This window comes from Anser brachyrhynchus (genome assembly GCF_964034855.1).
Source record: "Anser brachyrhynchus genome assembly, chromosome: 3".
In the NCBI taxonomy this organism is placed as follows: domain Eukaryota; kingdom Metazoa; phylum Chordata; class Aves; order Anseriformes; family Anatidae; genus Anser; species Anser brachyrhynchus.
Window position 1 is genome coordinate 82,994,216 of NC_137696.1, and position 512,126 is coordinate 83,506,341.

Here is a 512,126-nt window from a genome sequence, read left to right on the forward strand (position 1 = left end):
TTAATCATCCTCCCACCACTTTGCTGTTAGAAACCTGAAGCAACTTGAGGAATTCAGTTTACCAGTGCAAATACTGAAATAACAAATTTAGTGCCCATACTTGTAACAACTGTTCTTACCCATCCATCTTTTTGGACTGCACAAAACTGTCACGTGCCTACCAGACCAATGAAAATTCAACACTTTATTTTTGAGTAGTTATGATCAACTTTTACAGTGAACAAAGGTGGAAAAGAAATACATCTGAAAAACTGAAAATGTGAGGAAGTCACAATGCAGTTTTATCCAGGACTAATAACACCTATATTTGTCTTTTTTTTTTTTTTTTTCCTGTGCATATATGCATATGACTGGACTTTCAGTTCATTCCCAAATACCCTTGCAAGCACAGCACCATGTATTATCACACACACATACCCCAGTGAAGACCTTCACTTCTCAAGCTTTACCTATAATGAACTCAGTACTTCCTCCACTGGTTAACCAGAAAGATTACCTCTTACATGGCAGGATCCTTTAACCATCGTGAATGGAAAGCTACCTTTAGCACTCACTTTAGTGTCCCTCAGTACTGTGTGGTTCAATATGAGTAAGAATATGGCTGTAGTGCTAAACAAGGAGATAATGAAAAAAATGCTATCAGTCTTTCATCATATGACTTCCTATCTCCATAACTGGCCTTATCTACCTGTGTTCTTGTAGAATTTTTGCCCTTTAGATATGGGGTTTTGCCTATAAAGGTGAAACACCCACAAGCACCTGTAAAACTCCCATGAGAGCTTGCTTCCCTTGCCAGTCCTTCTTTCCCACATTTCTTGACGTAAACTGAACTGGAAAGCAGCCCAGGCTCTTGCTCAGACACAGCTGAGTGCCACAGCCCAGCTGAGACAGGCAGCGACAGCTTCCCACCAGAGTGGAGGAGAAACTTCAGCTTGCTGGTACATGACACATATTCGGGTACATCAGGTTGAAAGTTAGATATGGGGAGTGGGCAATGGCAAAGGACTAAGAGGAGTCCACAGCAAAGCTAGGCAAAGAAAAGTGAAGGAAGTTGGGAATGAAAAGATAAGAGAGGAAGACAATCACAGAATCACAGAATCATCTAGGTTGGAAGACCTCCAAGATCACCTAGTCCAACCTCTGACCTAACACTAACAAGGCCTCCACTAAGCCATATCACTAAGCTCTAAATCTAAACATCTTTTAAAGACATCCAGGGATGGTGACTCAACCACTTCCCTGGGCAGCCCATTCCAATGCCTAACAGTCCTTTCAGTAAAGTTCTTCCTAATATCCAATCTAAACCTCCCCTGGCACAACTTTAGCCCATTCCCCCTCGTCCTGTCACCAGGCACGTGGGAGAACAGACCAACCCCCACCTCCCTACAGCCTCCTTTAAGGTACCTGTAGAGTGCAAAAAGGTCACCCAAGCCTCCTCTTTTCCAGACTGAACAATCCCAGCTCCCCCAGCTGCTCCTTGTAAGACTTGTTCTCCAGACCCCAATGACATTAACCTCTCTCTTCCTCACAGACACCTTGAGTGTTTGTTGAGTATAACTTCTTGGGAGTTAACTTGTAGCCTTTTGGCTACTTCGCATTTGCTTCTTATTCTGAAGGGTGCACTTTAAAATGGGCATTTACTGGGGTGCCAGCTTAAGGAGTGGATGTTGAGAGAACTGAGAGTCACAGATCATTCCTCACTGGCCACTGTCCATGGCAGGTGACACATGGTCAGTGGTGGAAGCTTATCATGAAGACCTGCAGCCATGGCACCCCGATGCTTGAGGAAAGAGAGTTGGGGAAGATGCAAGAAGCAGGAGGACTCTGACACTGGCACACCGGTTCTGCACACACTCCAGCCATGAATGGAGCACAGGGAAAATAAATAACAGTATTTCCATCTGTTGCAATAGAAAAACTTACACCAAGGTAAATTAAGCAATCTGCTCAATATAACAGGGCTTGCTGATAGAAATCTAGATGCTCCTACTCCAAACCTTCACCTGGGATGCCATAAAACCCATTTCAGTTTTCGGGCTTCAAGTTTCAGCCAAAGTGAAACAGAATATTGAGCAAAAACATGCAGACATTTCAGTCAGTGGGAATGGTATTTTCACAGACGCAGAGTGTGCTCAAAACCTGTGATTCAGCAGCAGTGACAATTATTGGTATTTAACCTTGAAAACAAGAGAAAGCCTACTTCAGAACCCCCTTTAATCCACAAGTGCTACCTCTGTACTTTGACATATCTGAACACTAATTTTAAAGGTGTAAACGATTTAATAGATTATAGGTATAAACACTGTAATATCATACTTACCAGTAAAATTTTTAGACACTATAAAAGCAGCTGGTGCCCGCCACACAAAGGCGGTTGTATAACAGAGGCAGAGAAGCTTAATCCTGTCTGTGAGGTCTTTAAAGTTTCCACTAGGATGAAGGGTGCTATAAAAATATTTTTAAGCCTGTAACTAGCAAAAATGACTTCATTATGATCTCATGTGCTGCCAGAACACCAATTAAATTGACTTGATAATGTTATGATTAGGCTGTACTTTTCATCAGTTACAAAGCTCTTGATTGAAGAAGAGATTTGCAACATTGAAAGAAATGACCTTGTGATATGGATTTTTATCAATGACTTTTTACCTTGCTAGCTTCCAATTACATGACAAATAAATAATAGTACTTGCAGTTTCTATTATACTTCTGAGGATCCCAAAGTACTCTACTGATTAATTAGCTTCACAAGAACTGTGAGAGTTAGATACATGTTATCCTGTTCTTATTAACAATTCAGAATTCAAATGTGATATCTTTCCCCCATTCAAATAAATGGCAAAAATCCTCTTGACTTTAGTGGTGGTAGGATTTCACTCAGAGAGTTTAAGCAGTTTGACCAAGGTCACAAAATCTGTCTGCAACAGAGCTGGGACAGCTCTCCTTTCTTACTGCCATCGCAGTTAAATACAGAAAGTGAGGCAATATTTACCTAAGGTTTGAATTACCCTTGATCGTGTACTTCCATTGTCAAAAAGCCACCTTTAAAAGTCATAACACTTTAAAATATAAAACATAAAAAAATAAAATTCACATAATGCATAAACAGGGGGAAAAAAGTGGTTGGTATAGGAAAAAGAGAGAGAAGGAGAGAGAGAGAGAACATTCCACAAAGCATCCTTTTCAGTCTATAACATAAAATGTTTTGAGAACACTTGTTTTTCAGTATTTGTATGAACACATGCATTGAGTAAATGTGTACTTGTATAAGATATGTTCTGATACAACTGTCTTAACAAGAATAAAATATGACACCGTCTCAACACAAATTCATAGAATAAAATCAAAGTACATACAGTACAGCAGTCTATTCAAATTTTCTCAGCCTATGCTAATGCAAATTTAAAATCAGTTAAGAAATTACATCATAATAAAGAATAATTTAGAAAAAAAAATGTGTTCCTTGATGTTCTAAAATGTATACTTCATTGTTACTGTTCTTTCTCAGTGCTAATTGCTGCTTAGGATGCAGGGCAGCAGGCATTCTCTGCACTGCATTCCAGACTCCTTTGAAGAGTTACAGAAAAGAAGGACAGAAAGACAATTTGTTATTCACTTTTCAGTTATGGAACAGAGTCAAGAAAATAAAAAGATCTTTTTGGAGCCAGTTCAAAAAATGTGGCAGCTAGAGCAGTGACAGCTGAGCTGCATTGCCTGTTGTCCACCAGGCAGCCTGGTTCCCATTGGAGGAGAAATGGAATATGGGCTACATTTTTATTTTTGGAAGGTATATGTAACCTTACTCCAACTAAACCTTTGCAAAAAGAAAAAGCGTGAAGAAATCCCTCCATTTCAGGGATTACAGCCAAACTCAACGTCTTTCCCTGAGTTTAAGCTAGAAGAGTTAACCTTAACTCTTAACTCATTACCTGTCTTATCTTTCTTAAGAAGATATTCCAAGGATATTGCAGTGGAGGAGGAAGGCAAGATTATTTCGTCATCAACTGTGAAATGTGGACAGAGTGGTGGACTGCAGTTCTTTCTCTGCTTTTCCTCAAGTAGTGTTAGTGGAAGCAGAGGAGACCCTGGAAGGGGAAAACACAACCAGTGCAACAGGGACATCTCTACAGACAATGGGAAGGTGACACCTACAGATATTTAGACACTTACAGAAGGAGAAGCAACACTTCTTGCAAGGGAAAGCAAAGAGAGAACTGGGAGGGCCTTCGGTGCTGAATAAACAACAACCACTGTCAGAAAAATGCTAAAACCTCTACAATTAAATGCAATGAATTATCTAGTGCCAACCTGAGCTGATTAGTCTACGTGGCATGGCACAATAACAATTAAAAAGGCAGGCTTGCCCAGCTGTGACCTGCATTGGCATCCCCAGGTTTCTAATTCCATGACAATTTCACTGTCTAACCATCTTTATCCTTGCAATGCCAATGTTATTATAAAGGAAAAAAAAAGAAAAAAAAAAGTTGCATTATAAGTTTTACATATATTCTATATATAAAATAAATAAAATGTTACGTTATAAACTTACCTGTTATAAAACCATTTAATTTCATTTGACCAGATGCATTTAGTGCAGTAACACAGAGAGGGAAAGAAGTTTACAATCAACATTTAATCTGGTTACTGTCTCAATAACAGCAAAATTGCAGCAGGTTTTCATGGTAATCAGAAAGCCTCTAGGCAATGCCAACCTTGTGTCTTAAATTACCACTTAGAGACAAAGCATAAGCCATTTTACAGTTGTACAGTGGTAGCATTACTGGTTTTCACCTTTAAATGCCAAATTTCACATAAACTACGGTGTAATATATAAACTTCTTTCAAGCTTCCTTTTGCAGACACCTCAGAAGTCACGTACTGATCTCCATAGATCTTAGGTAGAAAATCACCACACTTCACCCTCCAGGAATTACTGTCAGGCAAAGGGAGTTCTCCATAGTGCAGCATTCCACAAGTCCATATGCACTGTATTTCAGGGGGTTCTGACATGTATCCAGAATAAAACAAGCAAAGTAAGCTGAGTATGCTGCAAAAGACTACCTGTACCCACAGGTAGGCATAATGTTGATAGTGGGAGTTGATTATATTCTGGTTTATAGAAAACAAAAAGAAAACAAATTTTTGTTCTTGTTTTGGAAGACATTGTATTGACAGCTCACAATTCAGTTCTGAAGCTGTGGAGATACTTGTACCATAGACAAAAAAAATATCAAAATAAACCAGCAGAATTTTCAAAAATTTTATTTAAGTTCACAGAACCTGGAAAAATTCTGATGATATGCCTGTAGGAAGGCATGTTACTGACTCCTGGGGTATTTACAGTAAGATTTATTGCCTTCTTCCAAAGACTCTTAGCAAGAAACTGTGTCCAACTGAGTTTGAGAAAACAGATAAAAGATTTGACCTCCAGTCTCTAATAACAACAGTGGACACTGAACTAGATTATCTGGCCAGCAAGGTGAATTATCTTGACCACTAAGTGGATGTGATTAAAATCAGGGATGGGCAGAGTTTCTAGTAGACAATAAGAGAGCAACATAGATCACTCCATTTCACATCTTCCATTGTAGCATGATTTGCTTTTGGAATAATATGTTCTGTCCAAAGATGGACACAAATAAATCATAATACCTATTTTTCTGCTAAGTCTGCAGCTGATGAAGTAAAAACACTTGCTGAATTTCCTTTGTGTCATAGATACTGAACATTATTGTCATGGATATCTTTATCACTGAGTTGTCTTCTCTGTCTCATGGACATTCATCATGCCTCAGATATAAGGTACTGGAGACGTTGTTTATATGAATATTACAAATTTATTTCTAACCTCTCTGTTTTTCTTTGTGCATGATTAAATTAAAAACAAAAACACCAACTTGATTTTTTGGAGGGGGCAAGGAAAGCTTCTGTGCTACAAAACACAGATGGTACTGAAAGAGAAACAAGTAATTCACACATGGCATACATGTCAAACATTTTTTTCTAGATATTTCTGCATTAGATTTTCTGTCTCTTCTCCCTTCACCTATATTCTTCTCTTTTATTGAATGCAAACTCAAAGAAGCTTAAATCAAATATATGAAGTCACTAAGTTCAAGTAGATTTGAAATTAGGTGAGGAAAGTTCACTCAAACTCACAGACTATATTTCTGTCTTCAGCAATTTTGAAAACAAACATAATCTGTATCCATAGGGGAAGAGACTGAGGCAGCCTCTGATAGCAGGAAAGTCGATGTAAGTCTTTTCAAATGCAATGGAGTTTAATAAACTTATCTTAGAATGTCCTTTGACTTCCTATTGGCTGCTAGATGGAGTTGGCTGCTAGATGAAGCCTTACAAATTGTTTTTTCAGATATTTTTGATATTGAGATTCTTGTGGTCATTATTTCATTACTATTCAAGCCTTGCTGTCAAGATTACAGTTTATAAAAACTCTGACAGTTTATAAGAAATTATGTTTCTGTGCCATTTATTGTCTGTTAATGCTTACAGACTACCACTCCTTCTAACGATCAACACTCCAGTGTGTATTTTATGAATCTTTCTGAAAAAAATGATTTTATTTTCTTATTTGACCAAAATACTCTGCTAATATGTTGTTTACTTCTAATTGGAACTTGGAACATCGTCTGCCTCTTTAAAGCTTCCAAAAATATGCTAAAAAGAGGTTGAAATAAGGATTGTGTGAAGGGTAGTTTTCATTTGAATGAATATATTCAACTTGTGTCATGATGCTTGACATTAACGTAGCATCATGAAGAGCAATAAAATAGGTTGAGGCAGACAAGAATTTTATACTGAAATACATACACACAAATTATAAAGCTTGACAGTTCATACAAATCCAAAGAAAATTCTAACAATTAAGATATATAAGGTGAGGCTTCATAATCCATCAAAATGCTGAAAAGTATTTTGTCTAACTCATATTCAGATACTGAGTAACTTGAAGCTGAATCATTTTATATTATAAAGAACAGTAATGAAAACCTCCTAATTTAGTCTTCCTAGAAAAACAATCAGTGACAGTTTTATTTCCAAATTTTGAATATACATGGTGGAACTTTTGCATCATTAGTGAAGATCCAGTCCTCCAGGTGAGGAGAACATTATTTGCCCAGTTGTGGCATGGCTGGAGGAAGAACAAATTTTAAAAAGGCCAGGAAAAGAGAAGTGTATGAACTAAAATAGGAAGTAAAGGGAATGTGTGAATGAAGATTTCATTTTCATATACCTATGTGTAAGTACAGTCTTACTCAACTCCTAGCTCTGGGATTTCAGGTACAAAAATCACCTATCAAGGGTAATGGAATGTAAGTTTATTTTAGCTTTACAAATCTCTACTGCCAAAGAGACAGAACTTAAGTAGTTCACAATGTGAATTTTGCAGCCTAAACCAAGCATATACAGTATTATTTCATAAAATCAATATAGAAATGTCCTCTGCAAAATTCCTACTTGCTCTGCCTACCCCTATACAAGAATGTGTGAAACAACCTGCAGCTGATTCATGCTGTTCCTGCAAGGGGGAATATTTTTACATCCAAATCTTTTCCCTTGCTCTTTATTTGTTGTCAGTATAAGCAGCAGAGAGAGTTCCTTCTGTTTCATCAAATGGTACATTAACAACGAGTTTTTATGAAATACTAATGACTTTACCCCACTTGCTTGCAGCCTCAGCTCATTTCAGGCCTAGAGGCAATAACAGAAGCACAAAAGTCTTTGGTGTCGTCATGGTCACCCTCACCAGAGGTACACTGGCTGTAATGACCAGAATCATCAGGCTGCATTATACTGACAGGAGGAGGAACAAAGAGAGAAATCCTGATGGTCAAAAGTTTTGTGAAGACAACTCCTGAGTTCTTGAACTTGTTTTATTGGATTTTATTTACCATAGAAAACAGAAATAATGTTAACCTTTAATCATAACGTGAATCTAACAACTCTCATTCTTTCCAGCATGGTAAAAAAGTTAAAATTAAATATTAAAAGCAATGCAAATACATTTACTTGAATTTTAACATTCTCTTTTCATTACGTATGTATTTATATAAAACCTAACAATTCATCACAGTAGCCGTGCCGTTTACAAAGAAACATTTTTCCATCAAAAGGATCCATAAGGGCATAGATCCATAAGTGCATGTTGTGACTTAAAATAGGACACACCTCTTATTTAGCTATATAGCACCATAAATATATTGTGGAACAAAAAGAAAGGCCTTCTCACAAGTAGTAACCATCTTCCCCTCATGCTAATCCACTACTTTGTAGTCTTATGCAGCCTGTGGAGTATTAAAAAATTATTGTAAAAGCAGAAGTGATAGTTTCAGATTATTTTTTTTTGTAGTTTTGCAAAATAAATTTCCACTGAAGTTACCTCATAAAGCTAAATCAAAGCTGATGTTTTTAGCAAACTACAGTCATAATAAAGATGATAATTGGTTTATCCTATTCCATATGTTTTTACCTCTTTGTTTTTGTTTTTCTTTGACTTTCAGTTTTGATGGTTTTATTGAAGTAGCATGAAAATACATAAGTAAGAATTTACCGTGAAAATATCATAATACAACATGTATCAGGTATCGTACTGAAAACTAAGCACACATATTGGTAAAATACATTTTATTTTTTAGAGTATGCAGGTTGCAGAGGAAGGTAATGGAAGGAAGTAATGCCACTGTACTGGGGGAAATATTATGAAAAAATAGTGCATTCCCATCATGTGCACTAGCTGGCAAAACCCCTCCCTGTGTTCAGGCCAAAGAACCTCCTCTGAAAAGAGTTAGTCCTTGCTTAAAAGGACTGATCTTCATCATACAGGACATCCCCATAGCTCAGTCCCCAGGGTGCTTACCCACTAGGCAATTTGGAGACAATGACCATGTCCTTGAAGATATTTCAATGCCGTATGTTGACACATCTAAACAACAGGTTGCACTCTTCTTTATGTTGCTTAGAAGTTTCATCAAGCTTTAACATCTGATGTCTCTATGCTTCTCAGCTGACAAACCCAAGCAGAACAGTCTGAAGTAATCTAGTGATAAACAAGCCTTGAATCACTGTAGCAAAGTCCATATCTGACAGGAAAAGGTGCAACCTCCAGCACAGCCTCCAGTAACAGAAAGCATTCTTTCCATTTATTTATCAAGGATCAGGAAAGTCAATTCAGCACTTTAACAGTCACAGGCAAATGTCCTCCTTAGAGATGCTATAATCATTCTTCAGTTCCTGGAAATATTTTCCTTCCTTACCAGCATCACTTCCATCACACCCAGGAGTCGAACAGACTATTCTTCCATCAAGCAATTATGTCTTTCAGACAGAGGAACACATTGTTGGTGCCATCATCTCTTCCTGACAAGAAGGAAACAGAGTTGAGTGTGTCTGTACACTGGTTTTATAACTTCTAATAAAGTCATTTAAAGTTCCAGCACATATAGCAAATGTGAGAGGGGACAAAGCTCAGCTTCAAATGTCAGAGTCCTTTGCAGAGAGTAACAAATGGCCCTACCCCTGGAAAAGGACAAACCTGCAGAACTGCATGGATCAGTACTGCAGTCCAGGAGCTGGCACTGAGAATATTCCCAGCAATAAAAACTCTAGAATACAATTTCCACACAGCTTTTAGAAATGGTGGAATATCCTAAGGATTCCTGGGTTGTTTAGTGATTTTCTTCTGACAGAGACTTTCATTTGAAAGGGTGTAAAGAAATACTATGTGGTATTCTTAAAATATAAAGAATACATTTAAGTGTATACTGGTGGTGTTGTTTTTTCTCTATGATTAAGTAGCTTGTTTAATTGCAATGACATTTTTTCTCTCTCTTTTTTTTTTTCTCCCTAAGAAAATATTGGAAATGGAGATGGTAATTCGCTGTTCAGTTTTCAGACCCAGGTATTTGACTGTGAGACGTTTCTAAAAATCCATTTGTTACCTGCAGCAACTTATTCTAAAAATGAAGCACTCAAAATCTTTTTGTTTACAAAAGCTTCATACAAAACAACTGGGGTAAGGAAACAGGCCTCTACATATGGACTTTCACATAATTTTGCAGATGAGAAATCACAGGCTATGAGTCCTCCTTGGCAAAATGCGCTCATGAAAAGACAAATAATGTGAAAAACAAACTAAACCCGTGTAGTTAAATATACCTAAACATTGTTGTTAATTTAAAAATAAAGATTTCTGCTTGGTTAAGGAATAGTTTGGAATTATTTGTAATAATTGCAATTCATGATCTGAACTCCTTTTCTTACATGCATATATAGGGACAGAGGAACTTCCGAGGTCAGGGAAGTAGCAACTGCAAACATTAATTATGGTACTTTGGTAGAAATGACACTATATTTGTTATTAGTCAACAAAACATATTCTTCATTAGAATTAAGCCGTATAATTAACTTTTTTATTCTTAATACTCTGGTAGAAACAGGCTTGACAGGATGGAGCATAAAATGTATTTTATAAACAATCCATTCTGTAATTGGATTGTCCTGAAAATATAATCCTTTCCCTCTGGTTTAAAATTATTATTTATAATCACAAGCTCTGGTAAATATAAAAATGCAGAAGCCTAAGCCCAAGCAGAGTGTTTTCAGTTCTGTTGCTCTTTTTCCCCTCACTCTTCTGCACCTAGAAGCATTTTCTTTGAGACAGAAAGAGGGATGCACGCAGAATGCCGAATGCAATCTTGCAAATGTAGTCTGGTTTTGCTCCCTCACATTTTCTTTTTCAGAATCCTAATGTAACACCTCCCTGCACTATCACTTGTTAAAGCCCCGGCTCCTGAGCTGTTGTGTTTGGCCAGCAATTAAACAGCTCCCTGCATGAGAAATCCTCCCACTCACAGAATCCTTAGCCCTCCTTTCCTAATGGTAGCAGAGCAAAACGGTATATCTTCATACACACGGTGCAACTGCCAAGAAATCAATTCCATGTGTTTTCCTCCCTTTTACACTTTTAAAGAACCGTGATCAGTTTTCTGTTTCTGTTTCTTTTACACATCCTTTCCAAGCTTTAAAGCAGTGTCTGAGCCCTTCCCCTCTCCCCTGTGAAAATAAATAAATAAATAAATAAAAACAGGTAGAATTCCTCTGTTACTATTAACACCTAAAAATATGATCATGAAACAAAAGCTTTGCTCCTCTGTCCAATTTGATGTCTTTTTCATGCTGCCTCAGTGATGGCCAAATAATTGGTTGTTCACTTGTGTCCTTGTCTCCCCCGACAGTTCCACAGATGCCCTGAACAATGCTCCAAAGACTGCTTTCAGTAGGGGCAAATCCTCATTAATCATTCCTGGCTGACAGCACAAGGGAACACCTGCATCTGGTGCAGGGACCAGGCACCGGCTTCTGGGAGTCTGCATTAAAAAGACCAACAGCCAATTCAAGTGGTGGGAGTAGGCTTCTAATAGCCATGTGAGAAATCTCTCTCTCTCTCTCTCTCTGGGTTTTCCTTTCATTAAATATCTAAAATTAGACCTGTGGCTCATGTTGAGATTAAAACACCAATGTATTCTAAGCAAATCAGGAAATGAACAGTACTGTATGTTATGATAAATGGCTGCTAAATTCTTTATGTCTAGATCAAGCAATGTTAGCATTAAATACTGATGAACTGTCACATAATTTTCATTTAGAAATGACTGCACTTTGAGCTTCATGTCCTGTGGTGCTCATAAATATTTTTCCCTGCTATAATTCACAAGTGGACTATACTGCCTATACGGATATTTTTACCAGCTCCATACTGTATATAAACTCTTTTTCAGTGCAAGCATGTCAACCTGTCTGTCCAAAGTGTTATCAGAAAGTGTTCATAGTGCAGAAAGGTACCGTAGCCTCCCCAGCACTGTAAAAGTGGCTTCCTATTATAACACTTTCCTGACAGAACAGTTGTCAGATTTTTAAAATTGTTTTTGTTTCACTTAGAGCACAGTGGAGGATTTTCCTCCTAAGGAAAATGAGGAAGGAGTGAGGAAAGCAAAAGGAAATTGTTTTTTATTTGTAGTATTTTTTCATAGAAACGAGTCAGATACAAATCTAAACATTTAGGGCCATTAAAATCTGTGGTGAGATTCCAACCGATTTCAATGGGCTTTGGGTCAGGCCCTTAAGCCCTGCATCTGGTCTGTGATTAAATAAGCACATGTCTTCCCACACATAAGCTGGGCAGGACCACCACGGGCTGGGGATTACAAACAACTAACAATGTATTTTTTTGCACATATGACTGAGCACAACCAGGCTTTGAGTCCATCCATAAAATATGTTCATGTCTCAAACAAGAAAGCGCTCAGCTGATACAAAAAGTATCCTTTAAAAGGCAGGCAATTATCACCTATACACCATGGTGAAGATTTTACCAAAGGTCAGAAGGGGGAGTAAAGGAAAGGCTGAGGCAGAGACAAAAAAAAAAAAAAAAAAAAAAAAAAAAGCAGAACTCGAGAGCATTAAAACAGCCAAGATGTTGTATATAGCAGAAGAGTATAAAACACATCGAGGATATTAATTACAAATGTAGTCTGAAATATATTTTTCAGGCAAGTTGATACTGATGGAATTGATTTTGAAAACAATGACTGAAACAGACACATTTTGAAGTGGCTTCTATTAACTTTAAAGAGAAGGAAAAGTTTGCACCTTCATTTGCAAAGCACAAGTATGTTCTGTACAAACATGAATAAAGCTTGCATGCAGTAACTTAACAACAACAACAAAAAAAAGTGACAGCCAACAGAAATATATAAACCACCATATTTGTGAAATCAAGAGTTAAATGTGTCCATATATATTTTATATCTTCATTTTTTCTTATGTTTATCTCCATATGTATATACTCTCTTACAATTATTGAACAAAACTTTAAAGATATTTATCTGTTTCACTTCATAGTCAGGGAGAAAAAGTGACATTTTACAGAGAAATACTTTTTCCTACAGAGTGCAGTACCATCATCTGCGCAATGTGAGAAATAATACGAACTAAATGCCCTGAAATAAGGAGACAAATAAGAGCCAATAGAATAATACAGACACCCACATTTGGTCTGTTCCCTGGCAGCCACCACTACATGATCTTTTCATTACTACTTCCTACTGTGCTTTCATAGCAGCAGCTACAGTGTCTGTTATGAAGAATTTCATCCATGTGATGAAGAAATTGTGGTTATAACAGATCAGTTTATTCCTAAGAATAATATTCAAAGAATCATAGAATGGGTGGGGTTGGAAGGGACTTTAAAGGTCATCCAGTTCCAACCCCCCTGCCATGGGCAGGGACACCTCCCACCAGACCAGGCTGCTGAAAGCCCCATTCAACCTGGCAAATATTTTTATAAGCTCTTTTAAAATCTCAGATCCTTAAAGTCCCTATTAGGACCTTATGCAAATATGTACAGAAGTGAGTAAAATAAGTAGATGTGATGTAATTATGTTCACATCTGTTTGTAAAGATGGTAAATATGCTGACACACATACTGTGCATAGCTGTATCTCCTTAGCAATATACCTGAGTTATAGATGAGAAGTACTTAATGTGGGAAGTCCCCTTCCAATTTTCTTTAACTGAGATGGGTAGGAAATTGTCATACATGCAGGAGGCTAGAATGCAAATTATAGCTGCCCTCTGGCAAGTTTCATTAGGTTTTCTGAAATCTTTTTAAATTTGCTGTGTAAATAATTTCACGTATAACTTGACAAAATCTGCTGTTCAAAAATGATACGTTTCATGCCCACTTCAAATGTATTGGGGGGAAGGTCTTCAAAGAGACATTGTTAAGGTAAAAATCTTGCTAAAAATTACCTTGGTTGCTATTAGAAGGTCTGATTATTATATCATATTAAAGTTTTAAAATAACTTTGAAAATCTTTTTCTTTTTTTCCAGGTATCGCTCACATCTCATAGGCTGGACAGCAAGAGGAGACCAGCAAGTTTTTTGTTAGAACCTGTTTCACCATCCACTCTCACTCTAACCAACTACAATGGATCAGCACAGAAATTTCCATGAAATTAAAGATGAAATCCCCATATAAAAAAGCCTACTTTCATTCCAATTTTAAAAATTCATTTCTTTAGACCATTTCAATTCATAACCATTTAAAAAAATCTCATTAGAGGGAGTTTCCCACTGAAATACACATAACTCAGCAATACTAGCATATAGCTCATGTTCACCCCCCCTCCCACTTACTTCTTTCACAGCTTGGAGTCACTCCGTTCTCAGAGGTAATCTAAAACTTTACATACACAATTTTTCACGTCAAACATTCCACCAGTGTTATTACTGGGCGAAAAGTGGACTCATTCTAATAGGAGTTAGAATGGAAAGCCAAAAGCCAAAATACAATCCTTAATAATGACCTGTCTTCCACCCAGTCTTCATCTGCCGGAGCTGGAGAAATATTCTTGACCCAGTCTAAACCATGCACATAGATCATATACTGCAAAAAGTAAAGTGTTAAAGGAATCATGTAGGTAAGCTTCACATTATAAACATGGTACCCAAAACCAATCTAGAACAGGTTTATAATTGTTGCCTTTATCTTAGTAGCTATAGTTAGAAGGCACTGTACATAATAGACTAAATATATAACCAGCCTCCCAAGTAAAGGTGGCTTTCAAAGACTACATCTTGTTTTTTCACTTCATTCTTGTTCCTTAGCCACTATAACAGTCACATGGAGGCCAATTTCTTTTTTCTTTCTTTTTTTTTTTTTTTTTTTTGAGGGGCAGTGCAAGGCATGAGGGGCTGCTTAGCTTACATAATATTAGAGCAATTACTGTGCCAGAGAAGTAGTTGTTCTTTTTTTTTTTAACTTCTATTCCTTCCCTATAACCCCTAAAGTATAAGGAATAATTAACTGAAATCCAATTAATGTTGATTTAGAACACCTGTTTCCAAAATCCTTTGAATAACTTTTTTCATTTTTTTTTCTTTGCTCTTTGTTTTAAGATGAAATACATATCCCTGTTCAGTTGCTCTTAGGAACCCAGAGATTTGCATTTTTTAGACATGAAGAAAACCTGTGAAGACTTAAAAACACCAAAAGAGTCTGGCGTGTATATTACGATAGCAGTAACTTCTTTAACTCTTCCCTTTCCAAATCATAGAAAGAAATTAAGGAAACCAAAGTGACCAACACCAACACATACCAAATTCTGTCATGATAGCTAATTTCTTCTTTAGAAATTTGCAAAAGCGATGGAGGAAAGCAATCATTTCTGGCTAAATATGCTTACCACAGCCACGCTGTTAGGACAGGCACTAAAGAGAGTGCAGGTTGTACAATAAACACCCACTATCCATGAAAAAGGATTTGTCTGTGCTGTTCACTGCAGGTCTGAGCATCTTTCATCCCTATTAGCTAGTTAGCCTGATCTACTGTTATGCAAGAACACTTGAGGACAAGGTCTCCTCTCTTTCCTTTCCTTCACCATCTAGTCCTGTGTAAAATGACCTGGACTGAAGACCAAATGATTTTTAAAGCACATAACTGTTCAGCAGTGCCATGAAGAGTTTTAAGAGGAACTGGGATTATATATTGATTAGGTACCTCTAGAAGTCCCACCCTGACAGTTTAGACAAAACAAAGACAAAGATGCAGTGAGACACGTATTACCATAGACCTATTGTGAGACTAGACATAGTAATTAACTCTAAGATGTGATTGTAAAAGTATGACCTATTAAACACATTTTGCAATCAAAATATTTTTACAATTTAGGCATGGTATCATCCTCCTGTGATGTTCAACTGAACAAAAAGAACCCTTTCCACTCAGTATTTGGATTTTTTTTGTACTATAACTGTCTATGAAACTATACTGTTTTGCAGACAGCAGCGGAATCTAAGTGAGGACCTCTTACCACTCTTTATCTTTAAAAGTCTTGGATTTCTTAGTGAAAAAATAAGACATCAGCAAATACTATTCAACCTTAATTTCCTATGTACTAAGCAATTTCTTATGAATCATGTAATGCATTCAAGGGATCAGCTTGTGTGGATACTGATTAACTGTATCAGAAGGGGCTGTCTCATTATATATCTTAAGCCTTTTTCATTAGAGCAAATCTGCAAACAAACCTTGAGTGTTTAGATTATTTTGCACCATGCTGCATGTCTAACCACAGATACCGAATGTACCTATTATTTTTAACAGGATTATAGAAAACATGAAAGGGCACTTCCTTAAATATTGACAGTTCAGGAGAGAAAAAAAAAAAAAAAAGATTTTGAATACAGAATTTGAGAGAATTGGCAGAAAGAAACCTTTTGCCCCTTTAAAGAGCAGCTGCATATTAAACATCTATATTTTTGAAGCACCTTTAAAAAATTACCCTTGGCATTAGCATTAGAGTGTTTTATGAGAAGCCCATGAAATTCAGTAATAGTTACAAAAGAAGGAAAGAACAGACAAGAAATAAATAGCATTATGGAGAACTAAGTAAAAAATTAGTCTTGAATTATACAAGCTGTTGTAGGTACCAGCCAGGGGTGGGGAGGAAAGGTTACTTATTTCAGAGATTATTGATTCTTTTCATGAAAAGCACTTGTGTCTTTACAAAGCTTTTTAGCATCCTCAATGGTATCTTAAGGTTAATATGAATTGAGTTAAAATACTGCATGCAGTGGAGAAAGGTTTCCTACTGTACACGTTTCTTTCTAGCATCACTCTTCCCCTGTTCTGTTTTGTTCGCTCTTTTGCACTATGTGACTGGTACATAGTCTTCAGGGTGCTCTGCATGCTGATGTTAAAAATATATAGACTGTTGTCAATACTGGAGAGAGATTCTGAAAAACGGATTCCGTGACTTTATCCTCACAGAGGTGTAGGACTAGTACAAGGCTCCACGCATGCAAAATACAGACTTCATAGACTAAGGAAAAGGCCACCACCTCCATTACGGAATTGCACACACATGCACGAATGACAGATCCTGGCTGAACAGGATCGAAGGAGTCTGCATGCTGATGTGTAACAACAGCTCCTTGAAAGCTAACATACCAATGCACATTTCTAGGGTGTAGAACAAGAAGCACATCATAGATCTTCACAGCATTATATATTGATGACAGACTTCAACTTGTACAACTAAAAACAACTATCCTAGAAAAGAGCTTCAGATGTTGATACTCCACCAAACAAAACAAGGAAGGGAATAGATCAACACCAAGAACTTTTGAAAAATAACAAAAAGGGCTTAATCCTTTAATAAAATGAAAACATAATTAAGAGGATATGCTCAAGTCTTAAAATGCATACAGCTGAGAGTTAGGTGCAGGTTTTTCAATGAGGAGGCTTTTAAACTGGATTTCATTCTCTGCTTCCCATGAGATCACAGCTCTTCCAAGTGATAGGAGTGATAAGATTTTCCTGGGTATGCTGGCTTGATTGCTTGAGTTAGGTATTGTCTGGCTTTGAAGAAATTGTTGTGGGGGAAGGGAGATTTAGTTTATGTTTCCAATCTTAAAGAACAAAGAATTTGAGACGCATCTCTTTCTAGCACAAACAAGCCTGAATACACATGGCTCTTTTTGTTCTACAGGTTGTAACCCAACTCCACTTGCTGTGGCTATGTGGTACAATGAACATTACACCTTTGGAGATGCCTATAGGTACATATGCACATCATTAAAACTGGAGGAAAAGGTTATTTTCAGCTGTGGCTCTTATCACATGTGAGGAACAGAGGAACAAAGAGAGGCAGGCATGGAGGGGCTTTTACTCACCTCTGCACAATTACCTCTCCAATTCTGCTGTTCTCATAACCCTTGCATTTCTATCACCTTTTCAGAAAGGCTTGTAATGTTCCAGGGCATGGAGATGACATCACACAAAGAAAAGGACAGTCACTATGTTTGCATGGGATATTAAAGGTACCCTGTGCCAATGAATGAGCTAAACTGAAATATTTTATGAAAGCTTTCAAACCATTGAAACAGACTGGTCGACACAAGTTATGTGCAATAACCAGGGTGCCAATATATCAGACAGTTAATTCGAGAAGGAGATCCTCGTGGTAAGAGTCTGGATAACTGTGATTCTATTGTTTTCAAAGTTGGCAACAAAGGAGGAAAAGTTAACAGTAACACAGTCACTCTTATTTAGTGCTCTTCTTAAATGTTACTATTTCCATGCCTACTATCCAAATAAAAAGTCTGTATGAATTCAGTCCCAGTTCAGCATCTGCAGGTGCAAAACCCAAATAAATTACTGGGAAAGGGGCAGATGCTGACAGGATTGCAGTCTAGACTCCTCACTCTAAATCCATTTAGTGCTATTAACCATGACAGGGTGTAATAGCTCCATGTACATTAACACCAGGATAATTTTCCCTATTTTGCTAAATATCAAATGTGTGTATTCATACACACTGTATAAAGAAAACATTTCAGATAACAAAACGAAAAGGCTAACACCTCTTTGCAATATACTCTATATCTTCAAATATTGGCTAAGAAAAGAAAAAAGATCAAAGTAGATTGGATTTCTTAAAATATAGCCATATTATTCCTTTATTAAAGAGTGACATCAGATAAAATATTTCGTTTTAATACAGGTTTTAAACATAGCATGAATTATTTTAAAGAGTTGTTTAAGAAATGTACATTTCCACTGCATGCAAACAATCATAGAAACCTAACTCAATCAAAAGACGATCTCATTTAAGCGAATACATCTGCTGTGTGACAAGCCATATTTTACGAAGTTGCCCAACACTAACCCTGATAAGGAAATGGACCTATTCTGGAGGCAACACAGATATCTGCTGCAGAGATTATTCATTCTGTATACATCTACTCTTGTTAAGAAGCAATGAGGAAAGGCAATATATAAACACAGGGAGGAAACAGAAGCAACACTGAAAGTGATATTGAACTAGAGAGTACTGCTTTGTGAAAAGAAATAAAGAACAAGATTATCTGGAAAGGAGAGAAACCAGCACCAAAATGTGGGGAGAGATGAAAGGTGGGAGAGAATGAAGGGCAGAGAACAGTCGGGGGGTGTGTGGCAGTGGGGAGAGTCAGGTTGCACTCAGAGGACGCAAAGAGATCTGAGGGTAAAAAGCCAATTAATGGATTAAAGGGTAAGTATCCAAGTCCTGAAACAGAGGGGTGATAATATAGGCAGCTAGGGAGCGGATTAGAATAAAGAAGTGATAACAGTATTCAGCTGAGAGGGAAGGCTGTCAAGAACTGAATGGGAAAAGAAGGTAAAACAATGAAAACAAAAACCTGTCATTTAATCGAGGGCTGTGACACACACACACACACACACAAAACACGCGCACACACACACACACAAAACGCAGTTTGGTTCCAGCTCCAAGTTTCCTGAAATCATTGGAGGGCAGAGACAGATGGAAGATTTGGCCATGACTAGCTGAAATCAAGTGGGTAACTATGAGTTTGGAGCGATTACCACATTCAGCTCCTCAGTGCTGTTTCTCTGAACTGTTTGCCACTGGGAGCTTGCTTGTCCTAAGTATATATATATAAAGCTGATTTGCAACAAAAGATACACTGCCTGTTTATAGAACTGCATGAGGAACTGTGCGGTATGCATTTCTTTTCTGTGGTTTCACAGTACTAAAGTATAAAATATTACATTTTAAAGCATGTGCAATTTCCCAGATATGTATTATCTTACTGTACGGTCTTAGCTTCTCCAATGCCTCTAACACTATGCTAAGCATACTTTGAACTTAGCCCTTTTCTCTTAAAATATTATAGAGCATTGCTAGGGAGACAAGAGTGGGGGCTTGTTTACAGTTTCCTGATCTAACAATATCTTGTTTTCCTCTTCTAATTTAATCTATATCTTTAATATGCTACATGTATGCCACAGAGATAAATTAGAGCTGTATTTCTTCCAAGGAAAAGTTTAGGAGGACTTCAGAACTGTAGAAATTTAGCAGTACTTTTAAGTGAAAACAGGGTGGTTTTAATACAATCTGAATTAGACAAAAATTAAGGTATGTTTACCAGAAAAATATTTAAGCAATTATGACAGAGTATATTAACAAATTTTAACTCAATCAATTTGTTAAGGGAAAAATATTTAATAAAAAAGAAGTGCTCTCCTTGTCTTTGAAATTGTAGATCTTTATAAGCTTAAACAATTCTTAAAATCCATCTTTTCATGTATCTCATACTTTCCTCAATGAATGGGGGGAAACAGTTTTTCTAGGTATGATTCATGTAACTGACCCCAGAATGATGAAAAATGGTGAATAACCATCAAGGTTTGATTTTTTTCTGAAGATTCAGACATCTATCTTCCACTGAAGTCAATGACCTAAGGTCAAAACTAAGCCATAATTGTCAGACAAAAAAATGTCTAATGATAAAAGTACAAGACTGAAGTTGGAAATGGCCATGGATTAATGCTGCTTCCTTTTGCTGCTCTGCACATCAGTAGGTGCCTCAGTCTCAGGCTACAAAGTGACCCTTATGGATTTTTTCCAGAGAAGACAGGATAGGATTCCTTCAGCCAGGACAGCCAGGCTGAGAGCATATCAGGAATTTACATGAAAATGGAACAACAACAGAAACAATTACCAAAACTGGGATACCCATATCCCAAGCAAATCACCCGAAAACAGTGCTATATATCAGCTAGTGTTTCACTGAGCCTGTTGGACTCTTCCATTTTTATACACACGGTCCTAGTTACACAGTGTCTTGAGAAGCAGTTTGAAATACGACGGCAGATTTTACACCAAAGCAGATCAGAACCATAGACCAATTCATTAACACAGTGCTTCATTGAAGGGAGGAAGGGAGAGAAGTGGATGCAAGTGGATGAAGAAGGAAAGGAGGAGATAAAGGACAAGGATGGAACAGTTGGGAGGGTAGTTCCTTAAACTGCTGCATACAGATATACCACAAAAATCCAATTTCATCCTGCTATTTTTTAAGCCAGAGAAAGATTTACACAAAATTCAATGTTATTTTTGTAAAATAAATGCATTGAGTGACTGTTTGGACTCACAGAACGGAAAGACCACAACTATATTTCTCTGCCTAACAAGTTCACTCATTATCAATTAGAATTTATAGAAGCCGTAAATATTTACTTTTCCTTCTAAAATGTCTTTAATTTTATATCAGTACTGTTTGACTTCACCATCATTGAAGGTATAAACTGGTAGACGTCATCACAGGTCGTTTTCTGCTCTTGATCTCTTATAGACACAGAAAACTTTTCTTTTATTATGCATTACTGATATTCAAATTAATTTTCATGTGGCCACAAATTCCAATTCACACTTTCATAGTCTCTCACTTTGATGACTTTTCTTCCTCTTCAGGATTCTTCCCACACCACACTTCAATTCCTTTATCACCTGTTCATCCTACCACACAGATTCTTGCATAGCATATAGTCCTGTTAGTAATGAGCAAATATCCTTTTATTTATTTATTTATTTATTCCCTCACCTTGGAAAAGGAACAAGATTCAGAAAAAGTTCTGCATAATCTGCTTTATTTTGTCAAGCAACCAGTTGCTGCAGCTTTCTTTCTAAAGGATTCTGACTCGTGTGATATTGTAAACAGCCTGCAGAAGTTCTGAGCTTAGTAACAAGCAACATCTGGGCATGAAAAAAAAAATCTTATTAAATTAAAATGGCTAAATGCATCATTTTTATGAGTTTTACCTACATCCCAAGAAAGATTTTTTTTTTCCCCCCAGTTTAGGAAAATAGTTGTTTCCCAATTTGGAATTTGCTTTGTGGCTGTAATAAACTGGCTTGCTGCAAAGCTTCTATGCTAAAGAGGTCCTAAAAAAGATTAAAGGAAATTTTTGCTAGAGTGAAATGTGTTAATGTTGACAAAAATGGGTGATTTTGTCTCATATTTGGAATAATTTGTAGGAAACTTCATTTAAATGCAGATATTAATCAGAGATTTAATCAGAGATTATTTTCTGCTTTAAAGTATGAAATAGTTTTAGTTTTCTCAGTCTTAAACTGAACTGAAAGATCTAAAATTGTTAAAGAATTAACTAATACATAGGGAAAACTATAAACTACTTAACATTAAATGTGATTTATAACAACATTTAACTTAATTCAACACTAAGGAATACACACTTTCTTAAAAACAGCATTTTGATAATATGGAGGAAAAAATAGGCAATTCTCTGGACATATTTCTTGGTGAAATCACTTTCAAACATTAAACAAAAGCAAAAAGCGTGCATTGCATAAGTTTATGGATCAGAAATTTCTGCTACTAAAAAAAAAGACAGAAATTTTTGGAGTTAAAATGACATGTTTGGGACATGCTGGGTATGACTCAACTGAAGTGAGTTCAGCTGCAGTTGGCAGTTTCCACAGTCTGTTCAGCAACTATATGACAAGAACGATTAAATATGAGTAGATTATCAGAACTGAAGTTCTGAATTCAAATGCCAAGAATTAACCCAACAAACCTAAGCTTGTGAATAGTATTTTATGTAAGAATCTTGCTAGAACACTTGACAGAATCTCCATGCAGTCAACAGCACTTCCCCAAAGACAAATTTGTCCACATTTAAGCTAGATTCCTTTGTTTAATGTTGAATCGTCTACTCTCAACAACTAGTTTACCCTAAATTTCAAAAATTTTAGGGTCCAAAATTATATAACACAAATCCCTTCAAATCATTTACAGGAAAGGGTCTTTCATAATCTGATGCTATCATTGGGAGTCAAAACTATCTGAATTCCTCGTGATTGATTCCTGGCAGATGGCTTACGGGTGTGTTAGGAAGGTAAAATGCCATAGGATATTCCAAAAGATTACAATAAGCATATAACTAATTAATTTGGGAACTGTGTTTGTGCTGGAAAATCATTCTTGAGAAGACCACTGAAAAACCTCATAAGAGCAAGTTTATATAAAAATAATATAGCAGGCTCTTATCTTGATGGAGTTTTAATCATTACTGCTTAATGATTGAAATCATGTTTTTGGAGCCATCTATTTCTTTCCATTGCCTCAAAGGCTTCTTGGTTGACTAGACTTCTAGTTTGGACATTTCAGTGCAGTTCATACAGTTGGGATCTTCAGCTCCTAGCAACTCAGTCTACATCCACTGTAAAATACCCATTTAAGAAGCCTGAAAGTAGCTGAGTCATAGTTGGAAAAAGAGTTGGTAGGTTGTTTTTTTCCCCATGTTTAAGAAGAAACATCTATAGTAAACAAGGATGAGAAGAAATTGTGAAATGGACTACACAATAAAATATAGGCAGCTACCAAGGGTAGCTAACGCAGTCTTAAACTGATAGATATCTCTCTTCAGATATCTGATTTTCTAGACAAAAAAAAAAAAATAACAGAGTGGTTCTCTCTTATCTGGACTAGTGAAGGAACTGGCAGAGCACCACAGCAAATTACTGATGAAGTTGGAGTAGACGGGAGTTAGAAGAAAAACTGTACAGAGAAAAAGAACTGATTATACAGGAGAGAAACAGGTTATAGTCATAGATATATGTCTGGGAGGCTACTTGTAAAATTTTCATCGCTCTTTCTTAAGACCCATCTTGTTTAATCAGAAAAAAAAATCAGAACTGCTTGATGAAATATGCAGATGACAATGTTGGGAAGTATTTTTTCAATACAAAGAATTATCATGCAAGAAAAAACAGAAGATCTCTAGGACTGGAATAATGGGAATGGGAGTGACATTTAACTGCTCAAAGTACAAGGTCAATCACTAAAAGATTAATAAGAATTTTGCATTAAATTTGGAGCTCATCAGATGGAAGCAACACAGGAAGAAAAATATATTGTCATCTTTTGAACAATTAATTTAGCAATGAGGAGCTGTATAGCATGGCTAAGAAAATAATAATAATAAATAAATAAATAAATAAATAACGGGACAAAAAAAAAACACCCTGATATCCAAAAGGCACTGGTGAGTTACCTGGACTATGATCTGGAACAAGGCATTCAGTTCTCGTGATTTATATTTAAGTAAGATGGGTCTGAAATATCAGAGATGAAGAGAACAGCTACTAGTTTGATTAGAATAGTATGGATTTCATGAGAGAAATCTACTAAACTGACTTTTTTTCAAGTAGCAAGAAGAAGTCTGAAGTGCAATAACCAGTCTCATTAGGAAGGGATATACCTGGAAAGATAAAGCAGCACCTAAGAGGAAGGTACAAGAACAAAGGAAAATGTACTACCCACAATGTAATCTTTTTGGATTTCAGCAAAGCTTTCAATACTGTTTTTCACTGCATTCTCCTGGACAAAATGTTCAGCATACAGCTAGATAAATGCATAACATGATGGGTGAACAACTGGCTGACAGGTTGGGATCAAAACGTTTATAGTAAATGGGGTTACATCAGGCTGGCGGACAGTCACTAGTGGGGTTGTGTAGGGCTCCACTTTAGGGCCAGTTTTGTTTTCATAAATGACTTGGATATGCAGGACTTAAAGGTATACTAAGTAATTTTGCAGGTTATACTAAATTAGGAGGAGGTGTTGACTCCCTTGAGGATGCAGAGGCCTTGCAGAGACATCTTGACAAACTAAAGGAATGAGCAGTCACTAACCGCATGAAGTTTAACAAGAGCAAGTGTCAGATTCTGCTCCTGGGATAGGGCAACCCTGGCTATATTTACGGTCTGGGGAATGAGAGGCTTGCGAGCAGCCCTACAGAAAGGGAGCTGGGGGTTCTGGTCAACAGCAAGTTGAAAATGAGTCAGCACTGTGCCCTGGCAGTCAAAAGGGCCAACTGTACCCTGGGGTGCATCAGGCACAGCACTGCTAGCTGGTAGAGGGAAGGGATTGTCCCGCTCTGCTCTGCACTGGTGCGGCCTCACCTCAAGGACTGTGTGCAGTTTTGGGTGCCAGTGTAAGAAGGACGTAAAAGTATTCAAGTGTCCAGAGGACACTACAAAGATGGCAAAGAGTCTAAAGGGGAAGATGTATGAGATGCAGCTGAGGTCCCTTGGTTTGTTCAGCCCAGAGCAGAGCAGGCCGAGGAGAGGCCTCATGGCGGCCTGCAGCTCCCTCACGAGGGGAGCGGAGGGGCAGGCGCTGAGCTCTGCTCTCTGGGGACAGCGACAGGACCCGAGGGAACGGCATGGAGCTGGGACAGGGAAGGGTCAGGCTGGGTGTGAGGGAAAGGTTCTGCACCCAGAGGGTGGTCGGGCACTGGGACAGGCTCCCCAGGGCACTGGTCACAGCACTGAGCTGCCGAAGTTCAAGAAGCATTTGGACAATGCTCTCAGACACATGACCTGGTTTTTGGATGGTCTTGTGTGGAGCCAGGAGTTGGACTCGATGGTCCTTGTGGGTCCCTTCCAACTCAGGATATTCTGTGATTCTATGAATATGATCAGGCTGGAAATTTTTGCACGGGGCATGGAGTGGGATGGGATGGGAATGTCACATGGAATGAAGTTCTGACAGCAATTTCCCAATAAGACCAGTCTTTTTGAAATCACAGAAATTATTAAATACCACAGTTGTTTCTAATAGAAGAAGATTGGACTGTGACTCCAGAATTCCTCTTAGTTGAGAAGCCTTCTGAAAGCAGAATAAGCCTAAGATCTAACAGATTACTGTTCAAGAAAATTATGTTTATGTAACTATAAAGGGTATTTAGCAACATACACACAGGTACACACATGCAGGTGAAAGTCCATATACCTAATAACTCCAGTCTGAGTATTACCACCTGCTCCCCCCTCCTGTGTATAGTACACGAGAAATAAAGGAGTAGGATATATCCTTGTTTCTTTCAATTAGAATAATAGCAGGATGCCAATGAAGCAAGCAAGGAGAGTAAGTTGTGATGCATCATCTTGGGGTAGTATATCTCAAATTTATCAAATCCTATTGGTAAGTACAATTGTCTTTTTCTGCAAAGTCTTGTTAGTCTGCACATTCCTGCTGTGGTAATGCAGCACTTCCTAACCCATACAGGTCATAAAAGGAAGACTCAGAGACAACAGGACAAATAGGAATGGGTAACTCTTTAAATGAAAGGTCATAGACAGAAGTCCATACAACTCTACAGACAATGAAATGCAAACTGTCTTCAAAGATGTTAGTCAGATAATCTTGGAGACCTTAACCAACCCATAGTAGGTGTTTTTATCTTGGCTCTAAAAACTGCAGGCCCTAATACAAAAAGTTATCTTTTAAGTTTCTGTTGGAGTAGAGATCCAGAAGGTGCCTTCAGAAGTATCTTCAGAAGGTGTCCTGGTTTTGGCTGCAATAGAGTTAAATTTTTGAAAGTAGCTTGTATGGTGCTGTTTTTTGGATTTTTGATGAAAATAATGTTGCTAACACACCAAAGTTCTAGTTATTGCTGAGCAGTACCTACACAGCATCAAGGACTCTTCTGCTTCTTATGCTGTCCTGCCTGTGAGGAGGCTGGGGGTGCACCAGGAGCTGGGAGGTAACACAGCCAGGACAGCTAGGCCAGGCTGACCAAAGGGATATTCCATACCATGTGGCATCACGATCAGCAATAACAGCTTTGGGGAAGAAGGAGGAAGGAGGGTGGAGGATGGGGGATGAGGGAGAGAACATGTTTGGAGTGATAGCATTTGTCTTCCCAAGGAACTGCTATGCATGATGAGACCTGCTTTCCTGGAAATGGCTGAACATCTGCCTGCCAATGGGAATTAGTGAATGTTTTGCTTTGCTGCATGCACAGCTTTTGTTTAACCTAATAAACTGTCTTAATCTCAACCCACGAGTTCTCAGTTTTTTGCCTTTCTGATTCTCTCCCCCAACCCACTGTGGGGAGAGTGAGTGGCTGTGTGAGGCTCAGCTGCCTGCTGGGGTTAAACCACAACAGAAGGGAATATTTCTCAAGGTCTTTTGGATTTTTCTTCCCCTTGGATTACAGGAAGAACCCTTAATCATTCTATATGCAGACAATGATTTCAAGAATATGGTTCATAATTTCCCATTCATGATTCAGTTGGCCAAAAAGCTTTAACCATCTCAGTAGATCTTCTAGCAAATAAAAAATAAAACATTGACAAGATAATTCACTGCCACAGAAACTATTTCTGCAGAATTACTGTCTCCTAATACAAGTTGGGCAAATAAGCAAATTAAGATTTTTAACTTTCATAATGCTCAGATGAGGTGTTTAGTTTTTTGTTTTTGTTTTTGTTTGGTGGTGGTGGTGGTTTTGTCACTGTCCTAAAACCTTTTCCTCTGAAATAAGGAGCAGTCTCTCTGCCCATCAAAACCAAAACAGAAGACAGCAGATACTTACGACAGAGTATAGCATTTCCTAGAGTAAGAAGGTGGGAAGTCAGCAATGACAAAACTTCATGGTACACAGTATCTAGCATCCTGACAACATCTCACATGCCTTGCTAAATACCTGCCAAGCTTGGACAGGGAGAAGGACTGAGGCAATAAAGATGGAGTCACAGCTTCTGGCACACCTTTGAAGGTAGTGATTAGAAGGCACCAAATGACTAGATGCTAGAGATGTAGCATTTCATTTGCACTGAAGTTGCCAAAGGCTGTACTTAATTTCTGTCTAAGCATTTAAGAGCAGGAACACGAATAGGATCTGACAAGCCAAAAAGAACCCTGAAGTCTTGAATGAAGATTTGGAGGGACCTGCTTAGTTTTATTCTGCAAAGAAAGATGTCAAATGATGAGTGTCTTTAAGAGACTGGCTGCATTGTGACCCAGACATATATGGGTAAGCAACCTGCCTGAAGTGCCAGATGAAAATACGAAGGAGGAAGAACAGCAGACTGTGCTACTAATCTTGTTACTAATCAAAGGAAAATTGTAATTCATATGAGCTCTGATACCTCATTTGCCAGCAATTAGTAAGTGGCCTAAATATCTGAAGGTATAAATTCTGAGAAAAAAGGAAAAAAGAAAAACTACCTAATAAGACTCCAGGAGAGAACCAATCTATTAGGTGAAACGAAGACTTACATATCTTAACAGAAATAATAAAGGTGTGTGCAAAGCTGTCAGAGTAACTTCCCACAGCTAACTGTGATTGAAGGCACAGATAAAATTGGTGGCAAATCAGAAGAAATGTCTAGGGCTCCATGCAACATAAGTAGGTCCTAAAATGAAGCAGACAATATTCTAGAAATAGATGACTATTCAAAAATAAAGCTGTATTTTGAAGATTTGCAGGAACTAAACATTTATTTGATTAAATGATGGTCCCAAGCCCATATTGTCCTCTGCCTTCTCATCAGACTATATCACAGCCAGAAGGAAATTCAAAAGTAGGTTTCATCAGCTTCTCTATATTTCCCATCCCTTTGAGGATTGAAGTTCAAAAAATAAGATGACATTAGAGAAACTGCCTTCATGAAGCTGTGCACGGGGGCTTGATCCCTTGCCCTAGTCACTGAGTTACTGTCTAAAAGCACCCTTTTTGTTGGCTGGAAGAAAAGGCAGAGTTGAGCACCACCCAAATGCTCAAACCTACTCAGATCTGAGACAGATCTAAGATTTACCTCTATTGTTTCTCTTAAGAGGATTTCAGTCCCTAAGCATTTTCCAAAGATAAGCTCTCTGAGACAATATAGACTTCTAGTATGACCATCTGATAAGATCACAACTTCCCATCATTTGAAATCCATCAAGAAAACCATAAAAGGGATTAAAAAAGTAAATAATAATAATAATAATTAAAAAAAAAGACACAGGCAAAAGAGTATTAAAAATAATTAAAAACATCTTTAAAGGACAAATGAAAGGCCAAGAAAGAGTAGGACTTGGTTCAAATCCAAACTACATTGACCATGTGTTCTCTCTTTTACCACTTGTTTTGTGGTTTTATGGGCATAGGTCCAGCAGGTAGATACTGCTAAAGGTAAAAGGCTTGTTCACACCCACAACAGGAAGATATATATGTAAAATCACTCACAGGAAAAATAATCATTTGAATTTCATTGTGATTGTATGTAAAGTTATATAAAAAGCAAATTTATATAGACGTAAATGTCTATTACTCTGGCTGGTGGTAGTGTTAAGACAAAAGAGGTATAATTCCTATCAACAATAGGAATGATATTCAAGTTGATAAAGTACCTTAAGCTCAGCAGAAGACAATTTCTAATTCAGAAATTGACTTAAAAGATCTGAAGGACTGTATACTGTCCAAACAAAGAAGGAAGTCCTGAAATTCCCTCACTTGGAAAGAGAGAACAGTCAATAAACAGAGCAGCCAATTGGCTGTTAAAACTCAAAGAGATGTCATTACAATAGAAAAAGAGCAGAAAAAAAGGTCTTGTAATTATGGGTAATATTTTGTGAATCTAAGCTAAACTGTGTATGTGTTATGGAAAAAAATCTAAAAAAGGGAAAAAGAAGAGAGAGATCTGAATAAAATATTGTTTCTACATACCTATCTTTCTTTGCGTAATGGAACAGAGATACTCTTGGGTTCTCAGGTCTGAAAAGTGTTACATGGGTACTTTGCAGATACAAAAATTCTTTTGAATATCTGGGGTGGAAGTTTTCACTTAGTGAACCATACAATCTGTTAATCTAATTTCAGAATTTGCTCCTCAATACGTTCCATTTAGTTTTAAAAGCTTCATCATATGATGGGAAATGCAGCTATATGACTATCCTTTAGCTTGTGTCAAAATTATTTTCCATAATTACTACTTAGTAAGCTGGGGTGTCAGATTTTCCTTTCACTTACACCAGTGAAACAAGACCTGAGTAAAGTTTCTTTGCTGTCTGCAAGAAAAGATTTTTGTTCCCAGCCTTTTTATTGTGCCATATTAAAAAAAAAAAAAAATCATGTCAGATCATATCCATGTAACTATCTCTGACAGAACTACAGTCATTTACACAAAATCAGAGTCTAGCTTACTATCACCAATTAAGTATGAATTTGAAATAGTACAATCAGAAGGGAATAAAATCCCTTCCACCATTGCTTCTATCGTTATAAACAAAATACAGGATTTCCTTCCCACCTTTCTACTGCAACTTTAAATAATCTGCCCTTATAGCTACATATGATGTACTGTTTCCTTTAAATATGCCTGCAAATGTCACAGTATAATGCAAGTGTGAAAGTCCTATACTAAAGTCAGTGTTCATATCACCTGAGAGCTTAGATCTTTTTTCAAATGGAAGGAAAATAATATTCGAATACTCGATGCAATTTAAAATTTATTTATATAAAATTAATATGTATACACAGCCTGTTGACACGTATATATATTTGTGTACACACATTTCCACAAGAACTTTACACTTGGTTAGAATGTAACCTTTTATTTAAAAGTACAATACACTGTTTTACTAGCTCCACCACACAAATTTCCACACCAAAATTCTGTATTCTTTGGGATGGACCTATATGAAATTCATATAAAAGGGATACAAATGTTTTGCTTCCATCTGATCCTTTAAACTTTCAAAATAAAATATCTATATTAGACCAAAAAATGCTCTATTTCTTCTGAAAATTCTGAAATTGAATTTTCTGTTGTGACAGTCTCCTTATCCCATTCAGCCACAGCTCAAAAATACGTGCACATATTTGTACAGATACAGAAACCTAGCTTGGCATAAGATGGCCAGTGGAAATCAGCACTAGACAAACACAGCAAAGCATGCTGTCTGTGAAGTTTCACAAAGACTACACTAATGATAAAAGACTGCACTAATTAAAGCTTGTGAGCTACACAGGAGTGTGCAGCATCCCCTTAGCAGTCCTCTCCTCAGTGCAGAGGACGGTTCCCAGCCCAGTCTTTTCCTGCCTTTTGCCATCTTTGTTATCATGTCCTCTTTGCCCTGCCCTCCTGCCATCAAGATGCAGCACGTGTGGGGGCAGTTTCTGCTGACTGGCTCACATTTGCCATTGCCTCCAGGAGTAAGGGTGATCTGTAAGTGTCTTTCAACAGAGATGTTCAGGCTGACCCTTTCTTTTCTGTTTGGCCATCTGTTTTCACAAAACTTGCAGGAATCTCCAATGTGTAAAGCATCCAGTCCTCCTGGGTAGACAGGATATTTAGCAGTGGGCTAATGGAAAGCATCCTTAGGAAACAAAGCTAAAACCAGCAATACCCATATTTTCCAGGCCTGTGCAAGTTTCAGGTAGCAATGCTACTCCTGTTTATACTCTTTTTGCCTTTTCCTTTGCCTGTGTAGACAATCAACAAGAAGAAAGTTTATCAGAGAATATTATTGTTACGTCAGTGCGACACGTAAAAACACGTAATTGCAGCTACAGATCTCAACTGATCCCTTGCAACTGCAAATCATTCCTATTTCACTGCCCCGCATTTTTGCATTTTTCCTACCTCATTTCTTGCTCTTTCTGCCAAGTGCTCAGTGCTGTGTATCCCATGTTATCTCTCCTATGTTGCACTGGTACAAACTATTCCCCCCCCAACTAATGACTCTGTAGAAACCACTTCATCTTTCTCAACTGTGTGACAGTGCAGACAAAAGAGCAGCTGTCCAGCTTGGACACTCACAGCTCACGCCACTATCATTTCCAAGGAGGTCCTTAAACACAAAGTGTTTAGGTTAACCCACTACTGAGGACAAAAGGCAAATACACTCAGCCCGGTCCTCAGATGTAGAACAAATAACTGCTCAGCACTTGATACACCAACTCTTTTAGCATCTGTACTGAGAAACAACAGCATAATGCCTCTCCTATGCATCATGAAAATGCAGGCACTCACTCTCATCTTTATATATGCCCAGCCATAGGAATTGGTGGAAAGAGGTGGGAAGTGTCTTTCCTTTTTTTTTCACTTCTGTCATGCATAAAGGCCAAAAAAAAAGTATTTGAAAAAGCCCCAGCTCTTTTAACAAGAAATCAAGATAGAGCTTGGGTTTAGCAAATTTCAGGACTAGAGCATGCTCAGCCTTGAAGTGCATTGAAAATTAAGCCCTGTAAGGTTCACACATTACCACTAACCCTAGTTTAAAGATAATAAAAGGTTAGGAAGCAGGCAGAGATGAGGGTGGGTTTTGTTTTTTTTTTTTTTTTTTTTTCCTCCTAGCTATATGAAAAGAAAAAATACAAACATGATGGTTGCAAAAAACCTGTATTCCACAACAAGTCCTTAAGACTCCCATGTGCTACATCAGCAGCAGTACATCCTCGATTTTTATTGTAATCTTGTGGCTTTTTATTTGTAACTTATATGAAAAGAATCACATTGATTGGGGCAGATTTAACTCAGTAAAACCTATTCTACTGAGATTGTCTGTGCTAGGTGATTTTATCAAGTTCTCTTTTGGTTTCATTTTCTTCCTCATCCCTATCCCCAGGGGAGATTGCAGCCCAGCTTGCAGAGCAAATTGCCCTAAATTGAGTTCTTTCTCTGCCATATACAGGCCTGCCTTTGGCTCCTCAGCTTGAAAACTTTATGCATTCTTATTTTTCTCCATCTTCCTTAACATCCCCCTTCTCTTTCCAATTAAAATGGAGAAGTTTGCACCGATACCTGCTCCCAATTAAGTGCATACTGCATTACCAGCCACACTCTCCAGATCTCCTTTACCCTCCCTTCATTAGCCCTATTCCTCTGAGGTTTCCTGGCTGTCTGCCAGAGACTTATGGCAGGAATTCAAAATCTTGTACACTTTATCCCCTCAAAATCATTCTTGAATTTAAGCAGCCTGCTCCTTGGGCCCAGCATGAGAAACGCTAGTAGCTGATTCAAAGGGGAGGAGAGAAAAGAAAGAAAATGATTTATTTAAAAGGTTAAAAAGCTCTCATAAAAGAAGCTAAGCTAAAAGAGGTTAAACTTCCGGGCTAATTGGCTTCCGTTTCCTTTTAAAAAATCTTTCTGGAAGACAACAAATGACAGGAAGGTGTTCCTGTTTTATTTAAGAGTATTCATGCCTACAGAAAACGCATCATTCTCTTAACACCGCAGGCATGTTCACTACTGCTCGCTCAAATTACACACCCAGCACAGACAATAAAACAAACCTAGGCAGTCAGAGCAGCTGGGCTGTTGGGGTTTTTTGGCCTTTTTTTTTTTTTAAATCACCATCTAATTTTTCAACAAATGTGAGCACTGCACTACCATGGCATCAGGCACTCTCATCTGACACTTAAAATAACTAACATCATTGTCAAGCTGTCATCAGTGATAGCCATTTTGACAAGTCTGAAACAGCAGAGGGAAGTACTGTATCCTTGCATTACTACTTAAAACTATATAAACTCTCCTCACAGACCGTGCAAGTTTGCTGTATTTATCAAACAATAATTTTTTTGGATGGCTTGGCATAATTTAGTGTCTGGCACTTGTGTGGAACTATGTTTTTTCTTGTGACCTGATATAAATCAGTCATTTAACACAGTTATGTATATATTAAAAAATAATAATCTGATATTATGAATGGTTTGATGCTCACCGCCTGCTCATCTCAAAATCCTACCCCAAATCAGTCAGGTCTCCTTTCCTGTGGACTCTAGAAGGAACTTTTATCTCTTAAGACACTACAGCGTTTCTGATGGCATTGTAGTAGCCTTCATAGACATTTCACAAGAGAAATTTTTGCAACCTGAATACTTTCAAATTTGTGGCACCAAATTATTGCCTTCTGTTAGCTGGCCATTTCCTACAAGCCACAGCTTCCCAGGTAACACTAATTTAGTAAGAATATTTTGTAGGAGGCAAGGTGTTCAGAGAAGAAAGAGGGGCATTAACACTGCGTTCAAGGATTTCAGTGACTTGCAGTCTACAGATTTAATTTCCTCCATCTCTTCATTTCTCAACAACACATCTTGATGCAGGGTGCTTCCTTCCTTAAGAAGGTAATCTATTTGGAAAATTCTTTTAAGGTGAAGGAGGAAAACTATCTCCTGTTCATTGAAGGTGATTCTGATCTTGTATTTCCCCTCTTATTAAATCTTTTTTTACTAATTATCACTTCTCGTTCTCTTTTACAAATGTAAACAGAAAAGAGCATTTAAACTAAGAGAGCTGATTGTAAAACTAGTAAACAATGCAATATTTAGGCTTTACAAATATTTCTGTAAGATCTTATTGCATTTAAAGTCATGTCCACAAGCCACAACCATCCCTCACTCCTTCCCTTGCAGATAAGTAACAAGCAGCAAACTAGTGTAGGATCAAGACTGACATATGTAACTATTAGAGCCAACAAGAGGAAAAAGAAAAGTAGCCACTATGCAAAAATATATACTGCATATATAGTACTGTAAAAAAAATAAACAGTATGTTCCATTAAGCAAATAAAATACTGTGAATTGACATAGTGTATTAAAATAGAGTTTAGTTTGCTATATTCATACTAGAAAGTCACAGTCCGTAACCAGCAATATCTAAAAGCTTGCATACTGTTGGCCTACATTCAAAATTAGTAATAATCTCTGCTCATGAAAGACCACAGATTATGCAAGTCAAGAAAGAACTGTAGTAAAAAGCTGCAAGTTAAATAATTCATGGGTAAGTAGTACGGGTACATTGTACTACAACACTTTCTGGATATGTGTACTTCAGTTACTGAAGCAGGGGTGTACCAGAACCTTGAACTTTCTTACTGTGCTCTCTCTGCTCATACATATGGTGTCTCCCTCTGACATAATGAATCTCAATTTCTTTTTAAAATAGTGACAGAGTTTCCACAGCAAGACTGGGGACCATGACTTCCAACCAGAACAGCCTTGCAGCTGACAGCACAAGACATGTTATGAACAATGTAGATTTGAACCTCCTCAGCTATGGGAAGGAATTGTACCCAAGTTTTAAGATGTTAAAGAACAATCTTTAAACATGATCATTCTATAAAAGAGTAAATCATTCTACTGTTGACTTATTTTAGGAGTCTGGTACTAAGTCAATAGCCACTTTTTAATAGGAGTTTACTGCAGTTGCATGTGCGAGGCACATGCTAGCATTGCTGAGTTGCTTAGAATTACACACTAAAAGCAATTTGTTTCCATATGTCATCTGCCTTGCACCTGGTGTAGACTCCCACCTATTCAACATGACCAAGATCAGTATGGTCCTGGAAAACCTCACAAGTGCAATTCTATACACCAAAGGAATTTTAAATTAACAAGAAGCCCACATCTTCCTACTTAACCCTATGGTTAGATGGCAGCTAACTATAGGTTTTCAGTTTTAGACTTGGTTATCTAAACTCCCACTAACTCCTTTTTTGGGTCTGGACCTCGATTTATTGCAAGGTTTGTTTGTTCACTCATTGTTTTATTTTTGTCTTCCTAGCTAAGCTCACACTGCAACCTGAATTTATGTTTTAGAGATGAAAATCTTCATCACAAAGGTGTGTTCCTTGCTGGTGAACTTTTATGTTTACAAATGAATGAAAACCATCTTACTTTCTCCAACTCAGATGAAAATACCTTTTGACACATATCTTGGCATGGAAAGCACAGCCCACAGAATACTGCAAACAGGTTCAAAAGGTAGCTGCAAGAAGGAAGACAGAGTACTGCCCCGTGTTGCCACTGATTACTGAGAGAAGAAAGTTACTTTTTTTTTCCCGGGATGAAGTCAGCAAATTTTCCCTTATGCTGTGAAAATCATTATCATAGATATTTCAATTCATGTCCAATACAGGTATCTACAGGCCTAGAAAAGATATACCATACAAAAATAAGCAAGTTTAAAAGTAAAAACATTTTTCTTCCAACTCAAAGATCTCTGAAGTTCCATTTTGAGATGTTTACCTTCAAAAGCTAGATGAATATATTTACAATACTCTTTTAAAGAATGGTGGAACTAGTCTTTCCATGAATTTCAACTACAATACACTTTCCAGTGTTAATTGGACCACATGCTTGGTTTGTTATTCCTCTCAGCCTGCAAAAGACCCTGAATATGCTCTTAGAGACACCTCTCAAATGTTAAGCAATTAAATTATGTTTAATATTTCTAAAGTTTGTTGGCAACCTCAAAAGGGACAATGAATCACACCCACCCTATTCTCATCAGGTCCCACTGACATCAGAAAGGAATAATTATTCATTGATTATGGCATAGTAAATCTCCAGCACCATAGGAGCATTTCATACAACAGTTCTGAAACAATCTCGCTTTCCCCAACAAATGCTTCATTTTTACAGCTACAGACAGATCAGTTAGAATATGTCAGACCATGGAAAAATCTGAAATAGTTACTGTGCATTAGAAATATAAAGATAAAATCAGTAAAAAGAAAGTGTCTAATGTGGAACTGAAAGTACAGTGGCAAATACTACAACAAATTAATTTTGTAATGTCCAAAGGATATTTAAGAAAGCATGTCAACTTACTCTATATTATTAAGTTATACTGATATTGTATTAATTATAAACCAGTGTTCCTATTAAATTTTGAATCCCCTTCTCTCAGTATTGTGTTACCCTGTACAACTAGTATTTAAAGGAGAATCTAGAGAAGGAAAAGCTTTGTTCTCCTTACAATAGTCTATTACTGGGAACATCTCAGGGTATCTCAGGGTTTCTAGTAAAGCATCTGTATTTTGTATGCTAGCTAATAGTTAATGCCCCTTTGATGACTCCAAGAAATGGGAACAAAGTACAGTTCTTTGTCCAAAGTAAATTAGTGACAATGAATGCAGTTCTGTAAGCCATTTCTGTGTGCCTTTTGTTCATATGAACTTCCTTGAAAGTCTGAAAGTGGTATTCATTTCCTAGTTTGATAATTAATTGATGTTATTATTATGACTATTGTTAATAACCTCAGAGAAAATAATATAAACATTTTTGCAATACTAAAAAGCATGATATTTCTGCTACAATTGCTACATTTTTTCAGAAAGAAAAACCGAGGCATACAGAGAATAACTTGTCCAAGGTCATACACTGAGTGTACACCACAGACAGGATTAGAATTTCAAGTTCTTCAATCTCTGTACCTCTGTAACCACTATCCTCATAATTTTAATAAATAATACACTTTATGTCATAGAAGGTATCAAGAATACTCGTACATGTCATGAAGTGCTAAAACCTGTAACAAATAAAGCACAACAAAGTAGCACCACATGAATACATAATAAATTATGTCATTGTGCAGTGTTAAAAACCTTTCAGCTTCTATGGTTCTCGTAATTCCCTTACCCAGGTATAAAAATCTTGCTGCTACTTGGCTCTTCAACCTAAAGCTACTGAACACACTGAAGCCACACAATATCTCATGGTTCTCCTTGTGTGCCTTACTCTGAAGCAAAGGACCACACAAATGAGATGCACCATGGAGTCCACACAAAGAAGCTCTGTCAGCCTGCAAGGGCCAGCTCAGGTACCCGCACCAGGCTTTTAGAAATAACAATGTCAGGAAGCACAATGCCCCCACATGCTCATTAGTTTTAACACTTTCATTTTATGAAGGGCTTGGGTGGGGAGAAGGGTGAGAAATTAGTAGTAGGCTTGCAGCACTACCAAGGCAAGAAGAAGGTGGTACAGATGCCTGGCCAAGGAGTAAGGTGCAAATGCCATACAGAGAGGCAAGTCAGCTGATCAGTTATATCATTCTTCTAAACCAGAAGCTCCTCAATTTTGCTGATAGCTACTCATCACTAGAGCGCAGCAAGTTACTACCAGCCAAAACTCAGCAAGAGCTTTTACTTCACAGGCAAACAGCAAACTAAGTTGTTCTGTATAAGGCAATGTATTCCAGTGCCAGCTCCCACAGAAAGGGGAAAGCATCTTTGTGCAAAAACAAGGTACCACTGAACAACTGACCAGAAGACCTTTAGGAGGTGAGTTTCAAGTCACTAAGACAAAGGAAACCACAAAGGCAAAGTAAAAAAAAAAACCAACCTGATGGTTTTCTTTATACTTAGTAAATTGAATATCCTGAATTAAAAATCCAGCAAGAACCAGTACTTTCAATGCCAAAAGGAGGCAGGAGTCACCCGGCCACTTGTGAGGGCAGTGGAAGTGAAGAAAGCAGAAACCTGCCATTGAAAGCTTTTAGCTTTGTTCAGCTGTTCGCAGAACTGCAACCCAAGATAGGTGGTGTGTATGTCTCCTCTTCATCTAACACCTGTGGTTGACTTCTTTCAGATTTCTAAAAGTTCTTTTATATGCAAGTCCTCTGTAATCAAGCAGAGTTAGGAGGTAGACATTATCTTTTAGTGGCTCTTTTGAATTACCCCCTTGAAAATGTTATAGACCTTGAGTATGCTCAGTGTGTTGACAACATGTAAAAAACATTTTCATTTATTCTTCTAATTACTACATGTAATTTAATGCCTCATGTTTTTTTACTACTGGGATTCTATGAGACTTACTCCAGTTTAAATTACACCAGCATAAATCAGGTGTAATTCCACTAAAATCGGTGAATTTTGTTGGTGTAAATACTGGAGACAGTATGTAATGACTTCAAAGTATATTTTATGTGTGAATCTTCCTGACAATAAGTAAGCCTGAATTTTTAATAAGAATTCATCATGAAAACATATTTCGTTAAGATTTGAAGATCATCTGATTCACTCACAGTATTCTACTTACTATCTTATTCATATATACAAATATTTTAATCAAATGAGATTTGAGTTAAAGAAATAGATATTTCCAAAATCATTACTGGTCTGGACTCTTCATTTTAAGATCTTTGAATAAGATCAAATAATTTTCTAGCTTTCCCAGTAGAGAGGAAGCTAGAAAAATGTTTAAATAATATAGAAAATCTATCATAACCTCTCAAACGTTAAGCAATTTTGGGATGCAATCATGTATAATCATTTTCAACCTAAGTAACCATAAAGGATGAGCCACAGTGGTCTCTGAAGTCACTTGCAACCTGAAAAAAAAAAATGGTATGCTTCTGTAAAATGTCAAGGAAGAGAACTCAGGTATGTCAGCATAATTGTTTTTCTGTAGAGTGTCTTCGTAATATGAGTACAAACTGCATAAAAATTACATGATGTGTTCATTGGGGGAGAAAAGGGCTCAGGGCTATCCATAGCTTATCAAACCATCTCTGTAAACATAAAAAAAAAAAAGTAGCAAAAATATATTTACTATGACGTGACTTTAGACTATAGTAGAGCAGCAGGTGCAAAATGAACAACTTTTGCATAACTCTCCGCAGAGTGCATTACTGAGATGCCCCATGGTGATACAAAAGCTTATCAAAATTCAGAAGACAGGAAACCCTCACTTGATCAGCTTTCACCATACCACCAGATGTTGCTGCAGCATTGGCAAAAATAACAGGATCACTCAGTGTACAATAATTTAGCTATCAATAAAAAGCTCAAACATCCATTTATGTTGCTGGAAAATCAACTGTCCATGAAAGAAAACCCAGAAAGGAAATTTATTATTGAACAAAGTGACTGGCTAACCTACTTTTGTTACTTCACAATACATCATTTGTAGTTAAAAAGAGATGAAAAACAATAAAGTATTTAGAATTATTGATAAATCACATAGCAATTACCATATATCAAACTCTTAGCAACTACATGTCCTAACTTTTGCTCCTAAATAGCAGTATCACTTTATTTGGCTTGATAAAAATACATGCACAATGGCAAGGAGTGATGAATCACCCATATCTTTCATACTTCATTGAACTGACCATCCCTCTCCAGGGATGTAAAATTATGGTCACACATCTTTACTTCATGCGTCAATAACAATTGTATTCTAATGTGTTTCTTGAGGCCTCCGCCATAATATATATTTTGGAAGGAGGGGGGGTGTTGCTACTTTGTTTTTTTTTTGTTTTGTTTTGTTTTTTGTTTTGTTTGTTTGTTGGTGGTGGTCGTTTGGTTTGATTTGGTTTGGTTTGCTTTGGTTTGGTTTGGTTTGGGGTTTTTTTGACAAGTCGTCCTTCACACAGATGGGTCAAAACATCCAGGAAACTGACAGAGTAGGCAATGATACAACATAAACCTACAGGAGTATGGGAGGAGCTGTAAGAAACTCATGGACAGAATAAGCATTAACATTAGCCTCACCCAGTCTTTAATACCTCACAAAAAGGATGAGTCACAAAAGGATGAGCAAACAGTTTAGTTATTTATGTTATTATTGAATAATATGTGCTGCAACGAATACATTTTTGCAGTCTACAAAATGAAATCAATATAGAATGAAACGCCTATGTGGAACTCAAAAAAGTGTTTATCCAGCATACCAATGACTAGGAGATCTTGACATCTAACTGTCTAAAACTAAGCCCAGTCCCAAAGGAAATGCCAAGGAAATAGATGAGTCTGTAGAATCTTCTTTCTTGTGCTTCCTTTGCTTCTTGGAATTAGATATATTGGGAAGGCTGGATTTGATAAAGTCTTTCTTTCTTACTGATAGCAAGCTCTGCTAGGGTTGCATAATACTCAGCTTGGTTATGGATGGTGAAGCAAAATGGTTTGTTTAGCCAGCATACTTAAAATTACTCCCCTCAGAAAATGTCTCTCTCTCTGTGTTGACAATACAGTGAGCTTGGGAATGTGATGCTCCTAACCTAGGAACATCTGTATTGAAGACATAAGTATTCAGTTTTTACAGTTTTTCAAATTAAAGCAGATTTTGAATTAGTACATCATTTCACTTCTCAAATGCAACTGATGAAAGGGAACTTGTGTAAGAAATGTCTCTGATGAATCTATTTCTTTTCTATTTGTATTTGTATTTCTATTTCTATTTTCTATTTGTAAGGAGTTAAAACTCATGATCTATTTATAGTCTAGGTGCAGTGATGCAGCAAGTTTCTATGTTTTTTTCCCAGCCTTCCCAAACTGGAACATGACTTAATGCAAATTAGTACACTTCTCATTATTTTATCATACACCTATTGAGATACAACCCCACACAGAAAGTACATTTCAGATAGGTAGTATTATTTAGGAACTGTACTTTTGGTTCAAAACTTTTGGAAGAAAAAATCTGGAGAACGGCTGCTCTGTTGTGCAGACTATTTGTAACTAATAACTGAATATTATAATTCTCAGTGCTTGGAGAACCTTGTCGAGTACCCTATTGTAAATAGAAACTGCAAAAAAGAGTAAATACTAGCGGAAGAACACAGAAGTAAAGAACTAAGGATATGAGATACACCATTTGAAATAGTTCTAGAGAAAAGAATAGTTATTACTAAGTTAAAAGTATGTCAAGAAGGTCCAGTTTTTGACAGGTCACTAAATCAAAACAATAAGGAAAGAGAATCAAATTGTCTCACTCTTCATTTGCAATCAATGTCAATCATCCATGCCAAAGAAGATCATCAGAAAATAACACTATTACTGACAACAGCAGATTTTAATGCATTTCATATGCTCAGTAATTTTCAGCTAGCTCAGATAAAAGACGGTAACAATGAAACTACATAGTAAAAATGTAAGTACTGTCTTGTCTGAGGAAGATAGACTAAATGTAAGGATACCTAAAGAAAGTGTAAAGAGTTTGTTTTCCAAACAAACTTGTTTGTTATTCAAATGTTGTCAATCTTGACTAATCATGTTCCTGACAAAGACTAGATTGTTATTAAAATCTAGAAAGGGAAAGACAGGAGGAAAAAGGAATTCAAAGGCTATTTTTAGGCCAGGAATTACAGCTGACCAGGGATCATTTCCAGCCCCATAGTCAACTTGCACCATGTGACTTGCATCCATGCAGCTTCTCTACTTTATCTCCAAAACCAGACTGGCCACATACAGACTGCCAATTAAGAACAGACCTTGACTCAGTGCTACAGTGAACCTATGGTCTCTCTCAACAAGAGACCTTGACTCTTCTGCAGATGGAACAAAACTGAGACCATGCTCATAATTTAACAGCAAGAATTATCATAGGAGCTTTCTGGCCCAAGACCCAGCCCAGTTTAGTTTACAAGGATATACATAGCAATGTATACAACTGGGAGACCAGAAAAAACACAATATTGTAAACATAATTGCCAAGCAGCAGCAATCATCTCCTTAAGAATAACCCTTATGGATATGGTCAATATTATGAATAAGAATGAAATTTTAGACTACAGAAAAGATACCTAAAACATAATGGCACAAAATCAAAGCCACTTCGGAAGAGACCACAGAATTAAACGGACTATGAAAAATAGCACAATATCTGCCAGATGAAAGATGAAAGACATGCAGTGGTTCATATCAGTGCACAAAAGTTTGCAGCTCCCAACCAAGTATGCACAGCACAGGCAAAGAGGGTACGTATAGCATGACTTCCCTGGATGAATTTTTCACAGCAGTATTGTCCATCATTTCACCAGAAGATAAATAGACTGTCAACCTGAAAGTAAATGGGACATTTATTAACTTTACGCTGGGCGTTAGAGCACTGAGCTGGTGGGATGTCACATACAGTGTTACTTGCATTTAAAAGGAAAGTAAAAGGTAGCAAAATTCAATTAAAGATGTATGCAAAACAAGAGGTGTAGGTAGATAGCAAACTGCTAAAGAAAAATTTGCAGCGGTAATTTGCAGGTGCAAAGCCTTGTCTGCATCAAAAGTGTGATATTATTAAAGGGTCAAGGAATCAAAACCACAGAAAAGTTTGAAGACTTCTTGGGTATTGAGAAGTTCTCTAGAACAGACATCAGCTACAACACAACAGCTCCACAATTCAGGCAAAAATGTTCCACTTAGGCAGAAAGAACCAGATCAGCTAAAAGAACGTGAAGAACGTGTGGCAAGCAATCTTCAGAAAAACAGAAGATGGTGCTTTTTCTTTAAATTTAACAATATGCAATAGCTAAATGTCTACCCCAAGAGTACATCAAGTTAAACAAGAATGACTTGCAATAGCCAGGAAATTCATTACTGGCCATGTTTTGAACCAAAATTTAAACTCACCGAAGTGGAAAAATGGACACCTGAGGAAATACACTATCAAATGCAAAAATAAGTCGTTTACAAATAGTCCAAAGGAATGACCTGGCAAAATTCTTATAAAGCAGTATGATCGACATTGTAGATCAGTGCTTTATGCATTACGGCCATTGCTAAAAGAGAAATTGCTTTAGCACAAAAAGATTCATGTCTTTATTTATAGAAGACCAGTATCAACTGTAAACAACCTAGCACACTAACACAGACCCAAAATCAGATAAGCAAGCACCACCCTGAAAATTCAGCAGTTACTATGACTTTTAAACATCATCCCATTACACAAAAAGTGTTGTTGTTTTTTTTTTTTTTTCGGATTGCAGCAGTTCTGAATGACAATCCAAAAAGATCATCATTAGTAGTGCAGACTAGCTGGACAGCACATTTCAATCCCTAAAAGAAAATCAAAGCACGAATTTGAATTCATGCAAGGGATTTAAAATTATCAGAATGGCAAGTTGACAATGTTACTAAAAAAGTATCTTACAAAGGATACCTAAAATGAAAGTCAAAGAACTGAAAAATCTAGGCAGGCTAGAGATGTTTGATATTGCTCCTGGATAGGACCATTGGAGAATTCATTTAGGCTTTGTCACATGTGCAGAAATGCAGGCTATGTCAGACAAAAGAGACCTATATGGTGGAACAGAATAAATTGTCCCCTGGAGTAAAGTAGTGGTACTCAATTTACTTAAACTGACTAGGAACATGTATATATTAATTCTAGACTATTACTTAAATTTTCCTGAGATAGCATTATTAGAATGTGCTGCAGTTAAACATACGATTACGAAAATGCATTTTTGCTAGGCATAGAGTATCTGACACAGTGCTTAGCACTGGACCACACTTTACCAGGGAGGACTTGAAACAATTTGCAGTGAACTATGTGTTTACCAATGTGATCATCATTAAAAATTTATTTCAGAACAATCTGGATCCAAAGAACATAAGCATATTTAATTTAAGCCTCATTATGTCTGCCTATTCCCTTCAGTCACCTCCACAAAAGCAGTATTTCATAAAAGAGTTAACCATGCCTAGCCAAAATCTACCTCCCTGTCGGAAAAGTAAGCAAGTCAGCACAGTTCTCTCCTTTGCTGTTTCTTTATGAGCCAAAGAAATACAGCTGTACCCTGACCACAGCAAATGACCATACAATGCCTCGTGTGCAGACCAGTAGATAAGAGGCTGCTGTTACCTATCAATCATGCTGTGGATCAAACAGAATGATAGGAATGATATAGGGAATAGGCAGATTTATTAACAAAATTGTCCTGTGTCATGGTTATCAAGTCTGCTACCTGCTTATTCTCTTTCTAGCTCGCTTGATTTTGCTCCTTTTTGCATCTACCTGTTTCAAGGCTAGCTCCATAACAGTCCCACTTTTAAGCTACATGTTGGGCTACAGAACCCAGGTAAAATTTGTTTTAAGATGGTAGGTGAGGCTGAATTCTGGACAGCTGCTCCTCACTGGAAATTCCATCATCACTTGCACTTACGCTTAGAAAAGGCACAGTTTCCTTCTGATGTAACACATGCAGGTCAAATATTTTCTGTTATCTACCAAAGTTGTCCATGTCTACTTGTTTTCCTCAAGTAACTTTCTCTTTAAAGGGATGCCTTTTTTTTTTTTTTTTAGATCCTCCATATTTCTTCTCACTTCGAACACCTACCTGGACAAAAAATGAGGGTGTCAGATAAAGATAAGTGGGCTGAGAAAACATTTATGTTAAGCTTTTGGTTTACTTAGTTGTTTAACAACAAGACCAAATGGGAAAGGCAGTAGACAACCTTGGTCCAGAAGCCCCATGACCATGTTAGTGCACTACTGTGCCCAAAATTAAAATGCTGTGTAAGAGTGAAGAGTGATGTCAACCAACCTACCAAGTAGCCTGTTAAGTAGGACACTCTCCTTTGAGGTAAAATGCTTCAGTTTGGAATCCGTCAGCAGAGAAGGGCAAAAAAACAAGCTTTCTAGTTCACATGCACAAGTTCAAGTCACTAGGCTGTTATGAAAAAGGTGGATAGCAACACTACTACTACAATTTTTTTAAGTGACAGCAGTCAATGGTTGCTTCCTCTTCATGTTTATGCTTTGAACATACCTATGAGATCTAATTTAGCAGAGAACCTAAAGCTGTATTACTGAATTTTCATGACATTTAGCTCAGAGATATCTGCTTTGTTTCTTAAAGAGGACTGTGAATACATTTATGGGAACATAATGGTCCTGGAAATACGTCACACATCTGACTGCCAAGTTTATCATAAAAAGAAGTTAAACCTTGAGGAAGCATAATCACTGACCAGCTTAGTTTGGCACTTTTAGAATCAAGCTCTGCTGAAAAGAAACCTCTCTCAACCACTCAGGCTGGGCTTGAAAGAGTGCAGTCTTCAGCACAGAAATGCCTCAACTTTTTGGTGATCCAGAAATAGAAGTTCAGTCTCATACCGTTTTATTTCTCACTACAAATATTTGAACACAAAGTTGATTCTTTCTATCTACTGGACTCCACTGGGGCTTGTAGCAAGTAGTGAATTATGAATGCTATGGAAAACACCTACCCTACATGCCCAAGAGACAGCTGAGTTGCAGAATGATCCAAGCATCAGTATTGAAAAGAAGCCAAATACAAAAAGGTCATGCAGCTTAATTGTTCTCTCTAGATCATAAAAATAATGCTATAATCCAAAGCATTATGTATGAAGCTAATTACATTCATATATTTGTATATATGAATTTCTTTGTAAAATAAATTTTCTCTGATAATCAAGGATATTATTATGGCTTCTTCATTATCTGATTATACTGGGTATGCTCAGTACACTGAGTGAAGCTAAAGGATAAACTGGACATGTATGAAATTATATATAAACCTATCAAAAACATCCAGTATTCAAAATAACTTGGAATAGGAATGAAGGATGAAAGCAAAAAAACAGTATTTCATTTGCACACTTGAGAACTATAGAGGCATAGCTATAATGTTAAAGGCTTCATTACATGTAGTCGTTGAAAAAAATATATTTTTTTTTCTTTTTAGAATTGATGGATAAACAAATAACGATGGAAAAGCTCATCTTGTTTTGACCAATCAATCTTTCCTTTTTTTTTTTTTCCCAGTACAACAGAAAACTTGAAATATTCACACTTTCTTCAGACCAGAAAAAAACGTATTTTGCTTTGGGTTATTTAGCTCCTTTGTTTAAGCATCATTTTGAATGAAGAATGTATACTTGAAACAGAACATACAAATGCTTTATTTTTTAATATTAAAAGTGGTATTATTGCTATTGCATTCTTGACAACTTTTTGTTTTAATTTTTTCAATAATAAGTATCTGATTTTTTTACCTGCTCAAAGATTTTTTTCAGCTGAAGCTATCAGGCATATTCTGCCTTTCAAAAAAAATCATTTCACTCACACACACACAAAAAAATCTACATTTCAAGCAAATTACTAATTGTCAACAGCATTTTACTTTGATCTGCCAAAGAAACAAAGTACTATTCCACTGGTACCATAAGATTCTCTTTGTGGTACTGTAGCTGTTAACAATAAAATGACTTTTTGTACTGAAAGTCTTAAGGGAGCTATTGCAATGAAGAACCAAAACAGCAGATGTTACCCAATATAAGTACTGGTAAGTATCAACTGAAAAATAACACACAAAAGATAATACAAGCACTTAAGCATTAGGAGATACAAATAAGCACAAAAGTGTATGCTGTTTTCAAGAAAATATGGTACCCAAAGGCACTAATTGACTCTATGGACTGAATAATGTAGTTAGCAGTGTAAAAACAAAGCCTTTATCAACTTACAGGAGTGCAAAACAGCATCAAAACCCAATAGCTCTTTTTTCCCCACTAAATAATAGCAAAATTGATTAAAAACATCCTTTAAAAAGAAAATTCTAGACTGAGGCCATTCATGCTACTATTTAAAAAAAAAAGTGAAGACAAGGAGAGTGAGGAGAAATTTTAAATGAGAAAGATTTAGTATTCCCCTTGTGCTACTGGAAAAGTTATATCCAAATAACAGTCATATAGTAGTCATTTTTAATGGCTCTAAATGCAGGCCGACAGGACACTCTGAAAACTGCAAGACAAAAGTCAAGGCTGGTTTTGTATGGCTGGTTTTTGTATTTTTTAAAAGCACAATTTCAATGGAAATATGCCTAGAAGAATACATATTCTTCTATCATATTCATTATATCATAAGTAGACTTTCTTGCTACACTGCTTACACTGGCAGGGAAGGACGAAGATGAATTTTAGGATTGAGGTTTCCAGATTTGTTGCTTTTGGCAAAAACTAGACATGACAAAAATCAAAAATCTAGAAGCTGGACATTCTGCTGGAAAAAAAAAATCTATGCAGTCCATATACTACATACTTCGAGCTGAGTGTTTTCTTACTAGCTGGTCTTTGTCAAGGAGAAAAGACATAAGTAATTTAATTAAAGTATTGCAAGGGCATTGCAAAGCGAAATTCTTCATGTTGGGGAGGATGTGAACATCTGAAAGGACCTTGTGGGAACAAGCTATTTTGTGTCCCTGCCACAAAGTTTACTTTATGACTCAAACTTTTCCAAAGTAAAATCTTTTCAGTTCTAGGTAATTTACACTAAAATTAACCCATTATGCAAAGAGCTTCCAAGGATTATGCTGAGAAATAAATCTGCTTCTTTTTCATAGTCCTTTACCAATGAGAAATTCTGCTGTGTGTGTGTGAGCACTGGTGGGTAGGCAGTGTAGGAGTGGAGAGAGCAATATAACACCTACAGCTCCGAAAAAGAAACATTTTAAAAGAAAACACAGGACATGGGTGACTTGGGAGCAGAACTAGAGAATTTACATTTGCATGGTTCTGTCTTCTCCCAAAAGACAGCTACTCATTACGGCTCTGGAGGGTAGACTCGGAGCTGTGAACTTGCGGTGGGTAGTGGGGTGATAATCAGAGCAAGCTGGTACTTGGGTTGAGTACTGATTAAGAAGATCTGAACCTAATAGCTTAAGTGGTTCAAAGGGTTTAATCGAGGTTTTTCTCAGTGGGCTGATTTTCATTCTTATCGAATGTTATGAGCATTAGAATAGAATACAAAGTCAAATGGAGGCACTAGAAGCATTTTCTTGTGAACTGTACTCAAACTTAGAGAAATGAACAGGATGGAAAAAAAAAGGGGGGGGGGGGGGGGGGGCTTGTTTCCTTTCTCAGTATCTTTTAATTCCTTCCCCCTCCCCTACCTTACACACAACAGTAAGAAGTGCACTACAGGCCTGCATACACTTTCTAAATAAGAGCTATGGTCTATGACAAAAAGTGAATGACAAATTAGGAACATGGGAAATCGGATAAATGAAGATTGGTCTTTTTTCCATTTGCCTTTTCAGTAATTCCCTATTTTAAATACACAATATTGAGTAACTCACATGGGCTTCAGAGTACATATGAGAATGACTTTCCAGCAGCGACAGACAAGATTCAGAATGAAAAATTTCACTGCCAGGCAAGAAAAATTTGCAATAATTTTCTGTAATACAAGCAGACTTTTTTAGTACTTTTATTGCAGAAGCAATTCTAAATAACAGAGCTTGTCTTATAATAGCATTTCTATAATAATGGTGTTTTATAACAGAAGTGCTATTATTACAGAAATGGTATTATAATAGTAGCATTATTATTGTAGAGTCTTTTCCATAACAGGAGTGCTAAATAAGCCCGTTTGTATTATAGAAAATGATTGCAAACTTCTTCCATGGTGCTGAAAATGCCTAAGCCTTTATGTCTAATGTGATCCAGACTTCAAGAAGGATCATAAAAGTCTAAAAAAATCTTTCAGAAGGAATCTATACTGCAGACCACCTGAAGACACTGGCAAAGCTCAGCAAATGGTACACCTGTCACCAAATTTTAAGATCTAACTCAAATCCCATACCAAAAACGGTTCAATGGAGAAGATAACAGAACATATCTTTGGGAAGAGTAAAATATTTCCAGTGCTAGTTTAAATCACTAAAATGTTCAAATAGCATCTGAAGTGATAAAAAGATGTAATATTCAATAACAGTTATACAGCAAAAATACTCTGAAAGAAATCTTATGGCTATATCAACTATATTAATATAAATTTCACTCATTATTCAATAAAGTATATATTGCTTTGCCATATACTTAGGTAGCATTCATCTAAAGAATTTAACTGTATATATAGGAAATGAATAAGTAAATTTTAGTTTATAAAATTCAGCTTCTTTTTATTAAAGTTATCTGGTAATACTTCACTGTTGAGATTCTAGTGCAGTATAGAAGACAGAAAGAATTTAAGTTCCAAAGCTACTGACCTTTTTAACATTAAAATAAAATCCTATATACTTCTAGGTTGATACAATCAGATTATACCATCTGGTTAGGATGGAGTCTATGAAACAGAAAAGTAAGAAAATTCAATAAACTCATATCCTCTGCAGGCATTTTTACATTTTTTTAGACTGTCATGAAAGCTTTAGATGCGTGTTTGTATGAAATGAACTTATTTTATTATTGATTTCAGGCAGAAAGTATTTTTGTTGGACTTTTTTTTTTCAGCCTGCATTGCTATACTGAGTAGTTTTCTTTACAGCAATGGCACTAGCTCTTATTCACAAACAAAAATTTTCATGAGCTATCTTTTTTAAGATTGAAAGCTAATGTATGACACAGAAAGTTTAAAATGCATATATAATAAATCCTCCTAATATAATAAAATGAAAATAAAAATTAATGATTAGCTGTTTAAATTGAGTTGCCGACATACACATTCCAACATTTGGTGGGCATACAACCCATGCAGTCAACAGAGATTATTCATTCCAAAAAAAATGGCATAAGATTTGCAAAAATGGTTTTGAAAAAAAAAATCCAAAAAGTTAACCTTAACTCTGCTGCTTCCCCCGTGTTTACGATGATAATATTTAATCACAAGAGCAAATATTCTTATTGTCAAGTCCTTTGCCTCTGTCAGGGTTTAGCTCTGCACACACTGAAGCTGAGGATCACTCAGACAATCTGAAAGGTACATTGCAAATATTGCTCTTTCTCCAGAGCTCTGCAGAGTGTTGTCTCTCCTGACAGTCAGGTTTATTTCTCTCTCTCTGACTTTTAATTCTTCCCACTCACTAGTTAGTCAGTTTACCAGTGAAGTTCATCACACCCTGCTATTTCTTCTGTTGCTCCGTTTTATTTCCTGGTCTGCCTCATGTTTTTGTACCGGTTTCAATGTTAATGCACCAGCTATTTAACTTATTCAAATCACGGCAAAGTCCTGCCAGTTTCCTTATGTCAAAATACTACCAATGGTGAGGCATCAGTGGTGTCATTTTCAACAAGAAAAGTTTTAATTGATACCAGGTATGGCCTTCCAGTGTATCTTTTTTTCCTTTTTTTCTTTTTAATTTTATTATTATATTTTATTTTTGACATTGTGCAGGCTTTTCAGGGCATAAAATGTCTTTTTCATAGGAATGAATATATATTGATTCGGTAAGAGGTGGCAAAAAAAAAAAAAATCAGAGCGAATACTAGAATACTAGACTGCTGCATTCTTCCTAAACAGCCTATTGGCAGCACCTTACACAGGGAAGTGTCTGAAGTACCCACTCATGCCATGCCCACTCTTGCCAATTCTATTTTGTTTTCCACAGCACCAAAATCATTTGTATTCTTTGCAGGCATCTACAATTATCCTGTAAAATAATGTTCTCAAATGTTTCATTTTGTTCAGGCAACTCTGTACGTACCTGCTACACTTGGCACATCCACTCCATGCCTAGTTTAAGCTTTATTATCTTCTCATAATTTTTAAATTCTTGACACACAAATTTATAAATCAGGAAGTGAAAGTAAATGCCTATGTATTTTTCACAGTCTGTTGATGTAATACTAACTAGCAAAACAATATGCTCTCCCTACCAGGCTTCCTATGCCCCATCAGCAAATCCGATTCAAAATGAGATCACGGTACAGTGACCTCATTCTGAATGTTACCTTATGCTTTTGGCAGCCCAGAAGAAAACACCCCTAGCTCTTGTGCTGTGTTTCGATCTCTTTGAATTTCTCCAGGGGTTTGAATATCTGCTGAAAAGCTCTCTGCAGCTCTGAATACACCAGAAGAGGAAAGTGAAGCAAATGCAGGGGGGCGAGGGGGTGGGGGGAGAGTGTGAAAAGTGGGGATTAGTTGATGAAAAAATGTCAAGCTGCCTGCAGTGGAGGCAAGAAGGGGTCGAGGGTAATAAAGCCAATTAGTGGAGCAAAGGATAAGAAGCCATATTTGAAATAAAGGAGTGATAATTTTAAGCAGCAAGGGAGAGATTAGAATACAGAAGTGCTAATGGTATGCAGTTTGGGAAGGAGATGGTAAAGTACTGGATTTAGAAAGACAAGATGAAACCACATACAAACCCTAGTATTTCTCCTAGATGTTTCAAATCAATGCTCTTATATTTCTGTACTAGCCTCCATGCTGACTGATGTACAGATTATACAGGTCTGATTCCTTTGCTTCCTTTGCTTGCAGTATGATTCTTGCACATATGAATGTTTCTTGCTCATTTCCAAACAACCTCTTTCCTTTGTCTTTTATAATAAACTGATCTACTAGAATTCCTCTTGTTGGTTAATGTCTTATTTTACATGGTCTTACAAATACTCAGTGTCAAATATTACTTTAAAATAACCCTGTTTTCTATTTTGAAGTACAACCTGTAATTACTCATTTTATTTTGTAGGCTATTTGCTGGTACGTTATCAACTTGTTTCTGTATTTTACACAGCTTGCTATTTGATAATAACTGCAGAAAGGGCACAATGCAAAATTTAGGCTTAATTTAGATTCTGCTTATATTATTCTATTTTTATATATATACGTATATATACACTTCAGTCACTAAATGTCCTGGCTTTGTTTTTTAACTGTTTAAGTGGTCTTAAAGAATGGAATATATTCAAAACATCCCAGTCCTGAGTGGTTACTAATGTAACTTTCACTTTCCACACTCTCACAAAATTCAACATTTTAATACCTAACAGTATTTTTATAGTTATTGGCCTTTACTCACACACCCGGAACAATATATTTGGAACTTAATATGATTTGCTTTCAATTTTGCTGTACTGTTACTCAGCTATAACTAGCTTGAATGCAAACAATCAAGCATTCAAAGCACACAGTATTTATCAATAGATATATACCAACGCTGAATGCTGCATTCCTAAAATTAAAACTCAGATTGAGTTCAGCAGGATCAACACTCACCCCATGAATCCAACACCCCATGCTCACAATAGAAGCAAACACAAGATTTGTCATTCTTTGCTGGGGAAGTCTAAAAAATTATCTCAAATTGACGTAACGTAAGAGGTGTTTTGAACAAATTGATCAGTTGGATAGTAATGAATCACCATGAGTCTGAAGTAACAACCTATAGTTTTAAAAGAGCTCACACATAAAATTGCTGGTCTATTAACTGTGGAATGTAAATGACCACTTAAATCTGCTTTGGTACAAAGAAAGGGGAGATGGCATATATAATAGCAATTCATTAAAATGTCTCTAGAGGTGATCTGGGAACTGAAGACTAGAAAGTCTGACTTCTTTTTCATACAAACTGGGAGAAATTAAAATGATGAATATGTTAGTAAACACCTGGAACACCAGAAAGCAGAGCTTTTGTAAAGAGAATCAATACCTCACATATCTATTAGAGGTCCTTGAGACATATGATTCAGGTGATCTCTTGGATATATATTCCTCACCAAAGGATTTAAAAAACAAACAGCAAAAAATGGGGAATAAAATAGAAGGTAATTTAAAGAATGAATTATTTATTTAAAGTCAGCAAACAATATTCAAAATGAATAGAGGACATCTAATCTTAAATTAAACCTAATCTTAAACATGGGGCAAATATTGAGGTAAAAAAACAATGGGATGACTCAACATTATTTCACATACCAAATCTTCTGCTGACTACAAATAGCTACAGAAAAAGCACAGATTCACAATTCAGATTGGAAGATCATCTGTTCCTACTTAAAGCAGTACCATTTTGAAGTCAGATCAAGTTTGTCACAACCTTATCTGGCTGAATTTTTAATATCTCCAAGGATGACAGTTAGAGTCACAGAGTGGTTGAGGTTGGAAGGGGCCTCTGGAGATCATCTAGTCCAACGCCACTGCTCAGGCAGGGTCACCTAGGCCATGTTGCCCAGGATGGCATCCAGGCGGGTTTTGAATATCTCCAGAGAAGGAGACTCCACAACCTCTCTGGGCAACCTGTTCCAGTGCTCTGTCATGCCCACAGTAAAGAAGTTTCTCCTCATATTCAGACGAAACATCCTGTGTTTCAGTTTGTGCCCGCTGCCTCCTATTCTGTCACTGAGCACCACTGAAAAGAGTCTGGCCCCATCCTCTTGATACCCTCTCTTAAGATATTTACATACTTTGATATGATACCCACTCAGTCTTCTCCTCTCCAGGCTAAACCGGCCCAGGTCATAGAATCATAGAATCATAGAATATCACGAGTTGGAAGGGACCCGTAAGGATCATCAAGTCCAACTCCTGGCACCACACAGGTCTGCCCAAACGTTTAGACCAAGTAACTAAGTGCACAGTCCAATCTCTTCTTAAATTCAGACAGGCTTGGTGCAGTGACTACTTCCCTGGGGAGCCTGTTCCAGTGTGCGACCACCCTCTCGGTGAAGAACCTCTTCCTGATGTCCAGCCTAAACTTCCCCTGCCTCAGCTTAACACCGTTCCCACGGGTCCTGTCACTGGTGATAACGGAGAATAGGTCACCTGCCTCTCCACTCCCTCTCGCGAGGAAGTTGTAAACTTCGATGAGGTCCCCCCTCAGCCTCCTCTTCTCCAGGCTGAACAGGCCCAGTGACCTCAGCCGCTCCTCATACGTCTTACCCTCTAGGCCCTTCACCATCTTCGTCGCCCTCCTCTGGACACTCTCCAACAGTTTCATGTCCTTTTTGTACTGCGGTGCCCAGAACTGCACACAGTACTCGAGGTGAGGCCGCACCAGTGCAGAGTAGAGCGGGACAATCACTTCCCTCGACCGACTAGCAATGGTCTCGCAGCCTTTCCTCATATGAGAGATGCTTCAATCCCCTAGTCATCTTTATAGCCCTCCTCTGGACTTCGTCCAGTAGTTCCATGTCCCTCTTGCACTGGTGAGCCCAGAACTGGACACAATACTCCAGGTGTGGCCTCACCAGGGCTGAGCAGAGGGGGAGGATCCCCTCACTGTTGACCTGCTGGAAACACTCTTACGAATGCAGCCCAGGATACTGTTGGCCTTCTTGGCCACAAGGGCACATTGCTGGCTCGTGGTTAATTTGTTGTCCACCAAGTTTCCCAGATCCCTCTCCACAGAGCTGCTCTCCAGCAGGTCAGGCCCCAGCCTGTACTGGTGCTTGGGGTTATTCCTTGCTAGGTGCAGGACCTTGTACTTGCCTTTGTTGACCTTCATGAGGCTCCTCTCCTCCCAGCCATCCAGGTCCCTGTGACCAGCAGCACAGCCCACTGATGTATCAGCCACTCCTCCCAGCTTTGTGACATCAGCAAACTTCCCTTCAGCCAGGTCACTGATGATGAGGTCGGACAGGACTGGACCCAGTACAGACCCCAGGAGGACACCACTAGCTACAGGCCTCCAACTAGACTGCACCACTGAGCACAGCCCTCTGAGCTCTGCCATCCAGACAGCTCTCAGTCCACCACACTGCCCACTCATCTTACCCACACCTCCTGAGCTTACCGATGAGGATGTTATGGGAGAGTGTCAAAAGCCTTGCTGAATTCTTAGACAATATCCACTGCTCTCCCCTCATCTACCCAGACAGTCATTCCACCACAGGAGGCTATCAGATTGGTTAAGCATGATTTCCCCTTGGTGAATCCATGCTGACTACTGATCACCTTCTTTTCTGCCACATGCTTAGAGATGACCAGCAGGATGAGCTGTTCCATCACCTTTCCAGGGATGGAGGTGAAGCTGAATGGCCTGTATGTTCCTGGGTCCTCCTTGCCCTTCTTGAAGACTGGAGTGACACTGGCTTTCTTCCACTCCTCAGGCGCATCTCCTCATGACCATTCAAAGCGGATGGAGAGTGGCCTAGCAATAACATCCACCAGTTCCCTCTGCACTGGTGCATCCTGTCGGGGCCCATGGATCTGTGGGTGTCAAGTTTGCATAAATGATCTCTAACCCAATCCTCCTCAACCAAGTGAAAATCTGCCTTTCTTCACACTTTCTGTCTTGTCTCCAGGGTCTGGGCTTCCTGAGGGCTGGCCTTAGCAGTAAAGACAGAGGCAAAAAAGGCAGTCAGTAACTCTGCTTTCTCTGTACCCTTTGTCACCAGGGCATCTACCCCATTCATCATCAGGCCCATATTTTCCCTAGTCTTCCTTTTGCTACTGACGTATTTGAAGAGGAAATTCCAAAATTTCCCCTTTGCAATCTGTTCCAGTATTTGATCACCCTTGACAGTTTAAATAAAAACAAATAAACAAAAACTTTTCACAGTTTAATTGTAATTTCCATTTTTGCAGCTCACTGTTTCTGATCTTTTAATTGTGTACCTCTGAGAGTCTGCCTCTGCCTACAGCGTAATATCCCACTGTTCAAGTCATCTGTAAGGTCCAACCTGATCCTACTTTCCTTGAGGCCAAATAAACTCACTTTTCACAGATGCTTTTCTATATCATGAGTCCTATAACACAGTGTAAAGTTGGACATGGTACTCTAGGTGCAGCACCAGAAGTCCTGAACATAAAATAAATAAATAAATAAATAAATAAATAAATAGACAAACACTTTCCTCCACCGTTTTACTATATGGTTGACCTTCATTATTTCAAAGTTATCATGCTGACTCATATTCAACTTGTCCTTTCAGTCCATATTATTTATTATATTCTTATTTATTCTTATTCTGTTATATATTCATTATTCTGTCCGTACAGAATCATACTTGCTGAGGGTACGCTCTGCCTCATCATCTGGGTCATTTATGAAGGTTTTCAACAGTGTTGGTTCCACTATCAAACCCTGATGAACATTGCTAGGTATGCCACTAGTGACTTGCCTCCAGCTGGACTTTGTGCCACAGATCATAACTCTCTGGGCCTGGTAGTCCAGCCAGTTTTTAACCTGCATTACTGTGCACTTATCTAACTTGTACTTTGTCAGTTTGTCTCTGAGGAGACAGCGTCAAAAGCCTTACAAAAGATAGACATCAGTTGCTCATGCCTCATCCACCAAGCTAGTTAGGCAGTTCAGTTCCATGAACTGATAGCTGATAGCAGCAGTCATGCAGAAAGTAGAAAAATTAAAGGAAGGAATTTACGGTTAAAAAAAAAAAAAAGTCATAAAAGTATAGAAAGACAAGAAGAACATTCAAAGGAATGGCACTGCTTTTAAATGACAAAAAAATAGCAAACTAGGACTCAACATAGAGTGCATATTATATTGCATGGTAATATAATAGAAATCCAAAGTCATAAAAGGAGGGAAAAAAAGGAGGTTGGAATAACATATTAATTCTCACAAAACTAAAACTAAAAACACTCAGTGACATCATCAAACAGTAGCAGGTCTTTTTTGTGTTTTTGTTGTTGTTGTTGCTTGGGGGGTTATTTTTATTTTTATTTTTTAAAGTACTGCTTTCTACAATGCGTAACTATGCTGTGGAGCTGCAGTTTTCTTTTCTGAATTTCTAGAGGCCAAAAGTGTAAGTGGTTTCCACAAAGGACTATATCAGTTGATGGAGCATAGGTACATTGGCAGTTATTAAACACAGCAGTCCAACTGCAACCTCTCATTCATGCAATCCATAAAGCACTGTTTGCTGGAAATACTAGCCTCAAAGCAATCTTGAACGTTCATGTTGTTTCTCTTAAGCATCCACTACCTAGTCTAGGTGTGCTTTTATATGACCTATTTCAACTATTCTTATGATGATTCCATGCTAACTAGACCTATGAACTACAGAGAAAATAAAAACAGAGTTCCAGTACTGTAACTTTGGTTTAATGACTATAACTGTCTGGTAGGGCTGTTTTCAGGGCTGCTATTCAGAATAAAATTGCCTGCCTTTACACAGTGAACCTAAAAGGGCACTTAGCCAAAAAAAAAAAACAAAAAACAACCAAAAAAAAAACTACAGTACCCAGTAGAATGATTCAGCTTTGATGTTTTTATCAGAATAATTGTTCCAAGATGGTAACATTGAAAAAAAAAATCTTTACATCTCATAATTAATTAAAAAAAAAATTATAAGAGGTCCACAAGGACAAGATGTTAGCATAAATTCTAAGAATTTGATGTTATACAGATTTCTCCTGACATCAAGAATAATGGTGGATTTTTCCTTGCTCCCATAAAATTGATTTACAATCTAATATCCACATTTCATACTTTGGCTGCTGTAAGATAGTTCATGGAAAAGATCTTCTTTGGGTGTTTTTTCCAGGGCAGCTCATTCTTTTTGACAAGCAGACTCCAGCTACATTAAATTTATACTTCCTAGTTTTAGTGGAACTTGCAGTACCTCTCTCATCCAAATTTGCTATACAGTGTCTTCTGTACAGCTTCTTTACTTCATCTCCTAGGTGTCCTCCAGTGGAGGACATCTCCAGTATCAGTTCACATAGTTTCTTCTTCCTTTTTTTTATGAAAACTAGTTGTTTTCATTGTTCCTCTTATCTTCTATTTATGGCTAGGAGTTTCACCAGCCATCTGAATCTCCTACCAATTATTACTCCTCCACAGACCTAGAGAGAATGTAGTCTAGGAGTCAGCCACCATGATGAATGTCCCACTAGAGGCATTAAGTGCATCCCACCCCTCACTCTCCCCACCCTCGAAGAAAAAAAGCACTATTGGCCCTTTTCTCTCCATCTGTAAAGTAAGCTGGTTCAGTTGCTGATGTCTGTGATTCCTCTCAAAGAAGTTATATACTCAGACACTATAAATCTCCTTTGTGGTTTTTTTTTTCTTATATATTTAGTTTTTCCACATAGAACATCTCGCATTCTTTCAAAGTATATTTTTAAACCAGGGACCATTTTTCTTAATCATTAACGTTTATTTTACAGTGAGCTGCAACTTTGGAGTTGAAAAACTGATTGTATATTTTACGGTTTCCTTCAGCTTGGAAACCTAACAAAAAAACCTACTTGTTTTGTATTTCTGATATACATAAATATTTTCATTCACTATTATCCCCTATAAACATTCAAATGTTAGTAAAGACAGGAGTAACAGAGATATCATAGAAATTTTATGAGGATTCCAACTATAACATCTACGCTGATGATATCAGTTAGTGCTTATTATTTATACTAGATGTAGCATGCATACATCAATACATTTTTCATGCATGTCTCATTTATTGTCAGATTCTTGCTACATATGTTACCACAACTTCTTAGAAATTCCAGTAAGCTACTCACGAAACATCGTCTTAATATCCTCTGATGGTAACAAGGAGAGAAGAGGTGACAAATCTTTTTTCACACTTGGGACAACAGGGCTTCTTGTACCTAAACCCCCAGCAAAGTTTCCCACATGTTAAGAAATTACACTTTCCTTGTCAAACTAGTCAGCAGGATTTCATGCAAGTATGAGATCATTATTTCAACAACTCTCATCCTGCAAAGGAATCTTTTTTATTGTCTGCATCTAGGCATTCTGTCTATAGATTAGTTGAACAAAAGAACTTGGCTCCTTACTTTGCAGGACATACCCCTCTGTCTCTTTTTAGGGCACAAAAGTCAGGGCTAGAGAAGGATCTGGGTCAACAAATCTGGTCAATGATAAATGTATACAGTTTCATATTAAAAGAATATATTTCTGTTATAATTGTAGACAGTAATTCCTGAACAGTTGTTTCAGAAGTGTACATCTAATAATCACAAACCCAATAATTTCCATCTTAGATTTATTCAAAAATAGAAAAATGCAGCTTCTAAATTTTAAAACTTGACGTTTATTACTAAGTTTACAAGGCTAACTGGTTATGTGAGCACACGCTATACATTTATGGCCATATCTTACAATGCAAGAAAATTAAAAGGGAATGAAGCTGTAAATGAAAAGGCTGTTATAGATGGATGTCTTCTAAGTGATATATGCGATAGAAGTGATTAGCATTAACTGATCTTCTTGAAGAATGTACAAGTATAATTCATTATAATGGCTTAGAAGTGCAATTAGTGAACTATAGTGTAAATGACACTGCTGTTCATAGACCTACCCATAAGAGTAATTATATTTTGAAAACTACTTAGTGAAAAATTGATTGAATGGGTCCTATGGGCATAGATAATTGAGATAAAAATATGTAAACAAATGTCCATTAATAAGTTTTATGGCAAATTTATATATTTACCTGTTTAGCTATGCTGGAAATATATATAAGGAATTATAATTTTCTGGTGTTTCATTTTGAAGACACATTTAAATGAAAAATATATTGTATGCCTTTGCAAACAATACTATCTGATTATTCTTACATTTCATAGTAATTTTCCCCTCACTATGTCCTGATACTTCAAAAATAATGAGGTTCAGAAATCAAAACTCCACTATTCTCAAATGTTTAATTTCAAGAAGCTTCTAGATGTGTAGCTTGTGTGACACATGCTATGTTAGAACAAAACCTGCCTAGTGGTGGTTGCAAAGGTTCCTGGGGCAAATCTTCCCCTAGTCAAGAAAGAAAAACAATTGCATAGATTTTTTTTTCTTTTAAAAGAATTTTTTTAGAAATCAGGTTGAGAGCTTGTGGGTAAAAATTAAGGACTGGACCGATAATGGACACTTTGTGGTTGGGGTCTACTACAGGCTGCCTGATCAAGGGGAGCCTGTGGGTGAGGACTTCCTGCTTCAGCTACAAGAAGCATTGCACTCACTGGCTCCCATCCTGATGGGGGATTTCAACCGCTCAGATGTCTCCTGGAAAAGCTACACAGGAGGCTGTAAGCAATCCAGGAGACTCCTGGAGTGCATGGAGGATAACTTCCTGGTCCAGGTATTAGACAAACCAACCAGAGAAGTGTTACTGGTGGTCACAAGTGCAGACGAGCTCTTTAAAGAGGTTATGACTGGAGGCAGTCTGGGCTGCAGTGACCACACCCTGGCTGAGTTCATGATCTCAAGGGATATGGGCCTGGCAAAGAGCAAAGTCAGGACCCCAACCTTTAGAAGAATGAACTTCCAGCTGTGTAAAGACCTAGTGGTAAAGATCGCCTGGAAAACTGTCTTTAGGAAGAGGTACTGATCAGAACTGGCAACTCTTTTAGGACACTTTTCTTACAGCACAAAATTTGTAGAGCACAGAAACTCTACATCCCCGTGTGTAAGAAATCAAGCAGGGAAGGCAAGAAACCAACGTAGCCGAGCAAGGACCAGCTGGTCGAACTGAGGTGTCAGAAGGAAATGCACAGGCAGTGGAAGCAGGTACAGGTGGCCTGGGAAGAGTACAAGGATGCTGTCTGGATGTGCAGGGATGGGATCAGGAAAGCTAAGGTACAGATGGAACCGAGCTTGGCAAAGGATGCAAGGAATAACAAGAAGGGATTCTATAGGTACATTGCTCAGAACAGAAAGGCCAAGGAGAGTGTGCCCCCTTGATAAATGAGAAGGGAGAACTGTTAACAACAGACATGGAGAAAGCTGAAGTACTCAGCATCTTCTTTGCCTCAGTTTTCACTGCCAACCATACTTCCCATGTCTCTCAAGTCCCTGAACATCTAGGCACGGGCTGGGCGAGCAAAGTCCCTCCCACTGTAAGCAAAGAGCAGGTCTGAGACCACCTGATGAAACTGAACAAGTACAAATCTATGGGGCATGGATCCGATGACATGCATCCCAGGGTCCTGAGAGAACTGGCTGACATAGCTCCCAAGCCGCTCTCCATCATATTTCAAAAGTCACAGCAATCAGGCAAAATCCTCGGTGACTGGAAAAAAGAGAAATATCACTCTGATTTTTAAAAAGGGTAGAAAAGAAGACCTGGGGAACTACAGACAGGTGAGCCTCACCTCTGTGCCTGGAAAGATCATGGAGCGGATCCTCCTGCAAGCAGCATTAAGGCACATGCAAGACAAGGAGATGATCCAAGACAGCCAGCATGGCTTCACCAAGGGCTATTCATGCCTGACCAATCTGACAGCCTTCTATGATGGAGTGACTGCATCAGTTGACATGGGAAGACTGACCGATGTCATCTACTTGGAATACTGTAAGGCCTTTGACACAGTCTCACATGACATCCTGCTCTCTAAATAGGAGAGAGATGGATTTGAAAGGTGGACTATTTGGTAGATAAGGAATTGGCTGGATGGCTGCAGCCAGAGAGTTGTGTTCAACGGATCTATGGCCAGGTGGAGGCTGGAGATGAGTGGTGTCCCTCGGGAGTCTGTCTCGGGACAGGCTGCCCAAAGAAGTCGTGGATGACCCATCTCTGAAGGTGTTTAAGACCAGGTTGGATGGGGCCTTTGGCAACCTGGTCTAGTGGGTGGCATCCCTGCCGATGGTAGGGGGGGTCGGAACTAGACAATGTTTAAGGTGTCTCCCAACCCAAATCATTCTATGATACTATGATCTATGATTCTTATATTCAAGCTTGAATGCAGAAATCTGAGTGCAGAAAAATCCAGTGGAGTTCAGTGATGTACCCCAGCCATATGCCACAAAAATACATTTTGCCTACACTGCTGAGAAGCTTCCTGGGGACTGTTCTAAATAAATCATTACTGAAACCACACCTGATATTTATTTTTTTAATCACAGAATTTATATGTTTGATATGATGGTAATATAAATCATGTAGCATATTTTACAACATAGTAAGTTTTTACATGATTTGATTTTGTATATATTTACATTTAAGAACTTACTGATAATATCTTTTTGGCCTAATTCAGTTCTTTAATAAATGCTAATTTCTTCTTTTGTGAGATGCCCAAAAGGTTTTATTTGATATTGTGCTTTTTTGTTGTTGTTGTTGTTTAAAGTCTGTATTTTTTTAGAAGACTTTAGTGAATTAATAAATATGTTCAAATATTTGTTCATTCTAAAAAAATAAAAAATAAAATAATTGACTTTGCAAGAACAGAAAATACTGTAAGGTGTATTCTTTTCCATCAAGTTTATTTATCTAATTATTAGAAATACCATGTTTTCAGATACAACTTAGCTTGCTTACTTGATCGTTTAACAGGAGAAACAAGAACTACCAAGCATAATTTAATGTGTATGACTTTAAGGGTTATTTCTGCGAATGAACTTGACATGTGGAAAGATATGAGACTGATCAAGAAAAAAATTGATGATGGGTATCAGTGGCAAAATGTTTCCGTTTTAGGCCCGTAGGAGTTCCAGTGCAAATTTTTCCTGTGAATCTAAACCCTTCATCAATCAGATGTAAATTACAGCATGCATGACTGGCTGCCTTTTCCATTCTAGAGTTCCCTACAGAGAGCAAGAAAGCCAACTACTATTGAGGCTCAGCTAAACTCCAGTCTCTTTTTTGCTATCTTGAGGATATACTGGCGCACAGGAAGAGACAGCATTCACTTGAAACCCACATCAGGAGATCTTACAAAATCAGAGACAACGAGTCAAACCAGCATCTTCCAGAACAACTAGTGTTGTTTTTCTAGAAGGGGGACTGGAAAGAGGAACATGGGGGAGACATATTGATACAGGAAACAACATTGAAAGATTTCCTACTACCAATACTTTCCTAGTATGTTCCTAGCTTTCCTTGGTGGATTAAAGGCTCAACATGAGCCAGCAGCGCACACTTGCAGCCCAGAAGGTCAACTGGGTCCTGGGCTGCATCAACAGAGGAGTGGCCAGCAGGTCGAGGGAGGTGATTGCCCCCCTCTACTCCGACCTTGTGAGGCCCCACCTGGAGTACTGTTTCCAGGTTTGGGGCCCCCAGAACAAGAAAGATGTGGATCTGTTACAGAGAGTCCAAAGGAGGGCTACAAAGATGATCAGAGGGCTGGAGCACCTCTCCTATGAAGAAAGGCTTAGAGAGCTGGGGATGTTCAGCCTGGAGAAGACAAGGCCGTGGGGAGACCTCATTGCGACCTTTCAATACTTAAAGATGTCTTATAAAAAAGATGGAGAAGGACTCTTTACTCATGTAGGTAACAATAGGACAAGAGGGAATGGTCTTAAACTAAAACAGGATAGATTTAGACTAGACATTAGGAGGAAATTCTTCACTCAGAGGGTGGTGAGGCCCTGGCACAGGTTGCCCAGAGAAGCTGTGGGTGCCCCATCCCTGGAGGTGTTCAAGGCCAGCCTGGATGGGGCCTTGGCCAACCTGATCTAGTGGGTGGCATCCCTGCCTATGGCAGGGGGGCTGGAGTTAGATGATCTTTAAGATCCCTTCCAGCCCAAGCCATTCTACGATTCTATGATTCCTTCAACAGCTGGCTCAGAGAAACCTAACACAGGAGGCTGGATACTCACAGAGGATAAATTCTTTACAAAGAATAAAAGCACAATACTTATTTCCAGCATTCACATGAACCTGGCTGTCATAGACTTTCATAAATAACAAAGAGATAAAACCAAATGTTAAGCAGCAAAAAAATAGAGCTGATCATGGTTTTGGCTGGGACAGTGTTAATTTTCTTCCCAGCAGCTCACACAATGCTGTGTTTTGGACTTTTGATGAAAATATTGGTGATAACACACCAATGTTTTAGTTGTTGCAGAGCAGTACTTACACAAAACTAAGAACTTCCCTGCTTCTGGTGCTGCCCTGCCAGCAAGGAGGCTGAGGGTACACTAGGAGCTGGGAGGGGACATAGCCAGGACAGCTGGCCCAGGCTGGCCAAAGGGATATCCCACACCATGCGGCATCATGCTCTGCAATGAAACTGGAGTAAAGAAGGAAGAAGTTGGGGGATGTTGGGAGTGAATGTTTGTCTTCCCAAGGAACTGTTATGCGTGATGAGCCCTGCTTGCCTGAGGTGGCTGAACACCTGCTGGCTGATGGGAAGTAGTGAATGAATACCTTGGTTTGCTTTGCTTGTGTGCACAGCTTTTGCGTGACCAACTAAACTGTCTTAGTCTCAACCTGAGTTCTCACACTTTTACCTCTCCAATTCTCTCCCCCATTCCTCCTGGAGAGAGTACACGAGCGGCTGTGTGGGGCTGAGCTGCCTGCTGTGACTAAACCACAACAGGGCTGTTGGGTGACCTAACAGTGTGTACCTGAGCTACCATGCAGGAGAACACTTCCAGTAACTGAATTTCAGCTACAGATGGGAAAGCTGAAATTCTTGCTGTGCTTGCGAACTTCACTCACATAATTATGGGCACAGTTAATCTATGTGCAGACCCTGTGATCTGTAAAAGCAAACCACAAATGTCAGGGTTTGTGAAGTATAATCAGAATACAACTAGAATATTTGAGAAAAGGTGCAGCTTAATGAAGGATTTTTAAAAGTTTATAGAAAATCACGACCTCCTTTTGTCTCACCAGTCTTCATGAAACCTTGAGTCAGCAGCAGCTTGATTTCTGCAGGGCAAAGTCTCCTACGGACTAGCTGAAAGTATTTACATTAACTCACCCATCATAGAGCAATAGAGCTGCTGCATAATTAGAGGTAGTTAGAAGTTAGATAACTGACTTAAATAGCTGTACCTTGTAATTACCTCACTTATCATCACCTCTCACTCCTAGTATGAACACTTCTGTGACCTATTTCAGAACTGTCATCTACTAGTGGTTCAATAGGAACAGATCCAGACTGGGATGCAGGAGACTTGGGCAAATTTACTGATTCCAACATGCAAGTCATTTGATATTTCCATTTATTTATTTCCTTCCCCACTCCTTTTGGTCTTGCCTATTTATGTAATAAGCTCTCACAGAAATTAATTCTTATATATGTCCCTACAATATGAGCTTAGCATTAATGTCTCTTAAAACATATTATTAATGCTATCAACCTATTAATAACGATGCTTCGCAAAAGTTTAGTTTTGTTAAATTATTCTATATAGGCACAACAAACATTTTTGTTACAAAAACTTTTAGAAAGGTAGAAAACATTTTATTTATTTCCTTGTTTTTGCCATTCTAAATTCTATTCGTTCCTGTAATTTAACTTACTGAAATATAACATTGCTACCTGGGAGCAAGATTTCAATTGTTTTTAGGGTCTTTAGATCAAAGGTCTGACATGAAGTCTCCATTTTTTTATGATGACTTATGCTGAGCCACCAAGAAACATGAATTGCAGAAACTAAAGATACATTTTAAGTTGAGTAAGGAAAAAAAAAAAAAAAAAAAGCAGACATCCAAAATTTGCATCTTTGTAATTCAGTCTGAATAGTACAGTCCTATATCTTTGGCAGCTGTCTAGGTGCATGTGCAATATATAGGGGTTACTGAAACCCAGTTTCCACCGGGCCAACATCTACATGGTTAAACTTTTATCCCAGATGATGCCACAGTGGAAGGACTCTGCAGGTAGTCCATTACCTGAGAAGGAGGAATATGTGAGAGACATTGGTAATCCAAAACTGAAATGCTTTAATGGTTGCTTTCTGTACTGACTCTTTCCTGGGCAAGTCCATGATCTTTCATCTACTCAATCAAGAGCACTGGATATTTCCCAGAGCACTCCAGAGCAATCCAGAGCACTGGATATTTTCAAGAATAAAATTCCTGCTTTTTTCTTTGAATAAAATCTATGCCATTCACACCTGTTTCTATCTTTTTTGACTCAAAGTATTAATGGCTCCTTAAGAGTCTTCATTTGAGGTGAGAAGAGCTATCTTTCTGCTGGGATAATCATTCACAGGATTCAGATAGGTTGGCATCTTCATTTATTGATTCTCTCTGTGTTTTCTTTAAATAAGAATGTGTTAGAGGACTCCATATTTCTGAGCCATTTCTGCACCTCTGGGACTTTTACTTCCCTCTTAGTTTACTTTTGTTTCTAAAGTTCTGGAATAAAAGCTTTCTGTTGCCTTAATGGTTTCTATTGAACCTAGGTTTTGAACAAGTTGTTTCTTTTAAGGAATATTGTAAAAAATAAAAAATAAAAATCTTATTACTTAACTAAACCAATGGATTTAAAAGGAAGAATGCAACTCTGTGAAGTATCTACTAATTGAAATCAGTTTGTTCCAAATCCTAAAACTTAATACCATATGTGAAACCTTTAAAATAGAATCCTTCTATATAATTAATAATAATTAACTAAAAAAAATAAAGCTTTTAATTCAGACCAATTCAATATGCTTCTAGAAAAGATCTTACCACTTGGAAAAAATATATATAAAAAAGGAAGCTTTAGTAATTTTACCTATATATCATTACTATTCTCCCTTTTGGTTGACATTCTGGAGTCTCAATTCTGCCAGGAACTCTGAAAAAGTGTTATTAATCCATCTCCTCTTTCCTAGATGCCTAGAGCAGAACACCTTCTTGCTCCCCTCCAAAATCAAGCACAGAGTCATGAGCCACCTAATGCCCAAGATATCACTCTATGGTCTTTGCATTCTTTTAGCTGTCGGTCTAGATCAACACAACTCCTCTGAGTAACGGCAGCAGCAGCTAATGAGGTCCAAGACCATACACCCCCCTTTGCTGTCCATTGTTAGTTCTAAAATCACTTCATTCAAATTTTCCAGACAAAATAAAATAGGATTTTAAATAATGCCAAGATAAAAGATCCTCAAAATATAACAGTAATATCATTAAACATATGAAAATTATTTTTGCATTCTCCTCATCAGATGTAGCAGCAGACTGTGGTATCAAAAGGATAGGTTTTGGAAGGCCATCAGGCCAGCCTATCCAGATCCCTCTGCAGAGCCCTCCTACTCTCAAGCAGATCAACGCTCCCGCCCAACTTGGTGTCATCTGCAATCTTACTGAGGGTGCACTCTATCCCCTCGTCCAGATCATTGATAAAGATATTGAAGAGAACTGGCCCCAGTACTGAACCCTGTGGGACACCACTGCTGACCAGCCTCCAGCTGGATTTAACTCCATTCACCATGACTCTTTGGACCCGGCCACCCAGCCAGTTTTTAACCCCACAAAGAGTACATTCGTCCAAGCCTTGAGCAGCCAGGTTCTTCAGAAGAATGCTGTGGGAAACAGTGTCAATAGCCTTACTGAAGTCTAGGTAGACCACATCCACAGCTTTTCCCTAATCCACTGAGTGTGTCACTTTGTTGTAGAAGATCAGGTTCATCAAGCAGGATCTGCATTTGATAAACCTATTCTGACTGGGACTGATCACCTGGTTGTCTTGTAAGTGCTGTGTGATGGCACTCAAGATGATCTGCTCCATGAGCTCCCCGGGCACTGAGGTCAAAATGACAGGCCTGTAGTTTCCCATATCGTCCTTCTGGCCCTTCTTTTAGGTGGACGTCACATTTGCTAGATGCCATTCGACTGGGACCTCCCCTGATAGCCAAGACTGCTGTAATGGAAAACAGATTGGCGAGCACTTCCAACAGCTCCCTCAGTACCCTCAGGTGGATCCCATCTGGCCCCCTAGTTATGTGTACATCTACGTGGAGTAGCAGGTCTCTAACTATTTCCTTGTGGATTATTCTGCTCCCTGTCCTTGTCTACCAGCTCAGGGGCCTGAGTACCCAGAGAACAACTGGTCTTGCTAATAAAGACTGAGGCAAAGAAGACGTTAAGTACCTCAGCCTTTTCCTCATCTCTTGTCACTGTGTTTTCCTCCACATCTAATAAACGACGGAGATTCTCCCTAGTTCTCCTTTTTGCGTTTATGTATTTATAAAAACATTTTTAATTGTCTTTAACAGCAATAGCCAGATTGAGCTCAAGTTGGACTTTGGCCGTACTAATTTTGTCGCTGACCAGCCTCACGATATCTTTGCAGTCCTCCTGAGTGGCCTACACCCTTCTTCCAAAGGTTATAAACCTTCTTTTTCTTCCTGAGCTCTAGCCACAGCTCTCTGTTCAGCCAAGCCAGCATTCTTCCATGCCAGCTCATCTTTTGGCATGTGGGGACAGCCTGCTCCTGTGCCTTTAGGATTTCTTTCTTGAAGAGCATCCAGCCTTCCTGGACTCTTTTGCCCTTCAGAACTGCCTCCCAAGGGACTCCGCCAACCAGTGTTCTTATATGATCTAAGCATGTTTCCATTAATGGGAGAGGTTTTGCTACTTTTATTTACTAGCACTTGGTTTGATGTGATTCGGATTTTAAGATCTTTAGAACTGTTTATTTTATACTTCATTGTTACAATATTCACCACTTACATTTTAAAAATTCTTGCAATTACCACTTTTATTCATACATTTTACTTCAGACTCTTTATATCTTACAAAATTCTACTAATGGCTTCTGTTTATGATCCATTCTCAAATGAATATTGCATTTTCGAAAGCCACTCTGTTATGATCAACTTATGTTTGCTCTTGTTTTATTGTTCAGGATACCTACAATACTAAAGATACAAGAAACTATTAAAATAAACAGAAGAAAAACAGAAGTACATAGTTTTATATGAAAAATAGTAATTCTACTCCCACTTTTTCATTTAGAAAAGTTGCTATTAGAATTATGGTTATTTACATTAAGGAATTCCATAACAAATCACAGTTTTATTCATAACCATGAGACTCACAACTTGAATAAAAAATTTGTGCACAATTATCACAAGCTACCAAGAGTTGTCACACAAGCACATCTTCCTCTCTCATCTTTCTCAAACCCTACTCCTGCTGTGAAAGAAGCAACAGGTCTAAAGCTAGTCCATACTGTAAATATAGGCCTGAATGGATTCAACTACATTTTTCTCAGGAAGCTGGATGTAAACCAGCTCCAGTCTGGAACCAATCTAATTACATTCATACTGTATTGCACACAGGTTTATAATCCCTGCCTCTAAATGTTGATGTTCCCCATGATGTTCACTAGAGGCTTTGCTACTGTTATTTATTTTATTTGGAAGACACTCAGATGCAATGGTGATGAGCAGCAGTACAAAACCTTGTGAGAGAGAGTGAGAGAGTGTGAAACAGACATGAGAATGAGAATAAAGACATTTTTATTACATTCATCTTAGTTTGAAATTCATATTCCTGAAATTCTCTGAACAGTGGACTTAAACTACAGTCGGCAAATCATGAAGAACAGATTCCTCACATTAGCCTCCTGGTGTGTGGTGCCAAAAGGTCAAAAACATTGAATATGATTTAAATGTGTAAGTTGAGATTCTATACAAAAACCACACATCCTGAAGTGGTGTGAGAAATGACCACGAGCCCTTTTAACACTAGTTTCTGTCACAAAGCACAAACATCTCTAACACCAATCTTCTGACTGTATTTTGCCATTCCACTAGGTAAAAATGCAAGGGAGAAAACTATGTCCTCTCACAGCCTGAATATTTTCTATTCTGCTCTCAAAGAGAGTCTTTGGCATCTAAGTTTGTCTCCTTCCTGTGGGATATTACAAAACTGAGAAATAAATCCCAATATTACTTATTTTTTGTAGCAAATACTTTCTTAATCCATTTCTTTTGCACACATATATAAAGAATATACCCCACATTTACACTCTGTTTCAGTTTTCATGTCCATAACATGGAGCATGTGCATAAAATTGCCACAAATAAAATGAGAGTCACAGTTTGTTCTTTGTATCGGCTAAGAAAAAAAAGTTTTAAACCTTTTTATAGAGTGATAAAGTAGAACAGAAAATTTATAATTTATGGTTCACAGAATGCAACGATTGATACTATATAGAAATTTAATCAGTGTTGCAGAGCTCACAGACATATCACAGTAGGAGGTTCTTTTGACATTTCATGGAGAACTAGGCAAGATGAGGTACTATATGTGTGCATATTTCAGTGTGTTATGTATTTTCTTAAGCTTTTATCCTTTTAAGAGTTGTCATCTTGAAGGGATCATTTCTTCAAAAAGTTCTAAATGCATGAAGAATTGAAGTGTCAACCTCTGGTTGAAGCAAAACACAGTCAGAAATACCTGCAACAGTAGCCAAATTTTTTCCTGATACAGACTTCTCAAAAGTGAGACACATCTTTAACACCTTTTCTGTACTTCTTGAAACCTGCCAGGTATACAACACTTGGCTGTAGTCACATAACCTGGCTACAACCCTGATGTCATGGAGAGTTATGACTGGAAACATTTTGCCACAAAGTCTATCAAGGCTGTTGGAAAAAAAAGTCAACTCAAAGCCTTGCTCCCTTACTTACCCACCCAGATTTATTCCATATCTAAATTCCCAGCAACTAAGAATTCAACCCAAAGAGAGGAATATAAAACTATTATTTCCACATTAAATTTTAATATTCTTATTTGCAGTCTGTTGTTTTATGGAATGAACAGACAGTGCCATGATCTCATTTCATCAGGCAGTATTCCATTATTCTTAATTGAAACAAGTTTGCCTCTGAAACAAGTTTATATGTCAGAGTACCATAATTACATTTATCACTATTCAGTAAACCTACTTATTCACTTTCTGATATTAGTGCTTGTTGGACTGAACATCTGAAGCCTCAGATACTTTATCATAAACCTGTGATTATGGCTGTTATTCCACAGCTTCTCATTATGAATGTAGCCAGCTACATAAACCTTTTGATAAATGTTATCTGATACATTATTAAACATTTTGTGTTGCTATTATCAAATTGATAACTTTGTTCGTCTTCCCATTCTCTAGCATTTTTTCTCATACCCCAAAGTTGTGCTTTAAATATATGAGACACAGTAATCACTTTTTTTTTTTTTTTTTTTGATTCCAAATTCAGAGAGCTACCTTAGGAACAATCTTAAGGATAAATATAAAACACTAGAAATAGCTCAAAATTATATATCTGGCCAGATGCAAACAGTTTAATAAAATGCTCACTATATTATGAGGTGACAATCATTCTTGAGATTATACAGAAGGAACAGGAATCACAGCCATTAATGACTTTGAGGGGAGCAGGATGAAACTTTTTTCTTTAAAGATGTCTTTTTCCATTAAAAATATGCAGCATTTGTTTCTTTGTCTTACTTAAAGTGCAACCATCTTATCTTAAAATATATGTAGAAAAAAAGTTCTAGCATAGTGAAGAAGGCCAGTTACAATAAACCAATGATTAACGAGTAAGGATGACCTACCATTGACTGATAGCTGGCTGGAGTGGTTTCCATTCCTATCTGTTCTGTCCCCAGGGCAGAAAGTACAGTGACGTTCATGAAACATCTGGAGGGGGAACCTACATGGTTAAAAGGCTTGGATATTAAGAAGAACCCATACCAATTTTTTTGTACACAGAAATAGCTGCTATTTTATAAACCATTTTTTATGTCTGGAGCAGAGACTGGACAGATACAGACAGAACAGACAGACAAGAGATGAAAAGCCTCACCCCAAGGTGATCCACCTCTGCAAAGGCAGAAAACGGAGATAGTAAACAGGTAGTAAAGTGGCATATACAATTTCCTTATTCTACAACTTCCTGATCTTTCAAGATTACTGCACAAATGCAAAACCAAAAACAATTATTTGGGGTAAAAATTCTGGGTTAAGAAATAGAGAAAAAAGAGTGAATCAGATTTCAAAAGCAAAAGTATTGATACTTCTTTATGCTCATGTATTAGATGACTTTGTCCTTTTCTATCCTGCCAAATACTGTGAGCTTATTTAATTTTAGACAATCAAGAAAATTCTATTCCAAAAGAAATGTGCAACATGACCACTGATTTTTCTTTTTTTTTAATTGTTTTATTTCAATATAACTCAAATTTGTGAAAGTAAGCAATCTATTTAAAATGAACAGAAACCAGACATCATCCTAGGAGTCTAACAAATATATATATATATGTATATATATATATATGTAAAATTAATCTATGCCATGGCAAGATATCAGCTCATTTCAAAAGTTCTATGTGGCCTATAAAATTATATCTATGAATACTGTGAACAACTTTTGTATTTACCATTGTTAGACCTGGAAGTTGCAATTTGGGTTTACATGTCAGTATTCGTCAGCAAAGCACCAAACTTCATCTGGAGAAATAGAGCATGAAATCACTTTCTCACCCTGCTTCTGTGCATCATACCTAACAACACTGAAACTTTAAAAAAATAAATAAATCCACACCACTGCTAAAGTGGTGTAAAAATAAGTTGTCAGATTATTTTCTCAACTCAAAATCAAGTCTAGAAGTATATACACTTCTGTCAGCATCTAGAAATCTGATCACTCTATTCCAATTACTGCACCTGCACTACCTTTACCTTTCATTTTCCATAGTTAAAAATAATAGCTAAAAGAACTTCTAAAAATGAGACTTGCAATGCATGTTTAAATATTATAGTTACAACAACATAGTTATGAATAGACATATTTCAATTGTCTTAGGATGCATAGCCAATTATTAATGAGAAACACTGTTGAACATTAAAGATTTACATGAGCAAAAATAACGTCTGGATTCTAAGAAAAAAAGCCTAAGCGAAACTAATTGTCCTAGAAAGCTCATCAGGTGATTCATGTAGGCTTCCAGAATAAGAATGTGTTACTATTCCTCTACCTGCAACTTTAACATCAGCAGAGCTTGTTCATACTAGACACCTTTCACTTCCTTTGGAACCCTACTTGAAATGTGGCACAGCATAAGCAGATGATGATAATGTGCTGTATATAATGCAGAACAGTTTTATTTATGAAAAGAGTTATTCGTAAGGCTTTTGTTTTAACACATAAGCATACCTAAAAGTAAATATGAGCAGATTCATTTATGTATTTATCTCACATTTCTGTATTGATAATGAATAAGTATACAAAAGAAAAAAAAAATGAAAAACAATGTTTTGGACCAACTCACTTGACCAGTTCGAAGATTATTTGAAGTTTGAGTATTTTTTTATTTACCAAAACCATGTTACAACTTAGAATACTCAGTTTTCACTTCCATCTCAACACAGGTCTCATCCTTCTTCCATTTAATTTTAGCCTCAACTCTCATTTCTACTTCAGTCTCACCTTTGCATGGAAATAGAGAAGGAAAAGGACTTTTCTAGGTACTCTTTCTCTTCTGAGGCTGTGAAACTAGTATCATTGTCCTTTAGAGGATATGAAACTGATGTCCCAAAGGCATCCCTGATATTGGTCTGTAATTAGAGGTGAAGGATGTGTGAGAGTGACCTTGCTGATCTGGCAAGGTGCAAGTGTACCTTGAGAAGGACTATCTTAAGTTATTCCCTTAAGTGAACATCATAATGCATGAGAAAGTCAGTTGAATCCTGTCTTGCTTCTGCTTCTTATTCAGGGCTTCAGATCAATTCCATGGCATTCCATGAAGAAAACAACAACATCAAAGTCTAACCAGTGAAGAAATCTAACTACTCGAAGAAATATAGTGCACTTAAAAAGAGATCTAAACTCTAGCAGAACAGAAGCTGCTTAAAGCTTTTCACACTTCTAGGGACTTTTTTTTTTTTCATGCAAAGAAAGGGAAAAGTTCTAAACCAAGGCTTCTATCACCCTATTAGAAAATAGCGCAATTAAAACTATAAATGTAAATTATTAGGTAAGTGATGGAGGAATGGAAACAAATGAGAAAAAAAAAAAATCAGTTAAAGTTTCTTCATTTGTAGCTGCTTACTCAGGCTTTCTTTGGCTGGCACAGTTGATTAAGAGAATGATTTATCAGTCAAATGACAGCTCTGTTCTTGCCTGCTGCCTACTGTTCAAGCTTCCTCTGTCCTGTCTTTATCCTTTAATCCTTTGCTTCTTCTCTGTTTACCCCATTCTATCTTTTTTGTTCCTATTGAAGGGGAAAAAAGAAAAATCGGGTTTTAATCTCTACTCCATGTTTCCCTCCAGCTAGAGGGAAATCACTGTGGTTAGCTGATAATTCTTGTCATCTGCTCCAGAGATGGAGCCATAATTGTGATTGCCTATTGCCTAGAAGAAGGGTATAAAACTGTGGGTCTCACTTCCTTGATGCTTTTTTTATCCTAGAACAGACTGCACTTGGTCACCTAGACTCTCAGGCAGGACCCATCCTGAGTATTTAATTCATATTTAAAGAGGGAAGCTCTCTCACGGTTGTAAACAGAGCTAACATTTTTGTGAGGATTTGAAAGTTAAGTTGTTCATACATTGCTGCAAATCCCTAAAGTAACTTTGAAGTTGTACATTTTAAAGGAAATGAAAAGATAAACATAGGAGGAGTCAATAACACAAAATTTGGGCTCTTTGTATTGGATCATTAGGCACAATTAGTTGTACCACCCTTGTTACAAGGCAATAAAAGTAAGCACTACACATGTAATAAAGACAGTCCACTGTTGATAACCAATCTATATTCAGCTTACCACCAGCTGTAAATGCAAGCAATATGTTTCTTTTAAACAGGTCTGGAAGGTGGCTCCCAGAATACCTTTAGGGAATGTGTACTTTTTGAACTAATTAATCACTGAATGTCATCACTGCTCCACTCCGCTGCATATGAAATAGCGGTTCTCTGGCACTTAAATATATCTGGCAGAGGGAGGTTCAAGTAAAGCACCTTAAGAGAAACATGAGAGATTAGCAGGAGTTGACCAGGTAACAATGGGCAATTTATCAGCGTAGCTTTTGTACTATGGATGAGTTTCCTTTATTATTTGCATTATTTTCATGCATATCATCTGTGAAGTTTTTCCTTTTCTCCTTTTTAGTAACACCTTGAGTGAACGGCTTTTGGAGAAAGTGGGCTTGATAGACACGTATTGTAGGAATAAAGGCTGTTTAAGCTCTCTGCCAATGTACATCAGCCCTAAGATTCTTTCCAATACAGTGTGTTATAGTGAAGAAAGACAACTTTTGTTTCTAAACATGGGTCTTTTTGTCATACGTACAAACAGAAGTAGGACACCAAAGCATGAATTTTCACTACTGACCCTAAGGCAGAATATGAACCAAGGTCTCCAGAGGGGAAAGGCTAATGCACTAACCGACTGCACCACCAAGTCCCCTTCACTTTCCAATTATCACAAAACCTCTCCTACTGCTGTGACATTCTCTCTGCCACATAGGTCAAAAAGTGAGTTACTGTCAAAAGTGATTCATCTATCAGCTGGCTCAGGAATGCTACTGAATAAAATGACTGGTGCTTTTCCTGAGTGTGGCTGCAATAGCACAGATTTACTTTCAGGCTTTTTATAACTGAAATCATGACTGCTTTTTATTCCTACAATATCATGTCATATCAGATTTAGAGACATATTGTACGGGGAAAAAGTCTAAGTAGTACCTCTTTCATAATAAAGTTCAAGTTTATAGTTATTGTAAAACAAAGACCCCTGCTCAAATGGCTTCATTTTTAATGCATAAAATGATGTATGACAGGTCTGTTCTTAAATACACAGCCATATTACAAAGGTGATCTAAATATGTTTTTACTTCTTTCTAGCATGCATTTTAATTATGAACAAAGTAAGCTGCTTATGTATTCAGAAAACATATGCTTAAAACTCAAAATACCATGACAGACTTCTTCCTCTTTAACTTTTCTACACCTATCCTACACCTTATAAAAATAAATGCATTATCAAGTGACCCTATGCAATGATTCACCAGGGTAGTTTATTTGTACAAAATCCTCAACATTCATGCCCTGATTAAAATCACGTGCTCAAAGTTAGCAGATTTGCTCTAATGTTAAAAAGTCATTTTCCAAATACTATATAGTATAATAGTATAATATTTCTCTTCCTTGAGGGATTCAATAATTTAGTACTGCAGATTAAACAACTCAGAGTGGTTTCAACCTGTGAACCTTTTTTACTCATTTTTTGAGGTTTCATTTTGCCTCAAATTGTCACACAAGCTTAGTAAAGATGCTAAATATTTATGAAGTTCTTGGCCTCAATGGTATGAATCAGTGAGTACAAAATTAGACATTTAACAGATTAATCAAAATCTCCATTTTATATCAAGTTAGCTGCAGTTATTTTGATGTTTAAAGATTTTCTTTTCTTCTAAACTTTCCAACACTTTCCAGCTCCTCTCTTGTTGCAAACCCAGTCAAAACAAAATATTCTTACACAATTTCAGAGTACTTTAATACAGTGGCACATTCTGACTCTTTTGTAAATGAGGTCTCTGAGTCAGGGCATTCTGCTAAAAATTTGTCTCTAACTTCAAAAAATTCCACCCAAGGCTCTGCCAACTTCATTGATCCTACTGCAGTTGTATCAATGCTGTGTCATCACTTACCTGCCAATCTTTGCATTTGCTTCATGCGGACATAGCGTGTATAAAACAACTTCTATAAAAGTATTCACTTGCTTTCTTTCTTAAATACTTGTTTAAAAAAAATCCTTTAAGTTGGCCAGGTTTCGGTCACGTAGACCAAGGTCACATTGTACAACCTTATCTTGAGAAGAGATTCTTAATTTAAACCATTTGTTAACATCTGTTCTTCAGACATCAAGCTAATAGCAAATGAAATGTTACTAAAAGAAAACAACTTGCAGAGTGCCTATGAATTTTTACTTCATTAAAAATCATGGCATATTATTGACTTGTAACAGATTTAGTAGAAAAATTCTAAATAAAATTTTTGAATAAATGAGACTGAATTTTCCCTTTCCTTACAGAACCTATCATTCAAAAACTGTGACTTAAACAAGCCTTTTAGCAAAAGAAGTAAGATCACAGATTATTACTACTATCAGAGAATAAAAATAAAAGCTCTTTCTTATATTCAAGATATAATTTACTACAAGAAAGAGTACGATGCAAGATCTTATAATTCAGTTGCCCATTATAATAATTAATCTGGACCAAAATTACTTGTACATTATTTTTCAGTAGTTATCTTCTTACACTCTCTATATAACTTTCAGCCATTTACTTTTATTTAATGGCCTCATATTAAGTAATATTAATATGTCAGTCTTTAAATTACAGTATTTTAAAATTTTATGTATTTTATAAGTTGCTTACATATATTAATCAAAACTTGACAAAAAACAGACAATAAACATTCACAACAGAAAGAAAAGGAATAACTACATAGACTAAAATACCATAGCAAAGAATCTAAGATGGTATTTTCTTAAAGAAAATTTAAAAATCCAACACCTTTTGCTTTAATAGAAATATCACTAACATTTGGGTCTATGAAAAAGTATGTTATAATTAGCTACTACTATGCAGTAAAATGATTTTTAAAAGAAGTTCCAAAAGCTACTTTTTTTTTAATCAGCTAAAATATGTAGATAATACGTTGTTTTGATTGCCTATAATATTTAGTCTTCATCACCTGCAAGAAGATTTTCTGTGATTTAAAATACCTAGAATTTTAGCTAACAACATGGAGATTCTATAGAAGAAGCAAAACATTTTAAAATAGCAATTACCATCATAATTGCAAATAGCTAAAAGTTTTTGAATTTGTGATGGTCTGATTCTAGGCTTGATTTGCAGCATCATTTTTGATTGCATTCCTCTGTGAATGTGAATCTTCTTGTTGATATTCAGGTTTTTGTTGTGCTTCCTTTTTTTTTTTTCATTGTCAGCACTGGTAGAAGATCTCATCTAAAACGGGCAAACCGTAGGTCAAAAGAATCAGAAAGGGTAAAGGTAAAGATTAAGAATTAAAGCTGTTTATGAATCTTACACATGGATAACCCATCTTCTTTTCAAATGTCTGTGGAGTAGGGTTCTTCTAAGCAGATTTTTAAAAGAAGTTACTATAAAAATATTTTTAGTTGGAATGAGTTTATACTAAAATATTAATAGTTGTCCTAGCAGTGTCCTTTAAACTGCTATTTTTTACTTCTTTTCTCTTCAGATGCTAAACTACAAAACAATCAGATCACCAGCTCTGTCTCCCTCCTATCTCCTCCTAATTCAAATGAACATAGTTCTTCCTCATGCTGAAAGGAATATTCATAGTCCTAAAAATATAGTATATCACAGAATCATGGAATGGTTGGGGTTGGAAGGGACCTTAAAGTCTAATTCAACCCCCCTGCTATGGGCAGGGATACCTCGCACTAGACCACGTTGCTCAAAGTCCCATCCAACCTGGCCTTGAACACCAGGGCATCCACAGCTTCTCTGGGCAACCTGTGCCAGTGCCTCACCACCCTCACAGTAAAGAATTTCTTCTTCATAGCTAATTTAAATCTACCATTTTTTAGTTAAATACCATTACTCCTTGTTTTATCACTAGACTCACTGACAAAGAGTCTCTCTCCTTGTCTTCCTTGTAGGCCCCCTTAAGGTACTGCAAAAATGCTGTAAGGTGTCCCCAGGGCCTTCTCTTCTCCAGGATGAACAACCCCAAATCCCTCAGCCTGTCTTCATAGGAGTAGTGCTCCAACCCTTTGATCATCCTCATGGCCCTCCTTTGGACTCACTCTAATAGGTCAGGTCCATGTCCTTCTTGTGCTGGGGGCCCCAAAGGTGAACACTACTTCAGGTGGGATCTCACAAGAGCAGAGCAGAGGGGGAAAATCACCTCCCTTGACCTGCTGGCGATGCTGCTTTTGATACAGACCAGGATACAGTTGGCTTTCTGGGCTGCAAGTCCACATTGCCAGCTCATGTTGAGCTTCTCAACAACCAACACCCCCAAGTCCTCCTCAGAGGTGCTCTCAATCTGTTCTCCATCCAGCCTGTATTTGTGCTTGGGATTACCCCAAACCAGGTCCAGAACCTTGCACTTGGCCTTGTTAAACTCCATGAGGTTCACACAGGCCCACCTCTCAAGCCTGTCAAGGTCCCTCTGGAAGGCATCCCTTCCCTCCAGTGTGTCAGCTGCACCATAACGCTTGGTATCATCAGCAAACTTGCTGAGGGTACACTCAATCTCACTGTCCATGTCACCAACAAACATGTTAAACAGCACCAGCCCCAATACCAATCCCAGAGGAACACCACTAGTCACTGATCTCTACTCGGACATGAAGCCGTTGACTCTTTGAGTGCAGCCATCCAGCCAATTCCTTATCCACCGAGTAGTCCATCCATCAAATCCATGTCTCTCCAATTTAGAGACATACATAACTCTTCTTCAATCCAGTTTTCAGAAAATCTAACTCCTTGTTACCGTCATTTGTATTGATAAGAACCATAGCAAACCTGATTGGCAGAAGCAGGTCTGTGAAATGCTTCATACTGTGTTGAAATGACTTCTGTATCTTTAGTGGCATGTAATTAGGAAAGCCTTTTCTTTCTTTTTGCACTTGTATTTTTACTTCTCAGAAAGGGTAACTATTGATGGAATGCTGTATAGTACATGACTGCACATGGAAAAATCTTTACCCGTGTTAGATTTAAGTTGCTGCTTAACACTGATACACACCACCTAAAAGAAGCCATTGAGAAAGCAGAGCCAAAGCATAGATGACCACGTGAATCATTTATTTCCATCCATCAGAATCATAGTGAATGGTGGACAACACATGTATGAATGAGTTATTAAACATAATGAGTAAAACTCATTATATGCAAAGTAATACAAAAAATTAGCAAGAACTACAATTAACTTTGTAGAGTTCATAATATTGATTACAAAATAATATCAATATACATATATAGTTTACACAGATATTTAAATATTTGCAGTATTTCAGTATTTTATAGAGACTAAGTATGTAGAGACTTGGAAGTAAAATCATTAAATGACTAAGGGCATTTCAAAGACAAAGATGAAAATGTTTTGAGCTGCACAATCTGATGAGTCATCTTTTATGACTGGCTAGATTCTAAAACATTTCCTTTCACTCTCTTATTTTTAAATTTTATTTTTTTCAAGCACATTCACATTTTTATATATTTGCCCTTCAGACATTGCAGGATTGCCTGGTAGAATAAGAAAGAAATGGCATCTCCAGAAAGTGAAGGTTCAGTGTCGAGTTATTAATTATTCTTCCTTCTTCCATTTGCAAAATTTCATTTGAGTGCAATTCAAAAGGTGAGGAAACTCTTTTTTTAATCACCTCACCTTCAATTTTGTTAGACTCTATGTGATGGATTGAAAGTCAGTTCTTTGTTTATCCAGATCTGCAAGTACAGGACCTTAAAAACTTTTAAGTACATATTTGTAAATTTGAATAAGTAGTTCTGCTCTCAGGTATGTTTTGTACTTGTCTTGCATTCTGTATTTGTCGAATAACAACAACTAAGAAAAAAAAAAAAGCCAGGGAGAATATCCCAACTGTTTTGTTTTAAAAGTAAGGACATTATGAGCTGGATATGGTAATTATTGACTTCAGGGTTACAAAATGTATTGAGCATATGGCAATTTACATTTACTTAATTGCATGTAGATTTAATTAATTGGTAGGTTTACCTGTATGATTACTAACATTTGCTCACCTTTAAAGAACAAAACAAACAAGCAAAGAAAAAAACCCACATGTTAAATGTTAGCATTAGAGCACAATAGAAATGTGTTGTTTGATAGGAAAAAACATTACATAATCCTAGTAATATGCACTTCTTATTACTACATATATTTCTTAAAATTCAAAGGAGCAGCTTAAGACCACTAGTTTACAAATTAGTGGTGGATGTTTATGGAAGGACTTTCAAGGATCAGCTGTTCTCTAAACTCTTGCTATTAAATATCTGAAAACAGGTATGTTAAAATTGGACTTGTAAATCCAATTGGACTTGTATCAGCTTTAACAATGTGAAAGGTACATTCCTTCAGTAAAGGCTCACCATGAACTTGTGTAAAATGCCCAGAATATAGGCTCATATTGTCCCTCATCAATTTACTTTGGCAGAAATTGAATATCATTCACCAAAAGACCAGAAAAAGACATTAAGTATGCCTGAAATCATAGCAGTTATGTAAAAGTGGCAACCTTTCCAATAAAAAGACTTTATATATTTGTACAAATACAACTACTTAATGAAAGAGAAGTTACAAAGTACATCTAAAGATCACTAAACTGGATAAGTGCTCATGAACAGATCACTACTTGTCTATATTTTTTACCGAGTAGAAACAATAATGAAGTCATCTTTTCCCAACAACATTTCCACTCCAAATAAGATTTTCTTCTGCTTTATTCATTCATAAAAAGCTTATAAACTCTACCTGAAAGCATAGTGCAATTATACATGATTTGCCTTTCTACTCTCCTCTACTGTAATCTTTTCCTCTAATTTTGTTTTCATAATTATATATAGGCCTATTGTTGGCTATATGAACATGCAGTATCTAGTAAAAAAGGGTCTAACTGGTAGCGCAAGGCTCATACTAGAAAATAAAAAGAGCAGTAGCACGAATAACACAACAGAACCCTCCCTCTAAGCTGCTAATTTCTGTTTTCCCTGAAAAAGGTGCACTGTATCAGCATTAATAATGTGAAAGACACATTCCTTCAGTAAAGGCTCACCATGGACAACTATACACAATTAATTCACCAACCAATTATAAAACTGGGCAATTTTCCAACTCCCCTACCTGCAGACCAAACCAGTGACACAGTCTTCTTGGTTCTCTTCACAAAGCAAATCTTAGAAACAATGCCTCACATGTGCAAGGCAACAGAAATCCTTTAATTTTAATAACATCCAATCTGCCTGTCAAATCAAATTATTGTCTCAATGACAAGTAATAAAGACAGCTTGAACACATTGTGAATCAGGAGTAATAATTGATCTCTTGAATATTTTTCCCATGCTATGAACCTTGTACTTCAAAGGAGCATATCCCAACTATACCTCAGAAAGCTCATGCACAGCCACTTCAAAGCCCAGTGATGCCAATAGTCATGTCATAAGAAAGACCAGTTCATATCAACCTTCTCAGAATTCCACACAAATATACTTTATTAATGTGATTAAACCGCATGTTTTACAATGCAAATGCGTAAGCGAATTTGTATTAAGGTTAATAACAGCATGGACGCCATCTCAATTTAAAGAGGGTAGACTTCCCTTCGAATAGCCCAGATGGGAAATGCTCATGTCATCTTTTGACCCTCACAAACAACTTCCTGCAGGTTTCATGACAGAAGTAGTCAGTTCCTTTTAAAACCATTTCTATGAGATATCAGAGATGTTTGCACATGTTTTTTTTTATATGTCCATTTCAAGAAAGGGAATTTCACATCTAAGTTGCTGAAAAAAGGTTAGTCACTATATTGTGTTTTTCATATTTTCTTTCAGAAGTTGTTTCCTTTCCTGAAATTCTTAAATAGTTCATAATGTGATTTGTACTTTCCTTCTATAAATTAATCTCTTCCCAGGCATGAATAAGAAAGACAGAGAAATTAGTATTCTTTATTACTGAGCTATGTCTCCTCATCATAGGAGACAGATACATTGTTTGTCAAAAGCCAACATTAAAAATAGTTTAAAGCTGAGCCCTATAGTAATAGAAAATCTTGCTGTGTGGTTTGTTATATATATATATATATATATATATACACATATAGTCCTAGGTGGATTATTTCTTTGCTAGTCTTTAGCACACAATACTGTAGATTCTGAACAGTCTCCCTGCACAATCTCTCCTGTCCTTCTCAGACAAAAATGAGGTTGCATTTTTTTATTCCTAAATAGTTCAGAATAAGATACACCTTAAAAATGCCACGAAACCAAGAGGAATTTGTAGTGGAAACCAAATACAGTGCAGATTTCTTTAGATGGGATTACAATTTACAATTTTCAAACAGAAAAATGTATTTTTCTACCTAAATAACAAAGTAGACATCCACTCTCATCTCTGTCACTTCCCACGGGCATAGTGGACCATTCATAAGTAAAGCAGTCAAGAACACTCTTATGTTAAATAAAAGAGTAATTTAAAGTGAATTTTTTTATCAGCAAGCATATTTAGATAAAATAAAAAGGAAAGAGTAAGATTTACAAACCGAGTGAGACATCTTAAGTGGGACTTTGATCAAATATTGGTATGTAAATCGGTGACATAAAAAGACCTACATAAACACATTCTGCTTTTACCCATGTCCAGAACTACACCAGATAATTAGGACTGAGGGACTCGATACCTAAAGCTAGCTGGGATTCTCAGACTAAGCAGTTCCCTGACGTATGTTCACTGAAGCATATAAGCTCCCTTACTGCACATTGCACAGGGAGCTTTAGCACCTGGCTCACTAGATGCAGATTCACACCCAAGTTCTCCACATTTTAAACTTTAAGTATGCAACACAGAGACTCGCATAATCTAAGGCTTAATGGCTTCAACTCATTAGAAAATGTCTAGAATGCACTCTTATGCAAGCATATTAAAACAAAACTACAAGTTTTCAGCACAGCAATCCTGCAAAATTTTCTTTAAAGTAGCCAACTGTGAATGCACTTGCATTTTACTCATTAATACCAGCTGTTAGTTTCTACATTTATTTATTGATGTGCTGTTATCAGATATCCTATATACATAGACAATAAGAATAGTATTTAGGTGTAACAGGAGTAGCGTATCTGCAAGAAATGAATTAACTATTAAGGAAAAAAAAAACAAAAACTATTACTGAGACAATTCTCCAACACTTCCTCAAAAGGCACTATCAACTGGCATACATATGCAAACAAGTTCAAACAGATTTCACATTGCTAATATGGAACTAGTTTATCCCACAAATACACAGTGTCCCCTGCTGTGATGAAAGGAGACATGCCCAACATGTTAAAGTTATGCTGAACAAAGAAAGAGATTTTAGGAAAAAACTCAATTGTTATTAAAATACAATGCTAAAATATGGTCTCCACAACACCAATTCCTATCAGTGAAACCATTATATCCTTGATATTTAATTGCACCCTCAATTTGATATTGAAAAAAAAAATGCAAAAAGAAGGAGACACAGCATAATATACTGAAAATTATATTATTTGCTCATGAAGGCATTTATCAGAAGTCCACAACAAGGATTTTCATAACCAGCTTCAGTCATTTCATAAAATACAAATCTGCAACTTGGCTACAAGCTATGTACCACTGCCACAGAGAAAAACAAACTAACAAACAGAAACAGAAATAACTTCAGCTCTTTCTGCTTAATTAAAGTTTGATGTAGACACTAATAAACACTCTGGTTAAGGTGATGTGTTGAAAGATCAGCTGATAGTGTGTATAAACCAAACATCACTAGGAAACATTTTCTGGGCAGATACAGTAAAAAGTATTTCAAAAAGTAGATTTCAAAATATTATCCTATCAAAATAATCAAAAAATCTGTCTTAACTTATTGAATAAACTATGAAAAAAACAGATACCTATATACAGTACTTTCAGACTACACCAAATGCTTTTATATTGATTTTGAAATTTTTAGTACAAAATAACTAATAATTATCACCAGAGATTTGGGGTTTTTATAAGCTACACCTCCAAAAAAACTTAATTTCTGTGAATTTCACTGGTCTACTTTCAACAAGGTCAAAACTTGCTTTTTCAAATTAAATTAGGTATCTGCTACTATTGTCCCATACTAATGCCACTTCTAATTTAATAGCATGAATTATTTCTATTGAAAGATCATTTTGATGGAGAATTCCAAATCAAGTTCTACCATCAGCTCTTCTAAGCTTTAAGTAAATTTTAATTGTATAGCTCAAGGTGTTAATATCTTCTTTCTTCAAAAAGTTATTAGTTTTCATAGAAAAAGAAAAATACTAAGACATAAAGAACTATCAGTAATACTTTTCAATTAAAAAAATAAGTGTTCTATGCTATTATTTCTCCTTTTTTATTTCAAGTGAAAAAAAAAATCTTGAAAAATCAGTATGTTTACCACCTCTGTAGAAATTGCATTCATTAATTTGTGTGCTAGACCTTTTGAAAGCATCCAGCTCAAATTGTTCAACTAACCCATATCTGACTTCTTGTCCATGTTTTTTCTATTCTCTGAAACATTGCTATCGTTTTGAAGAAAGCAATTGAAACTGGGAAATATTCTCATTATTAACTACCTTAAGCATGTATGGAGACCTATACAGCAAGTCTATAAGAAGTCAGATACGAATTTCAAAGAAACTTTCTTTGAAACTAATTAATCAAATAAATTATTTGTCCCTAAGTCTCTACATAGATGGCCAAGAAGCTGAAGTAGTTAGAGAAAAGCTGGAGCACAACTCATAAGAAATGATGGCTGTCTTCATTCTCAACTTGCTTTTATAGGGTTTGTTTTATTGCTATTATTATACATTCTCAGTACCATCCAGTTTTGTCAGATCTGAGTTTTGGTTTTGTCTCAGCACTCATGAGTAATATTCCTCCCCTGTTCCCTACAAGGGCCCCCTTCTTGCTCTCTCATAACACCAGTGGTGGCCTCATGGCCTACATCAGGAGAGACATCTACCTGGTGCTCAAGCAGCTGCTCCTATCACCTCAGAGAAGCAGGATTAGGATTCAGGTAACTCATTTAGGTAAGTTATTCTAATGAAAGATAGATTTGTCATGATATGCATGCTCAGTCTGATTGGGAAATAGATCAAGGCCCCATTATCAAAAAATAGACTACTTTCAAAGAATTTTTTTTGAATGCCATGACCTGCATTCACTGTTCAGAAAGCATAGCTGACAAAGCTTCTCCTTTGCACGAGCAACGATTTCATTACATTACCACTAACAGCTGTGGTTTGGTACGAACAAGAAAATGAGACATTTACAGCTTTAAAATGCAACATAAACTAAGTGCATGAAGATCATGCCAGACTAAACCGATAACTTAATTTCAATAAGATAACCGATCTGCTTGATAAAATATCTGTCTTTCAGCAAGGTTTTTAAAACAATACCACACATGAAAAAGCTAGTTAAAGTTGACAATCTGTAGGATAGCAGTGAAATTGAAAGGTGGATGAGGAATGACTAAGAAGAAATAACACTAAGTTGTTTTGAAAGGTAAAACATCTGGCTGAAAGGAAGTTAACCTCTGAAAGGAAAATTTTGGCACTAAAGTATTTATAAATTGGTAATGAAAAAAAATAGGATGGAAATGTAAAAAAGCTTCTATCAGAAAAAGAAAAAACTTCTCAGATGGAATGTGCCAAGTTTGTAACACTAATATAAGAGACTTATTGGCCTAGAAACTCCCAGTTAGTCCTGGGTTTCAAACTTTCTTATCTTTCATATACTTTACCTAACTTGTTTATCTTAACCATCCCTCCTCATCAGCATATCATCCCCCATTCTCTATGTATACCAGGTGTTCTTAATACACAATTATCTCCTGAATTACCTGATTTGAATTACCAACCTACAGTCTTAGGATTTATCACTCATGAGCTAAGTGATAAGGTCCTTCACCCTCATAAGCCCATGTAAGCTATTTTTAGTGAAATAGTATCCAATGTATTTCTACTGCTATACTTGTTTCCTTCTTATTATTAGTTGCCTTTCCTAATTCTTCTTCACAATTTCCTCCTGCTCCTCCTGCTTTTCTGTTTTATTTTCTTCATGCTCATTTGTTTTCCTTAGCAAAAACAAGGAATGCTGATGGCAATGATTCTTCTGTGTATGTTGTCTGCCAGATTTATAGTTCAACTTTGCTAAATCTTGGATGTGAATACTACAGATTTGGAAAACTAAACAAATCTGAAATATATTAAAGCTTTTCTCCTTTATCCTCACCAAGTTGATGAGAAAGATTATATAAAAAAAAGCACTATAATAAAGAGTAGCAAAAAAATAGGGGGTAAATACTCTGATATTCTTGTTCTTACCATTTATATATTCTGGGTTTATCTGAAACTCATCATGCTTTCTGGTATGGGTAAGATGTGTATAATCAACCCTTAAACCAAATTTCTTTTCTGTTCTGTGTGCAGGTGTTCTTCAGGCAGCTGTTCTGCATATGAACTAAAAATTAAAAAAATAGCCTTACCTTTTAGGTGGATCTGTGATAAGCTTCTCTCTGCTGGAAATCGCTCTCATATACATCATGCACAAGCCTTACAGGCTAAGAGACCAGTACCTAATAAAAAATTCAAAGTCACTGCACGTAATAGGTAATGAAGTGCTGGTTCTAGGCAGCAGCACAGGAACTTCAGGTGTTTGCTTAATATTCACTAAGCATATTCCTAAATAGTCCATGCACATTAAAAAAAATTTCTTTCACATAATGCTGCACTTTTTTAGATCCTATAAAAGACACTTGTTCAATAATATCCACTAAGTAGCTGGGCCTGGGGAAAAGGTATCATTTGCACAAAAGAATTAGAAAGACATTTAGTAGAAAATGACATATCTTTGAATCCGGCATTCCAGTAAAACACTCTAAGAACTTAGGCAAAGCAAGTTAATGTTTGCATTACTTGTATTTCACTTGCAGAAAAAAAAGAATTTGAATTATGAATTTAAACATATTTAAAACCTAAATGGAACAGACAGAACACATAATCTGGCTAACATGTAATGACCATATACATGTATATAAAAATTGCAGCCTAGTAAGAGAACTCTTGAATTAGCAAAATAACATACATGAATAAAATAAAACATGAATATATTAAACTACATTTAACAACTAAAATTATTTTTTTATTCCTACAGTTCTAGAGTCACTTGGTTTTCACAAGGTTTTTCTACCCATATTTTGTATACTGTCAACTTGCAAAGGTGATAAGTACAGAAAATTAAAATATAAGTGGAGAAAGAATTGAAAGTATATAATAGGAAAACAACAGCATGAAAGAGATTGAGGTATGTTGAGATTATCAGTTCTCGTGATCAATGAAATCTTAAAGTAGGCCTCATAATTTTAAAAGCCTTTCAGATGCTCATTCTGTTTAAAAAAAAAAAAAAATTCTTTGTCTTATAAAAACAGACAGTTCAGAGACATTTTTATATAAAGTAGCTTGCTGAAAAAAATATTTTAAAATATTGAAAATATGTATATAAAATATAGGCTGGATCTGTCATTCTAACTCCGTAAGCACAGTCTCTCCTTGTGAGAAAGCCTCCAACATTGGTACGTCTACTTAGCAGCCACTGTGTAAAGTGTTGCAGACAGCAGCCTTATAATATTTTTAGAACAAAGAGTAGTGGACATCTCCTTTCATTATAATATACACTAACTGTTACTGTATAACCAGACTTAGGCATAATTCTGCTCCGCTCACAACAAATTCAGAGAACCAGGAGCCAGCACCACCCCCCAACACACACACCCTCCAAAAAAAAAAAAAAAAAAAAAAAGACTTCTCATTGTTTTCTTGACTTCTTCTAAAAGCAAGGAATTTAAGGAAATACACAAGTGTTTGCGCATGTGTTTATGTGTATGTGAACCTCAAAGGGGAGAAAACACTACAGGAATGGAAGATAAAAGTAGAATTGCTCGGATTTAAAAATATTCAGGCAAGAGACTGGCTGCTCTTACACTGTTGGATTACTTTCCCGTGTCCAGTATTACCCCTCACTCCTCAAAGGAGATCGAAGGACTTGCCTATTTTTCATGATGGTTAGGACCTTGAAAGACAAGTAATGGTCATTCTGCTGCAAGATCATATAACCACAAACTCTGAGAACTTGATATTTAGTTTGAGCAACACTTTCAGAGATGTGGATTTTGAAAAATGGTTATGTTCCTCCAGCTCACTATGGCATCTTTCTGTGGTAAGATAAACTTGATGTACACATATGTACGATTCATACAGAAGAAATGCCATAAGGGAGAAAAACAGGAAAAAAGGAAACATCTCCATCAAGAAGCAAATATGGGCCTGGCACAAGAAACATATCCAAACCAGCTCAGGCTCAGGTAGAGCACTATTGTGAGTCTATTTTTGCATGCCCGTTTAAATTCTGTAAGCCTCCATAAATGCAGTTATCATTACCATTGTTGCCTTATCATTCCCAGTGATTGCTCTCTTTCAGTCAAGTACAAAGGCAGGCTGAATATAAATGTTTTGTCATAAAACTGCTATTCAAACAATAAAAAGGGTTATAATAGTACTAAAAAAATCACCCCCAGGGCTGCAGCACAGACTGGTAGTATGCATATTCAGGCAGCACAAAGCAGTTCTAGTCACATACTTCTACCCACAGGACCATTCCACTGCATCTGTACTTAATATCAACATGTTGCCCAAAGTGATCCAGATATTATCAGGTAGACAAGACACACAGAACATTTTGCCATCAGATTTAATGAGAGGAAAACAGTTATATGCAGGTATTTGTATTTAATTGAGTAAATATCAACAAATTCAGCTTAAGGATTTGTCTTCAACTTTAAAAAAAAGAAAACTGCTTCAATTATGTTTTCTTCCTTTATCTGAAAATGCTTTTGTTGGTCCCAGTTCTAACCATGTAGTGCCACCCAGGGGCCAACTGCAACATGGTTCAACACTGCCATCTTGCCAAATAGTCTCAAAAAAGCATTATGCAATACTTCCCAGACTGTCTTCTCCACAGGCTTGAGTATTCTTTTTAAAATGTCCTAGAGGCTTGGCTTTCTTTTTGCAAAGACGAGAGAGGTAAGGTCAGGTCAGGCAGGGAAGGGTGAAAGAACATGTAACAAGCAAGGGACCACCAAAACAAAACAAACTAATTACTCCCATAGAGTGACAGGATGGCTATCTGATCCAAAAATAAAAAAAATGAAAGAAAATTTAAAAAAAAAAAAAAAGAAAAAAAAAGAAAAAGGAAAAGAAAAAGGAAAAGAAAAGAAAAAAGAGAAAAAGACATACAGGTAGAATTTAAAACAAAAGGTTTATCAGGACCGAAAGCCCACTGCCCTGGGTAAATGTGCTTCCTTGCAACAATAAAGACAAATAAAATACTAAAAAAGGATAAAGCAGGAGATTACAGACCTAGCTGTGGTTTGATAAATGGCACTCTACTCCACTCTGCTTATTGTGTACTTCATACCTCGCTCTTGAATATGGAAGAGAATTTTATTAAAGATTTAGCCACGGTGGTGGTGGTGACTGGCTCACAGTAATTTTCCTACAAAGTAGTTTAATCTATCACAGGGCAGACAGTGCACCTTCTTACCATGTATCATATCTGTCTATTGAGTAAGTGCTATCCAAATCCAATTTCTTTTCATTTTTGGAACCCGTGATGCATATTCAAGATACATTTTCTTTTTGTCTGTGGCCTAAATTAGGTGCTGTATAAAGTAGAAAAAAAAAAAAAAAGTAATAAAAGACTGGACTCTGGAGGCTACATTTCCTAGTGGGCTTTTTTTATTTTTTTAATTTTTTTTAAAGATTCAGCATTGTACTAATGATGCAAAACAATGGGCATGTACGGTTGTCACTATACTCACAACACTGCCTGTACACAGCCATGCCTCTGAGTCCTTGCCTCAGCATTTACAGGTGAAACTTGCGAAACCTCTGCAATGAAGTCTCTGCTCCCTTCAATATTTCAGTGCTTGTATTGTGTATTTAATTAAAACGACAATCAAAATCATTGTGCTTTATTTTATTGAATGATCTAAGATTGGACAAATTGTTGCTTTAGGTGGCCCCATATAGAGTTGAGGGATTTAAAAATTACAAAATGGATCTTTTTTGCCCAACCAAGCCTAGGATATAGCTTCTAACAATTTCTTCATCAAAATTGTAAATGTAAATCTTAACTGCATGCCTACTGATAAAAAAAAAAAAAAAAGAAAAAGAAAAAAAAAGACAAACTGAAGGAGAAATTCAAGATGTCTAAGCCAAAACTGATTGTCACATTTAAAGGACATTTTTTTGGAAACTACCATTAATAGAGAATATGAACCCTCACAGACCTCAGCATGAAACCCATCAAATGTATACACAGGCTGCACTGTGGTGGTTTTACTCAGCTGTGCAGCTGAGCTCCACTGCAACTGCTCTCTAACTCCCCCTTCTCAATGAGAAAGGGGAGTGAAAATACAATGAAAAGGTTTCAAGGGCTGAGAAAAGGACAGGGAGATCACTCAGCAATTATCATCATGGGCAAAACAGACTCAGCATAGGGAGATTAATACAATTTATTGCCTATTGCTAGCAGACCAGAGCAGCAAGAAACTCAATGCAAACTAAAAACACCTTCCCCCCCCCGCCCCATCCACCCTCTTCTACCTCATCCTCCCAAGTGGCAAAGGGGAACAGGGAATGGGGGCTGTGGTCAGTCCCTAACGCTTCGCCTACACTGCTCCCTCACGGTCCCTCTCTGCCCCTGCTCCACGTGGGGTCCCTCCCACGGGATGCCGTCCTGCCTGAACTGAGCCTGCGGGGGCTGCCCACAGGCAGAAGCTCTTCAAGAACTGCTCCCACACGGCTCCGTACCACGGGGTCCATCCATCCCCCAGGAGCAAACTGCTCCAGCACGGGTCCCCCACGGGCGGCAGCTCCCCCCAGACCCCCTGCTCCTGCGTGGGCTCCTCTCCACGGGCTGCAGCTCCGGCCCGGGGCCTGCTCCTGCGGGGGCTCTCCATGGGCCGCAGCCTCCTCCAGGCCACCTCCACCTGCTCCACCGGGGGCTCCTCCACGGGCTGCAGCGTGGAGATCTGCTCCGTGTGGGACCCATGGGCTGCAGGGGGACAGCCTGCTCCACCAGGGGCCTCTCCACAGGCCGCAGGGAAACTGCTGCTCTGTGCCTGGAGCACCTCCTGCCCTCCTTCTGCACTGACCTTGGAGTCTGCAAGGCTGGTTCTTACTCCTCTCTCAGCTGCTGTCACACAGCAGGTTTTTTGTTTGTTTTTGTGTTTTTTTTTTTCCTTAAATCTGCTCTTTCAGAGGCCCAATTAGCATTGCTCCCTGGCTTGGCTCTGGCAGCAGTGGGTCCCTTTTGGAGCCAGCTGGAGCTGGCTCTGATCTGCCATAGATTCATAAAATCATTAGGGTTGGAAAAGATTTCCAAGATCATCTGGTCCAACCACCCCCCTACTACCAATGTCACCCAGTAAACCATGTCCCTAAGCACCAAATCCAACCTTTCCTTAAACACCCCCAGGGATGGTGACTCCATCACTTCCCTGGGCAACATGAGGCAGCTGCTGGGCTCTGCTCACAGAGGCCATCCCTACATCCCCCCTGCTACCAAAGCCTTGCCACATAACCTAGTTCAAAAAGCCTTCCAGTGGCAACTAAAGGTGATTGACTTGGTCCTCTGTGGTTTGTGTCCTCTGTCTGTCAGGGTCTGATTCCATTCCCTTTGTTAAACCAGCACCCCAGACCAGTGCATGGTTCTCAAGGTGATAATCTGAATGTTTAATCTAATAACGTGTTTGAATTTACGTCTGCTATGCTTTGGGCCATTATCAGATGTTATATTTACTGTGTCAGAGAAAACAAACTTGATATATATGAGTGTTTATTTAATGACACTATCTTCCAAAAGGGCAATCTTGGAAATGTGAGAGTCTTAGCCTAGAAGAACTAGCTAGTAGCATCAAATACATTCCAGCTTTAGTTCCATGGCAATATGTTTTAAATGTTGTATCAACAATAACATTTCTTTCAATTTGATCATCTTTTTTACATATGCAATAGGCTGAAAAGGTTGCCTCTAACATTATTTTTAACTTGATATCCATGTGGTATTGGTTGTTTGCGTTTTTGTTTGTTTGTTTGTTTTCTCTTGGACTTTCTGTTTCTAACCTCTGTGTCCTTATCACTATATTTTTTTCTTAATAATTTAAGTATCACTATCCCAGTGCCTCTAGACATAGTTCTATGCAGGTCTGCACCTTCAACAATATCAGAGACTCCAAAAATGATGTCCCACCTGCGCTTTACTAATGATTTTAATTAGTCTCTGCAGAATGTGTGCATGACTAACAATTTCAGTCCATATTTCACCTTAGACCAGACTACTGAAAAAGCAAGTCAGGTTAGTATACTCTGAATTTATTGAGAGCTTATTCTCTAGTCTTAGAATAGACTAGAAGGTGCCTGCAAAGTGTTCCTTGATCAGTTCCCTGCCTCCACAAAGGCCAGACTTGCACTCAGAGATGAGATGAAAGGATTGTCAACTCTTTTATTATGGGATTTCATTCCTGGTACCATTACAGGTCATATTTTCTATCTAGCGAACAATATATACTGTTAATGTACACTTTGAATGAAAAAGTGTATGGATGAAATAAAAGGCTCGACCCTTTCATTTTCTATTTCATTTTTCCCACAGTATTAATGTTACAGACTCTCATTATTTCGTTGTTCAGTTGTAAATTACTCAATGTCCTGTTTCTTCCAAGCTGAGATGTTGAGTTGTATTTGACTGTTATGTCCACTACTGTTCTTGTGAAGGATAGTCTCTGAGGTAGTAGCACTCACATAGTGATGCCCTGTGAGAACCTGAAAACACTTTCAATGCAGCTGAAAATTGATGGAGTTCAAATAATTTTTCCTCAAATGGCAGGCTTTTTCTGGACTTTTGATGTTTATTGAGACTACATTTGTGCGCTTCTTTGGGCCTTCTTTCTGCCTACTGTCTTTTTTGCAGCACTGCAGATCCACTATCATATCCACAATACGGGGGAACTGCCTACTCTCCCTGAACTTCTTACTGGTCTTACCTTACACTTACATTGCAGAGGAAATTATTTTTGAATTTGGATTGGTCAGCACCACCTTTCCAAAGTTTTTTTGTCCTAGGTCCCAGACCTATTTGGGTTTCAGATGAAGGACTCAATTAGCTCTCCAAGCTGCAATATTTTAGTCTGCCTTTAAATAACTCCCGAATACTTTGAGTTTTGTCACTGTTTCTATGCTTAGAGAAATATTTGTTTAAAATATATATGGAATGGAATGCTCTTCAATTTTATCAAATACAACTAGTTTTCTTACCTGATTGAACTGAAAAACATCAAACGATTCTAAGCCTATCAAAAGAAATCAAACTACCTCTAAATATCTTTCTTCTGAGTTATGCATTTCTTGCAGTTACTCAGTGGAAGTGCTGCTTAAACATTATTCTGTTTCCTGCACATCTCAGAGAATTTCTAATGGGTGGTGATTTAACAACTCTCTTTTTCCATTTTTCTCACTTACTTTTGATGTTTTATCTCATTTTACCTGTGGTCTTACATTTTCTCAAGGAATCATTCTGATCTATGTAATTGAACAAAGAAACCTGTATTCTTAGTATCCAAGTTGCATTTGCTCTTCACTATGTACAAATAGGTACTTACCGAGTACAATTGTACTTGGGCAATGGCTGTTCACAGCTACAGCTTCCCACACATGGGACCAAAAACTTGTAGATGGTAGAAGAGACAAGATAACCAATAAAAGACCTTACACAGTCATTGACCGAAAGCGTACCATCCAGGTAGGAAACAAGGTAAGTAAAGGTGAGCAGAACTGAACTTAAAGGTCTACTTAGTAGAAAATTAATAGCACCAAGAAAGAAGGCTCCCCAGCTTCTATGCCAGAAGGAGAAACCTTACTAAAGTATGATGCTAATGCCTGGATGAGAACATCGCACATTTAAAGAGGAAGATATTTTGAACAAGAAGATACTTAAGATAAGAATCAAATAAATGGCATCTTACTTTCACAGTAAATAGTCTGGACCATGTAATTACATAGATGAAAAAGGAAACTGTGGAGAGAATGTCTGCAGGACCACTTGAGACCAATCCCAAAGTTTTGAAAATCTGTCAGTTTGGATACAAGAAAAATCCAGTCTTAAATGATGAAGAGATGCCAGCTTAGATATCCATGAAAATAGCTTGCTGTAGGAATAGAATTGTAGGAATGTTACAAATCAGAAACAAGTAGAGAAAGAAGAGAAGGGAAAAAAAAAAAAGTGAGATATCTGTTAGGCTTAGTCATCATCATGTTCAGTGTGTACTGCAGTCATAAAAACTTGGGAAGATATCTGATCAGAAAAACAGGGACTAAACAGAAAAATTAGAAATCAATAGTATAGTGAAGAAAAGTCTTACTGTAGTTTAGAGTAGATTGCAAACAATGATCAGAAAAAAATGATTCAGCTGTACTAGCAATAGAATGAACTTTCACATTTAGTCAGGAATACAATAAGTAATATGCACCTGCTTTGTTATCAAATACCTTCTTTGATGAATTATAATTGAATCAATATCATTCCTGAGAAAAATAAAAACTATGCCTTTCTTTTAATTTCATACAGAGGTTGGTCTTTTTCTGCAAAGATTTGTATAAGTTTTTGATTTTAATTTGCAATAATAACTGAGCAGTAAAGCAGCTATTGCGCACACACAGACCCCTGGCTGTTTATACCTTTACTGGTTTAAGAAAAAAATTTGCTTTAGCCAGACTGTGGACTAATTCCTAAGGCTAGATCATTTTTTGACAAAAACAGGATGAACATCCTAGAACATTATTTCAGGTTGATTGTGATATTTTAGCAGACAGAAAATAATACTAAGAATCTGTTTCTGCAGCCTTTGAGATAACAAAAACCACCTATTTTAGACACCTAGTTTAACAATTAAATATTTTTAAATTTCAGTTCATTTGGGGAGTTTTTTATTATAGATTATTTAGAGCCTCTCTTTCCTCTCTCTTTTAAACCACCATATGGGTTTAGATCCTAACTCTTAACTAGAGGAATATACACTCCTCTTATTTTCAGTAACTGGATCTTTTAGAGTAAGTTACATTACTTCTTACCTTACAGAAAGCAATATGAATTAGAGCAATAAGAAACTGCTGCAGCAAGAGTTTAAAAGCGAGTAAGTCTTAAGATGAAGGAATCTCAATATTATACATCAGCAATCAAAAATGACATAAAATTATTACCTTAAATCTAGAAATAACCATTAAACTTCAGTTCAAATTTCAAATTAAATTTACAACATCTAAATGTACTGAAATAACAGACATATAGATAACATTTCAAAGTAAACTCGTCTTTGTCATGGCATGCATTGATAATACAGTCATGTGAAATATGTATTACAACCTCAAAGAAGGTTAAGCTGATTTGACTATTTCAAAAAGTGTTTACAGCCAACAGACCAAACTGTTTAATTCTCCTAAATTAGCAGCTCTCTTGAAATCTATGAAGCATCATTGGTACTCTACATGGCCTCTACCTGAGAAACTGGCCAAAGAATTATTTTCTAAGTAAAAAATGACTCTTTTAACTCTTTTTGATTAATAGGAAATATTTGACAATGTCTTTTAAAATATAAATCTATATTTATTTTCCCACTGAAAGCAAAAAAACATCTGACAGTAGGTATTTGATTTTGGTACAAGGATCAGCAGATATGTCAGGTATGTCCAGATAACTGGCATCATACTGTCTTTTCCCTTCTCAGCTACTTCTGTTGTCAAGATTTATATCCTGTGTATGCCCATAGCAAGCACATACTTCTCTAGTACCTCTGCAGGATTCCATCCTCAGTCTGGACCAGAAACACAGAGGAAGCCATAAAAGACATTCAGGGTGTGACAGCTGAGAAGAGCATGCTGCATTGAGGTAGGGCCGGTCCACACTGCTCTCTGACCTGGATACCTTAAACTTTCAGTGAATGCTCGGAGTGTTCAGTAACCAAAGGCTCAATGTAATTAAAGTAGTGAAAAACAGTCATTAAACAGCCCATACACTCAAATGATATCCAAACACTATTTATAATGCACATATTTGGTCCCTCTGTGGTTGACACAGAAGTTGGACTCTTCACCATTTGATTGAGTGAAATCACAGAATCACAGAATCACAGAATCGTCTAGGTTGGAAGAGACCTCCAAGATCACCTAGTCCAACCTCTGACCTAACACTAACAAGTCCTCCACTAACCATATCACTAAGGGCTACATCTAAACGTCTTTTAAAGACCTCCAGGGATGGTGACTCAGCCACCTCCCTGGGCAGCCCATTCCAATGCCTAACAACCCTTTCGGTAACGAAGTTCTTCCTAACATCCAACCTAAACCTCCCCTGGCGCAACTTTAGCCCATTCCCCCTCGTCCTGTCACCAGGCACGTGGGAGAATAGACCAACCCCCACCCCTCTACAGCCTCCTTTAAGGTACCTATAGACAGCGATGAGGTCTCCCCTGAGCCTCCTCTTCTCCAGGCTGAACAAGCCCAGCTCCCTCAGCCACTCCTCGTAAGACTTGTTCTCCAGACCCCTCACCAGCTTCGTTGCCCTTCTCTGGACTCTCTCAAGCACCTCCATGTCCTTCTTGTAGCAAGGGGCCCAAAACTGAACAAAGTACTCGAGATGCGGCCTCACCAGAGCCGAGTACAGGGGGACAATCACCTCCCTAGCCCTGCTGGCCACACTGCTAGGATGCAGGATGCTAGGATGTTAGGATGCTAGGATGAAAGCTAGGATGGAATTTTAAAAGACAAATATGCTGATGTTACTTAGACTCTTCAGAGTTTTTTGAGAATTTTTGACATATTTTCTTGTCCTACAAGGAAATATCATTCAGTTACTCACATAGGTTCAGCGGTCACAGTTATATACATAATAAACAAACCCATGCTTTTTTTTTTTTTTTTGAAAAAACTAATAAAATCTAGGAGTTGTTCACAGATACAGGAAGGTTGTTCTGTCCTCCTTGAGCTCATTAAAAAAGTGAATAAGCAAATTACGTCTTCTGCCTATATATGTATTCAATATCAGCTTTATCTAGAAACAGCGTGGTTTCATTAGTATCTGTCACAATGTAAGTACTATATTAGAAATGGCTTGAAGCCAATATCACAGGTACAACAGTCCCAAACCCTGGGAAAGGCCAGATACATACTCCGCAACACAGAGCACCTTAATGTATTATGAATGATGATGTTTGTTAGAAAAAAAATATTTTCACTTTTTGTGTCATCTATCTAGGCCATTTTCATATAACCCATTGCTAACAATGTATTTTGCTAGGTTAAATTACTGAAGACATAATGATATTCAGAAAGTTAAAAAAAAAAAATCACTGAATTATATTATTGTTCAATATAAATATTTGCCCAGAAGTGTTTCTCTAATCAATATTTAAAGTCAGTCAAGGAAGTTTAATAGCTAAATCTTGCTCTCATTACATGTCATCATCCTTTATCAGATATCTTCTGAAGCTATAGACCCCTCAGAGGTCAGGAGAAAGCAAACAATTAATTTCACAAAATTTTCATGAGAAAAAAAAAAAACTCTTGAAAAAAATAAAACTGGTTTAACATTTTCATGCAGTCAGGATGGCACTAATATAATGCAATAATTTTTTAATAATGAAATATGCTTTAATCCTATTATATGTTTCAGAAATAATTATATCCTGTCAAAACACCAAAGAAAATGAAAATACAAATGGTTCACAAACAAAAATAATTGTAAATCATGAGCCGCATATGGATATATCTGTTTAGGACGAAGACTGTAATTAAAGAGCATGCGTATGTACGTGCACATGCGCGCTCATGCACGTATTGTTGTGGTGCCTACCAGAACTGACTCCTGAGTTGCTGTCTGCTATTTCTGGTAATTGTGAGAACGCTATGCTGAAATCCAAGTTAAATCTGAATTTCCACTACAATTTTCAGTATTTGGACGAATAAAAATGTATTGATATTTTCTGTCAGTTATGAAGATACCTCTTATTTTGTAAAAAGTACTAACAAACCCTCTCATAAGACGGAGATACTGAACCTGTTTGTAGCATGAGTCACAGATGAGAATGAGAATTGAAGAACTGGATGATAAACACTTAAAGTACTAAATCTAGCCTCTTAACAATGACTGCTCTAACAAGGGAAAGCAAAGCACTACATGCTACCCTAGACATTACCCTAAAGATCTCTGCCCCAAACGGTTTACTATGAAAGTATGAGACCAACACAAAACTTAAGTACCAACAGAAAGCCAAGGAAACAATGCTATCAATGCCATAGTGTGGTGGTTTCACACCAGTAGGTAGCTAAGCTCCACCACACAGCTCTTCCATTCGCCATCCTCAATAGGACAGGGAGAGAAAATACAATTAAAAAAGCTTGTAGGCTGAGATAAGACCAGGGAGATCACTTACCAATTACCATCATTGACAAAACACACTCAGCATAAGGGAGATTAGTGTAATTTATTGCCAACTACTAACAGACTAGAGCAGTGAGAACTAGAAGAAAACTAAAACCACCTTCCCACATCCACCCTCTCATAAATCCTCCCCCCGAGCAGTGCAGGGGAATGGGGAATGGGGGCTGCAGTCAGTCCCTAACACTTCGCCTCCACCTCTCCCTCACAGTCACCCCCTGCCCCTGCTCCACGCGGGGTCCCTCCCACGGGATGCCGTCCTGCCTGAACTGAGCCTGCGGGGGCTGCCCACAGGCAGCAGCTCCCCAAGATCTGCTCCCACACGGCTCCGTACCACGGGGTCCATCCCCCAGGAGCAAACTGCTCCAGCACGGGTCCCCCACGGGCGGCAGCTCCCCCCAGACCCCCTGCTCCTGCGTGGGCTCCTCTCCACGGGCTGCAGCTCCGGCCCGGGGCCTGCTCCTGCGGGGGCTCTCCATGGGCCGCAGCCTCCTCCAGGCCACATCCACCTGCTCCACCGGGGGCTCCTCCACGGGCTGCAGCGTGGAGATCTGCTCCGTGTGGGACCCATGGGCTGCAGGGGGACAGCCTGCTCCACCAGGGGCCTCTCCACAGGCCGCAGGGGAACTTCTGCTGCGTGCCTGGAGCACCTCCTGCCCTCCTGCTGCACTGACCTTGGGGGCTGCAGGGCTGGTGCTCACTCCTCTCTCCCAGCTGCTCTGGCACAGCATTTTTGTTTCCTTTCTTCAATCTGCTCTCCCAGAGGTCCAACCAGCATCACTCCCTGGCTTAGCTCTGGCCAGCAGCAGGTCCCTTTGGAGCTGTCTGGAGCTGGCTCTGCTCTGACCTGGGGCAGCTGCTGGGCTCTGCTCACAGAGGCCACCCTTGCAGCCTCCATGCTACCAAAACATTGCCCAATACAGTCAGTACTCTCCAAATACCAGCTGTATATTTATTATGCCAGAGTTATTAACTACAAATTATACTATAAATGTGCAATGTTTAGGCTCAGATTCTGAAAGTTGCTTGGAGGTATGGATGCCTAATTTCCTTAGGAACTCTGTATCCAAATCAACTTTTCTAGGCACCTTTAAATAAATCAGTTGAATTTCTAGGTAAAGCAGAAATATTTTTGAACCCATCTAAATGCACAGTCTGTGATTCACTTCACTCATTAGTAGATGAAGATGATGATTATAACTTTTTTTTTTAATTCAATCCAAAAACATTACCTCTGAAAAGCTTAAATTTGTCTTTTTAAAATGTTTAGTACTTTAGAGTTTTAGTTAATGTGATTTTTTTTATGTAAAGCTTGATCTGCTGCGGTGAATTATCAAAGATGACACAGACCTCTCAGATCAGCAAAAATCAAATGAGCCTTTGCAGTCTCAAGGGCCTTTTGTTGTGAAACTGGAAAAACACATTGGCACACAGGTACACTTACTCCGTGGCTTTCTCTGCTATCATACTTGTGCTTTGGATGATTACATAAGTAGTGACAAGCTTAACACAAAGATGAGACTATTGAGAGTCAGGAAAATAGAATAATTGGGAAAAAAAAATCTAAACCAAAACTAAATGCAAGAGAAACAACTATCTGGCATCAATACAGAGAATTTTATTAATGTGCTCTGCTCTTTGCACTGATAAATCATGGCAACTCTGGTTTAGGAAAGCATTTTAAGAAAATCTTTCAAGAATCTTTAAGTAAATTTTTCCATGGAAGTTAGATGATGTTGAAGTGAGACCTCTAGACTGGAAAACCTGGAAGGACTTCTGCTAACTACAGCTCATTTTGACTGTTAAGAGACATGTAACCTGAATGTAGCAGTTTTTACCTATGCTCTAGTATAACGATGCACAAATTCATTCCTACCTATGATGTAGGTAGGAATGCTCCCATAGAATGGGCTTTGCAAACCTGGATTCAATTCCCTGCTAGTTTGCTTTATGGCCAACATTGACCTCACTATTTAATTTTCTTTTGCCTAAATTCTTCTCTGGTAATGGAGATAATACTTTCTTGTTCATATACTTCTGTACGTCATTACCTTGAAGGCTGGAAGAACCAAAGGACTATGAGAGTGTGTCTCACAAAGGTACAGATATAATGGCGTAGTTCAGTCAGAGCTTTAACCTTGTTAAAGAGGATCCCTGTTCTGTTTTGGACTATAGATAAAGGTGAATATTGAACTTAACTATCATGAAACAAGTATTTTTAACCTTTTCAAGCTAACACCACTTACAATTATTTAAGTTTGCACATCACAAATAATAGTCGTGTTTTTGCTGTTATTCAGCTTGGCTTTTGATGATTTTTATTTTGTATTTTTTTTGGTCAGACCACAGATGTCAAAACACCAAAATAAGTTCAGCTATCTGAAACTGGGATGTAAGGCACAGGGAATAAGAGATTACACAGAGATCATATTTTGTAATACACCAAATAATTTTCCCTGTATTTTTTACAGCACTGTGCAATTACTGCATCTCACTACCTACTCCTTTGGCATAGGCTGGAAGGTGCTAATATTTAAGTGCTATAAAAGTATAAATATACTAATAATGCCAAGAACAAAGGCGGGAGAAGAAAGGTAAACCTGCCTTTCCAGCACTGTTTTTAAATCTAGATAAAATTCCAGAATCTCACTCAGCAGACAGAGACCCCTATAGTGAAAGCGCCATGTGGGACAAACCACTGAGAAACTACAAGTTGCAGAGGGACAAAAAGGTATCCCTTTGGCCTCAGACTATTAATTAGCAACTAGCAAAGCTGTACCACAGAGTCACTGCTCCAACATTCCTCCTCCAGAGGTTGCTGCTTGTCTGCCTCATTATCATCTGGATGGAAAACAACACTCTTTCCTGGGAGTTCTCTGCAACAGTCTTATTGATTAAGTTCCCACAGTGTTAAATCATTCTGTAGCTTTCACTCCATTCTGCCTACCTTCCCACCCCTGAATAATAAAAGCTTCAGTGGATTTATGGGGGTGGTGCAGCAGATGAGGAGTATTTGATAAATACCACAGCATAATACAGTTTCTATTTATGCAATGCCCTTAGCTTCAGAACATCGCACATTCCAAGACAGTATTTAAAAAAGCAAAATTAAACTAATCTGACTTTGTTCTTGCATGTATACTTCTGTTACCCTTAGGAATCTGCCAAACACATCCAAATGTGTCCTTTCCTGGCTGTAGTGAATTTGAAATAATGGGAAAAAAACTATCAAGGCAACGATGGCTCCCTTTTCATCATCCTTCAAGTTGGAGTTAACCAACAAGCTCAAAATAACTTTGTTATACACTCCCCCCCAACCCCAGTCATACATCTGGGCTATGCAAATCTGTGTAACAAAAAACAGAAAACTAGTATGAAATTTAAATTTTGATTACAAATAAAAATTATTTTTCTCTCATTGTGAAAGAACCTATTCAAAATCGTAGATTCTTGTGTCACTGAAACAACAATAAAGACTTAGGCTAGAGATGACTATAGGCTTGGCCATGTTATTTTGGGACTGGGGGAAGTGTGGATTTTTTTTTGAACTGGTCATGCATTAAGGAGACACTAAGCATGTGTTAAGTTTCCTTAGAGGGCCATGGCAAGGGAAGATGTAGCTTATCCAAATGGACTCCGAGGGGAAAGTGGGCTGACAAAGAAACCTCAGGAAAAGTGTTCTGAAAGTCTAAATCTAATTATTATTAGCCATTAAAAAAAAAAAAAAAAGACAAAGAAAAAAAAGGTTGAAAATGACAGAAACCACCACTTTAGAAAAGACCAAGGTAAATATGGAGACACACTCCTTTCCTCAGGTATAGCATGGGACATTAAAACAATAGAATGTTTGTGTAATGTGCTTGCATAGCCAGCTAATACAAAGAAATCAGTGACTTATCCATGGTGCTCCTTAAGATATCAACGAACTCTTCACAAGAGATCCACAATAGTGTTGACCCACTCAGTTGCCTGTGTATGGTCTAGACAATGTCCTCCTCAGCAATATTCACCAGACTATTCACCAGAGTCTCTGAATTGGAGAGATGGATTTGAAGGGTAGACTATTCAGTGGATGAGAAAATGAGTTCAATTTAAAAAATGGAAATCAGAAATCACTGATACGGTCTAAACACAATGAAACCTGTGGCAGGAACATGTGTGTTATTTCTAATATCCCAGCTTATTTGGTTTTACTTTGATTATTTGACAATTTTGATTATTTTGAATTCTATTCCTTTTGTTGTTGTAGTTGTTTTGTCCTCAACATTGTTTCTATTCTGCACACTTAATCAGTCAATAAGCTTTTTCCTAAATACAGAGCTTTACATCTTGTATGCATCTTGGTACTGTCCCACTGATTTTAGTCCAGAAGTTCACAGAGTAAATTGCTAAATAGAATTAGCAAATGGAGAACTTTGGTTATTAATTTAGCTTCAAATAAATTAAAAAAAAAAAAAGAGGTAAGCTCTCAACTTCTTGGTGCTAAACATATATATGCCTTCTTTATTATAAAATGCCTTCCTAATTTACAAAAAGTAGTTCAAGTTTATCCATTGGAAATATTTCAAATATTTTGAGTCACTTCTTTGCTATGTATATAATATAACAAAGCATATTCACACCCATCAGCCATTTGTAAGTTCTTTATTATATGAAGTAATATTACTGGTAAAACAATTCTCAAAACCATAGCTTTAACAGCGATGAAATATTTTCTTGATGAGTATATCTTTTTCTACTTCAAGTGCTCTCAAAGAGGCAAGATCTCTGGATAAGAAACTATACATCAGTATATATTTGCCCTGGGAATTATAATAAGGTTCAGCAGAAAGTTCTGTAGCCCTGTCTGGAGGTTTCAGCTGAACGTAATTACAACTTTTAGTAAAAGATTGAATTTACCAAGGGACTATACAATAATTAAGATATGAAAAAAGGCCGTAATGAAAAAAAATACAGTTTCTAGGATTCTATTCCAGGAATAAACATGGAAATGAAATCTTTCTCTTACCCTGAAGAGTTGAACATAAAATTTAACATATTTGACCATTATATTTTCTTAAATAATGTTCCCCTAGTTCTCACATAAATAAAACAGGAAGTGTAAAAAACACATTTTCAAATAGCAAGCGTCATGGGTTGATATTCATCCCATGTGATTTTATCCATCCCAAAGTTAAATATTGAGTCTAAGCTATTTCTAAGACCTAGAACAGTCACTGGAGAGAAATACACCAGTATTTGAAGAATTGCTTCTAGAGTTTTTATGCTGTCCATGGAATATGGCCGTGATCTGTTACAAACAAGTTGTTTTCTTCTTCTCTCTCATTTTCTGGAGGAGTTATATATGCAAAGATAATTTGGGTTTGGGTTGGGTTGTCTTTTTTTTCTTTGTTATTTGCTTGCTTTATTTAAATTTTGATGTGCTTTTCCACTGGAGTCAGTGAGATGGATTGCCCTCTGACGATGCCTCTCTTTCTCTCCATTGCCTGCCTGCATGGCTTAGATAAAATGCTTACATTTGTATAAGTCACTTTTGGTTACTCTGTGTAACTAAAATGCAGTAAATCTAACTCATTGACAGGTTTCAAAATGCAGCAGCTTCTTTAATTCAAATATTTCATATCATCAAATGATGATAAACAATGAGTAGAGTGCAACAGTTGCAAATGACCACCTAGCTGAATGGTCACTGCAAAATGTACAGTTACAAATACAGTTGCTTATACAGTCTAATGCAAGTATACAGGTAACTGGGAGCAAAGAATGAAGATTTTTCTTCAAAAAATAGTATTACAGAAAATTATAAATATCTGTCTCTGTACAATTTCTTCATGCCGTGTTGTGGCATTAACAGTTAAGGAAATTGCCATATACCAAGGAACAGAAGCAAAGAATAGTCTTTCCCTATGTAACATTTTGGTGAGACCACTCCTACAACACTTATTCACACTACAAAGAATGTGTGAAGAGAAAACTCAGAAGAGAGCTATATAAGTGATTCAAGATTTAAAAAAAAAAAAAAAAAAAGCCAAAAATATGGGACTGAAGGTGCTCCAACTAGCATATCAAAAGGAAGGTCAAAAGTGTAGGTATTTACAAATGAAAAAAAAAATACTGAGAAAACTTAAAATATACTTCTTAAAAACACTGACAGACCCTTTTTCATGCATGGGAGTGGAAATGAATTTTTCATCTGTGATCAGACAGGGCAGACGTGAAAATTTTAGGGAAAGGAAAATTATAAGTGGTACGATGCATGTGCCCTCCTGTGGGAATCTAAAACTTAGATCAAGTTTAGGCTCTCTTTAGAGTTAATGAGCAGAACCAAATACCTTTACAGAATAATTTGCCTCATCATAAACAGATGCCTAAAATTATGTGGAATGCACCTGGCCATAGGTTAGCAAATGGGACTCCAATCTACAAGAAGGAAAGGAAGGAAGATCCAAGGAATTACAGGCCTGTCAGTCTACCTCAGTACCAGGCAAGGGTATGGATCAGGTCATCTAGAATATCATCATACAGCACGTATGTGACAATCAGGTGATCAGAACCAGTCAGTGTGGGTTTATGAAAGGTGGAACTTGCCTGACTAATGTGATCTCCTTCAATATGACCACCTTACTAAATGAGGGAAAGGCTGTGGACTTTGTTTTACCTGGATTTTAGTAAAGTGTTTGACACTGTTTCCCACAGCATTCTCCTGGAGAATTTGGCTGCATATGGCTTGGACAGGTGTACAGTTTGCTGGGTGAAGAACTGACTGGATGGCCAGGCTCAGAGTCATAGTGAATGGCGTTCAGTCCAGTTGCTGGCCCATCACCAGTGGCATTCCCCAGGGCTCAGTAGTGGGGCCAGTTTTGGGGCCAATTAATGTTTTTATCAACAATCTTGATGAGGGGATTGAGTGCACCCTCAGTAAGTTCGCAGACTATGCCAGGTCAGGTGGTAGAGTCCATCTGCAGGAAGGCTTTGCAGAGGGATCTGAGTAGGCCAAGTCCAATCGAGTGACATTCGATAAGGGTAGGTGCTGGGGTCCTGCACTTAGGTCATTAACAACCCATGCAGCAATACAGCTTAGGGGAAGAGTGGCTGGAAAGTTGCCCAGCAGAAAAGGACTTGGGGTTGCTAGTCTACAGCCAGCTGAACGTGAGCCATCAGTGTGCCCAGGTGGCCAAGAAGGTCAATAGCAACCTGGCCTGCCTCAGAAATAGCATGGCCAGCAGGACTAGGGAAGAGATTGTCCCCTTGTACGTGGCACTGATAAGACCACACCTCAAATATTGTGTTCAGTTTTTGGCCCCTCACTACAAGACTATTGAGCTGCTTGAGTGTGTGCAGAGAAGAGCAATGAAGCTGGTGAAGGGACTAGAAAACAAGAGTTATGAGGAGCAGCTGAGAGAATTGTGATTGTTTAGTCTGGAGAAGAGGAAACTGAAGGGAGACCTCGTTGCCCTCTACAAATGAAAGGAGGCTACAGCAAGGAGGGTGTCAATCGCTTTACTCAGGTGACAAGTGACAGGACATAAGGAAATGGCCTGAAGTTGTGCCAGGGAAGGTTTAGGTTGGATATCAGGAAGAATTTCTTCACAAAGAGGGTGGTCAGGCATTGGAGCAGACTGCCTGGGGAAGTGGTGGAACTTCCCCATGCCTGGAAGTATTTAAGAGACATCAATGTGGCACTAAGGGACACGGGTTAGTGATGGGACTCATTAGGTCAGGTTGGTTTGGACTTGGTGATCCTGAAGGTCTTTTCCAACCTAGATGATTCTAGGATTCAACACCTTTTTCTCTCACATTCTAGTGAGAGGTGCAAAGATGACTAGGTCAGACTGAGATAACTATGCTTTATATGTCTACAGCTAGGTGAGACGCAACTCAGCCTGTGTTACTTTCTACAGTCAGGTTGTCTTTCAGGAGCTGTACTGTTATCACAGAAAAATGATAATCTGTATTTTTCTTTCTCTTGGGGAGGAAACCTTATCCACTTGCCTGAGTGTGAGAGTGTAGAGAGAAAAGAAGAGGGAATATTTCAGTAGCTTAGGGCACTAGTGCATAATCACGAGATTTTTCATTCCAGCTTTCAACTTGAAATTACAGATCTAACTTCCATTTGTGACTGCTATGACTGTACTGAGATTAGCATTTACCATATCACTCTCTACAGCTGGTATCAGTGAAAATATTTATGCACACAGTGAGAGGAGAAAAGTATCTGCCAAAACCTGTGGGTGCCACTAAAAACAACATTTCTTTCAGATCTGTGTTTTTGTACAATGCACAGCACAATGGTACCCTGCTTACAGTTAGAAATACCAGGCACTGCCATAATCCACATAATAAATTAAAAATAATTATTTCTCTGTTGTAATAATGATATCCAGAGAAAATTAGGTACTATAAGCGCAAGAGAGCATCAGTCATACCACATGACTGAGGTGAGAAACGTTGAGTTTCTAACAAAGCCCCCCGTAACCAGATGTGGCCATAAAGTCTAGTCTTAACTTTAAGCTCGCCTTGGATTTTTGGTACACAGATATAGCGCACATGAAAATAAAACTAAGTAAAATATGAACATGAAGAGCTCCCTTAGGCTTAGCCTATGGATAGTAAAACAGTTTAGAGTTTCAAACACTATGATGATAGCAATCATTCTTAGATACTTTTTATTCACTGATAGATGATGGGGTGGTACCAGAGCCAGATAACTAAAAACCAGATGGATTGTAAAGTCTGTGCCAAGTCTTCTCAATATAAATTGCTGAACGAACTGTTCTTTCTTACCAACATTTGGCATAGAATATACTTGTGGGTTTTGTTGTGTTTTTTTTTTTTCTTTTTTTAATTGCCATTGCTACAAACCATAGAAAGGTTTGTGTGACGGTGATGGAATGCTGACCTCGCTGAAGAAAGACCAGTTTTACCTTAGTTAATGAGTAATAGTTGCCATTTTCTGTAATTCTTCCCCCCTTTACTGTCACAAATGGTCTTATGATAATAATCATAGTATATAATCTGACACAAGTGCTCTTAAAGAAATTTCTAGTAAAGGACTGCAGCCTCTGTGGGAGGTAACTGTCGGAATTATCTTAAACCACTACCTGTCTTCCACTACAATAGAAAAGGCCTTTAATCGAAATAATCCTTTTTCAAACGAGCAACTTTTTTTTTCCCTCTGCAATTCACTCATCTTAAAAAGAGCACTATAGCTTTTGTGCATAACTTAATTCATTCTTCAAGACAAGTACAAAATTTGTCACTGACATTTAGCGCCAGCCGTAGGCAATGGATAAAATGAACTAGTTAGCAATTTAACCTGTAAAAAAAACAGAGTGGGATGAACAATTTTCTGCCATCAAAGCAAATGGCTAACATTTAGCAAGATTTTATTTTTATTTTTCAGCCCATCCCATCCTCAAGAATAAAGAAGTCAGGCTAACATTTTTTCTGGGTCCTAAATCTTCCTCTCAGCCTATTTCTTTAATGGTTTAAAGTAAATGACTATCCAGAGGATAATTAGGCACTGTGCTGTCGCATCGTGTCAGGTCACAGCTGGATTTAGTCAGCATTAACCTTTGGGGAGAATTGGAATATCAGTATCATTTAAAATTAAAGACGTGTAAGCAGGCATTTCTGGAGATGTTAGAAAAGTAATTGTCTGTAAATTGTTTGACCTTGAGATTTAATTGCATGCACAACACACATTCTAGCAAGAACCCTGGACTGTGTTCATTCTCTTGCACCTCCGTACCTCTCACTTTGCAGAAGCCATTAAGCTACCTGTGGATTTTTCTGTAAAATATTAAAGATTGTTTTATACTGAGAACTAATGCTTTTAAGTGAGACCTCTTACAAACAAAACTGTTAAATAGCTGTAGTGTAGACCTCACCTATTTGAATTTCTGCCCTTTTATACACTTGGAAATGTTTATATATACATAGAAAATACTCCCATTAAAGAGCTATGCTTAATTTTTATTCCTTTTTTTTTTTTTCTAACAAGTTTGCATATTATGCCTTATTCCCTTTTTCCCTAATGAGACAGCTTATGCTTTCAAAGTCCCTCAAGCTAGGCAAATCTCTCCACTGCTTCCACTGTTAATAATGAAACTTCATAATTATACAAATCCAAGGTGGCCAATCAGCTTCTAAAGCTGAGCCTTCGGGTACCTCATGCATTATTTATGTGGTACTCGGGCCTGTGAACTCACTTGCTTATATTAGAAGCCTAATTAATATTTAATCACACGTAGAGAGGGCACAAAGAGCTGTGCTAGTCCCCAAAAGAAGTGCAAGTGAAAGTGTACACAGGTGCTTGTTTGCCTGTGTCTATGTGGTTGCTATAATACACACGCTCACACAAGCTCATTAGAAACACTTGTCTCAGATGGGGACATACGCAAGTCTTTGAAGATGTTAACATATATCAATAAAGACATATATGGTTTTGCTCCTGACTGTGAAACAGCTTTCTCAGGTGATGATGAAACCACTTTGAGACTCCAGGAAGATTACAGTATACGAAACCCAATGTCAAGGAAAGCAGTTTAGGCTTCTTGGCTCAGGAATTACTTTCTAAATTACTACAGACAGAACCCTGGGGCCAGATTCTCCATTCATGTTGGCACTGATGCGAAGATGCGAAGTTCTTGCTTTTATGATAGTCCATGAGAAAAAAGCACCCTCCATGTACCCTGACTTTTGAGGTACGTGTCATAACCATCTCTTCCCCGACTTGGGGATGTTGGATAATCCCACTTGTTAGCTTGCAAGAGGAATACATTTCTTGAAACAACAATTTTTGATGATGATGATTTAAGTTCTATACACAGACTCTGACAGCATGAAAACCTTTTTGATGGGAAGGAAGAGATATCCGTATCTAGAAAACACTGAGTATACCAGTCAAAGCAGTAAGAAAATGCACAGTCTGATTATTATAAATTCCACTTAGCACAAGGTAGCTTAAAATTATTAAACGTTTCATTTCATCACACTGATGAAACTACTAGTTACTTCAACTAGCATTTCCAAAGAAACCATTAACTTAATATTTCTGAGTTACCATCCACTCAGACCGCTGAAATCTTTCCCTACGTTTGTGCTATTACTTTTAAGGTAGTCAACTGAGGACTTAATCTGAACTTCCTCTTTAAAACATATTGTTTTATTTCTATTTACACCAGCATCATCTCCCTGTAAACAGTTAAAAGTAGAAGCATAGCAAATAGGGTATATGAACTTTATTCCAGAATCTGTTATTAAGCCATTAATGTGGTTTTGAAACAATTTATCACTATCTATCTATAATCCACATATCCAGAGATGGAGGGAGAAAACAAACAAACAAAGAAGTTTTACTTTGGTCATCAGTCCAAAAATTAGGAACAAAAAGGGAGGGGTCTCTGGGAAAGGACACTGGTGAATCCACACCAAGAGCACTCTGTCCAGTTCTGGGCTCCCCAGTACAAGAGACACAGACATAATGAAAAGACTTCAATGTAGGGCCATGAACATGATAAAGGGACTGGAGCACCTCTCCTCTGGGGAGAAGCTGAGAGAGCTGTGACTGTTCAGCCTGGAGAAGAGGAGGCTCAGGGTGGGATGTCATCAATCCGTACAAATACTTGAAGGGAGGGTGCAAAGAGCACAGAGCCAGGCTGTTTTCAGTGCTGCCCAATGCCAAGACAAGAGGCAAAGGGAAATAACTGGAACACAGGAGGTTCCATCTGAACACCAGGAAGCAATTCTGTACTATGTGGATGACAGGGCACTGGCACAGGTTGCTCAGAGAGGTTGTGGAGTTTTCCTCCTTTGAGATCTTCAAAAGCCATCAGGACATGGTCCTGGGCAACCTGCTCAAGGGGGCCCTGCCTGAGGAGAGGGGTTGGGCCAGATGACCTCCAGAGTTCCCTTCCCAGTTCAGCCACTCTGTGATTCCTATAAAACAAAGAATGTTTTTTTACTCTATTTTTAGTACCTGATTTTTTATATTTTATTTTTATTTTATAAAGTTTCATTTTAAAATGAAAGTGTAAAAACTTTGCATATTAACATAAATATTTATTTTTGTTCTGCTAGGCTGATTCATTTTGAAGACAGGACCATGCAAACTTGCTACGCTTCTCCCAACTTCATTTTGATTGAAACTATTCTTTGAATATAATTCAAAGTTGTAAAGAGTTATAATTACTGCAAACATCAACCTGGCTAAAACTTGTTGAAATCAGATCTCACAGATCTAGTGATATTGATCGAGGTCCAGTCTTGAATGTCTTTGCAGTCTTGAATGAAGTGTGCTACACAAATAGAACATATTATAATTGTTAAACAATTAAGAGAAGTACTATAAAACATTGCAGTGACAGCAGTCCTTCAATGAGCAATCCTTTCTTCCCCTTCCAGTCTCTCTTTCCTCTTAAAATACAGATTTCAGACCTTAAGCTTGTTTACATTACAATCTCTAATTATATCATTGTATAAGATAAAACATCCTATTAATGCAGCCTCAAAAGTAATCTCAGCATAAAATACTTATTGCAAAGCAACTTAAAAGATGTAGGAAACTGTGAGTTCACATGGTTGACATCAAAGTTCTTAAAATCAAACTGATCCTAATAAACAATGAACAATGCCTCTTGATGCACCACCTTCCTTTGATACAGAGGACCTTCCATAGTAAATTGATAGAAATAAATGAATTAGCCCACCACGCATTCCATACCATTCCACATATGTAATGTATGTACATATGAGGTATTGACATCAGTTTGCTAATCAACGCTCGTGATCACTGCAAAAATAGACATGCATATATTAACTCAGTAATATATTTTAAATGAAACCAAATTCCAATATATATATATATATTTTTTTTTTCTCCTTTCAGGGACAAAAATAGTGAAGGATTAAATGTATGCCAGGAACCCAGTACCAAGCATCTCGCAAATTTATGGGTTCTTGCATCCATTTTCCAGTGGTACAGTCCCAGAGGTGCATAAAATGAGAAGAAACATTTGTTGTAGTTCCAGGGAGAGTTTGCAATTTCATAACTCTTATTTAAGATACTTTCATGTAAAAAACAAAAACAAAAACAAAAACTTGCAACCATGTTTACATTACTTTCTTACAATGACAGGCATCCAGAATTTGAAATGACACTATATATATTTAGTAGGGAATAATCCTTCATTAACAAGAACTGGATGAATTGCAGTGTTCTATTTTTATCCACCTTTCTTTTACACTCTAGTTAGTATTTTAACAACACACTAAGTAAGTGTAAGGACAAAGAGAGTGCTTTATAATAACAGCAGCTGCAGAGGTAAAATAATTTGTTTTCAAGAATCATCAAAAACTTGGCTTTTTTTAAAGTACCATGTGAAAATATTTTCCAATATTTTCTACATTGTGGTTGTTTGCTAAATACACCATTACACTACCAACTTCAAAGCTTAAACTTGTTCTACCTAACACTTGTCTATTCACAGGTAAATAGAGGGAAAAAAAGATTTTTAAAAAGATTTAAAAGATTACTAGCTTCCATATTCCATTCCAGTTTTAATATAGGATTGTTCTATTAACTGTATTCTCTAATGGTCTGGTCAGCCTACCATTACATTATTCAAATCAGGATGAGGGACCTGATTCTCATCTGGCATATATCAGTATAGTTTCATTGATTTAAATGGGGCTATACCAATTTACATCTCCTGTGAATCATGCCTATCATTTCAATCAGAATGATTAAATGATTAGGTTCCTAGTATATTAGCATAAATTGGTAATAACTAATGACTGCTCATAATTCTCTGCCTTTTTGTAAAGCCCTTTTCAAGCATAGGAGCATTCACCTGGTAGAAGGGTGAATGCATAAGCCATTGTCACATATGCATCTGAATAGTGATACACAGCAAAGCCAAAACCATGGAAATGATGTACAGTCCTTCTAAATCTACAACTCACTCAAGAAATGAAAGAGAATTTTTAGCGGAGATTAAAAGAACTGAAGCTACTATTTTACGGTAGTACAAAATAATAACACTGCAATCTTCAATAAATGGCCTAAAAGGGTATTAATTTTATGCTATAAAAAGACTAATATGCCTTTTGTTGAAAGAAAACTTGACTCCAGAAGCAGATTATTTGAGAAAAAAATAACAGTTTTTATTAAAAAGAGGATGACTTAATAACTGTCATAGTAAAGCAAAATCAGTTATGATGTCACACGTGAACAACTAAAAAACAGACAACACTTTTGCTGTAGCGTGTCTTGTTAAACAACCTGATACTATTTTCAAATCCTCAAACAGTCACCTGAAGCATTAACAAACCTAGCACCAACTAGGGTGTGCTTCTCCCCACAGATTTAGCAAAACGCAGTCATTCCTACTTTTAGACTTGAGTGTGAATCAGGGATATTTCCTCTTTGTCACATGGGGAACACTTCCTGGACAATTCAGTAGTTTCACGGGATGGCAGAGAGGAGAAGGCACAGTAACAAAAGTATCTGTCTCAACTCCAGAAAACCCTGCCTTCTAAAAACCAGATTTTCTTGCACACCAATCCAAGGCAAAGGAATTAACTCCCTTAATAATCAAAATCCATAATAGGCATCCATTTTTTTTCCCACTTAAAAGGCTCAGTGTATTACTTTGTCTTCTATAACAAATACTACACTGGGAGAAAATTATTTTTTAAATCATAATTTAAATGTAAGATTAATTTTCCAGATAAATAAAAGCAGGAGACTAGAAAAAAGTCACATCGGGACAAATGATTAACACAGACCTAACTCTTCAGCAAATATAATATACCAAAGATGTGATGTGAAACTTGAGAGAAATCGTTGATTCAAAACACTTGCCCACAGAGCAAGGTCATGGAATCATGGAACCACAGAATATCCAGAGCTGGAAGGGACCCACAAGGACCATCGAGTCCAACCCCTGGCTCCACATAGGACCACCCAAAAATCAGACCATGTGTCTGAGAGCATCGTCCAAACACTTCTTGAACTCCGGCAGGCTCAGTGCTGTGACCACTGCCCTGGGGAGCCTGTCCCAGTGCCCGACCACCCTCTGGGTGCAGAGCCTTTCCCTAACCCCTCAGCCTGACCCTCCCCTGTCCCAGCTCCATGCCGTTCCCTCGGGTCCTGTCGCTGTCCCCAGAGAGCAGAGCTCAGCGCCTGCCCCTCCGCTCCCCTCGTGAGGGAGCTGCAGGCCGCCATGAGGCCTCCCCTCAGCCTGCTCTGCTCTGGGCTGTACAAACCAAGGGACCTCAGCTGCTCTCCATATGTCTTGCCCTCCAGAACCTTCACCATCTTCATTGCCCTCCTTTGGCTGCTCTCAAATAGTTTTATATCTTTCTTACGTTGTGGCACCCAAAACTGCACACAGAATGATGGTGATGTATGGTGATGTGAGTTAATACTTACCTTTGGATAGGATCTATTAAGGCAGTGTCCTGCCCAGCAAGAGGCATTTCCTTAGTTTCCTTAGATTTTATGTACTTCCGCTATTAAAGTTACAACAGTATTGAAGGGACTTATCATAAGATCAGAAACTGATATCCAAAGCAGCTTAGTAAAGAAAATACAGACCACAGAAAACAGAAATTATCATGAAATTACTAAAAAGTGCTTTGTATTGAAAAAGGAAGGAAAAAAACAAGAGATCAAAAGAGAAAAAAAAAAAGAATGAAAGAAAAAGGGTGAGAGAAAGAAGGGAGGAGAGAGAGAAATTAAGAGAAAAAGAGAAAGAATATGAAACTAACCTTACTCACAGTCAAAATGTCATTCAGCGATCTTGTTTTCATTCTTAGAGTACCTATATTAAACCCATTTTTATTAAAAGTGGGGTTTGCTGCCCAGCCTGACTTCACCTTTTAAATATATATATATATACAGACACACAATCAATTTTTCAGTCCTGATCAGAATACAGAATAATTCATTTCAAATCCTCATTTCTTTCTTTCTTTCTTTCTTTTTTTTTTTTAATGCAAGGCTTGGTTAGAATTTCTATACAAATTTAAGAATATCAAGACCTTGAACTTCACTGCAGGTGTTTCCAAACTGGTTGCATTGGAAAAAAAAGAAAAAAGAAAAAAAAAAAAAGAGAGAAAGAATCTTAGATATAACTTGCAAATATCATGTACCTTTTATATATTTTTTTTGGAGTTTTGCTGCTGAAGAATAAATACCCAATATAGCTAGGAAACGTTGCTGTAAATTAAATTTGCAACATACCTGTATTTATACACTTGGATAAATACCTATTGGGTGTGTGTAACCAAGCACACTGTCTTATATGCATTATACTTACAAAGATAATGTATTTGAAGAGTATTCATCAAAGTTTTCAAAACTGATCCAGAAATTAAACAGATTTTTTTCAGTAATTAATGCAACAGTAATATAATTGTTGGTAAACTTCAGTGCCTCCACTATCCAGCTTTCCTAGCTTCACTTTGAGATTCAGATACACTATAATCCAAATCTCTTACAAATCCAGATTAAACAAACACACACACACAGAGAAAAACTTGTTTTCCTTTTTTCTGACTTCTGTAAAATCACTGAAACTTGGTGCTCTTTTTAAAGTCTCAGCTAAGGGAGTTGTCAATTAAAACTATTTTTACAAAAGCCTCGCTTCTTTAAATGAACAGAGTGTAAACTGATTTTAGGTGTAGCTTCCCTGGTGTTTCCTCATGTTTTTGTATCTTCTACAAGGGGCAAAATGTGCAACAGAATACAGAAACCCCACTTTGGAAAAATGGATGACAGATCAAATATATGATTTTTCTCGCTGCTTCCTGTGAGTGTCTCACATAGTTTAAATACTACTGATATTTGCTACTTGGGTACATTTACACAGAATCATTCTTCTAAGCTCCCTTGAAAGTCAATGGGAGGTTTTTGGTTGACTTCACTGAGGTAAGGATGAGGCATTATACAGCCAAAAAGTGTCCTTAGTGACTCACGTTTGGTGTGCACATACTCCCTTTTCAAATTTTACTCTTTTACCAACTCCTTCCTTCTGAGGCTAAAGAAATGCTATGAAGTCTGTATCTTCTCCACAACCTCTGTCTTAAAGAGTGAGGAAGGAAACAAGAGAATGAAACTGGTGCTTGGCACTGTATCCTCTATTTCTGCCACCTAGCAGTACCATAGAAATCTTTTTTGCTACATAGAAACAAGACTCATCTAGCCTACATTACAAAAGTGATAAAAATAAGGGAATTAAACTGACTTAAAATACAACTGTGTGAGAGAATCCTAACATACATTTGACTCCAATGTATACCTCTGATATATACATATATTTAGTATCTTCTGTCTTCTCTAACCTTTGTTGAATGCAATTCTAACACCTTGACATGCAAAACAGAACCAAAGTAAGCAATTCTTCACAAAATATTTTAGTCAGGTTAGAGCTGATGAGACTCTGCTACATTGTGGAGGGTATCTGCACAGTATCTAATGAGTGTTTTAATTACAGGGACTTTATCAGTGGTTTTAAATTTAAGAGAAATTTTGACAATACTTTAAGCTTATAAAGATCTTTTCACATCGCTTTTTATATTTTATATTTGTAAGTTATCTAATGCAGAATGTGAAATAAAATAGTATGGCAATCGATGTCAAGAGTTTAATATTTTGGATTTTACTCACTGTCTATCATTCAAGAGTTACACTTTGAAGAAGTGCATTCCAGTGTGGTACCTCCTCGGTAGCCTTTTCCATAGCTACAATTTTTCTACTGTGCTGCCAAGCATCTGCATATTAATAAGTAACGGCATTTAATGAGAAGAAGCACTCCAAAGTAACACACTTAACTCACTGTCTTTATTCACTGTATCATAGTAAAAACGTACATTTATGCCAAAGGGAAGTTATGCCTTTAAACTGCAACTATAAATTGCAACTAACATGCTGAAGCAAGGATGTCACAGTTACACATAATTACCATTTCTACAGGAGCCTGTTTCCTGTGGTGACAGTAACATATTTAAAAGATACCATTTTCAGCCTTTGATGTCACTTTTCTCATACAAAACTGTGTTTTTTTTTCCCCACTAAGAACCCCATTCACCAGCCCAGTCTTATCCAGTAAAGCACTTAAGCATATGCTTAGATCCCATTTATTTCAAAAGAACTTAGGCCCATGATTATGATTTTTTTTTTCTGAAAAGGGATTGAACTTAAGTATATGTTTCAAATGCTTTGTCATATTGAAACCTAAAACAGGAGCATAAGTCCTAACTGCAGTACTACTCATGCTCCCTACTACCCAGGAATTTCAGCAACAATAAGTTTTATCAAGTTTTACAGGTTTATTTTTCCAAATAATGTTTTAGTATCGTCTTATCATGTAGCACATGCTGTAAGCTTATTACAAGCCAACAAAAAGTTTGAAAAAATATTAAGCTTAATCATATTTGAATCTTTAATACTTTTATATTACTTTATATATATATATATATATAAATATATAATATATATATATAAATATATATATAATAGTATATATATATATATACTATTATATACTTTAATACCAGTGCTCCTCATGGCTTAAAGACCATAAGCTTTAAATACCACAGAAGCTTTTTTTTTTCCTCATATTTGAAATGAGAATGCTAAGAAAGGTATCTGCTGCTTACACAACAGGTTGTAAACCAGAAATTCACAGAGAAGCCAGGGGAAAAACTGTTCCTATATCTAATGCATTTCTCTTTCCATCCTTTGCTTTTTCTTATATACTGTAATAAAAAAGGTGTTTTCCTGGATGAATACTACAGGACAAAGAATACAGTTTGATTGGCTCCCTTATGCTACCAATTTTATTTCCAGCAACCTAGCCATAAACAGTGCCCAGATTGCACAGCAAGGGAAACCATCACTTATTCCCCTTGTAATAAATACCTCCACATTTCTCAAAAACTGGGGAAATTCTTCCTAAGCAACCCAATCATGGAAGTCACCCTTTATATAAATACTTACTGTCCAACGCCTCATTGTTTATTTGTTGTAGTGTTGGGTGTTTGGTTGTTTTTCAATTAGCATGATTATTATAGCAGCTTGTGATGGTTTTAATATTTATATGCTAAGGGTGTCACACGAGGAAGGCTGTCATCATTATTCTTCCAACAGAAAACTGGGTGCAGTTTTCCTCAGAGCCCTTCAGTGATTCTTTCTCATGAATAGGGTAGACCATAATGGCTGTTGAGGAACATACAATGTGTTGCCTCTTCTTCATAAGCTCTTTACATTTTCTCTCTCAGGATAATTTGTTACAGCTAGAGCACGGAACTGAAAATTCAGAAATGTATTTTCCATTTCTCACTGGGCCACAGACTTCCTATGTGGATCTTGAACAAATTGTTTTACTTATTCTACTTCTGCCTTTCACATCTGAAACGCAAAGATAAAAGCAACAGGAGCACTTCAAGACTTACTTCATTAAAATTGGCAAAGAACTTACAGGTCAATGAATGGAAGCTGCTGTAGATTAACATATTAAAAGTTTTCGTATTTTATTTGTGACCTATTTTAACTGATGTAAGATGCTTCCAAAATAGAAGCAACAGAAAAATTTAACACTATGTCATTGGTATAGATGTCCAGTTTTATAGACCAGTAACTGTAACTGAAAGATACGAACAGGTTTCCTCTATTTGGAGTGTATACCCAAGTACTAACATACACTTCGGGAATAACCTTCTTCAGATGGAAGGTTAAAATGAAGCTAAATGCAATATAAACACTAATACACACACATTACATATAGAAAATATGTGCGTGGAGGTACTAGTTGAAAGAAAGAAAAGCATTTCCTTGATTGTGTTACAAGGACATAATTCTTCAAGCTCAAAGATAAATGTTGTAGAAATGCTCTGAAAATAAATGCTTGTAATTAACTAATATAAGATTTTATATAAGATCCTTTGTTTAAAACATGTCTTCATGTTAATGTACTGTGGTTAAAATAAAATAAAATAGGTAGCATAGGAAGAAAAGACGTATTTGTATTTTTAAAAATAATAAAATCTGCTTTATTCCAATGGCATTTTTCCTCATTTTTTTTCCTTTTAAAAATAGAAATTCCATTTTCCTGTCTGAATTCAAAATGATTGACTGGAGCACAATATTAAGTAATAAATAAAACAGTCCCAGTGCCTGAAAGACTCCTGAATAAAGAGAAAATTATTTTTGGATTTTCCTTCTGATCAGATATGAAATATTCTGAAACGCCACCTCTATAATTTGATAAAAAGCTTGATATCCCCAAATGAAAATAGGATTCAGCACTTTCATTTTTCTGTCTCTAAAGGAACCTCTAGGTAAACTGATTTTAAAAAAATGAAAATCTCAAGCATAAAGGTGGGAGTAATGAAGCAAGTTTAAATATGCGCTGACCTTTGAAATGAACTGCATTCCATGTTGTTTGGCCAAGAAGCTGGCTGTGTTGCTGTCTCCATCAATTTCCACAGCATGAAAGATGTGGGTTTTGGAGCTGCCCTGCTCTCTGGTGGATGTTGATAGGCATCGCTGCAAATACACCAGTGCTGATAGTAACAGCCATATGTTCATTGCTCTGAAATATTAAAAAGAAATCCACAAGGGATAAAAGTGTAAGCGTCTTCTTTTGTTGTTGCTGTTCACCATAAGAATTTACCCAGAGGTGGCTGTATTTTATTTTCCCCTTCTTTGCTTAAAAAATAAAATCCTACAATGTTTTATTTAGTAGCAATATTAAAATAAAAAGAAGAAAGCAAAAATAATTGTATTATTTTTGGAAGCTAAGAGTATTATGCTGTTTGACAGCATCTAAAAGCAAAGTAATATTATGTGATATGATTTTATTCACAAATTCACACACAAATTCAGAAACTAAAATGTACCCTATTATGCACTTTTAGCTATATAATTATCTCATTTGTCCTCTCTGGTTTTATTATCTAAGTTTCACTAGTTTTATTCATTAGTGATTTGCTAATCTGAAGCTGTTCACTAGACCTGAAGGTCAAATGGCATTCTTTTAAAAATTTCAGTATTTGATATCAAAATGGAAGATTACTACTTGAGTAGTTTTAATAACAACCTAAACAATCTAAATATTTGTACCTGTTCTTAATATTTCCTTTTTTATTATATATCAGTAATATATCCTATTAGATATCAGTGTAAAAGAGAATCTTATGATCTAATCATATATTGCCTAATGAATGACAGAAAGATGGCAAGGTCAAGATTATACATTTGAGAAGTACTGCAGGTATCTTAATTAAGCAATATTCATACCTGGCTGAAAATTTATTCTGTACGTGCTAACATTTAGGCACTAGATCCTGGCTTTAAAAATATGACAGTAGCAAGTAACAAAATCATCCTAAGTGACATCCTGATGTTTCAACTGAGATGAAACAAGGGTAACATTTAAGTAGATGTGCTATTAGTTGAAAACAGTGGTAGAACTCCAACTAACTTTTCTGGCTATATTCCCACTCTTTTATGTATGTGTAAAGATCTGCACGCTACCAGAATTAAAGTATTAACATTAAAATGGATGAGATAATACAGTTTTGCATGTTATAGGTGGTCATGTTCATTTACATGCTTGCAATGTTTGCAGTAATTATTATTCAAATAGTCTTTTAAAATAGCAGTTAGAAATTATCAGGGGGACCATACAAATACGTAGAAATAAGCCATTGTATCAGTCCAAACTTTGAAGATATACATCTGTCTTTACTAAGCCATATCTTCCAATTGCATCTTTCCTGGAAAATCCAGAACTAAGACAAAGCAGCCAGTGACTGAATTCACCCCAACACAGACACAGACACACAAACACACACACACACTTGTAGCTTTTTTTAATAGTCAGTGCAAATTAAGGTGCAACAGAAAAAAAGTCTATCTCATATCTTACAGCCTGCAATAATATAAACCTATGATCTTTAATAAACACTGCCAGGCCGAAAAAAATATATAGTTAACATATCTGCAGTTAAAGATATAAATCAGATCTTGACTGAGATACCAGCTAGATACTTTTGAAAAAGCCTAGTAAAGTGTATCATGTGGAATCCTTGCTAACTATGTTTGAGCATTTCTGGATTCAGATTGCTACCTGAAGCATAGACAGAGCCTCACAGAGTTGAGGGATTTTTAATCCAGACATATGTAGCCTAAATTTCTAAAGTTCCTATTCAATCTTAGCTACATATATAGTAGGGACACCACTTGTCTGCCTATTGGTGTTTTTTGGAACACTGAGCATTGAGGTAGTGGAAATTGTGATTTCTTTCTTTTGTCTAACTAAGCAATCAGATTACAGCCCTATAAAATGATGCTTAATAATCAACGGAAGGGAAAACATGAAGATTATGGAAGACTAAGTTTCAGCTTCTGCAAGTAAGGAGATGAAAATTTCACCAAGTATTGTCCAGGACAATGCATGAGGTTGAATATTTCTTGTCCTGCTGTTTCTTCTGCTAATGCAGTTCTACTTTGTATGGACTATATACTTATCTGGTGATCGAGTCAAAAAAAGGAAATTACATTACAGTTCAGTCTATTCTAAACATTATTCAGAATGTATATCAACCAAGGTCTTCTAATAACAATTCTAATACAGGCTAGAGGTACGTCAACCTCTTTTTGTCTAGTTCTTGGAACTATTTCACTTGGCAAACCGTCCGGGTGGACACAGCAGTCCTTTTGTCACCATCTTTAAGAATAAACACTGGAAGAAATTCTCCAGTCAGGCACAGACAGCTTAGGGCAATGTAGTCAGTCCATGTTTACTGTAAACTGAAGTCTAGGGGGTGTACAGAGAAATTGGGACTGCAGAGAGAAGTAGAAAAAAAAATGGCATTGATAATGCAGCCCACTCTGTACAATTTGTGCAGAATAAAATATTTCCAGAACTAGCAATCAATATTACTTTACCTAGAATGCCCTGGATCGTAAGAGCATTACTTTAGGAAAAGAAAAAATAGCGGTTTAACCCCCAACAGACGGAGGTAAAGACAGATAGTTTTCAGTAAGAAACTGACTCCACTGTGGTTTTGATAAAAATGTTTTAGAGATACTCCTTTCCTCTGTTAATTCCTTGGCATTCACTTTACTACTTTTCAAACCAAACTTTTTTCTAGTAATGACGTAGAGATTTTCAGAACTTACTCATTTTTTTAAGCTGACAGGATTAGTGAATTTGTCCTGACCTGACTGGAGCCACTCTGCAGATGAATTTTTTGACTACCAATCAATATTAAAAAAATAAAAAAAAAATAAATAAAATTACAGAAAACAAAGTATATACAGACAACACAATGCAAACATGTCTGAGAAGCATTTCTTACGTACTAGTGGCTTATGCTAACAATTACTAAAAGAGGAAAACAAAATGCTGGGTGATTAAATGAGAAAAAATATAAAAAGCAATAATCATTGAAAGCTTCTGCTATTTATATATACATTAGGAAGCTTCAGCCACAAATATAAAATTAGTCATATGTGACATCAAGACGATACTTAGAAAAACACTTGATTGACAATCTGGAGAGAAAAAAAATGCACACACACAATTAGTATAATTTTAGAAGTCAAAACATGGACCCTGTTTTTGAAAACAGATGGTAATCCTGCAAATGTATATTTTCACAGAAGAATTCTACTTTTAATAATTTTCCCTTCTGCAAAAATACCAATTGACAGGATTCTTGCTCCCAAGAAATTACAAATACATCCTAGAAAGTGGAATCAGTAAACACACTCTAACACATCTTCAAAAGTAAAGTCAACACTTTAAAGAATATTTTATAGGTACAAGTACTAACTGGATACCTTCACACTAATGAGGTTGGAGGAAACCAAAGCAGGTGTAATACATCACTATTAAAAAAATTCAGACACATGGTGAGTAAAAGAGACCTAATTTTAAGAATGAAACTAGGAATTGAAGTGGTGAGGTAATCATTTTTAAAAACAGATTTTGCAGGCAAGACAAAAGTGAGAATTTTTAATGAGGTTCTGTGAGCTAAACAGTAAAGCAACATCAGTAAAAATGCACCAAGTAATTTAGGCAAACACACTATTAACATGCATTCACATTTTAAATGATAGTTTTAAACCGTTTTGTTGAACTGAAAACCCTGAGGAGGACTTCCATGCTGTCCTCTCCTGAAATGTCACAGTTGATGCAGTCTTCCATATTTCAGATTAAAAGTGTTTGGAACACTATTTCATTCACCACGTGAAGAAAATACATCAATGGATGGCATTTAATATATTGAAATAGCAAAGCAGAAATAATAGTGTGGAGATGGGGTGTCTATGACTTAATGTTTTTGTTTCTTTGTGATATACAGAATGGCAGCAAAGGAAAGGAATCAACTTGTTATGGAAGCAAAGCATAATTTAAAACTTTTTTTTTTTTTAATTTTAGAGCACAAGTTAAAAACATGACTCATATTGGATAGTTTTACCCCAATTACCCTGAAAACAAAGTGTATGGGGAAAACATTTTACATATTTTACTTATACATATTTTACCTTTTACATATTTTACCTATACAAAAACTTCAAGCACTACATTAAAACATTTGGATCTCACCCAATGGGGTATGGAAAAGGGACTGAAATTTGGCATGAGATGAACATTTACCCAAACTTGGACAAGATAATAAGGCTCTGAAAACTGCAGCCACAACAAGCTCAGGAGAAGCATTTATGAGTTGAAAGCTCAAAGATTCCACCTGTGCAGAGTAATTCCCAAGACCGATCCTATATTTCACCTATAATGCAGTTTTCCTATGTCCCAATCCATACAAAGAGACTGTCTCACCTATACTGTCTAAGGGAAGTACAAACGGAGGGTAAATGGCACAGAGGAGGATCTGTGCTGTGCTGATGTGTGGTTGTTGGATGGGAGAATAGACTTCACATGACTGCTGCTCAGCATGAGTGAAACTGGACATGAATGTGGAAGGCCTTTGACTGACTGATTAGGATGACTCATTGGGTCCTGAGCTGTCACAAAGTTGGTCGGTTCAAGTAACATGAAGTGCAACTAGAAAAAGAGTCAGGAGAGACAGTGAGTCTGGAAAGGTTTGGCAGTAGATGAAGAGAGACACCTGAGTGATGTAGGGAGGGAGAGATCAGAGAAGAGGAGAACCAGAAGAAAAACAGATTGTTGAGGAACAGCTGATCGCAGAGAAACAAATATGGCATGGAATTTCATGTGCAACTGAAATTATCTGGACAAACAGACTCAGGACAAGGATATCAACGCTGAGAGAGCAAAGGAGGAGAAAGACCAAGTGACAACAAGGAAAACTTGACCAGGCTGTAAAGATCAAAACTTCTGTATAACCTTCACATTTGCTCTTCTCCACAGTCTGAAACCAAATCCTGACTTCCAAATCTTGCCATTCCACTGAAATTGGAAAATACAAAGCCAACCAAGTGTATTAGCTCCAGCTACTGAGCAACAGGGTTACTTAAACCCTGGTACTTCAAAGAAACTGTGAGTGTATTACTTCAAATGGATTTAAGGTTTTCTTCTCGGTGTGACAAATACAGTACTATTGTACAACTGAAGTTGCAGTTTTCCAAAATGAAAAACTAAGATTTTTCTATACTACACAGATTAGGCTTTTTTAAGAATCTATAATACGGACCTATGCTATGGCAGCAGTGTTTCTATTATTAAGTGCTTATCACAACAAAGAGTATTTTGAATAACACCGAATCCTTTCAAGGTCAGCAGCAGATGATCATTGTGTTTTACAATTACTAGTCTTGAGAGTGTTCTGTGTTTTTTATATCAGCGATTTCAATTTAAATTCTAAATATGAATAATAAATCCTACAACAAATTAGTAGCTTCCTGAAATTATTACACAATACACAATTATGTTTCTGAACTGTAGTTTTGCTATGTAGGCACATACACACCAATAAAAAAGATTATATTAATGTTTATAGTCATACAGGAAAAAAAAAATGAAAAAGAAGATGTTACTCCAAATTTCTTTGGTGATTGAAGCTAAGCATGCTTTCATCGTATTAGACAGTAAATAACAGTGATTACCACCAGAAATATTTGCAAAAATTTGAAAAAAACATTAAATGTGAAGCAATAGTAAGTTCTCTTCAGAAGTCTCTGCTGTTTTATAGGAGAACTAGAAAGAAAAGAGACGAAAGGCTGAGAGTTTTTCTTTTAAATAAAGAGAACTGGCTTTCTTCCACAGAGAAAAAAATGATCACCATTAATAGTATAGTGAGACATTATTTAGTTTTTGAGGAAACATGGCAAAGCAGCTGAATTACAAGCACCACTTCTTGAATTAAGAACAGCTCCCACACAGATTTTGTAGCATATGCTGACCAAGTCCAGTTTTGCACCAGTTTATGAAACTTGACAAGATCACAATTAAAGTTGATCTATGCTGCAGGCTACTCAGCTGCTATGTCATAATGCCGAGTCCAGATACCATACCTTCTTTTTTTCTTTCCTTTATTTTACCGAAGTTTTATAACACTAGAAAGAGAGCCAAGATCTGAATTTATGGCATTGTTACTCCCAGATAAAAGTAAGTACCAAACCATGAGGGTGTATTCAGAAGCATCTCTTGTGATGTCTCAGACCTGCAGAGACAGTGTATTCTCTTGATTTTATTTTTATTTTTTTAACTGAGGAATCACTGAAGTGAACAGTACATAACAATACACACTTTACTTCATTGTATTTTCGGCACAATATCTTGAGTTTTGGTTTGTTTGTTTGTTTTTTGCTTTTAAAATGTATTGGTACTCACAAATGCTAAAAGGACTATCATAGAAACTAACAACAGTTCAGCATTTTCCAGTTTCTATCAAAACAGTAATAACTACTAAAAATCAAGTAGAGTTCAGTTACAGATATAGCCCAGAGTTTTGCAGACATCAGACATTTTCAGCAGACATCACTGAGCACCACGAAACTTCAGAAATTAGCAAATTCTGTAGATAGAGTTAAATCTTGAAAACAGGAACATTTATCAAGTGCATTGTATTCCTGTAGTTGTTCTGGTTTTTGTTGGAAAATAGGAAACAAGGATAGTTGCACACTGCTCCTCAACTGGACTGATATCAAAAAGCTTTACTAACCACATATACAATAATGTAGGAATACTAAATAGAAAATACTAAATAAAATTAAAAAAAAACTGTTTATTAAAAGACTGAACTGCTATAAAACTTATGGAACTGAAAAGGAGGAAATACTTGTATCTAATCAGCACATTACTGTGAATTAAGTGGTACTATTCCAGCCATGTATTCTAACAGTATAAATGCAGACAGTTTATAAGAAGAGTTACTTCTAGTTGACTAAATGAAATCTTCTAGTAGACTTAATGAAATACTTGAGGGAAAAAGGACAAGCTTTCAAGCATGCAAGACTTTTCTCCAATCTAACGTGGAATTATCAGTCTTCCAAACTAAATAAAAGTTGAGATACATTGCTCTGATTTTAATTTAATCAAACTTGCCAATTAAAAAATATAATTCATAAATATGGGGTGGAGAAATAATAGAAAGGAAAATAATACATTTGTTTACTCCTACAGGACAGAGAGAGAGAGAACGAGAGAGAGAAGTAATTTACTGTCTGTGCAGCACAGAAAGGTTATCCTGGGGTGGCAAAAAATATAATGTGCCATAAAACCAATGTCTCTGTTGAGTCCATGGATTTTAGTGCCCAGTAGAGTTATGAATTTTAGTTCCAGACTTATCTTTTGAAGGTATTTTGTATGTTCCCCTTGAGCATGAGGGCTGAGAGGTCAGAGACGCAGTGGCTGTTCTGGATTAAAGCAAATGTGACACAGCTATGCAAAGTGGAATTCACAATTCAATAAGACCCTTATAGCTATCCCTACTTCAAGGTCCTGTTTAATTGGCAGGAATGGTCACTCCCAGGAATAAAACTAATGCAAAGCTCCTGCTTAAGCCTTTTTCAACAGTTAGAATAGTGTAAAATAACCTTAAACCAGTCTTTAATGATAGCTGAAAATGTCTGAACTCTATGGTGATTGGAGCATTATAGCAAATGGAAAACCTGTATCTGATATTAATGACTTGTTGCTCTCTACTCTGACAAAAGAGAAAAAGAAGCCAGAAAAAAATCCTTGAGAGAGTCTTTTAGCCAGCATAACTTCAATGAATTCCTTAGCTTGCTCTAAAGCACTTCCAGAATGTATATTAACCTCAAGGTCAGGAAAGAAGACTTGAACTCTTGGTTTAGGAGCACATTTTCCAGGGTATGCAGATGCATAACCACTTAATACACGTTGAAACAATAGTTTGAAAGCTCCAAGATTTCTTTACTTAAGTACCAGACATACTGGTTGCATTCAGAGAGAAGTCCAAGCTTAAGTCTTCAGAGAGATCTTCTGGTATTTTTAGTGAGTAAATTGCTGCCGCCAAGCCATATCTCAGACCTACAATTTTAGAAGTTTAACTACTTAATGGGTGGTTATCTTACATTTAAAATCACCTAAATTTATGCTATCACTCAATGGATGAGTAATAATAGATAAATTAAGTGTTCTAAATTATATAGGCTGTCATGCTCACTTCTGTGTGTGTTTCACAGTTAGTCTGTAACACAGTAGCAAAAATTCATACAAAAAGGATACAGATATCTGAGGAGGGTACCAAAGGAGAAGGAGAGCTTCTCCTCTTACTACGCTCCTTCAACAAATGAGAACAAGAACAAGATTTTATTTTGTTTTTTTTTTTAAAAAAGGGTTTCAAGACACTTTTTATAGAAATGTATGTAAAATACATATGAAAGTTTATGTATGTATGAAAAATGAAATAGAATATACAGGCAACATAGTGGAATGGCACATATCAGGATTGGATGACAATGAGAAAACACTTAAATGGTTGTTTCAGGCTTTAACTCTTTTTAGAAAGGGCTAGAATGAAATTTCATTTGAGGCTTAACCATCATATCCAAAACTATATTTTCATGAAGCTCAGCTCAATACCCAGTCTATGATGAACAGTTTAAGCACTTAGAACAAAATAATTTTGCTATTAGACCGACAAAATGCTATCTAGCCCTCTAAATAGTGAGAGCTAATTCAAGCCTCTTTCAAGGTTTTGGCTTAGATGTCAACCAAGGAATGCTTATATTTCTAGAATATCTTTCCCTTACTTTTAAGTCAATAGATTTTTGGTCTTTTCTACAGTAAAAGTCATCTAAGTCAGAGACAGCTTAACTAGTTAGAGTTGCAAATGACTACTCCTTTTTCTTAACTAACTCAGAAATACCTGTTTCATGACAATGACGATGGTAGTACAATACTTGGCAGCCATCAAATGATTTATACCTTTGATTTACATATAGTTGTGTGTACAGTTTTCAGAAAACAGAGGCTGTGTGATATTGCAAAAATTGTCAAACTTTTTTTAATCTGTTGGGAAACCTCTGCAACATACAAAGAGAATCAATTGTCACTTTCAGAACTTTTGAAATTATGTAAACTAGAAAGGAATAATTGGGGGGGGGGGGGGAGAGGGAAAAAAAGAAACAGAGAAAGAGAGAAAAAGAAGAGAGAGAAAGTAAGTAAGCATCACCATCAATACGAGGAATGTCATCTCACTGCATATTCCATGTGAGTTGTTTTTTTTAACATCTAACTATCAAGGCAATAAATTCACATCCTAAGGCTAATAAAGAAATAGTTGCTCAAAACCAAAGATATTTAAACATGTCACACTAGGATAATTTGCATCTGTTCTGATCAATAAAAAAAGTTTCCATGTATAGAATAGGTGAAAACACCACTGAGGGGAAAAAAAAAATAGAAGAGGATCATCCTGAAGCTTATGCAGGATTAGGTGATTACAGTATCCTTTGTCTATAATTTAAGAGATTAACTATACTCTATAATAAAAATATAGAATGTGAATATTAAAATGTGGATGTAAAGATAGTTTTTCTGTACAAAATGTGAGGGGAAAAAAGTATCTTGAAAAAGAAACTGCTTCTTTCTTTGGAAACAACTGTGTAACAGAATTAGTGCCTCAGAGTGTTAGGCTGTTAGATACCCTTTATCAAATGGTTTGCCAAGGTCTTCTTTCCCTAAAAGATTTAACATTATTATGAAGACGAGGTCCTGAAATTACCAAAAAGGAACCCTATTTGATATGCAGCTTTCTATCATCTATTTAATTTATTGGAGCTAAATAATCTTTTCTACAAACTTTACTAGCATTAGTAAGAAAATTCCAACCAGAAAAGTATCGCTTGCTTGTAAAAATAAAAATAAATAAATAAATAAATAAATAAAACTTTCATTTTCTTTAATTATTTATTACTACACTTCATCCCCCTGAGAAATATTCTATACAATCCCAAAGGATAACAAAATCTGAATTTGCCTAAAAGTGAAGAAGAGCTGGCAGTGTTTCAAAATCACCTTTAGCTCAATACTGATTTCTACAGCCAATTAAACAGTGGAATTGATGGACTCTGAGAATGCCATATGCTGCCCTCTGCTGAAAAGATGATCATTATGACATGAGGTCTTAAGGCTAGAAGGTCTGACAGAAGGGAAAAATAAGTGGAGGATCCTCTGACCTCAGGGACGTGGATAATTCCTTCAGGGAGAAAGGAAGATTAAATGCTCACCTGGGCAAAGAAAAATTTCACAGAACATATGGTGTATATAAAAATTATCTTGACAAGAACATAAGTCAGCAAATTGGTTATTAGAAATGTAACTATCGGGAATTACATTGATTATATTCAGAAATGCCTGTAAAATAGATACCTGTCAAATAGTTTAGACCTAAACTGTAACTTACTTTAAAGATATTACAATATAATGAGGAATGTCTTCCAGAGTAAAAAAATATATATATATTTTATCCTGTCCATACTTCATTCACTGATTGTTGAATATAAATGCAGAGGTATAAATTTCAAATCCACCACGTGAAAGTTAGCAATAATGCTGTTGCTAAATAAATAATGAAATGTTTATTTAACCCTAAATAAAACTCAGGAATACTTTTCATTTTCACAGACCCTTATATCTTAAAAAAAAAAAAAAAAAAAGAGAGAGAGAGAGAGAGAGAAATACATTTTTCTAGGGCTTACTGTACCATAGCTCAAACAACAGACACAAGAAGTGAATAAGCATTAAAGAAACAGGCAGACTGCATGTCATGTCAAATAAAACTAGCTTTAGGTTTCATGGAGCAACAAACAGAGGATGGTATAATTGAACTTGTCGACTCAACAGTGTAAGTCTGTGGTTTTAACTGAAAGAAAAGATGAGAGAAAGATGCTTAAATATGATTATTTTAGTAATGTTTTATTCAAAGAAGTAAGGGATTCACCCTTCCTTCTAAGGTAATGAATTATCCTTCCATATAGTACCAACAATAACAAAAATAAATAAATTGTATCTCAGAGACAGTACAATCACATTTCCACTTTTATCTTCAAAACAATATGGTTCCCAGAACCACCTGAATAATTTGTAAAATGAAGACTGAAGTACTGATATAGACCATGTTTCACAGCATTTTATAAAAACTGTTGTCCATTTAGCCTAGATATCCCCTGCTAGAATACTTTGATGTTATGAATGTATACATGAATATTATGTTAACTTTTCTTTGGAATATTGCCATCTTGCTAGCATCACACATTCTCCTTGATATGGCACTGGAGGTATAATATACACCAGAAATTCATGACATGCATGTTGCTGTTTTCCTGGGATGGTTGCCATAGAAGAATCAGCACAGTTTGAATTTTGAAGGAAAATAACAGAATATACAATGGTGAAATTTCTGTTTAAATGATACACTCGATGCCTGTTTCCCATAGATTACAGGTATTAACGGGTCTTCAGTATCAGCATCATACTATGTGATTTACCTTCACCCTATCTCAACCCTCATATATCTAACACTGTAGAAAGTGTTAAATTTCTATTAATGCTTTAAAAATAATAAAAAAAAAGTGTAATTTTCAGTTAGGCTTTGATAATTCAGGAATATAGTTTAATTTTCACGTGCACTACTTTAATTTGAGATGATTTTGCTACGTGACCTTCAAGGGAAAAATGTTGATACATTACCAGCAGCCATGTTTGGAATACTGTCATCTTTGATCACCCTTATTTATACAGACTTGGTCAGACAAAATACTAATATATGTAATTAGGAGCTTTTACTTACATTATCAGAGGATGATACTTCTATATTAACCCAGAAAACAAGCTGTTATTGTTAAACAAGTTAATTGTAAAGAACAGTGCATATAAGTGTGAGCTTGATGAGGATGAACATCATCATAAATCATGTAACAGCAGGAACTACATAAAATATTCTGGATATTACTGTGTTACCCATAACTACAAATATCTCAGTAGAGGCATGGAAATGAAAATAGGGGAAAGAAGATGTGTTTAAAGCATTTTTTGTGCCCTATATCTGATGGCTCTTACACAACTTCCAGTATTCACTAGAATAGCTACATGACTGATTTCATTTATATACTTTTATACATTTATATATTTCATTTATATCTCAGAAGCTAGGTGAACCAGAGAATAACTAGGGAGCCCCAGTCTGCTTCAGCTCTGCAGAGGTATAGGAAACAGGACCAGTACTTGGTTATTCCAGGAAACTGCATACTAGATGAGCTTTTTTTTTTTTTTTTTTTTATTATTATTAATCAAAGAGCTAGAATGGGATTACCTATACAGGATTTTCTGTAGTTAAAATTATCACAGTTTGGGCACATATTGAGAAGAGCATTTGCTCAAAATGCATACAAAAATAAATTTTACCAAAGTTCAAGTAACAGCACCTATTGTCATTCATCTTCATTTTTGTATAGATACATGTTATATAGATAATTTACCCTTCCACAGTGAAAATATACAATCATAGAACTAGTGAGTAGTACAAATAAGGGTTGTAAGACAAAAGCAAATGGAAATCTGAAGCCAAATGATGATAATGATGATGATGATTTATTTTAATTGAAGGAAAGGTAAATTACAGCCAGGTCAACCAGTTTGCTCTGAAAAGAGGAGGCGAGTAGTGGGCAGCCTGATGAGGCACAGCTAAGTCTGTGATACCCAGAAGTGCCAGGTGGTTGCCTGGCTTCCAGATGCAGGAGGGCAGTGACCAGACAGACCCAGTGCCAGAAAAGAGCCAGTGCCAATGGACTAAGAGACTCTTGGTGGCTCAGAGAAGAGCAGGCAAAAAGTGCCAAAGGTAAATGACTGCAGGTCTGAAGGAAATTAAATACCAGAAGCTCCACAGCAGCATTCTCTGAGATGTTTTCAGTACCAACTACTGGCATGAGCAGAGAGGGAGTCTCCATGCATGGCTGAAAAAATGACATAAGGAAGAAGGATATATTAAGAACTAGAGACAGAAAGAACCTGTACCACAGAGCTTCTGCTAAAGTCAAAACAGACCTAGGCTAGTTTCACTTCAGAAATTTCAAGGCTAGAGATCTGAAATAGAAGAGCAAAATTCAAACAAAAAAACACTGAAGAACAATCCCAATAAAGAGAGTACAGAAGAACATGAAAGTGAAACAACATACATGTTTCTACATGTGTTGGAAGTTATATAAGAAGGAAGAAGACAATTCAGTGAATACTACCTCCAAAATACGTATGAAAGACCAGCTGTGTTGGTGGAGTTTTATTGCTAAAATCTAAAGAAGTTTTTGAGTCAAATCAGAAAAACAGGTTTTGCGAATCAGCAATTGACACAAGGGCTCAAAATGCAAAAGCAGGAAACAGTAATGGGAACACTTCTTCTAAGTTCCAGAAGATAATTGGATATCACACTGCTGCATGATCGTAACACTTAAATTTTAGCTCTTATAATTGCATCTAGTGGCAAAAGCTGCAAAAGGAGGAGCAATTGGTGCCCTGACCATGAACAGGGGAAACAATGTGGTTCACAATATTACTTTCCAGGATCTGCTTAATGACATCAATCATCATATATTTAGATTCAACCACCTTGCAAAAATAAACAAACAAATAAAATTAAATAATTACTCCAATGCCTGACTTCAAAACAGAAACCTATATAAAAATTAGGTTTATGAAAAAGAAATTAAATGAGACACCAAAAAAGACAGAATGCATGCAGTCATTAAGGAGACTGTTAAAAGGCCTTGTGTTAGACCAAATGCATAGCACTATCAAAAGGACCAAAAAGACGAAGAAAAAGTTACCACACCATAGTCAGGGAGACCATGTAGCAAGTTATCTTTCAAGAAAATAAGTTATATTCAAATGAGTAAAATAAAAAAGATCAAAAATTCTGATAATTTGTGCAAAAATGCAGTAAGGAAGGCCAAAAGTTCAAAGAGCAACTTGCAAAAGGCAGAAAATCTAATAACAAATGCCTTTTCAACTAGATGAGGAGCAGGGAGCCTGACAAAGGGTTTGTGGGGATTAAGTTGTAAAAGGAACACTCAAAGAAGATAGCAAAAAAAATAAAGTTTTAAATCCATAACCACTGTGGAAGAGCTTGAAGAGTTTTGCTTACCAGAATTTTGTTTTGCGTTGAACATTTTAAAGGGTCTATCTCAAACTCAAAGTTTCTGAAAATTTTCAAAGTTCAGGAAGAAGTTCTGAAACAAAATAAGAAAACAAACAAACAAACAAACAAAACTATCAAAGCGGAAAGTGAGAAATTCCCTGCCTAGTACTTAATACTTGCCAAAAGTTTCTAAATGATTCAAGAATAACACAATTAAATGTGTTATAAAACCTCTAACTCAGAACTAACTTCAGTCCTCTGGCCCTATAGGACTGAAAGGTAGCTACCATGACATAGATTTTTGAAAGGGATTTCGCAGTAGCCCAGTGGAGAACCAGGCAAGTAAGAACAATGTCCGTGCTAAATAAAGTGCTAGTGTTCTAAAAAGAGAGCCAGTGGACAAATGAATAACTCTGATGTACTGGAGAACTCTGTTACAGAAACTTATGTCCTACAGGTTTATTAACTTTTTCTAAAGGAATAAATGTGTGTATATACCAGAGAGTTTTTTTCTAAATTTCCAGTTTGCACTAACTAGGTCGTTTATCAAAGCTGCTTGAAAAAACTAAATTGCCATGCAATTTAATCTAGGGAAATACCTGTATGAATTAATTCTGAGTAACAAGTAGAAGGCAAAGGTAACTCATTACGTTAACCTTGGTTAACAGCTGAAATCCCACCCAGTTGCTCATTCACTCTCCTTCTTTAGGATGATGGGGCGAAATCAGGAAGAAAACCCAGGAATGAGAAAGCTTGTGGGTCAAGATAAAGACAGAGAGATTGCTTACAAATTACTGCTGCAGGCAAAACAGACTTAACTTAATCTAAATCAAAAATGTAATCACTAATTCTGGTATGGAAAACAAAACCAAACATTAAAACCCATTTCATCCCCACTTTTCTAGGCTGAACTTCATGCCTGCACTCCAGACTCCTCTATCTCCCAGAGTGGTGCAAGGGAGGATGGGGTAGGTTATGGTCAGTTCACAGTGGTTTCTTTTGACCACTACTTCCTACTCATACTTTTCCTCTGCTCCCGTGTGAACTCTCCATGGCTTGCAGTTCCTATCAGGAAAATCAGCTCATGTGGGTTCTTCAAGGGCTGCAGGAAACATCTTCCAGTGCCTGGATTATCTCCTTCTGCTCCTCCTTCTCTGACCTTGGTTCCCTTTGTTGTTTCCCACTCTTCTGGTTCCATCCTTCTTCCTCCATCAGATATTTTCTGCCCTATCTTATATGTTCTAAGAGAGGCATCATCAGTTTGGCTGATGGGTTCAACTTTGGCTGGCAGTGGGTCTGTTCTGGAGCCACCTGGAACCAGCTGTGGAGGAATGCATTGTCAGTTTTCACTGTGAAAACTGCAGAGTCCCACTGGGATTGTATATTGTGACCTGTGCTGTTTACCAGGTTCATAAATGATCTGAAAAAGGGGTGAAAGATTACAGATTTTTCTCACTTTAATAGTAAAGACAATGGTTGTTTCAAATGTCATGGTGTGACTGCATAAAAAAGAGGCAGATGAAATTCAGCATAGACAAATAACAATTGATAGTCCAAAGGAAAAATAACTCTGGTTTTACCTATACAATGATAGACTTTGAAGTATCCTAACTCAACAGTAAGACTTTGGAGTTATAACAGATCACTCCCTGGAAATATAAGGAACATGGTTATTAAAAGTCTAAAAAAGCAAAGAGAAAAATTGCAAATTATTATGAGGGATACAAAAAAGATAATGCCACAGAATAAATCAATAGCACAGCTCCAGTCTGAATACTGTGTATAATTATGGTGGTCCTCCTACCTCAGAAAGAATGCAGTATGAGTGGAAAAGGTGTGGAAAAGGACAAACAAGGGATGAAAGTCAACACAGTTTCTGTACAAAGAGTATCCACGGTTCTTTAGCCTGGAAAAGTGAAGGGGACATACAGAAATCCATATATTAGAAGCAACATTAAGAACATGAACAGGAAAGTATTTTTTTACTGTCTCTACCAATAAAAAACAGTAGGAAACAATAGAGGAAAATAGCTAACAAGAGATTTGAATCAAACAAAAAGAAGATCATTTGTCAGACATGTCATTCAATTATATCTTTGGCCACAGAATCATGGTTGCTAAAATTAACTTTAAAATTATCAGAAAAATGTATAGGGAAACAAAAATCTACCAAGGGTTATTAAAAATAAAAATCCTTAATAAAAAATCGTGCTAATTCAAGAGATCTCTGAGCTCCAAATCACTTAAGACTCGAAGAGTATGCTGGGGAAGTACCATTCCCAGATCAAAACACGTGCAAGATCAAATATTTACATCTTGAATATGGAGCTAAGATTTGGTTGCTTAAACATAGCTGCAGAGTGACATTTTGGATGCCCAAGGTATCTGAGACCTGAGGCTGACAAACATGACACTGGAGGAAGTCTGAGCCCTTCTGGAGTAGCAGCTAGAGGCTACATTATATGCGGTAGGGCATTTCAAATAGCGGTAGACACCAAAAAGTCTTTTGATAGATAGGTTAAGGATGTGGAGGATCCTAGGAGTAACTGGGAAAACACTGGTAAAGGGAACAAGAAAATGATTAAGATAGACACTCATCCTCTAAGTATAGTACCTATACTAGATCAAAAAGTTTCTGACACGTAGAGGGTAGGGAAGGAAATGTGCTAAGAGGTCAGAAAAAGATGATACCTGACGTGACTGCGAACAAGACCAGGAACTGGGTCTTTAGAGTAAGAACTGGAGTGGCTACGCTGGAAGCCTGGAACTGTGCACAAAGCTGAAAGGAGATATGACTAAGATGGGGAGCTTGCTTATATGAAGAGACTAGGACCGTGAGTCATGATGAGAAACAGGCCATAATGGGAAGCTACAGGTTTGAGTGAGAGATATAAAATGCTTGGATGACACATGCCAAGGTGAATTGGATGGAACAGGAGATGCCAGGAAAACCAAGACTGGAGCCAGATGGAAAAGTCCATGCCACGTTGATATACTTTCCTTCAAAGCCCGAAATCGAAACCAAGGTTCTCAATGGTTTTAGTCCTCTGCTGTCTGTAATTATCTGTGAAACGCTACTGGAAAGTATGTTCCTCTCTCACATTCATCTGTGCAGTGGATGCAGAAGCAAATGAAACTTTTCCCTCTCATCTCTCAGTTCCAGTTTCTCAGCCTAAAACCAGCTTCCAGAAAAAGTAGTTTACTCAATTACTTTCAATTTCAACCTCCAATTTTCAGAAAGTATTTTCTTTTTCCTCTCTCTCTCTTAAGCCCCAGTCCCAGCAGACTCTTTGTTATCAATCTCAGGCCTACCCAAGAACCAGCAGCTGGGCTGGGGCAAGCAACGGCCTGACTGAGGGAACCACATTGCAACTCACAACTCCAGTGCCCCACTGCTGTTCTAGCCCAGAACTGCACTAAGAAGGAATTTCATTCTGAGTCTGGAATGTGTTCAGCAGCTCTGCAGGAATGGCACGGTGCCAGCAGCAATGAGACAACAGCATGTCTGGGAGTGATGCACAAGTTCTTGTTAGACGTAGGAGATGCAAAGGGAAGAAGTATATTCACTTGCTGTCTGTTAACATTATGAACTACACGAGGATCAAGCATGATTAGTGATGATAGAGTATTAACAGTTAAGTTCTAGGAAGTCACTGCTGACTACATTTACACTGAGCACACAAACCAGTTTTTCAAAGGCTAAAAAATGTTGAAGGATGGGAATGGGGAACAAAGTCATGTTGCAGGTATAGAAGATAGTCCCACATCAAAGCACATGGCCAATAAGGCATTTAAAGTGAAAATAGCTTTTTTTTTTTCTTTTCATTTTCTTTTCTTTTTCTCCATTGCCTGAAATGACTGGGATTTTTTTTAGTTGTAATTGCAATAACAAGCTAACTGAGGCAGACATCATCAGATAACATTTTGCTTCAAATTCTCAAACTTAAGAAAGTTGTAAACAACTAAAATTAGGCCCTTAACGCTACTGGCTCTATATTCACACTAGTCACATCTTTCTTTGGGAAATATTGTTCCTTTGCAAAAAATGATTTGTTATTGGCACATGATACTGTCTTTTAGAAAGGTAACATTTTTTCCATAACACACACAGTAACTTTATCTTAAGCAAATCATCCCTTTTCTATCTTCACTTCACTGCCTGTCTGTACTATTGGCATAAGCTACAAGGAAAATTCTCAGAGATGGCACACTTGTACTTCAAAAGAAGTTTAAAAGTCATGAAATCATTGTTTAAAAATTATAGCCCTGTTTTTATGTTTTTAAAAATGCTTAAATATTTACTGTTCACCAAGAGAAAGAACAAAAATGTCAAAAAAAATAAAAATAAAAATCAAGAAACAGGAAATTCTGTTTTTTAAAAGTGATCAGAAAAACTGGAAAAAAAAAAAAAAGTCATCAGTCCTGTCTCCATGGCTAAGACACTAGGTGAGACGTCCTAGGTCAAAGTGATTATTTGCTCTAGTTAAGACAAGGAATAAGAACATAAAAATATGATATTTGCTGGTAAGTTTCCTAACCTGGAGTTTCAAGATATTCTCCAGTACATGGCTGAATTCAAGGATCTGCTTGGCTTTACATGAAACACTTAGATATTCACACTGTCAGACAGCAAAAACACTCCCTGTCCACCTGGTAAAAGTATTCTCATACCTTTAGGCAGTAGGAAGTGTAAGTTTGTTTGTCCTGAGGCAAAGGAAGAAAAATAAGATCTCCCACAATCAGGCTGAATGCTTTAACCACTGACATCTCACACAGAATGGATATGGCAACACAACCATCATTTACATTGTCAGACCAGTCCTTCCCCTTCTTCCTTATTTTGTCTATTTTCCCCTATGGCTGCTGTTTGGATAAGCTAACACCAAACTGTGATTTATTTAAGTAAACCAAAAGCAGAGAACCAAGACTGCATTTAAGAAAATCAGAAATGTAGCCTTGATTCTCTCTTTTTTGAAAAGAAAACGTCTCCCAGAACTAGTGGCCTAAAAAGGACTTCAGACCAAGGAACAATACAACAGTGCCCTCAGCAAGACTTATTGTAGGTCTGATTTAGTGTCATCAGAGGTGACAATAGAGCTGTAAACTGCAAACACCTAAAAGCTTACCATACAAGCTGTCAGGCAAAGAACTCCCTGCAGTTTTAAACCATCTGGATAGCTCCAAACTTATTAATTTCAGTCAAGAAAGAATGTGAATGTGGATGTATAAACAGTGGAATCTCAAGCAGGAACATAGACACTACTTAGTATCAGTTACTTCAGTATTAAAATAATGCAATCAATTTCTGAAACCACAAGGAAAAAAAATACAAAAAAAAAAAATACTGATAAGTAGGTAAGTATGCAGAATATGACCGTCAAATCATTCAACAACATGACCTAAAGTGACGGAATCAAGATATTTCACCTCCTTCATATAATATACAGCAAGATTATAGTTTATAAATTTATACATAGGAAGATAAATCTCATTTCAGTCTCAAAGACAGAGGCATAACAAGAGCTGGGGGCTAGAAACTGAGGACAGGAAAACTTAGAATTAACAGCATAAATAACTATAAGGAGTACCTTATTGAAAGATACTCCCATCCTTGAAGTATGCTTTTTAAAATGCAACGTAGAATTTTGTTTTATCTTTAGGAAGATATGATCTAGTTCAAATGAGAAGAAACTGAAGACAGCCATGAGGTTTCTGTTGTACAGTATGCTAGGCTAGATGATCACAGTACTCCCTTCTGGCTTCTAATCCATGAAACTATGTACATTTCCATTTCAAATAAACTGCATCTTTCAATGAGCATTTTTTAATGAAACAGCTTTCCAGTGAGCTGTAGTTATGCCTTGAAGGCATAGCACTGTTTTGGGGGAGGCTTGTGAAAAACTTCTGGATAGCACGATGTGGTGTTACTCTTTGAATGGGGATAGCATTCAGTCCTTTTTGAGCCAAAGCTGGGAACAAGTACAGTATATGGTAGGATCTGCTTTGTTTGAAATTAATTTTAAAATGAACCTATTGCACGAACACCCTGAATCAGTTTATGCATTCAGTTCCATTTCATGAATTTGACAATGACTTAGCACAACCTAATTTTAACTGGTTTACCAGATACTCTCCCTTAAATCCCTACAGATAAGGCAGTCTAATTTTAGCACCGGACCATGCTTAAAACAGGACTTCTGAATTGGTTTCCTTGAAAAGGAATTTTCTTTTTGTGCATCAAGCTACTTGGAGACCTGAACCAGCATCAGACAAATGGATACCATTGGGCAATTTGCATAAAATATTTCTTATTGCACCAAGATAAATTGCTAGGGTAGACACAGCCTTCAAAAAATAAAAAAGTGCTTATGACAATCTAACCAGTCCTTTATTATCCATCTGTGTCAAACCATCAACACATAGTATTAAAACGAAAACAAAGTATTTTTTAATATCCACCTCACTGTAAGATTTTGAAGTTTTGAAGTCACTGATTTTGACAGCAGTAAATTCAATCTAATGCGTTTTCATTATGGAGCACAGAATGTTACTTATTCATATCTATTTCATTTTCTTACAGTAGCTTCCATTTCATTAATATCCTCCTGTGATTTTTATTATCTCATTTCAGATGTGTAAGCAGTCAGTAAAGACAAAAAAAAAAAAAACACAAACAAAACAAACAAACAACAACAAAAAAAAAAGAGAATTCTGACTGCTGACATAGAAGTAAACTGTAGATCCTTTACATGAAACTAAATTCTCTGCAGGTAATACAATAAAATGGACAGACCTTCAAGTTCAATGACATAATATCAGCTTAAATGCAGTTTCTGAATGAATATACTGTATAAAGACTTAAAAGACAAGCGTATCTTAAAGGTAGAGAGGATAATCACAGTAGTATACTACCTTTTGAAAAGATCTCATTATTTTTTGATTTAATCTCTGTCTTCAATTTGTATGTGTGTGTGCTATAATCACATTTAACCTTGAGAAAATCCTGCATCTGGTACGTTTGCAGCAGGGAGTCCTTATACTAGTAAATATGAGAACTAGATCTGACTTTATACTTGCTGTGATGCCAGCAATAGCTCATACAATTATTTGCCTGTTTTTAGCTTAGTGTTTGTGAATAACTTCTTATATCAGCAATCAGTTGTTACCTTTTTGTTAATATTTTTCATCGGTAGAGGTCACTGCGATGGAAAGGGCAAATCATGTAGAAAATATACGTAGTCATGAATAAAGAGTTCGAAAATAATGCTATTTCTTTTTCATTGTTTCATCCATAATGTTGCCTTTCACAGTCTGACCTCATATGTGTAACAATACCTGATGAGAGCATAAGAATAGCAACAACCACATGTTTCTCCATAATTGCTGTTTGTCAGTCATTTCTTCAGCATTAACAGCATTCCTGACAACTCAAGGTCAACTACATCTTATGCTGAGGGACAAAGTCCTTCTTATCAAAAGCAATGGGCAAGCCAATAAAATCCATTGCCAACTTCCAGATGAGTGCTTGATTCTGGCTCAATATTGTGCCCATGACTAAAGAAAGCTAAGCCACTGAGAATATTCTGGCATTACAAACTGGCAGTCAAAGCAACTGAAAATATCACTGTTAGTACTTCCTCTTTTGTATGTCCAGTCTAGTGCCCTAGATGACTTTCCTGATAAACCTGACCTTGATAGTGTTCTAGAAGGTGCCTATAAGAAGACAGTGCTCTACCAATTTCTAGAGTGTATGAAAATGTATAAAATTTCGTTAATTATACCACCAATTTTCTTCCTGTAGTCTTACCAAATTCACCACTGAAACTGATAGCAAATATTAAGTTAAAAATAGATTAAATGAAGTGATGTTACAGATTTGGTGTAAGATCCTTAGCAGGCACACAGGAATTGAAGAATTTGGGTAGGTATTGCCTTAGTAGAGGTGAATGTGAAACAAACAGAATCAGAAGGAAACCAACTTAGAGAGAGAGTACTGCAAAGGAAGCAGACGGAATTCACCTACCATGAAGACAGCAATAATATCTTAGGGATGGCAATAGGATTTATTGTTTGCTGCTTTCGCTCAGTGCTAGATAATACTGTAAGAAAGAAAATATTCTACAGCTTGATTTCTCTTATATTACTGACAATGCCATTTTACTTGTTCTTCATAAGTAAGTATGTTTGAACAGAAAATAACTTGTTCTCAATTACTTTTATAGGGCAAATTAAAGCAAATCCACGAGGTTGCTATCAGCTCAGATTAGAAAGACATAGAAGTAGAATGTAGCTTTGTTCAAAGGCAGAAACGCCATTAAAACAACAACAACAACATCTCAGATTGTTTTTCAAGAGAAAAATAATTTCAGACTTGATATATTCTGAGCTACTCATCCTTTCTGTTGAGGTAGTAAAGGACAGGATTAATGTATTCCGATTTTTTAAAGAAGATTTTTAAAGAAAGATTCAGAAGGGTCTAATGCCATGCAGCAATTGGCAAGAACATCAATTGACCTTATGCACCAATTGTTTCATCTCCTTTGGCACCAAAATTGTTTTTCCTCAGATTCACAATATGACCCTTGTCCCATTGCCAAAGCAGTCCTTGACATTAAGAAAAGAAATTCTGGTGGCAGCAGATTTTAGGGCATCAGAAATGGCAGATCCAACATCATCAGTCTTATGAGAGTAGATTATACTGATGAAATTTTCCCCCAAAATCATTCAACATCAACCTACTTTACTCATAAAGATTGAGCAATGCTGCTTCTCTGTTGCTAAATGCCATGCAGACTGACTATTCCAAAACTCATAAGAAAGTGTCTGTTTTTTTCCTAGCTAAACAAAGATCCATTTTTCCACAAGGGGACATCAATTAATGAAGCCTGACACCATGTTAAATACAGTTATGAATACCTTATGAAGTTCTCAGAGATTGTTCAAGTGATAAGTGTTACAGCTCAGCTCTGTCTGAGTTCCGGGTTTAGAATTATGATATGCATTAACCGATATTGTCTGGACTCCATACAACAGGCTTTAGGTCTTGCCAACATAATAATTCAGTCTACAATTAATAGCCAGACCAACTCTCAGCTCCCAGTCTCTACCATGTATGATTTAAAAAGACAATCTGGTAGAGGAACACGCAGGTGTCAAGGTAGCATTATAACTTAGTAATGTAGCACAATAAATGTGTAACAAAATATGCTCCTTGTACCTACATACTGCTTAGTTTAATGCGAAATGACAGTCTGCTCAACAGAATCCCATCGTCCAGAACTATTTGACAATCTAATCACCAAAGGTCTTAGTGTTACGTGCAAGGGAATACAGATTAAAACAAAATAGGAAGGATCAAAAAGATAACAAGACAAAATGGAGAGAAAAAAGACTGAGAGAGAACAAAGACTGAAACAACATCTCTAGAATTTCTTGCTTGTATTATATTTAATGCTTTTTGAAGTTTTGCTTATCTACATAGTACTCAGGGAAATATATGCCTATAGTACTACATATTTTGATTATAACTCATCTTTTTGCCACTTTTCTTCTTGGGTCCCCAGTTCACCACAAACACATGCTAAATTCTTTCCTGTAGGCCCCCTCTAGGTACTGGAAGTCCACAATACGGTCCCCCTGGAGCCTTCTCTTCTCCAGACTGAATAACCCCTGTCCATTTATGGATGGACGTCATGGATCCAGGCCCTGGACAAGCAGAAAACTTATCTAAATGACAGGTCAGGTTGGCAGAGGAGTGCCTCCATTCCCTGCAAAACAGTCATCTATTATTATCATCCACCATTTCCTCCTGGTGGTCTTACATACCTCAGGATCAGTTGGCCCAGATGCTTTGCTTGAAAGCACATTTGGCTCCTCATTAACTTTGAGAAATTTAACAAAATTTTCTTCTCTCCTGCCAACACTTGAGTGTTTTTTGTTGCCTGGTGTTCGATGTGTAACCACATTCTCGACTCCAGAATTAATCCATCTACATTTGTAGATGCTGATTAGTTACTCTCCTATAGTAGGTGCAAAAATCGGCATTTTTCTTTCAGAGAAGCTACATCACAGATTAATGAATACATTTAATTTTTAACATTATTCATTATCAAGGAGTTATAAGGACAATCCTTGTATTATACTGACATTATGAGTTACATTTAGTATGATTTTTGATTTTTATGAAAGGGCTCAGATTACCATACACACATTCGTTATGGGGGTGTGAAAATAACTGAAATAAACAAAATACTTTTTGTATATCCAATGCCACAAACTTTCTTTTGTACATTTAGTATTCTGAAGAATGACATATGAGCCAATTAGACAAAAAGAATCATTCAATTCACTTTGTAAGTGTATTTTGCACAATGTGCCCTTGAAAGCAACTACGCACATCCTGAGTGTTCCCTCCTATGTACTTCTTAATCATTGCCAATGAAATTAGTCTTTATTGATTTCCTAGTTCACTAACAAAAATGTCAAAATAGAAGAGAGAAATGAAAACACTACTGACCTCAGTTTTGTACTTTCTGTTCTTGTTTACATACATGACAACATTATTTATAAGGCTTTTTCTTTTTTTTTTTTTCCTACTTTTAGAAGTTCCACTCTAACACAGAACTTAAAGAACATCAGAATCTCACTACATTTTTAATGGTAGCTGCAAATACTTGTCTTTTGTTAGCTTACTGCAAAGGTAGCTAACGCAAATCTCTACCATACTGCACAGAGAAGTGTGGCCATGAGGACCATCCTCCACATTTTAGGCTTCTTCATTGCATGCATATTCCATATTTCAGTAGGCAGCAGCACTTGTAGGCTGTATGGCAGCCATCTCCCACAAAGCCAGACAGAAAAATGAATAATGATTTCTAGAAGTAGCATGGCTATATGAATACCAAACTTTTCCTGGCTTCCCTTGATGTGGGATGTGAAAGAAAGTTTCAAGTACAGCAAGTCCTGGCACTGATTACAATAATAAAGCTATAAGCAGTCAGAGAATCAGAGTGAATTCATTGCTCTTGTCTTGTGTTCAAAAAGCTCCATATTTTGTGATCTCCCAGTTGTGGGACTCAAATCCTTTCACATGGTGCCAACAGCATTTTTGAATTGCACAGCTGAAATAAAACAAACAAAAACAAAACCTTTTTTCCTATTGTTATTTCCCTTCTTTTAAGTCCTTCTAAGGAAATCAGTCATTTGGTCCCTAGTTGCCATGTTCTGCACTGTTCTGATTACACATAATCATGTAAATTTTATAGATATAGATAAAATAATGATTTTTGGCTATAGACTTTTTGGAATGCTTCATCTTTTTTCTAACTTTTCAACAAGAAGATTTGATCTACATTGGTAGACCAAGAAACCCAATGGATGATTTTAAATTTTACTGGCAGGTCATGCATGCTGTTAAATATAAGAGATGTATTTGTAAATAGAAGGAAGTATTTGTAAATATATACCTTAGATTACTTCAGTTTTATTGGAATTATTAATTTATGCAACCAATAGCATAGAGTGCCTGCCTTAAAACTTCCTAGCATTTGAGAATTTAGAAAGATGTGCAGATAACAACATGAAAAATATGAGATTATAAAATGAATTAATGGTACATTCTGTCTCTGAAAATGCTTTTGATTTTTGGTCACCTGATCTCAAGAATGACAAAGAAAAGGTAAAAGAAGAGCAGAGTTAGACTGGACATATATTAAAAGAATCTTAGTTACCCAATCTATTACACAAATGAAAAAAATAGCATTATTTATGAGGAAACAGAAGACAAATCTAGATAAAACAATTATATACAATGATAGAATGAGAAGCTAAACACTGAAGGGTATCTTGAAAGGTCATCTAGATCTTCTCTTTACCTGTCTCAACCAGAGATCAATCAGATATTAAACAGACTAGTCAAAAAATAAAAATAAAAAATAATAATAAAAAAGGCAGTTCTGGCTTAAACCAAAGCAAACTTTAAAACATGAATTCAGACTAAAACCCACCAAATTTAATTATTCAGTATTAACAAGAACCATATTTTTAGTATGATACCACCCTATTAAATATATACATACCATTTAGAACACAATTATAAATAAACTTTTATAAATGCTTTTGCAAACTGTGTTTCAGAGCACACTCTTTAAGACACCTGTTCCATTATTCTCAGGTATACAGGATGAAATCCGCCATTACACAGGGAGATAGTACTGCTCTGTAAATACATTCGCTGGTTACTAAATGAAGAAGGTCTGTTTGGCTGACTGCAACAAGTAACATATAACAAGGGAATTTCTGGTATAACAAAAAATACATTAAAAAAAAAAAGAATTTAAGAATAAGTAGTGGAGCTATGCCAGCCAACATATTAAAAAAATAGTTTCTGCCTGCCTTTAAAATTAAACACTGCCGAAGAAAGATTTAAGCTTTCTTCCTTCAATTCAAAAAAAAATTGCACAAAGGACATAGGAGGCAGTAAAGAAAGAAGATGCAACCTCTGGCATCAAACTTGAAACTCAAAGACACTATTTTAACAGATCTGAAGAGAAAATATATGGAAAGACAAAAGACAAAGTATGAACATGTACAGAACAGCTCCTAGTGAAAAACAACACCAACAACAGCAACCCAATGACAAACAAAGCTGTTGTATATGTAAAGTCAGTATGTAGGTGGAAATGAAAAAACAAAAAAAGATAAAAATATGTTGCAAATGCTAAAATAAAAGACTACCGAAAACTCCTAATAATATGTTAAAGAGAGACACCTAAAGGATAAGGAAAAACCAGTCAAATTCCTAAGCTTGCTGGGAACTTTGACAAAATATTTAATATCAGAAAAATGGCATATTAGATATGACAGATTTCTCATCCCCCTAGAATTTCTGATCCGAAAAGAAGAAAGACCCAAAATAGCCACCAATGTCATTCATAGAAAATGCGCAAGACTTAGATTTCATACAGTAATTGTCTAGAGGACTACCCATCTTCCCCTCATGGATATGCTTACCATTTTTACTTCTTAGTGTTTGCACAGATTATCATATTTCTCATTCATGATCAGACAACAGACAACTACATACAGAGCACGCAATTTACCTGAGAATCTTCCATATCTCATTTCTCCTATATCTCATTTCTCCTAAAAACTGAGAGCTTGAGAATCAGCAGCAACATATGATCAACATGTTTGTCTTGGTTCACAAGATCATAACCCAAGCATCTTGTAAAAACATTTAAAATAATCTAAACAAAAAGAAAAATGTAAGCATACTACAACACAACTTTTCCTATGGTAAGGAAAAGGAATAAACAAACAAGCACACACACACAGAGAAAGCCCATAAAAACATGAAGTTAAGTATATAAAAAGCTTCTGCATTTCCCTTACTTTTGGAATGAAGTTATTATTATTCATCCAAACAAATCAAGCGGAGGAATAAACTGAATAGTGTCAAAGCCCTCTAGAAAACAATAATGTGACCAACTATGCACAGACATATACACACATACACAGACCTACAAATATACTTAGGATATATTCTTGAATGCACACATGCTTGTAAACAATAAGGTCTTGCTTTGTTTATTTTCCAAGAACATTGCAATAAGTCTCAGTCAGTCCCCAAAACTGCTAAAACAAGCAACTTTAAAGCTGCACTTCAAACAATTTCTCCTTCATGCTCCCATACTGACTTTCCTCCAGCTCTGTATCAAATCCAACAACTTTGGTCTCAAAGGTCCTGAAGTTCCCATGCAAATTTCACAGAAAAATATCAAAGTCCCTTCAAGAAGCAGCCCCAGGAAATCCTACATCAGGTCTCAAGTCTGCACCAGCTGTTATGGTATTAAGGCAATTGAGATTTTAACAAGCCATCAGACCTATTTACTTTTCTGTAGAAGGTTTCATTGTCTGGATTTAGGAAAATATTCTAACCTCATATAGAATTACATCACATACAGGGGTTAATGATATTCAAGAATGAAAAATCAACCTGTATTTAAGTATTTCCAATTAGAACAAACTTTGCAAAAAAATGTTTTCACTTTCCCTTCTGATTCAAAAAACAGACTTTGACAGAATAAAGTAGTCATTTGTTTCTCAGTGTTGAAGCATCTGAAGCAAGTAAAATCCTAATACAGATTATGGTTATCACCTTTTCAATATACTGATCTTCAACACTGCAGTAAGAAGCCAGGCTGGAAGAGCTACGAAAAAAAAGCTCAAAGAACAAAAAAGAGTAATTGTAGCAATTATACAATCTTATTTCTTAAAGTAATAAGGTCAAAACCATTTCCAATAAATAACTGGAAATTCATAAGCCATAGGATGAAAAATAATAGCAAGTTTACAATTCATTAAGTCCAACAAGCTCTCCAATAAAATCTAAATTGCACTTACTTTAATAAAGCAGTAAAAATGTTTAAGTTCACTCAATGATTTCCAGAGAAGAAAACAGTTATTAGTTAATCACTTTTACTGAGAGAAGAGACCAGAAAAACATTGTTTTTCAAATGGACATTGTCAAAGAGCTTGAACTTGGATTACCTCGTTCTCTAGAAGGATGACAGTCTTTTATTTATAGAATAAACTGAATTAGGGTAAAAGCTTCACTCAAACACAACCGACAACAATCAGAGGAAAAGATATTGCAAGAATTATCACAGAAAATTCATTGTTATGTAAGAGTGCATTTTTTTTTTCTCGGAAAATGAATTTCAACGTATAGTATATAAAATACTTCCTTAAAATGACTTGTTGCCTGTGATACTGTAAAAGGAACACTTGCTTAAGCATTCCTTAGGTAAAGACTTCTAGCAAATGTGAAGAATCTGTAATGTGAACAGGTCTTGCATGTAAATTTTTATTACTTACTTACAATATCTACACATACTGTCCGTGCAATTATCAGTATATCTATTTTTAAACAGTCATTTCTGCTTTTTCTAGAGCTACACTGTAGGCAGTACCTGCACATTTACCTGTATAATTTAAGTACTCTTTAACTCTGAATCATAAACTTCTACATAAAACATAGCAATACAGAAACAGTCAACACTTAAAATCTGGTCCTACATTTGGATGTACTGGCATATATTTTTGGATGCGTGGAGTCTGGTTTTCTTTGATGGGTCAGGACAGGTAAGTGAATTTCACTTTTAGGCGACTGGCAAATTTCTCTACAAGGTTATCAGATCAGAATATTTAAATTCAGCCAAAGCAGCAGATGTGTTGTGTTAGTTCAGTGGCTATTCATGGGCACATATAACAGGTATCAAAGGAGTTGTTATCAAAGATGATTCTAGCAAAATACTATTACCAACTGTCAACTTTTTACTATTTATCTCTTCATGTTGCTAGACATATTCCTATTTGTTTTATTTTCCTAGACTGAGAAAATTGATGACACAGAGATAACCTGAAATGACATCATTTTAACCAAAAATTCTAAAGATTTCTAAAGCATAAAAAAAACTAAAAGTGATGCTTTTAGAAAGCACACAAAATGTCTCACTAGCAATAATTTCTGAATTTTTTGCCATCAAGTATTGAGGGAAAGGAGTGGATTATTTGAAACAAGGGAAGTGTTAATAATCCATCATAAAACAATTGTTTGAGAAAAGGGTAAAAGAGTAAATACTATAGTCCATACAAGAATAGAGAAAAGAAGAATGGAGAAGAATGAGGAGATATTGCAGAGTACGCAGTGGAGTTTTTTAGGGTAAGAGGAGAGAGAAGAAGCTGTAATAGCTTTCCATTGGAAGCTGTTACTCCTAGAAGCCTGGCACCTGACCTGATTCTTCAGGATATGGATCAGACTTCTGTGAACAAGAAATAATGAGTATATTTAAATGAGTTTAAATGAAAGAAACACCATGTCTTTACTAAGACACCAGGCTTACCAGCATTTTGTAGATTCCGAGAGAACAGAAAGCTCCTTGGACCAAAGACCAAAGACAAGTTCCTTTTCACATGGTTTCCTAAAAAATCAGTACTGTAACAACACTATAGGTCTCTGCATTGCTCAGCTCCTCTTGATCACTCCCAGTAACCAATTCCATCTGAGTTCAATGCACAGGAAAAGGTCTCACAGATATGACATTCCTACAGACTTTGTAAAAGCAGGCAGCTGGGTAGGGAGTCAGCCAGTTAAAAGAGAATGAAGTGAACACAACCTTTACTTAGCAGTTCCTCTCTTTCCAATTGATCCTCTCTTGTTTAATAAACAGTGAGTTTATACTGCAGTCTGAGTATTATTCAATTAAAACTACAGTTCACAAATATAAACCCATAGGATATCAGGGTGCATTTAGTCTTACAGAACCATTTCTTAAACCAAAAATCTCTTATTCAAGGTATACCAATAGACCAGTACACCAGTCCTTCCCTCTGCAGTGCAATCAGCCCCTCTCTCTGATCCTCCCCTGCCCTACAAATTTGGCATTCCTGGCTCACAGTGGCTCAGCACCAACAGGCCCAGCACCCACCCACCCCCTTCTCCAGTCTTTCCCCTCAGACTACAACCTGATCACTAAAACCAGCTACAGGAAAACTGAGATATGGCCACGTTTGGAAACTTACGCAGGCCTTAGTGCTGCCCACCTGCACTGGCAGCATACTAAGTACGTCTCCCAAACCATTTCAGGCACCTCCAAAGAGGAAGGCTTTGTTGTAGTGCCCCCCCCCCCCCCAGCCCCCCCCTTTTCTATCTCCAGCTATTAAAGAGAAGAAAATGGTCATACTAAATATAAGTGTTTATGGAATTTAGGATCATCGTAATATGTATGTCCTGAATATAAGGCACATGTACATTTAGGCAGCTATGAGAGCACTGATTCCCTGGGTTATATTCTGGGATTTAGGCAGCAAACTTCCACGAGTTTTATTCTCCATGACAAACCATCTAGTTCTCGCTGCTCTTGATGATCAAACGTCATGCATATAAAAGATGTGCAAAAGATGGTAAGAAGTATTTTAATTATTTTCTACTCTTGCTAGCATTCTGCCAAAAAGTGCTGCAGATATCTAGAGTACAATGTATAAGGAAATGTGCATTTTGCTACTATGCCACACTGTCATTCTTTGCATTAGGAAGTTAGTTACCTATCCTTTGGATCAGCTGATTGGTATAACACAGACAGTTGCCTTTAGAGCATTTGACTGGGATCAGATCAGAAGTCCAACGAGTTCAACATCCTTTCAGTGACACCATCTCTGACAGGAGTCAGGAGAGAATGCCAAAGGAAGGAAAATAACAAAAATAAAATAAGCAAAAAATAATTATTTCCCTTGCATGTTCTAGCAACAGTGTGTATTCTGTGTTGTGTAAGACTAAAATTGTGTTCATCTCCTGGACTTTACGTTGTCTTCATATTATTTTTCATCACAGGTTTACACTGCTGGTGATTCATATAGGGTCCAGAAAGGAAGCAGTCCTACACCTCTCCTTACATAACTGACCTCTCTGTACTAAGGGGAGGAACAGATGAGCAGATGTACCAAAACATGTTCATGAACAACATCCTGTTAAGACATTAAGTGTGTGTTTTAAGATGTAAGGTATGTTTTCGATTTATCACTATCTCCATTTACCGGACCTCTCTGGAAGCCATCACACAATCCTGCACATAGGTTGAAAATAGCAGCTGGAGAGCACTGCTGTTAAGAAGAGATGGATCATAATGCTTCTGTTATTATTGCCACTTAAAGTGAATTTAAATAGAAGAATCTCCTACCAACCTGTTATATCATACTATGCCTTGCAAGACAAGTTTACTTTATTAACAGTCTTTACATCTGAGCTGCAATAAAAGCAAGTTCATAAACACTGTTGAAACTACTGAATTAGACGACTACATTACCATATCAACTAATATTTTGAGAAGCATCTTTTGAAACTTGAGTTTCCAAAGTCTGCTATTCAAAAATAGCATGACTGCAGTTCATGTTTGCAGCAGAGTACTCACAAGATATCCCACAATCTTGATTGGATCAAGATACTTCCTGAACCAGAAGCAGTGAGCACTACTGTGTCGGCGCACAGCTGTGACCAATTTAACTGGTGTGTTAACATGTATGATGTATTGACTTGGACATAATAATATGTTAATTCAGTGTCATTATTTTTGAGACCCTAGCTAGTGTCATTGCACTTCAAATATGACATAATCAGCTTAATTAACCCTCATTTTAGGGTCAGAAAAAATCTTGTGTGGCCACACACAGAAAAAATCTTGTGTGTATCATACTGTTTACTCATAATGGATAGGTGGCTTTTGTGTGGCCACAATTATCTGGTACATCTAGCTGATTTCAGTGCTATTAATGGCTTGCTTTAAGAAGTATTATGATATGGTATTGATTTCAAAAAGGCCATATCACTGTGCTAATTTACAAAAGATTCTATTAGTAAAGATGACTGGCAATATTTATTTAAAAATGTGCTCTCCCTTCTTGTGAATATATCATGTATGACTTAAGTAAATACTAAAAATCAAGATCAAAATATTCAAAAGCAATCAGAAAAGTGATTTCTAAAACTTTATAAATAAGAAACAATTTCCAGAGAATAAAAGTTCAGAAAGCTACTTCACTTTGGAAGTATCTCAAAATGCATATTCAGAACTTGAAGACAGAATTAAAAAAAAAAAATAAGAGCTCTTTTTGTTTGTTTTTAAATGGCTGAATATGTTGCATCTTCGCTACAAGTTCTGCAAGCCATTCTGTTCCTCTAAGAAGGTCAATTTTTGTAATCCATCTGATTTACTGAGCAATATGGAGGTGTTCTCCACTGGTAAATACCAAAGAAGTTGAATGGCAGTAGAGCAATAACATTTATTCTCTTTACCAAGTCTCTTGGGAAGTTTTCTGCTTGCCTTTTTTTGATTATTTCTGTATACTTAATGATATCATACCTTCTATTAAAAATAAATAAATACATACATAAATAAATAAAGATTCAACTTACATAGGCTAATACCTCCCCCACGTGAAGTCTAAAAAAATTTGCATCACTTCAACCAACAATACTGTCACTGGTGTCCATTATGCTTAGAACAAAAAGGAGCTCTTTTCCTTATGGTATTGTAGGAAGAATCTACTTTCAATTCTCAAATATCTGATTATCGAAACAGCTGCTACAATGAGCAGCTGTCCAGCACACTGGAATAAAAGTATTAATTTTTGTCAATTAATTAAATGATCAGATCTTCGGTTTTTTTTCTTGTTTGTTTTTTTTTTTTTTTACAACCATATTTGCTCATGTAACACAACAAGAACAACACAAAAGTTTTTCCTTTCAAAGTGTAAAAGTGATCTCTATATATGCTCAGAGTTGTGAGGGCTGCTTACAGTTAGTCCCTTGGTGAAACACAAATACCATTCATTCAATAGACCTTTGAAAATGTGTTTTTTCCTGAAAGGAACAGAGAGAAGAGAGGCCCATTTCTCATTACTTTCTCTGCAGCGGGACTGCCACAACCTCATGGAAGATTCAGCTTGTGTTTGCACTCTTTGTTGAACTGAGAGAGGTTTTTTTTTGGTATTTAGTCTACAAAACATGGCCATTTATTGACAACCTCCTTGGCCTGAGCAGAGGATAAATTAAAATATCTTTGGTGTGTTGTTTTACTGGATAAGGTTGACTGGTGATTAAAATACAATTTTAGCACAATTTTACAGCTTTTATCAATTTATTTGAAATTATTAGATCTCATCTGTTATAAAATACATACGTATCATGTTCATTTTTTCAGAAATAGCAGTTTCTGTATTTTGGTAAGTCCTGTTAAGTCTATTAGAATATACAACAAGCAATTATATATGATTCATTACTCATGCCCACTAGTTAATGTGGACCACATTTTCCAGTACAGTTTTCATGATAATGTATTTTCATTTCTACAGATTAAGCTTGAAGTGAGACAGCTGTCAATTTATTCTCACTACTCTCTAATTCCATTGTTCCAAACTTAAACTTTACATGTCAGACCGCCAATAAGGACAACTTAATGTTTAATGCACTTCTAAGTCATATAAGTGCACCTGGTAAACTACAGTGCAAAATTCTCATCAGCAAACCTGGGAAATCTCCAAGAAAATTATAATTCCTTGCAGCTTGTGTGTGTGTGTGTGTTTACTAAACATACTGTAGACAGAATGAAACATAAGGCACCTTCTGAAGTGGAAAATTACTCCAGTGGCAGATGGACAAGCTTCCTCTGCTTTCTTCCCAGGAAGAAATTTGCCTCTGGAGGTTTCAGATCTTGTCATCAGACACCATCATGACCTCCTATCTCATAAAACCTTTCTCTGCAGGAATGATATTGAAACACATACTATACATACTATAACATCCAGACTATAGCATGAACATCTAGAGGCGGTATTATAACAGTAGCATTATTTTCAGTTACCATATAGACCTACCTCTTTGAAGGCTAGATACCAGTTATCAGGAAAAAAACTTTTCATTTTTAATCCATGATAGATACTTCAGAATAATTCCTTTGTACAGTCATGTTCAAGTATGCTATTACCAACTCTTCAGCCAGAATGTCTATTCCAGCCAAATTTATTTAAATGCTTGCTGTCAAAACAAAGATTACATCATTTTACAACCCTGTTTTACAGATTAGGTAGCCAGGTCATCTGCAAAATGAAGGTTAAGACCATTTACTTTGGCAAAAGCTTTGCGATCAACTGATGAAAAGTGGTATCTATATATAGTTGTAATAATAATCTACTGGCTAACGCCTTATCTTCAGAAAACCCGTATTGATTTCCATTCACATTTTTTAAAACATTTATTTTCACTGGTTCCTATTAGGTTTCGGAATCCCTCTAGGTAAAAAGGACTTCCTTTCTTCACCATTCACTTTTCTCTGGGAAAAACAAACAAACAAACAAAAGACAGTAGGAAATAATTTTATAAGCATGTTCTTAGTATAGTTGGCTAAAAAGTAGCTCTATGACACAGTTTGGATAATGTCATCCCACATGCTGATATAAATATCATGGCTGATGAAATACAAATGGATGAAGCAAAGCTTCAGCACTATATAATTGTATTGTTACCAAGTTCTAAAAAACAGAGCAATGGGAAATCATAATAACGTTGTCCAAAAGATGAACAGGGCAGTGATGATCTAAAAGAAATAACAAAAAAAATTGGATATTGAATAAGGAATTCAATTCAAATCTGATGACTTCAATACAAAACTCTTTAAGAATGAGTATTTTTACAAATTTCCCTTGCAATTCTAGATATACGATACTGCTATAAAAAGATGTTTTGTGTAAAAGATGTTTTGTCAGGCCACATACTAAATGACCTCTTCAACAGACTGTTCCTGTTCCATTTTAAAAATCAGCTCTTTCTCTACCTCTTTTCAGGAAATCTCACTAGACAGATGCTCAACAGAACTTCATTTCACTGACAGTTGGAAACATTTGTTAATTTCCACACTTCTTCATACCAACCTGTTTTTAGACATTTGTTCAAGTCTTGTACAAGTTCCCTAGAGTATCTAGAAGCCTTCTGGAGACTTCAAATCATATGAAATGAGCATAAGATGCCACTGGCATGCTTTAATGACAAACTAAGAGAGAGAACCTGCATTAAAATTCATATTGTCCACAGAGACATATCAACAAACATACAGTACACCAAGATGCAGATGGCCAGAAATCCATCCTCCAACATCTAGAACATATGTATCTCTCCACATCTCTAAAGCACTGATTCCTTCCACAACTGTGCATCATCTTCTCTACCACACTCTTTGAACAGACTCCTCCTTGTCGATGTTCCCTGGTCCCTATAGTCCTCTCCCAGCCCGACATTGATTTTAATGCCTGCACACATTTATCTTCGAGAGCTCATGGTTCTAAGAGTCCTCCTTATTTCAGTCACATTTCCATATCTGTCTTTATCTTCATGGACCCCTCTGCCAGCCAGCTCACCAGCTGCATTGCCTTTCAACATCCTGACCCCTCTTTGCACCATGATGCTCCCACCCTACTTTATGGTCTCTCCTTTCTAGAGAGAATTTTTGCTCCACCACAGCCGCTCTCAGCCAAAGCTGTTTCTTCTGGAAAATAAATAAATAAACAAACAAATAATAATATTAATAATAACAACAACCCTCAGTCTGCATTTGGACTGATAAAATTTTTCAGCCATACCTACAGAGTATGTCTTGTAGGAACCAATTAATGTACCCAAGAGATGAAAAGCTTCCAGCACAAATGTTATTGGGCCTAGTATCCTTTTGATGAAGGAGTATTACATAGGAGAAGCACAGATAATAAACAGAGAGCACTGAACCCTCTGAAATATTTTGAGGATAAGTTTTGCTTTGCTTGTATTCAGTCCCTTTCTTCCTTAGTTTCCTACTGCACCAACCTAACAATTTCCCAGGATCCAGATGGAATTCAATTGCAAATAAGTTGCTAGAAGTCTGAAAGTCTGTCTGTATTACTAGGAATCAAGAGTAGCAATTTCAATAACCATGCAGTGTGCATTATTTGTATTACTACTGTTGTGATTATTTGTTGTATTAAGACAGAACCTAAGATTCCTTCTGGTTTTCTCTACAAGCACAGGAAAAAACATGTTTTCACTAGAGACCTTACAATCTGAACACAGAGATACAAGAAATGGGATACTATGAGAAAATAATGAAAAAAGATAGTCTGACAAGAAGAGATTTCAAGGGCATCAGCAGCCTAACTGTTGCCAACTCGTAACAACATAACAAAAGGGAGTTTTAAGGAGGGATGCTTTGGGAATAGTAAAAGCCTCCTGAGCTTCATACAAAGCATGGGGAAAAGTTTGAGAAGAATGGCTGAAAATTTAGCAAGTGAACAATGGAAGCTGGAGCAATCATTTTTAAGGAGCAATCTAAAATAATTTCTAGCATGAGAGCAAGTTGCAGAGAACACTGAAAGAGAACACTGGACATGGAGAGTACAGAAAATATGAGCAGATGACAAGACAGAAGAGAAGCTGTTTTGAAGCAGCAAGGTGCTTTTGTGCAGTATTAAGTATCCTTACTGCTATTTTTTCTGGCCTTCTATGAATGTAGATAAGAACTGTAATATTTTATGGATTTACATTTTATAGAAGATTGAATATGTGAACTCATACAGCACATTTATGCTATTTCTAGTTTGACTTTGCAAAAAAGCCCAAACTGAGATTATAGTATGAATATTTATCACTATTGTACTTTATAAAACCTATACATGGGTTTATATATAGGTTGGTATTCTTCATATTGAGTCAATTATATGGAATTTTACAGAATGGAATGCATATGATTTACTTGTGCAATATTTCCTGGAAAACACTGGTAAACATAAATGCCTTTGAGATTTCTATCAGATATTCTAATTACTGTCATTCTATTTACTTATACCTTTCAGTGGAGAAACAAATAAATTTGAAATTCAAAATATTATCAATAACTCACTTTCTATCCACCCTGAATATTTGTTTCTTTTGCTTAGCCTTATTCTTTGTCACCCATGTTAAAACGGTGACTCAAAAGGAAGACACTCTGACGTATGTATCCATTATTCCTTCTACAATGTCGTACTCCCACTGATTTTCATGGGAATTATGCATGTGAAAGGACTGCATTACTAGGCTAGATTAAGAGAAGACATTTGGAAATACTTAAATCATCATACCACTTCAGAACCTAATATTTATAATGGTGCTTGATCCTGGAGCAATATAAATAAAGCAGAAAATAGCACTCCTGTACATATATTATGTGTTGATTTTCCTCAACTTTTTATTACATATATCAATAAGAATTGCACTGAGTTAAAAATAGTTTCTTGGCTTTTTGATATTAGAACAAGTACAGAAATATGAATCAGAACACTCAAAAAAAACTTGTGATATTCCTAAGCACTGGAAGTAAGAGGACAGTAAAAGCGTTACATTCCAAACATATGAATTAGATACCTGTGCAATCACATAAGGGCCCTTAAACTTTTCGATAGCCACTATGTCTTCATGATCAGTATACATTAGCGCTGATCCCCTGTAAGTATCATGTAAGTACCAAGTCATCTCTAATTTTGCAGTCATGTCCCTTCCATGGTGGCTTCAGAAGTGATGTTCTCCTGCCATTCCACAGAAACTCAAGCATGCATGAACTGTCTTCCTCTGACCTAGGAATGATAGTGGGCCCTTCCTTACACAGAATTAAAAATGAATTGACCTTCATTTTACCACAACAGCCTGGGTAAACCACAGTTTGCTCTTTCATACATACACAACTCAGATGTAAAATGAGTTTGTTAGCCTAGTTAGAATGGGCTAACTTTCTAGCCTTTTTTTTTTTTTTTAATCTAAAGCATACCACTCATTTTTGCTGCACTACCTTAATATCTATTTGCTACCAATGCCCTTGCTACTTCCATAAATTGTTTTCTCACCTGATACTATTATTGTTTCAAACTGGGATTGTCCAATCCAACTGGGAATATGTGGAAAAATTCAGATTTTAACTTCTGGCCACCAAGACGTTTTACAGCAGGGCACAGGGCACAGTCTAAAATTTTGACACTTCAGTAGTGCTTCTGCACTCTGAAACAATCCACTGAGGATTTTACGCTTTAAGTATGATGGCCCACATCTGGACATGATTAATCGGGTCAAAGCCAGGTACTCAGCATGAGAGTTAAGGCTATTGGATAATTTATCCCTAAAGGATACTCGTTGGAGCATAAAACTGTGAACTAAAAACTTATTCAAACACACAGTGCATCTTTTCATGTTGTTCTAGATTGTATCTTGGATTAACAAATACCATTACACCTGTAACATGAAAGTCATATTGTTAAGCCTTCCTTAAAAATAAAAATGAGAATATTACCTTTACTTAAATGAAAATGTAGAAATTCATTATATAACAGTTGTAATATCATGCCTGAATCTGGAGAAGTGCATTTCAGATGAGAGCAACAAGAAATAGTGATCTGACTTACAAGAGAAAACTAACTGATCTTTCAATAAGGAAGAACAATTTGGGATTTGTTAAGAGAAGAACGCAATGAGAATATGATTAAGGATCTCAAATATGCAAAAGTCTGCTGCAAGGAGGAAAATAAATTCCCTGTAACCCCAGTGCAAAAAGTAGCAGTTGCAAGTAACTTTTAGCAAGTTAAGTTTCATATCAGAAATCAGGAAAAACTTTCTAATGGCAAGGCTAGTGAAACACTGGAACAGATTATTTAGGTAAGTAATCATAACAAATCTTTAAGGAGAAAGTCAGCAAGCATCCATTAAGAAAGATAAATGTTATTGATCCTGGCTTTGAAGGAAGAGTGAGGGGGTGGGCATGACACATGCTTGGAGTCCTTCTCAGCTGCATGCTACTGATACCACACATCAGTGTAATTAGATGTGGGACCTTGACTTGGAATGAACGTCATGTTCTGCAAACGGCTCAGTCAACTTCTTCATAAAGACAATCAGCTGGATTATGATGCAATCATTTAGTTATGGATCATCTAGCTACATTGATCTAGTCTGCAGCTTCTTTATTCAACAATTTAACAATAATTACTTTCAGGACTGGACTATGCATAAACATAACATCTAATCTAACATCTAGCACCATACAGCACTTTGCTTGCCAAGAGCTGTGACTTATTAACTGGTTCCATGGCCTTAGAGCCAGACAACATTAGCAACAGCTGCTAATAACATGGAATTCCAGATGTAGTCTTTGATGGAAATTTTCAAAAGGAATTAGCTTGAAATTGTTTTCCTTCAAAATTCTAGATGTACCCCAAATTCTTAACCCTGTATCTGTACCTTACTATTGAGTGGGATCTTTTGTGTCGTTCCTGGTGGTTTTGTTGTTGTTTGGTTTTGTTCGGTTGTATGGTTTTTTTTGGTTTTTTTTTTTTTTTTTTTTTTAAAGTCTAAAACTTTTAATGGTAGATCATCTTTAATCATGAGAATAACAATCCTGTAAACACTGCATGAGAATATGTTTACTTCAGAGCAGTACACAAGATAATTAAATGACTTCTAGTCAGCCTATTTTGTTTCCAATAAAAAATTATGGTTGTTCTATTGTGAGAGCTCAGGATAAATGTAAGGCTGCCAGTCTGACAAGCCACTAAGTATGAAAAAGTAACACTCTCCAACTTCATTTCAACATTCCCGGGTTTCATTCTACAGTAAGCAGCATATATAAGTAGGGAAATTGCAAAACTGTGCAAACTCCTTACATTTAAATCATCTGATTTAACACCAAGCAAACGACACAAGGAAAAAAATAAAAAAATAAAAAAGAACTAACTTGAATTTTATATCATGTTTTGGATGGTGAGAACTGAACTGTTAGAAAAATAACATGTTTTGTAAAATGCATATACAGTACAGACCATGACAACCGAGAACGGTACAACAGCAATATAGCGAGCATCAGGTGTTCTCAAAGTTTCTGCACTCAACAAAGTAGCTCCTGTTCAAAACATTGCCATTTGACAGAAGTTACAAACGTTTGTGCTTCAGATAAACCCCAAAATTTTAAAATACATGGAGTCTCTGCTATAGACAGTCTGCCTCTGATGGTGTGTACATTATTGCTCTTTGCTCAACCTTTAAAAAAGAAGCCACAAAGCACAACTTCACCTCCATCCTCCAAATTAAAAAAGTTGCCAAAAAGAGGGATATCCAGTGAAATGAACCCCAGCCTGTCCCCTTGGGCTGCCTGACGTGTACTCACCATCGTGGGCTGGTTTTGGAGACTTTCTTCCCCTCCCCCTGCACCTAAGCACAATAAGTGAGAATGGAGAGTAGTTTCAGCATTAAATTTGAACTTCCCTGCTTTTGTTAGCATGAGTCACCACCTTAACATTATCTCAACTGTAGACTTTTATCTGTGAATATCTAAGCCCTGTCTTGTGGAAAACTAATTACTGAGCCACTGAGAGGCTTCATAATGTCCTGCATTTAAGTCCTGAACATCATACATAATGCATAGGAAGCAGTCTCTGCACTCTGATTACAGAACACTGTCATTAAGAGAGCAAATTAAAGATGTGAATAATTCACTGGCTGAGCTTATTGTCAGTGCTGCATTGTGAAATTAGAATTTCTAATAAGTACTGCAATTTTTTTAACCCAATTAACACAGAGAACATCTTGAGTCTGATTAGTACAATAAAAATTATTACCTTATTCTTTTGCTTCACAACAGCCAAATTAAATACTGTACTTAATTATGCAGCATTCATCGCTTCTGTGCTAGAAATAATAAAAATAAAAAAAAAATCTCACTATCACTTTAATAAGACTTCCCATATTGAGAATGCAACGAAAAAATAGAGCATTAAGAATCTCTAAGCATAATTTCATACTGCAAAGTTAGTGCCTTTTCTTTAAGACTTTGCAAATCGGTTTTAATATCAGCAGTCGACCATGATGTCACTGCTGAGGTCTTCTTTGGAAACAAAAACGTATTCAAAAAAAATCCACAAAATGACCCTTCGGAACAAGCTCTGAATATATATTGTGAATTAACTTTCTCTGGGCTGATGTGAAGACAGGAAAAAAAAACCCTGTACCACTTACTGACTTGAAATCGAATACACAAATATACAAACATACCAATATATAAACATCTATGTATACATTGTTTCAAAAAAGATGCTTAAAATATATGATGAAAAAGCAGGAGCTATATCAGCTCTCTTACCTCAGTTCCCTCTTGGCACGGGATAGATAACATCCTTTCATCCTAGAAAGGAGGAAAGTCCAATTCAACATCCAGCATGTTGATTTTCCCACACACGGTGCCTGCTGCCATGTTAAATAAAGAGAATCATCACTGAGGATGCAGCTTTTGTCTCCAAATATTTTTATGCTGCCTTTTAGTGTCAAGGAGCCCAGGAACCTTAGCACATCTGGCAGTAGACACCACTGGCTGCAGCTGCTGCAATGGTTTTTTCCTCAGCCCTATTTCAATTCCAGCTCTTTTTTCTTCCCCATCCTGGGGAAGTTTAATCACCGAGCATGAGTGGGGAAAAAAAAAAAAGAAAGAAAAGAAAAGGTGGCATTGCAATCATGAGCTTTCTTGTTTTATTTTTTCCTAGAGACAGGGACTGCAGCAAACACCTTGCATCTTTGTCTAGTTATTTTAGCATGTGCGTGCAAGAAGGGAAAAAAAAAAAAAAGCCCTGAAAATTATTCAGGCACAATGCAATAGACATAAGGAGAGACAAAAAGACAGAGAGAGAGGGAGAGAAAGAGGGAGAAAGAGAATGAGGGAGAGAGAGAGAGAGAAGGAGAGGGAGAGAGAGGAAATAGACTAAGAGAGGGAGAGGGGGCTGTCAGTGCAGATAAATCTGCATATGGAAATCAGGGTTATCCAGGGTACAGTTTTATTTAACCATGATGTACTGTTTTTTTAATTAGACAGGAATTTAGAGAAGGAAATGAGGGATTCTTGCATACACAAGAGCAAACGAAGCATTTTTAATCGCAAGAGAGTTTTCACAGCGAGCTGTAGCAGCAATGGCAAAACTTTTTATAGTAACTTTCTTGTTTGGAACAAAAGTTTCAGGCACCGCTGCTAATTTACACACACAAGCAAAACCGGAAAAGCATTTTGAAATGAAATGAAATTGGAACACACGAAATAATGCAATAAATATTGAAAAGACCCAGAAGCCACCAAGTACACAATATGTATTTTAACCTAGGTTAGGCCAGGTAGAGGCTTTGGGACTTTCTCCTTGAACCCTACACTTGTGTTACTGCCACAGCCAATGAGGACTTTGGTAAATGAGAACAGCAATGCCCAGCTTGGGTTTCAAATGCACTAAACACTTCCCATGCTTGATGAAAATTGCTCATCTAGAGCCAGCAGCAGCGCCTGACCCACATGGCGGGGATGGATAAGGGTTTGTCAGGCATCAGAAAAGACTGGGACCACTTGCTGTTGGGAAGGATGGGGACGAATACGGTGAGGTGGCAGAGAATAAAAGAGGAGGAAAATGAGGTTTTGGGATAGAAATTTGACAGCTACACTAGGAGGAATCAGAAAAAGCAGATTGTTTACATACTGGAAGATTTATAAGTGGCAGCGTGATTGGGGGATTCACTAGAAGGCCGTCGTCTCAGACGAGATGTGGCCAGAAACAACTGCCCCATGCCAGGGAGGCCTAGCAAACAGCAAATGCGGAGGGCTTGTGGTCACCAAGGGGAAGTGCCCAACAGCTGGAGGGCAGGGACGAGTATCTGGCAGGCTGCCCCCACTGAATTTTGAGAAACGAGCCAGTGAGGAGCCCATTGGGCACTAACACAGCTTTTCAGTACTTAAAGGGGACTTATAAAATAGATGGAGAGCGACTCTTCGCTCAATTGGATAATTAGACAAGGGAGAACGGTTTTAAAGTAAAAGATGGTAGATTTAGATTAGAGGTTAGGAGGAAGTTCTTCACTCAGAGGGTGGTGAGGCCCTGGCACAGGCTGCCCAGAGAAGCTGTGGATGCCCCATCCCTGGAGGTGCTCAAGGCCAGGCTGGATGGGGCTTTGGGCAACCTGGGCTGGTGGGGGGTGTCCCTGCCCACGGCAGGGGGTTGGAACTGGGTGATCTTTAGGGTCCCTTCCAACCCGAGCCATTCTGTGATTATGTGACCACGGCCCCTTGAGGAGCCCGCTGGGCACTAACTAACACGGGCACTAACACGGGCACCAACGGGAAGCGGCTGGGGCTGGCGCAGGCCGGGCACCGTGACCAGCCACCAGCGGCGGGGCGCCCCCAACACACCACGGCTGAGGCCAGGTAACCGGAGGCGGGGAGAAGCGAAACGAGGGAAGGGGAAGGAGGAGGCGGAGGAAGAGGAGGAGCAGCCGGCGGCCAATGGGCGCCCCGGCGCCTGCGCAGCGCTGGCCCGGCGGAGCCGCGCGGGCCGTACGGAAAAGCGCCGCGGAGCCCTTGGGATGGCGGCGGCGCTGCCAGGTACCGAGCGGCCCGGCCCCGGCTGCTGCTGGCTGCACCGGCCTCTTGCCTCGCTGCTGCGGGCTCGCAGCCGTCGCGGGGCCCAGGGCCGGCCCGGACGAGGCCACGGCCCGGCGGGGAGGTGGCGGGAGGGGAGCGGGGCCGCTGTGAGCTGTGATCGCCAAGGGCCGTGTCTGCCTCCGTGTGCTTCGTTACGGTGCTTGCTGCCGATGCCTGGAACGCAGCCGGCTTGCTTTGGAAACCCGCGGTGGGGCTGAGCTGGGGCCGTCCCGTTGCCTACGTGTTTCTGCAGGAGTGGGAATGAGGAAGGGAAGTGGGACAGGAACTCAGCTGTGTTGTTTTTTGTTTGTTTGTTTTTTTTAACTTGAGTTCCTTTCTAGTCCAGCTTCTGCATTACCATCCTCTGGCTGCAGCGTGAGTTGACTTATGCGAGAACAGTACCAAAACCTGCCAGCCATGAGACTTAATGTAGACTATTTTAAAAACTATTTAGAGTTAATAACCTTAATTACATTACCTTTTTATCCTTGTAGAACTTAGTGTTATCTCTTGCCAAGTTCTACTCTTCCACTGTCTTGTGTAAACCCGTTCACCAGTGTTGAGGGTGCAGTGTGCTTCTTTTGGATGTGGTTTCCCTTTTTGTTTTTGCTTCTGTGTCCCTCAGTCAGACTTCTGGGAGGTCAGAATTTCTGTAGAAACTTTCAATGTTGGTTATGTAGCAATCAGTCATTTTCTAAGCCTTATAACTTCAGCATTTCAAGGTTCAGTAATTATTCTGCGATGTGTCTTTATTGCTTCTCAGAAGGAACTTGAACTGTAATATCTCCTTAAAGATGTGGACAACTGGGAGCCTGCAATGCATGATGTATTTTCTTGGTACAGTTGCTCTGGCCACAGAACAAAGTGTTGCTGAAAGTAGCTTGCCCATTCTCCTTTCCTTGTACTGCGTCCCTCCACTTATTTTACCCTACTGCTAGTCTGACCCCATCATAACTAGTCAATATATAGAGCTGAACCAGAAGAAAACGAATTATCTTTTTCTTTTTAGGATTAGCTTTTTGATGATGTATCTTCCTGAACATGTTGGCACTGGGGAAGATGAAGTTGCACAAATCAGAATTACATGGCAGGGCATGGAACCATGAGTGTCTTTTTGTGGTGGTATCTCTTAGTTTGATGTTGTGGTTAAGCTGATGTTGTCCTTGCTTGACCTGAAGGATTATGGAGAGCTGTAACAATGAGAAATTTATCATAAGAAATACTGTTGTTGTTGTGTCTTAATTAATTAATATCATCTGTTTATTTTCTGGAAGAGATGGAAACAATGGACGATGACTTCATGGCTTCCTTCACACCCCCGCTTCTCACTGAAAGCTTGGAGATGGCAATGGAGGTGGAGAATGAGAACTCAAAGCCTTCTTGTTTTTCTTGTGCTTTCGACAACCAAAGTGGAGGAAGAATCTTCCCTGCAGAATCTTACTTAGCAAGTGGGTCTCTTAAGAGGTAGGTTGGTTTGTTTTTTTTGAATTACAGCATATTAAAACAATATTAAATTTATTTCCGCTGTTGTTTGGTACTGAAATGCTGACAGGGTTTCCAAATGAGTTTATTCTTCAGCTTTTATGATCCTGAGATCAGCTTTGTGGTGTACCGAAGCATGGAGAGCAATTCTTTGATACTCTGCTTTGATCAGTGTTCATTGTCCAGTTCCCTAGTTTTGTGAGTTTATTTTTAGATATTGTTGCAGACTTGATAGAGCTTTTCTAGACAGATGCTTCAAAATCGGCTTTGGCAACAGTATCCAAGAACCTTTACATTTCTGTGGAGGCTGCAGCACTGCTTTTTCCAGTTGTATGCTCTTCTGGATACTGGCCCTTTCTCTGTTATCCATGTAATAGAAACAAACTACTTTGTCCAGCTTTCTGAGGCTTCTGGGAGTACACTTTGGAGCTTTAATACCATCTTTTTCAAAGCTTTAGCTTTACATGCATTCTGGATTTAAGGTTCAGAAGTCATGTGTGTAACCAGTAAGTATTTTTTGTGAAGTTGTAAAATATTGCTTTAGTTAATACCTTCTTTCTGTCTGTGATCCAGCTTAGCTGTCTGTGTAATTTGCTGATCCTGCAGGGGTTGTCTTGTTTTTCCAGAAAAAGCATAATTTTTCTTTCCCACTTCCTTTGTACTGTTGAACCTACTTACTGTGGCTTTTTCCTGCCAAGTGTTATGTTTTGTGTTATTAGTTTTTTTTTTTAACTTCCACAGGCTTTTCTGTAAAGCCTTCAAAGAGGTTTAAAAACCCTGCCTCCCCCAATCCCTACCTTATTTGTCATATCTTTATTGGATCAGAGCACATTCATTCACATTAATGTCAAGTACAGGAGTGAGAGAGTCTATGTTTTTGTGGATGTATCGGTAGTGGATTCCACACTGACAACAAATGCATTCCATGACAGAAACAATTTCATATGAAAACTCACTCAGGGGCTTCTATGTAGACAGGTTTACCAAGTCACTGCTGTCATGATAATTCTGTTGTGTCCTTTATTCACCTTATCTAATTGGATTATAAACTCTTGGAAAAGCTTGCATGTGAGGGACTCCTCTGTCTTCATTACCTAGAACAGGAGTAACTGGATTTAATTGCTAAAGGCTTCAGAACCCAGCAAAGTTTAGGCAGTTACCAAGTGAGCTACAGATGTTGTGGGAGACTGAGCTGATTATTCAGCAGATGCTCTTTTTGCTTCTGATTGAGGACTGAATTGGTAATAGTGCATAGTTCAGGGAGAATATGAATTTAATGCATAATATATTGAAAACCAAGTGCTTGCCCACAACGTTTTATTTGTTTTTAAAATAGATACATTTCTTGCGCCCTGATGAATTTGTCTGAAGTATTTTATGAAAGTCAGTGGGAAAATTCTGAAATAGTTTTTGAAATCTTTGTTTTTATTATACACCTTGCTGTGAATTTTTTAAATCTTTTTTTAAGTGCATTAGGGAAATACTTTTATGTTTACGAAATTGGTATATTAAGAAAATACTTCAGGTAAAACTTGTTTTTACACTTTATACAGATGCCTGATTTTCTTCAGTTTGAGTAAAATAGTAGCTCCGATTTCTAGTATTCTTTACTTAAGCCAGAGCAAGGGGCAGTCATGGCCTAGTGTTAGGTTAAGTTATAGTAATGAAGTTGTATTCTGTGACCCTTATCAATTCAGATACCTAAAAGTGTGCTTTTTTTTTTGGTATGCTTTTATCAGTGTGTTCTCTATTTAAAAAAAAAAAATAACTGAAATGGTATACCGTAAACTGGTAAATGTATGTTCTATAGTTGGTCATTAGGCCTGTAGTATACATTAACAAATTCCAAGCATAAACTCTCAGTGGACTGTTACCTAATGTAGTGGCCTCTTCTGTTTAAAGCCAGTATGTATGTTATGCCTCAGATAGGCCCCTCTCTAAGGTGGTATCTTATTGATTTTCCTTTATTTCTAAAATTTATTGTGCCCTGTGACTAGACCATGTTTTTTATGCTGTTGAAGCTAAACCTTATCATATTTTATAAGCTATGTTGTTTTTTAAAAAAAAAAAAGGGGGGGGGGCATAACAGCCACTCCTCTGAGAGCACTCTACACCTTCATGTATGTAGTATATAAATTGCTGGTATATTTATGAAATATCAGTAATACGCAAGCTAGCAGTAGGTATTGTATTCTTTTGGTTTATTACTGAGGAATGTTGGATCTGTTTTTACAGGGTTTTGCTGAGACTAGATCCTGCTCCAAATGACTACGAAGAAGATGTAGTGGACATGTTTGGTTTTCAGTGGGTTACTGAAATGGCACTAGTTGAATCCTGTGGATTTCTCTTTGGATTACTCAGGTATGATGATGTTAGTGTATTTAGTGATTAATCCTTTCTGTAATCATACCAGTTTACTTTAAGGATGGAACAAACTCTTCAAGTTTTTGATAGTAAAATCCTAATAGACTGTGGGCCATGCAGTGTGTGTAAAAAGACTTTAACATCTATGTAACTCTACAGTAAGTGATGAATAAAACACAGGTGGAATTAAGGAAAGAAGTAAATCTTGCATCAGATTTGTAATACTGTGTAATTTATTAATAAGTTTCTAAGCAGCGTGGAGCAATTCTTAGCCATCACCAGTTAAAACTGATAAATATAGTTATCACAACGGTGTTGTGATCAACTTAGAAGGCTCTAGCTTCAGCAGTAGATGAATAAATTGTGTAAGTTTTCCATGAATAAGATTCTGATATGCATATAATTAAAAATTGTCTTTTGAAGATCTTAAGTCCTTTTTTTTGTGCAAAAGGAAGAGTGGAGGTTGCAAATTAAATATTTTAAATGCTTGATGCAGCACTTTCTTCAGTTGTTTGGATTAGGATAGCTTCAGCAATCTCTTCAGATACAGTTACTCAGTGTGATTAATTCAATGCAGATGTTTAATCTGGTCAATGCAAATACACAGATCACTGATAATCTTCTTTGCTACTGATAATCCTTAGAATGTACAGCACACAGAGAGAGTGGATGGAAAAGGAGCTCTTGTGTGATTCTACAAATATATGTGATATATTCTACCATTTGTTTGATTGTAGTAGATTCTTCCATCCTTTTAGAGTATGACAAAGAGTGTGATGTGAAACATTATTAGCGGGGTCTGGCTATTGAAACATGAAGGCATAGATGATAAGTGTATTAAAAACAGTATTATTTAACTCTACTCATTTGACACAAGGTTTTACTTCACTGTGATTTAAAAAAAATGATAACAAAGCAGATAGAATAACTTAGTTAAAAGAAACACTGTATCCCTTTTAGCATCCAGTTTGATCTGTTAATTAACATAAAATCACTTCATGGTGAGACAGTAATGGAGTTGATTTCTTGAATGAAATCAAATCTTCTTTGTAATATAAACCTCTCAATAATTATCGTTTAACTGTAATAGAGATCAACATAAGGCATGATATGTTGATATTTCTTAAACTGTACATGTTTTCAGAGGTACTGAACTGGTAGCAGTGATGATTTCTCTTTGCTGTGAGAATTTGGTTGCTAAGCTGTCTTTTAGTGTGAGAAGTCCCTCTGCAAAGATCTTCTATCTTTCAGTTCATTTGTCCAGTCATAAAATGGAATGCTTTCCTTTATGGACCAGTTGACAACTGAAGGCAGGAAAGTTCCCTTTTCCAGTGTGGAAATCATATGTGGAAAGTACAAGTTATACTGATTCTTGAGAACAAGGTAGCTGGGAACAGTTCAACTTACCAAGTACAGATAATATCTATGTTCAAATCCATGCTAATGGCAACTCAGTAATTTTCTCACTTGTGTCCACAATATTGAAGATTATTTAACATTTTAATAAATAACTATATAATACAGCACACTTACAAATTAAAAACAGTAATTGCATAGTAGAAAGAATTCTTACCTGTAGTTTTTTGTGACTGAGGATGTGAGTCAAAGAGATATTTAACTGTTTACATGTGTATTGTAAGACAATGTATCTTTGATTAGTAAACAGAAGTACCAGTTTAGCTGCAAATATTTATCTGCAAATCAAATGATTTAATGAGTAACAACTAATGAGCATCAGTCGTTGAGGTGCAAATGCAAAATGAAATTAAAATGCCTAATTAAACTGATGACATCTTTGTTATGCTTGTCATGCCCCATTTGTGGATTTACTTTATGAGCCCACTGTATTACATCTTCTGTCAGTTTAGTGGAGAGCCTTTTTTTTGTGCATCTCCTTTCTGTCTGTCTGTTTTTTAACCTTTGGCTACCACACCCCTCTTGAAGTCTTACAGTTTTAGACTTCTTTTCTTTCTATGTGGTTGAAATTACTGAAAAATTCACACAGAAATTGAGTTTTGATTACTTTCATTTGAGGTTTTTTTCAATCTTAGGTAGCTGATATGGTTTTATGCAAGCAAGGAAGGGCTAAGGGAGGTAACTTTAACATGTGGTAGCCCTTTAGTGTGCAGGTTGGAACCTAATTCTTTGGATCCTTGTGAGCTCTTAATAGTTTCCAAAGTGGTTTTCTTTTCCTAAGAACACTTGATCTGGGTTGGATCCAAGTATCCTGCTTTTGAATCTTTCAGTAATTGCTGCTTTAACACTATAAGGAATAGGGCAGAGAGCTCCTTCCTCAGTTTAAGCAACATTTTCTTTCAGTCTGTTTTATGCAGTTGTGCTTTTCATGTATTCAGTTTATTACCATGTTGTTTCTCTGGAGACTATGCTTGAAGACCACTTGAAAATAACAGTTGCTGCAGAATATGGCCGAGTACTTACTGATGTTACAGCTATTCTTTATTTTCATTTTCAGTGGCAGTTAGCAGCCTTAAAAATGCTCTTCCTCCTCGTCTGCCCCAAAACTGAATTAAGTTTTAACTTTTTTAGAGACGCTTCTTTTACTCTGCTATAATTGTTGCCTTTAACCCTTTGTGCTCAAATTAAGCAGCAGACCAGTCTGTGGAGGAAGAAGGAAAAACTGGTGGCAGAATTTCCTAGTGCTCATGCAGAGATGAATTTAGTGTATGCCATGAGGGATAACTTTCAGGTTTATTTTGTGATGAAATATGAAGTTGTTACATTTATGGAAAGATCATTTACAGGGAATGGCTTTTGGGTTTGTGTTTGTTTTTCCCTACTATTTAGCTAATTTTATATTTGTTGTTACTCTTTTATGTCTCACAACCAAAAAAACTATATTGTCATGCCTACATATTTAGATGTGCTTGTAGTCTTCCACTAATACTATCTCCCAGGTTATGTTTGTGTAAGCTTTATTCAGAAATACAAAGTAAAGAATAATTCTTACCTCTCTCTGTTATACTTAAAACTTTACTAAAATGTATGTAAATAACTTCTGCCTATAACAAGTACTGTAAACCTTTGTATCCTTTTAATTAGGCAGCAAATATACAGGCTGGAAAACCTAGTAGAAATGAATTCATCTGACTTCGGTAAGTTGAACACGTTTCATTTGATGCTGGGGTAGATATCTGACTACCTTTTCATTATAGAACTATTGTCACATTTATGTTTGAGCTCTTGATTGAGGGCTCATAGAGGGTGCCACAGAACAACATATAACCAGCATAAATTGCAGTAAGTGTAGGTAACCAGGTGATGTAGGGTGGTGTGGAAATAGATACCTGATGTGGCAAAGCAGAAATGTTGTAAGTCTGTTTGGAAACAGATCTGCCTGTATAGGTAGGTGCACAGGACGATCCTGACCTCGCTCACCTTAGTGGGGAATCTTGTATTTATTTGACTTGAGCTAAGATATCACCCCTAAGTTATGATTTCATAAAACTATTAACTTGTTTAATTAAAAATGGAAACTTGCATCAAAAACACCTATAACTATTGTAGTTATAGAGGTAGTGGGCTGGGATTTTTTTCAGTTTTATTTTGATTTACATTTAAAAAAAAAAGTTAGTTATGCTTGCATAGTTTAGATTTATTTACAAACTTCGTTTAACTTGTCAGCAGGATCGATGAAATGGGATCCCTGCAAAACACTTTGAATTAAATACTAGGGCATGAGGATTGGTATATTTCCCAAGGATAATTACAGCCTTGGGCATATTGTAACTTTGAAGGCTGAATTACTTAGCAAGTTAAGAATTTCAGTAATTACTCAGAAATACACTATTTGTAGTATCTTAGTACAGATAGATTCTTAGTGTTCTAAGAGTACAAGTGAATATTTTTACACAATATTTTTTGGCTTGATATTGTCATGCTGTGCCATTTAAATAATTGGAATGAAATCATTATCAAGCTTTTTTTCAAATAAAGTGGTGAAATAAAATATTTCTGTGGTACTGTTAAAAGCGTTTTTTAAAAGTATGGGAATATGGACACTGTTCCATATCTAGTTCTGTAGATCATATGTGACCTTAGCTTTGGGGGGGGGAGAGGAACAAAACCAAACTTATGTGACATTAACTTTCATAGAATCATAGAATATCGTGAGTTGGAAGGGACCCATAAGGATCATCAAGTCCAACTCCTGGCACCACACAGGTCTACCCAAAATTTTAGACCACGTGACTAAGTGCACAGTCCAATTGCTTCTTAAATTCAGGCAGGCTTGGTGCAGTGACTACTTCACTGGGCAGCCTGTTCCAGTGTGCGACCACCCTCTTGGTGAAGAACCTCTTCCTGATGTCCAGCCTAAACTTTACCTGAGTTTTAGTAACTTCAGTGAACTATTAAAAATAATTATTTTAAAATATGCTCCTATCTAAAATGCTTCTAATAATGTAATAAAGGAAATGCAGTGATTTTCTGGTGAATCATTGCTATAACTCTTTCAATAGCCTCAAGCAGGAATTAATTCTTGAAGGCGTGTAAAACAGGCATGGAGCTGATATAAATGCTTGGGAGGCTCTGAGGTAATCCAAGGGAAATGTGTAAGTGCTGTGTGTTTGTATTCCTGGACTAAATCTTAGGAAGTTAAGACTGAATACAAACAAAAGTATCCTGTTGAAGCAGTTCTATGGACCTGATTAGGGAACTCCTTTTGGAAATGCTTCTGTGTTCTGAGGCCACATGGTGTAGAACTTGCAAACATGGTCTGAATTTTACTCTTTGCACCAAGATTTGTTTGTGACTTAGATTAAGTCACCGATGCATCTATGATTCAGTTCCCCCTTTGTACAAGCAGGTTAATAGTAGAGAGGTATTGTGAGGATAAAATATATTTAAAATGATCAGACTGTGGTGATGGGTATTGTTGGTATCTTAGAGTATTGTCATAGTTTAAAACCAAATTTAATTTTAGCTCAGTAAAGCTTTGTGCATATATATTTACAAAGATACCAATATCATGCATTTCAGTGAGTGCACACTAAGTGCTAGTGTGGACATTACGAAATTTGAAGAAGCTATTGATTCCCTCGAAGGCAGAGAGGCCTTAAAGAGAGACCCTGTTAGGTTTGAGAATTGTACAACCATATAAAATTTAACAAGAGCAAATGCTGGATTCTGTACCTGGAATGGTGCAAACCTGGCTCCACACATAAATTAGGGAACAAGTGGCTGGAGTGCAGCTGGGGGGGGGGGGTATTGTTGATGGAAAGCTCAATACAAGTAAACAATGTGCCTTGATACCAAAGATACCAATATATCATAGGGTGCATTAAGCACAGTGTAGTTAACTGATCAAAAGAAGTGATTATCCTGCTATACTTGGTGTGGCCTCAGTTCAAGTACTGTGTGTGGTTTAGGGCTCCACAAAATAAGATGTACCAAAAAAAATTGAGAATGTATTCAAAGGAGGGCAGCAAAGATGGTGAAAAGTCTATAGGACATGACTTGTAGGGGCAGCTGAAGATACTTGGCTAATTCAGCTTAGAAAATAGGAAACTGAAGGGGTAACCACATAGCTTCCTCTCATGAAAAAGGTGGACAGCAGAGAAGGAGGAGCTGATCTTCTCTCTGGTGATAGGATGTGAGGGAAAGGCTTCAAGCTGCATTAGTGGATGTTCTGACTGACATAAGGAAAACGTCTTCACTGAGAAGGTGGTCAGGCACTGGCGCAGGCTCCACCTGGAAGTGGTCAGAGCCTTAAGCCTGCTGGTGTTTGAAGAGCATTTGTATAATGTTTGGAGATATGATTTAACTCTTGGGTTTCCCTATGTCAGGAGTTGAACTGTAATCTTCATGGGTCCCTTCCAACTCAAAATCATAGAATCATTAAGGTTGGAAAAGACCTCCAAGATCATCTGATCCAACCATCACCCTACCACCAATATCACGCACTAAACCATGTCCCTAAGCATCGTGTCCAACCTTTCTTTAAACAATCCCAGGGATGGTGACTCCATCCTCTCTCTGGGCAGCCCATTCCAATGCCTGACTACTCATTCTGAGAAGAAATGTCTCCTAATTTCCAACCTACACCTCCTCTGGTGTAACTTGAGACCATTTCCTCTAGCTGGTTATCTGTGAGAAGAGGCCAGCCCCTAGCTTCCCACAGCTTCCTTTCAGGTAGCTGGAGAGAGCAATGACGTCTCCCCTGAGCCTTCTCTTCTCCAGACTAAACAACCCCAGTTCCCTCAGCTGCTCCTCACAGGACTTGTGTTCCAGGCCCTTCACCAGCTTTGTAGCCCTTCTCTGGACATGTTCCAGGGCCTCAATGTCCTTCTTGTAGTGAGGGGCCCAAAGCTGAACACAGTACTCAGGTGCAGCCTCACCAGAGCTGAGTACAAGGGGATGATCACCTCCCTGGTCCTGCTGGCTACACTATTCCTGACACAAACTGGGATGCTGTTGGCCTTCTTGGCTGCCTGGGCATGCTGCCCGCTCATGTTCAGGAGAGCATTGACCAGTGCCCTCAGATCCATTTCCTCTGCACAGCTTTTGAGCCTCTCTGCCCCAAGTCTGTAGCGTTGCATGGGGTTGTTGTGACCAAAGTGCAGGACCCAGCAGTTAGCCATGTTGAACCTCATCCCGTTGGGCTCTGCCCATTGACCCATCCTGTCCGGGTCCCTCTACAGGGCCTTCCTACCCTCTGGCAGATCGACACTTCCCCCCAACTTGGTGTCATCTGCAAACTTGCTGAGGGTGCACTCAATTCCCTCATCCAAATAATCAATGAAGATACTAAAGAGGATGGGCCCCAACACCAACCCCTGGGGAACACCACTGGTGACCAGTCACCAGCTGGATTTCACTCCATTCACCACCACTCTCTGGGCCTGGCTTTCCAGCCAGTTTTTAACCCAGCAAAGAGTGTACCTGTCCAAGCCATGGGCTTGGCTTTCCAGCCAGTTTTTAACCCAGCAAAGAGTGTACCTGTCCAAGCCATGGGCTACCAGCTTCTCCAGGAGAATAGTGTGGGAGACTGTGTCAAAGGCCTTGCTGAAGTCTAGGTAGACTACGTCAACGGGCTTTCCCTCATCCACCGGGCGGGTCACCTGGTCATAGAAGGAGATGAGGGTGTTCAGGCAGGACTTGCCTTTCATGAACCAATGCTGACTGGACCTGATCCCCTGGTTGTCTTGCGCATGTTGTGTGATCGCCTTCATGATGACCTGTTCCATCACCTTACCTGGCACCGAGGTCAGGCTGACAGGCCTGTAGTTCCTCAGGTCCTCCATACAATCCTTCTTATAGATGGGCTTCACGTTAGCAAGTCTCCAGTCATCCAGGACCTCTCCAGATGGCCAAGACTGCTGATAGATGATGGAAAGCAGCCCAGCAATCACATCCGCCAACTCCCTCAGCACCCTCGGATGCATCCCATTGGGGCCCATAGATTTGTGGGTGTCTAGCATACCTAAATAACCTCTAACCCAGTCCTCTTTTCAACTAGCGGAAAGTCTTCCTCTCTCCAGGTTTTCTCTCTTGTTTCTAGGCTCAGTAGTGTGTGGGGGCTAGCCTTTGCAGTGAAGACTGAAGCAAAGAAGGCATTCAGTAACTGCCTTCTCTGTATCTGCCGTCACGAAGGCACCCACCTCATTTAGCAGCGCACCCACATTTTCCTTAGTCTTCCTTTTGCTGCTGATGTATTTGAAGAAGCCCTTCTTGTTATCCTTGATGTGTTTTGCTAAATTTAATTCTAACCGGGCCTTGGCCTTCCTAATTGCATCCCTGCATTCCCTTACAATGTTCCTATATTTCACCCAAGTGGTCTGTCCCTTCTTCTACATCACGTATGCTTTCTTCTTCTGTTTAAGCTTTCCCAAGAGCTCCTTGCCCATCCACACAGGTCTCCTTCCCCCCTTGCTCAACTTCTTTCTTGCAGGGATGCATCGATCCTGAGCTTGGAGGAAGTGGTGCTTGAATATTAGCCAACTCTCTTGGGTCCCCTTTCCTTCTAGGGCCTTGGCCCAGGGGATTCCTCCAATTAGGTCCCTGAAGAGGTCAAAGTTAGCTCTCTTGAAATCCAGGGTTGTAGTCCTACTTTTTGCCCTGCTTCCTGCTCGCAGGACCTTGAACTCCAACATCTCATGATCACTGCAGCTGAGACTGCCCTCAACCTTAATATTTTATCACATCACAGATTTCTAGGTTGGAAGAGACCTCAAGATCATCGAGTCCAACCTCCGACCTAACACTAAGTACTCCACTAAACCATATCGCTAAGCTCTACATCTAAACGTCTTTTAAAGACCTCCAGGGATGGTGACTCCACCACCTCCCTGGGCAGCCCGTTCCAATGCTTAATAACCCTTTCGGTAAAGAAGTACTTCCTAACATCCAACCTAAAACTCCCCTGTCGCAACTTTCGCCCATTCCCCCTCGTCCTGTCACCAGGCACGTGGGAGAACAGACCAACCCCCACCTCTCTACAGCCTCCTTTAAGGTACCTATAGAGAGCAATGAGGTCTCCCCTGAGCCTCCTCTTCTCCAGGCTGAACAAGCCCAGCTCCCTCAGCCGCTCCTCGTAAGACTTGTTCTCCAGACCCCTCACCAGCTTGGTCGCCCTTCTCTGGACTCGCTCGAGCACGTCCATGTCCTTCCTGTAGCGAGGGGCCCAAAACAGAACACAGTACTCAAGGTGCGGCCTCACCAGAGCCGAGTACAGGGGCACAATCACTTCCCTAGACCTGCTGGCCACACTGCTTCTTATACAGGCCAGGATGCTGTTGGCCTTCTTGGCCACCTGAGCACACTGCTGGCTCATATTCAGCCGACTATCAACCAACACTCCCAGGTCCTTCTTGGCCAGGCAGCTTTCCAGCCACTCATCTCCCAGCCTGTAGCGCTGCTTGGGGTTGTTGCGCCCCAGGTGCAGGACCTGGCACTTGTCCTTGTTGAACTTCATACAGTTGACCTCAGCCCATCGCTCCAGCCTATCCAGATCCTCCTGCAGAGCCTTCCTGCCCTCGAGCAGATCGACACACGCACTTAGCTTGGTGTCATCTGCAAACTTACTGAGGGTGCACTGGACCATTTTCAACTAGACCATCTCTGTTTGTTAGTACTAGGTCCATCAGCTCCCCTCTCCTTGTTGGTCATCTACCACCTGCATCAAGAAGTTATCCTCAGTGTTCTGCGGTAACCTCCTGGACCTTTTCTTCTGGACTGTGTTGTCTTCCCGGCACATACTGGGGTGGTTAAAGTCTCCCATAAGAACTAGGGCCTGTGAAAGTGAGGCCATTTGCAGCTGCCTGAAGAAGGCCTCATCCACTTCCTCTTCCTGATTTGGTGGCTTTCTCTCTTGCATTTAATTTCCACCTTAATGAGCTTTGGAGACTTGTTATGAACAACTGTGTAATGTGGAGATGATATGAAATCTTTTCTTATGCTCTATTTTTTTTGCCTTTCTTCGAAAGTGCCTGATCTGATCTTAACACTCTGTACTGTTTCTGTTCTGTTCCACTTATTTCGTTGATCAGTGATCTATGACAATGTAGGCAAAAGATTTTGTAGTGAATTAACGTAATATAAAATTTAGCTTAAACAGAACTTCAAAGAACTTAGGATAAAATAATTGTAATTGCTACATAGCAGCAGTAATATCTATAAATATTTCCTTTGGAACAGAGTGATTTGGTCCTCTAAAACTGTGGTTCGTTACCAGAGTAGATGCTTCTGTCAGAGGTAGTGGTGAGCTGTACACTGGAGTATTATGGTACTTGTGCCAGTTAATTTGCTGTACTTGCTTAGTGAGTGCTGATGCACAAAAGATGTTGAGATGGACATATACACAGAAAGCTTTGTTTGTGGGGTCCATAACAAGTGGTATATCTGAATTGCAAAGTTACCTTGGAAGGGATGGAAAAACAAGGGAGAGAGTGAGCAAGAAAAGGAAAGGGAAAATTCCCCAGTGGTCATCTGGCTAGAGGAGCAAATTGGATTGCCTTCCCCTGGATATGCAATCCAGTGAAGAAGGTGGCAAAGAGGTTTTGCCCTGTTTCTTCTCTAGGGCTATACACTTTTCATTGGGGTCTGCTCAAACTCCTTGTTTACCGTTCCCATTTGTGGTGCTCTTAACAATGATTGCCTCGTGCTTAATCAGGTAAAGTATTGCAGACTGACTGGTTACTAGACATTTATGTATATACATTATTGGGCAATAGTTATTGGGTACTTAAATGACTATAACTCTATTTACCTTGTTATGCACTCAGTTTTATTTTTCTGTAATAAATGCTGAAAGCTAGAAAACAAGGTGTGGGGAAAGAGGTGGAGAAGCAAGGGTAAGTGCAAGGCAGCCACAATAACTAAATAATGGTGTACAGAGTCACAAATGAAAGGCAGAATACAGGACTGTGAATGAAAGAATCTTAGCTTCACGCATCTTAAGGCACTGTGCAACATGTGGTGCTTCTTAGGAAGAGAAGTTACAAAGCATGTTTCCAAATAATATTATGCTTATGTGTTACCCTAGGAGAAAAGGATGTTGAGAAATCGCTTCATACTTAATTTTTTTAAAGGTCTCTTGGAAGCAGACACGGAGCTGGGCAGTAGGGCTGAATGATTTGTTCTAGCACTGATTGCTTGTCTCTGCCACCTTTCCTGAGGGATTGGATGTTTTCTTTTGCCTTTATATGGAGATATGTGCCTGAGATAGTAAGATGAGGAATGGCTCACTCTGGCAAGATGGCATTTGGAATTGGTTGTTTGCCACCAGGCATCTCCCAAGTTGGTTTCAGAAAAGCGTGTCTCTTTACTGGTCTGTTTTAATTACTGTGGGGAATGCACGATACATGGGTCAAAGTGTGGGCATATCTGATCTAAGCTATTGATCTCTTTTACTTCAGGTCAAGCTGCGAACTTGCACTCTGAAGCAGAGGGCATCAGGCGTCAGTGTATTGAGTTTTTGCATTATGTGAAAGTTTTCATCTTCAGGTGAGACTTGTGCACAATTTACTAATTTATGTTCTAAGCTTTTTATAGCTGCATCTTATCCATTTTCTGATTACGTGTGTGTGTGTGTTCAGGTATCTGGAACCCCCTAAAGTGGATAATGATGGAGTACTCCACCCATATGAAGAACTAGAAGCCCAGTTACCATCACTATTGGTGGAAGAGCTTCATGCTTTGACCCTGCATATTGGTCACCTTTGTGAACTCCCTAGTAGTGTCCTGGCAGCATTCACTATTCAACACCAGGCAAAGGTTGATAGCTTTTATAATTTTAAATTTGTTTTGTGAGAGTATGTATTGTTAGATTAATTTTGTCTGAATAGAAATTAGTCTTTCTTCAAACTGGAATTATGATTTTTGTTTTCTTCCTTTGTCACTTTATAAACTAAATGTCATCCCATACTTGGCTAGCACACCTAATGAGCTCTGGATTTTATATTGTTCTTTAAAAGTTATTTTTATATTTGAATAGCTTTTACAGTTATTCCTGCCTTATAGAAATAATAATACAGGTAAATATGTAGGCTTGAGTTAGCATAGCATGGTTAAAAAACTCCTCGCTGTATGTCCTTGATAATGGCTGGAATTTCTGAACTTCCTGGTAGGAGGGGCACTTTTAAAGAATACATTCTGAAATGTGATTTAAAATAGGAAAAGAGCGTGCATATAAAGAAGAGAAGTACAGAAATGGAAGTAAAGCAACTGCAGTATTGAATGCAAGTAAAGTATTACCCCACTAAGATTTGTGCATATATATAGTTAATGCTTTCAAAAAGAAAAAAGGAATTTCAATCTTAGGGTGCATAAGCTTATATCAGGAGAGGAACGATCCACTGACCAGCAGCATTGTGAATCTTTCTGTTCATTTAGTTTGTCAATAGGGCCACTGTTGAGCTAATGAAAGAAACAGTAATTTCAATCAATCTTTAAGGAAGAGAGTAGTGAAATTTTGGAATTACTTTAAGAGCATACTTTACTTTAGTAGTGTGTGTGCTACCTGATAGCACACACACTGCTAAAGTAAAGCATTTTTTTCCTGGAAAGGAAAGGATAACTAGTTTTAATCTGTCAAGTCTGAATTGACACTGTTTAAGTTGTATTTTAGATCATATCAAAGGCTTCACAGGCATCCTCTACAGAGAGAATTGTCTTGAAGATTTCTTTTTTTATTCTTTTAACTGAATGATGTGTTTATATGTTATAGTCTATTTGTTCACAGATATCCATAATGTTTACTGCAGGCAAAATATATGCCCATTTTTTGTCTGTCTTAGTACAGTGTCCAGAATTCGCTAAAGAAAAGTTACAAATAAATGTGTTTATTTTTAATCACAGATCTTTCCACCATCATGGCATTTATTACACCTCCACTTGGATATCCATTGGCTAGTGCTGGAAATTCTTCATGTACTAGGTGAAAAAATGATGAGTAAGTATACAATATTTTTCTTTAACTTATTCTTGTATGTATGATTACTCATCTTAGTTTGTCCAGAATAATTTCCTACTTGTAGCAGTTGTTAAGCATAGCTTTATTTAATTGGCTAAATTCAAGTTTGGTGAAGGTAGGTTTGATTTTATGAATCTTATGAAATGTTTTGGCCTGTGTATCTTCGTTTCATTAAACTTCCCTACAAGTAGCTCAAATTAAATGGAATAATATTAGGGATTTCTTCTATCAAAATTTGACCAAGATTACAAAGCTTGTTCTCAACTAATGTTTGCAATGTGCTAAATATTTAATAGCAAGACACCTTCTGAAATTGCAAATATACTGCAAAGAGCATTTTTAATGGTGAACAGCAATTTGATGCAAACAATGTAGGAAGAGTTTCAAAGGATGGACCAGGTCAGAGAATCAACATTGCTAACCATATACTACACTGAAAAAATACTGGACAAAGGAAGAAGCCTTAGTCAGAGGACTTTGTTTAAAAACAACCAACCAACAACAAAAAAAAAACTTATTGGGCTTTAAAAGGGCAAAAGGTAGTTGTTTATAGAAACCATATAAAAACTCATAGAAAGCGATTGCAGTAGTTAGGTGGCTGAAGAAAAATTCTTAAAATACAGAAGAGAATATTATTTTCTTTGTGATAATTATGTGTATTGTTCATCTCCATGCTAGCAAAATCACAAAAATATGTTTTCTCCTATAATCAGTACCACTGCAACAAACCCCCTCATTATTATAAATTATCTATAATAATTTCTATAAAGGAATTGCAACAGTTGAAGTGACCTTGAGGTTTGGAAAGAATGCACTGTATGTTTAGCCGAACTAATGGTATAGAAACTCAGATTAGCTTTCACAGGCTTTGAGTACAGTCAGAACACAGCCTTCCTTAGCTTAATGCATTTTCACTGGTTTTGCATGCCTGTTTCTGGAGAATGCATGGATTGGCTGTTCTATAAAACTTCCAGGTTTCTCTTTATGATAGATTGGGATTGTTACCCTTTTGGGGAAGGGATAGGCAGCCTGTTGGATGTAATTTGTCCTCCAGAATTCTGTATTTATTTCTAGGTAAAGTTCTGAGCAGTAATATAGTAATCAATTTCTGTAACAGAAAGATCGTGCTTTTTAACAACAAAATTCACTAGTCAAGACATGTCTGTGTGTATTATTTTGTCTTGTATTCTGTGTACCTTGTAGAATTCCTTGCGTTCTCATCTCATTCTGTAAAGAATGCTGAATGGGAACTTCATGCTGCTGAGACCAATGTTGTGGATTTGGGGCTTCACCCTGCATTTCCAAAAATAAACTACAGTCTTGTTCTACATATCTTCTGTTCCAATGATGTCAAGGGAGTAGTACCGTTGGAAAGCTTGGGAGATAAGATCTTACAGCCTCTTAACTTTACCTTTTTATCTCTGTTAATGTCTACAAATGCTCAAGTTGGAATATGATCATGCCAGCTTTTTACATCAACACATCCTAAGGAAAGTGTTAGACCTCTCTAGAATTGTTTGTCATCAACTTGCATATCTGCAAAACATGTTGTGATTTCAGAACATGCGCACTGGCATGTGACAAAGAGGAACCTGCAGAAAAATAAATCTTAATTTCCCTGCAAAGCTGTGCCAATTAAAGGCTGTAAAATGCCAAACTATTCAACTGTCAACCAGAATAATATCAGACTTCTCTGTAGTAATGAAGGGACTAGCTTGAATTTACAGTGGACGAGCATTTCCAAATGAGTTTGTAAATTAAAATTACATACAGCTCAGCAAAACAATCCTAAGATATATAGGATAGGAAACAAATCATGTCTTCCTAAACTAAATAGATGTAATTTTCTTTTGTTATTTTTTTTAGGACAAGTTGTGTATGCTAACCATTTCATAAATCTAACTGGAGAGAATTTAACCAGTAGCAGTTTATTTGAAACACACTGTGGAAATCTTGTATCTGATTTAATAAGCTTGTCCATCAACAAGTATATAAAGGTAACTTTTTTCCTTTATATAGGACGTGAGCAGTTAGATACTTCTTTCAGGATACATGTGAATTAGATATTGTACCAATGCATAGATGACTTCTTACTGCTAAGTTTTAAATGTTATGTATGGCTTAATATGTCCATGTTTTAAAGAGTGTTATTTGTTAGGAGCTCAAATTGTGTTATATTTATTCATGACCATCTGGCAGTTGAATGAGGGAGTACTATTGAAATGCACTGTATACAGAGCAGAAGTGAGTGCCACATTTCATAAGTTCAGTGTTCCAGGTTTAATGCCAAACATGGCACAGTCTAAAAGGTTTAGAGCTATAGATGAAAAAAAAAAAACTTTTCAAACTCTCAACAGGAACAAAAAGAATAACTGTAATCCTGGCAGTAAGCTAACTGGACATTTACAGAATGTCATATTACAATTTATTGTTACACTTCTCCCGTTTCTACAACCTCATCTTTCTCTGACAGCTCTTTTACGTTTGTCAAGGGAAAACTTCTTTTTTTTTTTTCTTTCCTTCTTTAGCTGCAGTGTTTTTCTTGCTTGTTTTGAGCACTCCAAAGCTAGAAACTCATAATAGCTCCATATATCAGCTAGTAAAAGAGCTGTGCAATCTTCTCTGACTGTGTTGAAACCTTCTTTAGATAGGCATGTGTGATCTGTGAATACAGGACTGAACTGAGACCTCCAAGTAACAGTGACCACTGTATAATATATAATTTTTCTGGTACACAGACATGAAGAATGGACTCCCCCTTCTTTCATATTGCCGTTTATGGAGTCAGTGGGAAAATAGCTGTAGCAGCATTTGATAACTGTTCTTTAAACTATCTCTGGAGAGAGTTGTCTTATGTTTTAAAATCCGTTTTAATCTATTAAATTATCAGTTAATACTGCAACCTCCTCCCCCTCTCAAAAGGCAAATGGATGAGAGTAAATTTTTAAACGAAGATTCAAGTACTATCTGTTGACCGTTGTGCTTGATGCTTTGAAATGCCAGATGTTTAAAATGACAGATTCGTCCTACTTCCACAGAGCCACATTACAAATAGAGAAGATTGTTTTGCTACGACTGTTTCTTCAGCTCTCCCTAGGATTGGGCTGCATATCTTAAACTAGTTACATTTGAGATTGATTTCTGAAGTGGAGCTTGGACTTGTGCTGTATAAACCTCTCTTCAGCTGGTGCCTTCTCTAGTAGCCGTTGGTTCCTCCTCTAGTATGCAGTTGTTGCTATAATCCAGCAATGGATGTAATGTTCCTCAAAACTGTTGAAAATGCAGCTGAGACCCATAATGGATGACAATGTCAGCTCATCACTAAAACATGTCTTAAGCTTTGGGCTGAAAATATTCAGAAGCACAGCTTGTAGCATTTGTGAGTGTTCTTGGAAGGTGGGACATAAACACCAATCCTTCATACTCGTGTTTTCAAATCTGTGTTTTAGGGAGTTGTAGTGTCAAGACACTTGACAAGGAGCTCATTGTGCCCTGAGATACATTTGGCAGAGACATATATATCCCTTCTTTCTATTCTCAGCAGCACATCCCTGGCACCAGAGCTGTATTACCCCAAGTTTACCACAATTTGCCATTCTTACCAAGATACTGAACTCCTGATGTTGCAAGAGGAGATCCAGACTATCTCTGAACAAAGCAATATGGGTTAAACAAAGGATAACTGAGATTTCTATATAATGCCTTGCTTTGATACTACTAGCCATACTCTATCCTGGTCATATACTGCATATCTTGCAGAAGAGATCCTGCTTTCTTGTAAAGAAGCACAGTAGTAGGTACAAATTGCTGCAACAACTCAAGGTAAAACGCCTGAAACTTGTAACTTGTAAGACAGGTTGTGTACCTAATACTTCCATAAAATCCCCTGGTGTTAGAGTGCATCTGCAATACACAGGCTGTTCCCTTCTGAGGGATCTCATTGCTGATGAGTCATAACCAGAGTATGTTTGAGGCTGCTTCAGTTTTGGGAAGTTAGCAGTTAAATAATGAATTTTTGATAGACTTTACTGGTCTCGCTGATGATTATTCTCAAGATAATATGTACATAAGATTAATTCAGGTTATTGAGGGATTCCCATAATAGATCTTTAGCTAGAAGCATGTGGAGGCATAGGCATATGAAAAACTCTAAGTAGCAAATGTGGAATGTGAATAATAGAATTATTTAAAATATTCCAGTCTTGGTCTCATGAGATTCTTAAATTGACCCTGGGTCCACCCGGAAAATTTCATGGGGTAAGCAGGATTTGTTAACGAAAGAGAAAAACAAATTGTTACATTTATTTAATACATATGAAATGTAATTTATATGTTAAATACATATAAAATCATATTTATAATTAAGTGTTACAGTATTTAATTTGGAACTGTATGAAAACAGTCATTGCAAATATATTACACTAAAGGTGCATAATGAATAAAAAGTCTGTATACTTATAGAATATTATGCAGATTTGAAACAGAAGTTGAGACTGGTGATATACTTGTTCTTCTAATTGTGAATGCGGTTTTTATTCATTCACTCCCACTTCTGTAATGTCTCTTTCACACAGCTTCTACTGTTATTGGCATTGCGTATTTTGATTTAATTTTTAATTTACACTGTTAGGTTGCCAAACCCAGAAATGATTTTAAATCCCAGTGTGATACGAGAACAGTTGTGCATGAATGGAGCAGGGAGAGCAAGAAGATATAAAAATCCAGGATTCAACTCATCAAATTTAGGTGTCTAGGAATTAGTTGGCTAGTCCCCGTAGGCTCCCTTTATTTGTTAGGGAAGTATAGCAACAGTTTTTCCTCCTGCAGTGTGTTAGAGGAATAGGTCTCTCTAGGTGCCCATTCCCCTCTATTGGCTTAAAAGGAGTGTAGGTTTACTATTCAAACTTGGAGTACTGATTGTTTTGGGATAAAATGAGTTTAAGCTGATTTGTCTTACTTTTTTCTTACTACATTTCTAGCATTTTGTCCCTGCTGAAGGTAAAATGTCCTGAATTACTTACGCTCCTTAAGCAAAGTTTTTTGCACCTTTTTTTACTCTCTCTGAATACAGCACAGTAGATTCATAAGTCCTAAGACAGAGTAAGTAAAAGTTTTGTCTATACTATGATTATGTTAAATACAGTGCTGGTAAATCTTAAAAACATTGAAGCGTAGAGAGAATTTTCATGTATTTAGCACTTCCTTTATCTGTTTTGCTTATTTTGTTTCACAATTCAGGGAATGTAAAACTGAAAGATGAATCACAAGAAGACTGCTTTGCATTTGAAATGCATCAGTCTGAGTGAATTTTGTTAAATATGGAATAGTAATCAAATAACGTACATGACTTGAAATATGCTGTTTTCTGCATATTAAAAGAATGCCTTGCAGTAAATTTACCGAAAAGCAGATTTTGTGAAATGTTGTGGGAACATTAACATCCTCATGCCAACAAAAACATATTCTAGGAGCATTATGCCTAGTCATTAAGGATTTTTCAGTTAAAAATAACAACAATAATAGCTATTAAAACATTTGAAATCTTTCTCTTATCTTCCTGAAAACATCAAGAAAATCTAATCAATCATTTTTTCTTTTCCCTACTGTCAGAGAACAAAACAGTATTTATTGCAATTCCTTTTCATTTAGGCCTCAGAAACCCATTTTCATTGCATTAAATAATGTTTGAAAGTGGCTTAGAAGAAACTAAGAAATAGTACAACCTATAATGTATGTAAAATCAGGAAACAGTCTTTGTTGTATGAGAGATGTATTTGGACTGTTAATGGGATAATGTGCTTTCCAATCTGTAATTGTATCCATATTATTTAACTGAGGGGAAAAATGGTGGGGGGGGAACAGGAAATATTGGTACATATAATGCAACTTCAAAAATAATATTTCTCTGAATAATTGTATTGCATACTGTCTTTTAGGTGAGACCTTCTGAGGCTCTTACTAGTCACCATTATCCCTGTATCTGCATTAAAGAATTGTGGATTCTACTTATTCAGCTGCTGGACTTCAGAAATAAAGGGTCTCACACAGAGGTAATCGAAGAGTACTGTTACATACGCATTCATGTTATATATGCAGTGCTGTTGCCAAATGTTCCCAGGCTGCCCTGAATGCACTAGTTCGCATATCTGACGATGGAACTGAACTTCATTTTTGCTTTAGGAGAACTGCGTGCTCACAGTGATGCTTTAGGCCACGTTCTTTAATGTGCATCAAGTCCTGACTCAAGGTTTGCAGTATACTGTTTGGTTATGGCCTAAGGTACTGTTAAACTCAGTAGCTACTTGTGCTAAGGAAAGTGAAGGAGCAGATTGAAAGCTGTATGGTAGGACGTGTCGGAAGAGAAACCATCTTTACACATTTTTATTAATCGTTTGCAATTTATGTATTATATCACACAATGATTTATCTCCAGGTATTAGAAATGTAAGAACAGACAGACTAATGATCGATCTAGCCCATGTTTCTGTCTTTGATACCTGTACCTAAATTACCTATAACAGAACAACTTGGATTTTGATTCTTGTAATTGTAGCGTCACCCAGCTGAGGTGGTTGAAATGGAAGTGCAAAGAAGTTCCAGAGAGGTTCTGCATAATTAGGGATGATGGGTACAGTCTGTAGGAAGACATAATGTGCTATAAATAGGGGTCTGAGTCAAAGAGATTAATCAGTTTATCAGTATTGTATCAGTATTTTAACGGACTGACTTTGAACAAAACAGGGAATTTGAACCTCAGTTTGCTATCTTCCAGATGGATTCTCTACTATTTACGACTCTCTCTTCCTTTGTTAGGTTAGTCTGGGACTAAGAGTTTTTCAAAAATCTGTTATATCAAGTATTCATTAATCAACTTTAATATGAACTCTCATATGAGTACAAACCTGGTGATCATCTCTTCATTGTCATTCCATACGCTCTTAATTTTGCCTGTGAAGTGTCATATTATAGTCTTCCTTGTGACCAAAGGTTTTACTTTCACATTGCTCTCTACTGGTGTTTGAGGGAAAGCATCCTAAAATAGCTCCAGGTTTTCTCTCGTAATGCTGAACGCTAGTCTCTGTTATTATCTTTAAATGACTGTCGTGTTGCTTGTTTTCTGTAAATAAATAAATAATAATAAAAAAATGACGGTATTGTGGAGAACATTGTTAAGGTAGGCTTTAGCATTCAACACAGTTCCATTTTTATGGAACACTTTATTTTTGGATTTTCTACAGTGTTTCTGGAGCTTGGTGAACAAAAATCTAAAGAATATATTTGAAAGACCGAGTAGTTCTGAAAGGACATCTGTTTTTGAAACAGTTCAGTGTAAAGACCCATTGAGCTTTAGCTGGTGGATTATTACTCATCTGGCATCACTCTACCAGTTTGACCGTAATGGAGATCTAGATGAAAAGGTGAGTATGCTTTTTTCTAAATAACCGAAAGTTATAATATTTAATTTAAGTCTCAATCTTTGTTTGGTTGTTTTTGTTGGCAGAAAACAGTTGATGTTGTTTTAAAGGATTTTACACGTTTGTTTAAATGAAATCCTTCGATGCTGGTAGTATTAAAAAGCACTTTGTACAAGTCACTAAGCATTCCAGCATCCCTTGACATATTCATATCATACACCAGATATTCAGTAGGTTACTGTATTAAGGAAACGTGAAAAATCCGTGCTAGTTGCTAGCACATATATTTAATGATGTAGTGTGTGTTTTAAGACTGTCTGCCTGTAGCATAAATGCTTCACTGAGTTTGCTGTTCTAGGAACTGAGCACATTAGATTGTACTCTGTGAAGTATAAACCTCAAACATTAACTGTGTAGTTGGTAATGCCACTCGGTGGGGGGAGTGGTAGCTCTGTTCTGGATAAATTCTAGTCTGGCTAATTGTATTCTCTTTACATCACAACATTGGCATGTCGACATGCATATATATATGCATATAGCTTAATTTTCTGTGATGTCTGATACTGGCAGACACTGTTTAAAAACTGATAAATTCAAGCTCCTGGCAGTAAGTGGCAAGACGCTTACCTTTAGGGCATGGTCTTAGCTTTTCCTTCCAGCTAAAGTAGGCTAGACCAGGATTACTGACTTCTTTTCTGAGAATTTTGTTGTGAGGGACTTGACATTACCATGTATTTTGAGAAGGGCCTAGGTAAGACCTGCACATGCCATTCTTGCATGTCTGTAAGTTGTATGTGGGGTTACACTTTGGTACTGGTGCATCAAATTCTTGCATGGACCTCACTAGTTTTCTGGAGTTTTGGAGCATGTAAACTTCGACTCTTTTTTCAGTCTCTTAGTCTGAGATTCATCCTGTCTAGTTTTCACTTTGTAATCATTAATTTAGAAGGAAAAGGGTACTTACTGAGGCAATTCATCCATTTTGAGTGGTATGAAAACTGCCAATTTTCCTTAATTGACTATAGAGGGAGCTGACTAGAAGCTAGAGATAGCTGAAGACCCAGAAATGTAGCTGATTTGTTGTTTTGTGTGTTTGTTTTACATTTCAGCTGGATTTCCCCAGTTTCCTAAGCATCAGATCTAAGTTTCTTGTGGAGTGTGTTTTATTATTTCTAATTTAATTACGTCTATTAAAAATGTATATGTCGTACCATTTTTCTATTAAAATATATACAAAGATTTCAAAAATGTTTCCTGTTTTGATGTAGGATGAAGGATTAAAACCCTGAAACATGTTTATGAACTGTAGACCTATGAACAGGGAAAAGTAAGATCACATTGGCTGATCAATTTATTTTGATAAATTATCTTTTCTTCCCCTGTTCAATCTTTAGATTTTTAAAAGCATTAGTATATAAACAGTGAAGGAATGTTGACATGTTGTACTTCTGTGAATGCTTTCAATCCTAGGTCAAACTAAACTTTCTAATTAAAAATTACTTTAATTGATTTTTATCTTGCAAACTTCCTGAAAAAGAAAAAAAAATGTAGGGAAGTTAGGGTAACTCAGTGGTTGAATGCTTGGTTAGAAATCTCATAGCCATTTCTGTTGGCTAGAAGTTCTGGTGAACATACAAATGCTCATACGTTTCTGCCACTTGTGGGTTGACAGATCCTTTAGGATCCCAAGGTACTGGAGCAGGGGGAACCACAGTCCATAGTATATTTCAGAGGGACATTGGAAGATAGAATTACTACACTCCCTGCTTGTTAGAGGAACTTAGATGGAGAGAAAAGGTTATTCGCAGGTTGAATACAGAAACTAGTGTGGAGGAGACATTTATCTTGGGTTTCTTATATTTTATGCCCTAATCAAAATGCGGTGATACTGTTTACTTTGATCATTGTTTTTTTTCCCCCGTCTCTCATAGTGATACATACTATGTATTTAGCCTCATGAGAGATTATTTTTTGCCCGAGGCACTATATTATTTAAATAAGCCAAACAGACATTGAATGGGAAAAAAAGATTCCTGTTGTTCTTATTTTAAAGTAAGAATCTGAGATGCAGTGACAGGAAGTGATTTGCCCAAGATTAAACAATATTTTTTCCTTAGAGCCCATCTGGGAGAAGAGAATTTCCAAGTCCCAATTTGTAAATCACGAGACCATCCTGTGCACACTTCTTTTGATGTTTCCCATACTCTTTATGTTCAAACTGTTAGCAGTGCCTCACATTATTTTGAATCTTGTTATTTGTCCAGGGTTCCCTGTTCTGCTGCTACTGGGGCTTATTAAAAAAAAAAAAAAGCAAACCTGTCAGCAACAAGAATGTAATCTGTCGTAAATAGTTGATGGTAATAATTTCTTTTTCTTCCCATGAAGTACATCCTCAAACATTCTTTGAAGATAGTAGGATAAAATTTGATATAAATTTGTTGAAGTCAGTGGAATTACATCAGGACTCAGTGTAGTCCTGTTTTGTTGGTTAAACATCTGACGTGATAGCTTCATGACACATGCTTTCTTTTAATTAACTGTGATCAGAGGTGGGAGGGTGATGTGTCATAATGATGGTTATTCATGTGCTCCCTAGCAAAAATTGCCTCTAAGCCTATGTCATCTGTGGAAGATTTTCAATTTTTTAATGTGGTCTGCATGGCCTTGAGGATGTTATGAAAGCTTTTAAAATTCTAAATAGGTTTCAGACTTGCTTCTTTTTATTTTTCCCCTTTAGCTCATATAATGTAATTTCAAATATGCAATGATTCATATATATTGAATATATATTTCATACACATGAAACCACTTTTAAAACTAGAATTTTTTTGGCACAGGCTTTTCCCTCTGTGTTCTGAGGGATGCACGGTGTCTCTTTCCCTAACCCCACATTCAGGTTCCACTTCACTATTCTGAGAAGCAGGATTTAAAAAGCAGATGGGACCCAATGAGAAAAATTGCCACTTCTGAACATTGCAGGGGTCAATTTCAATATACTGTGGGCTAGGGAAATATAGGCAGAATTACTCGAGGCTAAGAATTCTTGCCTTTGAATAATTTGAAATGACTGCATAGCAAGATATGCAAACATGGACTTCCAGCTGAGAAGCCTAGGATGGATCTTACAGGTAGTCAGGTGTTAGTTTCTTCTGCAGGAGTTTCTCCCCGAGAACCCAGAGGGTCTCAGCTTAAGTTTTTTGTTTCAGGAGTACTTTTACTTACTGTGAGGTCTCCAGGTTCTGTTGATTTTAGGATTCTGTCAGGGTGGAGGGGGGATATGGTAAGCCAGCAGGTTTGGAGTAAGAGATGCAGATTCTACACATTCTCTGACAAGAAGGGCTTTGAAACAGTTGCTATGCCATATTGCCAGTGTAGCAGGGAATACTGTTAGGATGTAAATGCAGTGAGATTTGAATGAAACGTCTGTTAAAAGGCAGAGACAATTGAGGCTGCAAGAAGGGTGCAGCAGGTTGTTGGTGCTGTTCTTTCCTGAGTCTGGGTTGAACCCGGGTGCGTGCTTGTAATCGGCTCCAGCCGGTGTCAGGATTTTGCCCTAGATTACTCCAGGATCCTGTAAGGTGATCTGCATACTGCAGCTGGGCTGGAACTGTGGCTATAAACACCTTTCATATAACTCGTGTGCCCTTGGGCTACGGGAGTGCTAAAAGCATGTTCTGAGCAGGCTGCTCCAGACATCCAGAGGTCTCGTAGCCATTTAGTGTGATTCTTTAATATCTGTTTATCTCTGATAAATCTGGCCTTTGAGCAGTCAATTAACTTTACTTGGAGTTTGCAGTGGGACCGTGTAGGTAATCACATAATATTAGTCTCGAAATTATAGCAGTCAAAACACAAAGCAGTGATGCAGTGGTTTTTCCTTCTGACAGGATTTCAGCTGTGGTTTCATGATACAAAGGCTGTGGCATCAATAACAGCTTAAGAAGTTCTGTTTACACCACCCTAGGCATGATATACCCTCTGCTGTTCTGGCACAATTATTTGTGGCCCTGTTCTAGGGGCCTCCTAGGCCAGATCCTCCCCCCATTTCCATTCTGTATTTTATTCTTAAAGCTCTGGGTTGGTTCACTGATCTGGTTCTCACTGGGTCCCACAAACAGAAGTACCAGCACAGCTGAGCAGTGGCATGTTAAAACTGTGAGGGCAGGATGAAGAGAAAGCAGTAGGAACTCCTTAATTGATATTGTTGAAGTTTCTGAATTCTGAAATCACAGCTTTACTTTAACTTTCTGCAGATCTGTTCTTTGATTCACATTTGTCCCATAAACAGTCTATAGACTGTGACTTGTTAACATCAGCAGTCTTCCAGAATATTTTTTTTTTTTTGTAGTGCAAAAATGTAAACCCACTAAGTAGTCAAATTGCATTGCATATATATCGCTGTATCTTTTTAAAGTGTTGATCTTTAAAATTCTCTCAGTAATCTCTGAAATCCTGTGTGGAATTGTCACCAAGTCGTGGCATTAACTAGTGTAGTTAATGGAGAAGGACAGGGGACAATAGTGTTGCTGCTGGGAAGTAGTTATATTTCCATTAACAAAGGATAAGATGCTCTTTATGATAAACTCTGTACAGACATTTAAAGGACGGATATCTGCAAAATAAAAGGATTAACAGTTGTGATAGTGGAGGGAATGAGTAAGGCAGACAATGAAGAAAGTACTACTTCAAGCATCTAGTTATCTATACAAGCTATATACATAACTGAGCGTAAGAGGTGATTTTTGATACTCCTGGGTGATCTAGTTGTAGCTAAGAATGGTAAGTATGTTGACTGGGTTGCCTTTTATTTATTTTTTTTCCTGGGAAATAGCCTTAATTGGAAAAACTTCTTTTTTCAATATACATTGCCAAGTTGATTCAAATGAGTAATCATCTGCCTTCCCAAGCTGAAAAATATGAATTGTGGGCCATATTTGACCTACCCTGCATTTTTTTTCTATCTACGTCATTGCTACCTGACGAATTCCTTACCAAATTAGCCATAACAATCCTTTGTGATTGTCATAGGAAAAATGAGTTAGAAGTAGTTTTTCACTGAAAAGATAAAAACAAGAAAAGTAAGATTGTACCTTTTCCCTTCTTCTTATCCCTTATCTCTTCCTTTTTAGAGAATGTTAAAGACAAATTTTAAGACATTACTTATACAAATCAAAAATGTCTGAATGTTTTTGCTTCTTTACTAAAAATGAAGGTTGGAATTGTAAATGAGTCCCTTAAACCAGTTAAAACAGCATGCCCTTTATTTTGGGTCTCTTTGGTATGTGAATTTTGGTGTTGTTTTTTTTGTTGTTTAGATCTAATTTTTAGGACAGACATCAGTTACATTCATAAAGCAAAAAATCTGTTTTCAGTGGTGACTAAATATCCTGTCATGAAATGAAATATTTCTGTAAATTTCTTGTCTTCTTATTTTCACATTATTACATAATGATTCCTGTGAGGTGTACAAATACTATTTCATGCTGATAGTCATTATTTTTCAGAAACGGAAGGAATCCAATTGGAAATTTGTGGAAGAACTCCTTAAAAAATCCACTGATGCTCAAGTAAGTGTGTAAAGGAAGAAATAATGAACATGGGAAGTGTCAGGGATACTTTCTGGAAAAGACAGTGCATGAAACAAAGACCAACTAACAAGTGTATTTTTGGAGTTCTAGTGTTTTTATCAGAGGTAAATGAACATCCTTGACGTATATGAACTATGGCAGTATACGGTTCCCTCCTTGTTAGCAGTTACACGTGCTTTAAAGTGGTTGTGCTTGATGCTAAATTGTCAGATAAAGGAAAAAGATAATTATCCTAGAAGGGTAGGTATATGGCTACTCAGACAAGATGTATTCAGAATAAGAACTGGATGCTTAGAAAATGTAAACCAGATACTGAATGTAAGGATATCAAGTTGAAGAGACATGATGAGGGAGATAGTCAGTTGCATTGAAAATTCAGCTATATCCTCATCACAGCAGGAAGGTGACTTGCCTTGCTGAGCAATTTGTCTTACAGGCTTGAATCAAACTCTTACTGATAAGGTTCTAGTTTCTGAGCACTCATTTCATACCTTATCATTTTTCTTTCTGCAGAACTGTTAATGCAATGCTTCATGGCCCAGAGGTCAGAATTGACCTCCTTTTAAAATGCTTTTAAATATGCTGTTCATCATGTTTTTAAATATATTACGTTGCAGCTCTGTAAATTTGTTATGAAGTTGCATGGTACAAATTGCAAATGTGGTAACAGCAACACCTATAAAAATAATTTCTTTAATTTGTGTATGCTTAAAATGAGAATAAACATGTTTATTTTTATATTTGGTCTCAGATAGAAAAAATCCTGCAAAGTTCTGTTGCTGAAAGCAGAAGAGGAATCAGTTCTTTTTTATTGCTATTACTGCCTTGCTCGTGCAGTAGTGACAGCTGTGGTAGAAGCAGAGTAAGGATCAATACTTCTTACAGATTTTACAAAAAGATATTTTGTAGTCGTTAGGATAGTTGATACAATAGGCTGGCTATTAAAATGTTGAAAAATCACATTACATGTAAACTCTAACATTTGTGTATATAAGTTTGGCTTAATAAAAGGTTAATATTTTTTGGAATGATTTCATGGTATATAGTTGAATATGCATACTGTGCATATACGTTAAAGCTATAGTGATGACATCACTTATTGGATGCTTACCATTCTTGGAGAGAAACTAGAGAAATTTAGATGAGATATGAGGCAACTATATCTGAAGTAGTTTATTAGCCATTTTCCTGTGTAGGAAAATGTTCTGTATGTCAGCAACCTGACGACAGTAAGTGGACACTTGTTACATATTTTTTTTAAATGTTCCTCTTTTCTTGTGAAATCTTACTATTTTAAAATAAATATTATCCTAAAGCTGAATATACATAAAATACACAGCATTTTCGATGCTTTTGTAAAACAGGTATTGATTTGTAGACAGTTCAATAAGGTAGCTAGATGGTTGAGTTCAGAAGATTTGAATAATGACACAGAAATACAAGGCAGGTGTCTGTTTTAAGTTCCAAAGGCAGCTACGGCTGGATTTGAAACAAACCTCTGTTTGCCAAAGTTGTTTGCAGCTATTACCAACAGTCCAAGGAGTCACCTACCTTATTTCCTTTCTTGAAATTTTTCCTTTTTTCCATTATGGAGTTAATTGATTGTAGGAAATGCTCCTTGGAGAACATTTGTATCTGTATATGTATATGTGAGTGCATGTTACATACTTTGATTAAAAAATGCATTCCCCTTCCTCTTCTCGCACACCAACTTTCCTGACAGTGTCTAGGAGGGAGCTTTTCCTTTACCAGTAGGCATGTCCATCTCTGTCAGTCTCTCAGCTTCATACCTTCAGCTTTTACCTTTTGTGTTATCCACTTGTATCTTTGAAGTATCTGCTAAGTGAGTATTTCTGAGACCAGGAAAAGTCGGAATGGCAAGCACAATGAAGTATCAAGAAGTCAGTAATGAAATGGAACATGGACAAGCAGGGAAAGAAGAAGGGAGAAGACTCCTATTTGAAATGAACAATGGGATGGTACTAAAGATATTGCCCACTAAGGCTTGGCCTTAGCTTGTTAGTGAATCCTACCTAAGCCATCCTTTTAAGCATGCACTCTATAGAAGAGTTCATAGAGATGCACAGTAATAGCTCTGCAAAATATGTTGGAAGAAATGGTTGTAGTGAATCTCTCATTTACAAGAGAGGGCAGGAATTAGTGATTAGAACCTTCTGTTTTTTAAGTATATGGGAGGTTAAAATCTGGTTATGTTTAATACCATTGGATTCAAATGATGCCCATCAACTTCATAATCCACTTGTGCTTCTTGCTCCTTAACTTCAAAAGCTTATAGACAGTAAAGGTAGGAACATAAAGTGAATGGAAATACACAACAGATGAGGGAAATTGAGATGAAATTAAGTATGCATATTTTTGTGTGTTTGAAAAAGGTACGTATCATAAATTTGCAATGTAAACTGACAGTCTTTCTCCTACCAGTAACTGATAATTTATTTTCACATGACCGTCAATTTCTGTGTTGTGAAAAGGTGATTTAATAGCCACTGTTGCAGGTATGAATTTTGAGGGTAAGGGAGTATCATGAAAGTAGAGAAAAGAACCATCACCTATGCTGATGGATCAGCAGACATTAGAGTTAGCTTTTACATCCTTAGGACAGCTCAATATTGGGATGCAAAAATGACTAACCAGTGTCAAAACTGCAACTTTTTGGTAGTTAAAACGGTTTTTTTTTGGCAGTAAAACGGTTGAACTTAGTGATTAAAGCTAAGGTTTTCAGGAAAATATCAGTGGTGCAGGTGATGGATAAAGTGACCAGAACGCTCAAGTCACATTAACTGAGAACAGCTTTAATGAATTGAACCAATGAATCTTCAAGGTAATCATAGAACACACCTCTCTCGTGAGGTAAATACTGTGTCAGTAACAGAGTGAAGCTCTGGACTCATGGTCCCTGCTGTCCCTGCGTGCATGGCTTCTGCCTCTGTGGTGGTCCATCTTCACAGGCATGATGCTGAGCAGCAAGTCTGGCCCATGGGTTCTCACCTCCAGTTTGCTATGTGGGTCATCCCTAGTATGGAGAGGGCAGCCCTCATGCAGACAGCAGAGAACCTCAGCTACCTTCATGCAGCATGAGCCTGGTTTTGGGGGTGATAAAAGACTTCCTGAGGAAGGTACCCCATGTCCAGGTAAAGGTGGCAGAGGGGTGCTGCAGTGCAGCTGCAGTCTCCAGGTAGGAAGTCCTTGCCTTCAAGGATATAGCTGAGCAAGGGCAAGACGTGAAGCTGCTATTCAGGTTAGGGGGGACCAGTATATAGGTGGGAAGTAAAGATACCCTGTAGGCTGTAAATAAAGGCAAAAGCAGTAGTGGATACCTGGGCAAGTGTAGAGTGCTGCTTGCCTAGAGGAGTTGTGGATGTTTAAGGCCAGGTTGGATGGGGCTTTGAGCAGCCTGGTCTAGTGGAAGGTGTCCCTGCCCATGGCAGGAACTAGATGATCTTTAAGGTATCTTCCAACCCAAACCATTCTATGATTCCTTAGATATATCCTTTCAGTTTCAAACAGTTGACAGATTGGTGAGTTTCTCAGCCAGAAATCACCCTTTCTTTTAAAAATCTTGATAGATAGAGTTGAAGACAATTGCTTGTATGAAAGATTTCCCATCTGTATCACAAAACCAGCAGTTATATTCAACGACTAACATCTTCAATGCTTGAGACATTTATTGGAAACTGGTTACATGATGTATTGCCTAGTTCTTTTGTAATTTGAATTTCTGTTTTGGGACTAACGACAAAGGTAGAGCTGGTCTACAATTCTGTTTGCACAAAATGAAAATTACTGTACTAGGAATGTTAATGAATATTAACATCTGTATTTGTATACTAGGCAACATCAAACTGACTAAATTAATGGGTTATTAGTATAAGATGAATTTGTTTAGGAACTTTTATTGTGAGAATCAAAAGGGTTTTTTTGTTTGTTTGTAAGGGCTGATAGCAGTCTGTCTTACTAGTCTTCTCTCATTTGGGGAAGTAAATGCTTCATGATTGATTTCTGCCTCAATTTTATTATACCTTCACTACTTTGGTGTTTAATTCTAATCTAAACGAAATACAGAACTACTTGTGTTCTAGGAAACCAATTTTGTTACTTCAGTAGGAGGTCATAATAGAAAAATGTTGTGTTTAGATAATACTATCATTTTGATAGTATCTGGTGTTCCTCCCTTCTGCGATAAATTAAAAGCTGACTACCTCAAGAGTTCTCATAGTGTTTCCAGCAGTGCAGGAGACCATTTTAAGCAAAAGAGAAGTGAAAGAATCCATTAATCCCAGGGGTATTAGAAGTCTGGAGAACTCTTTCATATTAAATTCAAGATAAAGCCTTCAGTACTATCTTGGTTTTGGAAGCCGTTCTAAAACTATTGTTGGACAGATAAATAATGGTTGAAATTGAAGTTGCTCACAATACCATGTTTCCTGTTGAATTAGTTTAATTGAAATAGTCGTTTGTTAAATTAGATCATAAATATAATCCTGTGCACAAATTACAATTTTAGGACTAAGCATTCTCTTTCCAAAATGGGTGTGCGTGGTTTTTGTTTGTCTTGTCATCTTTTGTAATGGGGTAGATCTCTCTAGAGGAATAGATATATTCATCTGCAGTTTGTTTTATATCCAGATTCTTATTCATAAAAAATAGCACAGTTGAAAATGACTTCAGTTCTGTCCCTTGGTTTTGGGTGAGATTATTTTTATTTTGGGGACACTACTGATTTTGTATGTAGTGTTATGTCATTTAAGAACAATTCTTGATGATCACCTTTCATTTGTTGACATTTTTATTGTATTTGAACTGTTATTCTCTCTGTCTTACTCTCTTGATGTGTCCTCTCTATGGACACTTCAGTGTTTTCCATACGTTATATGTAATGTCTTGAATGTGTAATTTTCTATGACAACTGAAAATGCCTTTTCAATTTTCAACTTGCTTAAAAAATATACCTCTTTAGAAGGTGTATAACTTAGATTAATTTTTCATAAGAGAAGGCAAACATTAAAAGTTATTGTAGATGGTTGGTGTAAGTGCTTACAGTGTTCTAATAAAGTTTAGAAAATAATGTTTTCTACAGGAATGTATATCCAGATTTATAAAGTTAGAGATAAGTTAATGAGTTATAACTCCTATGTTGTACTGAAACTTGGGGGGAAACAGATCTAAGACATAGTAAGCCATAAGAGATAGCATTTTGGGTGAAATTAAAGTCACTGTCTTTCAGTAACAGGTACTTAATGAAAGTCCATTAAAAATAACAAAAATATAACACAAGTTGATGTTTTTTGCTTGGCATCAGTAGGTAGGTTGTTTGGTTTTGTGTTGTTGTTGTATTTTTTGTTGTTTTGGGTTTTTTATTCAACCATTTTCTGAACTGGGTTAACATTGGACATGTGTAAACCAGGACCCTGTATAGTCCATGATCCAGGGATGTAATTGGAACTGAAAGAGAAAGCTTCCTGATATTTATCTGAGACATGAATGAGGTTTTGTTCATTCCCTTTCCTGGTGCTATGATTTTAAGTCGTAAGACTCATCTTACAGAATCAGAGAATCATTTAGGTTGGAAAAGACCTTTAAAATCATCAAGTCCAACCATCTTGTATCTCTTTTATTTTTCTTCCCCTTTATATCGTTCTTTAGCTCATCATACACATTTAGGATTTCCAAGCCTGTGTAGTATTTAGATGTATTTGAAAGTAGGTCAGGGCTTTCTCTCGTCACAGAACAAGTGGAGTCAAGTCCTCCCAGGGTGTTATATTTACTATCATCCTGAGGTAGATGCCTAAAACTGGCTGGATTAAACACATGATTTCATTCTGAGTGGGGAGCTCCTTATGTCCTAGTTCTGATGCAAGTCCAGTTTTGCTGACATCAAAAGCTGTCCCCCTCTCAGTAGCTCACAATTGCAATCTGAATGCTTCACTGTGTTCGAATTGTTTGGAATTTCCTATTTTCTTTACTGTGGGTTGTCTTTGGTTTGTCTGCAAAGTTTGGAACTGATGGAAGCATTTGGAAAATGTTTCTATTTCTGCAGAGGAACTCATTAGCGATTGTTCAGAGGCTTATTTGCTGTTCCTTTAGAGTTGTCTGGGATGTTATCAATATTGCAATGTTGCAGGAGTTTAACAAGGGACATGATTCAAAAATTAAAGATCTTCCCATTTTCTGTTCTGTTCAGAGAAGCATGACCTCTCCAGATAGCTGTACCTTCCCTCTGTATCAGTGGTGAATGAGCTTTCCTTTGGACATATATGACAGAAGGGTTTAAACATTCAGCTGACTTACTATGCATTCAGTGTAGTGCCCTATTTACTGTTCTGTAAGGTCCTATACCGTGCAATTGTGTTTCAAGTTAGGCCCTCAGTATTGAGGTTGCTGCTACTGTAAAGTCTACAAATGTGTGGACACCTGAAAGGGTGCACGATGAACTATTTTATTGGCTGCCTTACAACGTGCATTGGATAACAACGTCTCTGTGTATGTCAGCTTTTATATTCTAGTTCGTTGTTTGTAATAGCAGATGCCATTTACTTTATATTTGTTGAGAATCACAGAATGGTTTGGGTTGGAAGGGACCTTGAAGACCACCCAGTTCCAACCCCCCAGCCATGGGCAGGGACACCTCCCACCAGCCCAGGTTGCCCAAAGCCCCATCCAGCCTGGCCTTGAACACCTCCAGGGATGGGGCATCCACAGCTTCTCTGGGCAGCCTGTCCCAGTGCCTCACCACCCTCTGAGTAAAGAGTTTCTTCCTTCTGTCTTAGCTAAACCTCCCCTCTTTTAGTTTAAAGCCATTACTGCTTATCGTATCAACGCAGTCCCTGACACAGAGTCCCTCCCCATCTTTCCTGTAGGCCCCCTTTAGGTACTGGCAGGCCGCTATAAGGTCTCCCCGGAGCCTTCTCTTCTCCAGGCTGAACAACCCCAACTCCATCAGTCTGCCTTCATAGGAGAGGTGCTCCAGCCCCTTGATCATCTTTGTGGCCCTCCTCTGGAGTCATTCTAATAGAAATAATGTTTATATGAAGAAATTATTCTGGGTAGTCTGATAATATTGGGTTTATATGTAGACATGGTGATGTTTCCCTCCTACATTTAAACTTTTTATTCCCTTTGCAAGACTGGTGTATTAGAGGAACAGTTACGAATGTATCTTCAGTGCTGTTTGACTTTGAGTAGTTTCTGGGACTGGAACCTATCTGTTGTCACCATACTCTGGGATTATTACAGCAAGAACCTGGTAAGTAAATGAATATATAAAAATACAGAATTGCATGTGGATCATCTTCAGTTTTTAGCAATTAATTCTGATTCCCCTTTAGCCAAACATGATTGCTATACTTCTGTAAAATTGACTAGTCAATGACAGTATGCCTGAATTTGCTATATGAATTAGAATGTATCTTTTTTCTTCATTAGGGCTACTGATTTTAAGATCTTCTGAAAACACTTTGCACATTTATGATGTGTCTTTATTTTTGGAGTTGTGGTACAAACATGCCCTTTTGTTTGTGTGAAGGATTGTATCTTACTGTCCTTGGAATATTAACATTCGTTGCTACTTATCTTCTTTCCGTGTTTTATTTTTTCTTTTAGAACAGTTGCTTTACTGTTCCGTGGCTTGGTCTGAAGGGTCTGGCAAATATCAGTAAAACTTCTTTGTCAATGCTTGAGTTGGTAAAAAGTTGCTGTTGTGAACAGCAGATCCCCACCCTGTACGAGTCCAGCAACAGTTACCTCATTTTTCTCAGCATTTTGGCACGGATGATGAAGGAAGAGGCAGAGAACAGTGGCGTGCATCCTTGGAAACAAATTAAAGGACGGTATGGCTGCAATTTGGCTTGTCTCGTGCTATAAGAGATCTAGTCGGTCTGACTGCATGGCCCTTTGAGGCACACACTAAAGCAAAGTGGGGTACAGCGCTCGTGAGAAAGTAAAGGGGGTGAAGGATCTGGGGTGTTCATGGTCTGAAGAAGGCAGTTGTTCCGTTTCGTTTCTGTTGCCAGCTAAGGCTGTGACAGGTGTATAGCTGGGTCCAAGAGTCATCTTGGCATCCGCAGCCTGTGATGATTTGTTTCGTCCCACCAGCCAGGAATATGGTATACTGGCAACCTACGCAGTGGTACAACCCTGTTGCCAGTAAGGTAATGTAATTAAAGCACAGAAATTCTGTTTTGAGCTGCATGTAAGCCATGTGTTGTCTAAGAACATACAGCCTGGCTCTTGCTATGCCTTCAGTTCCCTTTATATTTCCTTTTTCCTTTATACGGTTGCCAACATTTCTCACAGTATTTTTTTTGTGAGGGTTTTACTTTTTCATTTAATTCTGAAACATACTAATTAAGAGAGGTGCTAAGTCATGATATTTAACAGCATACATATTTATGTTTTTTTAATCAAAATTGTGACATTGCGTGTACTTACTGAGTCCTCAAAACTTTTGGTAATGATATCGTACTGGTTGTTAAAGGTGCTAACACTTAAGATTTCTTTCAGTGGTTATAAATGACTTAGATTTGTTTTGGAGTTTTTGGCTGGTTTTGATTTTTAAGATTAAGGTAGTATGTAAATAAAAAAATGGATAAAATGTGCATGCAGACCTTATAGAGCTATGTGGTATGTCTCTCCCAAAAAAGAAGGGTTATCTTTGCTATCAGAAGGGGAAAATGTGTGTACTAGCTATGTAAGCTTCAAGAGTTGTTACAGTCAGTAAAGTTTGGGTTTTAAAATTGCTACAACTACATATTGAAACAAATAAATTGTTATATGCAGAATCAGTGTCTTGCTTTGGTTAGTAATTTTAATTAGTCTGTTTCATTTTCACTGAAAACAAATTATACTTAAGTTTTTGTGTTGTTATAGCTTGTTACTTTGTCTAATTTAAGAGGGGGAATAATAATACACAACACACACTTTGTCAGTCTGCTCAACCAGTATTCATCACTTCTGACTTGAATAAATTAATTACACAAGTAGCAAAATTTAACAGCCTACAGCTATGATTTTGGGATGAACTCTGTTTTCAGCAGCTAACCAAGCATTAATTGATGCATGAAGAACGTAAATGCCTGTCAGTAGTAATTTACTACTAAACAACATTAATTGGATTTGCTGTAATTTTTGGTGGCTAGATTTGATAACCTCAGCACCACTTCCAACTATTTTTCCAGGTGACAGGATAGGAAAACAGCCTTTATGGTTGTTTAACTACTGTATGTGGAACTCACTTTAAATTAAAGGTGAAGCATATACCCAGGTTTTTAATTGCACAGAAGGAAAGTTAAGCTACCCATTTTCATCTTATTCCTCTCTCATAAGAATGGTGACTTTTATTTAAAAGTCTAGATCTGAGCATGAAAGATAACTGCGTAAAAGATTTCTGCTTTTTGCCAGGCACTTTAAAAGTTGCGAAGTAGCAGTGCTTCTCAGCATATGACTTAACACTATTGTATAAGCTATACATCCTAATGTTTCTTAAAATTTTTCTGCTCAGTAGAGGTTTCTCTCCCAAATGCCTCCTGTTTCCTGTTTCTTTGCTTTCTCCCAGTTTCCCTGTTTTCTCCCAGACTTGTAATCCTCAATTCATACAATTGGCCTTCAATAAAGAGCAGTACTGCAGAGAAAGGGAGCTTTCCGTTAAAAATCTTCCTTCTAGTTTTACTGCAGTGACAGTTGAGTAGGCAAACTTTGGTAGTGTAACATAAGAAGAGAAATTGGTATCTAAAGGAAGGAGGGCTCCTGTTTTTTTTTCTTTTGTTTTCTGTGTGCCACCTGGAAATAACAGTTGCTAGGAAAGAAGCTGGGCTACAGGATTTGTTCACTAATACTGAGAGATACCACTTAAATTGCTTCCTATCCCAGTAGCCCTCATGGGCTGAGTTTGTATGATGTGAAGGCATGGTATGGAGGAAACGTGTCACTGACAAAATAGAGAGTCTGTTCATCACACTGTGCTCAGCTTTCTACTGGAGGTTGGATAGGAAAGGAAGGTTAGGCTGTATCTGAGTTGAAAACTCTAATTTGTAGACCAGAAATTGTAATAATGTGTTCCATTAGCTAAAAGAGAAGATGAGGGGAAGGAAAAGATGATATTTACAGGGTACCTGTAAACTAAAAGCAGGAAAATGCAATTTTTGTGTATCAAGTAGATAGAAAATTTAATGCTTTACAAAACTTTCTTTCTTGATTTGTTGTTTTTTGTTGTATTTTTTTTCATTTTTTTTTTTCTTTTAATGTAGAATTTATTCCAAGTTCCATCGGAAAAGAATGCAGGAGCTGACAGAAGTGGGGCTGCAGAACTTTTTTAACCTCTTCCTTATGCTAGCAATTGTGGCAGAGACAGAAGATATAGTGAGTAGAGTGCTGGATCTTCTGGATTTCCTGACCCCATCCTCTGTCACCATGTCTCAGAGAGCTCTCATTTGGAGAGGTCATTTTGCTTTCCTTTTGATATATGTTGAGAAGAATATGGACATTAGTGTCCTAGCGGAGAAACTCTCAAATGCTTTCCGTGACAAAGCAAAGGAGTTTTTGGTAGCCAAAAATGACTACACACAGAAACAAAATCTCTGGACTCTACTTTCAACATACATTGATGGTGTCCAAGAAGTGTTTGAGACCAGCTGCTACTTGAGCCTTTCTGAGGAAAAGTTACTAAATGATGGCTTTACTATGCTGCTGCCTGCTTGTCGAGGAGCTGAACTGAGTATGGTCCTGAATTTTCTTCAGGTTGTTCTAGCCAGACTTAGGTAAGTTATTTTGTTAGACTGTGGATATAGACTGGAATGTTTTTTGTGTTCAGGTTAAGCTGTAGTTCATACTAATTTCTTACTGAAATAGAGCAAAAGGAAAGAGATAGCTTTAGAGGATTGTGAATGGTATGTTAAATTTTGAAATCTTCCAATGCCCTGCTGCATTTAGAATTTTAGAAATGTTTCTTTACTGTTTCAGTTAACACAGGTTTGCTGTCTTTGATATTTTGTAATGAATTAGTGACACTGTAGAAAGTCGTTCAGTTGCCACTGTTTCAGATATTATTTCTTTTTGGCACAGGAAATTTCGAAACTATTATCTGTACTAAATTACTGAAGTAATGTTTATTTGTGGTGTTTTTTTTCTTTCCCCAGTGAATTTTCTGTTTTTCAGACTTCATTCTAATTCTTTTTTTTCTTCTTTCAGCAAGGTTGCAATCAAACACAACAGTTACGGAGTCTTAAATACTTGTCTAAGGTTTGTTAGAAAAGAAGGAAACCATATTTTACCACTTCGAAGCAGTTTTGCTTTGATGTACTAGTTCAGGTTTCAGCATCTACGGTGCCCTTCAATAATAAGCATATTTTTGTCTACTGATGCCTTTTAGAGGTAGTCTTCCAGTTTGAAGCCCAAACTGCTTTTTTTTATATTTATGTTAAGAGGCAGCTATTGATCTGCCATTACTTCAAATGTGCAAGACTGAAATATGTGGAAAGAGCTGTGGAAGAGTGCATAATAGGAACAGCGAGGCCCATATGCAAGGTCTCTCTTCAGATAGGTTCTTTGTTACTGTCTAGTAGTTTGAGTGCAGCTGTCAATAGCTTATACATCCGAAGACAACTGTTTTTCAGGCAGTCTTTTGAAAAAAGATGAAGCATGAAACTAAGTTTAGCTGATTTATTATTTATTATTTCAGTTCAACTGAATGTATTTACTGGAATAAATTGGAGACTTCAAAAATACTTTGACATTTTCTCCGTTAGCTAATACACCGTATTTGTAATGTTGCTTTTTAAGATGAAGTAGGGACACTTGTGAAAGTTGCCTATTTCATAACTTGACATTATTCTGAAGCTTTCCAAAATTTGAGGGTTATGTAGTCCTTTTGTAACATAGACAGAAGGGCACAGAAGTCTATTATAGATTTCTCAGGATGTCATGGGCAATATACAGTACGGTATTCATACCTTTTTTATTAAAAGGAGGTCTGCTTAAATATTAGAATTACCAACATGCTCAAATAGTGGTTGGCATGTCAGGTATTGTTAGAGCCTTGTTTTTAACTGTTCTTTATTTCAGCTTCTGTATTTATACGTTTGGTTATCTGCCTCTTTATCCCATCAATTACAAAGTTTAATTTCCCTAAGGTTTATAAAACACTTTGATCTTGGTGGTACGGGAAACAGTAAAGTGTTGCTGGTTCTCTCTTGCACTTTAACAGACTCGCTGGAAATAGTCCTCTGTCAACACACGAGTAAAACAGTGCTAATAATATTTTCTTCATTCAGAAAATTTGGATGACTGTGCCAACCAAAGGTGAAAGTATTATTGGCTTAACCAGACTGATAACACCTGGTCTGTTTCGAAATGTGGGAAAGGATGAAATGGCTCAATGCAATTTTCTCTCCTGTTTTTAAAATTCAGGCAGATACAAGGTAGTTGGCCTTTCACAAATGTGATTTTTCTGCACGTTGCACGCTAATAGTCTTATAACTGTACAATAGAGAATTTACAGGTAGGAAGGAAGTGAGATCACTGATTAAAGTGAAGCAGCTCCCTCTAGGCTGTTAGGAAATAACAACTTCATGTGCCATTTTCTGCTAACCGCGGATGATGGCTCACAGGAGCATTCTTTATTGCTGATTAAGGAGCATTATGAAAATACTGACTTAGGTGCGTTAAACTAAATGCCTCAGTGTTTAAAGCTTAAAATGTCAAATAGTTTTAGCAGTCCCCTTTAACATATCTTATTGCGTTGCTAGAATCATATTCCAGGTTTCCCACTTGCTTTTATTTGAGAGTATTGTAAAAATAGCAATCTTTCATTTGCAGAGTGAGGTGTAGCCAAAAGCTCTGCTTTAATTATAGGTATTCATGCTGCTATGGTTAAGGGTCTGTCAGCATTTCCATTATAAACCTTTATTTTCAAGGGTTTGTATCATAGCTGTGAAAACTTGCTCTGGGCTAAAACTTGGCATACATGGTTTTGATAGAGGGCTTGTTTTCTTCCTTTCTTTTTTTCTTAAAAGGCATCTGAAAAGAGACCCCCACCTGCACCATTTTTATACCACTGTGTTTTAAAATAACCCTTTCCAGGTATTTTCGTATTTTGTTGTCTTCTAGAAAAGTACTGGTAGCTTTTGATTGTTACATTTACCTATGGTTTTGCTATTTTTTAAAAAATTAATGGTTATCATTGTGATTATTTCAGTGTCCATATATTTAAATATAACTGACTTGTCAGGAAAACTCATTTTTATTACTTTTTTGATCTGTGGTGAGTGGATAATTGGAAACAAGATGCTACTTGCTGGCACTTCCATGTATTTGATCTTCAGAGTGAGATTCAGTATGAAGTGTAAGATTGTATTTTAATACAGTCTCCTTTTTAAAAGCGTGTGTAAAATAAACAATAAACAATCAAGAACCCCCAAAACCATGAAGTACAAGGTGCTTCCTTCCTATGTTTACTTGGAACATTCAACATCTAGCTCAGGTGTCAGTTTTTCGTTTATTTTTTTGTTTCTGTTTTTAAACAATGTTTTAGGATCCTGATTTTATTCTTCTTTAACAAAAGGTTAATGCAGGATGCTTGGCCGTGTGTGCTTTCATTTGTTCCAAATCTCTGGCACTTCCCATCATCCGAGTGCCTCATGACACAAAAAGAAACCCTGAGTTAATAAAAATACAGACATTTAATAGATTTGAGAGAACTCGCTGTAAGAATGGACACAGGCTCAGGGAAATTTGCTGAGTGCCTGGAAACAGTAGGTTCCAGCATTGCAATATCTTATTCTTAAAAGAAGTGCTTGAAACATGTTAAAATGTCTCTTATTGTAATCAGGTATAGCTCTGACATGAGCTTTCTCTCATTATCATCATCCTGGCATTGGGTTTTTGTAGTGCATTAGCACTGAGGTACAGGATTATAAAAATGCAAGTGCATGCCTAGGTGTAAAATCACTGCTGGTACTCCAAGCATCTTTACTTAGTTTCAGGGAGACTTACTACTACTGATTCCCATAGGAGAAATGAAAAGTACTACAAACCTAATAACATAATAAACAGTAATTTCATTTTGAAAACAATTTGTGGGTATTTATGCCCCGTGTGTACTGTATTTATGCCCCATGTGTACAATGCTGAAGGACTTGAAAAGTTATTGAAAATTTCAGTGGGTACATTTTATAAGCTCTAAATGAATAATACTCAGGTAAACGTGTCTCTAATTAAAAGTTACAGTAATAATGGGGCCACGGATAACAGCAGAACTGGATGTTTCTATCTGTTAAAGCTTTAAGGTTGTGAGAGGAATCGTGATAGGAATAGGTTATCCAGTATATCTTTGCTATGGAAATGTGTAGTCATTTGTAATTTTTTTTGCGTTATACTTGCCATCAAAACACCCTGTGGGAAGCTTTCCGAGACCAACAGGAGCCTCTCCCCCGCTCTCTGTTACCGTGTAAATCAGCAGATAAGCTCATGAGGAGAATAGAAAGGTCCTTCCCCCTTCTTCCTTCTTTTCTTCCCCCTCAGGGGGTTTAGTGTTAGTCTTTGTAAAATGTATTTTTCTGATGTTGAACTTCTGAAAACTGTATCCAGAGGAGTTTGGAAGAGCATGAGCCTTCTCTTACCCATTCCATCCCACACGTATATTTTCTGTGATGTCCAAATAAGCGGGGTGTAGCCCTGTGACTAAACCACTGAAATGTTAGGAGATCTTGGTTTGGCTCACAGATCTGCCAGGCTTAATGAATGACCATTAGAAAGTCATTAAATATTGCTAGGACCTTTGTTCACCTACATGGAAAATGGTCCTTTCTGACTTTGTAATATAAATCTTAAATTTAGGGAGCAAGCATGGCTGGCTGTACTAATTTGACCTAAGGTCTAAATTAGTTTAAGGTTTGTTGTTTGTTTTTAGGTGCAGTAGTGGTACTAATAAAGTTGAGGCTTGAATGAGTGTAAAAACGTTCAGCCTTTCTGTACTTCAGAGTATAGGAAGCAAGCACTGCTTTAGAATACAGCACTGTTTCGAAAGGTTTGCTGTGTCTAAATCCTTTCGAGTAATCTCTTAGAGTTTTCTGAGGGAATTCTGGATGTGTTCTTAGCTGCGGTTACTGCATTAAGGTGTGGCTCTGAAAATTGACATTGATCTTTACTCTTCATTCTACTTTATTAAGGATTTGAGTTGCTTTTTCAGGATTTTTTGTGTGAAAAGTTAATGTTTTGTACCTTTCTCCCTCGTGTACTGAACTTCAGGTATGACTAGCTGAAACTGCAGTGTTTTGACTGCAGGTCCTCTGCTCTGAAAGCATTACTATCCGAAGGAACGAAATGGGGAGTGTAGCTGCAGTGCACCCTGTACCTCGTCCTTTGCTTGCAGGAAGTTTCTGTGCATGCGTCGCATCAGTTCAGGTTTGCAAGAATATTGACTTCCACTTCTCACTGTCAGTTTCCTTGGATCACTAGAAGGTCACACGAGAGCTGATTGATTAAAATCAATTTCATATTGGTGTTTAGGATGTAATAAAACATCTGCCTCAGAATCACTTTAAGAACGAACCAGAATAACAAAAGCAGTCAGGAAATCTTGTGATTGTTGATGCCGATATCGTTACAGGTACAAAGCCAAAGCAACTCAAGTGTAGTGCTGACATTAATTGCGAAGATACGCAGCTCTGTCCCCTGTGCTGCAGATTGAAATGCTTCTGTCTTTCGTTCATTGTATCCATTTTATCTATCAAAAATTAATTCACGTGGGTTTTATGTGGCCTACCTGACAGCAGTACAAGGCTTACTGTTGTGAAGGAGTAAATCCGCAAAATAAAGAGTAAAAGCATAGCCAGGTGTACCAAGAACCTGCCAGTTGGGACCCTGCAGTTGTTTAGAGAAATATTTCCTCCCTGAAGGACATCACGTGCAGATTTGTTTTCTGATGGAAGTGTCTCGCTTTTGAAGCAGTTTTCCCCCAAAACAGTTTTCCCTGTGTTTTCCTTCTATTATTCTTTGCACAAGGTGTAAGAATGGCTCTTCATACGGAGTATTTTTTGTTGTGGATGTTAGACAAAGAAATACTTTCACCAATAAAACCATTATACACAAGTAGCCTTCTTATCTCTTAATTTTGATTGTTTCTTCGTTACCTTACAAGATATATATATCTTCTCTCTTTAGGATATCTCTTGTCAGATTTAAGGCTTATTTAAAATGAAAAGAAAGCTGAAGCAATTTTCTTTATTCCATTTCAGTCTCCTAAGGCCTATTTCCCCCTGGTGAGCTCATAGCAACAGGGGGGTTTAAGGGAATTCAGCTTTCTGCAAATTAATGTCTCACATCATGAAAATTCAGGACTTTTTTTTTTCTATATCTTGAAAAAGTAATACAGTGAGTGCGAGTATTATTTCTTGCCAGCGGGTGGAAGATGAATGATTTTGTCACAGTTTTACTGCTTGATGAGCAGTGTCCTGAGGGTCAGGCTTAAGTCTGTGTCACTATGCTGCTCATTACTCTTGAGCTAAATAAGGGCTGATTGGATCTAAATTGCCTAGCACATGGGCCGCAGATGAGCTCAGTGAGTAGGGGATGACCTGCTATTCAGGCTGGGAGTAACCCCGGTGTGCAAATGCTGCATTAGAACACCGTGGGAGAATGAGAGGCTACCGACCGCTGCCAGCAAAAGAAATCGAAATGTAAAAACTCTTTGATGCTGCAACGTTAGAATTTGAAATGTAGGAAGTGACAGGTTGATGGTACTTATCAGCTTTGGCTGGATTAGAGAACAGTGTCATCTTGCTTATATAATGACAGAAGAATGAAGCGAGCTCCCAACTACTTTGCGGTGCCGAGCTGCCGCTGTCAGAGTCGATGCTGCCTCCTACTGACAGCCTGCACGGGAGAGTGGAGAAAGCGGACGGGAGGATGAGAGGCTGTTCGGCGTGCATCTGTGCCTCTGCGCTTCTGTTCCCTTCTCTTTGTGGGATGACAAACCTGACTGATAAAATACTGAGGGTTTGGGGACAAGCACACGTCACTGTAGTCTTCTAGAGCGATTAGACAAGTCTCCTGCTTGTACTGAACTGTGTGTGCATGACACTGGTCCCCCCAAAAATGCCTCTCTTCCCTCCATTGCTAGCCCTGTGGGAGGAGGTGATCCCTGGAGAGGAGAAGTAATTCGTGGCTGCGTGCTTTAAAGAAAGTCGACATGTAAAGAGCAGAAAAAAATCTGAATGAACTCAAAGAGAATCCTTATGCTAACCGAACGAGTGGATATACTTGTCTTAATGGCGGAAAGTGAAAAGCAAGGAAAGCACCCAAGTGTTGAACGCAACATGGCTTGTAGTGGTTTGGGCACTTCTGAAAGATTCAGTGGATCAGTAGAGTGATAAGCTTTTCTTACTGCTAACTATGGGACTGCCTTACTGGCAAAAGCAACTTGGCTCTCTCGTGAAACGAGCGCCTAAATGAAGAGGAGGGATAAACCTAAATGTATTCTGTGTTTTCTGTTTATTTTTGTGCTCTGCCTGGGTATATATTATTTGATTCTTCTTCTCCTGGGATGCTTTTGCTAATAATGAAGTTTCTTCCGTGGCTTAAAAACAACTTCCAGTTTGCTTGCTTCTGGGTCTTATAACAAAAAAGGAAGAGAAAAGTAAACAGCAGCCTTACAAGCACAAACAGTTTTACCACAAAATGGTGTGAGTCTGTGGGAATGAGAGGGAATATTTCCACAAAGAACCTAATTAGTGTAGAAGATTCAGCGCTGCTTGGATGGTGTTCTAAGTGTTATCAATGTTTAATGGCTTCACTTTGGATCACAGAAGATGAGGAACTGTTTAGCACAACTACTTGTAGTTGATGTAAGCATCTGAGTTTGTCTGAAATACCATATTTTTGTCCACATACAAGCTCACTGTGTTCAAATGGACAGCAGAAACAGAATTTAAAATTACTGTAGTATCTTGAAGAACTTATCAACAAGAGGAAATACAGACCAACTATTGAATTTGGGAGAGAGGAAGTCTGAAACAACACGTGGAAAGCTCGACATGGCTGCCATGCTGTCAAAAAATATCAGGAACCATGGTACGTATGCATGTACCGTGGGCTGATAGAAACAAAGGCGATGTTATCTACATCTGTGGTTGGTTAGCTGACATAGCTGTTACCCTGGTCTGTCCATCCTACCCTTTCTTGTAGGTTTTGTCGCCCACTCAGCGCAGATGGCAGCAAGATAAATTATTTTGTCCCTGTCACTAACACAATTTCTGCCTGGCATATGGAAGACAAACAAAATGATTTGTGAATGGTAGTTCAAGTGGATTTCCTAATAACTTAAAGGAGCATGGGATGGATGCAGTTCTTATATTTTGACCTCTATTTACATGGCTATTTACATGAATTTCTAAGAACATAATGGCTGTAAGAAAGTAATTATTTGAAATTTGACTGAAATCTGCCTGTTGGATAACTTTTGTGGCAGTGCCTTTTCGTGCACACAGCCTGTATGGTGTTAGGAAGCGGGGCTTGATGCGACTCTGCTTAGGAAAAAGAAAAAATAAATATTGTTGTGAAGTGTGTTAATAAAACTTTTGCAGGTGAAATATAGGAACTGCTTGTTCCTTTCTTAGCTGTAGTTCTGTGCACAGTTCTGAATGTGTCAGTTTGCAGAGCATTTATGAGTAAATTGAAGAGTGGGGAGCTTTGCAGAAGTAAATGATGAGAGTAGGAAGTTTGTAGAAGTTTGAGGAAATTGGTTTTAGTTAGGAAAGATTGAAAGGAGATTTGCTAGAAGTTACCCAGTATGAAAACATATATATTGCAAAGGCAACACGTTGTCTGTTGTTCTCTACGCCAGTGGAGAAGGAATTGCCTTCATTTGTAGCAGAAGCACTTTTGTTTGGTTATTTAGAGCAGGCTGTAAATGTCAGTGCTCTGACAGGCTGCAAAAAGTAGTTGTGGAATCAAATTATTATTTTTTTGCACTTGTTAGAGACTGCATTGGACAACCAGTTGTCGGGGTAGTCTTTGTAAGCTGATCAGTGCTGAGCTGAACTCCTTTAGTGACTCGGGGTGCTCGCCAGCCTTTCACTTGTTTCTGTGACTTGAAATAAAGGAGTTGCTGCTGCTGCTGCTGGTGATGGGTTAGTAAGGATGCCTCCTAAACAGTGTTCCATGATTTTCCTTACAGAACAAAACCTCGGTGAAACCAGAAATTGATGGGTACAAAAGAAACCAGACCAGAGGCTGTCTGAGGGGGGCCTGTACCACATGCACACCACAGTGGCTCTGTGGAAGGTTGTGCTGTGGTTTTATGTTCAAGTATGGAAATCTGTCAAAAAATGACTTTGAAAATGCTTTTTTAGACTTTTTCTAAAGAAAAATATTTGATCCAGGGCATGTGGGTGTGCGTTGTCATGTTTTATTTGGCTTGGAGCAAGTCTAAGTGCCATTAATTGCCGATGCTTAAAAGCTCCAGCTTGCTTTCCAGTGGTACTAAACACTGAAAACGTGCCTGATAAGAAATGATCCTGAAATAGTGGGCCACGCTGTCCTCCCTAGAAACAAAATTGGAAGAGTCGAGCATACTCTGGAGCGTGTGCATCATGCATCTTCTCGTGTTCTCGTGGGGTCCCTTCCTGACACGCTTACGGAGAGGAGCAAATGGAGGAAGGTAAAAAGAGTTTGTGGTTTATTTAGTTCTCTGCTGAGCTGGAGGTACTGTCTGTTCTCTTCTCTTTTTCACAACCAGAAGGCCCTGTTTATCTCTGATCGGGGTTAATTAAAGCCTTAGGGCAATGCTGAGACCCTGCCAATGGCTGGAAGGTACAGACGTAATGGAGGCTGCAGCTCCTCACTGCAGGGAACGGAGGGGTAACCGTGGGCTGCCACTGGCTCTGATAGTACAGCTGTGCTCATTCTTGCCGAAAGAAAATACAGGAGTGAACTTTTTTTGCCAAATAGTTCTGTGCACTTGTTAATCTCTGGCTGCTATCGGAGTGGCAGGAAGCCTCTGCTTTGACGTGTGTGCTTGCAGATCCATGTTAAGGAGCAGGACCCTCTTGCTTCTCTGTATGGTAATGCAGTGACTACACCTGCAGCCTCAGGAGCATGCACCACAGCCTTGAGTGTGTGCAGTCTTTTACTGAGGGGCAGGAGAAGGGAGGAACAAGCAACTACACAGCCAAGACAATGAGGTTTCCTTTTACTGCTTTTTGTGTCCTTGTTTTACCTAGGGAAAGTCAACAAGGAGAAGAAAAGCAAATATTTTCATTGGCATTCTTTGTTTGCTTGGACAGGAATAGATTGATTAGCTGTTGGTGGTGTGCATTTGAAAATACTTGAGTGTGCATTCCAGGTATCTACCTAAAATATTTTAAAGCTGCTAAAGATTTACTCCAAGGGAATTTCTCCGATTCACACCATGCCTGTATATTCAGGGGTATTCTCCAATGGCATTATTTGGGGAGAAAGTGCTGTGTGTGTACGTGTTTGGTGTGTTACATTTACGTGGAGTTTGGTATTAGGTGCAAAGGTGACATCAGCAAGCACCATGATCATCTTATTTGTTACATAATAATTAACTATAGCACAGCTGTGATTATCCAAAGGTATTGGATATTCCCTGTCACAGGGAATATATTCAGGCAAACAGGGGACTTTTTACAATGTAATTATTAGACATTGGGGAGACATGACCCTGTTTAGGGTAATGGAGGCATGGTATGGTTAATTGATGTTAGGACAATCAAACTTCTACCGTTTCAGTATTCCGGGATTCTAGGATTTGCTAGAAAATGTCTGTATGTTCTTATGGAAAAATAAATAAATAAATGAATAATAACCCCAAGAGTCAATCTTGAAGTTACACTTGCATTACCATGCTGCACTGAATTACTGATATGATTATGTGTTCAGAAATCATTTATATTGTCTATAAATCTTGCACATCTTACATCACAGGGAAAATTCCCTACATTTTGACTCTGAGTATTTTGTAAAGGCATCTATTTTTCTAAGGCATCAAAAATGGCTCCTATTTTTTAAGTCAAACTCAAGAATTTAAGATGTTTCCTGCAACCAAGAAACTTTTGTTGTTTTATTTTTTTTTCTCTAAAGAGAACTTCTGATATCTGTACAGTATGAGAATTACAACAGAGAATACAGTTGATGACATCCAGCTTCAGCTTCTCCGTCTTCTCCAAGTTTAGAGTATGAGGACATAAAACAATTTAATTTCATTAGAGTTTATTAGCATTTCTATAAAAGCATTTCTACTGTACTGCCATGGTACTGAACTTCTAGAATTTCTAATAGCTCAGCCCACCCTTTGGAAGATTTGCATTGCTCCTGTCTTACTGAAAGTTTTTCTCTAGCTCTTGTTTTTTTTTTTTCCTTCTTTGAAAGAGGGTAATTTCTGAAAACTCTTCAGCAGTCCTATCTCCATGTAAATTAATACTGTAAATTCTGCTGCTAGTGAGGGTGGAAGGAGAGTAGTAAGAGTGGGTGGGGGGAGAGAAGAATTAAAATCATTCCAATAAATGGTTTAATTTATGCCTCAGCAGTTAAGCATGCTCCTGGTTAACAGAAATACCCTTCAGCTACACAGGATTTGGGAGGGTTGGAGGGCACTCATTTGCACATAAATAGCCATTAACTGATAAATTCCCAGAGGTCTCCTGTTGCATGCTAGTGGTTCTGACCTACTTAGCTAGCTTAAATTTGTTTTACAGAATTATTATAATTCCATCCTTGGTACTTAAACTTTGTGATTAATGCATGCCTCACAATACAATTAAAGTATAATTACACAGTTTTACAGTTTGCTATCATGGTGTTATTATTATTACAAAGAGCTGGATTTTGCAAATATTAGAAGAATTAGGGTTCTGATACCCATCACTTTGCTGTTATTAAGTGATTATGTTAAATGGGACCCCTTTATGTCTGAAGAATGGAGTGGAGAGAGGGGAATCATTAACTAACACATCAGATGTCTTCTGTGTGATTGAGGAGGAGATGTGCACTGGGGTCTTTTGCACATCTGTAGATGAGAGGTGCAAATACCTTTTGTTTATCTCTGCCAGCTGCCTGTGACATGCTCTAGCACATCTGTGCTTTAGTGCTTAAAAAAAGCTTCACAATAAACATCTCCTTTTTGTAATCTGTTACAAATCATTTCCTTGTGTTAAACATCTGATTGTATTGTACTTTATTGAAGCTTTTTATTACAAGAACGGTTTCTTTCATACCCTGATTAAAAACATTAATGAACAGGTACAGAAGTCCTGCAGATCTGTATAGCATAGGTTAGGATGTGTGTACGCAAAGATGATACAGATCTTGTGCTCCGTAACTTGGAGCAGTTCCCTCTGAGGGATCCTGTCTGTTGTACTCACGTGCATGAATGTGTTTTATATTCATGCTGGCTGCAAATAGCAGTAAGTCACAGACACTGCTAGTTTTACCTTAGGTGTCAGGGTTACCTGGCCTCCCCTGTTTTTCTGGCCAAAGTTGTTTCTGTGGCAACTGTTCATTCTCCAAAAAGGAGTGATCCAAGACTTGTTAACATGACTTGTATGTGACACAAGAATCGCTTCTGCTCTGGATAATTCTTTTTTTCCAATGCAACTGCACCTGAAAATTTTGACTTTATGTTAACAGGTAATACAATTACTAAATCAAAGGAGTGCAAATGTTTTTTATAATATTGGGCTATTGCAATGTAAGTTACAAATCTAATTTTACTTTCTTTATCTGTGAGTATGTGTTATATTGCTCACTTCACCGTTGGGAAATGGAACGGCTGACACCTTTTCTGAATTACACTTTATGCTCTTCTAAAGCTTTTAAGGTTACACTCTGAAATTTTTTAACTATAATTGCACAGTGGAAACTCCAGACTGTCCAGAAATCAAATGTTGCAGCCTCAAGTCTTATTTGATTCAGTGCCTTGGGTTTCACTATTGCTTAGTTTAAAAAGACCTGTTGCTTTTGTGGTTTTTGTTTAAGAGGGGCTATTTATTTCTTTAACAATGAAAATATTTCTCCTTCCTAATTCCACAGAATACAGAGTAAAGGGCAAATAGAAATCTTTTTCTTAGAATGACTCCTTTCTCATCTGTAATTTTAGTCTGTATTTGTTATGCTGCTACAATGATATAATCTCAGCTTTCGCTATTATCATCTGCTGTCATTAAGCTCAGAAAACATTGGTCATTATTACTGATGCATGGAAGCATATGAGCAGGTAGCCAGTAATTACGCTTGGAAGACTTTAGTATATTATCGGTGCTTCCTACTTGAATATATGTGAATTGGTTTCATTTCAAGTCTTTAAAAAAAAAATACTGCGTAGAAGAGATTTAAATCATTTTCATGTGGCACAGCAAAAACGCAAAGGTGCATTACCAGAAAGAAATGGTCAGCAATAAGAGCTGTTTTGCAAAGTTGGCTTGCAACGTCTACCACACTATGTGGAGAAAACAGTTATCCTGTAATAATAAGACTAATGAATTCAGAAATCCATTGATTGAACTGGCTCTGGGTAGATTATGTTCAGGCTTGCTTCAAGGAGAGGAATTTATGAAATGTTTGCCGCATCCAGCAAGCACTGCTGCTATAATACAGCTGCCTCCTCAGTGGTTTGCTTTGATCCTGTGGAATGAAAGGACAGGAGGATCAGCTCAGGTCTAAATGAGATTACAGCTGGTTCGGCAGCTTATCTGGTCTAATGCCAACTAGTGTGGCTTTGCACGTCCTAAGGGGTTTACAACAGAAACTGTTTATTGAGTATCATCGGTTTACTCAACACAAGCAGGCTAATCCTTCCCAGCCTCAGCGTGTTGTAGGATTGTGCATGAGCCAAACCAAAAGCTGGTGTAGCCAGGGCCTCCAGAGCCCTTTGTCTCGCCTCATATTGATTTTTTTTACCTGTGTTAAAGACAGTAAAAAATAAAAACCAATAACCAGCCCTATTGTGAGCAAAAGGTTAATCTGACCTAAAATCTTACAAAAGCATCTTTTAACTCTAGAAGGGATGGCAGCCTTTCTCTGACTTTTCACTCGAGGGATTTTCTAGTTTAAGGTTTTGAAGAACAAGATAGGAAAAACAGCTTAAACATTTAACTCCGTGTGTCTCGCAAGGTCTCTGAAATCTCCCACCAGCTGCGTAGCAAACTTTAAACAATTATTTCCAAGTAGCAGCCGTTCCTAACAAAATGTCATCTTTCTGTGGTACCTGATGCCATGTAGTAAGGGGATGACATGCTGAACATAGGGAAAGAGTAGTGGGAGCTAGTAGGTGTCCAAGGATCGCGCTGGCTTTTCTCTCTAGTGTTTATTATGTAAAAACATCAGAAAATACATTGATCGGCTGCTTTCTTAGAAAGGTAATTATTAAGTAGGTGAATGTGTCATAAGGAGTCTAAAAAGGTACCAAGCAGGCCCATAGGGGCGGAATGGTTTTAAAAATTAGAATAGAAATTCTGGGCTGAAGGCTCTTACTTTTAAGCTATAACCCTTTCTGTTCTCATGTGAAAGACAAAGGAATATTAGGGTTTAATAATATTTTACTGAGCACGTTTCCTCTCCAAGGAAGTCTCTCTTTTGGAAGGCGTAGCAGCATGTGTCACATTATTATATATAAAATGCTTTTTATAGTATAGGGAAGGAATAGATTAAACGTTGAGAAGAGTAGTAACAGTATGCAAGAGTAGTAATGGTACCTTTGCACTGAAAGAAATACCGTAAGTTGTTGAATCTGCACTGTTGGGATTATGCAGGAATCGATTGGTCACCTGTATTTGTATACTGTATATATTATAAGGAGTGGTTAAATCAGTTTTTCCTTGACACAGGGAACAGAATTTGGTGACATACCTGCCTGTCAATACATGTGGCGGACTTAAACTGGGAACTGTTTCAAAGACTACTGAATACTAGCTGAAAGAAAAGTCAGCAGTAGCTTGAGGAAATATGAATGGCTGTTTTCTGTTTACTTCACCTAATGGGAACTAATGTGTATTTTAAGGTATATGTAAGCAGAGAGGTTACCGTGGATACCATGGGGGTATTGGGAATATCGCATGGGGAAATTGCTAAAAATGATATTTAAGATAAACATGAACTTTACTCAATATTTAAACCTAATGGACAAGATGTGTACAAGTTGAAAATGTAATATTTATCCAATCACTTCCATTTTATCAGATCTGCTCTTAAAGCAATAGGTTGCTCTCATGTAGTATTACACTTTTAGCACATTTGGAGATAAAAGCTATTGTTGGTGATTGCTTAAACTCTTTGTTCAATCATCTGAACAGTACAAATCAAAGCATTTTGTCAGACTGTGAGAAGTTTCGCCTAGATAATGCTTCCCACACACACAGGTCACCAAATAAATTATGTGCACGATTTTACAGCGTAGCTGGTGCTGGAAGTTAAATGGATGCCCAGTGGTAGAACTCGTAAAACATTTTCCTGTTAACACTACCGGGCAGAATTGACATTGTTGATGGTAGCTTTGATCTAATAAACCATCAGTTCTAACAGTGATTTTTACTGTGTTCAGAGGGGATGATGATAAAAGTTTAGCAGGCCTACAGTTCCTGAATGACAGAAGCCTACATTCCTGAATGACAGAAAATTAGCTCTGCTGTCTATATTACCAAATGTTGGGAGCAGTGTTAGTCGGGGATATTTTCTACCCAAAGTAATCTCCTTCACTAAAAAGATACATTACTTGAACAGCATCCTTTAACGCAATAGATACTCCGTAAAAATAAAAAAGATTTTGCAGGGAGAAAGTACAATATTTTGTTTTAGACTTCAGAAACAAGGTACTTCGTTGTCTTGAGCACAAATTTGCCTGCCTTCCTGGTTTCTGACATGGAAGGATTTTTCCTAAACAACTTACAGTATATTATTCACGGCAAGCTGCTAGGGGGTATCCATATGCGTACAATTTTTGATTTTCTGCAAAGATAGAGGAGTTAGGAGCAGAAGAGTTTCATTTAAAAACGATCAAAAAAAATCCCTTTGAAATACAGTTCCTCTCTGTCAGTCCTTTTTTAAATTAAGAGAAACACAAACACCTCAAAGTATTTTCTCAGATTTCCTATCTGAAAAATAAGAAAGGTATGATAATAATCAAGTGTTAGGCTTGCAATGTAAGGCAGGTGTGCTGCTGGAAATTATGTTCAAAATGTCTGAAGAGGTAACTGAGTAATAGTACTTCTTTTTTGCTTTCAGTATTTGGGGTTTATGTTTTTGATATTGTTCCTTCATTTCCCCTCCAGGCTGTGTGTAGTTTTCCTCAGAGTCCATTTTGCGTCTGATTAGATCAGGAAATTTCAACTCAGAAGACACGAACTCAACAGCTGGATTTCTACAGCCAGGATGGATGTTTTACCCGTTTCTCTTGTCGTGTATTTTAGCGTGGATGAAAACAAGCTGAATGAGTGAAACTGCATGTCTAAATGCTGTGGTAAAGGAAAACATTTGAGAGAGGTGATGAGGTTGTCCTTGGTGAGTTTGTTCCAAGCAATTTGCCAAACTTTGATTTCCATAGTTTGACCAAGAAGAATTTTAATGATCTTCACACAGCCATAAGTTTACTATCACATCTTTCAGATCATAAGCTTTTCCAAATATATTCAAATATATTTTCCAAATATATTCTTTTCATCTGTTTGAATGAAACACCATGAGCTTAAACACTGACCCATTTTAGTACACAATGTGGCTGTCTGACCCCTGGTGTGGGAAGTCCATTAAACTACTGGGCTATGAATTCTAAGGGAGTCTGCTTAAAGTCAACCCATTAAACTTTATTTAGTTATTTATTTAGGATAGCTTTACTGTGTTAAAAGTTACCTTTTTAAAGTATGCAAGCTATATTTTACAGAAAATATGAATCTGTCGTGTCATTATCATTGTCAGCTGGTGTCATCCATATCTTGGAGTCCCAGGGAAGAGCTGAATGTAGGATACTTTTTGGAAACTATATAACTTCAAAATGGGTTTCAGCACTGACCTCTCAAAACGAGTTGGTTGGCATTCCAGTCATACTGCGTAATTTTCAGATCTCAAGGAATTTGTTTTCTGAAGAAAAGACAGTAAGGAATTGGTAAAAGAGGCTTAACTTGTAAAAAAAAAAAAAATCAGAAAATTTATTGTATCAGGAAATGAGCTATTGTGTAGCTGTAGATGCATTTTGCTGCCCTCCTGGTGTTCTGGAAGAATTTGTTTCATATAATTGTTTTATAAATAAGCAGCATACTGGGTTCCCAGTACAAGAAAGACACTGAAATACTGGGTTAAGTCCAGCAGAGGACCACCAAGTTGATTACGAGTGTGGAGCGCATCTCCTGTGACAGGAGGCAGAGAAAACTGAGTTTGTTCAGCCTTAAGAAAAGAAGGCTTGGATGGCAGGTGTAGGGGGGAGGCATTATATTTTCTACAACAATATAATGGGAGTTAACTTCTGAGATAGAATCAGACCCTTGAGACCATACAGGTATGTACGGTGGTAAGAAGCAATAGACTGAGATTGTGTTGAAGGAAATTCTTATTAGATACAGGAATAGGATAGTCAAACTTTGGAACAAATTTCTAAGTGAGGTTGTAAAATTTCCTTTTGTTAGTCATTCAAGACCGGCCTTGCTTTGAGCTGGGGTTGGACCAGCCCCAGAAACCAGAGGTTTCTTCCAACCTCAACCATCTTTCTTTGATTTTTCAGTAAGAATGGAGAACGTAGGTTTTGTGGTCAACAGTATTTATTGTGGGCAGGACTGTTGCTGATAACACCAGGACATTGCTTAATGTGCGGCATCTTTTTACAGTCATGAAAGTAAAGAGTTCACTAGGAAGGCCTTGACAGGGTTGAGTGGATCTTTTGATGTTGCTCTGATGGCAGGAAGGAAAAGATGTCATTTTGTTAAAAAATAGTCATGTGTACTGGCAATGACCGCTGTTTCCAGTGGAAAAAACAAACAAACAAAAAAAAACAGCTTATACTATCTTTTCTCTGTATGACAGATGCTAGAATTTGTGTTCTTAATGGGGTAGGAACTTGATTAGAGATCATCTGAAGTGATTTAGACTTTGTTCTTTCAAACATAAAATACTTTGGAAAGCAAGCTTAGCATTGAATTTTTTTTTAATGTCCCTATCATTTAAAGTTATAGAAATGTAATTGCAAGTTCTCAGTAGTTTTCTAACAAGTATTCTGTATAAAGGATGACTCCGTGTTTAAAACAAAACAAATGAACAAAAATCCCCAAACCAAAGGGTGACCTTCCTTGCAGTCAGGGCTGAGCATGGAGCTCCCAATGACTCCTATAGGCCCTTTCCGTGTTGTGAGAGGAAATATCTGTCATATGGCATTTACCACCACAGCGCTTGCTAACTTCTTGTTCATTCGGTAAGTCCTATTGATGGTGGTTAAGAGTTTTGTGTTGTTTTTTCTTTTAATCTCCCATCAAACAAAATGATGTGCCTACAGACTGCCACATGACCGAATGTCTGCTTCTTGTAAAGAATATTTCAATTGCGTGATGAACGTACTTTGAATCCTACAGTCTGCTATTTATGAGTCAGCATGTGCAGCTAGCTCACTGCTTGCTCCTGATCCATTTCCAAGAGGATCCTCACAAAACAGTGCAGTAGAGGATGATAGGTTTACTGTTTTCAAGTTCTGCGTCTGATAGGGGAACTTACTGGGGAATTTTTTGTTACGTTGGTCAAAGCTATTGTAGTACTAGGACTGGCTCTCCTGGGTCCTGAGAAGATATTCTGGATCAGCAGAGGAGGGTAGCTATGTGCCTGTGGGTGCACATGTTCCAGTTTCTGCTGCCTGTGCATTAAAGATACCATGAAAACCTCAGTCTTAGTGTATGCCTGTGTAGGACTGGGGGGAAGCCAACTCGCCTCAATAGCGGTGAAGGCAATGAAGGTAAATTGCAGTTGAGCTCAAATTAGCTGCAGGATTTTGCCGAGACTTTTCCACAAGCTGAAACGTGAATGAGTTGCACAGCATTCGCACAGGTTATGTTGTCTTTGATGCTCTTTCAACCTTATCTTAGTTAAATGTGGTTAGCAAAAGACAACAGCTGTCTGGCACAAATTTGCTGGGGTGGCTGAAGCGGACATAATATTCCCTCCCAGTAGACCTAGCCAAAGTAGTCTAGCACATTTGTTGCTTGCATTTAAATTACACTCCTAGCAACTTGTCTTTTTGGCGATGTAGTTACACCCTTTGAGATTAAGGAGAGAGTGCTAACTAATATTCTGCAGCTCTGGATGTTTGTGGGTTTTTTTCTGTACCTTTGTGTTTTAGGGTTTTGTGTCTCTTGTTAATAACTTTACTTTGTCTTTGAGCATAATAAAGATGTTGGGGATTTCTTGTTCTCCCTGTATATTTTAAAAGTCTTACTGAGCACACACAACGTGCTGCCCACAGCTAATACAGGGTTCTCTATTACTGTGCTTAGCTATAGAGAGGATTATATTAAACTCAGTAACCTTGCTGAAGCCCCTTTGTACATTGCTGCTATTGATAATCTTCACATGATTCAACTGCAGTTGAAAACCTTTTATTCAGAGCATTAACGCTTTCCATTCCAGGGAAGGTGAGAACCTCTGATCTCAAGAGATGAGTTCTGTGACATGCAGATAAATACTTTTTATTAGTGTGGTTCTGCAGATGTTGCATTGGACACTTCTTCAAGTGGACATACACAGGGAATACTCATCATTTATCTATGTCCTAAAAATGAATTAGAGGTTAACTAAGGAACTTTTGCTGTCTGCTGATAAAATGCTGAATGTTTTAAGAAAGTATTACATATTTATTTTAGAATGCAAGCAATGTTTTAGAGTAATTTAAAAAAAAAATAAATCCTAGCATTCTGCATCTGAAAATAAAGAAACAGTATTACATCTGTGCGAGTAGACTGAAGAAGCAATATAAAATGCATTGAGATTTTCTATCTCTGATGAATACAGGCCTATTAATGAACACCTTTTCTCTGAAATTTGAATTTAAATTCACAGAAAATTATTAGAACTTATTGCCCTGTCTCCAGTATTGCACATTGTAGAATCACGTTTTTGGTGACACTTGCTGGATTTAGGATTTAGGGGATCCAGCCTGTAATGAATTTGAAGCTTGATTTCCTTTTTCTTTTTCCATTAATTTATTTTGAGCTAGGTCTTTTTCAAATACGTGCTATTTCTTGTAATTAAATAAGAGGTGGTTTGGGTAGGCTGCTGGCCCATTTCTCCATTTATTTATCTCCATCAAGCAACAGATGGAAAATTCTTTGTAGTGTTCATACGACAACTTTCAGTTGCATCTCACGATTATGGCATCTGTTTGGCCTGGATCATTGCAAGTCTCGCTGCGTCCACAGTCATCTGGGAGAGTCAGAAGGACAGGACAGGCTCATCACATTGCATTCTCCAGGTCTCTTTTCCACCATATAGTGCATGGGGGAGAGGTCACTGAAGGAAGAATGTGATGAAAGAAGTGCTATAATACAAGAGAGAGAGATGGTTGTGCTTGGAGGTCACTTCATTGCTGTTTTCTTCACTTCTTTTTTTTTTTTTTTTTTTCTGAGTTAAACTTTTCAGCGTTTGCTGTCTGCCAGCTTTCCTGTTTGAAGGATTTCCATGTTTCTTCCTTCAACTCCATGAGTTTTGATACAGACTTTCTAATCCTCTTGTCTCTGTAAAATCTGGTGATGTTGTCCTGGGAACTTTTGTCGCCCTCCAGTAAAGGGTGGGAATGTTTGGACTTGGACTGCTTTAGCCCTGGCACAGCTTTTGGCTTCCAGTTTAATAATAATAATAAGAGTATTGGTGAGTTACACCTGACTATTGAGTTGCCTTTGTCACCTCCTATGTGCGCCTCCTAAAATTCCAGAAGGATAAGTCCCAAAAATGAAAATATTTAACATTTCAAAGGATGTAGAATCATAATACTTGTGCAAGAGGCAGAGAATACCCATGACAAAGTTAATTTTGGACTGTGACCTCCTGATGGGAAATGCTAAGAAAGATCATCTTGCTCAGCCCTATATATCTAGAATGGTTAAATTGCAGTGGGTGCCTTTTTTGTAGCTTTGACCATGCTCAGAAATACTACAGCTTGACAAGCTAACACCTCTTACTTTGAAAGCTTGGTTTAAAAACTTCGAAATGGCTTAGGTCAAGATTGCTTTTACTGATTCCAGTGATTGCTTAATCCAGGAAAAAGGGGCGATCAAAGAAAAGTAACTTTGCTGGTTAATTGTCATAACATATCATTGTTTCCATATTGCTGTGGGAAAATAGACTGTCTTAAAACCTGAGACTTTCAGTTCATCTTTTTTTTTTTTCATGCTATGTGTTTTTTGTACTGTTACACTTAAATCTAAAGAATTTAGTGAAGAACATAGCTATCAAATACCTCTGTATGAGTTTGGGCAATGAAGAGCCATGATCCTTGAGTCAGATTTCTCAAAAGAAGTAGCTGCCAAGTGATGTATTACAGCATCTGTTGCAAAATATAATATGCTATGAACATTTACTTATAATTTGAGTAGAGGATGTTTTCCATTTTTGCTTATTATAGGGTCCATTGCAATGGTTGTTTTTTGTCATAGTTTTTTTGAATATTACCTTAAGCTTGAAAAGATTTATACAGAGTGCTGGTTTTGATTTACTTTTTAGTTTTATGTCGAAATGTAGCACAAACAAATGCTTTTAATTGTGCAGTTGACTGACTTGTGGAAGATACATAAAGCAACCCTCACTCCCTCCCCAAATAGTCATAAAATATAGTTGCTTGTAAGGACATTAAATAATTATACTGTCAACAGCTAGGGAGCTTAGCTCTTATGATTTTTTTAATTACTGACAACTTGTATCATATTTACTAATACACAGTCAGGTAAGGTGAGAAAATATTGCTGCTGCTGTACTCACATTAAAAATTTAAGAGGATCTGTCATACTCTCCCCACTCTTTTGTAAGTTTTGGTGAATATCCCAAATAATGTCTGAGAAATGAAACTTGGCTTTAGTCTTCAAATCACTTTAAGGAAAGAAATAGTTGTCAGCAGTGGTTAACTGTTCTTAAAATATTTGTATTTTAAATAGGTTTATGTAATTTCCCGAATATGTGTAGTAACTAAGCAGGATCATTTAGTTTGAGGTGTTTTCTGCTGATATTGTTTAACTTGGAAAAGTGACCCTGAGTTAAATTCACATCTGTTTTGAGTGCTCATGGGCATTCGTTGGTTTGATTGGGGAAGGTTATCTGGATTTTTAATAAACTTTAATTACTCTCCTTATATAAATTGTCACATTAGAAGCTTAACTGTTGAGTATGTTCTGTCCATGACCACTAACAATAGGAATATAGTAGGTTTTCCACTGAGATTTGAAGATTTGTACCCTCGATGAAAGACTTGGAATGGCTCCATATAAGCCTACTGGATGTTCAGTAAGAAAGAGGGTGCGGTCTGCTGCTGCTCAGGCAGTGACTGATGGGTGGTAAATTGAGAGGATCTGTAGCCTTTTATTCTATCAGTAAGCATTTTTTCAATTAAAGGAACGTAATGCAAAATATATTTTAGGATGTTTAGGGGCAGTGTTTTCCTAATGTGTGTGTAAAAAAAAAAAAAAAACAACAAAAAACAGTTTGATGGGGATTATTGGGTGGAGGAACTTATACCAATGATTATACCAATGATTTGCTAAGACTTTAAAGAGAAGCTGTCCTAACTGAAATGCTGTCCTAATATCTCTGTGTGTCTTTTACAGCCTAAGCTAGATACCCTGGCATTTTTATTTTCTCTGTATGTGTAAATGAGTGCTTTAAATTATGCTCTGAAGATCGTCAGTCCTATGATGTTATCATAGATCATAGAATGGTTTGGGTTGGAAGGGACCTTAAAGACCATCTAATTCCAACCCCCTGCCATGGGCAGGGACACCTCCCACCAGACCAGGTTGCCCAAAGCCCCATCCAGCCTGGCCTTGAGCACCTCCAGGGATGGGGCATCCACGGCTTCTCTGGGCAGCCTGTGCCAGGGCCTCACCACCCTCTGAGTGAAGAACTTCCTCCTGACCTCTAATCTAAACCTCCCCTCTTTTAGTTTAAAGCCATTAATGGTGGCCCATACAGGGTACCAGTTATGGTGACTTTGGCATTTTTTGGCCTTTTGCTCCAGAGCTATAGGCCATCTTCTTGCCTGCCCGCTCCATTCAGATGAGCTAGGAGGACACTGGAGCTTGGCAGGCCTCTGCTCTGAGGTAGTGGGAGGCTCTCTGGTGTTGTAAGGATCTGATGGCCTTACAGAGTAACAGATCCAGCCCAGCAGCAACTACTTTGGCATGTGCAGCATGCATCTAAAATCAAACCACTTGGAACGTTTTGATAGCTTTGCTTCCAAAGACGTAAAATACAGCTCCAGTGAAGAAATTAGCTGCCCACAGATTAGTTGGTTTGCTGTCAGCATGGTAGGTGTGTGTCTTAACGTGAAAATCAACACCCAGAGTTAAGCACTTTTGCTCCTTTTCTAAGCATGTGGGGAAAAGTAGGTTTGACACCCCCCCCCCAAAAAAAAAAAAATCTTGCCTCCTGCATGGGGCTTGGTCTACTGCAAGCCTACAGAAGATGTGCATTGCAGGGTTGAGTCCACCAGAAATGACTGGTCCAGTGTCCTGAGGAGCAGGTTCAGTGTGCTTGGAACTACTGCGGAGTCCCAGTGCTGAAGATGTGTGCTTAAACTGTATTTAATTTCTTACGTTTTTTAATAACAAACAGCAGATAGTCCAAAGGATTAAATAGCTGTTACCTCATGGTTAGGACATAATACTGGGAGAGAAGAGCATCATGGTTTCCATTCCTTCCTTGTTCTGGGTATTTTTTTTCCGTTATGTACTTAATGTGAAACTCTCAGTCCCAGCAGCAGTGCTGAATCCCCAAAATAATTTGTCAAAATGACCCAAGTGCCCTGCTCACTGAGGCTGTGATTCATTGTTTGTTATATTAATACCTGAACACTTTTTTTTTTTTTTTAAATGAAGGTAGCTACTGCTATACCCTGCCTAGATTGGAATGGGTTAGTCGTGATCAGATTTCTGAGCCCCAGTAGGCTTTTGACACCATTTCCCACAATATTCTCCTCAAGAAACTGGCTGCTTGTGGCTTGGACTGGCGTACGCTTCGTTGGGTTAAAAACTGGCTGGATGGCTGGGCCCAAAGAGTTGTGGTGAATGGAGTCAAATCCAGTTGGAGGCCGGTTACTAGTGGAGTCCCCCAGGGCTCAGTGCTGGGGCCGGTCCTCTTTAATATCTTTATCGATGACCTGGATGAGGGGATCGAGTGCACCCTCAGTAAGTTTGCAGATGACACCAAGTTAGGTGCATGTGTCGATCTGCTCGAGGGCAGGAAGGCTCTGCAGGAGGATCTGGATAGGCTGGAGCGATGGGCTGAGGTCAACTGTATGAAGTTCAACAAGGCCAAGTGCCGGGTCCTGCACCTGGGGCGCAACAACCCCAAGCAGAGCTACAGGCTGGGAGATGAGTGGTTGGAAAGCTGCCTGGCAGAGAAGGACCTGGGAGTATTGGTTGATAGTCGGCTGAATATGAGCCTGCAGTGTGCTCAGGTGGCCAAGAAGGCCGACAGCATCCTGGCTTGTATAAGAAGCAGTGTGGCCAGCAGGTCTAAGGAGGTGATTGTCCCCCTGTACTCGGCTCTGGTGAGGCCGCACCTCGAGTACTGTGTTCAGTTTTGGGCCCCTTGCTACAGGAAGGACATGGAGGTGCTCGAGCGAGTCCAGAGAAGGGCAACGAAGCTGGTGAGGGGTCTGGAGAACAAGTCTTATGAGGAGCGGCTGAGGGAGCTGGGCTTGTTCAGCCTGAAGAAGAGGAGGCTCAGGGGAGACCTCATCGCTCTCTACAGGTACCTTAAAGGAGGCTGTAGAGAGGTGGGGGTTGGTCTGTTCTCCCACGTGCCTGGTGACAGGATGAGGGGGAATGGGCTAAAGTTGCGCCAGGGGAGGTTTAGGTTGAATGTTAGGAAGAACTTCTTTACTGAAAGGGTTATTAAGCATTGGAATGGGCTGCCCAGGGAAGTGGTTGAGTCACCATCCCTGGAGGTCTTTAAAAGACGTTTAGATGTAGCCCTTAGTGATATGGTTTAGTGTAGGACTTGTTAGTGTTAGGGCAGAGGTTGGACTAGATGATCTTGGAGGTCTCTTCCAACCTAGATGATTCTGTGATTCTGTGATTCTGTAGATGGAGACTATGGGCTGGCCACTCGGCTCAAGACGTTTATGGACATTTAGGGACGTGTAGCTGAATTGTGGATACCTAGGGAACTTCCAGGTCAAAAGACAGCAATCTGATTACTAAGTGAGAAGTTTGGGAATTAAGATTCAGGAGTGGAAGATCTGTTTGTGCCCTGCTTTTTAACCATTCCATCCTTTTATCCCTCCTCTCATTTCTTTGTATCTCATCCAACATGTAAGACCTCGCTTTGCCTATGCTTCATGTTGTGCCTGGTAAGACATGTAGCACTGACACGTGATTTTGTGCAAGCCTGTGCTGTAAAAGCTTAAGCACAAATGGATAAATTAAAGCATTTGATAAAAGTCCTGGTTGTTACAGTTCTGAAAAGCATCCTTCTTCCCTTTTTCCCTCATCGCACCAATCAGTGATCAACACACGCATACATAACCAGGCATATTATTCTGACATCTGTTTTTCTGTAAACATTTAAACATGCAGTTTATTGTGGATTATTGAAGCAGATTAAACTGAAGGAAGAACACTGAAACATAATTTTATAAATACTGTGCTGATGGCGGCATGCTAATGTTTGATAATATTTTATCATGGTTTCTCCAGTTCTGTTTGTACAGTCAGCATTATAGCTTGGTGGTGGTGGTGGTGATGCTATCATTGTGGCATGCACAGCGCTGACACTTTCATTATGAACATTTTTTTCTTCAGACATTTATTTTAATGAGTGGGAAATTTTGGTTTTGGCCTTAAGTTTCTCATGTTGCTTATCCTTCTGAAATCTAGTTTTTATTTCCCTAAAGATGGTTTAAAATTGTGCTTTCTTTTTTCAGTTATCAGAGTGAAAACACTGTTGCTCAAGTATTAAGGAACGTTATAGGTACTTTGTATATATATATTGCAGCTATGGAAACAACTTGAATTGAGAGATTCTGATTTGAGGTGGGATTACTTCTGCTGAGCTGCTGCTGCAGTCGTACCAGTCTCAATATACTGTGTGCAATATGAAGGGATGCAGAAAGAACTTGTGTCCCAAAGAGCTTAGAAACAGATTTAAAAGAGGATTTCGATGTTTGAATCAGACTTATGTAGAATTTAGTCACCTGCCTTCGCACATGTTCCACAGAAACTGCCTAAACGTGGAAGTGTCTGAAAGGGTGCAGGGGACTTCATTTTAACCATTGACATTCTCTAGGTACCTAAACTTGTAATGCGTGTGCCCAAAGACACTAAGGCTGTTTTCACAGTCCTTAGCTGTTTATCATCCAGCTTAGGTACTTTGAGACCATAAACTTTATGTTTTGGCACTTAGAATTCTTGTAAGCATGCTATCAGTGCACCTAATAAACACTGATAACTAAGAGTTCAGCGCAGAGCTTGCAACCCTGCCTACCTGCATTCAAAACCATGCACAGGAGAAAGAAGGTTCGCCTTTTTATGCATTAGGTCAAGTGGGGACATCATTTACCAGTGATCAAGAAGCCAAAAGCCCTCACCATGGGATTTCAGAAACCCACATCTATGACTTTCCACCGATCTCTGAGTGTGGTCAGGCTGGGGCATTTTCCTTTAGGTGTGCCCCTGTGCAAGCACTCTGCAACTAGTGTGCCACTTGTGTGAATCCAGGTTCACTTCATGAATCTGCATCTATAGGTGAAGTAGGATCACACAGTTTGTTAATTCAGACTTGGAGGTAGGTGACTTTTCATGTCTTTTTTCATCACTTCCTGTGAACTAGTTTTGAAATCATGATTCTCAATTGCAGGCTATTACTTATTTCTTCGCTAGGTTCCACCTTGTCCCATATATTGGAGAAGTAAAAGCTGGCTATTAAGTTTAGTTCATGATTTCCAGTCTGGTACATTAAAAGCTGGTCTGTATCTAAACTGAGCATTACCGAGTTGCGTTACAGGTATCATAGAAATGGTGGTTGGAAGGGGTCTTGTAGAACAACGTTCTGCTCAAAGACAGACTGTCACCTACATTAGGTGACATCAGCGATGGCTCTCTCTAGCTAAGTCTCCAAGGTGGTGGAGACTCAACTGCCTCCTGGGGTAGCCTGGTGCGGTGCTGCACTGTTTTTTTCTGGTGGAAAGGTTCTTCATGGTGCCAGATCAGCACCTCTCTCCTCCTCCCCAGGTGGTCCAGGTCAGTGACTTGTCCACACCTTACCTCAATTTTTTATGTCACATATCCCCAGATTTAATTTCTACTGGAAACTTGGAAAAAAGTAGGGGGGAGCTGGTGTACACCTAGGTTGCCCCATGGCAGAACTCCATGATCCTACATGAAAGTGGGCCTGAGCCCAGATGTGTCCATTTGGTCCTTACCTTTTTGAATGCCACCCATGTTTAAACTAGCTTTTCTTTTTTAAACAAGTACTGAAAAATTCTGCACAAAAGTAATTAAGGCACTCTAAAAATGTGTTCTCCTTCACACTTTGCATTACAGTTTATGGTAGTATAACAGGTTATGATTTCAGAAACGTACATATATTTAGTGAAAATTGCATATTTGAAGCACAGACATAAAAATAAGTAAATGCTTATGAGCCAGTTGCTAAATAGAAGTTGAACAGTGAGTTTGTCAACATGGGGGCTGGCATCCATATGGATCAATGAAATAAGTGCTATAGTTGAGACTTTCTATAATTATCATGGAACTAAATGGCACAATAGGCAACTGGATGAATACATATACCGAATTATTTTCGAAAGCATGTGGAGGGACATGCAAGGATCTCTTTCAGCTTGATTTGGGGTAGAAGTAGTTACTGGGACCATGCACACTTCTGAGTAGCTGACATAGCTTCTGTGTCTGGGATTTCTTGAGAGGATGTAAGGCTGGTCTGTCGTCTTCACTAAAATCCAAACTCTCACATTTTTTGTTCCCATATCTTTTCCATTCTGTAGGCTGAAATCTTCATAGCTATCCCATATCTGAAGAAGTCTCAGCTTCCCCCAGCCAAATCTGTTGCTTTTAACACCTTAATGAAAACATTAAAATAAGACTAAGGCACAATGCATTTATTGTCAGAATATCAAAATGCAAAACTTCTGATGCTGAGGCAAAAAGGGGCAGTTTTGTGAGGGAAGTTTCCAAGTTCAAGTGTCATTCTAGTCCTTTGGTCTGCAGAGAGCACAAGGGCCCTAATACGCATCTCTGAATCGAGGTGTGATGAAGCTTTGTTTCATTTTACTTCTGCTGACTTCTCTTTGAAAGAACTGACGTTAGTAGTTGAAATTCTAAACATCAAAGCCATTTATCATGTTAGAAATACTCATACATTTCTACTCAATCTGCCTAGATTTATCCGAGGGTGTTGGTTCTGCAGGCGTGTTTTTTTATTATTTATTTGCTTGCTTCAACATCAAAAGGTCATTCAGGTCTTCTAAAAAGACTTGCCCGGGTTTAATCTTGGCTGTGGTGTGCATCTGAGCTCTGTGGATGCTATGGGTGGCCTGGCGTGGTCTGGGAGCACCATCTGTGAAGAAACCAGTGTCTGGATTTATGGGCTGGGAGCCTCTGAGGATGGTAGCGTGTGTCCCTGGTAATACTGGCAGGAGGGGAGAGGGGTTCTGTCACTGTTACGGAGTCCCAAGCCCTTGTGGTTCAAATTAAATGATGTTTTTTTTTATGTCTGGAGGCTGATAGGTAGCCATGGCAGGTAATGGACTAGTAGTGACTCGTGTTTCCATTATTTGTGTAGGCTTTAGCATTTTGTGTCTTCTCCAGTTTGACCTAAATTTTCACTCAATTTTAGTAATCCAGGCTTGAAGTAGCAAAGGCAGGATGTGTGTTTACAAGACTTGTGTCCAAATAAATGGTTGCAGTTCCTTAACCAAATGTAGGACACAAAATCCTGCATACTGCCGTTATTATATATACAACCAGCACAGTCCTCATTCATGTACCACAAACATTCCCTTCTTTTATAAAGCCAGGGTTTATTTTATCTGATAGCAAAATAGAAAAACAAACAACCAACAACAACAAAAAACAATCCCTTTTTGCAGAAGTAGAAAATCCGGGATTTAAGACAAGTAAAAATCCCCACCAAGTTATTACCATTGTAATGAGGCAACCAGTGGTTCCAGAGGTCTTAACGTAATGGAAAACTAGATGTATATGTTTTCAGAAATGGAGTGATGTTTTATGGGTTGCTTGTCTACTGTTAGAAGAATGTGGAAGCCTGAATAAAAGGTAAAATTGTGTTTATCTGCATTTTTATGGAATTAAATTTGCTTATTCGTAGAAGTAGCTGGCTACAAGAGCTGCAGCACGCATTGATGCTCCATCGATTCTAAGCATTTCCCTTATTGCAAGCATTTGTGTAGGTTACTATGAATAAACATAAATACTGATTTGTACGTGTTGCCCTTCCACTGACACAGAGATATATTACCTTACTTTGGAAGTCTGTACACCCTTCTGCTTTGCATAGATGTCTAAGGGAGATGCGAGCCACCCTTCTTTGGAGAGGCAATTTAGAGGAGAGGAAAAGGTCTTTGTGCAATTTTACAATTTAGTCTGGACGTACGTAGGACAGAATTTGCTCCTGGAAGTTTTATTCTCTGCACTGTGAGGAATTGCACTTTCCTTTCTTAACAAAGTAAAGCAGAAAGTCCCTTTGTTTTTACTGTTAAACTTTTTTTTTTTTTTTAAAAATGGGGAAAACCCTATTTTTAACCTGCTTCTTTAGTCTTGCTTTAAGCTGCTTCTTTGCTTATTCATTGCCTGCCCTCTAGACCTCACAATTTCTGCACCCTTTTCTTTGTCCTTTTTTAATAAGGGATACTTCCAAAGAAGTATTACTTGACTTTTTATGCTAATCTCACTTCTATTTCAATTCATGTTGACTTGGATAATGTGCCCTGTAAATAGGAATACCAACTGACATACTGAATATAATCCTCACTTTCTAAGCGTTGATTGTTTTCACAGCATCCTTAAAGGGTAAGCTGTCTTACTATCCAAATATCATGGCTGGGAAACTGAGGCTAACAAAGGCTGTATGATTTATGTGAAGCCACACAGGGAATAAACGTTGGGTTTAGAGTTCCTGGCTTCTGTTCCTGTGTTTGGACTAGCGCCGTCTCTCTAAGAAATACTTGATTCCCCCTAATGTTACGTCCCCGTCCGCGTATGTTAAACGTAGCCATTCAAAAAGTAGCTGATACTCAATTTTCTCACTGTCTGTCCTATTGAAACTAATGGATGCCTACAGGCAGGCATAAGGTATCGTTACCTTTGACAGCCAGTATGTTTTATGCTTTAAATTAGGTGTTAGGCAGAATTTTTGGATACTAATTTGATATAATGAGATGCGCTTCTAATATCAACCCTTGTAAGTGAAGGCCTTGCAGCCAGCCTACTCTTTATTTAAAATTATTCCATTTCAGATGTCCTAATGAGTGCTGTGAGTTGTGTAATTCTCTTATAATTTTCCCACATTCCCAGAAGGGAACTAGGGACTGGAGTTTTTTTTTTTTCTATTTTTGTTTTGGTTTATTTCAAATTAGGGTGAGCCCAGAATAAAGATCTAGGGGAAGAGTTTTTGTGAAATGCTTGCTATTTTGACAACAGCAATTAAAAAAATGTTTTTTATAGTCTACATATGTGAGCGTTAAGGCAAGTCTCAATGCCTCTGCTGTTTGCCATTATCTTATAAATATCTTGACTCTGACTTTACAGTGCTGTTTATAGAATTTAATAAAGCAAATGTAATAATGCTGCCTGTGCTTTAATGCACAATCTCAATTGAGTTGACCAGAAGATAAATAGGAACAGGAATGATAGTGCATTCCTACAGATTGTTTTTAATAAGCATGTTATTTAGTTGATCAGCCCAGTGCCATAATGCCTCCTATCCTGCTCTACCAGACAAATTTATTAATGCTTCCCCCCACCCCCCATTTCTCTGAGAACAGTGATTCCCTGCAGACATATCTCTATTAAACCTCTAGAAAGTCACAACTTCCAAATTAGATTAAGTAGCAGGAATGGTACTAGAAGAATCAAAGAAAATTGAGTGCGTTATTGAATTCATGCCACATTGTCTCAGGAAGAGATGGGAGTTATGTGTAGTGGTAACTTTTGTCCTTACTGTACTAACAAAGCTGTGGGCATTGCTGTCAAACCTAATTGTCTGCTGCACATCAGGACAAAATGAATCTTTTCCCTTATCAAAACTCGTACCTAGAGAGGTTTTACAAATGAGAAATAGGTTGCAGAAGGAAGCCTTACAATTGATCAAAATCATTTGCCATTATTTGCTGCGTACAACCCTACCCTGAAAACCTTGCTGGCAAAAAAATTTAAAAAGCATCTGGCTTTGGATTGTAAGCAGACTTGCTTGTCATGCTAGCAGTCGCAAAATGCAGATATTCATTTTAAAGCTGCCTATTTCTCATTTTGATCTGACATATTAAAAAGCATATAATTAATGGTTGACATTAGTAATTAACATTAACTTTATGGTGCTTAATATGCCATCATTCATCCATCAAATAACTGGTATGCATAATGTCTTTGCATAAAGGTTTTAATTACGCAAAATGATTCTCCAGTTCTCAGGCTCTACAGTTTGAAGTAGTTGTAAATGCATTTCTAAAAAAAAAAATCAGAAATTTTCATTTATTGAACGTAAACACTGTTTTTGTTTCTCCCTAGGAGTGTGCACAAACGGGTAAGCCAGGGACTTCAACCAGGGAATGCAGACCCAAACGCACAGCTTCCATTAGTGGCTAAAGAGCACCACCTTGCTGTCGCCAGTGCTCTCTGGAGAAATTTTTTTCCGTTTTTGAAGAGCCAAAGAATGTCACAGATGCCACCTTCCCCTCAGCTTGCTGATACAGCTGCAGGTTAGCATTGACCCTCCATGCTAATACTGGATTTGTTGCTGTATTCTGGGTCACAGACTTTCAAGGATTTTGTATTTGGGGATATTGCTGCTTACATGTGGTAACTCAAATATGCATAAATGCAAAAAAAAAATAAAAATAGATTCTGTGCTAAATATTTTGGCAAGAAGAAATATTGTAGTGCTGAATTACTTGATAGAATACAAACAGAGAACTCCAAAGGGGTTTGAAGCTATACAAGCCTGATTTCTTTTTCCTTCCTAGTCACAGATTATAATCAACATTGCAAATGTTATACAATATAAATGAGAATAATTTATTTCACTGTATCTAGAATTTGTATCTTTTTGTACAAGCTTATTATAACTTTGTGTTGAACCATCTTTTCACTGTGGCTGTGATTCAATCAAGTTTTTATTTTTGTGTAATATTTTATATCTGAAGACAATTTTTAAAAGGTTGATTGCATGACTGTTAGCTTTTGCTGAACCTTTATGGTCATGGCATGGCATAAAACTATGTCATAATTCAGTGTAATTTTTCATTTTGCTTTGCACTGAAGGGTCTTAATCTTGACGTGCAATATTCCATATGCGTGTGAACTCCCATGTGCAGCCAGACAATCAGCATGTCACTGAACATGGGAAATCCCATTTTGATCTTTAATGTCAGTAGTGAGCATTGTATTCTGTAGTTGCAATAGTCCTTTAAATTTTAGCTAAATGGATAGAAAAGTAAAGTATAATTTATTTTTTTTCCATCATGATGTGAATTAGATAAAGTTATAAGCTCAGAAGCACTGAGTTGGTAATAGAAACATGAAAAGACCCTTCGTCTGAAGCAGCTCTACAGTAGTTAGTGACATTAATGAAGGAGGCAGCGTGCAACTGCAGTGGCCTCACACTGCTGAAGCATTTATGGAAAACAGCAATACAAATCAAAGGAAGAGGTTGTTAATGTCATAACTTTCATTCATTTCCTACAGTGTTACATCTTTTTATTTTATATTAACACGGTGGAATAGCAAGAAGAACAACCTATTATAAACTCTGCTGAAGAGAAGTGGAGTGCAGTTGTGACCTGCTTTATGTAGACATGTTAGGTAGTACTACAGAGGAGAAGGCAAACCCTTCCCACGCGGTACGAGCTTCTTGCCTTGGAGGTTGCAGCCCAGAGGAGAGAGTAGCTGTCACAGCTCTCCTGCTCCCCCTGCCAGGCAAATAGCCTGGGTCTTGCATTATCATTTCTGTCCCCGTTTTCTCCCTCACCCGTGTTACTGCTGGTGCTGCAGAAACAATGCAATAATCTGGAAGAAGACTGGCACAAATTGCTTCCTCACCTAAGGCAGAGCAGGGACTCTGTATGACCTCCTTTTTCATATTGAAGCACATAAGGAAATGTGAGGTCCATCATAGCTTAAGGTAGTCTGTCCCTACACCATTAATTAAAAGAGCTTTGTTGTTGGTGTTCCTGAAAACTAGCCTTTTCTGTCTAATTCAAAGTGGGCTTCTCAATGCTTGCAGTTTTATAAATCATTACCTTAATAAATTAATGTTGATACTTAACTTGAATTGGACAATTTGGGAACCAGTGAGCCTGTTATTTTGGTCCCCTCCAAAGACAGTGTTCCTGACTCATTTGTTGCCACTCATTTCCTATAACATAATAACTGCTCGGCATTTCAGATTACATTACATTAAATGCATTTGTCTTTTGTAGCATCAATGATTGTGCTTTAATTTTTATGCTAGCAGGGTTTTATATAGATTCTGCAGCAGACCTAGCAGGAACAGCAAAAAGTTGTGCTTCATTAAAAAAAAAAAACAACCTATATGCCAAGTAGTACTACCCCCAGTTTCTAGATCTGCAGCTGTTATATGAAGATCCTTTTTTCAAGAGTAAGCTTGTCTGTAGTGCTTTATTTACACAATAACCTCTGATACCTGAAAGCTTATTCTAAAAATAGAAAGATACCAGCTTCTACTCAGTGCATCCTTTCCAAATACAGTTCTTCCCTGCGAGAGATGTGTAAAAACAAAAAGTAGGTAAATAAAACTCAACTCTGTAAAGCACAGCAATACTTGTGTGTATAAGGGAAGAAGTGGTAGATGGAGACAAAAAAGGGAGGCCAAGAAGGATTAAAAAAAAAAAGTTATTTTCACTGTTTTGCATTTGGTGTCTTACATCGACTTAAAAACCCCCAGAATCATAGAATGGCTGAGGTTGGAAGGGACCTCTGAGGATCACCTAGTCCAACCCCCATGCCAAGCAGGATCACCTAGAGCACATTGTACAGGATGGCATCCAGACAGGTTTTTAATATCTCCAGAGGAGACTCCACAACCTGTCTGGGCAACCTGTGTCAGTGCTCTGTCACCCTCACAGGAAAGAAGTGAACCCCTTGGGATAGAGACTACATTTTGCCATGTATGCAAATGCTATCCATTAGAACTGTTGCCCAGTTTTAATTGAGATTTTTGGTACTTCCAGAAATGCACAGTAATGATTTTAATTAATTCTCAATGCTTTTTTTTGTAAAACAGGAATGCACGAGAAAACATTAACATGGTACCATGTTTTTCTCTCTTTAAAATCAGGTTTTACTCTCTTAGCTTTGGATATACCCAGCAAAGCCCTATCAGATCTTCAGCCACAACCTGTTCTATCAATGATGCAGCTGTTTGGATGGGATGACATGGTGTGGCCTCACCTGGTGTCAAGATATCTGAGTCACCTAATTCAAAACAGGTAAAAAAACTGCAACCACGTGTTCTCTGACGTCCTTCCAGTACCTTCTCATTCCTTCTTCAGACTTGGGAAAACATTGCTTAAAAGAGCAATGTTTCGTTAAGTTGGTCCAGGTTTTTTGCATCTGTTAAAGTTCTAGATTTCTTGAAAACATCATTTCCTCTTGCATCATTCACACGGTGTAGTGGGTGTTATTTGTGTGGGTTGGATTTTTTGTTTATTTGTTTTACATATAAATAGTTTAGGATATTCAAAATTTGTCAGGAAGATAGGTAAGTATTTTGAAAAAGTTGTTTTTTATGACAGACCACTTTCTTCCAAATGGAAACAGTGTTGTTACTAACAGATTTTGGAATACATGCACTGAGACAGTGTCTCCAGTGCAGTACTCTGGTGAAGAGCCATACTGTGCCAAAGTGAAATGCCTGAACCCATAACCTATTTTTCATTTGCATAGTTGTAGCTAACTATCTATCCCCTTTTATTGTTGTTGCTCTTTGGCAGTTGTTAGAGCTTGGCAAAGCATTAGCCTCCTACCCTAGCTGCACTTTAATTTGGTAAACCTGGTAAATTCTAAAACGTCTTGTTAAAAGTACTGGTCTTATTCTTCTCATGCCACTTATATTTAATATAAAAACTTAAATCTTACTATAAAAAGTCAAGTTATACATTATCACAGAAATTTGAAGATACTATACAGCAATTATTTAATGTTAAAATGTCTTGACTTCTTCAAAAGGAAGAAGTTCTTCAGGAAGCTGAGGACGATGGGTTGGGTAGTGTTGAAAGTATAAGGAAAATGACTGTAAGAAAATGCATGCATTAAACCCTTCTTATTGACAAGCTTGAAACACTTTCTGAGCACATATTAATGTTCACGGAGCTCAGGTTTCTGAGACCTGCTAAATGGATGCTTTAAACTAAGTAATGGGATTACAAAATGTCACATTCCTATGTTTTATATATACCAATGTTAAATTTTCACAAAATCACGGGACTGTTTAGGTTGGAAGGGACCTCTCAAGCTCAGATAGTCTGACTTGTCCAATGCTCTGCTCAAGCAGGGTCAACTAGAGCAGATTGCCCAGGACTATGTTCAGTCAGAATTTTATATACCTGAAAAAATGTATTCCTCTTAATAGGTCTGTATAAACCCAAGATAGATGGTGTTGAGTAGTGGTTGTTTTGGTGTGTTCCCCCCACTTCTGAGTCAGGCTTTGGAAGCAGGAGAGGTGAGAGAGGACAGAGAGAGTGTGTCTGTGTTGGGCTGTATTTGAAAGTGAAAAATGTTGCACGTTTTTTAGGGTACAAATTGCACTAAGTAACATAGCTGTAAATCGTGGTAAAGGCTGTTTAAGTGTGAGTGGTGAAGAAAAGTCTATGGCCCTTTTGAAGGGAGATATTAAAAGAAGCTGAAATTAGTTCCCCTTCAGTCACTTTGTAACTCAAGAAGTGAGCATTCACTCTGATTTGCTGCCTTTCTCTTGTGTGATCATTGCAGGGTCAGTTTCATGCAAGGTTTCAGATATGTAGCATGTGCTGAATGAAATAGGAGTTAAGTGTGTAAATGCCCATTTATAATTTAAATTTGGTTGCTCTTCAGGTAAGATCAAGGAAAACACTTTCATGCCTAAACTGGAATTTTAGTGTAATTTAGGTGCTTAAAGCTAATTAACAGCTCCCCCAGTAAACACTTCAGGGAAAGCAGTTCCTTAAATATACATTAGCAATATTCACCTGACATATTGGTATATATGTATCCATATATATATATATATATAGCCATCCTGTCTGAGTACCTGATGTTTATTGTTTTTGGAACCGTGGCCTAAGTATTCATGTTTCCAATTATTCGGTAGCATGGTTGCATTAGCAAATAGAGAACCTGAACGTATGGCTAGCACTGAGTTACCCCTACAGCACAGCTGCCATAATTTCATCTAAAAATGCAGTTAGCACTGACGGTATTTACCATGTCTGCTGGTTGAACAGTTAGAGCGTTTGTGCAAGACTCGGGAAGACCGTAGCGAAGTGAGCCTTGCACTTCAAGAGGGTTCAAACTTTTATGTCGAAATGCCATCCTGGGAATGAGAGGCTCTTGCCATCCTCTTGCAGGCTGTGCCATGGAGTTACTGAAAATGTCAGGTTCATGGATCCGTATCAAGAGAACTAGGAGAACTAGAATGAGAAATTGTGACTCCATGGTTCATTGATGATGGATATTTGTCTTTTGCTGCCGTGCGTATATTCTTACTCTTTCTGGTTCTCTTTCATATGTTCTTATTCTTTCTCACTCTCATTTTTTTCTTTCTGAGTCTCTCTTGCTTGCTCCTTTCCCAAAAGCTCCTCTTGGGAGCAGGGGACATATTTGCCTCTCTGTGAGAGTGCTTTATTTTTGCCCCTAAGCTGTTGGGGTTGTGATTGGCAAGCCTCAAGGAGAATTGTCTGTTTCCCCTATCAGTTGCCTCAAGGCCTATCAAGGTAAAAACTGAAGGATCTGAGCCTCGAACATATGTCCCTGCTTCATCAACAGAGCTGTCGGGTGCTCAGGCTGCCTTATGAAAGGGCAATGAGTACCTAAGAAAAGACTTCTGAGAGAATTATACAGATGTATCGTTCTCTAAACATTGTCATTTTATTATATGCTAATAAGACAACTTTTTTGTGTGTGTAATAGAGTTCACGTCCTTATTTACCTTAGGCAGTTGTAGAACAAAAGTTATCAAAGTATCTAAGTGCTGGGCTCTTAAGGCTTCGTGGTTACTGTGCTGTGATAATTTTCACATCAAACATTCTCAGTTAAAAAGTGAAAAGATTATTTTGTTGCTGATGCTGTTACACCCTGCAAGGGCAGCCTGGTCTCTTTAGGATTGAAGCTCTGTCCTGCCTATCAGCTACTTCAGTGTTGGTAACGAGAGTTCTGTTCAAGAGCTGTGTGCCCTTGGGAACATGTGCACGAGCTCTGGTATGTGTTTTTTGGTTTTTTTTTTGTTTTTTTTTTTGGTAGTGCTTGAAGTTCATCTCCCAACCAGTGTTGTGTAGTACATGATAGTATTATAACTGGTTTATGCATCCTAAAGCATGTGTTTGAGCTCATTGGTTTAAAAGGACCACTTGCCATGCTTGTAGCAGGTAGTTACTGTTCTTTCCTTTCTGAAGGAGTAGGAACACATTCCTCTCCAGTTTTAGGAAGATGCCTAAGTGGCCCACCTACAAACAAACAAGAGAAACATGAGCGAGAGTACAGCAGAAAGTGTGTTTGTAAGCCTTTGGGTCCATGGAGACTAGCTGTGTACACTGAGATTACATAAGGTTGGATTTTGTTGTTGTTGTTTACACATTACTGCAAAGAGCATGAAGTCCATAGCTAGTCCGTAGTCCTGTTTTGTTGTGTTTGTGTTTTTTTTGTTTGGCACTGGAATTTAATTTTCATATTTTATATTTTGTTTGCATTTGGTCTCCTTGTTTTGTCAGTAGCACTTCAGCAGGGATGTTCTTACAAAATGTACAGTTGTCCTTCCTTTAACTAACTGAAAAAGAAATATAAACCACAGTAAAACAAACAAACAAAAAAACCTTTATTAATGGTGTTCAGTGAGAAGCAGAATCCAGTTTGGCTACCACAGGTCTATGTGGACCTTTGTTGACTCTGTTGCGAGCATGAGTAAAAATTCAGTGGAAAATAAGTAGATTTATATGTACATATATCAAGAAAAGAGTACAAGGATTTTTCATTAAAGTCAAAGCACCTAGGACTGACTAGGGAGGAAATCTCTCAAATAAAAAGGTCTAACTATTTTCAAGAAATCTCACTGACCTGAAGCACACGAGGAGCTCATCCGCTAGGAATTGCAAACAGGGTGCAGAACAGACCTGCTGTCCATTAGCAAGGAGTTTCTGCAGAATTAATGATGTGGGGCTGATGTGCTTGGGAAAAAGTGACTGCAGCAGCTACTCATGGTGGTAAGGCGCGTAAAACTTTGGCAGTGCTGAACAGTTGAGCAGCGTGGTTATGCATTGAGTGTTGATGGTGCCATTGTTTCCAGCCTGACCCCTGGCTGGGTGTTCGACTGAGAGCACGTACAAGTTTGCTGTGTGTGTGAATGTATATACTTGTGTATGTACACGTACATAAATGCATACATATAGGCATTTTTAAATATATATCAAGTTTAGCAGCTTCCTTTCGCATCTCCAGGCTGTCTTTTTATCTTTTCATTTTTTTAATCTAACAAGACACGTCTTTATTTGCTAAAGCAGACCTTCTCTATCTCTTTATGTAGTTAGAATAAAGTAGACTTAGAGGTACCTGAGCTAGCTTCATATGAAAGGCTGGGGAAGCATAAGCAGCATCAATATGAAGTTCCAGGTTGATTCAGATAAACTGTTCTCAGCGTTGTATGTCAGCGATTTGGATAGCACTGTCAAATTATCCAGTGAGAGAATAAGACATTCTCCGTTGTGTGAATATTTTTCTCCTTCTGTTTTGTTTTATGCAGAGAAAACAAACATATGAAAGCAATCGTTTATATGCTTTTATGTTACTATATGTGGCATTACAGAATTTATCATTTTATCTGTACTTAGGCATCAGGATACGGTGAGCAAAATCTGTGGAGTACACAGAAGGAATGCTGTTTTGTCCTTTCTGTTACTTTATTTCTAATTGCTTATATGCACAGTTTCTATATATCCAGACCCAAATGAAACACTCTGTCACCTTTTCACATGCTTCTATTAGATCTCTTTACCTTTTATTCCTCTTCTACCTATGCAGTGAGCTGTGTGAAGCTTTTTCTAAGATGGGCTATACATCCTACGAAGCTCTGACAGTACGTTCTTGGTTTCGATGCGTTTTGCAAATGTTCATAGATCAACCGACTGGTATGCTGGCCAAGACAGATGCTGAGCGAACAGTTGGTAAGTGTTCACATTTCCCTAATGTTTGCAGTAACGATTCTATATTGCAAAACTGGCAAACATTTTCAGCTAATTACAAAATGTATTTTTGTTTGTATTCCTTTACTTTTACCTAATTACAAAATGTGTTTCTTTACGCTGTTTGTGCTATTTATTGATGGTTTGCCTGCTCTGCATATGACAAATTTATCACAAACAAAGATAAAAGAGCTTGTTTCCTTGGAAGCAAAGAACAAAAACTTGCTCCCAAGGAGACAAGCTATTTTTCCCCCATGGAGAAACTGTTCTGAAAAAAGTGAAAATCTGAAGTAAATAGTCAGAAATCATGCTGTGAACCCCCTAAAAGAAAAAAAAATCCATTTTCAAGTAATTTTTCCCTGGCTTATATTGAATATTTTGCTGTCTTAGAGCAATATTTCATCACTTCTTCTACAAAACTCTGCAGTTCTAATTATCTGTAGAACACCTCTTCTAGCAACTATATCTTTATGCACATTTTGCAGATTTCTAAGAAACCATCAGGAAAATGAAAGACTTGGTTGTCCATCTTTAATATTCTTCATTCTTGTACATCCATTTTAGAAACATAACTATTTTAGTCACACATTCTTTGTCTAGAAAGATGCTGTCAGTTGCAGAATCTGTATGTCAGATATTTCAAAATCATGTTTCACCTTATGATTTTGTGTCTGAAGTAAATAGAAAAGCATAACTGTGTGCTGTATTTCTGCTCTCTTGTAACAATCAGGGAAAGCCTATAAGGAACAGCTAACTGAAATGACAAGACTGATTTTTAAACTCTCAGAAGTAGAAAACATTCTCTCAAAGGCTCATGTTGAAGAATCAGTTCTGAAGCAAGACCCTAAAAATGCTCTTGTCCAATTCATTAAGGTACTGTACATCTTTGTCTTAGCTCATAGGAGAACTTGAGTGAAAAGAAATTATATATTAGATTTTTTTGTGTATGCAAAAAGAAATTACACAAACCTCATGAGAGACTTAGTAAGTTTATTTATATTTATTTCAATGTTTTTGTTTTCTCAGGCTGTTGGTAGAACTTACAGTGGCCTTCAAACACTCCCTGAGAAATCTGCCATGATACTAAAGTCTATGGAGTATTTAGGTGATGTATTAAAGTATGTAAAACCTTACCTGAAGGTAAAAGGGCCTCCAGAAGGTCTGCAGCTTACATATTGGATCATAGGTAATTATTTTGCAACCTCTTCTCTGTTAGGAAATAGTTGTATAAGAAATCGGTAAAATGTGACTTAATACCTTTGGTTTTTGTACTGTTCATCTTAATGGTTTAAAAAAGCAAAGTCACCAAGACGTTACAGTTAAATATTTATTTTTCATCCATTAATTTTCTTTTTTTATCCTGATGCTGTGAATCCTAACCTTCACGTGATTTTTTAAAAATTATCCCTGCAAACCAGTATCTTCAAAAGTAAGATATTTTCATGTCTTTTGCCACTGAAAATCACTTGTTTTACCTAAACAAAACCAGAAACAATGACAGGTCAGTGAAGCAGTTTTATGATGCTCCATCATATTTACTGGAGTTATGATAACAGAGAGGTCTGCTTAATCAAATTAGCAATGTAATATGAATCCTTTTAGAATTACTCCTCTTATATACAACTTGTGCTTTATTAAAACTCAAATTCTACCATTCTTTCAATAAAATGAAGAAACAATGATAGGATGGGAGAATGAGTGCTGTTTGTTATGAGTAAATATGCCACAGTCTGATTCACTTATCTTTAAAAATGCAGTAAGCCTTATATATCTTTAAGACAGAGATAATGATTTGCATGCACACACAATATACATCATGATTGTGAGGAGTACAGTGAAAAGCATGACCACCATGCAAAAGCGTGCATCAAATGCAATGAAATTTGAATTCTGTTAAAAATACTTTTCTATTGCAAGAGCTGCGTATTTTGATGTACATGACGTCTGTCAAATGAAATGTTTTTTAGATATCCAGTTGTTGGGGTGGAGCCTTGTAAAGTAATTTTAGATTGGTATTTTCCTTTCTGTTCTTTGCAGTAGGAAATGATTCATCTTCAACCATGCTGTTGTGTGCAAGAAATTGTCCTTTCTATTTTAGATAAAAAATAAGTTTAAAAAAGACTTTAAGGTATTTAAGTGTATTTCAGTCTCTTCTTCACATTCTGTGAGCTTGTTAAATTATAAGGACAAAGCCAGATTCATAACAAATCTGAAAAACCTGCCGTTTGCGGACACCGTACGTGTCAGATTGCGTCTTCTACTATCCCATACATCACAGCAGTGATAATAGAAGGAGTACTTTTAGTCAGAATGATCATGTTTCTTTCAAAAGAGGAAGCTCAGACAACGTTATTAGAAGTATTGTTTAGTGATCATTCTCTTTCTCTATGATTGATTGTTGTGTTTTCTTTCACTCCGCAAGATTAATGTTGTTTTTCGTTGCTTTTAGAGATGGTAATGGATGACTTTTATAGATTAATAATATCTTGTAACAACCTGCTTTTGATCTCTCATTATTTTTGAAGTCTTAAACATATTTTCATGGGGTATTCCTGTAGTTTACACCTAGCAAATTTTTTTTGCTTCTAATTAAATATAAACTTAAGAATGTTTGTGCAAACTACTACATAGGAATCTACTTAATTAGACACTTTATTTTTTTACATATGTATTTTGAGTATTAACACGAGTTATTTTCTCAAGAAAAATTGCATCTCACCTGTAATAAGAAGTTTCTCAAAGTCTGGGTATTTACACATCAACATTTTTTTTCCTTTTTCTTTTTTTTTGAAACTCAAAACAAGTTCTTAAAACTGTCTCATAGCTGTGCAAGTGATATGATAACGTGTAGAAAACAAGGTGTTCTCTGAGGCTCTTGTTTTGTGGACTGAGAGCCCACAAATATCTGGAGAGACATTTCTGGTTTAATGCAGTTAGCTGCTCCTCATCTTTTTCAGTCTGCCAAATTAAATACATTAAACACAATTTGAAAGCTATTTAATGTTTTCCTAGCATGGAATTTGGTGAGTAGTTGCTGAGGTGGCCACAGCGTTGTTAGAAATATGAATGGAAGGCAAAGGCACTGCCTCTTTGTACAATGCGATCAATGCACACGGTAAGGTCGATGTGCTGTAAGAGCACGTGTGCTGATTGCAGTAGTGTTACGTACCAATGTTAGTTAATTCTTCTGCAGGGCTGTGAGAGAATGCCCTTTCTTCAGCTTTACTGTACTTTTCCTAAAACAGCTCCACTTGTATTGAAACCTGTAATAGATTGAAACAATTTGGTACTTCTACTTTGCTGAATTGTAAATGGACTTAAAATTTTCTTGGGGCTGTCTCTAAGGGAATGAGACAGTTGCTGTTGTTACTCTTGGATTATCTACTCAACACATTTCCTCTTCAGGCTTTCTTTTTTTCTTTTTTTTTTTTTCGTGATTGTAAATTGCTTTGGGATTTCTTGGTTCTTTTTCAACAGGATGTCTTGTAAAGAACTGGGCACCAATACTGGCCACTTCCAAAGCACAGCAACTCCTGTTCCGCATCATAGATTGCTTGCTGCTCCCCCACTCTGTGCTCCAGCAGGACAAAGAGCTGCCTGTGGCTTTGCTGTCTGCCATCCAGGAAAGCCTACATCTTTATCTTCAGGTAAATATCTGAACTCTATTATCAGCAGACAAACGTAGCTTTAGGAAAAGATTCATACAGCAGAGGAGGTGCTTTTTTGTTTTGTTTTGTTTTGTTTTGTTTTTTCCCCTAATCAGAACAAGCATTGACGGAATATAAAGAAGCAGCAAGAGATTTTTCTTCTTGTGGAAGTGGAAGGAAAAATGCCACCCTATTGGCTTTCCTCTTATTGCATGCAGTTACGCTGTGCTACCTTCGAGAGTTGCCAGTCTGCTTGCTGTATATAGAGAGGCTCTTAGCCAACCTGCTGTTTGCACTGTCTCTGATGTAAGAGATTTCTGAAACAGCGGATGAAATAATCATAATATGTAGCAAGACCCTTGTTGAGATGACAGAGCAAACAAATGTTTTAAATCATCCTTGACTTTGCTAACTCTAGATAATTAAAGATGAGCCATTCTGAGTAGTTTGAGTTGCTCTTAGTAACAAAAGACAAGCCTCTGCATATCATGGCACTGTTTTATCTTAATACTTTGATGATGTGTTTTGCTGAATCAAATGCTTTTCCTACTGTTTATGCTTACATGTGTAAAGCTTCGTGTCCTGTTACTCGTCTCATTCTCCCTTCAGCTTACCTATCACTCTTGAAACTCTGCAAGGCTTGGTGATGCTGTAGAAAGAGGTTAATTCCTATGGGTGAGGAAAAGGTGGTATTTTTAAAATAAATAAGTTGGTATATTTTACCTTGTAATCCTTGCAACTTTTTTGCTTGTTTTTTCACTTCACTCCTAATCTTCATTTTGATTGTAGTTTTAACTGATTACATACCGGATCATATTGTGAAATAATATAGTGGTGACATTGTAAACATCCCTTGGATTTATTCCTTCTTTCAAAAGTTGCATTGTGATTGATGGCCTGTCATATGGAAATGAATATGATTATATAATGATGTGCAGAATATGACTTGCTTTGCTGCTCTGTAGGTATTTTCAGAAGCTATATACATGTAGGACCATCTGGACACTGATATTACTACAGAGTGTGACTGTCTGCTTGCTAATTTAGTATTTTAGTCAGAGAGCACTCTTTCTCTGTAGTCTGCACATACGGATGTAGTTTTAAGATGAAGCCACTCAAGTTGGTTTTGAAGTCCAAGTGTTGTGGACCTTTGTTTCCTGTTTTCTCTGCCAGTCTCTGACTTTCTGACCTCACTGTGGGACTCTTCAGCAATCTGCTGCTTAGTCCATGTGCTTTCAGGCTAAGCTAGATGATCTTATTGACTCAGTAGTTTATTTTAGATAATGCTGTTTCTAGAAAACTAGCAATTTTTTAATTTGATAAAGACTTGGGGAGAGAAGACAAAGAGGGGAAGACTTATTTTTCCTATTTCAATATACAACTTTTACATGTTATTATTTGTTTGTATTTACAAGGTTTCAGCATTTTAAATGCTACAAACCTCTTCATTAATTCAGAAATATTTCCTTCCCCTTTGTTTGGGAAAGTGGAAAAATGCCAACTTAGAGTCAATTCAAAATGGAAAATATTTCAATATCAGTTCCAAAACTGATTCTCTTAGGGCTGCTTCTGAGCTCCTTTGAGATCAAATGGATACTAGGGACTCTGACTTCTCAAGTAATTGTTTCACAGTTGGCTTAAGCCAAGTTGGCTTGAGGATGAATTCCTTCCCTTTCACCCCATGTGCATTCCCATTTAATTTGCTTAATGATTTTGCTGAAATGTGTGAGCTGATACAACTGGTAACTAGCCCCGCATAAATAAATAAATAAGTCAGGCAAATCAGAAAAGTGATAAAATAGTATATGTGGAAGGGAAAGCATGTAACTACAGTAGGAGGAAAGACAGAGAAACTGCATCCTCTGGGCGTAACCCCATCTTGATTAACTTAGGCTGCTGGTGAAATAAGTAATCAGCCTCTCCTTGGGAGGCTGCCCTATGTCTGGTGCCCATTCAGGGGGGTGGTACAGCGATATTCTAGTGCAGGAGCCCTAGTTCTCCCTACTAATAGACAAACGATGTTCCATACATCTGTGGCTGTTAATATCTTGTCTTACAACTTAATCCTTGGCCAGTTACATGAAAATAAAGAAACAGGAATTTTCCTGAATTCTCCCTCTTCAGCGCCTTCAGTGTGGGCTCTGCCTCCTTTGTTGGGAGAAAACTAATTAAAAAAAAAAAAAAACAAAACACAATTCAGATCTCGGAAAATGTATCAGTTTGCAAACAGCGATACTTCCCAAAGTTTTCAATAACTAATCTTACGGTGATTTATTTGATCTTTTATGTAGGTTTTGAAAAGGATTTGAAATCAGTCTTTGTAGCAGGTAGTTAATTTCAGACATTCATTGAGGCAACGGTTTTATGAAATGCTTTAGAATTTTGGAACTGAATACAAATAAATAAAATTCCCCAAAACATCACATACCCTACGTAATGGTAATGCAACTGGCAAAACAACTTGGACAGCGGGATTAAAAACAAGGATGATCTTGTCACTAAGAAAGACCATCACATCTGCTTATCACTCTGTAATAGCAGAGGCCAATTTTGTATCTTTTAGGATGAAATATTAAGTTCCATCTTATTTCCTAGGACCTTAAGCTCCTGGGACCCAGGAGTTGGACTTGATGATCCTTGTGGGTCCCTTCCAACTCGGATATTCTGATGCTATGATTTCCTCACAGCATAGTTGTAACGGTTTATTACTACCATCTCTATTCATCAAAACTGACTGTATCCCACCCTCTGTCACTCCCTCCCATAAAACCCTACAGTTTTTATTCAAATTTACAGTCTTTGTGTAATTTTACACAAGCACAAATTGTCAAATGCACTAATTAAGACTTGACACTGTGTTTCTCTCTCCTCAATTCAGACTGACTGTATTTGGTTTTGTTTGTGTTTCCTGCATATATAAATTTTGGCTGTACGGCTGTGCTTTTAGTAGTTATTGTGCCACTGGTCTGTTCTCCACTATACTTTGAACTTACCAGGAAGTTTCCTTCAAACTTGCTCACTGATGCTGCATTACCAAAACAGCTTAGCTCTAAAATTGCTTTGCAACTCTTAAACTGGTATTTTTTTCTTGCCCAAAGAGTTACTTACCATATGGATACTATTTCTTTCATTGTGCATCATCTATTTTGATAATATTTGATGACCTAGGAAAGATTTCCGTAGAACCACAGAATGGTTTGGGTTGGAAGGGACCTTAAAGATCATCTAGTTCCAACCCCCCTGCCATGGGCAGGGACACCTTCCACTAGACCAGGTTGGGATATAATATCAAAGCTGTTTTTGTAGTTGTTTGAATGGAAGATTTCATGAACAAGAGGAATGAGCAACATTTTTATAATTTTACGGGGCTGTTTATGTGATAATGATGCGTGTAAAACCTAACATTTTGTATTTTGTCTGTTTAAAAAAATAAAAAGTAGCTGATTTGTGTGATAGTGGATCATTGAAACCTTCTACAAGAAATTACCAACCAGCTGAGATTGCTCTGTGATGGATTTCTTGGAGAATGGTTTGGAGGAATTTTGATAGATGTTTACCAGTAATACGGGAAAGAACTGAAGCAGTGTACAGAACTTCAGCAAATAAACAGTAGTTCAAATTCATCTTGGAAGACTACGGTGCGGTGCGTAGAATAAGCATAATGTATATAATAATGGGATAGATGAGATACCCTGCTTGATTTATCAATGTTTATCCTGTCCAAATACAGAAAATGGTTTATTTCTATCTAAATACAGGAGAGTGGTGAAAGATCTTCATTTTAAGTAGTGCTTGGCACATACATTTTCCAGTAATTTTAATGGGCCTGTGCAGGCTCAGCATTTGTCAGAGATCAGACCTTAAAAGCCCTGCTGCAAGACACATCTGTGGTCCAGTATTTGAGCAAGCTTATTAATACGTTTTGTGAATTATAGTATGTGTTTAATAGGAATTGTACAACATTAATTGGTGAGCAGCAGATTTATTCCAACAGCAGGACTGATATTATAAGTCATCATTAGGTAGCTTGGCATTTCTGCAGTGAATAGTTCCAGTAATCCATATTAATCGGTTCTTCGCTCTCCACAGGTGATTTACAGATATATGGATAAATCAGAAGAGAGGCAGCTCTGGCCACAAAAGGTTCCTGCAGTGAACACGCACAGGAACCGGTTGCCTTTCTGTTAAAAAGAGGAGCAGATGTTGTCATGCTCTGCTCCTCTTAAAATGTCTTTGTTTTTTGGTGTTTTTTTTAGTATTTTTTTTAACCTCAGTAGATGGCTAAAGAACACAGTTAATAATAATAATAATAAAAGGCAGTGCTCTCAACTCTTTAATGTCCATCTGCTTTGTAGGGATTGTCCTAGGAGTCTGGTGTGATTGATTTCAGATCTCTGGTCCAGGATCTCAGTCCAGTAGCATGTGTTTCTTTTCTCTGTCAGAAGGAAGCTACTGTTCGCAGCTTCCTTCATCTCTGTTAATTACTGGTAGGATGTAAAAGAAGAAAGTACTATATGATTTCCTTGTAATCACATCCTTGGCCAGCGCTGCCTAGGGTATTTTGCCGTTGTACTCAGAGGTTTGCAGCTACCGTGCAACGTTGGTAATTTATCCCTTGGCTACTTGGAATATGACGTTGTCCAACCTTGTACGGATCTGCTGCTTTCCACACTTTTAAAGAAAAAGGAGGGTCCCAAAATAAAGAACACAGTACTGAGCTAAAGTCAGTGGGCCTTCATGTCTGAAAGAGAAAACCAAGTTCATCTCTGGAAATTTTCAGGGAACGACAGAAGTGTTGGTGCCTAAAAGTCTGATTCTTGCCTGAAGAGCTTTGATACTGTAGGCATTCCCTTCATATGTAGAGACTGATTCACGGATTTGTTTAGCTTATAGAAGTCTTTTTGTTTAGTTTTGTTTTGTGGGTGTTATTCTGGCTACCTGCAAAATGGAAGGTGATTTTTCCTCACTGTTCCCGTTTGGAAAAGAGAATTAGGATCTTGGAAGCCTTTAGTGCTGAACTTGTAAATTCCGTTCTGAAGTAAGAAAAAAAGGTGAGGATCCTCCTTACTGAGAAGAGATTTTGGTATTGCTGTGTGGTTTTAAAAATTATGTTTTTTTGAGAGGCACCATCTCTGCCTGACCCACCAAAAAGGAACCTACAGAACAAATAGGTTTTCCATGCTTTTAAACACTACTTAAGTTAGCGGGTCTCCTTATTGGGTATCAAGGGCAGTCTCTATCCTCATCAGATAACTGAAGAAGAAAAATCTTTCATGACTTCTGTCCTTCCCCACCCCAGCAAACAAGACTTCTCTCTCAGTAATGCTCGTGACACGTTGTCGTTTATAAATTTAATTCTTTCCTACTTTTTCAGATTACTTCTGTCCCCATCCCACACTTAAAAATTCAGAATCAGTTTGCTTCAACTTAAAAATAAAGTGCTCTTATGAATGATCAGGCTAGACTTGTTGATCCATCTTCAAGTGAAACTGTTACAGGAGTGTTATGTTGTTCTTTTGTGACCCTTTTATCAGACAGATTAATACACCTTCTCACATGTTTTTTGTGGTGTTGGAATAGTCTAGACTTAAGAGTGCCAGCTCTGGTTATGGGATTACGGAATATTTTTCTTTTTGTGCTGGAGAAAGGACAGGCAGCTCTTCTGTATGCTTGCTGCAATGTCTAATTGAGAACATCAAACACTCAAGCTTACAAAGTAAATGACCTACAGCAGTCTTTCGGAGCCTTCTGTTTGCCAAGCAGTGTGTTTTTAAGAATTCTGATATAGCAGCAGCTGCGTTTTACTACAAAATTTTGCTCTATGTAAGCAAAACACTGAGACAATCTGAACTGCTTATCAAAGTTCTGGTTCAGGGAATATGGTTTTTATCATTGGGATACAACAAAATTCCCAGGGAGTTCCAGAGGCATGTGAAGTTCAACCCCTGACAAACGTGTCTGTGTTCAGCAGGGCTGCCTGCAGCAAATCTTGAGGCAGGTCTTGAAGCATCTCATTTCTTAAGATCCAATGTTTCTTGTATTTGCATACTATGGAACCAAAATCTGGAACTCCACATTTCATGAAAGTGCCAAAAAGACTCTCAGTTGTGTCTCGACCTGCTTTTTTTTTTGCTGAAAGAGTTGTTTTGTTATGTTCATGTGGACAGCTATAGACCAAAATCTTTTGGGGAGGGAGCTCTTCTGCAAAAAGCAACGGGAAATGCTCTTTGTCAATAGCTGATGAACAAAAGCAGCTTTCAAGTATTTCTGAATTTTATACCTTAATGTATGAATAACCGTCAATATTCAGGCAGATATCCTACCAAAATTGGAGTCTGGATTGCAAACATACGGACTGCAGTGCTAATAGAAGCTTGAAGTACTGTTGAAGTTGCTGTCTAGGGATCTCTGTGCTTGAACTTCTTTTATGTCATTGTTCCTGTTGGACAAAACTATTGCGAAAACTGAATTCTGAAGAGACTTCTATTTGTACTCCTTACTGTGACCCTTGTGATAGGAGACAATTGGGCTTTTTTTTTCCCTTAGTGATTCATTCTTCTTCCTTTCAGTAACCAAAAGAATGGGAAGTGAATTCTTAACTTTATCTCACATAAACTTTTACAAATAAGAGAGATATTCCCTTCCCACAGGTGAAACGTCTATGTTGTATAACTATGGGTAGTGTTCACATAGAAACTTGCCTAGACAGCACATACTTTCATTATAGATCTTTCTCTGGCATCAATATAGCTTATATTGGATAAGTCACACCAGTTTTAGCCTTATTGTAAACAGATTAAAAAAAATCTTTAAATCCCTTACAAATGGTGCCTAATTTACTCTAACTTGTTCATGCTATCAGCAAATTTTTTTCTCATCAGACTGCTATTCTATCTTCATTAGACCACACACGTAGTTGAAAAAGAAATGAGGAGCTTTTGGGCACAGAAAACCTTTCTCAGGTCTGAAATGCCAAGGTTTTATTTCAGATTTGAAAGGAAGATTGTATGCCCCAAAGATCATCTTCCAAGTGTATTAGTTAGTCCAGTAAAAGACTGTCTCTCCTTTGTAAACTGTGACTTGACTTAGACCATCCATAGACTTAGATTAGATATAGACATATCTATACAGATAGATAGATAGATCTATATAGATCTATATAGATATCTATAGATATCTATCTATATATAGATCTATAGATAGATATAGATATAGACATAGACAAAGACCATTGACTTAGACTATCCATAGACCATCATAGGTGTAGCAAGTTGCTGATGTTTACTTGTCATGCGGTAGTTATGTGTACAGCAGTAATTTACATGCAGTGTGTAAGGAGTATTTACCTTTCTGTTGTTGGACTTGCTCAGTAGCCGTTAGACTTACTCAATTTCTTTCTCTTTCTTTCACAGGGCCTATCCTTTATATGTTGTCAGTCCCAAACTCAGGGAGCCTATTTAAATCAACTGCTTGGGAGCATTATTCAGCATTATTTTGGACGGTTTCTCCCTTCTTCACCAACTGCACTTGGAGTTGGACAGCATCCTTTGTTGACTGCTTTATGCAGCTCCATTACAGTCCCCCAGATGCTCCGTCTACGGAAGACCACTCTGCATGTCATAAAGTAAGGACCAGCGAAGAACAAAACATCATTTATTCAGATTTCACAAACAGCTAATGAGAAAGGGAATGTCACTGTTGTTTTCTCAGTAACTGATAGTTATGCTGGGTAGGGAGTCAAGGAAGGACAAAGCATATAGAGCAGCAAGGTAAAACTGAGAAGATTTGGAAGCCGGTGAGGGAGTCACTGAGGATGGAGGTCCTAGACTATAATAAAAAATATCGCATATGGCCACATGAAAAGCAAGTATGTTTCCAAAAACATTGCACTCCAATATACCTCATCGTATGGTTGCATCTCGGACTGTATCTAGGGTCACAGAGTCAGTTGTCACAGCTGCCTGTGCGTGGGAGGACGAGGTGCTCTTGTGAGTGTCAGGATATACATAGATGTGCCAGCTACCCAGGGGAAATAGAGATTTTGGGCTGTGAGAAGATGGAGATGTAGAGATACAGTCTGTATTTTTTCTTCACGTTGGGAGAAAAATTAATTCTCCTCAGATATAAGATGATTGCTTTTATCTGAGGTAACTCTATTTTTCTTTGTTAAAGCGTGTGTATACACGTTGATTAAAAGAATATCGGTGTTGATTGTAGGTAAATATGGTAGGCAATGTTGTAAGTAAAGCCTGTATTATCACATATTAAGGGAATGAATTAAGATTTCACAGTCTTCTGACATTTTTTTTGAACTTATGAATACTCAAACTTTGTCATTTTAAAGTTATTTGTGAATGTGTGCATGCATGTGTGAATTTTAAGATTGATAGTGGAAGGAAAGTTCTGAAAGTGTAATGGCACTTGGTGACTTGTAAGACATGAAACATTTCTTAGTGATCTGGGAGGAATATCTTAGAACCAAACAGCAGCCTGATTTATAAACTGTTGGGTGGTCAGGAGGCAGTCACTAGGTCTACACATAAATACATACAAAGTTCATTAGCCTTTTTGCCATACGAAAGCTAATGAATATCTTGCTGCTGCACAGAGGAAATTGAACCAGAGTGTATTATCCAGGTCAGAGAATCATTTGAGTGGAAGAGTATACCTACCCACCCCAAAAAATTGGTCTGCAATTTTCATAGTAAGTTAATGGGACAGGAGATTTCAGAGATACTAACCTAAGACCACATGATGCAAAGGATATAGAAGTGTTACAGTTTTTATTTTCTGAGTTATGTCAATGTGCATTCAAATATTCAGATCTTTTAAAGTCAGTTTTATTTGAAAGTGTAAATTTGTATAAGTGTGCCTTATATTTTTTTTAACAAGGATAACAGTTTTTAATTGATGCATTGCTCAGCAGACAAATTTGCTAGTTCGGGTAGCTAAGGGTAATTACTATTAAATATCTAAAAAGTTATTTTGAAGGTTCTGGGAGTGCTCTTGTTAACTGATGAATAAATGTTGTGTTCTATTTACCTGCACCCTTCTCTCCTGGATGTTCCAAGGTAACAGTCATTGTCTTCAGTTTCCAGTAAAGTCATTTGTAATGTCAAATCAACAGTAGTTCAATCTTGCACCACTTTTTTGGAAGAATATATTTTTTTAAAAAGTAAAAATTAAGAAAGTCATTAAAATTGGGACAGTCAATGTCAGCAATGTCAAAATTTGCTCTTGTTGCAGACAATAAAAGTTACCTTTTATTTTTGTGACCAGTTTTGTACTGGAGATGATTATGTTAACTGATGGAACAAAAGCAGAGATGGTTCTGTTTCAACATACCGTTGAGAGAAGTAACAGTACCAGTATAACAGTGGAGCTGTTACCACAAGTTGAATTGTGAACTGACAATAGCACATAAAGCTAAATAAAGTAGTTGAACAACAGCTATATTTTGGATGCTGTTTTGAATCCTGCTTTTATTCAGTTATTTTACGCAGCTTTAACTTTTATAGTCACACTTGGCTTTTTAACTATAATTATGACTGTTTTTTTTTACATCGCACAACAGAAGAGTCAAAAGGCATCACTGTCCTCTGATAAATTGGGAGCCATTTCTAAGACTAAGATAAATAGAAGCCATTAGCTGAGTCTAGATAAAGATAGAAATCTGTGTAACAGGCCTCCCGCTGAAATATCACAATGTTATTTTCAAGTGCGTGGTGCTTACATTGAATGAAAAAAAAAAAATAAAACAACTCAGACTATGTTTTGGTTTGCTTTGTCTTCCCAGTGAAAACTACATGCAGTTCAAAGGCAGTGCTCCGCCTCCTCGCTTGGCCTCAGTTCTTGCTTTCATTCTTGAGGTGCTTCAGCGAACGCAGACCACTGCACTGTGTGACATGGGCTTGGTTCTCCCAGCTGTGTTGAAATGCTTGGTGCTGGTTAATGAGCCACAAGGTGAGCCCCTTGTTTGCTTTTAATACATCTCTGTACACCTGTAAGACTTTTATACTGCTGAGCATCCTTCATCTCAATGTGCAAGTTTTCCATGGCTTTTAGATGAGGAGAATGAGGTGCATTAGCCAGATACACTGGACAAGCTTTGGCTGGTCATTAAGTAGGCTGGGACTTCTGCCTCCAAGACAGGAGTTCTTTTCTCAGAGTCACATGCTGTTCTCTGATGAACTCATGATCAGCTTGTCAGGAATCTGAAGAGCATTTCCTTTCTCCCATACTTCCCACCTCATTTCTCCCAGACTTGGTAGCTCTGGAAGTTTTCTTGCACCTAAAGCTTTTAGCCCAAATAAGTCTAGTGCATGTTCTCCGCATAGAGGCATTGGAAACCAACCCGCTACCTTTAATTCATTTATGAAGGGATCTTTGAGTCTCCTTTTCTTTCAGCACGTTCTGGTTGGTAGTGATAACTTTATTTTTAGCTTCTTAAAAAATGAAGTACTGTGTTCACTCCACAGTTGTACAATGAATGTGAATGTGCCAACAATTTCCACTCCTTGCTGCCAGTAGAGGTATTAAGCAAAGTGGGGATTCAACTCTGACTTCTCCAGGGAATTTTGGCTAATAAAGCAATTTTTGATTCTGTTCTGTGAAAGTTTCAAGGACGAGATATGCTCGGGTTAGCTGAATTAGCACACACCTTTCTCCCTACTTCTGCCATCGTAGCCATATCTGTCTGAAGCTGAAAGTACCCACTTTGCAGTGTGCTGTGGGGTAGAGTGAGCTGAATGTCCCGTGCTGCTGTAGCCATCAACACACTGCCAGTCTAGACAGGACTCCACCATGCCCTTGTAGAGAAGTAGTTGCAGCTCAGTTCCACTGTTACAAAGGAGGAGCTGTATCCTGTCACTTGAATATTTGGAAAAAATAAATGGAAGAAACTAGTGATTTTTGTTGTTGTTGTCTGAAAAAAGAAAAACGGGTGGAATTCAGAACAATACCCACCACTGAACGTAAGGAGTAGACCTGTATAGCTCTGGGCAGGATATAATGCCATGACTGCTCTTCAATGCAAATAAGAATGATTGAAGAATACAAACAAAACTTAAATTTAAATAAAATCCCTATTTCCACTAAGTGTGTGTCTCTGCCCTGACTTAGAGACAATATTGTACTTAAAAATCTGTATGTTTAAAAGATAATGGTGGTGAAAATAGGACTTTTGCGTAAATCTGTGATTCATTCTGTTCTTTATAGCCAATCTAACTAACTGCTCTAAGTCATTTCACTTGTATCAAAGTAAGATAAAAACCATTTTTTTCCTCATTTAAAAATTGTAATCTTCATGAAAGACATTCTCCAGATGGTCAGTTCAAGAGCTCTGTGTGAATCTTGTGATTTTTTTTTTACAGTTAAAAAAATATCTACAGACATTGTGCAGTGCATGGTAGAAGGCTGCCAAGCGGGGTCAGGAGGAGAACATGCCACCCAGCTGACTTCTGTATTTAGGTAACTAGAAAATATGCCAATTGGCAGTGAATCTACTGCAATCCAATTGACAGCAAACATGTTTTTTTTAAATAACTAATTATCTTTAACATACCACATTGTCTCTTGTTTATGGCACTTAAATTATGATACTTTTGGCACTGGTTTTAAACGTAGCTTGGCCAAAAAGCCAGAGCAAAAATATAGAGAAACATATCTGTGTTTTTCATGGATTAGGTACTGTTTTCAAAGGACTACAGTAGAGAGGGTACACTGCTGCTCTAAGGGGAAAATCTCCTCATGAATGGTGATGCTGAGTGTAAGGTGCTGTGCATGCTTAATTTGAATTGTATGTAATGGAGATCAAATCCTCATAGAACAAGTTTTGCATGTTATTTTATTAATTTCTATGATGAGTAAATAATAAGTTATTTTAATGTCAATTATACTTATTCCATACCTCTCCAACATCCTGTACCCTCCTGTTCCTCATGCGGATACAGTAGAGGAGATACATGAGCTAAGACCCAAAGACCTTTTGCAAACCTGAACATTGGTGCTGTGTTGGGTTATGTCTAGACGAAAGCTCCAGAGAGATCCTCTGAATTCGGTGTGTAAACACTTTGAGGTGTTTCACTCCAGTGGTGTAACTTCTCATTCAAATGCACTCTGTGCTCTTCAGAGACCTCAAGCCCTCAGGAAGACAAATGGATAATGCTTCCACCCTGCTTAAGATCCAGTGGAACTTTACAAAGAAATGCTTATGTTGTTTCTGCAGATTTGAATCTAGATGCCTTGTCTTAATGGACTTCTTTTCGTTGTTGTTAAATAATAAATACATCTTTTAGTTTTTCATTCAGACAGCTGCATTACAACGTAAAGTGCTCTGGAAGAAGTCAGCCCTGGCGAAACAGCAGCAGAATCTGACAATTTGCTTGAAAATAAATGTGTGGTTTTTTTCCTCAGCATTAGCCTTCAAAAGCATGGCTCTGTTTGGAGAAGGTATTCCATGTAGAGTATTTCAGTGTAACAATAGGAAAATTTCCATGCAGCCAGATTGCTTGTTCTGATTAGACTCTTCAGTTGTTCTTGGCATGTTCTCTGCATCTAGTTTTGACCTTGCATTAAATGCCTCTGTGTCCCCCTCAGGCAGTTTATCCAGGACTACACTGCAGTGTATGATCACCGGGTTTACAGCATATTAGAAGCAGTGGCAGTCTTGGATCAGACTTTAGTTACCAGCCTGATTCCCACAATGACACAGGCTCTGAAGGATTCAGAGCACAAACAAGGTCTTGGAAGAAATGCTGCACAAAGGTTTGTTTTTTATTTAATACTGCTTTTTGATAATGAATAGTAGGGGTATATTCTCTTGAAATAAGGCAATGTTAGACAGCATTACACATACTAAAAAATGAGTGATTTTTACAAGTGTTCAAACAAAATCTCCTTTGCTCATGCCTTTCATGGTTTTAAGCCATCTATGTTTGCTAAGTATTTTCAGAGATATTTTGACACTAGGGCTACAGACCCCCACAGAATTTCAGAGAGGCCAGACTGTCTCTGTTCACTACACTGTGTTATAAAGCATGCAATGAAGAAGAATTCCTGCCCCAATGAATTATCCTGTACGCCCCTATGTTAGATAACTTTATGGCTTAAAAGTAAAATTATAGTATAATCAGATATGATCTCAGATGCTTGGAAAGAAATATCCATGGCTGAATTTTAAGAGTTCTCTCATAATATAAACTTCTGAGAGTTGTGGGTGTTCAGAAAAGGCTGGCCTCCTCTCCGACAGGCACAGCAGAATCATACTTTCTCCATTTGCGCCCCTGAGAACTCAGGGCAGAAATATTTGACATGTGAATCCATCTAGCCTTAGGAGGAAATGGCACGAGGTGAGCAACTCAGCACAGATGGTGGCTTCTGTTGGTGCAGATGCAGTAGTGAACTTTCAGCAACCATATAAATGTTGCTACAAAAAATCGAGGCAGCTCTGCACCTAAGCCAGAAGGGCTCCTTCCGTTAGATCTCCTAACTGGAATGCAGGCTCTAGTGGGTCAATGCCAGGAACTGGCCTCAGTGTCTGGTTACATGTACTGGTACCCCTCAAAGGGTAGATCCTTGTCACGCCTCAGCCTGGAGAAGTTTTGATGTACGCTTTGGCAGGGCCCGGGTTATTTAAAAACAAACAAAAACCAGTAATTTAAGAATGAAATTCATGGGATGGTAAAGGTTATTCAAGGCATATACATTGGCCATGCAATGAAAAATATTTAATTCATTTATAATTGTATTATTCACTTTTTATTAGCTTGGCAGTCTAGTATCTCACATCACTGTACCTGTAGCGTGAGTCACAGAGAGATTTCCTGTGCAGAAATCAGATAGTGAACATGGTGAAGTCTCAATGCAGATCTCCTCTAAACCCTGTTTAACTCCATGTTTTAAAATAAAACAAAAATCTATTTCACAGCAGCTCCCTACAGAAAGAGACTTCTCAGCATCTTCACAACACTTATAGCTGTAAATTATGCAACCCTCATTCTTCCTCCAACCCGGCCATGCTAAAAATTCACAGCAAACAAAGCTGTGGATAAATAGGGAAAGAAAAAGTTATTGTGGGTTCATATCCCAATGTGTTTGGAAATTATGTGCTTTTACTCCTCACATGTGTGAAACTTTTAACTAACACATCACTTTTTTTTTTTGTTTTTCAACAGAGAAGCCTATAAAAGACTCTTATCTTACCTCTCAGAGGCCGGACAAAATGAGATACAAAAACTGGAGAATGAGACAGGTTAGCAGTATGCTGGTGATTGATCCTTTCCTCTGACAATGCTGATACCTAGAACTGCTCTGTACAACACACTAGCCAGGTTTTTATCTGTACAACTGCAATTATTTATCTTTTTTTTTTTCCAAGTTATGTATTAATTTTAATGATTTCTATGGTATTTGAATATTGTCATGCATCTGAAGAGTAACTCTGAATATCTGCTGAATGGTGATTAAGAGGTATGGCAATTTTATTACATGTCCAAATGTCTACATGAGCAGAGCCTGTATTGCAGCATACAAGGCAGGATTTAAAAAAAAAATTAAATCAAAGTAATTACACAAAACTCAATTCACATGGAGACCTGACCCTCTTAACACTGTCCTTTTGAAAACCTCATTCAGTATATTCTTAAGAAAATTGTAGCTTTGTAACTTCTAATTTATTATGTTAAGAGAATGAAAAATACTTTTCTGTAGTACTGAGCTTTTTGAATGCAGTGCATTCACCAGTAGTTGGGCCAGTATGGTATATATTAAGAAAGGTCTTGTATATATGTTGCACAAAATGTATATAGCTATCTTAACCTTCCACCTGTATTAAAACATTAAAGTTTTTCAGTTTCCAGTGTAAAATCTCTTCTGTTGTGTTTGTGGGTAATATAAGAAAACATAGGCTCAGATTTCCTGACCTCTTCCTTTTCAGTACTGTTTTAAAATTAACCCAGAATTTAAAGGGATCCCATGTTGTTTTTCATTAGTCATGGCACTGTTAATTACACATTTAACTTACAATTGGTGTAAATAGTGTAAGAAAAGAGAAAGAGGACAGTAGACCTCTGAAGGAAATGCTCATTTGGGAAATTTATTTCATTTGAAATAAATACGCTAGCAGTTACTTCTGTCTGCCTAGAAAGCTGGATTTATCAAGTATTGTGCTGTATTTTGGATTATCTTTTGGGGCTTTCCAGAATGACTCTAGCTCTAACTTTTTCTACACGTTTTCCAAAGTTCTCAGGAAACTTCCATTAATGCCTATGGAATTCAAATTTTTCACTTCCCACAGTAACCCATATTTTTGCAACCACTTACTGGACTCTAGGAATAGTAAGTTTTCCCCTAATGGCAGCAATGGTGAACAGGCTGCTTCATTTTAACGTTATTCAGATTTTAACTTTATGATATTAATGGGAAGGAAAGATTATTTTTGCGTCTCAAAAATGCCACCAAAAAAAAAAATATCTTGGTCAGAGCGGCTTTACTTCCTTCATAGTAATTTTATCAAGTCCGAATAGATAATCTTTTTCCCTAAATCAGCTATCGTTACTTCGGATAATGCAATAACTAAAAGCCTCTTTAGGCTACTTAATAGTGCAGAACATGAAGGTTCTTTTCATTATGAAAGTGACTTATTGAACTTGCATTGTAGCTTCTTGTAAGCTTCTCTGCCTGGGAGGAGTTTTATTCATCTCAAGAGAACTGTACTTCTAAAAAGCTTTTAAAAAATAAATAAGTTTTCCAAGTAAGATTAATAGAAATGTCTCTTCAAAATTTGAGTCCTACCACCCAGATTACAGAACAGATGTCTGACTGTAGTATTACTTCCTGAGAGTAAAACCTTACATCTGTAAAGGATGGAGCAGATACAACAAATCATTTAATGATGTGTTTAGCAGATTGTTAAAGACACATTTAATACTAGCTGTAGTGGTTGGAAGTTTCTGAAAAAGCAACAGAGCTTTATGCAAATGTTAACAGATCAGTGCATAAGAAACTGATTTAAACAGTTTGGAAATGATCATTCTTCTCTGTCAGAAAGTTAATGTGAACAGAAATAAAGCATTTTGCATTATATTCATCAACCACTGCCAAATGGGCATTCTGGTTTGGTCTAATTATTGGGTATGGACATTTGCAGATGTGACTGACAGTTTTGATAATATTAATGAGATGAAGGCTTGCAGAGTATTACTCTAGACTGACTTACCAAGTATACACCAAAACAGCAGTCCAAAATTAGTTAGAAAATAGAAGAAAGTGCTAAATTTAAGTACAGTATTAAAAAATGGCTGATAACCACCACAAACCTAAACAAGTTATGTATTACCTTAGACAATATGTTAGACAATTATGACAGTGATTGTTTTATGTGTCTTATTAGATGCTGTCTGTATAAAGGTTAAATAATGTTTAGTGTCTGAAGTAGAGTAAACCTTTCTATATTATTTTCCATGCAGTTTGGTTTAAAAACAGTAAAAATGCCTACCTCCCCTGTACATAGGAAACTGCTTAAGCTAGAGCAGGAACTCCTGGAAAGCTTCTATGCTGGTTGCTACCACTGACAGGAGCAGGTCATCTGCATGTAGGCACAAAGGCTGCCTCTTTACTTTGCTTAATGAGCCACAGGACAGAGCTTTGCTGCAAATCAGGTAAAGGGGATGTGAACAAAAGACTTCCACCTGCTGGTAAGCCTGCAGTATCCTTAGCCTCGCTCAGAGGAAAGGAACTCAGCCCCTGCTGAGCCTGCTTTCTTCTCCCTTCACCAGAGATTCATCCCCGTGGTCATTTGTGAAATGGGTGGCCATCTTCTGAGGCATCTACATTGGATCTTATATGTGGAACAGGAAAAGTGTCAAAGCAGAGGCTTTCACTCAGAGACTCACACTTTCATCCGTTCTGCCAGGGATCAGTATCCTGGTGGCATGGAGCTTGGTATTTGTGGCAGCTGAAAATGTCACCTCAGGGTTTAGCCAGCAGATACTTCAGTGTGCTGCAATTTGATCAGCAGCCAAGCAGAATTTTTTTTTAATCTCTCAGTGACTCCCTAGTCTTAAACTTAAGCTTCTTGCTTCCGAGCAGTTTTCCTGCCAGTATTTTTTGGGGTGGAGGGGTTGTAAGCATTCGTACTTGAACCGGAACCAGTAGGCACGGCTGGTATTACTAGCAAGTCATATACCAACCTCAGAGACTCACTTAAGTGATCATCACCTCTGCAATGTGTTGGGACAGGCAATTTCAGACATCTGTTTTCAAGGCAATGTAGATAGAAATCTACAGGGAGCATCAGAGCAGAAATCCTCTGTGAACCAGGGAGTGTAGATGTGTTGCTGCCTTGCCCTGCATTAGTTTTTGGAGTCTTTATTTCTCAGGAGAAATGGGCAGTGAGTTACCAGAAGCTTCCACTACCACTGTGCAGGTGTCTTTCTCTGCCAAGTCCCCTGTAGGGTCATCTGCCCTCCACTAAGTGATATAGATAACTGTTCTCCACAGTGTCTCAGGGGAGGATCCCTGGAAAGCTATTAAGCAAGGCTCCTGTGTCTGTGACAAGAATGTTGATAATTGGAAAATGGGGTCAAGCCTCAAATCTGAGATGATGTCTAGCAGATGAAGAAATTATGTCCCGAGATCACCTTCCCAGAGATGTATACCAAGCCTTACTCTGAATCTGTTAAGAGTGTTAATACAAGCTCATTGACTGCACAAAAGACAAGAACTGCCACTTGGATGCTATCAGCCCCTGACAGCAGCAGCTGTGTCAATCAGTTGGAGGGGGGAGACACACTTCCAGAGACATGCTAGAGCTTAAAGAAGATACTTGCCAAAACTAGGTTGGGCATTGTAAATTATTATTATTATTATTATTTTTAGGGGTCAGTGACTCTTGCAAACAATTTGTCCTAAAAGATGTCTTCAGAAGGCATACATGTTCCTTTCTCTTACCCAGTATTGGTATTATTTTACAACAACTGGAAGGTTTTTGCTTATAATTATTCAAATTGTTTTAGAGGATAATGGGCATTTCTACTATCTTATGGAAAATACTGTGGTTGAGCTCACGCTGTCCGTATCATGTGTGGCTCTAGACCTGTGCAGGGGGAGCTTCACCAATTTCACTGGCCTCAGTGTGACCTAATACAAACTTCCCAGAACTTGTAAAGTTACTGAAAATTAATTTAATTTTAATTACTTAAAATAAGGAAAAATGGCTTCCTGGAAGAAATGTTCAGTTAGCACCTGGCCAGCTGCATGTTCTTAGAGAAATCGGTGTGGTGACCACTGACATGTAAGCTTCATAGGAATAGTACAGCCTACTGTGCCCATCCGTTTGTACATCTCCGTGTTGTTTTTTTTTTAGCAGGCTGGAGCATTTTGGCCCCAGTTCCCCAAACATTATTTAAAGACGTTGTGATATATTTGTCTCTATGTTCAAACGTTACCTTTCAGGAATAATCCATCATCCCAGTAGTATTTAGACAGGCAAATGCCACTGCAATTCTGCTTCTTTTACCCAACTTTTTGAGGCTTTTGTGGCCTCTCACAAGCTTGGAGCAAAAGCATTACTAAGGTTAGAGTTAATAATGAAATTCAGAAAGCCTTCACCAAACACTGAGGGTTAGTCCTGCTCCCCTTCTACATATGAAAAGTTGATGGTATTAAGCCATTTTGAATCTTAATTACAGTCATGGCAGGATCAATGTATTTCAATGGTGTGTTAACAAAATATTAAATCTCCATAAGCTTTTTCTTCCCCAAAGCCTGCTGCATGGTCCATCCCCAATATCTCTTTGTGTTTAGCAATGCTAATGATGTTGACAAGAGCCTTCTTTAAAGTCCAGCTGGCGCGAGCCTTGTAGGCATTTTCTCCACTGATTTTAGGAGCCTGAGGACTATTGTGCCCTTTCAGCTCTTAATTCCTACATATTGGAAAAAGGAGTAGAAAGTATTTCTTTTTTCTATTTTCCCTGTTCCAGAATTCAGGATATTGATCACCTCTGACCCATTATCGTCCTTGTGGTGTGAAACAGATGTCCAGCACATCATGAACAATGGCAGGGAGAGGAAAGTCCGGTTTATCGTTCCTTTAGTAACCCTAAAATAACTGAAAAATGATGGAGGGGGGGACAGAAACCTTCTATTCAAAATTCACATGCAACTTCCATTAGTCCCACAAAGCTGTCCATCTATTTTATAAGAATTTCCCTTTTTTTATTGTTATTAAAGAAAAGGAACACGATAATTTAAACTATTCCTTGCTTTCATTTTCAATGACAAAAAAAATAGTGGGGGAAGGCACTTGTTTCAATAAAAGAGTCTCTGAAATAGAAAAAATTTATGCCTTTTATGCTGGAATAGAGCAGCAGACCTGTGCAAAGAAAAAGGTTCTGCGTATCTTGTAATTGCACAGAAGAGGAGCTGCCAACAGCACATACTACTTACTGATAGTCATTTAAGGAACTTTTTTAACTGTCCACCTAAATGCAACGTATTTCCCTCAGGAAACTGAAAAGAGGTTTTATTGCACTCTGGTTTTCCTTCTCTTAGTAGCTTCAGAAAATAATGTATGCATGGGTATTTTCAGTTTAATCATATTTTATAATTTTTAACTATTACTTAAAACTCAAATTCAGTGTAATCAGCCCATCTGTTAGCAATGGTTATAAAATTATGTTGAAGATTAAAAATCTGATGCAGTGTCAATATGTCCTAGCATAATTAGACTTGTTTTATGATGAATGACTAGGATATGGCTTTTGTCTACTTGAGCAGCATTGAAATGGTAACCCTTTTGTAGGCTCAATATACAAAATGTAGAAGTACGTATAAAACAAAGCAAAACAACCACAGAACCCAGATCCTGCACTTATAGATGTGATGTCTTTGCAGGCCTTCGTAGATACCAACAGATTAATTCCCTGTCAAAACCAAATTCAATGAATTGTTCAGTCCAGCAAACATTATCTCAGAGATAGTCTTGCCTGTACAGTGTCACCCAAACAGACATTAAAATTTTTGAGTTTGCTAGTCATCAATTTTAGAAAGGGCTGACATGACCTGTATTACACTGGCAGAAAAATTAGCTCAGTTTTCAATTGAGGTTAGGGCATTGCTAAAAATACTTGTTCTGTTCTTCCGTACTTTAAGTATTGCAACATAACCTAATCTACCCATAGTAAGAGTTAACATTTTAAGCATTTTAATTCTGGCATTACTGTGAAAAAACTATACATAACCATCTCTATTGAAAAAACATCATGTGGATATTTTTTCCCTTTAAAATGTGTCCTTGAAAAAAAAAAAACTTAAGTTTTGCAAAATTAAACTGTAGAAGCCCTTTACATAGTCTATGTGCTAAACTTCCTGCAAAGTCTTCCTCCGCTACAAACTCTGACTGCAGATGAAGTGTTTTAACCTTGCCCTCTTAATTTATTCTACATTCTAATTTTCAATAAACAGATGCCGCCTCCTTTCGCGCTTGTTTCCACATTGTTCCACATTCTGCCTGTGTTGTTTCTGCATGTGTGAATATTCAATTATCTATTTCTCCACGATTCTGCAACTGATCTACTAAATGTCTGTACAGGTTTGGGGGAGGGTAACCAGGGAAGGCAAAAACTTAAGGAAAAAAAGAGTTACAAAAGTTTGATTTAGCTTGGGAGTCAGGTACTCTCCCTGAAAGCTAAGTTATAACAAAAATCGTAAGAAACTAGAAATGCAAGGATTACAAACACGCTACTGCACGGAAACAGACTGGCTGCACACTGGCTCATAACACTTAAGCATTTCTTTGCTCGGCATTTGGGTGTGAAATGCTCAACAGAAACCAAAGGGGCAGAACAAGCCGTTGGTGTTGGCATCCTCTTGGTGCTGCTGCTGCTGCAGCATGTCAGCACTGTGCAAGGCTGCTTCTGGAATCTGTCTTTTTGGATAAAAAGCACGAAGTAGCTGATTGCTATTGTGGTTATTTATAGGTAAGACTTGCTGATAAAACATCTTAGGACTCAAAGGTGAAGTGTGCTGTATAAAGGACGAAATATGACTTTTCATGGGACTGACTCCAAAAAGGAGATCACAGGACAGGAGTAAAAGTGCAAAGGCTCTTCATCACAGCCCTTAAGACCTTGTGGCCCACAAGCCTAGCTGCAGAAATGCACAGAACTGCACTGGCTTCCAAACTCACCAGTTTACAACTGCTGCTGCATTATTCAGCTGTAAAGGTACCTCTTTCCTGAAGCGCCTCCTGAGTTCTTGCTGGCTGTAACCTGCTCCATTACCTTGCACAATTTCCCAGCTGGGAACCTGAGTGAATTGCGCTGGCAGCTGCTTTCACACTGCGCTGGTCTGACTCCGGGAACAGAATATGATCAAGCGTGGAAATATTCTTATTCTGGGCATCTTCAAGGCGCTGCAGAAAAACTGAGCTAAACTGCTGCTCAGAGGTATGTACCAAAAGCGGTAGGCTGGGCAGGGATAGTGGTTGGGTTCAAAGGCTTACAGTTGCCAAACAATATATAAAATTAAGAAGAGGTAGGCATGGCACTCATGCACAGGAGTCAGCAACTGGTGCACTTTCAGGAGTCATGGACACTAAATGTAAAACTGGCCAAGCAAGCATGTGCTGGTTCAGACCTCCAGGTCGCTGGGCAGCCTTTGCCAGCGGGTCCCCTGCACAGTTTCAGGCTGCCTGTGAAGCCATCCTTGCTCCGCCACCCACCCCCTGCTCCTCCCTAGCAGAGAATCCTCTCCAAGAGCAGAGCTGCTGCTGGCACCAGCCTGTTCTCTGCCTGCGCTTGCACTGACGCCCTTCTCTCTCTTTACCTGGTAATATCAAACCCTTTTGCTCACCTTGCTGGAACTACATGGCATTTTCTGAGTTCAGGTGCAGCAAAGCACCCCGTCTGTCCCGAAGGTCCTGCAACAAAAGCAGAAAGACCCAGCTAGGAAAGCGAGGCACCCGGGGTCGCCATGAAAGGATTCTCTGTAATCACTGGAGCCTGATGATTAAGAGCCAGAGCAGAATCCTGACACTAATAGGAGCATATGTGTTGTCCTGAGGCTCTGTGGCTGTGCTACCCTTAACTAATTTAATGCAATTGCACAGCTGTTTAAAACCGCTATTCACCAGTACAGACAATTGGTGATAACAGCCAGAAGAGTAAAAGTGTCTAAAGGGCAGAACAAACATGATAAATAACTTTCTTGCCATACACTCCTGCCTTTCAGCCCTTGAACCGAGCGGCACATGCTGCTTTGCAGAGGGACGCTGCCCCCCCCTCCACCTCTCAGCTCCGGCTCCTGTCACAGCTTGCTGCCGCTGGTAAATGGCCGGGCAGCTCCGCCGTAATCCCTCGCGCTCATGAAGATGATTTCAGAGCTGCACCTGTGGGAAGCTACAAGGCCTAGGAGTAAAAGGATCAAAACTAAGTTTAGACACGCGAAATGTACACCGCACTTTTGTTTGGAAGCACGCTGCGTTTTACGAAGGCTAAGGAATTAATTTCCCCACCTCCTGCAAAACAGGGAGTCGGTGACTGTTCTGCAGAGCCAAAGCTGATCGTTCGCCTGACCAGGCACTGCTGGGACCTGGCTCTCAGCCCCAGGGCTCTCCACACACCCGTGTCGTGATTATTCAGCCACCCTCTGCCTGAAAACAAGGCGTGTACCATGTCCACATCCCTGCAAATTGTACCTAAGCGGAGCTTCAAATGCTCCCCAGGCTTGAGCCCGGCAGCCCACACAAGGCAACACTCAGATATTTAAAGTATAAAAGGTCTGCTAGGAGAGATGGCCCTTGCAGGCTGATTTTCAGGAGATCAAAGGAATTAAAACTTTAAAAAATCCTGATGCACAGCCTATAGAGCTCTTGTACAGTTAGAGAAAGTACTGGCTGGATGAAGCCTCATTTTTGTGTGCAAAGGAAGACATTGCTAGCACTCAGTGAAAGCTGCAGCTGGTGCTTGGTTCTATGCAACTACAGGCTGCTAAGAAAATCCAGGAAAATAAATAAATAAATAAATAAACACAAAACTTTCTAACCTGAAAATGCCTGGAAAAGGCAAGGTGATGAGTACATTGCCCAGCTAGAGGTGGAGATGCCAGAAAGTGATAAAACTCACCTCACTGTGCCACTACCCAGGCCCTTAAAGATGCATTTGACTTGGAATCGCTGCTCACTGGGCAACATCAAACCCGTTCCCGTCCAGCAAGCCCAGGCTCTTGCTGTGGCATATTCTGCACCTGGCATTTGCATGACTGTCAGTAGGAATTGCACAGGTCTGCTCAGATAGCACAGGGGCAGGGAAACAGATCAGTAGGTAAAGCAGAGAAGAGCATAGTACCCATAAATCATAAATAGAGAAAGATTTAATTATATGCTTGGTTAATACTTACAAACATTGAAGGTGTTGTTAAATACGTAAATAAAGATGAAAATAGGAGACGAGGGCTGCAATAGCCAAGCAAAGCCAAAATATAACAGGTTAGAGTATTTATTGTGAATTGGCATATGCTTGGAGTATGGAAGGGAGACACACTACATAAACTGAAAGAATAAATAAATAAATATTGACATTGTTATACACCTGTTTAGCCTCTGGAGACCAGTGATTTGTGGGACCATATGTTGGACAAAATGAGACTGTTCATTGATAATTGTAAATGTGGTGACCCCTTGCAAACTGGATATTAAAAATATTAAGTAAATGGCACATTTTAATTATACAGTAAAGAGGCTGTTCTCCACCATTAAAAGACTGCAGCTGTCAGGAGGAATTGATCATATGACAGAAGGTAACATTTATTTGATAGTAGACCTTGGTAAATGACATCCCAAATGATCTTTAGATTCGCAGACAAACACATTCAGTTCAGACTTGTGCTTAACCGTGAAGCCTCAGTGTCTTTGTCTTTCACAAATTTTTGTGTGATCCTTATATACTACAGGGCTTGTTTGTTTTTTATTTTTTTGTTTTAATCTGCTTCACAGTATTTAAATTTCAAATGAAGTATTATTAAATGAGAAACTGTAAACGATGGAGTTCAGAATTGGAAGTCAGCACATTTGTTATTCTTTTTGCCAACGGTATCAAGTAAGTTGCATAATTACCATAGTATTATATCATCTTTGTCAACATAAACACTACTTTCTATCATCTTTGAAAGTGCCATTGGTGAACAACTGAACGTGCAGACTCCAAAGCACAGCAGCCCAGGAAGGAGCCGAGAGCATTCACAATGCCTTAACGAAGTTGCATAAGGAAATTAAACAGAGACAGGCAGCAAGTAGTCACCAGCAGAAATGCCAAGTGCTCTCACATATATGCCTCTGCATCTGAGGCAGAGGAGAGAAACCACAGCTTTTGTAGCCTCCTTCCTGCCTATTGTGATCCGACTTTAAGACAAATGTGTGAAGGTAAAGCAGCAGCCCATGGGGATTGATTCTTTTCACTGATCCGAAGAAACCCTTCAATACACAGGGTCTGATTTTTCCCCTTCCATGTCTGATTGTATGAAGTACACGTTCCTTGTCTCACATTGTGCCGATCCTGTGGTGAGGCACTTGCAGAGTCTGAAGGTTGGGGCATGTGAAGTAAGGAGCTGGGAGAAAGCACGCCGCTATTCCATTGGAAGCAAATGGGAGCGTAGGCCCATAGAAAACTTCTTCCTTCCCTTCCTTGCTAACGTCCAGCACCTGCAGGTCAAAGTACAGAAAATATTTCAGAGATTGCAGAAGGAATCTGAAACAAACCCACTGGCACAGGCTGCATAAATGTACTATTAATCCCGACAGAAAGAAAGTTTCGGATCACTTCTAGATTCCAGTTATGGATCTGGTGATTTATTGCAGTCGCTATCACCCAAATCTTATCTTAGCTGAGCTACTTAGTGGCAGACAGTGGCATTTGATGGTGCTTCCTGGCAGCAGAATGTTGTAGTCACGCAAGTAGAGCACTCTGCACTGAAATGCTGAACAGTTTGTCAGCTTGGTTTATAAGGAGCAAGGGAAGCTCTACCAAAGCTGGAAAGCTGTGATTCATACCTGATTGACTTAAGGAAAATGAAGAAGTACGGAAAAGTTGTTTTTTTCTTCCAAAGATGAGAGCAAATGCAGGTTTGCTGAATTTGAAGATAAAAGGGGTAGTTTCACTGGTTAAAGCCAGGCACAATGCCAACAGCTGAGAAGGGGCAGCACACGCAGCTCTGCCAGAGCACTCACTGTATTTCTTTTCCCTTTAACGCTGGGACTCTCTCAGGCAGGCTGCCAGTTCACGAGCAGTCTGGGGATGTGGACAAGTGTCCATTTTGAAAGCAAGATCCTAGGATCACTGTCACTTGTCACTAAGCAGTATTTACACCCAGGTGCAACGCTGCAAAGAACCTGCTGATTATAAATAAGCGTGTTGGTGTCGTACAGCCACCGCCTTGATGCAGTGATGTTTGTTACTCCATTTAGAGCACAGTACTTCAGGTAGCATTATCCAACCTGCCTGCGTGATGTTTTCCATTAACAATTGTTAGGTATGGTATACAACAACTTAGGAAAACACAATTATACTATGACAAGAACATGGTTTTAACTGCTTATCGTGCATGATCTGTTCTTTACAAACTTATGCTAATGTGTGTTCATTACAAGAGCAGCAGCTCGGCATCTGATACCTTCCCTTATTATGCTAGGTCCAACTTCAATCCTTATGGGACAGTTTGGAGGTTAAATCCTAAAATCCTAAGTTGGAAGCTAATGAAAATGTTGTTTATCAGCAAAAGTGCAGAAACTGAGACATAAACAAGAGTTTCTGTCTGTAACTGCCCAGCTGGTCACAAAGCAATGGCTGTGATGCAGATTTGCTCCACTCAGAAGAATGTAGGAAGATAAGAATTCCTAATGTCTGTATGGGAACATCTGAAAGACTCAGATCTGCAGGTAAGCCGCTGTGACACAAGATGAGAGAGAAGAAGAGTTTATTGGACAACCCACTACCTACAGCGGGGATCAAAACTTCCATTCAAGCTTTGAAGCAGTAAGCACTAGGGCAGGTTGCAGGCTGGCTGAACTTTGTCAAAGAACAACTCATTAACTCTGGCTGCTCTTCTGAAAGACAACTTGGAGAGGAAAAAAAAAATCACAAGAATGGCTGAAAATGTGTTAGCCCATGCCCCACTGTCCATTTCTGCACAGCTTTTCCTTTTGAACTCTACTGTGTACCCTGAGAATAATATATCCACTATTTTAGCCAGATCTTGTCAAAGGAGTGATTCCTCAATCCTGCTTTCCTATAATACCTTACTTAGAAGAGTTACATCTAATGGCTAATCTGGAAATATTTTTTAATATCCACATTATTTCCTCTCTGGCTTACAGAGGTTTGGTGGCTGCATAAGAAACATCCTTAATCTCTCCACTTCACCTGCATTTTCCTTTTTGAATAACCTCAGTGCAAAGCATATCCTTGCAAAATTATTGGAAAAGACTTTAAAAGAAACCTAAATCACTCACCTGGATACATGCCAAAGGCTCATTTGTCCAAATCGAATAGCCGCCAACGAGATATATTCTACCATTGTGGACGGCAACTCCAGACTCGTTTTGACCTAAAGCAAAAAAGGAAAGAGAAGCCACTTCCAATGTTTAATTAACCCTTTTAACACTGAGTGCTGGGGTTCTGTAGTAAGATGCAAATGTACTTGGCAGCAAATTGAGAGTTTCAGATTTCACAACTTGCAACAATTGAGGTGAAGTGTGAGGGCTGTTCTCCGCTGTCTGTGGGAGCACACGACAGGGCTGTCCAGAGAGAGACCACAGATGAGCCAGGTCACAGATGTGCAATAAACTGAGGCTGTGCAGGGGACCATCTGCTCTCTTTTCAACGTTTTTTGTGCGCTTGTACTTTGTAGGTGATGGGCGAGCTCCCCACCTGCCTCAGCTTACAGGCACGTAAGCCAAGGGAGTGACCTCCCCTCATCGCCTGCCCACACCCATGCAGCTCCCTCGCTCCTACAAGCACAAGTACGGTGCAAGCTCACTCCCATAGCAATGGTCTCATTAAATTCATAAGTTTTGAAGGGTAAATACAGACTTAAAAAATAAAATCTGCACTATATGGTACGACAGGCACATTTTCTGCCAGTTGCAGAGACACAGAGAAAAACTTAGATGGCTTCTCCTGGTGCTGGTTCTGGGAACAACCCACCAGGTCATGTCCAAGGAGAGGCCATTGTCTCACAGCACTAAGTGATATAGGGTCAGCTCCAGAACAAAGGTGCCTACATGCCAGGACTTCTGCAATTGCAAATCAGATGTCCTTCTCTAAGGCAGTCAATCCCTCCAAATAATAAAATAAAATAAGTAATGGAGAGCAAAACAGATACAAAAAAAAATAGTTCTGTTTGACAATGTATAACTTTCTTTTCAGTCCATGCCTCTCTCCCCAGTGTCCACGAAGGGCTCTGATGACCTAACTCAGAAACTGAGCAACCTCCTGAAGACCCTTGAGATTAAGAAACCCAGTGCAATATCCTAAAAAATAAAGATGCCATCAGAGCAGTTTTTAAACCTTTCAGAAAGAAAATGACATAACATGACTGTCTTATTTGTCAGGCACTCATTTCTCTGACATGTTGCCAGCTATCCTAAGTTTCTAGTTAAGTTCCTAAATCTTTTCAGTGGTAGATCTCAGAAGTGAATGCAACACCAAATCAAGACAATGAAAAGTGAGGTAGTCTCAGTTCTAGGATTTCTATAGCAGTCTGTGCTGAAACCTGGTGGCAGACAAAGCTGTTACTAAGGGAGCTCCAAGTCTGCCAGAAAAGAGAATGGCCCCAACATTTATGCTGGCTTGCCTTGGAAATGCATTCTTGTCTGCAAAGCTTTTGTTGGTGCTGCTCTGAAATGTGTCACATGCCTGTCTCTCCCAGGGGTCTGAACGGTAGTACATCTAGGAATCACATCAGGTGGTGCTGAAATTCAGTGGACTGTGTTCCTCCTCCTAATGACTGTCATCAGGAAGTCCATAGATCCCGTAGCTATCCGAGCTACTCAACTCATCCCTGATCTGACAGAATTTCAACTGAGACACCTCCTTTCGGGAAACTTATGAAGAAGATGCTGTTTAGAAATAAGCGATGGTTAATAGATTTCAGTATAAGCCCTGCTATAATATGTTAGCAAGCAGAAAACACTATAAAATTATGTTATTACAGTAGAGATGCATCTACCTGTTGCACACTGAAAAGAGGGATCTAAATCTAACAGTGCATACATACTTTTGGAGAATCAAAAATAAGTACTGGTAGTATTCGATGACGAAGTATTTTTGATTGTCTCATTAAATCAGATTTATGTGCATCATCTTAAAAATTTAGCCTACAGTGCCCTAAGACAAATGCTTTCTTGAACAATGAATGCTGGAACAGTAACCTAAAGTCTCTTTTGGGCCAACAATGGTCCCCTCCCATCCGGAGCCAACTGAAGCGAAGATGTATAGTTCCACATACCAAAGGCATCTGAAGGGCAAAGAATTGATGTTTTACCTTAAGAGTAGCAATTTTCCTCTTTTGGTATACAATACTTGCCTGTCAACATGTTGAAGCTGCAGCGCGTCCACTGGTCAGTGTCTATGCTGTAAGAGTCTATGTGCCGAACCAGGATCCGGTCATTGTTGTAGTCCAGGTCGTTCCCACCTAACACGTACAGTTTCCTTTGGACAGCAGCCATGGAGTGATACACTCTCCTCTGCAGCATTGGGCTACGGCTTAACCACTTATTCTGGAAACAAAAAGACAGAAGTTGTCTCAGCACTGCTTGTACAACAGCATTAGCACTTATTGGTGTTCTTCTTGGCTGGAAATCCTGGGTGTATATACTTGTGTTATTCAAATGTTAAACATGCATGTTGGTTACAACATTGACTAGATATAATGGACTTTCAACACATGGTTTATACTTCTCACATATAAATTTATTAATTTAATAGTATTTCTTGTTCTGTTTTTCTGTTTAGCTCATCAGGCTTCAAAGCTTTTTTACTTCTGCAGAATTCAGTAGCAAATACTCCTTAAGCAAGACTATTAGATGTCTCCTTTGTATACAGCGCTAACATATCTGTACCAACTAGCTCTGTCAAGAGAGAAGCGAGATTCTTCTACTTTTCGTTATTCAGAAGCTTATTTGATCTTATCCTTGGGGAGTGAAGCAACAGGGAAAAATAATTTCCTAAAGAATCTTCTGAAGTGATTCGTGTATTTGGTTTAACGCTAACCCTTTATTTGTGGGCACTCACAAAGTAGCATCCTTTTGCATATTTTTCCTCCTGGTTAACAATATTCAAGAATTCTACTTTTTGAGGGTGGGGGTACAGAAAAGACAAGGGATTACAGCACGGTATTTTAAATGCAGGAAAACAATTGCTCCTGCCATGCTTAGAGAATCAAAACAACCTGGCAATCGACAAGATTAATTTATTTAAGTGGAGGAAGTTAAAATCTGTGAGGAAATTCTTTGTGTTACACGTGCTAGTGCTTGCGGTAACTCAAGAGCCTCTAATAACACTGCCTTTTAACCTCCGCAATCTATAGCTATACATTTCAATGTGTAATAGTTGAATATTAGGCATTAATGTTTGCATTAGTAGTCCAGTCTCTTAACACGAGGCTATAGACACCATCTGCTTTGCAAAGCCTGCCTGCATCCCCTGATTATATCTTTAGCTTCCTCCACTGCAGTGCCTGCCAGGTGAGCCGCCAAGCACTGCAAAGGCAAAGAAACCGAGGGGCCTGGTGGGGTCATTTCTAATAAGCCAGCGTGTGAATACTAATCAGTAGTGGGGAAGCAGAGGTCACCCCAGCCGGCTTGTTGGCAGGTAGCTGTGTGCTCTGTGGCAGATGGCAGGCATTATCGACTCGCCACAAAGGCCTCGCGCAGAAGCGAGCACGAGCGCTGAATGATGGAGTTATTGAGATTCTGTGCAAGATGCAAGCAGATGTGATGGTTTCCAGTACCCACCGTAAACAATATGCCAGCAGAATTTTTAAAAAGAGCATGTGTGTACAAACATGAAGCAGACCTCATTTGAAGAATGCGAGTGCACACTTCCTCTTTAACTATTTACACGTCAGGCTGGCCTTCTTGCGACCGGCACCGAAGTTGCCGCTGATATTTTTGGGGGGCAACTTTCAAAGCTGCGAACCGAAGCAAAGGACGTGGGATAGAGAGACAGGATTTAAATAGGAGCGTCTCCCTCATAAGCAAAACGAGATTGCTGCCCGTAATCACCATGTGCTTGGGTTTGGGACAGAACTGGCATTTGTATAATTGATGCCTAAGACTGTACCTCAAAAAGGATGAGGCAGGTTTGTCAGTGCCTGCTTTCTGCTTCAGCACCCATATGTGGTATGCCTTAAAAAGTCAATGGGGACCACAGCAAAGTGTCTCCTGGCAGAATTTGGTTCCAAATACAGCAATCAAAGGCTCTATCCTGCAATCAGAGAAGTCAATACCTTTCTGTGCAGGTGTAAATCAAGCTATGCAACTCTGATTGCAAGCTTAGGACTTTTATTTCCTAATACAAGCAAGAGGGCATAACCATGCCCTAACCCTCTGAAATGGTTACTGAACCATGCTAACCTAATCAAAACACATACATTATGTATGAAATAATCCCTAAAAGATATTTTTGGTGCTCGGATAATGAAACGATAGGCACCCTTACAGTCAGCAGAATAAGTCACCGGCAGGTAGCACAGTTCTGAAAGTATACAGAAAACAAAAAGCCTGTATATATATAATTGAAAGCAGAAATGTCAATGACAAGAAGCAGTTTTGTGACACTGACTTTGAGTCATACATTGCCCAGGGCTGCTGGATTACAAAAAAAAAAAAAATGAACAAGCAAAGTAAATACTGATAAATAGAGGGGATTTAAAACACATTTATTCTAAGTATTTAATCTCAGATATTTCTAGCACCTACAGGCTTCAAAAATATAACAAAAAGTCAGGGTGTCCATTACTCTGTTAAACATACACATCAGTACAAAGTGAATTTAAAATACCATCAACTCAAATTAAACTTAAGAAATTATTGTATTGTATGCGTTTGCTAACAGACCCTTTATAAGCAAAACACATGAGAAAAACACATACCACACAGATACTCACCTGCTTGGGATCATAGACCATAAGCCTGTTCTGATACTGTGCGGTGTTTGTTACTCCTCCTATGAAAGAGTTTATACAGGTTAATTTTTTTCATACTAGCAAAAACAGGACCAAGATCAGATACAGCAAAATAACCAGTCGTGGGGTCCGTTTGCTGACAGGATTACACTGCATAGCCCCGGTTACACTCACATGCCTCTGCACTTTTTAATCTGGTTACGAGGTATTAATTAGCAGGTTTGTCAAACATCTAGAAACATGAAGCAGAAACAACCCCAGTCACTGCCTTGTAAAGCTAATTCTGAGGGCTAAAAGCAAGATAAAAATTGATTTGTTCAGGAATGACTGCGCGGTCAGCCATCTCCAGGACACAAAAAGGTAAGCCCCGTCCCTATTGCCAGGGGCAGGCAGTGCCCGACACCCTTTAAAAACGAGGAGGTGGCTCTGCACTGCAGGGGAGAAAGTGGTGAGAGGGGAGCTGTGCTCAAACGAGAGTGGTGGCGACACTAATGCCAACAGGATGGCACAGTGCAACCTTCTGCAGCTGCATTCGTGTGTGTCTTTGAAGAGAATTTTATATTTATTATAGTTATCCCATATTGCAGAGAGAACATCTTATGGCTTGGTTGTAAGACTTACATTGGGAGGTTCCTCCACAGCAATCAGGAACCAGGCTAACCACTTGGCATAGGAACTTCACAATAATCTGTAGAAAGCAGGGTATAAAGCCCAGAACAGTCTGCCCCAAGCAGATGTTGCAAAAGAACTATTTACCTCATCACAGTGCACGTGTAATGCCTGCTCATCCTGTACTCTGGTTTTAAATGGTAAACCTCACTGAGACAACTGGTGGAAAAGCCCATCTGTCTCAAAGCTGCAATCTTAGCTGAGGAAATGTATTTCTGAGTATGCTCAAGCATCCCATGAGCTTGGTGTCCCTGCAGCTCTGCCACCAGTGCCCGTCCCCACTCTCTCCCCACACGGGGCTATGGGGAATAAGATGCTTTTATCCCCCCTGGTCTCAGCACACCTCCACGCAGGCTTTTGGTACAGAGCCGTGCTGGCGTTATGGACCAACCCCCCCACCCCTCACCCATCATTTCATTTTGTGGGGCACTCCTGGTGAGCGGTATCGGTACTCCCCTTTTCTGGAAGATGTTCAACCAGAAGCTCCACTCTGGATGTGTATCAGCTCTGCTCCCATTCCTGTGCAGTAACAACCAGTCTTTGTACCACCTGAGTGCTGGGAATATTCAGCCCAGAGGACCAGAGTAAATCTACCCCAAAGCAAAACACGCAGGCTGTATGTAGTGTAGATACAGAAAACTTGGCACTAACGTTTTACCTACTGCTCTGCTCCTGTTGGGGTGAATTACTTACTAATAACAGTCCTAATGTTTAAGGATGAACTGTCAGATTGCTGTTTTGAAAACTAAAAGTCGCAGTTGTTTGGATGGCTGCCTCCAGAACACTAATCTACAGGAGATGCATCGGGAACACAGTGCTGGGTCTCTTACTCTCGCTCAGAAAGAACACCTCAATTCGGGTGGAAAGATGCGGAGGGAGAAGACAAAGAACGGGGTCGCTTCCTTATGAAATAATCCAATAAGCAAAATTATTTTCCTCTCTTCACAAAGGGCCCCTCATATCAAGTACACAGCTTACATTTTTTCCCTGCAATATTGCTCATCTGTGGTGTTTTATCATTACATTCCCTTCACATACCGCTCTTCACTTTTAGATTAATCTGCCAAAATGAGATGCTAAGGATTTGCATACAGATTTGACTACACAAAAATAGATCTGGAATTAATAACAGTCTCTATATGTTTTAATTTCTTCTAGACTGGAGTACCCTTGCCTCCAGCAGTATTCTTGGCTTTGAAAGTCATCAAGCTGATTTGTCTGCTCTTAGGTTATGATGCCACATGCTGCTACACTGTCCCCTGCAATCAAAGTGCTTGCAGAGATAGATTCCATGCCTTCCCCTAACAAGTATATTTTATAGATTGGCAGTTTTGATCTCCCCTCCCCAGGGAGATAATCTGCATCTTAACAGGTTTCTATAGATACATCTGTCATTAAATATGCCATCTTATATCTGCATCAATTTTCAAACTCGAGTTCCTCCTAACTTTGAAGTGCTATAGCAAAAGTTTAAAATTTTCTGCCAAAATTCACATTTAACAGGTCTGTAATGTCCTCTTGAACTATTCTTTTAAAAATACTCCAGGCAGCTGGGAAAGGGCAGAAGAAGATTAATATGCCTCCTAAAAAATAGGACAAGGAAAAAAAAGTTTAAATGGTACTAAAAATAATACATACTTTCTCTCAGAAAAAGCTGGGGTAATCCTAAGATGAATTTCTTCAACTGCTCAGCAGAGCTTTCTAAGAAGAGGGAAGGGGGAGGTATGGGAATGGCACTTGAAGATCTGAAACTACAAACCATGTCATGAAAGTTGATGTTAAGCAATAGCAGCTAATGTCGTAGCAAATTGATTAAGGAAAGTGAAAAAAAATCTGCCTGGGCGAATGGCAGCAAAACCCCCAGCTTGGTCAGAGCTCGGTGGGTTTTACAAAGCAAGAGCGATGACCACACCGCTCTGACAAGGGCAGCTTGCTTTGAGGACTTGGATTTCAGGAAGGCGAGGAATGCCCTCAGGACAAGCCTGGTTCTTTCTCGTTCTTGCAGCTGTGGCACCAAACTCATGGCAAGCGCAGCACCAACCCCATGGACTTTTTCACTGCCGCAGCCACTGTTGCTCACTCCTCTTGCAGCAGATGCTGTAAGACAAGCCACAAACCCTGCTTTCTAAGCCCTCCAAAACCCACAACCTCCCAACTTCCCCTCTGTGTGGAGAGGGTCCTGGAAGTCTGAGATCCCCCCTTTGCCCAGCCCTTCCCCAAACATGCAAAATGTTTGTTACAGCCCCCAAACCGTCCACAAAGTGCACTGAAAAACGCCTTCCATAAAGGCACCTCCAAAAGGAGAAGGGTGGTAGGCAGTAGGTTTAACACAATTTTCCCAATCAAACATTTATAATCCATATTTATAATGTGTCCTAGCAAGACCCCCATCTGACTTGAGAAATCTCATTCAATCCAAATCCCACAGAAAATCTCACCACTCTCTCCGAAGTCCCCAAGTGCTAGGCTGTGCACACGAATCCGACTTTGCTGGGAGATGTGTAAAACCACATGTTGGCAAAGAGCTCCCCGTGTGTATTCCTTCCAGCAAATACATGGAATATATCGAACTCATGAAATGTGCCCTACGGTACTCTGCTGTTTTAAAATAGAAATCTCTCCTCTCTCTCATGGCCGTGTGTTAAACACAAGATCAGCCTTCCTCAACACGTGAGCCCGCTGCCTTTTACTCAGCCAGCCCAGGTACAGCGAGGGCAGCTGAGCTGGAGCATCTTCTTCCACCCAAATGAAATCCCTAAAAGACACCAATGGTAGCTCCAAATGATGCTGTTCCCCTCTGGATGCAATCTGGGTGCCAACAAGAGGGGCACAAGCCCTAGGTTTTTTGGATTTAAAAAAAAAATAAAAGCTTTAAAAACAGATGTTTACTGTCAATCTACGAAGAATCAGTGACATCAAACCTACAACTGTCAATCTACGAAGAATCAGTGACATCAAACCTACAACATATGTGCTTGAAAGGTGTGAGATCCATTATCTTTATTCAAAGGTAATAATAAAAAGAAAGAATATCCCATATACAGACTAAGATGGGGTCACAGAGGTGATTTACCTCCTTATTAAGCCCCTGTACATGGTAATTTCTGTGCCAGCTGCGCCACAAAACTGGGTTTGGTCAGATACTGTAAACTCCTATTTATTCCAGATCTATTTTTCATAAAATAATATTACAGGCATTTACTTGATGGGGGAACCCTCCTCACATCATATAGCATACTAATAGTAATGTAGTGCTTTTCATGCCAAATGACTTGCACACACAATAATTCTCCAAGATACATGGTCATATCTTTGGTCAAAATCTCACCGTTAGGGGAAAAAAATAAAAGTCTTGAAATTAAAAACTTCATTCTTGATTTTTGAAGGAAGAAGTTGTTAAATATGAAGGAACTGTAGAGGGTCGGTTTATTTTCTCCCACAGCGCCAAATTTTTCTGTGCAGGACAAGACGTGACTTTAGCTGACACATGTCAGGTCAGGCAACTTGGGACCTCTGTGAAACCACAGCCTAATGCTGGGCTTCAGACCGCACTTCTCACATGCTCCTCTCCTGAGCCCTTTACCAGGAGGCAAGCCTCCTTATCCCCCGCTGCAGATGCAGAAATGGCACCGAGCTGGCAGAGGTTCCCCCATCTCGCCCCGGCCTCCATGTGCGGGGCACCTCCAGGGGAGGAGGACGGGGGACGCGTGTAGGAAAGGAGGTCTCCAGATCCGCACGTGTGCACCATGGAGGACGCAGGGAAATGGGCACCGTTCAGGCTCTCACCCCCACGGAGGACATTTCTCTGCTTTTATAGGAAGCGACTGTCAGGGATGGTGAACTCCAAAGGGTTTGGTGCCGTTTGTGTCTCTTTCACTCAAACGTTTCACTTGAAGCATGTGGCATGCAATTCGCTTGTGAAGTGGGTCAGGGTGTCAGATGTTAACTGCGGCCTGCAAGATTCATCTCTCTATAAAATTTCAGAACCATCTGCCCGATGCCGTACTGTCAATGCAGAGGACTTATTTTAATGAATTCTCATACACTTTTTAAAATAAGAAAATAAAACTAAATAGAGGGTTGTGAGAAAAAAAAAAAAAAAAGATGAGAAAAAAACGACAACACAGATGTAAAAATATATTCCACAATATATGGAGCTCAGAAAACTTGAGAGCTGAACCCATTTTTGCTCTCTAGAGGATAAGACTAGTTCCAAAGTGCAAAACTGGCAAGCTTTGGGCAGGTAACAACCCCAAAGGGGTGGGGGCAGCTTAGCAGTCCCTCCATCACCTGAGCCACTGACCTCCCAGCTCCTGCCGTCCACGTCTGCATGCCCCTGGGCACCATTTTGTTACCACACTTCCCTTCCCTGACGTCTTCGCAACAATTTTACCCTCTGTGATTTTTGATTCCTTCTAGTATTTGTCCCAAAGTAAAGCCAACAATGAACCCCAATAATAACAACAGAAAACCCTCAAGTCTAGTCAGCCTTTGATCAGCAAAGCCTCAGAAGACATGGACTTGTAGTGGGGGCACTAACGCTTTGACTATAAAATGAGTAAATGGTTTGCGTGCAGGTCATGTTTTGATTACTCTCTCCACAAATACAAGGGCTAAAAACTTTTATTATCACTATTTAATTTATTCGCTTACTAAAAAAAATGGGCAAATTTTCATAGCTGTTGTGCCAGCTGGTAGCATCAGACTAACTTTGAGAGCTCTTGCTGATGACCTGTATTTCCAAGAAAAAGCTGCAGGGATACAGCTCAGAAACCCAAACTAATTTTTTAATTACTTAATTTTAAACCACATACTTGAAATTAGGTTCCCTCCTGCATTACCAATTACTCTTACACTAACACCTTATATATGATGGTAAAACAGCAGCTTTTTTCAGCAGTGACTGTTGATATTTCAGCACAAAAGAACGATTCTCTGTGCTATTCCCCTAGCCCTGGATATACATATACACAGCTAGTTTGTGGCCCTCAGCAATTAGTTAATAATAGAAAGCTAGCTACAGTTATAGCGTCTCCATCTACCTTTATTTTAAAAATAACACATAAACGCAGTATTCAATCTGTGAACATGTAATTCAAATCAATAGCCTCTGAAGTATTGCGGAATGTGTTCCCATAATCCACAATCAGCTGTTAGAATCTAGCACCTCCAAGCTGCTAAGCATTTTCTCCAAAGCTATATAGGATACAACCAAAAAGTCCTGTCTACTGCCAAAACATTGCTCCTTTCTGCGACTATCACACACTCTCAGTTCTGCAACACAAGCTATATTGATACCCTTTTCAAATACAAATGCTGGTAAAATATGGCTTGTTTGTTCGTTTATGTTTCCCATTTGTTCAGTTCATCTAATAGACTTCTGAGTCCATTAAAGGCATATCCTTGAACACAATATCACACTGCTTCATTATGTAAAGCAGACAGCATTTGAATGTACAGGTAAGCATGCATTTCACTGATATAACTAGGCACATTAATTAATCCCCAGCACAATATCCCTTTTCCTAGCATATCAGGAAAGATTAAAAGAATTATTCAATCAAACTCATATTCGACTTTAAAATCTCTAACAAATTGGGTAGAATTTCTTTACTTGTTTTTTAGTAAGTGAATTTAAAAAAAAAAAAATTAAAAAACTTTTTTTTTTCATATACTAGAGGCCAAATTCTGATGAGTGTTTCTAGAGCTCTTTCAATAAAACTGTATGGTATAAAACCATACAAATATGTTCATCGCAACTCCCTAAAAAGCACTGTTTTCCAAAAATAGAAACTGACAAATGTAAACCATTTAAGGGGAGGGAAAAAATAAAAATTAAAAAATTGGGACACAGAAGTAGTAGCATCCATGTGCTTCGACTTGCCCATCACAGGCACTCATCTCTTTCCACCGATGGACTAGAGAAGGTAATGAACAAACAGGGGACTGCTCTGAACACCCAAAATCAGAAATCCTCTTTCTGTACCATACCCAGGTCTCAAAGCACACTGTGTGCACGCTTAAGGATTAACACACAACACAAACTGTATGAGACTCCTTCAAAGCCAATTGTAAAGAAAGTGACCCAAAGTGCCTGCCGGGGACCACCATGACTCCTTGCATTCTCCCACGCCTTTCTTTCCAAACACATAGTCGTGATTTCAGTGTGTACGTATGAAAAAAGGTCTCTGCTACTTCCCCTGCCAACGCTTGGGAACCCACTATGCATATGGGCAGAAAGATGCATCTGCAAGGAGCTCCACTAACCTCAGTGACATATGTTAAGAAGCACAGTGAAGGCCTAAGGAGCTAAAAATCTTTTATTCATGCATCATCTCTTCACCAGAGGGATCCCAGACCATGCTAAAATCCCCCGAGGCTATCTGCTGTGAAGGCAGCAAACACTGAACTTTTTAAGTGCTGGTCCCATTTACTCATTAAGTTCCTTGATAGATATTACAACTTTATAACCTTCCATGACACTCTTCCTACTAAAAGATGTTGTTTTTTCCTGTCACACCTTCTGTAGACAGCACCGACCTTGTTCCAAAGCAACCGATACTAGAAAAGTCACTGCAAAGATTGATGACACAATGTCTTCAAATCCCATCGTTGTGCACAGGTAAAATAAAAAGTATATGAGATCGAGTTGCAAATGATATGTTAGCTTAAGATCACAAGGCCTATACTTTTGTCTAGCTGTACCATAATGCTATGATTACAACCAGGCAGTCCTGTGCACGTGTTATTGACAGTCAGAACCAGGCAGGATTTCTAACAAAGGTCGTCTTGGCCTGTTAATACACCCTCAAGAGCAAGTGGGAGGAGTTCATACACCTGCCTTCAAGCTCTGCACCTACACAAACCAACAGGCACTTATTTCTCCATTTCATTATCAGGAATCAACACAGTAGTACCTGATCATACTACAGAAACTAGGTTTTGTTTTTAGCAAGCACACAGACTTTGTAATTCAAAACTTGTCAAAAAGGGCATTATCATTTTGATTCACTGTGATTTATGAACGGCGAATGGAGGCAGTACACGATATATGCAGCTTTGAAACACAGAGGGATTTTTAGTAGAAGTAGACAGGTGTGTTATGCCCCTATACTTCTAACCAGGCTTGATTACATGCTTCTGTTCTTAAATTCTTTGAAATACCCAACTCCTAAGGCAAAAGTTATCCTGACACACAAACCAAAGATGATTTATTAGTTTTACTCAAGACCATATTTTGGTGTTTTGTTAGTACCTCAAACTGTGTGAAACGTTTTCTACCTGATATCCAAAGAAGACCATCCACCACATATCCTGCATGGCACGAAAGCGATCGATCAAAGGACTGCACAAAGGTCCACTTGTTCTTCTTGGGGCAGTAGCACTCCACGGTAGGCAGAACTTGCCGCAACTCATTTCTGCCCCCTACTGCATAGAGGTACTCGTCCACCGCTCCCAGCACAAAGTGCTCCCGACAGTTCTTCATCGGAGCTATCTCGGCCCACGAGTTGGTGCGGGGGTCATAGCGGCAGGCAGTTCTCACCGCACAGGTGCGGCCCGTGGAGTGCTCGGCCTCTCCACCAGCTACAAAAAGAAAGTCTCCCATGACAGCCACACAGTGGTGACTTCTCCCTACCGGCATGGGTGCTAGCTCGCTCCAGTTTGCGATCCCCGCGATGTGAACGTTCTCTTGATCGACCGGGTTGAAGTATCGCAACTCCTTCACTTTACAGACTTCACGCTTTTTCCCACCAATAATGTAAAGAGTGTCTGACTGGAAGCGAGGTTTTGTCCTTCTGGTTTGCCAAACCGGCTGTGCATAGATGCTCTGGTGGTAAGCCAAGGCCTCATTAACAAGTGCTGTCGCAGTTTCACTGGCTTGGACAAGTGGATGAGAAAGAGCTACCGTATGCAGAGTATCCACATCCATAAGGCCAAAGCGGACATACTGGAGAAGCTCATCCATGTACTGGTAGCGGCAGTTGTGCTCCAACCACCTCACGGCCAGCTAGAAGTGGGGGGGGGAGGAAGGGAAAAACAAAACACCAATTATTCGTGTGCAATTCTGTCAAAGTTTGGTCTTTTAAAAACTGTTTGTATTCCAGGAAGAACTACGTACCTGCCCCAACAGCGATATAAATCAATATGAGAAGTAGTCATGAATGTATGTGACTCAACATAAAACATACATACTAATATTTCACCTATAATATACCTCAAAGCACTCTATTGCACCATTCCCCCCCAAAGAATTTCCACATTATCAGATTGTAATACGGCTATGCAACACTCCTGCTGTGCAAACAGTGATGCTGTAGGAGAACACAATTCAGGAATCAAGCTGCTGGAGCAGTAGTACAAATATGGGGACTATGCGATCATTGGAGACCACGGGTCCACTAGAAAGAAAAGCAAGAATCTGGTTAGATGATTAAAAAAATAAATTAATTAAAAAATCCTTTCTCCCACCTTTCATTCTACTTATGACAAAATATTGAAGGAATATACAAAATACATAACGAATCCTTCAATTTTTTTTCCTTCTTCATTTATATCATTCATAAAATGAACAGAAGTGTCAGGGGACCAGAAATTAAAGTCAAAGAAGAAAGGTGCAGAGAATAGGTTCTGCTGGTTTGGGATTGAGAGAAAGAGGAGAAGAGGTCTCTGAAACTGCTTCAGCAATTGCAACTGGTATCAACAGCCATAAATAAACACAGACTTTACATTATGTAAAGCATACTGAATCCCACCAAAAGTCTGAAAAGAGGCCAGGAAGGGTCTAAGCCATTACAAGAAAGGTATAGATTATTCTTGGAAATCTCCAGTGAGGAAGATACCCTAACTTCTTCAGGAAAACTGTCCCCATGCTCAGGTATCCTCTTAAACAGATTTTCCTTTTACCTGTGCTGAACCTCTAAACTTTCCACTCACTTGATTCATTTTCCACCTTTGGGTTTATACCCCAGAGCCCAGGAACCACCAGTCTAACACTTGAAGTTGATGATCATCGCATCCCATCTGTCCAGGATGAAAAACAGTCTGCAACCTGCCTTCTCTCCTCCATCTTCAACGCATTTGAAGATGTGTGTGAAAGTTTCCTCTCCTCTGAATGAAAAAGTTTGCTACCTAAAACTGGATAAAATCTTTCTCTTAGAGCTGTAGTAGTAGTGAATAGATTGGGAAGAACACTTTGATTGTAACAGTCTTTGCCATTCTTGTTTGTATATCCCTACATGAGACTGTTAACACACTATGATATTGCTGTTTCATGTTTAAGATTATGACCTATTCTTATTCCCACCTCTTTTTCTGCAGAACTTCCACAAAGTGTCATGCTTTCTCTGTCATTACTGAACTCTACTATTTACTTAAGGCCACTGATCCAATCTGTCAAGATCATTCTCAATCCTAATTTTATTTTCAAAAGCGCTTGAAGACCATTGCACCCTCTGATTGTCTGAAAACATAAAAAAAAATATATTATTACATTATCCAAGTCATTAATAAAGACATTGAATAGTTCTGGATGAGGACAGGCTCCTCTACTTGATACTTCCTATCATCCTGACAAAGAACTCTTGAGTTTCCAACTGTTCATGCAATAACAAGAGTTTAATCTAAAACTCACTGCCCTGTACTGATGACAAGAATGTCACATGGAACAGCTGGAAAGAAAGACTCCTGCCTTGCTACAAGCTTTCATATAAGCATGGTGTATCAAATTTATTGTTGCTTCTGTACTCCATCAGAGAGGGAAGATGACAAACTAAAACCACTTTCGTATTAAGATTAATTTGAAACACTTTTTCTGCACTGTTGTACTCAACTCCTGTGAAACAAAGAATCAATGAAGGGCATCAAAATTGCAACTGTAATTCAGTGAGTTAAATGCTGAATTGAGTTTCAAACTGTGCATTAGCTATACGTGTTTAGGCTTGCTAGTAAAAGGGAGTTAATTAAATATGTTATAAAGTGCTTATGGACTTGAAACCATTGAGGATTATATTCACATGTTCTAAATCCACCAAATCCACACATCTAGTGTCTCCTACTGAGAGGTTTTAGGTAACTCCCTACTGCATGTCTTAGGACGCGTGCATCATTCACCAAAGTCTTCGGAGGCACTCAGCTCACATCACTGACTAGACGCTTGAATTTCAAGTGGAATTCAGACTATCTTCATACTAACTGAATGATTTCTGGCTTGCTATATTAAAGAAGAATTCACAAAACTTACTTTTTCTACCTGTCATCACTTGTGTCCAACAGATTGGTTTCTTTTGCTTGGAGTCCATGACCTTACTCTTATCTAAAATGGTGTTATCACCTGTGCTTTAATGACACATATTACAGACTCATAAAAGACATACACTGAGGTAAATAAGGTCTTTGTAACCACAAGGCTTTTAAAGGAAGTTTAACATTAATGCCTGTTAATATCTTAAAACTTCATGCTTCCTCTTTCCTTTCTTCTCACCCCCACCTCTTGTCCCCTCCAGTAAATACTATATAAACAGAAAAACAACACTACATACATTTATACCTTTCACTATCTGCATTCATTTGTACATATGGGCTGTGTGAAGATCTGCAGCAGAAAGGATGGACATCTCCACTGCAATACATTTTCTCTGCTGCTGCATCAAGTTTGGCAAAAGCAACCTGGTTCACACTGAGTTTGATCTGTACTGAAAGTATTCCTGGAGTAGTTGTAAAAAAAAAAAAAAAAAAAAAAAAAAAGCTTCACTGAAATCAGTACTGCTTAACATTTCACTAAAATCACAAATTTCTAAACCACCATAGCAATGGCGTAAAGTGACACAAATATTCTGTTGGCACCCACTGGAGATGTACAATCTATTCCCGGCCTTGAACCACGACTTTCTCCATCTTTTCCTACACTATTTCATCCCCAGCCATCTGTCCTGCATCTTTCTCTTCATTTATGAAAACTTTTAAATCTTTCTAAATTCAATCTATTGCAACCTCCTTGGGATCCTCTAAATGCAGCACCTAAAGGTATCGTTGGTCTATACTACTTCCAGGTTTCCTTTCTAATGAGCAACTGCAACAGCAGCAGGAGGAATAAGGTCTTCTGTATAGGAGCTACTAGCTGTAACCAGACTTAGCAGGTCAGAGGTTAGTTTGCAGAGGATCACTACATTTTACTGTGCTAATTTAGGAGGCAGGGCTCAGAACCCAGGCACATCACTAAATCAGCTGGATGGTCTGCAGGCATTTGATAATCAGCAAAGAAACTCCATTGGCTCTTAGTGAAGCCACTAAGATCTGGGAATCGCAATGTGTACAAATTCTCCCGTCCAGATCAATTCAAGCTACTGCTCAACACAATTTGACTACAGTGTCCTATGTGACACACACCTAATCTTTGGTACTCAAAGGCAGAGAAAAAGTGGTGCAAGCTAAAAGCTATAATGTTTTCATCTCCTTGTCCTGCTATTGAAAACAATGACTGTTACTTGACTTTAAATGCCATAAATTCATGTTGGGATACTCCTTAAAAATAATATGGCTGTACTAAAACTACAAATGCAGGTATTTATATGTATATTCATAGAATTCATGTCCATTTCCTAGACTGTGACAAAGGGCTATGGAACAGGTTCTGTGGCGTTAGGGGCACTCACCAACTGAGCCTTAGACTTACACATTTCTGACGCAGCACGCATTGTTATGGTGCTCTCTAGCAGAACGTGGTGTCTCACACCATGGAAGCATGGAAGAAAATTGAGTTATCTGGGAGGCGAACTGACACTCTAGTCAGCAGATGGTTTGGCAGCTATTGGAAGGCTGGAGGGGGAGAAGTTCAAAAGAAAGAAAATTAAGTTCCCAAACAAGTTTTTTGGATGTAGTAGAAATAGTCACTGATGGACTGTAAAACAGTTCTAAATTTCCTTTAGCGTTAAAGGAGGCAAATATAACTCTCATGTACATATGGTGGAAGCGGAAACTTGTAATATATCAGCAAACATCTGTGTATTTATCAACGCAAGTTCCATCACCTTTACTCAGCTTTTGTTTAATCCATACTTAGAAGCCTGGTGCCTTCATAGAAACTCCAAAATTTATTCCATCTATGCACCAGTTATAGTACCTATTTATCCTCTCTGGCAGCAGTGATTAGAAACTACAATCAGAATTGTCAAAAAAAACTCAAAGCCATTACGCACTGTATGACACTGCAAGGAGAGACAAGCAGATGTCTCTGAGGAGATACTGACAGCACTTGAAATCACAACTGTGTTTAAAACACAAACAAGCAAGCAAGCAAAAACAAAGAGACTGTCCACAATTGTGAGTTTTAAAATATTTGTATCACTGCTAAATAATTTACAAAACTAAGGAAAGACTCCTACTCCTAGTGCCATATAGGCACACTCTGTTTAAACTGCTAGAAGCTTCTTTTCCTATTAATTTTAATGTACGAATGTGTGTGAAAAAGAAGCTACCTATATCAACTTTAATAAATAATATATTTTGCCATATTCATCTTCTGAACTATGTAAATGACAAAAGTAGACCCTCAGAAGGACAGGGATTTTCAAGCTAGATTAATTCTCTTATTCTGCAGCCTTAACCCAAAGAACATCTCTTCTCCAAGGTTACATTATTTGATTTAGCAATGGAGTACATTCTCAGAACTTCAGAAAACAAATGGAAAATACGCTGTGGCACAGTTGAAGGGTACATCTAAACACACCTGCAGGTTGGATTGTGGTTTCATTGTTTGTACAATGGCAGCTTCTGCTTCAGCACAGTGCTTTAACAGCCTGACTCCCAAAGCCTAGGAATGCAGCTCTTCCCTCCCAGCTATTAATGTTGTACGTACCATATGCATACCACAGCTGGAGAAGGTACATGGGCAGTGGAGGTTAAAGCTGAATTAAGAGTTTCACTCCTGCTTAAGATAGCCCTGAAACAGAAGTTATCTGGTCTTTTGGGTCGCCAACTATAACTTTGCCTTGCCTGTTCAGCATCTCCCTAGAATCATTCTCACTAACCAGAAAAGCCAAGCCACAGTGCAAAAGTTTGATATACTTGTTAGACACAAGTTCATTTGGAAACTACTTTAAGTCACAATGTCAGCAACAGGGAGAGTTTATGTCTACAGAGTAAGTACTCCTTGGACTCTGCAAGGGGCAGGGGCCACAGGAACTCCATTAAAGTCATCTTTGTCTGGTCTTTAGTTGATGTATTCATGTCACAGACCGCAAAGGAATTATGCTAGTTTATACCCTCTAAGGTCTCTAATAATTGAGATGAAGCAAAGAAGTGATAGCTGTGGAAGAAATTAGTGGGTTTTTGTTTTGTTTTGTTTTTTAGAAACAACAAATAAACAGAAATGGTAAAATTGTTAAGGTTTCAAAACAATGAATTCCCATTTTCTCATTAAAACAAATGGAAATCTTAAATAAAACATTAGAGCAAACATTCTCATTTTAGGAGAAAGGATAATTTTAAACATGGAAACAGGAACAGAGGGAAGAACTCTCCTGGACTGAGACCAGATATATTCAACATCAATTATCAGCTTTCTGTATGATAATCCAATGATCATATGTAACAGGAAAAAGGAAGAGGAGGAGGGAGAAAAGAAGGAAAAAACAATACCCATAAATGTCTTATTTCAACATAAATGTCACCTAAGCTGTTTTCCTATTGCTTAACATAAGAAAAATTTTAGGCCATAAAAATCAAATTCGTATCTTTGTGCCATTAGTATATTGGACAGTTCTATAGATCAGCTCCTATTAATAAATAAGACAAAGCCAGTCATGAGAGCAACACAGCTACTGCAGCAAGTCTAAGGGAGCTGGGGAACTTCAAAAAGCAGAATTGGGTGTTTACTAGTTCAGCATTTGGAAAACAGCTTACACTGTATTGCCACATGTTCTTAAAACACAAATTTTGACTATAAACTTGAACATGATTTGGCCTCTTCTTGAAGTTTACCTATTTCACCAAGTCTCCGACTTTCCAGACAGGAACCTCTTGCCTCAAAACCACCACCTCTCAATGTTGGCTTTCTCAGTGGCTACTGTCAGCAGTCTCCTGGCTCTTCAAATCTCAAGGAGATTTGAATCTACAGGAGCAGAACCTATGGATAAATCAGAATTTTTACTAAAGCTCTGAAGCAAAGTTCACTGAAGGCTCAGGAGGAACTTCCATGTTTTAAAATGGACAGGGATTTCCAATGGGCCTGAATTTGGATCTCTCAGTCCTCCTCTCTCTCCAGAGACTACAAAGGAGGTTTAGGATACTGATTTAAACATTTTAGTTAAGGTGAGCTAAATTGGACTGTATAAAACTTAATAAAAACATATGGGTGAAGAGTTGTTTCTGGGGAAAATCAAGAACGCCCAGTTTTTCAAAGCCACAGGTTACACACAAACATTTTTAGAAAGCAAGCATGGAAGTTAGTAAGTAACTGCGTGGCACAGCAGCTGTACAAACCAGGCAGTACCTTACATTTGTCAGTATGGAAAATGAGGGACTTAGACCTAGATGTCACAGAGCCTTATAGATAGAAATCTTTTTCTTCTTTTTATTTTGAATTAAGAATGTGCATAAAAATAAGACTGTAATGAGCTGCATGTAGAACAATCAAAATTATGAGGTATTTGCATTTCTTTGCACCTTGAGCCAAACAACTACAAAATTATGCATAGAATTCTCTCAATATGAACCCAGTAAATATTAATAATCTCTGAATCAGCAATGATACGTCTTTTGCCCCTGAACCCTGAAGAGAGACTTTCCAACTCAAAAAGTTGTACTACACTGACTGAGACTGTATTTACAAGGTGCTAGGTTGAGGCATACGTGTGTAGTCTGTGAAAATAATGCTGTGCCATCCCCCACCCTCTTTACACAGCGCTGTTTTAAAATTACCTGTTTGTCAGTTTTACAAATGTGTGTGTATGTAAGCAGCCCCCAGTGTGGCGCTGCATTTGCAAGCAGGCAAGCTTTCATTTGCACATTCCGATTTTACAATCAGAATTAAAACATTTACTCTGTTCGGGGTGAGTTGATAAACAGGGATTTTAAATTTTCCTTCCTTTTTTTTTTTCCTAATGCAAAAAATGAAAGAAAAATGTTCCTCTAGATGTATTATGCCTTTGGGCTCCATTTGAGGGAAGGGAAAAAAGACAGAGAAAGCTACTGTGAAGGTCACAGAGCGAAAGAACTTCCTCAGGGCACAGAATAAATTAAATCCCAAGGAAAAAATAAAATGTGATTTCCAGAGTGTGAGGCACAAACTCAAAATGACAATGATTGACAGCCAAACTATATCCGTGCAATATCGAAGACTGCACGTTCTCATTTACCTCAGTGTAGCCAGCAAGCGCCCATTAAACATCCGTCTGATGCCCAAATTAACCTTCTTGGCAAACTGAAAGAGGCACAAACTATCATAATCAACCTTTCATTATCACAGCAGCCTCTAGTTAAAGGGTCAGAATAATTGTGCCATCAGAGCCCTGATTGTTTTCAATCAACAGACGACTGGAGTGACAGCTCAGTGATGGAGTAGTTTGATGAAACCGCACCAGGCCTAATCAGAGCAGATGAAAGGAAGGCATGATTGGTGCAAATGAACAGTCGTGCCTCTCTTTTTCATTTACAATCTGAAATTACTCTTAAATTTACAGGGTTTTTTCTCCCTTATGAGTACCTCTGAAAGAATGTTTGACTTATTATGAGTTCTGACAGTGCAGAGTTATAAAACACAGGTAGGGTTTTCAGCTGAGGCTTTAAGTGGGTATTCAGCATAATTTTAACAAATTCACTCTTGAAAAGCACAAAATGACTAAAGACTTCCAATGACCTAACCTTTCAGTGCTGTTTGATTAGCAGAACAATTTATCACTGCTCACATTCTTCATGTTAAGAGAAGATTAAAAAAATTGGGCAAGGATCTCTTGCAAATGTTTTCTCTTAGCCAATATATTTATTGCAGTATGCTCCTGTTCACACACACACACACAGAAGGAAAAAAAAAAAAAAAAAGAAAAAAGAGCATTGCATTAATAATCCTTTTCCTCTTACAGTGAATAACAATACAAGCAAAGGATTGTTTGGAGATGAAAGCAGAGACCAATTATCAGATGCAACAGACAGCATCAATATTTAGTTTTCCGGTGGGTTGTTCATTCCCACATTCTAAAGGATGGGCAATGAACCTATCCCACACTTACCTTATCAATTAGCACAGAATCAGAGTGCCATACAAATGAAAATATATCTATATATATTAAGGAAAAAAAAAAAAAAGGCTGCTCTGGCAAAATTTGGAAAGAATGGAAGACTCAGGTTTCCTGTATCTCCTCAGCTACAGTCCGCTTCCACTCCTGGCCTCACCCATCTCCAGCCATGTGCTGTCCCATCCTCCCAGTAGCTCTGTCAGGGAGGTACTGTAAATCAAAAGAACCTCTTTGTACCTCTGCAGGAAGCAACTATTGCAAGTGATGAGTGGTAAATCTTTTGTTCTCTGATCATACGTGACCTAGTCTGTTAGGCATCACAAAATGCATGCCAATGCTCGGATCAGCATACCAAAACAAAAAAGCAGCTTAGAAGCAGGTTAATGTGAACGGGGAGTGGATGGAGAAGACTGACTCAAACACCAAAGGCTTCTAAGAAATTTTGCTTCTTGTATCATTTCCTCACAGTATAGAATGGAAATTTTAATTCCTTAAAAGCTCAGAGCTGGAAGCAGAACATTTATCTAAATGGAAAACACACAAGTGTCCTAAAACGAAGAAGTTCGCACATCCTTGCAGACACAGAGGATGCTGCTTTCACTTGTTCTTGTTTCACTTCAATTTATTGAAGTCTACTGGTGATGTAACTAAATTCACAGGACCAGGTTTTCTGGAAAGAAAATGAGCTGCAAATTGATTTTAAATATCAAACTAAGTAATCAGCTGGTATTTTCAAGTTATCGCATATCCCACTTCTGTAGGTTGCCTGCATTTTCCTCTCAGCCAGCTCTGACCACTGTCAAGGTACAGCCTGCACATAATGCTGTGGAACGTGGGTGCTTTTTCTATTTTACAGTGAGGGAATTCTTACCACCCTCAGATAGCATGGAGGCTCCAAAATCAGCCCAAATAAGATCCATTAGCTCCAAATCCTAGATAAAGGAAGCACAGCAAAAGTTGCCTAGTCTGCAATGGCTTGGTGAGTATCTCCCCCTCAGCCCTTCCACTCAGCTGACAGCTGAGTTCCACCTTTCTTCCTGTTCCAAATATTAAAAGCCCAACCTTTTCCAAGTCTAAAGATGCTATTGACAATACATGCATAGATTTAATGAACTCCTGGGAATGACCCCAGAAAAATCCTAACATGTTAATGGAGATGTGAAATAAAAGTTTGGGAAGCTGCCACCGCTCTCTTAGATGGAGTGAAGGGAAGACTCAGAAGAAAATGTTTCTTCAAGTACTGGTACAATCTATCATTTTAAAGCATATCAGCTATGATGTATCAATCACCAGTTGCCCAGTTTCCTCATACGTCTGTTAGACAAATACATTCTACGTTGTCCTCCACAGTCCTCAACAGGTACAAGGAGGACAAAAAACCTACAAGACTTTGGCAGACTTTTTAGTCAAACAGCTCCATTAGTAGCAATTTTAACAGCTGTATCTCTGTCTCTTTTTAAAAAAATAAATACTTCCAGAAAACAACCTTATGAAGAAAGGAGGAATTCTTCATCCCAAAGATGAACTCTCATGAATGTGAGCTTTCATCCTCCCAAGTACAAGATAACGATACTAGTCTTCCCAAAAGGGCTATTACTTTATGAAAAACATCGTAAGAGAGGAAGTGGTAGGTTCATTTTACAGGAATTTTATACAAACACATAGGAAAAAATGTCATTTTTGTAGAAGGTTAGGAATTGAAAGTATACTTTTCAAAACTGTATTCACTTCTTCCAAACATTTTATTGCTTGCATTTGTTTTACTATTCCTAATTGTTAATGGAAATGAGACTTGACAGAAGCCTACCTAGAAGACATTGACTAACTCAATAAAAATATTTCAGCTCTTTAGACTTGTGATAAAATAGCTATGATCAAAAATCAGCTTCATAAAAGTCTAACTGGACTACATTAATACATAATATTATATATGGTAATGCATCATACTATATTAAAGCAATAAGTTGCTAAAACAGAAAAACTAAACTTTTCATCTAGTCAAGCATGAAGTGAAGTAAGGTAGGGACAGAAGGTAAACTCTCAGCTGTTGTAAATTATCACAGCTCATGGAAGTTTGCCATTTTACACCTTCTGGGGAATCTGAACTTCAAAATTATATAGCACTTTCCTTCCAAGTATCTCAAAGCAATTTATAAGCACTAAAACTCAAGTTTCTCTGTGAGAAGTGTACATTTCAACCACTTTCTAGACATGGGAACTAAGAGACAGAAAAATTAAGTGATATGACAGAAGACAGCAATGGCACAGTTGACAATCAATATCTTCTGTCCCTTCAACCTGCCCACAACTGAATCTCTTGTCTCCACTATCAAAATCCTGTGGAGATTTTGTGCTTCATGGCACAGAATGAAGCCTGGTGAGATGTGGGTACCTGAAACAGAAGACAAACTAGGTCCCTAAGTATCATCTGACAAAAGTATTTAAGAAATTTTGAAGCTGAAAAGCACATCTCCATACTGACTGCAAAACACTGTATTCTTTCTCAATTTCCTTAGAGCAGCAAAGACAAAACTATCTTACATTGCGTTTCAAGAGAATTGCATTCCTGTGCAATCAAGTCCTCAAACCATAGAGTAGCTTCCTTTATGGTCATTTGGAGCTTCTATACAAAGACAGACCTAAAAACGTGCTTCTTACACCTAACCCATTCTTCTGCTGTGATGGAGGGAACAAGCAAGGCCCAATGCAACCCCAAGCAATGACGCTCCATACATACAACTGATGTTTAAAACATGTATAAGCTAGTGTGGAGCCCCTGTTGCAACAGCCTTCATGGGTACCCCACTATCGACAACCTGTGCCCTGCAATGAATATCACACCTGGAAGCGTACACCAAAAAAAATAAATGAACTGGGACAGATCACACCGGAAGGGCTCTACGTACTTCTTCAACCAAAGTAACTTCTGTTTTTAACAGGATCATCAGAAAAGAGCATGGAGGGTGACAGTAAACTGTCACCCAGTACTGTCACAGTAAACCAGTGCAAAGCAAAGCAATAAAACCCAACCCCAAAACTGGCATCTGGATATAACCTTGATTCTTCCTTGCACACAGGTCCAGCCATACGGTGACTTAGAGAAGAGGAGCAACCCTCCAACCACCATCATAAGCATTCCTAAAATACAGCTTAACAGGTTCCTATAGATCCTAACAGATCTGCCTCTCTCCTTGAACTATATCAAATGGCAGGAAGCTCTGAGGTAACAATTCTTTGCCATCCATTTTCTAACTCATCACAGAATGCTCCAATTTTGCCCCTCCATTATTCATCATAATAGTAAAAATCACACTGCTAGTTGTATTTATCTAATATGGGGTGGGTTTGTTGTTGTTGTTTTGTTTGTTTTAAAGTTGCAGTGAACAGAAGGTTATCTCTTCATAAACAGAGCTTTCTGACTAGGACCCTTAACTATGATTTGATTTCTATTTTAAGGAGATCAAAATTTATGATAGCATTACGCCAACTTAAATAATGATGGATTCTCTCTTCTCAAACAAGGTACGGAAAGTGTGCATGGGGGGTGGAAGAACACCCCCCCCGCCCCCTTCCCACCCTACCCCAACTCAGCAGCCATAATTTCAAAATCTAGAATTGTTCACCTTTATTTTTAGAGGAAACATTCAGGCTGACATCAAATGCACTGAAACTTTACACAGGCACGCGTAGCATTAAAGTAAGTTGCTGGTACATAATTGTAACTGGAAAGGACAATCTTTCACCACACGATACATGTTGTTTTTATTGCTATTCCTCTCTTTTTATTTTTTCCCTTGAAATATATTTTTAAAGTACAGCAGCTCTCTAATGAGACAGGAATCTACAAGCTTTCATCAGTAAAAATTGTTAGAGAATGAAATAGGCACAAAATAGACAAAATTCTATAAAATATGCAGTACAGCTCTGTGAAAATTAGTCTAAATGGGTCTTGAATGTTAAAAGATTCCTATTCCTTCCTTCCTTATTGTTAGGGTATAATTTTCTATGAGTTTAATAGGCAAATCCAACAAATCACATAAAAATATGTCATTTTCTATAATAATCTTGACAACAGCTATATAGGACTTATATGTCATTAATATCTCAGGTCACACAAAAATGAACATCAAAGTAAATACTCCTCTTAGTCCGTTTATATATATAGGTATGCTCTCAACATGCCACGTTACTACAAAATCACTGAGGTCAATTTTTCCAAGTGAAATCACCAAGTATTTTGTTTTAACAGTGATATCACCAGCATCTTCACTGCAAGAATAAATTTATTTCTGTTTTGTTCTTCTTTACTATTTTAATGAACTAAGCCCTCTGACAACTACAGCATCAGTTTACCCTTACCTAGGTCTCAGAGCCAAGTGCTGCCTGAGTTCCCTCTGCTTCCTCCTATCCACTTCACTCATGCAATCATCAAACACCAGCCACTGAAGTCCATGTTACAAATTAGTAAACTTGATTCTTCAACTCTGAAGCACTGCTGAAACTTGGACGGGACCACTAATATTAACTGTGGGAACATTTAAGCCTTTTCCTGTGAGCAGACAATTTACTTCTGTTTTTTTCAAATTCCACTAAGAACTTGATTTAGCACAACGACAATAAATACACATCTATTTTGGTATTTATTTCAGCTGATTTTCCACTTAGGAATTTGTTCCCCCATTGTTTTTTTTTTAAATACAAAAATAAAAAGCAAGTACACTAGCAGAAGCTCACTCAGATTTTTTTTGAGAACAGAATAATTTCCCTTTCAATCAAATAACAAATTCTTAACAATATCAATTTAATTTATTCTGACTTAGATTCATAGAATGGTTTGGGTTGGAAAAGACCTTAAAGCCCATCCAGTTCCAGCCTCCTGCCACGGGCAGGGACACCTCCCACCAGACCAGGTTGCCCAAAGCCCCATCCAGCCTGGCCTTGAGCACCTCCAGGGATGGGGAATCCACAGCTTCTCTGGGCAGCCTGTGCCAGTGCCTCACCACCCTCTGAGGGAAGGATTTCTTCCTCATATCTAACCTAAAACTATCCTCTTTTAGCTTAAAGCCATTTCTTCTTGTCCTATCACTACATTTCCTGATAAAGAGTTCCTCCCCAGCTTTCCTGTAGGCTCCCTTTATGTACCAGAAGGCCACTATTTAGTCTTTAATCCCCATATGATGGGCTTCAGATTACTGCTGGACTCATTATTTTTAAGCAATGAGTTTTTTCAAAATCAACTAATTGTCCCAAGAATATAATTTATTTTTAAAAATGACTTAAATACTTGAACGCATTTGCAAACAAGGCTTTAAGACCCTGACTGTATTCCCATGAAATGGGGATGTCAGAGTTTACTTCCTGCAAGATTAAACAAACATTAATTTATTATTAAAAATCAAATTTTATCTGAAGCAAAATGAAACAACTGCAACCACTGAAAGGCGAACCTCATAAAATTTATATGGTTTTAGTCAACCTGGAGTTTAATTTTCTTTCTCTGTCTTCTTCGGTTTCAAGGTACAAATAGAGGCGATGCTTCTACCAGCTCTCAAAGGAAAACTGAATGAAATGCAGAGCTGGGGATTCTCAAAAGAGCTTCTCATTTTCTGTCATTTTCAACAAGCTTAAACCCATCAGAAACAGTATTAAACAGCTTTACTAGGATTTTGAAAGGGAGGAGATTACTGACATTCATATCTGAAGGTAAGATGTTAACTAAGATTATAGCACTGGACTGTCTCATTTGATCATTTGTATCTGTGAGTTTTAGACTTTATTTATGCTGTTCTTCACCTTAAAAATGAAAGTAATGGGTATTTCCAACCATGTCTGCCTTTCACAACGCTATGAGCTATGCAACTTTCTATCACGTAACCACGTATCTGCGTACTATACAATTTTACAGTTGTACTTCAGTTAATCTCTAACAGGCCAATGCCACAAAGAGCAGAGCAGTCAACACAAAACCCACCGTAACAGACTAATTCAAATGCAGAATGCAATATCACAGAAGCTGTCTTGCTGTGTGCACACTTTGGTGTCCTCTTTTTGGCTTTCTAAATCAAAACACGCATCCATTGCTTAGCTGAAGAAGTGACCTAAATTCAAGAGCTGTGGGCACAGCAGCCCTCCTAAATACTGGTGTGATGCTTTATGCTTTTCTGAAGTTAATCTGGGATAAATAAGGTGAGACAATGTTACTGTAGGACACTGAGGCAAAAGTAATGCCCTCCAGTAATTCCTCTATTGCTCACAGCAGTGGCAGCAAAATAATCAAGTTTTCTGATAGGAACTGACATGCAACAAAAAGAAAGCCTAGGAGAACACACAGTTGCTCCTAATATAACCTTATTTTTAATACAGAAAATTCCATTCAATGCCGCCATTGTTGATAAAAAAATAAATAGATTAGCCAATATTCAAGAAAAAACATGCAGAAACTTTGAAAAGTTCAGACCAAAGGAACACATGAAGTTCACAAAACTTTATGTAAAGTACCAGATTATGAGAACGCTAGATTTAAGCTAAGGAAGACAAAGGGGGGAAGGTGTTTCATAAACTAAGGGGAGAGCACAAACAGGGGCAGCACTCATTTCCACCATAAGCCAAAATGCCAATACTGTTATGAATGATGCAAAAACTATCGTGAAAAACATGTGTGACCTGAGCACACCAGCAGAACACAGCATAAAATTCAGCTGCCTACATCCACTGCCTCAATCCACTGCAGCAGGTACATATCCTGCCCAGTCTCCAGCTCCAGAAGGCACAGATCACCTTGAAGCTCCTATACCACAACTGCCAGCTTGCCCTACATGTCAGGGACATCCTACCAAAAATGCTGCACACACCTATGTTGACAAAAATGAATCCTACCCAAATAGTCTGGAGGGACTGCAAGGAGTATTACAATTACAGTCAGTTCAGGGGAGGTACGTCTTATTTTGATGAGCCTTATGAAAATGAAACCTACATCCTATCACAGGTTCTGTTTTCATGCTATTTTTCTTTTATGTTTTATTAACAAAATCTTGCTTGCAACTAGCCATGATACACAGCACGACCATCACAGATCCAGCACAGTGGACACTGTGATTCACTAGAGGCTCTTTGGCACTTTTATGTAGACTGCTCATGAAAAGTGAACTAAAAAAGGGTTGAAAACACAGTGAAATATGCACAAGAAATATGCTAATTTTCCCATGTAGCTTTACCAATTCACCTTGGCCTTGATATGCATCAAACTCCTTTTTTCTCTCCGCTTCTCACGATGAGAGGCTGACAGCCACGTTTTAGTATGGTGGTTTTCTACTTAGGCTAAATACTCACCAGGGACAAGCATTAGACCACCAGACATGATTTTACTTATTGCCCAAGAGAGCACTTAAGCTTATTTCTTGAACAGCGAAAGGCTAATGCACTGTTTAAACACAACCTTGATTACTGAAATGCTCTCCTTCGCTTGCTATTTCGTATCATTACTTGTTTTGCAGTAAAACTTAAGTCCCCATTTAGCAAGGCACTTAGTCCACATTTTGTAACAACATACATGTGCCATTAAGAAACACAAATTTTGCTCTCTTCGTATTAAAAATTGCTCTGTAGAATCAAATGATTGACAGTGCAAAAAAACTGAAGTACTGCACTGATGGAATGGCAAGTTTGTGCTGGAACATGGCAACCCACTTCTAGACACTGCTGTTCTGCGTAGGAAACTGTGGGCATCGCTGGAGATGGATGGAAGATGTCAGAGGGCCTGTCTTTGGCAGGGAGCTCTTCCATCATAACAGCCTGCTGTAATGTGTGCACAGCAAAAGTTCTAACAGTGCTAAACCCTGTGGGATTTCTGCAGGAGAATATACCTGGCCCTCCACAAGTCACACCAAGAGATTCAAAATGGAGCTGAAGTGCAAGAAAAGGCAGTTAAAAATTGGGCACTTTACCCTTCTGAAGAAGAGGATAAATAGGTGCGTAGTGAAAAAAATAGATTTATACATTTTTATAAACCAGGCACTTAACAACTCTTATTGACCTATGACACTGTAGTCTTCCTGTCCTTTATTTTTCTACTTATTCAAGCAATGATGCTTCTTTAATATGGAAACCAAAGACTGCTTTTGCACTTCCCGTTTATATAACAAAAGGAGTAACTAGTGCTACACTTTCACATGTGGATCATCGGCTTCATGAACACGAGTTCACAAGTTGCGCACAAGTTAACAGGCCTGGAATGCCTTGGGAGCCTAGCCCTGGAAAAGACCCAGCACAGCTGGGTCGTGCTTTCTAGCTGAATAAACTTTCTGCCCACTGTTCCTACGTTATTTGCTTAGCAGTTGATAATCAAGAAAACAAGTTATAGGTAAAATAAAATCCCACCCCCAAACTTACTAATCCTAACATTGGAAGCATTGGCAAACACTACAATTGATCTATTTTTAAAGTTAACTGTTTAAAAATATCTCTCTTTCAACAACTTAGTTAACCAGCAGCAGGGGAGGAAGAACCCAGTCTATACTGATCTCATGTTAAGACTTTTTGCCTAACATGACTCAAGAGATCACCTTGCATCAAGTGCAGTGTTTAATACAGCATCGTCTGACCAGTCACAGAATGGCTGAGGTTGGCAGGGACCCCTGAAGATCATCTCGTCCAACCTCCCTGCCAATATATCCTGCTGGGAGACTGAATGATCCAGTAGATATATCTACCTATTAGCTTGATCCTTAAAATATGAACACTTAGGCCTCATGACACTGAAGTTTTTAATCACAAATGTGACAAGACATAACTATATTACAACTAAGTCTAACATTAGTTTATTATTACTTAAATCCTGGGCTTGCTTTCTACTTGCTTGGTTCCCGCAAGAAGCCCTCTCCTGCTAGATTTCTCTGAGAACACGTTCTGTTGTACAAGGTTGGTTACCTTGCCAATTATCAAGGGAAAGAATTCATCTGCTTCCTTAAAGTAGAGCCAATGAGCCTTTTTAGTAATGGCCAATTATGAAAAGATTCACTTTTCACTTCGTGATAAACTAGACATTTATGTCCTCATCATGACCATTTTCTGTGAAAAAAGCATGCACAGCTCATGACGAAAAGAAAACGTACCAAAGAATTTGCTTTTTCCCCCAGTTTCTTCAAGATTTTCCCATTTTCCTTCATTTTAATACTTTTTTTCCATGTCACTGTTTTAAGTTTACTGACACCTAAGTGAGCTGACAAATCACAAATGATATCTCATAATCTCACACACTAGTAAAATGCAAAAATCAATATGAAAACAAACCCTGTGTCACCTAATAATAATAGTTACTGGCTTAGCCTAGTTAAAAAAATAAAAATAATTAGATTGAAGCTAACACATTTCTTTGATTTCCCATCCTACAGAGGGTTTCTGGTGGTTTTTCTTTCTGCTTATTTAAGAAATATATAATTATATTCATTGTCTATTTTCTCCACTAAGATACCTACACGAGACCAAAGAGTTTCATAAGACTTTAAGAGGTAGAAAGAGGAATGAACTAAGAAGTTTGTCTACTTTAACCTGGTTTGGAAGTCACCTTTTTCCTTCTGAAAGAATACACAGGAATTACTACATTATGTTACACTAATCCACATCCTAATAAATTGTCATTAATGTTACTGTTTAATTTTCTCAAGCTTGGTTTGTTCAAGGTTGTATTTTACAATATTCACTGGAATTGGGCAATTCATAATTGATAGTCTAACAAAAATCCAAAATGTGACGGATATGAGGTGCAGTCCCTTCAGTTTAAATCACATTCCAGCATCACCACTCTGTGTACTTTGATGCTTTAAAATAACTACCTTAATCTTTATGTGCATTAGGATCGAATCGCCCAGTGGATATTGGGAATTTAAACTACTGAAAATAAGTGAGCTCTGCAGACAATGACATCCTGTCCAGAGGTTCATTGAGGGAAGCTTTAATTTGTGCTTAGGGCTTCATGGGAACCCTACCCAGTAGAGGTGCCTTGGGGACATCGTGAACTCATACTGCCATAACATGCACGCATGTGTATGTGCAGGAGGCCACACTAGTCACAGGTAAGACAGACAAATGAAATGGTAGCATCCCCCATCAGCTTTTCTATTATCTGCCCCACTTTGTGCCAATTTCCTCTAGCTTCCCCAACACCTCTTGCTTTGCTGTTCTTCCTTAAGACATGGGATGGGGATTTGTCAAAGTCAATGAGCACTTTATTACAGTGAGAGTGCTCAGTAATGAACAATTCAGCAATTTAATGAGATTCTGTAGATCTGTCTCCAACCTGTCCATCAAGTTTCACTTCTATAAAGCACCCTGACACTAATCCTCTGGCATACCCAATCTTCACCCTGGGCTGAATATTAGATTCTTCCATGGTATATTGCATTACCACTATAACCTTAGCAAAAATGATGAACTTAACTACACTTGAGGCAATATAGCCAGTCTGATTTGATTTTCCTCTATTGGGTTGACTATGAGGGAATTACTTATTTACTAAGATAAAGCAAAAACAGCTTCTTATTGCCTTCTGAATGCCTAAATTGGTAAATATTTATGTATGTCTTTTAATTCATCCTGGGGACCTGGAATATTTATAAAATATATATTTATTCCTGGTTGTACAGACTGAATTAAAAGACACACACACATTTCGCCTGCAGCAGAAAATCAGTTTAAAAAATTCTTCATAACAGCATTAGTAACCTTTGGAGAGGCAATTATGATAACACTTAAATGGACAGTGTGGAGTTTGTTGTCACTCAGAAAGCAGCATATTACCTATAAGTATCTCTCTCCACTATGACCCTGCAACAGAAACATAGGCTTTGTCAGATTTGCCTCATGAAGTTAACTAACTGTAGTGCACACAATTAAGAATATTATTTCTGAGTTCTTTCTGTGGGACAGGACAATGACACAGGATTTAAAAATCACTTTCCAAACTTTATTCCAGTAGCCTGCATGGCACACAGGATTCAGTGTATGCTTGTTCGTTATTGAGCTGGCATTAAATAATACCTACATGGCTTTCTGTAGCAATTTTTCTAGCAAAAGTATCTCCAAGCACATAGCTAGTGAACCTGCAGCGAACCTGCAGAAAAACAACAATAAAAGCAAATTGGCCAATAAGCCATGCCCCATATATGAACTTGTACATCAAAAACTTTTCTGATAAACAGAATATGGGCTAGGACTCCAGAGTATCCTGCCTAAAAACAAAACAAAACGAAACAAAAACCTATCACAGGTAGTGTGCTGCAGGTTCTCTTGTAAAGACATCCTCTAGAGAGTAGAGCAAGAAAGAGCCTATCTTTATATTACTATCTGCAGAAAATACCTTTGTAAAATACTCCATAATCTAGCCTCAAAGTTTTGGGAAACGGTGTATCAGTTGTCAGACCGAAGAGTTAAGTTACACTTGCATACTGTCTTTGTGGTTTGAAGAGCTTAACTAGGCATTTTTATTTTTTAAGAATACTTTGTTCCTGCATGACATTATTCATCCACAGAACATGAAGTGCCCTACAAATGAATACACGTTTTACCTTTTGAGAAAATGATGGCATATACATGAAATAATTTGCTTTAAAAATCTGAAAGATAAGTAGATAAGTAACAGAGATTGAAATAAATATAAAACACTCTTCTGACTCTCTGTCTTCTCTGCTGGGCCAAGATAACCCACTTCCTAAAAGAAAGCACAGGTGTCTTTCAAGCAAATTGCATTCTACCTTGAAATACCCTGAAATACTTTCCTTCTGTAAAACATGACGGTGAAAAGGAAACCAAAAAAAGTGTTTGGGTAACAAACGTTACAGAGATTTACTTCCACTATATCACGAGCTGCCATTTTTGCAGACATATGATGGGAATGTTTCCAAGGACAGATTTTGTTTTAGTTTTTGTGTTTCTCTTTACAGACTAGACATTTTTTCGTAATAGGTGTTTTTTCCTCCCACACTATAGGTTACAACATAATGCTTGTATCTTGCTATTATTCTATGGCAAGCAACTTGGTGCTTTTCTGGATCCAACTTTTTTTTTTTTTTTTTGAAGGAAATGTTTGCCACCTCCAACTTCTTGCCACAAACCTACTGAAGCCTCCACTCATCTCTGAGCAGAGCAGTCTGTGTGACAATCCTCAAGTTTGATTCAGGCAAAATCCGTTGCGGTGGCCTAAACAATTTCAAGGACTAACAAAGTTTCCCTGAAGTGAACGGGACAGACTGCAGAAGCAGGTTTGTCACCAGATTTGTGGCACTAGCCTCATCGGAGATGACAACAACAGAGTCACATGCATTGGCCATCTCTTCCCACCAGCAAAGTTTTGATCTGGAAGAAAATCTCTGGCCACATTCAAACAAAACAAGTTAACCAATAAAACACAGTTCTCTTTAGAACAAACTAATTGCATTAACACAACATGACGTTTTTAAAATTCATTTAGAAATTTCCCTCGGTTGTTACTCACAGCTTTTCTGCAAGCTTTTAATTCTCCCTCAAGATTGCTCCAGGGATCCAAAGCAACAGAGCATTGTTATGGTTTAGAGAGTATCACACATTCTGCTTGTTAACCAGTCTCCTTACCTGCCAGATTTGTTCTTCACTGAGTGAAGTGAGTCTATCACTTTTAAAAACCTCTCGAAGAAGACAGTATGGGAGTGCCAGGACTTCTTCAGGATGATTCTTCAATAGCTCAGAGAGATGTTTTACTAAGAAGTCAACCACTGCATTCTCCAACAAAGTGAGGTTGAACAGGTCCGCAAGCTTATACAGGTCCAAGTAATTAAAACTATTTAATTCCTAAATGGGTGAAGCAAACAAAATATGTCTCAGAAAAAAAAAAAAACAACAATAATGCCAAAAAAAAGGGGAACAAAAAGCCCACAGGTCTCAGATAATGAAGAAGGTTGTTCTTTTGGAAGCTGAGAAGAAGGAAGGTAATACAACTTGAAATTAATTAACACAGCTTCATTCAGAATCTATGTGCAAATGTTAACAGTGCATATGCAAATATATATGATACTACTCATTTACTTTGGAACTGCTACAGTTACATATGCATACAGCATCTATAAGAAATATGCCTTAGTACATAAAATAATAAACCAGCAGGATTTACACTGTATGACGAGAGCTCACAGGAGTTAACAAGTGGATTAAAAAATGTATTTGTTAACTACAATAGTTTGTTACAAAACAATTGTTTCTCGTTATTTACTGTTCTGATCGAACTAGAGCACCTGTGCAGTACGATTTTTAGTTCCACGAAACCTCACAAAATACAAGACTGTGAGCTACATTTTATTGTGCGTGCATTTATCTTCAACGAACAAATAGACCTTTCTTTTTCCAACCACTGACAGCAACCTATAGGGGATGTTGGTCTCAAATTCTTTCTCTCCCTCCTTCTAGCAGCTGAAAACCTGCAGAGACAAAAGCTGCAGTGACTCAGGGAAAGAAGTTTTTTCATTCTGATAACAGGTAATGTATATTTACAGGTTAATGTTTTTGTCTTGACAGCCCTTGGAAATCAGTGTCTGGACAGCTAACTACTGCTACTCTAGACCACAGGCTCCTCATAATTCATCCACAGTAGAGAAAAGCACCCAGGACGTTTGGGAAGGCAGCCCGTGTATCTGTTCTCTCTGTTCTCGCTGTATGCTCACACGTCTCTTCCTCTCCCCTCCGCAATCCCGGTTTTCATCTTCCAATTTACCGCATTGCTCCCTCTCAGCAGCCTTCTCCTTGACCAGCTCCAGGTGTGAAAGTGACAAGAACTGTTGTCAGTTTCGCTCCGTGGTTCGTTAACACAGGGACTAGAGCAGGGAAGAGAAACAGACTGAATTAAGTCAATTTCACTTTCGCTGCTCTGCTGGATGGGATGGCAGAACCAAATGAAACTGACAAGAAATCTTGTAAATGTCAAATGAGCTGCACGGCTGGCAGATAGAGCAGAGCAACAGGGAAGATGGGAAAGTGCGAAGAGGGTTTTTTTGGAAGGTTTTATGGGCTACATCTCGAACGTGTGAATTGGGTGGCTGTCCCAATGACTGTGGAGCTGTTTATGCATATGCAATGGAGAGTGGAGAAAGAATTTTTTTCACCTGCTTAGAGAAGTCAGTACCGGAGGAAACTGAATCAAATTCCATCGCAGGCTCCTATTTGCTGCATTATCTCCCAACCTGAACGGTCCACCTTCACTAGCACTGTCGTAGATTAAAGACAAATCCTATTCATTACCTACTTAAACTGCAGCATAGGAGCTTCATTTTGTTTTCTTGGAAGAACAAAGAAAAGTTGTTTATGTTGTCAGAATAACCACTAACATCCCCAATGCCACAGAAATTCGGAACAGTTCTATGGTGTCACCTTCTCTTCACATTAACATAGAGGAGGTAAGGATAAATCCTCTCTAGTTGCAGACAGACAGAAAGAAAAGAATGAATTTTACACGAGAAGTATCCGGTCTGTGCACTTGCCCCGTGACTCAGTATCTGCAGATCACAAACAGTACCTCACAACACCACGTCGAGGATAGCCACACAATGGTGGCACCAACGTAAGGCAGTAGGCAGTAAAATCAAAGTGAATCATAGAATCATTACGGTTGGAAAAGACCACCAAGACCATCTGCTCCAACCATCACCCTACAACCAATGTCACCCACTAAACCATGTCCCTAAGCGCCAGATCCAACCTTTCCTTGAGCACCCCCAGGGACGGTGACTCCACCACCTCCCTGGGCAACCCGTTCCAATGCCTGACTACTCTTTCTGAGAAGAAATGTCTCCTCATTTCCAACCTGAACCTCCCCTGTCACAATTTGAGGCCATTCCTTCTTGTCCTAAAACATCACAGCATTTAACAAGCAAAACAATGGTGTTATCATCGCTGGTTTGGAAGACTATTTTTTCAAAAAACTTCTTGATTGAATGAATGTGAAACATCCCACAAGAAATTTACTATAACTCAGTGTATGTTTATTGAGCTCTTTGGTAGTAAACAGCTAGATTTGGGAAGGATAAAATAAACAAATAAATGATCAAGCATTGGGATCTGAGGAGCAATGTTCCAACTAAAATACAAGCCCAACCAAACTCCACTAAGGGTCAATGGAGGTGGCTTATGGTGGTCTTCAGAAGAGGACTGGAGATAATATAGAAAAATCTTTCCTCATTAGAGAGTAATGTGACACACAAATGCAAATTTTCCCTGAAAAATCTTCACATTTTCAAATCTGAAAGATACCAATACACCTGCATTTTTTCATTTGGGTACTTCTGATGATCCCTCAGGCTCCCCTACCCCTTAAATCAACACCAATTGAAGTTTTTGATGAAAGCTGTCATACATTTGGAGAGGCTGAAGATACCTATGGATAAATAAATAAACTCTCATCAGCTGTTTGTTTACAATATTATTTATTTATTTCTATTTTTAAGTGTTCATTTACTCCAGATGTTTATTTATTTATTATATGTCTGCTTATTTATTTATTATGGGGTTTATTTGTTTACTTATTTTTATTGGTAGGCTTCAGCAGTCTTTTGATGCTTTGTCTAACATAACGTGTTAATGACTTGCTGGACACATGGTTTACTGCTTGATGAATACTGCAAGTATATTTTGTTAAAAATGATCTTGGCCTGTAATCAGAAACACTTATTTCTGGTTTTGCAAGGTCAGAATTGATCTACGGGCTTGTATTTCACAGCAAAAGAAGTAAGTGGTGCATTAGCTTTTACAAATGAAAATTATCAGACTGTCATACCAATATTCCAATCAAAATGACACAGTACTATACATTACTGCCTCTGTGATGATACAAGAGGGCCAAAATGTCATGCGGAGATTGCAAGATGTATACCACGTATCAGATAACCTAGCTCTCAATAGCTGGAAAGACTTTCAAAAACATCAGAATAAATGCAGTATGTAAGTTGCAAAAAAATACAGCTTATCTTCTAGCTTAAAAAAAAAAAAATGTATCAAAAGTATCAAAGCAATCACTATCAATTCAGCCTGATTGGCTTCCTATGAATAGATTTGTAAAAGTTAAACTCTTAATTGAATTTAAAAATTGTTAGATAAGTGAAAAATGAAATAGGATACTAAATAGGAAATTTATTTCTCGTCATGAGTTCTAGCAGTCTCTGGTTTCCATACATTTTATTATATTGTGTTAAAGGAGCAGCTACAAAATTTTAAAGTTGTGCACATCTTTCTTCTGGAACTGTATCACTGCATAAGTTCTTTAAAAAACTACAAGACAGTCCTATGTAAATTACTGTAACTTTTAATCTCGTTTATAAAAACTTTAAAATATATGCCATCTATATTTTTTTAAATGAAGGATGAAATAGGAACACAAGCAGAACTGTCACAGAGAATCAGGGAAAGATAGTGATCCTTCTCTCTTCTATGATGCATGTTACACTGAAATATGCAAACTGAACAAATGTGTCTAAGATCATATATACAGATCTTCAACTAACAGATTCTAAAATCTCACAGTGTAGTTAAATCAATTTAATAAATTGGCCAAATTATTTATCAGTGTCTACTTCTAAAATGAGAAACTGTCTTTGATCCTGTGCATTCCACTTACTATACTTTCCTCCTCTTCCCCACTCCCAGAAATAAGAGTCTCCATTGTTCTACATTACTGGCCTTCTGTTTCAGTAGCATCAGCCTCTAGATGCTGACCCAATTCAACAATGAGCTGCCATTTAAAACCCGTGTAAAAAAAATCAGTTTTCCAAACAAACATAACCTGAAAGACGATATTAGATATTCAAAATAAATGATGTGACATTGTCTGTGTTTTGATACAGAGGTGTATTTTAATATAGAGATGTGATAAATTGTCAAACAGGGAAAATTATATAAATATTGTATTTAAATTACTTCCAAATCCATCTTCATTCGTTCATACTTTAAAGAATAATTGCATTGCAAAAGGCACAGAAAAGGATGTAAGTAACGGATTGATAAATTAGAGTTAATCATAACCAAGTACACAGTAGAGTACAATATACCTCTGTTCCTGTGCTCCACGTTATAAATAGCAGAAAAAGCACAAGGAGAACTAAGGGGAAAGAATGCATTTCTTTATGACCTTATTTGAAAGATAAACTCCTTGGGGAAATACAATTTATTCAGATTATCAAGACCCTGCTGTGCAAATCTACAGTCTGGGAGCACACTACAGAGATCAAAAAATATTTACTTTATTCTGTTGGGTATAAAAGCTTTTAATGAATGCATAATTAAGACAGAAAAAGTATATACAGCTTTAGAAATTCCACTGCCAAGCCAAGCCATTAATATCCGAAGTATCATACCCAGTTGTAACTCCACCTGCTTCCTATTTAGATTACAACACTGTTGTAAATCAAGGTACTAAATGCCTAGCCCTGCTGCTAAAGCTGAGAGAGTTGCATTGTGACACTATTTTGTCTTCTCCTAAGAGGGGTTCAGCCTCTTTAAAACAAAAAACGAGCTGTAAGGTCTCTGGGACAGGGATGTGTTTGCTCTCAAGCAGCACCTAGCACAGCAGGGTCTTGACCCCAAGTTCTCCTGGTTCTCACTTTGTTAAATACTACAAACCAGCTGCACTGTTCACAACAGAACCTTGATGTAAGTCATAGCAAAGGCAGGCTCTAAATAGATCAACAATTCTAACAAAGTGAAAAACTGTAGTGACAAAAATACACTTACATGGCAACAAAAGGGATCAACTCAGTTTTAAGAGAAAAAAATGCATTTTTGTTGGTTCTCACTCTTTCTATATCAACATAGTTCCCCAAAACCTCACTCTCTTACCTAAGACCTGACAGATGAGGCACGTAGTCAACAGCACAGCAACAGGCATGCATATTTCATACTAAGCATATGCACAAATCCCTCAAAACTGCATTTTAGATCTTATTTGAAGTTTTCCTGCACCAAGCACCAGAGCCATCCAAGTCAAGCATGAAAGACATTTTTGATGAAGTCCAGCCACAGTGGAACAGCTGGGTCAGAATTTCACAGTGTATAAAATGGTGTTTACATTTATTACAAGATCAGTGCAGAGGGTAGGTATATTTATAGGCACTGTAAAGGATAACTTTTTAATTGACTTTTTTTCTTTTTGGTACATCACTACTTTCTCAGCACTTTATTTAATTCTTACTTTTGTTTTCTTTTCATGCTTAAAAGCATGAAAAGTTGTTTTACATCCTTGCTGTTATTTCAAAGTAGGTCTCAGACTAAGTACAAGAGCAGCAATAACAAAACAACTCAAGCCTATTATTTTCCCTCCTCCTTGTGAGGACATATCTCCCTTCTCACTCAGTATTTCCCTATATCTGCTTAGCTTTCAGTTTCTATCCTGCTGACTGGCGTTAGTGAGCACCCTTTTCGAAGGCATGCAGGAGGCCTGTGACCTTCACTAGTGCAATAGAAAGCTGTGACATTCCCAGATTGCCCGGGTGATGAGATGTGTTTAGTCTTTGAAAATCAAAGTGAAACGTGTAATATGCAGACACTCAAAAGTAAAACCAAAAAGTCAACATTTTCTAGAATCTCAGAGAGATTCACTTAAGTGATTAAACAGTACAGGTATTTCCAAATGGCAATCCATCTGAATAAGTGATCCTAATTATGTTCTTATATATTACATACACGCTTGTGTGTATAATGGAAAGAAATATAATGAAACATTAAGACTACAGCTAAAGTTTCATGGTACCATTGGAACAACCACTAGTAAAGTTCTGCAGTGTTTTCAATAGCTGCTTTCCATTGCTAAGCAGATGTTGGTGTAGGAACTTACGTACCTGGCACAAAAACTCCCCAGATGAAAAACTTCACTGCTTAGAAAGGTATTCCTGGTAAAACAATCATAACCACCAGTACTATTTAACAAATAAAAATACAGAGATGAAATGGAAAGTAAAGGTTATCTAACCCTTTGCGTGCCTCTTTTATACTATTTCAGACAGTGTAAGCCCACAGGAAGAATTTCTGCAGATTTATCAACATTTTAGTTTTTCCGAATTATGGGAACCTGGTCTCTTCAAACATTATGAGGAATGACATAATCCTGCAGTCTTTACTCTGGCAGAAGTCACAGGATTTTGGTACATCATCTTCAAAAATATTTCATTACTTTACATTTTTGCTAACTCTTCAGAGAGACTACAGTGAACAATAAAAGCCGTAAACTTTGGCTAATCCATCAACCACCATCAACCTTGTATGCTAATGCTCACTTATCCCTTTTTTGTTGCTAACGATGTCAAATCCAGAAAGAGCAAGTTTTGTCCTCCAGAAATCCAAAATTCACAGGAGTAGCAGTTAAAAAAATATTTACCATCTTACTAAAGGAAAAAAAAAAAAAAAAGAACTGTGCAACACCATTGCTTTCAGCTTTTGTAGAGCTTAGTAACAGTTTCAGGCCATGACAACACAGGAGTGGGAGCCAATTCCCCCTACTATACCAGACAAGCTCATCAATCACAAATTAAGAAAGATCCAGCTTAAAACAGACTTTGTTCTTGCTCCCAAGTACAACTACCAGAAGACTCAGCTGATTTTGAGACTTTCTTCTCATTTCCAGCTTAATTTCCTCCGACAGTTTACATGCATTTGTTCCTGTGCCAATATTATCTTTTAGTCTAACAGCTCTCTTTCTCTTCCCCCAGGTATTTATTCCCTTGACATATTTACAGAAAGCAATCATATTCCTCCTCAGCCCTCATTTTGCTAGGCTAAAAAAGCTAAGCTCTTTTAATCCCCTCACGTAAAGCAGGACTTCCCGATCATCCTAGCTGCCCCTTTCTATACCTCTCCCAGTCGGACTTCATTTACTCTTCTGCATGGGCAAAATCGTCACAGTATTCCTCACGATGTTTCAGCAGTACCTTGTGCACTGCCATTAATACTTCCTTAGCTTTATAAATTACCTTGCATGAAATATCCTAAGCTCAAGCTGCCTTTTTCTTGATGGTGTCACATTAGTAGCTCGAAGTCATCCCGTGATTTAATACATGAAAATTCTCTGTAAACTTGCTCCTCAAGTGAGACACAATAACAGCCCTTCTGTCTGTCAGGCAGGACAGAAATGATGTGACATGTTACAAATGGGAATTGAATATGAGCCACTGAAATGCAGCAGATTCCACTAATGATGCTCAGAAATGATTTTCCAATTGCTTCCAATTTCATTTCATTCTATATGTGAGTAACAAATCTCATAATTGTCCTGGTACATACCAGTTACTTACTGGGGAAAAAATAATTTCAGTTATTTTCGTAAGACTTTTTCCAAAAATAGGCAAGAAAATCCCCTTAACATTCTGAAACACAAAATAAGTTTAAAATCAATATTAAGTATGAAAACTTTCACATAAAGTGGAAATGCAAGTAAAAATGTTTCTAACACACAGTATGTTAAAAAGTGATTTTTATCATTCATCCCTGTTCCTATTACCAATGAGAAAAAAAATCAGCATTACTGTTAGACCTGTTAACAAAGGTATTCAGGTACCTGAGAGTTTCCTTTTCCAATGCCTTTTTTTCCCCCATAACTTACTATTTTGCCAAAATTTAATACTTTAAAACTGAACTTTTCCAGCCTCCAGATGAATCTCTTTATGAAAACATCTCAAAAAGTTTATTACACATTATTAAGAATGAGACTGACAGGAAAAGACCATTTTTTTTCCACATTAAAAACATTCAGAATGGAAATAGCTCGCAGGAGTTGCTGTCACTGTAGAAAACCTCCACAGACCCCCTCCATCAGCATCTTGAAAAATAAACAGTTGGATTTGCTCACTAATGGCTTGTTTGAACTTTGCAGCTAAAATCTCACCCTGTTCTATCTGAGCTGTCCATAACCTCTCCCAGAACTAACCGAGACCCTGTCTGCATTATTATCTATTGTGGGCCAAACGCAGACTAGAAAACCTGAAGCTGAAAGTCTGTTTCTACTGTGCTGCCTATGAACTGCTTTGGAGCCCTGGCAGGACAAAGACACTGCCACATTCAAATGCAGATGCATGAACAAAACCCAGACCGGAGGAAAGAGCAGGAGAGCACATGCAGACAAGGAGCCCAGAGATAACAACTGGGAAGCAGTATGGAATTCAGCAGCAGATTTACTAGAATTACAATTCCAAAAAGACATGGCTTCTCAAGGAGGCTGGATGTTAATTCCTCAAGTAGGCCTGCATAAATGCAAACAAATAATGATGAAGATGGATTACCAGGGTAGTCACTAACTAAAAAAGAAAGTCAACATTCATAATGTTGCACTAGGAGACACATAAGCAGAATATTCTATTACCAATATTTATCAACTCTTACCAATATACTAATGTTTACACTCTAGGTATAAATAAGAACAAGGGAGGTGTTCATGTGTAAGGACTATATGAATCAAACAATTCTGTTTCATAACCTTTTTATGACATTTTATTTCTGGAACATTTCAATGATGTGTATGTTTGCTGTGTAATAAACCCAGCGAGGGACCGCTCTAGTTAAAAATCTCTCTGCTTCAGAATCCCAGACAACAGCCTTCCACTGAACGCTTAAGGATTACAAAGCTAATAAACGCATCTAACGATGGAGAACGGGGAAGTGAGGTAGGCATCTAATCCCACCAGAGAATGAAATAACTGTCTAAAACATGTGGAACGACTGGTTAATTAACACAGATACATTCCATCTCAGACACATTTGCTAAACAACTCACAAAGCATCAAAACTTCCCCAGAATTTTAAGGTACTATGCGATATTCTAACTGCAGAAAGACTGAATCCAGTGCAAGATAATTCAATATTGAGTATAATTTTGATAGACAAAGTAGTCTATCGAGTCACAATTCAAGATTAGTAGCTCCTAATGCATCATACTAATCACACCACCAGAGCTTTCTAATAGCATTTGACTTGTGTGAAAGGAATATGGCACCAGTAGGGAGCTTCTCTTGTGGAAACTGTATAAGAACTTGCTTCTCCCAAGTATACAAGAAATATTGGCAGAATAAGATGGGGCAAATTTAACACAATAAGTATTAGAGAAAGTTGGGCGTTACAGTATTTCATGAAAGATCAAATATTGCTGACAAAGGTTTGTGTGTGGTCACTAAATGATCCTGTTGCTGCTGAGTTAAATGAAGATGTGGAAGCATCAATAAAACAGTACCAAAATCGATACAGTAAGCATGGAAAAATGTGAAGTAAACATAATGAATTTATGACAAGAAGACATAGTCCATTTTTAAAAGTAGATGATGATGTCACAAAGAGACACAAAAAGGGCAGAAAATTTCAGCACTTATGTCTCCACTACTTTTATTTTTTTTTTTTACAAATAAAACAGAAATCTATCCCACATATGCTCCTGCTGTTTCACCACAGTTTTTTATCTGTAACTAAGACAGATGTGAACAGAAATTATATGCCTTAATACCACCACCATGGACAACAAAGCAAAGAATTTTAAAGGAACTAGCTACGGAGACCTCTAATCCAGAGTAAACACTGAAAAAGAGCAGGAACAATGGAGAACCTGCAAGGGATTGCAGATCATGTCAGTGAACTGTACATTAGTCAGCCTAGTGTCACATAATGGATGGAATTAATTTAGGAGTCTATTTGCAAATACAGGCAAAAAAAAAGAATAAAATAGTAAGACCTATCAGGTAAGCGCTGGAAAATAGTATCTGTTATCTCTTCAGAACAAGCATGGTTATTTACATCAACTCAATTGACAGAATACTGAGTTCTCCAAGACATCCAGGTAATATGTATACTTTCTTTTTTATCATTACATACATTTAATAAAATACATCTTAGACGGATGAAATATTTGTTCAATGACAACCTCAAAGTAAGTTATCAAGTGTTGTACCTTTTTCCAGGGAAGTCCTTAAGGAATTGATTCTTGATCCAACACCACTAAAAGTATAATTGAACTAGACAACGGTAAATTTTGCTATTAGAGTTTGCAAAAGACTCCATAAAAGCAGTGGGGTCACAAATTATCAGAATGACAGAATATGAGTATTGCCTGGCTTTCCCAGCAAAATGATCACTTTAAAAAGCAAGCAAACAAACAAAAAGCATTTCTGAGAACCAGGAACATAGCTGATATAGAAAATATAACAGGTTCTATTTGGAACAACACTTACAGGCCATCCAGAAGGGACTGAGAAGCTGTCAAAATAGCAACATGAGTTCTCAGCACAGTGCCGTGGCGAAGAAAAGGCTCATGTCATAAAATGCACACTGAGTGCTGTCTAATAAAAGAAAGAAACACGCTTGCTGCTTCACATAGCAGTTTTAAGAATACTGCTCAAATATTGGTCCCAGTTCTGAAGTCCACACTTTAAGGGTATGAAAACAATATACACTGGAAAAACAACCTTGTAAGATTTAAGGTGCTCAACTCTTTTTTTTTTTTTTTAAAAGGAAAAAAAAAAAGAAAAAAAAAAGAGAAAGAATCCTAGAGGATTTGATCTTGTGCAAAGATATTTATAACATGGAGACAATACAAGAAAGCTAGAAAGTTCTGACAAAATTTTCAGAAAACTGTTTTTGGCTTGTGGATATAGGATCAAAATTACCCTGGTCTTTGTACTAGGCAGTACAGGACTGCTTGCACTACCTTCATGTCATTTCAAACATTTTGCAGCTCTGCATCTCAAGAGACTTGTTGCAGCTGCGGGAAGATACAAGGGTACTCATCAATTAATAATCTGATCATAAGCATCTGGACGACAAAAAGGCAACATTAACGGTGTATCAGAATATATTTTATTTGGAAAGCTGTTCCCTGTTCAGGTAGCTCTGTACTCCTGCAATATCTAACCACCCAAAAATAACTAAGAAATTTTGTGCTCACAGCACTAAACCGAGAGCAATTTTCATCTTACAGAGAAAAAGGCGGGCAGAAGGATGGTTCAAGAAATTGCCCATGATGCAGAAGAAAAAGAACTACAATTGTCTAGAACCTACTCCGCTATTTCAGTTGTTATAGAATTCTTCCCGTCCCAACTGTAAAACAATTTATGCAGTTTAGTGTATCCGCAAAATGTCTGTAACATGTATAAGCAGTATGTCCTACTAAAATAAAACTTCTTTACAACACTGTCCTTAAATTTATGCAGTGAAAAGAACATCTCTCTTTTTCACATGACTAGTAGCTGTGCTGGTTGGTAGGTTTACTAAATAATAGTCAGAACTTGTATCAGGAAAGAAACAGGATTTATTTATTTATTTTTATTTTTTAAAAAAAGAGTAGTGCGAATGTGGGAGGAAAAGTGAAAGAATGAAAAAAACATGGAAGCAACATTGAATAAAATTAAAAAGTTCATTAAAATGAGTTCACCACACTTTAATAGGATTAAGGGTTTTTTGTTTGTATTTTAAGCATTATTGACCACGGATTCACTTACCACTCTCTTGGTCAGAAATTATGACAAATCTGACTCTCAAAAACAGAAAACCTAGAAGGACCAAAGTTCAAACATCAAAAATGGACCTTGAGTCCATGTTTGGCAGTTCCTATATCTGACCTTCATCAGTACCAAAAAAGTCACAAGTGGTCACAAAACACATGAATGTTCACATTGCTAAAGGTGCAAAGCATCAGGAAAGCATAAGCCTTCAAAGATCAGGATCAGATTTCTTTATTTAGTTTCTAGCCATTTTTAACAAGGACAAAAAACTATCCTACCAGTCTCAAACTGGTAATAGTCAGAATCCTGTGCTTTACCACCAAGGCATTTTTCCACAAAAATACATGAGAGAAATATTTAATCAATGTTTTATATACGTTAAAACAAAACAAAAAAAAAAAAGGTAAAATTATCATTGGCTTAAATATGTCACCTTGAAGCCACCACCTTTATAAGCAGAATGGGTCATTGTAGAGCCAAACTCCAAGTGTTCACAACTACATGTGCTTGCCAATATCTCAAAATTCAGAAGTATATGACGTGCCCTCTTCTGTATCCCCTCAAACACTACCAGAAAGAAGTGAAGCCACAGACGCCCTTTAACAAAAAACTGGAAAGGCATTTAGAGCATGGGCATACATTAGCTGCAGAAATAAACTGTTTTTGGAGTAACTAGGCTAACAGTAACAGTTATTAAAATTGACCAAAAACTCAGTGAAAAAAAATATTTTGATCAATGATTATTCCATACAATGTTAATTAAAAATTAATCCTTTTCAAATTCAAGTTTGAATTTGAAAAATATTTTAATTTGAAAATATCAAGTTAATGATAAATTTTGCTAAAACATCAAAATTTCACAGAATTCAACCACCTCTAGAAGCAAAACTCTAAAAACAGGTTATTAGAGACTACATATTCCTGATGTTTTTGTTTTGTTTTGTTTTTTTCCTTTCCTGAATATTTCAATTCCCCATGAAGATGTAAAATGAGTAGAAACACTGTGAGGCAGGCAAAAACAAAATGCAAGCACTAATTTTGAAGCATATAACATTGGGCCTTTTCCCCTAGCTTTCTCCATATCCACAACATGCCATTTCAAGCCAATGAGAATTCCAATCCTGATGCTTTTTGGGGGGACTAGACCTGTCTGTAGTTACTACAATACTTTCCCCATGATTATCAGTTATGTGTAGATACTGTGAAAATTCAAGGACTTTTACATATATAATTAGAACAGATGTAGCTTATGGTAAACAAAGAAAGAACTCTGAAATGGAATTCAGAAAAAAAGAAAAACAAACAAAAAAAAACCCACCTCCTTTGAGCAGCTTTGGAAACTTTCACAACACAAGTCAAAGTGTTTATAAGGAAAGTCCAGCCAACATACTACTACCCCTCTAATCTAGAGGACACAACCGCTGCCATAAATAGTATAGTAGAGACAATGCTATGTGATACCATCTCAATTCCCCCTGAACTGCAAATAAAAGTCCTGGTTTAAGCAATTCAAGATCCAAAACTTCCTATGTAGCTACACACACTCTGTGGTACAAATCAAGTTCTGAAAGACTCTGGTGAAACAGATGGGAAATTTAGCAGCAACTTCCTCCAAATTAATAAACAGATGTTTAGAATAGATTACATAGGAGAACAAGCGAATGAAGTTATAAACATTTTTCAGTTTGGAATAGCACACTTGCAGGACATTAGTAATGGCTAATAAAGTTTTTCATACCACTAATCTTTAAGTTTCTGTCTTTAATTTTGAGAGTTAGTGAGGTGAATGAGGACAACTTACAAGTTTCAGAGCTTTCATTACACATTGGTTGAAGACTCCAGAAGACAGCATGTATACATTTACATTCACTCTGGGTTCAAGACCTGTTCACTACCCCACTAGACAGAAATGGATTTTTTCTTTTAAAAAGAATTAGTCTAGATCATAATCCTGAAGCAAAATAGTGTTTCCCTGGCAAATTGCACTACTATGCAGTTGTGCAAGCAAAACACTGTACATGATGGAAAGTGCTGAAACGCTGTCTCATTTACTACTGCCAGCAGATCTGCTGGAAAACATCAACAGCCTTACATGGAACTTCTTTCCTTCTTTTTGCTACCCTATGAATTGAAATGTTTCAGTGAAGAATGTTTCTCTCCTATCAGTTTTTAAATAGCATTTAACAGTAGTTAAAACTAGATGTAACTTGAGGTACTTATGTTTTGAAAACTACTTATGGACACCTTGGGCTTTGTATCTGGGCATTTTCATTGCAAATTATTCTTAACTAGTGCAACATACTAGTTGGGTGTGTTGTGAGCAGTTAAGGTAGATGGATCAAACAGCAATAATTAAACCATCAGAAAAAAAACAAAATAGGGGGAAAAATCAACTATACTGATTGGTATCAAGTTCAGACTTTTTACTTTGAAAGAGAGATGGTTGAAATGAAATATAAATGAAAATAAAATTTACAATGCCGTTTTAATATCTTTTAAAGATGGACCAGACTGAGACATTCAGTATTCTCCTTAGTTTAATACTTTAAGTGTCAAGATGCCTCTCAAATTCTATCGTACCTCTCCTCCTTCCTTTTCTTGAGAAAGGTTCAGCTCCTACTTAACATTTAAACTTGAAATTGTTCCCTTTAAAAATAATAATAGAGCATTAAAAACATGAAGTATAGAGGAAATAAGAGAGAGTTATTTTGTAACTAAGAAGGAAAAAAAGCAGTTCTATTTTGGCTAAGTCAGTACAGAGAAAAGAAAGTTTGGACGATCAACTATCTAACACAGTGCTACTTCTGAGATAAAATCAGACTAACTCACTTCAAGCCCAATACTCTCTTTGGGTTCATAGGTTACAAATGATTTATAGTCGTCACTTCGTACTTAGCATTCTATTTTTTTCCCATTTTGGTAAATACTTCATAACCAAAGCACTGTCATGTTTCCAAAATACCTTTGCTAAAATGGCTTAACACAACTCAAATTGTTTTAGATCAATGCAAACTTAAATAAAACATCCCTCTGTTTCTTTACAGGAGGTTTAAAAAATAAAAAAAAAAAGGCTGTCTGTCTGGTGCCTGTATTCCCGTTCTTTCACATTAGAGCAGTAAGTCTCCTCTTTCAGGTCACGTCTTCCACATAAAAGTGCTAAACTAATGCTGCTTAATGACAAATTAATGTCCATGAATAAAAAATACACCTCTAATAGCATAGAGTAATTTGCCATTACAATATCATCATTGGACATGCCCCTGGTTTAATACGATGTATTTAATTCATAACTTAATGAGTGATATATAAAAAGAGAGAGATGAACCCTGCAATTACATTTATGTGAGTCTGTCACCTTATTTGTAAAACCTTAGAGTCATTTACATTCAAATTAGAACAAATGAGTGATTTCACAAAGTGTAGTGATAAATGACCATTGCTGCACAAGACAGAACTGTATTTCCTGTGAAAACATTAACAGTTTCCTATTATTTGTTAAAAATTACAATGCATATTGCCCAGTGTTGTGTGAATAATGACTTTTTTACTGATTAGGTCAGAAGACTAATACGGAGGAAAAATAAATAATTTTTCTTTTCAGTTTTTCTGATTTTAGCTCCAATTCATCTGCTCAAGCTGCTGTGGACTTACACTGCCACCTGCTGCCCACGCCTGGCTGCTAGGAGCCCGGACTGCCTCATTCAGGGGAGTGCAGTAGTTCAACCTTTTGGTTTTCACCTCTTACAACCAAATTTTCCTGCCAGACCGACAACTGTGCACGTCCCCGATGACGCCAGCAGATAAGGGTAGCTGCACTACCCATGTACAAATAACGCCATTTTTTGCTTCACGCATCTGAGCTGCCCCACTTGGTTAAGGATAATTAAAAGCTGAAGACACGGGGGGTGGGAGGGGAGCATAAAACATTAGTATTGATCAGATGGTAATAAAACCAGAGAAGAATTTCGTACATTAAGCATTCTGGGATTCATCAGCCTCTCTTTATAGCTTTATAAAACCACTTGAAGGCTCCCAGAAGCAGAGGTCTTTCAGGGGCTGAGGGACAGGAAGGTCACGCAGAGTAGGCCACATCAGCTAGAAAAGCAATGTGAGAAGGGCAGGGGGGGAAACAGCGAAGCAATATAGGTTCTTTATTATTGTTTAAAACACACACCAAAGCTGCTCTGCCATCCTGACAGACATTTCTAAGAAAAGAAAGAAGTAGCAGTCCCTGCCTCTTCCCAGTTTGTCACCTCTCCTGTGATCTGATGCAGGCCACTGGTTGCGTGCGCCCACACAACTAGCTAGACAACTGGATTTTTAATCTTGCAGCAATGATTAACCTAGAAACTCCAGTGCCATTTTTCACACATCTTTCACCAGGTCCAGTTCAGCCCTGTCAGCTATCAGTGTGTTAGGAAAAGCAGAACACACACACCCAAGCTGGAGGGCTCCCAACCACAGTGGCACCTTGTTCTTGTATTAGCCAACTCTCCAGGGGGACAACGTCCACTGTCACATCACAGCTAAACAGCAGCACGTAGGCCACAGAAAAAATGGGATTCAAAGGGCCCATTTTTACTTTCCTCACTGACATCAACTGAAAAAAGGAGAAAAATACCACTTTTTTTTTTTTTCCTGAGTCCCATTCTAAGTTGGAATCCTCAGTAGTGCATTCTCATTATATATATATGTAAACCTGTATCTCTGTAATATGTTTATGTAAGTTAAGAGAGAGGAGCTAAATTCCCCCAAGTTATTTTTGAGCTCTCGGCACGAGCTTTCCTAATGACTGTCAACAGCTCAGTGACAACGGCTGACAAAACACACACCCTCAAGAAACAGCAGGCTGGCACAGCAACTGGTTGCATACCACCGAAAACCAACAAAACACAAGAAGATGTTTCTTCTGTTTACTTCATATTCTTGGTATGCGAGGGTCACTCTCTCCACCACTAGATACAGTTGGGTGGCTTTATAAAACACCACTCTAATTCTTTGTGTATATGTAGATTAAAAACTCAGTATTAGTTTAAAAACAAACGCACACACAAAAACACAAAAAAAACCACAAGCCTTGGTTGTTGATGACCTTTAGATTTTTTTCCAGCAGTTTAATTTGCTCTATATGAAAAATCCAGGAGCTAAAATCCCAACTGAGCTGGGGCTTCTAGCAATACAAAGGTGATGCTCTCAATCTCTGGTGTAAGAATTGATTCATCTCTGAAGGACTGTATCTTAGTGAAAGCTGGGATTGTGTTGCTGGCACAGCTCTAAATAGTGAAGTTGGGTTTAAGAAAAAGAAATAGCTTATGAAACTCAGGTACCCACAACATATCTAAACCATACACACTCTTTTCCTTCCACAACTGGATTCACTTGCAGCTTTTTCCCTTTAAAGACAGTAGCAAACATAATTCAATCTGTAAACACATTAAAATAGTTTAAAATTAGTGGAAGAAAAGATCCAGACCATTAGTTGCTCATGCACTGCAAAGACAGATCTGTTTTATAAGCGTAGATTGACCATTAGGGTAGAAGGTTAAAAATCAAATGCCCCTACCCAAAACCATTTGCCTGCTTCAGTTATTACCAAAAAAATATTCCAGGTGGTCTTATTTTATCATTTGCAACTTCATTAAATCAATCTAATTTATGCATTCCAGGCCTGGTCCTGCTCACTGTCTACTTTTGTATACAAGAATCCAGAGCACACTGCACAGAGGGGGAGGCTTCGAGAAGATTCCGACTGCTGCTGTACAGTGCTGTGTTTTTTCAGGCTCGTTTTATCATTCATCTAAACTGTTCTTTTTAGCTTAAAAGTATCCCTCTTTATGGATGCTGTGGTTGACATTAGTAGCAGTCAAGCAGACCTGTCGGAGAGTCCTACCCACTGTAATGAAGTTTCTAAAAGGTAACTTAGAATGCGTATCATTTAGCAGGGAACTTAATGCAGTTTAAAAAAATGGAAAATTTGGCATCAAACTTTTAACTTCTCTTGACACTGAAACATTTATGATCCCAAGAGCAATTTTTAGCAGTCAGAAGAACTTTAATGGCAATCAGGATCACCACTCATGCTTACTGTACTTGCTGCTTCTAGCTACTGAGAGAATAGGAAATGCTGGAAATCATCGAGTACAACAACAGTCAGCTAACATTATTTCTAGCAAGGCTGCATTGAACATGAAAATATGCAACTGTCTAACCACTAAATATAACATAAATGATAAGCCAGACTCTTTCCAGTATGTAACTGGTTGTTCATAAAATGTTCCTGATCTAACAGAAAGTTAAATGTGAACAATCATGCCATACCCTGCCTCTCAGACTGAAACCAGTGGGTTGCTTTAGGCAGTTCTGCAACTTCTAAACCCTTCACGCACACCTATAGTCTTATTACCTGGAATGCAATACTAGTGGTATACAGAGCTCCACTAAATACAATAAAGACTTAGTCTTCAGAAAATACAGAAAAATCACTTAAATCTAAGATTTCAGAAGTGGAAAGTCCTGGTCTGAATGCCAGTGAAAATCGACCTCTGGTTTAAAAATTGATTACTAAAGCTGTATCTACACAAGACTGAGCAGATGTTATTCAGTAGAAGGAAATTCCAAGAAAACTCATATCCTCCATAGCATTTCCTCCCTATTAAGACTCTTAGATTGTAGAAATAATGTGCAGTTTGACATTCTCTTTGCTACTGAAAGTGCAAACAGTTGAGGAAGATGAAACTTCTTACATCTACAATCAGCTATGAAACTCAGACACGTTTCTGAAACAAACATTTGTATGTTCTGAATAAATCTCTCAGCACGTATTCTGTTGCATGAGAAATAAAGTTGACAAGTAGCCTTTAAATAAACATTTACAAGCTTTAAAGTGCAAGGTAGGTCATCACAAATACACTACCTAATACCATGCTCTCCACAGCTCCGAGAAGTCCCTTCTCAGATCTCCATCTACACAATTAAAGCCTCCCACTCACTTTCTCTTGTGTTCTCCAACGTCATAGTAGGACAGCTGTGGTCCACTGGAACTTTAAAGGATAAAATTCTTAAAAGGAAATTAAAACAGTCGAATAACCCATTCCCATTACATTTTCAACAAACATCTACCTGTTTGTTGCAGCTGTCTGCCTTAGCCTCCTTGTAAAAACCTCAGCCAAAACTGACAATCAATTTTAGCTAGAAGATGAACTCAGGAAATGAGTCTTAAAGAACTGGATGCACACTCTGCACACAAATGCTGTATGCATGACCCATGGACTTAAGTACAATTCAAGATACACTAAGCTCATGTCGTCAGCTTAGCTTTCCCTCACCTACATAGCAGCAATACAGCTAAGAGCAATCAAGTTGCCTTACCGTTTGTTTAGGCTGAGACGGATGTGTGAGAACTCAAGCCTTGCTTCAGTGTTTAAAGTACCTGAGAATTATGCAGACATCATGATAGGAGAGATTCATGAATATGTATGTATCTCAACTAAGATATATCAGCATACTTCAAGAAGTCCCTATCTACAAAAACAAATTAAAACCAAAAACCCCCAAACAGCAGAAATAATAAGGAATAATGACAATTCAAGACATGACACTGCCAGGGTGAAAGTCTGCACAACATAAATCTAGAATTGTGATCTAAAATAGGGATTTTTTGGGCATTTCTTTTGCTTGCAAATAAAGAAAATATGAATTAGATTTTTTTTAAATAAAATTAGTAAATTATCAATCCAAAGTTAGCAAAACATTTTCCAACAGAAAATGTAATCAACATTAGATGCTACAGAACATTTGATAGTGTGAAGTCTATGAACGATAAAGCACACCTAGTGAACCAGCGCTGTTGTCAGAAACCTCCATTGTGTCATGTTATCATAAATGTCTTAGATATGGATATTACCAAATTGGGGGCAGGGGGTAAGACTGTTCCTCTCCTTTTTTTTTCTGACATGCCTTTGATCAAAAGCTCTTTGTAAAAATACCATTCATATGACTGAAACAATTTGTTATAGAAATCTTTTTGAGATCTATCAACAAATTAAACAAACTGCTCAGCTTCAGCTGGTTGGTCTGAAAGAAAGAGAATGTATCTTAAATTCAAATTAACTTTTTTTTTTTTTTTTTCTGGAGACAACTGAGAGGAAATTCCTTAAAGATATCAGGGAATATAAAAGTCAGTGTTGGTTAGAAATTAATCTGACCCCAGCACACCGCAAATCATCTTTGACAAGATAAATTAGATCGGTACAGTCTTCTGTGGTACCTCACAAGCTATAAATAGGCCTTGGTACAAATATGGACCAAGTGAGTCGTATTTTTATCTAAATACAATGCTCATCGATATCTATGGAGTAATTACTGGCCCCACATAACTGTTAAGAAGAAATGAAAAAATATATCTTGAACTCCAAAAAACTGATATACTTTTGGAATATCTAGAGAAGAGAGCAGCTTAAAAAGCTCTAACAGTAAGAACAGCATCCATACAAGCTGTTCCATCCCCAAAAAATAAAGACAATCCTAACAAGTTAAAATTGTGCATCATTATTCCACAACAATAATAAATGACAGCTAGATCCCACATATTGTATTTCCTGAATTTACTCTAAACTAAGCTAAATTAAATTCCATGATAACAGAACAACTGAAAGTAGCAAGAAAAAATATTCACTGTTACAATAAACAAAGAACTCTGCAGCACCCTGGGACTCAAAAAAAAAACCTAACATTAGAAAGAAAAGAAGGGGCAAGCATTATTCCCTACACAGCATCTGTATCATAGCATAGGAGGTCAGATGTGACAAGATACCCCGGTTCCCAAATGCAGTAAGGATAAGTGGTTTTAAGGAAAACTTCTCTAACTATGCTGCTTTTATTTTTACAATAGATATTTTTAAAATCACTCAATTGTATGTAGAACAAACATGTATTTGATAGAATTAATTTAGACCCTGTAAGATATCACACTCTTTATGCGCAGTACCTTGTTGACCTCTGCTAAAAAGGCTTACACGACAACTCAAGGTTGATTACTTGCATGGACTGTAACTCCGCGGAACAAACAAGGCAGATAAATTATTACGCTGATCTTTTCAGGCCGCAAATCTGCCTACAGATATGCCTTGTCTGGGCAAACCTGTTAAGTAAATACAGAGCCTTACTTGATGTAAACTACAGTCATCCCACAGACCTCCACACCGATTCAAAACCTTACAGTGAGACCAATTCAAAAACATTTACAGAACTATCACTATAACTCTGTCTACCAATACACGTTCTGCCCCTTATTCACTACCTCTCCTCCCTACCTTATTCCTAACCTCCATTATTGTAAATCTTGACACAGGGTCTCACTTCCTCTTGATTTTCACACCAGCACAGATTCAGTTACCCTACCTCGGTACACTACTCAGAGTACAACAGACCTCTCTCGCGTTATTTGAGTAACTACTTATTGATCATCATCTCCATAGGACTTTTACTGGTCTGTTAATAACAGAGAAATTTGGCAGCAATGTTTGCTCACTGGCTTTTGTTGCTGTTTTTTGTTTGTTTGTTTTACTAATTCATTAACAATCTGTTCCTAAATGCTTGACTATGGCTTGCATATCAAGGACTAGATCCAAAGCACTGTTAATACTATGTCTATTCAATGATTGCTTCCACTTCAGTGACCTGCAGATCAAAAAGCATTTAGACGGTGCCAAGGGAAGAGCTACTAATACCAGAAGCTGTTCCACATAAGTCTTCATTCTTTCATGACCTAAATTGGGCACATACCTGAACCTTTCTTACAGTCCTCTCATGTCCCTACCTCACCTGCACTACAAGACTCGACTCCATCCCTACTTTAATTTCCTAACTTCTTTACTGCAATGGTTTCTTTGGTCCAATTTCTGCTAAAGAGCACGTAAGCTGCAAACAAATGCTCACATGACTGATTTAGTTATGGGGGCATTAAATATATTGTATGATTGTCAGTTTTGGACCTGTGTCTTCTTTCTTGTTATAATACCCCCTTCCCATGCATGCTTGACAGCTGGTAGGCCAAATGGTTTTGTGGGTTATTTGGCATCTCACAAGTCCTGTTTCTTCAAAGGCCATCTATACCATTACATTCCATGTCTACTTTCTCACAAAAATTCAATTTTTCCCTACATTCCTGAAAACAGAACTGACACAAATTGCAGTCCTCTACCAGCTACTTTAATTTCCTAATCATTTTAATATGCACAAATTAATACCACATTACTGTCTTAACATATATTTTGAAGGCTTCCCTGAGGCTACACTCAAAGAACAGACTCTCCATAAGATGCAAAGCCTTCAAGTACATCCTGAGGCTCTTAACATGAGATCCTGCATGCCTATGGTACTCAGCAGCTCAGTGTGCTGCCAAGCACACTCAGCAGACTGTTCAAAGGCAATTATGTTGGTGGAAGGCAAAGGCATACAGCGAGCATTGTGCTGACATGCACTTCCATGCCCAATTGTTGCACAGATAAAGCTAAACCACCCTATTCAGAAACAATACTGAAATATTACAAAGAAAAGTAAATGGTTCTGTAGAACTGGTATTACTATTTTTTATAAAGCTTTTCACTGCTAAACATCAAAGCTATGTTCTTGCTACCATCATGAGCCATCTCCTACACAAGCCAAGCACAAAACAGAATTTTACTGCATTCAGTTGTTTTTTTTTTTTTTTTTCTTCATAATGACAGCTTTAATGTTGATATTACTATTAGCATTATGGGTGTGAGGCCAGCTGATAAAAAGGTGCCACTGTAATTCAGTCTACCCATTCAGCGAGAGGTAGCTGTGCCCTGGAATATACGTCAATATTCTGTAGTGAACACTTAAGCAACTGAATGCTTCACAATACTCATGATCACCAACAGGGAAATGCTTAACATTTGGGAAACTGCAGAAGAAGAAAGCAAATTCTCTGATGAAGGCTGGAATCAAACTCCTGTGTGCTGATACTAATCAATGGAGCACCCTTGTTTTCAAGACTGAAATGGATAAAAGGGATGGAGGACAAAGCACCTACCAAAAATTAATACCCATATTGCCCTCAGAATTCAGGTCTCCTGAGATCCAATTTATTGCCACTTAGGCTACACCAGGTACTTCACTAATGCTCTCCTACTGAAATTAGGCTTGGAACAAAGGTTTACCAAACAGAAATGGCCAATAATCATGAAGAGAAGCCTCACCTGAATGAGATAGTGAGAACATAAACTGAGAAGCTCCAGCAACTGTAAATGACTCCCAGCTGCTAGCACATCCTGTATCACTCCTGGCTCCAAAAGGATCTGTAAAGAAGAAAATAAAAGTTTTGTCATGCAGAACTCTGACTATTTGTAGAAAACACTACAGGCCTTTGGTACTTCAGACATTTCAGACAACTTAAAGAAGAAAATAGAAGCACACAGAAAAATCTTTGCAGGATAGGGACAGAATTTTTAGAGTACATTTGACTAGCAAGCAGATTTTCCTGCAAGAGTCCATAAGCCACACTACCCCCATATGCTTTAAAATGAAATGCATGTTAGTTAGTTAAAAAGGAGACTTTTCAAAACAGCAGAACATCCTTTTGTTGTATGTGTGTATGCTATACCTGGTTATTTCCATATATGCTGATAAATCAGACCAGCGTAACTGACAAGTCTCCAGAATTAATATTATTCATGCCTGTAAAAATATACAGATTAGAAACTCCCTTCCCATTCTGCATGGTACACCACTTCATAATTTTCCTAACCACTCTCTCCATTTTACAGAGCAAGGCTGTGAAGGCACAGAGTGTGCATGCTGCTGGGGAAGTGCCAGAAAGGGCTTAGAAACCAAGACTGATTATCCTGTCACTTGTTCACACGAAACTCCTACTCATTTCAATTAAAATCACGCACAGGCAGCAACCAGGATAATTGGGCCTCAGCTCCTAACCTGCTGTCTTGGGGTCAGCTTATTAGAGCATCCCTCTCAGGACACAAAAAGTCTTTGCGAATATAGACACCGGTCAATCTCTTTTATCATAACAAACACATAACAAACTATCTAAACCAATATTATTTAAAGATAACTGATGTAGCATCAAAGAAAAATCAGAAAAGGTTGAGAAATATTAATTTTTCAAAGATAATCCATTTATTCAGAGTTTTATGCTTCTTGCGTTTCCCCTGTCAACTTTGGTTTCACACCACATGAGGTCAGTCTCTCACTGTTCCAGAGGGAAGTAAAGCTTTTTTCAGATCCCTTTTCTTCTGCCCATACAATTTAGTTATAACTCACAGTATCACTGTGTGTCTCAAACACAGTGAAATATAGAGGATGGCACACAAAAAGGAAAGACACTGATCTGCATCTTTTGCAGCTACATTTTTTCATTTCCCTCAAAAACATACATTTCTTCAAGCAAAAAACACAAGTGATCCCCAACATAATGGGTATCTTAGGAACAAGAAATGATTCTTATTTACTTGGCAGTGTATTGCATGCTTAAAGTTTGTGCAAATCACTATGTGTTTGTACTAAGTTTTAGGCAAACATACAGGTAATTTACATGCAGTGTAACAATTTCTTTACCTAGCCAGACAGACGTGTAAGATGTTAATGTAAGTAAGAATCAAGCCCACCACTACGCAGATTTTTTGCTGATGCTAATTAGGTTGCTATGCATGATGAGAGGTAGTTGAAGGGAAAGACAGAAAGGATGTCAGTTACAAAAATATCTTCAATAGGTACATTTAAAAAACTGTGCAGCACTGTAAATTATTTTCAAGTGAGAACTCAAGGTCAGACTGACAAAACATTGTTTTAGACCTTGCAACGTTTGTTATTCAGACATCATTTACACTGAGCAACTTCTGTCACCTGAACTGATGCTGTATTACTTATCAAATGCCAGCCACCGGCTTTAGTATTGTTGAAGACACGGTATGAAGAGAAACAGAACTCTAAGCAGATTACTATCTTGTAGGCACAGACAAACTATATTTAACTGTGATAACAGTAACGCATTTTAAAGCTACAGCAATCCATTTATAAATAATACTAGTAGTGTTATGAGATGAGAAGTAGGACCAGGGGCAAGGAGGATAACTTGTTACTTACTTAGAGGTGATCTGCACAAAGTCAGCAACAAAGTTCATTTCAAGGTGGCAGAACACATGTTTTTTTGTTGATTGTTTTTGTTTTTTCCATTTCTTACAAGTTTTCTACATCAAGCAAGATGTATTCCACTGAGATAACATATTCAACCTTTCTATTTCCCAAGAAAACTGAAGAAAGTCTATTTTGTCTCTTCCCATATTTCACCTTAAGTTGAACTATGTGAATTTTTATTCAATACTCATTTGGATATAGGCAAAGATGTTAATTAACCACCAGCAAACTGATGCTGGGGAGACCCACAGGAAAAAAGAAAACAGTAAGTAAAGAAGGAAAAAAATATTGCAAGCCCTCCTTCTACTGAAACTGGGGCAATCCACAATTATTCCAAGCCTCAACTTCTATTAATACAATTACATTTCATTTAATCACCAGTATAGCTGTTAGTTTGCTATATAGACTGTCCAGCTGAATCTTAACAGTAAATGCACATGAATACTACCATTTAGTACACCACAAGTACACAGTGACTGACTGCTCTCTGTCTAACCCTCAAAACAACAGCTCTGAGGTCTTCAGAACGACGCCAATTGAGAATTAAGGAGAGGGAATCTAAGATCTACATTGGATTCACACCTTCAAAATGAATCACAAATTATTACTGTGGAAACTTAAAGAGAGAAACTTAGTCCTTTTCCTTACTCCATTCTCAACCCAAGAGTTGTGTGGCATAATTGTCAGGGCAGAAACTAGGTTGGAGTAATTTGGAACCATCAACTTCAGACAAATCTTGCAATTAACACCAGCAAAGGATGTGCCTTTGTATGACAAATGCCACCTTAAAACTGGTTTCTGTGCTGTTTGTATATTAAGATTAATTAGATGCAATTCATGTATTGCACCTGGCTGCACCTTGCAATCAAACCTCTATTCAACCCTTGTTTCTGAGAGTTAATTTTCTTTATGCTCTCAACTTTCATCTGGCCCACTGATGCTACCCAAGAAAAACAGCTTATGCTTCTCCCTTTATACTATGGCCAGACCTTGCAGATAGCCTCAGCAGCTTACTTTCCAAAGCCCCTGGTGTGATATACTGCTCATTTTCAAACTGATCTCCCTTGTCAAGTAACTTTTTTCCTCCAACACAATCACAGTGTTCAAACAGGAATCCTGTTCTTCAAGGCAGTCCTTCTATACCATCCATCATCCCACAAACCCTCCAGGAATTATGTATTATACCCCGTTCACCCACTCTTGTGGTCAGATCCACAAATCAAGGGACAGAAAATATGCTAAATTTGGTGTTTCTTTGCAACAGAATTTTCACAGCATCAAGAAAGGCAGGTTACACAATTTCTTAGACCCACGTTTCTTAGAGGTACTACATAAATCCATGTGAAAATGCATCCATTTATGCTTGGTTGATATATTGAGGAAAACTGTTCTTCATATGTAAGAATTAGAACCTTTTACAGATGAAACCTGAGCTTCTGAAACACAATTCTGAGGCAGAAGAGGTCGATTATAATCAATCCAATGGTCACAAACACACAAGGCCCTGAACAACCCCTTTATGCATCCACCCTCTGAGCAGTACTTCTAAACCTGTAATTCATTCCTCTCCCCCAAGATTTATGTTTTTACTTTCCAATTCACCGTGCATTCCCTCTAGACTCTGGGCAACTGTGGAGAAGATTAACTGGGATCACACATCTTGCCTTTCTCTTCCATCTGTTTTCCCTGGGACACTTCTTCACTACACAAAGCAACTAGTGGGTATGATTTCTTGGGCTAGGAGCAATACATGAAGCACCATCCTTTCTCAAGGACAATGCTGGGACAACTAGTCATGTCTCACTTCCACGCTGCCCAGACTAAGAACCTTCTCCTACTTTTCTAATGCATTTTTTTTTTTTAATAATCAACCAACGAGAATAAGCCTACAAAAAATTGCATGATTGTAGCAAAGAGGGCAGTAACAGGAGAAAGTGAGTGAGGAAGAAACCTCCTTAAGCTGTCCTTCCCAACAAAACTTACAGCATGAGGGAGAAGGCAAGGTCCTGGTTAACTACCACTTCCTATGGAGTTTCGTAGGTTTATATCTGGAAAGAACAAACAGATCTATTCTCTGTATACTGCAGGCCGTTACACTATGACAGTAAAGAAACCTGTAATTTCATGTCAGAAAATTCCAGATAGTAAACCATATGGAATTTAACACAGAAAAAAGAAAAAAAATCCTAAAATTCCTGACAGCCTGATGCAAGAGAAAATTCCTTCCTGACTCCCCTTGCAGTGATCAGCATTTCAGACGAGACAGGCATCTAACAAAAGCACCGCTTGTTTCTCCCCTCCAGAGACCATTCTGTGTGCTTCAGAGCAATCGAAAAAAAGTAACTTTTCTTTTAAAGCAATTTAGACTGCATTTCACTCACAACCAGTTAGCACTTCTGCCTGTCTCTCTGCTCACTGGTGTTTCAGCTGAATTTTGGGCTCCCCACATGTTGAGAAGAGGCTGCTTCAAAAAAACGTGAGCGGGGCAAGAATGTTCCAGTGCCCTGCAGGCAACTGCCCAAAGCCTGGGAACGTAATGTTTGGTAATACTCACTGCAAAACCCAGACGTCTCATTAGCCAGTGACAGCAGGAATCATGACCAGCATTTCTCTGATACATATCATAGCATTTTTCCAGAAAACTCTATGAAAGTCTGTGTTAAATGCTTAGCATATGAACTAAGACTCCAAGCAAACTCACTTTTTCTTTGGTGAGGTGTTTCAATACTTTGATTACTTTCAGCCGTGTCCATACCTTGATACCTATCCAGAGCAAATACCATGAAATGTTAAAGCTCGTCTTAAAAAACTACATAAAGTCAGTAATTATGGTCCACATTATTCTAAGCCTTCTGGACAATCTCTAGCTGAATTATGAACTGAGACCTAGTAGCTGTACCCTTAGTGCTAGGCACAGAAACAAGATTATCATCCTGATAGCACTGGACACTTCCTTTTTGACTTCTAAGTATCAAATTTATATTTTTGGCTTTGAAATCACATTGAAAACTATGTGATATAAATAAACATTTACTGTAAGACACAGTCCCACTGCAGATATATTTTTCTAAGACCTTGGCATGTTGTGCCTGGTAGAAAAGAACAAGGATATTTGTAGTCACCAGGCAGTTTAATTGAACCCTAAAATTCATTATTTTTTTTTTCCAAAAGGCAACCAGTAGAACTGCAACACACAGGAGGCCACTTACCCAGGAAAATCACCCACTCACAACACTGCTTTGCAACATACCTCATCCACAAGGGAGCTAGAAAGGATTAGCAGAATAAGAGGTGCTAAGATATTGACAGCCATCTCCCCTCCGTCTTAACTGAAAATGGCAAATAAAATACTGGCTAATCACTAGAAAAGCTGTCACTATCAAAGGAGGGAGATTCTGATGAGAGATGAAAGCCATGATTCTATGAAGGAATCAAAGCAATTGTCAGGAGAAACAGTTGTACTTACAAATATTTATATGTACTATTTCTTTACTACCGAGAACACCTTTCACTCTTCCACATTTCCTGTTAAAGGATAAACCTAGCTGAAGTATTTAAGAAAAAAAAAAAAAACACCAGAAAAAAACGTCAAAACCAAAAAACAATTTCACAAAGGAGCTATAAGATAATACTTTAACTAACTGTAGGTTCATGTGTATGAATTTGAAAAAAAAAATCACCAGATGGTACTCCTATGAATTCATGAAACCTGATTAGTAAAGTGATATAGTGATATGGCTGTTACACAACCACATATTCAATTTTCTGTTGGTGGTAGTGGTGGGTTTTTTCTTCTTCCTCTTTTTTTTTCTTTTTAAAGTGAATACAAGTTGGTAAATAAAGCCATTAAATAAAAAGAACTTATGTAGATAATGTGTTAAAGTAATTGAGAGCAACCCAAGCACATAAAATATCTGAAAACAACACGAAGTTCTACATTTGTAACTAGAATGATATATTGATATCACCTTTAATAAAGACTGCTTCTATGTTAACATTTGGTGAGTAAAAGAAAATTTGCTGCTGTTGTTTTTGTTTTTTTTTTTAATATGTAAGTAACAAAAACATGAAGTCACAAAAGTAAGTTAAGAGTTTAAAGACTATTTTCAAATTATTATAAATGCAACTTTGTATGTGAATTTCAAGAAATGGAAACATTTCAACATTCTGTAGAAAGACTTGAAGGCTGCACTAATCTTGGGCTATCTAAGAAGATACCACAACACAAGGAACACCAAAATTTGTTTTTGGAGAAATAACCGAACATAAAACAGCCCTTATACTAGGGCTACCTCTCTGATTCCTTCTTTTCTCCTTTGGTAATTTGAATAATTTTATAACTTCAGGGAGACAACTTACTTTTTATTAATACAAAAGCAAAATGTGATGGTTTAGAAAACGAAAACGGACAACTGCCAGTTAGAAAATAGGAACTGGTCAGGAGAACTATGTATTAAGCCCATTGAGCTGCTGGTTTCCCACATGGCTTTTGGAAAGTTATTTACATCAGAGAATGAAATGATTTTTGAAGAAATAAAGTAAGGTCAGTGATTACTTGATTTTGTAATGTATTTTGAGGTCCTCAAACACAACTCTACCTAAATGCAAAATATAATTTATTACCATAGATTAACGACAGATGATAGAATTTAATTACAAAGAAGAGAGATCCGAGTCTGCAGAGCATTTCGGTATACATAGAACTCCAACTGTGTATTTGTATTTTTGTTGAATTAGGATCACAATCACCTACTGCAAATTAAAGCCACTGTTCTCATGTGGTTCTTCTTTCTTGAAACTATACTACTGCACCTGTCAGATGACTCAAATGATGGTGTCACTTAAATAAAACATTAAAAAAAATGTAGTTTGCTGGACCTGAATATGAGGAGGAATGCAAGAGTCCCATCTAAAATGAGGAGCCTCAGAATTTCACTTTAAGCCACGTATTCAGTCCTACTGGACTTATACTTCCTAAGACTCTGTTTTCAGCACTGAAACTTTTCAGAGGCCCAGAGATGGTCTTCTGATCAAAAGCAGCTTTTCTTGTAATGACGAGTGATTCACCATCCAGCTGAAATGGCTTAATCGTGGGTTATCCCATTCCTCCATGTCTGATTATGCCTCTTGGTAAAAGAAGAGTTAAAGCTCAAAAACAAAAACAAGAAAAAAGTCAAAAAGAGCAGACAACAGTGCCCATAATCCTTTAACCCAGTGGTTAAGGCTCTTACTTAGAAGGAATTATGAATTCCAAGCCCTGCCCCAAGAACTATTTCCTTATATTAATATCTAAAATATTTCTGTCTTGATTGTATCTCATCTACCTCCATTCCAACACACATCTGATACTTGCAGAATGCCTCTGTGAGAAGGAAGGGTGAACAATCCAATTACTGACATTGCTGCCACTTTGAAGTATGAGAGAATGACCCTAAAGCCCTTTTATGAAGAAAGGAGAGAGACAACTACAAAAGGGAAAGAGCTGTATCACTGAACTGTGAATATGTGGAGTACATGGTAAAATGCCTGATCCAATAGGGAAGGTATTTAAGGCACATTTTATTTCAAACTTCAGTATGTCTTCATTTTTCAGCTTCACCCAAAAACACTGAAGGAACTATCCATTAGACTACATTACAGTCAATCAGAAAAGTTTTCTTATTTTCAGACAATGTAGATTCAACTCCTTCTAAGAAAAAGGGGGAAAATAAACCCCATTCTTTCATTAGGACACTACAGACATGGCAGTAAGAGCACCAAAAAATGATCAAGATCCTGTATTAGGAAGGACAGTTAGGACAGTGACACGTAATTCCAAAAGAAAAATCATGCCTGCAAATCCTGACAAGAATCTGGAATTTCATCTTTGTAGGCATTGGATTTGGGCACTGTGGATTTGGAAGAGAAAACAAATCAGATTTGAGGTTCCTCTCTCTCTTGATGCAGAAAACAAGAAACCTTAGCATCCTCAAATTCATTATGGAATAAGAAACCATTAGCTGCATATCACAACACTCACTCACTAAATTCAACTTTTGCCTTGATCTTTTGCTATCACATATAACACTCTGGGAAGAGCCTGTCAAAGGGGCAATACCCCTCCAAATAAGCCTGCTGTATGCCTGTTTTAAGTAGATTGTCTGCTGAACAGCTGAGTAAGAAGAAAGGTCACTTTTGCCAAAGATTTCATTATTAGAGAACTACTGAGAGTCTAGCTGCACAGAACAAGCTAATGAAATTGTATCCGTTTTTTGTCTCAACTTTACTCTTGAGAAAAAGCAGATACAGCAACATCGCATTCTGCTACTATTCCTTTTGTGAGTTTTTATGCATTTCTATATCAACATTTCTTTGTTGTTATATGATAAGGAATCATAGTAATGCATTAATTCGGTTGGAATTCTTATATTATTTAAATTTAACTTCAGTCGTATTACAATCTTTTCTTCTATTGAAAAATCAATTTTCCCTTAAAAGCAAAAGATTTACAACAGTTATTACAATAAAGCACTGTCTGCCTCAGTACACAGGACGATAACATCAGTAATTTAAGTCCACAGTCACATTTCAAATAAAAAAAAATAATGCAAGGATATAAGAGATGGATATCAGATTGCAATATCACGCTAAAAATTAAATTTCTTAACTTTGATAATTTTAAACAACTATAGGCATCAAATATTGCTATCATGCAATATTGAATATTTCCACCAGATGTCTCCAATACACTGTTTTATACAGATTACATTTCAGTTAAAACACATTCAAACTGAATGCAGATTTAGCAAAATACTAAGGATCAAGGATAGAAGGCACATATTATTTACTAGGCAGCCGAGGATACTATCCCAGCAGCAAGGTGGGGTGGACTGTTGGCTTAAAGAAAACAAATCTGTCCTTTTGTGGTTCCCAACGTATTTTACACAGGTTTACTTAAGTTTCAATTTCGCCGAACAGCAGGGGAGCATACCTCTATTCACAGCAGACAGAAATGGTCAGATACAAGTCCATTACAACCCATCTTTTTAAAATTGGCTTTAGAAAGTGTATTTTGAATACTTCCATTTAGCAATAAGACTTCTCTTTTCAGAATAATAGGCCCATACTCTTGAATGACTTTGAGCATGGTACAGGTGCTCAACAGCACAGGAAACATTCACCTTTCAAAACTTTCAAGTGAGAGAACACAAAACATACAGATGACAAGCCATACACTGATACCTTCAGCCAATTCAGTAACATGGTACAGTATCTTTCTGTTTTTCTCTCTCTGTCTTTCTTTCACTCTCTTTTTAATATCAAAGGGAAAGATTTGAATAAGCTGTGTTTTCCATAAAAGCAGAAACACAAGAATTTCAAGGGTTAATCTCTAAGGCCAATTGTAAACTATTAACTGTTTTGTGGCAATACATATAAATCCCTTATTTCTATTTAATTCCCTATGAAAAAAAAAAAAAGGTCCGATACTCATACCGTAGTACAACCCATAATTAAATAATATAATAATATTAATATTATTATTATATAATATATATTATACATTATATATATAATATATTATAATATAATGATAATATGGAATAATTAGATATGGATTTAAGCTTTTCTTTTCAAATTTAACATATTCAATTATTTTAGCAATAATTCCAGAAATCGTGTGTTTATCTAGAGCGTTAAAAATGCACAGCAAAAACAATGCATCTCCAAGCTGGGCGTAAGAAGTTCTCAACTCACTGAACTGAGATGGCATCATATAGCAGTGCTGACCAGGTATACTGTGCATTGGCATGGCAGGAAACATACATGTTTTCTTTGTGCTGTTTTGTTTTGTATCATTGTGGAGAGGGCAACAGGGGTGGGAATAGGAGCATCATTCCACATTCTCCAATTCTCCAAAGTTTTTTTTTGACTTATACACTAGTAACATGCTATCATAAAACATGAAAAAAAAAAAAAAAGTGTATTACCTGTAAGCGTTTACAAAGACTTGGACTGCATCTGCCCAAAAAGTAAAATACTACGTTTTCCCTCAATTATAATTTTTCAAGCACAGCAATGGTTTATAAATATTTATTTTTAGAAAAGCACCTAGTGTGTTTTTCCTCCCATATTTAGCAGATAGATCAACTTACGTTAATTTTTATGAACAACCAGACCACCATAAAAGGGGCATAGGAGTCCTGTATGGTTCACTGCCTAGATACAATGCACATAAACAGTATATTTATTAGATAATCCCTCTTACGGGGAGAGAGGGGGACCACCAACCACCACCCCAGCCACCCCCACACCACCATACAGACACACAGACACAGCAGTATATCCAAAATAAGATCTGTTAAACCAAAAGACCTTGTACTGGGCAGTGTGAATAATAATCATTTATAGTAGTTCTTTAAGGGTGATCTGTTATTATTGCAAATTGTTTTAACTTCTCTCTCTCAGTTTGAAGAACTGTACAGTACCTGTCCAGTATATGCAAAGTCCAGGGCTTGTTTTAAACCTAGGCTTGTGACACCATGCAAATTCACCTCATCAGCTTCACTTTCAACCATGCAGAGACTGAACATTGCCTAGGAAAAGAAAAGAAATGTTATTAAGAATTAAAAATAACCCCAGTGAAGGTCCAGGAAGAACAGGACTCATTTTTCCATCTTCGCTAACTCCTGTATTTCCTTGGAAAAGAATTCTAAATAGCAACTGACTTGTGAGTTAGAGTGAGATCTATAACAAGCGTTCAATACTTCCCCATAGCAATCAATATTGCAAAAGAGTCCTTTTCTCAATAAAGAAATACAGAAACTTGTTCTGAAAAAAAATGAAACAAATCACTTGGGCCCATGAATATATACTTCCTAAGTAATTTAGGTGAAATCAATGGGAACAGTCACACAATAAAGTATTGTTCAATAAAAATAACAAAAAAATGGACTTAGGAAAAAAATCCCTACAAACACCACTAGAACTAAAAACTATTATTATGAATAGTATCAGTATATATAGGAAGGACAATAAGCCATACACAATTACTTGTATGGGACAAAGAGGCAATTAACACATCTTTTTTTAAATAATGCTCTCCAAGTATCACCTCAGACTGGAATGTGAACAATATAATACTCAAGTTATTGAAAGAGGAGTAAGGATGTAGGTTTAGGTGACTGCATCTCCAACTTCCCTTTACTTTTTATTCACCCAGTTTCTCAGACCACATTAATCTTCCCATAAAACCTACACCGAGGACTAGTACGGGTTATATTGGACTTACCTACAAGTAACGATGAGAAAGGTAGCTGTCCCTTCATCCAGTCTTACTTTCCAGGACATCAGCCTTCAGTGCCTCCCTGCACTGAAGCAACCCTACTCAGCCTCTGGATCCCTGTAGGAATCTTTTTCTTCCCGTCCCTGTTAAGTTTAAATTCCCATCTTTACCCCGTGCTCTTCCCTGCCAGCCTGCACTCCTGTTGCATGTCCCTAATTATCACTCCTTCCCTCCTCTTGTCACTCCCATTCCACAGTCCAATGCTCTTCCAAAAGTGCAACCTTTACTTCTGCTACTCTCCCACACATTTAACAAGATACACCATTCTCAGTCTTTTGACAGTAAACTGTGAACAAATAAATTAAACAGTTCTACCATCTGTCATTGCTAGAGTCTAAACTTAGCCCCAGTCGGTTTTGTGTAAAGCTGTTAAAACTCCTACATAGGCTAGCAAACTTTACCTTGGAGAACTCCACTAAAGGAGCACTTGCTATGAATTATATACGTTCATCTACTTTTGTGGCTACTCTAGCTGATACCTGCAGAAGCTGAGGCAGTCAACAAGCACACTGGATTTCGTATATGCAACCTATCCACCAAGCACTGCTGAGTTTAAAGTTAAAAATAAGCCCTATCCTCTCCAACAGTTTATCACACGGCATTCACATAGACTCAGGCAGCTTCTTTCAAGAACTGAGAGTTTCTTGCAAATAAGCTATTTCTTCTGAAAGTGTTAGCCTTTTCATCATTAAAATACCATAATTTGACATAAATCTGTTGCCTGGAAGTCAGCCAGGATAAGCATTTTTGACATTTATCGCATGGCCAGTCCTTGTCTTTTTGCAGTTCTCATTGAAATACAGTGATAACAGGGCTCCTTCCAGAAATGTCAAATAGTTTAAAAGGTTTATCACACTAATGTAAGACACAGCCGTGAAACAGACCTAGATGTATACATGAAAAAAATATATATAACAAGTTCAGACGTTTTCCTAATTCCTTTAAAAATGTAATCATGGTTAGACATTTCATTGTCATTAGATGTATCAAGTGAAGTCTAATAGCTACTGTGAGGCTTCAGGGCTTGCCAGGAGCTGCAAGAAACCCATCAACCATCTGCTCCTTGTAAAAGCAGACCTCCAGTTTTCGTCTGGAAGAGAGAACTTGAGGCCAAAATGCAGCACCAGTTGACAACTAGCCACGCAACAAACATGGGCAAAGCCCTGCCCTGCATCCGAGACCCTTAAACACTTTTTGGGATGCAGTGCCTTCCAGCATATCTGAAAATAATGCTTCATTTGCATTTGTTAATTGCATAGAGACAATGCCAATAGCCGTCAGTTTCATCCAAAGACATCCTCTGCATACTGGACAGGCTCAATGGAAAAATAAAGAAAATACTGATTTACTAATGCTTATCCCCAGGGTTTTGGAAAGAGCTACAGCAAATCAGATATAAATGCAAGCCTACTCTGAATATAGCTACTGGACACCTTCCTAGTTCTCAAGTTGAGCCAACGAGGCTTGATCCAAGGTTTTTAGTCAAACAACTACAACTAAACAAAAACAAACAAACAAACACAACAACAACAAAAAACAATGTCCTAACTAAAAGCCAGAATGTGTCACGTACACTTCTGAACTAGAAATTTAAGACATATCAATCACTTCTTGGATGCTGCTCCAAGCTTTGATGTTATAGCTCAAGTCAAGGGCTTACAACTAACTGTTCCAGTGTGCCTCTTCCAGTTCAACTTCCACCTTATTTCTGTGGGACAAATAAGCTTCAATCTTTTTTTTATAGAGTGTAACCTTGTAACTCTCTCCCATTACAAATTTCTCCCTTGCACTAAACCCGGGTTGCTGCTCTTTGAACAACAGGGGTTATGTTTATGTTCATCAGTAGTGTGCTACAATGGAGTGGATTCGTAGAACAAAGAAGTTCCTTCCAAGAACCTAAGTTCATGCCAAATGTGTTTTTTTGATTGCTTACGTCAGATTAACCATTGTCTGTACCCACCAGCACCTGTAGCATGATGGTTTAGTTTCATCCAAAAGTAATTAACAGGGACAATAAAAAAAAACACTTTACAAGTGAATTTCTGGTCCAGGTTAATATGCTGATATGATTATATCCAGAAGCACAGCTTTTCAAGGTCTTAACTCCCATTTCCATTGTATTTAAGGGTTCAAATTTAAGATATAAAAAACTATGCCCGAGGAGCTCTTTCTGAAGTTCAGTACTTGAGATATTCTTCTGGTTAAGATGTTCTTCCAGTTCACATTTAATTGTCTGTATGTTCAAATTTGCACCCACTCTGGATTATTTATCATGTATGTCTATGCTGCTGTTGGAGCTACTAATATCACATACTTGAGTGTTGAAAAAGATATTATTTGTAAACACATTCTGTTAAGTCTATGACCTGTGATGTGGCACCAGCTATCCAGAGACTGTATGTAATACGTTGTCAGCACAGTTGATAGGTATTTTTTCTGTTTATTTTCTGCTTGGCGTCACTGGGGATGCTTGGTGAATGTTGTGAGATAGAAACATTTCTAACACTTAAACTTGTTACACTTTGAGTAGGGAAAAATTTCAGTGGCCAATGGGAAGGGCTGCATATCTATTTCCTAAATTATCTGTTACAATATGGTAAAATGGAGTAACTACAGAATTTCCTACAATATTAGGCATAAACAGATTCACTGTTGGGCATAACTATCACAGCATAAATCATGCTCTCACCAAAAAGGATAAACTTCACATAGTAAAGTGACTTTAAATCACAGTATATGACAACCAGAAGTGCAATGCAAGACTTGAGACAAAAAAAAAAATAAAAATCACACCAGATACCTAAAAGAGGAATATTTAATGTCATTTTACCTACACTAAGCCTTTCAAAAGTATTTGTTAAGCACGAGCATGTTACCAGTAGTTTTGTGTTGTGTTACTACTCACAACTGTCATGGTTAGGAGTTCTGATATTTTTCATTAAAATATGGGTTTTTCCATAAAAAAATAGAATGTTTTCTAAGCACCACACCAATGAACAACTATTTTCTTATAGTCAGATTTATACACTCCATATGCTTTGATGTATTATCAATGTGTCCTTAAACTTTTGAATGTACAGTTACAGAGTATATCCTGCCTTGGAGAAATCAGGGAAAGTGTTTAAATTCTTGCACAAGAGTGAATTTACACTACCGCTAATAATGCTGTACCAAACATTTCATGCATCAGCTGTTGCTAATTCTATTAAGTAGCAATATGACCAGTTAGCACAGAGAAGTGTTGCGGCAGGTCATGTTTTGATTTAATCTGTGTGTAAGACAAAAGCAATGGCAACAATACATAGTTTAAAAAAGTTAATGAATGTTAAATAATGTGAAGTACACAAGCTAGATCCTGTATGTCAGCATACATCTGGACTGGAACTAGAAGAAAAAAAAAATCATTCACATTTATTTTTGCTAAGATATATTCCAAAATTCAGAAATATCTTGAGCTTTTAAGAGCTTCAGAATACTCTTCTTCTAAGAATGCCTTTTGCACTGATGCCATTGAAAGTGAAAAAATTGTGTCACTGTATGCATAGGTACTTCCCTCGCTATGAAAACAAACTTGTCATCTCAGATATTCATTACTAAATACACTTTTTTGGATAATACTCCTTTGTCACACCAACTCCTGAATAAAGAGGGTAAAGTCTAACAACACCACCTGCCTACACAGCTCTCATGGGGTGGATTTGCACACCTTCATTACAACCAGATTCTTCATGCAGTGCCTGCAGAAAGCCTGCAAATGCCTGCAAGGTACAAGGTGCCGCATGCTCTGCTTTCTCTGGCTGTACTACAGCAATTGCCTGAACATGGGAACCATCTAAAGAGCATCGTTACTTCATAAAGTTTCTATTCTGATCAAAGACTGAATGTCTCACAATGGGATAAGCTTTCAGGTACAGAGGAACACTTACATGAATCTCATCTGTAGACAAGGAATCACTTCAGTGATGAACTAATACAGGTTTTCATTGTAGTCTTACTAGATTAACATTTACAAACTATTCTACAGTACCACAACGATTCTAGCACAGTCCTTACGCGTGGCATATTACTACGCCTAAACTAGTGAACTCAAGGGGATGTCACAGGGACCGAGGTGTAATCGCCCACCGTGCCTCACGAACACGGCCTTCGGCGCGGCTCTGGCCCCTGCCAGCCAGAGCCCTCTGAGGCAATGCCCAGGCCTCAGTCCACGCAGTACCTCAAGCCGTGGCTGTTCCAAAGGGATAAGGCCGAGATGTTTGCAGAGGGGAGGAGGTTTAGTCACAAGGACCTAAGCCACGCTGCACCAGTTGCATTTAGGGACAGAAAACAAGCCTTTATCCATCTAAAGTACTAGCGCAGGCAGAGTCTAATAGAGCCGCGTGCTATCAGAACTGTAGCTGCCAGTAAGCCACAGGGCTGCAGCTTTATGTGCCATCTGCTACACAGAGCTCATTTTCTCTCATGGCGACCCTCTAAGCATTCTCTGGCAGTTTTTGACATTCAGTAACATTTATTTTTCAGGGAGCAACGCCAAAGCATTTAACCGCAAGATAAGGTCTGCAATGGTCCTCAGACAGTCCACATTCGGCTGAACTGAATTAGCCACCAGGAAAGTAGTCTCCTACACAGGAGAACCGAACTCTGCTTGATGATCCTCAGTGTCCTTACCAGCAGGCAAATTTCCTTCTCAGCCTGACAGTTTAATCTGGCATGAAAAAATATCTGCTTGACCATTGGCAGAATTTGAGCTTAGAAACCCAGTCTTTAATTCAGGCTGCTGTACTTGATTGTTATGCTTTTAACTGTAGAAATACATTGGTCATTAAATTCTGGCTTAAGACTTCTCCAATACCTAGAGAATGAGTTATGGTTGGGCTGTCAAACTCAGATTTCAGATGCATCTCTGAAAATGCTCTGAAGTTCTCTGCACTTAAATAGATCCATCAGTCCTTCTTTTAATGCAAAGCTAGTAGCCTACTTTATTTTTCTTTCAGTTACATTAAAAACAAGGCAATAAGAAAAACATCTCAGGTAGTTGTACAAGTGACAGACAAGAAAAATAATGATATATAAAATCTTTAGACAAGTGCGTAATTCAAAATCAAACTTACCAGAAAAGTTACCAATTTTGGCTAAACATGAAATGTTAATTATTATAAGTTATTCATATAATTCAACAATGCTAATGTTTCATACTTTGCTCTAAAATACCTCTGCTTAGACAAAATAAAGCCTTCTTTGAAAATGCCTTTTTTCCTCCAAGATGGTCATGAGTGTGGGCAGCACCCAAATTGCCAATATGTCAACTGCAGTTCCCTTTTTTACAACAAAGACAACTGATTAGAGGACCCATCTTTTCTTCCAGTTCCTTTAAATCTACAGGTCTTGCTCTGATATCCAATCAGTCATTGAGAGAACATTGTGGAAAATAAAGTGATTGCTTAAATTCTGCTTTCTTTAGTCAAGATTTTAATGAACTAAATCCATTCCCCAAAAGAAAAGTGAAGATAATCCTCCTGCCATTCTGTGACAAGTGCTCTAGAATTCAGGGATCAGCATATACCCACCCAGTCACAAATGTCTCCACCTGAGCTCACATTTGTTTGAGATGCTGCAAACTAGGATGTAGCTAGCTACAAACTTCATTTCTGTGAAGCAGGCAGACGCTTCATTACCCATAAAAAGAGAAAGAGGGGAGGAAACAGCCCTCCATTCTTCTTCTAATCTAGGCCTGAAACAGAATCAGAGCTAGCGAACTTCTGAGAGGAAAATGAAAATGAAGAGCACAATCCTTGGATAAAAATAATCAAACTGTATTTGACAAAAGCAGCTCTCTGACTCTTGAAAATCTGACTTTGAAGATGCATAGCAAGTTGGTTGGCCTTTAATACACAGCACCTTGCAGTTTCACTGGTTTGCCCTCAGAAGCCAAAGGCACCTTTACGGAGCTGTTTACACAGAACACAAAATAAGACAAGAGCTTAACACTGAATGCAACACAACAACAGGTAAAGATGTGATCAGATCTGATGTAACTGGGCAGAACAGCCTGAGTAAATGATGCATAGCACAGTCATTGGTTCTAACTTCCCATGCTCAGCTTTTGCAGCTGCTTAGATTTTAAAAGCAAAATGCAAGATGGGTGTGAAACACCACCAAATCAGAATAATAATGTATACTTTTTTTAATTTAACTGTAATAAATTAGACAAAAAGTGTCTAGATTCATTGATTTTTTAATCAGTCATGCAGCTCTGCAACAACAGGTACAGACTCCTTCACAAAATACAACTTTAGGAATACAGAAACATGAAAAGAATATTAAAAATCCCCCAAATACAAATTGCTTGCTGTCAGAAAGAGTGAGGTACAAAATTGCTCCTTGCCTTCGAGTCACTTTCTTACTTACTCAGATGATCCATATCTGTGACAGTAATGAGCTTGTCCCCATTTGTACACATCAATCTTATAGCCTTGGCAGGCTTAGCAAGCAGTAAATCGTCAGAAAACAACTTAATCACGTTGTACAATATTTTACACAAGTAAACACTTTCAGTGAATTCCATGCAACCCAGTGTCCTTTTAAAGGACAGAAACAGAATTATAAAACACATACAGTCTCAGGAGACAAGTAAACAAATATAAAAAGAATAAATTGTTATACTTGAAAAGAATGGTGACCAAAATTTTAAGTGACTTACTACTAGTGACCTAGGTAGAAAAAAACTGGAATTCTTCAGCTTTTATAAGCTTTCTGATGGGAGTTTAATATATACATGCATGTACAATTTGAACACTGATACAAGTTCAAATAAATTACAGGAATATATTTGAAAGACATTGAAAACCATTAGGTGCTAATTTAAATCTGAAGAAAACTTGTTTAATATTTAAGAAGTGTTTAAAGGAAAGTAAAAATGTCATTAAATGAGCAATGATATGCTGTGTAAATACTGGATAGAAAGAAAATTGGTAAAATACTGGAAACTTGAGAGAATAGGAGAACAAATTGTCATTGAGGCCTGTAATAACAGTATGTAAAGATAGGCAGCTGTATAACAAAATTAAGTGAAAGTGTTTTGTGGATAATCAATAGATAGAAATAGATATGTTTAGACACCCATTTACATGACTTAGTGTGATGAAATATCTTACTATCCTTTTATATTGTGGAGCCCAGAACTACACTCAATATTCAAGGTGAGGCTGTATCAAGTATCCTTTCTACTCTGTAACTGTAGAGGAAGCCTAAACACTTAGCTTAGCCTAGATACCTAAAATAGGTGAAAACTTTAATCCTAAGTAATGGGTTGACTGAACTGAGGAATGAAAGCTGAAGAAACAGAAGTTAATTGCTTCCTTTCGTTATATTCATCTTTAGAATTTCTTCTGTTTTCTTAAGATGAGTATTTCTGGAATGAAAACTACAAACCATAACAGGAAGGAGAAACTGAAAAATGTTTGCACCTTTAAGTGTGTTTCATGTGACAAATTGTACGTATATAATTATACATAAAGAACCTGAGTTCTCTTTCACTTACCTGAATTTGTGTAAGTCATTTCTAGTTCAAAAGCCTTAGGGGTAAGTAGCTCTTTAAAAATAGTTGCAGACTGCCAATTATGACAGGCTGAATCCATACATAATGCCCTCCGTTTCCCTGCCTTGACCTTCTTATGCTTATCCCTTGTTTCAGCTACATCAGCCCCAACCAACTTTTGTGATACATTCCAAATGGGAGATGAGCAAACAAACATCTAAATTACTGCCTTCAAGAAATGCCCTGGCTCTTCCAGGAATAAAGTAAACTGTTCCATTGCATAACAATAACCTCTGAAATATCTCAAAGCTCCCTCAGCAAGAATGTGAAGTGACTGAAATCTTTATTTTTCTTTGATTCATCTCTAAAAGCAACTTAAAATAAACCTAAGCTTTCAAAAAAACAGAGTGAACTGAGCTAATCTACAGTAACCCAAAAAAAGAGTATTTCCATTCCACTTTGCTGTTCTCAAACATAGTTTTGATAACTATCAGCAGCCCTAGTCCTACGTCTACTACAACAGCTGAAGAACACTTGGATCCCCCCCACTAACACATAGCTCTGAACTGCACAAACTCTTGCTCAACCACGGTGTTATCAGTCAGGCAGCAAACACAGTAATCCCGGGATTCTTCAGAAACATCTGAATTAGAAGCTGCATTCCCAGGGTGTTCATAGGGTTTCAGCAAGTCCAGGCTTGCTTCACACAGCACAATACAAGTATCTCCCACTCAGCTTACCCTGTTATCTTTCATCCTTGACTCTAACTGGCAGTTAGAGCTTTTGCAACTGCGGTACCAGAGCCTGCCTTTACCTTCAGCTGTTGCTCTTGTGTCCAGAAATCTGACATATGCTCTACTGTAAAGGGTATACCTTCCTCACAATCACAACCAGATAGGGAGAGTGGAAAGTTGGCACAGAGTGAACTAGCATTCTTGTAGTTCCTTTCATTGCAACACACTCAAAAAAGATGAACACACAGGATGTCAAGATGAACTAGCAGCAAGTTAGCCTCTGTGCACATGAGCTTACTCATCTCTTAAGTACAGAGTACTCTGTTAAAAATAAGTAAATAAATAATTGCTCCTACTTTCCCTGAAAAATTATCAGCTATATTTTAAGAACTCTGGTCAAAAGTTACAGGAAAAAAAAATCCTACCATTCTTTGCATAAATTAAACCGTAAGCATGCCATCTTTATTACTGAACTCTACAGCTAAGATTCAAAATGAAACAAGCAGCTTATTTGGTAGTCATATTACCTCCATAACTAACTTCTTCCACCCAATTCAGAAATACATCTGAAGAAAATAAAAAAACTAATATGTAGTTGTTAGACCTGAAGAAAACAGGACAATTCTGAAAATGAGTGAACATCTATTCTGTCTTTCAAGCAAGCTAATTGGTAAACAACTATTATGAGTGTCATTGTCAAGGTTACCTATTTATCTTCTTGCACTGAATTTTTAAGGTAAGTAACACTATCCAATACTGGTTTACTGTTTTAAAAGAGCAGAATTATCATCTCAAATTTCTGCCTCCACAATTCCACAATGATATTGCTTGAGTTCTTCTTTAAAATATTTTAAAATAGATAGGCATTTTCAGTAAATGCAGTGCTTTATTCAGATTCACTTCCCACAACATATTCATTTACTTCTATGTTCATCTGTTTTACATCTTTTTCTTATCAGGAAATTGATTGTACTTCTCTGATGCATCATAAAAGCTATTAAGAAAGTAAACTAGCACTTAAGAGATCTTGAATCAATTTTCTACACTGCTCAGGGAACTCAGTTATGATGTGATACTTCAGTATTTTTTATTGCATGTGTAATTTTAAGTCTGTGGAATCTTACCAGCATCAATGGAACAATTTACAGTCTTAAATTCTTCCTGATTTGGTACCTAACCTTATCTTTATATGGGTTGCTCAAATTTGTAAATATCCAGTCCTGAGACACATCTGTTTGGACTATAAAGTCTGTCAGGCCAAAACTTTCTCCTTTGCAGTTTGTACTAAAAATATCACCTCAATGTTCGCGTAACAGTAATATTAAATAAATAACTCATAATCTTTTTAATCCCCTTTGTAGTATTAACCTTTAGTTGTTCTTAACTTCCATGTTCTAATTCTTCATTACATAAGCAATATTGTTTCTTCTTTGCTGTTTTTACCTATAATAATAAAAAAATCAGACTGAATAAACAAGAATCAAGGTACTACTTTGACAGATGACAGTCTGCATCAAATATTAACCACATTCTAGATATGTAACATACACTTATCTAAATAATCAATTTAATATGTAAATATTTCCTCACTGCATGTAAAAACATGGTTTGTTCTTCTCATAACTAACATGATAATTTTGTTTTGTTTTCCTCCCATTTTAAGCCTGTCTGTCCTAAATCAATCATAAGCCATGTCCTCTGGAGTCTCCTGCACACTGAAAAAACATATCCATCAATACCAACTACACGAAATATGATTAAGAGGCTTATTACATGATTCTTCTGAACAAGTTCTGTATAAACTCTCAGAGAAAATGTCACATAATGTCAATCATTGATAACTGAGCCTGCAGTAATACATCTGCTCAATGAAATCTATCTAAATATTGTTTTTTAAGCATTTGCCATTCAACTAAAATAAATCCTGTAAAATGAAAAGGTCAGCTCTCATTCCCAGTTTAAGGGACTATATGGTTAAAGAGATGAAAAGAAACACAGGAGAAACTGAACAATATACAATTTTATGCACAGTACCGAAGGCTTGCATTACTGTTAGCAAATTCCTTTGAACTTTTGCCATTTCTTTCAGTACATCAGTGTCAGACAGTGATATACAGCACCTAAGAGCATACCGAATCAATCATTTATGTTATGCACTTGTTGCATTGCACTTTTAATGCAGAGATACCACTTAGTAGCTTTAGAAACAAGTAAAATAAATGGAAGTAAAGAGCTGCACTGCTGTTTAGAAGAGCTAAGAATATGATTTGTGCACATTCGTTGGGAGCCACCCAGCAAGAGCAAAGTAATTTTCTTGACTGTAACAAGGCACAGGGTCTATTACTTTCAGTCAAAATAAACAACTAGAGAAGCATTTTCTTGCTAACAAGTTAAATTCTTGATTGAATATACATTAAATATAGTACATATTTTGATGATCATACTTTTAATAGCCAGTGTAACATGACTTCTCCAAACTTCTGTTTAAATGCACAAACATAATTTGAGATAGAAGTTAAAAGGACAGATCATTGCTTACTATTCCTGATGAATTGCTAATGATTTCATCACTAAAAAGGCCTATGTTCAAAAGTAGCCTAAGTTATGTTTCAGAAACAATAATTCTACAATTATGTGCAATCCCATATCATAATAATAATAAATAATAAATAATAATAATAATAAGTGAACTACCACAGCTACAGTACCCTTAGTTTCACTGTTGCAAAAGAAATGAGTCACTACAGGTGATTCTGAATGCCAAAATCACTTTCACTGTGGCAGAAGAAAGAAAACTGAATTGCAAGGACCATGCCATGCAATACATTGCAGAAATTTGCATTAACGTACAGCCTGTCCTAACAATAGTCACTCTTAAATAGGCCTGCCTTCTGGAATATAAAGAGAGCAGCATAACTAAAAACAGATATTTTTTTACAGCATCTCCAGTCAAGCACAGAGAAGTATGAGTCACATTTGCAAATTTTGGCTTAAATTGGTGTAATGCTTCCCAGTGAATGCATAAGCCTATTGTTCCTTTGATGATTTTAGCAAGTGATATCAAAACCAAGCTCAAAATAAAACTGGAATAAAAGTCAGCTCTTGAGCTAGCACTTTACCACAACACTTTTCATTCCAGGAGGCAAACCTTCTTTATATTTTTGGGGGGGGGGGGGGGGGGGGGGGCGGAGAAAGAAAAAGAGAAAGTGTTGACACCTTTAAGAAGGCTACTTTTAAAAGCAAACTCAACATAGCAAGACAAGAAGTTTCTCACCTCACGGTATGTAAGTCATAACTAAATAGTTGTATGGCAAAGTTTCATTTAGCAGAATTGCAATAACATAATCCTAGTTATTATAATTAGCTTCTAAGAAGCTAGTCATTATGTGACGTAAATGTCATTACACACTGAAATCCAAAGGTACCAACCAATAGTAAACTGCAACAATTATCTCCTATTCTGCAGCTTAACTGCAAAAGCATACTTGTTATGTGAGAAGCCTAACGCTGCAATTTGAAATGGTTCATTTTATGAAGGTTTGTGCCAGATACCTTTCATATCCAGCCCATTTTATGAAGGGTTGAACTAGAAACAGTTTATATCTTTCAAAAAATCTTGTTTTCCATTATGACTATAAAACTATTTTCCATAATGATCACAGTATAACTTTGCTAAAGTACCACACCTAATACCCACTGGTATCTTTATTAAGCTATTTGATACAAAGCCTAGAAAACAAAGCCAGCTCAATGACCAATTTTTTCTTTGGTTTTCCATATCCTTTTACTGAGAAAACCTACAACAGCAATTAAGCATCCGCTATTTGCTAAATAGAAGAAGAACGTCTTGACTAACCAAGTTTTTGCTAATATTACAGTCATTTCTCACAGTAACTTTCATCATCAGCTGAGCTCTGCCCTTGATCAGCTATCTCCTCTGGAACAAATGCCTCTACAAACTCATCTCTTCATTTTATTTTTAGTAGTCTACATTTGGCTGTTCTCATTTAATTTTTGACTTTTCCTTCACCTCTGACAAACAAAACCCCTCTAAAGTAACAAACCCCAATGATGCCAATTTAATTATTCCCAAAAATTCCACAGGCTTGATATCTACTCCTTTTGTGTTGAAATCAAATTCTGGAAGGGCAGGTACTTCAGTACCAGGTATGAGCGCTTCTAAAAACACAGATATTTTGTAAGGTATCTAAATATCTAGTAATATTGCTTTCAAATGAGCTTTACGTACAGTTGTTGCTTGCTTTTATAGCTGGTACTCTGTAAATCTTGGAAGACCACATTCTTATTTCATCCATGCTCCTTGCATACATGGAGCTGAGAATGCTCCACACAGCTGAAATGGTAAATGGTTTACTAGATTTTGAGTTTTGCGCACACATACACACACATGTAAAATTGCTTTTATACATGTAAAAGTAACAGCTATAGTCTACTGATGAAGAGAATGTTATACTGGGGTCTAACCATTACTTTTCCACAAAGCGTCAAAATCTTTTTTGTGAATCCGAAGTTCTTCAAAGGCCTTTAAAACAAAATATCCAAGAGAGGAAAGAAAAAGAGAGGTCTTTGCCTGGATAAAAGAGTGATTGAAGATGGGGAGGGGAAAATTAAAATAAAATAGAATAATAATAAAATAATAATAAAATAAATAAAGTAAAATAAAGTAAAGTAAAATAAAGTAAAGTAAAATAAAATAAAATAGCTGGCCAGTTTTTACAGGGGAATGATGATTCCAGTGGAGCACGTCAGTCTTGCATATTTAACATATCCAGAGACAATCTGGAAAAGGGTGAGACCAATACAGCTACAGCATCCGTTGAGACAAAGCTATTCCAATTAGTAAGGGCACAGGCAAAATGTGATAAACTGTGAAAGTATTGCATGAGATGAGTGATTGGGCTAAAATTCAATGTAGAGTGATCCACATGAGAAAAAACATCCTAAATTTGAAAGTGATGGTGTCCCTCCTGAACATTACAGCTCAAAAGAGAAGTCTTGCAGTATGAGAGTTTCTTTAAGGTGTCAGTTCAGTACGCAACGGTTAAAGAAAAAAAAAAGTTTTAAAAAGCAATCAAAAAACTTAAGACTTTTTTTTTTTTTAGTTGAGAGAGAACAAAACAGAAAACAACCCTGTGCCCAGGCAGAAGTCTATGCTTCGCCTAACACAAATCTCACGAAAGATATACTAGAGAAGATCCAAAGAATGACCAAGAATATGGAACGGCTTCCATTTGAGTAATATCTGAGAAAATTAGAAGCCTCCAAACTGAAAGAGAGATGATGATTGAGTGCCATGAGAAGAACACCTAGGAACTGACAGTTTGTTGTCTTTTCCAACAGAATAACCAGAGAAATGAAATGAAACTGGTAGAAATCAGATTCAGAACAAACAAAAAGTATTTCTTCACAATAATGAAGTGGTCGCTTGTCAGAGCACACAGTGGACAACATTTCTTGCACAGCCTCAATGGGAAACAGGGTAAAAGCTTGGATGAGACACTTTTTTAGGGTTACTGAACAGACAGAAATCACACCCTGCTCTGGAAATGCCCAAGCTAAGCACACATGGGATTTCTCAGGGACACATTAAGTTTAGCCCGTTCTTACTCTTTTTCTCCAGGCACCACAAACAGCTACTGCTAAAGCAAGTAGTCAACAATCGGACACAGTGGGCCATTCTTCATTCTCACCCAATGCTGCTAAGGGTATCTCTTTCTTTTGAGGCTTTACCTGTTAAACGGAGAGGCAGTTTAATTCATTGGTCACTTGCACACTAGGTCATCCAGTAAGACTGGATTGGGACTCAGCCTGGTTTTAGATGTCTAAGTTTGAATACAGGTTAACTTAGGCAGATTAACTTCTGCCAAAGATAAGCAACCAGCAGCATTTTACAGCATTTACCAACAACATAAAGCTGTTCAGGACACTCAAATATAGAGGTTCTACTGCTTAAATACAACCTTTTGTTAGATGAAGGCCTACAATGACAAGAATTCAACTAGCCAATACTGCATTTCAGGCTACTGAAATGAAGTTGTTAACAAGGTGCAAAAAATGGCACTGCTGACAATGAAGAAACTGATTTTTTTTAAAGTAAGATATTTCCTATAAAACTTCTAACAAGCATAATGTGCAATGTAAAAGGCAAAAGCATGTGTATTGTGATGGGCTTCTCCTTGTACAAATGAAGTGGAATGCATGAAACCCTGAAGAAGCATCCAAAAGAAAAACAGCTATTTTTATAGCTTTAAAACATCCTAAAACCACCTATGTACCCTTTGCGAGTGCAAGATATAGATCATGTTTTTAGTTCTTCAGCAGTCTTGCCTCTCTTTGGATACTTCTCACGGTATGTCAGTCCTACTCGCTGAACCTGGAAGTGACACACTGCCCAAGTAAATCACTCAGGTGGTTGGAGAAGAAGGGGTTTTCAGCTTTAGTACACCCACAGAATAACAGCATTAACTTCTCCTGTGGTTGTGTAGGAAGATACTAATGAGGACTGCAAAATATAGAAAGCGTCTATTGCATCCAACGGTTCTAAGATTTAAGACTTCACCAGCTTGCAGAGACTGAGAAGAAAATCTGTGTGAAACAGCTCCATGCCACAGCCCTGCTCCAGTAAGTTGGCTTTCCACTGGCAGGCACTTGCAGCAACACACAAGTTGCTGCAGAGCCCAGCCCAGCTTCAGAACTCTGCTATAAAAATGCTGAAAAATTAAAGTGAGGTAGCCTAGAGGAAGCAAAAGAGAAGATGGCAAAGAGAACTGGAAATTACAGCAACAAGGCTGCAATGACTCCTTCTCCTTTCTGCCCTGCTTTTAAATTGAGAAAACATATCAGTTGAATAGTTACCAACCACCACATGTTGCTATAACACTAATTTAATTAGAGATGGTGAGCTACAGTCTCCTAAGGCCTACCTCACTAACTGCAGAGTTGATTCTGCCACACTTACTCATGGTGCACTTACTGTACAGGGAATTCAAAAAAAGTAAAAATTAAGTGGATGACTCAGAGAGTAAGACATGATATTGTTTACCATTCAGAGCAGCAGAATTGCAATTAATTTATTTACACACTATGAGAATTGTGACAAACGTATTTACTGACAACATAACTGTGGGGTATTTGAAAATAGAATTTAGAAAATATTACAAATGTTTGTGATAGTACCCACACGGCCATGCTGTGGGAATTCTGTCTGCAGCAATGTAAAATTGCTTCAGAACTTCACAGAAGAAAGAAGCATTAATTGCAAAGATAAGGTTGAACTAAGTAAAATAACCCAGACACACCCCATTACCTTGTCCACTTTGATAGTAAATACAGTAAAATATTCATTTAGAAAGCCTTAAATCATTTGCAAACCACCTTCATGCACAGTTAAGAACTAAACAACAGTTTGTTCAGATAGAAAGGCCTTCAGACAGTAAGCCACTTCACACATGCCTGTGCTTCATTACTTCGAACGATTTGATTAAACTTAGTAAAGATGTTGATAACACATACTATTCCTATGGTATTATCATGCTACATTAAAAAAAAAAAAAAAGTTAGGTTTCAGCCTGTGTTGTCCTCATCAAGTCTGTATTAGATATAAGTTCAGGAGTTAGACAAAAATCATCTCTTAAATTAATAGATTTGGCTAGGAACTTTTAGTACTGTAAAACATTTTAGGGCTTTTTTGAGATGTTTTTTGTTGTTGTTTTGGGGACTGTGAATTCTATGTATCATAGCTCATATCTGAGAAGATAAAATTGAACAGAATCAACTTAAGCAGAATCTGTTCTTCAATTGCATTTCCTTCTTAGCATTACCTTGACAGTGATTGGTCTAACTTAGAACTTTGGGTTTCAAATTCATTAAAATACTACTCTTGGGTGCAAGTTACAGGCAGATAACAGACAAATAGGAATTTACTTCAAGTTAATTGCTAGTAAATATAACAGCAATATCCTTATGAAGGCTATAGTTTAAATGATTTGAGTTGAAGAGCCTACGGTAATTAAAAACAAGATGGCACATACATCATTTAGCAAAAGCGAAGATTTTATATGCTTGGGAAATTGAAAAAAAATAATTTAGAAACAAATTTAGATGCCACAGTGAATCTATGTGACTGAGATCTACCAAAGTTGTGTTAGGCAATTAAAACAGATGAAATACTTTAATTTCTCAAATACATTGTAATTTCCAACTGAGAAGATGAAATTAAACTGATCCCAGGAAAAGTTTAGACATAGAAATGTTTCCCAGCCTACTCAGGAAGCTTATAGTGAGAGTAACAGCCTCATTTAGCACAAAAGTCTCAGCAGTGAATAGATGTTACTAGAACAACAGAATTTATTTGGTCCAAATGCAAAGATCTAACATTTTTAAATGTTATCTGGGAGAAGGATTTCTAAATAAGCAACCGTTCCAGGTCGTAATAGCATGTCAGAACTAGAGGTCCTTACAGCTACCCCTAAAATGTGTTAGGGAGAGCCTTTTCGTCTTTATGACTTACGTAACAAGACCTTGGAAACTGTTTGCTTCATACAATCTTTCACACCTCAAGAATTTGTTTATAAAAATCAGTTCTCTAACCTTACGCAGAAATGATGCAACATATTACAAAATAAGAACAATCAGCACTGCTGTGTACACAGGAAGATATACTCTGTTGACAGAGAGGAAAGAGAACAGGAAAAATTCTGAAAATAAAATGCTTAAAAATCAACTGTGACAATTAAAAGTACGAAGACTGAAAACAAAATTAGTATCTATTAGGTTAATTTCAAAGAAAGATTCTCTTAAGAAGTGAATGTGCTCATTGTGGGGAAAAAAAATCAGTATATAATTGACATTTTAAAATCTATTCTAGTTAATTGATATAATCCTGTCAATCCAGATAACATGGAAAATGTACATCTGAGAAAAAAATAATCTAGTCCTATGACTATAAATCCACTCAAACGAAAAATAAGGAAGGAGAAAGGAGTTGTTCTGACTGGAAAACCAATGCATTTTGTACAAGAAAAGCTTGATGTTACATAATCACCTGCCAACACTGTAAATGCCTACTAACAAAGTCATGCAGTAACATTTCATTTTGCTCCCAGAGGGGAAAAAAGAAAAAAAAAATATCTTTTAATTGGAAATCACTTAGCTTGCTAGAGCTATCACAATTTACATATACTCAGTAACTAAACCTCCTTGTCTTACTGCAATAGACTGAGACAAACAGCAAATTGCAGCATGTCATACAGAAAACTTTGCCTATAATGCTGTTTGTTACTTAAGAAAATAATTCATAAAAATGTGTTTATTTACTATTCTTTACATGAATCTTTAAGGGTAAGAAACTGACTCCTGTGTTCCCTAGCTCATTTTGAAAGAAGAAGAGGTCCTTCAGTAGATGGTGTAAAGAAAGGAAATTGAAAATCCTAGTCCTCAAGTGCTTAAACTGTCAACTTTGTATTTTTTCTATGAAAAAAAAGGAAGAAAGTCATACACACAGAGTATTTTTGTATCTAAATGATACAAACTCCCAAATCAGATGTTATACTTAGGACAGGCAGTTGGACTCAATAACCCTTGTAAGTCCCTTCCTACTGAACTATTCTAATTTCTAATTTAAACACTCATGTTTCAGCACAGCTGAAACTACAAGACTAACTATACCAGCTGGAAGCCAGGATGGCACGCTGTTACCCCTGGTGCTGGTCAAAGCTCAGTATTTGATGAAGCTCAGGTCCCTGTCTTGTCTTAGAAAAGCAAATGAAGAATTTACCCTAGATTATAACCCCAAAGAAAAATTGATAATAAAAACCAATGTCTGACATTCACCACTCTTTTACATACAATGGCTCCAACTCTCATCCATTTGCAACGGGACACACAGTCATCCTGCTAAAGTGTTAAAGTTTCTGTTGCAGTAAAACAAGAAAATAAATGGCAATTTGAAAAGAAACATGCTGCTCGGCTGATTTGTTATTCTCATCAAGAAAGTACAATCTCAGCAGTAGCTCCATTTAAATCAAAATAGACAAAGAACATGTAGAAAACCGTATGCGGGATCTGTAGGAAGCAAATATCCCGTCTCTTGTACAAGCTGTTTTTAGAGAAGTGGCAAAAAAGAAAACAAAAATAAATATTCATGCTGACAGAGCCTTGAGTACAATTGGGCATACTTCTTGGGAATCTATGCGATCAGAAGAACTGGACGACAGCCACCCCAGAGAGAGCTGGGGGCAGGCTGGTATATTAATCAAATCTGTGAGCTACAGTAACCTGAAGCTACGAAAGGCAAGTTCTTTGTGTCACATTGATGTATAGCGTTGTCATCTCAGTTTTATTCACGTAACTCCAACATCTGATGTTCTCAGAATCCTATCCCCTGCAGTTCTGTGCTTACATGAAAAAGTCTCTCAAAAATTAGTGAAAGGTAAATATATCTTGGCAATGACTTCTGCACAGTTAGAAAGACCACAAGGTTCTTCCAACAATTCCTCCAAGAAAATCCAGGAAAACTAAGGGTAGAACTCACCTTATGTAATTTTAACAGCTAAATACGAAGCACTTAAGTCTAGTCTTTATGACCAGTGGAGAGAAATCTGGCACTTCCATATGGTGATTCATCTCATCCTAAATAAATCTTCTACCCTCCTTTATCATCCTCTGGAGATGTCTATTTCTCTTCCCTGACTCTAAATGAAAATTGCCGTCATTCTCCTATATCTTAGAATATGAATGCTTGGGTAGCTCAAATTAGACAAAATTTCCCTAGATATAAAAACATTTATAATCCCAGTTTAACTATTATTTTTTAATCAACCTGTGTTTTTTTTAATGATTACATACTATATTCCCGATTCTAGTCACTTTTTCACCATGTTTCTGCAGAATAAATCTAATAAATCAAATCTAATTTCTCAATTTTTAACAAAGCTTTTTGTCCATTAATAATAGAAATTGTTTGACTGATTTCATAAAGCAAGAGTTTCATATTTATAGCCAATACTTGAAGTTTGAAGAATATGTCCTACCAAATTATAACAGTTTGGGGGCAGATCAAATTACCAAATGCTGCATAAATCATTTGGTATTTTTAGTAGGAGAGATTTATGTAGCAATTATTAATCTGATCTACTATAAAGCTTTTTTTTTTCTTTGCCAAAAGGCATTAAGATTTCAATTTGCAGTAACCATTCAGCAAACAGCAAGTAACTCAATTGGAAGTGACAAGCTGAGTCACTGCGCCCCAAATCTCAAGGTCAATAAATAAGTGACTAAGGTAGAAGCTGTTCCTACCACACCACTTAAACACGGTACAGCTGCCCACTCTATGATGTTTCTGTACACTGAATACAAATAGCTCTGGAAGGAATGCATTTCACAGGTCTCAAGGAATCGTGTGGCACGCTTATTAAAATATTTCAGCTAAGCCAGAAGATCAGTCCTGCAGTATATCTACCACCAGCAGGTATATGTAGCACTCACTGGAGCTAGAGAGCTCCCAAATCCCTCTTTATCTTTGCACAGAAGTAAAGGGAAGGGGCAAAGGGAAAAAAACAGTGCTAAGCAATCTTTGTGGCAGCAGGCCAGGGCACCACGAAAAAGCAATATTAACAGCTACCACAGTCCAAAGTCTGCATGAGCAGAACACAGAAGCATGCAGACAAGCTCAAAAAATGAGCAATCAATTGGCTTAAAGTCACCACGATAAAAATAATATCAAGGTAACAATATTTCTTTCTTAAGTATATAGAATAATTTACTCAATTCTGACCAAAAAAAAAAAAAAAGAGACAACTCCAAAGGAGATGAAAATTATGCTCAAATAATTAGGGATACTGAAAAGTTGCTATACACTGTATTACTATTCTAACAGAACAGAAAGGTCACCATAATGGTGCTTGTAGCAATACAATTACATTGTAGGCAAAATATTAAATAAACCTGCTTTGTTACAGAAAACAGACCTTTAAATTAATTTCAGCTTTAGTCTCCAAATATCAACAGAATGACTCACACTTTAAAAAAACAACACCAGTCAACTAAAGAGCTACAGACAGTCCAACATTTTGAAGAGATATACTGTGATGAAGGTTGGTAGCTTTGCCTCTTACAAAAAAAAAATAATGTTTTTTCTATTAGAAATCTCAATTTTTCAACTACTCCACCTTTATCATGTGGGTTCAATTTTCCATGCTGAGCATCTGATTTAGTCAGGTTTCGCAAAAAATATTTTAACCTTTACATTTCAGGAACATTTGCTTCTGAAAACAAGCTTTATTACACTCAAAACATTACTACAGGCTCTGAGAGGAGAATAAAATTACCAGTCCTCTTTGAGAATAACTGTTTACATTCCTATAAAAATTCACTCTCAAGCTGATTTAAATTTATTTATCAAGCTGATTTATATTTATTAAGATTTAAATTTCCTTTCTCTAAATGCCCAAATTCTTAAAAAAATAAAAAAAAAGAAAGAAACTTCATCATGGGAAAAAAAAAAAAAGACTAAATTATTAATAATGTTAAAAAGGACTTAATTATGTCCTTGATATTTCTATTTGCATTTCTTTCCTATCGTAGGTATGTGGATATTTAAAGTTGTATACTCTACCAGATATGCATTAATACTGAATTTTCCTCCAGGCTCAAATTTACAGTTTATTCAGTATGGTGTGGATAACCATTCTCCCTTCTACACTTGGAGTAACTTTCAATATTATTGTAAGAAAAGAAAAAAAATAAATCTTTGGACTTACTCGGAAGTAGTCACTACAGGCTGCCAGGACTGCCTTATGCGCATGGAATTTCTGCTCTTCAGCAATAAGGGTGATATCACAAAGTATGCCATCACTTCTTTGCTGGTTCAGGGCTGCCAGGACAGCATCGTTATGGGAGCTCGACTGACAAAGCCTCTGACCTGTCAGCATTTCCTGAACGCTGAGAGGAAAAATGGAAAAGATTTTATCAATAAATGTAGGAAACAAGTAGATTCTATCAGCAATATAGAACAACTTTTTCTAAGGTTGTTCGACAAATCTTGGAAAGTCGTGAACCATATCATGCAAAAACTTTTCATGGTACATCCATCACAAGAAAAGCTCAGTCTAACAGTATTATGAAATCTGATTACATACTCAGATTCAAAAATCTCAGCTGTTCTCATTTTCATTTGCTTCTGGATCTCAGCGGGACTCACAGAATTAACTCAAAATCATTGTAGAGCTAAATGAGAAGAACAAAGCCCTAGGTCAACGGAGTGACAGAAAAACAACTCTTGAGTACCTCAAATCGATGCATTAGTGGAAAGGAGGACGCATCTGTGTAACCAGCCCTACTCAAAAGAATGAAGACTCTTGGTCTCAGGTGGCCTGTTTAAGCCTGATACTGGACTACTGAAAGTTTTCAGACGATTTAAGGTCATTCACATTTATGAAGCCTTTTTCACACTCAGGCCTTCCACCGCCTCCAAATATCTCCTTGCATGAATGCAGGACTTCTGTCATCCGGCCTAGGATTGTCTGATTTTGGCTTCCTTAGAAATCAGACAAGAGGAGAGGGAATATAACTGCAGATACATTTTTATGTGCAAACCCAGTCATAAATAAATACAAATAGAAACAAACCAAAAAAATCTGCAAAGCCTCTTTGGGATGAAACAATGCAGTTCATCTGAAATCTGTGAGACTTCACCAACTCATATTGCCTGAGAATCTAGGTCTTTATAGAAGATGAATTTACAGAGAGTCATTCATGAATAAATCAAAGGGAAGGTATAAAAAAAGAAATTTGATTACAAGATAAATAAGCTCTCATCTTTCCACTAAAATCACACAGTTAACTACATATGCAAGCTATGGCGGCAGCTGTGTGGCTGCTATATTCTTCATTCCCATCAACACTCGCTTTCTGTACGATATATCCCACTCCCACGCTTCGGGCTTCTGCAAACTAACGCAGACTTGCCTTGCACACCATTTGCTTTAATCTTATCTTTGAAAAAAAGACAAAAGCTAAGGTGTTATTTCTGGAAGAAGGATGGCTAAAATAGATTTACACATTACACACACAGGAGAACAGCCTGTATCTGAATTCCAACACCTTCTCTAATTGTTTAGGTTTCACATGTGGACACACCCTACATTTCAAAATAATTCATTCAAATGAAACTTTGTCCTCAATTCTTCCATTTGTGGAACCCCAACGAAATTCTAATGGATAATTGACAAGAAATCTAACTTGTTAAAATAAAATGTAACTGTGATTGTGAAAATGTAATTATTGCTAACAATTTTTCCCTTCTGCAACTTTTATAGCAGGGTGACTGAATCAAATGGATGCATTGTTTTTGGCAAGCAATGTTACTAGTTCAACTTGCTGTATTAAAAAAAAAAAATGGAGAAGAAGAGAAACTCTTTCTGCAGTCTTCATCAGCAACAATAAAGAATCTTTAATCAATGGTAAGCTATCAGTTTTGTTACTGATTCTCACAGAACTGAAGAATACAGTGAAGTCTGCACAACCAGGTTTTCCCCTTCCGTATTAACTGGAAGAACTTTTTCTTCCTAAGGGAATTGAGGATATAATAAAATTGGAAGATTAACTGTGCAAATATTATAACCTAATTATATCTACAGGTGGTGTCTCTTTACTTCTTTTTATAATTAGTCTCTCTCTCAATGTTGTGAATTGTTTCTTCATTCCTCTTACTTTTCTCACAATCATCTGGAAGTTAATGCATCTCATGTTGTAGATAAGGACTATTTCACTCAGTAGGAAACAGTTTGAAAAGACAAGGCACAAGGGTAATTTTTGTGTGGAAATTATATATACATTAATACCTGCATGGTTTTAAATTCAGTTCAATCCTAATCCTTTTTCCAGTTGAATGACTGAAGTTAAAAATCAATTGCCTGTATCCCTTCTGTTAATAATGTATGAAGAATGTATACACATGCAAGGTAATTTAACTGTAATTTATAAGTGAAAATGCATCAATTCACTAAACATTACATGGCCACATTGTATTGATGCTGTGAGTACTCAACAGCTACAAAATGCAAGGATTTCCTGATTCTCTCCTGCTGCAGAGGCATGCCAGGGAAAAGGTAACAGAAGTGGAACGGTAGAATACCCTAATAATATCAGGCAGACCTCTGAGATCCCAGATCAGCCCAAAAATGTTAACTACTCTGCAAAATAGAGCAGCAGTTGAACCTACCAGCATATCAGACTAGCGCAAGGTTGTGCAGAAAAGCAACTAGACGAATACATTCTATTGAGTATTTTTCCCTCAAAATGCTCCCAGAAATTACTTAAATCATAAATATCAACTCTCTGATGAGACAACAGGCAATACAAATAAATAAATGAGAAAAGATAGATTGGTAAGTATATATGGGTGACTAAGACTCTGTAAGAGGGAAAGAGACAGAATGTGAGATTCTGGAAGGCTGAAAGATGAATTTGGAGAGAATGCTTGAAATGGCTTCAAAAAACTGGAAGAGTAACGTATGTCTTGAATATATGAACAGTAAAAACATCAAAAATCAACAGGCACTAACAGCTACATAAATGTAAAACGGCAGTTGTTTCCACAATCAAAAATTCCAAGTATAGACAAGACCATAAACAAGATAACATATGAAGAGACTGAGACCCAAACCAATCCCCAGCATGCTTCTCTTTGCTTTCTAGTTGCCATTTGCCTCCAGCAATCTCTTGCAGATTATAACATGGATATGAATTAAATAATGACTAATGAACAAAAACATTAATTTCACATTTTACTATCTGCTAATTAATGCTTTGCTAAACATCACACTAAATGTGAACAACTTCCTACACTCTACCAAGTACTATACCTCAGGCACCTCTCAGATGGCATTTTTCAGTTTTGCTCTTCTGAATATCAAAGCTTATAATCCTGTAGAGAAAGCCGCAAGCATTCCAGCTAGAGAGAGAGAAAGGAGAGGCACATTAAAATTCAAAGCATACACAGCCTCAGCCTAAAAGATCAATACTTTTAGGAGATGCAATTCCAAAGCAACTTTTTTTCAATTTTATTGCAGAAAGAACATCATGTGGACTAGGTGCACGTGAAATTTTTTTGGCTAGACTGATTATAGTCTGAAAGTGGCCTTTCCTCTAGTCTTTCCTAGGAAGTCACATCCTACCACCTGAACTTCCTGCACCTGCTGCCTTTGAGGTATGTGTCCTTTCTGCAAACTCAGAATCAAGTATTATAAGTATTACCATAACAGGGCAGAAGAGGGGGGAGAGAAGAGACTTCCCAACAAAACAATTTTTAGAATAGGCCAGAAGCACTTACTGCTATTTGCCTACTTCCCTAAATATTAAACAGCTATGAAAATCTCACAGCACAATCTCACAGTCCTTTGTAGGGTCTAAGAAGCTTTGCCATTCAGCTAAACTAATGCTTTGACTATATTAATTTTCCCTAAAGACACAACTGGGAGGCATAAAGGAGGAAGAGGTATACTGTGTATATTCCAAAAGGCAGCTTCCACTTCCCCCATCATGACAACTCTTGATCAACTAATTAGTGCTTTGACCAAGTACCACCATCAACCTGAATATAAGCAAACCTGGCAAATACTAACAGTAAAGTACGGATGGACAGTATGATCAGACTTAATAAACTCTGTATTATTCCAAAAGGCAAAAATATTAAAATGACCGTATCAACTAATCTATGCTGCTTAATGACTACTGAAAGTTGCTTCTATGACAGAAAGGGTAAAGGATGTTGTAACAGAGAATTATTCCCCCAAGTTGTCAAACCATTACAGATATCACACTGGTCTCCCAGTACCTGAATAATGTGACGTTTTCATCTCTCCCAGTTGCCATGCATGGTCTGTAAAATCAGTCATCTTTAATAAAAACTTTGTCTGCTTTCCAGTTACAACGATGCCCTATTCCAGGTGCTATCAGGGGTGTCTACTGAAATCAATACTGAAACACCACAAACACATTTAGGAAGTATTACTAATCAAACAAAGTACAAATAATCCAGTTCTTTACTTATGGTAATTTGTCCTCAGTTTTGTCCTTTAATCTTACATAGACTGGCAGCTTTACTTTGAAAGCCACTACAATGACTTCAGGGAGACCCCGTAAGAGATGCATGAAGGCAGAATTAATCCATTAGCCATTCCCCAGGTAACAAACAAACAACCTGCGAGAAAGGAACATTAATCCCATTCCTATTCTCCTGAATTACAATTCTTCATTATACAGACAAAATTGCAGTTCCTACTTGCCAGAGAGGCCCAGTGATGTCTGCCTTTCTGCAAGTGCTGTCAACTGCTCCACAGCAGCAGAAGAAACAAGTAATATCATGCAAGAGTTATAAATAGAGGTTGACAACTTTGTTCAGATGGATTTTCTTGAAGACAATAGACACAACATTCTCAAGAATTCTCTGCAGACTTCGAGTCCTTACGGCAAGCCACAGAAGAGTAACAGCCACTTGTCTGGAACACAAGTCCTATGAAGAGTAGCTGAGGGAACTGGGGTTGTTTACTCTGGAGAAGAGAAGGCTCAGGGGAGACCTCATTGCTCTCTGCAACTGCCTGAAAGGAAGCTGTGGGAGCTGGGGGTCGGCCTCTTCTCACAGATAACTAGTGATAGGACTAGAGGGAATGGCCTCAAGTTGCACCAGGGGAGGTTCAGGTTGGAAATGAGGAGACATTTCTTCTCAGAAAGAGCAGTCAGGCATTGGAACGGGTTGCCCAGGGAAGTGGTGGCATCACCATCTCAGAGGGTGTTCAAGGAAAGGTTGGACTTGGCGCTTAGGGACATGGTTTAGTGGGTGACATTGGTGGTAGGGTGATGGTTGGACCAGACAATCTTGGAGGTCTTTTCCAACCTTAATGATTCTATGATTCAGTTGAAATATAATTGTGTGTTTGGTTAGGTGTAACGTAGTTTTCCTCCATCTCATTCTCAAAAATAACCTGGTATAGGCACCTGCAATATTAACTACATCCTGAACAGCTGAAGTATCCACAGAAAGAACTCAAGGAAAACAGTGTTGGATGGCAAAATTTTAACTGATATAACAGGCAGTACAATCAACACATGATATTTCAACTTCATATATCAGGTATAAAAGAAAAATAGGTTTGAATATAATAGTTAAAAGAAAGGTACACTACTTCATCTGCTTATTTGAACAATATTTGCATCATTTGATGCAATTCACAGACAATTAAGTATTCATTACAATAGAGAAATTTGAGAATCGGAATGTCTTCAGGTTTTTTTTCCTTTTCCCTAAAGCCTATATGCTGAGCAAGAGGGTGAGTTCATCAAGAACTGCCAACAGCTCTGTTGGATACTTAGTAATTTGGCTCACACAGTGCTTCTCAGCAATCATGGAATCATAGAATCAGTAAGGCTTTGGGCAACCTGGTCTGGTGGGAGGTGTCCCTGCCCATGGCAGGGGGATAGAACCCCCTTGGGTTGGAATGTGCCTTCCAACCCAAACCATTCTATGATTCTGTGAAATAAGTAATATATATATATTATAATAATAATAATAATATATAATATAAGTAATATAATAAGTAATATAATAATTAATATATATATACACACACACACAAAACACCTGCGTAAGAATAAAGAACATAGCTTATTGGTTTTCTAGCCACTGCCCAAGTCTAAAGCAATCCACCCTGACATCATGTCTGAAGAAAATTATTTCCTTCAGTCACAGGGGATCAGAACCTTATACTTTCTAAAGAATAGAGAAGGAAAAAAAAATAAAAAAAAAAATCAATGCTTCTTCTATGAGATCAAATTTCAGAAGAGAGAGAAAAAAAAAATCTCTCTCTAATGCTCCCAGACAACCTGATGACATTTTCAAGGGGGCCTTCAGCAAGGTTTGCCAAAAAGCATCTAGGATATGCTGCCTTGGTTTTCCACGTTGGTTGGTTGACTTGCTTTCATGGCACTCCACAATGAGATCCAGAGGCAGCACATCAGCCTAATTGGGCCCGTGAGGCTACTAAGTACTTTCTCTCAACTTCTGTCCCTCTTGTGATCTGAAGTCAGCATTAGAGAAACAGAGCCCAGTAAGATGTTAAACTTCTTGATAAAAAACACATCAAATTTCAGTAGGCCACCCTCCTTCCTACTCATTGTGGCACAGTAGGAACAAGCATTCATGTAATGATGAAATCCCCTGAAACAGCAGAGCTCAATTCACTTTATTTTTTATTAAGCTTGAGTAGAAAAATGGGAAATATGAATAGATCTTTCTTCTCCACCATCTCCAATTTGCCAATTTTTAAAGTTAAGATGTGTCCAACAGGCTTGATATAACTGGCAACTGCTAGAAATTCCTACAACAGCCAGGGCCTGGTAAGGGAGAAATTCAAGCTTACGTTGACATTTTCCAGAGATCTAAACTCTCTGGTCCACAAAAAAAAGCAGCGCTTCCACCTGTTGTATGGATATGCTTTGTCTTTTTTTATTTTTTCCCTGCTTCAAATAGCTGGATCCATCTTTTTTTTTTTTTTTTTTTTAAATGTAAACTAACTTTCACTGGTACATAAGGAAAGTCTTTGTGTTAGGATGCTTAAAACATACTATTGTCATTCCATTTAACTACTTCAAGTAATTAAATTGGTTTAAAAGATTAGTTTATAAATTTAAGGATAAGACTTTCAGTTTAAATGGAAAAACTTTAATTCTACCTAAATCCTTCTGTTCTAGTGAAATACTCCATTATGCTGGAAAGATTAACAAAAAAAATATAGGCCAAACAGAAAACACTCTCTGGATCCAAGGTTTGAGACACACCCTGAATTTGCCATAAAACAGTAGTTTTTTTGTTTTGTTTTTTCTTTGTTTTGTTTTTTTTTTTCTTTTTATTATTTCTGAGACAGTTACTTCTTCCAAGTCTATGTCAAGGATTAGTAACCACTGCTGCTATTATATTACACAACTAATTTTTATTTTGCTTCTTTTGCTTGTTCACAACCTAAAAGAGTGCAAATGTTTCAAGTCAGAAAACCTAGCAATGATCCAGTAAGTTTTGAAAGAATAGAATTTGGTGGGATGGGGGGTGTCAACCTGCAGTTTTTCATGAAAGCACAGTGTATGTAGGGATTTCAAAGATAAGCAGTTCAAAAGGAATCATACTGTCCAAGCAAATGAAAACGTGCAACCAATATATCAAAAAGCTGTTCTGTGGCAGCCTCAAGAAATGTCAGGCTTTCTATAGATTTTTCATCTTAGCCTTACGATGCATCAAAGTAAAAGGTAGTTTGACGCTCAGGAAATCCTGAAGCACTGTGCCATTCAGCTGCATCTGTAGCATATCGTCAGGCTATGCTTCTTCTCTAATCTAAATTAGCACTGTAGTTCAGGAGTTATTTGTTCAAAGATTATTTAAAAAAATAGTATTTATTTAAGCGCTATTTCCTACCTTAATTTAGTTGACTATAATATTGATTTGGAAATATTACATACGATGCAATGGGCATTTGGAGCAACATATGCGAGCAGACTGCTGAGAACCTCTGGAGATGTCTGCAAGTGGAATAAAGCAGCTATTGCTTCGCCCCGCCAAGGCAGCCCCTGTTGCTTCAGACAGACACACAGAGCAACAGAAAGACTGGCTTCTCTTTCCGGGAAGATCTAGGTTCTTCATCTCCTAACAAAGGATGAGGCAAGAAACTTTGGGAACTGTGGAGTCCTTTACACTAGGACCACTCAAGAAGGCCTTCACCTTTCAGTTTTTCACAAATAAAGTTGCTGATCTAATATTTATCACTAAACCAACAGAATGGCACTGCATTAGCTAAGCATTACTCTACCAAAAACTCCCATAGTGTGAAAAGCCCTCTAATTTTTTAGAAGAGAAAAGCCCCCTTGAATTTTTGCTTTGGAGAGGGCCACCCATTTTTTTTATTTCCACGCTGTCTAAAACAATACTGCCTATCAAAATTCTGTTTTAAACCATCAACCTTAACCAGTCAAACCAGCTAGCTAAACCCTAGAGATTAAAATGTTTACCCCAAAGCCATTTCACATATGTAGCTTGTAGGTTTTTTCCCTAAACAGAGGTTGTCCCCTGCCAGTAACCATTAAAACCTGCCAATTTGTAAACTTCCCCCTAAGTCTGTTTATTGTGAGGATTTTTTTTGTTGTTTTTGTGAGCACAGATGATGCATTTTTTCAGTTACCAATCTTTCATTTTGATACACTTAAGATTCTTAATTCTGACTCAAATTATGTTAGAAAATGACTCAACATTACCTTTATTACATTTGCAATGTGCCAAACTAAATTTGATAGAAACTTATGAGAATTCACCTACACAAACTAGTTAACAAGACTACAAATGCTCAATAAAGAATTCCTAAGTTGAAAATGCAAAATCTCTTATCTTCAATTAGTGACCTTCTTTCCCGAAGTCACTCCTTTTCCAAATGTGTATTTCAAGCATTGAAAAACAATCCCACTCAAAAGCACACTTCTTCACTTTAAGTTAGAAATAATAACAATGTAGATTAGGTGCGAAACAAACCAAAGGGATCGTAAATATCACATTACTCTTTCCTGCATAACAACAAAATTTTGAACCAAATAGGTATGGCGTGAAGGTAGAGCATTTGGACTCCATGAAATATTACTTTCCCTTTGACAACTTCAAATATCTGCTTTAAATTTGATCTTCATGCAATCTTAAACATCCTTATTTAAAAAGAAAACACAGCATTGGAAAAAAAAAATAACATCAGGAGTATACCACATCCATTTCCTTCGAGAATGACTTCATAGCACATCCTGAAGGAGGCTGCAACAGACTCAGAATAAGACCATTAAGATTTACCCACGGCAATTTTCTGTCCTAGTTTAGATCCTTACTCAGAGAGCTTCTAGATTTATCTTTAACGTACTCTGGTTTTCGTAAGTCAGAATAAATCATGCTTTTAAGCTTGACTGTCTCTCAGAAAAAGAATCGTCAAGTTCTATCAGAAACAAGATGCACATATAAGATGATTATTCACAAAGAATAAAGTACAGCATTATCTTCTAATTTTTTATCAGAACTCTGCTAAGTGAATTTGTGGAAATAGAACCCCTTGGAAACAAAGCAAAAAAGAAAGGTTAGTTGCAAACTTTCTCTTCTGAGTATGTTGAAAAACTTCTCCTGCTTGCCTGGGAGACATTACTTTTCCCCTTTAACATCTTTGAGAATTGAAATATTTTTTTTTCCATTCCATACAAACATTTTCAAGAAAGTCACAACTGTCAGGAAAGCTCTGCCACTGCCCCAGGCTGTCAGTGAAACCATAACTCAGACCAACTGCAAGTTTCTCGTCTGATTTAGTGCCTGCATACAGTGACTTCCAAGAGAAAGCATTTATAGTACAAAAAAGCAAAAAAAATACAACTAACCACCTCTAAGATTTAGTAGCAATTACAATACCAAGGGAGAAAAAAAAATAAAAAAATTGGATTTGTTGGAAAAACATGGGTCAGTCAAAACAATGCAAGAAAACATTCAACAAAATCAGTAAAGTAATCAAATAAGTAAAAACAGAAAAATCAAAACCTTATGCTCTTCTGATTAGCTACAAGCTATTTTCTTGTGCTATCTTCAGGCTACGAGCTACAGTCAATTAGAATTATTAATCTTGTTGTCTATCACCACCAAATTACAAAAATGACTTCACAAATCATTAAGATTTTAAACCACAGATACGAAATGAAACCACAGTGGTAAAGGACGTACAAGCAGAATCACAATTTCGTCCATATTCATGTGTGCTTTCTACATATTTTAATACATCAGTATTCAGAACACTTTCTGAAGAGGCAGTCAGACAAAAACAGATATTAAGTTTATGTCTGTCTGTGTAACTTTAGGCCTATTTTATATACACACTACCAGTTGAGCAAGAGGTGGAGGCATTCTGCTGATAAAGCCATATGCAGACAGGTAACTGAACACAGCAGCACACTACACAGGAACAAGGAAACTGTCCACAGTTCCACGGGAAACTAGGCATTTGGAGTTCAGTAAATTTCAATAAGTTGTTTTTTTCCAAGATGTATCTATATTGTTTAATAATTTTCATTTTAAAAATCAGTTTCATACAACTGTAATAACTGTAGCAGTCTGCATTATCAGCTTAGCTTTATAGAACCACTTACTACTGCTATCATTTAAGCTACAATACTGATTGTTTACCTGCCAAGAGGAGAAGGCCATTCCCTACAGTTGACCCATGTGTCATTATTAGAGAACTGTCAGGAGAACAGTATTATAATTTATCGTCTCACCTTTCTGAAACTCTGGCAACAAATACGTAAAGCTCTCTAAAAGTAAAGCATCTAAACCATACACTATGTCCACAGTCGTTATGAAGGCTCAGGGTGAAAGCTCTACAGCATTTTAGTTTTTATGCACACTGCTGCTGGCATGAACCTAACTCACTTTGCCAAAGTATAATTTCAAGATTTTTCCTGCAGAACTCAAGAAAGGAAAAGACAGGGTGGCCTAAGTCATTTGTAACTGAAGCTTCATTTTTAATTTCATTTGCATTAAGTTTCACTGGATTAAAAAATAAAAATAAAAAATAAAAAAGGGGGGGAAAGGGTTTTTTGTTACACATTGTTTCTGTTGTTGTTCTTTAAACCCAAGCATTTTTCTTCTGGAAAATTTGACAAGTTTGTAGCAAGATGTGGAAGACTTCCTTAAATGAGGTCAGAATGGTTTATACTGCAGAGTAACAGAAACTAAACTAGAGAGATCATAATTATTTCTACTGATAACTAGAGAAACTAATTCTGAAATGGACACACAAGAGCGAGGTGTGCTCTGAAATGCTGTCAACTTCATCAGTGACTCACTCGGATAAGCCTGAATTTTCAACTGTCACAGCCATCACGGTGCTTTTATTGAACACGGCAGTCATTCTTTTAGAGTAGTGAGAGTCACAAATATGTGGGCATGTTTTTGAAACCCCTTCAAATCTGCATATAGAAAATTTACATGTGAGAGAGGTATACAGTACAGCAGATAGTCTACAGTGAACTTTTGTATTTCAGACATAAGTAGTAAACGTTTTCTGCTTAGAAATAAAAAATGCTATAGTAAAGCATAAGTGATTGCTGGATAGAAGATGGCCTTGTGAGGTGACCAGTTATATGGCTGCATGCTACACCACCATGAGAAGATATATTAACTTAAAAACATTCCCAGTAAATTTGAATACTTATATATCTTTCTTTTATACTTATTTCAATAAAATGATGGAGAGTTTATACACCTCTCTTGGACTTATAAGACTCCTTCAACTTTTTTAAAAAAACAGCATTCATAAAATTTAAAATAAAAAGGCTATAAGTACCTAAGTAAACATGACTTTAAGAATGACCTTCAGTAGCCACAGGGTGGCAGAACTATACTTCAAGATAATCTATACCTCCAGGAGAGTGACCAGGATATTTCAAGGAGTCTTTCTTCCCCCCTCAAAGCATAACCACAATAGGACAAAATATTTGCTATGTGTTCAGTGTGTGCTTTCTACACTATGAATAAAAAAAGAACCTATTTTTATCTGAGTTTGAAGTTCTCGGTACATAAGAGTATGACCAATCAGCAATTTTCCAAATACAAGTATTGCAACAGCATAGTAATAAACTTCCATGTTTACATTTTGACAATTTAATCATGTCCTACAGTAACTGGTCACAAAATCACTATCAATTTTACCTATCATTCATTAAATTAGCATGACATCTTTCATATACATTAACAGTCCGAAGTAAACCTTTGTCATGTCTCTGTTGTAAGTCAGAAGGGTAGATAACTTCACCCACATCCATTCCCAGAAAGGAGGGAAAGTTTCATCAATATTAGCAAACTTAACAGTGCCAGTAATGGCTAAATGCTTAGTTCAGGAGTGAAGACTGGGAATACACAAGGAAAGACAAAGAGCCAAGGGCAGGAGTGGACTCAAACTTGCAAGTGACTCAAAATTGCAAGTGACCCAAACTTGCAAGTGACCAGAAAAAAAAACAACACAACACCATCACATTTCAAAGAAAGCAACCAAAAGAACCCATGTCCATTGAAACCCACCCCATCTAGATTTTAGAAGAGAAGACAAGATCTTCATGTTTTGCATCTTCGTTGTGGAGAAGTATCTGCAGAACAGCTGCCTGCACTTTCTGTTGACTATGGTGGATTATAATGGATAATGCCTAACAGTTCACTTAGCAGCAGAGCTCAGTGCTAATGGTTCCAGTTCGGCTGTTGTTCCATGTGGTCAGTACAGCTCTTCCAGATTTTTTTCTTCAACTTACCCTTTAAAAGCGTTAAGAATTTACATGTCCAAAAAGTTAAAGACAAAAAAGCTAACTGCTCCCGTGCCCAAACTGAGGTTGGATATGATTGTCTTACTACAGGAAAGGCACTGGGTATTTCTAATTCCAATATTTCCTAACACAGGAATGTTGGATTAAAAAAAAAAAAAGTAGATTTTTTTCATACGGTTTATGTTTGTATTAGAGAAGCCAACGAGGGGTAAAAACATGGAAAAAACACATATACAACCTTCCCTAACACTCTTTTTCCTAATGCTTAGGTTATATCAAAACTCCTGTAAGCCTGGTTAATGCCATTCCAGCATAAACTTGTATTACAGGGATGCCTGTATTACTGTTAAGCTGCAAACTGCTTTAAGAATAAAAGGAATTTTCACATGTAACTTTCAGTACTATTCACTTTTAATTGATTTACAATTTTAAGTAGGGGTGCCAGGACCCAAACTTAGCCAGAGCTTTGAAGTACATCCAATTAATCTAGACCTTTACCTTATAATGAACTCAGAGTGATTAAAAACACTTTTATATTGAAAAGACAGGTTTGAATGAAGTATTAGAAAATTTAATTGGAAAGAAAAAAAAGAAAATCCAAATCATAATGAGATAATGAGAATAAATAAGATTTACAGACAAACGTATTTCTGGCCATTGTGTTTGGGGGTGAAGAGAAGGGAGAGAATGGAAAGGGCTGCCTGACTCCAAACTTTTTATACATTGCCATGAAGAAAGCCCTAAGTGGTAAAGTATGCCTAGTCATCTCTGCTTTTTGGGAACTTTCTCCTTCAGATACGAATCCTAACAGGCATCTGTTCCCTGCTCCTTTCACAAGTCTCTTAGCCTTTCCCACGGCACTGAAAGTTTGCAGTTCCTTGCTGCAACTCTTTTCCTGTCAGCCCCATCTTCCAGGTGGAAGCTCTCCCTCCAGGATACTCAGATGTCCCAAGTAAGGAATAATCTTTCTTGCCACCATCTATCTGCCACTCCACACACTAATCAAATACTCTCTCTTCTGTGATGGGAAGTTATTTATTTATCCTCCACAGCATATGTCAGAAAGTTTTCCTCCAAAAGCTTTTTCTCCTCCACCTTGTAGTAGACTCTGTTCCAATTATTATGGCTTACTACTACATAGTATATATATGTCAGAAAGATATAATCTGATGGGACCTACAGGACAGACTGGCACCTGAATTTGTTTCTTTCTAGGAGAAAGAGACAGCTGTGAGATTTCTTCAAAGGATTCTTCCGGTATCAGTTATACATATATGAACATACTGACACTGTCATAGTTAAATAATCAGTGAGAACTAAAAATGCTCCTGTATGTTGAAATTCCATGCTTACCTTGAAGAAAGCTGTGAGATCTTGTCAGAGGGAATACAAGATAGCAGAGATGTATATATGCAATTTTCAATACTGGTTGCTGCATACCTGTCTCAAAATTGTGATCATGCAAAATCTGAACTTCTGAACCTGCACCACTACATCTTCAGTGGTAACTTCTTTTGGCACCTTTTCTTCAGGACTCTCACCATACCTGACCTATATCTTTTTTACTCCAAGCTTGCATTGAAACACCCAGAAATTTCATTCAGAAGTGCTGTAAGCACCGTGGTTGCAGACTAACAAAGCATTAAGCCTATGGCATTCTGGAAGGACACTGGTTTCCCTCACTACAATCCAGTACTTCTTATCCCCACGATGGATGGTTTCTCTCAGTCCTTCACCACTTTGATCTGCCTTCTGCAGATCAAGAAAGCATCTATTGTTTAGAGAAAATAGAATTTCCATTATCTACACTACCCTTTTAGTATAGACTACTTTATTTCTTATATTCACTGCCTGTAACATGTTTACACTGTGCCTGCTACATGTATAACCTTAACCAGCTAAGCTAGAAAAGAACACAGATAAATCTCATCTGGGATGGGAGAAATACTGCGGAAGGAGTCAGAGGAAGTTATGGCTCACAGATCTACCGGGAACACAAAGGAAACATCAGGCCACCCAACCTCTTAGCAAGAAAAAGAGCTGAATGACCTGCCCAAGCTGATGGTAGAGTTAGTACAGTCTTTCCCTCAAGGAATTCATCCAGAACTTCTACCTAGGTTTTGTACAAGACATCTAGACTTCATACTTGCATGTTTTATTGAAACAAAAGATTTCTTATTTTCCTCTTGTCCTCTGCTCAACGTACTTCCCAAGTCTAGTGAAGACACATTCTGTACTCCAGTTCAGCTACCTAGAAAATCTTCTGACACTGCCCACCATCATTAACACCCAGTGCCAATCCACATAAAAATTCCTCTCAGTGCAGAAACACACCAGGAAGGAGAGGAGGTGACAGGTAATATAACTGAAACAACTCATTTTGAGAATGCATGTGATGCATTTTACAACATGAGTCATATCTTTGAAAACATGTTTTAAGAAACTCACTTTAAAATAATACTTGTAATAAAGTAAAAGATCACTCTAATTTAGCTCCATCAATTAGGTTACCAGAAAGACATTCCAGTTCTTGTTTGCAAACATCAAATTTCAATGTGCTCTACTCTTTTTTCAGAATCAATCCCATAAGCAATATTTAAAATCCTTCGGGTACTTACGGATTTCAAGATAGACCATTCAATGGATGTTTTGTAAGAGACCTGTATAACTAGTAGTTATACACGTGACTAGCAGTAGCTGTCGACACATTTGGCTGCCAAAAGAAAGACCAGTTACAATGACAGCTCCAGGAACTGCATCATGTGCTGTCACTTCTCAGCAATAACCCTGTCTCAGAAATGGGTATGTGCAGAAGTACCTGGTGAGTTGCAGAGATACTATAGATGGAGACCTCTCAAGGGCTGGACTTCCTATCAGCTCTGTTTTCAGCTGACCTAATGGGAAAAAACACACTCAGATCCCCCATTTTTATAGCAGTTGAAAGCAGGGCTGTATTACACATTTCACGTACAGGCTGGCTTACAAAATGCCAACACAACGTTCTGGGTCCAGCTCTCAGGACAGAACCAGATCTCCCTCCCCCCAGGGCAACACCTCCATCACTGGATTTTAGGCACCTATTCCTACCCACTGTCACACTTTCTGACCAACTCATAGTGGGACAGTAAAACACATCAGCATTTCTCTCTCTACTTTTCTTCACACAAGGTGATATGAGCAGTTTTGAACGCCCATCACAGCAAAGACAACTGAACTCAGATCTATTATTAGGCAAGTGCTGTATCAACAGCTCTTAGATTTTTTTATATCTTTAAAAAAAAAAAAAAAGGAATTTTAAAAGAAAGAAGTAAATCACTTGTTTGCGGAAGTAACTTGCTGCCTGAGTTCATAAGGGCACTATGAATCTAGGCACTTTTGAAAGACTTAGAAATGCTGCAGTTAAATGCTTACTTCCAGGAGAGTGAGGCATGTTAAACACACACACCTCTGACTTTTTGTACCAGCTAGCTTAGACATCCTGTTCTTCCTTCATAAACCTGCAAACAACTTGCGGCCTGTTGAGGATCCTTCTTCTTAAGCATCTATCACTACACAGACATTGAACTTGGACCTCAGCAGGCCTCCTAGGGTTTGCAAATACTGCTCCTGGAACCAAGAATACGATGATTGCGGAGACAGTCATAAATGTCTAACCAAAGCATGTGAATTGCATGCCAAGCTAAACATTGCCAAGCATAATTCCTTGTAAATTTCTGGAGCTCAGCTTTTGCTGAGGCAACATCCATATACTCGACAGTAAAAAAAATGTAATGTAAAAGGCTCTGAGAGCACTTGTTCGTAAATAAGGTATATATTTTCAAAACTTTCAAGGACATTGTCTGTTAAGAATCACCGAATGCTACAAACAGCTATTCATAACTCAAGTTAAAACATTGCTTCTTCAGTAACTTTAACTGGAATCTAGCTTTTTACACTTAAATACTTGGAGAGCAATGCTTACAGAACGTTCAAGTCTCAGCTTTCATTGGTAAAATACTGAACAGCTACTGGTAACCTCCCAAACCCATTCCACTATGATTCTCAAAAAAATAAACAAAAGAAGTCTAGCAAGTATTTTGCGAGTAAAGATCCACTTTGAGATCTTAGATTCATGACAGATGGTATTGACATTGCTTTTAATAGGAAAAAATGCATCTTTGTTATTTCCAGTAACTGTATTTTTATGGTAGGAGAGAAAAACTCCCTACTACACTTGAGTTTTCACCACAGACGTGCAAGTGAAAATTTAGCATGAACATTAACCACAGAAAACTACAGGTTAATATGAATTACTCCATCTAGCTTCCCAGCATCTAAACAGCCTGTGAACTGAGCATTCTTTCCACCTCCAATGCTACAAACACTCACTGAGATAGACATGACTCCAGCCTTACTACTGCCGAAGCCCAATTGGCCTGGGAGAAGTGTTACCAACCGGTCCAGGGTGAGGACTCCAATAGAATAAATTCCATCAAAACCCCAGCGCATGTATGTGCCTCCAAGTCTCTCTTCAAGCGTCCTGGTGGAACACATTTATGAGTTGTAGCCATTCCATTTATTACACCAGCCTAAGAATCCTTTAACATCTAGCTAGAATCAATATTGATCCAAAGCAAATATGCCGTAATACTAAAAGATACACATATTCTTTAGTATTCATTTTTGCATATTTGTCATACTTGTTTTGTTTCAAGGACTGGAAAACCCAGTAGCAATTCTAGTGCAACTGCAATTTATATGAAGTTTGATTATTATTTCACTTTGTAAGCACTGTATCCAAGCATTAAGGTTTTTTTGGTTGTTGTTTTTTCCCCCCCTCAATTAAGCTCAATTAAGACTTCAGTTCATGATACTGTCATTTCATTTACTGCCATATCAGACCCCCTTCTAAGACCCGAGGAGTTGAGAGATGTCACGTAAGTCATACATACAGGACATCCAGTCTCTTCTGGATCAGGAGCCAGATGCTTGGCACAATAGCACAGTATCAGATAGCACTACACATCCATGTTTAGGCAAGTAACTGAGCCCTAAATGACTATTGATAAAATGTGGAAAAAAAAATAGTATTTATTCAAGAAAATACTCTGATAGAAGTTCATCATGTAAAGGAACTCCAAAACAATAAAAAAAGCTTCTTGCATAAGTGCCCAACAATCAAAGATTTTTGGTTTTAAATACAATGCTGCCAAGTGTCAAAAGTACAGGGAATCATTTAGAATATTTCCAAAGTAAGCCATGCTAAAAATCTTCTGGAGAGAGAATTCTGCTAAGTATGATGGCTGAAAAAGCCACAGTGAATACTGAATATTCTGAATTAATCCTAGAAATTGAGAACATCCACTAACTTCCACAAAACACATCACATCCTACTATTTACTTCAGGTCAAAACTTGCTATTTTCAAATTCATCAATAATTTGGCCAAAGTCTTGAATCAGAATTAGGCTGAATTCATAGTTAAACAGCCTACATTTTTGCGAATCTTTTTATTTCATATTTCATATATTGCTATTCATTTCATATATTGCTATAAAAATGTTGTTTTACATTTGAAAAAAATAGTGAAATATTAATATTAGATCTCTTCTACAGATGCAGCTAGGTGAATTATGAAAATGCCTTGCTATTAGGCAAGCAGATCTCAACTGGTACTTAAGCATTAAGCATTCTCACTAGTGAAGAAAGAAGAAATCAAATCTTGAAATAATTAGCCACTCATATTTAAAAGGTTTTCTTGCAACAAAAGGAGTGGAGCTCTTTCTGCAGTGGGAGGTAACCTAATAATATTCTCCCCAGTAGGAGAATTTAAAATTATAGAAAATAGAAGAAACAGGCCTTTGGGTTTGGAAAACCCAGAGGTAGACAGGCATCAAGCAAGCCACAATTGGGCAAAGTTGGGATAGGTGCAGTCCCTGGAGAAGATGTACTTCACCTGGAATCCAACCAATAATATTTAACATAAAGCCAATGTCAAATATAGTTGCATTTTCGTATTTGTATGGTTCAAGATGAGATTCCTGGAGGGCATGGTGGACACCTCTATCAAAACCAAACTGCCTGGCAGGGAAGGAATACAAAATCAAAACAGGAAAGCACGTATTTCAAACAGGACAAGAGTGGCCTATTACTATTATAGAGTATTCATGTCCCAGAAAACAGAGATGACTTCCCTGGATATAGTTACACCAGAACTCCACAAGAGAGCCATGGAGAGATTTCTTCTCCCAAATATTTTCTTCACAGATATGTCCAAGGACAAAACAGCTCCTTCAATATTACTGAAGTCCTTAGCGAAGTCGAAGCTCAGTTTGGAAGACCCACAATCTTCCTACCAGTTCAGAGGAGCCCAGGAAAGGATCTATGTGGCTGAGGAGCAGCCATGCTGAGAGGCAACTGGGGTCCTGGTGGACACCAAGCTGAACATGAGTCAGTTGTATAGTGCTGCAGCAAGGAAAGCAAACCAGGTCCTGTGCTACATTCACTGGGTATTGCTAGCAGAGATCAAGGTGTGATCATCACACCCTAGGAAGTGCTTGTCAGGCTGCACCTGGTGCACTGTGTCCAGTCCCCCCACACACACACAATTCAAAAAAAGATGCAGACAGCCTGGAGAGGGTCCAGAGGAGGGCCATGAAGATGATCCAAGGGCTGGAGGACCTGACCTATGAGGAAAAACTTCAGGAGTTACGTCTTTCCACCCTGGAGAGAAGGCTCAGGGGGGACCTCATCACAGTGCCCCAGTACTTAAAAGGCAGCTGTGAAGAGGACAGAGGCTCCCTCTTCACAAGGAGCCACATGGTAAAGACAAAAGACAATGAGTACAATTGCACTAGGAGACGCTTCATCCTGATAAAAAGAGGAAATTTCTTACGGCAAGAATCACTGACACTAATTCCCCAAGGACATGGTGGAGTCCCCATCATTGCAGGTTTTCAAGACAGAACTGTACATGGTGCTGAATCATCTCATCCAATCTCATTTTTCACATTTTTCAGGTTGGGCCTGCTGATCTTTTGAGGTCCCCTCCACCAGAGGTGGTTGTACGACTGATTACAACCACTTTTCATAGAAGTGTTAGGGCTTTTTTGTAGCAGAAAAGAAGTCACATTGAAAGCCTTATTTGACAAGATCTTATGTTGTTAATTGCCTTAACTACGCACTTTATCTACAAGGATATCACATTAGCATTTTTAATTATTTAAAACACATCAAATATTGCTGGTACCAGCATGATCAGAGTTTATCTTCTTAATACTTATTCTTGTTTGAGTGTAAAGCATTTGATTCCTGCTGCTATGAACTATTAAAGCAAAAGCAACTTCTGCTAACATAAAAGGGACAACCGATTTCAGAAAGGAATAATGACCAAATTAAACTGCGTATACCCAACAAAACCACACTATTTAAAATAGCTTTTTTAACGTGCTAGAAACTTCATAAGCTTTTTTTATATGATCGAAAGGAGTCTTAAGTGCTGTATTTCACTGTATTCTTCTGACAACTCCGCGGTACTACAATATATATATTTTTTAATTTCAGTAAGTCTTTCATTAGTTTAGATTCCCAGTCCCTAATCCATATGGAAGCTACCTATGTTGCCTCTAAATTTGGTCCACAGCAAGTAATAAAAAGTAAATATATCAGTGCTAGCACCTCTCTAGAGGAATGTCTAGATGCAACAGCATCTTCACTTAAAAACAGACCTACTAAAGTACAATTTGACAACACGGAACAGCTTGGGTTGAAAGGGACCTCAAAGATCAGCTAGTTACAACCCCCCTGCCAAGGGCAGGGACACCTCCCACCAGACCAGGCTGCTCAAAGCCCCATCCAGCCTGGCCTTGAGCACCTCCAGGGATGGGGCATCCACAGCTTCTCTGGGCAAGCTGTGCCAGTGTCTCACCATCAGAGGCAGACTGTTGTAGGAAGAAAAGAATGCTAGCTCAGTCTCTACCACTAGACAAATGTTTTATTGCAGTCAAAGGTAAGAGGTGATCAGAAAATAAACACATTTTAAGGTAAGGAACAGTCAAAATAAAGCAGTCATTATGATTTCCTTCCCTGTCACCAAGTACAGCTCCTGGAACCAAACTGCACCTGAAAGGAAGCTTTCATTTCAAACAAAGAATGAAATTTCAGGTCTCAAGGCTGCTGAAAAAAGCTTGAAAACAATCTAACAGACTTATGAACTATTATGAAAAGCGTCTGAATTTTTTTAATTACTAATGTCTGGGAAGTGACTTCCATTGTTTGAATGCTTAAGGCTGGCAATACTGAGATTAAAAGCCACTGAATTATGCAACAAAGGGAAGCTATTCATCTTGAACTGGGAACAGAAACACACACACTGGCCCAAAAGGTGCTGACTGGCACAAAGTTGGCCTGAAGCACCCACCCATTCTCTCCAGTGACAGTCCAAGGATTCTGGAGATAGATCTAGGGGCTAAGAGGATAATTAAACGGTGCTTGATTTTTCCCTCTACCAAATGGCACATGAAAATCTGGATTTGAATCAGAGGATTTGCAGGAGGGACAGACTGATCCTCACCTTGCCAATGAATTGAGTAGTTGTATTGTACATGTTCCAGTACTCTAAGCACAGACTTACTGGGGTTTTTTTTGTTCCCCCCTGCTCCATCTTTGGACAGTAACATGCTGAATGCAGCCAAGAAGAACTGAATGAAGGACTGCATCCAGATGACACAAGCCACTGTAACCAAAGGGCTGACTTCTAGGTTTGGCCAGGTTCATTCATTCACATGGCAACACTACCTTATCAGGACACACTTGTTCTTCAGTAAATATAGATGCAAAAATAGGTTTGGAAGATATCTCTCTACCTTACAGTCCTTTAACTCTTAGATCTGGCAGTGTTGCCAATCAGTGAGCAGACAGAAGTTATTGCATCACCACTGTGACTATCCTTTCAAATATAACATGAGTTGCATATTGCAAAAAAAAGCTAGCTTTACCTCTTTACTTACACTGAGTCTGAGAAAGACAAGCGATGTTTCTTCCTGTTGATTTCAAACAGAGGAAGAGTACAAAATACAGACTAGCTAAACCTAAAAGTTATTTGATCTTAACATATTTATGAAGTTCTCTCAGTAAGCACTAGTGGCAATACAAGCGTTCTCTCAGATAACTCAAAATCTGATGCACAAATATTGCTGGGACCTAAGTATTTACCAGATTTACCATTATGTAAGCGTGGTCTTTGAAGTCCACATCTCAGACAGAGAACAAAATTCCTGAATCTGGATTGGAATTTGCCAATCTGGAAGTTCTAAATTATCATCAGCTCACCTGCATTCAGCACAGCCTAATGCAGAGGCTTGCAGAGACATCAAACTGGTTTCTCAACATGTCACCTGCACAAAACACTGTACTAACAATACTGGTCCCTACAGCTCTCGCTACATTGCTCAGAGCGAAGTGAGTATCTACACAGCACAGTCAATTTGCATGTCTTAAAGATATTTATATATGGAAGGTTTCATCCTTTCCCATAAAACAGACTGTATTTGTTTTTCCTACCATCGCAGTCACAAAAGCATTTGATATGTGGCTTCAGTTTTCCAGGCTACTTGGTTACAGAGGAACCACACAGACAAGAAATTCTCTGTGACGATCCCAAGACTGCTTAAGATAGGCCTCTGCTCCATGGAGGATATAACTAAGAAAAAAGTGCAATTTCAGGCATAAGTCTTATTACCATTTCATCAGCTCCATTTCCAGTCTGAGCCTAACCCTTTACTTTTTAACGCTGGAGACTTTCTTTTGGGCACAGATACGGTTGCACAAATACAGCCAACGTGAGTTATTTACTATCAAGACACTCAGACATTACTCAGTCACAAAAAAATCACTAAAAAGTGAAAGTGGAGTATTGCTTTGGGGATTTGGTGTCATTTAACAATGAATTAACTACTGCTTTAAAAAAAATACAAATATACACAAATCCATCCTTTGGCCACACAACTGGAAATATTCTGCTCATCTTAATAATGCCTACCTATCACTTGTTACAGTAATGTTGGACTGAAAGGCTGAAATATGCCAAGAACACAAAATAATACAGAAAATAGTTTCAAAGAAGTAGGAAATCTCACTGATTTCGTTTCTTGATACAAGTGTTTTCCTCACACAAAGCTTTTTTGTTTGTTTGTTTGTTTGTTTGTTTGTTAGAGGGATGGATTCTTTGCTTTAGTTAACTGCAACACTGTAACTGGCTAGTAACACTCTTAGAAACACATAGGAAAGGTGTTGGTATTCTTGGAAATACCTTAGGGAGATTCAGAAGACTTCTTGCAGTACTAAATGCAGTAGTTGGAGATTTTCCACCCTTCTCTGAGTCCAGAGTTGGTTAAAGTCCTTGCATTTGGTTTCCCAAGGTCTTCTAAAAACAGGAGAACGTGAAGTATTACTGAAATTTGTCCCAGGCTGGCAAACAAGGGTTTTCAATGTTTAAAGTCACTTGCTACTTCTTAGGCACAATCACTTCTGCTTTTGTAAACGATGGGTAACAGCTCATCTTTTATTTGTTTTCAGTTTCTCACAGAACCAGTTTGTTATGATTGCTCTCTCCTACACAAAAGCTGGTCAGGATTTCCAAACACCCTTCTGTTTGTTTATGGTAAGCTGCAGTAAAAACATTTGCTTATTCCAATTCAGTGAAAGAATCTGGTAAATAAAAACACTAATTTAACAACTTTTATCCCTTACCATACAAACGAACATCAAGCACCTCCAATGCTGTCTAGTCTGCATATATTCATTCCCAGGCAAAGCAGTCAGTTGCTGTTCTGTCAAGATAGAAGGGGTACAAGTTCAGTAGCAATACTGGCTTCTGTGCTTCCTTCTCTTGCCTGGTCTAGAACATGTAGAGACATCTCTGGGGTTACCTTTTAATTTTCAATTTACTTTTTTTTTTTTTTTCTCCTTAAAACTGACCGGTGTTGTGATCAGCTCTACGAGGAGTGCTGGTGAGCCGGTCCAGAGCACACCTGCACGAACAGGGATGCCAGCACAGCAGGGGAGCAGGGGGATCACAGGTACCTGAAGCTGATATTGCTGCAGAACGTTTTGTACTGAACCACGACAGAAAGGGTAAGGAGAGACTGATCCACAGCTTCTATTCAGCTGTCGTCCATCTATCCAGACAAGGAGCATAAGGGATCATAAATCCATTAGATTTAAACATTGTGAGAAACTCCATTTCTTCTGACAGTTTTAAAATGTGTGTATAGATGGAAAGTAATCTTAACTGAGAACAGAGAGTGGGGCTTTTTGTTTGGTTTTCTCTGTCAGGTAAAAGGCTATGAATTACAGCTCAAGAATTTCTTCAACCTTTTCCCACCCCCCTCAGTCTGATACACGCTTTTTCCTAATTCGGAGAAAAGCCCCTGTCTTAAGGAAGAAAATCCTAAAAAGATCATCTCTAATCTTTTTTTTAAAACCTTTGATCAATAATTGGGATCAGAAATATCATTAGAAATGAAACAGACAAGTGTTCAGACTTCTGACCTCATCAGTTCATAGCAAAAGAAACGCTTCTGCCTGGTACCCTTGCCCTTCTTTCTCTTTCCCGCAGACTACATTCAACTGGCTCAAACAAACAACACCCTTCACCTTCACCTACCCTTAGGTCACCATGGCTACACCACTGCTTTTGTGTGTGTATGTGTGTTTTTTTTTAAATAAAAGCATTCAGGACTTGGCTGGGTTGGCTGTGAGCTGCTTGGTAGTTACATAGTAATCTCTTCCACTACTGGGGCCAAAGAATAAATGAGCCAGAAGATAAAGATGCAGCCTATGAAAATTCCTTCCTCTGGGTTTCTAGCAACAATTTTAAATATTCACACAACACAGACCAATCAGGGACAGGGGAAAACATAGAAACATAACATATAATTCCCCGAAGCAAATTATGCCATCGAAGACACTTCCACTCCCCGTCCCCGGTACGCCCCAGGCTCTGCCACAGATTTTTGCCCCAGAGCATGGCATCAGTTGTGTTTCCACCCTCCCACCAGCACTGCAGCACAAACCCACTCACCGGCAGCTCACACAGCTACAGACATGCCATCACGGTGCCCACAGCCAGCGGAGGTGCAGGCACAAGCCCCGCTCCACTAGCTTTGCTACACGAGCAGAGGGAGGTTGGAAGCTGGAGGTGTTTGTGTCTTAATCTGCCTCCAACGACAACGGACAAGGCTCAGCGATTAAAGCCTTGCTTCTCTTCACTTATCCAGCAGCACCACTAAAATCAATACAAGTCCAAAGTGCACGAGTTGCTTAGTAAAGATGATAAATTCAAACCGCCCGTCTAGCAGCTCTCCACCCCGTAAGACAGTTTACAGCACTATGACGGATCCAGAATCCTGTGGAAATATGAATAGCTGCAAGAAGTATGTACCACCCTAGTTCTGTGCATGACTTGTTCTCATCTTCAGAGAGCCTCCTGCATCACATGCATCCAAACAGCACGCTTCTGGCTGAGGGTCCGGTCACATTGGTCCAAGAGAACTGCATGGGTCAGGAGGCCACTCCCGGCCACAGAAATATTTCAGAGTTTGACTTGCTTGCTGTAAAGGCAAACTCCTGTTTCTGTTCCTCCACAAGCAAGCAAGTGAAGAACACCCAGTCCTTTCTTCTTTACCTTCCAGTAGCTTCTATGTTTTTTCCACTTCTAACTGTGGCCCCGTTCGGAGGATGAAAGCCCACACGCAAAAAGGAGACACATGAGATTCCCTAGTTGCATCGCATCCCTCCGTTTCCTACGCACTTTCCCATAAGTGAGTACAGCAGACCTATCTGTATGCAAAACTCACCACAGACCGCAAGAGGTGCAGTTCAATGTAACCTCACTGCGGATGGGCAGCGCAGCGCAGCAGGGCCGTGGCTCGCTTTTAGTGCGCTCGGCAGTCCTGATGCACTGAGACCCTGCCAGAAAGCAGTCCTGTCCTCTCCCTGCTTGTTTGCCTGGGTTTTCTACTAACGGAGGGAAAAAATATGTATGTATAAAGGAAGTTCTCCTAAGGAATATGACGCACAGCACATATTATAGTCCCACTACAGAAGTTCTGCACTTCAGGTCAGCCGTCAGCTGTCCAGATCTCTCGTTTGATCTCCTCAGTTTGCAGACGTCAAAGTCACAGTACTTTTCCAGAGACATCACCTCAGATCTTTCCTGTTTTATGCAGCTAAAATAAAGGTCACTTTCACTCAAAGGAGGCTTTCAAAACTAAGTGTAAAGCAGAAAAGAAACATGCAAAGGATGCATCCCCTCAGAGAGGAAGCCTTATGGCTGTGTTACTTATTTAAAGACCATTTTAAAATCTATATTAGATGAGGATATATATATACATACATACATACACACAAAACCATTCTCTACATATAAGCCCAACTGTTTGAAAACAAGATCACTAACAATTTTAGAGAACAGAACATCAGAACTAAAACTGGAAAGAATGCATCCCACAAACCCCGATGACACTTTTCAACCACAGGTTTTTATCTCTTCTGTCTTGATAAGCCAGGTAGAGCTCCAGTTTAGCTCACAAATGGCAGTAGCCCTTTGTATGTACTTCATTTAACCTGAAGTGAACCCTGATGGAAAATGTTTCAGACATAATAAGGCCATAAGCTTGCTCATGTCCACTTCAGAATTCATTATTAACCTAAGCAACGTAGTTTTCACTTAGCCAATCGGCATTTTTTTTGCTGGTTTTCTGTTTGTTTGTTTGTTTTAAACCTATGCAGGACAGAAACCAAATGTTATCAACACAGTAGAAATGGACCTCAATCATTCTTAGATATCACACCTTCGAAGCAAAAGCCCCTCGCTGCCCAAAATAACAATGCTGAGAATTTTTTGAAGCAGACTCTTACTGAACAGTAGGAGGAGAGGATATCCTGGAGGCATAAAGGGGTTAAAAAATTTGAAGATGGTAGGGTTTAGACTACCGGGGAAAAAAGTACATATAGACATTTTTAAGACACATCTTAAGTAACCACAAATTCAGAAAAAAAAAATAATAATAAATTAGGCTGCAACATCACACCTTCTATACTGTCAAAAACCACCACTACATATGTAATATAATTCCTGTCAGGAAAAATAAAGACAAATGGTTGCAAAAGACACTCTTCAGAATAACCATAACCTTTAAGTACTGATGAATCAAAATATTTTACAGTGTTTATCCCCCTATAAAGCTCATCCTCCACAATTAAAGTTCTTCAACACTACTGCAGCATATTGCTACAGAAATTTTGGCAGAACACATTCTCAATTTACATAATTGTTCAGAGTAGTCATCTAATTTAAAGAAAAATCATACATTTTCGAGTATTATTGATGTTCTGAAAGCCTCTGATTTATTTTACTCATAACTTTACATATTTTGTTGCTTTCACACAGATCTCTGACTGCTGATATCAAAGTCAATAGCTTCTTACTGGCAGAATTTGCGTGGAATTTACTACTGGGACTTTTTTTTAAATGACACCTTTCATTTCTCAAGGCAACTGAGAGATGTACTCTGAAGGGTTAGCAACATAGGTATGTGCATAAAGACACATCGCTACTACCTGCGTTCCCACACAGTATCTGCCCTTTAGGTGACTTAGCTGTCTACTGACAGCATGGAGCACAGAAGATATTAGAGCTCAGCTATCCCATGGGTGCAAAAACTCTTCCCAGAAAGGAAGCCAAGCATTGCTGGTCCACAGAAAGTCTGGCAAGGGATGTCGAAGTTTAGCTAGATCCAAGTTTCTCCACAGCTGAAAGAGCAACTAAAAAAAGTACAAGCCTGATAAAATCTTGACAAAACATTTTTCCAATTCCACTCCTGGCCAGGTTGTGCAGCAGTCTGCACAAAGTTCTTCCAGGAATGCTTGAAATGACAAAGCCTGGGCCAGAACACAGACTAACACATGCCCAGGACACACTGCAGCACCTTTCTGGCCTGCTTTAGATATTTCTCTTCCCACCAAGGCCAGGCCGATCCAGCGTGGCTGGTCCACATGGGAACACAAAGGACCAGGAGTTTCAAAGCTCTCCTGGTCTCCCAGAACAAACTACTCAACTTCACCATCATTGCTCCACTGTCTTGTCCTGAAACTGCCTCCCTGAGTTGCGTGGAATTTCTTCCTGGACTCAGCAGGAACGCCTTTCAACAAATTCTGTCCTATGCACGCTTCTTCTCAAATTAAAGACAGCAACCATTTAAAGCCCAAAATTCAAATCAGAGGCAAATCCCACCCATAAGCCAACACACAACTTTTTTAAAATTGCTTAAAAAAGTGAGAAGTATCTGCTTTCTACTCTTCTTCAGAGATCATAATTTGATAGTAAAATTTCGAAGTTTCCAGTGAAATCAAGTTAGAAAAAGCATGTAAAATAAAAAATCCCACCTATAAGCACATATCTTTCAAACAAGTAAGCATACAGAATGGCAGAAGTAACATCAACTCTCTTTTGATCTCAAGTGGTCAAAACGCTAACAAAGTCAGAACACAAAGAACTGAAGATTTGGAAACTGCTCTGTCAAGGATCCTATGAGTCTTTCACTATTAACTGTAGTTCTCAGTTCAAGAAATTGTGGAGAAATACCACAAAGACAAGCGATTAGTAATTTTTGTGGATGAAAAACAAAAAGACAACTTGTTAAAAATCAGACTTCTGAAAATCAAATAATTTGTTAGGAAAACCTTTGTAGTTTTCTATCTTTGACACTGTTCCTCCAAAAATCTCCAAAGAATTGATGTACAAAAATTCAAACACAAGATTTTTACTTTTTTTCTTTTCCATTCCCAATCAGTTCTGGCATAATCGAAGGCCTCAGAACATAGAACACACTGGGAATTGCCATATGAAAGTCTTAAATCAATAAGAAATATAAAGAATTTTTTTTTATATACTAAAAAGAACTAAAATGAGACAACTACAAGGTTACTGTAGGTGAGCATAATGACAGTGGACAACATTCACGTTCGGTTGGCTTCTTCTGGAACTGTCAACTGTTCTTGCCTGAGTGTTTAAATTAATGTCATTTTTCACTTCAACCAACTCCCATTTCTCGCCCAATTTATAATCATCACTTCCCTGAACTCATGTGGCAACAAATTATTGCCATTCTTGATTGTTAAGTCAATCACACTCTAGTCAGCAAAGTCAACCCAAAATACCACAGCAGTGCCATGAATTTCACATACAGTAGATTCCTTTTTGCTACATTGTAGAAGCTCATCATCAGTGTCAGAAGCTACATTAAATCTGTCTCTGATTTTTCAGGCAGAAGCAACATGTTCTGAATCAAAAAAGAAAATGGAGATAACAAAAAATGTCATTTTTTAAAGTGAATATGTTGCATTTTCTCCGGCTAAATCCAGCTCGCTTCACTTTGCGAGGACCAACTGAAGAACAGGCCTGTGCAAGCCTGAGTTTCCATCTGCTACAAGTGTTTCAACCATACTTCTCCTTATTGTGAACTGCAGACTTACTGGTCCCCTTATTACTAACAGAATGATTGGGAGGCAAAACAAAACAAAAACCTCTTCCCTGATGTTATTCAAGTATTTTAGTGCATTCAAATTCAAATCCCAAGCCAAATTCACTTATACATGTAGCAATATACAGACTTTTTAACAGGAGTTGCCATCTCAAACACAGCTGCTCATGCCCTTCTTACAGGGCAGACAGACTCAAATAAGATTACAGCCCAGTTCATAGGTGCCAGGGAATCTTGAGTTTGTTGTCCGAGGAAAGACTCTACATTTTCTGTTCAGGGCCAATTCAAAGTCCAGACACTTCTGAGCTTGCTTTCAAAAACAAATCTCCAGAAATTTAATTTTTGCATAGACATCTTTACTTTTAGAATAACACATGGTTTTCTAGCAGTAAAGACAATGCTTAGCATGACATTCTGGGTGGTTCATTTAGTATGCTAATTTATAGAGTGTCAAATAAATAGCACCTCAATTTCCATGTTGAAATTCCATTCCTTAAAAGCACTCCCTCGCTCTTAGGACTGAATGCAAGACATACCTGCAAATCTGACTGGATCATTTCTGAAGAAACCCAGATGCCGCTTCTTCCCCTCTATTGCCCCCCCGTTTTAAGTATTAGAAGGACCTGCTTTCCCCACATCTGCCAAATCAATAGATGTCCAAATGCACATTTTCTCCATACACACATACAGGAAGAAACAGGGACGTCTGTTGCTCATATGCACTATAAATCACAATCCTAATGATATTTTTATCAACACCGCGAGCACCTAAAAGAATCTTATGCTTAAGAGGTGTTAATTGGTATGACTGCATTATTTTTAGTGCCCTACTAAAGCGAGAGCTTTTTATTCTGGAGCAGTTTCTCGGAGTACCCATACCTCGCTTCGTACTTCATACATAATAACTGCAAAGTGCTTTGCAGATACTGTCAAATTATTCACGATCCGAAACGCAGACAAAAGATGAAAGGAATTCTCCTGGAATACTTTCAGTGTTAAGCAGAAATTTCTCTATTCATTTGCAAACTGGCACATAACAGAGAGATCATACTGAGTAGCTATGTATCGGTAGTTCTTTAAGCAACTGCGGTTACCATATGATTTGCTCAGCGTATCGCTCGATTTCTGGAAGTTTTAGGGAAATAATAAACTTTGTTTCTGGATGAAAACCTCCAACCAGTTGGTGAGCACCCTGCGGAGGCCTTGCCCCTGCTAACACAAGCGGGTCCCAGAGCAATCCTTCACCCTCGGTGCCACCCTTAGCAGCGCTGCAGCCTCTGGGGCTACTCCTAATTTTTTTAATGACTACATGAACGCTGCCCTTAGCATTCATTTATTTAAGTGAGACTAACCCCAGCCCACTTCGGAGAGATACCCTCCTACACCATACAAAACCAGGGGAGGTTATAACAAGCTGAAAAGAATGATGTTGGTGTTTTTATTAGATGTACGCGCCCTATTCGCTCGGCTCCCCACCTGCAGCTTCCCTCGCCGCGCTGCTCCGAGCCGCAGCCCCCTGCCAGCGGGGCGATGTGGCGCATTTAAGGAGCACGGAGAGCTCGTTTCCACCGCTCGGCTCAGGGGCTGCAGGTCCGGGGAGGATTCCTTACCCGGCTCGGCACGGCAGCACGCCCTGCCCTGCCCTGCCCTGCCCTGCCCTTCCCGGCTCGGATCCCCCCGTCCTCCATCTCGCCCCGACCCCGCCGGACCCAAACCGAGGAGGGCGCCCCAGGGGCGGGCGCTGCTGCTTGATCCGTCCCCGTGGCAACAACCAAACGCACCCCCCCCCCCCCCCCACCACCACCACCACCACCCCGGCTCCCCGGGCACCTCCAACCCCCGGCTGGGTGCCGGCCGCCGGCTCACCTCGCGGCAGGTGCCTCCCAGCCCGCTCCGACGGCGGCGGCGGGGCGAGGGGTAGACGAGGCCGCCGAGCCGCAGAGCCGCCGGGCCGCCTGTGCGGCTGTGCCCGAGCGGGAGGAGCCTGCCCGCGCCGCCCCGCACCGCCTCACGCCGCCCCGCACCGCCCAGCGCCCGCGGCCGCCGAGCCCCCGCCGAGCCCGGGGCGGCTGGGCCGCACCTGGCCGGGAGGAGCGAGGCCGGGCTAGCGGGACCCTGCCGCCGGTTCCCGGCCGCTGTCCTCGCTCCCGGGGCCTCCAGCCGCCGCCGTGGCCCGGGAGGAGGCCTGGCAGAGCCCCTGGCATAGCCCCAGGTGTAAAAGAGGCATGCTGTGGTCTTTTCCTTTGTATTTTCCCCCAGATGCTGTCTGTGTGGGGGGGGATGCAGTGAGGCTCGATAACGCTCAGCAATTTTTCTCGCCTCTTGAAACTGACGTGGCTGGGGCTTTTCTCCCCTTACCCTCTGTCTGATCTCATGATTGTGAAGGACGTTCTACACACCAGAAATGCAAAAAGGAAAAATAATTAAGGATTAGTGAGCCACTCTTACAATTCAGCAAGAGCAGACATTGCTGTACTACTATTTAAATAATTGTTTGGAGCAGCTCGAGTTTTAAGCAGAGTTCACATCCTGCCGCTGGATTTTTTTAGGAGTCAGTTCTTGTTTTCTCATCTGTACAGTTAATACCAAAAAAATAAATAAATAAATTAAAAGTAGATCCCCAAAATCTCTGCCTCCATTTCTGCTATGCTTTCATATTAAACTGTATATATATGTCATGTCACAGGAGTTCAAGCCTTTTTCACTTGACAATGCTGAAAACATTTCTCAAAGTGTGGGCCTTTAGCTAAGCCTACTGACAGATGAGTTGTTCTACTCTGAGGTGTCCAGTAAATGAATCCAAAAAAAAAAAAACACACCACAACTCCTGCTCTGCAGAGCAGACAGTGAAAGCTGCAAAGTCCATTCAGCGAATGCACAGCACCAGATGCTGTGTATGATGCCTTTTGTGCCATGTGCTGTTTCAAAACAGAGGCATAAAGGCAAGGCCAATGTTTCTTATCTGGGCCGGTTAACTCATATGCTGAGCACTGGAGTGCCAGAGTTGCAGGAGGCAGAGTGCTGGTGGAAGAGCTGTGCAGAATGGGAGCAGCAGGCAGCTGACTGGCCTCTGAGGGGCTGCAAAATTATTTCAGGACAGGCAGCGCTTTGCCCGTGCCCCTGAAGTGGCTACACAGAGAAGGCACAGGTAAGAACATCCAGGTAGCAGCGCGGTGCTGGCCTTTTAATGCCTTTCAACAAAATACAAGATTCAATTAGTGAGAACAGTCTGAAGCAACCACAGATGTTGACAACATGCATATTTTATAGGTCACCTCCTATCCTGTCCATCAGCAGCTAATATATTTGCATTAGTTGTCTTTTGCCTCTGTTAAAGAATTGGTGTACGCAGAAGTTTCATATATGTCTTTTTTCAAAGATTACAAAATAAGGCTCTGCCATTTGATAGTAAAGCTCAGCTGTAGAGGATGACTGAGGAGCATATACATGGGTTAGGAACAGCATTAAATATCTTGACACCAGTGGTGGAAATTGTTCTCAAGATAACCTGACAGTCTCAGAATAACATGAAGAAATGTGCTACTGTGTCTGATGAGATGGAGGGCCATAAAAAGAAATTAATATCTTCTTCAGATATGGCAGTCTCACTGAAAAAAAATTACAGGAAGCAAAAGCCAGTGTTTTTTCTCAGTTTCAAAGCACTGTGAGAATTTAAGAAAAGAAGTGGAAATGGTAAGGCTGTGTATACACAGAACACAAACTTCTGATTCAAAACAAATTTATTGTCTCTAGATAATTTCCTTCATGGGCTCAAGGACATAAATGGTGAAAACAAGAAGATCCTGGTGGAACCCATTGTCTATTCTCAGCAACTTAGCAATCTCAAAAATGTGTCTCAGGATACTGGTAAATGGAGTGAATTTAAAACTTCTTAGGTAGTGGGCTTTGTGGATCAGCAGCAGTCCTCCTTCAGCGATGAGAAACAGCAGCTTCAGTGTCTACAACAGAAAACAAGATTTATCATTGAGATCGGTATTTTGTATTGGATATTTTGTTCTGCATTAAGTTGCAGTAGATGTGGTTTGGAATTTCCGCATCCTATGAACAGATCCTACAGATTTTATTATACACATATCAATAATACCAATAGGGCTTTTTGTGTGTGCGAAGACGCTTGACAAACTGCTGGCACTGAAATGAGCTAATTGACTATTTTAGAAGCCAGGTCACCCATGAGAGCTATAAACCAGCAGCCTATACTGACCTTTAAAAAAAAAGAATATGTCATGTTGCTGCCAGCCATGTTTAGGATCTCCACATCCATGCTCTCATTTAGAGGCCTGACGTGAATGACTGCTAAAAAAAGAATCTTCTTATCGATTTCCAGTATGTGCTCACTAAAAGCCAGTCAATAAGTAAGAACTTATTCAAAGAGTGGAATTGTACTATGGCTATTGGAAGCTGGGAGCGACACAGCACATGATTCTGTGTAACAGGGAAATGGAATGGATTTATGGGTTATATCTTTCTTCTCTCAAGAGCAATTGTGAATTGCAGCTTGTGCCATCTACAAAGTGCATGACTGCTAGAGACAAAACAAATGTCTTGTAGACAGAAAAATAGACTTGTCAGGCTCTTCTATTCTATATACATATATAAGTTTATACTGCTACAAATATACTCCCTTAGATATTTTTTATAAGTCTGACTTTAGAGATTGGCATCAATGTAATTTCTTTATCACTGCAACATATGGCAGTCTTCCCTGCTGCCAAAACATGGCCATGTTTCAGCCTCAGGGTACAGCTGGGTTGAACTTAAAACTGAGACTGTTTTCAAACATAGATTCAGAATTTTATTTTACTCCTTCTGACACCATAAAGGAAAAGTAAACTCAAAATTCCATCTCCGTGCTGGCACTGGAACCCCCATGAACACCACAGTGCCTAGTGGCACTAGTTGGTAGCAGAGGAAAAAAAAGGTTTACCCAGCCATGCCAGGAAGAGTATTTTCCCTGTAGTTTTCTGATAACATTTAAAATGACAAATAGTCCCTACTGTCTCAGGATCATATGTCACTCACCTATCTACACTGAAGACTTCTTCAGATCCCAGCACAGATTTGGAAGATTCTGAATCTCATGGTGATTTATGGTGAGTTTCTCGCATAACCACAAATTACAGGAATATCTAGTCTTGTGCAATCATTGATTCTGTAAACTGTCTGTTCTCAGAGGCTCTTTACAACTCATCCATGCTTAATCCATCATTTCCTCTTTGCAAAGCTGAATGTAAACCTGCTGTACTGGTACACTACCTCAACATTCTGAAAATTGACCAGATAGACATAGCCAAATCCTAGTTATATTTGAAAGTATACCAAATACCACCATTTTGAGTAAAATCATGAAAATAACAAGCACTACACTAAGTTCTGAGCAGTTTGCTCAGCTGAGCATTTTCTAGATCACACGGCAGTACCACAGTCATATAATGCAACCAAACAGAACAAAGGTCCAACATCAAAAAAAGGAAAAATTTGTGTGTCTGTGTGCATGTGTGGAATTTTAATCTCCAACCTTGCAGCTAGATCTAGAAGAAAACCCATATGTGCCTCAGGTTTTCTGCTTATTGGGTGGAACCAGCAAACATCAATTGCATGACAGCGCCTGCTTACAAGAAGCCCAGTAGGCACGAGAAAAGTAAGACAGGTAAGGGAGTAACTATTCCCTTCCCAATAGTAGATATATAAATAGTAGTGTTAGCTATAACATTGGAGATGTCTAGGTTACTGAGTTGACCTGGTTCTTTTGGAACAGATTTAGTCAGATGCGGTGACATTCCTTACAGAAAGAAGGTGTCCCGATGGGTAGCAGGGTGCTAAAGGTTCTGTTTTGAACCTTATGATGCTTCCCCTGATGTGCATGTTGTTCTGAATACAACTCTAGACGCAGCACTTAACATTTGCAGAAAGGAAAAAGGAAGAGAAGACAAGAAACTAATGAAACAGTTCTCTAAACAACCTATACAGTACTGTTGACAGGTGAAGTGCTGGCCACTGAAAGTTAACATTTTTTGTTGCTGTTCCTCCGTCTATCTCCCTTTTCTAGATCGCCCCTCCTCCAAAACAAAAAGTTAAAAAATAAAAAATAAAAAAATACATATCCTCAATGCCAAAGACAAGTTTGGCATGGCTCAGGCTGAGGCTGCCTTAAACAAAATCATTCTCCGCTTCTGAACTGTTGAAATCAAAATAGTCTGGCATGTTAAATGTGACAATCCACAGCTTTTATTTCTGTGAAGTAGGAGGTATATTTCTAACATCAAGCAAGCATATTTCATTGCTCTGAAACTGCAGTCTAGAGAAACTAAACTGTAGTAATAGAGCAGCTCCACTTAGCATGGCGGATGGAGGCTCTGCTGTCTGAGAAGTCCCATGCCAGGGGAAAAGGATGACAGTATGGTTGGCAAAGGCAGAACAGGGGTAGAGACCAGGGGAAAATGGTCAGGAAGAAGGAGAGAGACATAAACTATGGCAGAAAGAGATTCCCCGAATAATGGTGGACGTAGATGTGCTACAGATACCAGCGATAGGAGGTCTCAGCTAATTCAAACACCTCAATGTCCGGTCTGAGACCCATGTGCTTTGCCAGCTCCTCCCAGGTTGTGCACTGGAAGCAGAAGACAATCTAGTTGACAACTTGAAGATGCAAACTTTAGTCTCCCAAAGCCTGTGGTGGTGGGCTGTAATCTCACCTGCCACTGAGATCATGATAAAGGACAAGAAGCAGCACTCCATACACCAAATACTAGATGGACTGCTTACTCCACATGGCACAAGACTTGTCTTATCATGAGATAAGATTTAGGTATGCTAAATGTTACTCCATCCAGTATGCGTGGGAATAGGTATGTGTGTATGTATTTGGAGCTGAACTTTCAAAATATATCTCAGTCCATAACTGAAGGATTTTTAGCAGGGACACTAACCTACAACATGCCTCTTGTCATCACTACAAAAAAAAAATCAGAGAGAAAAAAAAATACAAATAAAGCTTGAATGGAATATTTGATGGATTCACAGAGTGACAGTTGACAACTATCTGGAGTTCAGACGAAGCCTGTTGAGTTCATTTTGGACAAAGACACCTGCAGATATGGCATTAAACCTCAAAATTAGAACACAATGAATTATCTTCATGTCAACAAGCAGTGTGAAATGCTGCAATACGGAGAAGTAGTGCCGTGTTTCAGGTGGTCTGTATCAGCTAGCCTGGAGCCTCTTTTACAGATGGTTCTTCGTCTTTCATAGCTGTGCCTGCATTTGTTGCCACGTAGAAAGGGTTTAAAAGTATGTTCTTACCTGTATGGTTCCATAAAATTGAACACACGCTATTAGACTGCAGCCTTAAATTGCTCCTGTTAAGCACGCAAAAAAGATGCTTGGAAGTAGCTTTAGGATGACAGATTCCACTCTGGGAACCAGGCACCTCGTGCACGTTGTCTGTTCAGACAGATAGCAAGTCATAGCAGCACGAAGGATACTAAAAGGTAAGAATGCATCTAACGTCGAAGAGATGTGCTTCTGATCTAGGAAAGACTCTAAATCCTATTTAAGGTTAGTAGGAGTGGTAACCTACTTCCATCCCAGGTACAATCAAATACCTTTTCTTTTCCACCCAAAACAATAGACATCATTGCTCAGATCACCCACCAGAATGACAGGACTGGAGTGGAAATTGAACAATCTGGTCTGAAGCCAGGAGTGCTGGGATTTGGCTGGGGGGTAGCTCTGTGCAGCTGAGAGAAATCGACAAAAAGCAGCAGGGAGGGAGACAGTTCATGGAAGTTATTACAGGAAACATTTGGCTTGTGACAGCAGGGGCTGTAGATGACAACAGGCCCTCCTCTCCATAAAAGCAACAAGGGACTGTGTGTGCGTCTGTGCATGTGTGTAAATGATGTCTGTTGGGGGCCTGAAACAGTGAGCATGGAAACTGCCTCCTGTCTCCTGCTGTGCTCAGAAAAAATGGGGTTGTCTGTATATTGCTTGAAAGGAACAGGACTCAAACAAGCCAGATTCCCTCAGAAAAGCAGCTGAAGCCATCATCTGGTTCTCCCAATGGAAGCAACCTGCAAAGTCAGCCCTATTGGATAAGACTCTAGCACTAGAACAAATATTGTTGCCATTCAACTCCCAGTCTCCAGGAGCAATAAAGAAAACGTAAGTGTGATCCTCTGTGGCAAACACAAGGAAGTCATTAATAAAACGCTAAACTGTAAAAAGTATTGATGTTCAAACTTTACAGTGTTTAGCTTTAGTGTTTCCTCAGTTAAGGAAAAAGGAACATATTTACACAATTTTTCTCTATTTTTCATAATACCTTTTACTTACACTTCAGCTTACTATATTTTATTCTTTCTAATCTCAATATTTTCAATTTATATAGTTCAATACAAAAAAAATGTATTCAGTTATGACATAGAAAGAGACAAAACACATCTGAAAAAAAGATTACAATTTAGCAAAAGGTGTGACTACTGTTTTAAAAACTGCAGTGTTACTTTCCACTCCATTTTCTAACCTGTACTAGGAAATGATGGAAGATCCTAAAATACATACGAATCAGTAGACCAAAAAAAAAAAGGAAATGGTCCTTTAAAACAGAAAATAATTGCTTTTTTTTACTGGCGTCTGCAACAATCTAACCTATACAAAGTTCATTTTGTGAGAATATCCATGCAGAATATGCTGTAATCTGCTTGTGGTGATCTCTGGTATTCTACATTTCAGCACTGGGAGAGAGCAGATTCAGAGATCGATGCTTTTCTGTTTCCCACATGAACAGGCTGTGACTCTGCTCCTGTTCCCCCTGCCCAGAGAGGAAATATAATACCTCCATGGGGGGGGAAGAAAAAGAAGAAAACACTGTATCATTATGGCAATTAACCATTACAAGAGAATTCACATTTTCCAAACATGTTAAGGTACTAAAGAACAACAAATAATTTCTCATTTTCCCTCTGACGTCTGAATGGAGGGTAAAAATCTATGACCTTGTGGGTTTGTGAGGTGGAATTTCCCCGGTACAAAGAGGAAACTGCCACTAAATGCCTTGCAGGGATCCTTCCTAGAGTCCTGCAAGGGATTTTATGCCAGCGTGAAGCTGTCCCACATCACTGTTGAAGAGAAGCTTAAACCCTACTGAGTTCTTGAGCTGATGCTCAGGAACACTGGTTTTGCATCATCCTATGTCTATAGGAAAGTGTGGTTGTTTTGTCTTGATCCTAAAGATGTCTTACATAGAGAACTCCGCCGTCAAGGAGTCTCAGTAAACCTGCATTCGTGCACTAAGATATAATGCTGGAGCTTTGAAGTTTAATTATGCCCTTATTATACAGTCTAAAAATGAACTTTTAGTACATAAAGGTAGTACCTTTTTAAATAACTTGGGGCCTCTTTAATGGTCTATTTTAGTAGCCCCCAGAGCAAACTGACACTTATATATAACACTTATATATTAGACACTGTATTTCTATACATAATTAGTAAATGGGATTGTTCTGAATTCATCTGTGCCCCACGTGCTTCCCCCAGATTTCTAATGCTGTGGAAAGAAGAGATGCACAGAGGTCTCTCTAACTTTGGTAATGAATTCCAGTTGAACTCTTAATTCCAGTAGCCACGTGTTGGAATCACAGAGTTCGTGTTTCTCTGCTGTTTTCTCTACCAAGACAATTTGTGTACGCCAGCTCCCAGGGAAATGGTAATACACACCAACGAAAAGGAGAAGGCTCAGAAGTGGTAAAGAAGCTCTACTGGAAAACCTATATTGAGTGTAATTTTTTTTTTTTGTACTACTGCACATAAAGTATAATATTTAGGAATAATACAAAATTAAATAAGACAATGCAGCAGTGTTTGTCTCAACCACCTCTTCCTCTGTGGACTAATCAGCCAAACCCCAGACATTGCTTATATACATTAATGGGCACTACTGCATTAGGTATAGACCAAATCCTTTGTAGTGGGCACTACTGCTGTTACAACAGCCACTTTTTTCTGCAACACATTGCGATAATTGATATTGACTTATTCCTAAGTCAAAAAAACATCATATTTTGTGGTAAATTAAAGAACTGGAGAATAGTCAGGGAAATGTCTGTTTTCCCCTGATCAGCAATATGACCACACATAGTCTCAGTGTCTCTAGTAACGGCTCACACAAGGTGTTTCAGAGTAAGATGTAGAACAAACAAACGAACCAGCCTAAACAACTGAAAAAAGTAGATAGCTATGAGAATTTTCCCTTAGGGGGATTTCCTTCCTCAACCTCACTGGATTACACCCCAAACCCAAGAATTTTTTATCTGTTTCAAATACAAGTTTTCGTCTTTTGCCTTGGGTTCCTTCCTATTATCTTCTTTCTTATTTATCATCTCCTGTATTACTGTTACTGAAGTCTATAGAGGTTTATATGTTAGGTTTTATGATTTCAAGGTAGCCCCTAAACACTCACTATTTAACATATGGAGGCAAGTGAATATAATCACAAATTTAAGGAAAATGTTTGGTTTTGAGTCTGCAAGACTTGACTATTGTAATCCTAATGGTGGATGCATACCTCATAAAAGATAGATGATAGTTTCTCATTTGTTTCTTGGACTAAATGCTAAATTATTATGAAATATTTCTCAAATCATGCTCTGTATCTATCTCATTTTCTGGTAATGCAATGTTACACATTCTGCCTTACTTCAAGGCTTTTACTTAAGGGCTTTTAGGCTGTGACCCTACGGTCACATTTTCTTTGCCCTGCAATCCTGTAGCTTCACCTAATGAAAGCCACTTCTACCATTAATGTAGATGCACTTGCTTCTTGGAAAGAGGAGTTCTGAGAATTGGTAGAAATGGCTTATAGAAGCAGCCTGGAAAGATGTGTAACTTTAGTACAGTAATCCTTGAAGCTTTGCAGAACATCCCTCCAGGGTGCCAGGCAGAATTTAGGTACTGTAGATCTAGAAAAATGCAGGTATAGGACAGGGGCTAAAATGCTACTTACCCAGCATAACAGTGATTAAGCCACTGCTATATTCTTATTCAACTATCATAAATTCTCCAGCTCCGTAAGACTTGGTTAGAACCAATTTCTATTGAGACCCTTTACAGGACAGGTGAGAGCTGGTCAGTCTGCAGCTTGAAGTCACAGTGACTTTTAACCACTCCCTGCTTACAGTCTCTGCACTGACAGAGGGTGTATCTGCTGCTCAGGATCCCTCTGCTCCTCTATTGCCAAAAGAAGCAGAATTAAGAGATGGAAAGGCAAACCCATTTGGCTCCCCATCACACAGGGGCAGATTCTAGCCTGTGACATTTTGCTCTTGACTTTTTCAAGTGAATCACCAAGGACTGTCATTTATGTTATCCTATACCAGTCACAGCTGCACAAAAAAACATGTAATTTCCACAGAAAATACTTAATACTTAGTAATACTTAATAATTTTAAAGTATTACTTTTTAGCAATAAATAAGGTGCATTTGTTTCCACAGGGCATTGCACTGATTTGGGTTGACTTTTTTTTAATGTGCTTATAGTTTAAGAGAGTTGCATATCCTGGGTTTTCACTACTTAATTTCATAGTAGATCTTCATATATATAACACAAACCTAGTCAGAAAAAGGTGAAATTAGCATGTGGAAAAGATCTCTGTGAGTGAAAACAAAGACCATGTTAAAGTCTCTTGATGAATAACATGGCAAAACACATCTAATTGCTATAATTAATTAATGACAGTACAAGCCTGCTTCATTCTCAAATATGCTGGCTCCTACTGTACATTTCCAAGTCAAAGTAACCTGCTAATTGAGATTATAATGATCAGATAGGAAATCTGTTAAAGATGACATCAGGTACACAAAGCCACAGTCAATCAGGAGAATGTAAATGTAACATCTTTGAAATGAAAATTATTTGACAAGGCGCTAGTAACACCTGTGTTGGTGTGTGAGCCTGTAAACGTGGGCTTACTACATTCTCCATGTACTTCATCCAAGTAAGGACTGACAAAAACTCTTTAAATAAAGCACTGCAGCCACCTAGCCTTGAAAAGATGCAAGTGTTTAGTAGCTCTCTGATCATAGCCTGGAATTAAGGAAAAGTCTTCCCCGCATTTGTAGACACTTCAGGAGCCAGTAACAGATGGATCAGTTGAAGCCAAAAACACAAACTGAATTAAGTAACAGAACAACCAGAAATCACTTAAAGGCAACAGTGATCTAAATGTCCATCTTTCCTAAGTATGTCCTTACAAAGTTGCAGGACAGTCATTTTTGCTTGGCTTATAATCAATTCTTGCTAATGCCATGTTCTCTGGTTCATCCTAATGCTGATGAGATAAGGAACAAATGGATCAACGCTCTCATTGTGTTTACTGGGAAACCAGTAATCAGGACAGAGGACTGAATTCCCTGAATTCTAATCACGTATGCATTTGCTAGAGTATCCCTTTATATTGCTGTAAGTTATGAACCATCAGCAACAAAAAAATATAAGAAAATAAAAAAAAGCAGTGTAAATGGTAGAAAACGTGGACAGAATCAAGTATAACAGTATACCACTACAGTGTAAGGGGTGCTAATTTTCCTCTGCCCTGGCTTCTGGATGTTCCCAGCCCTTACATCACACAGCGAACCTCACCTGCCTTTTCTCAAAAATTCTCAACTTTGGCATTATTAGAAGAAAAATCTTATTTCACTGAGATTACCTGCCCATCTGGAATAATACTTTGCATTCTAAAGAAAGCACAGAAACTTTAATCCTATCTCACAGCAAATCAAGTTAGTACCAAACATTCCTATGCTCCTTCATCTAAGGGGAATTTGCATCAGATCCATCAGCCTTCTGATACTAGTGAACTACACAAATTAATTTTGGATCCATTTCCCATCCAGCTGCAGAACTAACTGAAAACAAAAACTGAAGAAAACGCAACTTAAAATCAAAACTGGGATGCAAAACTGAAACAAATGATTTAAAGAATGGTCACAAATGTATATTTTATTTTCCAGATGCACAGTAGCTCTAGGAATTTCCCTCTTAGAGGTGTAAAAATATTTAAAAGATAGTGTAGCAGCCTGTGGCACATGCATATTACAGATTCCTGTTTTCCCCTGATATGTTTGATGCTGTCTACTGTTGACAACAGGCGGCTGGTACAAAAGAACTCAGTTTGATTGTCTGTGTTGTTCCCATGGGCTGTTTTGATAAAGAGATACTTGAGGATTGACTTATTTCTTTTGTTATTTTTAAATTCCCTGGAAACATGCATGTTCCCGGTTCATGAAAAATGTATCCCATTTGTAAGACTGTAGAAGCTGAACACAGTTAGTTCTTATGCTCTGAGGAACTACACATTCATTTTTTAATAATTACACTTGCAGATACATTATAGAGAAAGAAATTCCAAGCTCTTGATTTCTGATATTTAATTTCAACGTGGTCACACTGGTAAAATACCAAATGACAAAAAAAAAAAAAAAAGGCAGGGTGTGTAATTCCCAATTTTTCTGCCTGCTATATTACAAATGGCAGATTCTTCATAATAAAAGTTTTATACTTCTGATCCTTCCTTATACATAAAAAAGAACAGCCTTGTACCATCCTCAGTGACAGCAAGTGACAGGCAGAGAATGACATCACTCTTTATTTTTAACCGACTGCCTTCTAGTGAATTTATTTCGCTGTCAGTAAATATTACAGCAGCGTTAGTCACATTAAGGCTTTACAGAGACAGAATCACTCAGAATCACTGAGTTTGACCCGAGAAGCCCGCAGTTCTTTGCTTTTGAAGGGGAAAATCTTAATTTCCAAATTTGGAACAATGGCTTGCCTCCACAGTCGTATTAGTAAAAATGTCTTAGAGAAATGCTTAAATACGTGCCAAAGGTCTACAATCACCAGAGACATCCGTGTAAATTTTACCATTACAGCTACACTGGATAGGCTAACCACTTGCAAACATATAAAATTGTGTGCTCAGGTACATAGGTTAAGTCAGCAACTAATCGACTACTGGTATTTAATTAGATATGTCACCAGTCCCAGTCCAAAAACATAAACAGCTGCAATGCTTCTATGTTCCCGTAACAGCTAATATCACTTAACTTCCTATTATCACTATATGTACAGGGCCTAAAATACAATCATAGAATCATTAAGGTTGGAAAAGACCTTCAAGATCATCTGGTCCAACCGTCCCCCTACCACCAATATCACCCACTAATGTTACCCACTAGGATCAAGTCAGTAAGTTTATTACCAGAGAATGTAAGTTAAAGACATGCTTCCATCCTTCTACAGACAGTGAGAGTCTTTAAAGTCGGGAAGCGGAGAAACTGCCCCTTGAAGTTTCCCCAAGAGAGTAGAGATCCAGTGCAGATCATGCTTACACTACTTTGTCTCCATTGCCTTTGTAAGCCTGTTTGCTTTTCCTCATCCACCAGCAAGTCTTTCAACTTTCCTCGCAGAATAACCCTGACACTTCTTCATGCAGTATGCAAGCAGTCCACAGCCATAATAATTATCGCATCAGGGATGTTATTACCAAATAACGCTGCTACAAGTAGAAGTCCAAGTTTTGAAGAACAAAGTTTTGTATGTGCACGCTAAAAAGCACAACTAGATGTATGCAAGGGCAAGCAACATGCCTTTTCCTCCTAAAAATGAACATAGAAGTTGTGTCTCTTAATTGTCCTTTGAAACACTCCCTCTCCAGGTCACTTGATTCAGGCAACTACTGCCACACATGAAGAGTCTGCAAAAAGCATGTACACAAGTTAAAAGCATAAAACAATTACTTATTGGCTAATTCACACAACAGCCAGGATTAATGAGTCACTAATTCACTTTTCTCCTTTGGTAAGGCACCCTCAGAGTCTTTGTTGACCAGGCAGTCATCAGTCACGCGGAGAAGGGTCAGCCTTCATTGTTTCTTAACTCTAGGTGTTGCTGTTTCTGTCTTCATTTTTCTCTCAGAAAATCTTCTGTCTTTTCATGCTTACATTTTTCCTCTTGAATCTTTAATCTGCTTATTTCCTTTCAACAACTTTACCTCTGTCTCCAATTTTACCCTTGCATGGTTCAATACTAAATACTTTCTCTCACAGTTTAGCAGTTTTCTCAGAAGTCTGGGCTGCATCAAAATGAGGCCTCCAGTCATAGACGGTTAACAGAGAGAGACTGCACCCTGGTGAGGACCATATCTGACTAACATAGCATAACCCCAAAATTGTGAACAATCCTAAGGAATCGTTCTTGTCATTTCCAGTTAGGGTATATGTTCTAGATGATATATGTTTATGAAATAATCTGCTGCCACTGAGTAAGACAGTGATGTGCGTATAAAGAAACATAATTGTGATGGTTTAACACCAGTGGGTACCTCAGTAGCACCATGCTGCTCTCTCACTCCCCCTCCTCAAAAGGACAGAAGGAGAAAATACTATTAAAAACAGCTCATGGGTTGAGATTAGGACAGGGAGATTACTCTCCAATTACCGTTACAAGCAAAACACACTCAGCATAAGGGAGATTAGTGTAATTTATTGCCAACTACTAAGAGACTAGAGCAGTGAGAACTAAAAGCCAACTAAAACCACCTTCCCCCTAATCCACTCTCTTATACCTCCTCCCCACAAGTGGCTCAGGGGAATTCAGGGGAATGGGGGCTGTGTTGAAGCTATAGCATTTTGTCTCCGCTGCTCCTTCACGGTTACTCTCTGCACGTGGAGTCCCTCCCACGGGATGCCGTCCTGCCCGAACTGATCCTGTAGGGGCTTCCCACAGGCAGCAGCTCTCCAAGAACTGCTCCCACATGGCTCCGTACCATGGGGTCCATCCCCCAGGAGCAAACTGCTCCAGCACGGGTCCCCCACGGGCGGCAGCTCCCCCAGACCCCCTGCTCCTGCGTGGGCTCCTCTCCACGGGCTGCAGCTCCGGCCCGGGGCCTGCTCCTGCGGGGGCTCTCCATGGGCCGCAGCCTCCTCCAGGCCACATCCACCTGCTCCACCGGGGGCTCCTCCACGGGCTGCAGCGTGGAGATCTGCTCCGTGTGGGACCCATGGGCTGCAGGGGGACAGCCTGCTCCACCAGGGGCCTCTCCACAGGCCGCAGGGGAACTGCTGCTGCGTGCCTGGAGCACCTCCTGCCCTCCTGCTGCATTGGCCTTGGGGTCTGCAGGGCTGGTTCTCACTCCTCTCTCCCAGCTGCTCTGGCGCAGCATTTTTGTTTCCTTTCTTAAATCTGCTCTCCCAGAGGCCCACCCAGCATTGCTCCCTGGCCTGGCTCTGGCCAGCAGCAGGTCCCTTTGGAGCCGTCTGGAGCTGGCTCTGATCTGACTTGGGGCAGCTGCTGGGCTCTGCTCACAGAAGCCACCCCTGCAGCCTGCCTGCTATCAAACCCTTGCCATATGAGCCCAATACACATTAATGACTGATTAAGGGGAACAACATCCCTAAATACTTCCATGTTACTATTATTTAAATAAAAACTTACAAAGAGAAAAAAAAAAAGAGAGCAAGACTTTTTATATCAGTACAGCAGCTACTGGAACAGAAAGCAGGGGTGACATGTGAGGACACACGTTGAGTGCAACAGGTAGTGGCACATAGTGACACTGTGTATCTGGAAGCTAAAATGTACGGAAAACCACACAAATAGTGTTTATACATTGAATTGCCCTCTCAGCCTTGTTGTCAGGGTCACTGGGTCCATCTATAAGCCTGTACGTGATGAAGTACAGCTTTTTGCTGTAGATAACATGCACGTACCTGACCCAGACTTTCACTCCGGACTCACTGCGGTTTCTTACAAAACCTTATTGCGCATAACCCTGCTTATAAACCAAGTGAATACAATTCAAAAATAACGGATCTAAAAGCCACCTGTCGGCCAGCACCCCCTGCACCTCACCCCGCAACGATGGAAAAGAATTGAAAAGGCTGCGTGCAGCAAACCCTGGGCGAGCCTGCCACCTTGAGGACATCCCCCGGCAGAAACCCCACGGCCCCGGCTCTCAGCAGCGCCAGGCGAAGGCGCCGCCGAAGAGGAGCCCCAGAAAATCCACAAGGGCACGGCAGGACCCAGCTGCCCCCCGCCGACATGGCGGCGGGCCGGCGTCCCGGGGCGCCGCCGAGAGGAAATAGCGCTGGCGGAATACACTGTGAAAGAAACACTGAATCACTTCTTTATTTGTTTATTTATTTTATTTATTTATTTATTTATTTATTTGGTTATAGTTGCCCGACATGAACCTACGACCCCACCGCAAGCTTCCCGCGCACCGCCATTTGCCCTTCCTGCCCGGCCTCCCCGCCCGGCGGCTCCGGCGTCGCGCCAGCACTCTGCGCATGCGCGGCGCACCGCCCCCACCGCTGTGCGCATGCGCGGGGCCGTCCCGGCGCCGGCGGCGGCGGCGGCGGCAGCGGCGATGGGCGGGCGGTTGGTCCGCGCGTTGCGGGCGTTCAACGTGGAGAGCCGGGCCCACCGCGAGATCAGCAAGGAGAAGCCCACGCCCGCGCCGCACCACCCCACTACCCGCCTGGACGCGCTGACCGGTGGGTGCCGGCCTCGCCGGGGCGGCCGGGCGAGGTGCTGGGGCCGCGGTGACATTGAGAGCGGGGCCGCGCGCGGGGCATGCCGGGAGTTGTAGTCGGCGGCTGTCGCGGGGGGCCGTTGCTACTGGCGGTTGCTAGGGGCGGTGAGAAAATGGCGGCCGCCGGGGCGGGAAGGGGAGGGGAGGGGGCGTCTCGGAGGTTTTCTCCCTTTCCTCACTTTTTTTTTTCTGCTCTTTTCCCCGCTGCCTGTAGAGCACCCGGCGATACGCGAGAAAGTCTACAGCAAGGACGACAGGTTGCTCACCTTGTTAAAAGACGTTTATGTTGAGTCTAGAGATCCGCCGGGGCAGGTGAGCGCCGCTCTCCGTCGGAGGCGCGCGAGCATCAGCGTTGTGGTTTTCAAACTCAACGCAAATCCTATCAGACTTTTACTTTTCAAGACAAATGAGCATTTTTTCAAGATTTTTTTCAAGAAAAAACGCTCAGCTAGTGCCTAGATGCTACCCTTTTGTTAGATAAACATGATGTTTTCATTTCTCAGTTATATCCCAGTAGCATGGACTGACTTTGGGTCTTGAACATGTGTTAGGATATGGTTATTCAACCTACATGGTTCCTTTTTAACATCATATTGGTATTTCGTTTTTCACTTAAGTTCCCACTGGTGCTTCTTCCAATGCAGAAGGGCAGCTGGCTATCCTTTCGGAAAGATGCAGTTTGCCAGAGATGTCCCGTAGATTTTTTAGAAGAAAACAGATTGGGACTAATATGGAGGGATAGATGTGGTAGAGGATAAAGACATTAACGCTTTTCTGGAGTCTTTAACAGCTGATGTTAATGTTGTCTTATGCAGAGCCTTTTCCTTATGTGGCTTAGGAAGTGCCCTAGCTGGGTTTTTCTTGTATAGCCTTTGGACTGTACGCTCATCCATTTCCTCATTACCAATGGCTGCACTCTTTGACTTGGAAAACAAGGCATATGCCTTCCAGTAACATGCAGACGGGGGCTTAGTCTCCTCTTCTCCACCTCGTTACATTATGGCTTGTGGTTTTTACCTGTTGCATTACTGGACCATTTTATTCTAGCTCATCCATTTAGTAATAAAAGCTTTGTAATTGTCTAGCAATAAAACTTCTAAGTCTTTATGATATTCCACATCCAGAGTACCTTCTATTCAAAACTAAAATATCTTAAAATTCATTCACTCCTGTAGCTTCTGCGTAATCTCTTTGTTAATTTTCATAAAGGAGGTTAGTACGCTAATTTTGAAGTGCTGAAGGTCTAATTCCAGTACCTTTAAACACTTCCACTTGTAAGTCTCTCAGGAGAGAGATTTGAGGAAAAGACACAAGTGGAACAAATCTTAGTGCTTGGTTCTGCACCTACTGCAAGGTTGTTGCCACATAAGGCTTGCTCTTATGGTTTGTCTGTTTGAGGTTGTTAGGAGGAGCGTGATTAATATGTTAGCACTGAGGCTTGTGGGCAAAGCTTCATCCAGAAACTTTCTTCTTGTCCTGATTTTCTTCTAAAAACCTGGTGCATCATTTATATATAAAATAAATATTCGCATGTATATTTACATATATTTTATACATATATACTTTATGTGTATATATATATTATATATATTTTATGTATGTAATTATACATATATGTATATTTTGCATGTCAAGTTACATGGAAAACTACTATTTTTCAGTTCTGAAGTGGCAGATACCTGGAGATGCATCATTTTATTAAGACTTGAAAAATTGTTCATTATCTGAGTACAATTTTAGAAGGAAATAAAAAGAAAGGGAAGGTTGGTAGCATTGTCAAGCAGTCTGTGTAGTTTAGAAGCAGGCAGTTACAGGTGCTGCAGCATCCTCATCAGTTTCTCAGCGTATGGGTTAGTACAATGTCTGGGGTAATTGGTGGACTCTGATAACTTTAAAAGCACTTTTCCTTAAGAAAGGTTTTCATTGTGCCTCTTTGCAGTGTCATTCACTGGTGAAGTCTTAATAAAAGGCAATATGGGGAAGGTAGAGTTGCTTTCTAAATAACTTGGAAAAGGAAATATGAAAGGACTTGAGAGAAGAGACCTCGTGTCTGAGTGCTGCAGTAGTCATAAGAATTAAATTGCATATGATGATGCAAAATAGTTTTCTCTTTGTCCAGCAAATCTTGTTCTTTAGACAGAGTAAAAGAGGTGATGTCTTTTAGTTGCAAAACTAAAATCCGAAAATGAAAGGGGAAGAGAGTATATGGAAGGGATTTCCATTGGTATCACAAGAAGGATACCGTTTTTTAGTGTGATTTTTTCCCTTCCTCTCCCCACCACCATGAATCGATACCAAATATTAGGTTATCTGCATTTACATTTAGCTACCAAAATGTGCAGTTTGACTTGTACGAAGGGCTGCTGAGTCTGTACAACACATAGACTGTAATGGATTATAGGTTTTCATAATGTGGGTGGGGGTTTGGCCCTCCTATATAGAATGGCTGTGCAACAACTGGCTATGATCTCTGTGATATTAAGAAGTGAGGGTGGCCAAGCATTTTAATGCTATTAAAATGTTTGCACTTTAATGCTGTAAAAATGGGGAAAGCTAATAGGAAATGCCATATTTAGGAAGATTGCTTGGCTGCTACAGTATACATAGTAAACAGAACTGCTGTTAAGCTCTCTTTGTTTTCCTTCCCACAATTAGGTAAAAGATGGAGGTGGTGAACACGTTCCATGTAAACAAGAGGAAAAGAGAATTACAAAACTGGGTCAATTTGAATATCTAGATATTAAGAAAGTTACCAAAGGCAAAATTTCCATTGTGGAGGCTCTGCTGCTTCTTAATAATCATAAACTTCATCCTAAGATATGGACTGCAGAGAAAATAGCAGCGGAATACAGTCTGGAACTGACGGAAGTCAACTCTCTTCTGGAATTCTTCATTCCTTTTACTATGCAGGAATTTCCTAAAGAAACAAGAAAAGCTATAAAACCAACATAAAAATAATTACCAAAACCTTGTGTGATCTTACTTGTGTCTTGGTTTTACTCATGAGCATATTTGGTGTCTGAAAAGAGTTGGTAACATGTCATCCAACAAGGCTGCTTTCTTATACTAAGAAGTATTCAAGCAAGTCCATTCTGTATTTTATGGCTTCAGATAAATGCAGCAATTATAGGATACGGTTTGTAAAGCAGAGTTTAATTACTAAGTTGTGTGAGAGCCTGTCACATGATTCTGATTATCACATTCATATGTTATCAATTCAGTTGAAATATATAAGTACTGTTTAGAAATTTAACTTAAGCAAACCACAACAACAAAAAAAAACAGATCACCCTTCTTAACAGAATTCCTGGCCTTCAGCTAAATCAGTGCTCTGTGTGTATTATCTTTGTAGTTCGTGTTAAAATGTTCTTTAAAGGACTTACTCTCAAGACGTTTGCATGTACAAGCAGCTGTATTTATTTTGTATAAAAGCTGAATATTATTTATACTTTACAAAGAGGGTTAACCACAAGAAGATTTGGGAAATTCATCTGTGTTGAAATAAAAAGAAGGTGAATAGCAAGGCCTCTTCTTGATGCTGGAACAGCAACAGCTGGTTGATGTGTACCTACTTTTCCATTCCATTCTGATTTAGCTTGAATATCTGTACCTCCCCAGGTACTGTCTGTCGGCCGGGGAGTTCGTAAAGAGTGAAGATCTGGTATCACAGCAGTCTGTAGCACCTGCTATGTGAGAAGTAATGGCTTGTGTAATTAATAGGTACCAATTAAATGCAATTGCATCTACTAATTGGACCCACTTATGGAAGATCTATTAATGTCTACCTGTTATGTTATAATAGCCCTTTTTCTCCTGTGGAGGCCTTCTGTGACTTATCCAAATGCAGGCTTAGGTCGGTCTGTGTTTACTGATGATAAATTTTCCACGTTCCCACATCAAACAGCGTCTTTTACCATTGTTAGTAAAGGCAGTCGCAAACTGAAGTAACCTTGATACTGGGGCTGTCTGGGACTGTAGATAAGAAGTTGTGCACTGACACTGAGTACTGACTAGTGAAAATAGGTTCATGTTGTCCAGTCACCCTAGAAAAGGAGGGGGGAGGGATCATTGGAATTTATGTTTAAAGTGCATTATGGTTGCCTTTCTTTAAAAATACATGTTAATTTTATGTAATATCCTATATGTTCCTAATGCCCATCACCAAAGGAGGTAAATGTAACTGCAGTGTAACTTCCTTTTCAACAACTCTGCCAAGTCTTCGGCTTCTGACTGGTAATTATCTTGCCAAGATCATCACCTTTGCGATTTCACAGCAAGATTCTTGCCACTTCTCTGTGATGGAACAAGGTATTACAGTATAGTTTACAACAGTGTATTCAAGGTTTTACTTTATTCACTTCTAAAATACATATCGCTGTACACTAGTGAAAGATTATGTAAAAATGCTAATTTATTAGTCTTTGGATGTGTGGATTGGTGATGGCCTTGTTGCTCTCCCTGTAACTTAATAGGAACAGAGCTGCACTGAAACTAATGTGCCTTCTGAGTGATGAATCACATTTTTACTTATTTTCCACAAAATACCCGTTTATATTTTAACAAAAATACTTTGTGTAGTGTTTGACTTCTTCCTGGTGTAGCATTTAAGGTAGTAATCAGAAGAGCTGTGGAATGCATTTGGTACATACGCTTTGCTATTGCTGGAAACCCCGTGATTTCCTTCTTTAAAAAATGCATCTTAGGTATTAGTGTCGATTACAAACTTCCAATCAATCAGCAGTAGAAACCGGTTAACCATGCCCCTTGACTGACTCGGTACCTATTCTGTTATTTTCTTTAAACTTTTTTTTGACCATGTCCCTTTCCCATGGCTGTTTGGCTCTCAGCTTTAGGAAGAGGTGTTTTTCAAGCAAACGTTTTCAAGAGATAATTAGCGGGGAATTTGTGGGAAACTGCCATACAGGTTTCTGGGAATCTTACATGGAAAATTTTTTATGCGTCATTGCCATACATGTGGTATGCCAAATTTAAAATGTTTTTGTCCACCGTATAGAATTACTAAATTTGGTAAGGAACAACCTGCACCACTCTAACTGCAGAAGTAATGTAAAATGTATAGTAAACATCTCCCTTACAGGCTTACAAAACTAATACTTAATTTCTAGCTGGAATGACACATAGTTAACAAGCTTCTTAATATGTGGCAGTATTGCACCCGTTTTCCAAAGTGTTTGGAAAGGTTTGTCACTGAGTAAAGCTAGGAACTTCTTAGGAACTGAGAACATCTGAGTACACATGACAGGCAGAGCCTCATTTGGAAAGGAGGGTTGAATTCCTGGTGAAGTGTAAAAATGAATATCCACAGGGGAAGTTTCAGCAGATAGTTTGGCTTCCAGGCTTAAATTTTCCCAAAAATGTCTATTCGGGGGGACACTATTTGATCACTTACCTGTGTTTTCTGGGACGTAAGTCAATTTGGTACACCTTTTCCTCTAGCTTCATTCTGTAATGAAGTCTGTATTTCCAGTTTTCTCCAGCCAGTCTTGGCCTGTTACTGTGAAGACTGCGCAGCTGCACTGTTTGCTTTTTCACTAGCTCATGGACAAATGTAGGTTGTATTCTGCCCTCACAGTCTCAACAACCTGTTTTATTTCAGCAGAGTGGTATCTTGATTTCAAGGAGAAGCACGTCTGCAGAGGTAAAGATGAGAGGACTGAGCAAATGTTTTGTTCTGGAGAACTTATGAATAGGAGAAATTTTCAAAAGGGATGTAGCTTTTCATACATTTTCAGAATTTGTCCTCAGATATTTTAAACTAAATAGAATCATAGAATATCCTGAGTTGGAAGGGACCCACAAGGATCGTTGAGTCCAACTCCTGGGTCCCCAACAGACCACTTAAAAAATCAGACCATGTATCTGAGCGCATTGTCCAAATGCTTCATGTCTGTGTTCTTTTACCTTCACGGTTCAGTACAAACAAATAGTCTTGTGCTATCTCACTGCGTATGGATAGTAGCTAGGTTCTTGCAGTCTGATGCTGGGATAGCAAGATGAGGGTTCTAAGGCAGGAAAGAGGTTTAACTGCTTTCAGTGCAGTTCATAGAAGCATAAAATGGTTTGGGTTCGAAGGGACCTTAAAGATACCTAATTCCAACTCCCTTTCCATGGGCAGGGACACCTGCCACCAGACCAGGTTGCCCAAAGCCCCATCCAGCCTGGCCTTGAACACCTCCAGGGATGGGGCATCCACAGCTTCTCTGGGCAACTTGTGCCAGGGCCTCACCACCCTCATAGTAATGAATTTCTTTTGCATATCTAATCTAAATCTCCCCTCTTTTAGTTTAAAACCGTTGCCCTTTGTCCTATCCCTCCACTCCCTGACAAAGAGTCCCTCCCAGCTTTCCTGTAGGCCCCCTCTGAGTACTGGAAGGCCTCAATGAGGTCTCCCCAGAGCCTTCTCTTCTCCAGGCTGAACATCCCCAACTCCCTCAGCTTGTCTTCATAGCAGAGGTGCTCTAGCTCCTCTTGGCCCTCCAGCTCCTCATGGCCCTCCTCTGGACTCATTCTAATATGTCCATGTCCTTGTGCGGGGGGCCTCAGAGCTGAATGCAGTGGGTGAGAATTGCTCACCCACTGTGCTGTGGGAGCTCGTGTGCTTCTGTGTAGTGGAACAGGGTTTAGTGTGCCTGCTGCCAGAAAGAGGATTTCAGATATAAATCCACAAAGGTTGTTCCAATACTGTTGTGCAAGATCACCTTTGGGTATGGGCTACTTCAATTGCTGAAGAATAAGATTGCAGCTAGGGAGGTGGCAGTGGGCTCACCTGTGTGTAGGAGGCTCACTGGGGCCTCCTGACAAGAGCAGTGCTGCTGTGTAACACAAGAGAGAAGAAATGGGAAGGGACAAGGGGCAGAGTAGACTCCTTAGCCATCTCCTGTGAGGATTTCTTGCCCAGAAGTGGAAAAGGCATGGTGTTTTGTAGGACTGAGGCCCCGTGGCTAGAGGCACTGGTGCTCAGGGGCAGCCACACCTGTGAGCAGGGTTGACCTAGGGAACAGGGAGTCCACCTCTTCTGGTGAGCCACAAGTGGCGCTGGTGCAAGCCAGGCTTACTCCTGCCAGAGGTTTCTGTAGTCAGAAACATGAATGTGAAGTGGCAGCTGGGAGCCCTGCATATGTGGGAGAGGTCTGGTAGAAGGAAAGCAGCATGGCGACATGCATGCAGCTGGGAACGCTGAGCTGATGGCAATTGACTGTGCTGGCAGGGAGAAAAAGAGGTAAAGGTGGGGTCTTCAGAGCATTTTCTCTGAAAGTATGTCCTACTATTAATTGCACAGGACTTTGTTCCCAGGAGAACAGCTACAGTGCAGCTTGTGATTCCAGCAGCCCTGACTCAGCCAGGCCAGGTGCCGGCTGGGCTCCAAGCCCGCATGGCCAGAGTCGTGCCGCGGGGCTGAGGTGCGACACATGTGGGTCAGGCAGGAGCCAGACGATGCGTGTGTGTCACCCTCGGTCACCTTCTGCCCTGGTCCCTCGTGCTGGCAGCACAGCTGTGTGGCCTGAGGGATGCCATGGGCTGGGTGGTGAGGTCTCTCCTCTTAAAGTGGGGAGGTGGGTTTGAGTCCCCTTATTTAAAACCGAGAAATGGTCTTTTACCTTTGTCTGCATCGGTTGCTATCCCTTGGTTGGATCCAGCATACATTCACCTTACTTTTATTACCAGCCATGTCCACAGGGGGGAAAAAAGTTATTAAAATCACGTATATACTTGTGTTCACAGTCTAAGGCCAAAAAGCTGAGTATGCAGAGGTACCAAAAGGCCTCTGTGAATTTTTCAAGTACATTAACCACAAGTTCTTTGATTTGGGGTGGGAAAAGTTTATTAAAAAGAAAAAAATCTTTAATAAAATATTTTTATGTGACGGTATGAGATGCCATTTATTGCTAAGAACAGTTCAAACTGAATGCAAAATATGTTGTTCAAAGTTATTTGTCTCTTTACCAAATAATGGGGATTTTATTTTTTTAATTTTATTTTATTTTTTTGCCTTGGTTGACCTCAAAAACAAATGTCCCAGCCTGGTTGCTACTATTCCCATCCTTACCTGATCCAGTCCTCCCACTCTCTCCCTGCCACTTTGTTTGTTGCTGGGACCATCTGGCAAGCCTCTAGTCCTGTGTCACAGATCTGCAATTAACTGTGTACAATGAGCGAGCCTGATTTACTGTGTACCTAAAGCTACAGGGAAACTGGAATAAATAGAAAGCAAGTGCATTGAATAGCGATGAATCAAAGCAAAGCAGGCTACTGAAGGTGTCTTTAGGAAGAAATTATGCCACTCAATTGGCTTTGCTCCTCCACAGAGGAAGAAAGTGAGAATAAATTTCATATTGTATTCTGCCTTTCTCAATTAGCTGTCACCAGTTAAAGATTTCCTGTGTGGGAACAAATTCACTGTTGTCGTCACTTAAAGATAAATTCTATCAGCTCATTTCTGCACATGTGGTACTTTAATATTAAACTTATTTTTATATTGTAAAATTAATATTGTAAAATTAATGTAGGAATTTGAAAAATAGAGCTGTTTCTCTTGTGACTCTCTTAATAGGTTGATTGGCATTTAATCGTGGTTTCTTAGCCCTTTTGAAAACAATACACTAATTTGCACATTTTAAATAAAAATTATTTGAATTTTATTGTGGACACAGTTGTAATTAAAAGCTGAGGAGATGCAACTAAAAGCAAGTCTGTTGTTTCCATGAATAACATAAATATCTACTTGTAATGCATAGGTTCAATGACATAAATGATTCTCTAGCCTTCAAAAAGCAGTGAAACTACAATGTTTCTGAGAGACCCTAGGGGAAAAAAATAAAACAAAACCACAGTTTTACTGAGTTTGCTGCATACTGAAAAAATACTTTTGAGAAATATGAATTTCTCCCTTTGTCTTAACTGCTAGCTACTTCTGTCTAAATCTAGGTAAAGGCAAAATGCAGAATATGATATTGGTATAAATAAATTACATAACGCGTTTGACATACTATTGTACCTTTGTGTCTTGAATTTAACCTGGACCTCTGTGGCAATTCTGCCCCCCACCCCCCCTTTTTTTTTCTTTAATTTTTTTTGCAGAATATGAAAGGCCTTTCTTAAAATCCTCTTTTATCCTTGATGGAACAGTAGCACCTCCTTTGCCATCCCCTGCACAGATCATCTTGGCTTCCAGGAAGGGGGAGGAATACAGTAGACAAATAGATCCAAATGCCAGGTTGAAGAATGTCATGAAGGATTTTCAAACGCTATGTCCTCTCTGCACAGGGCACTTAGCACAGGTATGTGGCATTTGTACAGTCTTGATCAAAGCTTTGTTTCAAGTGGAAGAGAACTTGAATCTGAGCTAACTTCACACACTGCTGGCGTCAAGTTATTTCTGTGATAAGGAAAAGTGATTACTTAAGAGATAAAAATCCAGGTTGCATTCCAATTGGTCAAACTGTTTCTATGGTTGCAGAGTGGTATCTGAAGATTCAGCTGAAAGTGTGGCTTAAAGATGAGAAAACAGCTTATCTGTTGCATCCCTTCACTACATATGCTAGGCAAAAATGGAGCTCCAGGCTGCAGAGGAGATACAGGCAGGTAGTTTTGTTACTGAATCTTTGTAGATAACCCCTCTCCCCACATAAAACTTTCTGAAAGCCTGGCCAAGTCCATTTTCACTGCAGCTGGCCAATTTTATTTTTTTTTTAAATGCTATTAGCTAAGAAAGCTTTGAAGTACCCCCAGGGATTTACTAGAATATCATGAGACTGTTTGGGGGTGCTCAGGGGACCTGAAAATGCATCATTTGGGAAGATGACTTTCCAGTATGCACCTACATATAAATAGAAAACAAGAGTAGTATTTGTTTTAGCTATGTTCGGCAAGGACACTTTACCCCATAGCTTTTAGGTAAGTCATCACACAAAGCAAGACCTAATTTGCCGCTATGTTTTTTCTTTGTTTTACCATTAGGAATGATATATATATATTTTTCTTTTTCCTGACATCTGTTAGCAGCAGGGTAGAAATAAATAAATAAATAAAAAGGTATAATTTGAAAAATTAACCTTAACTTTTCCTGGGCACGCTTTTTTACTTAAGCATCGTTGGCCATGCTACAATAATATTTTTATTTTAGAGAGGCTATTTTTTATTTGACTTATAAAAGTGCAGATCGTTAGCAGCATCTGTAATGCATGTAGTACTCTCAGAGCTCGTCCTTAGTCAATTAAGGTTATACAGAGCCGATTGTACCGGAATAATGAGTACTGGATTCTTATTCATGTGCAGGAGCAGGGCGACATAGCTCTAATAGGGGCTGAGCAACCTCCATGAAAGTCAAGTGTAGTTAGCCATTTGGGTATTTGGGATCATGGGGATGGGGAAGGATTTTAGTGGAAGGAGAACTGAGCATTTCATTTGGGAAAGAAGCAGACCATTTGCTACATCAAAGAGTTGGGTGCCATGTAAGCAGTCTTGAATCCATAGAATCACAGAGTAACTTATTTAGATTGTAAGGAAATAACATGTTGTGTGCAGACAAGCTTTGTACGCTCCCAGGGCTGGAAACTGCACATCTTGGGCAACCCCTTCCAGTCCTTAGCTATTGCCATGGGAAAGATCATTTCCTTATGTCTAGGCAAAATTTCCCCTGTTGCAACTTGTGGCCCTTACCTCTTGTTGTTCTGCTGTATGCAGCTGGGAAGGGTGACTCCATGTTTCCTATAACCTGCCAAATTTCTCACAACATCACCAGAACATTACAAATTCTGGGGAAAGCAACTTCTGTTTACCTGTGCTTTACTCCTCTGCTTGGAACATCATTCTTCCTATTCCTGCTCCTACCTGGAGTACACTCTGTTACCTCGTCTGCAAGAAGCGAGTGGAGAGGAAAGGTACTAAAATACGGCTTAAAGGACAAAGGAATCATTCAACAGAATGCAAATATACAATTTAAGGGTTATTCCCAAAATTGTAATAGCATCATTCTTCTTCCTGCCACCTTGTGTGTTTTCTCTGTATCTCCTTCATACCGGGAAATGTAAAAGCACAAGCCAGGCTTCTGGGCAGGAGAACAGGGAAATAAGAGTGAAAATCCAAACAAAATTTTGTGTGTGTGTTTTCTCTGTGGTTTACCAATAGAAGTAACATTGCCTTATTTTATTTAATCAACAATAATATAGAACATTTGCATGTAAACTCACAGCTGCTCCTCTTCCCCTAGCAATTTCTCTGTAGTAATGTTTTCTGGTAATAAGGTTACAGGATTCACATTACAGTCAGAGCACTCTATGAAAGGGATTGCTTCCATTTGTTACACACGTAAAAGATTAGTAGTTGTTACTCATTTTCTAAGGCCCCAAACTTTATAAAATAGTTGGGAGCAAGTCTGTTATTGATCAGCTTTCTGATTTATTTTGCTTTGATTCTGTTCTTTGATGGTATTGATACATAGGCACAAGTGAGCTGGTATTTTACTTTCATGTCTCCCATGTTTTCATAAAGGCAGCACACAAAAACTTGCTATCAATTTCTTCACACCTCAGGTCTGCATCAGATGTCAGAAGAAACATATGTGATGCCTGACATCTCCATTTTGTTTTTGATCAGTGCTGTAGCAACACACACCACATTGTTTTAATAACATCACTTAATTCACCCCAGAAGTCACAGAATCACAAAATGGTTCAGGTTGGCAGGGATCTCTGGAGGTCACCCACTCCAACCCCATGCTCATGCAGGGTCATCTAGCACAGGCTGCCCAGGACCATGTCCAGGTGACTTTTGAAGATCTCCAAGGAGGGAAACTCCACAACCTCTCTGGTCAACCTGTGCCAGTGCTCCATTACCCACACAGCAAAGAAGTGCTTCCTGAAATTCAGAGGGAACCTGCTGTGCTCCAGTTTGACTCCGTGTTCCAAGAAGACTGTCTGATGGCTCTGTGGCATGTACACATCTGTCTCTGTGGTAAGTGCTTACCTTAAGTTCAGGTCAGAGAAAATTCTGTCCTGCTGCAAGAGGACGGGGGAATGGGAAATCTCATGCACCAGTGCAGGGGGCATGGCTACCCTCACTGGGGGAATGGAGCAGGGTAGACCTTCAGGTCCTGGTCCCACGGACTATATGTGAATATTTATGTGCATAAATAGTCATAAATAAAATAGTCATAAGTAGTTCCCACTGACTGAAATGCCTCATGGGATTAAACATACGAACAGTCAGGTATTAAGCTTAGTTCTGAGGCTTCTGTGCATTTCTCAGAAGTAAGGCTACTTCAGTTAAGACTCTAATGTTCGCTTTTTTTTTTTGTCTGAGGGATGAGAAACATTGAAATACTCTTCTATGAAAGTGTGAAATGGCACCCTGTGAGTAGTAAAAGGCATGATAATGCTCTAATCATATGCTATTGATCTGACCATGCGAGAACACTCTTAAAATATAGATGATCATAATAAATTCAATTAGTCTAACACCTTAGAGACTCTCCTTTAACACACAGTGATACAGTATTATTAAAAAACCTCTGACACTACATCCTGAGTCATTAAATGACGGTGTAAAAAGAGAAAAAAGCCTATATTGCTTATAGACAAATATGCAGTATCTCTGCACTACGGAAATACAGACACACACGCAATGTTATCATTCTAGTACTAGGGTAATAGCTTAGACTTGGGAGTAGCCTAAGGTTGCTCAAGTGTGCAAAATGCGCAAAATTGTGCACGTTTGTAAAAGAGGTCGTATTCCTCTTAACTTTCTTATTGCAACATTTGAAGAGTCTTGCTTCCTCTGGATCACTCACTGCTGCTGGTTCTCCTGCATGGCTCAGCTGGATCCCAGGTCAATACAAAATTGTTACTCCTGCCTGCAGAGAGGAAGGCATCAGCGTGTGAGATGAAAGTCAGCTTGTTTAACTGTGTGGTGCTTAGCTGCTGGCTGGGTTAAACCACAACAAACATGTACCGTCAACAACTAGAAAGCGGCAATATTTTATCTCTTTTCACTCTCATTGTAATAAATAAAATGGATCCTTCTCCAGACTTGCCATGTAGGGTAGATATCAAACATTTGTATAATATTGTTCAGTGTTTAGAAAATATTTAATCATCACTGTAGACTACAATTTGCATTATTCCCATTTTTCATGCCAACACGATTTGTATGGCAGCCAATGTATGCTAATTAGAGAATTTCCCTCATTAATTTTTGTCAGTGCGTTGCCCTAACATGACTTAAAATGTACAGCTTAATGTATTAAATGTATTAAAATTGCTTCTACTTTCAATGTATACCAGGGAGTAATTTGCTACTAACAGCAAGTGTTTACAACAATTTTTAAATGCACATATTCTAATTAAAGTGAACATCCAACATGTTGGCCAAAGATGAGTCATATTTCACAACAGCTCTACAGGGAAGGAGATCCGAGTTCTGTATTCTCTCAAAGCAATGGCCATGAGAATGAATTTTTTTGTTTGTTTGTTTGTTTTTTGCATGAAATGTGTTTTTGCACTGCTTATTGCACGCCTAAAAGATGGATCAGTGAACATGAAAGTACAAAGACTGGGCATGTGCATCCGGCATGGGACAAGGAAGGCAGCTGCAGTGGAGGGCTATTTGAAAACTTGGCTGATTAGTTTTTGTTGCTAAGCACAAAGCCTACTGTGTGCATTTTTATCCCTCAGGAACAAGGTACCAGCATATGCCACCCTTGTTACCATGGTTTCCCTCCAGTCACAGTGCCCTCTCAGAAAAGCAACAAGTTTAGGTTTATATTCAATACCTATATTCCTTATGTACCTTTAAAGCAGAACTTCAGCTTGAGTATCTATGGACAGGTCGTCAGGATTTGGCTCAAATGGGACATGCACTTCCCTAGACCTAAAAACTTCTCTCACCCCGGCGAGGTTGGAAAATAGATATTGCCACCAAGACGGCTTTTGCCAAAGAGCGTTGGATGGTGTGCAATGGACCTTTTGAAAACCACAGGTTGTGATGCAGAATACATATGGAAAGAAGCAAAACACAGAAGGGGTTAACGCTGTCTGAACACCAGCCAGTATTCTCGGTTTTGAACTTTCAGCCTTTTCCTGCAGCCACGGTTCTCTCAGAGTCTGATGAACAAAGGTAGCAGAAGCCGTTCCTTAGGTAGCAAATCATGTGCGAAATGACATGTGAAATATGCTAAGACAGATGTGATAAACTATTTTTAAATGTGCATGTTGAAACAACCTGGAATGAAATAATTAGTGGTAAAAAAGTTGATTTTGGCAGGCTTCAGAGGCAGATCACAATCACTGCCCAAACCTCTTTGTGATTTTCTGACCCATCGCCATTTCTGACTTCCTACGTATCCTAAAATACTTGTGAAATTAGGTGCCAGTAGCACCTGTCACTAAAAGCTGTTAGGAAAGGCACTCCCTGCCCTAACTGTCCGCCTCTCTCCCACCTCTATAGTAGACGAGGGCTGTGGTAAATCTGTAGTAAATAACCATTGGAAAATGTTGACAGGTTAATTGGGCTTATAACTGCGAAGGCAATGAGACATTTCTGCAACTGTTTAGATCAGCTTTGTCAGAAGTAAGTCTGTTGCAACAGCTACACATTTAATTCTACAAAGAACACATGGAGAATAAATCAACTTTCAGGCTTGAATTACAGTGCAGAAAGGATAATTACCGTAGCAGAACATGTACTTAGAAACAAAAACCTTTTGTGGTGCACAAACACCTGGAATGGAATTACACTGAAAATTAATGTTGAGTGTCCAATCAATATAAAATGGGAATATTGAATAAAATAGTTATACCAGCCAGAGCTATGAGAATTTATATTCTCAGTGGGAATGGAGAAGAGCAGTGCTTGAACAGACTTCCAGAATGCATTGAGGTGATGCTGATGGTTCATAAGCATCCATTTGTTCCCCAAAGCCAAGGAGTAATTGTGGAGGTGCTTGCATCTGTTTGTTCTCCAGTCCCCATACACCTGGCAGTGGATTACATGGACACGCAGTCCAGAAGGCCTGCTTCAGTCGTATAAAGCAGAGACACTTAGAGTGATTAAAAGCTACATCAGAAACCTCAGATGAGCTTTGAGATCTGGCCTGCTAGGGCTGAGCTGTTTTACATAACAGCCCTGCACCAAATTTTGCCAATTTTTGTGTTCAGCTAAGTACAACTTGACAATTTGTTCATCCCTGCAATGCGCATTCTCAGATGTTACAAACCTGTCCCTGGTTTAAAACCTAGTGATATGTATGCTAATGAAAATGTATACAGCATTTCAAGTCTATCCAAGTAAAATAAACTCAGGCGGGTAACGTGGTAAGTTACCGAATTTTACAAAATTTTACCTATTATAAAACCTCGGTTTCCTTGTTCACTGTGCCACAGACATTAACCAAGGATACTCTGGAACAAAGGACGTACATTTGAAAAAATAACATCTTCATTTTGGAGTCATCTGATCTGTGTGAGATTTGTTGCAGTTTTCTTGGACTTCGGAGTTGAGGCTATAACACAATCTAAGATTTTTCTCATCTACAAGAAATGGCTATAAAGGGGTAGCAATTACAATATCATCAGTCCCAAGCATACAGAAGTCTTGTGTCTCAGTTACCAAGAATCATACTACTGCCCGAGCATCAGGGAATTTGTAAAGAAATATGGGGTTCATGGGCTTTATTTGATTTAGAATTACTGAACCCTTGCTGCAGACTTTTAATCTTTTCTCTGCAATCATAAGGCTTAGAAACTTTCATTAAAAAAAGCAAGCAAGCAAGCTTTTCACCCACTAACAGGACTGAAGGAATTAAAACTTCTTTTTGGGAGGAAAAAATAATAACATAATTCTTCTCTCCGAGAAAAAAAAATAGGCAAGCTAATGTAAAATCAGTAATATCTTAATCAGATATTGAGATTTTAGTTTGGAGGTTTTCCCACATATCATTAGTCATTTTCTTCAGCATTTGTTTCTTATCATTTTCTTAAAAGAGGAAAACAGACGACAGCTCATGTATTCTGCCTGTAAATGGAATGATACCTCAGACATCCAGAACCTACACTGCCGATTTACTGCATACAGCGTATTATAGTTGACAGAGAATAATTACAATTTTTCTACTCAAGAAGAGATTGCTTTTTAGAGATGCATGAAATAATCCTGTATACCATCTGCATATCACTTTGGATTACCACTAAGTAAAAGTATTATATAAATCTGCAATGTTGTTTTTTGCTAGAAAAAGCCCTCAATAGATTACCAAAGGACAGTTTGATCATAAACTAAATGATCTTTATTTACTTTAATTTATTCCAGAGCAAATGATGTCTTTCAACAGTTTATGGGTATTCTCAGTTCCTCCTTTATCCTTATTTTTGTATTTCAGATAATTTTAGACATGACCACACTTATGATCTAATGTGATCTAAAACCAAGTGACGTAATGCTTCCTTAAATTCCCACTTCCTTGAAATAGAAAGCAAGCTTAATGAAAGGAAAAAAAACAATCATACAACCAAAAAAAAAAAAAGCAAGCAAACCCACAACTGATGAAATAATTCCAAGTGAGAAAAAATCCTGCATAATCCTTAAAAAATCACCATGATGGTTTACATGATGGTTTATTATCTCCTAGAATGACCATTTGCAGTAAACTTTTGATCATTTCTCGTCTCTTCTTTTACTGGATTTTACTGTACTGAAAACCAAGTGTAGGAGTATCTATCATAAAACATCATCTCAGCAACATGTATGCAGACAAACGCATACAGTATTCCTCTAACACATGTTGAAGGAGGACAGGAAATACCTCTAGAAAGACAATTATCAGGAAAATGATAGGCCTGGACAGAATGCAAACTACTCCAAAGGAGATGTTCCAGCGGCTCTAGCATGGATCCTGCCCTGCTCCTTCTGCTGAGGAAAGACACCCTGGAGGCGTCAGAAGTCATTTTGTGTTTGTACCCTGCAGACTGCTCAGAGCCGGGCTGTATCTCTTAAGTACACTGATGTTATCACGTCAAGCTGTGACTGAGACATTTTCTATTAAGGCTGGAGCTAACACTATGATATAGCAGATCTCGTCCATCTCTAGCTTCTGTATGCGTCCCTGTAGGCTGGAACTTTGCAGGGAGTGCATGAAAATGGCAAATGGGCTTCGAGGAACACGGGGCTGCTGTGCATGGTCAGCCCCACAAGCCAGTCCTCTCCTTTTAGTGCGTAATTAAATTGTGGGACTCATTGCCATGGGATGCTGGGGAGGTCAACAGTGTAAGTGGATTAAAAGCAAAGTTAAAAAAAGAAAAAAAAAAAGAACAGACAATGAAATGAAAGTCCATCTGTAGCTCTTATACACAGCAGTTGGGATGTAACATCTTCTAGGAAGAACAACTGATTTAGGAAGTCCACAGGACACCGACTGCTGGAAAGTAGACGTAATCGCTCGGTGTTGAATGGCTGTTCCTGTAACCATCTATTGATCACCCTTTAGAAGAATACACTGGGCTGAATGGACCTCCGGCCTCAGGCAGCTTTGTGTCACAGAGGAAGCTTAAAATGGTGACAGCCACATGTTTGGATCCATACAGCAGCAAGCCAGCAGGACTGACATCTTCCTCCTCCTCCTCCTCCTCCTCCTCCTCCTCCTGCCCAGCTGCTGTGTATCCATCATTTTTCCTGCCATGTACCGGGCATTTCCTAGCGTGCCACAGGAAAACAGCTGAGGATGCATAAATCTGGCACCAAAGCATTTTCACTCTCTCTAGAAATGTTGCCAGCTTAATATTTCTGAGGCCCTGACTGTGCAGAGACTACCACTCAGATGGCAGCAGAAGTAAGTGGTTGCACAGCCATAACAGCAGTTGCTGGTTCAGGTAATCACTGCAGAAATGGTAAAAATGGCGGAAGACGTTAGGGCCATTTCTTTCAGAGCCCACCGGCCCCTGCAGCCCAGCTGATGGGCTGGGCTGGGTGAGCATCCCAATTGCTTCTGCACCAGTTGGTGGGCGTTGTTTCAGTGACTGCTTAATATATTTTGAGCTAATCCTGGTTGACCTTTTGCTGAAGCAAACAAGAAACATTTTTATGAGCCCTTCTGCCAGCTCAGCTCTGATGACAGTGCCCTCCAGCAGAAAGACAATCATGTCTAAAGCTTCCACAGATGCTTTCACAAAAGTTATTTAACACAACCCCACAGCTCAGTAAGAGCTCACTCCCTGTGTAGGCAAGGCATAGCGAGGCTGAATGTGGATTTTCTCCATTTAATCCCTGAGACAGAGCTGGAACTATGTCCCCACATAGAGAGTAGGTTGCTTTGACTGTAGAATTCGTTTTTTTTTTTTTTTTTTTCCCTCAGTAGTTCTGCAAAAGGAAGAAAGACTCTGGGCTGTGTTGCAGCCTTCTGATTAAATTGGCAGAGCTGGAAATCACAGATGTCATCTTTGTACTGAAAAGAGTTCATCCCACCGTGACTTCTGTTGAAAAGCTGTTCCAGAACCAGATTCTTCTGATAATTAGAGATGTTCTACATTTCAAGCCTAAATTTATTCATAGCTCTTCTCTTTCCTTGGTGATTGCCATCTTACTGCCTGTGTATTTATAGGCATCAATCATAATATTAGAAAGGACTTCATAGAGAGCAATCAGGAGAACTGTGCTTCAGTAAACATGATCCGAAATTGCAAAAAGGATGGTTTTATTTTTCCAATTTTGTGGGTTAAAATACGACTTTGCTGTACCCGCCTCCTCTCTGCATAAGAAAATCAGAGCTGGCATCAGCTGGTCTATGTGAAGATAAAAAGGGAAAGGAGTATACTGATCAATAGCAAAAGGTTGATTCTTCCCATGTTTACTTTTAATAATGCAGAGTTACTTTAGAAGGATATAGAGCTTCTGCATTAACAACCTATTTCTCTCCAGTAGTCAGCATTCATAAGAATAGAATAGTGTCAATGTATTCATTTTTAAATAGACATTTTACTTATTGCTTGGATATTTTACCCCCTCCCTCGCCCCCACAAAACAGCCAACCAACAAACTAACCAAACAAACAAACAAAAGCAAGTACTACTTTCTTTTATTTGCTAGAAAGCTGATTTAAAATGTTGTACTTTTAAAATACAGAACTAAAACAGTGAAGAACATTATAAAAGAATAGCCTTTTGTCTGTTTGTGCGATTGACTTTACGGGTGCCCTACATTATTTTTTCACTTGGATACTGAATAGATGAGAAACAATGTGCCAAGCAAAATGTAATAACCATACCTTAGTATAGTCCACAGGGATACGCCCTTCTCCTCAAGTGTTAATACAGATGAAGACAAGAAAAGTGATGGAAGAGCTTTTTTACTGCTCGGCAATCTCCATATGCTTATTTCCACACAAAGAGGGAGGATGGGTTGGTGAGTGAGATGTTGTATTGGCCTGCGTTAATCCTTCAGTTCTTTCACAGACTTTTGTCTGATCACTAGAAAGCCATTTATTCTCTCTTTGCCTAAGTCAAATAGATAAGCAAAAACATATTTTCTCAGCCTGTTTGTCTGAACTCCACTGCAAGGTCTTCAAGTCAAGGTATGCATCCTGTAAGTCACGTATGCACACACACACAAAGCTCAACGTTATGAAGTCTCTGACAACAAAATCCTAAGTTTTGACTCTTGGTATTTGTGCATCTGAAAATGGAGATGAAATTCAGAGAATTAAAAACCTGTGAAGATCACGATTCTCAGTGTGGAGATCACCAGCCGCAAGGAAAGCTGACTTTTCTGTCGCAGGACTCAGGTACTGCTATGAAGGTAACTAATTTTCTGTCTCTCTATTGTCTTCCTATCTAGGATCTACACATGCAGCATTTTCATCCTATCTACCTCATACCAAAGATAATGTGTTTGAACTTAATTAAATAAGCATTCCATTTCACTCAACGTAGAGCTACTCATTTGAAAGACCTACAACACTGGGACCAATAAATATATTTATATATACTCAAGAAATTGTAAAAGTAATCATACACAGGATTCAGAATTAAATTTCTGTGTAGGTTAACATCACCTCTAAAAATTAAAGCCACTATTTAATTGGCTAAATGAGTTGGCTTTCTCTGAAGCACACATATTGTCAGACAGCACTGCCAGATCTAACCACCAGATGCAACTCAGAAAAGAGATACTGGAGTTATTGAGACGGTCCTCTGAAATCACTGGGTGAATTTGTAGTGGCATTATTATAAAGTGGGGGTGGAGGGGTGTTGGCATGTTGGCATCATCTGAAAGGGTAATGAAAGGCGTCATTTTGCCACAACTCTAGTGTATCCACATTTTGAATGCTCTAAGCAGTTCTGGTCTTGGTATCTGGGAAAAGACATGGTAGAGGTAGGGAAGACAGCAGAGAGGAATTTAGAAGGATAGAGAGGGCTAAACGAAAAACGCAAACTATGTTGGAAAACAAACTAAAGAAAGGGAAGAGTTCAGGTTTAAAACTACAGAGGTAGGGAACTGGAGAAGGACACAAAACAGAAACCCTGACATCACTCCCTGAAGGCTGACTCCCTGTAGAAGGTGGAAGCTCCTTTGATGCTCTCCCTGAAGATGTGGGAGGATGACTAAATGGATGAACACAGGTCCCACGCTCAGCAGGATCCACACCCCTCTATCAAGCTTCTTCCTCCTTGTGGTGGGAATAACCAGCGGGACAGGGCCTGGAGGAGACTGACAAAGAGGTCCTACATCTTGGAAGGGCTTTGGTTAGGTATAAATGAAAAGGTGAGAGGAAAAAAAATGCATCTAGAACTTCAGTCAGAAGTTCTGGAGGAGCTGGAAGCCTGGCTCATTTAACATATATTCAAAGTACCTGTTGTGCTCCAGGGCCTCTTTCCACAGTCAGATTGAAAAAGGATGCCCATTCTGGCCCAGTGGGATGTTTCCTGTTTTTTTTTTTTTTTTTTTTGTATGTTCTTGTGTATGTTCTTAGACATCTTCCACGGGTGGAAGTCACCATTAAATTACTAGTGCTATTCTAAAAATGGCAAGGCATATTTAGGACAAATGGAACTTGAAAAATGAACTAATCCCAAGTGTAATTAAAATAGGCTAGTATTTTTTAAAGAGATAATTGAAAATTATGTGCAATACCACCATATGTTTTATATTTTTATTAAATCCATTAAATGCAAAAGTTTGTTTTAGACTCACTATTTCTCTTCTAGAGTTTAAGTTACAGAAGTCTAATTTATAAAAGGGGATTCCAACTCAGATTTTTCCTAGTGGTAAATTGCTTGCCTTACTCACTCTGGTGTTCTCTTTCAATATGAGAGTTTTTTATTTTTATTAATTTGAGGATACTATGAAGGATCAATCATTGGTTAGTAGTTCAGAAATCTGTTTTATTATAGAGGTCACTTTGCAACAGTAGGTTCCTGGTGCATTGTCTTTGGTTTTGAATAAGAAGAATCCAGATCATTTTTTTAATACATAACATCTGTGTTGTCCATCTTGATTTACAGCCTCTGTTAAAAATAAAATGTGGCGGTGAGCAAATGAGAAAAGTTTTAGCAAGATGCACAGAGTTAGGTTTTGTAATACCAAGCTTGCCACATCAAAAAAGAAATGTGTTTTGTAGTAAAAGTCCTCTGATTTATTACGTTTTTCATAGAGAATGTAGTTATGCAAAACACAGGGCATGTTCAAACACTACACTGTAGATAGTTTCCTCAAGTAAGACATTTGAAAGTCACCCCAGATAGTTTTACTAGACTATAGTATAAGGACCGCATCTGCTGAAAATACTGTTACTTAAATTGCCATGTTATCAGTGAATATATATATATATATAATATATATATATGTATCACAAAGGTTCAATTGAAAATCAGATAAAGTAACTGGAGAAGATATAAATCTATTCTGACTATGACAGAATAGCAAGAAACTGGGTTATTCCTAGGAAGCTGCTTTTCCAAAAAGCTTTGGTGCATGTAATCACAAAATTATTTCAAGTTGTCAGATAAACATCCTGTTCTTACATTTCTGATCTGTACAAATTGGTAAGCTCTTCTGTGTAATTGGGATGATTTTGATAACTGAAGTGCAGTGTTTAAAGGTTATCCGATATTTACAGTAGGAAGTTATTACAAAAATACCCGTACCTACATACTCCTCTACTGCAGCTGAGGCCCCCCTTTAAGAAACTAAAGTTCAAGTTGGCTTTTGCTGCAGTAGAAAATGGAAAAGCAAGTTGATTAGTGCAGAACTGAAGCTAAAGATAAAGGTGGAAACTTTGAGTTAGATGAGAGACTAGACATTGGTGTCACATTCAAGGTATCATATTGTCCTGTCTTGAAATGGTCTCTCTTGCGCCACTTCACATGAAAAATACATTATGGTATTTTCTAAATCTAATAAAATGCTTTTGCTGCTTACATACTATCTCATTCTGCTCTGCCGTAAGATCGTGGTGTCAAGAGAATCTTCTGCTTCCCCTGCTGTGTTCTGGGCTTTTTGTCCGTTTATTGGAAGCAGAGTTATTGGCACCATACAAATACAAGAAAGCAAGTTGTGAGAATTATTTCCTTCATGCCTTTGAGTTCTGTGGCAAACCACCACCTGTGATCTTCACAAAATCACAGGCTCACAGAATCATTTAGGTTGGAAAAGATATTTAAGGTAATGAAAACCAACCACTAGCTAACCAGGTCCACCACTGCTCCACTTGGCTACTCCTCATAACTCCTGTTTTCTTGTCTTTTTAGATGTATTCTGCTGCAGATATTTAGGAGTCCAAGACTCGTTCAAAGATGAGCGGTCAGAATGCAGCAATATATTTGACAGCGGCAAACCTTTAACTGGTATAAGCAGTTTTCACATTTCACAGAACTATTATGCCAGCCTAGGTGTGGTTTTACAGTGACCTGTGTTTGTTGGCTGGTCTAGCTTCTGGAAAACCTGAAAAAAAATAAATATTTTTCAGTGGGTCAATCCCCCAGAGTTCAGTCCTGCAAGCAGCCTTGCAGTACATAATCTGCAGTGGCAAAGCTGGAGCAGGACCAGGATGTTTTCAGCCAATACAGCTCCTGAAAAATAACCCACGCAGTCACTGCCTCTATACCTCCGAAAGCCTAAATGGCACCCTTTCACACCCACTTTGTACTCACTTTACAAACTACAAGAGAAAGCAGAATCACATTGTCTTTTTGTTTTAAAACTAAGCCAATCTAACAGTTGATAGGAGCAGTTCTCCACTCCTCAGCCTCCCTTCCAACTTCTCTTGTACTATAGAGACCTAGTGATGGTGGCGGGTTGTTGATTCAGCTGGTTAATAGAACAGAAAAGTCTTTTCTTGAGGGTGGAAATAAACGTTTCTGTTGGATCAACTAGCTGTCCCACTCATCCACCTGTCCACTGTTAGGGCCAGCACTACTGGGACTGGGGGCAGTCCCCTTCTTGGGCAGTAGCAGCCAGCTTAATTGAGCTGTAAGTCTGCTTTCTGTCTTCTACGGGGATTTCCTAAGGGGCACAATCTAGTTTTGGGCTTCTGTGGTCCCAGCTTCTCCCTTTTGGTGGCACTGACACGTGGGCCACTGAGGAGGACGGCAGCTGAGGTTGCTGAGCTTGCAGGCAACTAGCCCAAAAGTTTTCCTGAGGGACGAGCGTGCTGAGCCAGCTCCCTGTGTGCCTTTGGCTGAACATGAAGGGAGTGTGAATATACAGCTGGGAGTGAGAGGAAAGGACAGCAAGCCTGAGATACAATTGCTAATTGTTAATCTAAGTATGTTCTATGGCTGAAGGGGCACAGTCTTGCCCTTTGCCCCGTCCTGAGCAGAGATGCCCGATCTCCCTCCTGTATGCTCAGATCAGAGTGATGGACAGGGAGCAGTCCCTGAGGAAAAGTAACTTGCTTCCTCTTTCCTTGTCCCCTGTCACTTGCCTACTCCAAGATTAGTTATCAGATAAGACCAGTTCATGGGCAAACAACATGGGTGTTAGTGCTTTGCACTTACCAAGAAGGCTGAAGTGGGCGCCCAGAAGCAAAGACCTGAATGCTGCCCTTTGCAATAATTTACTAGATGTCCCATCACAGTGTTGCCATGTATACATCCATCCACCTTTCTTTTCATTTTGAGCTCAAGCAAGCTATTTAAAATGAGAAACAAATTAAATGAAATGCCTTTGTGTGATCAAAGACTTCAAAACAGGAAAGATGGGGTTTCTCTGAACCCTTCACTTTGCTGAGCAGTTTCCAGGTGAAGCACTTGGTGAAGAGTTTTTAAAGCTGCCAGTGGGCTGAAATGCTTCCTCTATGGATCTGCACCATGCTTCTTAAACTTGGATTTATGGGTGGAGGGTAGCTGAACTCAGTCAAGGATGATGGGTGCTCTGCACCTCTGAAATATCAAAACCAGAAAATTAAGGTCACTGCTACTGAACCGCTTGCATCGCGTTGGCCTCGGTTTCAGAGATTCATGTGAGAGAAGCTTCATTTTCCTGTTCTGTCCTATTTCGTTTATTGGTGATACTGGAAATAAGCTTACGGCTGTTGTGAAAAAGCCTATTAAATAAAGGACAAAATAATCTTGACAAAAGACAATTCATGACTTAGATTTTACATAAAACATTTGTTTTTAACCAAGAAGTCCAACTGGTGCCAGCAGGAAAGGCATAGATGTTAGTGAATTTGCAGTGGGCAGCACACTGCCACTCAGCAGGTTCTAACTCCTAATCAATGATGTGGAGAATCAGAAGTTATTAAAATCAAGAACATACTGATTTTACACATTTAAGGATAATGTTGCATCCTTTCCAGTTCTTTTTCAGAATACACAATGCCAATTCACCTCTTCTTAAGCATGTGTGAACTCCTAAGGAAACCAAAATTTGCATAAATAACCTGAGTAGAATTTAAACCTACCAGAAAAGTATAATAATGCTGTTTCTCTGTCTCTTACTTCTGTATTTTGATGTTAAGTACCATTTTACTGTTCTGCATTCCGTTTTTGAGTTACCAGAAACAGTAGGAGCTCCTCTAAAATTATCCTAAGCTTGGAAGCACAGAGACATTTTATTCAAAAGATGAGACTGGGATTTAACGAGGACCTTAGCACAATAGATTATACCCAGTACTGGAGAAACGTATGCTAATAAATGCTCGACAATCGGCTTAGTGAGTGAAAGTCTGTCTTCAGGCCTTCTGATTTTTACTTTTATCTCCTATTTCTGTCATGTGCCATGCAAGGGCAGAACTCTAAAAGAGGACTAAAAATACCAAATTTTCAAATGTCTTCATGATGCAGAGCAAATGTAAGAACATCCAGGTTAGACCAGAAATCCATCTGCCCAGGTCTCTGTCCCTTGCAAGAGAGGACAGAAGGCAGATCAGAGAGCGGGGCCATGGAAAGCAGAGTGGTAAAGCAAGAGCTAATGCCAAATCTCACTCTTCCTGCAGCAGGCTCCAGGTCTCTGTGGTTCAGGTACACATTTGCCCCTTGGGAGCAACCAAAACGAACAGAGCTGGTGTTCTAGGGTACCCAGCTCTCGTGCTGGAGGTACTTGATGTCTGTGATTCTCAAGGTGGCTCTGAGTATGATTTCCCACAGTCATCCTCTACTGACAACATCTCACCATCTGCAAAGAGAAGGAGCTGAACAAACTGCTAGGGGAACCCATCGCTGCTTTTTTCCAGTGTCCATGCTGAACTGCTGCCCTGGAAAGCCAGTAGCTGCACAGCTAGGAGCAGGCAAATAAAGAAAGGACAAATGGGAAACTACAGTCCTAAGGAAGAAATGAAACTGAATAAAGCAGTGTTTGGACAACAAACAGCGAAAGAACAAATAAGCATGCAACTGTGCCTCCTGTGTATAGGGTAACAGTGTTCCTGGGCTATCCTCCCAGTAAGCTAACTCATATTGTATGTAAGAGCCAGCAAAGTGTTTTGTTTTTTTTTTTCCCCCCACTAGTTTCTCTAACCTCTTTTTAAATTCAAGTGTTTTAAAAAAGCACATTATCCTTCACAGAGGTGTACCAATGGTTAATTAGGCTCTGTAGACATCTCATATTTGTTGTTGTCGTTGTTCTGAATGAGGTCCAGAACCACACATTAGCTCGCAGTGTATTAATTTCCTATTCAAAACTTTACAAAGATTGAAGCTCTTGACACCATGGTCCAAAACATGGTCCAAACATTATTCTGGGCAGGCACTGCTGAAATACTGGAAATGAGAAGGTTTTATGTCTCACTCCCTTTTTTTCCTCAACATCCCCAGGTCTAGAAATCCCCCCTTAGGCAAGGTATGACCACTTTCTCCCTCCCTTTTCTTTCTGAAAAAAGTGTGTGGTCATACTTAAAACAAGGGCGATGGTAGCCCACAACCATTTCTAGTACAGCCTGGTGGTTAGAGTAGTCCAGATGCAGAGGGGCCCCGTTTAAATTCCCACCTCACTTGGAAGGACTTTTACCAATATATCTGAGATGATCAGCTGAACCAGCAGCTCTCCAGCTGTCAGATTTCCTTGGAAGTGAAGAAAGACGGAGGGGAAGAGAGAGAAGAAAATGAAGGAGAGGGCAAAGAAATGAATGAATGATGTTTCACGAGTGCAGTGGCCCAGAGGGAGATCTGAGTTTCAAACCCAGTCAAAATATCTATGTATAATTTTACATCAACAAGTCACTGGAGTAAAAACAAGTAGTCCTCAGAGCAGGATTCACATTTTTTTACAAATCAAGTGCAGAGACCACTGCTAGTGCCAGTTTTGGGGCTGCCTCCCCTCTCATCCAGATGCCAGTCAGCTTAGGAACCAGGCGCTCGGTCCCGCCAGCCCCGAGGCACTTTGGGGCACACAAGACCAACAACTCAGGGGCAAAGGAGATCCAGGACCTCCCAGCAGAGCGGGCAGCTGACTGACCATTCCTCAGGGTTGCAGTCCTGAAGTTCAGGTACAAAACCAGATGCAGCTGGAAGCTGGATGGTGGCAGAGAATACACTTCCTTTATTACACCCCCTGCACTGAAACACTAAACTTGCAGGGAGGGAAGGGCAGAAAGTTGGGAAAAACATTTATAGTTCCCCTCTAGAAAGTCTATCAATCTAGATTTTTTTGCCGCTGGATCCTGGTTCAAAGAACACAATAAAGCAAAGATTACAAAGAACTTCTGTAATACTGGACATAGCCTCCCTGCTATTATCTGAAATAACAGAGTATCCAGCAGACCATGTACAAGGGAAGGTTAGTTGGTTCTTAATGGAGACTATAAATTTAGAGAAGTGTTGAGAGTCTTTTCTTAAAATTGGGAACTGGGATGAAGATACATCGTCCTCAGAGTTGAGTTTCAGGGGAAAAATATCACTCTGGAGACTATTCCATGCCACGTCCTTAGCCTCCCCGAGCTTCAGAACTAATTGCTAAAGGATGGAGTCACAGCCCAGCCACTTCAGGGCCCCATAGATCTGAGGCAGAATGCTGAATTTTCCCCAAACAATTTTTTTTTGAGGCAATGTGTATGGCACACTGATGCAATAGAGCTTTGGTCTACCCTGCTTCAAAGACAAACAGTAGCAACTGAAGCAGCAAATGGCCTTTGAGAGGAAGGTGAATTTACGAGGTTTGTTGACCATCTTTTCATTTTTGCTATGAGAAATAAAAGAGGAATGACTTCAATAGCAGTCAGTAGGGCAAAAGAGAAGACGAGACATTGAATGCATGGGGATACCTGAAATTACATGATAAAAGTAATAACAAACGACACATTTTGCTCTAATGATTTCTATTTCTCTGTCTTCCTCTCAGAATCAAAACAGGATACCAAAAAAAAGTACTGAAGCCGTGAGGACACAACTAGTTGATATTTACTCCACTGCAAAAGCATCTCTAAAGGTCCTTGTATCTATAGAGAGATGTGAAAGTATTTTCATGCTACACTTCAAATTCAGCTCCAGTTTGTGAGCCTTCTGCATCAATTCACACATAAATGTCATAAATTTCCATTCCAAAATAGCAGTCTGTTTTTTCACCATAATCCTTACTCATCCAGCCTTTCTTCACTGACTCCAGTTAGTGCGGTGAGCTTGTGTGCATTCCACGTATGGGCAGAACAAGATACTTTAACTTCTAGCTCATGAATAATCCCACCAAGATCAGACTTTGGTAACTGTCCCTTCGTCGTTACCCTACGCTATGTTTTTTTCATGTCTTCAAATTAATTGCATTACAATAGCAATGCAAGTAAAAACAATTATAAGGTTTTTATTTTGGATATACCTCCCAGAAACCAAATTTTGAAGCCTTTCTTTTCTTCAGGGCCCAGAGTTCAGAAACCTTAAAACTCAAGACCCTTTTGGAGAAGTATACAGCCTATATCTAACTGACTAACAAGTACAAATATAAAATCTCTCAACGTTTGATTTTTTGTTTGTTTGTTTACTGGATGATTTCTTGCTCCTGTTAGGAAACAAAACCTAATTGCATTGTTTTGTCGCCCATGTTCAATGTTTCTAAAAAGAAGGCTTTTTGTTTTGGGGAAGTCACCCCTGCCACCCACCCAACATTACTCTTTGCCTCGTTCTGTATGAGAAAAAAAAATACCTGTGAGGTTTAATTTTAGCCAAAGGTGAAGCACAGTCAAATTACAGCCAGATTTCTCTTCAAACAACAAAATTTTCACAAAAAGGCCTGACCATTTTCTCTGCGTTTTTACATATTATACTGGAAATCACCACTGAACAGAGTTAAATATCATACATATGAATAGAATAATCAGAAGAATGTGAAGTAATCCTGAAATGCTCATGTCAGATGCTTTCAAGTGAGAACTGAAGAATTCTGACAGTGGCAGACAAAGTAAATTAGCATAAGCGTTATGATACTTACATTGTAGTAATAACAATTTAATGTAATCAGCACAGTGATGAAGCAATGAGTCATTGCTCTAGGAAAATGACCAACAAGCCAGGAAACACCTAATAAATACTGTAATCAGCAAAGATTTCCTTCCCTTGGTATTCTCTGGAATTAATGAGACCTGTCTTCACTATCGTAATAGCAGACAGCAAGAGACACTCTACCTTCATGGCCTGGATTGCACTGAGGCATTACTTAAAAGAGATCAATTTTACCCTGCTAGTCTTAGCAAAGATGGGAGCAGCAAAGTGCACCAGCAATCAGCAGTTTGACCACTGGGTTGTCCAAGCCCCTCCTTGGTAAAAGAAACAAAAAATGCCAGCACTTAGCTTGGCGTTGCTGTTTCACACCGTGTCACGGGGAGAGGCACATGTATTAATGCTAGTGCAAGAGAGGGAAGAGCACTAGAAGAAAATAAAGCATGGTTCACTTTTGCTAATTAAATTTAACCTCCTTACGGCACCTGTCGCTGGGGTGAGGTAATTGAGAGAATCCTTGTTTGTACGACAGAATTTCCTCCCGATTTCTTTCTTCAAGAGCTGTTTTTCCCTGTTCTTTTGGGTCTGAATGACTAAGCTCTTCTGCGGTCCTTTCTCAACAAAACCTTTTTTTCCTTCCGTCCAAGGAACAGCTGGAATAACTAGGCCTTTGTATTTTAAGTTATTCATTAAAGTTAAATGGCTTTCTCTTCAAGCTTGTCCTAGGGCAACTATTATAAGGTTAACCTTTCTATAGCTGTGAATTCAGATAAGTTGCTCAATTTTCTCTGCACCCAGCCAGACACAAATATGTATGAATATGCCTTTTCTATGGTTCACAGCTGTTGCCTCAATACCTATTCTGATTTCCCAAAACAGTACTGAACATCAAGGGAACAAAGGTCAAAAGCCATGAAATGCAGTTTGAGAAGGGCAGAGAGCACCTCATCGTTTGTTTTTTGGTAAGCCAGCTGGTGATCCTAGGTACAGTTTCCTGGATACAGCTAGGTTATTTTACTTATTATAGGATAAAAAAAAAAAAAAAAAAAAAAAAAAAAAACACCAACAACACACACACACACACAAAACAAACAAGCAAACCAAAAACAGTTCCCTACAAAGCAATTGTGCTTACCAGAGACTTTACCCCAGCCACATAACCCCACAGATCACTGCCCCTGCTTCACCTGGCTGTCTTTTTCAGTAGGTGTCTTCAGCATTATAAGGACTTGCCCAAATCCTGGAGGCTCCTTGGCAATCTTACCTCTAAAAAACGTTCCTTTCTGCTTTTGCTCCTCTACTCAGATCATACCCTTTAATACTTTCCTAAAGCTCCTTCCTAAAACAAGGAAGAAAGAGATACCTAAAATACCTAAATCCAAGGACATTCACACAGATCCATTGGATACAATTAGGTATCCAATTCTAATTGTAATTAGGTATCCAATTCTCAGTCTCAGTGAGACTGAGAATTAAACTGCCCAGGCAAGATTTAGCATTTCTTCTGGGATAAAAGTCCTCTATCCCTGTTGCCTTAAAGGCTGGTTGGTTTCTTTCTTTCTTTTTTTTTGTTTTGTTTACAGTTAAAGTCTGCATGTAGAGTGGTACTAGGTGAGTGCTAATCACCTCAGTAGCTAGTTATAGCATAATCTCAAACAGTAAGGATATAAACATTTGTCAATGCTTCTGAATAAGCTCTGAAGAGATGTTTTAAGACTATATAGGAAATTCACTGCATTTAGACAGCAAATCATTCTTCCTATATCCTTGTATCCACAGCTATGTGTAGTTCCTTGCTTTGGCAGCAAGAACCAGACATTGTTATGTTTAATTACTCAAAAAAACAAAACAAACAAACGAAAATACCCACCACTGGAGGATCACTTTAAGATGTTTTGCTGCCTCTTCCACAAGATGGAGTGTAGTGATAATATCTGAGGATTTTCAAATTGAATCAATAAATCACGTCTCCCCATGCTTGAAAAAGCCTTTAAAGACTTCAGCCAACTACAGAAAACAAATCAGAAACCCCAGTGGGGCAGTTGCTCACTGTTTAGTTATGCTTGCTTCAGATGGGAGGAGCTCAGATGCATCCCAAAAAACAACTGGAGCCCACAGTTGTTATTTTTTTTTCCTATGTCCAAAACAAGCAGTAGAACTTAACAGCAATTTTTCTCTGATGAATAAATGAAAAAAAATAGTGCTCATAGGCACTTGTTAAAGAAGATATAAGAATAAACAATTTCACTTGGTCAAGAATTTGTAAAGCAGCTCACAAGCCAGATTGCTCTCTCTTTGGCTTTGCATTGCTGTTCTCAACCGTAGGCTTGTGGTGCAGAGTGGCTGAACTCAATTGAGAGTCATACTTCTTAAAAAACAAAGCAAGAGCAGTGGATGGAGCTGCTGACATTCTGCTGGTACCACATTAGCCTCATGTTTCAGAGACCCATCTCAGAGAACAAGAAGCTTCCTTTTTCTCCTCTCTCATGTTCTGAGTTCATTGCAGGCAGCTCTGATCTGATACAGGGACCTATTATTTGGCTGACAGTCAGGTAAACGCATTTTGAATAGGAAAAGGGATTGTGAAAGACTCTCCCTGACTCAGACATCAAGCAGTTCTGTGATATAATAGAAAGTGAGAGTGCTCATATCAATTTACATCCTTCTAAATCCATTTAATATGATATAGCAAGTCTTGCCAAATAATACGTGTTTTAATTATAACAATAAAACTACAGGCTAAGACCTGTTTCCACCACCAGCACAGGCTTCCTAGAGAGGTGGTTGACGTCTCATGCCTGTCAGTGTTCAAGAGGTACTTGGACAATGCCCTCAATAATATGCTGTAACTTTTGGTTAGCCCTGAAGTGGTCAGGCAGTGTACATCCTCTAGATGATCTCTGTAGGTCCTTTCCACTGAACTATTCTATTTGATTCTATTTGATTCTAACCATACTAAACTACCTTGAACCACATAGTCTTTGGCCTGAAATTATGAGCTATTGCCTTGCATGTCATGTGGCCTTAGGGTTACAAACACAACCAATCTGGTAACTCTTCCTCCTTGCTGAGCAATGTGGGCAGTGAGAAGACATAAAGGCTTATTTTAGTCCTTAAAAATCAGCTGGTGTACATAGAGACGGTGATTCTTGGAGATACTTTACGGCAATTGTCCTGCTCTGCTCTGTGGTGGTGTGGCCTCAACTTGAGTACTGTCTGTGGTTTTGGGTGCCATGGAGGAAGGACTTAAGACTGTTAGAGAGTGTCCAAAGAAGGGCTATAAAGATGGTGAAGGGTCTAGAGGGGAAGACGTATGAGGAGCAGCTGAGGCCCCTTGGTTTGCTCACCCCAGAGCAGAGCAGGCTGAGGGGAGGCCTCATGGCGGCCTGCAGCTCCCTCACGAGGGGAGCGGAGGGGCAGGCGCTGAGCTCTGCTCTCTGGGGACAGCGACAGGACCCGAGGGAACGGCATGGAGCTGGGACAGGGGAGGGTCAGGCTGGGTGTTAGGGAAAGGTTCTGCACCCAGAGGGTGGTCGGGCACTGGGACAGGCTCCCCAGGGCAGTGGTCACGGCACCGAGCCTACCAGAGCTCAGGAAGTGTTTGAACAGCACTCTCAGACACATGGTCTGGTTTTTGGGTGGTCCTGTGTGGAGCCGGGAGTTGGACTCAGTGATCCTTGTGGGTCCCTTCCAGCTCTGTGATTGCACGATTTTATTATTAATCTTCTCTCCACATACACAAGGGCTGCAGTAACAGCACCCCAAGGCGCACACCCTGCCGCTGCCCCTGCCTGGCAGGAGGCTCCTCCGCACCCACACCCCCTGCCCGCACCACCCCAGCACCTCCATCCCACCCCCCCCAACCCCACGCCCGGCGGCGGGCCCCTCTCCGCCCGGGGGCGGTCCGGGGGCGGCTCCGCTCCGCCGGGGAGCGCCGTGCAGCCGCCGGGAGCCGCGGCTCGGCCGGGCCGGAGCGTGCGCCGAGCCCCGGCAGGCGGAGCCGCGGCGCGGGCGGGCGGAGGCGCGGGCGGGGCTCGGCGGCGCTGCGGCGAGCGGGACACGGGCGGGCGGGCGGCCGCGGGGAGGCTGCCGGCGGGCAGGGCAGGCGGGCGGGCGGACGGGCAGGCAGGCAGGCAGGGCAGGCGGGGAGGCGCTGGCTCGCCCGCTCGCCCCTCGCTCCGGCGGTTCCTCGGCGCTGCCCGTGCAGCCGAGCCGCCGCCGGAGCGAATGGGGAGGCGGCGCTGAGCGGGCTGCCCTCCGCGGTGGTGTCGGCGGGCAGGGGCAGCGGCGCCGCGGGCGAGCGATGCCCCTCGCTCTGTTGCCTGCGCTGCCCTTCCTCCTTCTCCTCCTCCTCCTGCTGCCGGCTTCGAAGCTTTTGTTCCCCCCGGCCGCTGCGATGGCAGGGAACTTCCCGCAGGGATGGGCTCAGGCCGGGGCTCCGCAGGGCGCCGGCCACGCTGCGAGGTGAGGCGAGGCGAGGGGGCTCTGTCCTCCCCGGGGGGCGCAGCGGGGGCCCGGCGGGGGTCCCCGGGGGGGGGGGGGCGGCGGCGGCGGGGCCTCGGCACGGCGGGAGCGGCGCTTCCGGCCCGGTGCCGGCCGCCGGGGGCTGGCCTCGCCCTGCCCTGTCCTGCCCGGGGCGGCGGGGAGCTGCCGGCTGTCGCCTTCCCGTCGTAATCGTGCAAAAGTCTGCGATCAGCCGGGACCCGCCGCTGGCGTGGCCGGTGTCCCGTAGGCACATGGTGCTCCCGCTGCGGGAGGCGCTCCTGTGGCAAAAAGAAGCGCCTCGCTTCAAATGCCAGCTATTTTGCAACGAGTGCGCTCTTTTCAGCGAGGTCTTCTGCATACTTGGCTTTTAGAAGTCATAATACAGCGCAGGCTGAAATAGTTAAAGCGTGCGATGAAGTTTTCCTCGCAAACAGTAAAAACACTTTTTGAGGAAAATGGGATGTGCGTGCAGAGGCAGGTGGTGGTGACACGCACAGCCCAGATGGCCTCAGCGAGGTTACGATCCGAGCCCAAGAGGATGGTTAAACAAAATTGCTGTCGAACTCAATTGTAAAAGGGACAGCTTTGTACAGGTTAAACAGACCGTTTCTAGCTACCTGAAACTGTAAAGAGGTTTCAGAGAGTATTACTTACACAGAACAGCTGTCTGCTGACAGCTCTCAAATGTATTTTTGCTGTTGTTTTTGCGCCGTTACCTGTTGTGAAAATGTATTTGCCAACATTGCTGTAGCCAAGTTTCCAGGATAACATAATTGATTCACTTGTAATTATATTTTTCATCTACAGAAGCAGATTTGGTAATGAGTGGTAATTAGTAGAATTATCATTTCTAAATAACTTTTGTTAGAAATATTTACTGCCAGATGATCGTCCCTCAGAAACCCGGCTTCTTACGCTGTTGTGCATGACTCATTTATTAGGGGGTGGCCTTACCGTAAGAGGGCATATCAGATGTATAGAACTTTTTTTTTGTTAAGTGGAAGAAAATAAGATGAGGCTGTGGATGTCAGTAGATCATGTGCAAGGAACAAGCCAAGGAAACAGGAACAAGCCGAAATGAGCTCATTTTTAATTCTTGTGTACTACTATATGTAGATAGATAATTTTTGTGTACTTAATGGTATTTGACATTTAAAAACATTCTCTAAGAGTAACAGCAGATAAAGCTCAGAGATGCTACCTCAATTTCTCTGCCAGTTAATTAAACGTACCCGTGGTTGTTCTCTGGTCCTGAAGCCAGTTGCCCTTGTCAGTGCTGCTTAGCCTCTCCTACCTTCCCGATCAGGGTAGCTGAATATGAACAAGTGGTAGGGACTGTTCCCTGGGCTGTGCTGAGCCCAAGTCATGTCCAAGAATTGTGTGGGGGAGCTGTGGTGGCCTGTGCGAGAAGCACCCCGTGCTGGCCTTAGCAGCTGGGCACTCGGCGTGACCGAGCAAGTTGCATTGCCCAGGGATGGTTCCCAGCATTGCTGGGTTTGCTGGCGTGGGCTTGGGCTGTCGGTAATGCTGGAAGTGGTCTTTCTTAACTCTGTGCTCAGTCACTGTGGTCTAATTTGCCTGCATCCAGGAGCTCGGACACTATTAAATACCACTTTTCTGCTGAGAACTGCCAGGGCCGCTTCTTTCTCTACTTGTGCGGGTGGGTGCAGAGGGAGTAGGTGCAGGTTGGGCAGCCGTCCCACTTGCCCCAAAGGGAAAGGTTGTCAGGGCAGGAGCAAGGCCTACACAGCTTCCTTCTGCTTGTTTGGGACCGTTCCCCAGGACAGCATCTGCCCGTGAGCAGTCCCAGTGGCCAGATGTCAGTGCATCCACGGCACGTTGTTAGGATGTTTTCCTAATCACTTTGCTAAAAGGATCAGAGCAAGTAACTTTCTAAAATGCTCTAGAGAAGATTATTTACTTTTAGATGCCTGGAGAGATCACTGGCCTGTTAAAACTGTTAGACTAGATGTTTAAAATCAATCTTTTGGACCCCAGCCATGCTTGCTGTCTCTTTTTTTTGTCACTGAATTTGCAAACAAAGCCTGCGTACTTCACAGCATTCTGTAAATGTGTGGATTTGTTCACAGTTTTGTAGTATCTCGTAGTTTGGTTCTGTAATGAAATGGTGCTAGTATAAGTGTTATATTTTACACTGTACTTGATTTTGGCGTATTGATATGTCCAGGTAATCTCTTGTAATAGTCTTAAAAAGTAATTTTCCAAGCAAATCTAAAAGATATCAAACTTAATTGTTACAAATTAGGAAAGTGAGGCAAGAGGAAGAGTGACCACTTGTCTAAGGAATCTCGGTCATAGAACCTAGAATTAGAATCTCAGGTTGAAAACGGATCTGTCAGGTCACGCTCTCTCTCATAGACATGTAAAATACTTTAACAGAAAGGTGTATTTTCTCTGTGCATTTGCTAGCAGCTCTTTTTTTACTAACCTAGCTGGTAGTGCAGTTCAAAGTTAAGTAGGAAAAATGTTCAGTTGCCTCATTTTCAGCTGTGGATATTGCTTAAATATTACCTAAACCTTACATGTGCGATGGGACTTGGTATATGCTTTTAAGTACTTTCCCAAACAGGTGGTTTAAGCTGAGGTCTCAGTGAAATTCCGTTCAATTCCATTTGAATGGAAATTTACAAAATATTAATCTCAACATTGAGACATTTCAACATGTACTTTAGGAGAAAGGCGAGCTTTCCTTTTCTTCTCCCTCTGAGTAGAAGCACTGATTCAGTAAGATATTTACACTCCTGCATGTGTTGAAGTGTTGGGAGTCCCCCCACTGGTTTGAATGGCACTTAGAGAAATCTCTTGCATAACTGTAACCTAATTTACCTCAATCTAGATGTAGATTATACACAAGCCGTGTTTAAAAGAACGTTGTTCAGACCACATAAGCACATAAGTGTTTGAAAATTTAAAGCTATGAAGTGTTGGTGATATGGGCTTTGGGAGCTATGCTTTATGCTATCTAGGATAGAGCTTTTTTCAGAGCATTTACCATCTAAAATCAGGCAGCCAAAATTAGCGGATGATTTTTGCATCTCTTCCTTGATTTTCTCTTCCTTGGAGTTACTAATGCGAGGTTTGAACTGTGTTGATTAAATACGACATGGTTACACACAATAATTGTGGAGAATACAAGTGCTGGGCCTTCCGAAGGAAGTTGGATTCTGTGTGGGTAAATAGTATTTAGTCATGTAATTAAAGGCTATGTTGTGGCGTTTAATTAAAGTTCCATAACTGTTACTTCTCAAGACTTGAGAGGCTGACTTTCAAACCTTACTAGTGCTTATTTTTTTTAACATTGTTTATGGGTGTGTATTTCTTGCATTTTTTTTCCATCCCTAAAGCAAATGGAAACAAGTTAAGTGTTTTTTTAGTGGGGTATCTATGATCACTTCCTATGCTCTTGGCAGATTTAAAACCTGTAGATGCCAGTTCAGGCTTTAACTACCTGAGCTTGTAGCAGTCGTTTTTGATTCATGCATGGATTAATAATGAAGGGAAATAGGATGCTTTATATAAGGGTTATAAAGATGAGTATCTGAATTATCCCATGGTATCTCACAATTCTTATATAATATAATATTGCTGACTTAAAGAGGGTGGTGAAACTTTGGGGTTTGGTTCCTGTTCTGTTGTCTGCAGGGCAATGCTGTCTGGTGAACTTACTGTTGTTTTCCCCACAATATTTTACCCTTACTGCCCTGTTTCTTCTGGGCTGTCTTGTTGGCCAGCTGCTTGTTGCGTTTTTCTGCCGGATTCTTCCCTTGGTTGATTTCATATATAATTTCTGGTTGCTGGTCGTTTTAATTGGGCAGTTAGAATATTTTATCCTAATCTAGTTTGCAGCCCGCTAGTCTCCTTGAAGTTTCTCATTTCTTTCTCCCACGTGATCATGCATTGTGTTTTCCAGCAGGTGCTTGCGTCATTGTGGGCAGTGAATGGATGCTGGTGCTTTAGGAGGTAAATCTAAGTCTTCAACGTGAGCTTCTAAAAGCTAGCTAGCTTGTACTGTGCTTTATTTTTTATTTTTTTCCAACCTCATTAGGTTTATGGACTCCTGCACAGCAAATTGAAACCCAGTGACAACAGGCTACCTTTCTGGGGAAATTGGAAATAATCTGTGGACTGTGGTAACTCTGAGGTAGTCTCAAATAGCCTTCCAGGCACCTGTATGGTCAATGGAGAAAAATAAGCTTGTCCAGAAAGTGTTTTATCCCACCTATGGTTGAATTATGCTCTCTGCGTTGAATTATACTCTCTGCTTAGTGCGGTGAGAGTCCTGATGGCTCTTCTAGCCTTGCTGTCCACCTTTTAGGACAGCTACGTTTACTCAACGTTAATCCTTAGTGAGCACCTTTGCAGTTCTTAATTTTCTTGTCATTATTCAATATACAGTCATATGCCTTATTTACAACCCTGAATGTGTAATAATTAATTTTAATGTGTGCTTCTATGGCAGTGTTATCTCTGTTCTTCAGGAGCAATATGTTATCTTCATGACCTTACTGTTTTGTGCAAGTTGTCTCCCCGTTTTAAGAACAGCACTGTGCTAGATGCAGATTTACAGGAAAAACTTCACAAACAGAAGATGTTTGGTTTGCGTTGCTTTGAAAACGTGGGGAAAACTTTGCAACAGATAGGGAGAAGGTGTATTTTTAATGCAAGTTAAAAAATAATACTTCTGTCTTTCTAAAGCTGTCTTAGAACTTGATACCTGATACTACTTAGAAATAGTTATCGATGCAAGTTTTCTGCATCAGTAGTATAATTCACAAAATTATCCCTTTCAAAGGATTGTACAAGGTTCATTGTGTGTAATGATAGAAAAGAGGGTGTGATGTCTTGTGAAAAATAGATTACTTTTTTTTTGTCAGACTTGAAAAGTAATTTGAAAACACATGATATTATGTGCTGATTAAATTCGTATCTTCAGTAGATGTTATTCCAACAAGCCTTTTATTACTTGTTCATTTTGATTTAGAATCTTCTGTCAGTTGTCACTTCTGAATTTTCTTGAAACATTTCTGGAGTCTTGCATGCTTTTTGTGGATGTGTTTTAGAAGTAGGTGCACATAATGTGTTCGTGATCTTCTGATTCCTTTATCACTAAGTCTATGTGCATAGCCTTTATAATTTGTATTAACTCTAAAGGCAGATAATTATTTCAAAGGATCTGTATCCAAATTTACTGCGCTTCCCATTACTACCAAAATTGTTTCATGTCACAAAGTAAAAACCTCCGAACCAAATTCCAACCTTCCTACGTCTAGCCAAAGACACACCATGAAACATCAAAAGAGTGTGTTTGCACTTTGCTTTTCCTCAAAAGTACTCACTAATACCCCAGACCTTTGTATGCTTGTATTGAGGGTTCTGGACAAATTTTTGTGTGGCCTGGAGAGGAGCTACCTGTTTATTTTCAGTGCAAAATGAACCGAGTAGCAGTGGGGCCTCCCACCTCTTGCCTTATCTCTGATTTGAAGGGTTCATGAGTCGATAGAGCTGAGAAATTAATTCCATCCGTCACACTACCACATCTTCAGCGTGTCTGCTCAGGCTCCAAGTGTGTCATTTATGATAAGGAGGTGGCATTTGAAACAAATTCGGCAATATTTAATGCTGACTCACAATAACATGTTCGGAGTATTTATAACAGGCAGAGGTTGTACTATGCTGTACTGGTATCAGGACATCTGCCATAAGAAATTTCCATCGCATTTGTTGTGTGAGCACAGGGATGGGGCTGAGAGCTCTGGATGAGGAAAGTTCAGAGCCTTTTCTCTCCCCGTTCCCATCGTTTTGATAAGAAGGCAAGTTCGGGCTGCATACATCTTTCCTAGAAATATCAAAGCATAAAGTCTCAGGTAATAGCGCTTCTGCTGTTAAACCGCTAGATCCAAACCAGCTGGATTACACGTGTGGTTCACAGCCACCACAAATGATAGACTTGAAAAAGCATCCCCTCAGCACGTTGGCAATGCGGTGCTGTGCTTCTAGATATCACCAGCAAGGCAGAAATTGTAGTCCCCATATAATTCCCTCAGGTTTCCCTGCTGTTCTCAAAGGCTGTCTCTGTTCCTGGGAGGCATGCACCTATCAAGCATTATGCAGCAGTTGCACGGAAGCATACATCTGAAGCAGTTGGTTCAGACAGTGCAGACGCGTGCAGACAGATGTAGAAACATAACGATGTGGCATTCGTACACAGCATTCTTAAGAAACAAGATTATTGTTTTCGGCTATCTGTTTTAGTTTAGATGAATTTTGCTCTCCAGAAATTCATGTTCTGTCTGATTGCGGGCCAAGCTGATGTGATTACTTCAGAGCTCTGTTGAAATTAGGTGAGATCAGTCTAGTAGGAAGGAAACGGGGGCTGGGGGAGAAGCAAACACTGCTGAGGGAGCAGACCACCCTAAGATGGTGAGCTGGGGGTTTGTACTGGTGAGCACGTAACGCAGTTGCCAGACGCTGCCCAAAGGCCTGCCCAGTTCGCTGCTCGGTCTGGGGGCTGCTACAGAGCCAGGCCCTAAGTGTTTCAAACAGCTGTCATCCACGTAGTGAAAAGATTATAGGCGTTTTGAAAACATGTTCAAAGAATGAGTTTAATGAACTGTATCCGTCAGTTAATCTATGATTGATAGACCATCTCCTGAGAACTCGTGGTCGCTCATGTAGCATAGAAGTGTTTGAATGCATAAGTGATTTTAGACTGATGTTTGGGCACTTGACCCATTGCTTCCCTCGCATGGGAGAAAAGCCAGGAAGAGCCAGCATTGCTTCTGTCTGACGGTCAGCCCTGTTTTGTTCTCTCTTGGAACCAGCCACCACCAAAGCATCTAGGAAATGTTGGTTGTAATCGACAGTCAGGTGGGACTGAACTTGCAGTTACTCTTCCAAGCAGACTTCCCATAAGAAGAACTTACGTAAGTGTATCCCTGCTGCAGTGTTCTTCGAGGGAAACGTTGGGAGTCTGGAGTAGGTGCTACTGCATTAAGTATTCCTACAGGAATGCAAGCTGGTGAATGGCAGTGAGAAGCACCGCTCAGCTCCTCACCAGAGGAGAGTCCCGATTTATGAAAGAGAAATCTCTCTTCGGTGGTTGTCAGCGGATCAGGCAATACGGACTTGTGTTCCGCCACCACCACACGGTGTGGGCAGGCAAAGCTGCAGTAGCGTTGTTGCTGAAACGGTTCACTGTGTGGCAAAACCGTTTTGTGAGTTAGAGACCACCAGCTCACTGTTGGTGAGCCTTTGTGAGATGCAGGCAATGAAGTTGTTCCCTCTATGTACGTAACCGATGAGCTTGCCTGCTAGGTTAGAACTGAATTTAATTTACAGGTTGGTGTTGCCAAATTTGTGCAAAATGGTATGCATGTGAGATGCATTCGGTTATGTAAAGTTGTGTCCCTTCATCCTGGGGGAAGATGCTCTGGCGGTATTCAGTTTCATCTTTGCACTGATGTAGCCAAGCTGAATTTCTAGTTCCCTTCCAATCTCAGAATTGGTTCTCCTGAATATTCGTATCTTATCTAAAGGTTTTGGGGTGACTACGCATAGCAAATTACTTCAGCGAGCACTGGAAAAACACTGTGAGAAAGACTTGTCTTGAGTCACAGATTAGGGATGAGCTGGATCCACATGAGATAGGAGCTGTTTTGTGGGCTAGCCTGAGGCTGTGGAACGCACTAAGGATCATCACACAGCTGGACAGCACTTTCTGCTTCTAATACAAGACACCCGTGCTGACATAGTCTCTGACATAAATGCTGCAAATGTGTAGCCTTCATGTTAAAGTAAACCTGCAAGTAGCAGAGAACCACAACTGATTCTGCTCCCAGAAGAGACCAGTCAGCATGGGGTGCTCCACTGGATGTGCTTTTCCCACCACAGAGAGGATTTAGAGAGTGTGTGACACAGGTTGCATTCCTAAGTACACAATGAAAATGGTGAAAAAACGCATATTTATCATTCTTGGGTTCTATACAATGAGTAAATGCTGCTGTTGGGGACTAGATTCTTATTTTAGTGTTTACTGATGATAGTTTTAGTTCTAGATGCAAAAAAAACCCCTGAAGGGTAAGTGTTTTAAGACAAGTAGCAATCCTTTGTAATGTGATTAGCTTTCCCTGGGTTTTGTTGGTTGCTGTCAACAGTATTGCATCCCAGGCCTTTCATATTACTTCTGATAGAGAAGTCTGAAGAGAACATATTGACCTTGTACGAAGGCTCCTTCAGAATCCTCTAGCTGGGCCTGGTGGCACAAGGATGAGGGAAGTGTTCCCATTTCTGACACTTGCTGGAAGAAGACGTGCAAGGTCTTTCCCTCTCAGAGCAAGGGACTTGGGTCTTCAGGAGCTTTGCTTCGGGTAGCAGTGCTGAGGAAGGGATGCTGTTGTAACACCTGGGAGTCGAAAGCCTGTGTGCATTCTCAGTACGTGAATCACTTACTCAAGCTCGAGCGTGGAGAGAGCTGTGTGTGTGTGTTAAGAACGTTACTGCCTTTTGGCTTCATTTATATGCTCGCTAATCATGATGACTGGGTGCTATTTAAAATCTGAATGCTTCTGAGGCTATTTCCGGTGTACAGGAGGATATGGTTTAGGAATTTAGCTTTCTGCAGCCAGATGGATTATAATGTTGCTAAGGAAACAGACTATAAATGAAGTGGCAGCTGAGTGTCCCTAGAACATCAGACTGCTCGAAGCTGGTATTTTAAACTCATTTAGGTGGGTAGATAAATTGATGCGATGAGAAGTTAATTTCCTGCGTTTTACGCTTCGTTAATTTTCATTGCTTTGTTAGTATTTACAAAAGGTAGCTTAAATTCCCACTCAGACCACCTGGTGTGTGGGTCACTGAACAAAAAATTGCTATTAAAATTAGAAAATGGACAAAAGCTGTAAGTAAAGTAGATCCTAAAATAATCATTAAAACTACTGCTCCACAGATAATGATCTAAAAAAGACCTGGCAGCAGCACGGTCCTCCTGAAAAACTGGGACTATGAAATAAGATGAGATTATGCCAAGTACATAGGAAAAAGCAGAGCTGCTGTGGACCTGAAGAAGTTACAAATCTGGAACTTCGTGTATAAGTAGTAAAGCATATATATTTTACTGAGCAACCACTGCCGTTGGTAAGATGGACTGACTGGACAAGGGGAGGGCAGGAGGAGTTCTGAATAGCCTGAAATACTTGCGGACCTCACACTTTTAAAAGGGTATAATGGGATGTGGGTCCTTCCCCTCCCACTTAACCAAGGTGGTAACTGAAGAGTCAGTAACTTTAGATCCTTGTGCTTGTTTCGCATTGCTTGCTTTACTCTTAAGTGCCTTGTGTTCCTGCAGTTAAAGTCCTTTCCTTGCGAGCCTGATGAGATCGGAAGCTCTGAAATACTTGGGTAGCCAGTGGTACCCGCTTTCTCAGCATTTTGTGAGCTGTGGTTCAAGATAAGAGGAAGGAGCAGTCTGCATCCAGACAGGGTGTGTTTAGACTTGTGCCCACTTTCAAAAAAAGCTGTCCAAAGCAAGTAGGTAAGTAGCGAAGGGCAGCACAAATACCTAGCAAGAGCCTGCTCTGCTGATTTGAAGTTGTATCCTGTGCATACATGGATAAAGCATTTGAGCAAGTGGTTATAACTTTACTCGGACATATTATTTATGGGGCATATCTATTCAAGATGGGAAAACATGTAAGTGTTTTACAAGCTGTTTTTGTTTAATAAGAAGAAAAATAAGAGGTCTGGGAGGTGAGCAGGCACTGGTTGAGTCTGTAGAGATTCAGAAACTTGTACTAAGTATTTCTGTAATGAAAAGAGGAGATCTGAAAAGCTCATTGTAAGACTAGAAACTACAAGAACTTGCCAAGCAAAGATGGTTTGTGAGCTAAATAGGAAATGGAAGGCTGAGGAAGGATTTAAAGTATATACATGCGGTTGGTAGAATTACCATTCTATGTTTTCTGAATTGAAATGAAATTGTTTGCAATAAAACACATTCCGGAAAATGAGTCAGTGTTCCAGCAGTGCTAAACCTCTTCAGCCTGCAGTGTTAAAACTGTTATTTAGAGGACACTGGAGAGGAGTATGTCCGGTCTCTTCAGCCAGGTAGGCAGCAGAGGTCACTGGGGAGATGGCACTGAGTACACTGGAGCCTTTCCTTGCCTGTTTGTTGTATGACAGGATTTATTGCGTTGATGGGAGTGCCATCAGGCTACGTATGGATCAGTATCTGTCACTGCCTTATCGCTGCAGTCAGTAGCCAGGAACAGAATCCAGCTATCAAAGAGCGTACAGCGTGACTTTTCCTCTTTAGTTATGCCTTTTCTGAGGGGCTTTAGGGTTGAGCCAGATTAATTATTCCGGTGTGTTTTTGTTCCCTGAAGGATCCACTGCCTCATCCCTGGAAGCCTTTCTCATCTCCTGCTAACTTGTTTGCCTGTTGTGTGGTGGAAGGAGCCCTAGGACCCGTGAGAAAGCTAGCAACAAGGAGCATACTGTAGATCACCTTAACTGTTGTTGCAAAGTGCCTTTAGGAAGCGAGATAGTAGGAAGAAGACAGCAAGCCAGATGAAACTGCCCTGAAGGATTAATTGTGGCTCTTAGTTGGTTGAACTTGGACGAGAACTAAAGTAAAAGTACCATAAAGTATCAAGGTGTGCTGGAACAAGTCTTGTTAAAGTGAATCTTTTCTGGTGTAAACAGAATGATGATGTGTAGCAAACAGTTTTGGCTTTTATTAGATTTCGCAGAAATATGTTAAATTCAACAAAAATTTAAATGGAAAAGCAATAATGATTTGATGAGCAAAACCTTTTATAGAAGTTATTTTTAGCCAGCTCTGAGAGCTGGAGAGCTGCTAATAGAAGCTTCACTATTACATGTGGAGCAGGAAAGTCTTTTTGAGAGAAATAAGATCTGACAAAAATACTTACTTTAAATCAGTTCCAAAGGAAGACAGAAAAATTACATGTTAATTGACAGTTGTGATGCCTTCTGTAGCATCCTGGTACAGAATCCCTTAAAATTATCTTTCTCAATAGTTTAGATTCCTTTTTTTTTTTTTTTTTGGTCTTGGAAGTGTAGGAGGAGCATCACTTTTGATTTTATATGCATCCTTTTTGATGTCTGAATAATGTTAATTCCAACATGATCGATATTTTAGGGATTATAAATAGATTTATGTATAGCACAAAGGCCAGAATCTCATTTCCTGGTCTGTCTTGATGGATGTCATTACATTTTTTTTCCTATACATCTTTTCCATAACTTAGTCAGTGTATTTTGCTGTTTTAAAAAACTGCTACAAGTCTCTTGGTTTGAGTTTGTGAGCAGTTTCTGAGTAGTCACAATCAAATTAGAAATTATGTCTTAGGTTTATCACTCTATTTAGAGTTATCTTAGCTGCAAGATGATAAATTCCATGCAGTATTTTGTCAGGATCGGATTCAAATTGAAACTGAAACTAACTGAACTTATGTGTGACTGAAGAAACACTTAAATATTATTTGCTAAACGAGTTAATTGACCGTACTTAAACAGCTTTCAGTTAAGTAGAGAAATAAGATCTTGAGCTAGCAAAGCACAAGACAGCATAACTTAATGGGTAACTCCTGCCTTGTGAGGTAATACTTTCTGTGTAGTTTATTATTATTAATATTTTGTTTTAAATAGCGTAAAAATCCCTCACTTTAATTTCTGAAGGAGCTTTTCCATGGAAAAATAAGAGGTTTGTTGACTGGGAACTGCCGTGACTATATCCAGTGAGACAACTGTTTTGGTGTACTGTTTGTTTAACAGTTCCTAAGTACCACAAAACCACTGAGTATTACAAAAGTCACTCAGTTATCTGTAAAGTTATTTGTAACAGGGAATTATAAGGTACTTAAAAAGGTTGTTCCTACAAAAGATTTGAATTGTTCAATTGATAAGCATATCTGCTTGCTTTGCATTGTTATTTAAAAAACAAAAACAATGTCTGTTCTATTACATTAAAACAAAACTGTTTTAAAAATCACTGCATCAGCTCATTTAGATATTTTTGGCTTGTAGATATATATATTTTTTAAAAATTAAATTTGTTCATGATGCATGGAACGCTTGCAAGCCCTGCCTGTCACATCTGTATAGAAATTGTTTGTGCCTGTATTGCACAGGATCTGAATGTCTGTAATACGTCATCTCACCCTGAGAGCTGTCCAAATGGGAACTCTAAATTTAACAATTTTTCAGATCTGTAATATGAGCAGAGTTGACTGATTTCTAACTAGGATTGTTTCTCAGAGGTAAATATGCTGTCTTGAAAGGGTTATTTCAGCTGACTGGACAAAAATTACTCTGAAGCCATGAAAACAATCAGATGACATGGTTTAAAAATAGTTAAGGATTTTAGTCTGATTCTATTTTAGGGAAAATAAGATAATGGCCCAATGTGTAACTGCTTTAATAGACTAAACCAGACTATCACAACAAATTATAGGGTAAATCTGGAAAAATACACAAACCACTATTAGAGCATTTTGTTGTGTTAAGCGTTTTTGGTTTTGGGTGAATAGAGATGTTAATAACTATCAAAGACGCATGCATGCACATGAGTATACATACACACAGAAGTAACATAAAAATACTTAAATATGCGTATAAACTAAATCTGGTTTTAGTTTTCAACTGAATCTTATTCTGACAGAGTTTGAGTGCTCTCAGAGTAGGATGCTGCAAGCAGCAACATTTCTGTCACTTCATTGAACTTGCTACTGACGCGTCTCCCCTATGAGCCAAGAGGCAAGATCCGTAACATCTGTGTTACAGCAGCAGGGCTCTTGGGCGGCATCAGAGCTTGGCTGTAGCATGAGCTGAATTCCTGTGGGAAAAACATAATCACGGCTGACCCTTTTGCTTCAGAAACTAACCCAAATCTCGGTATGGGCAGCACAGTGTGAAGCGGGTACAAACTTGGTAACATTTTTTCGGTCATATTAATCACTTTGCCACTACTGTCTCTGCATCTTTCCATAAAAAAGATGAATTTTCATTGATTGCATTTTATTTCAAAACTGGGTATATTTTTGTGGGAGAGAGAACTTAATAAATTGCATCAGCATAAAATACTGTTGGTGATCGGGTTACTGTTTTTAAAAGGTTAATTGGGTAAGCCCTTAGGATTTAGTAAAAGTGTGTGCTAAGGGCTGTTACCAAAACAAATAAGGAAATCCATTTTCCCCTGTTAGCAGATCCGAGTGCAACAGCGTCCTGCGTGTACTGGGGCACTGCAAAGGAGGTGCGAGCAGTTTAATACAGGGAACCTTTAGATCTCTACGGTAAACGAAGATGAAACATCAGTCTTCCATTCAATTAGAGAGTATACTGCAGAAGTTGCTGTAGTTGAAAAGCTAAAATAGCCTTAGGACAACTGTTTTCATGACCTGAAATAGTTTTTTTTTAACTTAACTACAATCTTTTGATAGACTGACCTTTTGGGGGAGAAAGGAAGCTTTCAGCGCTTAAGTTTATTTTGCATCAAGTTTGAATTAAAATCACAAGAAAATGTTAAGAAAACTTTTTTTTTTAAGTGACCGTAGATGAGGTGCAACTAACTTTAGAGAACTGTCAGTAAAGTACTTGTTGAAAGTTACGACTCGTTTGAAAAACAATGGTATACTGAAAACACAGCAGTATTGAGGCATTCTCTAACCTGTTGCAAAGTCTTTAATGTAATCCAAATGCTTGTGGGAAACAAGTTTAATGGTGTCTTAGATCTCTGTGCTTTTGGTTCTGCAATTTTAGTTCTTTGGAAATGACAGCTCTTGGCTTGGGGAATTGAATTAGACCTGGTAAGATGCAAATTCCTCTAAGATCATCAGTATTTACAAGTTTTGCACAGCTCTCGCTGATGGCACAGCTCTGTCATGAGTGTGCTCTCTAGTAAGAACCTCTTAGTATACAGACAAATCTGGGCCACGGTCTTATGCCTTGATCTGTGTATTGCTACAGCTTCAGGCTAGAAATGTGAAGCTGTTCAATTTGCGTGCTAGGGTCTGTTTTAATCCAGATCAATCCTCGTGCTTCAGGACTGGGGAGCTGGGCTTGGGAATGATGAAGTGAGGACTGGCCTTTTGGTAGCACTGCCAGCTTTAAATGCTGATTTCATGGAAGTGGTAATTCTCTCAGTAGAACTGTGCAGGTACTGGAGTCCTTACACTTGAATTCATTGAGGGGTTGTGTAGGATTACAGAGCTTTTCCCCTCTGTTCACATTTAAAAAGAAAAAAAAAAAAAAGCCTGACTAATCATTTATAATGGGAGGGGAAAAAAGGAATGTCATTTGGAAACAGTGTTAACCCCTGACTGCCAACAGAAAACTACCCAAAGCATCTTGCCCAGGTAAGAGCAAGTTCATCAGTTCATCGGGCTACTTAATCTGGAAAACTTTTCTAAATTTTACTTTACTTTTTCCCCTGCTTGGAAGCCTGAAGTGGAAGACATTTATGGTGATATTTTGGATGCTTCTCAAAATTGGTTTTAGAGGTGCTTTTAATGAGAGTTGGAAATACCTTCTGTAAACACGTAAGTAGAAGAGATGAGTCTTACGCCAGAGAATGTGCTTGTCTGGTGGGAAGATCTGGCAGGTTGTTGCTGTATTCAGTCCATCCAGGTTCCTGGCAGTCTTCTGCCTGCTGGCAAAGCTATTCACTTTTGACTCTTCAGAAAGACTAAAAGGGAAGATTAACAGTTCGTGATCCTTATCTCAATAAAGATGGAACAAACCAGGTGATGAAAGTCTAAAATAATCTCATGGTTGCATTTTCACTCTTTTATACATAATTAAATCTGGGACTTCTTTTTTTTTTTTTTTCCTCCCTTTCCACATTGTTCTGTGGAATAAAAGTAAGATCAAATTTTGTGCTAACGTAAAATAATTTTATATTAATAGCTTGTCAGGGAAATCTTTCAGACGCTGACTTCCATTGTGGCTAGATAATGGGTTTGTTCTGCAGAAGGCAGTTTTCTCAGCAAGTGTCAGTCTGGCAAATCAGGCTTTACATTTTGGATGTTTGAAGTCCCTGTTAAGCTGGTTGCACATACAGAAATTCAGCACTCAAATTGCTGAAGGAAGCAGGAGGTTATGAGGGGTCTTCAAGTACAAATTCTTCTTCTTTTGAAGGTCCTTGGCAACTCATTGGCTGGTTTGTCCTCCAACCCCCATGTACAGCATTTAGATGCTTGTTTGTGAAGGCTCCTGCAATCTTTTGCTCCAGTGTGGAGGCGATGTTTTGAAAGAAATGAAAAGTTGTGTAGTCTTTTTTTTTTTTTTTTTAAAAAAAAAAAAAAAAAGAAAGTATCAGTGTCCCACGTCTTTGTTCTTTTGATTTTCATATATAAACAATATTTATACATATTGGGATCTTTTGGTATGGCATATACTCAGCTTTCAAGGCTCCCTGAAATTTTCTAGCTTCCTTCTGGGTGTATGTAGAGAAACTACATTGAAAATTGGTGATCTGAATTAACAACAGGTGTGTCACGATAGAAGATGCAGTTTTTTAGCTGTGGTAGCCCACTTTACAGAAATGCTTTTAACTACTTGAGGCTGATGATAGCTGATGATTGACTGGTATTAGAGTATATAAAGCAAGTGCTGAGATCCTTTTGTTCTTATTGCTTGTTCATCTTTGTTCTTCCTCTCCAGACTTGTTTTCTTGCCTTTTGTTTTTCTGACATAGTTATGCTGATATCTGTGCCATTGGAAAACTTACTCAGCTTCTTTGTGACATTCAGTAGCACCCGGTGAATTTAAATGACATTTCTTACGAGAGGCTTTGGAGGTCTCAACATCAGGTTCCTCGTGTTTTAGACTAAGTACATAGTTTAAGAGGTTGAATAAGACTTACGGCAACTAATTTCTGTGCGCTTGTTTCCAAATTAATTCTATGCATCTGAATGAAATCTAAACCAAGATGCCACTCTGGTCCTGAAATATCTTGGTATTAAATGTTGAGATTTTAATTCTATGCAGTTAAGAGAGCTGAGGATCTCTTTGGAGTAATGAAGCTGTCCTTCCTAAGGTCTGTACCTCCTGCAAGATAGGGACACATGATCTGTATTTCATTGTGAGACACCGCGTATTCTATCTCTCCAAATAAAAAAAAAAATGAGGTTTTATTAGAGGAGAAACTGTTGCTATTCTTTGTGATCTTGTTCTGCTTTATTTGTAAATATGCAATCAACCTTTGGTGTTTTTTTTTTTTTTTGGACAGGTTATTTGGAAGAGGAATGCTTTGCTGAACAGGACAACACAGGATGACTTACGATTCCTGTTCTTCATGGGAGACTGTACGGATTGGTATGCTTTTTTTTTTATTATTTGTCAAACTGATGTGTAGTGATTACATATATAGTCAAAGGTTCCACTCCTAAAATTTAGGAAGCAAATCATTTAGGAAACTTCCAGCTTGCTAGTTTTATGTTAACTATGCAGAAATATAAATTAAAATAGTATGTTTTCAATAATATTTTCAGGGTTTACTGTTCATCTAGGTGCTACAGTATTAAGTTACCTCTTCAACATACATATGGTTAATATGACCGTTGAACTACTGGGAAAGGTAAGAGTTGGGGGAGTACTGTGGCAGTACTAGAAATTAATCTAGAAGTGCAGAAGTCCTTTCACATGATCTACAAATTGAGAACATGATTTTTCCCAAGAGCTAAGAATATAAAATTATTAATTACATTTTGCATATTTGTGGTTTTGAACAGTAATAATGACTCGCATGGCTGGCATTTCTTGACAGTTAATGGCTCTCTGAATTTAAGATAGAAATAAATATCCTCAAGAGGGCAATTAGTTGTATTTAATGACCCAAAGCAGAGGTGGCTGTTCCCCACTATACTTTCCTTTGAAAATTGCCGCAGTAATGTTTATACAGTGGAAGAGAAGAAAATTTCCTAAATTAAACTAATGCTTCTTGTGAGTAGTTTTGTGGGTCATCTACTCATGCAGCGTAGTTGATTAGTTTCAATTTAGGGTATGTAAATAGGTATTAAAACTGAAAACTGCTGGTTCCTTTCAGGAGGAACAGTTAGGTGAGTAAGAGAACATTGTCCCTGCTGATTTGTGCTCTGACTCATTCTTTGCATTGGCTTTATCAGAGAGGATTCCACTGCAATATGTTGTTGCCTCTACTTAATGGCACAGGAAAAAATGTTCAACTCATATTGAAGCAGGAATATGTTCCAGGCTGCCTTGTTCAATAACAGGGTGTCAGAAAGTGCATACTTGAGTATTTTCTATCAAAATATTTTTTTTCAAAAACAAAATAAGCCCGTGACCCTCATACATGCTCTTGACTTTATTTATCTTCCCAAAAGGGTATTTTGCTTTTTTATGGTTATGCTGCATAAACTGTTTTTGCAGAGTTCTACTTCAAAATAATGGCAGCTTTAAAACATACAGCAGGTTCCCATTTGTGACCATTTGAAATATTCCCATGAAAGAGATTCACCATATCAGGCACTGAGAGCTTCAAGTTTCTGAAGAATGATGGCTTCTGCATGCTGGGCCAAACCTTGGTACTGGACAGTACTGAAAAAATGCTTGCTTTTAGCACATAGATTTAATTTATTAAATGATTGGACATTTTGACAGCAGTTCATAGCATGTTCTGATCTGCATCAAACACAACTGTTATTATGGTACTGTTTTCACAAGTAAAAAGTTCCCTGTTTTGGCTGTGTTGGAGTTACCAGTTTTGACTGATGTTGTCTTTGCATGTGAGATGGAATCATTTATTTCTGGTTGAGCATGCTATCCAGATTTTGAACGGAAATTATTTACCTTTTAGCTTCAAAAACTGTTAAAAACAGACACCATAGTTCTAGCAGTAATTATATTTGATGAATGAAATTTGTGTGGTATTTAGCTTTAAGTGTGTACTTCATTGAAATAATTGTGTCTATTATGTTCTATAAAAAGAAAGTTGCATACGAGTGAGAACCTTGGTTGAGAGAAAATGTGCATACCCAGTAATTTTCAGTACAGAAATGGAAAAAAGTGATTGTGTGAAGCTTTTTTGCATGTGAAAAGAATTGGTGAGAGTACATGTTCCAAAAGTGAGGATGCTGTGACAAAAGGTACCTGCCTCTTGCTTGAGCTTACCTATTTAAACTACCAGAGCATGGTCTTCTTTTTACGAGGTATGTGATTGCCATTCAGCAACGACTGCCTTTGAAATTACAGGATCTGTCTTTCTCAAAGAACAAGTGAGGACTGAAATGAAATTGCTCTGAAGTTATCTTATTGGTCCCTTTCTTTCATTCGAAATTTCTATCCTTACATAATTTTGGGGAAATTTGAGAAGGTAGGAAGAGGTATGCATGAGAAAAGGAACACAAGGTGCATGTGTAATAATCATGTGAATGCTCATGGTAAAAGCCCTGTGAATAAAAAAAATAAATGTGTGACTGCTTACGGAAGGGATCCTTTTGAGTTTGTTGGCTGAAATGCTAATGACTTTTACAAAGAATGATAGCCTAGAAAGGCCGTAACTAGCATGCCTGCAGGTTGGATAAGTACGACTTGAAAACACGTTTAAGTATGGAGATTTGCTGTGTGATGCGTGGAGAGATTTCATACATCAGACTGACAAACAGAGGAAGGTGCTGCCTAGAAACCATCAGGAAGCAGTGACTACATGAGCAGCACTCAGTTTCTTTCTACCTGGGATCCAAAGACTTCAGTCCTCTTCTTAGGTTAGGTATTGTCTTCTCAAAAGCGGATGACAGCTTGTTTATTGTTCTCAAAACGAAGATACGCCTGATGACTTTCGTAACAGCTGAATGGCTGACACTCACTTCCCACTGAAAGCATTTGGCTGGGTCCAGGCAGCAGCTTGGGTGAGGTCATTCTCCTCTTCTCTTAAAGCTGTGCAGAAAAGCATATAATCATCACATTGAGAAGTTGCAAAATAGGATGTAGCGATTTGCTTAGGGAGCTGGAGTGGTGAGGGAATGTACATGAGATTATTTTTCATAGTCACTTTTTTTAGGAACAGTCTACAGACACCTGCGAGTCCTTTGTTGTATACTGGACAGTGCTGGCTTGAGAAATATAGGATAGCACAATCTTCTTGGCTAAACTAAGGGTGCAGACCACTTTTGCTCTCACTCCCCTTGTTTCCTTCCGTCAGTTTAGAAGGACAATTCATGATAAAGCAGCATTTTCTAAAACTGTGATACTTTACCTTGGAACGTGAATGCTTCTAGTTATTTTTTTCTCTTAGGATTTTTATGACATGCTTTCATCTAAAGCCTTGCTAAACTTTTCATGTTCCAGATTGTAAAGTTGAGTGGCATAACCTAAGTTTTCAGCTCTTTAATCATGTTTAAGGGAGCAAATTCTATTGTATTTATACAAGTTAGTCAATTAACTGGAGGTATGTGCTTTAAATGTCTTTATTCAAATCAGGTGGCCACACATACTTCGCAGTCAGCTGAGGGAGAAAGCGTGATTCACCTCTTCCAGATTATCTCTGAAGATCTTCCTAATTATACCCTAAATTGCCTTCTGAACTCACAGAAGCTCTATGGCATCTACAGCATCCTGTGACTAATATTTTCACAATTAATTGTAAAATTATTATTTCCTTTGTCTATTCCTACTTGCATTATGAGAGACAGCAATCATTCACTTTCCTTGTGCCACTAATAATTCCTAGACCTAATAATTCCTAGACCTATGTGATACCTTTTTTCAGTCACTTTTGAATGGAGATCAGACGAAGCAGAATTGAACATAGCACTGAAGATAAGAGGTGCCATGGATGTGTATTGTAGCAGGTAGTGTATATAAATATATATTGTATGTAGATAGCTCCTGCCTTTCTTTGTTGCTTTACTAACAGTTCTGAATGCTTGGTTTAGTTTTCTTAGAGCAGACTACTATCAGCTGAAAATCTGTTTTTCTTCTGGATGGTAATAGTTTGTTTAGCATCTGTTACTGTGCAGATAATCCTGTTTTTCTACACATGTACAGCTTTACCTCTAGCAACAACGAATTTTACCTGGCAGTTTATTACCTTGTCATTAACTATCATGAGATCCCTCTGTACCTCTTTATAGTTGACCTTTGTTTTTATTAGATTGCTCTGAAAAACCGTTCATGTTCATCATCAGTAAATGTCATGAATTCACATTTCCCTCTTCTTTGCGTATGTCAAACCGCTTGAACCCCAGTGTAGTTTTTCTTTGTAGGATCTTTCCACTGACCTTTTTCTATTGAGAAACTAACTGCTCCTCCTTTTGTTTACTATTTTAAACTGATTATTATCTGTGAGAGGTTTTACATTTATCCAAGTGCAGATTAGTTTCTTTTAGAGCCTTGGTGGAGAAACCTTGTCAAAAACAGAAATGCAAAAGTTACCTTTGCTGGTTTGTTGCTCACAGAGCTCTAAAAGATACTGCCCTGGGGATCTCATTTTCGGTTCTTCATGATTTTAAATCCAGAAGTATTTGTTGAATTTATGCTCTTTTACAGTCCCGGCAGAACGCTACAGCTTCTTTCCCTCTTCAGTGTTCTTGGCTTGTGGAGTCATAAGCCTCTGTGGAACTTCAGGTGAGTTTTTCTAGTTTATTGCTGAAATTCGTGGTTATCTATCCTGGAAAGCTGTTTTAACTTTTCTGCTGTTGTTTACAGAGTTTATTCTATAAAATATCTTAAAGAAGACTAGTAAATAGAAGGTTTATAAAGACCAAAACTAAAAACCAACAACCAACAAAAACGAACAAAAAAGTTTTATCTACTATTTATGCTTTAGCTTATAATTAACATTGAAACTTTCTGTAGAAGAGTTTCTATAAAATAAAATGAAAGAAAAAGGAGAGAAAAGTAATATCTAGAATGAATGATGTTTTTACAAAATGTCAGTTTACATGCCTTGGTATATTCTTGCTGAGTTTAACAGCTGTTGAAATATAATAGGGTAAAGTAGAAAATGATGACAATAGTTTTTTCTATTGCAGCAGGAAGTCCTCTAAAAAGTGGAATACATATGACTCAACGAAATTAACATGCTTATAATAATATCTCTTCATCGTACTACTGGAAATGAAGAGAGACAGATTAATAGTTTGTCTTTAAAAAAAAAAAAAGCCAAAGGCTGTCAGGCCCTGGAAACCATCTAGTGATCCTAAGCATGAAAATGGGAAGGGAATAGCTTTGCTATGGAATGAGACGAGCGGGCCATAATGTTGATGTTCCTGATGAATTCTTGTCAGTATCCTGAGCAACCTTGCATTTGAATCACAAAAAGTTGTCCATCCTGGGCATGTACATTAGACTTGTCTGACAGTTCATTCCTTTGATAGTGAAATATTATCCTGGGAAGAGTACATTTTTGATCCTCCTTGAAGCATATGGTCCTTGTGTAATTTCTGAAGTGTTTCTTCCTCTTTTCATTAGTGCCCAATGTTTGTACCAACCAGAACATGCATAGATACTATGGGTGGGATTTGTGTTACCAGACAAAGGCATCTCAAGTTAGCAGCACAAACTTGTCACAGAGGTAGAGGAGATAGATTGCCCTCTGTAGATACCTATATCCTTCGTCTGACAAAAAACATGAAAACAGCCTGAAGTGGCTGCTACTGTCATCCAGATTGAATGAGGTGAATCCCACTTTATGTTTCTGGCTGTGGTGATCCATTTTTAAAAAAGGCATAGAGTCCTTCTGTTTTCCAGCTTGATTAGATGCCAGAGTACTCTGTGGGTGCTTAAATTAATAGTCAAAGATAGAGAGGAGGAGTTCTTTGAAGACCTAGCACTGAAAGGGGGAGACAGCTCTCAGCTCTTCTGCGTTTTGTCGGTAAGAACAGTGAATATTTGATAAATACCTAAGATGGTATGGGTAAACTCTAAAAGGAAATGTCGCATTGTGTTAGCATAACAGTGAGGGAGGGGGTTCAGCATAATGTCTAAGGATTAGATTTACAGGGAAAAAGAGGACATGCACAGTTAAATTATGTGGAATAGCAAGATGAATTAACAAAGACATGTCTAGACCAGTGAAAATGAGAACGCTTGCTGCAGGAGGAAGGGTTGTAACAACTAAAGAAGAGTTAGTTTCCTGCATGTTGATATGAGTCAGTCACTAAATGAAACAAATTGAGAAATACTTTAGTCCTGTGGATGTGTTATTTGATAATAAATAACAGGTTAGGATGTTTTACATGTTTTTTGTTTGTTTGTTTTTTTCCCTGAGGCATCTGATGCTGTTGACTTAGAACAAGGGGTTCTGTAATATGTATTGTAGCTCAAATAGGTAAGCTTTTCAGTGCCTACCAAACAGGTAGGTAGATGATACTGGTAGTATCTAAGTTATTTGGAAATGTTACTAATGTTTCCAGCTGTAGGCGATTTCAAAACAAAATCATGAAGTTGGCTATGAGATTTATATAAAGATACTTTAAAGATAGAGAATCCAAGGAATTACAGACTTGTCAGTCTGACCTCAGTACCAGGGAAGGTTATGGAGCGGATCATCTCGAATGTCATCACACAGCACATACAGGGCAGTCGAATTATCAGAAGCAGCCAGCATAGGTTTATGAAAGGCAGGTCCTGCCTGACTAACATGATCTCCTTCAAAATGACCAACCTGAGAGAAAGGCTGTGGATGTTGTTTTACCTGGGTTTTAGTAAAGCATTTGACACTGTTTCCCACAGCATTCTCCTGGAGAAACTGTCTGCATATGGCTTGGACAGGTGTACAGTTTGCTGGGTGAAGAACCGGCTGGATGGCCAGGCTCAGAGTCATAGTGAAAGGAGTTCAGTCCAGTTGCTGGCCCGTCACCAGTGACATTCCCCAGGGCTCAGTACTGGGGCCAGTTTTGGTCAGTGTTTTTATCAACAATCTTCATGAGGGGTTTGAGTGCACACTCAGTAAGATCACAGACGATGCCAGGTCAGGTGGGACTGTCCATTTGCTTGAGGGTAGGAAGGCTTTGCAGGGGGATCTGGGTAGGCCAAGTCCAATCTAATGACATTCAGTAAGGGTAGGTACTGGGTTCTGCACTTGGGTTATAACCCCATGCAGCGATATAGGCCTGGGGAAGAGAGTGTGAGCCAGCAGTATGTCCAGGTGACCAAAAGGCCAACCTTGCACGCAGTACTGGTGAGCCCGCACCTCAAATATTGTGTTCAGTTTGGGCCCCTCATTACAGGAAGGATATTGAGCAGACCCAGTGTGCACAGAGAAGAGCAATGAAGCTGGTGAAGGGACTAGAAAACGAGTTAGGAGGAACATCTGAGGGAACTGGGGCTGTTCAGTTTGGAGAAGAGGAGGTTGAGGGGAAACCTCATTGCTCTCTACAACTACCTTAAAGGAGACTACAGCAAGGAGAGTGTCAGTCTCTTTTCTCAGGTGACAAGTGCTATAGCATATGAGGAAATGGCCTCAAGTTGTGGCAGGGGAGGTTTAGGTTGGATATCAGGAAGAATTTCTTCTTGGAGTGAGTGGTCAGGCATTGGAGCAGACTGCCTAGGGAAACGGTGGAGTTCTTGGGCCTGGAGGTTTTTAAGAGACGTGCTGATGTGGCACCAAGGGATGTGGTTTAGTGATGGGACTCATTAGGTCAGGTTGGTGGTTGGACTTGATCTTGAAGGTTTTTTTAACCTGGATGATTCTATGATTATATTGATTTGAATTATTCACTCTTCATCAGTAAAGTTTTGGTTTTGAACACAAGATTTCCAGTCCTGGTTATAGTAGAGAAAAGCATCTTTAAGAAAATGACCAAATAGTACTAGACCCCAGTGTGGGTTCTTAAGCAAAATGTCACTCTGAAGTGTAAAGCTTAAAGTGTAAGGATACTTTTGTCACTGAGGAAAGCAAGTGATCATTTGGTTCACATTGATTTTAGAGAATCTTACTTTGTTTCTTTATTATTTTTTTTTCAGACGGAAATACTGACATGAATTTAAGAGCTTTGATGCCTTCAGATGTTGAACTCTGATTTGGTAAATGACCAGGAATAAGATACTGCCTGAACAAGCTGAAATGCCTTGAAGACCTTTTGGTTCTGCTTTCATTCTTCCTGAAGCAATGGTTTTCTCAGCAATGTTGACACTGGCCAGTCCTGGGACCTCAAATGCTACTTTTATTGTTTATGAAAATGCCTACACGAATTTTACCACTCCACAGTTCTTGCTTCGTAGTGGCACAACACAGCCATTGAGATATAGTTCAGGTGCTGTGCTTACCACTGAGAGAAGTACTTTTCTGGTAAATGCTACAGCTATCCTGCCATCGCAAGAAGTTTTCAGGAGCTTGAGTTTGCCACTCCAGATCATTCTTTCTGCTGCTATGATATTTATCCTATTGGTTTCTTTCCTTGGAAACTTTGTTGTCTGCCTCATGGTCTACCAGAAGGCAGCTATGCGATCTGCAATTAACATTCTCTTAGCAAGCCTGGCTTTTGCAGACATGCTGCTGGCAGTGCTGAACATGCCTTTTGCTTTGATAACAATCATTACCACTCAGTGGATTTTTGGGGATATATTCTGCAGAGTCTCTGCCATGTTTTTCTGGCTTTTTGTCATAGAGGGGGTAGCCATTCTTCTTATTATTAGCATTGACCGATTTCTTATCATAGTGCAGAGGCAAGATAAACTGAACCCATACCGCGCGAAGATTCTAATTGTGATTTCCTGGGCAGCATCCTTTGTTGTTGCTTTTCCGTTGTCAGTAGGGAATCCTAATCTGCAGATACCCTCGAGAGCACCTCAGTGTGTTTTTGGCTACTCTACCAACCCAGGTTACCGAGCGTATGTGATAGTTATCTTGCTAATTTCCTTTTTTATTCCATTCCTGGTAATGCTGTATTCTTTTATGGGCATACTCAACACTGTCCGCCACAATGCAGTTCGTATCCATAGCCACCCTGATAGCATATGCCTCAGCCAGGCCAGCAAACTTGGTCTTATGAGCTTACAGAGACCTTTTCAGATGAATATTGATATGAGCTTTAAAACTCGTGCCTTCACGACCATCTTGATTTTGTTCCTTGTCTTCATAGTCTGTTGGGCACCCTTCACCACTTACAGCCTTATTGCCACATTCAACAGCCACTTCTACTACAAGCACAACTTTTTTGAGATAAGCACTTGGCTCCTTTGGCTCTGCTACCTCAAGTCTGCACTGAACCCACTGATTTACTACTGGAGGATTAAGAAGTTTCATGATGCATGCTTAGACTTGATGCCCAAATACTTCAAGTTTTTGCCACAGCTACCTGGCCATACAAGGCGGCGCATTCGACCCAGTGCCATCTATGTGTGTGGAGAGCATCGGTCTGTAGTGTAAAGCTGCAGTTGTATGACAATGATTGATCGTTATTTTCTGGGATTATTTGTTTTTAGGCTTTAGGTTGATTTTTGTTTTTGTTTCATATGGCTTTTTCAGTGTGGCCATATCTTATAACTTGATTAAATTTTCTGTGCAATTTTGGGAGGAAAGACAGAGGGAGGGGAGGTGATCGGTTATAGTTGGGTTTACTACCAGAATACAATCTACACAAAATAACAAATGTTACCTCTAGGATTCCATGGAAATCCATTCTTTTAAACAAAAATTGCATTTGTAACATTTTGTCAGGTTTATGCTTACTAGACCTGCAATTGCATCTAATTGTAGGGATTTTTTATGCTGCTAAGGTACAGTATATTCAGTTGGTGTAATTTTTCTGAAAAATGTTGCTGCTGTCTGCCAATGTATTAGAGCCAAAAAGTCTCATTAGATAACTTCTATTTAATTTTAACAATATTTCAGAAGTTTTGGTGGCGACACTATAAAACTTTTTTCTTTTTTAATATTTCCATTAATATTTTTGTGCACTTTAAAGAAATTGCTATAGAATTTGTTCATTGGAATATTTTGTTCTGTATTGAAGGGGTATTATTGTTGTTATTATTTGTTATATTGGTGAATTTCAATGAAAGTCCCATGTAAGCTCTAGGAGGGCAATTTATGTTGGTATAGCTACAATTAGAGTCATGGATTTGATGTTTTTCAAACAACTGATCAGAAGTAGCATTAACTGCTTAGTTCTGAGGGGAGTTGGAAGAAGAAAAGGAAAGAAAGCGATGGAAATACCGTATCCTGAGGTTTAGGCTAACAAAAGATTTAGAAAAAGGGAGTTCACTTGAAAATTGTTGGAGGGGGAAAGGGTAGCTGTGGTGTGGTTACTTAAGGTTGTTCGATGCTATCCAAGCCTAGTGACATGCCTGAAAAGCTGTCAGAAATTGTGACTCTGTGCTTTCAGTTCACGGTATGTTGGTATAATGCTGTTTCTGCATGAAGATCATTTAAGGCTAGGTATGCTCTATATGGCTGAAATCATGCTATCAGGTGTTCATTGGGATAGAATTAGGGATAGTAGGGGAAACCTATGTAGCCTACATAGGAACAGCTGTGGGGGACAGAAATCCTAATGACTTCTTTTCCAGTTTAAGTATTAGATTGAAACCATAATCTGGTAATAATGGTTAACAGTTGGCCAGCAAAGTTTGCTAGGGATGGGGTAAAGTTCCCCTTTTTCCCTCTGGGACTTCTTTACATTCATTTTTCTTTGCTCCTTTCCTTCTGTAGTGGCTGCTGCTTCAAGGGTTTACTTTACTGTACTCATGCATTAGGCATGGGGTTCTCCCCCTGAAATGACAAACCACCCTTTTGGTTAGTACCAGGCTGTCTCGATACCTGCCTGGAAAGTAGAAAGACAAAGGTCTTCCTTGACCATAGCAATCCAGGCTCAGATATTTTTCTTTTCAACCAGCTAAATAAATATTTAATGAGAAGCAAGTAAAAATAAGCCTTAGGTTTGGGCTTTGAAGTGAGATCCCCAGTTCCTCTGAGCCTAGGGAAGAATGCTTGCAGAACTTGCGTGTTCTTGCAGCCGGTTTTTGGGGCTGTCTGTGATGGGGTACAGGAGGAATAAGGCACAATGAACTTGTCAGCCAGGGCTAGGGGTTGGGCTTCTCTTGGTTCCAGCTGTCTTTCAGTACTCCAAAGCATGGGGCCTCTTCATTATTCTTGTTCCTGAAGAGCACATAAGAGCAATTTTATCTATTGCTGCATGAATTCTGAACTGAGTGTATGAAGGAAATGCTCTGTACTGCGTGGATGTCCAGGGACTGCTTGCTTCTGGAGGCCAGCTAAGCATTTCTAGCACAGATTTTATTCAAGTCTTCAGTGAAGAACTACTTTAACTGTAATTTCTGTTCCTCTCATTGACAATTATTGGTAAAAGCGTTGGCAATTTCTACATTTTATGAGAATAAAAGGAATGATTCTGAATTTTAGTAATTTCATTTTTTAACAAAAAAAAAAAAAGCTTGTTAATGCACTGCTATTGGAGGTTCTGGATTGTGAAGACACCCTGGCGGGGCTGATGTTATTGATGTCCATGCTTTCTATTCCTTGTCAACTGCACTGATGATATGGATTTTTCTGATCAAAATGATAGGCGGTAAAGGAGTTCCGCTGTAAAACAGAGAGTTTTAGTGTGTCTTTGCAGTATAGCTTTTACTTCTCAATTACATTTACATTGATGGCAAAAGTTTATGACCTGGGTTGTATGGATTTTCTGTTTCAGAGCTGTCATCCTTGTTTATCTCTGAAAGCAGCAAAATTGTGCTTAGAGTTAATGTAATATGGTAAGAGTACACACTAAGATGGCAGAACAGGTATTTTTTGCTGTCTTCCAGAGCTATGATGTAAGGGGCTTGAACAAATGTAAAATATAGTAATTCAAAAAGGAATGAGAATGAGTAATACAGGAAAGTGAGATGGTTTTCTTGAAGGGGAGGGGAAAGGGAAGAGATTGTTGGGGGGATTTCAGAATCTCTGATAAGTACTTGCTGTGAAGTATAAATTGCAAACATCAAAGAAAGTTAATCTGTCTGAATAACTTGGTGTTTGTTTATTACAACTCTGCCAAGGTTTGCTCAGAGCTGGGCCTGCTGATACCTGGAGAAAAGAAACGCTGATTGTGTAGCCCAAATTGAAAAGTGACTGGGGTGGTGATACAGTATTCACACTTAACAGGTTTTAGAGATGATGAGAGCTTGCAGTGAACAAAGGGTGTTCAAACAAACATACAAAAAGGTGTCAGAGAATAATCCCCAGGATAACTGTGTTTACAAAATCATTTGGCCTATTGTATCTAATACACTGTCTTTAGAGCAGTGCCTTGTTACAGCTGAAGTTCTAGGACCAAGTTAAAGACCACTAAAACTGCTCAGTCTTACTGTCTGTGATCCTGCCAAAATAAGCCTGACCTTGCAAACGTCTGTAATGTTAAAACATCTGCATGTTTGCAGAATTAGGGGCTACTAAGGCATTTTGATGGGTTTGATCAAGTCAGGATTTTAAAAAATAAAGTTGATTGTTCTCGATTGTACTGGCAAATTACAACAGTCTTCTCCAGAAATTATACTGGTTACTAAACTGCATTCCCTTATGTTACATTTTCAGAAATCTTTGATGTGGAGGATGGAAATGAATGTATTTTCAATTATGTTTCAGTTTAATTCATTCTGTGAAAGCATGCTGCTTACACAAGGCTCATTTGTAGAAATCTATTGCTAAAATGATTCTTTTGTACTCAAAGTTGTGTATTTTTGACATTTGTTACTCATGTAAGAAAATTTATGTATATAGATAAGAAAATTGTTTTGCCTCTTACTGTTTTCTGTTACTTTCTTAATTTGTATGCCAGATGCTTTTATATTTTCTTTTGAATTTGGGCACACGCATAAACAGTTGCAAGACTTCAGTGGTCTTTCTGTAACCATTTGAAACTTTCAATTCTCAAATCATTCAACAGTGCCCTCCTAGAGAGAGATCTTGATTTATTTTTAAGTGAAAAATAAAAATTCAGAGCACAAGTTTGTTGTGGTTGCAATGGTGACAAATTTCTTAAGTCCAGTTTTCTAGGAGACACTACTTTGCCATTGTGGACTGGTTTGATTTTTTTTTTTTTTGAGGAATAGTCACTTTCTGAAGAAAATTTGAACTACTCTTTTAAAACAACCTGTTAAATAGAATGGTATTGTCTTTTCTAAGCCTGTGAACGTACCTGAGAAACAAAGAAACAAACAAACAAAAAGAGCATTCTCAAAAAAATGTGGCTAAAGACTGTACAATTGCTATATATTTGTATATTCACAACCTAAGCAAAAGTTTTCTTCAATTTGATGCCCAGCTTCCTAGTTGCAAACATTATATTTATTTTATTTGTAAATTAATTAAGAGTATGATTGCTTTTCAGAATTTCAGTTTAAAACAAAATGTTTTAAAAAAATAGAAAGCTCTCTTACGAGCTTGTGTGTCAACATAGCTAAAATAAAAGTGGTAATATACTGCAAAGGAGAAAAAAAAATCCAAAAAATACTACCTGTACTGTGTGCTATCTTTTAGCTAGGACTAAGTAATTTAAATAATCTTATTTTACAATAAATGAAGCAGGCAGTGGTATTGCATGGCATGATTCATTTCAGTATAAGACAGTGACCTTTATGATTCAAATGCTGCTTGTTTGTATGTGATGAATTACTTCAGATATTAGTAGAATGAAAAATGTTCAGCATCTTGGCTGTTTTGGGGAAATTTTTCAGCTTGCTAATGATTCAGCAGAAATTCCACTAGAGTGATGTAGAGAAATGGTAGAGTCAAGACATGTCCCTAGAGAACCCCTGCAAGGGGATGGGTATTCCAGGTGCTAGGGGATGGCCTTGCTCAGCTGGCCACACAGCTAATTGTAACGCTCTGTCCCTGACTTCAACAACCACTTCTTCATCTCTTCTCGCCTTTTGCCTTCCATCTCCCCTGAGGCAGCACCTCCTGCTCTGCCGTGTTGTGGCAGGAGGTGCTGGTGCTGATGGTTGGAGAAGGTGAGGAAGCGCAGGTACCTGGAGCAGCTCTTGGGCTATTTGAAGCATCTCTGGCAGGCTGAGAGCGAGCTTTACCAACTTGGACTATAAGATTAGGGCTGTCAGGGAAGAGCTGTTACAGGTCCACATGTATTTGCTTCTAGCATTAGTGCAGGATTCTGCTCTTATCCCCAGTAGGTCCAGGTTTTATTCCCTTTTTGGCCTGTTCCAACTAAGCTACAATAGTGATCAGCTCATGGCTGAATTTGTCCCTCTGTTTTTGTGAGTACCTTGGGCACAGAATTTGCCAGTGAGTATTAAACAGAACTGGAGTTCCTACTGCTTGCTGTCAATCAAAATGGCATTAATGAAGACAATCAGATCTGCTACGATATGAGGAGAAAAGAAAGCCTTAAGTCAGTTACTGCATTGTGTGAGATGGGAAAAATTATCAGCTGTAGTAGGTGATGCTTCTTAATTCTTAGCTGCTCCTTACAAAACTGATCTGTGTTTGTAAAATGGACGTTATGGATACTTTGAGCAGAGTGTGTCTTATTTTACTTTATTGTGCAACAGTGAGTGCAGCTTGAGGTAAAATCACTAACAGTGCTGCAAGCGAGTGCAGGTAGTATTCATAAATATCAAAGTATAACTTGTTCCTGTTCTATTCGCCTGTCTAGATAACTAACTTTGCTTGTGTGTGGGAGCAGAACATAGCAATATTGAGGCATGCTCCTTGTTTAATTGGTGCTGTGTCTTAAATAGATGACTGCAATTCAAACCTCTGTGGTTGACCTGAAATAGAGGTAAGCCTTTTCACCACTGTGAGTAGGAATTCTACTAACGCTGTCCCTTCTGTTGAAAGAGAAGAGTTCTCGTCAAATAAATGGCATTAATTCCTCCAGGAGTGAATTAATCTGATCTCCAAAGGGGCTGTAATCACTGCTGTGATAAACATCAGTGTTGTCCTTAGATGTAAGGGACCTAGGCTGTGTGTCAAAGACAGAAGATTTTGGTGGCTCTGAGCAGTGCCTAAAGTTGGTATGGCAAAAGAGAGACCCTGTAGATTGGAGGAAAATCTGGGTGCTAAAGTACAGCTTCAGTCCTGCTGTTCTTTGGGGTGCCAGTGCCGTCTCCCTGAAAAAGTCATGCCTTTCAAAGGAAGAGAGTGGCCTGTCTTCCATCATCTCCTGTTTGTTGATTCTTTGGCGGTGAGAACAGTCTTTGAATTTGGTTCCTTGGACTTGGATATCCTTCCCTTCCTTGCAGGAGGAGGTTGAACCTGTTGTGTATCAGCAGTATGTCCTAGAGCAGGGAGATGCTGTCAGTCCTTCCTGTGGATGCTATCACAATGAGTGACTTCATATTTCTTGGGCCAGAGGGAAAGAGCTAGCGTACTCACAAGGAAGCGGAAGGCTGTGCTCCAGTCACCTTTTGTATAAGGTAGAGTTTTGCAATTAGGTTTTCAACTGTTGGAAGCCCCATCACTGATGGCATGCAGCAAGTACCGCAGCCCAGGTGCATGTCCTTTCTCTTTCAGCGAATAGTTAATTATTCTGTTCAACGTAGAACGGCTTTTACAGGAGGGACTGAGAATGCCCTTTCTATTCTTACCATGGATAAGGTAAGAATCCACTGATTATAGCATTAGCAAGAGACAGAAGCTCTGGTTTAAAATCCTCTTGTGTCCTAAGGTGAACTGATACCATATTTCCCTCATAAATATATTCACCACTGAATAGCTAGCTTAAGGGAGTGGTCTGCCAAGAAATTTGTCTTGGTTATGTGTGTTGTTTTTTTTTTTTTCTTCCAGTCTTAGCTGTTGAATGAGCCCTGACAATGCCTGTGGATGGAATTTCTCGTGACGTGGGTAATGTAAAGCCTGTTCTGCAAATCCTAGTTTGAGATGGGCACTGCACTGTTCACCACTGTCAGTGCTGCAGCACTTCTGGACACGTGTAGAAGCAGATCCATATGATGAGATGAATGTATTATTTTAGCTATCTCTGACAAAACCTTTGAAGGCAGCTGACTTTGCTCTCAGCACAAGTACTGTAGGCACCTGTCTCTGACACCGAGTGAGAGTCTGCAAATGGGCTGTAAACTGAAGCACTTTTCATGCGTCTGGATCTTAACCCCTCTTCCCTAACACAAGACTTTTTTTTTTTTTTTTAACTGAAGCAGGTCTCTAAGGGAAAAGAAAATTTCAAAAAGCATTTTATATTTGAGATTTTTTTAGGAGGTGTTTGTGTTACAATAATTAATTCACATGGCTTGTGCAGGAGGCCAGACTATATGACCACCGTAATTCTTTCTGACTTTTTTTCTGTATGAGAGGCTGATTTCACTTACGTAAATCTTTACTTTATTAGTGCTATTGTCAAGGTGAGCCTGGGAATTGCTAGGAAGAATCTTAACTATAATTTAAGGGATACAAAGAAACGGCCCTTTTAGGAGCGTTGCTAACCTTTGTAATTCATCTTAGGTCAACGTTGGTGGTGCTTGATTCTGGAAGGCTGGCTTTTCTAATCAACTTTCTCAGAGGAATTCATTATCTTAAAATCTGTGACTAACAAAAGATGTTTTGTTCTTTTGAAGTTCAAGTTAATTTCCATGAAGGTTACTATTACTAAGCAACAGATTCTGTTGAGCGTCTCTTGAGGGGCTGAAGCTACAGCATGTACAAAAGTAAAGCAAAACACAGTGAAAATATGATGAAACGGTATGATGGGTAGAGTGGCCACAAGTAGTACCATGCACAGGGTATTTCCAGGAGTTTCCATGAAAGCTGCTGTTTGACCCACAGGAGCTAAAGATCAGCGTAGACTGGTCATAGCATTTTACTGTCTACTGCAAGTACAAAGCAAGATTCAGCCTCTCATCAAACAAATACACCACAGCATGACCATTCAAAAGGGAAAAAAAAAGTCCGCGATACAATTCAGCATACTCAACTCTTCTGAGAAAAGGAATCAGATACAGTATGTTAGTCATATTCAAAGAAGAGCGCTTATTCTAGTTGTGAGGACAGAGTGAAATGAAATACAGGAATACAGGAATGCTTTCTTAGGTCACAAATGATGCTCTCTTTCAGTCTCAGTAGAAATATGTATTTGCAGCTTCCTTAAGTTAAAAATAAAAAGGGGGCAGGGGATATTCAGCTTTTTGAGGGAAAAGATTTCACTCTCTTCTATAGCTTAGCTAACTGCTTGTTAAATACAAAGCGCAAATGATAGGAGAAAGGAGAAAAAAAAGATTACTTATAAACAAATGATTTTTTTTATAATTTCAATTTTTTTGTTCTTCTTGTGTTCCATTTAAGTGTTCAAGAGATCCAATTTTCTAGCATAACTTTTACATGAGGTGAATTTGAATATTTGTTCAATAGTGTTTATACTCACAGTAAAACTCACAGCTCACAGTAAAAATATCTATTACATTACAACCCAATAGTAATGGTGCATGTAGGTTATGTACAATTGAAAAAAGCATGCTAAATATGCTTTAAATAGTAAATATATTTGGTCTTGAATGTCAGACTCCTAAAGATATGGCTAGAATATCCAAAATCAATTTTAGCATAGAAACTCATGACCACTACTGCCCCAAAATATTTTGAACTCTGATCGTTCCAGTCACAGTTTCTTCTTAGCACTGTTTGATGTTTTTTCCCCAAATATACATACCTTCTGACACTACTTAGGATAGATGCACTACTACCCAAATTTTTATAAAGTGAGAAATGAGGCACGAGAGAAATTAATACCAAAATAAAATAAAAAAATTAGATGCCTAATTGCCACCAAGTTAAAGTAAATACGCAGAGCCTCTAGTCAGACGTTAACCTGTCCCTGGAGATACTGAGAATTGCCAGGTGTTTTCCAAGCTAAATGAGGTCTATTTTGGGGCATGCCCAGAAGCAGTTGTGTCCTCACTTCAGTGAAAAAAATGCCTTGGTATCTGAACCCCTCCTAACTTTCCCATCCAGGGTTGTACAGAAACTTCCCAGCTCTGTTTAAAGCTTATCACTGTCTCTTGTGCATCTGCTTACATCTATGAAGTGACTGAATGGCTTTTAAAAATTAATGTGATGTTTAGAAATAGATTCTGTTCTTAAACTGTATCCTCATTTTATGTTGCAAGCTCTAAATCACTTTAAGCAGAGGTTTGAAGTAAGTAAGTTGCATGAAGTCTGATTAGTTGATTAGAGAAAGTATTAGTTTGTCTGCAGCAATTAAGATTCTATGATGTTGCCATAGGTCAATTACATTATGGTTTCTGTGGGAAATGCCAGTGTTTTGAGAATGTTTTGATTTTCATTCAAAGGGCAAGTTAGTGGTTTCAAAAATTCTCTCAGCAGACAAAGAATCAATTCCTTTAGAAAAGCAGGCGGCTTCTGTTTTGGTATTTCTTCAACAAAATGCTGCTGGTTTTCTCTGTTCCAGAGACTCCCACACTATCCAGGACCCCAGGCAACCTCCAGAGAATCAGACTGGAGTGCGAAGGTGTCTCATTGTAAACAGGGGTGTCAGTAAGCTCGAACTCTTACACTTCCAACTCTCTTAATGCTTTTAGGGGCTCTGCTGCAAGGACCAAGCCAAGCAGTCAAAGCCTGAGTTAAGCTTGGTCTCCAGAGACAAAGTCTTTTATCTTTGTGTCAGGGAACCCGGAGATCCAACATCCTTAGCCTCACAGCGCCTTGCATCAGGGTCGGCCTAAAGCTGCAGCCCCTGAACGCTTTAGGTCAGCTAGTCCTGGACATGGTGAGGGAGCTGCAGGAATGAATCTGCACCGCTAGATTTAGCATCTACACTGCTAAATGGTCCTGGGTGTAGTGGTTACAGGATGGCTAAGTTAAGGGACTGGAGCACCTCTCCTTGGAGAGAGAGCTGGGCCTCTTCAGTGTAGAGAAGAGAAAGCTCGGGGGGAGAATCAATGTTTAGGAATACCTGAAAGGAAGATGCAAAGAGAATGGAGCCAGTTTTTTTTTTTTTTTTAGAGGTGCCCAGTGCCAGGACAAGAGGCAGTGGGCACAAACTGGAACGCAGGAGGTTCCATCTGAACATCAGGGCGCACTGGTGGGTAACAGTGCTGGCACAGGTTGCCCAGAGAGGCTGTGGAGTCTCCCTCCTTGGAGATCACAGAATAGTTTTTGGGTTGGAAGGGACCTTACAGACCATCCAGTTCCAACCCCCTGCCATGGGCAGGGACACCTCCCACCAGACCAGGTTGCCCAAAGCCCCATCCAGCCTGGCCTTGAACACCTCCAGGGATGGGGCATCCACAGCTTCTCTGGGCAACCTGTGCCAGTGCCTCACCACCCTCATAGTAAAGAATTTCTTCCTAATATCCAATCTATATCTCCTATAGTTTAGTTTAAAGCTGTTGCCACTTGTCCTATGGCTACACTCCCTGACAAAGAGTCCCTCTCCAGCTTTGTAGTAAGCATTTTTCCAGGCCTTTTCTTTAGAAGCTGCCTGGACATGGTTCTGGGCAAGCAGCTCAAGGTGGTCCTGCTTGAGCAGGGTTGGACCGGGTGGTTCTTTCCCACCTCAACCATTCCATGGTTCTGTCAGCACCACTGCACAGTCCTTGCTGTTAAATATCTGACAGACTTATTTTTTTCATGGGCCAGTAAGCCTTTTCCCTGGCATGGCTCACAGGCTAACAGAGGACAAGAGTTTATTGCATTTAACAGTTTGGGTATGGAGATCATATTTTAAGGGGAGACCTTAACCCCTTATTGGGGAGAATGTATGCTGAGCCATGCCATTTGGTCTGAGAAATAAATCCCTGGCTTGTTTTATTTGCTTGTTTCATTCTTGATGTAAGCAGGAATTTTGGAATTCCTACTAATGACTATGATGTTTTTGCCTGCTAGTCCTTGAAATGATGGGAAGCATTACAATTTCTCATCCACTTACTGACTTTTTGCAGCTTATCCATCAATGTTTGAACAGATGATATGCAGATTTTTTTTTTGTCAAAAAATATGTACTTAAAAAAAAATCCCAGCCCCCTCACCCCCCATCCTCCTGCAAGAAATCAGAGAGCATTTAAAAAGCTAGCTTTTCTCTGAGGTCATCTATTTTATTATAAAACTATATGTATGCTCTAGGTGATCATGCTCAGCAGCGGGGTTGGACTAGATAATCTTCAGAGGTCCCTCCCAGCATTGGCCATTCTGTGATTCTGTATTTAGGAAAGATGGCTTGCAAACATGATTAGTAAAGATACTGGGCTTGCTTCTGTCTTCAAATTATTAATTCCAGGTCATTCCGTAGTACCTTAGTCAATTTTTGCATTTCTACTGATGTTACATGAAAAACATCTTGGAAATGTTTCAGATATTTGAAATTAATTGGACTCTCCATATCTTCACTTCCATGGCTGGACCATTTTTATTACAGGGGACCAATTTTTGCTCTCATTATAGCAATTGTAAATGTGAAATAAATCTATTCATTTCAATAGAGTTGCTCACAAGAGACTTTGCAATATAATCCTGCAGACTTTTTTGCTCTACCAGACCAGTACAGAATGTATCTGAAGAGGAAAGGAATTAAATTAAAATGTTATTTAAAATTTAATATTAAAATTGCATGATTTGTGTCCATTGTCACAAGTGATCTCATTCTGAAGTCTGGGGTAGAAACAAATTCTGTGCATTCAGTTGAAGAACAAGCATGCTTAGTTTTTTTCCAGGCTTTTTCAGACACATATTAAAGGTTCGAACCTCTTCACTCATCCAGTATTAAATATTTTTTATGGAATTGTACTTCTGGGAGGGATTTATCATGTGTGTGTGTACATATGTATCATCATCATCCATGTATGCTTACAGACCTATCCACACATATCTCTGTATAATGAACAGTATAATTTGGAATTGGTCTTCAAAGATAGATGCAGCCACAGCATAAAGAGAAGGCTCTGCTGCTGTGTATTTCTTACTGCTTTTTATATATGCAGCAATGATAATGGGATGACTATAGCCCTTTGTACTGGCCTTCCTCCCTATTGGAGCTGCAAATGACCACTTTGTCATTTGTAGTGCTGGCAAATATTTATCTTGTCCCAAATAAGGTGGTACCATTTTCAGATGACTTGGTTTGCAATACTTGAGTTATTTTGTGGTGTAGGGTGAAGTAGTCTTTCAGTGCCTAGAGTCAGAGTCTTCTGATTGTTCAGTGACTTAGGAAATTACAAGACTTAAAGGGACAAACAAGCATGCTTGCAACATAAATCCTGATGAATATTTTAAACAAGTAAGTATTATAGTTCTCATAGAGTACCAAGTCCTTGTATCTGTGATGCACTGATGACTCTATGTGCTTTTTCCTATCCAGAATTCATTAATATTACCTGGTAAATCTTTGATAAATCAAATTTTGACATTTTTTCCCAATAAAGTTATCTAAGTCAGAGGTAGTTTATTTCTAGCCAGAAATCACCGTCTTCCGTATGAGACATGCCTCAAACAGTAAGATACCCTGCTGAGCTCATAGTGCAATAGAAAACTTTGGTTTACTTGTTATAAAACAAGTGTGTGTGTGTCTGTGAGTGCATATAGTAAAATCTGTTTTTATATGGCTTTTCTTACCCTTTCATTAAATTCTGGTAATATAATCACTACAAATGCAGAAGTGCAATTATGGCTTAGGCAGTAATATGCTTAAAATTTTGAAAGAAGAAACTATTTCCTAAATATGCCTGGCAAAACGTGTGGCTGCCCAGAGCATCATGCTAGTCCCTAATATTGCCTCGTGGATTATTCTTTTTCAAGGGAATACTGAAAATAACAAATATGTGAGTTCTTTACCCAGCCAATCTTTCCTTACCACCAGGACCAGTATGGAACCAGGAATGTCGTCTGCACTTGCTGGCTGTCTGTTCACTCCTGTCCCACTAAAAGGGTTATATGGCTATGCAGACTGAAACTTCTTCCAGATGAAAAAACAACTGGAGACGTATTGCTATGAAATATCCTAATGTGAAGGTAATATAGAGGATGTTTAATTTTGAGAGTGATGGCCACTTAATTTCAGTTTTTATATGTTATGACGAGATACTTTAAAAAACAAGGCATTCTAGCTCCAAGATGGATTATGAGCTGGGAAGCATCCACAGCTGTGAAAACTGCAGGAGGTATATCCAGTTCTACCATGCTGAAATATTAGTACAGCAAGGCAGTGAACCGAGCTTGTTTTCTTTGTCTCCATATAGGCTGGCAGGTTTCAAAAGAAACAGACTAGATGCTTCTTAAGCTTCTTGATGTCAGTGTCGTGGATCAGCATGATCTTGTGTGTGTGCCTTTTTTTTTTTTTTTTTTTTAAGTCTTATAGCAAAATGCACATTGCTTTAGTGGATTTGTGTTTGAAATGTAATAATGGGACCCATTATGGTTTCCTGAACATAACTACACTTCAAAATCACTTTGCGTCTCCTTTCTGTAATAGTGATGTGAGAAACAAAAGGAACAGAAAAATGGTGCCTTGTTACTGCACTTACCTGCTTGGTGCATGTCTTTTTGTGGCATTTGCTTTGAATTCTGTCAAGAATAAACTATGACTATTGTCAGTTTTTGAAAAGCAATGTAGGTATATCAGAGTGAGCCAAATTCATGTATCTTATGTTGTATTTTTTTTCTCTAGATTCTTGGAACTGTCAGGTAGTTACTGTATTAGAGATTAATTTTACCTAACTTTCAGCGCCAATAAGATAGGCATCTAATCTGAGCTACTCACATATGCTCTCTAGGTACCTTCAGGTGGTGAATCATCCCTTCCATCCAAGAAACTTATTTTGGGAGAATGAGTCATTCTCCAGAAATGCCTGCCTGCTTCCAGCGACAATAGAGGTGGGTAAACTTAGGCTGGGGGCCTGTCACATCTATAAAGTATGGTCAGATGAAGCTCATTCTTTTCTTCTCTTATCTGATGTGACTTAATAGCATGGTCCTGGCTGTTTTAAAGAGAGAAGCACAAAATCGCACAGTGATTATTCCATAACATTTACTATACGGTTTTTGAATCAAATCCTTTGTGGGCAGATAAATTAGGTATCTCACATGGCATTGCCCCCTACATATTGAATATGTGCAACAAACCAGTATACTCAGAGGTATAAGGAGGAAGTAGATTGTTTTAGTTCAAAATTTGGCTGGCAAGCATTGTGTCCTCTTGCTTCTGGTTAAGTGTGTGAGCGATAGAATGAATGAGCACCTTCTTCCTCTCCTGTAGGGCATTACTTAAGACTCACAGGTTACCCCCAAGTTTTTAGATAACAGTTCCCAGACTTTCTGGCATGATACATATGAAAGCTCTTGCAGCTACTTGCCCTCCCCCATTTTCATGACTTGTCACATTTTGCATTCTTCCGGTAACATGCTCCATTAATTTTGCCTATAGCTAACTCATTGCACGTTTGCATCATTAGCATAAAATTTTGACTTTCAAATTAAAAAAAAAAAAAGTCAAAGCTTTTGTTAAGGCAGATATTCCTGTGTGATTGTTATTAATATTGCTGCCATCAAATTCTGAATTTAGTACTTGTATTGTTACTGCTATTTAGTTACTATTAGACTGTTATATATGACTCGCTGTTAAGGTACTGTTATATGATACTATTTTGGCTCTTTTATTTTTTTTAATCATTAGTAACATAAAATACAGCAGGAGAAAAGCTTTTCTAAAGGTTTGGTTTTTAGCTCCAAGCTGTGTCCAGCAGCATTTCTCTCTTTCGTGTATTCCCTCCAAGGATATTTTTAATATCTTCCGCAAATCGTCCTTTCGATTCCTCCTTCAGAAAATTGTCCTTATAGTCTAGTCAAAAGGGACTGTGACATCTACAGTTAGGCACTGTCTGGGACCTAAATATAGGTGCAACACAGCTTGTAATGTACTGTGGTACATGGCTACTGTAATAGTGACTGTGTTGTACTATGGGACTGTGGTGCTTCATCCAGACTACTGATACTATGTTAAACGAGCAGAAATATCGTCAAATGTCATAGCATATGGTGGTGTTCCCAGCGAGACCGTGGACTAGGCCAGAGGAATTTCTAAGAGCTCTTCTCAAGCTCTAAAAAGCTGCCACCAACACTAGCACTTACCGGTGTTCGTGTTTGCAGCCCTGTCAGGGCGCTGCTCTGCGCAGTCTGCCCGCAGCATGGTACTGCTGCTGCCTCTGCTGCTTACAGGCCAAAATGGGGCTTGCTGACTTCTGCTGCATTCCTGAGCAAGCTGTTACATCTGAATAAAATCCATGTCAGTGCCACATCCGGGGTCTACTATATACCTGGGGCACAGGAATAAAAGAAGGGCATCTGCAGTTGTGGTGGTTTTACCGGACTAGGCAGCTGAACACCGCAACCGCTCTCTCACTCCCCCTCCTTAGATAAGGAGGGGAAGAAATAAAGGAAAGAACAACTCACGGGTTGAGATAAGGATGATTTAATTAAAGGAAAAAAGAAATAATTATCAAAGAAAGATTATTATTAATTAAAAAATTTAACTAAACAATTTAACTAAACGATTAACAATTTAATTAAAGGGGGAGAAAAAGGGAAAGGGGAAAAAGGAGGGGGAAAGGGAAAACTAAACAAAACAAGTAAAGGCTATGTGGAAGTGCAGAGGAAAGAAATTACTCTCTACTTCCCACAAATGAGCGATGCTTGACCACGTCCTTGACGCAGGGCCTCAACACACGTAGCCGGTGTTCGGGAGGAGGACAGACGTTTTCCCAACGAGAGCCCACCCCTCCCCTCTTCTTCCTTTTTCCATCTTTTATTGCTGAGTGTGACACCATATGGTATGGAATATCCCTTTGGTTGGTTTAGGTCAGCTGCCCTGGTGATGTTTCTTTTCTCACATCTTTGACCACCCCTAGGGGGGTTAGAGAGAGTCCTGATGCTGTGCCAGCACTGCTCAGCAGCAGACGCAACGCTGGTGTGATACCATTGCTGTTTTAGCTACGAGTGCAGAGCACAGCACTGTATGGGCTGCTGCAGGGAAAGTTAACATCCCAGCCCGACCCAGTACAGCAGTAAGGCAACGGACTGAGGCAGTAAAGCAGTTGTTGCCTGTGGCAGGCCCTGGGAGGCAGGCTGGGTGCTGCAGCAAGGCCAGCTTGTCTCTGGGCAGGTAGCTCTCCCCAGGAACAGCAAACCTGTAAACAAAGAAAGAGCTCTCGCAGCTTCCTTTCAATGTATTCCACTTCTTCACATGGCCATCTTTCTATTTTGATTGTAGTGCTAATGGCTTGGTTGCAACCTTCTTCAACAGCTATTTCATCATCTTAGCTAACCTAACTAACTGGCACTGGAAACCTAAATATTTTTCCGTTCCTTCATTCTGCTTCTAGGTATGTCGAACAAAAGCACTTCATTAACCAATTCCAGGTCCATTTTAACCTCACTGAATACACTGGGTCTTGGTGTACATTTCCCCTTGATTATATTTTCATCAGTAAAATTGCAGCTGTGATTTCATATGCTTTTAATACTTAATCTTAAGATAATTTAATCATTTCTAAATGAATTGGAGGGGATATGTTTAATTGTTTCAAAGTAGATCTCTGAAGTTATCAAATAACAGGTGGTTCTTCAAAATTTAGCATCAGTCCATTTCTTAAATTAATTTTGTTTTGCTTCTACTATGCCAAACAGAAAATACAGTCATTAATTTGAGATGCACTCATTTACTACAAATGCAGTAGATTTATTTTTAACCTTTAAAAATGCCGTTGTCTTTAAGAAATCCTGAAAGTTAGGTGATAGAATTGAATCTCTAACTAGGGCTATTGTTTTGAGTCCAAACAGGTAATTTGGATTAGAGATGTCAAAGTCCTAGATGAGGGTGGCCTTCAGCAACTGCTAATGTTCTCAGAAATAGATAGTAAGATCCAAATATTTTTTTATCAGAAAACTCCAGAAGTAGAGATTTCCTAAGTTTTTTCTTAGAACATGATGTGGGTAAGAACCAGCTCATGCTGTACCACGTTTTGTTTCTGCCAAACAACATATCGCAGGCCTTCCCTGGTGAATGCAAATGATCGCAGATTCTTTAGCCATACTGTAAGGCCTCTCAGTGTTGTTGCACTTGCAATCTCCATTAAGGATTAGAGGTGCAGAGCTATCTGTGCACTTCCATTTAAGCAACACATCATTTGACATCTTACCTTTTGAATTCGTGTGGAAAAGTATAAATGAAGGAAGGAGGACTACTTCAGGCAAAATTTATTTTTAGATGCATTGTAATGAGACTCCTTGCATTTAGTTAACATCATCTGTTCAAACAGAACAGACCTGGACCTTACCTTACTGGGAATGTGCTAGGCCATCTTTGAGATGGGAATAAAGGGGTTTTACAGAATTTTTGAAAAAAGAATGGAGGTGGGCAGGTAGAATTTAGGCCTTAGGCTTTGTGTAGGTAAAGGCCTTTATTCTTTCAAAATGTTCCAGGGGGTCTCTAACATCCAGGCAAATTTATCCTAATGTGAACACTCGTCGGCTCTGTGGATCAAAGAACTAACTGCCAGTATGGAAGACAAAGATTCGAACATGCTCAAAAGATGAGTGAAAACAAGTTTTCTTAAGCATTTCTTAGCATCATAGAAATATGGAATATCCCAAGTTGGAAGGGACCCACAAGGATAATCAAGTCCAACTCCTGGCTCCACACAGGACCACCCAAAAATCAGACCATGTGTCTGAGAGCGTCGTCCAAACACTTCTTGAACTCCGGCAGGCTCGGTGCTGTGACCACTGCCCTAGGGAGCCTGTGCCAGTGCCTGACCACCCTCTGGGTGCAGACCCTTTCCCTAACCCCCAGCCTGACCCTCCCCTGTCCCAGCTCCATGCCGTTCCCTCGGGTCCTGTCGCTGTCCCCAGAGAGCAGAGCTCAGCGCCTGCCCCTCCGCTCCCCTCGTGAGGGAGCTGCAGGCCGCCATGAGGCCTCCCCTCAGCCTGCTCTGCTCTGGGGTGAGCAAACCAAGGGGCCTCAGCTGCTCCTCATATGTCTTCCCCTTGAGACCCTTCACTATCTTTGTACATAAAAGTATTGTATTCTTCTTGATAGTATCTGACATGCTGTGCAAGTCTGTTGTGGGATTTCATGTGCTTATGAAGCCAGTTGAAACATAAGGTTGATTTTTTTGATGTCAAGAAAGGCTTTTAGAACATCTATCAAGGTTCGTACTTCAGAGAAAACATTCAGTCAACTAGCCAGAAGGACACTAGTGTATGTTGGTTAACAAGACCGATGCAACTTTAACCCTCTATGGCTTTGCTTCATGTAGGGTAAAAAATCATAGAATCATAGAATGGCTCAGGTTGGCAGGGACATTAAAGATCATCTAGTTCCAACCACCTTGCCATGGGCAGGGATGCCACCCACTAGATCAGGTTGCTCAGGGCCTCATCTAACCTGGTCTAGAACGACTCCAGGGATGGGACATCCACAACCTCTCTGGGCAACCTGTGCCAGTGCCTCACCACCCTCTGATTGAAGAATTTCCTCCTAGCCTCTAATCTAAATCTCCCTTCTTTTAGTTTAAAACCATTTTGCCTTGTCCTGTCATTATCCGATTGAACAAAAAGTTGCTCTCCATCTTTTTTATAAGCCCCCTTTAAGTACTGGAAAGCTGCAATGAGGTCACCTCGAAGCTTTCTCTTCTTTAGGCTGAACAGCCCCAGGTGCTTCAGCCTTACTTCATAAGAGAGGATCATCTTCGTGGCCTTCCTCTGGACCCATTCTAATAGGGCCACCTCCTTCTTGTGCTGGGGGCCCCAAACCTGGATGCAGTACTCAAGGTGGGGGTTTCACAGGAGCAGGGTAGAGGGGCACAATCACCTCCCTTGACCTGCTGGCCATTTCTCTGTTGATGCAGCCCAGGACACAGTTGGCCTTCTGGGATGCTATTGCACACTGCTAGCTCATGTCAAGCTTTTCATCCACCAGAACCCTCAAGTCCTTCTCTGCAGGGCTGCTCTCAGTGAGTTCTTCTCCCAGTCTGTACTCATGTCCGGGATTGCCCCAACCCCAGTGCAGCACCTTGCACTTAGACTTGTTGAATCTCTATAGGTTCACATGGGCCCACTACTCAAGCTTGTCCATGTCCCTTTGGATGGTATCCCTTCCTTCTGTTGTATCAACTGCAGTATTCAAAACTGCCTGTAATATCACACAGATGTTATGTTTTCTAATTAGAGAAACAGATATTAAGGAAAGTCCCTATTTTTTTCCCTGCATGTTCAATAGATGGTGGCATCATATGATGCTTTTTTCAGTTGTGATACCTTAAATTAGTTTGCCCAGCAGTTAAACAGTGGACAGAGAGTTTATACTTACCTGCTAAACAATGACTTAAACACCACTGTAGATAATGGGCACTGTTTTTTCAGAAGAGATATTAGGTAGGGCTCTGGGGAGATTTTCTAATCTTTCTGAGAACTGCTACACAGGAAACAAATTTGATGCTATATTAAACCTGGAGTGAATACATTACTGTCAAAGTAGTTATTACTAGTTTACCCTGGTGTACTTCTGAGCAGAAATTGGCAGTATAGATTCTGTCTGGGTGGGTGCTAAAGATGAACAGATGGATGCTTTTTGCCACATTTTATCTTAAGCATTGAATAAAATGGTAATGACGTATTTGGCTACGACAATTTCTGCAACTGGAAGTTTCTGAAACTAAAAATGTTTCATCAGTGCATATCTTTTCCTCGCTTATAAGCTATTCTGGTTTGGCTCTTGATGACTGAACTTTTCTGCTTTATGTGCAACTCTAAATTTACTTGTTATTAATGCCACCGCCTAGGCTAGACAAGAAAAGGACTAATTTTAACTCTGCTTGACACCATGGGCAGTGTTTGGCATCATGCTGAAGTGATTTATCTCTCTCAGATTAAACTGCATACTTCTGGTGAAGACTAGATTGTCACCTGCATCCCAAATTAGAGCAGTTGCACTGCCCTGAATGTTGGTGGGGTTGTTTGTTTGTTTGTTTGTTTGTTTGTTTTTAATAGGAGGTGAGGGTGCAGAACTTCCCAATGCAGGAATGAGAAAAGCAAATGCTTCTTTGACAGGGAAACATTAAGTAACTTTTAAAGTGAATGAAACTATTCTCTGTTAAGGTTGTTATACGTAAAAGATTTTCCAGTGCCTGATTTACTTATTTTGTTGTCTTTTAATAGAACAGACTAATGATAAAATAAAACTGTACCAATTCTCAGTCTGTTATAGTTTTCCTTAAAATTGAGTTCATCATTCAGAATGGCTGTCATCAATTTTTAATTAAATTATATTAATGTAATCTTTTATGATTATGTTCATGAGATAGCCCTTAATGATTGCTTTCCTGGACTGCCAGTACAGTCTCTGTGTATGTCATGTGTCAAAGTGTCAGACAGATGATACAGATGATGCAAATTGGGCAAAAACTGTGAAGCTGTAAAATTAGCCAACCTCTGCTTTTGATATTTTTATCTTCCATGTGTCGCATTTTTAAAGAGGTTTCTAGTCTTGTTAGAATTGGCAATGACAGAGGGTGACACCATCACTGAACCAGAGGCGGTGAAACATATATCTGCTTATTTTAGCTATCTGACTGTGTGTTTTTTTCTCTTGAGGTCCATCTGCTACCACTGGCTCAGAAATCTGATTTAGATGCACCACAATGCCCTTCCATTCCAGAAACTGCATAAATGCAGCACTGATTCACAATCTTAAATCTAAGTGGGTGGAAAGTGCATTTCATTACACTAGAGCTTGAATTCTTCAATTTCCTTTCTCTTGCTTTTGGGAAGATTGAGAGCTTTGCTATTCTAGCAGTGGGATTAGATATAAACCTTAAAAGCCTTCTTTCATTGAAGGGGGCACTGTGGGTTGCCTGGCTCTTGCTCTGGTCTGAACTTGCCTTAAACACAGTCATTCATCTCCAGCTTGCTTCAGTTTGGTGCAAAGCTTGGCAAAAGTAAACTCCATCTTTCTGTTTCTTTCATTTTTCATGTCTCACCAATGTACATTTTTCTACCCATGTGTCCCCCAGCTTGTCTGCATCACCTCCATGACCTCTCTTGCATTAACTCTGCCTACTGTTGCCAGTACGGGTTACAAAATCCTCTCATCTTTGAGACACTGTTCAGGGAGCTGGGACCCGTGCTACAAGGCAAAATGGCTGTGGCCAACCTTGGGGCTTTCGCTCAAACTTTTGGGAGCTCAACGTCATTGTCGTGAGTTTGGCATCTGTCACCTCAGGGTGAACAAAAGAGTCATAGTTGAATAAAGTTTCTGTAGCTCAGCAGGGGCCACTTACATGATTATACAACAAGATTATGCATGATCACTTACATGATTATACAACAAGAGCTACCGTGACAGTGCTACCACAGGAGCTGGTCGAATGTCAGGATGGGCTTGCTAATGAACTCTAACAAACCTTGGGTAAGCACAAGTCCTGTCTTCACAGATTCAGTGCCAGAAAATGACCTTGTCTTAGCAGCAAAGGAACACTGATAATGCCAGCCTATCAGCCTGTGATGTGGCAAATATCACAGTTACTTCTTCCCTAGTTTCCAGTTGTGATAATATGAGCTCCACAGGCTCTCTGCCTGAGTATCAGCTCCTTGGTGTGGAACATGCATTTGGATGCTTATCTGTAGTAGAGTGTATTTTCCTTAATATCCTGGCTGCTAATGTCCTGAATGGTATGCACTATGCCATGGCCTTTGGGAGGTCTTAGGGTGAAGAAGACAGGGTACTCAGAACTTCCCTAAACCCCAGAGCCACCACAGAGCCAGCCCGCTGGCACAGGGCACTCTGTAGGGCCAGTATCCTGTGAGTGTCTTTTATCACCCAAGGGCAAGGTAGCTTTCTTGTCTTTTCTCCCAGACTGAGTACTGGCTTATCACAGACAGACATAAGACGTACTTCTAGACAGAACCTTTTTGGTCCCTGCCTTCCGCATATGGGAACAGGAATGTCCTTTCAGGAACTATACTATGGTCACAGAAGTCTGTGTGAGGTGACTAGAGGAAACAAGTTCCTGCATACCATCTCGTTGGGCAACTTTTATGAATTTCATGTCTGAATCGGGGGAAGGAGGTGTCCAGAGAAGCTGCAGTGACTGAAATCTGGCTCTGTAATAAGAGTTTCAAAGGGATCTTGTAACACAGAGTAGATTTCCTGTCAGAGACTTGTAGGGATTTCATTGGAAGGGTAGCCTTGGTGTGCAACCTCAGAGTGATAAATGTAATCCTAGCCCTTGAGATAGGAGGTGTTGATTTTTTTTACAATTTAAATCTCTTTTGTTGCTCTGTCCTGGTGTGCTCTACCTGGATTTATCCCAGACATGACCTCATGCTGTCCAGACATTTTATGGGCAGAAAAACTGTGTTTGATGGGTTTCTTGTAGGCAACTGGTATAATAATGGAAAAGAAATATGTGTTGCTCTGTAGCTCTCTTCAAATAGCATGGAGCTGGGACCAAGTCCGTGTGAAACCATGAAGCTTGTTGGAGCCAGCTCAAGCCATTTGGGTGCTCAATCCTCCACTTTATTTGAAGTGTTGGGTCTAAATGCCAGCCAGAACTTACCCCAGCTGAGCCAGAGCTGTGCATGGGCTGGTTGGGCAGCTGGCTGTTACCAGCCCATCTGAGCTCTCCCTGCCCTCTTCTCAGTGATGTCATTTTGTCTGGGTTTCTCTCTAATATATCACGATGCTTTGTAATGTTTGAGTCGAATTTGAGTGCTGTTTCCTAAAAAGCCTTTAAATAGTGAATGTAACCTGACAGAACACGTGACACAGATTTTCTGAAAGAAATTGATGATGCTGACTAAAGCCAGCCTAATCCTTCCCCTGCAGATATTATTAACTATTTACCCCAAGCAAGTGGTGCTTGCCCAATTGCTATTTCAGGTTAAGCAGCTCATCAGAAACAAAAAGATAGCAGTAACAAAAGAAGACTGACAACTTAAAAACTGTCCTGCCACAAACTTTAAAAGCACTAAAACAACACCGCTATGATTGAAAATAAAAATTAACATGGAAGAAGTCCACTAGAGAGGTGAGTTATCTTGAGGCTTAGTCAATTAGTGTTTGAAAGCAATTTGGGAAATTTTTGAATGTATATCTCAGTTCGCGCAGCTGTTCTGAAAACTAGGAGAAAGTGGCTGTGGCAAAAGACCACAGAAGTAGTTATTTGTGCTTCCTCTGTGCTCTCCTGAAAGCCAGAGGCATGTGCCCATGCCTCCTTCAACTTATCTTTGAGCCAGTCTTTCATACTATTTTTCTGCTCCTCACCTTCCTTCAGAATGAGCACAGGTGAAATTACAGATGCTGTACAGTAAGTCCAAAGATAAAGTATGAATCACTTTCTGTTGTATGTCTAATTCTGGCTGCCTCACCCACATGCAATCAACAAATAATTAGTTTTTCTTTTTTTTTTTTTTTCTTCCCCCCCCCCCATTTTAAAGTTTTTTTCCATCTGAAAGTGGCATGTAGAGTGGAGCTGCAGCCAGAGGTACATTTCTGGAAAAGTTTCAACGTAATTGGACAATGTCTGTTTTGCAGACAAGGAACTCTAAAAAAAAAACAAACCAAAAACCTAGGTGTTTCATTTTTTGAAATGCCTTGTGATATTTTCTGTAAAAATCTTATCTCAGAATCAGCTCGACCTAGAAATGTCAGTACATTGGAGATGCCTGCTAGTGTGGATCTTGGCAGTCCAGAGTGTCTCAGCAGGCTCTAATGACTCTGCCAAAAAGTCTTGTGGAGAAAATTAATCTCTAGCAGAGCCGAGTTGCTTCAGAAAATAAACCAGGGACTTAGATGATTTGCCATAGCGAAGTATCTTCAGCAATTATAAATAACCTGCCTTGCTCTCTCTCTCGTGCCTCTCTGGCTGTGCACTTGACTCAAAGCTATTTCCAGTGCTTGGAAAACCCGGCTACCATCATGCCTCCTGTATGCAGTGTGCAGGTGGCGGGAAGTAAGACCATGAAGATTTTTCCTCATTCAGTCTTCTTTGGTGCTTTAATGACTGGATTTAAGCCAGGATTGCCTTCTGGAGAAGACAGTGCCTCTTGTTTCCTAATATCTAGTCAAACTGAGCGCTTCTGCCTTCTCCTTGGGCAAATGTCACCATAGGGCATGCTATGCTGAATCAAAGGGTATGGGGTAAGGAGAGAGATGTATGGAAGGAAGGAAGATGGTAGCAATACACTGAGGAATGGATCGAATCATAAAGCTCCGATGTCCATCCCTGGCTGCCGTGAACTGATGTAAAGGTGCAGGGAGTGGAGCATGGCAGAGCTGACTGCACGTCAGCTGCTTGTGATATGATTGCAGCCCTACTGCTGCCATGTGCAGCTTGGCAAGGTCTGGCAAACCCTGGGACACCCAGGGCAAACAAACCTGTGCTGTGCTGTGAGCTGTTGCATATAGAAAGCTATCAGCACACAACAAGGTGCCTCCTATAAGTAACAGAAGGGTAAGGAAAGCTGATCCATGAGCCCTGGTTCTGTATTGCTTCTTTGACTTTATGCAGCCCAAATATTGTCTTTCCAGGATTACTTAATCAATGGATTCATATTCTGAATAAATTTTGCCTGGGTTACAGGCTTTGCCTGGGTGTCAGGGGAGGAAACTTTCAGTGTGGGAGAGTCCAGGACCATAGCTTTGTCTTTGGGTTTCTCCTGTGTTTTTCTCCCCTCTGAATAATGAATGGTACAGCTCGTGAGGAAGGCTAAGACAGGACCTCCAGAAAGGTTATAAAATTAGACAGTCATCTTTTAGCATTCAACAGAACCTGCTACAGTAAAAAAATATGAAAAGAGGAAATCTGGGTCCCATTTGGCATCACTGGGCTTAGGGAGAAAGGTTGAGTGAGTCAGTAGTAAATAAATGGGGTGTGTGGCAAGACAACAGGTGGCTGTATCAGCAAGAATATACATGACCTTCTGTTGTTCCTCTGAGCTCCTGTTTGACAGAAAGCTCTAATCATTTTGGGTAAACAGAGCTATAAGCTGCAGATAGACAAAAAGGCACAAGAAGGAAATTATTCAGTGGGCAGACAAAGCAAACCTGCTCTCTTCAGCTTTTTTCCATCTGTTGGTCCCCATTGAGAAATTGAAAAGGCAGTCACTGGGGAGTCCTGATCTGCTGGCAATCCAAAGTGATTATTTGATTTGCTTTCACACAGTTGCAGTGCTGAATCTCAGTGTTCCAGCAGGAGCCAGCCTTATTATTTCAAGGTATTTTAGCTTTCACAGTCACTGTTTTTCTCGTAAAGCTTTAGTTTTCAAAATATGCTCTAATCTAACATAGTGTAAATCTAAAGATTATCAAAATTTAGGTAACGTTAAACTGTGGTGGAGGAGGGGAAGTGTACAGCAGTTTCCAGTTTGCGCTAGGTTTTTTTGCAGCTTTGAGTTGCAGAAATAATAACAGTGTTTAAAGGAGTCAGCAAGGGGCTCTAATAAGAAGAATGCCTTTCATGGCTATGAACATGCTGTCCATGTAATGCTGTGTGTGATTCATTCGGATTCACTATATGATGCAGGTGAATGCAGTTGTTTTTTTTTTAATTATTATTTTTTTTCCTTATTATATTAGTTACAGTTTGCAACTCTTCTTTGTACCAGAGAAATCCATATATTTACTTTTCCTGAGGCTCTCATTTCTGCGGACCTCCAATACTGACTTGAAACAGACCAGCCTGGTCTGACTGATGATAATTTGAGTTATCTCCACTCATTTCTTACACTGCAATAGTTAGAGCACAACCCCACTACATACATCAAGCAAAGAATTGTTAAAGAGAGACTCCTGGAAGGAAAATATTGCCTTCCCTTACGAAGGACATCTTCTCTCCTGTACTCATACTCCCAAGAATCAAAGTCAGAACAGAAACAAATGTTGGCCTCCACAGAATTCATGCTAGAGGTCACTGATGTCTTGGAGGACCTCCACATTCAAACTGGTGCAAAAATCTTAAGCCTCACATGGCACCTCCTTGGTCCTGACTCTTCTCCCAATACCTGAACTCAAAGTCAATATGCAGATTACAATCCAATGTATGGATAAGCTGTATCATTTTGAACAGAACATCAAGCTATTAAGTCAATGACTGACCAGGACAATCCAGGCAATTACTATCATGATGCACAACTGTTCATATAGATCTTTTGAAGATGAGTAGAGACAAGAAGAGAAACTTGAGAAATAGGTAAAAAAAAAATAAATAAATTAAAAAGGAAAAAAAGAAAAGAAGAAAGCCGAAGAAATGAATTTTGCAAATATCTGCAGTAGAAGATTTCCAGGCCAGCGGATCATTCCTCTCAGAATCCAGAGACTCTGCCAAACAAGCCATAAAAAAAAGACGGAGGAGTTGCCCTGACAGATGTTTAGCTATTGCAACAGCATGTATAGTATAAATATTTGAATAGCACAAAATACAACAAAGATATCAATTATGGACCAAAGATTCTTATACTTCTATGTTTTCTTCATGGTCAAGGTACTAAAACCGGTGTTTTGGTTAACTCTCTCTCTATATATATATTTTGTGATATGAGGAGAAAACAGTCTGAAAAAATATATAAACATTTCAGGCTTTTCCTCTGAAAGTGACAACTAGTGGGGTTTTTGAATATACACTATTCAAGGAGTCAATGGATAAGAAGCAGGGGTGTGTTTTTCTTTTCATGTGTTTTTCTTTTTATGTTTGAAAAAGAAAAAGATTAAGAATTCATCATCCATATCTGAACAGTAAAGCCCTGAAGCATTTCACTATCGTCTAAGTAAGACAGGATGAAAATTCATGACAAATGTCGTTATAAAGAATTGACCAAGAAAAAAATGATGTATGGCTCTTCTCTTAAGGTCTGGGATAAAGGAAGTGGAGAAAACACAGGATACCTCCTGACTGTGACAGCAATAACATCTTCATGACTCTGTCTTCATGTCTCGTCTGAAGGGGAGCCTTATGATACTTGGTGGGCTTTGTACAGGTGAACTCTGCACATATGCTAAGTTTTATTGGTTGAATTCACAGGTGGAGGTGCTGATCTGGAAGCTGCAATAGGACAAGCAATTGATTTGAGATGCCTATGCAAAGTGATGAAGTTCTTCTCAAGAAGGGCAGGCAACACTGAGTTTTGCTGTCCCCTGGCCAAGGACAAAGTAACTTGTCACTTACTGGCTGTGAGGTGGAGGTGAAGATTTTTGGTAAGGGCAGAGCTGCTTTTCTTACTGATGCCAGATATGCAGGTGAGGTGGTCAGCACCCTAGAAAACTGCCAGCTCTGTTTGTGCCTAAAATCATCCTCGAGATGCCTGAATTAGAAGCTTAGTCACACAGTCTGCCAATTTAATCGGTGAAGAAAGGCAGACGCCTCCAGAGAATGAGTGGCATAAATCTTAGTGCAAGCGCATCCTAAAAATAGTTGTGAGGAATCCACACCTGAGCCTGCTGTGTATAAGACTGGCTTTTCTTAAGTGGACAAAGGAAATTTAATGAGGAATTTAAAACCCCATGAGTACTGCATATGCTAGGAAAAAGATAATAGTATAGTCAACAAAAAACAACAACATTTTTCTGCCTTCGGTAAATATATAGATGCATAATAGTTAAGAAATATATATAAAATAGCAAATAATAATACAGAATGATACATTCACATAGAATAAATGTAAATAAATAAATACATATGCAGACCAAAGGAAGGAAATAATATTTTATTTTGAATTCAAGAACTAATGAAGTATGACAGCTGTACTAGAAATGGGTGATCACCAGAGTATAACAAGGATATATATATACACCTGTGATCTGTGTGTGGGGGTATATGTATGTGTGTAAATTTACAAGCAGTTTTCCCTACTCCCTCCCAAGGAAAACATACCTAAAGGAAGGCAGAATATAATTGTATGTGCAGACTGAAGAACCTCATAATTCAGGTACCATTTCTGTGATTCTTTGCAGTCATAGTCCTCCAAGTTTCAAGGTAAGGTCTACATATATACATATATATATATTGATATACATATGTATATATAAAATAAAGTACTCAGACCACGATTTTCCTCTATTAAATATACATGAGTATTTTTATGTGCTGGTAGTGGTGGTTGCAGACATGCCAAGGCACATAAAAAGGCATAACAACAAGGTGCAAGAAGCCTCATGAAATCAGTAGAATGCTGTAGTTTTGTGTATGAAGTTTTTGTGTTCTTGCAGCCTTTCTATCTGATTTCCACTGTTTCAAACCTTGGAATTCCTTTGTGTTATGCCTATTAATAAGCTGCTGTCAATCTAGTACCTCTATGCAGCCTTCAAAAGTAAGGCCTCAAATTAGGAGAGGAAAGTAGGGAAGGTGTAAATTGCAATTGGTAGTGTAACTCTGGCGATGTGAAAGTCCTGCTAATACATAAAATCTTTTTTCTCTTCTTCAGCTAAGAGAAGTATACCATTTCAGTGTTTTTGTTTTGAGTGAGATTGTTATGTCTGTGACTGACAATAATACTGTAAGCTTCTTGAAACTTATGTGGACTTCATAGCATCCAGGGAGTTAGCAGAGAAGATGAAAAAATTACCATGGCTTTAATGACATATTTGACATTTGTTTATGCATTCCTATGTTCGATTCACATGCAGCTATGCTCAGTACTCTTTTAACGGCTGCTTGTCTTCACTATTTAAAGAGGCAATAAACCTCCTCTTTAAACCAGGAGCGGTTCTGGTGAGAGCACAGTGGAGGGGGTCTAGGGGAGGTGGTAAAGCTGGCCAACCCTCCCTAAAGCCTTGCCCAAAGACGCTTGAGATAGGGTCAAGCTTCAGTGGTCCTGAATGGCTTTTTGAAACTCTGTTGTGCTTGTGCCTGTCTTCAGGCCCAGCCCTAAATTTGATGCTATTGACCTTGAAAGTCATGGAGCACTCACACAGAAACCAGCTTCTGCAATCACCTACAGGCCACCCTGGGGGATCACCTCCCTCACACCAAGCTCAGAAGATTGCCAGTAGTTAATGGAGCCCCACTCTATTCAAGAAAAAATATACCATTTACCACAATGTCTGATCTTCTTTTACCCACTTTTAACTTGAATGATTCACCCTATAAAGCTCTTCTACTCCTTAAATCTAGGAGATAAAGGACAGCATAGCTGCCATCCTGCCATCACTGCAGAGGTCAAATGTCACTCTCAGAAAGCCATCTCAGCTGCTAGAAGGAACAATGTAAGGAGAGTATGCAGTGAGCATAAAGGCTTTCAGGCTGAACTTGTTTCATACTGACTAGAACAGAAGTCAGTAATGCAGAGTAGAACACCTTCTGAGCTGATAAGTCCAGTCCTCTGCTATTCCAGGTGACCATGCTATATAGTTTCCTTCAGAAATGCCAGTCTGTATAGCTGATTTGCCTTAAAGCTTTTGACTTGGAGAATACAACAGAAAATCTTCAGGCTAATGTTCTCACAAAGGTCTCTAAAATGAGGTCTAAATCTCTAATCTGAAAATGGAAGGCATCAGGTTTGCTAACTCCAGAGGAAAATAAGCTATGTCATGTGGAAAAGGAGAGATAAAGCAGAATGTTTTGATGAATGTTATGCAACTCCAGCAGTTTCATTCAGTGTATTATTTTTAGTCATAGCTGCAGTACACAATATGTGCATATGATCTACAGAGAGATTTATTTTAAATAATTGTGGATGGAAGAACCAGGAGCATTGTTCAGAGAGCTATCTCAGCTCATCCTCAACTTACATCTCTGAAACTGCAGAGAGGCAAATACTACCCTATAAACTTCCAGAAACAACAATTAAAGTCATGATTACTTCCATATATACGGATTTTTAAAGTAACACCTTCTGGAGGGATTTTCCTCACACACACACAGCAACGCTGACTTCCCACTGCCTGCAGCCTGGCTCTGGGACGCTGTGGAAGCTGAGAACCTGAGCACCATGTGGTAAAACAGCATTTCTTCATGAAAAAGTATAAAACAGAGAGCAAGCATAAAATAATTCTTCCTGTTTATGTTCTCCCAGCTGTTGCTACCAGCAAGTTAAAAACCACCCACGTTGGAGGCTGCTTCAGAAACACAGTCTTCAGTCGCGCTAGGCAAACCCAATTTAACTACATGGTGTGAACAGGCATTTCCTTCAGAAGGTCAGCTTAATAGTTTCAGGGAGCATCATCCATTTTCTGGGTTATGGGATGCAGCCAATGATTGTTTCTGATTCACCCACTCTGTTTTAAAGGGTACTCATTTGTAACCTCTCTCAGTTTTTTCCATTTAAATCAGTGTTCAATATAGTCAGTATTTCCTTGCTAGGAATCTATTTCAAAGCTCTTGCTCAGTCATTTCCCATCTTCCATCATCTCTGACATCCTTTTCTGCATCCTTTTCTGTTATTTTCAGGATGAAGCGAACAAAGCCACATACAGTGTTCAGAAAGAACCTACTATTTTTTTATTTTCTCTTCTTCCCCCCCCCCAAATACAAAATTCACCTAATGCCATTAAAACAGAATCTGTGCTTATGTTCAAATTTTGGCTTTGAAAAGTGGGAGTGCTTTGAATTCTCTTGCAAATGGTCTTTGAAAATGTCATATGGTTTTATTAACTACTTTTAAAGCAAGTTGCATGTTTGAAGACACTATCTGTCATATCTATAGCCAATACCTGTGTCTCTTAAAAAATAATCCTTGTCTGTTGGTGGTCCATGACCTGCGAAGACTGAGGCAGGCTGCTGCAAAGAATTTTTTCTGTCTTGAAAAACTTACATCCATCGTACAACATCTCAGATGCCTACATCTGGAAACAGCAGCTGAACAAACAAACAAAAAAACCTACAGACTGACACTTCTAAAGTTAAGGCAACAGAAAAATCTGGGCATTCAGATTCGTTCACATGGTGGCTTTGTCATTTGTGCAAAAAGGTCTCTGAAATTTTTACAGCGACCTCGTGAAACATGCTCTGAGGATTTCTCGATGCAAGCCCTGGGGGATTGCTGGCTCATCGGTACAGCAGATGCTAACACCACAGTTCTGTGACCCTCTGGGTGGGAAGGAGGGTGGGCTGTCAGCCTGGCACACCAGGAAATGTTTGATAGGCACTGATGTGGCAAAAGGTGCAGCAGGCATCCGCCCTGATGCTTAGGAGGAGTCAGGCACTTAACGCAAGAAAAGCTCAAGTAGGTGCCTCTATATTACTGGAAGTTTTCAGACCTCCAAAATCCATCCCTTGATCCATATATTTCTTCTCTACCTGTGTGAAGGGGGTAATAACACCTCCTTATCTCAGAACAGGGCCCATAGACCGTCCTTTTTAAGGCTTTAAGCTGGATAAACAGCAGAGCACGACAATGCGATACAATGTCAGCCATTACACATGTCCGACTACCACAGGATTTTCTCTTTTTGGTTTGTTTCCTTTACTGGGATTTGTGAACAATCACTGGCATTCAATTGGAACTGAGATTAAGAAGGTTTTTCTGTTTGTTTGTTTTTTTCCCACTTATAAATTACACTTTCCTATGCATTTTATTTAAAGATATCCACACCTCTTCCAGCAGCTATGCGCAATTCCACTTATGAAAGCATTTTGAACATGGAAACAAGAACTGTGCAGGTTTTATGCCCCAGAAGCATGCACTATTCTTCTTCTCACTAGATGGAGGTCCAGTGCCATGAAAACTGCAGCATTCTTGATTCTTCAAGTTAGTGATTAAGTTGAAATCATTGCCACAGCGATCTATATACTTTGCAGTATATCTGTGCTCTGAGTAGAGGACACGGATAAAGGAATGCATATTTATAGATCTGTTAAAGCCTATAATACCCTCTGGTAATAAAACATTTAGAAAAGGGAATTTAAAAATGCCATAAAGTTGTAGATGTTTAGACGCAGATGTCTAGCTGTAATGAAGACTTTATAAAATCCAGTTGTGCCGAATAAATTTCTTTTGGCAAAAGCAGAGCTATTTAATAGATCACATCTGCCTGGTTGATGCTGCATTAATCCTGACAGTAAATTGCTGTAACTAATCTGTATTAATTAGGGAGAGTAAGGACTGCCATTTATTTTGCTTTTCGAATTTTTCAGTAATCATGCTGCACCATGCCAATACATTTAACACTCACCAGTCCTGGTACCAGAACAAATGCAGGTAAGACCTTTCTTTAGGGGTACCATCCATTTGGACGAAGGAGTCCTATTTAACCTCCTCCAATCTTCCATTAGCTCCGCCTTTCACTTCCCAGAAAGCCTGTAGCCCCTTTGTCTTAAAACATTCCTCTTTATTGTCACGCTGGACTTCTCTGAGAATCATTTCTCAAAGAGTTAATATGAAAGAGGGAGTTGAACCTGCAAGACAATATGCAAATAAATAGATAAATAAAACAGAGAATAAGGAAATGGAGACTGAGTTAGAGTTGATATGTTTTTAGTTTGCAAGCAAATATACTGTAAGAGTGGTATGGGTGGTCACCCACATCACCTAGTGCTTTGGGTGATGGGAGAAAGGAGTTCAGTTTCTCTCTATCCCTTGGACTTTCTTTATGACAGATCAAATCCTTTCAGCTCAAGCATATAATGGTTCCAAAAATATCATCTAGATCATTTAATTGTTCAAAATCTAGGTCATGAAGACCAGATATTCCTTAGCCTTAGACTTTAAAATCTTACAAAATTTATCACGTGTCTACAGCTCCCAGTGCTGGCAGTATCTTCCTGGTAAATGCTGGGCAGAACACACCCAGTTCACAGATTTCACAGGTTTGGAGTTCATACAGTATTTTTTATAATGCTTCTGCCTATTCTGGACTTGTGCGCTTTTTTTTTCTTTTTTTTTTTTTAAATATTTTTTAAGATGTTAAAATCTCATCCATGCAGACATTGCTGGTTATTGTGAATTACCTTTCAAGTCATCTACAGTGGAACTTAGATACATAAATATAGGTGTCTAGTGCCAGTGGAGATGCTCCTGGTCATTGACATGGAGCAGGGAGATATGATGCGGTATGTTTGTCTTCCTGGAGAGACATCTGGGGGCAAGATGCGAACCCTAAGGCATCTCAAATGGCAATCTGTGCCACAGCCCTGTGTTTGACTCTGAAATTTCTCTTCTTTGCACAATAAAGTAAATCAAACACCTGAAGAAGAATCATGCATTCTGCTTAGGAGCCTGGCATCTGAAAATCTACTGCAACGACGCTAAACGCTTTTTTAGTCATCTCCCTTGGTGGAGGTAGCTTTAGGAGTTACTGTCTGGGTAAAGTAGGGGCCTCCATACTTCACAGAGATAAGAATATATAACTTGCAGTTTATGAGGTGCTAAGCTACCAAGGAAATATTGGCTGAGTAAATATTGTCATTAAAACAACCTGGGCAAGCAGCTCCACGTCTCTATCCAAGAAGTTTCAGCCCCACTGAATCCTGCGGGGCTTGCAGCAGACTCAGCACACACTGCAAGATTGGGGCTTGAGTTATGAGCTGCGGAAAATGTGTTCATTTTGGAAATTAATGAACAGTTCATGTTGATGAATTTGGGATGGATAAATGCATTTAATCATAAAAAGGAGCATGGATGCTTGAAAGTATGTTTCATTTAGGCCTGGATTCCTAAAAAAAAAAAAAAAAAATGTTACATAATTTTTGCCATTGATCTCTTTGCCAAATCCCTTCGCCAAATCCCTTCCCCCAGTTATTTTTGATGCTGGCTAATTTTAACCAGATTTGAGAAAAGGGTAGAGTACTCAAGGATATTTATGTTCCTACTGGTCTAATGGAAATAAATTTCAGGATAAAGGAGAAATTTATGACCCCTCTGAGATAGGCACAACTCAGTCATTATAATTCTCTTTCATAGCAACCTCCTGGTTAATAAGGCACATAACAGGTTGGCCTAACCACATGGACCCAGCTCCAGATGAGTCATAGCCACTGATTTCTTTTTCCCAGTGGGTGTATTATAAGTGCATGTGGACAAGCTGGGGTGAGAAGCAGGACAGGGAGAAGAGACAGTATAAATTCATGTTTCCAGACCTGTTCTGTTTCTCTGCTCATGAAGCATTTTATTTTGTTATTGCTTCAGCCAGTTACTCTCATGTTTACTCATCAATTTTATCTCTCGGTCATTATACTCCATTTACTTATAGATGGTGGATATTTCCCATGATTTATAATGTAAGCCTACTCAGAAATGCAGATCACTCAGGAGGTATTTGACTTATAATGCAGACTTAGACTTCTTCTAGGGAATAGCACAGCTATTCTTAGTGCTATATGCTTTATCTTTGGGATAACATATACCACACATATGCCTTTAAAAGAGAAAATTTCTAGTTTTCCAGAGATAGTCAAGGCATCTCAGTTTTTATGACCCATTCTCAGTTGTTAAGATTATATTTTTAAAAATGATCCTGAATCTATTCGGTCTTTTTCCTGACTTATACTTTAGCCAATTAATATTAATTGTAAAATTATCTTTATTAAATAAATATTAATCATAACTTGCAATTCATTATTAAAGAATAAAAAATTAGGAAGAGCAAAGTCTTCTTTGGTTTTGACTTTGCTTAATAAGTCACTTGCTCAAATTTGAGAATCATTAAGAGGGGTAGGACATTATTAGGATTAATATTGAAAGAATCACCTTAAACAAACACATAAGAAACCTTTTTCTGCACAATGGATCAAAATGGTTATGACTTCAAACATAAGATTATGGGATTGTTCACTGTAAAGATAAGAGTTACAATTCCATATAAAATATACATATGGTTAAACAGCCTGAAAATTATTAGAGCAATCCCAAAACTCAGATAAAATGTATGATAAAAATTGGGAATTTCATCAAGAGCAATTTGCGATAAATATATCTACCTCCAGAAAATGTTCTTTATAAAAAGAGAGAAAGGATTTTTTTTTTTTTTTTTTTTTTTTTAAACACAAGAAGAAGCCATTGTAAAAGATCCTTGTGAAGCTTACATCACCATCTTCTCCTGCTGAGCTCTGGAGCCCAACACAAAAAAACAAGCACCGAGCTCATATTACTGGAAAGTTGCTGGATTGTATTTCTGGTTTATGTGGCATAGCTCACCAGAGTGTTTTAAAGGTAGAGGGAGTTTCCAGAACACTTAGTAGAATCCAGTGCTGAAACCCATACAGCAAAAATGGAGAAAACTGAGATGTTTTACTACATTTAGAGCAATTTTTTGGCATACTCTTTCTCACATGAAGGGGAAATCCTGGTGTCTGCTCCCTAGTCCTGGGCCATTTTGGTGTTCCAGGTATTGAAGTACCCTTCAGCACTCCCTTTGTCAGACTAAATTCTCTTCAGTGAACATAATACTTTTAGGTGAAGGACAGAATGAGAAAAGAAAAAACTGGGGGGAATTTAACATATATAATTTGTTATGCAATTAAAGTAGCAGTCCATACCCTATACTCCTTAAAACACCTACCAGGGAAATGTTAAAGCTGGAAAATGTAAAGTTCATGTCTCCCTCATGCCCCGTATAATGATGTGAGAGTTACAATAAAAAACAATGAAACACCTCATAAAAAATAAGAAGTGACATGATTTACATTCAAAGAATATTTTCATTATACATTCCGTCATGCTTCTTCCTACTCTTCTTCAGTTCACTTTCGGCCAGAAAGGTTTAACTTTCTGTGTTGACACAGAAAGGGAGCTAGCCTGTCAGTGAACGTGCAAGGGGAGTCTCCAGGGAAGGAAATGCAATTATGCTGAGTAACATTGTTTTACTTTATTTGTAATAAATATAAAGGCTTATGATGCCAAAGGACTGCAGTATAGCTGTATAAAGATTGAGTACGAATGATAAAAGAAATAGAAAATATAGCCTGGATATATGGTGAGCTTCTGTTTTTCCCCAGTTGCTATAGTAATGTTTGGCACCTTTGTTAGTTTCTCCAGCAAGCTCTCTCATGCTACATCCCTGGGAGATTTGTCAGTTTGGGAAGACTGAGAACAGTGAGCCTGCCTCAGATCTGGAGACAGAGCTCATTAGCTGTGAGGATTAGACACAATACCTAGCACACGCACCGTAACCAACCTACAGGGGCAGGGGCTTCTGTACAGAAGGATCCCAGGATACTTTTAATAAGGCCACTCAAACTGGAGGCTGGATTGCTCTTCGACAATCCAAAGCTGGCTGACCCTAGAGAAAGTGCCATCCTCATAACTGTTGTTCATGTTTAAGCACAGACTAAAACAGCTCAAAGGCTTCTACAACTTCAGGGGAGTTGCACTGATACTCAGAGGACCACAAAAATATGTAAGTACCAAAAGGCTGCTTTTTGCTACCAAATCAAGTTGTTGAAACAGTTCTGCTCTCAGATGTGCAACTTCCAGAGGAGTTAAGCAGGAACAGTTCTTTACTGGTGTTGTGCCTTTCCTTTTGTCTTTTCACTGTCAACTAAGTCCTCAGCATTTCTCTGCTCTCCTGGGAGGGATGAGAAAGAAGTGGCAAGCAGCACTGCCACTCTTCTCCATTTTCTCTGCCTGGCTTGTGAAGCAGGTGTTTTCTTAATAACAAGGTCTTTGGATGATTCAGTGGAAATATCTGTATCTATATCTATATATAGATTATGATGATGATTATTATATATATATATATATTTAAAACAAAAGATAAAGCATCTTTCAATTTCTCTGTGCTGCAGAAGCACCTCCCAACCTGAATCAAATCCCTGGAAACTTCGAAAGCTGAAAATAACAAAAGTAGCTACAGTAGCAACAAAAAGGATCCTTTTGTTGTTGCTGCTGTTTTTAACATTTTTAATCTTATGACAGGTGCTACAATTTTGGACTCTGGCATTGGCCATACTTCCTAAATATATATTTCCAAGTTGCTTGGAAAGTTGGCAGGAGGATAAGAGAGGAAAAAGGAATACTGTAACCTCTCCTGTCAGAGTCAACTGCAGTTCACCCCTTCCCCCCCCCCAAAAAAAAAAAAACAAAAAAAACCCACTGTCTTTTAACATTTCTTGAGTGTATATATAGACCTGCCTGGAATCCTAGTAAATCTCTTGAGAGTGCTGTATTTATAAAAATCCCACTATAACACTGAATTAATTAGCACCGCACATGCGAATTTGTGAAGTCACAAATGACAAGCTGCAAATAGATCTGTTTTTTTTTCTTGAGAAGCATGTGCTCGGTGAGTCGGAAAATTACAAGTCTGGTAAAACTTGGATTACTTTGGGTTTCTCCATGAAGGATCTAACCAAGAGTTTAGGGAGAAGTTTGGCTGAGCTCAGAGATTTCTTGTAGGGCTTACCTTCCTCGTCATGTGCAGTTAATGGCACCTCTGTGCATAGGGAAATATTTTTAAGAATGTAAGTTAATGATGAGCTGATTATAAACTTTGTCAGGAACCATGGCAACCCCTAGAATTATACGAATACAGAAGTGACTTTAACTTGGATCAATCCACTTGGATTTCTCTATCCTGGATCTGTTTTTTTTTTTTTTTTCTCTCTCTTTCTTTCTGTATTTATTTATTTATTTATTTATTTTTCTCAAGGGATTAATGCAAATAAGAGGTTATGTAGTGTAATCTAAATGGTCTTTTTTTTTTTTTCTTGCAATGATTTCAAATGGATATGCTCCACAATATAGCTATCCGATGACCGAAGGGGTGCTAGAATTGGTAAAAGGGAAAAAAGCCAGGAACATGAGGTCGGTCCTTCTGGTAGGGCAGCATATTTAAAAATCTAGTTACATAGAACACCAGAAGGAAAATGATCGATGAAAGAAGGCTTTTAGTAAGGAAACTAACTAACAGTTCACATGGAAGAGGCGTTCTTCACTTGATGAGGATGATAAAGACACTGCATGGGAAATTGTTATAAAAAGACTGTAAAATGAAAGCTCGCCTACTGGTTATGTTAGGAAGGAGAGGTAGATAGAGAAAGTTTTATGGGATAAAGCAGTGGGGAGTGGTATATAGTCTTGGCTGCTCCAGGTCGTCATTTCTAAACCTGTGAGTTGCTAGAAACAGATACTGGGGTGCAGAACACTTCCTACCATTCTGGGTGACACTTATAAACTGACTGGAAGGAAGCAGAGTCCCAGAAGATGCTGATCTAGTCTGAATGAGTGCTTGAAAGTAGAGAAGTAGCTGAGGTGTTGTATCGGAATGGGTTTATTTTGTATACTATGGGTTTTTTGATCCCTCTTGCAAAATGAGTGTCGATTTGTTTTGATGAGAGCATGCTCCTGCAGAAAGGGACAGTAAATCAGTTCAGACCTTGCTGAGGTGGAATGGACATAGAATGCTCTGGAAAACCAAGGATGTTTGCCAGTTAGTTTGCAAATTTTAGGTGAAAAATCCATTCTGGTTAGCCCTGAGAACTCATGCCAGACTCAACAAAAGATTGTGCTTTTGCAAAAATTCTGTCTGACAATTTCAAAAATATCGTATCAATTACACTGTATAAGTATCCAAATGACAGAGTGCTCCATGCTGCTGTCAAGATCCTCACTCTGATGTGCTTTCTGTTTTTTAAATACATTGAGAGAAATACAACTTCTTTCTTTAATAGCATTTTTTTCTCTTTCTTTAAAAATAATTGCCAATTACCTAGACATCTGCAGTCCACACTGGCTATTACCTGAGGCTGCTCTCATCTCGGCAGTCAACAAAGTGCATATAGCCTGAGGTAGAAGACTTGCCTATGGAGAAGCCTAATTTAGTCTTCAGAAAAAGCACCACAAATGCTAAGGCAGTAACTAAGATGCATTTGGAATGCTGCTTTAGAAACATGTTTGTTAATAGTTTACTAATCTTATTAATACAGATTTCCAATGTAACTATCTTCCTTGTGTTGCTATTGTGATGGATGGAGTCAGGTCATCTTGATGATCTGGCTGGAAATAAACTCTTTAAAAATTCAGTCAGTTGATGTGGCTTACTGCAGAGCCACATGACTTTAATGCCAACAGTGGAGAGGCAATGAGAACAAGAGGCCCAAATGAGAACAGGAGAAAGCAACATAAACTGCTCAAAAACTGTCTTTCTTGCTTTTTAGGCATGGCTTTATACTGTCTGTATGTAGCAATCAATTTGTAACAGATGCTATTTATTTTGATATTTATACATATATATATATTTTTCTACCAACACATGATGCCATTAACTGTAGCTAGATCTCTTTATCTGAAAGGGAGGAAAAAAGAGGAAGGCTTGGTATGCATTTAAGAAGTGAAAAACCTGCTAGAGAAGAGCTCTGTGGTTAGAGAGATCTAAAAGCCATGTCAAGTCTCGGCTAAGCAACACCAGTGCTTATGTACAGTGTCCTGTATTTCCAGAGAAGGCTTAAAATGTCACAGGATCAGTTTCTCTGCCCGCACCCAAGCTGAGTGTGAGACACCTGGCTTGAGAACTCTCTAATTAGATGCAGATCTAAACATCCAGTCACAACGCTGAACACTAAAACCAGTGCACCAGCAAAGAGGGCTTTTACAAACTGTCTTCTGGAATGTTATGCCTGCTTGTTGTACAGCCAGTTTCAGAAATAAACCCAGTTTGGTGAAGGACTGACTGCTTCACACACAGGTGGAGTCACCGTCCCTGGGGGTGTTTAAGGAAAGGTTGGACCTGGCGCTTAGGGACATGGTTTAGTGGGTGACATTGGTGGTAGGGATGGTCGGACCAGATGATCTTGGAGGTCTTTTCCAACCTTAATACCTTAATGGTTCTATGATTCTATGATTCATGCTAGTTCTCTAGTTTGTTGACACCTGTTTGGAAGCTGGGTGGTATATGGCTTTGAGAGCATTGCAAGAAGCTGCAAGAGAAACGAGGGATGGCCAATTACAGAAAGCTATAAGATGCTTAAGAAAAACTGGTAGCAATTAAGCTGAGGCTAAAGGAATATGTAGAGACAGGAACAGAGAACTAAGGTGGTAATCAGAGCTGTCAAGGTTTTAGGTTGAACGTATTTAGTTGAATGCATTTAGTATAATCTACTGCATTTGGTATAACTGAACTGAATTATCCTTTGATTCGTCTGAACTTTTGAGGAAGCTCATATAATCTGGAAGGGTAGTATTTGTTCTGTAGAGCTGAATAAGGTACAAAATGGGTTGTTTGACTGAAACGAGATTTTGTATTCTATTTAGGCATTTCTCTAGGAAGGTGGTGACAGCAAAAGTCTCTTTTTGTTGCCCAAACTAAAAGTATTTGGATAGTGCGGAAAAAAATGTACAGAAATGATATTATCCAACTCTAAAATTAGAATCCAGTTAAGAAACCAGGAAAACACTTACTGGCAGGAACAAATGTTCTCATATACAAACAGACATGAAGAATTATTTTTCATTTTAGTTCAGTTGTATTTAAAACATTTTTTCATTACATTTTGTTGCATCTTTTCTGAGCTTTGTTATAGAACTCTTGTGCTTAAATTAGGAGAAATGTCATTGTAGGTTAAAAGGTACAACTCCCTGAGTAAGTGGCTTGAAATTGGTTTTCATTAGTTCAAATGTACACTGAACATCAACTGGTTCTGTAACTTTTGCCTGAAGCTTGGTCACTCTGTCTTACACATTTTCTCTTTGGGTATATTCAGTTAAAAAAAAAAAATCAGGCACTAGCTAGAGTTTTTCAACTGTTGCTATTTTCCTGTTTTTACCATTACCTGCTTTTTATTTTTCTTTATATTGTTTCACTGCATTCCAGAAAAGTTTTAATTATATCTGACTCCAAAGGGGGAAAAGCATGGACCTCAGATTTTATGATAACTATACCACTGCATTTCCAGGAGTGTTCTTTTTTTTTTCCCCCTCCACTTAATCTTTCTTCTTTTCTTCCTGAGGAAGAATACCAGATCTTTAGAGGAGTTGGTTCCACTGGCTCTAGAAAATACTTTCTCTGCTATATTAGCAATAAACTGGCAGATTTCAGTTAAAGCATGTTCCATTATCTGCTTTAGAGCTTTTCTGCCTTTTTTTTTTTTTTTTTTCCCCAGACATCTGGGCTACTGGCTTAATGAGAGAGACACTGGACTTACTGTCCTAGTAATCACAAGAGATTTTAAAAATTATTTTGATTATGATGTAGTCCAACTTTTTCTTTAGTGAATACTCATGACCACTAAGAATCCATTTTGCTCATCCATTTTCCAATATATTCCTTTATCTTGGCTAAGTTTATATACTTGTTAGTGTTTTCTATCGTCCATCAGGCCTTGGATGTTTATTTCTCTGCAATTTTACATGGGGTATAGTGATGGCTCCAAGCTGTGATTTGAGTAGTATGATCCAACCAGACAAAGGGATTTTTCTTTCACTTTAGTAAATACATGGGGTTGTTTACTCAATACCACATAAACTGCATCCAAGCAAAACTTAATTAGGTGCTCTGCCAGGAAAAACCTATGAGAAGAGAGGAATGGAGAACAGCTGGTTCTGTCAGCTGTTACAGTGCTCAGACCTACAAAGGTAAGAGAAGTGTGACTGGCTTATTTCCACCAAGAGAGTAAATATGTGAACAAGCATGGATCTTTCACCCAGGTTATTTTATCTAATAAGACAAGAGGGAAGACAAGCTTATTTGTTGGTAGGTCAACGTTAAGCTCATTTGCCAAGTCTAAATCCTTTGCAATTTCATTATGTCAACAGACTTCTGACCACAGAATTTCTCCTGCATCAAGGATGTTTACATTTTTAAAAATCTTAACACAACTGTACTTACTAAATAATTTTGTTGTCTTTCATACAGTCATAAAGTACATTGTATTCTGAGGTGACCAAGTCCTGGTCCTTCTACTTTACATATTTTTACTTCTTTTAAATCTTGATGTATTTGAAAAAGCTGTTTACATTGCAAACCTCCCCTTCTTCTCTTCCTCCAACACTCACACGAGCAGCTGCTACTTTGGACGGCTTTTTCCATGGGCACGTATTGTTGCTGCTATCCACTCCATGGAAATCTGTCACTTGATTCTTGGTATGCGATACTTGATCAGGTTTGTGATTTTTGTGGAACTCGGCATAAGCTGGACTATCACTGGGTGAGAGCCAGCTGTACTTTATTGCAAAAGAAGTTTGTTGTCTGTGAAATACTCCAACTTTCTATCACATCCTGATTTACCGTCAGCTTGCACATGAGTATTCTTTATTCGGCAGCTGAAAACAAGACATTGTGTGCTGAGCTTGCTTAAGTTGGTTCTTACAGCATCATAGAGAGGGCTTAACTGCTTTTAACTTATTTTATTACTCCAGAATTAGCATTAAATTCAAGAGACCACTAAGTGTTGCTCAACAATGAGATAATAAGTGATTAAAACTATATGAGCTCTGGTGCGGTAGCGTAAGTACAGTATTGGTGTGCTGGGCTGGTATGGATCAGCCTCTGAGGGTGGCATAGCTGGAAGGCAAGGATCTCATATTGACAGACTATCACTGAGATTACCCTGAGGATGACATCCAAGAACATCTAATGCAAACATGCTACTGTGGTCCAAAATGTATTTACTTTGTAGCTTTTCCCATTTTTCAATCAACCCCCTGCACTTCCATCCCAGCTTGTTTGTCACAAGCAGCTTCTTGTTTGAAGTTTAAGCCTTAGGTAACAAATTATTTTCTCCCATGTGTTTGTGCAAGTGGTTCTCCCTATAGTGAGGTTTTATGTGGTTCTGCAGCGAGAAAAATATGTTCTGCTATGCAGCACAATGCTTCTCTGGCTCAGTCCTGACAGATGTTTGCTGTGTCCATAATGTCAATAAGCACAAACATCTTGCGTGCTATAAAGTACTCTGATATGACTATAATGCACGTGAAGAACTTAAAAGTTGACTCTCTACCTATTGGTCAGACTGTCAAAACCCAAAGAACTGCCCCTTTTGCCTTCCTGTAGCACTAATTTGAGAAGGTTGAATAACATTAACTTCAACGAGGCATGATTAACACTCAAACATATAAATGCAAGAAGTTCATAAAAATGTGAGTTTGCACTTAGTTATTATGTCTCACAGGTATTAGGTCATTTGGAGAAAATTATTAGGTGAAAAGTGGACTTCTTTCAACTTTTCTAAAAACCTCAAGCTGACATCCCATTTAGTGGCCAAATGCTCTATTCACATATAGTGGCAGCATAACAGTTGCTGACATTTTCTATTTCTGGCCATATGCATTTATAATGCCAAGCATAATTTATATCCTTGCATTTTGCATATGTGAGAGGAAAATTAAGTTGACAAAGCCTCAGAAATAAAAAAGCAATCAAATTGTGTTTCTATGTTGGTGGAATAGCTCTTGAGGAGACAGAATGTTCCCAGAAGATGCTAAAACAAACATGCAAACAGAACTCTAAATTAGGACCAAGGCAAGAGTTCAAGTGCTTTATTTTTCTTCTGAGACAGGCAGCTTAACTATTTGCTTAAAAGATACAGATCAAATAAATCTGGAAAGTTACATTGCCTTGCTGAATCACTGTCTGAAAGGTTATACTAAATATATTGGAATACAAACCAACCAAACACACTTGAGATACCATTCAGGGTAAGCTTTTCACTGTGCAGATAAAAGAGAAGTCTAACCCTTGTATATCAGTAGAAATAAATCTGAAAAGTTTCAATATGGAAGAAGGTGTCAATATTATTTGACACCAACTGGCATAGCTTTAGCTTTAGTGGTGTTAAGCAAATTTTTATTATCCCTAGATGCCAGTATCATTTCAGATGATGTTGGCTGAGTTAGCTTTGCAGCAGCAGCTCTTGAAAATACAGTTTCTCAACATTGTGAGTGTGCATATATGTATGCACGTAAGCATTTTGGAGAGGAGAGGCTATAGATTAAGTTCAGCACGGGAGGAGTTTTCATGGTTTAATTTAGAAGCTGGAGATAAACTCAGAGGGTTAAAATCGCTATCGTGAATGTATATCTGAAGTGAATGGCATTTACAAGCTTTGCACATGTATATAGGAACAAAAGGTTTTAAAAAAATTTGAAAGCAACGCGTCATCCTGCAAGGTCTAATACCACCTATAAAAGAGGATCAAAAGACAGCTGCTAGCTTGTTCACACTTGCTGTATATGGGCAAAAGCATATGCACAATGATTAATCCAGGTCAGAGTCAGTCTGTCTGGCAGAAAACTGAGTGCAGCTGGGCTGACCACACGGAAGCCATTTCTCAAAACCTGGGCTTTGAGCACAGCTTGCTGAGGGTCATGTACTCCTGGCTTTCTCAATGCTACTCATAAGAGAATCAGCCCCAAACTGACCTAATTAAATGTCTGCGGTGGGAGACTGCTACCTCTGAGATATATTTGGAACAAGCTACAGGAGGAAATGATTAATCCTGTCTATTAGCAGACTGTTGTATAACATTCACTGATTTGATTTGTCAAAGCTTCTCTGTCGTAACCGGTGTTTGGGACACAGCAGAAGACATAACAGGAAGGTTCTGGAGAATATTGCTGAGTGGAAGATGGCTGTGATCAGTGTTGGTGTTTCCTCCAGCAAAATCACCGGTGCTCCCAGTTCGCAGCACTGTTAGAATGAATCTCTCTGCATTATCCAGGATGCCTGCAGCTTAGCTGTGGTACCCACAAGAAGAAAAGTGGACATTCAAATAGAGAGCTAATGGTGTCTTCATACCCCAAACCTCATTAGTCATAGTTCTCATACACAACTTCCAGGTAAAAATGTTCTTGTAGTATGGCACAAATAAAAAGCAAACTAAACATTCCCACTGTATTTTCAAATGAAAATAGAGATTA

General features: G+C 38.5%; 4 protein-coding genes and 2 long non-coding RNA genes across 35 annotated transcripts; 3 read left to right on the forward strand and 3 right to left on the reverse strand.

The window, feature by feature from the left end:
- Positions 1-306: 306 nt before the first annotated feature.
- Positions 307-162,204, reverse strand: LOC308192662. Of its 3 annotated transcripts, XR_013948974.1 has the most exons (6): positions 161,161-162,204; positions 157,883-160,232; positions 119,250-119,427; positions 86,766-86,855; positions 71,060-71,157; positions 307-9,378 (listed from the first exon to the last, which is right to left on the reverse strand). It is a non-coding gene; the product is annotated as an uncharacterized lncRNA (long non-coding RNA). The 3 variants fall into 3 exon arrangements; XR_013948973.1 differs by lacking the exon at positions 71,060-71,157 and having other exon boundaries at positions 160,189-160,232; XR_013948972.1 differs by lacking the exons at positions 71,060-71,157; positions 157,883-160,232.
- A 1,070-nt stretch (positions 162,205-163,274) lies between these two features.
- MMS22L (MMS22 like, DNA repair protein) lies at positions 163,275-261,098 on the forward strand. The gene is made up of 25 exons (XM_080586468.1): positions 163,275-163,428; positions 164,742-164,931; positions 167,185-167,310; positions 170,374-170,426; positions 178,188-178,275; positions 178,368-178,545; positions 179,629-179,722; positions 181,610-181,740; positions 185,680-185,793; positions 186,982-187,161; positions 192,663-192,725; positions 199,891-200,010; positions 200,367-200,593; positions 203,009-203,518; positions 234,710-234,900; positions 237,498-237,648; positions 242,426-242,568; positions 243,317-243,459; positions 243,613-243,772; positions 246,064-246,233; positions 253,646-253,857; positions 256,030-256,196; positions 257,606-257,702; positions 258,831-258,998; positions 260,408-261,098. The coding sequence occupies exons 1-25, from the start codon at positions 163,410-163,412 to the stop codon at positions 260,487-260,489; spliced, it is 3,777 nt and encodes a 1,258-aa protein (XP_080442594.1). The 5' UTR covers positions 163,275-163,409; the 3' UTR covers positions 260,490-261,098.
- An 8,491-nt stretch (positions 261,099-269,589) lies between these two features.
- On the reverse strand, positions 269,590-393,904 carry KLHL32 (kelch like family member 32). Of its 18 annotated transcripts, XM_080586483.1 has the most exons (15): positions 392,940-393,212; positions 387,002-388,148; positions 386,002-386,096; positions 385,669-385,748; positions 385,229-385,342; positions 365,437-365,525; positions 362,332-362,512; positions 340,425-340,532; positions 330,009-330,107; positions 306,914-307,129; positions 285,363-286,089; positions 277,395-277,453; positions 274,812-275,004; positions 272,737-272,831; positions 269,590-270,930 (listed from the first exon to the last, which is right to left on the reverse strand). In XM_080586483.1, the coding sequence occupies exons 6-15, from the start codon at positions 365,457-365,459 to the stop codon at positions 270,769-270,771; spliced, it is 1,863 nt and encodes a 620-aa protein (XP_080442609.1). In that variant the 5' UTR covers positions 365,460-365,525; positions 385,229-385,342; positions 385,669-385,748; positions 386,002-386,096; positions 387,002-388,148; positions 392,940-393,212; the 3' UTR covers positions 269,590-270,768. The 18 variants fall into 18 exon arrangements, with proteins under 18 accessions (XP_080442609.1, XP_080442608.1, XP_080442607.1 ...); XM_080586482.1 differs by lacking the exon at positions 386,002-386,096; XM_080586481.1 differs by lacking the exons at positions 386,002-386,096; positions 387,002-388,148; positions 392,940-393,212 and adding an exon at positions 393,330-393,465.
- A 14,857-nt stretch (positions 393,905-408,761) lies between these two features.
- NDUFAF4 (NADH:ubiquinone oxidoreductase complex assembly factor 4) lies at positions 408,762-412,599 on the forward strand. The gene is made up of 3 exons (XM_080585967.1): positions 408,762-409,038; positions 409,291-409,388; positions 411,732-412,599. The coding sequence occupies exons 1-3, from the start codon at positions 408,864-408,866 to the stop codon at positions 412,026-412,028; spliced, it is 570 nt and encodes a 189-aa protein (XP_080442093.1). The 5' UTR covers positions 408,762-408,863; the 3' UTR covers positions 412,029-412,599.
- An 11,809-nt stretch (positions 412,600-424,408) lies between these two features.
- On the reverse strand, positions 424,409-439,958 carry LOC308192394. Its single transcript, XR_013948772.1, has 3 exons — positions 439,815-439,958; positions 433,076-433,459; positions 424,409-428,575 (listed from the first exon to the last, which is right to left on the reverse strand). It is a non-coding gene; the product is annotated as an uncharacterized lncRNA (long non-coding RNA).
- Positions 439,959-441,994: 2,036 nt separating this feature from the next.
- Positions 441,995-482,841, forward strand: GPR63 (G protein-coupled receptor 63). 11 transcript variants are annotated; one of them, XR_013948771.1, is made up of 6 exons: positions 441,995-442,408; positions 458,700-458,785; positions 462,198-462,279; positions 462,977-463,054; positions 466,397-480,365; positions 481,127-482,841. XR_013948771.1 is itself a non-coding variant. In XM_080585956.1 (6 exons), the coding sequence occupies exon 6, from the start codon at positions 466,542-466,544 to the stop codon at positions 467,799-467,801; it is 1,260 nt and encodes a 419-aa protein (XP_080442082.1). In that variant the 5' UTR covers positions 442,517-446,410; positions 446,496-446,591; positions 458,700-458,785; positions 462,198-462,279; positions 462,977-463,054; positions 466,397-466,541; the 3' UTR covers positions 467,802-482,841. The 11 variants fall into 11 exon arrangements, 10 of the variants coding, with proteins under 10 accessions (XP_080442078.1, XP_080442085.1, XP_080442082.1 ...); XM_080585956.1 differs by lacking the exon at positions 441,995-442,408 and adding exons at positions 442,517-446,410; positions 446,496-446,591 and having other exon boundaries at positions 466,397-482,841; XM_080585952.1 differs by having other exon boundaries at positions 466,397-482,841.
- The last annotated feature ends 29,285 nt before the right edge of the window (positions 482,842-512,126 follow it).

Coding starts and splice junctions, on each gene's coding strand:
- MMS22L (XM_080586468.1), top strand. Junction 187,162..192,662: donor ATGGAGATCTAGATGAAAAG/GTGAGTATGCTT, acceptor ATTATTTTTCAG/AAACGGAAGGAATCCAATTG. Junction 192,726..199,890: donor AAAAATCCACTGATGCTCAA/GTAAGTGTGTAA, acceptor TCCCTTTGCAAG/ACTGGTGTATTAGAGGAACA.
- KLHL32 (XM_080586469.1), bottom strand. CDS start 393,667: ATGCCAGGGGCTCTGCCAGGCCTCCTCCCGGGCCACGGCGGCGGCTGG. Junction 307,130..330,008: donor GTTCTCACTATCTCATTCAG/GTGAGGCTTCTC, acceptor TCACCCATTTAG/GAATTAAATAGTTTTAATTA. Junction 270,931..272,736: donor AGCCTTTGGCATGTATCCAG/GTGAGTGATTTA, acceptor TTTGACCTGCAG/GTGCTGGACGTTAGCAAGGA.
- NDUFAF4 (XM_080585967.1), top strand. CDS start 408,864: ATGCGCGGGGCCGTCCCGGCGCCGGCGGCGGCGGCGGCGGCAGCGGCG. Junction 409,039..409,290: donor CCGCCTGGACGCGCTGACCG/GTGGGTGCCGGC, acceptor CGCTGCCTGTAG/AGCACCCGGCGATACGCGAG. Junction 409,389..411,731: donor CTAGAGATCCGCCGGGGCAG/GTGAGCGCCGCT, acceptor TCCCACAATTAG/GTAAAAGATGGAGGTGGTGA.
- GPR63 (XM_080585952.1), top strand. CDS start 466,542: ATGGTTTTCTCAGCAATGTTGACACTGGCCAGTCCTGGGACCTCAAAT.